This window comes from Microplitis mediator, chromosome 7 (assembly GCF_029852145.1).
Source record: "Microplitis mediator isolate UGA2020A chromosome 7, iyMicMedi2.1, whole genome shotgun sequence".
Lineage (NCBI taxonomy): Eukaryota > Metazoa > Arthropoda > Insecta > Hymenoptera > Braconidae > Microplitis > Microplitis mediator.
Genome location: NC_079975.1, coordinates 8,472,358 through 9,033,640, shown reverse-complemented (window position 1 = coordinate 9,033,640; position 561,283 = coordinate 8,472,358). Strand labels below are relative to the sequence as shown.

At 30.1% G+C, this 561,283-nt stretch overlaps 12 protein-coding genes and 4 long non-coding RNA genes across 32 annotated transcripts; 7 read left to right on the top strand and 9 right to left on the bottom strand.

Annotated features, from left to right (window-relative positions):
- Positions 1-1,653: 1,653 nt before the first annotated feature.
- On the bottom strand, positions 1,654-3,629 carry LOC130671202 (uncharacterized). The gene is made up of 3 exons (XR_008990484.1): positions 3,156-3,629; positions 2,913-3,019; positions 1,654-2,002 (listed from the first exon to the last, which is right to left on the bottom strand). It is a non-coding gene; the product is annotated as an uncharacterized LOC130671202 (long non-coding RNA).
- Positions 3,630-10,742: 7,113 nt separating this feature from the next.
- On the top strand, positions 10,743-15,656 carry LOC130671082 (neprilysin-2-like). Its single transcript, XM_057474776.1, has 9 exons — positions 10,743-10,746; positions 10,842-10,937; positions 11,009-11,254; positions 11,327-11,538; positions 11,822-11,998; positions 12,948-13,442; positions 13,658-13,952; positions 14,943-15,193; positions 15,286-15,656. Exons 1-9 carry the CDS (start codon positions 10,743-10,745, stop codon positions 15,622-15,624), a joined length of 2,115 nt encoding a protein of 704 aa, XP_057330759.1. The 3' UTR covers positions 15,625-15,656.
- A 3,247-nt stretch (positions 15,657-18,903) lies between these two features.
- Positions 18,904-22,857, bottom strand: LOC130671200 (uncharacterized). The gene is made up of 3 exons (XM_057474932.1): positions 22,436-22,857; positions 21,873-22,362; positions 18,904-21,780 (listed from the first exon to the last, which is right to left on the bottom strand). Exons 1-3 carry the CDS (start codon positions 22,544-22,546, stop codon positions 20,285-20,287), a joined length of 2,097 nt encoding a protein of 698 aa, XP_057330915.1. The 5' UTR covers positions 22,547-22,857; the 3' UTR covers positions 18,904-20,284.
- A 967-nt stretch (positions 22,858-23,824) lies between these two features.
- LOC130671201 (uncharacterized) lies at positions 23,825-26,638 on the bottom strand. The gene is made up of 3 exons (XR_008990483.1): positions 26,499-26,638; positions 24,233-24,494; positions 23,825-24,066 (listed from the first exon to the last, which is right to left on the bottom strand). It is a non-coding gene; the product is annotated as an uncharacterized LOC130671201 (long non-coding RNA).
- Positions 26,639-26,748: 110 nt separating this feature from the next.
- On the top strand, positions 26,749-35,994 carry LOC130671199 (neprilysin-2-like). The gene is made up of 10 exons (XM_057474931.1): positions 26,749-27,230; positions 27,575-27,720; positions 29,642-29,677; positions 29,749-29,991; positions 30,062-30,273; positions 31,313-31,489; positions 31,568-32,062; positions 32,993-33,287; positions 33,381-33,631; positions 35,341-35,994. The coding sequence occupies exons 1-10, from the start codon at positions 27,199-27,201 to the stop codon at positions 35,677-35,679; spliced, it is 2,226 nt and encodes a 741-aa protein (XP_057330914.1). The 5' UTR covers positions 26,749-27,198; the 3' UTR covers positions 35,680-35,994.
- LOC130671203 (uncharacterized) lies at positions 33,626-34,208 on the top strand. Its single transcript, XR_008990485.1, has 2 exons — positions 33,626-33,703; positions 33,873-34,208. It is a non-coding gene; the product is annotated as an uncharacterized LOC130671203 (long non-coding RNA).
- A 5,401-nt stretch (positions 35,995-41,395) lies between the features above and the next one.
- On the bottom strand, positions 41,396-54,669 carry LOC130671114 (uncharacterized). Of its 4 annotated transcripts, none has more exons than XM_057474821.1 (5): positions 54,520-54,669; positions 52,894-53,037; positions 49,616-49,657; positions 49,499-49,551; positions 41,396-41,642 (listed from the first exon to the last, which is right to left on the bottom strand). In XM_057474821.1, exons 1-5 carry the CDS (start codon positions 54,568-54,570, stop codon positions 41,564-41,566), a joined length of 369 nt encoding a protein of 122 aa, XP_057330804.1. In that variant the 5' UTR covers positions 54,571-54,669; the 3' UTR covers positions 41,396-41,563. The 4 variants fall into 4 exon arrangements, with proteins under 4 accessions (XP_057330804.1, XP_057330801.1, XP_057330805.1 ...); XM_057474822.1 differs by lacking the exon at positions 41,396-41,642 and adding an exon at positions 43,202-43,440; XM_057474818.1 differs by having other exon boundaries at positions 41,402-41,642; positions 49,499-49,657.
- A 7,018-nt stretch (positions 54,670-61,687) lies between these two features.
- Positions 61,688-65,751, top strand: LOC130671744 (actin-binding Rho-activating protein-like). Of its 2 annotated transcripts, none has more exons than XM_057475813.1 (4): positions 61,688-61,891; positions 63,726-63,856; positions 65,134-65,383; positions 65,471-65,751. In XM_057475813.1, the coding sequence occupies exons 1-4, from the start codon at positions 61,874-61,876 to the stop codon at positions 65,576-65,578; spliced, it is 507 nt and encodes a 168-aa protein (XP_057331796.1). In that variant the 5' UTR covers positions 61,688-61,873; the 3' UTR covers positions 65,579-65,751. The 2 variants fall into 2 exon arrangements, with proteins under 2 accessions (XP_057331796.1, XP_057331798.1); XM_057475815.1 differs by lacking the exon at positions 61,688-61,891 and adding an exon at positions 62,122-62,140.
- Positions 65,752-85,756: 20,005 nt separating this feature from the next.
- Positions 85,757-88,818, bottom strand: LOC130671384 (uncharacterized). The gene is made up of 4 exons (XM_057475248.1): positions 88,659-88,818; positions 88,075-88,575; positions 86,939-87,199; positions 85,757-86,838 (listed from the first exon to the last, which is right to left on the bottom strand). The coding sequence occupies exons 2-3, from the start codon at positions 88,555-88,557 to the stop codon at positions 87,035-87,037; spliced, it is 648 nt and encodes a 215-aa protein (XP_057331231.1). The 5' UTR covers positions 88,558-88,575; positions 88,659-88,818; the 3' UTR covers positions 85,757-86,838; positions 86,939-87,034.
- Positions 88,819-93,823: 5,005 nt separating this feature from the next.
- LOC130672312 (agrin-like) lies at positions 93,824-542,050 on the bottom strand. Of its 11 annotated transcripts, none has more exons than XM_057476817.1 (27): positions 542,002-542,050; positions 541,589-541,689; positions 469,839-469,887; positions 311,814-311,849; positions 279,747-279,779; positions 220,576-220,785; positions 145,682-145,918; positions 135,760-135,975; positions 133,676-133,917; positions 131,168-131,354; positions 128,328-128,425; positions 120,348-120,477; positions 120,025-120,261; positions 118,341-118,631; positions 117,868-118,017; positions 117,512-117,772; positions 115,896-116,042; positions 112,314-112,550; positions 106,478-106,672; positions 105,384-105,557; positions 104,965-105,304; positions 101,982-103,253; positions 99,851-100,104; positions 99,680-99,776; positions 99,492-99,608; positions 97,372-97,546; positions 93,824-97,289 (listed from the first exon to the last, which is right to left on the bottom strand). In XM_057476817.1, the coding sequence occupies exons 2-27, from the start codon at positions 541,673-541,675 to the stop codon at positions 97,032-97,034; spliced, it is 5,730 nt and encodes a 1,909-aa protein (XP_057332800.1). In that variant the 5' UTR covers positions 541,676-541,689; positions 542,002-542,050; the 3' UTR covers positions 93,824-97,031. The 11 variants fall into 11 exon arrangements, with proteins under 11 accessions (XP_057332800.1, XP_057332798.1, XP_057332801.1 ...); XM_057476815.1 differs by lacking the exon at positions 469,839-469,887 and adding an exon at positions 529,427-530,350 and having other exon boundaries at positions 542,002-542,031; XM_057476818.1 differs by lacking the exon at positions 279,747-279,779.
- On the top strand, positions 374,490-376,830 carry LOC130672318 (uncharacterized). Its single transcript, XR_008990684.1, has 4 exons — positions 374,490-374,504; positions 374,796-374,911; positions 375,098-375,203; positions 376,640-376,830. It is a non-coding gene; the product is annotated as an uncharacterized LOC130672318 (long non-coding RNA).
- Positions 403,989-413,232, bottom strand: LOC130672317 (uncharacterized). Its single transcript, XM_057476827.1, has 2 exons — positions 412,973-413,232; positions 403,989-404,720 (listed from the first exon to the last, which is right to left on the bottom strand). Exons 1-2 carry the CDS (start codon positions 413,003-413,005, stop codon positions 403,989-403,991), a joined length of 765 nt encoding a protein of 254 aa, XP_057332810.1. The 5' UTR covers positions 413,006-413,232.
- On the bottom strand, positions 409,482-413,350 carry LOC130672313 (uncharacterized). Its single transcript, XM_057476822.1, has 2 exons — positions 413,217-413,350; positions 409,482-413,070 (listed from the first exon to the last, which is right to left on the bottom strand). Exon 2 carries the CDS (start codon positions 411,348-411,350, stop codon positions 409,482-409,484), a length of 1,869 nt encoding a protein of 622 aa, XP_057332805.1. The 5' UTR covers positions 411,351-413,070; positions 413,217-413,350.
- On the top strand, positions 443,767-446,203 carry LOC130672316 (uncharacterized). Of its 2 annotated transcripts, none has more exons than XM_057476825.1 (3): positions 443,767-445,343; positions 445,444-445,636; positions 446,001-446,203. In XM_057476825.1, the coding sequence occupies exons 1-2, from the start codon at positions 443,886-443,888 to the stop codon at positions 445,507-445,509; spliced, it is 1,524 nt and encodes a 507-aa protein (XP_057332808.1). In that variant the 5' UTR covers positions 443,767-443,885; the 3' UTR covers positions 445,510-445,636; positions 446,001-446,203. The 2 variants fall into 2 exon arrangements, with proteins under 2 accessions (XP_057332808.1, XP_057332809.1); XM_057476826.1 differs by having other exon boundaries at positions 445,426-445,636.
- Positions 491,721-494,157, top strand: LOC130672314 (uncharacterized). Of its 2 annotated transcripts, none has more exons than XM_057476823.1 (3): positions 491,721-493,297; positions 493,398-493,590; positions 493,955-494,157. In XM_057476823.1, the coding sequence occupies exons 1-2, from the start codon at positions 491,840-491,842 to the stop codon at positions 493,461-493,463; spliced, it is 1,524 nt and encodes a 507-aa protein (XP_057332806.1). In that variant the 5' UTR covers positions 491,721-491,839; the 3' UTR covers positions 493,464-493,590; positions 493,955-494,157. The 2 variants fall into 2 exon arrangements, with proteins under 2 accessions (XP_057332806.1, XP_057332807.1); XM_057476824.1 differs by having other exon boundaries at positions 493,380-493,590.
- Positions 542,051-551,711: 9,661 nt separating the features above from the next.
- On the bottom strand, positions 551,712-554,773 carry LOC130671781 (odorant receptor 30a-like). The gene is made up of 5 exons (XM_057475860.1): positions 554,713-554,773; positions 554,548-554,647; positions 552,277-552,378; positions 551,919-552,077; positions 551,712-551,840 (listed from the first exon to the last, which is right to left on the bottom strand). Exons 3-5 carry the CDS (start codon positions 552,358-552,360, stop codon positions 551,775-551,777), a joined length of 309 nt encoding a protein of 102 aa, XP_057331843.1. The 5' UTR covers positions 552,361-552,378; positions 554,548-554,647; positions 554,713-554,773; the 3' UTR covers positions 551,712-551,774.
- Between the last annotated feature and the right edge of the window lie 6,510 nt (positions 554,774-561,283).

Here is a 561,283-nt window from a genome sequence, read left to right as displayed (position 1 = left end):
AATTAATCCATCGGGCACATTAAAAGTTATCCAAAAAGAACATTTTTTAAAAAATTTTATTTTTGGAATATCTCTGAACGAGCCTTACCGATCAAGCCCAATTTCTTACAGCTTCAAGATATTGACAAGCCGCGTCGAATGACACCTTAAAGTTCAAAATCGGTTTATCCGTTCAAAAGATACAGGTATTTACATACGTACGTACATACATGCATACATACACTTGGACATCACCGTGAAATTAGTCAGGAGAGCTTCCTAGATCTTCAAAACGTCAAAATCTGATAGAAATTCGATTTTCGTAAATCGGACCGAAACGAATAACATCCCGAATTTTTGAAAATTTACAATTTTCTTAGCGGGAAGTTAAAAATATATGGTAAATAACTGAACATATATGGCGGCAAAATTATTAATATTGATTAATATATGATTTATCATATATACACGGAGAAAAAAATATACTGTATAGTTACAGTAACAATACGAAAAAGTTATCTACTAGATTGTTACTGCAACGATCTACTATATCATTCTGACAACAATACGGTACATAGCTCTGAGACCTATACCGTATCGTTCTGACAGCTAAACCGTCTCGTTCTGAGCCCTATCTAACGTCACGTGCGTTGCAAATGATATGAGACGTGTAAAAATCTTTATCATTAATAAATAAATGATAGATAAATAATTTTGATTAAATAAAATAATTCATTTATTAAGCGTCTGCTGGCAACAATTATACCCGATACACAAAATAGACGCGAAAATGGATGCTTAAATAGGTTAGGTGGTGCCGTGTGAGGCGACGACTACGGAAAGTCGTACAGTATATATGTACATAGAACTGGGCAATATGTAAGAGTGAAATATGTAAGATAGTAGTGAGCAACATCCGACATGGCGCTGAGTACAATGTAGAGAGTAGCCAGTACTACGTAGATAGGACCCACTGCTATCTCAATTTTTTTTTTCTACAGATGGCACTGACTACTATCTGATATGGTAGCCAGTTCTATTTATTTTTTTCCGTGTTGGCCAAGGCTCAATTTTTCGTTTCCCAAGACTCGGCCGAGGCTTGATATTTTGTTCCCCAAGGCTTGGGACATGGACATCATCCAAGGCTTTGGCCAATGCTCACCTAATGGTTCAGCCAAGGCTTGACCGCAAGGCTCGGGACTCTGGCATGACGACTGGCCAACGCCTGGTCCGAGCCTTGGCCAATGATCCCTTTCTACCAGGGCAGTAGCCTTTTTTAACCGGTTGCTGTTTTACTATGTTTACAAACCCCTTTTGTTGTGGCATATCGCTCGTCGTAAAATTATATTTACTTTCTTTCCTTAAAAAAGGGGTTGATATGGTCATTATACTGCCGTAAAAAAGTAGCCGGTAACCCGAAAAAAATTTAACAGCTAAACAGAAAATAGCGACACGCGACCGATGCTACTGTTTTGGGCCACGCGACATTTTTATTTTTATCCAGTAAATAAAATTCTTAAATATATGATTTAATGATTAATAATAAATATTGATGAATAATATTATATTATTATTTATTAATTTATATTCATAAATTGTATCGAAAGCATAAATGATTAAAGTCATAATTTATAAACATCGAACGAGAGTTTTCATAAAATTTTTATTGAGAAATACACAAGTGACTATAGATAAAGATAATCATAATATGTGACTTTCTTACGTGTTGATTATCGATGCTTGGTTCATTACTTGCAAAAAAAAAAAAAAACAATGATACTGCACGATATGTTTTTTGAAGTGTGCGATAGGCGACAGTTTAGTACTCCCAGCAGCTGATAATTTTTTCTATTCACTTTAAATATAAATGATAGGGTAGCTGTCAAAAGATTTATCTATTTGAATTCGTTTATTATTTTCCGTTATAAAATGGATCTTGTTCCCTGATGCAAATTCCTTGCTTGAACCAGCCTTTATTGCACTCCAGTGGGTCACAGCAAGTATAACCAGCAACCGGATGACACTGTGATGCAAAAATTAAAATTTTATAATTATAACAACTTTTAATAACTAAGTACATACACTGCTAAAAGTTATTTTTCTGCCCTTCGGCCGGAAAGTGGCAACTTTCGGGCCGCTGCCCTAAACGAAGTTGCAACTTTCCGGCTTCGTCGAGCAGAAAAATAGTATACGCACCTTGGCCAGTAAAAAAGAAAGCCTCAGACCACATGTTTGTCAGCCTCGGCTTCGCCTCGGCCAACAATTACATGTGCTCTGAGACTTTTCTTATTTTACTGGCCTAGGTATGTAATATACTATTACTTCAATCTGAATTCACTCTATGATACTAAAGTTAGCCGACGTCAACCAAAGTTCCGGCGTTTTGAAAAAAAATTCACTTTTCACGCAGAAAAAAGTATTTATTGGCGGAAAAAATTTTTACTCGCCCCAATAAATTTTTTGCACCATAAATTGAAATCCAAAATTTTCTTGGGGGGGATACAAAATTTTTAGGGCTGCGAAAAAAATTATTGTGTCAAGACATACATTTTTTCTGTGCATAAAGAGTGCACTCCAGAAGCCGAAGTTAGCCGAGGTCTAATAATTTTTTGATTTTTTTATAAACGAAAATCTATTGGAAAAAAAAATTTTTTCAACAAATTGCACCTATAGCTTTTTAAATTTTCTACATGTGCATTTTTTTCTTTTTTCTTTTTAATTGATTTGTTGAAAAAAAATCAACAAATTGATAATTGTCTACTAACTTCAGAATCATTCTCATACTCCCCATTTGGGGTGAAATTCAATCCAAGGGATTAAATAAATAAAAAGCCATCCATTCCGAGTTCGCTCCGGATTCATTCATCATACGTCGAATGTCCAGTCCAAAAATTTTTTACAGTGTATTGAGTAAGTTGTAATTCGATACTTACCCATTTACGCGGTGTACTTTCACAGCCCATAGTTGCAACAATTAATGATCCAATCATTAAAATCAACAAGACACTTTTCATCATGTTTCAGCTGAACCGGTAAGAAACTGTGACAGAAAATGAAATAAGCAATGAACTGGTGGACAAAATAATTTTTATTTATTGAGGTTGCAAATTAAAATTATCGTGACGTCGTATTTGAACTAAAAAGTTCATTTAAACTGATATTAGAGCTAAACGTACCTGTTATTTAGACGAATAGCAAAATTATGAAGTACAAGGGAAATATTTCCTCCTTATATATTCAACTTTTGAAAGTGTACAAATGACGTCGGTGGTATATATGTATATTACATAGAAAACTTTGAGCTTGTATTTGTTGCACTAAATATAATCGACCACATCCTGAACAATTTAATTTAATTGTTTTTGAACAGATAAGACTGACTAAAAGAAATGACATTGAGCTGATAATTGCTTCGAACAGTTATGAAACTCTTTGATAAGAACGATAACAAAGGTATCAGAAAAAAATATATACATATATGAAGGGAAAGGAGGTGGGGCATAACGAGGTAGTTAAGGAAATACTAAGTTTTTCGAGACTCAAATACGTTAGATATATTTTTTTAATGATAAAGTGAATAGAAAAAATTTTCGGCTGCCCTTAAAGGAAAAATTTCCTTTTTTGGGGGCAGAATGGGATACCCCCTAAAAAAATTATCCAGGGTGGGCAAAACAGACAACCCCCCAAAGAAAGTCGAAAATTTCTTTTGTTGAACGATATTTTCAATGCTGGTAGTAAATAAAGATGGCGAAATAAAATATTTATTGACAATAGTCATATATTTGAATGAAACAAAATGTATCAAAGGAACTGTGATCGCCAAAATAACGATTACAGTGGGTTAAAACTAAAATAGTTTTGATGATTATTTTACCTGGGAAGGGGTTGTGAGTCTTATTATTATAATCATAACCCTACACGGAGAAAAAAATATAGTAAATTTTACTAAAAAATATAAGAACAATTACTAAATTTGGATAGTAATCTTGAAACGCTTCCCGGGTAAAAAAAAAAATCTTAAATTTGACTTGATTTAACTTAATTTCTTTTGAAGTCGTCGATATGCCGACAACTGTATACCACATTTCAACTTTTTCAACTTTTTTTGACTTAATATTGACTTTTTTTAACTTTTTTGCCTTAGATTAGACTTTTTTTGACTTAAATTGTTTAGTTTCATTCAACTTTTTTTAGCTTAAATTATTTCATTGACTTAAATTTGACTTATTTTGTCTTAAAAAAACAACTGGTTATCAATTCGAAATCTAGTTCTATATTTGACTTAATTTTAACTTAAAAATTAAGTCAAATCGAATGTCGTTTTTATACTTATTTATTAATTATACTAATCTAAAAGTAAAACTCAATTTTGATTATACCCTAGTAGAAATAATCGAGTTTTCACTCGATATAAACCAGTAACTGGCTAGTGAGATCGAGTAAAAACTCGAAATCGCGCCACCTACAACTAAGTCATAAACATTGGTCACACCGACACAGTACCTTTACTAGTGTGTGTGTCTGTTTATTTTTTTCTGTTAACCTGTACGCGTCGTTGTTTTAAAAAATATTAAAAAACAGTGTGAATTAATTAAAATTTGTGTATGTTAACGTGGAAATATTTTACAAAATATATTACAAAATGGATGCGGAAAAAAAAGTTGACACAATAAATGAATTGCGACTGTGGGCGATAAAATCAAATAATTACTTTATTGTCAGATTTATTGTTGTTATTCTATTAATCTAATGATGTTATTTATTTCATAATATAAATAAATATAAATTAAACGTTTATGTCATATCGTTTATTTAACATTATTTTTATTTTATTTGACAATTTTTTATAACCCTTGATAACCTCAATATTCAAAATTGATAGTTTCACTGAAGCCGCCATGTTCTGCTCGATCTCTAGTAAAACTGGCCAGTTACTTGACAGAAACTCGATATCATTTCTACTAGGGTAGCAACGTTTTTGGAAATTATTTCTGATTAAATTGAAATTACTATTAAAAAAATTTTTATTGCAAGGATTTTTTTTATTCTGTTCCTAAAGAATTTGTATAAGCTCTTGTTTACAATATCATTCATTTTCATATTGATTAACCAATTCTGCAATAAACGTTTTATTACCTGTATTAATATAAAAACATACCGATAGTAAATTTTCGACAGGAATCGCAAATACATTTTCAGTTACAATGAATTCATATAAGTGTGATAGTTGGAGAAGTCTGACAGGCTCTTTGAAAGGTTTTGTTTGCAGAAGAGTTTTTATTGCAAAATGATAGCCAAGGCACTTACAATTACTAATTTTTTGACAATCGCATATTTTATCAATTATTTTTATAAAAGAGTGAAGAAGACTAAAACGTTTTTCATTCAAGTATTTAAATGCTACATAAGAAGAATGATTTTTTAATGTTTATTATTATTATTATTATTATAATTAACATTATTATTATAACTGTTGCTAATAATTATTACTATCATTAATTATATGTTACTAATTAGAAGTATTTTGCATGCCTTAAGCGCGAGCGTAGGTATGCTCTACTCTCGCCTAAAAATTAAAAACTGGGTTCCGTCAGAGTTTTTTTTAAATAAATAATAATATAGTGATAAAAGTAGGTCAGCCTTCATACCACAATTAAAGAGAACATCAATGGTCATTTTTCTAAACAATAAACAGCTGATCCAACCCACAATTTAGATAAAAAATGAACTTTTTAGAAAAAAATCCTGTAAAATACATGTAACACTCTTCTTGTAATCACCAGAACTTTCGAAAAACAAAACGAATTCTTTCAAATTTTATTTCAATATATCCGTAAATTCATTGTGACAAACTGATTAAAAATCCACAACTCTATTATTATTCGTTTAATTATAAAATAATAAAATGTGCACTGTCGAAGCTTAAAAATTTATATCTCAGGCTGCCATATATAAAAAAAATATATAAACAGAGTTAGTGAAGACCTGCTTCTTCTATCGGAGCGTGCGAGATGGCGTTAGCAAAGATTTCCATTCTATCCGCGGGAATTTTTTAATATTTTCTATAATAATTTTCTATAATAATAAATTAGTTTAATAGTTCCTAAAATGTAAGCAAAAAAAAAAGAAAAAAATAGGAGTCTTTATGAAAAAATTAACAAATCGTAACGTAAACATTTAATCTAAATAATTCGTGTATGACCCGACCGCTTAAGGCATGCTCATTTGGATTTTCCAAACTTTTTATCATTATTCTCATTAGAAGCATGGAATAAATAAAACTTTAATTCTCATTAGAAAATTCATTATTCATGTACGTGGAAAGGAAATAAATTTTGTTGTTTAAATTTTGATGTTTTTTCGAACACTTTTTTTTTTCTAGTTTACCAAAATTTGATGAATTACATCTTCATTTTTATTTGGGAAACAAAATTAGTATATTATTTTAAATTTGCGTTGTAACTGTCTAATTTTGTTTTATTTTGACTTTAATGTAACTTTTTTTGTCTTAAATCTGAATAAAATATATTTCAATTGAATCAATTTTGACTTAAATGAAACTTTTTTTTAATTAAATCTAAGTAAAATGTATTTAAATCGACGAAATTCTGACTTGAATGTGACTTTTTTTGTCTTAAATCTAAAGGAAATAGAGCCAAACTGAACCAGTTTTGACCTAAACGTGACTTATTTTGTCTTAAATCGATCCTAACTAAGCCACAAAAAGTCAAATCTAAGTCAAATGTAATGGAAATTTTACACTGACTAAAAAAATTAACTTAGTTGAGTTGAAGGATTTTGACTTGAATTTTAAGTCATAATTAAGATTTTTTTTCGACCCGGGTTACCCTGATTAAAAAAGTAAATTGAAAAGTATTGAAAAAAATGAGAAATGAATCCTTTCGAATACTTTCTATACCCCAAGGTTTTCATTTTGACATAAAATGAATACTTTTCAATCCCAAAATAATAAAAGAATTTCTGAACTTCCGAGGAATTGAAAAAGATTCAAATGAATTGATATTTTTAATCTTTCTGAATCCTTCTCAATACCTAAATAATCCGACATTTCGGATCAAGTGTGGGATTGAAAAAGATTGAAATGAATTGAAATTTTTGAATCTTTCTGAATCCTTCTCAATACCTAAATAATCCGATATTTCGGGTCATGTGTGGGATTGAAAAAGATTGAAATGAATTGAAATTTTTGAATCTTTCCGAATCCTTCTCAATACCTAAATAATCCGACATTTCGGATCAAGTGTGGGATTGAAAAAGATTGAAATGAATTGAAATTTTTGAATCTTTCCGAATCCTTCTCAATACTTAAATAATCCGATGATGAAATGATGAAAGATTGAATTCTTTTCAATACTTTCGAATTCCACTTTGGAATTGTAAAGTATTCAAACGATCGAAATTTCAATTCCATTCAATACTTTCCAAAACCGCCGAGGGATTGAAAAGAATTGAAATAATTTTCAATACTTTTCAATTCACTTTTTTAATCAGGGTTCATTTTTACACCGGGCGGAGTTAAAACGTGTCCATTTTTAACACCGCTCTTTTTACAGTGTACCGAAAATTCCAAAAAATACCAGAATAAATTTGGGAACTAACAAAATATGAATTAAGAAGAAAAAATATATGATGAAATAAATTTGGCAATTAATTATATGACGATTATTAAAACTTGCGGTCTTGAAAGACGAACTTGAGTCGATGGAAATAAAGTAGTTTCAAATATTAACTTCAAGTACTGAATATTGAATGCTAATTTTTAAGTTGCGGAGCTCAATTTATATCGGAGATATAATTGGCTTCGCGATTATTTTAATTGTTTCGATAAGTATGCTTGTTACGAAAAAATTCATCGTTGGCATCTATAATTTTTTTTAATTACTTTGTCCATGAGCATGAAAATTACAATAATTACTGCGGTGAATAAGAGATTTTCCTTATCTGTAAAATATTTTTTGTATTCAATATGAGTTAAAAAAAAATATATGTTTATACACGGAGAAAAAAATATAGTAAATTTTACTAAAAAATGTGAGAATAATTACTAAATTTGGATAGTAATCTTGAAACGCTTATGATTTATATGAAAAATTCATAAACAGATTAGCATATTTTACAAGTCGTTTAGTAAATTTTACTATCCCAGTTTAGTAAATTTTACTATTAGAATGGAAAAAAATTAAATTAAATTTTTAATAGTTTTTCAACTTTTTATTATTATTATTGATTATTATTATTATTATTATTTCTGTCATCTGTATTAATGTTGGGGTGGATTTTTGTTTTTTAAAAAATCACTTGATTCAACCGAGACTCGAACCCTGATCTCCCGCGCGCGAGTCCTTTCCAATGTCTGACGGCCCGATGTGTCCTTTGAACAAAAGTTTCAGAACTTGTAATACATCTTTGTATATGCTATCCTCACCAACTTTTAATTTTATCTATACATAGTAGAATTTTCTATACAGATAGTAAAAAAATATAATCGTGTTAGCAAAAAATACATTGCGTATAGTAATTTTTAATATTTTGTATAGTAACAAATCCTGTATTGTATTAGAAAATTTACTTTCTTAAATTTGTATTTATTAATAGTACTCGATAGTAAAATTTACTATACACTGTAAAAAATCACCGGGGTAAGTCCAAACGGTGTAGGTGTTAAAATTTTCGGTGTTAAATTTATCCCCGAAAGCGGTGTAAAAATAACGCCGCCGCCGGTGTAAATATTCTTCACCGGTGTTAAATGAAATTTTCCGGTGTAAAAATATTTCACTTTGGGAATGTGTGCACATATGTGTGCGTTTGTATGTGAGCTCATGTGTGTGAGCTCACGTGTGTGCATGAGTGATCTCATGTGTGTGAGCTCACGTGCGTGTGCGTGTGCGCACTCGTATGTAAATGCGTGAGCTCACGTGTGTGAGCTGTGCGTGAGCTCACGTGTGTGAGCTGTGCGTGAGCTCGCGCGTGTACACGTGTGAGCTCATTCGTGTGAGCTCGCATGTACGAGCTCATGTGTGTAAGCTCACGTGGGTGCGTATGCATGTGTGAGCTCACGTGTGTGCGTGTGTGCGCCCATGTGTGTGTGTGTGCGCTCTTGTGTGTGTGTGTGCGCTTGCATGTTTGAGTGTGTGTGCGTGCAAGCGTGTGTGCGCTCGTGAGTTTGTGTGTGTGTGTGTGTGTGTGTGTGTGTGTGTGTGTGTGTGTGTGTGTGTGTGTGTGTGTGTGCGTGTGTCAAGATATTTTTTGCGTTTTGTAAGCTTTCCAAAGTTAATTCTCTGAGCGGACGCAGTTTACCCCGCTTTAACACCAGTATTTTTAACACCGGTGAATTACTTCTCCTACACCGGTGTAATTTTATTTTAACACCGGCCGGAGTTAAAATGAGTCCATTTTTAACACCGCTCTTTTTACAGTGTACAAATAGTAAAAAATATAATCGTCTTAGCAAAAAATACATTACGCATAGTAATTTTTAATATCTTATTATGTAATTATTACTAACTAGTAAATTTTACAAAACTTTTAGGAATAATTACAATACAGAATGTATTTTTTCATATCTGGTAGTAAATTTTACTATAGTATTGAAATTTTTACTATACTTTTTTCTCTGAAGATAATCGAAAAACAGTGTTACTGACCGTAGTCATACAATTTTTAGTACGCCGTCGCCATGTTGGTCATGCTGGAGGAGTCGAACATCTAAGGAACTGAAACTGATAATAGCTGTATCTGTTGCAGTCATTTTAGTTATTGTTTTGGCAATAAGTATTGGTGTAATAGTTAAGAACTCGCGGTCATGCAGTGGCACAGGTGCAGGTGAATATATTGTTCTTTTTTAACTATCATTTTTTTTTTTATATTGCTAAAATAATTTGGACATTATTGCAATGAAAGCATACATGATATTTAATGTGATTTGAAGGTTGATGGAATTAATTTAACAAACTCGATTGCAATTTCAGACAACTATTTAAAACGAATAGATATTAAATAACCGTCTAATGCAACTACGCTAGGGTCCTTGAGAAGACTATATAATTAATATGTCATAATACACACACACATGTATTCCTTCCTTGGCGGGAAGTTACAAACATAACTAGAAATAAATCACCAAAATGGTAAACACAAACATTAAATTTTGTTTCATAGACTTTAAACTGATCTTAATACCAGAAAATTTATTTAATTAAAATATTTAATATTCACGACATAGTATTTTCAAATATAAAATATACTTCAACGAAAACAATATAGTGCTCTATATCAATAGATGACGAAAAAAGAAAAATTGCTCCATCAACAATAATATCGCATAGTAAAATGGCTATCGAATACGAGATATTTTGTTGACTACCGAAGTTTTTTAGTCATTTTTTTGCGATATTTACGATTTTCAGTGAATACATTACTTATTTTGGTTCCTTTTTTACCGGAAATCACCAATGCATTAGAGCAGCCGACGTAAAAATTGAAATATTACCCTAAGCAGGAAAGCTTTACGCGGTAAAAAATAATTCATCAATTCGTAAAAAATGTGCGAGCTAAAATTTGAATATTTACCATTTTCATGTGAATATTCAACGCTCCGATGTCATTATCTCGTTCAACTAGTTTTAATCAACTTATTTTCTAACATACAAAAATGTTATTTTAGACAAAAATAATACTTTCACATATGTAATCGTCCAATTAACTCATAATATTTTAACATTTATTAGTGTTACGTTTAAAATATGTGTGAGTTTTTTACACTCATCGACATATGTTAAAAAAACACAAATTAGTGTAAGCTGTTTTTACAGGCGATTTGTATTAATTTTGACAACAAAAAGTTTACTGCTTTGGACTCAATTTAAGATCCCAAACCTCACCTATTGTTGTTCTAATTTCAGATAATGTTTGCGACTCACCATCTTGTATCCATACCGGTAAGCAATGGTTGATTGTCAGGTTGTAATGAAACAAAATCATCGGCAATACAAAACAAAATTTCTTTTAGCCTCAGAGATCCTAAAAAATATGGATTCATCTGTTGACCCTTGCGATGACTTTTATAAATTTGCTTGTGGTGGATTTATTAAATCAACTATTATTCCCGATCACGATATGCGGTATGATTCATTTAGTGCTGGTGAAAATCTAATTTCAAACCAATTGAGAAGAAGTTTAGAAGATCTAAATTCAACGGATATGCCTTATGCATTCAGGCTTGCAAAAACCCTTTACTCGAGTTGCATGAATAAAAGTCAGTGCTTTTATTTTTCTCTCGAATGATTACCTTGAATTGAATTGATGGTAATAAAATTGTTACTTCTAGCTTATATTGAAGAACAAGGATATGCTCCTTTGATGGATATTCTAAAGAAACTTGGAGGATGGCCAGTACTAGAAGGAGATACGTGGAACGATCATGAATCTGATTGGACGACAATCGTCTCCAACCTCCGAAAACTGGGTTATAGTTTAAATACTTTACTAGGCTTTTCTATCAATCTAGATCGTGCAAACAGTTCGAGGCGTGTTATATATGTAAGTTTTAAAAATATTCACCCTTATTTATTGAGAAACATGATTTAAGTTCCCAAGCGGCACAAAAAAAATTGTTGACTTTTTGTTAAATTGAGGGCGACAATTCATTATCATGTAACCCTAATTGTTGACTTGAATTTAAAAAAAAGTCAAAAACTTCTTTTTGTGCCGCTTGGGTTACTGGAAATTAAAAAAAATATTTTTTTCGGAAAATAAGTTAATATCTTAATATTAACTATAATTTTGGGTAACAAAAAATCTTTGAAAAAAAATTTTATTGCAGCTAGATGATCCTGTGCTTGGCTTAACACGACTATACTTAGTACGAGGTTTTAAAGGTCATATTATTGAAGAATATTACCGATACATGGTTGATATTGCGGTGATTCTTGGTGCTGATCGAAGACGCGCTGAAAAAGAACTTATGGATTCTCTTGAATTTGAAATGAAACTTGCCAAGGTATAATTTAAGGTAGTAGTCTGATAACTCGGATTGAACAATTTTTTTTGCTTAATTTGAGAATACAATATATTGAGAATATACTGTGAAAATTTCAAACTTAAATTCGAAATAGGAACAGAGTTACAAGGAGTTTTCGAGAGCGCCTCATAGTTGCGTGCCAAAAGTTACTGAAACTTTAAACGCGTTTATCTTGAAACAACGTTTTTACGGTCAGCCCAAGTCATAACTTTTTTTCTATTAAACCTATTGGTCTTAAACTTAAACTGGTTATTTTGCACACTTGTAGTTCTCGCCGGAACTAGGATTAATTTTTTCACCCCTAGCTTTCCATTTTACAACCCTTTTTATGCGAAGAAAAAATGACTTTTTTATCGAAGTCTGCCATTTTGTTATTTTTCAATAAAATTTCATAATCCTATTTCCGACGAGAATGACATGTCTATAGAAGAAGAATACTCAAGAATTTTTAATTTTGGATGTCCTCAAGAGTCAATATCACCCGGGCCATCCACATGCTTTTTTTTGAGGCGTCAATTTCAAGTGACAATAATAATAATAAATTATTTAATTTCCTTAAAAAAAAAGTATTTTTTCCCTTCGGGAGAAAAGCGTCAACTTTTGTCCCGCCGCGCGAAACAAAGTTGCCGCTTTCCGCTTCCAGCGAGAGGAGAAAAATAGTATCCACACATTGGACAGTAAATAAAAAGCTTCAGATCACATGTTATTGTCCTAGGTGTAAAATATACTATTTTGTTATCTTAAGATGTAAATAGAAACATATTAAAAATGCAAAATTTTTCATTTGTTCCTTCTAAAAAAAAAAAAGACCCCTGCATAAAAGCATGAAAAACGGCAAAAGTTATCTGATTACAACCTTAATAATAAATTAAACTTTATTAATTGATTATAAAAGGTATGATGTAAAAAACTATATCAAAAATTCTAGATTTCTTTGCCGGGTATATTTCAGCGTAACGCAACTTTACTGCACAATCCAATGACAGTTGCTGAATTATCAAATGCATACCCAAGTATCTCTTGGAAAAAATATTTTAATAGAGTTCTCGAGCCTTTCTACCAATTTGACGATAACGACACAGTGATTGTTAGTTCTCCTCTTTTCATGTCAAACTTTGAACAACTGATGAAGGTAACATCAAAAAGGATACAAACTAATTATCTAATATGGCGTGCTATTGCTTCAACTGTGGAGTACTTAAATGATGAAATTCGTAAAAGACAACTTGAATTTAATGAAGTTTTGAATGGTGAAACGGATAGAGGACCTAGATGGAAAGAGTGTGTTGCTACTGTCACCCGTATGTTACCAATTAGCATTGGAGCGATGTATGTAAGAAACTACTTTAACAAAGACGCCAGAGAAAATGCCAGAGACATGATTTTGGACATACGTGATCAGTTCATGAAAACATTAAAAACAGTAATTAATTAATTATTTGTCATTGTATTTACTTATGATAATTAAACGCAGACTATATTACTACTCTCTAAATCTGAAACAGTGACTATTCACTGTTTCACAGCTATAAGTATACTACGTGGTATACTTATAGCAGTGAAATAGTGTGTATACACTATTTTCCAGTGGTTTTCACTGTTTCAGATTTAGAGAGTAATTTGAATAATTTATGATAGGTTGACTGGATGGATGAAGAAACGAGGAAACATGCTTTAGATAAAGTTGCATCTATGACTATCTATATTGCATACCCTGATGAGCTTTTAAATGACACTAAATTAGATGGACTTTATAAAAACCTAAAACTTGATGAAAATGCTTCATATTTAGGAAATATCTTAACTTCGTTCCTATTTGACAGAGAATACACCATCAGCGAGTTGAAAAAACCCGTGAACAAGAGTGATTGGGTAGGATTTGGCCATGCAACTATGGTTGATGCTTATGCTTCATTACTGGGAAACTCTATTCGTATGTATAATTTATTGTTCATCACATAAATTATTAATAATTACAGTCGACTACCCCTCATAAGCCTGCTCTAGGGGACTTAGAAGAAATTTTTCTCAGAATTTCAGTCTTCCCAGTACCGTGCGTTTAGTTTTGTTTTCGACTACCCATTATGAACCTGTTTTATTTTATATGATTTTAAGAGGATTTGTCACCTATTCTCTTTCTCACACACATGGGAACAAATGGAACGGTCCTTGTTGCACTTACATTAGCAAATGGAAATTTCAAATGAGCCGTTCTCAGATATAAACTGAAATTTCCGAACGAGAAACATTTCATTCGATAAATAATAACTTTACGCATCGAATGAAATATTTCATTTAATGATTAGGGTTTTTATCCATGAAAACGGTTCATTTACCTGCTGCTTATAGCGCTTAAATAAATACTACTCTTTTTACACTAATAAAGGTGATTACAATGATAACGGTATTGATTACAGTATTTATAAAAAAAATAATTTTATTGATAAACATAATGCTCAACATAACTTTTCAATTGTAACAGAAGTTTTGAATATAATTCATGATTACAATTATGAACAATAAATTATATTTTACTTAAGAGAGTGTACCAGGTGATTTTCAAATGAACCATTTTCACAGGTAAAGACCCAAATTATTAAACAAAATATGTCATTCGATGCGTAAACTTATTATTTATCGAATGAAATGTTTCTCGTTCGGAAATTGCAGTTTATATCTGAGAACGGCTCATTTGAAATTTCCATTTGCTAATGTAAGTGCAACAAGAACAGTTCCGTTCGTTCACATGTGTGTGAGAAAGAGAATAGATGGCACATCCTCTTAATAATGTTTAAATTAGCTTGTAATAGCTTGCTTGTAATTTTGACAATTTTAACGGAGGCTTATAACGGGCTCTCTAGTTGACTGTAATTATAAGAATAAGTTATGAGTTGCATTGATTTTTTTTTTTTAATTTTTGTAGATTTCCCGGCTGGAATTTTTCAAGGTAATCTTTTTGATAAAGACCGTCCAAAATACTTGAATTATGGGGGCATTGGGTTTATAGTTGGTCATGAAATTACTCACGGCTTCGACGATCAAGGGAGTCAGTATGACAAAAATGGTAATCTAGTCGATTGGTGGGATCCATCTACCAAAGAAAAATACCTCAGGAAGGCTCAATGTATAATCGATCAATACGACAATTATACTATAAAAGAAATCGGAATGAACGTAAGAAAATAAGTAATTTACTTTAGTATAACAATCACTTATTTAAATGTGTCTTATAATGATTGCCATTTATTTTATGGTTCTTTACTTAGGTGGTAGGTTTTAGTACTCAAGGTGAAAATATTGCTGACAATGGAGGTATAAAACAAGCATATTTAGCGTATAGAAATTGGGCTGATCATCATAAACAAGAACCAAAACTTCCTGGACTTCATTATACGCCAAGACAAATGTTTTGGATTAGTGCAGCAAACGGGTGGTGCGCTAAACTCCGACCTGAATTCGCATCACACATTATTGCATCTGATTCACATGTTCAAGGAGAATTCCGTATTATTGGATCACTGTCTAATAGGCCGGAATTCGCTAAAGATTTCAACTGTGCGTTAGGATCAAACATGAATCCAATAGATAAGTGTTCTGTGTGGTAATATTTGTATCATACTGAGAAAAAAATTTTTTTCTGACGACAAAGTTTTAGCAAAGTTATGGCAATAAAATGATTTGATTGCCCGTTGCCAATCATATATTTGATTATTTTAAATAAATATTTAATAATCCACCAATAAAATAAATTATTAGAAACTATAATATATTTAGCAAAGATAATCATGCGTTAAGTAGCTAAATTGATTACCTATAAAGCTGATAAAGTAGTCATCAAAAAACTAATACGAATCTGCCGCTATGAAAGTCAAATAAGGCTCACAGTTCACCAGCAAATTTAATTTTTCTTTAAGAAATTGGGCTGATCATCACAAACAAGAACCAAAACTTCCTGGACTTCATTATACGCCAAGACAAATATTTTGGATTAGCGCAGCAAAAATATGGTGCTCTGTAATTCAGCCTAAAGAATTAATACTTCGTATTATCACTGATTCACATAGTCCTGAGGAATTTCATATTAGTGGATCACTGTCTCATAGGCCAGAATCCGCTGAAGATTTCCAATGCCCGCTAGGATCAAAGGCGAATGCAATACATAAGTGTTTTGTGTGGTGATATTTTTACCACACTGAGAACAAAATTTTATTCTGTCAACTAAATTTTAGTTATGGCAGCAAGATGATTTGATTACACATTGTCAATCATATTTTTGATTATTCTAAATAAATATCAAATAATCTACCAACAAAATAAATAATTAGAAACTATAATATAATTAGCAAATAATAATCACTTAGTATAACCCGTCCCATGAATGCTTCAAACTGGAAACATAACAGTTCTGAAATATACTTCTTATCAGGGACACTACGGGTGGCTAGGCGCGATTTAGTGGAGAGCACCGAACTACTTTTGCTGCTGCTGCCTAGCACCGTAACTTCTTTTCCTCCATATATGGAGAAAAATGCCGCAGAAAATTAAATAGTAATTACAACTATGACTAAAAATTTGCTATATCAAATGAAAAATTACAATTCATAAAAAAAATTACGATGATTTATAGAAAATTAATTTTTGATTTCAATTATTACTATCTAGATCGTAATTTTCATTTTTCATAATAATTACAATCCTTCGTAAAGATAATTACTTAAAAAATTGAAAAATCTCTCACGACTTTGATAATTTTTATTTTAAAACTGTAATTTTTACATAATTTGAATCTAAAAATGATTTTGTCCCGCTAAATAAAAAGTACAATTATGTAAACAAAACTATAATTTTTTTATTTATATTAATTATCATTAGATATTGAAAAATTTTATCTAAAATTAAAAATTACAATTATACATCAAAAATTATTATCATTCGTAGAAAATTCAAGTTGATTGTGAAATAGTTATTGGCGTAACTGTAGGGTAAGTGATTCATAATGTGTCAGCGCGATGCGTTTAGCACGAGTCGCAGGTGGGCAGGCACGAGCGAAGCGAGTGCATACTGCGCACCGGAGACGAGTGCTAAACACATCGCGGGTGACGGATTATGACTTACCCTACATGTTGCGCCCATAGTTTTATTCAACTCATATGCGCTATTCACGTTTTATTAATCGCCTAAAAAGCAAAGTCTCAATAGCTGTTTAGTGACATGGTGAAAAAAACATTCGGCATCACAACCTTGCCTACTCAATGGGTAACAACAGGGAATTGTAATTACCCCATGTTCAGTAAGAGCTTGAAAGATAGTTACGTTTATTTTCATTACGTCACAATGGCCGGGATAGTAGACATCTTTATTGCGTTTTGACAAATAATTTTTCACCAGTCGGTAAACGGCCATTTAGGGTTCGCATTTTAGGCATGAGATAAAACGTGAATAGCGCGCACACTGTTAGAAGTATTTATTTGAGCCAAATAAGATTTATTAATAGTTAATAAATGATTTATTAAATGAGATTTATTTGAGCCAAATAAGCCATTTCTTAATAGTTAATAAATGGCTTATTTGAATAGAAAGAAATGACACATGAAGTTCAGGTTATAACTTTGAATGGAATGAGTGTGATTGTTAGTAAAAATTTATTATAAAATTTCATTTTTTTTTTATCTTTTGTATAATAATTTTTATCTTCAATTAACATTAATTGTGTGTATTATTTTCTTTAAAAAAATAAAATTAAACAGTCTTATAAAATATTTGTCATAACCTTACTTAATTAACATCACGTGTCATTTCTTTCTATTCAAATAAGCCATTTATTAACTATTAAGAAATGGCTTATTTGGCCCAAATAAATCTCATTTAATAAATCATTTATTAATTATTAACAAACATTTATTTGGCTCAAATAAATACTTCTAACAGTGCATGAGTTGAATAAATTACATTAAAGCTTTGTTAAATTTTCACTTGGAAAAAATCAATATTTACTTATTCAAATAAAAATAGTTCAATCTTACAAGAAGTAGAAATGATTATTAGATTTATTAAAGATTAGTACATTAGTCAGAATTTTTGTTTCGTAGTTGATAAATATTAAAAAATTTTATTAAAATTATTGTGAAGTTAAAATGTTAAAACTTGCTACAGTAATACTGAATATTAAACTACACTTTAAAAAAATTATTATCAAGCCCAAACAATTTTTTTTATTCATAATAAAATTTAATAGATACACTAAATATTTTAACTGACACGATAATATATGTTAGTCTAATGCGTTTCACAATGAAAACTTAAAATCTCATAAAAATAGTTATTTCCAATGTAATTTTATGTAAGTAGTGTACATTTTAGAATGTCGGTAAGACAAATTGCTACTCCAGGCGATAAAATTACTATTTGAGATTGTAATTTTTAGTTGAGGGTATATGATGCCATTGATGTTGTATCCTACCCATAGACTTGCTATAAATTCAGAATTTCTAATCGTCATTGTGGCTGAGCTGTCAACGTACTTGGACAGGGTGTGAAAAAACAGTGAGGACAGGGTTCGATCCCAACGTCGGGCAAATAATTTTATTTTCAAGCTTTGATTATAAATTATTCCGCGTTTGTATACGTATATGTGTGTGTTGTGTGCATGTGCGTCTCGTAAAAGTGATTTTCCATTTAACTTATGTATGTGTGTGTGTGTGTCTGCCCGGGTCAAAAATAAAACTTGGCTTAGACTTGGTCGTCTTAAATCGTGACTAAGTAAGACCAGTTAAGTCGAAACCAAGTCGAACTCACGCAACTCGCCTTGGTTTCGACTTAACTGGTCTTACTTAGTCACGATTTAAGACGACCAAGTCTAAACCAAGTTTTATTTTTGACCAGGGTGTGTGTGTGTAAGTCCTGTTCGTCAGAAGGTAATACATGAATACGCGTCTCCCGACGCGCATGATTATTATTTTAGGAGTGGGGACAAAATTACTATCTGGATTGTAAAAATTACAATCTGGATTGTAAAAATTACTCGCCAGAACACATCTTTCACAACGCGCGTTAAATAATATTTAATAAATACACTAGTAAAAATGATTGGTACATTATAGTTTTCATTTCGTTGTTAGTAAATTTTATTTTGAATGCAGTAATTTTTATAATGTACAGATATTATTATTCTAAATAAGATGTTGTAATTTTTACTTTGAGTTATGTAAAAGTTTTGATTTTTTTCTACATTTTGAGATTACTTCATCAGATTGTAATTTTTTTTTCAAATTTAGTAAATATTCTTTAATTTTTTTCTTCGTGCACCCTTCAAAAAGTTATAAGGGTGTAGTGAAAGAAAAATTCTCTCCAAGTTTGAGATTTGAAAACTGAAGTTTTTACGCGTCTTCATGAAATTCATGTTTTTAAGTAAAATTGCTAGAAGATGACTTATTTGATACGTAGGAATTTTTGCTATTTCAGAATACAAATTTGCGGAAATAAAACACTTGATTGTTTAAATGTTTTTTAGATTTTGAAAATTCTTGAGCGACTTCTTTTAAACTAAAAATTTTTACTCAAAAGCGGTGATTTTTTTTTTACCGCACTCAAGCTTTTTGAGGGTAAAAGTGGAAACAAAATTTTTTTTTAGCTTCCCTATTATGTATATATCTATATATGTTTATATACTTGCTATAGAAATCCCACAACAAGGAACGATTTTCAAAAGAATTATATGTGATTTATTCCATCGAAAACATAAAAATTTTAATTTTGTGCCAACGGGCGATCAATAATTTTTAATCTATATATATTTTATTCAAATGTCAATCATTTTAACGACACACAATATCAATCAATAGATACACAAGTCAAACAACAGAACACGCAATATTTAATTACTCAGCTTAAGGGCAGAAAATGGAATATACAACTCTATAAACTAATAAAATAAAAAACTATAATCATTTGTTATTTAATTTCATGGTCAAAAATTAAATAACTTTAAACAAAAGGAAAATTTTTACGGTTTGTAATTTGGTAATGTGAAATGTTCGGCAAATCGAATACTAAAAAGACCGTTTCAACAATTTTTTCTTTTAAATTACATTTAAAACGTTAGATTAGAATTCAAAACTCCGACTCAATTATGCGAGGATCCTTGTCCTTTACAGCGCGTCTTTGATAAGTATCTTAATTATCTGTCAATTACTTCAATGACACTAAGTAACATAAATGAATTAATGTAGTCATAAAAATTACGCAACATTACAGCAATACGAATAATCACACCCGTGTTTCAGCAACGGAAGTTTGTTTATTGATCAATGCTAATTTTCGCCGTAGTTTAATTCGTTTCATTTTTAATTTTTGTGAACGTTTGTCACATAATGCCGTTATTTCGTAGAACAATACCTCAAAAATAAAAACAGTGATTATCCACATTAAGCTCAATGTACAGAAAATATAAACCATTCGAAAATCTTCAAACTGTAATTGATCGAATCCACTTTTATATGATTCGATTCTAGCAGCTAATTTCTTTTTTCTTTTTAATTCTTTATATCGTTCAAAGCGTTCGGCGTAATGAATGTGACCGGTTTCAAAAATATTCATTGCTGCTTTATCGATTTTGTTTTTCAAACTCCAACGTTTACGACTCATAAACACGTTGTACGATTTAAATAATAAGTCCTTTGATATATATAAATTGTCGCCTAATGCATTGTTACGATACCGATAAGCAAATATACAAGCCGCTAAAGTATTTTTCGTAACTGAAGCATATTCCGGAAATGAACTCTTTATCGGACTCGACATATTAATCGGACGGGAATCATTAATCAGATGAGAAACATTTACTAGAAGTGAATCATTCATCGGAACTGGATCGATGAATGGGAGTGTATCAAATATCAATAATTGGGTTTCTGCCAGATCAAAATATTCTCTCGTAATGCGCTCTTGGCATCGACTAAAATCAAGCGCGTCTTGCTCATACAAGTATTCCTTATCAGAATCACTTAACCATATTTGTGTCTCAGCTATATAATCGCGGATTCTATCGTCGAAGAAGACTTTATATTCATTTGAATGTAAATCATCTAGATTTTCAACCCTACGGTAACTCGGTTTTGCCAGCATTGCCATGAGTTGACCCTCTAATGCCGGATTAAACATCAACATAAATAAAGATGTGGCCAGAAAAGTAATACGCATGAATAAACGTTCTATGGGTGTCTTCATCCCCATATTCAACACCAACAACAAGATATCAAACAAGGTGTCGATAAAATTAAACTTATTATTGATTAAAATAAGTACAAAGATACTAGTTAGAATGAAAATCGAAAGTATCAGAGTTTGATGACTAAACATACCGTCGACAATTTCCTCAAGGATTGGAACAGAACGCGAGTTCGTTATTATCGTGTAGCCTTCTTCTGAGTATAGCGGAACAAAATCGAGATATTCGTAATAAAGTAGATCGAGTGGTTTTAAATCCATCCATACATCGAACTTATCATTATTAAATAATTTTTTAGTTCTGACAGAATGTGGAACATCACCGAAAATATAGTAATTCATCACCGGTGTGACATTCAACATTGAAAATATCTTTTCAAAAACGAAATACGGGTTTCCGAACTGCAAATCGAGTGCTTCAGGTGTAAATTCATTTGATGAATCATCGAAGAGTGAATTACGTGCATAACCTTTTACTGGATAACCGTCCATATTTCTGGTTTTGTCAAAATGATAACTTTGACACGATTCCAAATCTGTAACAAAAATTTAACATTTAAGAAATAGAGCACTACCTCGCGTTCGAAGTGTGCAAAAACATAATCACAAATTAAATGCGGCACCCTACCGTTTTTAAATGACTGCCTATACAATGTCCATCGATTATCACTCGTTTTCTTTTTAACTCTACTCCAGGGTTTCGGTGCTCTATCAGTGTAGGGGTTAAATGTATACACCAGCGTAGTTTTGTTGACTTGATCTCGACAAACGTAAAATGATCCAAGGGCTTCAATATTCCACACCATTCTCAGTACTTTCATTGCCTTTCCACAGTTTTCACCAACAACGAAAACCAATGACTCGACGTTCCAAATTATCGACGATTTTATTTCGTGAAGAAGAGCTTTTAGTTTTCTATCAGTCTCTGCTGATACAATATACGAGGGATGATTTGGATAGTGCCATTTCATCACAGTTGACTCGAAATCATTATCGATCGTTACAATGGACGCGTTGACCACTTCGTTTATTGAAATTTCGAACATGATGTCAATCAAATCAACAGTTATAACCGCTGGGTTTAATTTATCAGGGAAGCACAGCTCAAGTAGTTGTTTCTGTTTAAAAATCGGACAATAATTATATAATCATACAAACTAATTTATTGTATACGTATAATATATAAATTACCGTATCATTGTGAAAAATTTCCAAATCAGTTGGTGCTGCATCACTTTCATTAATATTGTCACACACAATGAAATTTACAAACAAACACAAAATAATAATTTCTTTCCACATTTTTATACTGATTTTAATGATGAATAATGGAATTAAAATTCTAAATTATCAAAAAATCGAAAATCCTCAGATAATCTTAACTTCTTTTTAAATTATTGTTTCAATTTGAAGTAAATTATAGAACGAATTGAATCACTGAATGCTCGAATATAGCATCCATGTCTATCCACTTCAACTTATTGCTCATAACTGACAACTCAATATTATTATTTGCTGGAATATTCACTTCATTAGTTGTTAAGGATACGTGTCCATACATGAGGATCTCTTCGATTTTTTGAGCGCGCCAATGAGTCCTCGAGAAGTATATGACGCATGTTATTAAAAGTATAACATATTAGCATCATACTCATATACTTATTATAGCAAAACAATTGTATGTATATTACATAGTATTCAATTTACAGATAAATAATTTAAAGATTCATTTTTTTCCTGCATCAGTAATCATAAAAGTTATCTTAAAAAAATATTTGCTCAGAACTGGGCGCCACAGAATTCAAAAATATTTAACACTAGTCTATTAGTCATTAGGTCATTACATATTTTTCTTTCGAATAGGAGTATATATTTTTTTGCAACGTTTCAAGTTGATTGTTACTGAAAACCACTTTCATTTAATAGTAAACTATTGATTTACAGAAATATAGAGACTGGGGCATGACGGCACCACTTAAGCGAGTAATTAGTTGTTGTGGCTTTTGTAATACCGGTTATAATTTTTTTCAGTTACTACTAAAATTTATCATTATTTTACAATAAATTCAAACGAATAAATTTCAACTCTAATCACTTACTTGGGAACTAACAGACCCCAACATCAAGTTCAGGGTAAAATTTTAACGCAATCACACTTGAATTTGGTGATTTTCAACACAATCCGTTTGTATTAATTGACTTTATTGGATTTTATGGTGAAAAGAAAAAGATTTATTATTTAATCTGAAATAATTCTGTTTTGCTCCGGACAAGTATAAATTTTTCGGATGTCAACTGACCTCGGTGTTTCCTACATCGTTCAACTTGTCAAACATAACAGGTTACTATAGAATAACGTGAAATTTAAACGTGTTAATTGAATGGAAACAATATATAAAAAACATATGACTTAACTGCGTAACTGATAACTAACTAATTTTTTAAAAATTTTTTACGGAGAGTGCGTTAACATCCTGCGGAAGTTATCCCTATATCTTATACTATTTTTGAATACATGTATACTTATATAACTCATACAAAGAATATGAAGAAAGAGGTCGAAAAAAAATATGTCACTGCTTTTTTTTTTATTTATTCAATTTTTCGCTGGTTATAAACAAATTTTAACATTCTAAATTTGTAAAATGCAAATTTAATAAAAACTATTAAAGATACAGTAAAAATGGTCATGGACAATATTGTAGAGAATTAAATTTTCTTCAAAAAAAGTCTCTTGTGTTTAAGTCGTAAAATTAATTGGTCAGCCAGAAAAACTCTGAAAATGGACTTTTCTTCAGTATACTTCAAACTTAATGTTATGACTGAAATTAAAAAAAATTATTACGGAAGCTGTGTCAACACACGTGACATTAATGTCACCCTAAAGGGAAATTTATGAAAAAAAAAATTCTATTAATAGATACTTTTTTTTTACTTTTCTCAATAGTTTGTAACTTTTCCTCTGTAGTAATAAAAAATCTTACTAACCATTAACTAACCCTCGCATCCACAGCAACAATGTCTACACCTTCAGCAACTCGGCTGTCGACTGCAGTTACGGAAGTAACTAGTGCTCAAGAGATGTGCAAAGATATACATTGCGATTTTGAAGCAACTTGTGAACTTGGACCTGACAGGTTTCCTCGGTGCAGTTACAAGTTCGATTGTGCCTCAATACGACAAGAAAATATGATACCCGTGGTAGTGATCTTAAAATTTATTCCTCTATTTGTGCGATGAAGATGGAAGCCTGTCAACGCCAACAAGAGTTACTATGACGACTACTAGACCTTTGTCAAGATTTGAAATTGCTTATACCCTAAGTTTGCTTTTATCCTATGTCATATGTCCTTTTTGCATACCTCAAGTGCGAAAGAGCTGAGGGTGCTTTATGAACGGTTTTTTTTCGACTATTTTACTCACATAAAAATCTTTCTACACTATTTTTATTACCCCAAGATAGGCCAAATTGTATACTAAGATATACAGAATTTATTAAGGGACAATTTGAACCCAATATTAAGTCGATTCATTATTTTATTCGTTTAAAATAAATTATTTTAACTCAAGAAACCAGTGCTGTCAATTGTTACGTATGAAACTTCGTAAACACGTTAACTCTCGATAGACACCATTAATCGGCCTAACTTTTTTCAATTGTCTTTGTATTTTTTATCACAAGAACCCTTATGAAAATTACTATCTAAATCTTTTTAGCTTAATTGTAATTAATGAACGACGTAAAACTGATTATGCGTGAAAGATTTAGCTGCTAGTTTTACTGTTGTTATTATTTTTAACTTCCCGCTAAGAAAATTGTAAATTTTCAAAAATTCGGGAAGTTATTGATTTCGGTCCGATTTACGAAAATCGAATTTCCATCAGATGTCGACGTTTTGAGGTCCGAGGGAGCTATTCTGACTAATTTCACGATGATGTCCGAGTGTATATATGTATGTATGTACGTACGTACGTACGTATGTAAATACCTGTATCTTTTGAACGGATGAACCGATTTTGAACTTTAAGGTGTCATTCGACGCGGATTGTCAATATCTTGAAGCCGAGAGAAAATTGAGCTTGATCGGTAGGGCTCGTTCAGAGATATTCCAAAAATAAAGTTTTTTGAAAAATGTTTTTTTTTGATAACTTTTAATGTGCTTGATAGATTGATTCCAAAATGGACTGGGCTCTAGAGCTTTATAAGCCACGTCGAATGCCACCTCAACCATCAAAATCGGTTCATTCGTTCAAGAGAAACCGTTGTCGAAAGAATTAAAAAAAAAAATTTTTATTTTTCCTGAAATATCACAAAAACGACTAGATAAATCGAATCCAAAATTTGATCAGCTTTAGAACTTGACAAAACGCGTCGATTGCCGCCTCAACCATCAAAATCGGTTAATTCGTTCGCGAGATATCGTGGGAGAAAGAAATGCTAAAAAATGGTTTTTTACAAAACAATGGCATACAAAGTATTTGCGAGCTCGAAGAGCTTGAAAATGTATTCACAATAGTGTTTTCGAGCTCAACGAGCTCGAAAACAGCGGGAAGTTTTGGGGCTGGCCCGCAGGGTCAACTTATAGACCGATTTTTTTCATTGTTTCTCTCTATCAACTACTGGTGGCAGCACTATCGTATCAATTTGTTTGAAAAAGGTGACATCTAAGACAAAAGACGAGATATTTAAAAAAAATGTTAGTAAAAAAATATTAAACTAAAAATGAGAAATAAAAAAATCAAATTCATAATTTGTAAGTTTCATAAAAGTTCATAATAAAAAAAAAATACATTAATATCATAGAATGAAAGTAATGAATAAAAATAAAATGAGCGATTGAGGTGTGCACTTTTGGATTTTCCAACATTTTTTTTTTTCATTTATTATATACCATATTTATTTAAGAGCTGTCTTTATATTTGAACTTAAACTCAGGAAAATTTATGGTAAAACTTTTCGAAAAAAAAATGGTCATAAAATAAAACTCAAGCTACAGTTTTTATTGAAAACTATAATTTTCTATTCATTTTAATTTAATATTTACTCGCAGTATAACATAAATTGATTTACTCGGTAAGAGTAAAAAAATCAAATCAAGGCCTGGAAATTAAACTATGTAATGGTGGCACACCTTTGACAGATGACAAAGGTAAAGAACATGAATGTGGAAGTGGCGTTAATCGATGAGATCTGACACACTCAAAATATACTTTTAAACTTGAACTTTCATGACTTCCATTTATTCGCTCTTACCATCTTATCATTGTTCGACTCCCTGACCGATCACTGCTTTTGAACTCTTCGACAATTCTTACTTGGCACCTCAATCGGAGACTTAGAAAAAACATTTCTTCAGAGTACGTTGCAAAGCGTTTGTACTGGCACGTTGTCTTGAAACACTTGCGATATACATCTGCAATTCAAGCATTTATACGAGTCTTATTTATATACCTCAATTTATATGTGTACCTATTCAGCCTTCAGTTATACAGCAAATATTCAAAAACCTTTTAAATCTAACCTTATTTTCTTGGCGCGATAGATAGTGAACTAATATTAATCTCTCCAAAAATATTAATTCAAATACGAATCAGCTATCCTACTTAAATAAAGTGTAGGATCGCTTGACAAAATTAAAAACTACCGTAGTAAACATGCAGTGAAGTAGTGTTTAAATAAGTTAAAAATAAATTAGTGGTGGGAAAACTTCATTTAAATACAGTAAACAAATGCGTGTGTTCATTTAGTAGATCAGTTGCATTCTAATCCAATTCATATCAGTATCAGTAGTATCTGTTTAGTTTTATTGGTTTAAATAAATAACAAGAAGACGGAAAATCTAAGGAATTTTTAGCATCTATGACATTCAGGTCACAAAGCGCGCGAATCATTACAAGTACAGAGAGTGTTGTTTGTTTGTGAAATCAATTGTATTGTGAAGATAATCAACCAAATGACAAATAATAGAGGACACATGACTATTGAGTAAGTTTATGTAATCGAAATAATTTAAATGAAGAAATAATTTTTTCATGAAACTTAATACTAATAATGTCCAGAAAAAATATTCATAAAATTAAATATTCAGTAGATATTTTCAAAAAAACATTTCTTAAAATGGATAACATTACGGAAAAATACAATTACAATTAGATGCTCTTATAGATTATGAATTTTTACTAAAATCGACAGCAATTTTTTGTATTCAATTAAATATTACGGGGGATACTGGACTCATTCTTGGATTTAGAGTGGATTAAATTACGGAAATACTTTTGATAATGGGAATCGGAAAAATGTATAAACAATAATAATCATATAATTTTTAGTGATTCATCATGGTGGAAGAGACGAACAACTTTGGAACGAGGACTGACGATAATAGCAGTTTGCGGGGTGCTTTTATGCATTGCCTTGGCAATAAGTATTGGTGTAATAGTTAAGAAGTCGAGGTCACGCAGTGGCACAGATGCAGGTGAATATCTATATCATTGAATTATGAAGTGTCTTTTTATTAAGTACATGCGTAATATTTCCCTGGTTAAAAATACTGATTGAAAAGAATTGAGAAGCGGCCATTCCATGCAAACTGTATATCTATATATACAAACAAAAGGATTGAAATTATTGAAAAGAATTCGAAATTCATCATTTTCAATTCTTTTTAATCAGTATTTTTAACCAGGGTTAGTATGATTTAAGAGTTGGTGAAATTTTACATACTCAATTATGAATTTTAGACAATTTTTTAAAACAAATAGATATTAAATAATCGTCTAATGCAACTACGTTAGAGTCCTTGAGAAGACTACATAATTAATATGTCATAACACTCACATACGTATCCCTTCCTTGGCAGAAAGTTACAAACATAACCAGAAATAAATCACAAAAATTGTAAACACAAATATTAAATTTTGTTTCTTAGACTGTAAACTTATCTTAATACCAAATAATTTATTTAAATGAAATATTTAATTTTAAATCTCGTTGTCTCATATCCTAATAATTAATTAAATAACAAATCACAGTTTTATTGAATAAAAATTATTTTCTTGTTTTTATTTAATGTTTGTTTTTAATTTTTGTACAACGTTGCGTCGGTTTCCCGACTTTATCAAGTACTCAATTACTAAACATTAATTGTCAAGAATTATGAATAAATAATTAAGACAGTAACATGATTTATGTAGTCTTTCCTCAGACACAAACATTATTGTCATTACAACTGACTAGTTATAAAAAAAAACTTCAATTTTGCAATTAAAATTCTTTGTAATAAATAATGAATTAATATTAAAATCTTTTCTTCAAGATAATGATAAACAGCTGACTTATTTATGTATATGATAAATAAGTCAGCTGTTTGTCATTATCTTGAAGGAAAGATATTAATATTAATTTATTATTTATTCATAATTCTTGACAACCCATGTTTAGTAATTGAGGTAATTCATGATTTAAAATTATTTATGTAATTTGAATTTAGTATAATTAAATCTAACAATTAATTTTCACTATTTAAGTTAATTAGATTTGTTAAAAATGTATATTAATTTATTTTATTTTGACTTTCTAGTACTTGATAAAGTCGGGAAACCGAACAAACGTTGTACAAAAATTAAAAACAAACATTACATAATAACAAGAAAATAATTTTTATGATATAAAACTGTGATTTGTTATTTAATTAAAATATTTAATATTCGCGCCATTGGATTTTCAAATATAAAATATACTTCAATGAAAACAATATAGCGCTCTATATCAATAGATGACGAAAAAAGAAAAATTGCTACATCAACAATAATATTGCATAGTAAAATGGCTATCGAATACGAGATATTTTGTTGACTACCGAAGTTTTTTAGTCATTTTTTGCGATATTTATGATTTTCAGTGAATACATTACTTATTTTGGTTCCTTTTTTACCGGAAATCACCGATGCATTAGAGCAGCCGACGTAAAAATCGAAATGTTACCCTAAGTAGGAAAGTTTTATGCGGTAAAAAATAATTCATCAATGCGTAAAAAATGTGCGAGCTAAAATTTGAATATTTACCATTTTCACCTGTAAGTTCAACGCTCCGTAGTCATTATTTCGTTCAACTAGTTTTAATCAACTTATTTTCTAACATACGAAAATTTTATTTTAGACAAAAATAATACTCTTAGACGTTATCGTCCAATTAGCTCATAATATTTTAAGATTTTTTAGTGTTACGTTTAACATATGTGTAAAAGATTCTTACATCCATCGACATATGTTAAAAAAAACACCAATTAGTGTAAGCTGTTTTTACGCGCGATTTGTGTTAATTTTGACAAAAAAACATTTACTGCTTTGGACTCAATTTTGGATCTCAAACCTCACCTACTATTGTTCTAATTTCAGATAACGTTTGCAACTCACCATCTTGTATCCATACCGGTAAGCAATAGTTAATTATTAAGTTGTCATGTAACAAAATTATCGGCAATAACAAACAAAATTTATTTTAGCCTCGGAAATCCTAAAAAATATGGATTCATCTGTTAACCCTTGCGATGACTTTTATAAATTTGCCTGTGGTGGATTTATTAAATCAACTATCATTCCTGATGACAAAAATATCGTGAATACATTTAGTATAATTGGTGATCAAGTTTTAGCACAACTAAAAATGATAGAAGATCCGCGTTTAATAGATATGCCTCATCCATTTAGACTTGTAAGATCTCTCTACAAAAAATGCATGAACAAAAGTTAGTATTTTTCTTTTTTTATAATGATAACCTTGAATTAAATCTATGATAACAAAATTGTTACTTCTAGCTGTCATTGAAGAACAAGGACTTACTCCTTTGTTGAATATTCTAAATGAACTCAGAGGATGGCCAGTACTAGAAGGAGATAGGTGGAAAGATTATGAATTTAATTGGATGACATCTATCTTCAAGCTTCGAGAATTGGGTTATTATTTTGATTGTTTTATAGACTTTAGCATTGGCGTTGATGTTAAAAACACTACGAGACGTGTTATGTATGTAAGTTACAATAAAACATATTTACATACTCCTTCTTGTTGAGAAACAAAGCTTAAGTTACTAAGAATTTATTAGATCAATGAGTTAACAATTGAAAATAAAAAATCTGATAATCGCCTGATTCTGCAGGCCAGCCTTGAAACTTCCCGCTGTTTTCGAGCTCAAGGCGCTTAAAAACATTACTGTCAATACACTTATGAGCTTTTCAAGCTCAACAATATTAATGCCGCACATTCCATTGCGAAAATTCAAGTAAAAAACAATAACAAACAAAAAATAATAAAGCAAATCGTTGTTTTTTTTTAAATTTATATCAGTAATATCTTTGGAAATAATGAACCGATTTTGACGTTTGAAATAGCATTTCACGCAGTTTTCTGACCTCTAACTCTATTTTTGTATTTTTAATCACCGATATCTTTTACAATAATGAATCGATTTTGACGTACGAGTAGACATTCGATGCAGTTTTTCTATTACTGACGTTTAATAAAACACTGCCATCAATGAGTTCAAAAATTTAGATTTTATTAGATAAAAACACTTTTTTGCAATTCTTTTGACATCGGTTTCTCTTGAACGAAAGAATGATTTTGATGGTTGAGGTGGCATTCGACGTGGCTTATAAAGCTCTAGAGCCCAGTCCATTTTGGAATCAATCCATCGAGAACATTAAAAGTTATCCGAAAAAAACACTTTTGAAAAAATTTTATTTTTGGAATATCTCTGAACGAGCCCTACCGATCAAGCTCAATTTTCTTACAGCTTCAAGATATTGACAAGCCGCGTCGAATGACACCTTAAAGTTCAAAATCGGTTCATCCGTTCAAAAGATACAGGTATTTACATACGTACATACACTCGGACATCATCGTGAAATTAGTCAGAATAGCTTCCTAGGACCTCAAAACGTCGACATCTGATGAAAGTTCGATTTTTGTAAATCGGACCGAAACCAATAACTTCCCGAATTTTCAAAAATTTACAATTTTCTTAGCGGGAAGTAAAAAAAATTTTTACTACTTATTTTTTATTGCAGTTAGATCAACCTTCACTTGAATTATCACGAGAATACTTAATAGAAGGACTAGCTAACAAGATTGTAAACGAATATTACCGGTACATGGTCGACATTGCGGTGATTCTAGGTGCTGACCGTAAACGCGCTGAAAAAGAACTTTTGGAATCACTTGAATTTGAAATGAAACTTGCCAAGGTAAAACTTAATGATAAATTTAACTTTATTAATTAATGATAAAAAGTATGATGTAAAAGATTTTATTAAAAATTTTAGATATCTTTGCCGGTTGAAGAACGACGTAATTTAACTTTATTGTACAATCCAATGACAGTTGCCGAATTATCAAAGAAATATCCAAGTATCCCTTGGAAGGAATATTTCAATAGAATTCTCAAGCCTCAGGTTCAAGTTGATGATAACGAAACAACGATTGTTAATGTTCCTAGTTTCATGTCAGAGTTTGAAAAACTAATGAAATCAACATCAAAAAGAGTACAAGCTAATTTTGTAATATGGCGTGTCGTTTCTTCAACTGTGGGATTCTTGAATGATGAAATTCGAAAACGAGAACTTGAATTTTCCACAGCTCTGAGTGGTAGAACGGAAAGAGTTCCAAGATGGAAAGAATGTGTTGCTACTGTCTCCAAAACTTTACCATCGAGCGTTGGAGCCTTGTACATAAGAAAATACTTTGACGAAGACGCAAAAAAAGATGCCATGGAAATGGTTTCGGATATTCGTAATCAGTTTAATAAAATATTGCAATCAGTAAATAATTCATTACTTACTCTAGATAGCAAAATTACGTCTTGATGAGTTCTGAATGAGTTCCCAGACAGCATCCAAGTCGGAATGACTGGTTAACTTGGTCTTTTTGAAGGCCTCCTCAAGAAGTCTTATAATGACTTCTTAAAGGTGTGATTTTTAAGAACTCTTAATTCAGAGTACTTGAAGACTCCATAAATAAGACGTCAGTTTTGTGACGACTAAATATATTCTTTTTTAAACTTCTTTATGAAGTCAAAGTTAGGAGCTCCTTCAGACGTCATGGTAAATTCATACTGAAGTCTTATTCGTGAAGTCAGGAAAAAGAACTCTTTGAGAACTCTTTTTAAAGACGTCTTACTGAGTTCTCTAGGTGGCTCATTCGACATCTTGAGAACTTCTTTAAGATAATGATAAGACATCTAAATCATAAATAGGAAGCCAGATAGCAAAACGACGTCTTGATGAGTTCTGAATGAGTTCCTATTTTGATTTGGACGTCTCATCAACATCTTACAGAAGTCTTTAAGAAGTTATCAAGATGACGAATGAGCCACCTAGCGAACTCAGTAAGACGTCTTTAAAAAGAGTTCTCAAAGAGTTCTTTTTTCTGACTTCACAAATAAGACTTCAGTATGAATTTACCATGACGTCTTAAGGAACTCCTAATTTTGACTTCTAAGAAGTTAAAATAAAAGAATACATTTAGATGTCACAAAACTGACGTCTTATTTATGGAGTCTTCAAAAACTCTTAATTGAGAGGTCTTAAAAATGACACCTTTAAGAAGTCATTATAATAAGACTTCTTGAGGACGCCTCCAAAAAGACGTCGTAAAGCAGACATTCCGACTTGAATGCTGCCTGGGACCATTGTATTTATTTATAATAATTAAACGCAGAGTATATTACTAATTGAAATAATATATAATAGGTTGACTGGATGGATGAAGAAACGAGGAAGAGTGCTCTAGAAAAAGCTGCATCGCTGGCTAGCCATATTGCGTATCCTACTGAGCTTTTGTACGACACTGAATTAGAAAAATTCTACAATAATCTAGAATTTGATGAAAATGCTTCTTACTTAAAAAATGTATTGAATGCGTCATTATATGGCGTAGAATACTCTATTAGTCAGTTCAGAAAACCGGTTAATAAAAGTGATTGGATATCACATGGCCGTCCAGCTGTTGTTAATGCATTTTATTCATCAATTGAAAACAGTATCCGTGTGTATAATTTATCGTTAATCACATAAATTATTAATAATTAATTCAGAATTAGTTATGAGTTGCATTGATTTTCTTTTTAAATTTTTGTAGAGTTCCCTGCTGGAATTCTTCAAGGTGCTTTTTATAACAAAGACCGTCCAAAATACTTGAATTATGGTGGCATTGGATTTGTGATTGGTCATGAAATTACTCACGGCTTTGACGATGAGGGCAGGCAATTTAATAAAGACGGTAATCTAGTCGATTGGTGGGCACCATCAACCGAAAAAAAGTACCTAGAGAAGACTAAATGTATAATTAATCAGTATGGAAATTATACTGTAAAAGAAGTTGGAATGAACGTGAGAAAATGAATAATTTACGTTACACTGGAAAAAATGAAGTTATCGTAACCATCTGAAGTATTGCTCATGGTGAATAGTTGTCTAACAGAATGTATTGTTAAATTGACAGTCCTAGATTGCTGCATTGACTATCGTCAATTTTAAATAAAAGTATTGTTAATTTAACCATATTGTTCGGTTAGATTTCCCATACTTGGTATTTTGCTGTTTTAACGATTCCTATAAATTTCTATTATAGCTATTCAAAGTGTGTATTTAGCTATCTGAATGGTTAATATAGCAATCTGGATTGTGAATATATCAATACGTGTTGTTTCGGCTGGGCTGCACCTAACGAAATCTCGAATTTAAAATTTCTAATTATTTATTAAATAATTATGATTAAGGTAAGTGACCCCTCCATCGGTCAGTTAAGCGTATGTTTTTTTTTCGAATTAAGAATTAAAATATAAAAAACCAATTCATGTATAAAACAGTGATAGAATCTTGAAGCTTATACATTTAGCTTCAAATTAAAAAAAATAAATGTAAAAATATTTATTAAAAATTAAATAATAAATGAAAATAACTTCAATTCCGGATGTCCCCTCTATCGGCCTAGCTGTCCTCTCTATCGGTCTGCCTAGACTCCCTTTATCGGCCACCTTATAGATAAAATTTTAGCTCATCGGATGTATATAATTTATTTACATCTATTCTTAATACTTATATTCATTTTGAAACATAACTTAATCAATTTGTTCATTTATTTTGATATTATCAAATTAAATTGACTATTTTGCATAAAAATGCTGATAACCTCAAAAAAAAATAAAACTAAGGTGGCCGATAATGCATACAGAGGTAACTTTCTTGTATCTATATTCGGCCACCCTATTTTTAATATAAACTAGGCAAAAATCATTAAATTTTTAACTCTTAAAATTACTATGCAACGAGCTAATGAGATTACAAAAAAAAATCGGACTTTTATTGTTGTTTTTAATTAGTAATAGATTATTGAAAAAACAAGAAACCTTAACCAACCTGATAAGAAATCACCAGAAATCGCATCTGATGCACTACAATTTTTTTTTTAATTATAAAATGAATTTTTACAATAATCAGAGTATGTTGAATCTAAACTAGGTTAATTTTACTTTTTTTTTTTTTTAACTATTCATGCATGAATACGTATACTTATGAGGGAAATATATCGATTTTTCGACTGCGTGGCCGATAAAGGGGGTCTGGCCGATAGAGGGGTCACTTACCTTACAGCGATTTTTTTAGCTTTTGACAAAAAGCAGAAGACCAACTTCTTCGGAAGATTTTTATTATTCAAGTCTTAAATATTCAAAACGTAATTAGAAATCCTGAATTCGAGATTTCGTTAGGTACAGATGTGGTTATTAATGCCTGTTACTCTAAACGTAACACTGCTATACTTTAGTGTACCAGGCATTAATGACCATATCTGTACAACCCAGCTTTAATACGTATTGCCGTAGCGACCATCTATAGAGAATAAGTAATATAGCAATCTAAACTTTACGTAAATAGAGTATTGCTATATTAACAATCTACGATTTTTTAACCTTCAGATAGTTACTATAACCAAACAGTATTGTTCTTATAGCAATCTTTTTTTTTTCAGTGTAGTATACAAATAACTTAATTAAAAATACTTTATAATGATCGTTTTTTATTTTATGTTATTCTTTTAGCTGAATGGTATTAATACTCAAGGAGAAAATATTGCTGATAATGGAGGTGTAAAGGAAGCATATTTAGCGTATAGAGAGTGGGCTGACCAACATGAACCAGAACCAAATCTTCCTGGTCTTCCTTATACGCCAAGACAAATGTTTTGGATTAGTGCAGCAAACACGTGGTGCTCTGTGATTCGGCCTAAAGCATTAATACTTCGTATTATTACTGATTCACATAGTCCTGAAGAATTTCGTATTCTTGGATCACTGTCTAATAGGCCAGAATTCGCTGAAGATTTTCAATGTCCGCTAGGATCAAAGATGAATCCAAAAGATAAATGTGCTGTGTGGTAATATCTTCAACGAGGAAAATTTTTGTTCTGTTGATTGAAAATTCTCGGGTCACAAAATTTCATCTAATTGTCCTGAATTTAAACTAATTCATCTGTTTTTAAACTTTTACAATGACTTTAAGCTGATTTGATCTTATTTTTTGAAAAACACTTGCGTTACAGAAGAACAAAATTGAATTGAATCATGGATTTATAATACTTTTATTTATGGATAAAATTTATCAAAAACGTTCAAAATTCCGAAATTGATTGTTATATATATATATATATACTGGATATGTCTCTAGTTTAAATAAATATTTTTTAATTATTTCTACTGTTTATAAAGTCCAGGTTGTGCCTCAGTGGGGTGTCAATAGACCCCCGGCGGGACCTGGTCGTCGATTATTTAAAAATGATTAATTTATTTAATTTTCCCGATTTAAAGTTTACTCGAAGCCTATGTATGTTTTTATCCTCCATATTTTTATTATCAAAATATGAGGATAAGGGTTTTGATGGATGGCTGAGCAGCCGGTGGCAGCGCCTAAAAATACAGGAGATTAAATTCATGTAAAATATTGGGATGCCAAATGGCACCCCAAAGTAAAGGGTTAATTAATTTTAAAATTAAATGTGGGATTTATTTTATAAATAATAGAGTATAACATCAAGCCGATGGATTTGGAGTTAATTATATATATATCAAAAAATTAATACAGTGTTGTATCTCAGGTTCGTTATGGAAATATCGAGACAGTCAAATTCTTATCGACACTTTGTTTTATCTACGAATGGACTGCGTCGAACGTTCTGAAGATGCTTATCAACGTCATTTCTGTTTAAACAGTTCAGAATTTATTTATAATAAATTATATATGGGGGAAGGGGGGGGGGGGGGCAAAACGGGATACTTAACGAAAAATTTAGTTTTTAGGGACATAAATATCGTAAATTGGCTTCATTTTGATTCTATTTGAAATAAATATAACGAATTTTTATTTTCTGCGGGCAAAATGGGATACCCCAAAAAAAAGTAAATATTTTGTTTTTTTTTTTAAGTGAATAAAATTGATGTAATAATGTCTTTCTAAATTGATGTAAGTAAAAAAATTTACTCTCAACACATTTTTAAAGAATGTGCTCAACTGGTAGAGCACTCGGCGCGATACTGAATTGGTCTGGGTTCGATTCCCAGTTCGGGCTATCTATATTTTTCTCAGTTTATCTATAAATTGTCTTATTGAGAAGGTTATTTGCATGTTTGCATGTTTAGGTTTCCACTATATTTAAATGGTGGACACAAAAATGAATATTTGTGATACTTCATGAAAATAAATTTGTAGTACAATAAAATTTGTACATTTTTTTCATTTATACTTTTCGCAAAAAATATAAAAATGTTTTTTTTTTTAGCTTTTAATAGTGTAAAATGATACTAGATGTCATTTTTGACCATTTTCGAAAGTTTTTCGAGAAAAAAAAATTTTGACGAAATTTTGAGGGTATCCCATTTTTCCGGCCTATCCCGTTTTGCCCCCCCCCTTCCCCTAAATTAATTATATTGATTCAATTAATAAATATTACGAGAGTGTAACATTGGTCATGTTTTCGGGATCAGACAAAAAATGAAATAAAACAAGTTTGAAAGATAATTATTAGCTCAATAAAATAATTAATAAAATTTATCAATATAATAACAGATTTATTTTAATTTATAACAATAAATATGACAAGTTAACACCGCACAGTACAGTCTACTGATGACGGCTTCGGACTCATGTGAAAACTCTAATTTCTTTCAACTTTCAAGCCAAAACCTTCCTGGCTTATTATTAGGGAATGGGGTTTTCCTATTATCATTGTCACACAGTATTTTTAAGTTTTCAATCAATTTATTTTTTGTTACTGGGAAACCTTGTTTACAATAGTAAACAATCCATTGAACTAGTTCATTTTCTCCTTCATCGCTAAGTATAGTTGATGGTCCAGGTGGTTTGTCACTGATTTTGTGAATTTTTCTTGCTCCTATCATTGATATCAGTGTATTATATTTTCTAGAAACTTCAACAACTTTTATGTCCCCTAAAACTTCAGCTAAAGCTAATTTTAAGTCAGCTTTATTATAAGTATATCTTGTTTTTTTGGTCACTTTAGATTTATTTTTTTACAAACCTTCTGTTTATTATTAACTTTAGGAATTGTTGATTTTTAACAAAGAAAAAACTTACGGACAACTTGATACACGCACTATTTTTATAGGTTAAAATAGAAAATTTTACAACCGCAGTAATGCATACATGCCCAGTTTATTGGTACCAATTACTGCTTCCGTAAATAAATAATATTAATTAATCAAAATTCAATTTTTATTGAACTTTTGGGGTTAAATAAAGGTTATCTTACTTCTGTAAGCAATAAATAGGGGAGGGTGGGGCAGAGCGGCCCCCATGGGACAGAGCGGCCCCCCTGAAATTTTGACCAAAAAAAATTTTTTTTTTTTCGACTAATTACTATAAATCCGATATGTTTGCGCATTTTTACCCCTACGCATGACATTTGGGGCAAAATGGACACGCCCAAAATTTTGAAAAAGTGATTTTTTCATATTTTTATCGTCAAATTAAAAAAAAAATTATTATATTTCCACATTTCTAGCCCTACGCATAACACCTGGGGCAAAATGGACCAGCCGAAACTTCCGAAAAAATTATTTTTTCATATTTTTCGGCCGTTTCTCTATGTAAGAGGCAAATTTGGTCACTAAAAATTTATAAAAATTAAATTTTTTTTTTTAGTTGATAAATTTTTGAAATAAAGTAAAATCATAGAATTGATTTTTTTTTTATTAAATAACAATTAGTAATTAAGGTAATCGAGAGTGAACGATTTTTTACGCTTTAAAAAATTTTTTTCGAGTAATATAAAACCAAAAATAGTTGTCAAGAGAAAGAAATACATTCTTAATGATGAAAACAATTAAAAAAATCGGTCTGTCAGTTGACCCTGCGGGCCAGCCCCAAAACTTCCCGCTGTTTTCGAGCTCGCTGAGCTCGAAAACATTATTGTGAATATATTTTCGAGCTCTTCGAGCTCGCAAATACTTTTGTATGCCATTGTTTTGTAAAAAACCATTTTTTAGCATTTCTTTCTTCCACGATATCTCGCGAACGAATTAACCGATTTTGATGGTTGAGGTGGCAATCGACGCGTTTTATCAAGTTCTAAAGCTGGTCGAATTTTGAAATTGATTTATTCAGCCGTTTTTGAGAAATTTCAAAAAAACCAAGGAAAAAATTTTTTTTGAATTCTTTCGTCAACGGTTTCTCTTGAACGAATAAACCGATTTTGATGGTTGAGGTGGCATTCGACGCGGCTTATAGAGTTTTAGAGCTGATTAGATTTTGGAACCAATCCATCGAGCAAATTGGAAGTTATCCAAATAAAACATTTTTAAAAAAATTTTATTTTTGAAATATCTCTGAACGCACCCTACCGATTAAGTTCAAATTTCTACGGCCTCAAGACATTAACAAGCCGCGTCGAATGACACCTCAACGATCAAAATCGGTTCATCCGTTCAAGAGTTATGAATATTTACATACATACATACGTACGTACGTACGTACGTACGTACACACATACATACACTCGGACATCATCGTGAAATTAGTCAGGATAGCTTCCTAGGACCTCGAAACGTCGACATCTGATGGAAATTCGATTTTCGTAAATCGGACCGAAACCAATAACTTCCCGAATTTTTGAAAATTTACAATTTTCTTAGCGGGAAGTTAAAAAAAAAAAAAACGAAAAAAAAAATTTTTTTTATCACTTTTCGAAGGGGGGCCGCTCTGCCCCACCCTCCCCTATATAAATTGAGTCATTTATTTGAGAAAAAAAAGGCCTTTTAGTTCCACGTCTTTTCGCGCAAGAACTCACAAAAAAGGCATAATGTTCAACCTCTACCACCTGTCAATTTTAATTCATTAATAGCAAATTCAAAATTTATAGTACATGTAAAATTACTGTACAGTTAACTTCTTTCAGGTTTCAATTATAGCAATAATTTTTTTTAAATCAACAAAACTCAGTTATCGTTTATTTTTAATTGAAACAAAAAAATCCGCAGTAATACCCACACTCGCAGTAACACCCATACTTACCCTAGTGTGAATTAAATAAATTTTTATTTGTAAATAGATATCAATTAAAAACTCAAATAATTTGAATCATTTTAAATTATATTGAATGAGAAAATAATATATATTAATATGAACAAACAAAAAACTTTTTTTGTTTTTATCTAAAATGTACTTTTTATTTTTAACTTCCCGCCAATAAAATCGATAATTTTCAAAAATTTCGGGAAATTATTGTTTTCACCCCGATTTGCGAAAATCGAAATTTCATCAGATGTCGACGTATTAAGGTCCTAGGAAGTTATTCTGACTATTTTTAGAATGATGTCCGAGTGTCTGAATGTGTGTGTGTGTGTGTGTGTGTGTGTGTGTGTGTGTGTGTGTGTGTGTGTGTGTGTGTGTGTGTATGTGTGTGACCGGTCTATAACTTTTTAACTAATGCGTAGACGTCTGATTGCTACTCTCATTTTACCGATCTTCGACTATGTACACGGAAAGAAATTTTTCGCGGATACCACTATGTTGTATGGTCGATTCTACCATACTGTATGGTAGCAGAGATTTTTTCATTCGTTTAAAAATTGTGAGTATAGATGATTTGACCATCACGGGAATGGTAACATTCACGATAGTCATGGCGGATGAGCCTATGTCAGTATGGGCGTCAAGCTTATACATTTAGCTTCAAATTGAAAAAAAAAATAAATGTAAAAATATTTATTAGAAATTAAATAATAAATGAAAATAACTTCAATTCTGGATGTCCCCTCTATCGGCCTAGCTCTCCCCTCTATCAGCCTGCCTAGACCCCCTTTATCGGCCACCTTATAGATAAAATTTTAGCTCATCGGATGTATATAATTTATTTACATCTATTCTTAATATTTATATTCATTTTGAAACATAACTTAATCAATTTGTTCATTTATTTTGATATTAACAAATTAAATTGACTATTTTACATATAAATGCTGATAACCTTAAAAAAAAATATAACTAAGGTGGCCGATAATGCATACAGAGGTAACTTTCTTGTATCTATATTCGGCCACCCTATTTTTAATATAAACTAGGCAAAAATCATTAAATTTTTAACTCTTAAAATTACTATGCAACGAGCTAATGAGATTACAAAAAAAAATCGGACTTTTATCGTTGTTTTTAATTAGTAATAGATTATTGAAAAAACAAGAAACCTTAACCAACCTGATAAGAAATCACTAGAAATCGCATCTGATGCACAACTATTTTTTTTTTAATTATAAAATGAATTTTTACAATAATCAGAGTATGTTGAATCTAAACTAGATTAATTTCATTTTTTTTTTAAACTATTTATGCATGAATACGTATACTTATGAGGGAAATATATCGATTTTTCGATTAAGTGGCCGATAAAGGAGGCCTGGCCGATAAAGGGGTCACTTACCTTAATGCTGATAATACGCGTCACAAAGGAAGGCTAACTGTCTGCCAATAAGCAATTCTGTAGAAACTTTGACCTAATGCTTCTTACGCAAGTATCTTCGCGAAATGTCACATCAAATGTATTGAGGATATTTTGTGGAATTATCTCGCCCCAGAATTCATAAGGATTAAGAAAGCTATTAGAGTAGTTATTTTTATTAGAATCCATGATTACACAACGAAAAATAAGTAATTATCATAATAGTGCCTGTCCAAAAAATAACTTTACGTTTTAACTAACTTTGGTGAATGTTTGGCATAGTAATAATATTTTCTCCTCATATGATAGAGTCATATTCAGCATGTATTGACCAGCTTGCGCTGTATCTGGTAATGTTTCTGTTGTAAATATATAACCTTCGGTTCCATAATGACCCTAGAAAGTGTTAGAATTAAGATTAAAACATTATATAACAATGAGATTCCTAGATATGAGTAACAAGAATCAATACTGAATTTTGAAAAACGATTTTAGTTGAAGATGTGTTCAGTATCCAATCAATCATTATGTCTTGTGTCAAAAATTGATTCCATTCCCAGGAAAAAATATTTTTAGAAAATTTGAGAAAATTATATCAAATTTTATAAGATTTCACAGCAAAATTTTATAGAAATTCATACAATTTTATAGAATTGTATAAAATTTTATAAAGTTTTACACGATTTTATAAAATTATATAAAATTTTATACACAATTTTATAAGACTGTACAGTGAAATTTTATATAGTAAGATCTGAGTAAGGGAAGTAATAAGTACCCGACTAGAATTTCTTCCTGATTTGCCTAAAGTACCATAAGGACCTTGTCAGGTTCATATAAGGTTTGCCTTATTAGGGCAAACCTGACGAGTTCCTGATCAGGACCTTATTCAAAGAAAAGTTATCCCACCCCTTTAAATATTTCATTTATAGGCTAAAAATTAAACAAAGTACAAAAGAATATTATATAAAAATCACTTTTTCATCAATAAAAATCATGTTTACTTTCTCTAATTAATGCTCTCAATACAATAGATAACAATCTCGATCGAATTAAAATTCTTTTAATTTTTTATTTCAATTTAATATTTGAAAAAAAAAAAATTACTAATAACGTAATCCTGATAAGGATTTGATAAGAATATCCTGGTAAGGTCCTGATAAGGCAATCCCGATGAGGACCTCATGGGCCTTAAGCGTTACATCCATATCAGGATCCTTGTCAGGATACCCTGATCGGGACCTTATTTGAAATAAGATTAACCCGATAAGGGCCTCGTCAGGTCCTTATAAAAAATTCTAGTTGGGTAAATGAAATTTTATAAAATTGAATTAAATTTTTTAACATTTCATAAAACTTTAGGGACTTTGATGTCATTATTGCATCTAGTGTGAAATAGCAATTTGTAAAACTTGATAGAATTTCACACAATTTTGTAAAATTTTATACAGTTTAAAACATTATAAAAATTGTCATATGACAACTGTATGTATAAGGTTTTATCTGCACGGAAAGAAAAAAATGGGAATTTTTCCAATTTTACATGGGGAAAATTCCTTTGTTGGCATTGTAAGTTTTACTATGTCAACATATGAATTGTAACTATGTCACATAGTAAATTTTGCTTTGTTACATTGGAATTATTCCTATATTGAAAATGTAAATTTTCCCATATCAACATTGGAAAAATAACTATGTAATATAGGAACAATTCCAATGTTAACATGGAAAAAATTCCCATGCTAACATGGGAACAATTCCCATGTCAACATGGGGAAATTTCCCATGTTAACATAGGAAAAATGCCCATGTTAACATGGGAAAAATTCCCATGTTAACAAAGTAGAAATTTCCATGTATATAAAAGTAAAATATTTGTAAATTGATGTATTTTTTACGTAAGTTATTAAGTTAATCAAAATTAATGAATTGAATTGATGATTATATAGGGGAAGAGAGGGAGGCAAAATGGGTCCCTTAAGAAAAAAATTTTCAAATCCTCAGTTTTTTTTACTTGTTTTACTTTTTATTATTCCCTTGCCAAGTATTTAATCTTAATTTGTTCTGTCCATTGAAAATAAAAACTTGAAAAATGTGGGGTAAAATAGGCCCCCCTTAAAAAATTTCTAAAATGTGAGTTTTTCAGCTTGTTTCACTTCTTTTTTCCTTTTGCTGAGTTTCTGGTGTTAATTTGCTGTGTCGATCAAAATTAAAAAATCCTGTAAAGTTGGGTAAAACAGTCCTCCAACAAAACTCAATGTATGTTTCTTGCTTGCTTTATGTTATGAAACTTTTTGCTATGTATTTAGTATAAAAAAGAGTTGATACACTGTAAAAAATCGGTCTATAAGTTGACCCTGCGGGCCAGCCCCAAAACTTCCCGCTGTTTTCGAGCTCGTTGAGCTCGAAAACACTATTGTGAATACATTTTCAAGCTCTTCGAGTTCGCAAATACTTTTGTATGCCATTGTTTTGTAAAAAACCATTTTTTAGCATTTCTTTCTCCCACGATATCTCGCGAACGAATTAACCGATTTTGATGGTTGAGGCGGCAATCGACGCGTTTTGTCAAGTTCTAAAGCTGATCAAATTTTGGATTCGATTTATCGAGTCGTTCTTGAGATATTTTAGGAAAAATAAAAAAAAATATTTTTTTTAATTCTTTCGACAACGGTTTCTCTTGAACGAATGAACCGATTTTGATGGTTGAGGTGGCATTCGACGCGGCTTATAAAGCTCTAGAGCCCAGTCCATTTTGAAATCAATCTATCGAGCACATTAAAAGTTATCAAAAAAAAAACATTTTTCAAAAAACTTTATTTTCAGAATATCTCTGAACGAGCCCTACCGATCAAGCTCAATTTTCTTTCGGCTTCAAGATATTGACAATCCGCGTCGAATGACACCTTAAAGTTCGAAATCGGTTCATCCGTTCAAAAGATACAAGTATTTACATACGTACGTACGTACATACATACATACATACACTCGGACATCATCGTGAAATTAGTCAGAATAGCTCCCTCGGACCTCAAAACGTCGACATCTGATGGAAATTCGATTTTCGTAAATCGGACCGAAACCAATAACTTCCCGAATTTTTGAAAAATTACAATTTTCTTAGCGGGAAGTTAAAAATCCGGAGTGAATTCGGATTTAATTTCAATCCGAATACATTCACTCCGCCACTCGGAGTTCCGGAGTTTTAAAAAAAATTACTCCGCATGCGGAGTGAATTGGGAGTTTCTTTTATTTCACTACCAATTCACTCCGGTCCGGAGTTTTAATACTTAAATAAACTTATATTAATTTATATTAAAATGTTAAACAATGTGTTTGCGTGCATGTGTGTGTTCGGGTGTGTGCGGGTGTTTGTGTGTGTGTGCGAATGTGTGCTTGTGTGTGTTCGGATGTGTGCGAATGTGTGTGCAGGTGTGTGTGCGTGTGTGCAAATGTGTGCGTGCGTATCAGCTGATCAATAATGTAATACGCGAGTTTTTACTTCAATTTTATTGAGTGGAGTAATTTATTATTAATAATATTTTTAAAACTCCTCCCCGGAGTGAATTTCACTCCGGAGGAATTAAATTAATAAAAAATTATCTATTCTGCGAAAACTCCCCTGCGGAGTGAATTTCACTCCGAGGGGAGTGAAAAATTAAAAATTAATTCACTCCGCATTCACTCCGGATTTAATCCGCATTCACTCCACGAATTTTTTACAGTGTAGTGAAGATTTAGACCTTAAAATAACTTAATTCAAAGTTTTCTGTTGAATTACTATTCAATCATTTCTGTTACAAAAATTTTAGGAACCCGTTTGGCTAAAAAATATTTTTCGGTATTCAAAGTCTAAGCCCATTTATTCATGTTAAAAATTTGGGTGGGGGGGGGAGGCATTTTGGCCCCAAATATTTTGAGGCATCCAAAATTTTAGGGGGCCCATTTTGCCCCCTCTTCCCCTACTCGTTTATATTAATCGAATTTATAAAGACGTTTGTTGTTTGGTAGGTGCTACAAACAAATTTTAATTAAATTACACAAAATTTTTTCAGAAACTTTGAAATTCTATTTTCGTAAATCTTAAAACCTTCACAGATCCCTATTTTATCGCTTTAAGGCCTAAATGATAAAAACGACCAAAAAATTTGGTATTTTAGTGATTTCAGCTTCTTGTGGACTTTTCCCATGCAACATTGCAATTTTTCCTACGTTGACATGGGAATTTTTCCCATGCCATCATGGATATTTTTACTATGTAAACATAGGAATATTTACTATGTTAACAGAGGAATTTTTTCCTTGTCAACATGGGAAAAATTCCCATGTCAACATAGAAGAAATTACTTCAGTAACATGGGAAAAATTCCTATACTGACATGGTAAAAATACCCATGTCAATAAAGGAATTTCAGCAATGTTAACAGAGTAATTTTTCCATTTCTACATGGAAATTTTGCCAATGGCAACATGGAAGATATTCCTATTATATATGGGTGAAATTCCCATAAAATATGGTTATATTCCCATTTTTCCCTAGTAAAATTTCCCATGTTGATAAAGTAAAATTAGCCATGTCAACAAGGGAATTTCTCCTAAGTAAAATTGTAAAAATTCCCATGTTTTTCTTTCCGTGTGATTTTACTGTAAAATTTATTAAAATGTTATAGAAACATTGTCCCCGACACCTTATTACTAGTCAAAAACAGAACTTGATCTAAACTAAGTCACGATTTAAGGTGATCAAGTCTGAATCAAGTTTTATTTTTGACCCGGGTATGCAGGTGTTTGTGAATCACGAATTCGCTAGTAGTTGTTTGCAGCATCGGCTTCGCCTTGGTCAACAATTACATGTGATCTGAGACATTTCTTATACTTTACTGCCAAAGGTATGTATACTATTTAATGCTTCTGAATCGCCCTTGTGGGCATTTAACATTGCAAATCGTTTATCTTAAGGGGCAACGGTAACGGATTTTTAATTCAATTTAATTCACGGACAAACACTGGAAACCTAAAATAGAAAGTCTTTAGCGTTTTTGAAAACCTTAGCAGTGCTAAAAATTTCGTATTTTCAAAAATTCTGATTCGTCTCCGAGAAAAATTGTTTTAAAATTCTCAATTACTCTACGAATGCAACAGACGTAGTCCCATTTATTTTTCGGAGTGTGAGGAAAAAGTCCGGTAGCGTTCCTCTTTAATCAGGAAGTAGCATTTTTGTAGTTACATTCTCTGATGAAAAAATATTAATGAAAAACGAGTGGACTAGAATTTTTGCACACTAATGCTTTAGTACCATTAGTGCGTTTAGAGGTCTTGGTATTTTCAGTGTTATGAGCGTAATGCACTTATTCCTTCGTATCGATGTGTAACGAAGTTGAAATAATTTGAGTTGAGCCCATTTTTTTTTCTGTTTTATTTTAAATATTGAATTTATTAATTTTTTTTAACTTCCCACTAAGAAAATCGATGATTTTCAAAAATTTCGGGAAATTATTATTTTCACCCCGATTTGCGAAAATCGGAATTTCATCAGATGTCGACGTTTTGAGGTCCTATAAGAAGCTATTCTGACTATGTTAGGAATAATGTCCGAGTGTCTGTGTGTGTGTATGTGTGTGTGTGATCGGTCTATAACTTTTTAACTAATGAACCGATTTGGATGGTTAAGGCGATAATCGTAAGAGCTCGTTGGCCATCAACTTTTCTGAATATTTCAGATCATTTGATCAAGTAGACTCGAAAAAATTGACGAATTACGAAAAAAAAATTTTTTTTTTAGTTTTTTATTGATTTCTCAGAAACGAGTTGAACGATCGACTTCAAAATCTGATCAGCTCTAGAACTCAATAAAACACGTCGATTGCTGCCTCAACCATTAAAATCGGTTACATCGTTCGCGAGATATCGTGGGAGAAAGATATGCTAAAACACGGTTTTTTTCGATAACAATGGCATACAAAAGTATTTTCGAGCTCGAAGAGCTCGAAAATGTATTCACGACAAAGTTTTCGGGCTCAAGTAGCTCGAAAACAGCGGGAAGTTTTAGGGCTGGCCCGCAGGGTCAACCGATAGACAGATTTTTTATTTTTGTGATCAATTTAGCTATAAATCTACTTTTTTGCTTAATATCATTCAAAAAATGAAAAAAAATGAATTCGTTAACGTTTGAACTTTCCTTCAATTTCTTGTGCGAAATCGCCGTCATGAAACTGTATATTTCTTTGTGCGTTTCACATACACTGCAAAAAATCCGGAGTTTTCAAAAAAATTACTCCACATGCGGAGTGAATTGGGAGTTTTTTTTAGCGGAGTGATGCGGATTTTATTTCACTCCCACTTCACTCCGGTCCGGAGTTTTAACATTTAAATTAATTTATAGTAAACTGTTAAACAGCGTGTGTGTGCGAGTGCAAGTGCGTGCGTGCGGGTGTCTGTGTGTGCGTGCGTGAGTGCGCGTGCGAGTGTGCAAATGTGTGCGTGTGTGTGTTCGGGTGTGTGCGTTTATGCGAATGTTTTCGTGTGTGTGTGCGTGTGTCTGATCGGGTGTGTGCGTTTGTGCGTGTGTGCGTGCGTGTGTTTGGGTGTGTGCGTATGTTTGTGCATGTGTCTGATCGGGTGTGCGCATGTGTGCGTGTGTGCGAATATATGCGTGTGTGTGTGCGTATCGGTTGATCAGTACTGTAATACGCGAATTTTTATTTCGATTTTACTTAGTGGAGTTATATTTTATCAATAATACACGGAAAAAAGCGCAGCTCAAAATTAGCTAATAATTATAGTCGTCAAATAAAAATTACTTTCCTAAGAGAAATTTACAATCCCAAACCAAAAATTACTATTATCAATGGAAAATTACATTTTTTTGTTGATTCTTACAATCAGTATTGTAAATTTTACGATTTGTAAAAGTTATAATACAGATTAGCAAAAATTGAATAAAGAATGGTAATAATCCATAATTATTTTACAACGATCGTTCTGGAAATAACAATATTCAAAAATCTCTTTGATAATATTACAATTCTTCGTTAAAAACATTTGTAAGTGTATAAATTGAATATTACAATTCATTAAAAATAAATTACTATAAAACTTATATTTCTTTTTATCTATTCCATAAAATTCAGTAGATAAAATAAAAAATATTAGTATAGAGTAGATAGTGATTTTCATTTGGAAACAACAGAAAAGTCACTCATGACTCAAGTTATGTTTACATGAATTTCGCGAAAATTATTCATTTATATCCCGATTATTACAATTTGTAAGATTATTAATTTTATTTTATAACATTTTAAAACTATTACTGAAAACATTGTAAAAAGAACTCAGGTATTCTAAAAATTATAATATCAAATAAATTTTGTTAAAGTATTGCAGTTTTTAAAACATCGATAACGTGAATTGCTACTTAGCGGGTAAAAATTACTATTTGCCATTGTGACTTTTAATGCGTAAGATATAATATAGAGGTCATTGTATTTTATTTATATTTGGCATATACTTTGAGATATTGGAAGGGTACCTGTAGCCGAGTGGTTAGCATGCTTGCACTTAAACTGGAATATTCGGAAGGCGTAGGTTCGAATCCCACAGTGGTAAAAAAAAAAAAAGATGGTGGATTTTAAATTGGTATTGAGATATATACATTTATATATATACAGATAAATTCCGACAGTATGTATATATATATATATGTTGGAAAAAAAATTTATTATTACACACAAGGAGACAATTTTTACTATCTGGATTAGTAAAAATTCAATAGCAGTCTCAGTGAAAGTTTTATTCTAAGATACATTTTTTACTAAATCAAATGGTAAATTTTATTGAATGCTTTAGTTTTGTACTCTAAAACTGAAAGTAATTTTACTTATAATTTAGTAATTCATAGGATTAAGCGATTATAATTTTTACTCATTTAAAAGGAAAATTTCCACATTATTGGACCGTTTCAAGTTTGCCTCGGCGAAATAGTAATTTTTATTTGAAAATTAACGAATATTACCAGATTTTTTTCTCCGTGTACTTTTAAAACTTCCCTCCGGAGTGAATTTCACTCCGAGGGGAGTGAATAATTAAAAATTCATTCCCTCCGCATTCACTCCGAATTTAATCCGCATTCACTCCGCGAATTTTTTACAGTGTATGTAAAATATTTTATAATTTTAATCCTAATAAATATTATTATCTGAAGAATGAATATCACTCGCTTTGGCTTTTGTGTTTTCAAAGGTGTTATAACTTACAATTTCCGGTGGACAGTGGTCTTCAGAAAATCCAATTGCACTAAGAAAAGGACCTGCCAAAATAGGGTCCTCTATTAAATCACACAAGTCCACCGTTTGGTCAATTCCAGTACTCACAACATATTCTCCCATTGATGCTCCTAGTATTGTGAAACGTGCCTAAAATTGATGAACAGATTATTTTTTTGATTCATGAGCTACAAAGCTTATATACACGAAAGAAATATCGTCAGAGTGAGTATACGTATCGCTATTCTGGCTATACGCTGTATAGGGTAGAGGTACCATTTGTGGCCACTGCTCCATTTTTGGACATTTATTACTTTATTTTAATTAATGAAAAAGTGTAAAATAAAATTTCTATTTTAATAGTGGGATAAAAGTATCTCTGAAGAAACTAAAAAAAATCATTATGGTTTTGCGTATTTTACAAAATATTTTATTAAAATTTTTCAAGTGTCCAAAACTGGCCCTAAAGTGACCAAAAACGGTACCTCTACCCTACTCAACTTACTTACTGATACGCTGTATAGCCAATTCAGCTATACAGAGTTTCCTCACAGTGGATCATCAAAATGACGATCCATATCCTTATTTTAGGCATTTTATGAATCTCTGATATGACTATTGCGCAAACTCTGTATTTAGGGAACCGAAAACCGATAACGATGCAACGTATAGCCAATTTAGCTATACGGATCCTCACGCAGGCAGAACAGATACTTATATCAATGAAACTACATATGTTTACAAAGGCTATTTGTCGTATTTTTAAATTAAATAAATGAATGTTCATTGTAACCTAAATGCATATCTTTAATTTAACGATACTATACCCGATAAAAAATGTTTAGATCCAAGCATATATGATTGGATCCAAACAGTCAGATATGCTTGGATCCAAATTTTGGCGCGATCCAAGCGGATCCAAACAGATCTGACAATATCCAAAGAGATCTCACTATATCTGAATATATCCAAACAGATCTTAAAATATCAAAAGAGATCCAAACAGATCTCACTATATTTACGAATACATAAGTGTATCCAAGCAGATCTGCGTAAATGTCGATCTTTAAAGAAATCTACTAGATTCAAGCACATATATCTAAACAAGTTTCACTACATTCTAATGAATGCATGTATAAATATATTATACTTTAGACCATTCTAAAAACAATATCTACTCACATCTTGGATCTTATTGATATTACCTCTTAATGCTTTTGATGAACCTATGTATAACATATATTAAAAGTCAATTGATATTTAAGTAAAAAAAATAGATGAATACTTTTGAAACATTGATGAAACTGATTTATTTTATCTATTCCTTACAATATCAAATTTGTGATTTAAATAACGTATATATCAAAATCAGTAGGAAAAAACAAATTTTTAATTTTCGTATATTACTCAGATATTCGTGTATAATTAGACAAAAAAAACTCTATATTTAATGTCTTCTTCGCAGTAAAACCCCGACAGTTCGACGATTCAGGAGCCTTACCTGTATTTAAATATTATTGGATCTGACCAAATATGACTACATATAGACACACATTTTTGAATATAGTCATAAATTCTTGGATATACGTATATCTGCTTGGATATGAATTATTTTTACATCTATGTACCCACATACATACAGTTGGGTCTGAGCAGATATGTACTTATGTAACTATATGTACTCATATATGCTTGGATATAAGTACATCTGCTTGAATATAAATTTTTATATCTGCTTATATATATTTGGATCTGAGCAGATATACTTATATATGCTTGGATATGCGTATATCTACTTGGATATCAATCTTAATACGTCTCTATACCTGCTTATATATGATTAGATTTGAGCAGATATAATTATATATGCTTATATCTAGCAAGATCAAATATTTGGATGTATTTGGATATAAACAGATATAACGAGATCCAGACATATCTGGTTGGATCCAAACGTTTTTTATCGAGGGATATTGAATATAAATATAATAATAAATTTCTATATTTATAAAAATATCTAACAGATGATGATAAGGAACTGAATGAGTTGAAGGTAGAAGAAGACAGAGGAAAATAGTTGATTTTTCTCAGAATGCATGTTCAAAGAAAGTTTCAATTACTGAGGATGCACCCCCGGGTCAAAAATAAAACTTGATTTAGACTTGGTTTACTAAGTCGAAATTTGGAGCCGTTTTTCACAAGACAAACTCGACTTTTTTTACGGAGGTATGAAATATATTATGTTTTCGCCTTGGTTTAGACTTAACTGGCTTACTTAGTCACGATTTAAGACGAAAAAGTTGAAATCAAGTCGAAACTGACTTGATGTAGACTTATTCGACTTAAATTATAAGTCGAAAAAGTCAGAACTAAGGTGAAATAATTTTTATATATTAAGGCGAAAGTAAAGCGAATAAATGACTTTTTTCGACTTGGTTTAGCAAGAAAGAAGTAATGTGAATGACTATCGTACTAAAGTAAAGACGAATAAGTTAAATCTAAGATGAAAAAAGTTCAAAAAGTTGAAAAAAATTAAACTTAAGTCGAAAAAGTCGAGATCTTATCAACAAATTGTCGGCAAATCGATAACTTCAAAAGAAAATAAGGTGAAGCGAGCCTGAATCAAGTTTTATTTTTGACCCGGGCGCCATCACAAGAAAAGAAGGAGGATGATGATAAACTTTTCTTAAATAATGTCTATATGTTAATTGAGGCTAATTTATTTAATAAAATAAATATTAATTGATACTAATATGTAAAATAATATTAAACTTTCATTAATTTTTTGTTTTTAGTATTTATCATTATAATTATAAACAAAAATTTTAATCTGTTTTTAATCTTATATCGATCAAAATCAAACTAAAATAATAGATAGAACAAGTCTGATTTTGATCTAGATTAGAACAAAAACAGACTACAAATTATTGTAAATAAATCTGAAAATAGTCTAAATAAGAAATAGTAAGGACAAACTAGATTAAAATTCACATATTAAATAAATAGAAAAATAAAAAATTGAATAAAAATAACTTAAAATTTTTAGTTGATTTAAAACAGATCAAATTTTTCGACCCAGGTGGAATTCCCCACATACAGCTATAAGAATCTATCGGATTTTTTAAGCAGAGAAATCTGTGGTGAAACGCAACAAATTGTATCATATTATAATTAATATCTGTTAAATATTTACTGGCGTAAGGAAAATCTTGAGTATTATTGCTCTCTAAAAATGAATTAGTGAAATTCTCGCGAATCAGTGGATAGTTACTATTTCTACAGCTATAAGTATACCACTAATTTCACTGATTCATTTTTAGGGAGTGAATAAAAAAAAAAAAATAATATGAGTAATAACGATAATAATAATGCGAAACAATAATTACTTCAGTTTCTATCGGAAGTCGTTTAATTATCGTGATGTTTGAAAACAATGCATTCTGATCATTTACAAAAGCTTCAGGTTCTAAGAAATATTCCTTATCGTAGAAGGGACAATCGGTGTCCTCGAAAACGACATCTATGGCTCCCTAAAAAAATTATATTAAGAACAATATATTTACTGCAAAAAAAAAGAACAAATGTGAGTACACAGAAAAAAATTTCAGTTAATTGATGATGCTAACATCGTAATTTTTCCTATTGATCATTGTAGTGATGGACTATACCTTTAAAATCATAATTTTTACGATTTAAGATTCTAAACTTTATTTGAAATAATACTACCCACTAATAACACAGAGTATTAAGCTCTTTACTATAAATTGCGAGGTGAACATCGTGAAATTTGAGAATATAGTGTAATAGAAATTTTAAATAAAAGTATAAAATAATAATCGCTCGGATGGGTGCAGGATTCGAACACGAAACTTTTCGAGTGCAATCTGACTGACGCCTTGTATTGGACCGCTCGGCAACAGAAGTACTCTCAATTTCAGAGAGTGTTAAAATCCACATAAACCATATAAAAAAACAGTAAAAATACAGTCTCTATTTAAAAATTACTATGCTCTCTAAACATGAATTAGTGGAAATTTCATTAATTACGTTAGTGAACCAGTATTCACTTCATAATCAGTGTATTTAAATAACAAATTAGTGAATTCTCACTAATAAATTTAGTACTATAATTTTCACTAGCAAATTAGTGATTTTCACTACTGAACTAGCGATATTTTCATAATTTCTACAAGTGAAACTGTTATTTACTTCTTAATTTATGAATTTCACAATTTCACTAGTAACTTTAACTAGCAAATAATTAAATATTTTACTAGATATAAATATAATTAATAATTATGGTGCTATTTTTAAAAATTTTAATAAAAAACTTTCAAAATAAAAAAAAAATAGAAGTACAGAACTATAATATATTTATATGAAAAGTACGTCAATCATAACATTACGGATTTTTTATTTCTTTATCAGTTATTGTTTGGTATCATAACCAATATACTATTTACACTCACGCGATCACATGCGTGGGTCAACGCAGTGGATAGCATCAAAATCTTTGAATCAGAAGGATGCAGGTTCGAACCCAGTAGTCACCGGGATTTTTTCATCAATCAACATCATGTACACCTCCTCTAAGTAATGATTCTAATACATTAATTACATTTCGGATCTAATTACAAGAGTCTTATATTTTTTTTCGCAATATAATATTTTTTTTCACCTATGAAATCAGTGGATTCGCATATTCACTTTTCAATTTCGTGAATTCTTATATTCACTTATTAAATCAGTGAATTCTAATATTCACATATTCATTTAGTGAATATTCACTAATTCTGCGTAGTACGATTGTAGCATTGGCAATTAGTGAATATTCACTTGAAATTAGTGAAAAATCACTAGTTCATATTTAGAGAGTAGTAAATTTTGAAGTAAGACATTTGAAAGTTGATGTTTGTTAGAGTATAGTACAAGATTAAGTTTATATCATAAATTTTAATGGAATTTTCTTTCCATGTAGAATAAAAAGTTGGTATTATAATTAAATAAATTACCTGTATGCCAAACGATTGAGTGATGACAACTAGAGTGATTAGTAACATCATATTTTCTTTCGTGTAAACTGTTATACCTTCGAAGATTACGATACTTATGAGCCACAAAATCGTAATCAGCCTGTTATATTATAACGAGAGAGAGACTTTAATTAGAGCAAAAATTCCAGGCCACCGGTGACGTAAGTATACACTAAGCTATCGTCACAAAATCAATCAACAACAATGTAAAAATGTGATGTAAAAACAATACAAAGTTAGTAATCAGTGAATCAATCTTTTTCTGAAGTCCGCGTGCAGCCATAATTATATATTAAGGACAAATATTGTCCGGAAATTCAAAACTTATCTCATATCTTATTTGATTGAAAGACGAATAATAATAATAATAATAATAATAATAACAATCTATTGGATTTCCTGAGAACATTTCTGCTTAGTATATAATTATTGCTGCACACGGATTTCAAGACAAAACTGATTCACTGATTATTTACTTTGTATTGGTTTTATATCTCCATTTTGCATTGTTGTTAATTGATTTTGTGACGATAGCTTAGCATATGCTTACGTCACCATTTTTCTGGAAGCTTTGATTTAATTGAAGTCTCTCACTCATTTTAATATACACTCATGCCATAAATTAAAGGAACAGAAAAATTTTCGAAATTTTTTAGTGATTTTTGGAAGGCTGTAACTTTGTGAAAAATAATCGTATCGAGATTTTAAAAAAGCATTTTATAGATTGAAATCTCTAGTTCCAGTGTATTTTTATCAAAATTTTTTAAGAGCTTCGGATAATTTCCTTTAACCACAAATTTAATCGATTTTTCGCCAATTAAAACTTTATATTGAACAAAGATTTTATGTTTAGAAAAGGAAATGTCCTATAATAAATAAAATCCATAGAGAATTTAATCACTTATTCTGAATACAGATTTTATTGTTGGTACATAAAAAAAAAAAATTGAAATGTTTTTTGATACACTCAAATCACTATGATAGATATTTTTGATTAAATTATGAAGAGATAATATAATCCTACCAAAAACAGATTCTCTGTATAAAATCGCGCCAAGTACGTTTGAAATTTTTTACAATTAAGAAAAGATTCTTTTAACAAAAAAAATAAATCAAATCGAAAAAACACCAAGTACCTAATATAATTCGAAATCATGGAAAACATTTCCATAGAATTGAAAAAAAAAATTTCAATGTACTTGGTGTGCGTTACTAAATTTATTCGAGCAAAATTAATTTCTAGAATTGATTTTGTAACAGGGTAAAATAGATCCCAATAACTATTTAATTATTTATAAAATTGAATTTGTCCACGGTCGATAACGGGCCCTAATTATAGTTCGGTTTATTAAATTGAGTGATTCGACATGTCACCGGGTGTCGCTAATCAGTGAGACCCGAACATCCGCCCCTCTCTTTTGCTAATTAATTTAGTAGGGATGAGTTTTCCGGGGGTGAATCGAAGAGTTATAAGGGAGTGCCGTGCCAAAAATCGAGAGAGTTCGTTGGACACCCAGAGAGAGTCAATCGGACGACCGAAGGCGATGGACGCCTAAGTGAAAGTTAGTGAACGACTAGAGTGATTGGACGCATCATCTACACCATTTTATACGAGGCAAGACGAGGACCTTAACAATCGGGAGCGAGAACAAACCGGACAATCGAGAACCAGAAGAGCCGATTTACCTGTAAGGAAATTTGGACGACAGTTGGAGAAATAGCCGGACATCAGCTACAAGTCTCATCTGGTTGCTGCGGTAAAATTCATCAAGGTAAAATTATAATTAATTAAGGCCGGAATTTATATTCCAATGGCAGAATTGATTATAGTTAATTTAATTAATATCTTTCCGTTGGTCCTCGCGTATATAAATTGGAAGTTGTAGGCCGTTGGCATTACAACCACGCGTCTCGTCTTTTCAAATTGTTGCGCCGCTCTTATTCGCTATATTGTGTCTATAACTCTGAATTTATTTTATCCGAGGCCTTTGGCTGGAATAAAATAATTTTCCCGCGTAAATAACTAATTAAATAAATTATCCGATAACGTCAGTAAATTAATTGAGGCCGGAATTTATTCCAGTGGCTGAATTAATTCATAAATAAACTTTAATTTACTCGAATCCGTCAGTAAGATTCAAGACCGAGTAACGCCAACTCAATGGCTGAATTTCTAGTCAATTCATAACGTAATTCTAGTCGTGATTTAATTATAAACTAATTTTAAGTTAATTAATTAAAATATCTAAATAAAATGAAGTCGTAAAAAGGACGCTAGAGTTGTGATAAATTGTTATTGAGTAAAATAGAAAGAAACGGATTATTTTATTGTGAAGTAAATCAATGTATAAAAATACTGGTAAAATTATTAGTGGAAAATTATAAGGAAAAATTAATTAATTAATACTTAATTTAAACAATAAATTAATTAATTAATAGGTGTAAAATCAGTGAGTTAATTGTAGATTAAGGAAGTGATAAATTGTAATCAGAATGAGTTAATGTGGGAAAATTTATATTGGAATTTTAGTTGAATTAGAGTCATGATAATTTTGGGTGAAAAGATTGTGATGATATTGAAAATACAAAAGGAAAACAGAGTTTTAAGTAGAATCAAGTAATGTTAATTGAAGGAAAATGTGTCTGTGATTCAGGTCCTGTGGACAAAATATAAGTTAGGTTTAAGAGATGTCCGGTGGACACTAGAAATAAGAAAAGCGGGTTAACGTCCTGTGGACGGTTTTTTAAAATTAGTAGAATTTAAGGAAAATAAGGTTTAACGTCCGGTGGACGGTTTTTTATAAAAGTGTATTAAGGTTCAAGGTTTAACGTCCGGTGGACGGTTTTTTAAAGAGAGTGTGTGTGTGTGTGTTACGTCCAGGGGACGATATTTAGTTTTGTCATAAGGAAAACGTCCGGGGGACGAGATTTAGTTTGTCATAAGCATTTAGTTTGTCATAAGGTTATTAATTGTTATTAAGGGAAAATAAATAATAAGCAAGGTGCTTAATTAATAAGAAATTGGAATTAAAGCATTTAATAAATTTATTTCAGCCTGTTCACCATTCCTCTCCTCTCTCACAAAATTATAAAATTTACGAACGACCCTGAGCATACAATAAAATTACATTAATATCCGGTTCTGGAAGGCCGAGTCCATCTTCCAGTGGCGCCCTAATATTCGACTATAATACTTAGGTGCGACCAGACTTGGCAAGCTAAACACTCTGTCATAATTTCACATATAAATTATTTTCTAATAAAATTGAATGATATTCTTTTTCTTCCAGTTTATAGGCTCACCAAGTACATTGAAATTTTTTTTTTCTATTTTTTTTTCAATTCTATGAAAATGTTTTCCATGATTTCGAATTATATTAGGTACTTGGCATTTTTTCGATTTGATTTATTCTTTTTGTTAAAAGAATCTTTTCTTTATTGTAAAAAATTTTAAACGTGTACTTGGCGCGATTTGATACAGATAATCTGTTTTTGGTAGGATTTGTCTTTTTTTTGTCGTGTTGATTGTTAATGATTTGACTATACATTATTAGAAATCGATTTATAATTTAATACAAGTGAGCCTATATTGTTTTTAGTATTATTTTGTAGAAACAATAAAATTGTTTGTTAACAATTGTGGTAATTTTTTACTGCTGAATATCATAACTTGATTAATTAATTTTTATAAGACAAAGAGCTGTTGTTGTTTAACGACAGTTCCCTTTAAAGTTATAACGTCAAATACATCTGTCAACGTCGGACTTTTCTGTTAGTAATTTAATTAAACATTAAACTATGGTTTTTTCCACATGCACTTGAAAAAAAAAATCTGGCTCCGAAATGAAGCACCCTAATATATATATATATATATATATATATATATATATATATATATATATATATATATATATATATATTCATGATTTATTTTTAAGTATTAGCTTAAAAAATGTATTATAATATATTGTGACATACGGAACATTCGAAATTTAACTTATACATGAGTTCATTATACGATATTATTAACAACATTTTCTTCAACTGTATACTTAACTACCGACTTTCGTAACTGACTTACGAGGTTAAAAGTATTAAAGCGAAAAATTTCTTCATCACAAGGTTTATCGGAGAACATAATGAGTTATACTTAATAGACCATTTATTTAACAGATACATTTGTTTGTTTGTTTGTTTGCTTGCTTGTATTTAATATAAATTGGCATGAGTGAATTACGTTAAATTCCTTAGATTGTATGAGTCAGTTTCATGATGTTGGATAATTCGGGAGTTTCTATGAAATGACGCGTAATTACTCTGAAAATTTGTGTGTTGTGCCAAAACTATCCGGTACAATGAGATACAAAGGGTTTTAAGAGCGACAGAAATTTTTAATGTTAAAAAAATTATTGCCAAAATTATTTGAAAAGATACAATAATGACTTGCATATTTCTTGAAGTACATAACAAGGACTAATTTAATGATGTTTTTCTTTGTTTTTCATCGAAATTGACAAATTAAACTTTAAAAGAAAAATATTTTTATTTTATCACAAACTTAGCAAATTATGGATTTTTAGTCAACAGATAAATTTAGCCCGAGGTTTACAGTTTATTTACTTGACTTTTATCTCAAATTTAGCAAAACTCTGATTCTTCATGTCGAAAATAAATTTAGTATGACGTTAACAGATTCTCCCCGCATGAATATACGTTTCAAGAATGTGGATTACTACTATAGTGAGTTGTGCAATGACGTCTCATTCATTTAGTCTCAGACAACGTAAAAACGATGAATCTAATTCCGAACTTCCGACTTGACTGAAAATATTGAGCTGCTGAGCTTTACCATTTTGAGTAGTCTCAAATACGTAAATAATAAAATTTTTTCGCATTTGACATTGATGATTCCGTATAGTATGACGTAGATATAATATCATTCATTTTAAATATAAGATTTGTTTATTTATTCTCAAACTGAGAGACTGATTTTTTTTTTTTTTCATCTACTCAATTCTATAAAAATATTATAAAGCACATGGTCTTTAATCAATGACATCAAAGTGATAAATTTATCATTTCTATATAAAAATAATCATTTTATATGATCTGATTTTTAACATTAAATTTTTTTCTAAATTTAGCTTTAATAGCCATATTATGACTAAAAAATATGCAACTGTAAATAGAACTTAAATATTTTATTTTTGAATTATGAAGATCAAAGTGTACCAAACCCATTGATGCAAATAGATTTGCCAATTTTCGATAATTTATTTATATTCATGAAATAAAATATTAAGATAATAAAATTTTTATGAATCAATGATTCGTTTTATTACTGAAATATGAATTGCGATGTACGTGAAAGATGATTTTTCGTTTTGATTTTAAATTATTTTTTTAAAATTAATTCTGACATTCATTCTTCATTTACGTCATTGGGAAGATAATATAATTGTAAAAAATTTTATAAAATATTACTCAAATTTTAAAATAGTAATTTTTTATAAAAAATTTCATCTGTTTTGAGTTGATGAAAAAACTAAAACTAGCTCTATGTATTTAAAATTTTATCGGTACTAGCCCATACTTAGAATTTTTTTTCGTAATTTTTAGTTTGTTTTTATTCACTTCAAATGCAAAAGTAGACTTTTTTTGCATAATATATTAATGAATATTTTTTGATTCATTAAATGCAAGACTACAATCTGTCTAATGACTTTAAATAATTTCGATGATAGTGTACAATGTGGAGATTAGAGCTTTACTTATTGATAACATACTCTCGTGTAAATAGAATATGTATATAATAATAATAAAATATTCATAAGCATCGTATGTACACGGAAAAAAAGGATTTCTTAGTGCAAAAAATTTTCACTCGCCCCAAGAAGTTTTCTGTAGTATGAATTAAAAACTAAAATTTTCTTGGAGAAAGAACAACTTTTCTTGTTGCAAGAATAACTTTTTTTGGGCAAAAATAAATTTCTTGCGGCAAGAAATTTTTTCTAGTCCTAAGAAAATTTTTGTTTTCAAATCATAGTCAAAAATTTGTCTTGCGCCCAGAAATTCTTTTTTTCTGTGTACATAAGCAGAATGGGTCATAATGAAACCTCACTTTTCAATTAAAAAAAATTTTTTTTTGTAAACGTTTACCTGCAGTTTTTAAAAAAAATTGAGGGTGAGTTGGTCATCTTGAATAGCACGATCGTTTTGAAATTTTGACCAAAAAAAAATTTTAATTGATTTATTATTCAAGTCATTTCATTACCAAGTGGCACGAAATTTAAACTAATTTTATTTAATTTCGTTGTTAATTATTTATTAGAAGATTGTAAAACTATCGGCTATGACTTGAATATTGATATTTTATTTATTAAACATAATTGTTTTTAATTGTAGCATGTTATAATTTAAAATTTAGTCTGACATTTTATTCATTAATAATTAAGTGGACAATTGGCACCAACAATCTTACATATAAACAAATCTTGTAAAATGTATTTTAAGTTCTTTTAATGATTTATGATTTCCGAAAATTATTTATCAGGTATTTTATCTTCCAAAAAAGTATTAAAATATTGATTATTAATAATAATAAACAATAACATATGTTATATATATATTAAATATACATGTAATGATAATTTCATCATAAAAATTGGTGGATACTATGTCTTAAAAATATAAAAAATATGAAGTCTATAGTCTGTTAATTTTACAGTAAAAAAAAATGAATTTAAATATTGTTTAAATCAAATAGAAATTATTCAAAACGATAATCACGTAATTGTTTATAAGCTTATTTTATTAACAAGTTTATGACCAGTAGCTTTATCTTAATACAATTATAAAGATTTGAATATAATAAATAACATTTTAATATAAATGAATAGAATATATTTGGTTAAATAATTATTTGAGGCGTCATTTCCTGTCACAAAATAACACATTACTTCCGGTACTGTCTATAGGCACTTTTAAGTTTGGCATCTAATCAAAGATACAGATTAGTTTGAAATTGGCCCAAAAAATAATCATAGTGAGGTAATGAAAATATTTTGTGTAGCGGGAGTTGCCGAGACTTTTAAAAATTTTCAGTAGATCACTTTGTCAGCTTGTTATAAAAAGACTCGTGAATACTTGAGATCAAGTATTCACTAAACGTGCGCCGAACTGACGTCTTCAATATTAGTGTAAATTTATTTTAATAACTAATCCGGTGCCGTTATATATTTTTTAAAATTCCATTTTTAATTTTACAGTATTCAATACTTAACATTTATTTTAATTAGTATTTTATTTTATCATATATCATTAAAACTTCAACATGTCTTCAGCATTGTTTGTAAGTACATTTAAAAATTTATCATCATTACAAATATATTTTTATTTTAATTATTTAAAAAATTTATTATTATAAAAAATGATTACAAAATAAGTTTTTCAAAAATTCAATTACATAAATTATTTAGTATAAGTTATAACAATTAATAAACAATAACAAATCTCGTGCAGTTATCACGTGTCAGATGAATGTAAAGTATGAATTGCGTGACAGAGAACTTGTCAAGATGCCATCGATGTGACTTTTATGGTAAGATCAAACCACAGTCTAGTTAGTTGGGTATCATCCAAAATTCCTAGGCTGTTTCATCGTTCAAACACTAAGATCCACTTGTGATAGAGTGATCTATGTAAATTAACGAATAATACAAGTCAGTATTGAGCATAAGTGTTTAATCTCTGGTTGTTTGTATACTAAATAGTCACGGATTAAGTTGTCAGTTCATGGGTTAGATATTCATTTAAATTTCAAGCTTTCGATATTTACTTTACTGGTTTTAAATTAATAACCATTTAAAAAAATTTTTTTTTTATTATGTATGTCAATAAAAATACGGAAATATATTTTATGACACAAGACTCAAGGGCAATGTCATTAGGTCATTGTCAAAGATTAGAAGCCGTAGAGTTTAAAACTTGATATTCCGTTAATGATAAAAATCAGTCGATCAAATCTTCTGAGTGACATACACAATTTTTTATATTCGTAAATACAGTCGGATCTCGTTATAAGACTGTCATTCTGTCTTTTTTATAAACCAGGTTTTGCGATAGTTTGAGAGAGAAACTAATAGTCTTATAACGAGGCCCTACATAATAAATATTTTAACAAAGATAAATAATAGTAAAATTGTTTTTTTGACAACAAAATTAAATTTTCAATTATTTTTTTAAAAACTTTACTATTGTGATAAAATTGTGAAAGTTTGATGAGAGTGGATAGGAATTCAAATAATTAATATTTGTAACTTTAAATTTCTTATTTTTTTGCTGCAGTACAATGAGACCTTTAATTATTCTATCAAATAATTTTTTTGAATATTAAGTGAAATTTTATTAGAAATGTAGTGAAATATTAAAGAAAAAAAAAAAAAAAAAAAAAAAAGTAAAACTGTTTTGAAGAAAAATTTGGCACTAAAAATTATTTTTTAATGTGAAATGATAAAAAACAGCTGATCGATTGCTTTACTTTTCATAGTGACTCAATGCTACAATAATAGTATATTTTAACCGAGCAAATGTGATGTTTACTACGTACGAATCCCGCATTAAACAGAAGATTCATTCAGGAATTTATATTTTTATTTAAGATTTTTTGATTCGTTTTTGAACGGTACTATACTATGGTCGTTAAGAGATAAGACATTTATATTACACATATATTAATAAATATCTGATCTCAAGTATGTGTTTTGTATATTTAGAATATATAGTGAACAGCAAGGACAAGGGCATTACGACGTGTTTATGTTCGAAAAAATTTATTACCAGAGCACAATTCTATTTAAAAACTAACATTTTTGTCTTTTAAATTATTTTCGTTGTTAAGAATTTTAATTAATGAAAAATTATTCTTCGTTAATTTTTTTTATAATTTTGCAATAATTAAAAAAATTTTAAAAATTTTAATTGAAGTTTTATAATATAAATATATCGAAGTCATAATAAATAATATCAGCTACAATATATATTGTTTTTAATCTTCTAAGTAATTTATAGTGAGACAATAATTAGAAAAAAATATTAATTAACAAATTATAATTTAACAAAAAAAATAAAAGTTAATTTTGTTATGAAAGAAAAATTAAATAAGTGTCATATTGTTTGTTATACAGGAATCATTGAGTGACAAAGTAGCATTATTCAATCGGCAGGCTAATAGCCACGAGGTAAACCAAAAAAACAATCCGTTCACAAGTGGGATGAACATTGACAGACCGAAATTTTCAAAAGAAGAATATGGCAGGTAAAGCTGACTTCATGCAAAAATAATCTATATGTATACCCGGGCAGATCCGAATCACGGTAACTTACAAAACTTAAGTATATTACGGTAATTTGCCGCAAATTACGGTAAATTTTGATAAGCTACCATAGTTTGCAGTAAAATAGGATATCTCGTAAATCCTTACCGTTCAAGTAGAACTCCGTATTTTGTGTAAGAATACCGTACTTTCGAATGCTGTATTTCATAATACCGGTATAAAGTACCGTATTTCACAGTTCACACTGTAGAATACGGTGTTTCACTTAAAATTCGGTATTATGGCGTATCTTTTTACCTTTATGGTTAAATACCGTATTTAACAGTAGAACACCAAACTTATTTATGGTGTTGTAACGTAAAGTACGGTATTTTACGGTATAGTACCATAAAATACCATATTCTCTGATACCGTGCTGTAATTTGTTTAAATACCGTAATATACCGTAGATACCGTTATTTTCAGTAAATTACGGTACTCTACTGCAAATTTTAGTAGTTTTTTGTAAGTTACCATAGTTTGCTATAAAAATATGGTATTTTACTGTGAATTCTTTGCGTTAGAATACCGTACTTATTTTATAATACTACGCTAAGAAAATTAAATAATAGGAATTACTATCTAGTTATGGTAAAATTTTTGACCATCAATCCGATAGTAGTGAATATTATCTAGATGATTGTAGAAATCATCTAGATTGTAATATTCACCATATTTATAATAATTGTTACAATCTAGATGATTTATCCAATCATCGAGATAATATTCACTAATATCGGATTGATGGTCAAAAATTTTACCATAACTGGATAGTAATTCCTATTATTTAATTTTCTTAGTGTATATTTTAAAATGCTATTTTTTGTGGTACCGTATCGTAAAGTACCGTTTTTCAGGGTTCACGATGTTAAGTGCGGTATTCTACTTAAAATTCGATGTCATGCCGCAACTGTTTACCTTTACGGTATAGTAGCGTATTTAATGGTAAAACATCGAACTTAATTATGGTATTGTGCTGTAAAGTATAGTATTTCGCGGAACATACCGTAAAGTGCAGTATTTTACGGTATGGTCCCATAAAATACCATATTCTACTATACCGTACTGTAATTTTTCTGAATACTGTAATATACCGTAGGTACAGTAATTTATGGTAAATTCCGGTAATTGAACCTAAAGTTGATTCTGCCATGGTATATTTAATTAAATTAAATAATTTAAGTAATGTTTGTTTTAATTAACATAAATAATTATTCAGGCCAGCTGCGGGATCATTATCGGATATCCGTGGACGTAAAGCAACGGCTCATATACTCAAAGAAATTCTTGAACTCTGTGATGTTATTCATCAGAACGGACAACCTTGTAAAGATGATCCAAATATAACAGGCATTACTTTTGGTGATTTATTCAATATTTATGTTGCTATCAGTGACAAATGTGTTGGGTTATTATTGCGAGCCAGAAAGCAAGGTTTTGTACAATTTGAGGGTGAAGTTCTATTCCAGGTAAATAAAAATAAATTATTTTATTTTTTAAAATATTAGTACTGTAAGTTTCGGAATTTGTAAGATTAAACTAAATTATTGTTTCAGAGACGAGATGACAATGTACCAATTTTTTTAGTGAAGCCTATCGCTGAAATTAGGCAAACACTGAAACAAAAGATTGAAGATTCTAAACGAGAAACGATGTTTCACTGACAAAAAATCACAGCTTTAAAAACAATTATTGTTTCATAAAAACTAAAATGGATTTGTAAATTAAGAATGAATGGTTTTGTACATACAATTGAGCTGTACATATTTTAAGAACTTTTTAAAAAATAACGTTTATGTGATGTGATATATTTTAGAAAATAAACAACTTTTTACAAAAAATTTTATACCTTATTTGTTTCCTGAGAAATAAACGATGTAAGATTTAATTTTACACGGAGAGAAATTAATTATTCTATCTACAAAACAAAATTTATAATTTTAACTATCTAAAATGGTAATAACATTTTCAGTGGTTATCATGATCAGTGTTACTATTGAAAATGATAACAGTTACAATTGATGATGGTAACGGTTACTATCGAAGATGCTAATTTTAATTATTAAAATTATAATTGTTAAAATTGAAGACGGTAACTATTTCCATTCAAAGTTGTAAAAATTCTTAACTAAGAATAAACGTGCATGAGTGTGCTCGCGCGTGTGTGTGCGTAAGCGCGCACCCATGTGCATGTGTGTGTATGTGTGCGGGTGAGTGTGTGCATGTGTGCGGGTAAGTGTGCGCGTGTGTGCGTGTGTGAGGGGAAGTGTGCACGTGTGTGTACATGTTAGCGTGAGGGTGTGTGTGAATGCGTGCGTGTGTGTGTGTGCGGGTGAGTAGGCGCATGTGTGTGTGTGTGTGTGCGTGCGCACGCACCCATGTGCATGTGTGTGTGTGTGTGTGCGGGTGATTGTGTGCGTGTGTGCATATGTGAGGGTTAAGTGTGTGCATATGTGCGTGTGTGCATGTGTGAGGGTTAAGTGTGCACGTGTGTGTACATGTGTGCGTGAGGGTGTGTGTGAATGTGTGCGCGCGTGTGTGTGCGTGTGTGCGGGTGAGTAGGCGCATGTGTGTGTGTGTGTGTGTGTGTGTGTGTGTGCATGTGTGTGAAATTAATCACTTCGCCAGTTAAACAAATTACACATAGACAAGCGTCAGACCATAACGTTGATATTTTAATTTCTTATTAACTTAGATGGTCATCATTATTTAGGCTGATAGTAACTGTTACCATCAGGTTATCAAGAATTGCGATTTTTTATAATAGTAGTAATTATTTAAGATAATTAGAGTTATAATTTCTGGTTATCATAAATAATTGTAAATTGTACCATATACAAATATTTGGAAAATAAATGAATTTGATGGTTAAAAGCCATAGTAAGAAAAACCGGCTTAAGGGGACCTTCGTGCCCCAGGCTCCCCTATATAATGAGATATATAGTTGGATCCTGCCAATATTTGGATCTAATTATATCAAACCGTTTAGATATAACTATATATGGTTGGATCTCAACATTTTTTCCCGGGATATATCACTTTGCGGTTATAAAAATTTGTTATTCAAAATTGAACTATTTTCTTTTTTTTATTGGAAATTATACTGTTGTTAGCATCAAAAATTGAGAAACAACCACTTAGTATTTTCTATCAGATGTAAATAATAACCATCTAACTTTTTTAAAATCACGTATTATTTATCAACAAAAAAATTTTCATCTTACCCTGAATAATTCATGATAATAACTAAATGGACGAATTTTTGCAATAACGTCTTAACTAACTTTATAAGTTAAGACGTTATTGCAAAAATCCGTCCAAATACACTTATTCAAAAATTTAAAGGAACAAAAAAATTTTATAAATTTTTTAGTGATTTTTGAAAGGCTGTATTTTTGTGAAAAATGATCGTTCCGAAAAAACAAAAAAAGCAAATTGAAGCTTGAAATCTCTAGTTTAAAGATTTTTCTGCAAAATATTTTTTCGAGCCACGGTTTTTGCGGAATCATAGGAAAAAGGTCGAGACAAAATTTTTCTAAATTTTTTGGTTTTGTTTTTAAGGTCTACGGGGCCGGGAAAAATTTTTTCAAAAAAACGAATTCGTGGCTCGCTTATGAAATTTATTCAGCTACAATTTGCTTTTCTTTGTTTCTCGGTACGACAATTTGCTGCTGAGATATCAGCCTTCAAATGAAAAAGGATCCTTTTGTCTTTGATTATTGATATCTCAGCAAATAATAGCCGCACAGTAATTTAAAGGGCAGTCTAAGAAACTTTAGTTATTCAGTAAATGTAAGGTCGAGAGAAAAAAATCAAAAAAATTTCCGAAAACCGAGATAAAACAAGAATTTTTTAACTTTTTTTTTACGTTTTATTCAGTTTTTTTTTTTTTTTTTTTCGGTTTTCGGATATTTTTTTTTCTCTTTACCTTACGTTTACTGATTAACTAACGCAGAAATAAAAGAAAATCCGAAAAAAATTGATTTTTTCATTATGGTAATGATTACACAAATTAAGGAACAAAACTTGTTCCTTTAATTGTTTTGTAAAACTTTGAGCAATCGGTCCGGACAAACGGTTCAATGGATGAATCTAAAAATTTCCAGGGTTTTTGAGGGTACATTAAGCTGTAAAATTACCTGGCAACATTATTTTTTTTATCAATATTTGCAGAGTAGCGATGAGTCGACTGAAAAACCAGAAAATGGCCATTTTTTAAGGGTTTTTCAAATGGATATCAAGGATGAAAAAAAATTTTTTTACGAAAAAATCGAAAATGGAGCTAGTAGGGAATTTATTCAAGTTTCTTAAACTGCCCTTTCAATTACTGTGCGGCTATTATTTGCTGAGATATCAATAATCAAAGACAAAAGGATCCTTTTTCATTTGAAGGCTGATATCTCAGCAGCAAATTGTCGTACCGAGAAACAAAGAAAAGCAAATTGTAGCTGAATAAATTTCATAAGCGAGCCACGAATTCGTTTTTTTGAAAAAATTTTTCCCGGCCCCGTAGACCTTAAAAACAAAACCGAAAAATTTAGAAAAATTTTGTCTCGACCTTTTACCTATGATTCCGCAAAAACCGTGGCTCGAAAAAATATTTTGCAGGAAAATCTTTAAACTAGAGATTTCAAGCTTCAATTTGCTTTTTTTGTTTTTTCGGAACGATCATTTTTCACAAAAATACAGCCTTCCAAAAATCACTAAAAAATTTATAAAATTTTTTTGTTCCCTTAATTTTTTGGATAAGTGTATATAGTTGGATCTCATCATATTTTCTCGGGTTATGCTGGGATTATTAGAATATAATTATTAGAATACTTAAATTATTATTTAAATATTCACATACTTACATTTTAAACAGCCGTCTTTACTCACTTGTAATAAAATGAATTAACTTATTATTTAACTCATCAACTTATCTATTTAACTTATTTTTATTAGAAATAAAACTAAATAAATAAAACGATACGTGATGCTCGCACATATAGGAGAATGAGGAGGGGTAAAAGGGGGTAGGGTAGGCAAAACGGGGTACCCCCAAAATTTTATAAAAAAAAAAAATTATGTTTTAAATAGTTTTTAAACATTCCAAAATCACTTTTGTAAACATAATTGATCGTTATTTAAAATTGTTTTTGTTAAACTTTTTCAAAAATCATTGGTCATTTGAAAAATATTAATGACTTTTGTTTCATTATGAAAACTATTAAAAATTTGTTTTTTTTGTTTTGTATAATAATAATCATGTAAAATATAATTTTTCTTCGTGTAATTTACTTACAAAAACATTTAACCAAACTCATTTAAAATCCAGAAATTTTTTTTTTTTAGTGTGTACCCCATTTTGCCCGCAAAAATGAAATTTTTTTTTTTAATGGTACCTTAAAAATAGTTATAAAAAAAACTAAGGTCATTAATTTAACAAACATATATTTTAAAAATAACACATATACATAAAAAATATCTTACATATTTTTAAAAGTTATTTAGTTAAAATATTTTAATTTTACAGAAAAACTTATAATTTTAAACATTATTTACAACATAAAAAAAAATCTTTTTTTTTTTAATATTCTTAAACATATCTAAGTTCGTTGGATTCAATCTCAATAAACAATATTACAAACTTACTAAAAAAAATTTTGTTCAAAATCATCAACTTAAATCGATTGATAAAACTAGTGATAACTAAAAAAAAAAAATATATACAAAATATTTTACATATTTCAAAAAAATTACTAACTTTAAATTTTTACATTTTTAGAAATCAAAAAAATTTCTATTTTAAAATTTTTATACAACTTATTGTAATGTAGAAAAAAAAAGTTAAAATTAATGCTTACAATTATGGTCAATAAAATTAATCAAATCATCATCACTACATTTGTCAAGTATTATACTAATGCACTCTGGCGGTAACTCTGGACACTTTTTGTACGTTGATTTGAATACAGATTCCGAAATATTCAACAACTTTCGTCTCTTCAGTGAAATTTCAAACCGATGTTGGATAGTAGAGGCATAAATCGGATAGTTCACTACAATTTCTTCTGATACAATGAATTCCTTTAAATTCTGATTGCACGTAAACTTGACCAACGTGTTAATGCTAGCGGTTGCAATACTGTAAGCTGTAACCGTCGTTTCAGCAATTAAATCACTTTTCATCCTTATCAGTTCTTCTTCACATTGCTCCTTGAAACATTTAAGTTGGCAATCACTATTGATTGCGTTAATAATGTTTTCCGATACATGTAATTTCAAATCAAGCAGAACACTAATTTTTTTGATGAACAATCTGCCAATAAAATGATAAATATCAACAACTTTTGAATAGCTTAGTTGCCGAATAGGATCATCCAGAGATTTATAATAACTCAAATAATTCACAATTATTTCCATAAAAGTTTGAGTCCCATATAGTGTATTAATGTCACGTTCAGGCTTAATTAACGCTTCAATATTTAAGTTCTCCTCGTTAACTCTCAATGTAACATCATACTTGTTAAAATTATTGTCACTGTACTCTATTAAAAGCTTGATTATTTTTTTCACTTTTTTGATATCTGCGTCATTAAGCATTGGAGAGTTGTATAGATTGTAAGCTATACCAAGGACAGCATCAAATTTGATATAATTGTCTATTGAAAAACCAGTTTTTAATACCATTTCGACGGCATCGACGTCCAAGTTCATTATGAACGTTAGCAAAATCCGTAACTTGCATCGTAGATCCGGACTCTTCAGTAACTCTGGATACTTGTCAACAACAAATTTAATTACTCCTTCGCGCTCATTTTCTGCTGCCACATGGAGAATACACACTCCAATAGCCGTCCAGTCAGGTTTAGTTGATAAAAGATTAGTGACTTCACTTAAAAGTTCTAAGTCACCTTCTTTGATAACAGGCTCCAAAATTTTGTGTAAATCAGAAATCATTTTTACGAATTTATTATAAATTGTAACTTTATAATTATTTTTAACTGTCACTATGTTCACAGAGAACCAACTTGTTGCACTGAGAATTGAAACTCAACTGAGTTACAAAATTATTTTAGTTCTTTTATATACTCGATCAACAATAGGACTAATGATCAACAGTTCCCCTTTTCTTCAAACTGATCAAGAATAATTGTAAGTATTGGAAAACGTAATGACTTAAGTTCAAAAGAATTATGTTAATGAGATTGTCTGGGGCTAATTATAAGTAATTACTATAAATTTCGGTATTTAAAATAAATGTATACTTTAGTTGTTTTGTGAAAACAATGCGGGTTTAGATGGGCAGCTACCCTAGTCTACCTGGAACTATACAGCTTCATTATAAATAGATTAGGATAACGTGACTTTGTCAGGGTAGTACATCATTATATATATATATATATATATATATATATATATATATATATATATATATATATATATGTGTCGGAGATGAAACAATAAAATGAGGTTTTTTCAATGGGACGGGAAATTCCCAATACTTAGTCGAGACTAATTTTTATAGTAGTAATTAAATAATAAAATTTAAGTTCTAGTTGATTACAACTTAAATAGATCATGTTCATTGAAAAAGGCTTAGGCTCGCTGTGACATCTGATCACCAAACGTAGCCACGGTCACAGAATGGGTATAGTAATAAGAAACAGAGGGAAGTATTGTAAGATGACATTTTGTGATAAGTCTAATGGTTTCACCGGAAAAGTAAAAAGATCTCAAAATTTACTATTAATTTGATTTCAAGCTCTAATAACTTTCGAACAGATGGATTTATCAAAAAATGATAGGAGACGTTTTTCGTAGAGCGTTCAATTTCCTACAGAAATATTTATTGTACATAAAAATCTGTTGATTAATTTGTGAGCTAGAAAATTATAAAAAAAAACAATTTTTTTTCCGTGCTATTTAAATGGGAAATCGAAATCTGCAATACGCGACCTTTAAATATTAAAATTAGAAGCTCTTGTTTTCACAGGCGTCTTTTCGGTACTCTGAAGATATTGCAATGCGAGAAATAAAAAAAAAAAGTCTATTTTTTTGAATTAGTCTAATATCGGGGAGGGTGGGGCAGAGCGGCCCCTGAAATTTTGATAAAAAAAAAATTCTTTTTTTTTTCGACTAATTACTATAAATCCAATATGTTTGCGCATTTTTAGCCCTACGCATGACATCTGGGGCAAAATGGACAACCCGAAAATTTTGAAAAAGTAATTTTTTCATATTTTTATCGTCAAATTAAAAAAAAATTATAATATTTTCACATTTATAGCCCTACACATAACACCTGGGGTGAAATGGACCAGCCAAAACTTCTTAAGAAACGATTTTTTCATATTTTTCGGCCGTTTCTCTATGTCTGAGGCAAATTTGGTCACGAAAAATATTCAAAAATAAAAATTTTTTTTTAGTTGATAAACTTTTGAAATAAAGTTAACTATTTATAATCTAAAAAATTAAAAAACACGTTTTTTAGGTTCAAAATAATGACAAATAAGAAAAATAAAATTGCTTTTTTTTTTATTAAATAACAATTAGTAATTAAGCTAATCAAGGGTGAACGATTTATTACACTTAAGAAAATTTTTTTTGAGTAATATAAAATCAAAAATAGTTGTCAAGAGAAAGAAATACATTCTTAATGATTAAAACAGTTTAAAAAAAAAAAATAGAAAAAAAAATTTTTTTATCATTTTTTGGAGGGGGGCCTCTCTGCCCCACAAAAAAAATTTTTTTTTTAGAATTTCGGCAAAATGTCCATAAACTTATTCGAAATAGGACAAAAGTAAAGTGATCTGATGGTTGAAAAACACAAAAAGTAATAATTGGCTTAGGGGGGCCGCTCTGCCCCACCCGCCCCTACATGCTTAAATCAAGAAAATATTACTCAGTGGTAGTATAAATTTACTATAATTAAACAAATATTCTCTCAGTAGGATACAAGTATACATATACTTGAAAAAAAATTTATTTTCTCAGTGTGAATTAACAAGTTTTGGGACTGATGAGGATATATTGTGCTGAATAATAGAGTCACAATCTTGAGATGTAAGTCCTGGTAGAATAGCATTGAAATTTCGAAGTAGTTCAAAGAAGAAGAAAAAAAAGAAAATGTAACAAAGGCGGCGCTACGCTCATTACGCGACCACCGAATGGTTAATGAAAGTACCCTTATTAAAAGAAACGATTTAAAACGATTAGAAAAAAAAAAATTTTAAATACTTTTTAATGCTTTTGAATACGTTGAATACTTTTGAGTCGCCCTTCTTATGGGCATTTAACATTGCAAATCGTTTGGAATCGTTTCTTTTAATCAGGGTAAGGTGTCTAATTTTGCTTTAAGGTATCAAAAATCGGACCCAACACGATAAAACCAAGTGTGTAGTCAAAATTAACACACTTCCGAAATAACGTTGAAACGCCATAAGCAATCTATAGATATTTAAAACACCGTGAAACGTGTTTTAAATGACTTCAAAAAACTTTAGTTTCGCTTATGGCCTTAAACATACAACACATTTAACATGTGTTGAAATAATACACTTGTAACACACTTGGTTTTAGAGTAAAGTTATCTGACCAGTTAAATTGAAACATTTTTTCTCGAGCTGTCTTAATAATACACAGAAAAAAGAGCAGTTGAAAAAATTGCTCATATCTGACTATTTATTACAGTTTCGTATAGTAAGTACAGTGCTCCCTCTCTATAATTCCCAACTCGGGGCTAAAATTTCAAGAATTCTTTCTTAGAGAGGGACCCCACTTTTTTTTAAGAGTTTTGAACAGAGAAATGCGCGCGCATTCTTTCTGAGCATACACAAATATATTATGTATACAATGTAGCGAGAGTAGGGGAATACATTCCCCTTGAAATGAGGGTGAGTAGAATCATAGCGAGGGGAATTATAGAGAGGGAGCACTGTAAAGCGGTGCGACTCTGAAACTGTAAAAATTACAATTGTTATCCAGGCATAACAAATATTACAGTTTCAAAAATACTCCTTAATGCAATCAATATACAGTTAAATAAGTTGGCAATAATATTAATTTTTGTCAGATAAATTCAATTACGTAAAATTTATTCCAGTTGCCGTTACAAGATGGCTGACAAACGTTTTTTTTATTTCTCTGTAGTTTTCTTAAAATTGAGTTGTAAAATTTTTTTAGTTTAAGTAATTAGGCGTTACCGTTTTTTTTTCGTTATCTCCAATGTTAAATAATGTATAATACAATATAAAATGGAAGACTTAATTTAATAAATTTGAAATAAAAATTAATACAGTATTAATTTTTAAAATTTTCATTCCAACAATTTGTCATCGTAGACTGATATTACTGGCCGTACGATATGTTCAATAATAAATTCGATATGTTTCTGATACGTAAAAATTTTGGGAAGTAAATATGTCATAGAAAATTCGAGTTATAAAATGAGATATGTAAGTTAGCTTTTGAAGGGGTTTTTTTTTTAAGGGCTTTTAGACACTACCCCCTTCTCCAACGCTTTTAAAATATTTAATGACTTTCTATTCTCATGACCGTAGTCAAATTTTCTTAATTAACTAAAAAAAAATTACAGCATTAATTAAAAAAAGGACAGCGTAGTTCCCTGTTTAGAAAATCTCATAGAATCCATTAGATTCTCATAATTTCCTATAGAAATTATATAAGAATGAATGAGTTCTATGAAAAGTACTATCGGCCTTATACACACAGATATAAAAATCTATTGGATTTTTTAAGCACGGTCGCAATTTCTCCGAGATGTAAATTAAAAAAAAACTACTTACAATTGCAATTAATTAGGAGCGAATTGCAATTTGTTACATAAGAATTTGACTTTTCGAATTATAATGTTGAAAAAGAGATTTCATTGAAATTTATTTATCGAATTTCGGTCAACTTCTAGTTAATAACAATCGTTAGTATACTCTCTATCAATGAATTAGTGAAATTCACTACGAATCAGTAATCACTGTTTCTCCAGCTGAAAGTATACTACTTATTTAACCAGTGGTATACTTATAGCTGGTTCCCAGTACATATTTACTAATTCGTAGTGAATTTCACTTATTGATTTTTAGAAAGTAATTATTTAAAAATCTATTTATCGGCAAAATTGTAACCACACTGTAAAAAAATTTTAGCGTAAAAATGGTCCCCGAGAACTTTTCACGGTATCCTCGGTGTGAATTGACAGTGTGAAATTTTTTACGCCGTGAAACTTTATCACGGTGTCAGTTTTATCTTTCACACCCTTTGGTGTTATTAGTTCGAAACCTACACATTGTCCGATCATGTGATTTGTAATTAAAAATGACCCAATGACGGCTTTTAATATATAAACTGATTACTTTAACTTAAAAAAACATGAATCAAATTTCTTTAATGATGATTAAAAAAAAAATACGATTAAGAGCTGAACCATTAAAAAAGTATAATGTCAAGTATTTTTAATTGAAAAAATTACTTATCGCAAGTAAAATTTTATTCATGAATCAGATGTAAATTGATTACAAACTGACAATAAACCTTTGCCATTGATATTTATATGACCTATGTAAGGTATTTTACGGTTCAAAGTTGATAAATTAATGATTCTATAATAACATGACCTGGGTAAAAAAAATTATATATAATGATATGCAATTCAAATCTAGTTATATATAGAAAATTGCCCAATGTAATTATATGAAATTATATATAAATATATGTATATAATGGTTCTTCATGTATAAACTATATATAATTGTATGTAATTATAGGTAATTATCTCGGGCCATTTATCACATTTAATTATATATAGTTACTAGGGTGCTTCATTTCGGAGCCAGATTTTTATTTTTCAAGTGCATGTAGAAAAAACCCATAGTCGAACACAAAAAAAAAAAATTTCGCGCATGAAAAAAAATTCTATGTCGATCACAGACCTAGCTCATTGAAAAATTCGATTTTCCCATTTAAATAACATGGGAAAAAATTTTTTTTTAACTTTAAGTATTTTTAACCTCGTTAACAAATCAATAGATCAAAGAGATAATACTATAAACAATATAGGCTCACTTGTCTTAAATTATAAATCAATTTCTAATAGTGTATATTAAAATCATTAACAATCAACATGACAAAAAAAAAGACAAATCCTACCAAAAACAGATTCTCTGTATAAAATCGCGCCAAGTACACGTTTGAAATTTTTTACAATTAAGAAAAGATTCTTTTAACAAAAAAAAATAAATCAAATCGAAAAAATACCAAGCACCTAATATAATTCAAAATCATGAAAAACGTTTTCATAGAATTGAAAAAAAAATTGAAAAAAAAAATTTCAATGTACTTGGTGTGCCTATAAACTGGAAAAAAAAGAAAATTCAATTTTATTAGAAAATAATTTATATGCGAAATCAATTCTCGAAATTAATTTTGCTTGAATAAATTTAGTAATGCACACCAAGTACATTGAAAATTTTTTTTTTCAATTTTTTTTTCAATTCTATGAAAATGTTTTTCATGATTTTAAATTATATTAGGTACTTGGTATTTTTTCGATTCGATTTATTTTTTTTGTAAAAAGAATCTTTTCTTAATTGTAAAAAATTTTAAACGTGTACTTGGCGCGATTTTATACAGAGAATCTGTTTTTGGTAGGATTACTTTATCGTCAGCAAAATACAATCACGACGGTCGGTACTTATTCGACACGTAAACACAAAGGAGACTTCAGATACCCACACACTTTCATTCTAACTATGCAAAGAACAAACTATCAATCTCGACAACTAGCTATGCATCTCAACCACTACGTGCCAAACTGTCATTGGTTCAAACTTGTTTTGAGTTTCAATAAGATCATATCTGTAGCTAATTTTTCTTACATGTCAACTGTTCCATCAACTCCTCACTTTTTTGAAGTAATTGACATAAACTTTTTGAACCATGCTATAATTCTTACAATTGGTTTCGGTTTTTTCACCATAATCGTTCTAAATAAATTTATAACTTAAACATACGGACTTCTTCACAATATGGTTTTACAGTATCTTTATATTATAATAAAAATCTGTCTATCGGTTGACCCTGCGGGCCAGCCCCAAAACTTCCCGCTGTTATCGAGCTTCTTGAGCTCGAAAACATTGTTACGGATACATTTTCGAGCTCTTCGAGCTCGAAAATACTTTTGTGTGCCATTGTTTTCGAAAAAAACCGATTTTAGCATTTCTTTCTCCCACGATATCTCAGGAACGGATTGACCGATTTTGATGGCTGAGACGGCAATCGGCGTATTTTATTGAGTTCTAGAGCTGATAAAATTTTGAAATTGTTTGGTTCAGTTGTTTTGAAGATATTCTCAAAAAACCGTTTTTAACCATTTCTTTCGTCCGCGATAACTCTCGTATGAATTCTCCGATTAAGATGGCTAAGGCGGCAATCGACGCGTTTTATCAAGTTCTAGAGCTGATTAGATTTAAAAGTTGATCGTATAAGTCGTTTCTAAGAAATCAATACAAAACTAAAAAAAAAAAATTTTTTTTTTCGTAATTCGCCAATATTTTCGAGTCTACTTGATCAAATAATCTGAGATTTTCAGAAAAGTTGATGGCCAACAAGCTCTTTCGATTGCCGCCTTAACCATCCCATCGATTGCCGCCTTAACACACACACACACACACACACATACACTCGGACATCATACTGAAAGTAGTCAGAATAGCTTCCTAGGACCTCAAAACGCCAACATCTGATGAAATTTCGATTTTCGCAAATCGGGGTGAAAACAATAACTTCCCAATTTTTCGAAAATCATCGATTTTCTCAGCGGGAAGTTTAAAAATTGACGTTTTTTTTGAAGCACCCTAATGTCTACCCAGCTGTACCTTTTTCTTTTTTCAGCAGAACCTATAATCTAGATACATATATGTGTTAAAATATCCATTTGTTACTTTTAAATCAATAATAATAGTGAGAATCAGCCACAAAATATTAGTTTACCAGCAATAAGATATTCAGTACGAACAAATTCGGTTCCATAAATTCCACACGTTCATCACGTAAGAAAATGATAGAACTAGAATTTTCCTTGCTGAACTTCTCAATGTTGATTAACAACGAATTTTTTATTGATTTTCACTGTAATCAAGTATTGGAAATAATAGATGAATATTTTTACACATACATGAATTCAAATTATAGTTCATTCGGAGAAATAAAAAACGGTATTTGTTTAGAAGAGGGGCTAACACCTGTTTCAATTGCCAAAAATTCAATTCTGGACATATCAATTTAAATCCAATTTCAACCGCCATTATTTTTCGGCGGATTGAAGATATAATTGCTTATTTAGGTGTTATTTAAGCATTAATAAATTGTACGTGTATACCAAAGGTATAAAATTTGCTTGATTTACAGATTTAGTTTGAAATTTTTCTGTTCCGTGCTACACTGCACCATTTGACATATTTTTCTTATTATTCTATGTATTGACTCTTAAGTCAACCACAAAAAAAAAAAAAAAAAAAAAAACTTAAGATATATGCCTATTTGCCATAATTTCTGTAGTTTCGTCCTAAGTACGTTAACGGACTCGTCAGTAAGGCTATGTTAACGCACTCTTGCCTTAGACTACATCTCTTACCAGTACGAACCGGCGTAAAACCGTGTTGTGGGCTTCAGCCAGACACTATACTAGTGAAGGAAGGCGGATACCGTCAAAACTACTTGCAACAAAATGTTAGGTGAGCTGTTGTACACCTTTGAAGTATTGAAATAACAGAAATATGCCGATTTTCCACTATTACAAGAGTTCAAAAATCTTTGTAGCTCTTAGTTAGACCTTTCTATCGCCACCGTCCATCTTACGGTATTAATAAAATTAATTATTAGTATTTATTAGAAATTTATTAAATTTATTTTGGAAAATTTGCATGATTTCTGCCATTTTTTATCAATTTTGCACACTTTAGTTACAAGTTTCGGATAGATATCTTGTGTTATAGACATAAATGCATACAGAAAATTTAATCCGCCGTGTAGCAGAACACGTGGAAAAAGTTTAATTATAGATCTTTAAGGTGTAAGCACTTGGAACTTTCAAAAATGTGGTTAGCCCCGATTCCAAACAAATACCTAAAAAACCTTAGCAGTTGGATTGTTTTGACTTCCCATGTTAATACAAACAATGCAATTACGATAATTATTAAGTATGTGAACTATTTTTCGGAGTTTACAAGTATGAGTCAAATAGTCTGTACTTTTTAATGAGTAGGTATGTATGTTGTACATTTCTGTGACTTATGGATAAAAGTATAGTTTCTTTTTCCGTAAGTCACGGAACTGTATAACATTCAGTAGTATTTATAAGGAACTGAAGACTATTAAATTTGGACCGCCAAAATTTAAACATAGTCATACAAACTCAATAATAGTTGTAAATTTTCTATTTACTACAATATAGAAAGTCGAAGAATACTGGTGTTCATTTTTTATTCTTTCAATATGATCTATAGTTTAAGTAAACACATAGGGAATAATAATTAACAATTACTTTTGAGTCAGTGATAGTAGTAAGAGTCACTTACAAATTAATTGTACATCATCATTCAAAAATACAGAATGAACAGTTCTGGTTCCATGATTTCCATGCGTTTATTATGTATTCTATTGCTAAAATTTTCTGTTTTCGGCATGCCCTATGATCTAAATACATACTCGTGTAAAAATATTAATATGGAACATTTCAACCAATGATAATAGTGAGGATCAGTCACCGAATATTTGTTAATAAACATTAAGATGCTTAGTAAAAATAACTTCAGTTCCACAATTTCCATACGTTGATTATGTAAAAAAATTATAGAATCGAATTTGTTCTTTCTGAACTTCTCAATGTTGATCAATAATTAATTTTTAAGTGATTCTTACTGTCGTCATTAATTCAAAAGTAATAGACTAATATGTTTACTGATGTTTGTATTTAAATTATAGACCATAATAAAAAAAGCACCTGAGTTATTTAAACTTTCTGATTAAATAGAAATAACAAAATTACAATAACTATTGAGTTGGTAAACTATCTTTAGAGTTTGGCAGTAAGAGTCAAATTGTCTTTAGGTCCTGATAAGTAATTATGTTTGTTGTACATTTCCGTGACTTACGGATAATAGTATGGCTCCTTCATCCATGAGTCACGGAAATGTACAACATTCATATGAACCTTATATATCATTACTTTGTATATACAAGTTGTATATAAGTTATATACAATTTATATATAAGTCATCGAAATGTAAAATTTTGAAAATAAGTGAAAATATCGATATTATATCAAAAAATTTTTATGGTCATAGTTTTGAGGGTTGTTTGGCACGCATTGATACAAAAAAAAATCAAGTCATGGAAATGTATAAGTGACATACATATATATATAGTTTATATATAATTGATATATAATTCTATACAATTGTATAAAATCTTTTTTCATCGGGTATAAAAAGCCGATGCCCAATGCATCACTGCACACACTCGTACGCTCTCTCATCAACCAGAAATTATAGTAGTGCGGATTAGAACACCCAAATAATCTCCCGGTTTAATTAAATTGATTTATTCTTTTGACACGAAGTTATTTGTCAAGTAGTAATTGTAAAACTCAAGTGTATTTTCAACCAAATTCTTCGACTATTCAATTTTATATGAATAAATCAAACATATTTATTCTTTAACTAACGACCAAGTTATTTCGAGCTTTCGAGAACGACCCCGTATCCGAAGATCTACAGTCACGTCCAATTCAAATAATTCGCGCCGGCATATCACAAGCCGACACGACTCCAGGACATAACAGAAATATCGATTGTTGAACTTTTCGATTGTCTGATGTCTACTACATTCACACTCATTCTCTCATAGGAATGCCGTGTATCGGCCAAGAGGGACATAATTTATATATTATTTTAACTCTGAGTGTTCAGATCTAAAAGTAATTTGTAATAGTGAAGATCCATTTATTTTAGAAGAGAAAAAAAAAATGGCCTATCAGGTGAAGTATGCACTTGTAGAAAATTTTTAAAACTAAAAGTGCAATTTTAAAAAATTTTTTTTGTTTATAATTAATTATAGCTATGTTGCAACATTAATTGCTTCTGAAATGAGTTTGATTGGCAGCAAGAATGATTTAATTTGCGTAATTACATCTTATCGATGATCCAAGAAATACGGGACCAAATTTCTTTAGTCAATGCTGATACTGTTGCACTTGGTAACGGACTAATTACACCATTAGTATTAGACCAACTAGAATATGTGAAGAAAACTTTACAATCCAAAGTGGCGGACCGCCTGAAATTTCTCAAAAGATGTCCGTTTCTAGACGCAATGATCGGTGATAATTTCTGGAACTTAGTCGAACCATACAAACATATAATCAACGAATCCTTGACCCCAGAAGAGCAATGGCTATGATGGTTATAATAAAGAATGTTTACAGTATAAAAAACAATAAAATTTGAACAAAATTTCACTTCAACTAATACAAGTGTTTTGATTTGTAAATCATATTTTTAGAATTAACTAGTTAACTTAGAATTACTATAACATAACATATAAAACTAACTTATAAGTTAGTCTATATTAAATTATTTAATTTTTTAGCATGAATTCAAAAAGTTTTTATTATGTATACTCAAGAATATTTGTATGACTAGTTACGCGGAAAATCCTTAGCAATCTATTCACGAAAAATATATGAAATTGAGTCAATTTATTTATTCATCAAAAATTACTCAAGTAAACATTAATATTAAATATTAAAGTCATGATGTATTATGGGATATACCATAGTATAGCCCAAACAGGCACGTGTTGGTCTGTCAAATGACAGAGGAGTACTCGAATAAAATCGTATTGAAATTTGGAATATAACACTTCTGAAATAAATGTCTTACCAGGGACACTACAAATCGTAGGCGCAATCTCGTGGCGAGCACCGAACTACTCCCACTGCTGCTGCTTAGCACCGGTGACTTTCCCCTTCTCCATATCGATCTTGGTAAATGTGTCAATCCGTGGCTCCACCTGTTTTTATCAAGCAAAAATCCAAAATTATTCAAATTGCCAAGAGACTTGTTTCATTCTCTGGCATTTGTCGGCGGATTAAAGATGTACTTGCTTATTTAGGTGTTATTTAAGCATTACTAAATTGTACGTGTATACCAAAGGTATAAAATTAGCTTGATTTCCAGTTTTTGTTTGAAATTTTTTTTTTTTTTTTTTGAAATTTTTCTGTTCCGTGCTACACTGCACTATTTGACATATTTCTCTCTTTATTCTATGTATTGACTCTTAAGTCAACCACCAAAACTTAAGCTATATGCCTATTTGCCATAATTTCTGTAGTTTCGTCCTGAGTACGTTAACGGACTCGTCAGTAAGGCTATGTTAACGCACTCTTGCCTTAGACTACACCTCTTACTAGTACGGGCCGGCGTAAAACCGTGTTGTGGGCTTCAACCAGACACTATACTAAGTAAGGGAGGCGGATACCGTCCAAACTACTTGCAACAAAGTGTTAGGTGAGCTGTTGTACCTAGTTAGAGTATTGAAATAACAGAAATATGTCAAATTTTCACTATTTACAAGAGTTCAATTGTTTGAAACTCTTAGTTAGACCTTTCTATCGCCACCGTCCATCTTACGGTATTAATAAAATTAATTATTTTGTATATTAGAAATTGATTATAAATTTATTTTGGAAAATTTGCATGATTTTCTGCTATTTTGATCAATTTTGCTCACTTTAGTTACAAGGCTCAGATAGATATCTAGTGTTAGAAACATAAATACATACAGAAAATTTAATCCGCCGTGTAGCTGAACACGTGGAAAAAGTTCATTTATAGATCTTTAAGGTGTAAGCACTTGGAACTTTGAAAAATGTGTGGAGCCGCGCATCTAAACAATAACCTCGATCTTTTCTCCCGAGAAATTTTTCTTCTTGGCTTAAGCAACTTTTGTTATTTTGGTCGGAGAATACAAAAATACTTGCGTGAAAAGAATAGTACTCGTTCCGAGAAATTTTATTCTGTTTAACCAAAAAAATGCAATATTGCTACAGAAAATAATGTATCTTGCACCAAAAAAAAAAAATGGGGCAAGATACATTTCTGGGTTTGTAAAAAATCACATAAAAACTTATATTTTCACTCATCTCCGAACAGTTAAAATATTCAAAGTGCAAGAAAAAGTGATAGTATGAGTATTTTTGGTGTAAATTCTTATAAAAAAAAAAAACGAAGTTAAGCAATTATTTTTGAATGAATCTGATAAAATTAATATTTTATGTGAATGGAAATTATTTATAAAATCTCATAAGTACTCCATAATATTTTATAAGTCATAGCCTTCTAACTCAAACTTACAAAAACTCATAAATCACATTGCTTTTAAATTAAAATTAAATCTTTTAAGTTTTCACAAGTTAATTCGATTATAGATTTTCTTACTAATTCTCATAAAATTTTTATGAGAAAAAGGTCTGCATTTGTCCATGTGAATCCTGATTCAGTCTCATAAAATTTCGAAGAAATACATGTTAAATATTTTTTTATAAAATATGACAAATATTTTATGATATTCAATAAGATATTATCTCCTAGGATAACTCTTACTAAAACTTATAAATTCTTAAAATTTCGTATAAAAAAAGAATCTTATTGAGATTTTATAAGTATTATAACATCGGGATTCGCCTGATCAATTCTTATTGTAAATACATTAGAATAAACTGTAACAATCTTATAGAAGTGAAAGTACTTATTCAATTTCATAATCGTTGGCAGAATTCGAGTCACAAAATCTCATAAATTAAAAAATCTTACTCATTCTTTTAAAAATCTAGTACGGCAATCATGATAGGAAAACATCAAAAGCTTTGACTCATAGATTCTCATAAAAATTCATAGGAGAATTTATTTAAATCTCATAGATATTTTCGAAGCTCATAGATTCTCATAAAAAATATTCAATATCTTATCAGAATTTATGAGAGCTTTTCCACAAGGATTCATTCCAGTTGCCGTTACAAGATGGCTGACAAATGTTTTTTTTTATTTCTCTGTAGTTTTCTTAAAATTGAGTTTTTAAATTTTTTTAGTTCAAGTAATTAGGCTTTACCATATTTTTTTTCGTTATCTCCAATGTTAAATATAATATAATACAATATAAGATAAAAGATTTAATTTAATAAATTTGAAATAAAAATTACTACAGAGTCAATTTTTAAAATTTTCATTCCAACAATTTGTCATCGTAGACTGATATTACTGGCCGTACGATATGTTCAATAATAAATTCGATATGTTTCTGATACGTAAAAATTTTGGGAAGTAAATATGTCATAGAAAATTCGAGTTATAAAATGAGATATGTAAGTTAGCTTTTGAAGGGGTTTTTTTTTTAAGGGCTTTTAGACACTACCCCCTTCTCCAACGCTTTTAAAATATTTAATGACTTTCTATTCTCATGACCGTAGTCAAATTTTCTTAATTAACTAAAAAAAAATTACAGCATTAATTAAAAAAAGGACAGCGTAGTTCCCTGTTTAGAAAATCTCATAGAATCCATTAGATTCTCATAATTTCCTATAGAAATTATATAAGAATGAATGAGTTCTATGAAAAGTACTATCGGCCTTATACACACAGATATAAAAATCTATTGGATTTTTTAAGCACGGTCGCAATTTCTCCGAGATGTAAATTAAAAAAAAACTACTTACAATTGCAATTAATTAGGAGCGAATTGCAATTTGTTACATAAGAATTTGACTTTTCGAATTATAATGTTGAAAAAGAGATTTCATTGAAATTTATTTATCGAATTTCGGTCAACTTCTAGTTAATAACAATCGTAAGTACTCTCTAAAAATGAATTAGTGAAATTCACTGCGAATCAGTAGATAATCACTGTTTCTCCAGCTGTAAGTATACTACTTATTTAACCAGTGGTATACTTATAGCTGGTTCCCAGTACATATTTACTAATTCGTAGTGAATTTCACTAATTAATTTCTAGAAAGTAATTTTTTAAAAATCTATTTATCGGCAACGATGTAACCACACTGTAAAAAAATTTTAGCGTGAAAATGGTCCCCGAGAACTTTTCACGATATCCTTGGTGTAATTAAATGTTTAAGCGTCATTAAATAAAATTTAATTACGCTTACGACCGTTCAAGATCATCGAATATTTTTAAAAAGAAGGGGAGGGGGGGTTGTTCTCGAATGCCTTTAATTTACGAAATAAAATATTATTACTACATTTAAAACTAACTTTTAAAATAAATTTAATAATTATTTTTCGTTGAACTACATTTAACATATTGTATTTTGTTAATTAACTTACTTATTAATTATTTCTTGAACAGTTTGTTCATTTTTGTCTGATAAAAGCCGATGGCAAGGCATGTGCGTTATATTTTTTTTCAACTATTCTGTAGGGTGTGCTTAGTATTTCTAAAGTTTATAAGCGAATTACGGTATTTGTAAGAATTTCGGTAAAATATGGAATTTTTTGGTAACGCAGTATATCTTACGTTGAACTCGAGGTAACTTACCGTAAATTTGCCTCAACCCTGCGGTATTTTTCTGTAAAGTTAATTACACCCTGGCAGATCCGAACTACGGTAATAACCGAAATTTAAGATAATTTGCCGTAATTTACGGTATGTGGAATAATTACGGCAGTCTACGGTAAACTTCTGGCATTTTATGGCAGATTTTGCGTTATTTTTACCGCGAATTCGGGCTGGAAGAATTATAAATTGTCGTAACATTGCGGCAAGGTCTGCGGCATTTCACCATATAGCAAAGTAAATATACATACTATAAAGTAAAGTATTGCACTATAAAAACAAAAAATCATACAGCTCTTACGAAAAAATACCGCAAATTTCGGTAAATTGCCGTATTTTTACCGCAATTAGCCGTAAAACACTGCAAATTGCTGTATATTTCTGTAAACTACCGTTAAGTATGGCCGTGAAAATACCATACTTTATGGACAATTACACCAAAACTGCGGTAACACCGTAATTTGGATTCGCCAGGGACTGCACCGTATTAAGGCGGAATTCCGCAAATTACAGAAAATTGCCGTAATCCAAGTCAATTACCGTAAAAACGCGGCATTATATGGTAATTTACGGTAATCAGGATCCAATAGGGATATGGAAATGTTGCCAACATACAAGGATATAAAGGATATAATACTCAATGTCACTCGATCTATACAGTAGTTTATTTAATAAATGCACGAAGAAAAAAGCCGTAAGATGTCTCAAGTTAGGATCATGGAGTCTCAGTTAGAAAAATACTTTACTTAATTGTTAATAAAAAATGTTAATACTTTATGGAATTCGAACATATTTTTAATAAGATTCCCTCAACAATACTTAACTTTTATGGCGCATGAATTAATATATGCAAGGTTATAAGCTGGCGCTGCATTGATCTACAGACGCGAGCGTTGATTAATTAAATGTGCATGTGCAGTATAGAGGGTTATATGACACGATTAACCAAACAGAGAAGATTGTATTATAATATAATATTTTATGAGGCCGACTTTATCCAATCAGCATATTCTTCGGGTACGTAGCGAATACGTGGTAAAACACATTTAAATCCTCGTTCAAAATGGTCTTTTGTTAGTGTTTTAGCACATATATTTTCGCGTAACGCACTAAAAATAGCGTGACGACATACTGTATGGATTTCTGCACCTGAATAACCCTTAGTTTTTTCTGCGAGATCGTTAATCACGACACTTTCATCTATAGGCAATTTTTTCAAATTTATTTTAAATATTTCTTCACGAGTTTGATGATCTGGCAATGATACTTCAATCCTTGAATCAAATCTTTCTGAGAGTGCCTATAAAATAAATTTAAAAATAATTAATTAGGTATTAATTGAAACAAAAGAAAATAAAGACTAGTAGATATGTATGGTTGTAATTAACATTAATTATTACGTTATCTAAACAATCAGGTTTGTTAGTAGCAGCGAGAATTTTAACATTTTCTAAATGAGCAACACCATCAAGTTCCGTTAATAATAATGTTAAGATTCATTCTCGTTCATTGTTGTCGGCGTTTTCGATGGGTCTTTTACCACCGATTGCATCGATTTCGTCAATAAACACAATTGATGGCGCATTTTCTCTTGCTTTACGAAATACTTCCTGTATTGCGCTCTTGGATCCGCGGACCCACTTTGAAAATAATTCTAGACCCTAAAAAAATTTATCATTTTATTAACTCCCTCCACTTGGCGGGAAATTTCAAACTACAAATTTCGTTTTCTTATTCTTCAAATTTTATATTATAAATATCTCAATATAATGCATTATTTTAAAAAAATATTAAATACTTCTAAGTATTACACGGAAAACAGAGCAGTTTAAAAATTACAGTTTCTACAGTAAAAAAGGTTTTCGGGGCAAAAATCTTTAAACATTAAAGCTTAAACTGTAATTTTAGAAATTTGTTATAGTAATAAAATTAATACAATTTCAAGCAGCAAATTTTACAGTTTAAATCGACAATATCGAGTTTGAAACTGTAATATTTGTTATTTCTGTAAAATTTACTGATAAAAAATGTAATTTTTACAGTTTCAGACTCGGAGCGCTTTACTACTATACGAAACTGTAATTTGTTAACTGCTCTTTTTTCCGTGTACAAAAAAAAATTTTCTGGCATTTTTCAAACAAATTCATACTTGCAAAAAATATCACACTTTTTATTTTTAATAACTTAAATTTTCAATGGCAAAAAATTTTTTCTTTTAATTGTAATAAAATATTTGCGATAAAAAAAATACTAAAAATTCAGTAGTGTTTGTGAAAATTTTGTAACTTTAACTGAAAATTTTTGGAGCGTGTTTTCAAATATTATGATGAAAAAAGAATTTTGTGGCGTAAAAAACATTTTGCATTTTGAGATAAAAAAAAAAATTTCTTTAAAGAAGTTTTTTTCGGATAACTAGCATGCATATTCGCATAGCTAGCATAAAAAAAATCAAGCCTTTTATTTATAATTGCCTTGTTGCTCGTACTACCTTAATGAATAATTAAAAAAACATTATTGTACAATTAAAAAAAATAACCTTGACGTTGATAAAATGGAGTTTGCTCTCAGTCTCCAAAGCTTTAGCGAGCATCGTCTTCGAGCAACCCGGTAGACCATACATCAAAAGACTTTTCGAAGGCTTGATTCCTGTTTGTAAAAATGCTTCCGAATGCTTCAGAGGCAGCTCAAATGTTTCTCGTAACTTCTGCTTCACTGATTCTTGACCAGCGATATCAGACCATTTGACATTCACCACTTCCTCAAAATTTTTTCTTATCAACGATGCTGTGCCTTGATGCTCGTCCAAATGACAGTTAATAGCGCCAATAGATCTATATAGGCCACTTATATTGAATTGAATAATTCTTAGCGGAGCTGGGAAACTGAACGTAGAATATAATTCATCATCAGCATCCAAACCATTAGTTTTAAGTCTCATGTTATCGAACTCATCATTTACCGCTAGATTATTATCACTGTCATTGACAACTATGGATAAACTTTTTTTTTGTTCCGACATTTTTAGACCTTATAAGACCTTCAATTTTAAAATAAATACTTAAAGTTTTATTTATATAAATGTAAAAAAAAATATTTAAATATTTAATTTGTTAATATTACCTTAAAATTCAAATTATAGACTAAACTATAATTATGTATCAAAAGTTTTTTGATTTGATATTTAGTTTTTTTATTTAGTTATTAACTGTTACGAACGTTCCAACACGAGCACGAGGTACAATGAATATCGGCTTGCATGCTTGCATCCAAGGCACCCCCAATTACGTTAACCTAAAACGACTTATAGCAAAAATGGCTATGAGCGATAGTGACACCTAGCCAAAATGTCAAAAAGCAAACGGAACATGAGCCAAAAGCCCCGCAGGGGCACTTTTGTACACTCGTTGTCATTAATGCCTGGTCCCCCAGACTACAAAATCTTAGCCATGCAGGGGACCAGGCATTAATGACAATGAGTGTACACTTCACAAGACGCCTTAAAATTTTTCAAATATCATCAGTTTGTAGTAAAATTTAATCAAAAACAAATAGAATGATATAAAAACTATATATCTACTACCATTCATTATTCCGTAAAGAAGAGCAGAAAATATTTTTCTTTATACCTCGGCCGAAAGTACGTACGTTCGGCCTCGAGTTCACGGCAGAAAATCTAACATTCGTGCCGTGCTGGGATTACTCGCGCGCCATCTATAACAGCAGGTCGAAAGAAAGCAGTAGCGGGACGAAAGAGTTTTTAATAAATTTAATAATTTAAAAGAAATTAGAAATTATAAAAATCAAAAATTATTTAAAAGTTGCGCCTACAGTTTTTTTAATTTTCTTCAAGTGCATATTTTTAGTTTTTATTTTTTTGTAATCAATAAATAAAATCATAATGATAGTTGTTGTTCAAGTGTTTAAAATACATTCCAAATTATTCATAAAAGTATCCTAATTTTATAAAAATAAATATTTTTGTACCATCAAGAATAATTACAAATATAAACAATAATAAAATATCATGTCAAACTGAGAATTAATACAAAATTTTAAAATTGACTATGAATGACTTTAATGATTATATCATAGACTTCTATAAATTATTAAATTACAATTATTATAAATATATATATACATGCTAGCGTCAACTTTTGATTAATATTTTCTATTTGAAAAAAAAATATATAGATAGCCATAGATGTACGATGTGTGTGAACCGCGGGGGCAGGAGGGGAAGTACTTTACTCTACATGTTTGTACGGATTCCAAGCCAGCCAAACTTATGGATTTCTCTGATTGTTTTTTTTATTTTTTTTTTTTTTTTTTTTATTGAAAAAATACCCAAGAGGTGTACTATACACCTTAGGAATTCCCAATCTAGCCAAATTTTTCTGATTTTTTTTTTTTTTTTTTTTTTCAATTAAAACGAGCCTTGTCACTTTTAACGTTACGAGAACGCTCGGGAACACAATTCCATTGGGCCTAAGAAAACCTAGTCCACAGATTGCATCACACCAAACCAAATTCATTTTTTTTTTTATACCGATCTTATTCATATTTCGGCATCGGGACGAATCTCAGGTCTTTCGGCTTCCACTGGGATTCGAACCCACGCCTGGCCAACGATCATGTTCGAGAGGTCTAAGCCTTAAACCACTCGGCCATAATCACCAGCAAAAAATCTCCTGAGTGTTTTCTTTGTACTAATAACAGAAATAAAGTTACGAAGCTTGAAACAATAGTGAATTGAAAAACTTGACGTAAATATAATTGCCGGATTTTATTACGTCTACATGTCTATATAGATTACGTATAATCAGTAGAACGGTTTAAAGTGATTTCCAAGATCTTACTTATTTTCCGGCGCTGCGCTCATTACGCGTGCAACGAAGGGTCAACGAAAATAAGGTGTCTCAATTTGCCCTAGTCTTCCTTATTTGGGTTGTGTCAAAAATTGGACCCAAGTTTATTTGACCAGTTAAATTGAAATATTTCTTCTTAATTTGATTTCAATATAAATATCATAATATAATTAAATTAAAACAAATTAAAAGAAGGTTAGTTAAATAAATTAACAATATTATTTAATTATCGCATAATTTATATATTTATATACAATTACTTTACATTGCGCGTTGTATTACATAATAGAGTTTGAACATAACAATAGTGGTATAATGATAATAATAGTATCAATGTAAAAAAATTAAATAGATTGCAAACCCTCGCGCGATTGATTAATGGAAGGCCTAGTTAAACTTTGTTTTTTTTTTTTTTAACATATATTATAGGTACTTTTATAAATTCAAAAATACTCCTTAATGCAATCAATATACAGTTAAATAAGTTGGCAGTAATATTAATTTTTGTCAGATAAATTAAATTACGTGAAATTTATTCCAGTTGCCGTTACAAGATGGCTGACAAACGTTTTTTTTTATTTCTCTGTAGTTTTCTCAAAATTGAGTTATAAAATTTTTTTAGTTTAAGTAATTAGGCTTTACCATTTTTTTTTCGTTATCTCCAATATTAAATATAATATAATACAATATAAAATGGAAGATTTAATTTAATAAATTTGAAATAAAAATTACTACAGAGTCAATTTTTAAAATTTTCATTCCAACAATTTGTCATCGTAGACTGATATTACTGGCCGTACGATATGTTCAATAATAAATTCGATATGTTTCTGATACGTAAAAATTTTGGGAAGTAAATATGTCATAAAAAATTCGAGTTATAAAATGAGATATGTAAGTTAGCTTTTGAAGGGATTTTTTTTAAGGGCTTTTAGACACTACCCCCTTCTCTAACTCTTTTAAAATATTTAATGACTTTCCACTCTCATAACCGTAATCAAATTTTATTAATTAACTAAAAACAAATTACAGCATTAATTAAAAGAAGGACAGCGTAGTTCCCTGTTTAGAAAATCTCATAGAATCCATTAGATTCTCATAAATTCCTATAGAAATTATATAAGAATGAATGAGTTCTATGAGAAGTACTATCGGCCTTATACACACAGATATAAGAATCTATCGGATTTTTTAAGCACGGTTGCAATTTCTCCGAGATGTAAATTAAAAACAAACTACTTACAGTTGCAATTAATTAGGAGTGAATTGCAATTTGTTACAAAAGAATTTGACTTTTCGAATTATAATGTTGAAATGGAGATTTCATTGAAATTTATTTATCAAATTTTGGTCAACTTCTAGTTGATAACAATCATAAGTACTCTCTAAAAATGAATTAGTGAAATTCACTGCTAATCAGTAGATAATCACTGTTTCTCCAGCTGTAAGTATACTACTTATTTAACCAGTGGTATACTTATGGCTGGTTCCCAGTACATATTTACTAATTCGTAGTGAATTTCACTAATTGATTTTTAGAAAGTAAACAAAAATCTATTTATTGGCAAAATTGTAACCACACTGTAAAAAAATTTTAGCGTGAAAATGGTCCCCGAGAACTTTTCACGATATCCTCGGTGTAAATTGACGGTATGAAATTTTTTCGGTGTAAAACTTTATCACGGTGTCAGTTTTATCTTTCACACCTTTTGGTGTTATCAATTCAAAACTCATACACTGTCCAATCATATCATTTGTAGTTAAAAGTGATCCAATAACTGCTTTTAATATATAAACTGATTACTTTAACTTTAAAAAATGTCAATTAACTTTCTTCAATAATGATTTAAAAAAATACAATCAATAGCTAAACCATTAAAAAATTATAATGTCAAGTATTTTCAATTGAAAAAATTACTTAATTTGACCTATTGTTCTGTATGACCTATGTAAGGTATTTTACGGTTCGAAATATAGAGAATTGCCCAATGTAATTATATGAAACTATATATAAATATATATAATGGCTCTTTATATGTAAATTATATATAATTGTATGTAATTATAGGTAATTATCTTGGGCCATTTTTCACATTTAACTATATATAATTACTAGGATCAGGACTTTTTCTTTCATATAAAAATAACAATTAATAGTTAATGGTCTCAAATTTCGGGATTACATTAGAAATATTGGCCGTATAAAAAAATTTTTAAAATAAAAGTTGTAAAAAATTTTATTTTCTAGAGAAAATGTCTCTTATGATTTTTTTATACAACCAATATTTTCACCGTAATTTCAAAATTAAGATTTTCATAATTAATAAAAATTTGAATCATTCATTATGAATCTTAATTTTGGCATTACAATGAAAATATTGGTCGTATAAAAAAATCATAAGAGACATTTTTTTTATAAAAATAAATTTTCTACAACTTTTGTTTGAAAAGTTTTTTTATAAGACCAATATTTCCGCCGTTATATTAATTTTGAACCATTCATTTCGAAGTTAAGGCAAAAATCTTATCCCTGATAATTACATATATTTTTTTTTTACTCTGAAAGTACTTCTGTAAGATATGAAGAACTTATTTTTATCATATTGTTTTTCAATGTGTGTTTACTAAAGTAATATTCACACCGTTGGTGTGATCGTTTTCATTCACACAGCCAAAAATTTAAGACCGTGCGGTGTAGCTTTCACGCCGGTTCATAATTTTTTCACTGTACGCTGTTTTTGTTTTAATTAATGCTTCAACTTTTTTATTTAATTAATAAAATTTAATTACGCTTACGACCGTTTAAGATCATCGAATATTTTTAAAAAGTAGGGGAGGGGGTATTGTTCTCAAATGCCTTTAATTTACAAAATAAAATATTATTACTACATTTAAAACTAACTTTTAAAATAAATTTAATAATTATTTTTCGTTGAACTACATTTAACATATTGTGTTTTGTTAATTAACTTACTTATTAATTATTTCTTGAACAGTTTGTTCATTTTTGTCTGATAAAAGCCGATGGCAAGGCATGTGCGTTATATTTTTTTTTAACTATTCTGTAGGCTGTGCTTAGTATTTTAAAGTTTATAAGCTTTTTTTTTTGAATCATTATTATCATTATTATTATTAGTATTATTATTATTATATATTATTATTATTATCTATATTATAATGTATGTAGGTGTTTAAACTCGAAGCGTATGCTTGCTGTGAGTATTTAATAAAATAAAAGTAACAAAATAATGGATTTTGTGCCCTTCAGAAACTTACTTTTGCATTTATAATTAATATTAAATCACACTTAACAAGCATTGATGTTGTAGAAAGTCATTAAAAAGTTTTTTTTTGCGTAATAGGAAGAACAGTTGGAGTTAAAATTAAGCCATGGATAATATTGAAAGGCCCATTTGTGAGTTAGGTCGTTAACAAATATTTTTAAATGAGTAATATTTCTTTTTTTTTTTACTTTTTGCTAGTGACAATTAAAATATTGCAGTTATATCTACATACTCCATGACATATATTAACTGTGACACTCTTATACTAACATGAATCACACATTCGTTCGTTTTATAAATATGTAATAATTATTATTTGTGTCACAATTTTTTAATTTAATTACTATCCTGTGTAATTTACATATCCATTCGCATATCAGTATATTTTTTATAATAATAATAACAACTAATAAATGGAATGAAATATTGTTGTTATTATATTTATAGCTTACTGTTATTATTATTATTATAGTCTTTATATCTCTATTCTTTGCGCATTTATATAAAAAGCTTCTGCTACCTCAAATTTATGTGATTTATCAACATAAATCAACAGTTTTTTTTTTTTTTTTAATACATATACACAGTCAGAAATTTTGGGTTAAATTCAATACAATGTATTTGTGTTGATGTTTAACACAAATTTTATGTTAAATAATTGAACACAAAATCTGTTGTTTTGTCAGAAAATTTGCGTAAATTTAACAGACTTTTTGTGTTAAAATTAACTTATAAATATAAGCACATAACCTAACCAACTCAAGTATACTAATCTAACCTGGATACAACTTATGTCCATTTAGCACACAATTGGTTTGATTTTCTGTGATTTTTTTAAAAGACGAAGCTATGAATTATCATCTCGTAAAAAGAGAATCAAAAAAGCATTGAACCTGATCATAAAAATATGAAAGTTATCTATGATTATATTTAATTATAAATCAATTATAATCCAAGTTTTTATCTCTATCCAAAAATTCCCATAGAATCCACCCAAATGCGACAAAACAGTCTATAGGATTCTATGTAGTTTTTGTCGCTTTTGAGTGGATTCTATGGTACTTCGGATAGGGTTGCAGACAATGCTGCTACAATGCTTTCCCTAGCGAATCAAAATTATAGTAAATTACCGTATTTCACCGCACAATACGATATTTTTCTGTAAATTTTCTACGTTTTACGACAATTTGCGATGATTTACCAAAATGTGAGGCATCTTTACCGTAAAACAGTGAAATACTTCACTTTACGGTAAAATGTCGTAATTTTACAGTAAATACCGCAATGTTACCGCAAATTCGCGGTAAAATATCACACTTTTGCTGATAAAGGCCTCACTTATACCTTCAAATACCGTGGGATTGCCACAAATTTACGGTGAATTACCGTTCCTTGACCGCAAAATACCGTAATTTACTTCAAAATACCGTATTTTACCATAGAATACCGTAATTTGCTGTAAAATGCCGCAGTCCGCGGTAAATTACCGTCATTATCTCGAATGCCGTAAATTGCGGCAATTATCGTAATTAATGGTAATTTTCCATATTCGGATCCGCCAGGCTTGCTGGGTTATATAGTAATGAAAATACGTGCGGGAGTGTTTAGCTAAACAACACAAATTTTGTGTTAATTTTCGAATAACAATAAATGTGTTACATTCTAGATTTTCTAATCATTCAACATAAAAAATCAGTTAAAGTAAAATAACCCAAACTGTTTGTTGAATTTACAACTTTTTGTGTTGAAAATCAACACAAAAAATTAAACCAAATAATTTTTGTAACACAAATACACAAAATTTCGAACTGTGTATATTTAAAATTCCACAATATTCTACGATAACATTCAAACATAACACCGATTTTTCAATCAATTTTTTATTTATTTATTTATTTTTTTTATTAATCAGTCTTGGTATAATTAATAACGTTTTAATGTGCGAGTTTAACAATTTGTGCTGAAAAAAGACGACATATAATTTTTTTTTATTTTCTTTTCTTTTCTTTTTTTTTAGGGAATATAGATTTTTTTACGTTGCTCTGATGATATTGTGAAGATAATTCACAATGCACATAATTTTAGACGACTAAAATTTATTGTTCATATCCATAAATAATTATTTATATTATTTTAGCTTAAAAATATATTATTGTCCTTTAATGAAAATGTAGCACTTATATTTCATTCCTTTCTCCACACACTTATTAAGTAACATCGCTAGAGTATTCATTATTATTATTAATATTTAATAATAAGAAATGTCAAGCTGCTTATCCTCAAGTTTCGACGTATTTTAGGACCGTTGAGGTCTCATTATCTCTCTGCATTTACTCACCAACAAAAAAGTTAGCGGTTGTTGCAGATAGTAAATGGATATTTTAATGAATGAATAAAACTTTCAGTAACAATTTCTTGTTGATCAACTAAGAAAACTATCGCATCTTCTCAGTATATCGATTATGTCTTACATTAGCACACGATAATTTTAACTGAACAATAGATATGTAGTCTGGTAGTAGCTGTCGTAGCTTACAGATCTTATTCCTTGGTCCGCTTGTCTTCATTTATTGTTTAAATAATTTATTCAGATGCCGAATTCTGATGGCAATAAATTATTCTGTCAGTATCAGGTTTTGTAACGACTATTGACCCGATTTTAAAAGAATCTAAATTCTAGTAAATCTCACAATATCAACTCTTAATAACGGACTCATCTACTGGCAAATAAGGCAGCACTTTTTTAATATCATTTATATATTATATCATAAATTGATATAATATAGTACTACTCTTAAAGTAGAGCCGCATTGTTGCGTCATACATATCCCGTATTTGCGTATCGCAAATAAGCCTATAAAAGATGTTTTACATCTTTTGGCATTTTTATTATATAAATTTTTTTTTTTTACATCTGAAATATTGGGATTTTTGTGTAAATTCTTTAATTTTATACATCAGACTGATTAATTTTTAGACAAAAAAATTTTAATCACCTGAACAAGTTCACCATTTTTATATTATAATTATTATTATTATCATTATTGCTCTTACTATTATTATTGTTATTAATATTGATATTATTATTGTTATTATTATCACTGCTATAAGTAATATTAATATTATTGTTATTATTTTTTTAATCATATGTTATTATTATTATTATTATTATTATTATTATTATTATTGATATTTTATAATTAGGGTTAATAATATTAATTTAAATTTAAGAGATTGACATTTCTCATAGAAACATACTCTATATAGGAATTGTTAATCCATATGTTATTTTATAATATCAGTATTGTGATATTGTAAATATCTATAGAATCGGTATTTCACTATCATACGTCATTATCGTGGCAAAATTCAATCTTCCGTCTTGCCAAAGGCAGTCTTCTTTTATCGACGATAAAGTCAGTCACGCAACCCTTGATTCCTTTATGACCAGGCTTCCCGCCAACAAATAATTTCCCATTGGTTGTTAGAAGAGATATTTCCGTGGCAACTTTTATGGGAATTTCGTCATCAACCTGGATTACCGTTGCCTTTCTTCGACGAGCAGCTTTGATGTGATGAAAAATACCATCGTTAACTTTTTTCTAAAAAAGTTTAAAAAAATATAAGTAATAACATCCGAGTAAATATAAAATAAATGAGTTTTGTTAATATTGAAGAACATACTCGACTTTTTATAGATATTTCATCTTTTTTTCCTTTGTACGTGAAGACAACGTATCCATCCTGCAGAGATAATACAAGGTTTTCTATTTTTCCTCGTCCAATCCATGCTATCATTCCATCCGGATTAACGGTTCGTAGGCTCAATTCAAATTTATTTGATTGCTGTCCTTTGTATCTAATTAATCATTATTAATTGGTAATTATAATAGTATATATTAATATTAATTTATGTTAATACATAAGCAGAATAAGCAAACTCCTTAAATAGAAAACAATTAAAATAGTTAAATAAAGAGAAAATTATTGCAAACGTTTCTAGTACGTTTATGAAATATCAATCCATAACGTTACGGTAATAATTACTAGTAATTATCGATGTACGTCCATAATTTCTGGAAAAAGGTGCTAAAACTATCCCTGATTGAAAACTCCGATTGAAACCGCTTAATTCCGATTGAATCCGATTGACTCCGATTGAATTCCGATTGACTCCGATTGAATCCGATTGATTCCGATTGAATCCGATTGATTCCGATTGACTTTCAATCAGAATTCATTGGTTTTAATCGGAGTTTTTAATCAGGGATAAGAACGATCCCTATAGTAATAGTAATAGTTCTTATATCGTATAGCAATTCAAATATTGTAATAATTACCATACTTGTGGAAATAGTTTCCGTAGTAATATAGTAATAAATCCTATATTCACATTGGAACGGTTCTTAGGTAAGTATGGGAATAAAACCCTATTACATCATAGTAACTGTTCACATAATATATGTAAATATTTCCATAATATTATGGTAATCGTTCCTATACTAGTATGGTATTCATTCTCATACTATTATGGTAAACGTTACCATATATTATGGGAATAATTACTATAATGTGTGAGAATTATTTCCATAATATTATGATATTGGTTACTATAATAGTATGAGAATGAATACTATAATGGTAACTATCACTATAATATGTGGTAACCATAACCATAATATTATTTTAATGGTTACTATGATAATATGGTTACGATAACTGTGATAGTATCGTAACCATTACCATAATACATGCTAATGTTTACTGTAATAGTATGGGATGATTACCATAATGCATGACAATCATTGCTATACATTATGGTAACCATTACCATAATATATGGCAACCATCGTCATAATATATGGTAATTTTTACTGTAATAGTATGGGAATGATTACCATAATATATGGTAACCATTACCATAATATGTGGTAACCACGGCCATAATAGTATGGAAATGATTGCCATGAAATATAGTAACTATTGCCATGAAATATGGTAATCATTGTCATGAAATATGGTAACCGTTGCCATGCATTATGGTAACTATTACCATAATATATGGCAACCATTGCCATAATATATGGTCATTTTGACTCTAATAGTATGAAAATGATTGCCATGATGTATGGTAATTTTTACTGTAATAGTATGGGAATGATTGCCATGAAATATGGTAACCATTACCATGAAATATGGTAACCATTACCATGAAATATGGTAACCATTACCATACATTATGGTAACCATTACCATAATATATAGTAAACATTGCCATAATGTATGGCAACTATTGCCATAACATGTGGTAATGGTTACCATATATTATGGTAATGGTTACCATACATAATGGCAATGATTTCCATACTATTACAGTAAAAATTAATGGTGACTGTTACCATATACCATAGTAACCATTGCTATCGTATTTTGTCATGGTTACTATAACAGTATGGTTATAGTTACTACGATAGTGTGGTAACCATTACTTTTATATATGGTAATGTTTACCGCAGTATATGGTAAAGGTTACCATAAAAGTATGGGAACGATTACTATAATGACATAGGAATTATCACTATAATTTATAAGAACTACTCCAATATCGTATAGGAATGAAACCTATACAGATAGAAATAGTTATCATAATTAGTATGGATGCCATTCCTATAATCGATATTTAAAAAAAACCTGTCACTATACTATATAGGAACTATTCCCATAATATACTGTAATTGTCACCATAAATTTCTCTCCGTGTACTAATTAAGTAAAAAGTTATTGTTTGTTATAACAAAACTTACTCAGTGTAGTCATAATTTTCATATTCAAAATCATTATCCTCTTCGAACTCATAGTCGGAATAAGAATCATCATAATATTCCAGAAGAGATGTGTTAGTAGTTAAAGTATTGTTAGAGCTAAAGTAAGTTAGTAAGAAGAGTAGGTTAGTAAATTTAAGTGAATAATTAAATATAATATTTGCACAAACCTTCTGCCATAACGATGTTTAAACTGCAGGTAATTGTCACCGTCAAATCTTACTGGTCGTTCAGCTATTTCTCCACCAGACACATCGTATCCCATGACTATATTTAAAATTAATAGATTTGTTATGAATTTCAATATGATATTATAAAATATTTTTAATTTATATACTTACAAAATTCACAATGGAGACCACTGTAACTGCTTGCACATTTACAAAGGTAACTATTTAATAGTGGCAAACAGACTCCACCATTGTGACAAGGATTGCCATCAGCGGGACACGGCAACCCATCATATACTTCAGTATTGTGTTGAGTGAAATTAACTGCTAGATTCTGGTATGTCTTACCATTGACCATTAATCTTTGTATTGCGCCTGTGAGTCCAGTCCATGCACTCTCAAGACGATGAATTTCTCGCCAATGTCTAATTAATAAATGTTTTATTTTATTAAAAACATATTTTGGGTATTAAACGTCAAATCAGGGGATTTGGAGAATTTTTCTGTTTTTATGGAAAAACGGCTTGCAGGTAAATTTTATATTTTTTTGAGGTTCATAAATATATTTTTTTTTTTGGATTTATTGCTCATAAATTTTTAAAAAATGGATCGAGACCATTTTTTTTTTTACTTTTTGGAATACAATTGTTCAAATTATTAAGTGTTTTTAGCATCAATTTTTCAGTTTTAAAATTTAAACCATTTTTTTTAAATGATCCTGAAGTTAGCAGGCAATTGACAATTATAGAATTTTGTTTTCAACCATTTAATTAAAAAAAAAAAAAAGAAAACTAAAAATATACCTGTGTAGAAAATTTAATAAACTGTAAGTGCAATTTTTAAAAATATTTTTATTTTGTAATTCATCGTTTTTAAAAAAATCCAAAAATTTTTAGACGTCGGCTAACTTCAGTATCATTTTCATTTCAAACTTTTATCGATATAAAAATTTTTACGACCGATTTGATCGTGAGCCCTTCAAGTTTTTTTTTTTTTTTATTTAATTTTCGAATTTTTTAAAATTAATTTTTTTTCCGATAAAGTATAATTAAAATTAACGGTTTTGTAATAGAATAAATAATTGTAATTTATAATTAAAATATGATATTTAATAATATATATTAGTTTTAGTTAAAATTTATACACCAAATTCAAATTTCCAAAAGTTAATAGAAAAATAATAATTTTTAAGAGCTCAAAATAAAATCAGCCTTAAAAATTGTTAATAGATAGAAGTTTGAGATAAAAAAATTTTCGAAAATTTTCACAAATGCACTCAATTTTTAAAAAATGATTAAAATTTTTAAATTCAAAAATCGCTGACATCTCTGACATTGAAAAAAAAATTTTCTATAATAAGTTTCTAAAGAAACAAAACCTTGGCAATAAAAAAATAATTTATTTGATTTTTTTATCAGTTATGGACAAAAAATCCAAAAATAATATTTTTTGAACGTGTAAAAAAAATTGGAAAATTTTCCCGAAATTGTTTTTAATAAGTAGAAAAAAAATATTAAAAAATCAGACAAATTAAAAAGTAAACTTTCCAAATCCTTCAATTTGGCGTGAAATGTTTAAAAGTTAAAATATATGTATACATTAGAGGTGTGTGAATAGTTTCGAATTATTCATAAATTTTTGAATAATTTGAAACTCTCCGAACTATTCGTAAATTCTCGAATTATTGGAAAATTTATGATTAATTCCAAATGTTTTTTTTCTAACGATTTAAAATTGTAACAGTTTTTCAAATAATTCAAATTTTTGTCAGAGGTAAGTAGAGCTCAGACCCGAATCTACGAAAAAATTATTTCTGGTTACTTTAAAAACTAAGCTCTGCATTAAATAAAAATTGAATACTTAAAAGCTGACCAAAATTTTATCGATTCGAACCGCGTAATTTGAAAAGTCTCAAATAATTCATGATCCTAAAGTTAACAGACAATTAGCAATTTTTAGATTTTTTTTTTTTTAACCAATAAATAACAAAAAAAAAAAATTAAAAAAATATGCACGTGTAGAAAATTTTAAAAACTACAGGTGCAATTTTTTCGAATATTTTTTTTTTCTTAATTTATTGTTTAAAAAAGAATCCAAAAAATATTAGACGTCGGCTAACTTCAGTATCATAAAAATTCGAAAACTTTCGGATAATTTTAAAATTGACAAATAATTCGAAAAGTTACGAGTAATTTGAAACTTTTCGAATAATTCGGAAATTCTAATTATTCGATTCAATTCGAACCCAATTCGCACACCCCTAGTATACATATATTATGATTGATATATAAATAAATCTTACTTAACGCCACCGATATAAAGAGGCATCTCTAAATTCAATTCAGTGAGAGGACTACCGGAAAAGCCTCGTGCAATAGTGCCTTCATCTAACTGCAGAAGTCCTTCTCTACCAAGTCTACTGATTCTAACACAATGCCAAGTATTAAGACTCACGGAATCAGGAGATGTAATATTAGCTATACCACTGCCTAAATTAAATTTAAACTCCAATTTGCCATTAGCTAAGTTAAGACTAATAAAATCTCCACGGCCATTGTTAAGTTGCCCATTGTAAAGTAGTAGACCATCTGTAGCTCGTGTAAGAAACCATAGTTCAATTGAAAATGCTTTTGAGACTCCCTCAAGACATGAAAGTTCAAGGAACCCATCACCATTAAACTGAGGAATTAAAAATTCAGTCAATTCGGCATCTAATATTTCACAATGATCTCCCGTTCTTCCTGGCGGACATTTACAAACATATCCGCCTTGTGGAAGAATATCACAAGTAGCCCCATTTTGACAGGGTTCGCCTAGACAAGGATCTAATGATTCTTCACAATTAGGCCCAGTAAATTGTGGAGGGCAAATACATTTATACGTTGGTGGTTCATAAGTTGTCACTGCATAATTATCATGTTCATAAGAAGCGTCATAATCTAAATCGTAATCATAATTACAATCCACAGAAGCGCAGCGTTTTTTCGAATATTTTTTCGATCTTTTCGATTTTTGTTTCGATTTTAAATCGTTGCAATGAGAGCCTTTGCATTTAACAAATTTAATTCCTTCATTATAATTTCTCTTTTTCTTTGTTTTATTACTTCGTTTTGTATTTGATTTGCATTCTCTATTATTGCAAAGATCTTCTTCGAATATTGGCTGACAAGTAGCACCATTTTTACAAGGCAAATTAGCGCATGCATTATCACGACACTGCTTAACACGATATGTCTCTAAAACATCTTTGTCTTTCCCGATATGAAGATCAACTGTAAATCTATTGATCTTCAGCTTACGAATGCAACCCAAAAACCCGTGACTGGTCCCAATGTTGTCGTATACTCTAGTGTAATTTGTTGGTATGTTGCCAATAAATGTATCTTGATTGAGATCTAATGATTTAAGCATTCCTTGGCTTTGACCGGCAATATCTTCACCGTCGTTATAAATTAAAACACCGTCTTTGTGATATCTTTTAGCTGATATACGATGAAAGTTTTTCATAGTAACTCTCTCTGGTGATGTTAGTATTACTGGCCCATTTCCAAGGTTGTAACGAAATTGTACGTATCTAAAAATACATAATTATGTTTATTGTATATTATTAAATCGACTTAAAATATACTGTAAAAAATTTTGGTGTAAAAGTGGCCCTCGAGAACTTTCCAATTCAAAAATTCCCATAGAATCCACTCAAGTACGACAAAAACCGCATAGAATCCTATAGACTGTATTGGTTTCTCTGCGGTTTTTGTCGCATTTTAATGGATTCTATGGGAATTTTTGAATAGGGTTTACACGGCCGCGTAGTGTGAAAAATACTCGGTGTAAATTATCCATTCGTGTAGGTGACACGACCGATGATCCAAAGACAATTGATCCTTGCGACGATTGATCCGCCGATAATTGATAGGTCGATAACTGATCTACGCGACAATTAATGGTTATCACAATTTATCCATACACAATTTGTGTGTGAGTATATTTTTTAAATTACACCCACACAAAATTAGTGAAAAAAAGGCGTAATGTTTCACATTTATTTGTGTGTGAGTATATTTTTAAAGTTACACGTACTATATGTATGTCATATAAAAAAATTTGTCTTGTGAGCTAGATGTCGGCATATAAATTGTCGGTATATATATTGTCGCGTGGATCAATCATCTGAGAAATAATCGTCGCAAGGATCAATTGTCGGGGATTAATTGTCGGGGATCAATTGTCTTTAGATCAATGGTCAGGTAACCATTCGTGTAATTTTAACACGGTGTAATCTACTTTTTTTACACCATTCAGTGTTACTTGTTATAATTTTGATTAATGAGCAACAAATGATAATTGAATATTTTCAACTAATTAATCAACAATTGCATTAATTTTATTTAGATATTAAATACACCGTAAAAAAAAACGGGGTAAGTCTAGGCGGTGTAGGTGTTAAAATTTTTTGGTGTTAAATTTCAACACCGAAGGCGGTGTTAAAATAACACAACCACTGGTGTAAATATTCTTTACCGGTGTTAAAAAAATGTACTAGTGTTAAATTATTTTTCGGAGTTGAAATATTTTACTTAGTGAATATTTTTACTTAATCGATCACTACAGTTAACACAGTGTTTTTATTAATAAATTAAATTATTGGTGATTGAGATGGTGGGCACAAAATTGTATAATTTTAAATAAATTACGTAAAACATAAGTAAGTACATAGCAAAGTTGAAATTTTCTCCTGATAATATTCATTAAACTTTTATATTTTTTTATATGTAATACATTTTTTTAAAATTTCTATACGTGAAATTTTTTTTTACACCGATTCAACATCGGTATTTTAACACCGCCAAATTACACCCTCTACACCAATGTTATTTCATTTTAACACCACCCAGTGTTAAATTGAGTCCACTTTTGACACCGCTCTTTTTACAGTGTAGTATTTAACGCAAAATTATCATAAATTACACATTTACACGCCTGACGGTGTCAAAATTTCGATTCACACCGCCTAAATTTAATACGATATTTAGTGTAATTTTCACATCACAATTTTTACACCGTTATTTACACTATACCGAGTCCAAAAATTTTTTACAGTATAAGTACGCAATAAAAAGTAAACTAGTGATGTAGGACAGAGAAATTGTCTAATAATTGTTAAACAACTGACGTCAATTGACCAGTAAAAAATTGACAAATGGTAATTTTTTGAATTTAATGCCAGTTCCCGCTCCAACTTAATTTCACCCAGAAAGTTAAAAATGAATTTAATGTAATCTTACCCGTCAACAATAGCAAGTGAAACAAAATCTCCACTACCATCATTCTTCTGTTGGTTGTATAGAATTATTCCGTTGTCAGCATAAGTTTTAAACTCAACTTCAATACTAAATTTATGATATGCTTTTAGTCTATTCATTCTCACATAACTTTTACCATCGAAAGAAGGTATATCATATTCTCGTTTATTTATTTCTTCATCACATAGTAAACCCGTGTAATTTAAATTACAAATGCAAACAAATGTTGAACTTGGCAAATCAATGCAAGTTGCTGATGAGTGACATGGATTGGAAACACAAGCGCCAAGTTCTTCAGAAGGCGTTACCGACATGTAATTTGCTAAACAAATAATGATAATATATTTTATTTTGTTTCTTATAAAATACTAAATAAATTCGTAGTATAAAGTTAAATTTACCAAAACATTCTTGTCGATCGCTTGTCTCAGAAAATCCATTCGAGCAAATACATCGTCCATTATAACATTCACTATTCGGAATTGTACAGTCCCTATCATTTGTACAGAGATCTCCCAGAAGTGTCGTTACAACTCGAATAGTTGCTGGGGTAGGTCTTGATGCAGCGGCTACTCCTATAAATTATTCAATTAAATTCATCGTACACGGAAAGAAAATTATGGAAACGATTCCCATAATTCTATAAAATTCTTTCCTATACCACCATAGGAATCATTCCCATAAATTATAGGAATGGTTTCTATAATGATATCGGAACTATTCCCATAATATTATAGGAATGGTTCCCATAATGCTATTGAAATAGTTCCTATACCATTATGGGAATGATTCTCATGTTAGTGTAGGATCTATTTCCATACTATTACGAAAATGGTTCCCATAATGGTATGAGAACTATTCCCATACTATTATGGGAACTATTCTTACATATTATGGAAACCATCCCTATAATAGTATGGATACAATTCCTATACCATCATGAAAATAGTTCCTATAATGATATGGGAATAAATCCCATAATATTAGGGGAATAGTTCTCATAATATTATGGGAATAGTTCCCATAATAGTATGGGAATAGTTCTCATACTATTATGGGAACCATCCCTATAATAGTATGGGTATAATTTCTATACCATTATGGGAATAGTTCCCATAATGTTATGGCAATGGTTTCCATATTGGAATAGGATCTATTCCCATACTATTATAGGATCTATTCCCATATATTATGAGAACCATCCCTATAGTAGTATGGGTATAATTCCTATACTATTATGGGAATAGTTCCCATAATATTATGGCAATGGTTTCCATATTGGAATAGGATCTATTCCCATACTATTATAGCATCTATTCCCATATATTATGGGAACCATCCCTATAATAGTATGGGTACAATTCCTATACCATTATGGAAACTATTCCCATAATGCATAGCTAAAGTTCCCATGATTTTCTTGCCATGTATGTAAAAATAATTTTAGTAAGTTATTATTGTAATAATAATGTAAAGAAAAGAATATTGTTCCTACCATGTTTAAAATTATCACGGTCAATGGTAATGGTTTCTTGTTGAGCACGATGAGTGTAATAATAACGTTGGTCTGGCTCTGGACCAAGAAGATGCCTGGTTGACTTTGACAATGGTGAAATAGCTGCTGCTGGTTGAGTGTATTGGACAGCTGTAAATCTTTTAACTGGGAAATCCGTGTTCACCGTCGGATAATCTGGAATTTTTTTTTTTTTTAATTTCAATTGTTTTCTGTCTTAACAACTTAAAATAAAGTTTACTATAATTTAAATTAAAGTGATGCTTGTTTATAGAGAAAAATATTTCTATTTTAACTTTAATAACAACAGGGAAACAATTTTAAAACATTTTAAATTAGTGTTTCACGAGCAATCTATTAATTGTTTAACTTATTTCATCAACAAAAGTTACTTGAGAAATCAATTTAAACACAGACATTCGTGACAAGAAAATGTTCTTGATAATATATATATATATATATATTTTGATACGACAACATTGGCGTTTTTTTAAAATTCTTTTACAACAGTTTAATGATACTTTTTGTACTTTAGATTTCGATATTTTTTTTTACACAGAAAAAAAGTATTTCTTGGCGTAAAAAATTTTTACTCGTCCTATGAAAATTTTTACTTGTTCTAAGAAATTTTTTGTAGTCTTAAGAAAATCTTTGTCTTTAATTCATAATGCAAAATTTTTTTTGCGCCAATAAATCCTATTTTTCTGTGTACTTTTTACAGAAAAAAAAATTTTCGACTGAAGGTAAATGTTCTTGATTCAAGAAATTTTTTTTTTAAAACCTCAATTTTTTAGGATAAAGTAGGAATTTCCTCAAAACAAGACAAATTTTCCTTAACCAAGAAAAATTCTCTTGGCTTAAGAAAATCTTGACTTGGTTCCCGAAAACGTTTGTCTTCCAAAATATTTTCTTTACTCAAGATAACTTTTTTTTTTGTGTTTTGTAAGATGGACGTAATCTCACACACAGATAAATGTTTAGTAAAAATTACCCAAAAAGTTTGATACTAAGGATATGTGGTAAATATCTAAATTTTTCCCATGCACATTATAAAATATGCTACTCGATAGTAAGTAAATAAAGTGCAATTTCTACTAACAACATAGTAAAACTTTAGTTACTGGTTAGATATTCTTACAGTACCAAACTTAATGGATAATTTTTACTCAAAAATTCTCTGCGTGCAGAGAAACGATTTTTTCGACCAACTCTGGGATTCGAACCCACGTCAGCCAGTTATCAAGTTCGATCGGTAACCCTACTTACCTCTCGGCCATGGTGACTAGTTTAAAAAGTTTTATATTTTATATTTTTATGAAATTTTTATAAATAGGGTAGATGTACCGTTTTTGGTCACTTGCAAAATTAAAATAAAATAATTTGTAAAAGACCAAATAACATAATCAATTTTTGAAATATGTTTAAAGATACTTCTATCCCACTGTTAAAATGAAAATTTTATTTTACACTTTTTCATTAATTAAAATAAAGGATTAAATGTCCAAAAATGGAGCAGTGGCCACAAATGGTACCTCTACCCTCTATAATATAAGACTTTTTAGTAAATTGTATTACTATTGGAAACTTATACATTTATTTTCATTTTCAGCTTAATAATATTATACTTTCTTCTTTATTGAAATCATTCATGCAGAGAAGAATTAAATGAAAAAAAATAAACTATACTCAGTATTTCCGTTTATGAAGCTTTTAAATGCATTGTACGAGTAACTGCTCAACAGATAATTTAATTTGTATTTAAGTTGAAGAACCGTCTCAGATTAAATCACAAGAAACTTTTTCGCAAGATTGATTCGCTAGGAAAGTATATATTAGTTTGCAACGATAGAATGTGTATACAACTGAAAATAACTCACGTCTTGGAAATTCATTGAGTCTAACAGATTCAATTTTAAGGGGAGTGTGTGGATTTAAAAAAATAAAACTAGATACCGGATAAAAAGTTTACTTGCATCTTTTAACGAGTGTTAGTTTTTTTCCAATACCCGTCGTTTAAATTTCATAACTATCAGATAGTCAACAATTTAATTACTCAATGGTAATTATTGTTACTATAAATTTTAAATTTATTTTTTAACAAAGAATAGCAAATATTTAAATGAGAAATTTAATTATACTTACTAAGAAATTTAATAAAGGAAAAGATAATTAAAATATTATTTTAATTAGCTATTCTGCAAATATTTACTGAGTATTTATGACAAATAGTTTAGCTTTTAATTTTATACTTTTCAAATATTTCATTTTCAAGACTTGAGTTTTAAAAAAGTTATCGTTATTAACTTTAAAGTAACAAAATATTATTTTTAATATAAAACAAAGAATTACGTTTAATTTTTTGATGATATATAAAAGTCATTAATATAAATAGCAGTGGTTAAATAAAAATGGCGACTTTAATTAGGGACATATTATTATTGAAATATGAAACTATAGTTGCGTTTATTTTTTTAATATTTTTATTTTCTTTGACTCATATGGAAATTTTTTAACTTTACATATTTTAAAAACCCTCTTCAAAAACCAGCGGGATAAAAAACTTGTAAGAGCTCGCGCATGAATTTCGAAAATTTCAAAAATGATTGAAATTCGGAATTTTTTTTTGTGAATTTTTTCATTCTCGTAGCAGCAATAGTTTATATTTATAAAATAATGAGTATACTAAAAATTTTAGTTCAAAATATAAATACTGAAACGTCCCTCAAAAATTTTGAGTGCTTCCGAGTACTTTCTTTTAGAAGGTTTCAAGTGACATGCGAATATTAATATTAAAGCATCAATATTTTTTCACCATCAATTTATATCTTAATGAATAAAAATAGAACCCAAGACAGGAAAAATTATTTACTCGCGTACTGCTTTTTTTTAAATTCTACATTTAGGTTTTTTTTGGTCATTCGAATCGTACCCAATTTTATTGTTTACAACTGTCCAGTATATTTTCGGTTAGAAAAAATAAAATTTTAGTAGATTGATAATAATTGAGTTATAAAAAAATACAAAATGAATTCAAAGTATTAATTACTTATTATGAGTTATTATTCAATTTATTGCGCGTCGTTTAAAAATGTATATTTTGAGAAAATTTTAGCATGGTATTGATTTTACAGAAAATACTTCTGCTACGAGAAAAAAGTAAAAAAAAAAAAATAAAAATCCGTATTTTTATCGTTTTCGGAATTTTCGAAATTTTTGAATGACCCTTTAAAAATTTTTTGTCCAGCTGATTTTTCAAAGTTTTCTCCAAAGAGAGGGTTCCTAAAATTTTTTAGTCAGCAAATTTTATATGAGACTCGAAAAAAAAATAGTCGGTTTTTTTGAGCCACCCTAATATTGTTAGGTCTCATAAGTCAATAAATAAATATGACTTCTTGGAATATAATTTTCGTGTTAAATTTTTATAAAGTAAATAAACAAAAAAACTATGAGAACGTAAAGTTTGACCGAAGTTCTTTAAAAACTTTATAACTTATACTGTATTTATAAAATCAATATGCATACATTTTTCATGAAGGGTATTTATGGATTTAAGTATGATAATAAGAGATGAATTGATAAAATAAAAAAAAGATATTCTATTAACGATTAAGGGATTACATACCTTTGAAATTTTCACAAAGTTGATTTTTTTGTAGATTTTTATTCTTTATACTTTTAAGGTTTGTTAGAAAAAAAATAGTAAGATAATTTCATTCCATTGCAAAGTTATAGCGAGTTTTAACCACCCGTAAAATTAGAACGCCTACCTAACTAATGCAACTCCCGCGCTTAACCTAAACTTTAACCGCAATTTTTTAAAACTCTTTACCATGATGATTACTTATTAAGTTTTCAAGATTTTTTACTTTTTTTTTAATTTTTTGAATAGACAATTATTTTTAAATAATAAAATATAAATTTTTTGTTCAAAAATTGCACAGTAAAATTTAAAATACCATAAATTTTGTATTTAGACAAAAAAACCCTCTGTCAAACAATAACTGATAGATTTTTTGACAACAATATTTTTCATTTTTCATTTGATCCCATAGATAACGATCTTAATTTGAAAAAAGTAATTTTTATTATGATTTAAACTTCACGTATAAAATACAATCAATATTCTTTCATATTTTCAATCTAATTACCGTTCAAATCATTTTTTTAAAGCCACACACTACTCAAAGCCGTCAAAGATATGTAACCCCTTAAGTTACTCGTATAAAAAAACCTTTTATTCATAATGAATTCAGATTTTAATTTCATGACGAAACTCAGATCGCGACACAAATATGACTTTGATCATGAATTTACTCCAACTTTTCGTCTCGTAAATCCGTATCAATTATAAAATTAATTTATTACGTCTTTGTATTGGACTTGGGATGACTTGGATAGAAACTTGACTGAATTTTTACTGAATTAAACCTTTTGTTAAATTTATCGATTCAGGAATTACCAATAAATTTCTTATATCAAGTACTTGATTTACGTAAGTAAGTTTCGATTGTAAAATTGATTTAATGAATTAACTTCGGATCACTTGGATGAAAATTTGACTGAATCATAATTTTGTCGTGATTAAAGTTATGTTGTTACAAATTAATGATAAAGTTATATCGCGTGCCAAATGCCATAAGGGCGTATAAAAAATTTTTTTTTGCCATTCTTTTTAGAATCGCTCGAAACGTAAAGATCAGAAAAAAAATTTTTGACTTACTAACGCCAAAAAGGCGTATCTTAAGATGTACGTCCTTTTGGCTTTAGGACATTGTCGGTCTCAAGCCAAAAGGGCGTGTAAAAAAAAATCAGGATTTTTAAAAATTCCTAAAAACAGTCTTCAAAATTGTCCGGGGAAGTTTGTATGAAAAAAAATTTTGAAAAAGTCAACATTTTCGATGGTAGTAACTTTAATTTTTCATCATCTTGGACAGTCGAATGAAATTAAAATAATCATCAACTTTAATTTCTAATCAACTAGGAAATTCCCAAATAATTAATAATTATAAGCTAGAGATAATAAAGTTCAATATTCGTTCTTATATTCAACGCCATGCGGAGCGTATGGTGGAGAGCTAGTATTTGAGACATACGCCCTTTTGGCTTTGGAAATTTTTTTTTTATTTTTAGGCTTAAAACATGTCTACAAAACGATTGGCACAAAAAAAAATTATACGCCCTTTTGGCATTTGGCACGCGATATTTGTATCACGATCTGAGTTTCGTCATGAAATTTAGATCTAAATTCATTATGAATAAAAATTTTTTCACACGGGTATTCGTTACTAAAATTTATTGTCATTTAAAAAAAAAAAAAAATGAATGAAAAGAAAAAGTAAAAAAAATTTTCAAAGATGTAGATAATTTATGCGACGCTCTATACGCCAGTTGAAGGGTAAATTTGATTAAGTAACATAAGGAATAATGTTACGTCATCTTTCTTAGATGGTTGGGAAGAATTCTACTAAAATATTTATACAAACTTCATAAATTTTATTATCATTGTATTAAATTACAACCGTATCGTTGAGATAATTAAATTATCATTAAACTGTTGCCCACTCACTCACTGAATGTCTGTTTAAATTATACAAATTTATGTATTAACAATTACATTTACTTTAAGAGTTGATTAAATATTATTAATTCACTTAATAATTGTGTGTTTTCAGCCGTTTTATCTTTATCTACATTTATAGTACTTGTTATAATAATAAAGTATATCATTAAATCTTGAGTATGTGCATTTAGCCAAGTTGTCTTTCTCAGTAACGAAGGATGTAAAGCGGCATATAAGGTGAACGCTCAGTGAACCCACCTCTGCAGTGCCCGAAGGCTTGAGTCACAACGTCTGCTTGATGACGACAGGCATATAGACGCAATTCACATTCATTGTCATATGTTTGTCCATCACTTCCGCAAACTGGTACGGCTGGTAAATCTTCTGGGCATACTGACGGACATTCGCAATGAAGGCTACCAATTTCAGAACAATGTCCGCCAGAATAACATTCAAGTTCGTTACAATTTGTTGCTATTATTGGGCTTGCGTCCACTGAAATTTTACATTTTAATTTATAATTATGCACTTAATACTTTAATTTATATTTTAAAAAAGTAAATTTGTATACTGTAAAAAATTAGCGGAGTAAATCCGAAGTGAATGAAGAGCAGATGATTGTCTATTTATTTAATTCACTCCGAAGGGAAATTTAATTTAATATTGAAATTCCGGTTCAGAGTGAAATTTACGGGAAGACATCAGTTGCCTACATTATTTTTTCATACATTACAAATGCTCATTGCTCAATTTCTTACTACTCAGTTGCCGACTAAAATTTTTTTTCTACGGTTCTATTTCTTACATGGATATAAAACATGATGATACTGAAGTTAGCAGACGTCTGACAGTTTCTGAATTTTTTTAAAAACGATTAACTATAAAAAAAAAAATATTTTGAAAAATTGCACCTATAGTTTATTAAATTTTCTACATGTGTATATTTTTAGTTTTTTTTTTTTGTAATTTATTTGTTGAAAAAAAAATCCGAAAATTCGTAACTGTCTGCTAACTTCAGGATCGTTAAAACATGTAATTTAATTGCATAAAAAAATTATTGCACTGTTCTATTGCTTACTTGAAAATAATTCATGATATTCAATTGATTACTATACAACTGTGCATCCAAATCAAAGAAATACCTGATTACTGTGGATAAGCTCCTGATTTTGCTGAGAAAATCAACTACTTGAGGAGAAATTCTTAATATTTAAAACCGATAACTTGAGAGAAAAAAAACACAGCTGATCTGGAAAATATCAGAACCACGGTAGTCTTCACGATAGTAACTGGAAAACTTGACAGAGTTTTCTATCAGAAATTAATGACCTGTTCAAATCATTCCCTGCATCGATAATGAAATTCAACCCAGTGTCTTATTATGGACCAGGCGAGTTATACTATTGTGAAGACTACCGCGGTTCTAATATTTTACAGATCAACCGTATTTTTTTTTCTCAAGTGATCGGTTTTAAATATTAAGAATTTCTCGAGTACTTGATTTTCTCAGTAAAATCAGGAGCTTATCTACATTAATTATACTCAGAAAATTAAGTAATTGTGGTTATTAAGCTAAATTTTTAATTCCGATCATCTAGAATAATTGGAACGTTTTTCAATGCAAAAATAGTTAGTGTTAGAATTTTTTTTAATAGAATTAATAATTATTGGATAATAACTTCTGCAATAAATTTCGTAGCAGTTACTATTAAGATGGTAACAGTTACCATCAGGATGATAACAGTTACCATCAGGATGATAACAATTACTATCAGGATGGTAATAATTACCATCAGGATGATAATATTTACTTCTGTAATAAATTTCGTAGCAGTTACTATCAGAATGGTAACTATTATAATTTCTGATGGTAACTGTTACCATCTGGATTATAAATATAACTATTTAGAATAATAATAATAATTAACTCTAGTTAACATACAGGATTGTAACAATTATTATAAACATGATGAATATTACAATCTAGATTATTTATACAATCATCTAGATAATATTCACTACTATTGGATTATTGGTAGAAATCTTACCATAAGTAGATAGTACTTTCGATTATTCAATTTTCTGAGTGTAGGTATTTCGTTGATTTGGGTTCACAGTTGAATAATAATCAATTGAATATCACATGGAAAAAAATAGTAGTTGCTGCAACAGCAGCTGTAGTTGAGGTTACTACAAGTTGGAGTGAAGAAATGCAAACTCCAACTTGGAATAACCTCAACCTCACTTGTAATAAAGTCAGTACTATCTATGTAGTATCCTCTACTACATATTGGAGTACTCGCAACTACAAATGTTTTACTACAATATTGTGGTTAGAGGAACTACAATTTTTTTCTATGCATGAATTATTTTCAAATAGGCAATAGAACAGTGCAATAATTTTTTTATGCAATCAAATTATGTATTTGTATTTATGTAGGCAATATAACCGTAAAAAAAAAATTTTAGTAGGCAACTGAGCAGTAAGAAATTAAGCAGTAAGCATTTGTAATGTACGAAAAAATATAGTAGGCATTTAATACATTCAGAAAAAACAATGGCGGCAATTGATACCTTCCCGAAATTAACTCCTAAAAGGAGTTCATTTTAATATTAAAACTTCGAATCGGAGTGGATGTGGTTTTAAATAAGATTCACATCACTCCGAAATCACTCCGTTGAAAAAACAAACTCTCTATTTACTCCGTATACAGAATGATTTTTTTTTAAACTCTGGAACTCCAAATGACGAAGTGAATTCGGATTTAAATAAAATCCGTAATCACTCCGAATTCACTTTCAATTTTTTATTGTAATTAAATTTATTCGAATTATAAGAAATAAAAATTTAATTGTGTAAAAATGAGTTTTTGTTAATTATTAATATATTCTGCTTAAAATTTTTATTAATAAAAAATGAGAGAAAATAATTAGTGGATTTTTTCTTTCCTTAAATTTTTAAATATCTGATATAACAATAAAGTATTCAGTGTGAATTAATAATGTTCTGTTAATTTTAATTTACCCGTAATTGAATACGGTTTTAAATTCTGAAAAATTGATGTATATTTAGTTTTAATAAAATTAAAAATTTATATACAGAAAAGTTGTTCTAAATTGTTTGACCTAATTGATTAATTAATTTAAATGCTTTTAAGAATTTAAAATTCAAGTAAATGTGCGCTATAAAAAAATGACCTCATGTATTAACAGTATTTTTAATATTTTATTTTAACTTGATAATAATTTACATGATAAAAAAAAACGCTGCTATGTATAAATTTATATTAAGGTTTTATAATTTAATTATTTATTATCAGATTTTTTTATAAAAATAAATCTTATTTTTACATGTGAGATTTTATTTAAATCATAAATATTTGGTTTTTTATATATTTTAAATATTTAAATATAAGAAGATTAATAAAAAATATTTTAACACATGAGATTCATGCATCGTAACGCGGATATCGGGAGAATATTTAAACTAAAAAAAATTCTGTTAAATTATTTACAAGGTTTAAAAATATGGTACCTTTATTTCATATACTTTTTTAATAAAACAATATAGAATTAAGGTCAATAAGAGATTATGGATTCAAATATATTCTACTGATAAAAACTTAAAAAAAAAATAAGTATTTTTTTACTACCGAAAAATAAAAAAAATAATTCCGACTGTAGATTTGCATTAAAGTAGAAAGAGGAAATTTCAATTTTTAAGTTTTTTTTTTTTTGTAGAAGAAAAAAAAATAAAAATCTGCATTTAAAATAAAATAAAATATTACATCGATAATTTTATACGATAATACCTCGAGTTGTAATTTTTTTTTACATTACCTGCATAACAGCCCGAAGGTGTGAGTATTTTATTATGATCTGTACAAATAGTACATTTTTGTCCCTGAATTTCGGGCTTGCAAACGCAACGTCCGGTCATTTGCTCGCAATCTTCCCTGACTGAGCCAAAAAGTGAACAGCCACAAGCTAACAAAAGTAAAAAGTATAAATAAAAAATAAAGATAATTAAAAAAATGTTGACTTTTAATTAAGTATGGTAAAATCATAGGGAGGTGGACAATAATACAAAGTTAGAATTTAATTTTGACCATACATTGGAAGTTTCGTCCCTTTATTGGGACTTCTTCAGCAACTAAAACAAGTCATTATAAATGATTTACAAAACTTATACACTGTAAAAAGAGCGGTGTTAAAAATGGACTCATTTTAACTCCGCCCGGTGTTAAAATGAAATTACACCGTTGTAGGAGGAGTAATTCGGCGGTGTTAAAATACCGGTGTAAAACCGGTATAAAATCGGGGTAACCGGTATAAAAGCGGAGTAATACCGGTGTAAAAGCGGGGTAAACTGCGTCCGCTTGGAGTATTAACTTTAAAGATTGTAAAACACAAAAAATGTCAGTTCTTTATGAAAATTAATAAAAAATATCATTTATTAACAAATATAGTGATCGAGTATGTAAAAATATTCACAAAGTAAAATATTTTAACACCGGTAAAGAATATCTACACCGGCGGCGGCATTATTTTAACACCGAGGAATTTTTTTCAACACCGGTACAGAATATTTACACCGGCGGCGGCGTTATTTTCACAACGCTTTCGGTGTTGAAATTTAACACCGCCGATTTTAACACCTACACCGCTTGGACTTACCCCGGTGATTTTTTACAGTGTATAAATAAACAAAACAATTAATTATACAATCACATGGTACAACATAACCAATTACAAATATGATCACATCCAACCTTGATCATATAAATTCTATCGTCTACTAGATGTTTTTGAGAGATACGTCATTTTGTTTAATGGTATAAAAATAATTAGCATTTTTGGCATATTAGCATGATCAAGGTAGGATGTGATCATATTTGTGATTGGTTATGTTGTACCATGTAATTGTGTAAGTAATTGTTTTGTTTATTTATATAATTTTTGTAAATCATTTATAATGACTTGTTTTAGTTGCTGAAGAAGTCCCAATAATGGGACGAAACGTCCAAAGTATGGTCAAAATTAACCCTTGGAGTATACACTGGGGGTCACTTTGACCCCAGAATTTTTTTTTATCCTAAAATATTTCTCAAGTTAGGTTTGATTTTAATTAATTTGTTCACCGTTAAAAATTAGTTAATTCGAAATAATGATAGTTGTATTCGAAAGAGAATTGTTTTACCTACAAAAAACGTCATGACCTGCATTCCGATAAAATGCATAGTTTTTGAGATATAACTCTTCAAAAGTGGTGGGGTCAATTTGACCCCGTGTGTACTCCGAAGGTCTGTTCGAAGATGTGTACTCTGAGGGTTAAATTCTAATTTTGTATTTTTGTCCACCACCCTGTGATTTCACCATTTTATTAAGTTGATCAGGATACGATTTCAAATTAATATATTTAATTAAGTATCTAAATTGTCAAAGCAAATCCTTACGAATACATCCTTGATGTCCTTCGCTAATTTTCGGTAAACCCCAATATCCTGGCATACAACGGTCACACTTAAGACCGCCTACACCGGGCTTGCAATCACACTGACCAGTTTCAGGGTTGCAAGTGTCCGAGCTACTGCCCAATTTGTTGCAATTACACAAACTAGGGCAGCCAGCATTGTCAGGACCAAGAGCGGCGGTTTTACCGTCGGGACAGCATCCGTGCCATGAATCCATACATTCGACAACTTGAATACCTTCATCTTTATGAAAATATATAGAAAAGAAAGAAGTTATTGTCGAAAAAGAAATAAATATCAAGACAGATTTTAAATTATTGACATAAATATTTTCATACTTTTTTTACAGCAGCGCGCAAATCGTGGGGTTTGATGACAGTAACTATTGCTTGGACAATCTCGTCGATTAACGCCACTTCCACAGTCGTATTCTTTACCTTCGTCATCTGTCAAGGGTGTGTCACCATTGCACGGCTTAACTTCCATGCCTATGAAACATTTCGATTCATCATATATTAATAAATCGATATTCATACATTTTATTTTTTTACTCTTAACAAATAAATCAATTCATATTATACGCGAGTAAATATTAAATTAAAATAAATGGAAAATTATAATTTTCAGTAAAAGCTGTAGCCTGAGTTTTTTTTTACTACCATTTTTTTTTTCGAAAAGTTTTACCATAAATTTTCCTGAGCTTAAGTTGAAATATAAAGACAGCTCTTAAATAAATATAGGATATAATAGATAAAAAAAAGGACATATGACATAGGATAGAAGCAAATTTAGGGTATAAGCAATTTCAAACCTTGACAAAGGTCTAGCGGTCGTAATCGTAACTCTTGTTGGCGTTGACAGGCTTCCATCTTCATCGCACAAATAGAGGAATAAATTTTAAGATCACTACCACAAACGGGTATCATATTTTCTTGTCGTATTGAGGCACAATCGAACTTGCAACTGCACCGAGGAAACCTGTCAGGTCCAAGTTCACAAGTTGCTTCAAAATCGCAATGTATATCTTTGCACATCTCTTGAGCGCTAGTTACTTCCGTAACTGCAGTTGACAGCCGAGTTACTGAAGGTGTAGACATTGTTGCTGTGGATGCGAGGGTTAGTTAATGGTTAGTAAGCATCACAGTTAGTTCAAAGTAATCTAATAATATATTCCAACACTCTTTAACTTTTCTGTTAAAAGTATACGAATTTCCAACTGTTAAAAATTTTTCTTTAAATTTAAGCCAAATTAGTTGAAGTTATTGATAAGTTCAAATCAGTAAGAAACATTGAATATAAATATCATTATAAATTAACTTATTTATGGATTTTATTTTTACATAGCTTTGAATTTCCAACTCATAAATGATATAAAATTCTAATCACAATGTATTTTATTTTATTTCATTTCTATAATTGTTTTTTTATTGTCCATAAGTCTATTTATTTTAAAGCTAATGCTACATGGAAAAAAAAGCAGTTGAAAAATTACATTTTCTACAGTGAACACAGGCCTGGGGGCAAAAATCTTTAAACATTAAAGCTTAAACTATAATTTTAGAAATTTGTTATAATAATAAAATTAATACAATTTTGAGCAGCAATTTTTACAGTTCAAAATGTAATTTTAGTTAAACAAATCTTTAAAGTATTATTTACTTTTTATTTTGAATTCTTGCTTTATTTAAAAATTAATAGTTGATAGGTGAAACTGTAAAAATTAAGATTTATTGGTGATGTATTTTTTGCTTTCTAAAATAATACCTCTTATTTATTCATAACATAAAAATTACACTGTGAGTTATCAATTGTCGAGAATGATAAATGATCTGAGAAAAATCACAGCTCACACTGTAATTTTTAAATTCTGTATCTTAAGAAGAACACTACTATGCAGAATAGTAATATTAACGACCGGAAATGTAATTTTAACTAATTTTAAAATAAAATTCAAAATTATAAAATCTGTTTACTATAAAGAGCTGGACAATATCGAGTTTGAAACTGAAATATTTGTTATGCCTGATATAAGAATGTAATTTTTACAGTTTCAGAGCCGCAGCGCTTTACTACTATACGAAACTTTAATAAATACAGATATGAGTTCAATTTTTCAACTGCTCTTTTTTCCGTGTATTTTAAAAATCTTAATTTTCATTTAAAATTATTAGTCTTGCTATGAAATTTTTTGTACTTAAAAACTAATCATACATAAAAAAAAAAAATTCAATTAAAATTATGATTTTTTATGCGTTTTTTTTTTCATGTATGATTAGTTTTTAATTACAAAAAATTTCATAGCAAGACTTTAATAAACTCGCAATTATTGAAAACTAGTTAAGGATTTTTTTTTTAATTAAAATCTAACTGTGCTTTAATTTTTTGCATTATGTTGAAAATCGATAAAATTTTTAACAGTATATATTTTAATATATAGTAATAGTGGTTATACGCTATCGATCGCAATTAATTGATACGATATAAGTTGATCTTACTTAGAGCAGCGACAGCAAACTTCTCGCCACATTCACCATGAAAAGCGACGTGTAAAGCAGCAAGTTTCGCTTTATCTCGGTCACATGCAGCACGTTGTAGTTCACACTCAGAGGGATAAGTCTTTGCGTCTGTACCACATACAGGCTCGTCTTTTGGTTCTGGACAACTTTCCGGGCAAATACATTCGCCAGCTGAACAACGAGCTCCATTTGCACACTCGACATTTGTACATAACTCTGTATAAATATTTTTTCTATTAACTTACAGTTAATTTAAGTGGAAAAAAAGGGAAAAGTCAAGAAAAAAATAAGTTTCCACTTACTGCAGTCCCCCTCAAATGCTACACTCAGGTTAGTTTGAGTTAAGCATGAAGTTTTTTTCAAAGTACATTCGTTGGCATAAGTTATTCCATCACTTCCACATACTTTACGAGCAGAACTGCTGTTTTTCTCCTGAAATTACATTATTGTTAAAGTTAGGATCTTTTTTCTTAAATTGTACCGTAACTCATGAAGTATATAGTTTAAGAGTGATGGCTTAATGGGAAATAAAATATATATAGGAGAGAGGGGGGCAAAACGGGGTACCCCCAAAATATTTTTTAAACATTCCAGAATCATAATTGTCAATACAATTGAGCATTGTTTTGGATTTCTTTCACCATTTTCAAAAAATTTTTGTTAGTAAGAAAATAGTATGAAATCAAATTGATTTTTTTTCTTAACAATTTACGACAGAATAACTCTGTGTCAAATTACTTGATATGTATTTCAATATTCAATTTAAAAATATTTACAATTTTAAAAATTAAATTAACTTTTAATAATTATTTAGTCTATTACTTTAAGCAATACATAATAGCTTTTTTAACGATATCTTCTTTGGAATTAAAACTAACTTAAATCTTTTACTTTAAAGTTAATAATAAATAGTGATTAAGAAATGAACAATTAAAAATTTTAAATAGGTAGTTAGACTTTTTCAAAAATCAAAAGTGTCAGTCAAAAAATGTTAATGACTTTTGTTTTATGATAGAAACGATTAAAAAATTTTTTTCTTCCTTTACATCCAGTAATTAAATTCAATCAAATTGATTTAATATTCAGAAATTTTTTTTTTCACCCCTGGCCGGTCAGAATTACGGAAAATCACCACATTTTGTCGTAATTTACCGTAAAAAACGGTATTTCTGCGGCAAATTTACCGAAGTTTACGGTAATTTGAGGCAATTTATAGTAATATACGGTAATTTGCGGTGAATTACAGGAACAAGCGGCAATTTGCAGCGTTTTTACCGTAAGCACCACATGCCTTGGTATTTGTACAGTTTTTACAGTGCAATACTTTACAGTAAAATACCGACAGCTCGCTACAATTTTACGGCAAATTACCGTACGTTTGCGGTAAAATGCCGTAAGTTTACCTAAGGTACCGTATTTTACCGTAAAATGCCGTACTTCGCCTTAATTTACCTAAAATACCGCAATTTGCAGTAAAATACCGTAAATTATGGCAAATTTCTGAAAATTAAAGTGATTACCATAATATACCGTAATTCGAATTCTCCAAGTACCGTTTTTGGGGGGCACCACAGTTTGCCCGCAAAAACAGAAAAATTTTTTTTTAACGGCAGCTGAAAATTTTTTTCTATTTACTTTAAATACTATTAAAAAAAAAGATATAACGTTTTTGAATTCCCACAAAATTAGTATTTTCTCGAGTACTCAGTTTTGCCTCCCCCCCCCATCCTTCTATACTTAAAAGAATACATAATAAAAAATAATTATCACTATTATTGTTGAAAGAAAGTAATGAAAATTGAAATTTTAAATATTAATTTTTTTTTTTTGATTTGGTAAACATGTAAAATTAAATTTAAAAAAAAATAACATAATTACAAAACAATGATGAGAGAAAACAAGCGTAAGGTGAAAACAACATTTAAATACAATATAAAGTAAGCAATTAAAATTTTTGGACTTGTTAGCAGTTTATGTAAGCTGCAGAGAGAATATTATAGGCGAATATTGAAACAATATGGAGCTCTTAGTTTACAACAAGAGCTTAGTTGTCTTCCATTCAGGACGCATACATGGAAGCTTCATTAGTTCTAATTGGAATTCGAGACCACTGTGATGTTTGTGGTGGTTGTGCCAGAGAATAATAGTTATTATATATACCGCAGTTGAGATAGTCGTTGATAACTGGCAACTATAATGTAAACATGCTAAAAGTTACATGGTAAATTGTTTATTTAATTTTACAATCAACTGTGGTCAAGTTTTACCTGCAATTGTTTGATATTTGATTTAAACTTTACAAATTCATTTAATTATTACATATTTTGTGGCAGCTACGAACCACAAGTTTGACATTATACAATTGCATGGTTATTTTAATTTTTTTTTTAAAGTTTAATTTATTCATATATTAAACTTTCAATCTAAAAGAAAAAAAAACGAGATAATCAATTTACTCTGTAAGTTAGCACTAGAGTTTTCTGCCTACGATTTTTTAAGCTAAAAAATGATAGAGAAGTAGAGCAAAATGAGACACTTTACACAGTAAAAAATATTGTGTATCTATAGATTAATATCTTTTGTCCGTCGCACTATGAGGGAATTCCCGCTTTTTTTTATTTAATGATAATCTCAGAAAAATTAATCATTACTTTCCTAAACTAATCGAAGTAAAAAGTTTCTATAATTTTAGTTGCTTTACTTTTATTTTCTAATTTTGCACGCCTCGGAAGCGAAGCGGAGAGGTTGTGCTTTATAACCGACCTGTCAAGGTCACACGATTTCCACTCATTAAAGTGCATATATTTTTTTTCTATTACTCTTACACATTATGAAAAGCACATCAATATAAAGCTGAAACACTAATAAATAATCCTGATACTTTTTTTAATTTGTCTAATATGTATTAATATAAAAAAAAGTTCATTAAAAAAAATTTATCGTGGACGTCCATTAGTCTGTGGTTCAAAAAAACGGCGTGGTACGGATATCTCGAGAACGACTTGACGAAACTACTTAATTTTTTTTTCAAAATTTTCAGAAATAAGCAAAGAAGGTTCCTTTCGAAAATCACTACTGTAGGCCTTCTCGTTTTTTTTAAAATAAATCATTACGGTTAAAACCGGCAATCTTACATGTAAACAAACACACACTGCCGCCATTTTTCATTAGGAATGTTCTCCTTATTTATTTTTTTTTTACTTTTATTACCGTATATTTACCATGGAAATTTTTATGGGAAAAGAGCGGGATTTTCAATTTTATTCGAAATTTAACTTTAAAAAAAAACATAACATGAGCTTTCGAGGCGTGCACTTTTGGATTTTCCAAATTTTATGTTAATGTGAATAAATCGTGAAATCGCGGCAATTCCCTCACTGTGCGACTGATCTCGTAAGTAAAATTTGATGTGCAACGTTGCCATATTTATAAAAAACATTCTTAGCTGATTCAATCAGTTAAAAAATATGGAGCCTGGTCGTATAAATAATAAATTAATTTCATAGAAAATATTTATATAAAAAAAAAATTAGTATTCTGATGTAAATCAGTGAAATTTCGAAATCGACGTGGCAACATTGCACTGAAATTAACATTGCGGTGATTCCCTACCGTGCGACTAACGATGCTTGGCAAAGAATACGCGACGGACAAAAGGTTAAAAACGGTCTGTGTTGATTACTTTGTGTTAAATTAACACTTTAAAAGTGTCACCTACTACAAAAATTCGAAATTATCAACTTTTATCAAGTGTTACTTTAAAATTAACACAAAATTTATGTTGAAAACTCAATCGATAGTCACGGAAAATTTATTAGAAAAACGAAAGTAAAGTCGAAATTTTATGAATGTCGATTATTAAACTTAAAAATTTTGTTATTGACCCTCCGTTGGTCGCGTCGCGGGGAATCCCCGTAATGTTAATTTTCTTACAGCGTTGCCAAATCTATAGACAATTTATGACAGCCATACTAGCTGTCTATATTTCGGTTTCGTATATGTGGCAACGTTGAGAATAAAATTTAACTGTCTAGTTTGGTCGCGCTCACGGGGAATCGCCGTGATTCGACGTTCATTCGACATTTATTATTTAATATATAATTAATATAAATAATTATAACTTTAAAAACTCTTTTAATGTATGTTAAATGGATCAAAGAAGAAATAACTGAATTGTTGAAAGCTAAAAACAATTATTTTTTTTTATACTACAAAAGAAAGAAAAAAAGCAGGGAATCGCTCATAGCGCGACCAACGAAGGGTTAATACATGAATTTACCATTTATTTGAAAGCCGGTTTATCATACTAATCAAAAAGATTTCATTATAAATTCGAAAATTTCATTAATGTAAAATTTTTTTTTTTCCGCTAGAAAAAAATATGTTTTTGGTTTTTTTAAAAGAAATAAATTGATTTACTATTTACAGCTTCTATGAAATACTACGTGATTTTTTTTTAATCTTGGCTCTGATAAAATATTGTTTGCTACAAAAAAAAGTTTAATGTTGAATATGAATTGTTATCACTCTCGATAGCCTCAAATTAATATACAATTTATATTTAATGAATATCCATGGTACAAAAATAAAATGTAAAAGTTAACATTTTTTTGTGTCGCCACTGACATATTAAAAAAGTTAAATTTTCAGCTCGTTCTGATAATTAAATTAATGAATCAACAAGTAGTTTACAAAATTAAATGATTTCATCTATTATTAATTTATAAGTAGGTATATATAATAACGGATGTTTTTGAAATTATAATTATAATTATTCGATTGTTATTAAATAATAATATCAAATTATTTGAATAACTAACTAATCAATATTCTATGGAACAGATTTATAAAAATGATTATTTAAAATTATGAAAAACTAAATTTAAAAAAACACAATAATTGTGTTGTCGTTTATTATTCCTTTCAATAATCGGTGATTATTTTTACTATTTTTAAAAATTTTATGAATTTATCGTTACTGAAAATTTAAAATTGGCTTCACTACCCAGGCTGATCAATTTACCCCGTTCTTATCTATAAATGGCAATTAAGCTTTTTTGAACAGACAATTTTTTTTGTGTCTCATTTTCCAATACTTTTAAAAAATAAATTCAATTTTTTACGGAGCTTTTCGACTACTGCCAAATTTATTTAAATCGTTTAATTCGTTCCAGAGATATCGATTATAAATGTTGGTATTTATTTAGTTAAAACTTGAATTTAGAAGATAGGTTTGAATTTAATAACTTTTTGTTTTATAAATTTTCAATTTACAAAACTATAAGATAAAAAAGTATGTCATAGAATAAGCAGAGAAGGACAAAAAAATATATTATAAAAATTTGAATGAATAGCCAACGTTGGGTAAGATAAATATTTTTAGGTCATGAGTATACTAGAGGAAAATTGAAAATAACTTATTTTCCCAAAACGAAGATTACTATGATAGTATTTTTTTTTGTCCCAGCATTGACGTTTTTCTGCGGAAAGAATGGACAATAAATTTGTTCGATCAAGTTTGCGCTCGACTATTACTGATAAGGGTAGTCGGGTGGTAGCTGTAAAATGTGGTATGAGACCAATTTTTGAGCTCGTCGGTGTTCCATCAACGATGCCTGGTTCCACCCAATAAGCATCGCTTAGCTGGCTCAGCTTAGCTATTTTTCCATCGGTTCGTGCTCAACCACTGCTCATCGGCATTATTATATTACATCCCTGCAACCTACATCACCACTACCACAGTAAATGCTTTTCTACTCACAGAGAATATTCAATTATCTTTTCTCAACAGTTATTTTATATTTCAACTGTCTTGATAATTTAGTTTTTTTTTTTCCTAATTTATAAATATTATAATTTTGAAATAATTTTTTATTTAATGCTATGAAATTATTATCAAAGAATACTATTTTTGATAATGAACTCGAAGAATTTTGCGGTATTTTTTACAGAAAAAAATTATAGAAAAATTGCTGTAGTTATAGTAGCATGCGGACAGTATGGAATTATGGTTAAAATTATTAATGATGTAGAAATTTTTAAAATATATCGAACAGAATTTATGTACATTGTAATTTTCACAAGGCAACAGTACAAATTTTGTTATAGAAATTATTACCAGCTGCATCGTAATTGATAATTATGTTAAATTACAATATTTGGTCAAAATAAATTTAAAAAAAAATATAATTTAAAGAAAGCGGAAAAAATGATCTAGGTGTATACAATAGCTCAACATAAATGCGATTATTTAGTAACGACCCGTGAAAATATCTTTTTAAAAAATTTTATAAATTTCCTCAATTAAATTTTATACCGAAAATAGCCTGGTAAAATTTTATCGTATTTTCTAAAATTGCATAAAATTTTAAAATGATAAAATTATTTTCTCCAATACTGGATTCAAACTTATGAGTTTCTATTAAAATTCATAGAATTTAAAAAAATTTCATTAAATTTTATGAAAATCGAGAAAATTTCATAGAATTTTATATATTTCGTGTATCAAAATTTCAAGCAATTCGATATAATTTTATGAAACTGTGAAATTTTAGAAAACGATGGAATTTTAGAAAATCATTACCTTAGACTGGATTTATATTTCATGAAATTTCATACGATTTCATCAAACTTTAGCAAATTTTATGAAATAAAATAAAATTTTACGGAACTCTATAAAATTTTATAGAATTCTATTAATTTTATGTCATAAAATTTTATAAAATATTATAGAATTTTATACATTTTCCCTAAATTTCATGAATCTTTACAAAATTTCAAAAAATTTTACAAAAACATTTTTTTCCCGGGAACAAAATATAAAATGCTCACTTGCGCCTCACTTGCGCCAATTTGGCAGGGAGCGCGACGAAAACGACATCTGATGGTTACAAAAAGTCATGCTCGAGAATTATAAAAGATATATGAAATCAGTGTAAAAGATAAAAATTCGTTATAAAATCAAAATAAAAAAATTTATAATGGTATAAATAAAAAAGTGCATATGTATTTTTGATAGAGAAAATTAAATTAAACATATTTCGATAAAGAAATTAAGTATAAAAAATTTTAATAAATAATAAATACTATTATTTTAGAATAGAATAAGGTTAACCGATAAAATCAAAACAAATGATACATGACAACTACAATGATAAAAGTTTAAAAAATAGTAGAATAGTAAATTGAGTTTTTTAACAAAATTAAAGTAAATAATTTTATTTTAATTCATGATAATTTTCACGTGAATCGTAACTAAGAATGTACTAACTTATAATGTTTTTTTTCAACAATAATTTTTAGGCAATGATGAAAATCATATCCAAACCGGATTTGAATCGATAAATTATAAAATATTGTTTTAACCTCAAACGATGAGCAAAGGCAAACATTAACGACACAATAACTATTATGAACTATTTTTACACTTAATTTTCAGGTGTTTATTTTCAACGAGAGCATGATTCAACGAAATTTTGCCCACAGCAAGCGCTGCGATCGATTCAGTTGTCTCCACCATATACTAGACTCCCTGCCGGTCACGTTATTTATTCTAACCTATGAGTACTAGAATGAACGAAAAGAGCCGAATATTTCCGAACGAGCTTGAATTTAAAAGATTTTTGATAAAATTGCTATGCTGTCAACTACAAAACACCAAAAAAGTTTGAATTTTCAAATTTTCTATCGCATCTAGTTTATTTAATTATTTTTTATAGTAAATATTGAAATAAACTAATAGATTTTTTGATAAGTCGGAAACATTACTAGAATATCGAGGTGTCCCACCGTTACCTACAATTATTTGAGTAGTTTTTACTACAAAATTCTCTGAGTGTACTCGTGAAATTAACTTTTAATAATATATTACTATATAGGAAACTGAAAGTCATATAAAAATCATATGACTGAAAATGCAAAAGTTGTCTCTCCTTTTGGTGGGAAAAGATGAAATAAAAATATTGTTTTAAAGACTTGTTCGTACGCGAATATATGTTACGATGAAGGGTCGCATAAAAGGCTTCATAACGTTCGCGTGTAATTTACATTGTTTAAAAAGAAAGTTTGCCTCGACGATAGTTGCTTTGAAGTTGCAACTCTCAGCAAAAGCAATTTTTCTTTGGCAAACGCAGGAGTCGTTTTGCGACACGGTGCAAACAATACACGCAGGGATCGTAAGCGTGAACAAAAGGGGATTATTCAGTGAGAAGTCCGAGTTGGGCGTATGCGGATCCAAAGCAATTTATGGTAACGAGGCATTGTTATTCTGAAATGAGACTCACCAAATCCCCACAGTTGGTCGGACAGACACATCTGGCTTCACCGGAGCTGTCGCTTTCGCATTTTCCATAATGCTCACACTTCTTATTCTCACAGCCATCTAAAACAATAATTAAACAACTCAACTATATATTATTTTTATAACACTTTAAGGCTTGCCAAAACTTTTTTTAAAGCTTAAACTTTTTTTTTCCACTGTAAATATATTTTTTTAATCTAAAATTTTAATGAAAAATTAATGATTTTATAAAATCACGTAAAATTTTGTTTTATTTATTAAATATAAACTTTTTCTCTGTTGAATTCGACATGGTGTAGTATATATATATATATATATAATATGTTTGTTAGACTAAAGTAGATTAAGTGTTGGTAGTACATACACGTGCTAGTGATGTGGAGAGGATGTTGACCGGCTTGTTGGTAAGGGGTTGCATGCACATGTAGCATGCATGCTTTGGGATAACAACTCATAGTCGGTAAAGTAAAATCGCGCCATCGTGATATGCATGAAACCGTTCTTTAATTAATCTACATAACGATTCACAAGACGAGCGGTTGCAATCGTGAAAATTATTCACTGACAGATGAAAAGTTTACTTATTACAGAATCTCATTAAAATAATTGTAAGTATACGACACAGTATGTCAAAAAAAAAATCACAAATATATATATATATATATATATATATATATATATATTTGAATCAGTACATCAATCCTTCAGTACTGTAACTTGATTTAGTAATGAGACATACAATTGTGCACACGATCGAATCCTAAGGGAGTAAACTCTAGAGTTGCTTGTCAATGTGCATGTTTAAAGTAATTAAGTTGATTAAAAAACCAAATTATACACAGTTAAATATCCAAAGTATGTTCAGAATTAATGTAACTGTGTGGAGTTAATTTATTTTTTTGTAAGCTCTACGCTTTGAAGTTTTATTAAAATAATTCGTTGTATTTTGTTTCACAAAGTATAATTTAATACATTATTATTATTATTAAAAGTTAATATGAACTCAAGTTCAGCAATAATATTCCAACTCAACTCTATTTTATGTTGATTCGTAAGTGTGCAACATATTGTTTTTTATACAAACTAAAAAAGTCATTTTTTGTTATTGCACACCTCGAGCGCGAAGCGGAGAGGTTGGGCTTTACTGTCGAATCATGCGGTTCACTCCCATTAAGTCGTGATTATTTTTGTATACCGCACTAATACGTGGACAGGACATTAATAGAAAGAGGAAACGCTAATGAACATAAGTCTGATACACTTTTTAAATCTGACAATACGTATTATCATTAAAAAAGTCCGATAAAAAAATTATGTTTTGAACTTTTCGAAAACTTCTTAACGAAACATAGTTGGTTTCTTTCGAAAATCACTTATGAAGCCTTTGTTCTTTGTTCTTTTATATTAGGCAGGCATTTACTAGGTACACGGGAAAAAAATTATGGAAACGGTTCTCATAATTCTATAAAATTTTTTCCTATACCAACATAGAAATTATGATCATAAATTATGGGATCAGTTCCTATAATTATAGAAATAGTTCCTATAATTATGGGAATGCCCATAACATTATAGGAATGATTCCTATAATTATAGGAATAGTTCCTATAGTTTATAGTCATCGTTCCTATTATATTATAGGAACCATTCCCATAACGTTATAGGAATGGTTTCTATAATAGTATGGGAGCTATTCCCATAATATTATAGGAATAGTTCCCATAATGCTATTGGAATAGTTCCTATACCTCTATGGAAATAGTTCCCATAATATTATGGGAATAGTTCCTATACTATCATGAAAAAATTAATTTAAAGAAAAATGTGGTAATCACTTTTACAATACACAGAAATATTATTAAATATAAAAACAAAAATTTGAACGTTGAAAAAAAATTCGTATTTGGCAAAAACATTAAAATTAAAAAAAAAAATTTTTTTTAGTAACAAATTTAGCGTCGAAGAAGCTTCATTTTTGAATCTCTTCATATCATGAGGAAAATTTCTACACTATTTTGCAAAAAAAAATTTTTTTGATATTATGGGAATAGTTCCCATAAAAGTATGGGAACTCTTTTCATTTACTATGGGAATCATCCCTATAATAGTATGGTTACAATTCATCTACCATCATGGGAACTATTGCACGACTCATGATGCGAAGCATCAAAGAGTGCTTTATGATCAAAAAATTTTTTTCATAATGCATAGCAAAAGTTCCCATAATTTTCTTTCCGTGTAAGCAATCATTATTTTTAAAACCGGCGGTTTTATATATAAATAAACACATACTGTAGCTATTTTTTTTTTACTCGGGACTTTATCATTTTTAATGAAACACCTAATGGTGCAAACTGAAAACAGCTATTTTTGTCGTGAACAAAATTTTTTAACTGAAGCAAAACTATAGACGACACCTAGCAGAGTATTCAAATTAAATTAAAAATAATTATTTATGTTTAATTATAATTAGGTTAGTTTCCTTTTTTTATTTTTACTATTAGTTATTTAATTATTTTCCTCGGTATTTAAATACGAGCTGTCAGTACCGTACTGTCAAAAAATATTTCGTGTTAATTAATCAGATAAAACTTTTTTTAGCTTAAAAAGAAATACGTGGTTCAGTAATTAATAAAAGTAAATTGACTACTCAAAGTATTACATGAGCGTTTGAAGTGCATACTTTTGGATATTCCAAATACTTTTTTTCTTCTTATTCTGTTATTGGTTTGTTATTTTTTGTAACGTGAATATGATAATAATAATCCAATTAGAGCTTTATTAATAAACTTTTATACTTTTTAATTAATTATATATACTTACTGCAGAGACCCTGATAAAGTACTTTGATCTCTCTATGATGTTGACAAGCCTCCAATCTGAGTTTACATTCGTTCCCATAGCTGATTCCATCGTCGCCACACACGGGATTGAATTCTACTGTACAAGTAGGACACTCACAGATAGCAGTATCCCCATTTTCCGCACATATTGCTCCCCACTGACAAATCTGTTTATAGAAAATTCAGTTTTAAATGTATCAATAGCCATGCAAGTTCAAAGATCTACATAAATATATACGTATGCATATCAGGAACAGGAAAAAAGTGTAAAAGTATGAGGAAAATAAAAAATATCTAAACAGAGAAGAATCAAGTATATGATGTCGAATAGAGCTTCCAAGTCACGTTGCATTTCTGGTACTTGTGAAAAAAAATTTGATTCAAGTCTCTGATTTTATTCACGTGTTATAAGAGGTGGGTAATAAAGCAGACCTTTCAATTGCTTGTTATGAATACATGGTATGACTTTGATAAAACTACATTTGCGGGATATTATTCAAAATCATAATTATTTATTGTTTATATCTATATATACTGTGTTAATCCCGACTTTTTACTAATTAGACCTGGCATAATAATCTCAAAATTCATTCATGACTTTTAAAGCAGTTTATTTAATTAATTCCTGAATTGTAGAGTTCGTTATACAAACGAACGATAGCCAGTAAATAAAGTTCAATCTAAAATGTATCTATGTATATATTCTATTGTTAGCAAAGTAATATTATTTTTGAAAAAACTTTATAGCTTTTAAATAAACGGATCTGCGCGAATCTGTAATATTGATTTTACTGTACTTTATTTTATTTAGAAATATCGTCACGAAATACTTTATTCTCAACTTTTGTTATTTTTTTACAGTTACATTTTTTTTTATTGTCAAGCCAATTTTTTTTATTTTAAAATTTTTCTCAGTTAAATTGAATAAACTTTAACTAAAAATTTGCTGAATTTCACAAACTTTAGACTGGAATTTCAGTAAATTTTATCCAGAAATTTGTTGAATTTCAATGGAAATTAGGTAACTGTATTGAAAATATTCTAGAGCGAATAATTATACAAAATTCATTATTACTTTTTTTTTGTTTTACGCACTGTAAAAAATTTTCGGAGTGAACGCGGGTTAAATCCAGAGTGATTGCGGAGCGGATGACTATTTATTTATTTATTCCCCTCGAAGTGAAATTTACTCCAAAGGGGAGTTTATTTTAATATCAAAACTCAGAATCGGAGTGAATGTGGATTGAAATAAGATCTAGACCACTCCGCTAAAAAGACGAACTTTCCATTTACTCCGTATGCGGAGTGAGTTTTTTTTTACTCCGGAACCGAGTGACGGAATGGATTTGGATTGAAATAAAATTTGTAATCACTGCGAATTCACTCCTAATTATTAAAGTGCACTTTTGGAAAAAAAATTTATGTCTGTATTATTAAAACTCATAAGTTTCTTCATTAAAATTTAAATAGTAAAAATAAAGATCAAATAATTAGATAGATGAATTAAAATTATGATATTAGATTGCATGTAATTTAAGGATTTAACGCAAGGTAAAAGACCCTAAAGCCGATTAGTGCCATTAGTCGCTCACTTTATCTGATTAATGCGTTTCTATAATTTTTATAAAAAAATTATGATTGATGATTAATTATTTGTGAATCTAAATATATTATAATATGACATCAAAGTATTTTATAATTTAATATGAATTTAAATTAAGTGACTGACAATAAAATTATTTTAATTTAAAAATCAATATTCAAAATGCAGTAAGTAAATGATCATATTTAATCTATGATATCAATGCAAGTATAAGAATTATTTATAGAACTTAGTTTTTATCCAGTCGATTTTTAACGAATTAAGTATTTATTTTTTTTTTTTATGAAAATTTATAAATTTTCGTGGTTATGATGAAAGTAACTTGTATTTAATCATTTAAAAAATTTTTTGAAGTGAACTATTGTCCTATCATTACTCATTATGACATTATATATCATTAAAAATTAATAATAGCAGAAAAGTTTTTTTTAGTTTGACAAAAAATAATGATCCAGAAGTTAGCAGACAATTAAAAATTTTCGGATTTTTTTTCCAACAAATCAACTACAAAAATAAAAAATGCACGTGTAGAAAATTAAAAAATCTATAGGTGCAATTTTTCTAAATATTTTTTTTGATTAAATTATCGTTTTGACAACGATCCAAAAATTATTAGTCGTCAGCTAACTCCAGTATCGTAAAAAATAAATAGTTGTGAGATTATATTTAATATTCAACATTTGACATGTTAGTAATTTTGAGATTAGTGCTGTATATTGAGTACACGACACTGCAGTTATCTACCCCTAAAGACTATTCTATTCTATATGAAACACTCAATGTTACAGAATTTTTCTTGTCATGAATTAAAAAAAAAAAAGAAAAAAAAAAAAGTGATGAGAAAATAAGCTAGTGAATGTGAATGTGCTATAATATCTGTCTTGCCTTTTCAGAACATGCTCCTTGAGATCCGCAGGTACCCGTATATGCGACCTCAATGTTACTCTTAGTTAGGCAAGCATGCCTTTTGAGCTCACAGAGAGATTTGTATGTAATACCGCCTCTGGCGCAGACTGGCTTCATTACTGGCTCACATTCTGGCCCGCATTCACATTTCGTGATGCCATAACGGTCGATTGCACATTGCTCGACTTCACTACATTTGGCACCATCGCATGGATTGATACCTGAAATCAATAACAAAAATAAAAAACATTTAAAATTATATTATATTCATAATCCACACATCCATGAAGCTTCATTTACTCAAGCGCAGATGCGTTCACATATAGTCAAATTTTATTGCACATGAAAGAATAAAAAAATATTGTGGTGGTAGCTATTCAATGGATTGCTAAAGTAGTATTGTGACTGTTACTAAACTGTTATATCTTTTTCACGATACTAATATTGATATTAATGAAACTCGAAATACTTCGCGTTACTAATTCCAAAATGACTTATATTTTTATACACCCTTTTGGCTGTAAGGAGCTTCCTAGAGCCAAAAGGGCGGATAATTTTTTTTTATTACAAACCGGTTTAGAGAATTATTTAAGGTTCAAAATTGAGAAAAACAAATTTTTGAAAGCCAAAAAGGTGTATAATTTAAGTCATACGTCCTTTAGGCTTCCATTTTTTTTTTTTTTTTCAAATTTTAGGTCTAAAATAAGTCTGCCAAACGATTGGCAATGAAAAAAAAATCATATGCTACTTTGGCTATAGGAAGCTCCCCCATAAAAAAAAAGAATCGGCCCATTACTGGGTCGTGAATGGCTGCCAATTTTCAAGCATCGGCCGAAGATCGGCTAAATATCGGATGATAACGGTATGCCAAGCATGGCAGTCGCAAGTATTGGCCAATCGTGGCAATCAATCATCGGCCAAAGCTTGGTATCAAAAGCACTCGATCAAACCGTTGGTCAACGAACGGCGGTTAACTGTGTGCCGTTTTTATAAGCAAAAAGATGACTGCCAATGATTTACCATGCACGGGCCAGTTAGCCATTTATTAGCCAATTATTGAAAACCAGGCATCGGTCGATCTATGGGAAAATTTCGAAGCTCGGCGACTTTGTATGGGTTCCCCTGATTGAAAACAACGATTCAAAAGAATTCAGTTTTAATACTACATAGGTATAAATTCATAATTGAGTAAATCGTTTTGTTTTATCAGAGCCTATAGCCAAAAGGACTTATAAAAATGTGAGTTCTTTTGAAATTAATAACTTGAATTATCATAACGATTTTACGGTAATGCAAATATACTAAAATGTACAGCGGTCGTCAGTTAACGTTTCCTTACCGTAGCGAACAGGATCGTGATAATCGCGATTCACGTCTCAAGCGTCACCACTCATATCCAAGTCCCTAAACCCACTTGCTTTTTTTTTTGACGTACAAATGCGAAGTGATTATGCAGTGATTGTTTATTAAATAATTAATTATTGGCAGCGTAATAGACGATTGGGTGAAAAATAAATTAATAGAATAGAATCTGGAAAAGCTGATGAAAATTTTGAAGCCAGTGTCAATTATTACCTTCAATTTAAAATACAATTGGGTTGAATGTTTAAGATAGAAATTAATCTATTTCACCCTTAAAATTTTTATGAGTACCATCTATCTATATAAATTAGATAAATTGTAAAGTCTCATTTATCTATAGATAGTTATTATAATTAAACGGAATCGCTATCATAGTAATACTATCTTACGATTCAGGATCCGTTCGTCTGAATCCTGATAATCGCGATACGGCAGACTAAAGCTTTCAATATATATGAAGTATAGCTAACAGAGTATCGTGATTGTCGCAATACTGTTTAGTGACAGATAGCAAATTTTCTACCCTGTGCATCGACAAATTAATTTTCTCCCCAAGTTTTAATGAAGTATATCATCAAATAATTGCGGTTAGTTTACTCGAGACATGTGTATGTGGTTATTAAAACATATATTTAAAGCATAATTAATGCACATATGAAACATATAAAGTATAGTATGAAATATAACAGTATAATTATTACCAGAACTGCATACACCAGTGTAGATCTTTCTCAGGGGTAATCTAGATCTGCAAGATTCCTGTCTTAGGCTGCATTCATTAGAGTAAGTCTTGCCATTGCTACCACAGACCGGTGAGAATTCAAGACCACATTGTTCGCCGCAGTGACAGGCCGGCTGTCGTGAAGCGTCCAGTTGACAGACCTCTGGTTCCGAGCACTCGACAGCACTACAAGGATCTACAAGTAAATATTAATAATGTTTATTAACTATAGTGAGACTACTAATATCACGAGGCACGACATGTTTATTGAGCTATCAACAATCTAACAATATCACTTGAGATTGTAACTACTGATAAAAGTTTATTGTTATTTTGAGAGAGGTATCAGCAACAGAAATTCTTTTCAAACTGAAAGAGGTTAATAGGCGCCCGAATGTCGGCGTCGTTCCTGTTGAATTAAAACTCAAATCTGTGACTACAGGGTTTTCAGAGTAGACGGCGAAGAAAAAAAATAAAGTAAGGATCTAAAAGAAACCAAGAGCTAGCAAGAGACGGAAGCATAACGGGTTTCAGTGGTGAGATTGGGTCGAGTTGTTCCGGTATCGCGTCGAGATTAATCTTCGCTACGAAAGGAAGGAAGTTGAATTCCGTTTCCCGTTTGTAGATGGGGTCGGGCTGACGAAGCAAGTTTCATGAAGAGAGAGGAGATAAAATGAGAGCAAGTGAAAGGAGTAACAGTGGTGTTTCTTGGGGATAGTTTAAGTTACTCTCCAGTAGAGCGACTAAACTCGATCATGATTCTTGCTAGCTCTAGTAGTACAACCTTTGATGATCAGTCATCTAATGAAATTTTTAATTTCAGTTTGTAATAATTGTTTATAATTAATTATAAATCGAAAATTAGGATACACGTAAAGAAATACTGGAGTGAAATTTACCACACTAAACTAGTAATAATTGAACTACTTTGTGGTCATCGTATCGACAAATGGAGTAGCATAAATGACACTGTATAAGATTAATCTCTACTTTAGTAGTTCTATTTATTATTCGACTGGGGTAAAAGTTTGTAGGCTCAGTAACTACTCAAGGTAGTATGGAAAACTCATCCTGTGGTTTCTTTAACCACACAATTTTATAAGAATTTTTTGGTATTACTATGTTTTTAGTACACAATATCACATAATTTGTAAAATCTACTCCAATGTGGAGTAAAAAGACTGACAAACGAAAACAACAGCGCCACCTTCAACTTTTTTACCCCACTGTGTGGTTGTACTAGCTCCACAATTGTAGTTATAATTACTACATCTTTGAATGTGTGAATTCTAACATTTAAAATTAGGTGCTTGTATTGCACACCTCAAGCGCGAAAGCGGGTGCTTTATGGTCGCTCTAAATTTTTTGACTCATTCACTCACATTAAATTTTCGCTATACTCTTTTAATTACAATAAAATGGGTCAAATTGTATACTAACACGAAGACAATTTATTAAAGAATAATTTCGACCCAATCTTAAGTCGATTAATTATTCCATTCATTAAATATAAATTATTTTAATCCCAGTGACACGAGTTATCAATTTTCGTGTATGAAACTTAGTAAACCAAATAAGTCTCGATAGACACAGATAATCGGCCTAACTTTTTTTTTTATTATCTTTGTATTTTTTATCACAAGAACCCTATTGAAAATTACTGTCTAAATCCTTTTAGTTTAATTGTAATTAATCAAAAACGTAAGACTGATTATTCACGAAAAATTTAGCGGCCATTTTTATTTTTACTATTGTTATTATTACAAAAGTAAATTTTTTTTTCTTTTTTTCTCCCCATCAACTACTGACAGCAGCACTAGCGTAAAACAGTAGGATTGAAAAAAAAAGCGACATCTACAACAAAACGCGGGATATTTAAATAAAATTTTAATAGAAAAAAAAAAAAAAATTAAACTGGAATTAAGAAATAAAAAAATCAAATTAATAATTTAAAAGTTGAATAAAAATTCATAATAAAACCAAATAAATAAAAGTAATGATTAAAAATAAAATGAGCGATTGAGGTGTGCAATTTTGGATTTTCCAACATTTTTTTATATCAACAAAAACTTAATATTCAATGAAACTATGTTGGTAATACAAGAATTAATTTGTCATAAAGACAATTTTAAATGAAAAAAAATATCATGACGTATGGAAAAAAAAATCTACTTCAAAAATTTTGTGCGTGTGACATTTCAAATTAATTATTTACAAATCAAATTTAATATTTTTAAAAACTCTTTGTGCGAACAATATGATATAAATTAAATTTTTTAAACTTTTTAAATACCATGAAAAATAATAAATATCAATTAATATATATTTAATAAATAAATTAAGGATAAAAAATAAAAATTTATGATGTGGAGTAGTAAAAACCGCAGCTGTCTTTTACCAAGGAGTTGTTTTAACCAACGACAGTAGTAGATGTTACTACACTTTGTGTAGCACAATAGGCCAGTAGTCAACACTAAATGTATAGTCATCCTATATATTACTAGTCAGTGTTGTATATGAATCCCCGATAATAATAATAATAATAATAATAATTTGATATAAATGTAAATAATATTATTTATCTCTAATGCAGCTGCATTAACTAGTTTCGGATGATAATAATGCAAGTGCGATAAGAGAAAAGAAACAGATCTTTGAGTTTTGTTATAGAGATAATTTGTCAAGAATGAAACGTGAGATGGAGATAATAGTGTCATATCCAAGGATAACGTAGCTCGTTTAAAATTCTGTCACCATCACTCTCTTGAGGCAATTGTTTTTGATTCACTCGCCCTCTCTACTCCCTCGAGTATAAAATGTGACGCGGTCGTCATACCACTAATCTCTCTACTTGCTTTCAAAGAACTTTCCATATATTTTTTATTTTTTATTTTCACCGTACTCTGTTACCGCGCATAAGCTCTCTAGACTATTTTGCATCGCAGTTTGAATGTTTCTTGTAGAAAGAAAAAAATATAAAATAATGATAACAATAATCATCAGGGGTCTCTGTAAAGATATGCTAATAACAGGAATGTATATGGGGCACTTATAAAATTCGATAGAATAAGCGGATTAAAAGAGTCCTTGCATATATGTTTATAAAATTTCTGTTATGTCCATATATATATTGTCTTTTTTGTTTTTTAGGATTGTATTATAAAAATATTTTATTCAAATAAAATGTGGCTAAAGTAGACATATATATCATGCTAGTGTTTATCCTAAAAATAAAAAAAAAATTGTTTTAAATTGTACACAGGAAAAAATGGAGTTCTTGGTGCAAAAAATTTTTACTCACCCGAAAAAATTTTTTGCATTACAAATTGAAAACGAAAATTTTTCTGGGGCGAGAAATTTTTTCTAGCCCTAAGGAAATTTTGTTTTTCATTTCATAATGCGAAATTTCTCTTGCGTCAAGTAATCCTTTTTTTCTACATATCGATACTGCCATTCTAATATGTCGTATCCCACATTTGGGAAATTTTTCAGGAGTTGATAAAAACGTTTCACGGTCGGCAAAGAAAATTATTTGTATTATGTTTACATTGGTATAACCTACAAATTTATTTTCATGTTTTTCATAAAATACAGGCATTTGTAGTGAATAAATAATTTTGAATTATATGCTATAAGAAAAGTAAAAAATTATGCGTAATTACTTTTTTACTTATATCGTTAATAGCTTCGTTAAAATTAACTTAAAATTAAAAATATGAAGCGTGACTGAACCTATGCGAATGTGGGATGCGACATATTAAAATGCGCGAAAGTCTGCGTGTAAGATACGAAATATTATAATATTTATTTAAAAATACCAAATAAACAATTTGACCTCTAAAATTTTTACATAACCTGCACATTGTTACAATGGTTCCATTTAAAAAAAAAAAGTGCAAATGTCAAATTTTGTGGGATACGACGTATTAGAATGGCAGTATCGATATGCTTATGAATTTCTCAATTTTACACTCATGATAAATAATTATTTGTGAATTTAAATATATTAGAATATGACATATCAAAGTATTTTATAACCACTATGTCTACGGTATAGATACACGGTAGGCTCGCGCCATGACACTTCACACATATACAGTTTGAACGTGTACTTGGCGCGAGACACTACCGTGTCTCCTGATTTAATATAAATTCAAATTAACTAGCTGTTTTCAAAATCAAGCTGAGCCGGCTATTCCCCTGGTTAGAAAATCTAATAAAATCCATTAGATTCTCAAAAATTCCTATAGAAATTTTATAAGAATGAATGAGTTCTATGAAAAGTGCTATAGTTAAGTATAGGGCCTTATACATACAGCTCTAAGAATCTATCCGATTTTTAAGCAAGGTCTTTACTTTCCCATACGAAAAAAATATATATCCGGATATATCTGGGCAAATCTGCATATATGAGGCATATATTTATATATATGTTGCATCTATGGACATATTCCAGATTTGCCCGGATATATATTCTTTTCGTATGTTAATTAAGTTTATTCGTGTGATTAAATTTAGGTTCAGTTAAATTCTTCAATAATTGTTATAATTATAAGGTATTCAATATATATTTTAAATTTGTGGAAATTAAATAAAGTAATATATTTTATAAATTATTCTCTAAGTCAATAAATTTGTCATGGTTCAATTGATATTGTGTTTGAGCGAATATGAGGCCATTTGTTGATCGAGTAATGGGACATTACAACTTTTAGTGTACTACTATAGATACACCCAACGATCTCATTTAAAAAATTAATAATAATTAACTATCAACATTAGTCTTCAAATTAAAATTTCATTATCTAATATTTTAAACCCCAAAAAAAAATATTTTTTATTTCATTTATCAATTTATGCGGTTTGATCTCACCCCCTGAAAAGTGAACGGGTAATAAGTCTTTTACTTTATGTTTCATTATTTAATTCTTTATAAAAACAAATTTATTTTTAGATGCGTTTGATTAAAAACGTTAACTTTGTATTTAAATTTATCGTTAGTGAAGTTTTATTCATTCGTATAATTTTCATATTTATTTCTCATCAAAAGTTTAGAATACATGAAAACAATTTTTTTTTTAAATTTATGATAAAATCTTAGTGTGAATATGTTTTAAAATATATTTATAGCTAAATATGATAACGTTCAAAAACTTTTAGTACGTCCTGGAATGTAATAAAACACATTTAGACTGTTCCTTAACCATTCACTTTTTATTATACATAAATAGTAATAATGTCGAGTATAGAATATCTTAATCTTTAACTATTTCAGTATTCCCGTCCTCGTTTGAAAGTTAAATTCGTACTTTTGTGATTTTATCTTATTATATTTTTGTACTCGTCAACGCGACAACAAATGAATATAAAAGAAATTACGTCATTATATTTATGCTTAGATAAATAACTATTTTTTTTTTGTTTTATAAAACTATTAATGTAACAAATGCTTTTTTTTTTTTTTTTTTCAATTTAATCGTTAATTTGTTTCATCATTCGTAAATTAGTTAATAAAATACTTTTAAAGATTGTTTCATTAATGAGTTTTAATTTTAATCGACAATAAGATATAAAGCAAAAAAATCTTTATACTACATAATGTTTATAAATACTGCTTTTATATTTGATTATACAAAACAACAGATTGTATATATATTGTAATAATGGAGTAAGCTTTTTAATTATCATAAACAAAATATGGAAATTGTACAAATTAATATTTTACCATGAACTCGATAAAAGTATGCATGTAATTAACTAAATGTATTTATTCAGAAGAATTTAAAAAAATAATGTAAATATTTCTGAATAAATAAATGCTTTAATTACTTTAAAATTACTCAATGTGATTATTTTGTTGTTTGAAACCAACAATAATATAATTTTCAAAGAATTATATTTTTCTGATGGTATGGCTACTGAATCTTGCAAAAAAAAAGTCTATATATTTATAAATATATTCTTTCTCAATATCTTTGCGAAAAAATAACCTCAAAAAAATTTGGTAAAAAATTGTTCGTTCAAATTATGGATGAAAGTAAATTGTTAAAAAAATTTTTTAAGTTTGAAACAAATTTGTTTTGAAAAATGTTGATATTACAATAGTTAATATATCAAAATATATTGCACACTTCGAATGCGAAGCGGAGAGGCTAGACTTTACTATCGATCTGTCAAGGTCACGCGACTTACGTTAGATCGTGTTTCTTATTTTTATACCGCACTAAAATATTATGAAAAGCATATTAATATTAAGAGAAAAAATTAATAAATAAATATATTGCTTGTATTAAGATCCGTAATACGTATTATAGTAAAGAAAAAGTCCATTCATTCAAAAATGATGTTGTGGTCTTTTAGTATGTGGTTCAAAAATAACATCATAACATGTGGCACAGATATCCCGGGAACGAGTTGACGAAACGACCTAATTTTTTTTTTACTATTTTCAGAATTATGCATAATCAATTTCTAACGAAAATCACTTCTGTAATCCTTTTCGCATTTTTTTTTTAACAAACCATTATTTCTAAAACCGGTAGTTTGACATGTAAGCGAACTCTGTAGCCATTTTTTTTTTTCGTTGACTGTTGTTACTGCGTATTCTACCAAGTAGCGCCACCACGGTAATTTCTATGAAGAAAACGCGGCTAATTCAATTTTTTTTTTAACTCATATGAATTGTTATTTTTTTTTTTTAAATATTTTATTAATTGTTTTGAGCAATCAAAGCAAAAATAATATTGGGCAGAACAGAATAAGTGAGTATATAATACGAAAATAATAATTGAAAAAAAAAGAATTAATCGAATTATCATATGAGCGTTTGGGGTGTGCACTTTTGAATTTTTTTATACATTTTTACATATTTTCTTTACATATTATTATACTTTTCATAAACTATTTTGATACAAGAGTTTACCTCCTGAACCGTAATTTCACCGCTAAATATTAAAAAAAAAAAAAAAAAAACGGAAAGAAAAAATGTTATTTAATAATCTAAAAAAAAAATTTGTGTCTCAAGACTATTTCATCTTACATAAAATTTGGTAACTTCGAAGTGACTCAAGACATCAAATATTTTACTATATTAAATATTTACAGACTGGAATTTTTCCGCGCGACTATTTCAAAATGAAAATTTTTTCTACAGGAATATTTTCATTTAATTCATTTTTAGGATTATTATTGTTAAGATATATTTGCATACTGTATATATTTTATTATTATTATGACAATAACGAAATAAAAAAGTTTAAAGCCGACAATCGGGTAAAAAAAACAATATTTTGGTTTTCTACAATTAATTTCATATTCTAAATAATAAAATTTAAAATAAATTCGTTTTGTTAAGTTAACACGATCATTAAGAAATAAAAAAAAATTAATTGATAATCTTTAATTAACTTTTATCATATTGTTCGATTAAACGTTTATATTAACTACTGATTCTATTGAATACAAGTAAAATGAGATTTACATACACGATGCATATTATAGATATATTAGGTTAGGTAAACGAAAATTTGTTTGAATTTACTAAATTATTCCTATATGAATTTCAATGCTATTAATATTATTAATGTTATTAAATCATTTTATATTCAGCAGTTTCATTGCAATCTACTTGTTGATTCATTGTAAAATAACAACAATTTAATAAAATTAGTTACTAATAAACTTATTTTTATCCTTCAATGCCTGATAGAAGTAAGAAAATGATAAGTTCATAAATTATTTAAAAAAATTTAAGGATTTTAATTAATCAAGAATTAAATAATAACTTTAGGACATCTATTTTGATTAACTAAACATAAAATACGAAGTATTCTCATCCTTGGGACAGATTTCTTCCTAATCGTATTATCCCAGTTCAATCGCTGAAAACACTACACAGTAAAAAACGAATCGTCAAAGTGTAAAAAAAGCGTACGTTAAAATTCTGTGTTGAATTTTTAACACTTTTGTGTGTCAATTAAACACACAGTATTTATCTTGTTTAAACTGTCGCAAGTTACTGTCAAATCAACACACAAAATATGTTAAAAATAATGTCGGCCATCACAAAAGAATTTTTGGAAAATTTTTACTTTTAACAAATGAGTATGTAACTTTTTTTGACACTCACAACATGTTAAAATAACACATAAATAAGTGTAAGACGTTCGTTTTACACACGAGATGTGTTGATTTTGACGGATCTTTTTTTACTGTGTAGCACCGATAAGTTCACCTTTTCGTGTATTCACTTTGGATTTATTATTATTAACTCATAACAATAAATTAAAGCGGAAAAATGTCATCTAACAATCATAGACTGTAGGTTTTTTTAACATCTACATTATATTTTATTTTTTATGAATTAATATGTTACTAAATATTATAATTTAGCATAATCAATTACGATGCAGTTAGTAGAAATTCCCAAAATAAAATTTTATCATGTCTCTGAAGATCGAAAAGTTTTTCGCGGAACGAAAATAAAAAAACGAAATGAAAAGTAAAGAATCTACTGGATCTAGATTTTTGAAATGTTTTGCATACATAGGTGCTAGTATGGCAGCCGATACTTGCAGGCAACCCCCAATTACCCCTTAAGTCACCCCTAAGTAGACAAATTACATAAATTTTTTTCATTTTCGTTGCGCGAAGAACGTTCCGATCTCTAGGTAAATATTTATTTTGTTGTTTTGTGAAAATGACAATGCATATTGTAAATTCTGTTCGATGTATTTTTAAAAACGTTGATGTTATCGGTCGTTTTTACCGTGATTCCATACTGCCCTCGTGCGACTATTACTACCCGTGAAAAATGTTATTAGATCTATGTAAATCTAATTTGTTACATTATGGAGATTTACTCAGGTCTACGTAGATACACTTTTTTATGCATTATTAGATCTACATATACCCATATAGATCGACATAAATCCAATGATACATAAAAAAAAGTGTGTCTACGTTGACCTGGGTAGATCTACTTAGAACTACATATATATTCGCAGGTCTCAAAAATGAAACAAATTAGATCTATGTAGATCTAATCCATTTTTCACGGGTATAGTAATTTTTCTAGAAATTTTTTACGTAAAAAATACCCTAAAATTCTCTGAGTGTAGCGAAGAAGACACGATTTGAATTTTTTGTGGTCAACAGAATATTGAGTACACTAAGGAATTCCTAAAAAAATTTTGGGACCCTCAAAATTTTGTAAGAAATTGATGACAAGAGTCTCTACCCCGATATAAATTTATAAACTAATGCTATTTTTAGAACCTATTCGTCTAATTGAGACATATTACGACAAAATTTTACTATGTGGACAAATAATACAATAGTTCGATTTCCATGAAATTTACCTGAAAAAATTGAATATTGTACATCTAACACATTATTGTTGTTTATTTTGGCTCATATATTTACTAAAAGGTTTTAAATTTTAATACGCGTTAACGTTTATTAACCCATAAATGTTTTTTAGTAACAAACTTTTTTGTTAGTAAATAGATAATTATGAACCAATATATTATAACTGATAACAATATTCTTTTAAGTTTAAAGCCAAGTATAAAAGGGTAAAAAGTTAGGGTAATACTTAAGACCTAGTGTTTGTGTACTTGGAAAAGCGTAAGGAGAGAAAATTGTTGAAATTAAATTTTGCAAGGAACTGGGAGGTCGACCGTAAAAAAAAAAACGATATAAAGTGTGATGAAATTGCGGTGGTCTTGACGACGATACAACCGTGTTTCAAACGAGAAACCAGGGGTTATAATATCACGTAGAATAAAATTTTCATTAATTTGAAAATTAAACTGTTGTATAAGTACAGGGTAAGATTTAAAAATAAAAAGACAATAAAAGATAAATAATTATTTTATAATTACTAAAAATAAAATTCTCACCGCATTTTCCACGAAAAGCTACGGTGACATTAACATTGTTGGTACAGGCTAAACGGTTGAGCTCACAAACATTTGGGTAATCAACTCCATCAGTGCCACAAACTGGTCCAGATCCCTCGTGATCGCCGAGATTTGGACAACTCTTGAGGCACTCACATTTCGCTTCAGTACCATCTCTGCTTCTTACACATTGAGAGCCAAGCGAACAATTGAGGTTACGGCAAGGATCCTTGATTTCTGTAACAGAAAAGTCAAGTGTTAAATTGAATTTTGTTCAAGAGAGTATTTCGTACTACTTTATTTATTTATTTTAGTTTTTTTTTATTATTTAACCTTTTGGAAAGATGTAACAGCAGTAAGATGTGCTGAGATTCATCAGAAGCATCAGGAACGAAAGAGATTTCATAGCTCTGATCATGTGAAAGATAATATTTTTTAAATCTTTTATATACAATTGTATGAATTAATAAATATTTTTCGGCATAATCAAGAGACACGGTAGTATTTTCCCTAAGTATGCACGGAAAAAACGAATTCCGTCCTGATAACAAAAGATAGGATAACGAAAGATTTTTTTATAATGACAAACATGATTAGCTTACGGTAACAAATTAATTTGTTATAGTAAGAAATGAATTTGAGTCGTAATTTGCTAGCATTACATTGTAATTCCAACGAATGCTTCGTTATCCGTATATTAAGGCAGAATTTGGTTGCCGTAAGTTATCTTATCTTGTGGTCAAAAAAAATTTTTTTTCCGTGTGGGTTTTTTTCGATATAGAGTACGAAAATGCTACTGTGTCTCTTTAGAGGGAAAGAACAGATTCTATTTGCTAAATAGGTGATTATAACATACTCGTGTAAAAAAAAATTTTTGTTCATAATGAATTTCATGACGAAACTCAGATCGCGACACAAATATATGACTTTGATCATGAATTTACTCCAACTTTTCGTCTAGTAAATCAGTATTAATTATAAAATTAATTTATTACGTCTTTGAATTGGACTTGGGATGACTTGGATAGAAACTTGACTGAATTTTTACTGAATTAAACCTTTTGTCAAATTTATCGATTCAGAAATTACCAATAAACTTCTTCTATTAAGTACTTGATTTACGTAAGTCAGTTTCGATTGTAAAATTAATTTAGTGAATGAACTTCGGATAACTTGGATTGAAATTTTACTGAGTCATAAATTTTGACGTGATTAAAGTTGTTAATACAAATTCATGATGAGTCATATTTGTGTCACCATCTGAGTTTCGAGATGAAATTTATATCTAAATTCGTTATGAACAATCATTTTTTTACACGAGTACACCTTAAAAAATTTTGGTGTAAAAATGGACCCTGAGAACTTTACACGACCGTGTAGTGTGAAATCACAGTGTGAAAAATCCTCGGTGTTAATTATCTATCCGTGTAATTTTAACACGGTGTAATATTCTTTTTTTACACCATTCTGTGTTTCTCGTTATAATTTTGATTAATGAGCATTCAATATTTTTATGATTATTTTTCTTGACGCAAAATGATCATGAATTACACATTTATATGATGCTAGTCGGTGTAAAACTTTATAATTCACACTGCTAAATTTGACATGATATTTGGTGAAAGTTTTACACCAAAATTTTTTACACCGAGCTATCTACACTACACTGAGTCCAAAAACTTTTTACAGTGTAGCCAGAGCAGTTTCAGCTTAAATATATAATTTAAGTAATTTATTATTTTTTAGATAAGGCCGCGATAAAATCCTTGCGTGTATAATTTAACTTTAAATTTGTCAGTAGCAACGACAGGGGTTACTATTTAATCGTTTTTAAATTGATATTAAAAAAAAAAAAACTTAATTAATATGTTCTGGAAATATATCGGCCTTGGAATTAAATTGGTTGTATTTTGAAAGGGCTAAGTAAGATAAGGCCCTTGAAAATATTAATTAGAAAAAAAATGTATTTTATCAGTAGAACATAAAATTCGGCTACATTTTAAACTCATCATATACATTCAAAAAATTTTATGGTATTTTTTTTTTTTAAATATTGAAAAATTACCCATAAAATAAAAATTTTGCAAATACATTGAACGGAATTTATAATGTGCATTGTAATTTTCACAAAACTACAGATTAACTTTTATTTTAGAAATTTTTACCCGCTGTATCTTAACTGACTATGCGAAATTAGAATATTTGGTAAAATATTCGTAAAAAATAAAACGAAGGTAACAAATTAAAAAAAAAACCTATGAGTACTAGAATGAACGAAAAGAGTCAGATACTTCCGAGCGAGCTCAAACTTAAAGATTTTTGATAAAATTACCATGCTGTCAAGTACAAAATATCAAACAAGTTGGAATTTTCAAACTTGAAATTATAAATTTCCTGATGGACCTAGTTTTTTAAGTTATTATTTTCATTGTATATATTTAAATAAAATAGAAGATTTTTCAATAAATCAGAAATATTACTACGTGATATAGTGAAAATAGTCATCTTTTAGAGTATATATTAATAAAATTTTATTATAGTCCGACCGTTACTTAAAATTTTTATTTATTTTTTACTATGAAATTCTCTGCGTCCAAAAAACTATGAATACACAATGTGTCAAAAAAAATCTTTTCGTTTCAATAAAAGATATTTTGATAAATGATAATATTAGTAGAAGTGTAAAAGATATCATAGTGTAAAAATACCAAAATATTTACTCTCACTAAGTTTTGAAATTGGGCAGCCAAATTTGTCAATAACATTTTTGGCGGTACTATAATTCAAAATTTTCTTTTTTTAAACCTTGTTATACTTTGTAACAGTGAAAATATTTTTTAGAATTTCTTTGGTTTGCTGGAAAAAAAATTCAATTCTCCACGAAACACTGTTGAAAGTGGAATCTTTAACCTGATCGTTAATTATATCTTTTGCTTATTTTAGTATGACAATAAAATATTATTATACTATTTTTTTTTTTTTTTCATAGCTATAATTACTTCTATTAAAGGAGAGCTAAATATGGCTGACAGATTTGGATTAGACGAAAACTGCAAATCCAGGAGTTTTAATTATTAAAATTTTTCAATTTAATGTTCTAGATTACTTGACATTGCATTAAATAGAAACTGGAAGCTGTGTTTTTGTATGTCGACTAATTATGTCATTATGCTTTTCTATGAAAAAAAAATAAAAATACAAAACACTGAGACGATTCAAGGAAATGCAATTTATAAAATTATTTGTTTAAATTATGTATAATTATTGTGTAAGTCTACAGGGCATAAAGTAAAAATAACGCCTGTGTACAGAAAGTACAAAGAAATATAATTTTATGTAGTGTAATAATAATTATAATTCCCGTTGGAAAAATAGGAGAATGTAAACAAAAAGATTTAATCTCCGAAAATATTGCGGCGAGTATTGTGGCTCACAACCTTATTAAATTCATTTTCTTCTCTTTAAAAAATAATTTTTTAATCTATAATCCAGTTCAAGTGTGCGGTGGAATTAAAAGTGAAAAAATATTTGAATCAAGTGACTCGTAATAAAAGTTTAATTGGCGATATTATTTTTATCGTTCAGATTTTATGTGATGATAATAGTATTTATTAAGAGTCAATTAATTTGTATTTTTTAAATTAATGAAAATCATTTTAATTAAGTGGAAAAATGGATACTCGCTGCTATTCTGTAATTAAATACTCAGTTGAAAGTTTTGTGTTCAATTCAATTCAAATCATATGTCCCAAATGGCCACTCGAATTTTAGTGTTAAATTTTACAGGTTATGCTTGTGTCGGAAAATAATACGAACTCAATGTTGAATAATTTAAGGGTGTGGTCTAGTTGGTGTAGACAAGTGCTGTCTGTTAGCAGCAAACAAAAGTTTTGAGCAAGAAGAAGGCACTTCGTAAAGTGCGGGCATCGCAGATTAAATTTTGTTAACATTTTTTTATGATTTTTTATTTAAAGAAACTTCAAACGCGTTTTTCTCAAATTAACGTTTTTTCGGACGCCTCACGCGATTTCTCCGGAACTCTTGGGCTTATCCTTCGGAAATTTTATCCACATATTCTACATATAAGTACTTATGACATAGACTATTCTCATGTTAAAATTTTGATTTTTTACTACATTTTTTTTTTTAAATAATCGCGAAAGAAGAAACATTTTTTATCAATTTTTTCAATTTTTGTTAATTGAAATTAACAAAATTAGTTAAAAATTAATGTCAATAGTCGATGTTATAGCAATTGTCATACTGAATCTAAAACACTTTGGTTTTTTTGTTTCAGATAAGCCGTTGTCGGGATATCATGTGGGAGCCGACCTGCCTCGAAATTATGGCGTTCGGTTTATGTACGAATTTCGTGTGAAAAACTAAAAAAAATTAATGAAATTTTTTTTTTTGTAATTTAAGACTTTATTTATCATCCCTAACAATTTTTATATACATAGCTTTCATATTAGGATGTAAAAAAACGAGTGACATCTAAGATAAAAAGGCGGGATATTTAAAAAAAATGAGTGTGAATGTAGCAGACATCAGACAAATTTAAAATTACAAATAATTAGAGTAAATAATTAAAAAAAAAAACATTTATAAAAAACGCACTTATTAATTTTTGAATTTTTTAAATGTGTATTTTTTTTAAATTTCATTTTATTAATTATTTACTAATAATTTAAAACTTGTCTAATGTCTGCTACATTCACACTCATAAAAAAAATTTTAAACTGAAAATAAGAAATAAAAAAATTAATGATTTCAAAATAGAATCAAAATTCATAATAAAAAAAAAAAAAAATTAATTAATATTTTGAAATAATAATAAAAAAAATTAATGATTAAAAATAAAATGAGTGATTGACGTGTGCATTTTTTTATTTTACGAATTATTCGATTCGAATACTATTCGCACACCCCTATCATAAATATGTTATTATACCGATTTTAGCAATGCTGATTTGACTATAAAATCTGAAGGGCTTAGTGAATAATGGATTTATGAAAAATGAATTATTAAAAAATAATATAAAGTATATAGTTTTAGTGGTCAGTAGAGTACGTTTATGGCCTTCTCAGGCCACTCAACTCTGTGGTGTTGGTGGGTGAGTCAGGAGAAAGAATAATTAGTAGTTGTCGAGTACTGCCAGAGAGGCAGAGAGAATGTCAGAGGGTTGAGGCTAACCACCTACATGGGGACTCAGAGCTAGTGGTGAGGTAGATTAGTGGTCGGACGTAACGATTAAGTAGCCCGTCTCGGAGACCATGTTGTATATCAAGAACAAAAACAACGATCTTAGAGAATATAAGTACAGTGTGGTGAATAAAATACCGATGATGTAAGAGATTAGGAATAATTTTATAATTTCTGTCACAGCCCGACTGTTATTTTATAATTTCAAGAGAAAGGGATAAATTTATAAAATTATATAAATGGGAAATAATATATTTTCGTATATAGAACATAGAATATATGGTAAAAACTATTATAAATAATAAAAAAAAAAAAAATTTTTTTTATATTGTAAAGTGCTAAATTTGGCGAATCACTCTTCTCTCATCCTGCCCCAGTAGACGATTCGTCAGACTGTAATTAATAATCCATTTTGCTGGTTTTTTGTCGGTGAACTCGACGGTTGGAGCACTACTCTTGCTTTTAGATAATTTATTATCGTCCACCAACTGCACCGCATTATATCGTTGCTAGTGGCTTCTCCCCTCATATATTTTATTTTGAAATTCAACTTGCTAGTCTAAAACAATTCAGCTGTGGGTATTTGTGTTACAGACTATTATGTTTATACTCATAGTAGATTTATAGACACATCATGTGTTATTCAAAAGTATTTACATCAACAATTATTTATTAAAAAATAAATGCTGTTGTTGTTAAATATTGATTGTACATTATAAACACGTAACGGTATAAATATGCACGGAGAAAAAAAATATTGGAAAATCCAAAAGTGCACACCTCAGTCACTCGTTTTATTTTTAGTCATTAATTTTTATTTTTTAATATGAATTTTAATATAATTTTTAAATTATTAATTTATTTTTATTTTCAGTTTAAAATTTTTTTTAAATATCCCGCCATTTTGTCTTAGATGTCGCTTTTTTTTCAATCCTATACTACTGCTACGCTAGTGCTGCCAGTCGTTGATGGAGAAAAAAAAAGAACAAAATAATAACAGTAAAAATAAAAATGGCAGCTAAATTTTTCGTGAATAATCAGTTTTACGTTTTTAATTAATGACAATTAAACAAAGACGACTGCGATAGTGATTTTGAAAAGGGTTCTTGTGATCAAAAAAACGAAAAAAATTAAGTCAGTAAGTCGCGTTTTCCGAAAGTTATCATATTCTTATGAGTCCGAATAATGGACGCATTAGGGGCTTCAAACTAAATCAATTTTTTTTTAATTAGTCTCATTATGAATCAGCTAAATGTTATTTTGAAATATATTCCTTAAGACCCTGATTAAACAACTGAATTCGAGCGAATTAAAAATTTAAATTCTGTGATATTCTGTCGAATTCTGCAAAACAGAATTCAACTGAATTGAAAATTTGAATTTGAATTAAACAGAATACAACCGATTTTAAAATTTCAAATTCGTTAATTCAGTTCAATTCGGATTCAGAACCAGAAATTGAAGAATTATTTTCGAATTAATCAGAATTAAACCGAATAGAATTATTTAAATTCGCCCCGTTTAAAAATATTGATTGAAAAGAATTAAAAGTGATGAAATTCGAATTCTTTTCAATTATTTCAATTGATTTCAATTTTTTTGTTTGTATATATAGATATACAGTTTGCATGGAGTGACCGCTTCTCAATTCTTTTCAATCAATATTTTTAATCAGGGCGTTTTAATTTGGACAAATTCTGATTTTCCTGCCGAATTAGACAGAACTAATTTTTAAGTTAGGTTCCGAATTAACAGAATTTATCTGAATTAAATAGAATTAAAAATTCAATTCTGTTTAATTCGATCGAATTCAGTTGTTTAATCAGGGTAAATATCCTTTAAAATGGTTTAGAATTTTGAAAACTTTGGTTTACTATAAAGAAGGTAGAGAGGATTTAAAGTCAGTGAAAAGGCTGAGAGCGAAAGAGTGACAGTAAAGCACACTCAACACTTCGTGATTGAGGTGCAATATTGTGTTGGTAGCTATCCAACGGATTGCTAAAGTACTATTGTGATTGTTACTGATCTGTTATATGAATTTCATGATACTAATATTGATATTGACAAAACTCTAAATACTTATTATAACGATTCTACAGTAATGCGAATATACTAAAATGTACAGCGGTCGTCTGTTAACGTTTCCTTACCGTAGTGAAACGGATCGTGATAATCGCGATTCACTTCTCAAGCGTCACCACTCATATCCAAGTCCTTAAACCCACTTGCTTTTTTTTTGACGTACGAATGCGAAGTGATTATGCAGTGATTGTTTATTAAATAATTAATTATTGGCAGCGTAATCGACGATTGGGTGAAAAATAAGTTAATAGAATAGAATCTGGAAAAGCTGATGAAAATTTTGAAGCCAGTGTCAATTATTACCTTCAATTTAAAATAAAATTGGGTTGAATGTTTAAGATAGAAATTAATCTATTTCACCCTTAAAATTTTTATGAGTATTATCTATCTATATAAATTAGATAAATTGTTAAGTCTCATTTATCTATAGATAGTTATTATAATTAAACGGAATTGCTATTATAGTAATACTATCTTACGATTCAGGATCCGTCCGTCTGAATCCTGATAATCGCGATACGGCAGACTAAAGCTTTCAATATATATGAAGTATAGCTAACCGAGTATCGTGATCATCGTGATACTGTTTAGTGATAGAGAGAAAATTTTCTTCTCCGTGAGAGAGCATGATTTAGTTTTATCCCTGCTTATAGTACACTTTCGTAAATTAATATTTGTGATGAATAAATTTTCAAACGCAACTAATTTTCAGAATAAATTTGTTATTAAAAATATCTAATTTTAATTTTACTCAATCTTATCTAAAAGCAAAATTAGAATTTGCATTCACTATTAATACATATTCTAATTGAAAATCGTTACATAGATTAGAAGTACCATCAGTGGCCACTGTTCCATTTTTGGATATTTAATACTTTATTTTAATTAATGAAAAAATATAAAATAAAATTTTCACAGTACCAGTGTAAAAAAAGTATCTTTTTACACATTTTCAAATTTAATCATGTCATCGCATTATTTACAAATTATTTTGTTTCAAATTTTGAAATGTCCAAAACTGGCACGAGTGACCAAAAACGGCACCTCTACCCTATGTATATACGGTAAGAAATATTTTGCGGATATCACTATGCCAGTATGGGCGTCAACGCCAAACTGTACGGTATCGAAGATTTTTATAGGTTATAAAATTGTATGCATAGATGATTCAACCATTGCGGGAATGGTAACATTGGCAATAGTTGTCGCGGACGCCGCAATGTCAGTATGGCCGTCAGGCCCATACTGCGTTGCCGTATCCACATTGCTTCTGGCCGATAAACCTAGTCTAACAACATCTATATAGTTTTGGCGGAAATACGATAGTATACATTGATTGACACGTCAGAAATTATGGCGGGAAAAACTAGTAGCATCGTGCCCTCGGCATTGTAGTATGGGTCTCAGGACCATGCTGTTTCGCCGTGTCTGCTATGCATACGTGTGAGCAATACAATAGCTCCAGTACTATACAGTATAGTAAATAACGCCATACTTCTGGGACTCGTTACAATACTGTCTTGGAATATTTCACATACTATTTTAGTATCTGTCTTGAGACCATACCAGCATGGTGTTGAACGCCATGCATTTCTTACCGTGTATTTTGAACATTTAATAGATATTAAAAAGATTATTCAAAAATTTCATACAATCAGGATTCATTATTTACGCGCTATTTTGATTTAATCCTGCATCAAAAAAGACTTTTTTTCCCATAATGAAAAATGATTTTGGTTACCAATAAAATTTTATTTTCCATTACTACTACATGAATGTAAACGAAATGAGTTGGGAAATTTTGTTTATTTTCGGTTTCCACTAAACTTTACTTAAGCCTCTGTCCATGAAGTATATCATCAAAGCAATTTCTTCATAACTAACGAATTTGTAACAATGGTAGCGAGGATGTAATAGTCGGTCCGTCACAGCGGTTGAACAAACGATGTGGTTTGATCATGTCACAGAGAGCTGTCGATCGAAGCACGAGTTGTCTGACCGATAGATAGTCTGCTCAGCTATAAAACTACTAATTCGCACTGACTGTGATAAAATATTGAGTGAAGTGATGATATTAAATAAAACCAATTAAATGTGACTAAATTAGGATCTTCACAATCATGTTGAGAAATAGATGAAAATTACAAACAAAAATGAAACATAGCTTTACTTATTTATTATTTTTTTTTTTTTCAGTAACACGGATTATTATTTAGGGTCATTATTTTATAAGACGAGTAGACATTTCGTGCATACAATATTTGTGCTTTAAAAAGCGCAGGTTGTGACAGTCTGATGGATAGCGCTAGTAATAAAGTTCTTATGAAATTCTAAAATTTGTAGATGGCTGTACTCTAACACGCTTTCATCAACTTAACATGCATATATATATACATATATGTATATATATATATATATAATATGACAGCATATAATACTAAGCCTTATTGCAAAGTGTGGTACAGCGGTTTTCAAGCATTACCAACAATATGTCATACACAGACATAAACCTCTCGTTAAACTACTACTCTGTTCCTTTATATATAATGACATGCTTTGTTTATATAAAAGCACATTCTTTACTTAAATATCACTTTATATCGCAGCAAATTAAATCTAGCTCAAGTATTATAATAATTTAGTGATAATAATTTCGTAGCGTAATTATTATCTTGGATAATAATTTGTATAAAGAGAAAAAAAGTGATAAAATATCTTAAATTCTAGAAAAATACGGTGTTTAAGACAAACTGTTAAGCTTCCGTTATTTTATGGTATAAACGAGGTCGAATATAACATAGATATATGTGGGTGCATAGATATAGTGAGAGCGGAAAAGACATGAAATTAGTCTCATTAGGCATAAACTTCAGCTTGTCTGTTACGACGGACATTATCGAAGTTTAGTGATAGAGATAGACAATTTAAGCTACGAAATCTTAACGAGGGTTCTTTATTTCTTCGTATGCTTTATACCTTAGACTTATTAAGCTATAATTCATCTTTATTATAACGGTTAATATTTTATCTCATATCCGGTTTTATCGAGAAAATAAAATCGATAAATATTTTATTTTAATTACACTTTAAAAAACATTCCGTGTGAAAATGGTCCCCGAGGATTTTACACGGTTTCCTCGGTATGAAATTTTTTCGCTATGAAATATCAAGCGGTTAATTTTTCACACCATTCGGTATTACATGATCTATAGATAAAAATGACCCGATATAACTGTGTTTAATATTAAAATTTATAAATTTTACTTTAACTTAAAACTTATCAACTTAATTTCTTTCATAATGATTGATAGAAAAATACACTAATATAACTGAATCAATAGAAAAATACGATGTCAAGTATTTTCAATTGAAAAAATTGTTCATCGCAAGTAAAACTGTATTCATTAATCAAATGCAAAGTAATGCAAACTCACAATGTACATGGTAAGAAATGCATGGCGTTCAACACCATGCGGGTATGGTCTCAAGACAGATACTAAAATAGTATGTGAAATATTCCAAGACAGTATTATAACGAGTCCCAGAAGTATGGCGTTATTTACTATACTGTATAGTACTGGAGCTATTGTATTGCTCACACGTATGCATAGCAGACACGGCGAAACAGCATGGCCCTGAGACCCATACTACAATGCCGAGGGCACAATGCTACTAGTTTTTCCCGCCATAATTATCTGCCAGAAGCAATGTGGATACGACAACGCAGTTGGGCCTGACGGCCATACTGACATTGCGGCGTCCGTGACAACTATTGCCAATGTTACTATTCCCACAATGGTTGAATCATCTATGCATACAATTTTATAACCTATAAAAATCTTCGATGCCAAGGAGTATGGCGTTCACGCCCATACTGGCATAGTGATATCCACAAAATATTTCTTACCGTGTATGTATATCGCGTTGCTAATTCCAAAAGGACTTATATTTTTATACGCCCTTTTGGCTTTGAAGAGCTTCCTAAATTACTAATTATTTTAGGGACTCACTTTAAACCTAAAATTTTTGGAAAGTTAAAAGGGCGTACCTATACGAAAAAAATATATATCCGGATATATTCAGGCAAATCTGCATATGAGACATATATTTATATTTATGTTGCACATATGCGACATATTCTAGATTTGCCCGGATACATCCGGATATATATTTTTTTCGTATGGGTATACACTGTAAAAAACTTTGGTGTAAAAATGGCCCCCGAGAACTTTACACGGCCGTGTAGTGTGGAATAACGGTGTGAAAAATCCTCGGTGTAAATTATCTATCCGTGTAATTTTAACACGATGCAATCTAATTTTTTACACCATTCCGCGTAACTCGTAATACTTTTGATTAATGAGCAACAATTTTGATTAATTAATAACTATATTCCATTTATTTATAAATTAAATAGTGTCTTAAACATTTAAATATTTCTATGACTACCCTACACCGGGTCCTAAAATTTTTTACAGAGTAATCTTATCAATTTCATTGTCTGATTAATACATTGTCTGATTTGATCTATAAAACACTAGTTCTGTTTTGTACGTTTATTATCAGAATACAAATATATCTATCTACATGTACAAAATGATTGTTTGTAGAAGTTGATGTTTTCGTGCTTGCTGAGCGTGTATATGAGAAAGGCAGGAAAAAAAAAAAACAAATAAAAATAAAAAACAGTGAGGATAAAGACAAAATGGAGGAATACAGAATAACGTAAACAACGAGGATCTGGCACTCTTGGGAAATATATGTCAGTTGAAAATAATGTTGCACTCGTTTATTCTGTCTATGATTCATCTCAGTTAAATCAGATGGAAAGATGATAAATTTTTGCGATGATAGTAATAATCGTCCATTCTTCTCGCAATTTATAGTTTATAGCTATTTTAATTTTAATGTTATTAATAATTCACAGATATGTATTTTTTATTAATTGATAAATTATTTAGTGACATAATGAATTTTTATATATTATTCAAAGGTATAAAGTGTAGGGCAGAATAAAATTTCAGTTAGGATATAGTGCTTACACTGTAAAAAATCAGGAGTGACCCGAATTTTATTCAAATTCAAATTCACTCCGTCACTCGGAGTTCCGGGGTTTAAAAAAAAATCACTCCACATGCGGAGTGAATAGGGATTTTTTCTGGGCGGAGTGACGCGGATTTTATTTCAATGTGCATTCACTCCGGTCTGAGTTTTAATATTTAATTAAATTGATATTTAATAGAAACAGGCGTTAATTAGGAACATAATTATTTCAATAGATAATTGATTCAGATATTAATAATTAAATTTAAAATCTTATGTTTTTAATTTATAAAATGTTTTAGTAACTCACTAAATTATAATTTCATACATATAATACATAGTGAAAATATTAAATTATTGAACAGCAATAGTGAGATGATTTTTATGGGAATATTTGATATTTTGGTACAATATGAAATGTTATCTCGTGGTATGATTGATGTGTGGCTCAACTGGGAGAGCACTCGGCGCGATACCGACAAAGTCTGGGTTCGATTCCCCGTTCGGGCTACGTATATTTTTCTCAATTTATCTACAAATTGTCTTATTGAGAAGGTTTGAATGTTTAGGTTTCTATTATATTTAAATGGTGTATTGTAAATCATACGACAGTTTGTGACTCAGTGGAATTATATTTGTTCGTTTTATTGTCAACCGCTTATAATTTTTAAAAATCATTTCGCGTGAATATATGGACAGAGTTCGTAATTATTTCCGTACTCAATATAAATGTCAAAATAACAAAGATCTAAGCTCACTATGTATTAGTAATTTGTTTTATAATTAAGATTGTAACGAATGTGAAACTGATCTTTTAAAATATTTGAATAGCTAGAAAACAAATGCCTTCTTCTCTTGTTTTATAGATGCGCGACTAGAGTCAGTCAGTCTTAATTTGACATCTTAACAGCATACATCTTGTGTTTCAATAAACTATATCTTTGATTGCTTTTCTTTTACTACTGTTAATTGTGCTGTTATTATTTCTATTTTAAGTGTGTTATTATTGTAGTGTATAAGTGATATTAATTATAAGTTACAACTACTACAATATTTTTCGAAACTCCTCTTCGGAGTGAAATTGACTCTGGGGAAATTAAATAAATAAAAAATTATCCACTCCAGATTCACTCAGCAAATTTTTTACAGTGTACTAATTTTTTGTTTTTGTTTAATTTGAGGATTTTTTATGACTCGTTCACTTGGACATGACAAAAATTATTAAACTTTTAAAAATATTATACTGACAGTATTTTTTACGATATAAACTTTTTAAAACTGTTAAATTATTTCGATTATGCGTCAACTTCACTGAAGTTTGAAGTGTAACATTTTTTCACATTTATGTGAATGCTGCTGTAAATTTTTATTATATATTTTTACTCTATAAAAATATATAATAACAAAACTAACTTATGATATATCACACATTGGGCGGGTCGATTTTTTTATGAAAAAAATTAATTAAATGTATTTTGTCAATAAAAAAATAATTTGTTTCGAAATTGTCCGACTGACTTTCATAAATTGAATATTAATTTCATCTGTCAATATGATATTCAGTATGGTTTTTTAGTTTAAATCAATATATTTTTCATTTCAAATCATTCTCAATTATAAATACATCATTTTTTATCACAACGGCACTTGTTGTCATGATATTCCGTTGCATGAATTATTGCACTGACAATCTGCTGAATGAATAAAATGAATAAAAAATAGAATTGCAAATGATTATTATTCAAAACACTTGATTTATACAAATTAATCACAAGTTTTTTTAGTGAGTATCTATCAACTATTAATAATGAAGTAATTTCGGAAAATATCTTTTCGTAAAATAAAAAAATTAATCGTGGAAAAATCATTACGATAAAGAATAATTTAAAAAAAATGTGAAAGCTCAATAATTGCATAGATTATTAAAACGTTCCCTTTTCATAAAAAAAAAAAAAATGAAAACGTTAAATCTATATTATACAATTTCTATTGTCTATTTGAAAAGTAATTTTATGAGCATTATAGAGATTATTGTTCATTAGCGTGAATTAATTAATGTATGAGTTTTATTAAAAATAAATTAAAAAAAAAATATTCATTCAAATATTTTGTACGCATATGATTTTGTTATTTATAAAGTAGAAAAAAAATTTCGTATGCTATTCAGAAAATATTATTAATTAATTTTGATTAAAATAACTCGAGTACTTTTGGATTAAATATATTAAATTATTTTAATTAAAATAAACAAAATTAATTAATTTTTTCATTGGATCGTATTACCTTTACATAGCTGCGCAATAAATATGCTTAATGACATTAAATATGGGCAGCTAATTATTTAAATTATAATATATAGATAAATTTTTTTTGTATATTGCGTTACTAATTCCAAAAAGGCTGTCATTTCTATACGCCCTTTTGACTTTGGTAATCTTCTCTGAACCAAAAAGGCGTGTAATCATTTTTTTTTTACAAATCATTTTGGAGATTCATTTTAAAGCTCAAAATTTAAATTAAAAGAAAGCTGGAAAAAAGTGGGTGGGGTATATACATGCAATCACTCAGTAACAACAAAATGAAAACATGTTGCACTGAGAGAAAAATAATCTTTTCGAATCATTGTATATTGTGACCACAAGAAATTATGCTATAAAAATTTCCGATCTAATATATTTTTGGTTTAAAAATTTGAAGATTCCATTCAAAGTAATTTTCTTGGTGAAAGAAATCCAAGTTCATTTCAAGATACGTTGATCTTCTTTTTATTTGCAGTAGTGTAAAAAAATTTTGATTTTCTTCTGTCAAGAAAATGATTCTTCGCGCTAGATATGAGGTTAATAATGCAATCACATATCAATCTATTACTCGAAAAAATATTGTTTTCACAAAAGTTGTTTTTTCTCTCAGTGTAATTTTCTAAAATATATATAACAAAATAATTGTCTGAATATATCACCGTTACCAATAATAAAAAAAGTCCATCTACTAAATTTATCAAAAATTCCGTAAGCATTCAAATACATTTCTGACTGTTACCTAAAATTTTTGGGTAATTTTTACTATAAAATTCTCTGCGATTTTCTGTTATATATACTTCTCTGCGATATTCTAATCTCTCTGATATTTTTTAGGGTTATATTCTACAAAATTAATTACTTATTGAAGAAAGAATTCAATTGGTTTGTTGCGTTTCTTATCAGTGATCGTGTCAACGTACAGACGTACATACAGAAAACGTATTATGAATGTACGACAAAATAAATTTTCGCACTGACCATTATAATAAATCGACTTAAAATAACATCAAACTTGTTTTTTAGTCTTGTCTTTGAATTAATTGGCTTATTATAACTTTGAAATGTATGACATTAAAAACAGATACGATTTCATGTCAACGAAACGGTCAGAAATCACTGATTGTTTTAAGAGGCTATTGAACACCCTAAGCGCGTCGGCACCCAAGGCACGCAAAATAAAGAACTGAGTTAAAACAGCAATTACATTATTTCGACATTATTTTCTCGAATAAACTTGTAAATAAATGTCAATGAAATTGACAGATATAATATTTATAAAATTTATTGTTTGAGCAAAAATAATTGATACACAAAAAAAGTAAAATAATAATATATTTTCTTAAATAAAAAAAAGAAGAATAAGATTCTAAATTTGCGAAATTGTCTTTGAATAATGCCATAATTTTAGAAACTTGGGTAATCGAATTAAAAAAAAACTCAGTGCTATATTTGTGAAAAGTACCGGTTTACCCCCTATCCTCCCCTATGTACAAGTTTAGATTATATACGGAAATTGAAAAAAAATTTAGCAATAATGTTAAGCATAGTCACTGCGTTATAACCCGGGTCGAAAAATTTGATCTGATTTTAGTCTGACTGGACGGTATTTGGCCAACTTGGTCTGTTATTGAACTTCAATTAAATTTTTAATCTGTTTTTGATCTACCCGAACCGAAAAATTTAATCTGATTTTAGTCTAATTGGACTATTTGATCTGTTTTTGATCTTTTATAAAAATTTCAAGCTGTTTTTGATCTGTTGTTTTAAAAAACAATTGCGTTACGGGCAGACACAACTAGATTAATTCTTGAACTTTAAAAAATTTTAGTTCTGAAAATTTGCAAAGACAAAACTAGATTAAATCATGGACTTGTAATATTTTTATTAATGAGCAATATTTATAAAAAATCTATTAAGTTACAGAATTGATTATGATTTCTTTAATATTTATTTAGTGTCTTTTGTTTAAAAATGTCGCCAGTTAATGAAAGTTTGACAGCTTCATGTTCTAGTTGTCTTGACTAAATATTTATAGTATTGAATTAAAGTAATAAAATAACTTAAAATATCAAGAAATTTTCCTTATTTACTGGATAAAGTCGAAAATATTTTGGAATTAGAAACCATCAGAATTCTTGTGACATCTTATTACCAAAGCGCATTAGCATGTTTCAAATATCAAGAGCATAGTCCGTGAGCACTGCTATTTAAAAACTAAATTACCGATTTATTTCAAATTTGGTACACACTTTCTACGTATAAAATACCTCCCCCCAACTTTGAGTTTTAGAACTTTTTTTTACATCAAAGGTGTTTTCCACCTCCAAAACGGCGCAAATTTTCGTAAAAAATAGCAATTTTTACTTTAAATGACCATTAAAAAATGATAAAATTAAAAAAAAATAATCAGGGAGCGTTCCAGCTTTGACTAAATTTCAATAGTTTTTTATTTCAGATAATTTCCAGCTGAGATACACTGCTCACCGCAAATCATCTTTTTTTAAGACGTTCTGGGAAAAGCTCCGTCACCGGCTTGTTTGCGGATACTTTTACAAAAAAAAATTACCTAATGTTGTTGAATATATACTTAATAATGTTCAAAAGGTTTTAATAAATTAGCTCAATCCATACGCCTAAAAAAAATTCATAAAAAAAAGATTTTTTCACGATTTAGCCACTACCCCCCACCCCCTTAAAAGAGACTAAATATCATACGAAAATAACTCTGATACTGGCCGGATAAGGAATAGTACGGGCAAAAACAGATTAAATTCTTATATAAAATAAATATAATTTATAAACTTAAATTCAAGAAAAAACATTGAAATTTATCATTTATTTTAAAACAGATCTAATTTTTTGACCCGAGAAATATAATAAGTCCTTAAAAATTTATACAGCTCCAAGAAAAGGTGATGTCTATAATTTAGGAGGATATTTGTTAGGAGGCATGTGATATCCTCGTAACATTGTGTCAGATCTAAATAATGTGCAATAAAATAACGTGATAAATGGAATCTAATTCGAATAGAAGGCGTAGTAAAAGAAGGTAATGTGTTTTTATGTATACACAAAAAAAATTAGTTTTAGTATGTGCAGGTCATGTTATAGAAGAGTATACAAAACAGGGCATCTATTTACGAGCTGTTTTGCGTATGCGAGGTCGTCAACCCTCAAAGGATTTTTTGTTTACTGTAATATTGACACGACAAGGGATATTTTTAATATGTCAATTATTGGATTACTTAAATTCTCGATTATTTATTTATTTTATGCTAGAATGCTTTATATGAAAGTTCAGGAATGTCATTTGCCGATCGTCGTATTTGTTTTTGTGCGCTTGCGCTACGACATAGGAATCGATTTACTATATGCCACTGTTGTCGGTAGAAATTGATTATTTTAAATATTATGTACATAAATGTATGGCTAATAGACATATGTTTTGTCACTTATTTGATATTCTCATAATTACAGCAATTATTGATAAATTATAAATCATTTTTATTTAAATTACGAGATTATCAATCGGTTAATTTGAAAATTTAATTTATTTGCATATTTATGGCATTTAATATTACTCGGTTCGAAATTAGGGTCTATAACGCAATTAGAATTATAGATATTACTGCAGCCTGGATCATTAATTACAGCTCGAGTTGTATAGAAATATATCTTTCAATTAGTTTGAACGTTTTCGACAATCAACTGCCGCTCGAAATTTCAATTGCTTGACTGTTTTATATTTTTTATATCAATATTATAGTTTATTTTATTTTTTTTCTTAATTAAATTTTTCTACTCCATAGGTTCGATAACTCAAACGGTATTTGTTGAATCGATTAAAGCTGATGTTGATTTTTAATTTAATTAAAAAAAATTTTTTTAGTAAAAATTTTGTTTGTCTATAGAATTATTTTTGATAAAATATTCCGCATAAGCTTCTTCACTTAATTAAAGCCTTATAGTGCATTTTTAAAATTATATACTGTATGATCAATTAAATATTAAGTACAAGACTAAGTAAGCGCAATGATAAGTATACTTTTTTTTTATTACTCTAGAATCATTAAAGTTAAAAAAAAAAATTATTGAGTAGAATACTTTAGTAGAGTAGGCTTATGATTCAGGATTCTGCTTATATTCTACAGTTAATCGAAATTTAAAGCTAGTTTTTAGTAAACTACCTACATGAAAAAAATTTGTAAACAAAATAAATGTTAAAATATAAAAAAAATATATTTTTCATATCAAAAAAATACATAAAAAATATATAAATATGTATAAAAAATATATTTTAAATAGCTATCTTTTGGCCGATTTTCGTATATATTTTAAATCTATTAAAAATATATATCTTAGAGTACATAAAAAACATAATTATGGAAATATAAAAAACATATATAAAAAATATATTTTTTATCTAAATTTTATATATGTTTTTCCTAGGTTGGTTAGTTAAAATAAAAATCTATTTTTTATATATTTGAAATATATTGTTAATATATTTTTCTTTGTTTTTATACATGTATTGTTTATATGTTCTAAGATATATTTTTAATATACTTAAAATACATTCGAAATATATAAAATATATACGAAAATCGGCCAAAAGTTAGCTATTTAAAATATATTTTTTATACATATTTTATATATATTTATATATTTTTTATGTATTTTTTTTATATGAAAAATATATTTTAATATATATTTTTCTTATAAATTTTTTTCATGGGGGTATTTTTGATAATTTAAAACATTAATTAAGAAATTATAATTTTAAATAATTTAATGGCATATTTTTAAAAAAATACTGTTGACATGCCAATGAAATTTGTCATTTGCACTCCTGGGCTTTGGAATAATTTCCAGTACGAAAGTGCAAGTGTTAATTTAATTATGTATAGTTATTTTTTAAAATAATTTTAAAAAATTAATGTGGAGGATTTTTTTGTTTATAAATTTTAATTTAATTTTTGAATTAAAGTTTATAAACATATATAAATATATATTTACAGAGCTTTTATTAACCCAATCCCGGTAAAAATAAATTTAAAAAAAAGTATTAAATTTGTTTGATTTAAAAATATTTAGTAAATAAATAAGTAAAATCTCGATAGAAATATGATGACTTGTTCTGCTGAATAAATTTTTTATCATAAAATAGTAAAGTCATAACAGGTGGATATCTATTGTATAAGTTTACTACATAGGATTGAAGGACATATAAATAATAGAGAGGGCGCTAAAATTTTCCAAGATGGCGCGGCTTAAGTGAACGTTTTCAAGCGATAACATTGACAGTATAACGTCAAAAGATATAATAGAAAGTATTTTTAAAAATATTATTTAAGTAGAATACTCAATTAATTTTCGCAACTATTTTAAAATAATAAAGTCACCCCGTTAATCACAATATCCTCACTCACAGACGTTAATTTGTCTTGACTGGTCTTTTGAAGTTTAATTTGGCAGAGATAGCTCTGGCCTCTACCGTTACACCGTAACGTGGGAGTTGGCGCGTCACAGATTTTCGTGGCAACTGAGATTCGTCTCGAGCGAACGGCGCTCGAGAGGCGCTGCAACCTCAAATATTGATTTTTCAATGAGAAATAAAATACAAGTGCTGATGATATGCTACCGTGTAGTTTATTCTACGTGTGTATTATTCAAAAGGAAAAAAAAATTTGTATACAAGCAGGTACTTTTATTATGTAGTATCTGAACCAACTGAATGGAGTATTGTTGAATTAGCAATACCTACCACTATAGGCACTTTACTAAGAGTCCTTCAGACCCTTGATTTATCTTCAAGATTGGAAAAAGTGCCTTACAATTTTTCTTATATTTAAAAATATATCTGTTCAGTACAAGAGACAAACACGATTACAAATACATACTTTTAGACTCATATAATTATAAAACTCGAAAATTCAAATATAACTTTTCTGAAATTTTAATTTTTTTTAAACCTGCCCATCAAATGTGCAGTTTTCTAGTCTAGATGCTCTCAAATTTTATTATTTTACAACTCTCTTAATTTCACGCTCACCAAAGGTATATATAATTCTTTTCGTAAAATTATTTATATTTGAGTCTGTACTTAAATCTTTAAACCTTTAAATTTTCATACTTTTCCTGCTCAACGTATTTGTCGGCTTATCTCGGTAGCTAAGTTCTACGCTCGCTGACCCGTTGGATCTCTCTATATCTTTTTTTAAAAATGTCACCTCTCTATGTCATCTTTTAAGACCACCCTTTACGCCTACTTAAAGTTTAAACCAGTTGCGATTTTTCTGAAAATCCCTTTTTTACTAAAATACTGACTTATACTTCAATACCAAAGGATACAGAAACTTACAGACAAACAGCCAGTTAATCTATCAGTCAGTTACAAATTAACCTTCACACGTGAACCCGACTAGAATTTTTCATGAAAATCTGACAAGGTCCTTATCAGGTTAAACTTATTTCAAAAAAGGTCCAGATCGAGACATCTTGACGACCCGGGTCACTATATCTAGCCTCAATCTAGCCTCATCGAACCCAAGTAAGCCTCAATCTAGCCTCACTGAGTAAAAAAAGCATTTTGAGCCTCAAATGGTGATCCAGGAGCCTCAAATAAAACTAATTGAATTTAAATTACATAGTCGAGTAGTAGGTTCATTTGAGGCTCATCGAAGCTTCTTGAGGATCTTTGAGAATCATTTGAGGCTTTAAATGCTTTCTTTACTCAGTGAGGCTGGATTGAGGCTTACTTGAGTTTGATGAGGCTAGATTGAGGCTCGATATTTTGACCCGGGGAGGAATTAATATGGATGCAACGCTAATGACACATGAGGCCATCAGGTCCTTACCAGGATATCCTCATCGAATCCTTATCAGGGTTGCCTTATTAGTAATTTAAAAAAAAAAAAAATATTTAACTGCGAAAAAAAAAAATAAGAAAATTTTAGTTCGATCCGGAATGTGATCTAATGTATTAAGAGCATTACTTAGAGAAAGTAATCATGTTTTTTATTGATGAAAAAATCCCGATGACTCTTTCCTTATAATTTGAAAATTATCAACTTTAATAAATGAAAATAGAGTGTAAGATTTTTATGAAATCTGAGATATTTGATAAAAGTTAATTCAATTTTAATGTAATGAAATGAGAGAACGTACGTGGCAGTTCTAAGATTGCGTGACTAAAAGTTATGGAAACCTAAGATCCTACATCGCTATACGTTTTTTATGATATAAATAACATATAGATGTGTTATACAATTTCCAACTAATTTGACAGATGAAACTTTGCTTTGTTATGTATGTTATCATCAGTATTCATTCGTTTGATTGAATTTTTTTGCTTTACCACTATACATATTGAAAGAACGTATAACCGAAAATGAACGATTTAGTAGATTAATTGCATTTGCATGAGTATTTTACTAATATATTTTTTTAATCAACTGTCAAAAACAAAAAAAAAAAAAAAAAAAAATTGGCTCCAAAAATGTTTAAAAAAGATTTATAATCTTTGAGTTGATCATTTTTGGAACTTAAAAAAATTTCGGATTGAATTCAAAACGGTTCACTTGAAAATCACCTATTTTACTCTCTCAATAAACATTTTTCCTTGAAAATTTTAAAATAAAAATTGTATTTCAGGCAAAGATTAAATATTTATTTGTCTGATCCTTTATACTCGGATGATTTCTATATAAAAATATAATAGACCTGAACAGCATAAATATTATTAAAAATTCCACTATATTATGTACTGCGTCACAGATGCCATAAGAATGGATAAAAAATTATTTTTTGCAGCTCGATGCATGTTTTGTCAAAAAGTATAAAAAATGCTTATCAATATTTTTTTTTTACTACTAGACTAAAAATAGATCGATCAGTAAAATCAAATTTGTTGCACGCCCTATTTCGAGTCACTTGTTAATAACCAATTACATTATACACCCTTATGCCTTTTTAATTGGGGCTTTAAAGCCAATTTTTGGGCGATATTTTGCAATCGATTTAAATAATCTAACATCTTCGATGAATCAAATAACTTTTTTTTTCTATTATTATATAAAAGAAAAATGATATCAGCAATTCAGAATTTTATAACTCGTTTATAACTTTTATGAAAGTAAAATTTCAACTGAATCCTCTATTCTATTCTATAATATAAATTTTGCCTAATATATGAATCTTTATAACCTAACTTAAAGTTTATGTGAATCTATATAGTCTAACTTGAATTTTCGGCGACCTCTATAACTTCAATATTGACAATATATTACACTTAATCCGCTCCGGAAATCTACCCTTAGTCCAATCTCTATAACCTCATTAAAAATTGACTAGATTCTGTATTGATTGAATCAATCTTAGTGACCTTCATGATCGTTTTTTAAAAAATAATATTTTAATTAAAATATTCGAATAATGCAGCCTTTCAAAGTATTTTATTTTATGGATAAAATACACAAACTAATGAATATCATTATTTTTTAATATGTCGTTGAAAATAATTATTCAAAGCTATATTTAAATTAAAAAAATATAAAGAAGTAAATGATGAATTTTTTCTTTTTTTAAAGAGACAAATGGAATTTTTACTGATTGTACAAACTGATAAAATTATCGTGAATACTTTTTGTGAAGTCATTCGCACATTCTCAGTGAATATATGCTTTTATTTTTAGTCGTAGGTATGAAAAAAATCAGATAAACTATTTCAACTAATGAAATAAAAAGAAAAAAATTCAATGGACAAAATGTATATAGTTAAAGTACGGATATAAATAAAGGATTTAAGTTTATATAAATTTATTTTATTTATATACTACTTTGTATCAAAATTTTTACAACCTTGAATGGAAACAGTTACCATCTTCGGTTGTAACAATTATAATCTTGAATAGTCACAATTAGTATCTTCGATACTGTAATAATTATCAATTGCAAAACTTATTATTTTACCTCTGAAAAATTTGACTACTATTTAAAATAGTAAAAATTAAAAATTTAGTACACGGAAAGAAAATTATGGAAACGGTTTCCATAATTCTGTAAAATTTTTTCTTATACCAACATAGGAATTATAACCATAAATTATGGAAGCAGTTCCTATAATTATAGGAATGGTTCCCATAATTATAGGAACAGTTCCTACAATTATGGGACTGCTACCCACACTATTATAGGAATGGTTCCTATAATTAGAGGAATGGTTCCTATAATTAAAGGAACGGTTCCTATACAATCATAGGAATCATTCCCATAAAACATAGAAATGAACCCTCTATTTTATAGAAATCATTCTCATAACTTATAGGAACTATTCCCATAAAATTATAGGAATGGTTCCTATAATAGCATGGAAACTATTCCCATAATATTATAGAAATAGTTCCCATAATGCTATTGGAATAGTTCCTATACCATTATGGGAATCATCTCCATAATATTGTGGGAATGGTTCCCATACTATCATGAACAAATTAATTTAAAGAAAAGTGTGGTAATTACTTCTACAATACACAGAAATATTGTTAAATATAAGACTAAAAATTCGAACATTGAAAAAAAATTCGTATTAGGCAAAATCATTGCAATTTTTAACAAAAACTTTTTTTTTAAACAAATTTAGCGTCGAAGAAGCTTCATTTTAATCTCTCCATATCATGAAGGAAATTTCTACACTATTTTGCAAAAAAACATTTTTATGATATTATAGGAATAGTTCCGATAATATTATGGGAATGATTCCCATAATGGTATGGGAACTAGTCCCATATATTATGGGAACCATCCCTATAATAGTATGGGTACAATTTCCATACCATTATGGGAACTATTCCCATAATGCATAGCAAAAGTTCCCATAATTTTTTTGCCGTGTATCGCAAATAGTATAATAAAATTTTCTCCATGTTATACACTCCCTGATTAAAAGAAACGATTCAAAACGCTTTGCAATGTTAAATGCCCATACGAAGGGCGATTCAAAAGTATTTAAAAGCATTGAAAAGTATTTAAAATTTTTTTTTTCTAATCGTTTTAACTCGTTTCTTTTGATAAGGGTTCGGACATCATCTTGGAATTAATCAAAATAGCTTTCTAAGACCGCAAAACTTTGAAATATGCTCAAAATTCGGTTTTCAAAAATCAGGCCGAAACCAAAAAGTTCCTTTTTTTCGAAAATTTTCAATTTTCTTAGCGAGAAGTTAAAAAATTAAGTAATCAATAAACGCGTGACAAAAACAATATGAAAATAGTTTTTAATTTATTTCTTCAGTATATATTTCAATTTTCCTGGACCTACTTCTTAATTAAACGAGCTAGTTACAAGAGAAACTGTCAAGAGTAATACAGTGGAAGAGTTTATGGTATTGCTACGGTTAAAGCTACACGAGCACACAGACAAAAGCTCTCGTGGCGATTTTAAGTAACACTTTGAGTTCCTGCCTGAAGGCTGAATAGAAGTTTCATGTAGAAAGTTACGTTTGTGGGAGTCGATTCACCTCATTCGAAAGCAGTTATAACTTTTAAGACCGCCGGGTGCAGGAAAAGACAACTGTGACAGAATTAATTTTTATTGCAAAGATGAGTCCAGAAACGTCATATCTTTGTTAAACTGTAGAGTGGATATTAAGTTTTTAAAACATAGATCTTAATAATTTTTCCATTATTAAATTTTATTCTTTTAAGATTGTTTTATAAATATAACTTTATTTTTTCGAAAAATAAAAATTCACTTTTCTTTATGGAACAAAATTTAACTTTCAAATCACTACAAATATTTTATTTTCAAAATTCAAATAAAAACTTGTTAAATTTTTTATACTTCTTGATATTCAAATTTTTCAATTGAAAAATCCCTGGTGAAAAACCCAAGTATATTCAATGATAACTATATTAAATAAAATGAAATTATTCTAATTTTAAATATATGTTATTCCAAAGTTTCTTGCAATTCAGTGACAAATATCAAAATAAACAAACCATTAAACTGACTATTATTTTATAAACTTCTTGTAAATTTAAATATATATATAAATATATGTTCAATATAAAGTATTATTCACAATTTATATGTTAGCATAAAAATTTTAAACTCACTGATTCTAGATCAATGACCTGCTTGAAGTTTTCTATGCAAGCGTTTTTACTATCATCATTATGAATCAATTCAACAGCTGGATACTTTAGGAAGCAAACAACGTTTGTCATTAATTTAACATAAAATACAGTTCTTAATCAACATTGAACTTCAAAACTTTAAGCAATATCCTTCAATGACTCATCTAATACAATATTGACAGCAGAAATTCCGTAATATTATTAATGTAAACAGTATGAACGTCTTCAACGGGAGCTAGAGAAAATTACTTCTGAGTGATGAGAGAAATTATTGTAGATGTAAATAACTAGGAGACATTTGAGTGTGACCATAGTAAAATTTACGATGGCTACAGTAATTTGAGATATTACTGTTGTCTATTTTACTACGACCATAGTATTTCTTGCCTGTTCATTTCAGTTTCTGCGTGTGGTCAACACGGTCCGGCTGTACTATGATACCATAGCTTTTCAAAAGAGAATAATTTCTCTGTGTAGTAAACCGTGAATGGTCACTATTTTCACTATTTCAAATTAAAGAGAGTATGTTTATGAAATATCAACCCATAACACTACACTGTAAAAAATCACCGGGGTAAGTCCAAGCGGTGTAGGTGTTAAAATTGGCGGTGTTAAATTTCAACACCGAAAGCGGTGTGAAAATAACGCCGCCACCAGTGTAAATATTCTAGACCGGTGTTAAAAAAAAATTCCCCGGTGTTAAAATATTTTACTTTATGAATATTTTTACTGATTCAATCACTACAGTCAAATAGCGGTTTTATTAATTAATTAAATTATTGGTGATTGAAATGGTGGAAGTAAAATTGTGTACTTTTTACATAAATTGTGTATAACAAAAATAAATATATAACAAAGTTGAAATTCCCTCCTGACAATATTCATGAAATTTTTTTATTTTTTTATATTTAATAGAATTTTTTTTCTAATTTCTATACGTCGACTTTTTACGAATAATATCATATACAATTGGTATTTAACAATAATATAGTAATATATATTACTGTATCTAATAGTTCAGTCAATTTAATACTTTGTTTTCTTGTTTTATACTTGTTAATAAATGATTTTTTTTTATTAATTTTCATAAAAACTGACATTTGTTGTGTTTTATAAGCTTTTCAAAATTAATACTTCAAGCGAACGCAGTTTACCCCGCTTTTACACCGGTATTTTAACACCGCCGAATTACGCCTCCTATACTGGTGTAATTTCATTTTAACACCGGGCGGAGTTAAAATGAGTCCATTTTTAACACCACTCTTATTACAGTGTATGGTAATAATCACTGAGAACGCCCAAAATTTCTGGAAAACGTTTCCGTAACTATGGAAAAAATTCCTATAATTATAGGAATTGTTCCCATATTGTATGGTGACTGAATCATGATAAAAATTAGCATACTCATAAATAGTTCCATAGTTCTTTTAGTCCCATAGGAATAGATCCTATACCCTCTTTGTAATGGTGACTAGGTGTGTATGGAAATAAACCCTTTACGCCATAGTAACCGTTCCCATAATATTATGGTAATGCTCATTTCATAATGGTACGGTAATGAGTACCATAATAATATAGGCACGATTACTAATGGCATCATAGAAACTGTTACCTTAATTTGATAAAGATATCGATAACGAAAAATATAATGAGTTATAAAGTTATAAATTACTTAATTTTTTTAATTATTTCTGATTTTTTGTAGATCAAGGAAAAAAAATCTATTTTCGAGCTCTTAAAACTAATGCGTAAAAGAGTATTTTCGGGCTCGAACATGTAGCCGCGATACTGTTTTTTTACTCAAGCAGCTCGAAAACAGCAGGAAGTTATGGGGCTGGGCCGCAGGGTCAACGCAAATCAAAATAGAATCTACATTCACTCTTAAACCACTCCGCAGATAAAAACTCTCTATTTATTTAATATACGGAGTCTTTTTAAACTTGAAAATCCAGAGAGACGGAGTGAATTCGAATTAAAAGTTAATTTTAAATTCACTCATAACTTTTTACAGTGCAATGAAATTTACTGAACAAAAACTGGAATTTTCCGAAACGCGTAAACAGATCAAATTTTTAGACCCAGATAATACGATAACGAATCATTAGTATAAAATTATTATCGTATATCAATTGCAATTGAATTTTTTTTTACGTGCTATTATTTTTAGTATAGTATGAAATCGATTGCGTAAGCACTAAAATGTAACTCAATATTCATGAAAATTTATACATTGTATCTGTTTTATAGAATGTATCCAATGAAGCTAAAAGCGGAGTGGATAGTACTACATTATGCTGATAAGATCACACTCCCTGATCATCTATGCTGAATACAAACTGAAAACCATATGAACTGTGTCGCATGTAATACAAATTGTATCACTATCAGTGCTGTAATACTCTGTACAAATAAATCTTTTAATTCAATAAATGAAAATTTAAAATTTATCTAATTTATTCAACTGATAACTCAAATTTACAAAAAAAAAATCCTTAGCGATTAATTTTTGCTAGAGTATAAAAAATTTGCGGAGTGAATGCGGATTGAAATAAAATCCGCATCACTCCGAAATTACTCCACCCATAAAAAAAATCCCTATTCACTCCTGATGCAGAGTGATTTTTTTTTAAACTCCGAAACTCCGAGTGAGAAAGTGAATTCGAATTTAAATAAAATCCGTGTTCACTCCGGATGCACTCCCGATTTGTTACAGTGTAAATAGGGCGGAAGTGCCATTTGTGGCCACTGTTCCATGTTTGGATATCTAATACTTTATTTTAATTAATGAAAAAGTATTTAAAAAAAAAATTCCATTGTAATGGTGTGACAAAAGTATTAACGAATACATTAAATAAATTAATTATGTCATTGCATTTTTTTAAAATTATTTTATCTAAAATTTCTAAGTGGTCAAAACTGGACCTAAAGTGGCCAAAAATGGTACTTCGATCCTATGTCAATTTTGGAATATTATTTATTGATTATGATTGTATGATATTACAGTCAACAAAGTGATATATATTGAGATTGAACGGGAAATTTGGTGGTTTGTTCCACAAATCTAAACATATCTCTCCATTTTCCTACCTTCCGCAGAACACGCTCTTCGACACTTCCATTTTACTTCCGCTATTCAAGATTGACTCATCGCTAAACTACGGTGAACACACCAAACTCTGATGTTTATCACTTGTCCAAAGCTCGGTTGAGTCAATTGATTTTGTATGGTGGTTAACTCTAATCATTAATAATGATAATTCATTTAAATGATAACGCCAATTTGTGAGTTGGAATAACTGTCAAATTAATAGTGTTTACACTGTAAAAAAAAATTGCGAGGTAAACGCGGATTAAATGTGGAGTGGATATTATATTGACTTAATCCCTTTGGAGCAAACTTTATTCCGAGGGAGATTTTAATGATGTTATTTATAGAAAGAAAAAAAAAATATACTGCGGAGTGAAATACGAGTAATGAAAATTCGGGGATTAAATGACTAAATTACAAGGTCTAATTATAGTAAGATTGGGTCTGAATGTTGCGATGATATTTTTATTATGAAAACAACTCTGAGAGCTCTCAACTTGGTGGTTATCTGAAATAATTTTTTTAAAATTACACACAAAATTTCAACTTAATGAAATCAGTACGAATTAAAAAGTTAAATGATACAAAAGGTTTTCATTTGCTTTGTTGATTGATAATTGAAGTTGTTACTAATTATTTATAAATTTAATCTATAGAATTGTGTCTTATCTCCTGAAACAAATTTTTCATAAAATATCATACAAACTTATAAAATTTTTTATAATTAGTATGAAGATCCCAAGGAGTTATTGATGTGAAATTTCATAAAGTTTAATGAAATTTCATAAAATTTCAAAAATTCAGAACAAAATCATAGAATTTTATTAAAAACCATGAGATAATTTTAGGCGATTTACCGTAATTGACGGTAACGCGGCATTCCGCCCGAACTTTTACGGTAGATTTAGCGTATTCTGCAGTAAATTTACGGTAAGAACACCGTAGTTAACGGTAAACCCACCGTAATTTACCCTTTACCGTAAATCTACCGTAAATTACGGTAAGTCTGCCCGAATTCTACGATAGATTTGCGGTGATTTACGGGAAAACGCCGTAAATTTACGGTAAATCAGGTCTGCTAGGGTAATTTCATGAAATTTCTTAAAAACCCAAAACTGAAGTTTTGTAAAATTTCATAAAAATGTATAAAATTTTACATTTTTGTTATTAAGATCTCAAAGAATCATTGGTAAGAAATTTTATAAAATTTCATGAAATTCATAAAATTGTATTAGAAACCATGAGATAATTTTACAAAATTTTATGAACTGTTGTAAAATTTTATTAGGCCATTTTCAGCATAAAATTTTTCTCGGGAAAATAATTTCTATCTCGACATTTTAAGTACTTTTATTGAAAAAAACGTTCAATATAATTTGCGAACGTTATGTAGACGATAAAAATAGTGACAGCAAACGACGAAGTCTATTCTGCCAACATCCAAAAAGCGTAATAGATTAAATTATCACTCCTATTAAATGTATTCCTTTCGAAGGTTAATTTCATTTATTTCGATTCTTATATATTATTCAAATTATGTAATTGAGTGATGCTACAAAATTTAGTGAATCAATATACTTTTATTTACATTCCAATTTACACCTTTTGTCTAGACTATAATATCGTAATTGTTTTATCTGTGGTCGTGATTTGTAATAACTTATTCAATGTCATAGATTTAAAAGCTTCGAGTGATAACAACAATAAGTAAATAGAAGACAAAAATAATCTTTTATTAAAAAATAAAACTGGAAAATTCAATTGTAATCAAGAATTTAAATGGAATATCTTATGAATTGATAAATGATATGTTTAATTATTAATACTTAACCAAATTATTTCGCATAAAAAATGAATTCTATTAAATATGAATTTATTTTAATATTAAAATTTCGAATCGCAGTGGATGTGGATTGAATTAAAATTCAGTATGCCAAGTTCACTCAGTTGGAAAAAAACTATTTATTCCGTGTGCAGGCTAATTTTGTTTAAAACTCCGCGACCCCAAGTGACGGAGCAAATTTGATTAAAAATTTATTCCAATCTTACTTCTGATTTTGTCTAAAGTATAAATTTTAAATCGAATATTTTATTTCATTAATTTTATAGTGCTTCATAAGTTACAAATAAAAAATTTTGATACACTATCAGATAAAAGATCCGGTTTTAAAATTGCAGACTCTGAAATAATGTAGTTGTTTAAAATTAAAAATCTATTTACATATGTTATGAACAAAATTTTGGCTAAACTGTACTAATTTAACCATATACATGGAAAAAAATAATCAATAGCAGCTACCGATTAATTGTCGGTAACAGCTACCGTTTACCAATCGGTAACTGGTGCTGATTACCAGTCGGCAACTGGTACCGATTTCAATCGGTAACGGCTACCAAAATAATCGGTAACTGCAACAGATTATTTCGGTTCTACTGACGAATTTCAGTGGACATAAAAAACTATTTCTGAGGGATGTTACACGGGATATATGTACGAGTGTGCGTGTGCATGGGCGCGTGTGTGTCTGTGCGTGTGTGAGCTCGGGTGCACGTGTGTGCTTCCCTGTGTACGCGTATGTGCGTCTTCGTACGCATGTGTGTGCGAGTGCGTGTGTGTGTGAGTGTGTGTACGTAACTGATACCAAAAAATTGGTAACTGTTACCGGAATAATCGGTAGCGGCTACCGATTGCCAATTGGTAGCTGCTACTGATTATTTTTTTCCGTGTAGATTACTAGCAAATGATATTGATTAATAATCTTCCTTTATGTCCTTGATACATTTTAAATAGAATAATATCTATTAAAAATTTTTAAACCAATTTTAACAAATCAAAGTCAGCATAAATAATTTGATAAATTATAATAACTGATTATTTTTAATTTGATGCTTCCATAGTCAATATCATATTAAATATATTTGGCTTTCAACTAATTTCCGTTAGGTTCAAGTCCATACTTTATCAAGGCGCTTCTCTAATAGTGAAGCTGTATTTGATTATTTCAAGTCTCTGATGCATTCCAGCCTTCGATGAGATAGTGAATATTTGTCTATAATCCAATAAGATGATATCCGTATAATAGAAGATAGTATCCGTCAAATCGGACAAGTATTTGCATCGTAAATCAATAAACAGTTGCTGGTATGAGGACCAAAAAGCAGAGAGATATGTTGAATATAATCAGTAATTCGAGGATAGAATTAGAATGATATGCTCATATGACAGAAATATTATAAAATCTATCTGCAGTGACAAAATCTAACACGTAATCGTTTGCTGTTATTAAATGATCACTTCGTTATTTGAAGGATAGGTTTAAATATGTCAATTTACCATTTCAGACACGTCTAATACGATTTAATACGAGAGTATTACATGTATAGTTGGAATTAGTATTTGCTAATTAATATCATGCAGGTAGCATTCTAGAATTTAATTTTAATCGGTTGGTCTTGATACTCTTGATTTATCATAGAGGCTGAGTATACATGAATACAGGAACGTATATAGCTTTGGTATAATATTATCATTATCTTGCTTAAATAAATTCGGAGGTTTATAATGAAAACTAAAAAAAAATGTTGGGAAATCCAAAAGTCCGCATCTCAATCGCTCATTTTATTTCTAATCCTTACTTTTATTTTATTATCATTTTTGAATATTAATTTACTTTTTTTTTATCATGAATTTTTATTCAATATTTAAATTATTACTTGGATTTTTTCATTCCTTATTTTCAGTTTAATTTTTTTTTATTACAATTTTGTTTTAAATATCTCGCTTTTTAGTCTTAGATGTCGTTTCCTTTTTAATCCTACTTACGATAGTGCTGCTGCCAGTAGTTAATGATGGGAAAAATGGAAAAAAATAATAACAGCAATAATAAAAATGGCACCTTAATTTTTCGTGAATTATCGGTTTCAAGTTTTTTAATGATTACAAATAAACAAATAGGATTTGAGTAGTGAGTTTCATGAGATTCTTGAGATGAAAAATACAAAGCTGATAAAAAAAGTGTTATGTTGATTAATTATGAGTGTGGAGAATTATCGTGTTTACGAACTTTTATACGAGATAATTGACAGATTTGATTTCTTGGCCTTAAATACTTCATTTAAATTCAATAGAATAATGCTAATTAATGAGTCGACATAATACTAATAGATCACGATTGTTCCGGTTGGATAACACCACTACACCGATGTGAGTGTATTTTAACATCCAACCGCCCTTGCGAATCCGAATTACGGTAATTTACCGAATTTTACCGTTATTTACCGTAAAATACGGCAATTTACAGTAACACGTGGTAATTTATGGTATTTACAGTGAACTTCGGTAAATTAAGGCAATTTACCATAATTTGCAGTATTCTTACCGTGAGTACCGTATGTTTTTGTATTTTTACAGTTTTCACAGTTCAATACTACTCTTTACGGTAAAATACGGCAGGCTTGCCGCAAAATTAGGGTAAACTACCGTTCTTTTACCGCAAATTTTCAGTAAAAATACCCACGGTTACCGTAGAATATCGTATTTTACCGCAAATTACGGAATTTTACCGTTACAAACAACACGTATTTTACTGTAAAATACCGTAATTCTTCCAAATACCGTAAATTACAGAAAATTACGGTAATTAACTTGATCCGGATCCATCAGGGCGGGGTTAAAATAAGTCAATTTCAATGCCGCCGGTTTTAAAGTGGAGATTTAATAACTTAGACTCTTTTTCTATTAACTTTTCATCCGTTTCGTTATGAGGGAACCCCAGGCCTTTTGTTTTTAATTCCAATTTTAAAAAAATTAATCATTACTTTTCTAAACCGATTTAGCAATTCGTGTATTAATGTTTTACTAATCGATATGAAAAGTTTCTATAATTTTAGTTGCGTTATTTTTTTTTTAAATTTACACTGAAAAAAAAATCGAGAGCAGCTACCGATTGGTGATCGGTAGCCGCTACCGATTATTTTTCGGTAGACGCTACCGATTACTTCGGTAATAGCTACCGAAATAATCGGTATCAGCTACCGAAAAAATCGGTAGCTGTTACCAAAAATTGATTGGCGATCGGTAGCTGCTCCCGATTATTTTTTTCAGTGTATGTTAATACGAATAAATCGTGAAATTGCGGCGATTTCTACACTGCCACTGATCTCGTAAGTAAAATTTGATGCGCGACGTTGCCATATTTATGAAAAACGTTCTTAGCTGATTCAATAAGTTAAACAATCTGGAGCCTGGCCGTATAAATAATAAATAAATTTCATAGCGAATGTTTATTAAAAAAAAAAAGGTAAGTAAAAAACTAATAATCTGATGTAAATTAATGAAATTTTGAAATTGACGTGGCAACATTGCACTGAAATTAACATTGCGGCAAATCACTACTGGGTGACTAACGATATTCGGCAAAGGATACGGCCACGGACGAAAGGTTAATCGAAAATAGAGCCTCGGCATCCTATCGTACTGTAAAAATAATTTGTCGATATTTTGATAAATAATAAAAGACCTCGATTTAAGCGGGATATTTTGATTCTTTTTTATATGCTTGTTAGTATGCAGATTGTTATATTCTTTTTTTATTTAACAATGACTTATACGTTTTATATTCATGAAAGTAATTTCTATCAGTTATTGTCTAGACTGAAAGAGTAAAAGATATGGGTTTAGCCAGATAACGAGAAGGAAAAGAACTAAAACTCAATGCAGCTTATAGATTCAGAATAAAGAAAGAAGTAATCGTTATCTGTACGACTCAGTTAATGAAGTTTTCGTTAACGTCATTCTACCCTAGTCCGACTCCTCTTGCTATCGATTCGTCGATACTACCGGTTCTCAATCACGTTACGAGTTCCGGTGTTTCACTAACGGCTGATTGAGTTACTCGAAACCTCATCCTGGATATTCGCCGATGAATCAGCTTATCGGTCATTCCTATGAATCCCAACAAAATAAAATGACCTTGGAAGTTATTATTTTTTAAAAAAAATTTTATCTCTGCAGTTGAAATATTTTTGATTTCGTATATTGATACTCGAAAGAAGAAGCATTCGTAATTTAAAGAAAAAATTAACATTAGTAATAAGATGATTAGACGAAGATGCAATTTTTGAACGACATCAAAGATTTAGTCCAGTCCCGAAATTACTTAATGCCTTACAGAATAATAATTTGATAATGAATTTTAAAATCTGCGAAAATTGAGTAAAAATTAATTTTCTGAAATTAAAAAAACTTTTGTTGATTTTAACTTGAAATAGTGGTCTGTGAGACTATAGCTAAGGTTTGAAAGTTGAGAGTTATTTTTTAACAGATCTCTAGCGATAAATAATTAAAATTTAATTTGATCTTTTTTACTTCTCAAAATAACGTGAAATTGGCATTTATTGCTACGTGTCGGTTTAATTTTAAATAATTAATGAGCAAAAGCTTTAATAATCAAGGTACATTTTTTATGGACGGGCATGACCGCGCTGCTGTTAAAAGAAATTTTTAATGGATTCTTATTAACCTGGAATTTTATTCCTACATAAAAAGTAAAAACTTCTGCTAAAATAGGATTTAATTATTACTACTGTACGTTAATAATTGAATACATATATGTGGCGGTTCGGTTCTACTCCGCGAGATGGCATTGTACAACTCGCGCCTCTCGTAGTGACTCATCCCTATGCCTGGTTCAATATATAATAGTTTCAACATGTACTTCCAATACGGCGTGTTAGGTGGGGTATGTGATAGACACAACTAACTGAGGAGTCACAGCTATCGTATACTTAGACAAAACACCTTTCACCACCACAAATTAATTTTTTTATCTCTCCTGTTCTCATTATCGCTCACAACGTTTCATTCTTTAGTATTTGGCGACTTAGGCCGTTATTGTTCCAATCTAGTCCTATATGTTCGTCGCTAAATATTAGATACATGTATACAAAAGATGTGCAAATAGTTCGAACTTATGAATCGAACTATTCGTTTCGAACTTTCAAATAATTCCGAAATTTTCTTTCGAACGACTGGAAATTGTCATATTTTTTCTAATAATTCAAATTTTTGTCAGAGGTAAATAGAGCTGAGAAACGATTCTACGAGAAAATTATTTTTGGTTACTTTAAGAACTAAGTTTTCCATTACATACTAATCGAATATTTGAAAACTGATTAGAATTTTTTCGATTCGAATCGAGTAGTTTGAGAAATTCGGAGTTTCGAATTATGCGAAAAGTTATGAATAATTCGATTCGAATTTCGAATCGTATAGTTGTATTCCATTTGATTCGATTCGAACACGATTCGCATACCCCTAATATCTATATATGAAGATTGTTTACTATTTTATGTAACTGAAAAAGAAATACTTGAAAAATAAAGTAAACACAAAGTTTAAATGAACTGAAACTAAAATAATTACGCATGAGTAATATATTTATTTTAGCTCTTTTTTATATCGTTTATGACGAATCCCGTACTTTTTTTTAGTCCAGAGGAATAAAATATTTAAAAAAACTTTCAATTTATTGTTTTTTTCATATGATTTTAATGTTAAAATTCTGAACCTTAAAAAAAAATAAAACCTCCCATTTTTTGGTCATTTATTATCAATATTTCTATGAATTTTTCGCAATGAATTTCTATCATTTGTATAGTAGAGTAGTGTTAGTTGTGTTTGAAAGAGATGAAAACAATAATTCTTGTTTAGACAGACCGTCGTTCCCCGGTTTTCCCTACTTATTGTTCATCTTTCTCTTTTAGTGTCACTGATGACTGTAAATATTATGAATGTCATTAAGACGGATATGAACTACTTAATTAAAAAATTTATTATTGGAACAGAAAAAAAACCGATTGTGATTCAAAGTTTTCGTACATATTTCCACTCACTTAATTAGAGTGAATTTTTTTGACAGTTAATTTATCAAAATCAGTTCATACATTATATCTTTAGAAAATAAAAAACGTACATAGTCTGATATATACATGCATATATGTTTGGATTCGTCGGTGACACGTAGGTACATACAGGCTGCACATTATCACGCACACAAAAGAAATAGATTTCTCTTCTTTTTACTTTACCGCAGCTGAGTAATAATTTCTGGATGATACGAGGGTACTTTTTATAGAATAATACTGATGGAAATTGCTGTAAGAGCGATACCATTAGGTTAGGGTAACCTTCTAAAGTTTAAAAAATCGTATATTATTAGTGGAGTAATACTTTATTTGCGTAGAGATTAGATTGCTATTTTACCTATACAATGTTTTGTTAAATCAACTATTTATAGAGATGGTCGCTACGGCAATACGATCGCTATATCAACAATACATATTGCTATATTTACATTCTGGATTGCTATAATAGCAATCTATATGAATCGTTAAATCAGCAATACCAAGTATCAAGAACATAACCAAATATTATGGTTAATCAACAATACTTTTATTTGAAATTGAAGACGGTTAATGCAGCAATCGAGTATTGCCAATTGGACGACACATATCTACCACTAGCAATACTTTAGATGGTTACGATACCCACACTTCTTTCAGTGTAGAAACGGTTACCATAATTTTCTCTCCGTGTATTCGGATCGTAGATAATAAAACTCATTTAGAAACACACAGCTGTCAGTTTCATTTTTGTACGTCAAAAAACAGTTACGTTACTTTTTAACAATATGCACCCGAGTCGAAATATTTAACTTACATTTAACTTACGTTAACTTATAAAACTTACATAAGCTTAATGAACTTACATCTAACTTAAATAACTTATTGGGCTTGATTATAACTTGAATTGATTTAAATAAAAATACTGACTTAATTATAACTTACCTGGAATAAAATTAACCCAAAATGAACTTGAATGTACTCCCAAGTCGAAATTTGAATCGTAAGTTGAAAGTATTGGACCTTAAAATCGTCATTTAGATATTCAATGTTAAAAAAGATGGACAAAATCAATTCCTTTCGGCCTTTCCGTGGGGGATTTTAGTGGGTTGAACGATAAAAATACTCCCGTTTTTGCATTATCCGGCTTACAGACTTGAACTTTGGCACAAATATTCCCAACAATCTTACGAATCACCCACCATCGGTATTTTTTCCGAAAACTAACTCCGAGAGGGGTTTCACCGGAGTGAAAAATTAAAACACTCCCGTTTCTGCATTATTTGACTTACAGGCGTGAACTTTGGCACAAATATTTCTAACAATCTCGCAAATCCTCCACCATCGAAGTTTTTGAAAAAAATACCGATCACTTTGAGTTAATTTTATTCCAGGTAAGTTATAATTAAGTCAGTATTTTTATTTAAGTCGATTCGAGTTATAATCAAGCCCAATAAGTTATTTAAGTTAGATGTAAGTTCATTAAGCTTATGTAAGTTCAATGTAAGTTCTATAAGTTAACGTAAGTTAAATATAAGTTCAATATTTCGACTCGGGCATGTAAAGATTGAACTTGAATACATTATTTTCGCATATTTCTAGCTTCTTTAAGCTCAAAAACATTATTTGTGATACTTAATATGCAATTGAAAAATGAGAAAAATTTAATTTTTTTAATGATGAGAGTGACCGAAGCACAACATAGCTTACGTACTCGCCAAAATTGGTCTTATAGACTAAATTTCACAAAATGCACTGCAAAAAGTCAGAGTAGCGCTAATGGTTCGGCCTTTACAAGTCTAGCCCTGTAAATTTCAGTCACCAATTCTCATCCTATACTTTTGACTCTCTTTATAGTCTTTTGCTTTGTACCCCTTTGAGTATTATTTTGCGACCCAGCCTTTTCAATGTCATAAGCCGTTTGACTGATTTTGCTTGAAGTTATAATAACCAATCAGTACGGATTAAATGTCAATTGAAATAACTTTAGTAATTGATTAGTGAATTAGTTTTGTAATACTTAAGACAAACTACCAAAGTCTGAAAATAATTTCGAAGTTAAACGTGTGGGTTCGTCTGTATGATTAATTTCTGAACTTGCCACACGAAAATTCGATGTATCAATTATTACGCATTATATCACGTTTATCAAAAATGAACATTCCAGGTATCGATAAAAAAGTTTTACTTTTTGTTCGCACACATTTTTTTCCTCAAGTGTTATTATTTATTCCTTAATTAGTTTTCCAAGTACTAGTTTGTTCGTTATTAAAATTTAATCAATTCTTAGTTTTAATAAAACTTTTTTGCTACTGCAACATTAATCCAATTCAGCCAATTCGCTCGGAAGATACCTTCACATAGAATTAAAACGAAAAAAAAAAAAAAAAAAAAAAAAAAAAAAAAAAACCATTTAGGTTTCACTATTTCTTCTGAACGAATTTACCAATTTAGATTAATCTACCGGTAATCAAAAGAGTTAATCAAGACTTACAACTGATATAATTTTGCGATCGATCGAGCAGGTAGTTTACGAGTCTTAAAAAAAAACCACTGATATAAATCTTGAGCCTTTTCAACTATCGCAATAACAATTTAAACTTGTCTATGTGTTCGGGAAATATTGCCAGACATAATATTGCTTACATAGGGTGACTGAGCTGGTAAATGAACGTTCATATTTTTAAATCGTTTCATGTTGAAAAATTCATCAAAATTATAATTAAAGTTCTAAAAGTAATCAATCAAATGAGTTGTTTATTTGAGAAACCCCGTAAGTCATGTTTTTTACGAAATTGGGTTTTTTGCATTTTTGGGTTCTTTGGATGTCCCCCCATAGAAATCAATCAAAATATGCATCAAATCGACGCTAACATTATTGTATTCGATTATTTATTTATTATTTTAATGTCAAGTTTTTCCAAAAAAATGTTTTTTGTGTTTCCTGAAAAATTTTGTTTTCTTGGCTCATGGGGTTTCTCAAATAAACGATTCAAATAGTGTTCTGTAAAAATTCTGGAGTGAATACTGATTTTATTTCAATCCGAATCCTTTCCATCACTCGGAGCTCCAGAGTTTTAAAAAATCACTTCGTATATGGATCAAATAGGGATTTTTCTTTAAGCAAAGAGATTTTGAAATGACATGTTCTCTTCTTTAATTGGGATTGAAATTCAATTGACGCAGTTGGAAATTGAATACTGATAATTTACGGATTCTGTTCATTGACTGGGTCAGTCACCCTACATACATTCACGTACTTTGATCTCCTAACTAAAGTGGTTAGAATCGATTTTTTATACATCAAAACGTAAATAGCCGTTGAGAAAACAATTTCGAAAAATCGAATTGAAATCATAATTTTCTTTTCTTTTTATAACTTTTCCGACGAGAATCTTAAAGTTATTCAATATTCATAATGGTTACTTATTTATTATTAAACATAACTCAGCGGTAGTTCCTCACGTCTACCATAAAATAAATGTTTATGAATATTTGATATCTTTAGTGACGTGATATATTTTCACCAGCTCGTTGCTTAAAAATAAAAAGAATGAAACCTTCTGAAAGATTTAAAGACTAAATATTTGAAAAATTTTATTAAATAAACCTCGAAACTTTTTCCATAAAATTGCGGAGGATTTTTTTCTATTGAAATTTCAGCGTTTTTGTAAATATTATCAATTAATGAAGTCGTTGTAATTTTTCTTGATAATGAGTTATATCAATTTTGATCAGTTCAAAAAACTTAACTTTTTCAGAATGAATAGACCGGAAGTCTTATACAGTTCAAATTCGTTGTGAACAATTCTATTGTAAGCATTTTCCCTTTTTACGCTTTCCGTTACGATTTTGAAGCTTTCCCATTTCATTCAAGCTCTCGAATTTCAAGTAAACGCTCGCTATAAGCATCAGAAATTTAAATCGTTACTTACAAGAACAATGAAATGCACACACGCAGAATTTGCACTAAAAACTATGATGGAAGAAGAGCTTAAATTTTGAATTTTTCCAAAAATTGTTTCTTTTACAGTCTCTGACGGTTTTTATAACGGACTTCAACTGTATCATACCAATGAAATTTTGATTATTTTGATTCAGTTTTTTTTTTTTTTTTTTTTCGTTAATGGAATCTTCAAAAGTAGTTGCTATTAATTTGATTAAAAGAGATTGTTATCGAAATTTTGAAGTGTTTTAAACTCAATAGAATTAAGAAGTTTTATGAAATTGATGATAAAACTGTGGTAATAAATTCATCAAAACCAGAGCATCATAACACTTTTTTATATACTAGATCCATATTTTCATTGTCTTCTTTGAATTATGGTGCATTATCACAGGGATTAATTAGTCTGATAGCTAACAATCACAAAGTCAGAAAGTTTCGTTGGCGTCACTGTAAGTTAATCCCCTCAAAGCAAAGTCAATCCTACTGCATATAGTTGAAATTTAGTATTTCATGTTATTCCCTATTTTCGGCATCACGTGTACAATTACTTTAGTTTATCATGCCTGTAGAGTAAACCCTAACTGGCTGTTTGATCTGTGTATTGCAATCAATGATAAGGCAATACAGATTTCTAGGTTTTCTGCCAGCGTTACATCATCAGCTCATAATGACGTTCTTTTGAATATCGTGTCTTTGAATTGGACTGAAGCCAATGCGCTTAACGAATAATGGCTAACTTGGTCCACTTGTTACGCAATCTATTATAAGTTCAGAAATATTTTTCTAAAATCTCGCTCTATTTTGAAGATTGGTTGAACACTGTCACTGACCAGATCCATTCATATTTCTGCTACCAAGAGTCACTTGACATTCAGAAAAATGCTAACGAGTCAAGGAAAAGTGTTCTAAACAATATAACAATATGTTTGCTAGTTTATCAAACTACCCGGTAAGAAATATTTTGTGGATATCACTATGCCAGTATAGGCGTGAACGCCATACTGTATGGTATCGAAGATTTTTATAGGTTATAAAATTGTATGCATAGATGACTTGAACATTGCGGGAATAGTAACATTGGCAATAGTTGTTGCGGACGCCGCAATGTCAGTATGGCCGTCAGGCCCATACTGACATTGCCGTATCCACAATGCTTCTGACAGATAAACCTAGTCTAACGACATCTATAGTATAGTATAGTATAGTACATATATATAGAGGTATAGGTATATTATAGAGGTGATATCCGTCGTGATTATTTAATATTACCAAACTGTCACAGTATGAAGTATGATAAATCATTTTTAATGAGCGCAATTAGAATATGGAATGAGTTACCTAGTACTTGTACGCCAAAGCCCACATTCAATAAATTTAGGAAAGCGTGTTATGATTATTTCTTGAATAAGATGATTACTTAATTAATGATGAATGAAATGATTATATTAAAATAAAAAAATTATTGTTGTACATTTATAACACACATATATTGTTATACATGTATAACATACATATACTATTGAACTATTGTATTAATATCGTTTGTTTAACCACTATATATACTATTATGTAAAATTATGTATTTTGGATGGCCGCAAGGAGTTACGACTCCATGGCCAATGAAATAAATAAATAATAATGATAATAATAATAATAATCTATATAGTTTTGGCGGTAATACGATAGTATACATTGATTAACATCCCCAGAAATTATGGCGGGAAAAACTAGTAGCATCGTGCCCTCGGCATTGTAGTATGGGTCTCAGGACCATGCTGTTCCGCCGTGTCTGCTATGCATACGTGTGAGCAATACAATAGCTCCAGTACTATACAGTATAGTAAATAACGCCATACTTCTGGGACTCGTTACAGTACTGTCTTGGAATATTTCACATACTTTTTTAGTATCTGTCTTGAGACCATACCAGCATGGTGTTGAATGTCTTGCATTTCTTACCATGTATGGATCACGACATGTTTGCTTCTTATGCGACACGTTTCGATAGTTTACCTAAATCTAATAACTGATTGTTATTGATTTGATAACGATTAGGTCTTTTCTTACAAATCAAAATATTCATTTTCAATTTTTATAAAAGTGAGCTAGATTTGATAAACAATAAATCAAGTAATTTTTTATCCTCGATATAGAATTTCGCTTTGTAAAAAAAATATACCTCTTAGTTTTTCAAATCGATAAAGTTTCTTGTTAGCATCATTGTACAAATATTCTATTTCAAAAATAGTTTTCAATAACGAAAAAAGCCATAAATGAGTATATGTTTTTTGATATTATTAAACAAAATTTTGTATTTATACAATACTATCAAATATACAACAAAACATGAAACTAGAATATTCGATTTCATCAATAGATAAAATAATAAACTATGCTATCAATTGAAAGTAGAATTTTATCAGTGGGTGTGCATTTTTTCACGAGCCATCGGCAAATGTGGCCAATATATGAGCACTCAAATCCCATCTTTATTCATTAGCATATAATAGTTTATGTAATCTATGCACAAAACATACGTCGTTTCCTTACTAAAGAGACCCCATAAAATTTTATGATATACTTCGTTTTTAATTAGCTGCAGCCTGCATAAAGTAATTTTATGTCGTGACATCAAAATGAATCCGCAATAAAATCCACTAGTTATGTGAATTTCATCCACTACTCAATGAGACAAATTGTTAGCAATTCTAAGACCGTTCACGGAGTGGCAATCGTGAGATAGTGCTATTATATTAATCTAACTAAAATTCTTAAACTACATACGCTCATTTATTCCAAAATTATTCGCATGCGCACGGCAATCCACTTTGCGGAGTAGTTTTTGTTCAAGTAGGCTCTTATAAATTTCCGTTAGGTAATTGTTTAATTTCAAACTCTTCACAATTTCGAAGTTTTAAACTGTTAATAACTAATACCCGGGTCATAATATCTAGCCTTAATCTAATCTCATCAAATCCAAGTGAGCCTCAATCCAGTCTCACTGAGTAAATAAAGCATTTTGAGCATCAGATAATGCTCACAGAGCCTCAATGAGCCTCAAATGATGCCTAAAGATCCTCAATAAGTCTTGATAAACCTCAAATGAACCTAGTCGCGACTATGTGATTTAAATTCGATTAGTATTATTTGAGGCTCTTTGATCACCATTTGAGGCTCATTGAGGCTCTGTGAGCATTATTTGAGGCTCAAAATGCTTTTTTTACTCAGTGAGGCTGGATTGAGGCTTACTTGGGTTCGATGAGGCTACATATTATGACCCGGGTATCCACAAATAAATTTACTCAATCTGGTTGATGACAGATTGATGAAACTCAGGTCAATTTTGCCAAAATTACAATTAGGGATTGTAAAATCCGCATACTCAGGAAAATAGATCTGATGTAGGTTCGGTTAGTAAGCATACTAACTAAAATTATTAACACAGAAGTTTTAAGAAAAATAAATTAAACTTTCATTCAAACTTATTTGCATTTATTTAACTTAAAACTGTACCAAATGTGTCTAATTTGTTAAATCTAATAAGCAAATGCGTCTTGTAAAGTATTTATGGAACGTAAGTAAGTACGTGATAGCGAATTCAACATTCAAAATTAATCCGAGATTTAAAGTAATTTTATATCCCGAATTATAGCGTATCCTTAATTAATAAATATTCGCTTCAATAGCTCAAGATATTTACTGGGACTAAATTATATTAATAAGCAAAGTTACAAGTTGAAGCGAACTACACGAGAGCTGAACAGACAAGGCATGTAATGGCGTCTTCTACATCAGTAGCTGCGTAAAACGTGACGTATACAAAATGGCTGTCGAAGCGAATTTTGCTATTGGCTTAGACTAGCGCCAATTTCCGGTAGATAGCCGCCAAATTAGCTGATGAGATGGCTGGGTAATGGGACTCTTGCTTACTGGCCCGGGACTGAAGGCCCACAAATGTTTGCCAAGGCCCATTACAGGTTTGAAAATAGTCTCGGATAATTGTTTTTTTCTCAAATTGACTAAATTCATTATTTCTGGCAATAACATAATTTATTCATTGCTGTGAAACAGCCGGTGAAATATGAAAAAAGTCTATCGGAAGATACAAAGTAAATTTGAAGCTTTAAAGAAGTTTGAATTGACATACTTCAGTTATTTTGATCACTGTACAACTTCAAACCATGCGAGTAGATGCATACGTGTTCGCTACTATCCGCCTCCGGTTGTTACCAGGCTAATGCAGTAAAGTTCATTATATTGTTTCGGGTTTGCTCGTGCTAGCATATACATGGTCTAAGACAGGGCACGTCAACATCAGCAATACTAATGAGTCCGTTGGCGTACTTGAGATGAAACTATCAACTTTATGTTGTTTATGACATTTTCTTTATTTTTACAATTGACCTCAAATCAATTGACTCTGATTTCATGTTTCGTAACGCATTATACATATTGACAAACATTAATTTTGGGGTGAAATATTTGAAAAAATTAGTTGCAAACAAAAAGTGAGTGATGCTTATAACGATCAGCAAAATATGAAATCTGAACGTCCGAAAAAGTGGGCAAACCTCAAAGTCGTCATGAACAATACGATAGGGAAAAGTTGCTTGTAACGGAATTGCGTCGACTGTAGCAAAAAGTATGGATATATATGTCAGGGTCAAGCTGTCAATAGATGTCAGCACTGGTCACGTTTCTTGAGGTTGCTCGTTACCACGTCCGTTCGGATGTGGGACACATTACTCACCAGCTGATGAACGTCTCAATAGTTATGGTCAACTAAGCAATGGGGATCACGTCTATCTCAGTCGTTACATATATCGGTATCAATGAGACTTACGATCAGTATTTTTGGCATGTAATTATTTATTTATTTTTATCCAAGAGTATTTATTTAAAGCTTCTATAACCGAAGCAATCTTACATAAAAATTTCAGTAAAATTAATATCAACGGATATATAATATCGATTATAGTTGACCATTATAGTAAACAACATAGTTGACGATTATAGTAAACAATATTAATCATTTTCCAATTATTTATAAAACTCTTGATAAAAAATAAAACAAAAAAATCTGGAAAACGGTTGACCCTGCGAGCCAGCCCTATTATTTCCCGCTGTTCTCGGCCTCTTTGAGCTCAAACAGTATTGTGACTTCATTTTCGAGCTCTTCTAGCTCATACGTAAATACGTACGTACACACATACGAATACCCAGACATCATCGGTTTGAATTTCGGTTTTCGAAAATCGGACCGAAACCAATAACTTCCCATTTTTTGTAAATTGTTTTAGCGGAAAGTTAAAAAAAATCTGAGTCAAATAATTTTTGGGAACATATTAATTACAAGAGTTTATTTTTTGTATTATAAAGTTTTGAGAACTGTAGCTCATATATCAGAGATAATTTAAGATACGATTGCCAACTCGGTCCAGTGTTATCTAAATATATATACTAAAGTTAATATTTCATAGTGCTGTTATGACATTTGCAGTTGAGTAATGAACATTATTTTTTTGTTTACTTAGTTTTAGTTTTGTTGGAAATAGATGACTCATTACCCAATATATATTCCTGCGTTCCCCGGGAATGGTATGTCCAGTAGACCTCTTTAATGGCCTTCTGATATGCTCATGTGAATAGATACATAGCTGTGCAGTCACACAAATGGCAAGTCCTCTCGCCCTAGGGGTGTATCGATGTGTCGGGTAAACAACCATGTATTGCGTAGGTGGTATAGAGACGAATGGTCTTTCGGGACATTGAACGTATCCTGTTTGGTTAAACATTCTCTGATGCACTTCTGCTGCCGGTTAATTCTCCTGCTTAATCGAAATTCTAGTTTGCATATGGTTCTCCGGAATTGACCTCTTTATGAAATGAGTTAACTATTTAATTTGTTTAAATAATTTATCTTATAAGATCAGAGATGCACACAGGCTACTGATCCATTAGAATTATTAAGATAGTTGACGCCTGACAGTCGGGGCAAAAAATTTAATGCTGGAAAATATGTAGTACAGTCAAAAGTGTTCATTATTTACCCAAAATTTTTGCCGTTCATGTATTACGTCGGTCATCTCGCGATCGAAGGCTCCGGTGTTCAAATCTAACACCCATCCAAGCGATTATTAATTTTGTACTTCTATTTAAAATTTCTATTTCATCGAATTCTTGGATTTTACGGTGTGAACATTGTAATTTATACTAAAGAGCTTAGGACTTGATGTTATTTGTGTTATTTTAAATGAAATTTACAATGCTATATCGTAAAAATAATAGTTTCAAAGGTTGCGTCGACCGTTACAATGATCAATAAGAGAAATTACAATGTCAGCATCGTAAATTTAACTGGACTTTTTTTCCGTGTACAAACAGCCGTCCATTCAAAGCAATGTTTTTACATCTGCCAGTGCTGTCTGAGTTTGTATAGATCTTATAATATGTTAGGCTGTAGGGACTGTGCACTGTAAAAAATTGTTGGTGTGAAAATGGTCTCCGAGGACGTTACACGGTCGGCTTGGTGTGAAATGTCAAGCGGTCTACTTCTAACACGGCATAAGTGTTCTTTTCACACCGTTCGGTGTTATTACCTCAAATATTGTCCGATGTATAATCTGTAGTTGAAAATTATCAAATAATATATACGTTGCAGCACAAATATATCATTATTATTCTTGATGTGGACTATTTTAAAATAAAAATCGAGTTTTAAATAAAGAACATACATTTACACCATTGGTAAAGTAAACATTTTACTTCACACGGTTCGAAACTTAACACCGTGCGTTGTGTAACTTTCACACCGGAAGTGTTGAAAATTTTAACACCAAATTATGAACATCACACCGCGGACTCAAAATTTTTTACAGTGTAGTAAACACAAAATAATCTTAGTCTACTCTATGAGTTAAATTTTTACAAAATTCTAGCGCATGCGGGCATCATACATTTTCCGAGCGCTATTGGCTACGTGCGGTTACGTATACTACTATAGAAATGAATATGTATTGTGTATACGTATGGTCCGAGAAAAGTTCCGGTCCGCTTTTTTTGTGGCGCTGTCATTATGCATGTATACTTCTCACACTGATGGTTTAATAGTATTAGTATTTTCGTGCATGCAGCCAATATTAATGCGCTTTTGTCCACATTTTTAGTGTATCCTTTCCACTGTTTCAAAGAGATAAACTTTTCCAAAAATTCATTAGATATTGATTGAAATTAGTTTAGTTTTTGATAGCAATCATAAGAAGGGTTTATTAATTATAACCACATACGTAAATGTAATTTTTGATACTGCATATAAGTGCAATATATGAGTCTTGAAAACTGAATTTCGAAATCTAATATCTCTGAATCTAAACTGTCAATATTTTTGGTTTTAACATCGTTCGATTCAAAATTTTGTTAATAATAAGCTGTCAAAATTTTCGAAAAATCGTAAGAAAGTGCACTTGAGGCACCACTTACCTGAAAATAATTTTCCATAAATCAGCAAATTAAATAACTATGATCTACAAAAAATCGATATTTAAAACGCATAAAATATTTTAATAATTTAAAGGATTTTCATCCGTTTTTAATGTTGTATTATTAAGTTAAATTCACAAAATTGATCAAAGAGCTTACTAAATTAAATTCCTATTGAATACATTATTAATGAATCTCTATCATTAAGTTTGATATTGCAGTTCTCAAGTAATTAATTATGTCTGGAAATTAAACGGAAACATCTCAATGGAGCATCTTCTTTGTCGTCATTGTTTTGTGATAATGAAATAGTTTTATATAATCTTATTATAGAAACAATATAACTCAATTAATTTTCAATTGGAAAATTTATTTAACTTTTAATAGATGTCTCTATTTATTAAGATTGTCGAAATTATTTTTTGAAACTAAAAAATTCTTTATCAGGATCCAGTGGAACAAATTAGTCAATTTTTTAAGTTATTATGTATAAAAGCGGCTCCACATATTTTTCAAAATTCATGAAATCTTATAAATTTTGAAATTTATAATAATCATAATAATTTTTTATGTAAAGCCGTAAGATGGACGATGGAATTTTGAAGGTTGATCTGAGGGTACAATAATTTAGAGCTCGAGTATTTGAAAATGACATATTTCTGTCATTTCATTAATTTTACGGTGTACAACAGCTCACCTAGTACAAATATGCCAGTAGTTTGGACGGTATCCGCTTCCCTGTACTAATATCATACATAGCGAATCCCGCTACATTGTTTTAGCTCGGTTCGTACTAGTAGAAGGTGTAGTCCAAGGGAAGAGTACGTTACCACAGCCTTGCTGACGAGTCCGTTAACGTACTCGGGACAAAACTACTGCCTATTATGGCACATATACATATTACTCAAGTTTTGGTGGTTGACTTAAAAGTCAATACTTATAAAAATGAGAAAAATATGTCAAGTAGTGTATATTGGAACAGAACTTGAAAATTTCAATGATAATATTGAAATTAATTAATTAATGTAACGGGACCGAAGTACACCTCCTTTTTACGGGAGGCCGTTTCCTCATCTATTTTAGGCACATACGCGCATAATATTGAAATTAAGCAATTTATTATATTTTATGTATGAACTTATTAAGTATTGATGCTTAAAAAAGATCTAATTACTGGGTTGGTTATCTATCGCTAGTCGTAGATTATATTATTCGGCAACTTATTTTTACAAATTACTATCTATTGACAAACCGAGTTACCTTCGTGAGTTATTCGTTGATGATGATGATGTGAGACGTTCAGACCGATTAGCTGCTAAAAAGAATCATATAAACTTTAAAATATCAGCTTTCACGACTACAAATTATGAGTATTCTTTTGTTGTAACTGCCATGCGCTTATGGCATGAACTACCGTCTGACATTGTCAATTCATCTAGTCTTGAAGTATTTAAGAATAAAATTTTTGATCATTTATTAAGCTTAGATGCTTAAAATAAAACTGATCATATGCTTCGAATACTCTCAATGTAAATGTATATATTATATGAACTTATCAGAAAAATCTAAATCTAAATACTAAAATCTAAATATTAAAATTTTATCATTAAAATTATTAATGATCTCATATGTCAAAATTAATATTTTATATTGTTAATTTTTAAATTGTATAAATTTTTTCAAATTACCTATTATAAAGATTATAAAGATTGTGAGAAATTTGTATTGTACACTATGTATTTTATAATCATGTTATGTGATTGTATTTTGCCATCTGGCCATTAGGCTTCGGCATAAAATAAATGATTTAAATCTAAATCTAAATCTGATTGAGCAAAAATGTCTTCAAATACAGAATATGTATGAAATTGGACGTTTGCTCACCAAAAATAGGTGGAGCCTATACTTGTGAATATTTACCAATTTTTAGGCTAGAAAACTTTTAGAACAAAAGTTTCGAAATAAAACTACAGAAAAGTACGTATTAAATGGCCCGTAATTTATCGTATTTTTATTATTTAGAACGACTGCTTAGCATTACGGCTGCCCAATTTCGAAACACAGTAACTGACAAAAACAAAATTTTTGAAATATGCATTGAATCATGTTCACAAGACTCCACTGGAACTAAAAATACTAAAAAATCAATTTTAAAAAATCTGTCACTTACTGTGCTTTGAAATTGAGCAGCCGATTATTCTTATTTATTATTATAATTTGATTTTACTTTACTGAAGTGAGCCTTTTTGACTTCAAGAGCACTTTTGACAAAAAATTTGGTTACATATTTATAAAACCAGTAGAATAAAATACATTTGTCACGTTCCTAGAGGAATCAATATTCCATTTTCATAACAAACATCGTAAACTCACGATTTCTATGGTTTTAGATTTTTTTGTTTCACGTTCCTTACATCCCCTGTTTCCAGATCAGGAAGTTGAAAAGACGTTGCGACTCAATTGAATAGAAGATAAGTTTAAAGTAACAGATGAGTATATAACGAGTAAATAAATGATAATTATTCATGTAGAACGAAATCAATGTAGCGTAAAAGTTGACAGTGGGAGAGATTATAAATTCTTGAATATATAACATTCTGTAGCCGATAAGCGATCACGCGATTTTGGTGCCTCTGTCTATTCATACATAGTCATGCATATTCATATCGCACTTGAATTCTCTCCAATTCAGAGACTGAATTGTGTCAGGTAAAAATTTTTAGTAAAAAATTATATTTTTTTATAATTATTTGTCATGTTGCTTCTATCAAAAAGTTGGAATTTTTAATAACCAAAAAAAAACCTGAACCAGAAGAAATGAATATTTAAAAAACGTGAGTTTTTTTTATTTATTCAATCAATCGATAGACAAATATTAAAAAATAAAAGAAGTAGAGATCAACATTAGAAATTATGGATAATTTGAGATGTTTTCAACGAGGGGTAAAATCTTAATGGCAGTTCAACTTATCATTTTTTTACGCAATTATATGTCAATGGGTCGTAGATAAAAAAATTCATTTTTCCATTCAATTTCTCTACTGCATTTACGAAGTACAGAAAAATTCTTCTACGAGTTTTAATCAATGAACTTGAAAAATAAAAAAAGTAGTACAGCAATAGCCTGCGGTAAATATTTCTAATAACCCGGACTTAATTAAGCTATGGGCTGTCATAATAATTATATTCGTTAATTAATAATAATATGAGACACAAGCAATTTATTTTTTTCACTGCATATTTTCGAAGGTGTACAACAGCTCATAAAAGCTCTTAGACAGCACAACAATAACGAGACAGGTAAGAGGGGTTGAAATAATTACATGTCACAAGAAAGTGCCACTTTTTGCCCTTTTAAAATAGTCTTTGTTATCCGTCTACGAGGTTTCCGGAAAGTTCTCGCCTTTCCAATCTTTTGTTTTTTTATGTTTTTTCTCATTTTCCTGCCTCTTGTTGGCTACGTCACATTTTTCCTTTAGTTTCCTTACGGTAACTTGACCTTATCTCATTCTGACGGCACAACCTGACAAGTTAATAGAAATTTCTTTTTTATCAGTCTCTATGATTATAATACTTTTGAGTTTTATAATTTATTTGTTCTATAAAAGTTGGCCGCGATAAGATTTAATATTTATCTAAGTTATTTTAAACTCGATCCGACTTATGTACTATAAAGTTTTAAAATTCTTAGACCAAGTTAACAAAGTTTAAAATTATTTCTTAAAAGTATCAATAATTTTTTCATAAAAATATTAAATAAATTTAAACGCCTAAGAAAGAAGGGGATAAATTGACTCGATAAAGTAAAATAGGTATTCAGAAAAATTCAGTAGAAGTTTTTCTTCATAGAATAAGCCGATTGTTTTTATGGATTCTAAATAAAACTGAACAGTTGGAAATTTTGTGTTGAATTTAACAGCTTATGGTTGAGTCAAACAATAACACAACTTCTATTTTGAATAATTTAACACATACCCAAATCAAAATATTGGACGTAAATTGAACGTTTTTAACTCATTCACTACGTAGATTGGATGATCACGAATCCAAAACGTGATTAAAACCTATTTATTCAACACATGCCTAATTATCGCGACTTATTATATCTGCTAAGCAAACCCTAAATAACCGTTTACCGGTCGGTAGTTAATAATTCGTCAAAAAGTAAATGGCGTCCCATGTTTCTTAATAGCGTGTGTTTATGAGGTCATAAACAACCGCATTTGAATCCATAAACACATTCCTCAAAACCCGGGAAAAAATGATCAGACCTGACCATGCCTATTCATGTATGATCAGGCCTGACATTAGACATGATCAGGCCTGATCATACCTAGCCATGCCTATTCATGTCCGTCATGTCTGAAGCGTTAAATACGATCAGGCCTGATCATGTTTTTTATCTATAATTTTTTTACCCGCGTGGGCATGAACGGACATGAATATACCTGATCAGACCTGAACATGCCTGGCCAAGTCTGGTCATACCCGGTCATTTTTCATATCTGATCAGACCTGAAGACTCATGCCTGTTCATATCTGATCATTTTTTCCCGGGAAGTCATTATCAACCGTTCTCAAAAACAAACTCTACTATTATCACTAAAGCAAATAATCTCGACACTAAATATATTCAGAATGAGTAGTACAATGAATCTAACAACTTTGATGTCAGTGTCTACGTATGAATATGTTGGTTATTTTTTATTAATTTAATTAAATAAGAAATGAGTGGAGAGAGAAGTCAAGAACTAGTATCATATAGATCCCCACCTGATTTAGGGTTTACTTTGCTGACATGATAATTCGCAAAAATTAGACAATTGTTAAATAAAGTATAGTGCATAGCACGTGGGTTAAGTCTCGCTGGCGCTCGTGTGTGTGCACCTACGACTCCTGTTAAAAACGTTGTGTTTCTCGGATGAAAACTCACTTAACCCACTCGCTGTGCAATATACTATTAGATTCACAATAAGAAAATATAAGCATACCAAAAAAATTTTTATCGATTTTGTACTCCTGGATTTTAATCACGTCAATTCCCTAAAATTTTTAGTACGCCCTTCTGGCTCTTAAAGCAGATACCGAGAGCCATAAAGGCGCTTAATTTGCAATAACGTTTTCGTGTTGAACTAACACAGATCACATCTAATAAATATGTAATTCTTTGGATAAATTCAACTGTTATTTTGAGTTAAATTTTCAATGATATTGAAAATGTTTTGTTTTCATAAATTTTTCATCTTTTAACACAAAACATTTATTGAGAGCGGATAACACAATAAACTTTCGTTAAATACACTCCACTGTGTTAAGTAATTGAACCAACCACTTTCGTTTTACTTCTTTGAAGTAATTCATTTTTAAGTCAGCAAGTTAATTAAGCATATGCACATATTTGGTGCAAATATTCATACTGAGAAAATAGTGAGCGCCGCCATCGTTGGCTGGACGCCGGTGGGCATTTGGTTACATGTAATTGCTGCAGCAATCTCAACAAAACAGTTCTCTGAAACAATCACCATCGTAGGAATTACAGCTTCTAATTAATGATCCGGGATTTTGTGAGAACTAAACTGTATTTGATTCTAATCTATTTCGTTATTTATCAACAAATTTTCAATAGCTGATCCAACATTATGAAGAGTTAAGTCAATTTCTCAATATTTTAATCAATGGAGTAATTTAATGATTTCTACGCCTTATAAATTTCGTTGAAAATAAAAAAGTCATTGAGTTAAAAAATTGAATCATTTGAAAAAATTATGAATACAAACTCAAACAATTAAAATTTGTTTGGGCTGAAGATATAAAAAAGGATCAGTAGTTGTTTTGGTCTGAGTCGTTCTCTCAAACATAAACTCTGGACGCAAAATGAAGAACGAGGCTCGATTCATTATTCTTTAATCTAGCAATCTACCTTTTTATTTTTCAAAAATGTTCATTTGTTTAATTAAGAGAAAAACGTAGACAGAGTTTCCATTTACTGAACAAGTTCAACAAGGATAGTATCGTTCACCCACTCGAGAGTGATAGAGAAAAAACCCGACCCCACTTAATAACACAGCGGGTAAAATAAAGATACCTAATTTTTTTAAACAGGTTATTTATATATTTAATATAGATGAGAACATTAAACGTTGATAATAATTTCAACTCTCAGTACATTAAATCCATTTCTGCTGAATAATCATTTAAATCTAATTAAAAAAAATATATCTCTTCATTTTACTGTAGCTATATATCGATAATAATAATAAGTACTTGGATGATTAATATACAAGTATAAAAAAAAACTTTTGGATAATCCAAAAGTGCAAACCTTAATTGCTCATATAATAGTGACAATTTTCCATAATTGAATTTAATCTGTCAGACAATCGTAAATCCTGGATTTATTAACCAAAAAGGATTATATAAAACTGATAATATTCTATGAGCTCATTATCAAATATGGAAAAATGTTAATAATTAATTTAGTTACTGAAGTCTGAAAATTTATTATTCATTGATTGATTATTAATTCAAACGTTAATGATTTAATAATTTTATACATGGTATGTATTGTTACATTTAACAGTTCAAATTATATTGCTATTTTTTCACTGAAAAAAATTTACGGAGTAAACGCGGATTAAATCCGGAGTGAATGCCTGTTCGTTTATTTAATCCCCTCGGAGTGAAATTCACTCCGAAGGGGAGTTTAATTAAATATTGGAAATCCGGTTTGGAGTGAAATTAACTCCCAAAAGAAGTTTATTTGAATATTAAATCTCTGAATCAGAGTGGATGCGGGTTTAAATAAAATCCGTTATCACTCCGAATTTACTCCCTATTTTTTACAGTATATAAAACTTAATCATAAAGTCAGAACTGTCATTTATGTAAATGAAATGAATTATATCAATTAATTAATGTAACGGGATCGAATTCCACCTTCGTTTTACGGAAGGCCGTTTCCTCTCCTTTTTCGGGCATACACGCGCTGCGAATAATCCCGTCTTTTCTACCATAAATGACAAGTATCAGAGTTGAAATTACGAAAACCTTCAGTCAGCGGGCAGAAACATTATTTGTTTTTTCCCAAGGGTCGAAACAAGTTTGTTTCCGGCCGCTAACTGAAGGCATTCACAATTTATGCATTTGCTAATATTCATTAGCGGCATTGTACTGAAATTAGCTTCTTTTGACTGGCGGTAGAGACACTGAAACTTTAAGTTTCAACGCTGCTATCATGAAAAATTTTTTAATGCCTGTTTTTATAAAATTTGGTAAGTGCACGGTAAGGAATGCAAGGCGTTCAACACCATCCGGGTATGGTCTCAAGACAGATACTAAATTAGTATGTGAAACATTCCAAGACAGTATTGTAACGAGTCCCAGAAGTATGGCGTTATTTACTATACTGTATAGTACTGGTGCTATTGTATTGCTCACCCGTATGCATAGCAGGCACGGCGAAACAGCATGGCCCTGAGACCCATACTACAATGCCGAGGATACTATGTTACTAGTTTTTCCCGCCATAATTTCTGGCGTGTTAATCAATGTATACTATCATATTGCCGCCAAAACTATATAAATGTCGTTAGACTAGGTTTATCTGCCAGAAGCATTATGGATACGGCAACGCAGTATGGGCCTGACGGCCATACTGACATTGCGGCGTCCGCGACAACTATTGCCAATGTTACTATTCCCGTAATGGTTGAATCATCTATGCATACAATTTTATAACCTATAAAAATCTTCGATACCATACAGTATGGCATTCACGTCCATACTGGCATAGTGATATCCGCAAAATATTTCTTACCGTGTGAACAGTTCACTTTTTCAAAATCATCAGCAAAATTTTTTTTCTTTATTTTATTATTATCAGCGAAAATTTAAATGATCTATAAAATTTATAATTATTTTAGGAACTGATCAATAAGTAACTTTAGAATTCAATAAAACTTTACTACTAAAAGAAAAAAAATAAAATAATTATAAAGATGACAAAATAAAGTAAATGAAAGATTTTGTTAAGAAAGGGTGTAACTTATGAGGTGCAAAAACTCGTTTACGCTTCAACTGTAATTAGCTTTCGAGTTAAAGTGGTCTGGTTGCAAGTAAAAGCACGAAAGCGGATGTCCAACAACTTAAGAGGATGGGAGACTGAAATAAACTAAAGAAAAAATCAAACAAAGAAAAGTAAAGTTCTTGCATCAGCTGATGCCGAGAAAAGTTTCAAGAGGATTTTTTTTTATCACTCAACATGCGCATTAGAATTGAAACTTTTTTAAGATACTCGATTTTTTATCAACTTGAGTAAAATACCTATGATATATCAGAGAATTTTAGTAACACTAAATATTTGGTTATATTAAATTTATCTGAATTTTTTTTATGCCTATTCGTATAATCAGCAGATACTTTTTATCAAAGTATGCAATATCTTCATCAATTAGATGTAGAGGTTCGTCGCATAAGCGGTGAATACTCTAGACTGGATGGCATATGAAACCTAAGTATAAGTTTTGAATGAGTCTACAATTCCAACTTTAATTTTGAATCGTAAAAGTCGACTTCGTACCAAAAGTTGGTGAGGTTCAATTTTTAACTTTTTCCGGTAAAATTAAACATTGAAAAAAAAATAGAAAAGTTACTGTTTTCAGTGTAATTTTTGAGAACTGCGATCTCAACAGATATTGACGTCCTCAGGGCTTAGAACTTATGCTGCCTATTTTACAAGTGCGGCTTGGGTAGATTTGTTGGTGGAAATTTCTACATCTCTCAAAGAAGTAAACCGATTTAAATACTCCTTGAGGTAATCAGTAAGTTTCGTTAATACTCGGATTTGGTGAATACTTCAGATCAATTGATGCAATAAATTTCTAGTCGTTTATAGAATTAAGTTGAAAACTCCTTTTTTTTTGCAGACATACAAAATTCTTAAGTGATCGATCTTAAGAGGTAATGAGAATTAAAAATAATCGAAATACTTTTGGATATCAAAAAAATCATATAAAAAACCCAAGCGGTACAAAAAAAAATTGTTGCCTTTTTGCTAAATTGAAGCCAACAATTGGTTACAAGATAACAAATTCTCATACAAAAAAAAGGAATCGGCCCATTATTGGGTCTTGAATGGCTGCAAATTTCCAAGCATCGGCTAAATATCGGATGATAACGGTATGCCAAGCATGGCAGTCGCAAGCATGAGCCAATCGTGGCAATCAATTATCGACCTAAGCTTGGTATCAAGAGCACTCGATCAAACCGTTGGCCAACAAACGGCGGTTAATTGTGCACCGTTTTTATAAGCAAAAGGCTGCCAATGATTCACCATGCACGGGCCAGTATAGTTAGCCATTTATTGGCCAATCATTGCAAGCCAGGCATCGGCCGATCTATGGAAAAATTTCGGAGCTCGGCGACTTTGTGTGGGTTGTTGCCCTAAATTTAACAAAAAGTCAATAATTTTTTTTTTCGAGCCGCCTGGGAAAGTAATTTTTTCGAAAGTTATCGAAGAAAAAAATGGGCGAGAATGTATGGATTAAAATGTTTAAGTAGAGCTTTGTTTTGTAAAAATTATTCCAATGAATATATAACGTAATTTTCAAGATCTTATTATAAATGATTGATAATTTAAGTCATAATTGATGATAAATTGAATGTATTTTTAATAAATAATTGAATTATTTTAATATTTTGCACACCTCAAGCGCGAAAGCCTTGATGTCAATTAATTTACGGCTTTCTTGTGATCACGATGACTCCTGAATAAAACGGCTCAGGGACGAAATTTTTTTTTATTAGCGTTAGTTTGGTGAAATAAATATTACGTCTAAAAAATCCGCGTCCCCATGCTATATCGTCATGATTCTCGTGTTACATTAGAGACCATACTATTCGCTTCTCTCCGTGTAACAAAAACTTCTGTAAATAAATATAATTCAAATCTTGGGTATAACTGATATCGGGCAGTTACCTGATATAAAACACTTCGACAAACTTTTATATTAAGTCAAGGGAAAATATATGATAAGAGTTTGTGACAGTGCGACTTTAATCACTCCCTCGTTCTTATTATCAACTGATTTATTATTTCAATTAGTTCTCTCAATTTATTATGACTACGAACAGATTTTGCTTCAAAACTCGTTTTTTTTTCATGTTTTCGAGTAGCTAAAAGTTCGCTTCTAACCTCACAGTAAACTCGTGATCGTGGGGACAAGGGCCATTGACGTCTATAAGGAAACAAAGTGAACTGTCTTCTTCTCTTTTAGCAATCGGCAAGCACAAGGGTGGACCCTTGCCTACATCCCTTCGAACACTTAATCAACGCAACAATCTACCGTGTCATTACTCACTAAATACCGGCTGTATTTTTGCTTGGATACCCGACCGAAGGTTTTCTTCTTTTTTGCCAAAAGAGAGGGTACTATAATAAATTATATAGTACTTAGAATGTACATCTTTAATTATATCTCGAACGATTTTATATTACTAGGATCGATAAATTTAAATTCTTGATCCGAGTATAATTGTGTTCCATCGAACGAAAAAGATTTTTGGTCGAATAACCTTAAATTATTGTTCCAACTGTATTACCAAAAAGGAAAAATTGTAAGAACTTAGTCAATGAAAATCAGTTTCTTAGTTTTTAAATACCCCCCATTTGACTGTTCAAACGATGAAGAATAAAAAGATCTATATGTCAGCCTAGTGGATAGCAGACAAGACTTCTAATCCCAAAGTCACGAGTTCGATCCTGCCCAAAGCCAGTGTTTTTTAAAAATTAAATTGGAACTTCAGAATATTGAGTAACCTTGGCATCATATTTTTAATTTAAAAAAGAAAGTACATGTGGCAGTACGAAAAAGTGCCGCCTTGAGTCAAGTCGCGAATGTCACAAACCAAGAGGATGAAATATTTGGGACAAAAATATCGCGTTATTGGTCAAAGAGTAAAATAAAAACGTTTTAAATTTTGATTAGAGGATACATTTTTTTCACTGAGATTAGAAGATTTTAATGAAAAATTTTCTCGTTTATGAGGCAAGCTAACGTTATTTTGAATTGCAAAAACAGAATGACTTGAAACAAGAATTCAATTTTGAATAAAAAAACACTCGATTCAAGTTTAATTTTTTTCTGTGTACATTTAAAATGATACGATACGTGATAAAAAAATCTGGCTTTATTTTAGATTGTAATTAGTATAAAAATGTGTCATCTGATATTTAAAAAAATATACAAAATTAAATGAAAAATTCCCAGTTACTCGGCAAAATTGTTCATGAATAAATAACATTTTGAATTTTCACAATACAATTACTTTTAAGTAAATTAACAAATTAACATAAGTTTCTTCGCATTTCCGTTTCGCTCTGGCCTTCATTATATTCCAACCTAAATTCATTAATCATTTTATGGGTATCTGACTGTCGCTGAAGTTTTCTTTTTATTTTAGTGTTCTTTTTTTTTTTTTTTTTTTTTTTTTTGTAGTTATTTTAAATTTTTTATTACTGTAATATTATATTTCTTTTGTTCGTTGCTGAAAACGAGTAATTATTGTGGAAAATTTACATCATTTTGACAAGAATTGTTAACTTATTACAAAATAATGTTATTTGCACACGTTAAATATTCTATAGCAGATTATAACATGTGGATTATTGAGCAACGATTTGAAAATAGTATGTGATAGTTAAATTTCTCTTAATATAATTTTTCATAATTGTCATTTTAATTTGTATAATTTATTCGATAGCGGCATACAGAGACAGTACAAATAAAGCACGTACCTATAGCATGAAATTACAGGATATCATGAATTTAACCGTAGAGACACTTCATGGAATAAATTACTATGCATATCAATATGATCTGGAGCTTTACCAACGATGTAATTATTAAAAGTAAGAAATATTTGAATAAATTAAAGAAAAATAAAAACGTGGTGTAAAAATAAAATAAAATAATGAACACTTTATTTTTATAATGTCGTATTTATGACAATAATGACATCGTATTTATTTTTTACTATTGATTGTATTAATTATTGTAAATGTTTAGAGAGCTTCAATCGATTATAAAAAAAAAAAAAAAAAAAAAAGTCAAACCTAACTAACTTTTAAATAACGAAACGAGTATCGTTACAGTCAGGAAATCTTATCTTTCGTGTGACACAAATTTTTTCCCGTATAGTCATAGGTGTTAAAATTGTTAAAAAAGACTTGATGATTTACATTCAAATATTAGAGGGAGAAATTTTTTTGTATGGGAAAATTAATTTATCTTCACGGAAATCTTTTGAAAACTTAGATCACAATGAGACACTTAGAAATTATTACACCACCAATCGAGATACACTGTAAAAAATTTCTGAGTTCACGGTATAGTGTGAATGATTCCATGTGAAAATTTTCAATACAGTTGGTATGGAAGTTACACGACGCACAATGTTCAATTTTCGGCGTGTGAGTTAGAACGATCACACCACTAACGATGTAAATGTTAAATACTTATGTTAATAGAATCATTAATTTATCAACTTTGAATGATAAAATACCTTATAATGGTCGTATAAATATCAATGGCAAGGGTTTATACATAAATATCTACATGCTCATTTTAATAGAAAAAACCGTTGATGGGTAATCTTTAACTACAAATCTTATGATCGGACAATGTATGAGTTTTGAGCTAATATCATCGAACGGTGTGAAAGATACACTCAAACTGTGTTAAAAGTCCACCTCTTGATGATTCACACCGAAAAAATTTCACCCGGAGAACACCGTGTAAGGTCCTCGAGAACTATTTTCACACCAAACATTTTTTACAGTCTATATCTCAGGATTAATTACGTCTGGGAAATGATTATGTTCACCTAGAAATAATGAATGGTATGATCTCTTCTAAAGATGAGGCAGTCATTGGTGTCAGATTCAAATTTACTGGGGATTCGATGAATAAACTGGTTTTTTTTTATCAGAGCACTTGGCGTGATACGAATTGGTCTGGGTTCGATTCCCAGTTCGGGCTATCTATATTTTTCTCAACTTATCTATAAATTGTCTTATTGAGAAGGTTTGCATGTTTAGGTTCCCACTATATTTAAATATAGTTTTGTTAGAGGACTAATTCAACTTCAAATTTAAGTTACTCCTTGTGATTTTATTGAAGTTAAACTTGTTAATTTTAATAAAACACCTTGGCTAACTTCTGAAAATCAATTTATCAAGTTTACATCTATTTTTTTTTCTTTTTTTGTTGTACTCTGACTAAATTGTTATTAATTAAATATTATTATTCCTTTGACTATGCCTTCATATTACTTTTAGACATGAATTAATATTAAAGAATCTCGAGGATCTAAGAAATTCACCAGATACAGATTTTATGCTGACAACAGGAAAACTTATTAAATTTCAAGCATCTGACTTGAGAAAAGATGCCGGTCAAACAACAATTCCTCTCTTTGATAGACGCGAAGTACTATTTGATTAAGGTTTTCCTCTCAGAGGCAAAAATACAAGTCTTTTTCATCATGGTCATAAAGAATCTGCCGGATATTTGGCTTTTAAAATTTTCGATTTCAATATGTTTTTATATTTGTATTTTTTATAACTTGAATATGCAAAAATATATGTACATATAATGAGAGACATTTTTATTTCATAGTAATAAAATTTATTTGTTATTAGTAAAACACGTATATTATAGTCATGCGCAAGTAAAAGGTTTACTAAATAGGAATAAAAAGTTTATTCAAATCCTATTTCAAATTTTATTAGTATTTAATAAGTGTTTATTTCTATACTAAATAAAATAATAGTGTGAATAATTAATAAATAGTAATGTGAAATCTAAAAATTCGTTAAATTTCATAGATGAAACTAGAAAATTTTGTTACAGATAAATTTCTTTATTATAGTCGTCCCGACGAAAGCTTGGGATTTTTTTCCCACCAGTTCTTTCCCCTACCACCACGATATTAGAACGAGCGCATGCGCCATTTGAATGGGCGCATGTGCAAAGCCACCAAAACCAACATTTCAAGGGTGGGGGAAGATGCCGTGGTGGGGAAAAAATCTCAAGCTTTTGTCGGGATGACTATAGCAGTAAATACTATCAGAATATTAAAGATTATCCTTACATTTAAAGAAAAAAGTATTAACTAGGTTAGAATCTTAAATTTTAGACTTTGGGCGATTTTTAGAGACGTTGAAAATTTTTTTTTTATATATATTAATGTGTGATATCACACAAATAATCAAATATTTGAAATTTTTTAATAAAATTTTTATTTTTTATAAGTTTACAGATTAATTCTAGTATAGTTAATTAAACAAAACATTTTTAATTTCTGAAGATAGGTTATGTTCATGAAAAAATAATAAAAATACAAATCATATCGAAGAAAACATTATTTTTATTGAAAATTTTCTATTATTAAACGTCTCACGAATATATTTCACAAATGTTTTTCTTTTATTTCATTAACGACAGTCACGCTTGACACTTTTACACGAATTAAAGATGGCTGTCATAAAGCGACGCTTGCGGTGATTTTAGTAAACACATATTTGTATCTAATAGAATTTTATTTTTGATAAAACTCATTTATCTCTCGGCAATCGAATCTATTATTATAAAGTAAAATTCATACTTGTCTATAGTTAATATTTATTAATATGTAGTGATGTTCTGGAAAAAATTCATATACACGTTTTTACTCCTGGCGAATAAATTTGTCTCTCATTGTGTAAATTGTACTTTCAATCAAATCATATTAATAGTTAATAACGTTTGCTCACGATGTTTTATTAATATATTAAATGAAAGCATTGTAATCTAATGATTGCTCGTTTGGCACTTTTTTATAATTTATATATAAACGTGACATAAATAAAATTTCAGCCAAAAAAAGAAACTCGAATATATGGAAATAACCCAAATAAAATTTTATCATGTACATTATTATAGAAAATAATGATGTGGAAAATTATTGCGCTTGAGGTGTGCAGTAAGGGCTTAACTACTAAATTGTGTTACACAACTATTTTTATCAAATTAAAGAACATAACTGGATAATTTAATCAAGGTAGTACTTAGTTGATAAGTCTAAGACTATATATGTACATAAATAATATAAATCCGTAAAGTCATCTTGTACTAAACCAGTTTAAAAAGTAAAAAATCAAATCAAGGTATTTTCTTTAATTCATCGTATTTTAAAGTTTCATACAGTGTCTAAAGCCTTATTACTTTAAAATCATATGAAAAATGTCCAAGTATTTTTCAAGATTAGCAGTCTGTGGAATCAGAGCAAGACGTAAAGTAAGTTTTAGCTGAAAGAGTCACCCGTGTAACTCGACAAAGTAAAAAAAATGTGAAGAAAGTTCCAAAGAGAGAAGTTGAAATAAAGAAGAAAAAAAAATGTCAAGAAGAAACATAATTCACGAGTCTTTATTGAAACTTCCTTACGAGTATGGATTATAACTTTGGATTTATAGAAAGTAAAGGTGTACATATATATTTAACTGTCGACTCGAAATTTGGTAATAGATCGAGATGTTATTTATAGCGAAAATTTCATTCAATGCTTATTACAAATTCTGAATAAGTGACTAAGCTGGTTGTTTATCATTACATGGAAAAAAAAATACTGTGTAGTAAAGGGTAGTAAATAATATTGGTAACTAAATTTGTCGTAAACATTGACGACTGTAGTTAAAGTTATTATAGTACGCGTATACACGTGTTGTTGAGGTTATTCCAAGTCAATGTTGGCATTTCGTCACTCCAACTTGTAGTAACCTCAACCACAGCTGCCGTTGTAGCAACTGCAATTTTTTTCTAATTTTGATTATTTTTATATCACCTGCATTGAAGCTCGAAGTATCAATGCCTATTTTGCCGGTCAAGACATGCCAAATTCAAATAAATTCGATTTAGTGAGATTCGAACCCGGGACCCTACGCCCGAAAGACCTGAGGCTTCAATGACTACGCCGACTGACGCAACCGATTGTGGTTTCTAAGTTTAGTAATGTTTCATAAAATACTATTAGATATTAGTCAGAAATTCCAAAGATACGCCTAGCTTAGACTATGCCCCAAATTTTCCTAATAACGAAATTTGGCAAACCTAACCTTGACAAGCCTTTGGTCATCACTGCAGGGTATCAGTCAGGAATTCCGAAGATACGCCTAACTTAAGTCATGTCAGAAATTTTCCTAATAACAACCAAGTTTGGATTGTTTTGGTACGTCGTGTTTCGGTTTTCCTCATGAGGACAAAACAAGGTTCATTAGGCTTGCCGTATTTTGTTTCTAGTCGAGCATAGTGCGTTCTTTTGATCATTTGACACTCAAATTTTGGTTATAAAAGGGACTATATAAATAATTTTTTATAAATCAGTTTTTACTAAATATATTGAAAATAACGTTTGTTATAAGATAATTGTTCCTTTGATTTCATCAGCAAGAAATATATATTAAAAGTAATGGAATAAAATATTTAGAGAGCTATTATAAAAGAACAAGTGTCATGAATGTGTTATTTTTGGTAGTTGTTCGACAATTTCAAATCATTTGCATGAGTAAAGTTGAATATTATATTCGTTTATTTAAAAACATTTTAAATTGAGGATTGAAATTATATGCTCCATTATCTACATATTTATATATCACGTTACAGATGCCAGAAGGGCGGGTCTAGTGAAAGATATTGTTGAAAAGGTATAAGGGCATATAATATTTTTTTGATTGCGGTTCATCGATGTATTTTTTGTTTAGAAACATGAAAGTTAAAAAATACAAATTTCGAGATATAATTATCTATACATCCTTATGACACTTAACGCGTTATAAATTCAAAGTATTTTAAGGTAGTTCTCTCGCGACCTATAGTGTGTGCTATTGTTTACTCTGTCACTTGCTATTGCTTCTTTTTCACTTAATATCTCTTATTCATTTCTTCTCGTTTCGAAATTGTGAGATATATCTTTGAATATTCATAACTTTTTTACATCGGTAGTATGATAATTTTTATATGTTTTTAAATTTAAACTTTATTTTTCTATAATCTATTGGTTTTGGGAAAGGATCTTTAGAAAAATAATTTGAAACATACGTGAAAATATAATTTTTTTTTAGGTTAGTCCGTGCTACCACATGTTAACTGTGTGCACTGATTATCAATGTCTCGCTTTACAAACGGTTAAAAATTGTGATTTTTTAAAATTACATACACTGAAAGAAAAAAAAACTTTTCCCAAATATAAATACTTCATTTAAAGAAATATTTACTTGGTACTATACAAACAAATAACATTCGTAATCATAGTAAATATGTACTTCAACCGAGTAATATTTTCTTGATTTAAGAATTTCTATACTTATTTTGAGAAAATATACTTGATCGGAGTATATTTTTACTAAGATTAAACAAATATTTACTCGGTAGGATACAAACATTTATATACTTGAAAAAAGTTTTTTTTTCTCTCAGTGTATAGGATATCACTTGATATTATATTTCAATTGCATGAAATTCCTATGAAAATTGGTTTGCGAGAGAACTACCTTAAAAAATAGTAGATAATTTGATTTTAAAGTTCAAAATTTGTGCGCTTCAATTTCTCTAAGACTGTCATTTCACTTGGTAGTTAATAGTAAAAATGGAATAAATGTCACAACTTACTATAGTATTTCAGTTTATGAATGGAGAAAAATTGGAGAGAATATAAAGAAAAGGACTGCTCTTGACGTGTACAAAAAAATGACTATACTTTATCATTTAGGGATTAACTTCTGTACCTCTATCACACAGTGCTTGAAAATCCAACTTTCTAAGCAGGAATTGCAAAAAAATTTTACTGTTTATTTAAACTATAGTAATTCAGAGACAAATTTAGTTTTTGACACGTTTCATTTTCTATTCTTTATGTAGTCCCCTAAATCGAAAAATAAGTTGAGGAGCTAATGTTTATTATCAGAAAATTAATGAAATGAATCTCAACAAAATTAAAAAAATGAAGATTTACTCATAATAAGCATCGGAACAAAAAAAAATTCTAAAACTCGATACTAAAAAATGATTTCTATTTTTTCTTTCAATACATTTTTTTTTTAACCGAGTTACTAATCCACGTGCCTGATGACAAACATCAATATTTTTTTTGTACTTTTGATCTGTACTTAAAATTTTAAATTTTAAAAAGTCTGTCTTTTAATTTCATTGGTTTTCTTTTTTTAGAACACTCAATATAATTTGGAAATTTATATTTTACAATTCATTGGTTGTTAAAGTAATAAGTAAAGAAAGTAAAAAAGCTAATTTCTATTTAATTTTTTATTACGAAAATGCTTAGGTAATATTGCACGAAAATGCTTTTGAACTTTAATGTGGAGAAATGTTCATTAACGTATAATTTGAGAAATGTAGTCGGCGTATATTTTAATGCATTATTAAACTTGTCATACACTTTTCTTTATATTTCAACTAATATAAATTTTACGATATTTAAGTATACCTTCAATCCATAGGTTGAAAATTTTTGAACAGATTTCCAACCTTCTGTCTATTATTATCATAAATACATAAAAAAAATTGAAATATGCATTGAATATATAATGTATTTCAACAAGAATTTTTTTGTGGAATCACTTACATTTACAGTGAAAATTCACATAAGAAAATGGTGCAGCCGTCTCTTCAGTTTCTTGTGACGACGGTCGGTTGGCCAATTTCGTAGTATGTCGTAAGTTAGACAACGTTTCGATTTTGCGCGACTGAATTATAGAGGGAGAAATTTTTTATTCTTTCACATTTTATCCTCGAGCATAGCGAGACAGAAAATGTTTGATGTCAACTTTTCCAACGTCGGGAATTCTCACTTACTCGTATTATATAATGTATAGACCAAAGAAGCAGTATAAAAAAAACCATCAACTATTCAAAGAAAATTATGATTGAAAACAATATCGATCGACAAGTGAATAGGAAAAATATTATCATGCAAAAATAATGCCATGTTTCATACCTATCACATGTTTTTATTTTATTAATATTATTATTATTGTTATTATTATTTTAATAGAGACTATGTTATAATTTTAAAATGAAAAGTGAATTATTTCAACATAATCATGTTAGAGAATACTAAGCTGGCAGTTAATCTCATCTGCGATCCAAAGAGGGATGAAAGGATCGAGAACTATATGAACGCATTCGCAAAACGGCAAGATAGGAATATTACAAAGTTTGCTTTTACTTCTGTACTTACTACGTATTACTATTTTTGATCAAAATTATTTCTTGTGTATATTAATAATGCCCTTATGGAAAAAAGAAAAAAAAAAAATTACGAATATTTAAAGTTTATAAAATCATAATTTCAAGTTCGTCAACATAATTAATTTTTCTTTTTTTTATCGTTTGTGTGAAGTTCAATAGCTTGATATTCTCTAAAATTTTAGAGCCAGTTTGATGAAAATTGTCTGTAAGCTGAAACGTAATTGTATAGCGCTTGTACTCGTATTTGAAAGTTTAAACTCGGTTATCGCAAAACTATGTTTTCAAATCGGTGACTGCTATTTTTCAAAAGCTGCTCAATCGATCAGGTAGAAACTTTGACTGCTTCTATAAGACATAAAGATATACCTTCTTGAGTTGCTTCTAACTATTTTACGGGAAAATTTATTCTCAAGAGTTACAGACAAAATGAAAGGTCATTCAGAATCCAAATAGAAGTAGATTTCTCATTATTTCTTTGGATTAAACTTTCAAGATAAAATGGAATTAAAAATTAATTTTTTCTACATTTTTAATGGATTCCGAGGTCGAAAACCTCTAAAGATGGAATAATGTACGGAGAGAAAAAAAACAGTAACCATTGCTACGCCGAACGCTAATGCGGTCAGTATAGTATACAAAATAATAAAATTTCTTTCAAAACCATAAAAATTACTGTAACGGCAGTAATGGTTACTGTTTCCGTCTGCAGTCAGTAGTATTGAGCATATCACGGGGATAGCATTAATAATTTCTCTACAAACATCAATTGTTTACCTCTCGAAAACTAACTTTCACTCTTTATACCTGTCTCTTTGCGATACAACAGAGTATATTTTTTTATCCTTCTTGGCTATCGTCCCTACACGGTAAGAAATATTTGGCGGATATCATTATGCCAGTATGGGTGTGAACGCCATACTGTATGGTATCGAAGATTTTTATAGGTTATAAAATTGTATGCATAGATGATTCGACCATTCCGGGAATAGTACCATTGGCAATAGTTGTCGCGGACGCCGCAATGTCACTATGGCCGTCAGGCCTATACTGCGTTGCCATATTCACAATGCTTCTGGCCGATAAACCTAGCCTAACGACATCTATATAGTTTTCGTGGTAATACGATAGTATACATTGATTGACACCCAGAAATTATGGCGGGAAAAACTAGTAGTATTGTGCCCTTGGCATTGTAGTGTGGGTCTCAGGGCCATGCTGTTTCGCCGAGCCTGCTATGCATACGTGTGAGCAATACAATAGCTCCAGTACTGTACAGTATAGTAAATAACGCCATACTTCTGGGACTCGTTACAATACTGTCTTGGAATATTTCACATACTATTTTAGTATCTGTCTTGAGACTATAGCAGCATGGTGTTGAATGCCATGCATTTCTTACCGTGTATTGAGCCACTTGCCACTTATACAACAGAGTTATGAGCCACTTGCCACTTATACAACAGAGTTATGAGTAGTTGATACTTCACTTTTGTGACTAATGTCGGGCGCAGTAACGAGTCATGTCACAAACCACAATCACAATCGCATTGCGCATGCTTCACAATCGTACGACGCATGCTTCACTAGAAAATAATATGAAATTAAATTAAAAAGTTATAGACAGTGTGAGGTTATATTGCACTAGTTTCTTGACACTTCTATTTATTTTAATTGTTCAATTATAAAAATAAGAAACGCATCACATATTTAATTATGGTTGTGAGAATTTGCAATTATCATATTATTAAATAAATTATTTGACTAGTTAATGTTTGAAAGCAATCAAATGAAAAGTTTAAGAATTGTTTTTCTGATATCAATTATAATCGATAATTGTCAATAACTTTTTACTTTAATTTCATACTACTTCCACGTTAAGTAACGAAAGTTAATTAACGAAAAATTTCAGCTAGCCCGTTTTGCCTCTCTTTCTCCATATGATTGTACTTTTTATAAAAAAGTTTTTAATTTAATGAATAACTAAATTAAATTGAATTGCCATGTTTTTATAACAGCACAAGAGTTAATATTTTGATCAGCTCAGTTTTCGCATGCACATATGTATGCAATAAATCTTTTGACAATATCGACAATCGAGTTACGTTCTATAAATGTTGGAATATTTAGTAGGAGTAGATAGAAACGAGCATTGTATTGGTCCTCTGAACACGGTAGTGTTATTTGTTTTGCTGATTGTGAATGGATTCTAACGGCCCTCGCAACTATTTTCACTAAGTGTGCAAGCATTTTATGTCGATGTAAACAGGTGTATATATCATTTCAAATCGAATTTTAGTCAACAAAAGATAGCTTTAGTACTATTCCAAAAGATTAATGACACGTTAACTAATATATTAAGTTATTTGTTTGTAATTTCTTTCTATTTTTATTTGATTAATTTATAATATCACTTCTCAATAAAATAAATTTATCAAAATACAAATAAGAATGGGTAAAAAATTCTTCACTATTTTCTTATACTTTTCGGTACTTGCATAATAGAGGAGCGGTCACGTGTACTTTTGGTAAACAAATTCCAATTTTATACGTCTTGCTTTCAAACAAATTTCATTACTTAGTATGTGTCAGCAGATTGAAGATACGTTTGATTTATTGGGCCATTTTCTAGTATCAATAATTTATAATTTTATACACAAAGTATAAAATATGCTTGATTTCAGTTATAATGGGCGAGTTTATCCAACTTTGATTTGTTTTATAAGATCAAAGTCTTCAAAAGCTCGAAGAGAAGAAAATTAATCGGAGACTGAACAAGTAGATGATGCTTGTTCGCAACTGAATGGTTACAAATGGAAGGGACCCTTTTTAGGGTGTAGAGGCGAGGTTGAGTCTCCCCATTTTGACCTGTTGTAACCTATGCACCAGTACAGGGAACTGGTGCCACGGGGAGCCTCTCTAAGCCCACTTTGACCAGGGTCTCTTTATTTCCTGAGATGGCAGGAGTTTCTGACCCACAGAAGTATGGTCTCGTGGTGGTTGTGGTTAGGTACCACGCGCAATTAAAATTTTTAATTATACCTGCGGGTAACGTCCTCCTTTAGTAACTTGATTATATTTTTCGACTAAGAGTGTCATCTGGGAAAGAGGTAGGGGCTACGCAGCGCGTATATACCCAATAGAGTGAGGAAACGGCCTCTGTAAAAAGGGGTAAGCATTGAAAGTAACTCGTTACCAGTTAGCTTCATTACATTAATTGATTAATTTCAATTATGTTATCCTTAAGATTTAAAAGTTTCGTGCAAACACGTACTATTTGCCATAACTTACTTATTATAATAACGTCTGCAGACGGTGTTGAAAAATCTCACCCCAAATCATTCACACCACACCGCAGACTCAGAATTTTTTACAGTGAATAGAATGTGTCTCAATTGACTTCTTTATTGACAAACCAGATGGCATTGTTAAAAAAATGTATTTTTTCTCAGTGTATATATTTTTAACAAAATAGTTTAAAGTAACGTATTAAATCTATACATACATTCTTAAGTTAGTGTATTTACAGGCTCTTGTGATCTTTTCTATAATCCTAAAAGCCGAATAAAGTTCACTAGCTTTCATATAATACTTTACTTCAGATGGTGTTTTTTGTTGAGTTTTAGAGAAATCCTACAGCTCTCATCGCTTCTGAAAGTCTGCCTGTCCTCACCTTTCAACTTTAAAACTAAATTTGTTGTATGCATAGAATTCGTACCAGTTATATAAATTCATAGCTGGTATTATATTATCAAAAAGAATTTCGCTCTGTGACAGTAATATGTGCAAAAGTTAGAGATATCATTTTTTATTTTCATAGTGGGTTGACGTATTCAAAATAAACAGAATATAATTTATGATTTATCAATGATATAGCATTTCAATATAGAAACTGAAAAAGTTTTTATGTGAAAGAAGAAGAAGACGCAGAGAATTTTATAATCAAAATTATCCAAAAATTTTAGGTTACGGTGGGGCAACTCGATTTTCTTGAAAATTATACTATTTGTTTCAGTAATTTTTAATGAAATTGTATTGAAATTTTGCAGTTTCAATGCAAGTGATATGAAATATTTTTATAAAGAAATGAATACTTAACAAAAAATGAACATATTTTATTCGATCTATATTAATTTAACAAAAACTCCACTGAAATGATTGATGGTTTCTAGTTAAAATTTGGTAGAAATTTGGTCTGAACGAATTAAAATTTTCGTACAAAATTATGTCTTAGAAAATTTATAAGTTTAATTTAAATTTCGTTCAACAATGATATAAATAAATAGTATATTACACACCTAGAGCAGTAAAGTAAGAAATGTCTCAGATTACATGTAATTGTTCAACAAACATGTGATCTGAGGCTTTCTTATTTACTGCCCAAGGAGTGTATACCATTTTTCTCCTCGGCGGAGGCGGAAAACGGCAACTTCACTCTAAAGCCAAGTGTGTTACAAGTGTATTATTTTAACACATATTAAATGTGTTCTATGTTTAAAGCCATAAGCAGAACTATAGTTTTTTTTTAGTCATTTAAAACACGTTTCACGGTGCATTAAATATCTATAGATTGCTTATGGCGTTTCAATGTTATTTGGCAAGTGTGTTTATTTTAACTACTCACTTGGTTTTAGAGTGTTTGTTTTGCACAGCGGGCCGAAATTTGACGCTTTTCGCCCGGACGCGAGAAAAATTATAAATATGATAGATTATGACGATGTAAAAAATTAGAATTCTACCGAAATAATACAGTATAAAATTTGAGACCCTTTTCAAAAATCCCCAATTTGGCCAAATTTACCGACATTTTTTTTAGTCTAACCGAATTAGCAAAGACATGTAAATTTTTTTTTTTAAATTATTTAATGAAATAATTTCGTAACATTTATATTTTTCAATTTTATCAATTTAAATAAAATATGTTTGATTTATATGTCATAAACAATTTAGAAGATATTTAGTTTTTAACCTATAATAGTGAAGATTTTATGAGTATTAAACAGATGTAACACCCTGGTGTAACCGAGTTTTTCATAAGTTTTATGGATTCCTACAGAACCTTTTATGTGAAAACAGAGTTATGCTTGACCGGTTTTTATTATTTTTCTTGAATAAAACTCATTGCAAATTATGAAGCGTGAAATTTGAATAATCGTTATATCATTCTGTGTTCAGCATTTTGCACGTAAGTAATATTTATTTTCTTTAGACTACGATAGTTTTTACTTCTTTTTTTCTAATAAATAAGAATGTTAAAAGAAACATCTAAATATTTACTTTTAAAAATATATTTTGTATTTCTAAATATTATAAACACTTGTTTTATTTTTTACACAGCAATAAATTTATCGTTCATTAAGTTTTTGTTTTTTATCCACCCAGAGAATTTTACGGTATATTTACCATAGAAAATTTATAGAAAAGTTACTGGAGTAATAGTGACATGAGGACAATATAGAATTACAGTAAAAATTACCGATAACATAGAAATTTTTTAAAATACATCTAAATGAATGTACAATATTCATTGTAATTTTCACAGGGCAACAAATTAAATTTTATTTTAGACATATTTAATAGCTGCATCGTAAATGATTGTGCTAAAAAATAATGTTTGTAAAAATATTCATAAAAATAAAATGAAAATAATAAAGTAAAATAAAGAAATTATAATTAAAAGAAAGCTGAAAAAAAGGTTAGGTACATTCATTAGCTCAACATACATGCAATCACGTCTATATTGCAATATATTGATTTGAATGTATCACTGTTACCAATAATAAAAAAAGTTCACCTACTAAATTTATCAAAAATTTCATAAACATTAAAATACTTACATATGTACTTATTCAGTGTACAAAAAGAAATTCACAAGATGTTTTCCGTAGAGATACTCGCTTACATCTTAATACATCACGTAATTTAGTCTAAACTATTAGTACTAGAATGAACGAATAGAGCCGAATATTTCCGAATAAACTTAAATTTAAAAGATTTTTGATAAAATTACCAGGATGTATTGTACAAAGTTTCAAAAAAAGTTGGGATTTTTAAATTGAAATTGACAAATTTTCTATTGCACTCAATGTTTTGCACACTTCGAATGCGAAGCGGAGAGGTAGTGCTCTACTGTCGCCAAATTAAAAATCCGAGTTTCGGTCAACTCAAATCATCTCCATTAATTTTATATAACACTTAGATAAGAAAAATAATGCACTGATGTTCAAAGGATAGTCTATTGAATAATTCTACTATACTTTAAAGTTTTCATACTAAGTTTATTGTTAATTGGTCTGTTTATTTGGATGTTCGAATGTAAACACGATATCTCGTGAGCCACGGTTTGACTTTCTTTTTTTTATCTTGCTCGGAATTTTTTCAATATAAATCTTTTCGATATTCATTACTGTAGTTTCTATTGTTGTTATTTTATTTTATATTTTATTAAAATTATGATCACTGATAACACGTTTGTATGCACAATCCCGTATATAATTTATTATTTTTTTTCTACCGGGACTCCCTTTGAAGGAAACTTTGCGAGCTTGACTTCGTCCATAACTAATCAAACGCTTCGAATGCGAAGCAGGAAGGGTGCGTACATTCAAACCATCCCATATTTACAATTTTTAGTACATCACGATTTCACGCTTCGAAAGTGATTTTTTTTTACTTTTGGGATTTGCTGACTTTCAGTGTGACCTCTGGTGGTGTAAACTAAGAGCGCCTATTTTTTTCGCGGGAAAAAAATTTTTAAACCGAGACAAAAAATATGGACGACACCTGGCAGTGAATTTAAGTTAAATGGAATTAGGTTAGGTTTCTTTTCTTTCATTTTTGTTATTCATTTCTTAACTATTTGTTTCGATAACTAAATATGATTTGCCAGTATCGTATTGTCAAAAAATATTTAGTGTCAATGACCCGGGTCAAAAAATTAGATCTGTTTTAAAATTTTAAAACCGATCAAATTTTTCGACCCGGGTAGAGAGATAAAACTTTTTTAGCTTACATAGAAGGACATGATTTAGTAATGAATAAAAGTAAATTGACTACTCTAAATATTACATGAGTGTTTGAGGTGTGCACTTCTGGATTTTCCAAATACTTTTTTTAATTATTCTTTATTGTAATTATTCAAATAAAGTGATAGATTTTTCAATAAGTCAAAAATATTGCTATAGAGTGTAGTACAAATAATCATATTCAGATAAAATTTTATTAAAAATTACCGAAACAAATAGTAGAATGTTTAAGAATATCAAGTTGTTCCACCGTTACCTAAAATTTTTATTACCAAATTATCTGCGTGTACGTAAGGAATAAAAAATAGTAACATTTTTTCGGGTATAAAATTGTGATTCAATATCATTTAATATTATATACTATAAGTCTTGGCATAAAAAATTTTTGGACTTACCACAAACTCCTTGATGTTTAACCCGCGTGTTTCTTCGATCACGACAGCTAGTTTGACGCAGCTGGCATTGATTTACATACGTGATGTCATCAGTACCGCATACAGGTTCATGAGTTTTCGGACAGTTGGTAGGACACTGGCAGATAGCGCGACCCGTATCAGATACGATGCAAACTGCACCCCAGGCACAGTATGTTTTTTCACATGGTTCTGAAAAGATATTACTTTTTTCAAACAGCCGTTGAAACAAACAATTGAAATTGTGCAAAAAAATACATGATCGATAGATTTCATTTTGATAATTATTACAAATTTAATTAATTAAGTTAAGATAATGGTATTTTAATAATTTGATGAAAATAATTATTTTCCTTTACAAGAAAAATTTTTTCAATTGGGACAGTAAATGATTTTTAAATTTTTTTCACTCATTATAAGTTTTCAGCCGACTGTATAACGTTTTCGGGAATTATCTGCACACCAATAATTTTTTACAGTATTTTGAAATCCTAAGAGTTCGAAATAAGTTCAATTTAAAGTTCAACTTAATGTCTGTCTCAAATTTTGAGACGTTCTACATTTCAAACTTATTCGGAATCTTTTTGAAACTACTTTTTTTACGTAAATGTGTACACGCATAAAATATTGTCTACTACTAGATCTACGTCGGTCTACTTAGTTCTATTCAAATCAATTAATTAGATCTCCGTAGATCTAACAAGTTGATATACATATATCTAATCAGATCTATTTTGATCTAAAAAAAAAATTAACTAACTAAACGTAGACATAAACTATTTTTTTCCTAGATCAGCGCTCGTTTAAAAATAGTTGAAAAAAAATACCCTCGGATATAATCTTAACAAGGGTTCTTACTTTTTTCTCTCTCGCACCCGTAAGCGAACGGTATTATCTTTGTTGCACTACTACAGTAATCGCGAACTTTGGCCGTTTTTCTCTTAAACAAACGAATATTAGCAACAAATTTTCGCGCAATTCACTAGATTTGACAGTAAGGCATCAATGTGCAGTCTGTAGTTTGCATTTAGAGATTTTGTTTCTGAGAAAAACTCATTAAAAATTTTATTGGGTTTTTCAAAAACTCTTCTGCATTACAAAATGATATTGACTTAAGAAAACGTAGATTTTGTCATTTAGAAAAAAAAAGTATTTTTTTAATCTGCAGATCTCGACCTCAATAAAAAATGTAATCTTAGCAAAAGCAAAAGCATAAACTGGATTAATTAGATTGAATGTAAAAAATTGATGTATATCTCATATTTTCAAGAAATTTTTAGCAATAACACTTTTAGCGATGAGAAATTTCGTCTGCACCTCGGGGACATTTTTTCCATCGCGTTCCTTGTAAACGAGGTCAACTCTTCACAATGTTGCTGATACGATCAGTTGGTGCGAGGAAGTCGTATTTCACATAGTTTATAACAAGCAGCGGTAAACAGGGAATGACTCCCGCTTGGTCGATGGTAAACAAGGTACGTTAAGTAGTAAAGCGCCACTCGTGGTCAGTCGTCTCACGGATAGGGTGAATGCTCGAGTTATTTGATTCCCTCACTCTATGTGTGCATTGTTATTGATTTTTTACTCTTTAATTTTTCAAATTCAACTAATTAAAATTCATTTATTATTTGTAATGCACACTCCTTTCTATTCAAATACTATTACAAGTAAAAGCAATCAGAAAATTTGTCAAAATAGTCCTCTATAGGGTTCGAAAATAATGACATGCATCAACGAACATTTATTATCATTAAAGTCAAAATGAAAAATTTAATTGAAAGTGACAGTGAATTAATTATAAGTAATTAATGAGCTCAAAAATCTAAATTGAATAATTCAATTTTATTATGAGTAATTATTTGAAAAAAATAGTTTCTTGATATTAATTAAAATATCCAGTTCTATGACATTTATTATTTCTTAATCGAAAGAATCATCCGTCACAATTTGTCTTATTGTTTAGTTAAGTAACGTAATTACTTATCTATGTTGAAGTGAAAAAATTAACAAAATGTCATATCGTTGGGAACTCTAAAATTAAATCGCAGTCGGAAATTCGTTGAAATTTATTTAGTACCATAGTATAACTTGATAATTTTGACACTTTATGAATAAATAAGTAGATCGACTTTTACATCAAGAGTAAATGTTTATTAATTTGAGTTTAAGACAGCGTTGTCGTTTAATGTTCCTGATTAATATGTTTGCAAGTTAAGTATTTATTATTCAAAATAAGAGAGCTTGAATTTATTGAGTTGATTTGTTCAAACATGTAGAATAATATTGTGGAAACTTTACTAAAAGTCAAAATTATTACATTAATATTGTAAAGTTACAACGTAATTGAAATTGTATAACTTCTAATATCATGACAAATGAATCACTTATATTCAGTAATTTTGATTATGTGATTATACAAAAAAATTTCAGCTGCATTAGCAAACTCAAGCATTTATTTGATGAACTCTATTCTATAGACGAAGAGAAATTTATGGTAACAATTACTATCTATTATGGGAATGGTTTCCATAACGTATGATAACGTCTTTTTGAAATATCGATTATGAGAACGGCACACATACAAATTATGGTAACCATTCCCATATAAACAGTTGAAAAATTTGTATTAAATTTAATACAAACCACATGTCCCAAACGGTCCACTCAATTTTTGGTATTAATTTAGCACATTATACTTGTGTCAAACGATAATACAGATTTAAAACTTGTTGACATCAGATCACATATTCAACTTTAGGTAAATTTACACTTGATGGTGTCAAATAATTGACACGAAACGTTTAACCATTCAATTTTCATACACAAGAACACAAAATTTTCAACTGTAAATGCAGCTTTGATTTCTATATATGGGAACAGTTCCTACAAAATCATGGTAACCGTGATCATATATTATGGTTACCATTCCTGGATAAAAAATAAAACTTGATTTAGACTTGGTCGTCTTAAGTCGTGACTAAGAAAGCCAGTTAAGTCTGAACCAAGCCGAATTCGGGAGTGGTAGGGGAAGGTGGCCTAAAGCGGGTATGTTAACGTTAAGAGCCGAAAAAATTTAGTATTGGTATGATAATAATAATGATTTATTTTTTTTTGATAGAGGATTTATCGAACTTTAAAATCAATAAGCAATATTGTATAGATTTGTATTAATTTATGATTTATTATTAAGATTAAAAAACACTCCCAAAAACCGCTTTGCCCTAGGGGGGGGGCTAAAGCGGGTAATCCGTTCGGGCAAAGCGGGTTGGAACTACAATTAAGGGAAATATGCTTATTTTAGATATTTAAATAATAATTTTAGTTTCATTTAATCAGTCTTTAACAACTTAAACGACTAACTTATTAAATATAGCAATACTTCAATATAAATGACTATTTAATCGGTAACTTATAATTAAATTTTTTTGTTAATTATATAAATAATAATATTCGACTAATTATTCAGTCTTTCACAGATTTTGGTGTATTACTCTACGGTACGCACTAGGTACCGGTAAAAAATAATTTTAGACTATTTTAATTAGTCTTTAGCAGTTTTTGCCCTACCCGTTTTGCCCGAGAACACGTTTTTTATCCAAGTGATGCTAAACTCAAATAAAATAATTCTAAACAAAACGCTAATATTTTTCTCTCAATTTTAACTTTAATAAGCTCAAAGTAATTGAAAATTATCAACGATATAATAAGTGTATTCGTTTTTGAATAATCAGAAAATATATACCTTTAATTTTTTTTTAATTGCGTGTAATTACGCCATATCGCTTCATTAATGCTCATTTGGGACTGAGTGAAACTCGGAAGTACTCGGGTAACCTCGACATATGCATACCTTGTCCCTTGCGTTTCTTGCGTCGGCGCACAAGCGCCTACCCGCTTTAGGTGGGAAACCCGCTTTGGGCCACCTTTCCCTAACCATAATTTATGGTAATGGTTACTATAATATTAGGGTAATCATTACCATAATATTGTAGTAACCGTTACCATAATAATATAAGAACGATATAGGAATTATTACCATAGTATTATGGGAATGGTTACCATGATTTCTAGTGAGGTATAGAGTTAATTCTCAGATGCATCTAGTAACCATTACAAGGATTCATGAATTTTGATTGTTGAATGATAACTGGATTTACGAAACAATGTAGGAACTATTACTATTATTGATAGGAGTTGTTTCCGTAGTTAACGAAATTTTTTCCAGAAATTATGGGCGTAAAACCTATAAATCCTAGTAATTATTGTCATAACGGTATGGTTTAATATTTCATAAACGTATTAGAAACGGTTACCATAATTTTCTCTTTGTGTATTGAGTATTAATAGATTATCGAGATTTGTTTTCACGGTATATGTAAGTATTTTAGTATAGAATGAATAATTTTACACATGTGAGATAATAATACTAAAAGTAATTAAATCAATTATAATCTTGTGATTTCATTAAAATAGGATTTACGATATTCAAATATAGGATTATATTGAATAAGAAATATTTAATCATGATTTAAATAATTATTATACGGATAAATTACAAATATTTAATATCAACATGTACTACGAGAATGTTATAGTATAATATAATATCATTTTTTTCTCATTATAAATTAGGATACAGTTACTGCAAGATAGACCGGGTCGCTTAATATGAATAAATAATTAGTACGGTAAGTGATATAGGGCCGGATAGCGTAACTAATGGTGCATCCGGTGCGTAATTTGTTGATCCGGATCTGACTCGCGGTCCTTAACCGTAGTCTCTACTATCGGGTGTACTAATCTAATTTTTTTTTTTTTTTTAAGACAATTTATAAACTAAATATCATTATTGTATGCTCATTATTTTTTATCCTTTTTATGTTATCATTTTAGACGCTTAATAAGAATATTAACTTATTATTAATGAAACATAGAGAAGATTTAAGCATGACAGCTCACTTTCAAAACTTGATCAAAAAAAAAAAAATTGAAAAACGGTTGACCCTGTGGGCCAACCCCAAAACTTCCCGTTGTTTTGCAACTCAGAGGGCTCAAAAACGTTATTATTAGAAAACATTTGAGTAAAATAAAATCTGACAAACGGTGGGACCAAAAAATATGCATTCTGCAGAAAAAAAAAATAATTTTTGTACGACGATATTTAAGAATTAGATTTAATCAAACTTAGAAACAAATCGATCGAGCAATTTATGAGTTAGACAACAAAAACCTGAATTTTTTTTTTTTAATTTTTACTTTCCAAATAACTAGTAAACTAGGCACTCGACCGATCAACGTCAAAATGCAATCAGTTCTAAGTCTTGATGAGCCCTTTTGATCGTCGCCAAATACGTTGAAATCGGTTGATTCGTTCCAAAGATATCGCCGGACAAAAAAAGTTTACATACACACATCCGCACAAACAAACACACACACACACACACACACACGCGCGCGCGCGGGCGTCCATCAGAAAATGGCCAGAATAGTTTTCTAGGACCTCAAAGCGTCGAGATCTGATGTAAACTCGATTATCGAAAATCGGACCAAAACCAGTAACTTCCCTCTGTTCAAAAATTTTTAATTTTCATAGCGGGAAGTTGAAAAAAAAATGTGTCTGAAGCCTATTCGTAACTTAGGGTCTCTCTTGGATCAAGGATCAAAACAAAAAATGCAGGATAAAATGGGACACCTAGAAATTCTGTAGAAATAAAGATTTTTAAGAAACAGACATTTCTATTTTATTTGCACGGAGTAAATGAAAACAATTTGTATACGACGCTTGAAATCCACAAAATATAATTGCTGGTTTACGTGGGCTGTCGCACCCTGGGTTGCCCCAACTATTGTTATATGATATCGTAAATATTAGTAGAATGGTAACATTGTTTACATTATATCCATAATGTAGGCCCTCATCATAAAATTGTAACTATTAAAATTTACGTGGTAAATATTATTGTTTACAATAAGAATGATTGTCACATAGCCAAACAAAGCTCCCCTTTTTCTACGACTGATATTTATACTCTACTTTATTATTTATAATTCGTACTTTATTCATGTAAGAATTAGCACTCAACAAAAAGAAAAAAAATACTCCTGTAATAAATGATTTTCATGTTTGTAGAGAAGCAAAATAAATTTTCAATTATACTTTAATCATCACAGATCTGGTGTATAATTTTCAAATACACGATAGTAACTATGACACTTTCGATATAATGAAAATTATCAGCTACAATTATAATTATTGATCCATTATGTGAGTGATTATTTCAATCGTTGATAGTCATTATTATTCAGCGATGACAGCAGTTATTATCACACGAAATCTGAATGCATGTTTTATCCTGAGTCAAACATTTCAATTTTCATAATACCTAAATGTAGTTTAAAATTTCTGTGCTGACACCTGTTTCACGGCTTGTGTCATTTATCGTTACATCATAAATATACTGAAGTAACAACCCGTGTAAAAAAAAAAAAATCGGGATGTCGAACTTTAAAATTTAAGACGATTTCGATCTTTTGTAAAACCTCAATACTAGAAGAAATTGAAACAAAAAAATTATAGAATGGAATTAAAATTTTTCAAGGATGTTTCTAGAAAATTTATTCATTTCTTGCTGACTGGTATAAAAGTTTGATATTTCCGACTGTTGGAGATTTTTTTCAAATAACAAAAAAGTCGTAAATTTTCGATTTTTTATAACTTTTTCTGCCCTCCGGCCGGAAAGTGGCAATTTTCGGGCCGCTGCCCTAAACAAAGCTGCAACTTTCCGGCTTCGTCGAGCTGAAAAATAGTATATTACATACCTAGGCCAGTAAAAAAGAAAGCCTCAGACCACATGTTTGTCAGCCTCGGCCAACAATTACATGTGCTCTGAGACTTTTCTTATTTTACTGGTCTAGGTATGTAATATACTATTTGAGAGTTCTTGTCAGTATGAGTTCGAAATAAAAGCCGTAAAATATCGATCTTTTTCAAATTTTCCTATTGACAAAAACTTTTGCAAAATTTCAAATTTTTATCACTTGCGACTCGTATTGGATTTGTTTCGGTTCTTACAAGTTCGAAAAAATCGGAAATTCCGAACTTTAAAACTACTAAGACTCATGGGAAAATCTCTTGAAAATTTAAAATTTTGATCATTTTCGAGTGTTTTTTTTTTTTGTATTTAAGAAATTTAGTGAAAAATAAATAAATTTTTCGGAGAACGTCCTTGCAAAATTTTTATTTCGTCTTTCAATGCCATCCTATAATTTTTTCATGCCTGTATTTGAATAAATGTTGAAGTATTATAGCTGTTCGAAAAAAGTTCCGCAGCAAACAAATACTATATAAATAAGGGTGAAATAAGTATTGGACTTGTTTCTTCCCACTAAAAACAATTACGATGCAGGTTTTCGCGAATAATTATCAATACTATTAGTTAGAAATTGGCATGTTTTGGCTGAACAGCCAACAAACTTTGTTTCAATGTCTCTTAGTGAGATTATAAACTAGTGTACTGCACACTTAGGGAGGAAAGTTTGAAGTTCTAAGTGCTTAATGTGCCTAAACCCAAAGCGATGGTAGCAAACATGTAGGTTGGGTTGATGTCTTATACTTTTTGCATCACATCTGTCATGAGAAGTTAAAATTCTTGTCATTGTCTGAGAGAAGATTGAGGCATGTGCATTTTTATTCCTGTTTTTCATAGCAGACGAGAGCTACTTCCTTTTCTCTAAACAATTCATAAATTGAAGCTCTCCATGCAGGTTGCGGTGAACAATATATTTAAATAAAATTACTATCTTTTGCTTCGGAATGAAAAATGTTCTTATTGAGTGCTTCTATTCATTTATAAACAATGAAAAGATATCATTTTTTTCTATTAATTAATTGTAACACTCGACCATAGAAACACAAATAGATGAATTTTTTACGATGAAATTAATGACATTTTCGAAGTATAGAGAATCTATTGGAAAAAATTTCAGAAAAATTCTTCGGTAATCGTGTACTGAAATTCTCTACAATCCGTGGTTTTATATAAAACCTATAAAAATGTTAAAAACAAAAAAAAAATTTTTAACTGTTTAATAAAATGAAACGAAGAGTTTTCTTTTTTGTTTCACTGATTTATAGTCTCACGTTTTATCTATTACAAATGCACAGTTAATTTACGTTTTTTAAGCTCACACTTTTTTGAATCAGTTTTATTTTAGTTCGTCTAATGACATTATGTCTTTTTATAAATTTTTTGTTTTCAAAGTAAAAGCAAATATTTCACGACGACACGAAGAATAGCTTAAAGTAATTAGTTTTAAAGTAGTGTTTCAATTTGTACGTCTGGGGTTTTTTTTTATACGTCAATGAATGGTGTGCTGTTAACTGACACCAACAATTTTATACCACGACAAGTGATCCCTACAAATTGATTCTATCGGCAATTACCAACATCAATGCAAAATATCTGGGAAAACAGATAACAACTGTTATTATTATTAGCATAAGGTCTATAAATATATGTAAATACATATATTATGCAATCGGTGGGATCAATTTTCTGTGGGATCACTTGTCGAGGATCAGTTGTCTGGGATCAGTTGTCATGGAATTTCAATGGATGTAAATTCTAATGATCAAAATATCATATAATGACAACTGTTTACAAATTCTACACTAATTATGATTACTTTTGTAAAAAAATCGTGTAAGCTTAGATTAAAAATTGTTAAAAAATTTTCAGGTAGGGGGAGGAGGGGCAAAGTGGGCTGTCATTAGCGCGTTTACTGTTCTTATTTAGTGTTCTCTAAAAAAACATTTAGATCCAATCATACGTACTTTGATGACTATTTGTACTGACTAATGGATGTTTATTAATTTTTTCATCGATTTATTCGTCACCACTGGGGCTTGATCTTAACAATGCAAATGATATTAATCGTGATGATTAATCAATTTATAAAAATTTACTGTACTTACATAGACATGAAACATACAATTTTAAGGTTAGAGTTTTCTTGTATTTAAAACGTGATCGATACTGAAACTACTGTCAATAGTGATATAGACTCACTAATCGGACTATTTATCAACAAGATTAAAAGCCTGATCAACACTAGTCACTTTTAATAGTGCTGTTGACTCACTAATCGAACAAATAACGATCACTAATAAAACACTATTTAAGACTAATCACTTCCAATAGTATTGCAAACTTCGCTAGTCGATGTACTTATGATGACGAATAAGCACTTATTAACACTAATTAATTTTTACTAGTGTTCATTAGTGTTTCCGTAAGGGCAGAAAAATGATAATGACCAAAAATCTTACTTGAATTTATTTTGATCATTTAGTTATTATGATTTATTGTTAATTCAATACCATAATTTGAATTTCTTCTAACAGTGATCAAATTCTTTTTCCTTTTCAGAAGTTATAATTTTGATTAATATGAAATTTTCAACCATCAATAATGGATTCCCTAAAATGTATTATTAATTGATGAATTAGATAATTGAATTAAATCTAAAACTTTGTGTGGTTTCATTATAGTTTTATTGAATTTTACTGCTCAATATTAATGATCTGGTTATTATTTTATTAAAAAGATGAAAAGTTACCTCGTTTTATGAAGTGACTCTATTGAACTACTTTTTAATTGTAAAATAAATTACGAGAGATCTCTGATTATATTTTATCTGAAATCAAAGGGCTAGAAATTTTAATTACTACTTTCAAAATAAAAAAAATTTATCCAATCACTGTATGTAGTTATAAAGCTATAACATATTGAACTTTTGATTGGTTTGATTTTTCTCATTTATCTGTAATTAAAGTGAATATAATTCTGATGTCAAAGTCACACTGTAAAAAATTCGCGAAGTAAACGTGGAGTGGAAGATTTTTTATTTATTCACTCCCCTCGGAGTGAAATTCACTCCAGAGGGCATTTTTTCGGAGTGAGTGTGTTTTTATTTATTAAACTCACTGCGAAGGCGGTCGTGAAAAATATTTATTGTAAAAAAAGTCTGTAGTGTGAAATCGTAATAAAAATTCGCTGATTAGATGACTATTCCATCATAAGGTTAGGTCTTTTATGTTTTCGACATTTATTGAGTGCGTAAGGAATTACGAGAACTCCCTCTGTACACTGTAAAAAATCCGGAGTGAATGCGGAGTGAATTCGGATTGAAATGAAATCCGAAGTCACTCCGCATTCACTCCGCTACTCGGCGTTCCGGAGTTTTAAAAAAATCACTCCGCATGCGGAGTGAATTGGGAGTTTTTTTTTTTAGCGGAGTGATTGCGGAGTGACGCGGATTTTATTTCACTCCCAATTCACTCCGGTCCGAAGTTTTAATACTTAAATAAATTTATATTAATTTATATTAAACTGCTAAACAATGTGTGTGTGTGTGTGTGTGCGAGTGTGTGTTTGCGTGCATGTGTGTGTTTGGGTATGTGCAGGTGTTTGTGTGCGTGTGTTTTTTAAAAAATTATAAACTGCTGATAGTGAAAACTTTCACGCTTATGAAGTTAAAAAAAGAGTTTCCATTTTTAATAACTAGCTAAGTATCACTGAGTCATGAATTGTCGTATAACTTACATGAACTATACTACAGAATAAGATATTGATTACCTGACTTTTGGTTGAAAGACAATTAATCCATGCGAAGATTGATCCTTTGACAATTGATCACCGAATTTTATATCATTCGATCAGTTGTTACTCAGATCAATTATTGTTGGATAAATTGCCAACGAATCGATTATCGTTTGGATGAGTTGTCACTAGGATCAATTATCAGCGGATCAATTGTTTTCGGTTCATCACTCGTGCCACGTGCCACCAAGATTTTATATTATACCGAAATATCAAAGATCCCTATAAAACTATGTCGCTATGACTATTGAATAATTTAATATTTTTACTATGTATGATATGAAATTATACTTTGGTGAGTTACTAAAGCGCTTTATAAATTAAAAATATACTTGAATCAATTATTCATGATTCTCATAAAAAATTTATATCTATGAAATATAAATTTATTTAAGTATTCAATTCCGGACCGGAGTCGATTGAAATAAAATCCGCATCACTTCAAAATCACTCGGCCCAAAAAAAAAAACCATATTCAATTCGCATGAGAAGTGATTTTTTTTAAAACTCTGGAACTTCGTGTAGCGAAGTGAATTCGGATTTAAATGAAAATCGGTATTCAATTTAGATTAAAGTCTCAAATTTTTACAGTGCAGTGATCATAACTATATTATCTACATGAAAAATTTCTCATACCAGCAATGCAACTATTAGTTTATACTACAATGAAATTTCTCTAACTTCTATACTCTCTAACTTTGAATCTTCTTCCTCATATCTTGAAAACGAGTAGGAGTATCACTTTGTTGCCTTTTATTCTTATCTATTTATATATATACACTACAAATCCTAGAGCGATATCAAGTGATTTCGAAGCGATCCCTAATTAAAAACAATGATTCAAAATAATTAGAAATGATTCAAAACAATTCAATTTGAATACTATATAGATATACATTCATCATTGAGTAAATCATTTTCTTTGATCAGGGATATGAAGCACTCAGAAGACATCTAATTGATTACAAAACATGAAAAAGAAATTTTTATAAAAAATATTGATAATCGTTACGAGCTCATTTGATGTAAGTTAATCAAAAATATTTGCAGCAATTCAAATTTTTAATAATTTCTTTTGAAATTTTATGTCGTGCTCTAGAAGAAGTTTTTTTTATCAAAATTATTAAAAATGATTATATCATCAAATAGATCTATTAGAAATAGATTAAAACTAATTGTATTCTGTTTTCAGAAGCCATAAGCGTTAGTTACACGCTTAAGTATTTTGAATGTAATTCTAAACATTGCATATCATTTATATTGATCTAGCTACAATAACTTTATTACATAATTTACGTAGCATACATAGTGTTATCAAATTTGATCAATCATTAAATATCAATTTACAAAATCTCATCAACAATAATTAGCTTATTATCTTAAGCTTCTATCAGTTTATCTTGCCGTGAAACCAATTCACGCACCTCCACTTCCGACATTTGGTGGTTAGTAGAACTCATGCCTTTTTCACATTACCCTGGGTTTATTTTAATAGGAGAGATAGATAACTTGCATGCACGGTTATTGTTTTCTGATAAAATCAAAAAAAATTTTTGTTTCTTACATTTTTATTACTATAATATTCTGTGTTATTTTTTGGGTTCTACGAATACTTCTACTAAAATAAATATACTTTACTCAACTATTAATACATTTATGACTCGTATATTTTTAGATAAATATTGGGGGTGCGCAAACCATTCAAGTTTACGAATTATTCGTGTCCAATAGAATAGTAATATTCAATTTTACATTCGGATCGAATAATTTGAAATATTTGAATTTTTGTAAATTTTCGGAATTATTAATTTCTCAAAGTATTCGTTTATATCCGAATTATTCGAAAGTTCTGAGAATATTCGTTAATTTTTGGATTATTCGTAAGCTTTCATGTCAATTTCAATTTCTTCGAAATTCCGTAGAAACAACTTTTAAAAAATTCAAAGCATTTCTGAGTTTTCAAATTATTCTTAAATTTTCAAATTGTAAAATTTCCGACTTAATCGAAAAATTTCGATTATTCATAAATTGTTGCAATACATTTTTTATAATTTACCACAAATTAGATAAAAATGTTCAAAGTTCAAACGGAATATTCGAATTTCATTCGAGTAATTCGAAAATTTATGAATTATTTGAACACTTACGATTAACTATAATTTTTCGAATTATTCGATTCGCTTTGCATTCCTTTAGTAAAATATCTCTTCTTTTCTACAAATTGTATCCATGGTAATTTTTTTTTAAATATTTATGAATAAGGGTTATGCAAATTTATTCATGCTATTAAAAGCAACCGAATAAACTCGTAATCAGATAACGTTATAAAAACATGGTCCACTTTCTATTTTTTTTCTTTGAAAGGACATACATTGCAATAAACTGTACACAATATTTATGATCAAATATGAATGTTTCACTATATATATACGCTCATAGATATTTATACTACAGTGTTATAGATATGAACAAAATTAATTATATATATTTAGATAATATTTAACAAGTTTTGTTGTAAAATTTATCTATTTAAAATGGATATTCAGGCTCACGTCCGTTTGTCTTCAGATAAAAATAAATCAGATGATACATTTTGATACATACTAGGATGATATATATAAATGTCGGAACGATTGTTGTGGGATAAAGGGGAAAAAAGTTGTAACATGATATAAAAAAAAACAACTAATATAGGAGGTTGCGCTCCGTGCGAAAGATTAATGAAAAGATCTGGAAAAAGTATAAAACAGTTGTCATTTAATTCCAATTCATTATCTTTCATTCCTTTTTTATGATTTTAATTTAATTAATATCTTATTTGTCAACACATAAATACTGGGAGCATAGTGCACGTTACTAATACTTCAGGCTATAAATATCCATTGGAGCTAAGATTTAAATCCTACTGGTGATATAGTTATTTATTATTATTTTTTTTTCTTTCCTTTTACTTTCAAAGTAATTTATAAAGGGTGCGGTGAATGAACTTTTTTTTGTTATTTTAAAAACAAAATAAGAAAAGGATTTTACTAAAAAAATTTAATAACGTTGTTATATAATTAATATCATCTTTTTTTTCCTGACGGACCCATGTTATGGTAAGGTTACTTTACATACGCCGTTACAGCGTAAAATTACCGTAAAATAGGAAATTTACCGCAAATCTCCAATAAAACGCAGTGAAGTAACCATAATCATCGTAGCGCCGTAAAATTACGGTAGAGTTACGGTACTTCACTCACGAAGTTGAAATACCGTAACACCGTTAATTAACCGCGAAAACACGGTAAATTCACAATTCTCTGGTCTCTTAACCTTCCGTTTCTCGCGCCATGAGCGTTGCGCTGCCGTGACACTACCCAACTTATGGTGATTATTTTTGTGGTAAAAATACCAAAATTTATTTCACAGAGCAATACGTATACTGACTGTAGGGAAACTTGGTATTACTGAAAGCATAATGTCACAGCTGTAATAAAACGAACTTAACCTTACTTTATTGACATGCATGGATTTATGTAAATAAGAGCATTTTTTATTATAATAGATGTATTATCGACAATTGAGACAAAAAATACATAAATGTTAATCAATAATTTATAAAATAGAATATTCCCGCCTTATTTTAATATTTGTTGAGACGTGCACTCTTATATCTATCTCTTAATTACATGAGGTAAAAACACAGGAAATAAAAAATGCTATAGGATAAGTATGTAATCACTGGAGACACAACCGCATTTTCTATAGTAACGTAGCATCAAGTTCAGTCCCACAATAAAAATCGGAATTTCTGTGGGATTTCCACTGCAAGTCGAAGTGTTTTGATTTAAAACGTCTAAGTGTATTATTACCTAAGTATTATCAACGTCTGAGTGTGTATTGCCATTTAAATACATCGCGTGCCAAATACCAAAAGGGCGTATTACAGCAGTTAGATAGGGTTCCATGCCAAAAGGGCGTATAAAAAAAATTTTTTTGTCATTCTTTTTAGAATCGCTCGAAACGTAAAGATCTGCAGAAAAAAATTTTTTGACGTACTATCGCCAAAAGGGCGTATATCTTTAGATCTTTGTATCTTTGTATCTAAAGATATACGCCCTATTGGCTTTGAAAATTTTTTTTTTATTTTGAGGCTTAGAACATGTTTACAAAACGATTGGCACCAAAAACAAAAAAATTATACGCCCTTTTGGTTCTTTAAAGCCAAAAAGGCGTATAACTTTTATACGCCCTTTTGGCATTTGGCACGCGACATTGTAGTGACTTTCTAAACGTTTGCGAGTGTTTAAAAAGTGACTACAATGTATTTAAATGGAAATAAAACACTTAGGTATTTTAAATTGATACACTTCGATTTAAGTGTAAACCAGGTTTCTTACAGTAAGAATACGTTTACTTACTATCGGGAAACTGAATCGAAAATACTTTGAATTCCGGAAGAAAAATTACTTGTTTTTTCAGTGTAGAGTAATCGCGAGTAATGAAGGATTAACCTTTAAACAGTAACACCGGTCTGACAGACCGCTGATCAAATTTAAAATCAATGAAACTTTTTCTAAAATGTTTATGTTAAAATATTAATTAATGTGAAGTTTCAAAATAAATAAAGTTTATAGTATCATTAAATGATGTTTTTTTCATAAAAAATAGTTTTATTTATGTAAATAGATAAAAGCCCCTTTTCAAAAGTAAAAAAAAACGAGTGTACTTCTAATAGCGGTCTGTCAGACCGGCATAACCTGTAGCGTGAAAATTTTTAGGGTTACTGTTTAAAAGTTGACGTAGTAAATGTTCCTATGTTGACATAGTGAAAATTTATATACTGACAAGTAATTTTTCAATGTTATAGAGTAAAAATTCTCATGTAACAGGAATTTTTTATATATTATTACATAGGGATTTTTACTATGTAAAATGAATAATGCTATGCAACATAGGAAAATGATATGTAAGTGAAGATCGGAACGTTTTTCGCGGAACGAAAATAAAAAAACAAAATGAAAAGTAAAAGATCTACTAGGTCGAGATTTCCGGAATGTTTCGCACGTCAGCCGAAATTTTCAGGCCACCCCCAACTACCCCTGAAGCAGTCAAATTACATAAATTTTTAATTTTCGTTGCGCGAAAAACGTTGCGATCTTTAGGTACATAAAATAATCTGTTTCTTATCTCTGTGTAAGTATGGAAAGGGGAGGACTGTTCCTTCAATATATAAAATATCTACAATAATGTATGAGAGCTATATATAATCCCATAATATTATAGAAATCGTTCTAAATAAATTGTAGAAACGGTTTTGATATAAGTTGAGAATACTCCCCATCTTTTATTAAAATCTTTCCAAAAAACAAGAAATAAGTTTTTTAGTCAAATTACTCTTGAGTTTCCGAATTGACATTTAAAATTTAAGTCGAATATAAATCTTTTAATATCTTATTCAATGATATCGCCTGATCAAATTAACTGATTTGAACGAACCAGGCAGCAGAGAAGTTGAAATAGCGAGCAAGGTCAACAGATTTTTACTTTTTCCATTAAGTCATATCGTACTCTTGATACTTATCGATATTATTTCCTAACTTTTATTCTTTAATCACACAGACATAAATGCAAAACAATACACAAGAATTGGTACAATTCTTTTGAACTCGTTAAAAGCTTTGTATGATTATCGATTATGTTTTTATAAATGCAAATTTAAAATACTAATTTTCTTTCCTTGGTCGCATATTTTAGTACTTTGATAGTTGCCTTGTGACAGATAGTGTAGCAATAATATAGTAAAAGAGAAGCTTGAGTTAATTACTAATATGCTGAGAGAAGATGTGAGAGATACTGTCGGTTTTCATTAAAATAGGTCATAAGTTCAAAGCTACATTAAATTTAATGAAAGAGGATAATAAAATTATTGAACAATATCGGTGAAATATTCATAATTATTAATATAACGAAATTCCTGACGTTCCAATAATATGACGATTTTGTGAAAGACAAATCGTTTATTTAATTATTTGACATAGAACAAAACAAGTGAACAATAATGCTGTATAAAAATAATGTTGGAAAATTCAAAAGTGCATACCTCAGTCGCATTTTTTCTTTTTCATCATTGTTTTTCTTTATTTTTATTATATAATATAATACTAATAATTTTTTTTTTAATTATGAATTTTTATTCAACTCTTAAAATTATTAATTTGATTTTTTTATTTCATACTTTCAGTTTTTTGCACACCTCAATCGCGAAAGCGTTAGGTGTGCTTTACTGTCACTCTCTCACTCTCGGCCCTTTCACTGACTTTAAATCCTCTCTATTTTCTTTATAGTACACCAAAGTTGTTAATGATATATACCATTTTAAAGGAAATTTATTAAGGAACATTTTTCAATGCAATCCTTATTTGATTAATGATGTGATTAATTAAAAAAAAATGATTTAGTCCGAAGCCCTCAGTGCGTCAATTGTGGTGTTCGGAGTCGTCTAAACACGATAACTTTCGAAAAACAAGACTTATCGACTTAGTTTTTTTTTTATTATCTGTGTATTTCTGATCACAAGAACCCTTTCAAAAATTACTATCTGAACCCTTTTTGTTTTGGTGTAATTAATAAAAAACGTGAAAACTGATTCTTCGTGAAAAATTTAGCTGCTATTTTTACTGTTGTTATTATTTTTTTCATTGTTTCTCTCTATCAACTACTGGTGGCAGCACTAGCGTATCAATATGTTTGATAAAAAAAGCGACATTTAAGACAAAACAAGGCGGGATATTTAGAAAAAAATGTTAGTAAAAAAATATTAAACTAAAAATAAGAAATAAAAATAAAAAAATCAAATTGATAATTTGTAAGTTGAATAAAAGTTCATAATAAAAAAAAATATATTAATATTATATAATAATAAAAGTAATGATTAAAAATAAATTGAGCGATTGAGGTGTGCACTTTTGGATTTTCCAACATTTTTTTTTTTATTAAAATTTTTTTTTAAATATCCCGCCTTTTTGTCTTAGATGTCGCTCTTTTTGTAATCCTACTGTTACGCTAGTGCTGCTGCCAGTAGTTGTAGAAAAAAGTAAATATAACAGTAGTAAAAATAAAAATGGCAGCTAAATTTTTCGTGAATTACAACTTTTCAAGTTTTTATTAATTGCAATTAAACCAAAAGGAGTTGGATAGTGATTAACGAAAGCGTTCTTGTAGTCACCAAACTAACGCTATGAAAAAAAAAATTGGGTCCGTGAGCCGTTTTATTTGGGGGTTATCGTGATCACAAGGAATCAGTTAATTAATTGACATCAGGGCTTCTCCTAACTAAATTATTTATTTGAAAAATAACATACTAAGAAATCAACTTTATGTTGTATTGAAACTATTCCTTAATAAATTTTCTATATGATGATATAAGTTTCAACCTATTTTAATATACTTTAAAAAGTGTAGAAATGATTGAAAGTGGACTGATCATTTTTTCCCGGGTCATGAATTATACAACATAGATTTGATCATGTTAGGCGATGATTAATAATATGAGAATTCTTAAATTTATGAATACTCAGGTCAAAGTTAGTAAAACAGCAAAGCATCTTCATACTAAATGCATACAGACACAAAGATAACAATTCATTCATGATAAATTTGTTAGATCTAACTATAGAGTTCTGATCAGAATATTATGATATTGTTGCATGCATTTTTTTTAAACATACAACTCGAGAAAATACAATCAAATCATGATATAATTGTAAAAAACTACTTATCACATAAATACAAATAAATTCGTCTCCAAATCTTAGTTCCATAATAATCGCACCGTGAACTCACACTGAAAAAAATAATCGCTAGCTGCTAGCGATTTTTTTCTTTAGCAGCTAGCGATTTTGAATCGTTACCTGCAAGCGATTATTTCGCTAGCTGTTAGCGATTTTTTCTTTAGCAGCTAGCGATTAAAAATCGCTTGCTGGAAGCGATTTTTTCGCTAGCCGGAAGTGATTTTTTCGTTAGCAGGTAGCGATAAAAAATCGCTTGCTGGAAGCGATTATTTCGCTAGCTGGAAGCGATTTTTTCTTTGGCAGGGAGCGATTAAAAATACTGTTTTTATCATTGAAATAAATTTATAAATATACATATTCATATATATTTATATATTCATATATATATATACATATATATATAAATATATATAAATATAAATATATATAAATATATATAAATATAAATATATATAAATATATATATATATATAAATATATATATATATATATATATATATATATATTTATATATATGTATAAATATATATGAATGTGTATATTTATATATTTATTTCAATGATAAAAACAGTATTTTTAATCGCTCCCTGCCAAAGAAAAAATCGCTTCCAGCTAGCGAAATAATCGCTTCCAGCAAGCGACTTTTAATCGCTAGCTGCTAAAGAAAAAATCGCTTCCAGCTAGCGAAATAATCGCTTCCAGCAAGCGATTTTTAATCGCTAGCTGCTAAAGAAAAAATCGCTAGCCGCTAGCGAAATAATCGCTTGCAGCTAACGATTAAAAATCGCTAGCTGCTAAAGAAAAAAATCGCTAGCAGCTAGCGATTATTTTTTTCAGTGCATGATTGTATCAAAATATGAGATCATCATGATAATCACCACGATATCATTATGATCACCATGACCTAAGATTATTTTTACACGGGCATGAGTGCAAAAAATCTGGAAAACAATTGATCCTGCGGGCCAGTCCCAAAACTTCCCGCTCTTTCCATCAACTCGAAAACGTTATCGTGAATCTATTTTTGACCCCGAAAATACTCTTGAGTACATTCGTTGTTCTGAGTTCTTTGAGAAAAATACAAAAGTTAGATTTCTATGAAATGTGAAATCTACTAAAAATTATAAAAATAAGGCTGACATTACTAGTCAGCCCTAGAAATGTTTTGTATTTATTACAAATTAGAACTTAGTAAAAACTTTGAAATTGGTGACAGTTCATATTATTGGGTGGGAATGGGTCTCTATTTCAATATGAATTTTTTTAAGCCCTATTCGAATCAGACAATTTGAAATATTTTATATGTGGTGACATCAACGTTCATTAAAATGGCACCGCCAAGTCAACCAAGCTCAATAAAGTGTGATATAGCTAAAGATTTAGGGCTCTTTCGTTGTTTTAACGACGAATTTGTTGCTATTATAGATTGGCGAAAATTGATGACAATGCCAACTTTTTTTCGAATGACTGCAATCAATCAGTCGCGTTTGTACTTTGAAATAAAAATTTATGACGACTATTTTAGGGAATAAAACATCATATTCTTTGTGCAGATATGATCCAAAAATATTTCTTGCAATACAATATCTTGCAAATGTATTATTTGAATTGAATTTTTCTCTGTTAAAACTCAAAAAATCAATCATGTTTTAGATTTGATTGAATTCCAGATTGAAAAACATTTTTACGTAATGTATTTTTTATGAAATTTTCTCTAGAATGATGAGAAACGATTCCCTAAACGATGAAATTTTGACAATTCAAATACCGAAAACGGACTGAAATGAAAAATACTTCCCGTTTTAAAAAGACTTTAATTCGTACAGGAGGAAGTTAAACAAAATGTTGAAAAGATTAAATTAAACTTCTCTTAATATTAAATATTTAAGGTTTCGCTCAGTATGGTAGACCCCCATGGGCACACTAATAGTGTATACGTTCTTCATTAAAACGCAAATATCTCAGGTTGTGCACAACGGATTTTGATAAAACTTGCATTCAAAATTTGTTAATAGTAAGCCTGCACGTATCCCATTCAGCACAATGGGTTTTAAAAACTCAGTAGAGTTTGAGCAGTAAGCTAAAATGTATTACAAAGGTGTTAAATTATTCTACACTATTCAGACTTCTACTTGAACGGAACCAATAAAGGAAAAAATTGCATATATAAAACTAATATAACTTGCAACAAAGAAATTTTCATTATGTCTAGCTTAAAAATTAAATCGAAATTTTAAATTAGGTTCGGATTAAATCTATATATTGATTCAACAAAAAGTATTCGAATTTAGTTTTTATGAAAAATCCATTTTGTGATATGCTATAATTAGTAATTTAAAGCGATACATTTAATTTTGTAAATGCAGAATAATGACAGCTGGACAGAATTCAGTACATTTGAATAAAGAGTACAGGAGTGACCTGATTGGCAAAAATAGTTTGGATAAAGTGAACTATTTTTTAATGGAAATGATAATATTTCGACATCGGACCTGTCACTGATAAATTTTATCGAAACAAGACATTGAAATTGTCATATTTATTATGAAAAGTTAATAGTTCATTGTTATTTTTACTTTTATTATTATTAATTTTTCTTTTTTTTTTTCTCTACAAACTACTAATGCATCAGAACTAATGTGACCGTCGGGTTAAAAAAAAAAATCCCTTAGCAAAAAAAGCGGAAATATCAAATAATAAAAATTAAACTGTAAAAATAAAATGATAAAATTAATAATTTAGAAGTTAACTAGAAATTAACAATACAAAAAAAATGGAAATTATAAAATAATGATTAAAAACAAAATGATAACAATTCTAATTAGCAAAGTGTTAGGAGAAGGGGAGGGGAAAAGGGAGTAGGGTAGGCAAAACGGGGTACCCTCGAAATTTTATTAAAAAAAAATTTATTTTTTAAATGTTTTTTGAACATTCCAAAATCATTTTTGTAAATATAATTGAGCATTATTTTGAATATTTTTTGTTCAACTTTTTAAAAAATCGAGTGTCAGTCGAAAAATTTTAATGGATTTCGTTTTATCATAAAAAGCAATTAAAATTTTTTTTTTCTTTCTTTGTATCCAATAATTATATAAAATGTAATTTTTCTTTATGTAAATTACTTACAAAAATCTAATTCAATCAATTTATATAATATGCAGAAATTTTTTTTTTTACCATTTTTAGGGGCTACCTCATTTTGCTCACAAATGTAAAAATTTTGTTGTTTCAACGGCAACTGAAATTTTTGTTTATTTACTTTGAATATTATTAAAAACAAAACGACTTAGCGTATTTGAGTCCTCGAAACCTTAGTATTTTCTTAAGTACCCCGCTTTGCCCCCCCCCCCTCCCCTATATATAAATTTAAAAAATTATTTTAAGTGACTATTAAGTAGAAGGATCTCAGAGTAATTATCACATTAATTAAAAATATCAAAACTTTCAGACCTAATTTTCTCTCTAAAAACAAACTAGTGAACATCACGTGACCCGCACGGAAAAAGTATATATCCGTATATATTCGGGCAAATCTGAATATATGCCGCATATATGAAACATATGTTCAGTTTTGCCCGTATATATCCCGGATGTATACTTTTTTCGTACGAGGACAATCACTATTTGGCAGTGAATAGTCACTTATTGCTAGTGAAAAGTATAACAATATTTGAATTAGTAACATACTTTTCACTAGTAAACAGTGAATAGTCACTATTTTCACTGTTTCAAATTTAAGAGAGTTGCTGTATCAATTATTCAACTTACCGATTTCTTCTACTTATATTTAACTCCGAAAATTTTTTTTTTTATCATTTACGCCGGATAGAATCAGTTTTTACTCTGGAAATGTTTCACAGTGTCTCATTGAATATTTGTATTTTTTTATCTCTTTTACATATTATTCATAGAAAAAAATTTGAAATATAAATGTAAATGATTTGAAAGCACTTGAAAAACGAGACTACCTGTACAATGATTGACACCTTTTCATTATCAGATACTACAGATCAAAATACTCGAAACAATTCGGTTCGCAATGAAATAAATTCTATATATCCCTGTATATGATGAGTGGTTATTGATACAACTTTTTTTAACGCTGCAGTTAATTAGCTTTGTAGTTGCCGCTTACGTTACCCCTCTTCATGCTCACCAAGCATGCAATTAAATCAATAGAGGAAATCAATGTGAATGGACGAAAAGGACATGAGAATCCCGGCTGTTCACGACACGTCATCTGATTCAAATTGACGTGAACGACTAATTAGCTGTGAGCGATCCTTGTTAACTCTTGAATGTCCTGCATACATACAGAGTCCTCGACGAGAGAACAAAATAATCAAGTACTCTTTACCAATCGATCGAACAGGTGACGTGCTTAACGTCCTGCGGCTCTGCGATCGAATTCATCTCTGAAGAGCCTGCACTGCAGTAGGATACTCAGTCATTCCATAACGATCTGCATTTGACGTTTACTGGGTCACTTGTCAACGATTCAATGCTTTGTCGTCGCGCTGCTTTATCGAGAAAATATAGATAGACACCTATAGAAGAGAGGGTAAATCAATCTGTCAATTCAAATTATACTGCATTATAAGATGATTGGTCATAACCCTGGCTGTATTATTAGTAATCATAACGATTAGTATAATTACTTATGATAACTCTACAAGAATTTTATCACGAAGTGGGACGAAACTTGTGCGTCTTTCTTAATATCTTGATGATGAATTTTTTTTATCCAATCGGGTTTGCCAGGGTCAAAAAATTACTTGAATTTGACTTTTTTAACTTAAATGGATACTAAGTAAGTCAACTTAGCCAAAAGCAAGTAACGAAATCATTCCGATATTATATAGAAATGAAACCCATATAGATAGAAATGATTACCATAATTCGTGTGCCATTCGAATAATCGATATTTTTGAAAAAAACTTATTGCTATGCGATATGGGAACCACCCCCATAATATATTGTATTTGTTACCACAAAGTATTCTCTGAATTTGACTTATTTATTAATAAGATTTAAAATTGTCTCTAAAAATTTACGTATTAGATACTTGGGAAGAAGAGCAGGGGGATTTGTTAGCTTTTGATGTCAGCTCCATTAAGCTGGCAGTGAACAGCCAGCAGAAACGACCGAAATTTTCAGGTGAATTTGTTGCTAATTAGTTGCTGCAAAACCGATTTTGTTGCTCGAATCGATTCCACAAAAATTAAGTTACTTCTATTTTGACCATAAGCTAGCAGTAAACTCGCGGAATCGGTGTTGAATAAGACGACTAATAGTGAAAAGTTGTTGCTAAAAAACAGCGCGAAAAAGTATTTGAAAATTTAAAATCAGCTGATCCTAACTACCGGTAAATAATGATCAATGTCTCTGCTACCTTAACACGCGGTTTTTATTAACAAGGGACAGTTATGAATTTCGCTGCTGGTCATAGATCACATCAGAGATGCTCAGGGAGCCAGCAACAAAATAGGAACAAAAGATCGGCAGGTGTTATTTCTACATTAAGTATATTATTATTTTAATACAAGCGATAGTAAATGAGTACGAGGAGTTCTGCCTCTGATTCAGAACCTGTCTTCTTTAATTACTAGCAATTTATTAATAATAGGTTACCAATTATTACGATACTATTAGATGAGTAAGAAACGTGAAATTATATATAGAAAATCATTTATATCCTATAAATAATCTAATCATTAAATTGATGCATTAATTATTCAAGGTGAAGACGTTAATGGCTTCTGATTGCCATCCACTTGTTATATCTTTGTTAACTATTTAAAATAACAATCGATACTTAAATTACGACTTTTCCAAATCGAGAATACATTAAACCATTGTACAATAATGGTAAAAATAGAGTTTTAAAATTACTAAACGCGTTTAGTCGGATTAATTCTATTATTATTTAAGGTCATTAGATTTAAATTTGTATTAAAATAATACCTTCGGTATATTCGTTCTTCTGTTTTAGTATTTTCACAAATATTATTCATCATAATTATATATGAAACTTCCGTTTGTTTTCTATTCAATGCACTGAAGATTCTAATTTCCGTTTGCATAACAACTATACAGTTAATTGAAATACTCTCTTATACGAATGAAACTACTTCCAATGAAGTCGTGTTATATATGTATGTATTTATTGATAGCCTAGAAAGCAAACAAACACTAGTGATCTATTTATACTTCATATCGATTTATCACAGTTAAATTGGGCTTAATATGCTAATATAATCGCTTTTAAATAGAACAAAACTGACAGAAATATCATAATATTGAAGAAAGTTGTATAATGACTTTTGATATAGAAGTGTGAATGAAGAGAATGGCTCTCATATCACGTGGTAAAAAATTTTTTTGAAAAATCGATTATAGGAATGGCACCCATTCTAATTACGGTAATTACCATCGGTTACCCATTCCTAACTTTATGAATTTTGCTCCTACACGGTATCAGAATAGTTCCTATAAATTACGGCAATAATTCCTATGCCCAACAGTAATCGTTCCCATGCAACTGTGGTAACCATTATCATATACTATTGTAGTAAAAAAACGGCAATCAAAGATATAGTTTATTGAGATACAGATATGTGGTGTTTATTTGTAAATATATGACTGACTGACTTTAGTCACGCATCTATATAACAAGAGAAGAAGACATTTATTTTCTAGCTATTCAAATATTTTAAAATATCAGTTTCACGTTTGTTACACTACCCCCTTCTCAATAAAATTATCGTGAGATTATCGTCCCGATAAAAATTGTGTCGGAAGAATCAAACTTAATTGAAATTAAAACCATTTTCAATCTTGGTTCGATTCCGCTATGGTCGCAACACACCCTATCTATCACCCTACAGGGGAAAAACACCATAGCCAAAAAACAACCCTGTAGGCTAACGCGAAAATAATAAAAAAATAAAAAAATAGTCTAATATTTAAAAAGATCAGTTTCACATTTGTTACACTATATATTATAGTAAAAATTACCATTATATTAAGTAATAGTTACCATGATAGATGGGGACGGTTACTATAATATTTAGAAATTCATCATATTAAGGAAATCATTATTATAATATTCCGATAATGGTTACCGTACTACCATAGTAGTCGTTACACGCTGAAAAAAAGGTAATACTTGCCATCTTAACGAAGTAACTATTCCCATCCTTACATTTTAATGATTCTCATTTTTTTATGTTAACTTTTCCTATCGAAGATAGTAACCATTCTTATTCGTGATGATAATCATTATTATCTTAGAAAGCAAAATCAAAAATTTTTCAGTCATAAGAAATATTACTATCTAGATGGTCACAGAGAAAAAAATATTGTGATTGGCGGGATCTACTGGATAGTGATTTGCGTATCATGAAGGGTGCGATCTATAGAGCTACCTTCGCGATTCATTCCAGCCCCGTTCACGATCCGTATTGCTGTCAGCACGATACGTAACAATACGCGCACTAACTTCCAAATAGCAAAACGAGTATCGTTACAGTGAGTATAGTCACAATAAATTTTGGTCCGTGTAACTATTACTATTGGCAATAGTAGTTATTACTATACGAGAAACGAATAGTTAACATAAAAGCATGATAATGATTATCACATGCCGATGGTAATCATTCCCTATTGCAAGATGGTAATAGTTAGCATTGTTTTTTCAGCGTGTACCATACTATTATAGTAACCAATATCCCAATATTGAGGTAATAGTTCCGATACATTATAGGAATCATTACCATAATACATGGTAACGATTACCATAATAGTATGGGAATGCTTTTCATAGTAGTATAGGACCGATTACCATAATATTAAGAGAATATTCTACATATATTATAGGAGCGGTTACTATGAGGTATAAGGTTTATTCCTGTATGCACTTAGACATCGCTTCAATGTGGATATAGGATTTATTCCTATGTGACTAGGAAATATTGCCATGAGTATGGTAATCATTACCATAATTCAATTACTATACGCTGTAAAAATTGTCACCATAACATTATGGGTTGACATTCATAAACGTACTAGGAACAGTTACCATAATTTTCTCTCCATGTATAGAGAAATTAAGCAATTAAAGGATGTATTTTTGATAAAGTTCAGAAAATCCTAAAATGCGTACCTCAAAGGTTTATGCAGTAATAAAAATACAAGTTGTTACTTACAAATATTACAAAGAGAATTTTTTATCATTGTTCCATCCAGTTAGGATTTCCCTCTCGAACTTTTTTTAGTTTTATAATTTATCCCATTTGCACAAAAGGGCGTATACAAAAGAACATTTCTACCATTGATGATTATATACTATTTTTATTGCAATTAATACAAAATAAGCTCTATTATGTCGATATAATATTAAAAAAAAAAATATATATGTATTTTCGTAATTAATAGATATACGGTTTTACTCGTATTTGGTAATGAAAGAGGAGTGAATAAATACATGAAATCAATTCATTGAGTCTTTTAAAAAGATATCGTGTATATATTCATACATGTAGGTGAACTGATATTTGATGTATAAAATTTCTTTTTGACTGACGGTATAGTATATGGGATGAAACAAAACGATTTCAGACATTGCGGATTGAAGTAAAATCCATATCACGCAAAAATCACTCCGATGAAAAAAATTCCCTATTTACTGCGTATGCGAAGTAATTGTTTTTAAAATCTAAAACTCCGAGTAACGAAGTGAATTCGAATTGAAATAAAGTTTACATTCACTTCCAATCAACTCTCGATCTTTACTAATGCAAGCATCATTTCTTATAATGAAACTATTTTCTAACAGAGCAGATCAAAAAACACCACATAATCTTCAAAGACGTTTAAAAATAGATCAAGTAGTCTGAAAAAAGTCAATCAAACTGATTGATGAATGATGAAAACTGATTAATTTTTCGACCTAGAAATCAGTATATTGAGATTTAAAAATAGTGATTTTGCCGACAGTAATTTTGTTTTTCTACAATTTCATGTATATCAACTATATAATTATATTTTTTATCAAACTTGATCAGGACTCGAAAAAAATGGTTCAAGTCTATGTAGATCTCATCGACTCTACATTGGTTTAAAAAATGGAAACCATTAGTCTAATACGTATTCTGGGAGCATGAGAACGTGATCGATTACTGAGTCTGGTACCTTAAATTTTAAATCTCTATCCATACACTGCCGTGCTAAGCACATAGGTGTTAACTTGTATAGGAATACTATAGTAAGCTACCGCTTCTGTGCTTAGCACAGCAGTACAAGGGTTTGAAAAAAGATTATTATCAGCACAACTAGCAACCAGGATACTAGGTTTTTAACGATATAATTGTGGGAGTACTTTTCCACTCTCAAAAAAATTCCGTCAACCACCGTACTCTTCGGGTCGTAAAATCTCTTCCCCGGCATCCAAGAGGCTCATGACGTCACGGGATCCTAAGAACAACTCTAAGTGTTAGCAAAGGCTAACACCCTCGAAAGTCAAAGGGCATGAGGCAGATTTTTCTCAGCCTTCGAGAGACACGCACCACCAGCTTGGGACACTGGTCCCGTTTTCTCTTTTGTCTATCGTATTATTGTAATCGCGGAGTACTGTTTTGACCTTTATACTTATATACAAATTTAATAGATTGTATCACCTTATTGATAACTAATACTCTACGGGATTTATTAATTATTGTGGAAATTAATTAACATTATTCGAATATTGTGAAAAGTGTAGTTATAAACTTAAATAAATCACTAAACTAAAGAATTAGACTACTACATAATCGATAATATTCAAATTTAGGACGAAAATATTAATAAAATAAACAAAAATTTATCTTTTTCCAATTCAACTAAATTTTCATTTTATAATTCATAAAAAGTAAAAAGAAGTAATAAAAGTCAATAAAAAGAACAGAATGAATTTACATTTTAACCCTTTTTCGTTCATCCTAACAGCACGGAATGAGTCTGAGAGTTTATTTGTGGTCTCAAGAGACGCACCATTCCTTTTCTCAAGTACAGGTGTCTATTGCAGATTCTTTGGTTCTATTTTTTTTGTTCATGTCAGACTACCTTTAAGGTCTCAAGAGACTTTCGAGAATGGGCGTTACATTATCTTGACTCAAAACATCAACTACGTGACTATGTGCTTGTAAAGATTAAGTGTCTAATATTAGTTGGTAGCTCAACAACTTGAAATTACTATCGGATAATAACTTTTTTAAATTGTTTGAACCTAAAGAGATTTGAAAAAATTTTATAAATAAAAATCTTGAAATGAAGTATGCACTAAGATAAGTGGGTTTGGGGCGTATTAAACTTGGATAAATAATATTCATTATTTAAGTTAATATTTGCGACATTTCATCTATTAAATTCAATTTACAACATTTACCAAAGTTTTTATTAAAGTATAGTGTAAATAATCTCATGTGCATACATTTATTTCTCTTTTGAATATTAAATAACATTCGTAAATGTAATGTAATATCATATTTCAAAGCGACTTTTCTCTGAAATTAAGCTTTCATTTGTGACTAATAGGTATTTTATTACTTTTTTCGTTTATGTAAATATATGTATGTATATTTATTAAAATTACGTTTATGTTCATTTAATTATTTGGTCGTAGAACTATGTCCCCTCATGATCATAAAGATGGTTTATATTCATTTTTGCCGAAGCTGTTCTCTCAAACAAAACCTCTCAATGCAAAATTGAGAACAAGACTCGATGCGTCACTCTATGGTCGAGCGTTTTACCAAGTAATGTTGACCAAACAAGCTATTTTTATCCTGAACTAACATACTATAATATATGCAGCCCAGAAAATATAGCTTACGATTAACTGGCGACAACCAACCTAAGTCAAGACGCGGCCCGTTAATATGATTATGAGCTTCAAGTGGTCACCGCAATACAAATCTCGCACAGTTAGTTAGCAAAACTGTCAATTTTCATTCTTACGCCCGACTAAGATTTGTAAAGGCAGCTGCACAATAATAACAAATTAGTAGTATCAATCTGTGAGCTAGTTACCGTTTTAAAAACTTAAATCATAAACTGTTGTCGCAGACGATAGAGTGATCTTGACGAGGTATTATATGTTCTAGTAACTTGATTCTTCTATACTACACTCTAAAACCAAGTGTGTTACAAGTGTATTATTTTAACACATATTAAATGTATTCTATGTTTAAGGCCATAAGCGAAACTATAGTTTTTTGTAGTCATTTAAAACACGCTTCACGGTGTATTAAATATCTGTGTATTGCTTATGGCGATTCAATGATAATTGGGAAGTGTGTTAATTTTGACTACACACTTGATTTTAGAGTGTAACTTGGAGTCTAATTAAAGTAAATGAAAAAATGAAAACTAGAATCTTAATAATAGCTGATTGTTCTTAGCAGAAGTACCTCAATTTATTTTTTTATTTTTTTTAGGATATCACTATCTAAAACAGCTGGCGGAATTTCTCATCATTTAAGTCTGAACTTTGATATTAAAATTTTTCAATAACTTTATTCATTAAATCCTTTTTTCAGTCATGATTAATTACATTATAGCATAATCAATGCTCTAATCAAATAGCATTATGAGTATGACTTATCCTGATGTTACATAATTATGAAACGTAATAAATGAGCGAAATATACGCGGACTAGATTTGGAGTGAATGCAGAGTGAATAAATTTTTATTCATTTACACTGGAAAAATCGGGAGTGAATTCGAAGTGATAACGGGTTTCATATAAATCCGAATTCACTCCGTCACTTAGAATTTCGGAGATCGTAAAACAAATCACTCCGCATACCGAGTAAAAAGGGAGTTATTCTTCTCATCGAAGTGATCTGGATTTTATTTTGTATTCACTCCGATCTGAAGTTTTAATATTAAAATAAACTCTCCTTTGGAGTAAATTTCATTCCAAGCCCGAGTCAAAAATAAAATTTGATTCAGGCTCGCTTCACCTTATTGCACGCCTCGAACGCGAAGCGGCGAGGTTGTGCTTTATAACGGACCTGTCAATTTTCTTTTGAAGTTATCGATTTGCCGACGATTTTTCGATAAGATCTCGACTTTGTCAACTTAAATTCAATTTTTGTCAACTTTTAGAACTTTTTTCATCTTAGTTTGAACTTATTCGTCTTTACTTCAAGCACGACATCAAAACTCTGGATTGGAGTAGAAGTTAATTGAAATAAAACCCACACGATTCCGAAATCACTGCTCTGAAAAAAAAATCCCTATTTACTCCGTACGCGGAGTGAATTTTTTTTTAATTCCGAAGCTTCTGGTAATGGAGTGAATTTGTATTGAAATAAAATCCATATTCACTTTGAACTCGCTCCTGATTTTGTACAGTGCGATAAAATTCAAATACGTCTATTGATAGTATTAATCATTTGTAATCATTATGTGAAATTAAATTGATTGATACGGGGTTATACCCAGTTTTTCACGTCTGTCCGCATGACTGTATGCTTGCGCATGTAAATTTAGTTATATAAGTCGTTAATTAATTTAAAATAATTAATATAATGTACATATTTGAATATTTCGTTTATTCAGTTTATCTTTTTTTTTTGAAAAACGGAATGGCTAAAAATGACAAGTTCTGAGAGTAGTAAATTTGCGAGTATAAACTCTGTATCTTACTATGTGCGAAGTGTGTGCACTAAATCAATATACTTAATTACCTTTGTACTAGCTGTGCACTCTGTTGACTAAATTCTTGAGCACTCAAAACAAAACTATTAAGCATAGCACTTTCTCAATTTGACTATAATAAATCCTTTTATTAATTAACTTTTATTATGAGCGAGCAAAAGACAGAGAAATGAAAAATTAGCTTCAAGACTCATAATACTGATCAAACGCTATTTTAATGAAGAGAAATTGCTCGATATTAATGAGTCTTCACAGTCTTCACAAAGAGAAGAAACGCTTGATTACTTCACATAAATTAAACTATGGGAATTAATTATCTTTGATCATAAACAAAACAAATAATTTAATTTTGTTTATGGAAACTTTAAATATGTATAATCTGGAAAACTAGGTAAATCAAACTGTTAGTTTTATCAGAGGTATTAAATAACCGGAATTAATTACACATACGATACGTAAATATCATAGTGTTTGCTATGCAGATAATTGAATTGAAATCGATGCTGGTAAATTTACTTAAATTCAGTTTGTAAATAAGGTTTAAATAATATTAGTAAGTACTGAAGTTATTAAAAGTTTATTGTAAACAATTTCTTTTTAGAAAAAAAAAAGAAAAAAAAATCAGTATTAGAAAAAGAGTAATTTTAAATTGATCACGATGATTTCATATGTATAAATTTTTCGAATTCAAAAATTAACGTACGATCTACACTAATAAAAATTTTCCGGGAAATGTAAAGCAAATAATTTGAAGTTATTGACAAATTTAAATCAGCCAGATATATAAAACACGAATGTTATTATAAATTAACTTCTATACATACTTTATTTTTACATTATTTTAAATTCTCAATTCATGAATGTCAGGGTTACATGCACAGAAAAAAAGCTATCTCGAGTCAAAAAAAATTTGAAAGACAAACGTTTTCGGGAGTCAAGTTGAGATTTTATTGAGCCCAAAGAATATGTCGTGTTCAGAAAAGATTTCTACTTTATCCGAGAAAATTGGGGTTTTCAAAAAAAATTTCTTAAACCGAAAATATTTACTTTCATTTAAAAATTTTTTTTTTTCTGCGTTTGAGCTTACGTTCGAATAATCTTTTTGGGTAACTGATCTTATCGTGTCTAGAACTGAATTCGCTCAGCGATCCCCGAAATTAATAAGGATGTGGGTCGCTCAGTAAAAACAATGACTATAAGTGAATTGTATAGAATAATTGCAGTGAGCGTCTCCAGAACATGGAGTACTCAGTAAAGTAGACTTTGAAAGTATGTTTCCTACAAATTTAGAATAGCAGACTCAAAAAAAAAAAAAAAAAAAACGGTGGGAAACCATGATACCCCAACACAGTAATAATAACAATAACTTTTATAGTGATCTATAATGGATGTGGTAAATCACCGATACAATTATAGGCGCGACGAGTCTTTTTTACTGATGTGGAAATTTGATATTCATGTAAAATTTATACACGCTGAAAAAAAAATGCTATCACCGGTGACACGACCGATGATCCGAGGACAATTGATCCGCGACAAATAATCCGCGACAATTGATCCTTGCGACGATTGATCCGTCGATAAAATGCGTGTAACATGAAAAATTACGTCTTTTTTTCACTAATTTGTGTGTGAGTATATTTTTTATGTTATACGCACACAAAATTAGTGAAAAAAGGGCGTAATTTTTCATGTTACACGCATTTTATCGACGGATCAATCGTCGCAAGGATCAATTGTCGCGCATTATTTGTCGCGGATCAATTGTCGTCGAATCATTTGTTACGTACTCCTATCACCATCTTGTAATAGGGAATAATTATCATCTGTATGTGATAATCATTATCATGCTTTTATGTTAACTATTACTATCGGAGATGGTAAGCATTCTTATCTAGATAGTAACCATTCCTATCCGTGATGATAATCATTACTCATTACTATCTTAGAAGGCAAAATTAAAAAATTTCTCAGGCATAAGAAATATTACTATCTAGATGGTAACTGTTACTATCGGCAATAGTAAATATTACTATATGAGAAACAAATAGTTAACATAGAAGCATGATAATGATTATCACATACAGATGGTAATCATTCCCTATTACAAGATGGCAATAGTTAGTATTCTTTTTTCAGCGTGTAAATTTTATCAAATTTCCGTGACAACTATCCTAGAAAATAAAAAAAATTTTAAACAGTAATAAACTAGTACTATTTTTTGTAAATATAATAATTACAAAACACCAATTACGAAATAGTTATTCAGATAAAAATCGACTGTTTATAGAAGGTGATTAGTTAAGACGTATTTATTTACACCGTTTAACGGAAAAGACAGAGCACAATACTCTCTCAGTTATTATATATATATATATATATATATATAGTTACTCATTGGTTGCGGTTACACAAGTAAGCAGACCCATAAGTCCAAGTTTATGAAGATGAAAGCCTTCATTCATAGTAACTTTGGGTTTTCAGTAAACTAAGTTTCAGTTGTGCAAGAGGGACCGGTTTCGCGGTGATTTTACATTCATTTTACACTGCAATAAAATTTCAGAGAATGATATAATTGTAGTACAGAAATATTAAATTTATTTATAATGAATACATGAAAACTTGTTCGGTAGAAATTAAAAAATAATACAAATATAATATATTTAATCTTAATTGCAGAGTAATGAAAATTTTAGTTAAAAAACTCACATTAATTTCAACATTATTTTACTCGACATGTAGTAGTTCACACAGAATGTAAGTAGACTTTTGAACTAAAAGCCCCAACCAACTTTGTGATTCTATTTCCACTTCTGTGGCTTGTCAGCTAAGTGACACTGACACGTTATCATTCTACAACTATAACGAATATTGTAATCTTCAACCCTATGACACACCAAACATGGGAAAATGCTAGGTTATCATTTAGAATAAAATAATAATTATATTCACAGAACCGACTTTTTTTTTCAATTGAATTTTTATAAATGGGTAATGAGACAGTTGAGTGAATAAACATATTAATTTACGCAATGTCAATGATACTTTTAACATTTTATAAAAACACTGCAAATGCCTAATGCAAATATTATAAATGATTGATGTCAACATATATGAAGACGGATCGTTAAACTCAAAAAAATGTATTACGTCTACTGGTAGTAAGGTAAGAAACTCAGTATCCGATCACTCATGTATTTTTATATTTATATTTACTAAATTTTACTAAATATATCTATACAAATACATAGACTGATCGGGTACTAGTTTTCTGATCGGGTACTAGGTCTTTTCCTTACACTATAAAAAAGACCGAGGTAAGTTCAGGTGGTGTAGATAGTAAAATTTTCGGTGTAAAATTTGAACACCTAAAGCGGTTACTCGATCACTATAGTTGACACAGTTTTTTTATTAATTAATTAAATTATTGGTGATTGATATGTTGGGCGTAAAATTGTCTAATTTTTAAATAAATTACGTAGGGGAGGGAGGGGCAAAAGGGGGTACTTAAGGAAATACTGAGTTTTCGAGGACTCGGATATGGTAAATCTTTTTTTTTTTCAATGATATTCAAAGTAAATAGAAGAAATTTTCAGTTACCGTTGAAAAAAAAAATTTTTTATTTCTGCGGGCAAAGTGGGGTACCCCCTAAAAAAGGTAAAAAAAAAAAAATTTCTGGATTTTAAACGAATTTGATTGAGTTGAATTTTTTTGTAAGTAATTTACATGAAGAAAAATTATATTTTACATGTTTATTGGATACAAAAGAAGAAAACAAATTTTTAATAGTTTTTATCATAAAACAAATGTCATTAATATTTTTCAACTGACAATTGATTTTTGAAAACGTTTACCGAAAAAAATTCAAAGTAACGCTTAATTATATTTACAGAAGTGATTTTGGAATGTTTAAAAACCATTTAAAATATAAAATTTTTTTTTATCAAATTTTGGAGGTACCCCGTTTTGCCTACCCTACCCCCTTTTGCCTCCCTTCCCCTATAACATACAATTATTTAAATAAGTACATAGCAAAATTGAAATTTTCTCCAGATAATATTCATTAAATTTTTATATTTTGTTCTATGCAATACGTTTTTTTATATACGTGGAATTTCTATTTTTAAGAAAAATTATTAGATTTCTATAAATTTTAAATCATACATTTTTGAAATTAGAACGGTAGCGATAAATGTAGAAAAGTTACTGGTAGTCATTAATGATTGACCAATATATAATACTGAATCTAATAGTTTAATTGATTTAATACTATTTTCTTATTCTATACTTGCTAATAATTAATATTTTTTGTTAATTATCATAAAAAAACATACATTTTTTGTCTTTTATAAGCTTTCCAAAATTAATACTCTGAACCGACGCAGTTTACCCCGCTGGACCGCCTACACTGGTGCTATTTCATTTGAATACCGCGCGGTGTTAAATTGAGTCCATCTTTAACACCGTTTTTGTGACAGTGTAGTAGTATATCCATATAGAGGTTTTTTTATTGTGAACTATTTTATAAATATTGTATTAATCGTAAAAGTTCCATTAAGCATTATTATTATTCTTTTTAAATCAAAGTAGCTTTTATGCATCTTTTGATGCTTTTAAACCTACATAAACATACATACACACCTCGTCATAAAAAGAACATTAGCATTTTTTTACAGAAAATATTTCTCACATGAAGTCTACTTCTTTGGTCTGACGAACTTTTGCACACCTCAAGCGCAGAGCGCTGGATCTATTTTACGTCCATTAAAATACAATCATCTTGAGTGATTTCCAATCTTATACTCCGCAAAGTCTGATTTAAAAAGTACACTATATCGTAAAAAAAATCGGAAGAGAATTCGATGTGAGTTTTTAATCCGAACTCACTCGGATCTAGAATTTTGAAAAAAGTCACTTCACATTAAGAGTAAATAGAGAGTTTTCGTCGGTAGAGTGAATGTAAATTTTATTTTAATCCGTATCTACTTTGATCCCAGATTTTCATGTTGGAATAAATTTAAATTCGATAAAAACAATTTTTTATGCGAAATAATACTGAAATGATTTATTTAAGTGTTAATAATTTTTACTCCTTTTGTTTCACTTCATGAAAGTTTTCTATGAGTAATATAATTAATAGACGTAGAAAGATTTTTTAAAAATATTTATTGCATTTACCGAAGTAAATATTCAACTGATGTTTATTTAAAGCAAAATATATTGATTCTCCAATCAAGTCTCCAAGTTTAATCAAAGTGAGTCGAGTCTTCAGCCAAAATAGATCAACTAAATTTCAAAGTTTGCTTATAAACATGATTAACGTGAGGAAATATATATATCGGGTTTCATATAACTTGAAATTATAGCAACACATAGATCTCAATACCTCAAATATAATTACGGATATTTATTTTCTGGGCGTATACTTTATCGTTCGGCGGGCATTTAAAATTTAGAGAAATCAAAAATTATGCAAAATTTTGATCAATAACTTTGTAATCAAAAATAACTGTTCTAATTTGATTATCACACAAATTATTGAATCAATAAGATAGAGAAAATTTTTTTTATTTTCTTTTTAATGACTTTGCTCGTTTGGAAGTGACAGAATAATAAGCGTCAATTAAAATTATCGGTGTGACGAAAAAATTTGTTTTTTAATTAAAAATGCATAACTTTGATTTTAGAAAAGTACGAAATAAATTTATCAGTCCCGCCAGCGAGGCCAATTAACAATTTTCAGTAAAAAAAAAAAAATGTGGCTTGAATTTTAGTGCTCAGCCTGTAACAATTGATTGAACTTCTCCAATTTCTTTCTACAAACCCTAACTAAGCTTTTATAAATAAGAAGTAATTTTTTTTCTTTTTCGCAAATGGTGTCTCATTTTGTCTCGGGGTCCCCAATATATGTGTATTTGTTACAGAACTTGTCGAAGCAGCTTACTAATTTTTATTCTACCCTCAACTTATTTCACAACAGAGCGAAAAATTGAGCTTACAAAAATCCTACTCTCACGTTCTTTTCAATCATTCAGCTAGTTTCTCCGGCAGTTCACTTAACTGGATTTCCCCTCAAGGTTACAGCAGAATAGATCCTTCAACGGTAACTTTATTTGGCAAAAAAGCATTGGGAAAAATAGCTGTCGGTTGACCTTTACATAGAAAATGAGAAATCGAATAAATAAAATAAAAAATAAAAATTGAAATAACAATAGATCTAAAAATAATATTTAATATCGAACAGAAATAAAATGCTATGGACTCGAAATCCTGAGATCGCTTGAATAATATGAGAGTTCTGCACGGAATAATTCTTGTTTCAAGTGCAATAGTGTCATACACTGTACAAAAGTTTTAGGCTAGGTGTAGTGTAAATGACTCGGTGTAAAAATTACACCAAATATGATTTTGAATTTAGGCGGTACACGGAGAAAATATTCTCGTTTGAAATGTTATTGTGTCATAATAATAATTGAAATGTTCAAAATACTATTTAATATTTAAATAAAATGAATGCAGTTATTGATTAAGTAGTTAAAAGTTTTCAATGATCGTTTGTTGCTCATTATTCAAAATTATAACGAGTAACAAGGAGTGGTGTTCAAATTACACGGATGGATAATTTACACCGAGAATATTTTATACCGTAATTTCATACTACACGGTCGTGTAAAGTTCTCGGGGGCCATTTTTACACCAAAATATTTTATAGTGTAGTAAAGTCGGTCCATGTTGCCCACCTGACGGAAATGGAAATAAACACATTGTAAAAATTGCTATGGCCATGATAAAATTGACAACAATTAGGGTAGAAGTACCGATTTTATTGATTAAAATAATGTATTAAATGCCCAAAAATAGAGCAGTGGTTACTAATAGTACTTCTACCCTATATCAAAAGTCACTGTAACCATTGTGAATTTCATTCATTGGTGAATCATATCTTAATTTTGAATATTATAGTTCATTTATATTCATTTCTTAAATTAAGTTATATTAATTTACTTAATCAATTTATAATAATCTTTTGCATATATTTGTGTTAAATTATCATTACCACCTCATTAGTTTGATTTTATGATTACAGTTATAGTTTTTCGTATTCTAACGTATAACCTAAAACGTTTAATTATCAATAGCATTTTAACAGTCACGATCTTTGATGAAGATCTGATTAGTTCTCTAGCGAAACAGGCAAAACGCTAACTAGCGCTTCGACTTCGTTTTTACGAGGGATGCTTCATGCTTCCTTCACAATAGTTGAGAATTTTGCAATAATGCAATTGAATATTCATCGTCAATTTATATTTTATATCTATAAATTAATAAATCGATACGTTTGATTTATTAATAATCAATAACTACTAATCAGATAATCAATCTTATGGAAGTTATTGATGTACTTTAGTACACGTATGCATTCTCTTTAGTCTAGAATATGAAACTATGTCGGATAATGCAGTGAGTGCACTTATGATGTCCATTAGATTATATGCTACTCTTTTTCTATTAATATATTAACTAAGAGTCGATAGTTGATGTTACATTTATCGGTTCATCAAGTTCATAACTTTGAGTTACGATACATTCTAGTAAAATCAGCTAAAATATCACTCATCAAAATAATCATGCATGATAAAAAATTCACCAAATTCAATGTGATTCATACAAGCCACTGATAGTTTTTCATTCAAATATTTTGGTAATGGAGATTTTAAGTGTAGTAATTTTGGATTTTGAGACTTTGAGCTATAGACCTATGAAATCGTCATTTCTTAAAAATTCTTTTTTTTTGTATGCACTATAAAAAATGTTCGAAGTGAATGCAGAATAGATGATTTTTTAGGTAGATTTCTTTAGAAATCGGACGATTGCAATGAATCTCATGATCGAACTATCAAAGAATTTTGCCACCATGTATCTTATTTTACCTAGTAGAGTCAAAAAATACCATCTACTCAAAAGTTTATATATGTATGTATGTAAATATATATACGATAGAACGCGCCTTGTCATCACAATAGCGCCCGCAATTTTTGACGGAACTTAATGAAATTTTATACACTTATTTATTGGATGATTACCGTGATCAAGTTTGAAGATGAGCCCAATCGGTCGATTAGTTTGGAAGTTGTGGGTGTTTGAATTTTTTTTTATTTTCATAAAAATGAATTTTTTGGCTTTATCTAAATAACTTTTGAACCAAGAATGATAACTCAATTCTGTAAAAAGTATCTCAAATTTGGACGATTAGCTTTAATTTTCACTGTAATATTTGATTTTTTTTTAAACATCTTTTCTAACAATTTAATGATATCGAAAATTTTACAAAAATAAAAAAGCTTATTTTTGCAGCTTAATCTTCTAAGAACTTCTAAATGATAAGGTATAACTCATTTCCTTGAAATTCATATTGAAACTTACAAAATAAGTATTAATTACACTATTGTAGCTTTATTGTATTTACATAAGAAATCAATCTTTCCATTCCGGGTAAGGCCGGATGGCTCTTTTTTTTATTCACTTTCCTTCGCAGTAAAATTTCCTCTGAAAGGAAGTTTTTGCGGAGTGAATGATTTTTTATTTATTCAATTCCTTTATTTATTAAAAATTCATATTCACTCCGGATTGACCCGAATTTTTACAGTGTGCTGATAATCAATATCGTTTATTTAATGATCAATTTAGAAGTCATTAAAATATCAATAAAAGTTTATAAATCAGAATTATATAAAATAAATATCATTTCAAAATACAGAATAATCACGTTTACTTCATTATTCAGTAATTAGCGTTAAACTCCAGACAATGCATTTAATATTTTGATAAATTTGGCACAAGTTGTATGCCTCACTTATTCAATAGTTAGCTTTTACAGAAAATCAGCTCATATAAAATGGAATTGAAAAGCGAACTAGGTTAAAATGGCATCAAAATTTAAAAACAAAATGACGATAGTGTTCAAATTTTTCCCGGTAGTTTCACAGTGTGCAGTGAACTTGATTTATGACCAAAGTTATTTTCCAATACGAATAATATGCATTGAAATTCTTACAAATAACTACTCAATTTAATGGACTTGATAGGTATGTTATACAAAATAATTATATGAAATAAATTCAAGTTGACGACAACCCTGCTTTGACAATTGACGACAGTAGAGCACTACCTCCCCGCTTCGCGTTCGAGGTGTGCAATATATAAAATGCTGCAAATAAAAAAACAAGTATACTAAAAAAAAAAACAAGAAATAAAGCAGTAGATGACTGATAATTTTCGCATAGCCGGCTTTTAAAAACGACACACGCAATTGCAACTGAATAATAAATTTCATAATAATGTTTTTTTCTTCTTTCCTTTATTATCAGCACCTCAATATTACAAAGTTAGCTCGAGTTCATTATTGAACTAACGCTTTACTCAAATTATTTTTACAGCCTGTAATTTTTCTTCACGATTTTACCGCCCTTACTACAAGTGTTTTTTCTGCGTGTTATATTTTTTTAACTGAAATTATCCAGTGAATATTTCATGATAGTAATCGATTTAATTATGTATTTGTATTTCTCTAAAAGCAACCACATAAATATTTACGTATTTTTTTCTTTGACCCATATCTATTTTAATTTTACATTTTATCGATTACTCGTCATAAATTTTTTACCAAAAAAATAATATTTAAAATTCACGCAGATCATGCCAATTTATACAAAATTAATTTGCCAGAAAATTTTATACACATAAATTAAGGCAAATTTAATTATTTATAGGAAAATTAAATTAGCATATGTATGAATCATTTTTAAAGTTTTGATCCCAGCAGATCTTTAGATACCTAAATTAAATTTTTTTTTTAATTTAACTTATTATAATGTTTACTTACATAAAATGTTACGTACACGATTGCTCTTAAATCATGCCGAGAGAATATTAAGTAGTTTTGTGAATTTACATCAGTAGTTCACTTATATTTGTATATATATACCTATGTATTATGTGTATATACAATTTACATATATTGGTATATTTCGTGTACAAGAGATGACACATCGACCAACAAAGCCCACTGGACGTCGATGACCCAGTTGTTGTCTGTATTTGCGCATCGAAACTTACGAATCGAATTTGCATAAAACAAGCGCCCATTCGCGAATTGGCGCTTCGATTCATTTCGACAATTTGCTGCAACCACGGCAATTAACGAAATGAAACTGGCCCTACTAACTGTGATTATTCTCTCTATTTAAAAGTATTGTTTTATTGTTTTTATAAATATTTTCTTTTCATTTATTCCTGTATACAGAAATAATTGTATAATTGTACACTAGACCTGAAAATGCTGATTCAAATAGTATTCAGTACAACATTCATCTGTTGTGTTTGAATATTCACTGAAATTATTGTTAAGCTGAAACGTCATCCATACTCTTTCTCACACTCAAAGTAACAAGTAGAACTAGATTTTTTGCACACATACAGTTGATGTGAATTTCAAAACAATTGTTCTTGGAGACGAATCACTATTTTTGGGAATACAAAATTTTTTGCCTTTCGCTATATCGTTCCAGGGAACCCTAAAACCTTTTCTTCTGTGGTTATCGATCTTTGTCACTGAATAAAAATGAGAAATTTTTGCTCTTAGTTCTTAAATTATTATACATTGTAAAGAATTTTGGTGTAAAAATGGCCCCCGTGAGCTTTACACGGCCGTAAAATGTGAAATAACGGTGTAAACGTCATCGGTGTAAATTATCCATTCGTGTAATTTTAACTCGGTGTAATCTACTTTTTTTACACTATTAAATGTTACTCGATATAACTTTGATTAATGAGCAACAAATGATCATTGAACATTTTTAAGTACTTAATCAATAACTATATTCATTTTATTTCGATATGGAATAGTACTTTGAACATTTCAATATTTTTATAATTATTTAGCTCAGCGCAAAATTATTATAAGTTACACATTTACACCCTTGATGGTGTAAATGTTTTAATTTAACACGATATTTGGTGTAACTTACCCGCCAAAATTTTCACACCACTCTCTAAACATGAATAAGTGAAATAAGTGAATATTCACTAATTCTAAGTGCCAAACGAACCACTTTTTGAAATTAGTGGTTCGGTTAGCACTTGGAATTAGTGAATATTCACGTATTTTAACTTATTCATGTTTAGAGAGCAAGTCATTTTCACAAAACCAAGTTCAAAAATGTTTTACAGTGCACTGTAAAAAATTTTGTATGTAAAAATGGTCTCCGAGCACTTTACATGGTCTGCTCGGTGTAAATTGGCGGTGTGAAATTTTTTGGTGTGAAATCTCAAGCCGTGTACTTTTAACACGGTATGGGTGTTTTCTTTGATAATGTTCGGTGTTATTAGCTCATATATTGTCCGATAACATAATCTGTAGTTAGAAATTTTCACATAATATATAGGTTGCAGCACTGGTAAATCATTATTATTATTGATGTAGATTATTATAAAATAAATAACTCATATATTTACACCATTGGTGGTGTAGACGTTCTAATTCACGCGGGCAAAATTTAATGTCATGCGTCGTCTAACTTCTACACCGGCATCGCTTAAAATTTTAACACCAACCCTAGTAAAAATAAAATGAAGCACTGGCTAGCGCCTCGTTAGCATCGCTAGAATCAATGCTAACGGTAGATGACAAACGGGGCGACCCTCGTTTATTTTTACTAGGGAAGTCATTCACACCACACCGTGGACTCAAAATTTTTTACGGTGTGTAGTAATGACTATATTACATTGCAATGTAACTATTACTTCGCAGCTATGAACGTATTTATTTTGATGTACAGCTGCGTAGTAATAGTTACATTGTAACGTAATACTTTTCATGCAAAAAATACCGTGAAATTCTCTGAGTGCCTTTATTTGGTAAACATCGCATTCTTAATCAATCAGAAATCACTCATCCCGTAAAACTAACAAGTTAGGGGTTGTGATTGAAATAAATCACCTAAAAAATATATGGGACGCATTTTGATTCGAAACAAAGAGTTCGATTGACCAATTTAACTTTTTATTAATGCGAAAGTTCTCAATTACTGTGAGTTAGCTAATACACAACGTAATCCTATATAGTATCTTCTATTTTCCTTTTTCTTTATTTTACTATATAGAAGCCTTGTACACTCGGCAATTTATCAGTTGAATATCAATTAATCGTTGGCAGGACCACAATCGACTTGGAAATTGCAAAGCAATTAAATTCTCCACTTCTGCCAGAGCCATTCTCTTTTATATTTTTTTTATTTATTTTATTTTATTTATTTATTCTCTTACATTGGTTTGCTCCCAACTGTATGATTTCCATAGACAATAGTAGGATGAAAGAAAATTTATTTCATTCATTGGTGGATTATCAGAAATGTATTACGCATTGATATTTAATGTCCAATAGCTGTTAATTAATTCAAAAAATACAAATCAACTGTTCAATTTTATCATTGTCACAATATTTTAAACGTAATTATTACTGAGTAAAATTCATTAGTAGATTAAAATTTTCAATTAATGTAATTAATGAATGTAAGTCATTCATTTGAAAAGCTTTTAAAATGGATTTCGTTTTATAATAAGGCTTCTGGCGTTATGATAATGTCATTATTTCTCAATAATCATAAATTAATGTGAAAATAATAACCATTATTAACATCGAGTGAAGTCGCTCATATAAATTACTGTTAAGAGAGTGAAACAGGTGATTTTCAAATGAACCGTTTTCATAAATAAAGGCACAAATAATTAAATAAAATATTTCATTTGATACGTAAAGTTATTATTTATCGAATGAAATCCTTCCGGTTCGGAAATTTCAGTTTATATCTGAGAATGGCTCATTTGAAATTTCCGTTAGCTAATGTAAGTGCAACAAGGACCGTTTCGTTTGTTCACATGTGTGTGAGAAAGAGAATGAATGGCAAATCCTCTTAAACCGTAAGCAATAAGTAGTAGAGAGAGTAAATCCACACTATTCCGGTGTTAAATTTAACCCAAAAAACGGTGTAAAAAGAATACCGGTTGCGGTATTCAATTTGGCCTGGTGTTAAGTGATACCAAAAAAAAAAAAAAAATAGTATATCGTGTGACAAGGGATGTAACAATACTCTCTAAAAATGAATCAGTGAAATTCACTTCAAATTAGTGAATATTCACTGGGAACCAGCTATGAGTATACCACTGGTTGAATGAGTGGTATACTTATAGCTGTAGAAATAGTGACTATCCACTGATTCGCGAGAATTTCACTAATTCATTTTTAGAGAGTACGATTTCAGACCAGGGTGAAGTTGGCTGACTCACCCGCAGTCTGAAATCGTGTTTTATCTTGAGATACATACTAGATTTTTCATTGTTTATCTGCATTGGAACTTAAAGTTTCAATCTCAGCAGCCAGTCAGAAACAAATTAATTTCAGTCCAATGCCGCGAATTAATATTGGCAAACTTAATATTAAGACCAATGGTGGGATCAATTACTAGCGTAAGCGTAAATTGTCATTTGCAGTTTACAATTAAGCAGAAAATATAAATACTATTTATTATTGACTCTAATTTTTTATAAAACTTAATCACAAAGTTAAAACTGTCATTTGCGAAAATAAATATAAAAAGTCTATACAGAAATCCAACTGGATTTGGTGAAAACTTTATGGGAATCCATTGATTCTTTCGAAATTCTGTGGAAATCTATGGAGAAAAGTATACACGCTAAGAAATATTTTGCGCATATCACTATGCAAGTATGGGCGTGAACACCATGATGTATGGTACACGGAAAGAAAATTATGGCAGCGGTTCCCATAATTTTGTGAAATTTTTTCCTATACCATCATAGGAATTACGACCATAAATTATGGGAGCGGTTCCTATAATTATAGGAATGTTTCCCATAATTAGAGGAATAGTTCCTATAATTATGGGAATGATACCCATAACACTATAGGAATGATTCCTATAATTATAGGAATGGTTCCTATAATTTATAGGAATACTTTCTATAATATTATGGGAATCATTCCTATAATTTATGGGAACGGTTCCTATAATTTATAGGAACCATTCCCATAAATTATAGGAATCATTCCCATAATATTATGGGAATGGTTCCTATAATAGTATGGGAACTATTCCCATAATATTATGGGAATGATTCCCATAATGCAATTGGAATTGTTCCTATACCATTATGGGAATCATTCCCATAATATTATGGGAATAGTTCCCATACTATTATAGGAACCATTCCTATAATATTATGGGAATGGTTCCCATATTATCATGAAAAAATTATTTTAAAGAAGTGTGGTAATCACTTCTACAATACACAGAAATATTATTAAACATAAAAACAAAAATTCAAACATTGAAAAAAAAAATCGTATTTGGCAAAAAAACATTAAAATTTTTAACAAGAATTTTTTGTCAGCACAAAACATTCAAGAAAATTCAAATTTTGGGAAATTTCTACACTATTGTGCGAACAGAAATTTTTATGATATTATAGGGATGGTTCCCATAACATTATGGGAATAGTTCCCATAATATTATAGGAATAGTTCCTATACCAATATGGGAACCATTCCCATAATAGTATGGGAATGATTCCCATACCATTATGGGAATGGTTCCCATAATGGTATGGGAATGGTTCCCATAATATTATGGGAATGGTTCCCATAATATTATGGGAATGGTTCCCATAATATTATGGGAATGGTTCCCATAATAGTATGGGAATAATTCCCATATCATTATGGGAACCATTCCCATAATGGTATGGGAACTATTCCCATACTATTATGGGGATGGTTCCCATAATATATGGGAACCATTCCTATAGTAGTATAGGTACCATTCCCATACCATTATGGGAACCATTCCCATAATGCATAGCAATACTTCCCATAATTTTCTTTCCGTGTATCGAAGTTTTTTATAGGTTATAAAATTGTACGCATAGATGATTCAACCATTGCGGGAATAGTACCATTGGCAATAGTTGTCACGGACGCCGCAATGTCAGTATGGCCGTCAGGCCCATAATGCATTGCTGTATCTACATTGCTTCTGGCCGATAAACCTAGTCTAACGACATCTATATAGTTTTGGTGGTAATACGATAGTATACATTGATTGACACACCAAAAATTATGGCGGGGAAAACTAGTAGCATTGTGCCTTCGGCATTGTAGTATGGGTCTCAGGGCCATGCTGTTTCGCCGTGCCTGCTATGCATGCGTGTGAGCAATACATTAGCTCTAGTACTATACAGTATAGTAAATAACGCCATACTTCTGGGACTCATTACAATATTGTCTTGGAATATTTCATATAGTATTTTAGTATCTGTCTTGAGACTATACCAGCATGGTGTTAAACGCCATGCATTTCTTACCGTGTAGGATCCTATAAGAATTTGCAAATACATCATAGAAATCCGTGGGCATCCATAAGAATCGACATGAATGTCCAGGTGGATTCCTACGAATAAAGCTTTATACTGTGATGACACATATTCATAACATCATAACAATGTTCCATAGTTTCTTTGCTTCCGAATTAATTAAAACAGTTACATAAATTTGAATAGTTACAGCAACTAAACAGTTGGCATGCAATGTTGAACGCCTATCTAAGCACCTCAACTAGGCGTTTAGTTCAGGTGTTATCGTTATTGCAACCCAAAATTCTTTTGAGTAGAGAAATTTAAAATATCTTTCATTGTTCATAAGAAAAACTTTACTTTTTCGTATTTCCTTCTAATAAAATTGATCTACTCAATTCGAATTACCATCAAAATTATACGAAATTCTATTTCAGAATACAAGATAATAACGGATTACATATATATTATATTTAACATGCATTGCTACCTAACAGGTAAAATCTTATTAAATATACGTTTATTGCTCATTTAATTTGCTTTCAGTGAGGGATTTTTATTCTCTTCTGTTAATAATTTAAATTCTTAATTTACGTTATTCAGCAGTAATTTATAGTTTCACAAAACAATTTATTACAAACAAAAAAAAAAATACGTTAAACCATATTTCGATAAATTTTCTGAATAACAACGATTTTTAATTGAATGGTTTTTAAAAGGAAAGTTTGGAATACTGCACTTTTTAATTGCGCTGATAACACAGTAGTATATTGTGCAAACAATTTCGCGGTTGCAATAGTTACACGGAAAAAAATGAACTATATAAATTGAGAATGACAAGTAATATATTGATAAATTGATCAGTAAATGCTATCATTCTGAATAGTAATTTTTTCATTTATGATTAAAACGTGAATAATTACAGGCTAAGTTTGAAAATTAATTGTCTATGTAAGAAAAATTGCTAATGAATTTTGAAAATTGTAACTGATGATACTTAGAAAATTGACGACACGTATTATAAAGTTTATTATTTAGAATGTTAAAATTCCCCATGTTGACATCTGGGCTCCGGATTATAATTTCAAACACTAATTTTTAAAGGTTATTTTTTTTCGTGTAGATTCCAAAAAAGTCAACCGAAATTTGACGGAAGAATGATTTTCGATATATTATTTTTAACTTGTTTTATAATATGACTACTTTTTTTATGTAAATATATTGTTTTTGCATATATTGACTTTTACGTATTAAAGTAACGCATGGTGATGCATAATAACTTTGAACTTCGTAAATCAAAAGGCAGTAAAGCTAGAAGGCTATTCTCTCGTTTCCATTATCTTACCTTATGTATAATAATTAACACAGAATCATTAGAAACTAATGCATAGGAACTCTTGTCATTATAATGCAACTGTAGCAAAACTACTTGCTTCGCAAGCAGAAGCACTTACTGCTTTTGTGATTCTACTTTAGTGAAAATAAGTGTTTAGTTTCATCAGTTTCGAAAATGTCAAACTTTTTAGAAAAAAGTTACGAATGTTTGTATATTAGTTATTTTTTTTTTAATTTATTCTATATACACAGAAAGAAAATTCCCTTCTCTACTCAGTACTATCCCAGAGAGTTGCCACTACCATATTGTTTTTTCCGTGTTGTGGAATAATCATTCATTTTTTGAGTCGTAACGCGTTTGACACTTTATTCTCACAGACAAAATTTCTCTAGAAAATCCGAGGTTAAAACTTAGACAAAAATTATCGTCAGCCAGACTTTATACACGGTAAGAAATGCATGGCGTTTAACACCATGCTGGTATAGTCTCAAGACAGATACTAAAATAGTATGTGAAATATTCCAAGACAGTATTGTAACGAGTCCCAGAAGTATGGCGTTATTTACTATACTGTATAATACTGGAACTATTGTATTGCTCACACGTATGCATAGGGCACGGCGAAACGGCATGGTCCTGAGACCCATACTACAATGCCGAGGATACAATGTTACTAGTTTTTCCCGCCATAATTTCTGGCGTGTCAATCAATATATACTATCGTATTACCACCAAAACTATATAGATGTCGTTAGACTAGGTTTATTTGCCCGAAGAATTGTGGATACGGCAACGCAGTATGGGCCTGACGGCCATACTGACATTGCGGCGTCCGCGACAACTATTGCCAATGTTACTATTCCCGTAATGGTTGAATCATCTATGCATACAATTTTGTAACCTATAAAAATCTTCGATACCATACAGTATGGCGTTCACGCCCATATTGGCATAGTGATATCCGCAAAATATTTCTTACCGTGTACAGTGCTTTCTGTAAAATAGATGTTTCTAGAATGCTTTAAGCCCTCACATTTCATAAAGAGCACTGTAAAACGACTCACTGGCGCTGGTCGATTCAGTTTTACTGACCTAGGAGAGTAAATTTCAAAGGGATCGAATGTGAATAAGAAAAGAACCTTGTCAATAAATAGTTTTATTTATAAATTGTATTAGTAAATACTCTAAAGTTATTGATCTTGTAGCAGTATGCACAAAGAACAACATTAATTTATTGCAAAATATACTGGTTTGTAATTCTGTTCGTGTACTTAAAAATTCTCAACACGGCACTTGCGTAATCGAAAAGCGAGTAGAATAAGATGGAGTGCACATATAAATTGAGCAACTTAAGTCAGTACAATGGACTATCGATTTTCCGAGCTAGTGTCATAGTGTTGTACTCTCTATATATTCTTAACGTTCACGTGTGCACAACAGTTGACTTTTATTTACTGGAAAATTAACCATGAGTCAATGCTTACATCAAAGAACGAAACTAAATAAAACCACTTTTATGGCAGGTATCTTTCACACAATATTTGAATTCCTTTTAAAATTCATTTTCATAAGTAATGTGATGCTCATAAATACGAAAAATGTTACTTTCTTGAATATTTATTTTCTTTTTTCTTCACTTTTATATATTGCGTTACAGATGCCAAAGGGCGTATCCTAGCAAAAGGTAGCGTTGAAGTGGCATAAAAGCGTACGAAAAAAGTTCTTTTGCTGGTCGAAATAAAGTCGATAGATAAAATATGTCTCGATTAAAAAAATTAATTTTTTTTAATTGTCAGGAATATATGATACATTATGATATACTAATATATTCTTGTCTCAAAAATTAATCGACAAAATACAAAAAAAATTATGTTTACTTCAAGATAAATTGTTCGTTGAGTTTTATAAAAACGTGAAACTAAACTTTGATTCTTTCTGACAGATAAATTTTTTTTTTTAAAATAAATAGTTAATTTTAAAAACTGACCAAAACTAATGCAACAGCCAGAGAAATTCGTTAAGAGCAATTAACATTAATTTTTAGAATTACTAACTCAAAAATATGTCGGAAAATTTATAAAAACTGCTTCAAATATTACAGTATTTTCTTTTTATAAATGCATCGGCAAACTGGGTTTTTTAAGACGCATGGATAACCAACTCAACGGTGTTTCAAACTACATGAAGGTAATCTACAGCAATTCTGTAATAAGAAAAAAGTGTTTGCTCTAAAATTTTTTTACAAATAGCTATGAAGTTGTGTAAACCTGCACTTCAAAGCTAATAATATAAAAAAATATGAAAAACGGCTGACCCTACAGGTCAACCTTAAGCCTTTCCACAGTTATCGTGGTCGAAAAAAGTGAGGAATTACCGTTTGACAAATATGGAAGGATCACACATATGCACACACTAAGACTTCATCTTAAAAGTAGTCAGAATAACTTCCAAGAACCTCAGAAAATCTATTTCTCTAGCACTCGACTTTCAATTCACGGACTGAAAGTAATTTAATTTGTCGATAAAGGTTCAAATCTATTACCAATAATAGCGCAAAGCTCAGAGCTACTGATTAATAATACACATGTTTTACATCCACATGCACTACCACTCAAAAGTATTTGGTCTCTCAGAAAAAAGTATTTTGTAAAAGCTTGCACTGTGAAAAATTCCCAACAAATTTTACTATGGGTGCACAGTAACACCGGACTATAAGAAAATTGGTACAAAATTTACAAGTGTCCCATATTAAACGTATGCGCACAGGCCACAATCGTGTAGTCTGCGCCTACGTTTACTATGGGACACTTGTAAATTTTGAATCAGTTTTCTTATAGTCCGGTGTTACTATGCACCCATAGTAAAATTTATTGAGAATTTTTCACAGTGTGGATAAATGAAACGACTTCATAGTAATTTTAATTATTTATTAGAATTATTTGACGTAATAACAATACGTATTTTGCGGTGAGATACAAACAATGAAACCTAATAAAATTGCTTTAATCAATGTATTGTTTGTAATATAATAAAAATTGCAGGTGGCCAAATATTTTTGAGCCGGAGTATATTTTTTTTAATGCAGACGGAAGATTTCATAGTAAAAATTACCCAAAAATTTTAGGTAACAGTGTACGGAGAAAATTTATTATAAAATTAACAGTGATAGTTCAGTAAAGCTGAAATCAATCAACGCCAATGGAACATTTTATAGTGCTCTTTATAAAATATAAAGTCTCAAAATATACTACACGGTAAGAAATGCATGGCGTTCAACACCATGCTGGTATGGTCTCAAGACAGATACTAAATTAGTATGTGAAATATTCCAAGACAGTATTGTAACGAGTCCCAGAAGTATGGCGTTATTTACTATACTGTATAGTACTGGAGCTATTGTATTGCTCACACGTATGCATAGCAGACACGGCGAAACGGCATGGCCCTGAGACCCATACTACAATGCCGAGGGCACAATGCTACTAGTTTTCCCCGCCATAACTTTTGGTGTGTCAATAAATGTATACTATCGTATTACCACCAAAACTATATAGATGTCGTTAGACTAGGTTTATCTGCCAGAAGCAATGTAGATACAGCAATTCATTATGGGCCTGACGGCCATACTGACATTGCGGCGTCCGCGACAACTATTGCCAATGTTACTATTCCCGTAATGGTTGAATCATCTATGCATACAATTTTGTAACCTATAAAAATCTTCGATACCATACAGTATGGCGTTCACGCCCATACTGGCATAGTGATATCCGCAAAATATATCTTACCGTATACATACAAAAACTATTTATGATGTAAGTCAGATAAATAACAGACTAGGGCATGGGTCGGTTCCAGAATGAGCTGACAGACTGCGCTGTGTCACAAGAAAACGAGTGAGGACTTTGGCACCCGAGCGATGCGAGAATTGTCACTTATCAGACTATTAACATGCTTCAGAAGTTCAATTTATGGAGAAAATTATCGAAAAATTAAATATTCACAAATAAAAAACAAATGTCAGAAAATCCAAAAATGCACACCGCAATCCCTCATTACATTTATTTTTATTTAATTTATTAATCATGACTTTTATTATATTATACAAATATTTCGTGTAAAAAATACCGTGAGATTCTCCGAATATCGATATTTAAAAGTTCTGCTGTCAATCCAACAGCCAATCAGCGATAAAATAAAAGTTTTATGAAAAAAAACTCGATATCCGTTACAGTCGATCTATACATACATAATTGACAATAATATTTTTCCATAATTGCTTCATTTGACTCTAGTTATTCTCAATTACTTGAATTAAAAAAAAATTTTTCTCACGTTTAAGAAAAATATTTTAATGACAATAATCAGGTGGGATTACAATATCGACGCACATAGACTTAAAGTAATGAAAACATTGTAATTATTGTTTTTATTTGCAAATGTGCAAATAAACTTTTAATTGTCTGGTATGTGTATATTGCGAGGTATGTAAAAAATATAGAGTTCTAAAGATACAGCAAAAATGTGACTTGTATTAAATCCGAGATTAACATTGCAATCACTGCACATGTCGCCACAACAATTCTGCCATGCTAAGCGTAAAGAGAGTATCTGACTATAGTATTTTCATATAAGATACTTCCTTTGCGCTTAGCACGGCAGAATTGTAAACGCACAGAATGTACTTACAATTGAAGGGGTTGGTACAGAAAAGAATGTAATTTTTTTTTATTTTTAATAACACCAAGAGATAATATTTTTCAGAAATAGTGAATGCTTTTGATTACTAGCATACCATATTCTCAGTTAAATTTAATTAATCTCAAAATTTTTAAACAAATAATAGAAAATAATAATAATTACGGTGCAAAATATCAGTAAAACGAAAACTCAATGTGCAAATAAATGAATGAAATTTCGTAAAAGCTACAGCGTTCATTACATTAAAAACTGGATAAGCTGCATGAATTGAATTTGTCTGTGAAATCGAGGCTGGTATATGACACACTCGAGTTTGAATAATTTCGGACGATTCCCCGAGATTATTCATGCGTATGTTACGTAACTTCAAATTTTGAACTATAGTGAGGTGAACTGCTAGTTGTAGCTTGATTGTCAATGATTAATTAAATTTGACAAGGCACTTTTCAAAGTTCACTTGCGATATATGTAATTTTGTGTATCAAGTATAATATTACTTAGAAATTCGCTACAACAAAAATTTTCATCGTTCTTTTTTCAACTTCCCGCTATGGAAATTGAAAATTTTCAAAAAAGGGAAGTTATTGATTTTGGTCCGATTTTCGAAATTCGAGTTTTCATCAGATATTGACGTTTTGACCTGAGTTCGAATCGATTGATTCGATTCAAAGATATCGTCGGACAAAAGTTACTTTATTTCAGCGACATGTATTTTTTTTGGTCCGTTTTTTTGAGCTACAAAACTTACGGGCGCTTCTTGAGCTCGAATTACATATTGGTTTTTCTAGGGGAATGGTATAACTTAACGACCAGATTCATTATGAATTTTTTCCAATTCGGTTTTTCAAAAAAAAAAACGATTCGAAAATATTGATTTTTCGATTTTTTATGGCCGAAAATGTGGTTGACCCCACTTCGAAACAATTACCCGGTTTTTCAATTAATTTGAAATTTAATTTCATGTGTAAATGAGAACTCGACCTTTCCAATTCTCGTGAACCCGGATAGCACTTTTATAATTGAAACAAACGTTAGTAAACTGTATCTTTTGGTCTATGAGTTTTAAAACTAAAATAATAGATTGTGTTACGTAAGATAAGAAGGAGTCTTATCAAAGTGTACTGCATACTGCTTTTATGAGACGGTGATGTAGTTTGAATAGGATGGTCTATTATTCTGTAAATAAATATTTTATGTGGTAAACACTGAGAAATACATGCAAAATCAACACAGCTCGAGAGACTTCGATTGCATAGTGAAGGTAAGGGAATTGAATACTAAACCAGCGTGGCTGAGAAATAATTATTAAGTCACGGTACAAATATCATTCAATATTGTCTTACCACATTGTGAAAAAATCGAGAGTGAATTTGAAGTGAATATACCCGTGTAAAGAAAATTGTTAAAAAAAAGGTTGAAAAAGTGTTGACTATTCTAAACTTCAAAACATGACACGACGACGAACTTTTTTGGAACGTTTTTTGAACTTTTGAAAATCCTAGAGAAGTCAATAAATATCCTGATATTATAAAGATATACTAAAACAATAAACGTTCAGAAATAGTTCAAAATCTGTTTTTTCTGAATGTATTTTGCACCCGGGAAAGTTGAGATCTGCATTTTGTCTATATCTGCCCAGATCAAATTAGATCTGTTCAAATCTAGACAGGCTGATTTTGAAGTACAGTGCCCCCCCCCCCCCGCCCCTAAGATATCCCTCTGTAAGATATCATTTCCCCTTATTTTACTATCATTTCCCCTCAATTCAGTTTCCCACTACACTCAGAGAAATTTACTTGCGCATGCGCTTGAGCCGCTATAGTATACTATAAGCCAGCTGTTTACATACACATAGACATACTTGTGGATGGTAAGACTGCGCATGCTTCTATTTTTAATAGCTCTATCTTTTAAGAGTGGAAGGGTTACCTCTCTAAGATATTTTTCCTGGAACCAGAGCCCTGAGTCTGATATCTTAGGGGAGGGGGGGAGGGGGCACTGTAAAAGTTATATCAGCCTAGATCTACTTTGATCTGAACAGATCAAATCAAATCTGTTCATACCTGTTCTTGAATAAAATTTGATCAGACCTGATCAAATTTGATGTAATTTGATCGAGGCAGATCTAAACTTTTTTTCCCGGACACTGAAAAAAATTATGAAACTTTTAATGGAACGTCAAAAAAAGGTTACAAATGAGTCAAAAACGTTAATTCGTATTATTAATTTCAATTGTTTTTTTCGTTGTATTTTCCGAAGTTTTAAAAAAGTTTGTCATTGTGTCACATTTTGAAGTTTAGAATAGTAAATGCTTTTTCAACGATTTTTTTTTACACGGGTGAATTTTATTTCACTTCGAATTCACTCTATAACAAAAATCGCCCCGTTTAAATAAATTAAATATTAAATATTAAATAAATAAAAAATCATCCGCTCCGAATTCACGGCGGATTTAATCCGCGTTGACTCCGCTTATTTTTTACAATTATGTATAAAAAAAAGGCATGACAACGATACGAACCTTCTTTGTTAAATACATAATGAGCTGTTTGAAGCATTAAAATATATGAATTTTACGTAATAATAATAATTTAGCGTCAGCTCATTGTTTTCTAAAAAGTTTGTTTAAGCTTGTCAGTGCCCAAGTTTGATATAGAAAAATGAAAAAATATAAAAACAGAAGGCAAGTCTAGCTACAGGCGATGGACAAGTTTTGTGATATTCTAACCAGCTTGACACACATCGTGTAAAAAGTAGTGAGTTGCTATTGAGAACATTTTAAAAAGGTAGCTGGTTGCGTACTATTCTTCATAAAAATTCTTAAAACTTTTTGTTACGGATATTAACATTTTTTGTTGACAATTTTTCATGTACTACCGTTTCCTTTATAAAAGAAAATTTTAATAACAAAACATTGTACTCAAAATCAAAATCGGTAATTTTAAAATCTATGGATTTGTTCTTTTTTTTTTTTTTTTCTAACTTCGTATAAAAACTTGTAGAGACCAAACAATGTGCATCTAAAATAACGTTAGGGGAAGTACAGGTACAATAAATTTATCGAATTTTTGTTTAAATTTTGAAAAAGTTATTTATCGACTATAATTTTTTTTTTCGGCATCTTTATTTACTAACGACTTTGCAAATCACTTTTTTTATTTAGATTAGATAGTAACAATTTTACTACATTCGTTTTGATGAAATAAAAAAAGAAAAAATTTTTTTTTCACTTCTTGTAGAGGTGGTCCGTTTTACCGACCTTCCTCTACCTATGTTGTATAACCAGAGAAATTATTCTTATTTATAATGCCACGGTGTCATAGTAACGCCAGACTATGTTGGGCACATGATGCAAATTAAAACATGTTTATTTCAATTTTCGTTATGAAGCCAGGATAGTCTGGCGTTACTGCAGCACCATAGCATTTCAAACAAGAATAATTTCTCTATGTAGTAATTAAAAATAAACTCATACTCGCTTTTACAACTAAAAACTTCAAAAGCTCTTTACAAGTTAAATTATAGTGGAGCGAAATCATAAAATTGCTCAAAATAAAAATTATAAAATAAATTTATTTTTTATCTGTCAATTACATCAATTCAGTGAAGGAATAGAAATCCGGTATTAAAATGTTTTATAGTTCCCGAAAAACAAATTGACACCCTGAAAAATTCACTTAAATTCCTATCAATTCTCATAATATTTTTCGCTAGGTTTGTATAAAAACTTGTGATTTCCTTAGCAGCAGTAATGAGATTTTCACTCGATTTCAACCGGAAACTGACTAGTAAAACATGAAATCTCGCCATCTACAAAGGAGTTCTAAACATTGCTCACACTAATAAATTGTACAAACAAATATGTGTGTGTATTTTATTCAGTAAATAACCTACAATAACAGAAATTAATAGAGAAATGTACAATAATGTTACTCACTGTACTTATTTAATTGATTAATAACAAGTGATCTATTTTAATTAATTTTTTATTTGATATCTATAAATAAAAATTAATTTTCATTTGTCGATTTGTACAGGACGACGCTTTTTAGGTTAGTTTTTTCCGTATCTTTTTGTTACAGAGGGTATTCTGATTTAAATTTTAAAAAATTGCTTTAATTTAAATCGATTTAAAATTCTGACCAAGTATCCTATCCAAATATTTCCATAGAATCAACTCAAATGTGATAAAAACCGCATAGAATCCTATAGACTGTATTGGTTTCTATGCGGTTTTTGTCGCATTTGAGTGGATATTATGGGAATTTTTGGATAGGGTATATTTTTGGCAAGTCGTTCTTTTCTTCCAAGTAAGATCACATGAATATTTTTATAACCTTAAAACCTAAGATTTCGAAGTTACAGTTTTCAAAGCCACAGGTTTCGTTGTATCTCTAGTAGAAACTGGCCAGTTTATAGATAGTAACTTCATGTTATACTGACTATCCTGATTAAAAACTCCGATTGAAACTAATGAATTCCGGTTGAAAGTCAATCGGATTCAATTGAAATTCAGCGGTTTCAATCGGAGTTTTTAATTAGGGCATTTTTGAGGTTAAAACAAGTTCAATTGGTCAGTTACTAGACAAAAACTCGATTTCTTTTCTTCTAGCGTTCCTATTAATTCCTATCAGGAGCTATTGATAAACATCTAAAAAAACGACTTCACTTATGCTAATAGTAAAAAAAGAAATCAGAAGTTGCAGTGTATAACCTTTTTGGCCTAGTACAATTTTGCCTTTTATCTCGCAAACTGCTTACTTCTCCCTTCTGCCTTCAGTGTGCGGTTGAGGCGAAGCTCTATATAGTGATCGATAAAATTCTCATTTCACCGATCACTAGATCTTCATCCTGCGCCTGACACTCAGAGACCTCCGTTCAAGCCCAACGCGTGGCTAAGCGGTCACCCAGCCAAGGAGCAATCATGCTCGATGCTGCTTAACTTTGGTGATCGACCGAGCCACACGCGTGCTGGACGGCTGCCTCTGCCTCTTTATGCTAATAGTAATTTTCTCATATTTTTGTAAGGAATCAATAACTTAATAGTTCCGAGCTTCAGGCTTAAAAATATCAATCCTATAATTTGTAATCCAATTCATGAAGAACTCAAAAACAGTAAACTGTCTTTGAGTTCTTCATGAGTGCATCATCATTCTATAGATTAGTTTGAGACTGCTCTGCAGATTTAGCTGACTGCTACATATTTTTTTTCGTATATTACACCCTTATAATAATAGAAATTTTCATCTGATAATATACCTTAGTAATTAATTTCTACTTCAATTTTAAATTGAAAAAGAGTGAATCAATTCATTTAGTGACATATAGGGCAAGTGTGCGCTGTTGGTAAGTGTGCGCGAATCCATACATTTCGGACTGAAATGGAGAATAGTTTAGGAACCAATAAAAATTTATAGGAATACACGAGAAAAATGTATTATGTTCATAATACCAGATAGGAATTTGTGTAGAATCCTATAAGATCTTATAGGAATCCAAGGGAATCCGACCGAATACATTATTGGAGTCCATTTAGATTTCTAAGTTTAATTATTAGACAATGAAAATGAAAAAAAATTTTAACTTCTAAAGCTACACAGAGACAAATTGACTTAAAAAATCTACTAATTTTTAGTATGCTGTTGGCCAAACTTGAAACAGGAAATTAAGACGTCGAAAATTATGCTGCACTACAAAAATATCAGACACTTAAAACTTATTGATAAATTGTAATGAAAATTATTCGTCTAAAATGTGAATTATAGTGGAGTATAAAAAATTTTTAGAGGCTCACAATAATAACAACAGTTCAACATGATAATTTTTTGGTGACTGAACTTTCTGTTTTAAGGTTGGTCGACAGCATAATAAAAATTCGTACTTTTTTATCTCTATTTTTTTCCGTGTGTACCAAAATTTTTCGGAACAAGAAAGATAAAGCCCAACCTAGATATATAAATTGAGTCGAATTATTACATCATTAGTCCTAAACAACATGTACATATCGAACGACATTCTAGCTTTACCCAAAAGTCGTAACCATTAAGCTCAAAATCCTTCGTCCGACAGGACTTTGATTCTTTGGGATATTTGTTCTCTTTTCATCACGCGATGGTCGTTCATCCTTCACGCTTTTGGTTCATGAACAGTATCGGTCGAAACGCCGTTGGGATTACACCCGCAAAGCTTAATCAGTTAGATTGCTCGCAATTTACCGTTCTTATCCGTCTGTACCTCACAGTTTGTTCACTTAACTCTTTGATTCTATACTATAAGATTCTTTGTTCAAACACATTTGTCCCAATTGAATTAACTTTCATCAAGATTTTACATTCCCAGAAAATAGATTCTTTTTCCAATAAAAGTGTGAAAAGATATAAAAATATTGCTTTCTACGATTTATTTTTATGTAATTAATTTAAAATAAATAATTTTTACTTCGCCTCGAAAAATAAATTGTTAATTTTTTTTTAGTTTTCCTAACTCACACGATCCGTGAATACATAAGCTTAATTCATAACTACAGTAGAATCCTTTCGAATTAAACTTACCCGCGTTATTACTGATGAAACTTTGATCCTTACCTGAAACAAGCAAGGATATTAAAAGTTAGTAGCTAATTTTTTACAGATTTCATGCATAAATGCTCATGGAAAAATTAAGGAAATAATTATTATGTGAAAATATGAATGTTGTTAAATATAATTCAAATGTAAGAGAGGGCCCGTTAAAATGAAACATAGGTAAGTATTGATAAAATATCAAGGTTCTAAAAACTTAGATCCTTTGTATTGATTAATATCCCAGTAATAAAAAAAAAATCATGTAGAAAAATTTACTATTATTATTATTTGTAACATACACAGGCTTTGTAAAAATAAATATCCGTTTCAACTGCGTTGAAGCTAAGAATTTCAATGCCTGTTTTGTCAGTCGAAATGAACCAATTTTAAACCTATGCGATTTAGTCAGTTAAAAATTGTAGCTTTCTTCCCAGAGCAGGAAACGTCTAGTTTCTGTCCGCTGAATAAGTTTCTGATTTCATTTCATCCCTATCAGAATGGCATTCGTTTATTATAAACCTCTAAATATTCATGTCATTCTAGAAATAACGTTCTAAAACCAAGTGTGTGATCGAAATTAACACACCGGCAAAATAACAAAACTCTACAAGCATCTATACACTGTTAAAAGAGCGGTGTTAAAAATGGACTCATTTCTACCTCCGCCCGGTGTTGAAATGAAATTACACCGGTGTAGAAGGCATAATTCGGCGGTGCTAAACGGTGTAAAAGCGGGGTAAACTACGTCGGTATTTTAACACCGGGGAATTTTTTTTAACACCGGTACAGAATATTTACACCAACGGCGGCACTATTTACACACCGCTTTCGGTGTTGAAATTTAACACCGCCGATTTTAACACTTATACCGCTTGGACTTACCGTGGTGATTTTTTACAGGGTAGATATGTAACACAGCGTAAAATTCGTTTAAAGAGACTACAGAAGCTATAGTTCTGCTTATGGCCTTAAACATGGTTTGAAAGTGCAACCAAACTGACAGTTGTATTTGGAAAACTAAACAAATAATATGTCAGAAATTAGCCTGTTTTGACTGTCTGCAGACATTACAATTATCAGTATCAATGCGGGTACTGTGATCAATATAGTGTGTGGCACGGGACAAAACACGATTTAGACGTCGGGTTATGTCAACTTCACTCTCGTCTGAAATTGTCTTATTTCATCCCTTACCACGCAACACACTAAGTTTCACTTTAGTTATAATACTATCCGCAAATAATCATGAAAAGTATATTTTTTCGTATCACCTGCATTAAAATCGCGAATTTAAAAGCATATTTAGCCAATTGAAAGAAGCCAATTTCAGACCAATGCAATTCCGTAAATTGTAAACCTCAGGTTTTTTCTCTAGACCAAAAAATATTTAGTTTCTGTACGTTAAATTGCTTTCTCGTTCCATTTTAGCTCTGGCAAAATAACTTTTTATAGTAAAACTCAAAATAATCATATGTCATTCTAAACAGCCAAGTTGACAGTTGAATGTGTACACGCCCTATTATTTTAAATTGTCTCGTGTTGATTGACTCTAAACATTGTTAATTTGAATGCAAGTTATTTTAAAATATATAGTGTGAGGCACGGAATAAAACACGATTTCAGGCGTCGCGTGATATCTATCTTCAGCCGCGGCTCGAACAGTCAGCCTCATCCTCAACCGAAATTGTTCTGTGTTATTCCTTCAAACGATATACTATTACAAGTCTTTTATATATATATACATGGCATTTGCGACAGACATTCAAGCACCGATCGATTATCAATTCGGCAATTTTCGTAGCCGGATCGATTATTATCGGTTTTTCCTTTGATCTTTCTTTCATGTCCGTGTCCGTACACTGCATAAATTTTTATTATGAGTTTAGCAATCGTAGTGAGCTAACGCACTTCCAATAACTATATTTACTCATTGCCTAAATACTATTTCATTTTATTAGATAGTTCATTTATTTTATATTTAATAATACCTTTACTGCTAAATTAGAGACTTCGACGTGAACTCTTTTTCAGAAAAGCATCGAACACGCACGGAAAAAAATGATGCTCAAAATTTTAATAGCTTGTAGTTTATTTTTGACTTAAAATTAGTATATTTGTATACTAATATCAAACCAGGATCATTATATGTTACAAAATGGCTATTATTTGTATTAAAATTTGATACACATGGAAGAGCATAATTTGTAATTTCGTATATTAAAATTAATATGAAAAAGAATCGATAAATTGGTATCTACAGTTATTTATTACTATTCAAATAAACATAGAAAAATTTGAAAAATTTACCACTTATTCGATTTATGTACATAATAAATTAATTTATAATAACGAATAAATAACATTTTATATTAATTATTAGTCAATGGGATAGAATTCATAAAATAAGAGTTAAAAATTTTCGGTATTTTTATGAGCAAAAAAATCAGTATCTAGTATACTAGATTTCTGATCAAAATGTTACATGTTTTTCATAGATAAAGATGATCAATGATTGTAATTACTTTACATTCTAAATTTTTTTCTATGAACTACAGTCATTTGTACTCAGCAAATTATAATTTTGATCGACTTGCTTTGAGACAACGTAACTTATTATTGTCATTGTTATTATTATTATTACAACTTATTTGTTATTGGCGATATTATTATTATTATTCTTATGAAATTTATTTTTTGCGCCTCTCTATATATATTTATCATTTTGTATTCATTGTAAGGCCCTTAGGGAGCTAAGACTTCAGGGCCTAAAAATTTTGGTAAATAAATAAATAAATAAATAAATAATTTTTCATTTTATTATTTACCACTTATTCGATTTATGTATATTGTAAATTAATTTATAATGATGAATAAATGATATTTTAAGCTAATAATTGATCAGTGGTATCGAATTTATAAAATAAAAGTTAGGAACTTTTGCAATTTTTCGGCTGGAAAAATCAGTATCTAAGATACCAATTCTTGATTTGACCAATCTTTACTTTTTAATAGATTATGCCCTAAATTAATTAAATTTCACTAATAAGTTACGGATTTATATACCTAAAAGTAATAATATTTACTTACTTTTTGAAATAATTGATAGTAGTTTTTAGGAATCTACAAAAATTAGTAAACTACTTTGCATTAAGTACATTATAGTACTAATTATTGATAACAGATTCCACTTTTTACTATTATTTATTAATTTTTAATATTCTGTTTTTTCCGTGCGCTCGTTTACACAGTAATGATATTATAAAATAGTATTTAAGCAATGAGTATAATGATCAGAAGTGCGTTAGCTCACTATGTTTGCTAAACTCATAATAATAATTTATGCCGTGTACGGACACGGACACAAAAAAAAATCAAAATGAAAGCCGACAATAATCGATCCGGCTACGAAAATTGCCGAATTGATAATCGATCGGTGTTCAAGTGTCTGTCGCAAACGCCATATATATATTGAAATTTACTTGATTGAGCTATTCGAGTGTTTCGATTCGATTATACTGACGAGAAACTCAAGAGAGTTTCTCTTTAAGGGTCCTTGTAGTACCATCCACATGAAAGGATCTTGATGTCAGTCTTCCATCAGATTTGGTTTTATGAATTTGCTGTACAAATGTGTTCGGTTTGAAAATGAATTAAGCAAGTATTAGAAGTTTAACCACTGCATACTTCAATCGAAAATCATTGAAAGTGCTCAATTCTCGCCTGAAGCGTTTTCACCGATTTCATCAAGTTTAATTGTCTTTATGATTTTTTAAATATTGATTGGTTGAAGTAAGATTTGAGTGTAAGTATGTGTGGATATATCTTGTAAGGATGCAGTGAATTGATTTGTGGTTAGTTTAGTTTTCTTACTTTATTTATTAATTAAATCTTCTTTTTTGATAAAGTTGAAAAGAATCATCGATTTTGTACTGTGAAGAAATTTTTCGTGTTAATTATGAAAAAATTTTTTAGGTTCTTACGAACAGTTCATTCGCGCTTCGATAATTTATAAAACTAAATTAATTATTCATTTTATAACATGAAGATCTGAGGTGTGCACTTTTAGACTTTTTGAACTGTTTTTTTTAAGCTATGTAATAAAAAATAAATGTGGAATACGCAATGAGTCAACAATTTCTTTGCATAAGCTGCATATCACTCTAAGGATAAAGTCCATAGAAAAATCGCTGTATGAATCGCTACCGTCTCGATATTATAATTTGATTAATGACAAATTTATCAGTTTTGTGAGATCATTTTACTATATTTCTTCGCATTTAGCATCAAAGATAAGTGACGTAACACATTATTTAAAACAATTGATCTTTTTTCATAATAGTTATGCACACGATTTGGAAGTTCAAAAACTAAAAATTCTTGCCGATTTATTAGTTTAGAAATGTCTTATCCTTAGTTAAGAATAATTTCTTTACCCGAGATAAATTTTGAAGAATGGATAAATTGCGTTAGACCGTTTCCAATTGCCGTTACTTGAATAATATACACGGAAAAAAATAATCAGTAACAGCTACCGAAAAATGATTGGTGGGAGCTACCGATTATTTTATTCTGTGCATACTATGTATTTATTTTTTCGTTTATTTTACACGACTTGACGATTTATCAATTCTGAAAAAAATTAAATTATCGAATACAACTATTACAGCTACGAAAGATCTTTTTGAAAAATATCAGATGGATTATTTCTACCATCATGTTTGCTGGCCTGGAGTTGACATTTATTACTTATTTTACGATACAAATATTTATACTTGTTTTATGATAGAAGCATTTATATTTGTTTTCAATGGAGGGAGTTTATGGCTTTTATTTCAAATAATGGTTTAGTATTAAAAATTTAATACTTCAATTTCAATGAAAAAAAAATTTGTGGAACAGGTGACACTGCAAGCCAAACCCAGAGCTTCTTGCTGCAGTCGAACTCGAAAATATCATTGTAAACGTAAATATATCTGTGGTGGTTCGGTTCCGCTCCGCGAGATGGCACCGTACAACTCGCGCCTCTCGCAGTGACTCGTCTCTACGTCTGTTTCAATATATACTTTTTAATACGGCGTTTTAGATGGGGAATATGATAGACACACTTAGTTAGATAAAAATAACTAGTTGGATTGAAAAAACTGTTTCTACAACGACGTTGTTGGTAGTGTGAAACGTAAGCAGCGCCCCTATAAGTTAGTTAATCAAATATACAAATTTCAAAATAGCTCAGAATTTACTTTCATTATACAAAATTATATTCGTAGTACAGCGCTAAGGGTAAATGTTGACAATCGCGACTCCACGCATTTTCCAAAGTTCCAAGTGCTTACACATCAAAGATCTATAATTAAACTTTTTCCACGTGTTCTGCTACACGGCGGAAAGAATTTTCTGTATGTATCCATGTCTCTAACACAAGATATCTATCCGAACCTTGTAACTAAAGTGTGCAAAATTGATAAAAAATGACATAAATTATGCTAATTTTCCAAAATAAATTTATGAAATTTCTAATAAATACAAATAATTAATTTTATTAATACCGTAAGATGGACGGTGGCGATAGAAAGGTCTAACTAAGAGTTACAAATATTTTTCGAGCTCTTGTATAGTGAAAATTGGCATATTTCTGTTATTTCAATACACTAACGGTGTACAACAGCTCACCTCGCACTTTGTTGCAAGTAGTTTGGACGGTATCCGCCTTCCTTTGCTAGTATAGTGTCTGGCTGAAGCCCGCAACACAGTTTTACGCCGGCTCGTACTAGTAAGAGATGTAGTCTAAGGCAAGAGTGCGTTAACATAGCCTTACTGACGAGTCCGTTAACGTACTTAGGACGAAACTACAGAAATTATGGCAAATAGGCATATATCTTAAGTTTTGGTGGTTGACTTAAGAGTCAATGCATAGAATTAAAAGAAAAATATGTCAAATGGTGCAGTGTAGCACGGAACAGAAAAATTTCAAACTAAATCTGTAAATCAAGCTAATTTTATACCTTTGGTATTACACGTACTATTTATTAACGCTTAATTAACACCTAAATAAGCAAGTATATCTTTAATCCGCCGACAAATGCCAGAGAATGAAACAAGTCTCTTGGCAATTTGAATAATTTTGGATTTTTGCTTGATATAAACAGGTGGAGCCGCGATTCTAAACAGTTACCGCGCTAAGTATTACACTGCTACTAAACCGAAATTCTATTAGTATTCGAATTCTAAATTCGTTACGTTTTTTTTCATCCTCATTGCAACATTTTTTTAATTTGACCATAAGTATATACATTTCATTTTGAAGCTGTACATATACATTTTGGGACCGCTCGAAGTTTGTCTAACTTACGAGACACGAAAAAACTCATTTTTTAGATAAATAATACCATAACTAATTAAAAAATGCTTTATAATTTAATCCTAAAACATTTTAAATCTTAATTTTGACGAGCTTTTTAAAATCCTACGAGTCCGATCAATGCAATCATAAAATAAGTCATAAAAAAAAACGATTAAAAGACCTTTTTCACACTATATCCTTATTTTTCTGTTTTATACTACTATTCGTTGTAAGTAAAAGTAGGTGTTGGTCGTTAGTTTTTAGTATTATAGATACAAAATCGTCGTGCGTCTTAATGCTGTTAGTCTTGACCTTTTGTAGGATATGAACCAAGTAAATGAATTAACTTTTACTACGTTTTTATTTAAGAAAAATGTTCCTTTTTTGTTTGTTTTTTCTTCTTTTGCAATTATTAATTTTCTACAGAAAACTATCTCATACTACACAAAGAATCATTTTGTAAAATTAAAGTCTTGACATAACCATTTTTTCACAAGATAAAAAATAAATAAAAAAATAATTCAAGTAAATAAAATATTTACCAAGTGTAATTATTACTGACTTCTTGTATTCCTACCAGTAACTATAAAAACATTTGCAGTAAGAAATTTGTAATCTTCCTAATGGACGTATTTTATTAAATACAATAATATAAATGTTCACAACACCCAACCCATTCCTATCTTCATATTATGAAATCTCTAAATGCTCTTCCTCCTATTTAATGTACGACGCCTTCTGTTTCATTACCGTCGTTGTGCAATACTTAATTTTATATACATATATATATATATCTATAAATTTTTTTATTATAACTGAGGTCACTACTAGACTCCCTGGGTATTCATTAAATGCCAAATAATCGTTTAGCCAGCAGTTGATCTTATATTTCGATGTAAGCGATGCAATTCTGTCGAATTTAAAATTTTCTACAATGTTTTTGCACAGAGTGGTTATTTATCCACATTTAACTTATTCAACCTGTCTAAATTATCTTTACTCTCCACTATGAAAATTCGAAGTTCTTAAATCAAGAAAGTTATTGATTTTCTACAGAAAGGATTCAAAAGGAATAATCAAATTTAGGTTTTGTTGAAAATGGTAAGAAATTCCGTTTTTCATGGAAATTAGCTTAATGAACCCTTTTTGTTGCTACACTGAAAAAAAGATTTATTTGAGCCAAAGATATCGTATATTTGGATATGGCCAAATAAATATTTAATTGTGAGAAGGATATAATATATTTGAGTAGTTTAATTGCGTGAAATAAGTGATTTATTTGTGGTAAAGAAATGATCCAATTGCTACAAATAAATAAGGGCTTCAAATATATGTATAGTATCGCCAAATTTTAGGTTATTTGTCACAAATTTAATATCTTTACCACAAATATATCAATTACTTACCACAAATAAATTATATTTATATTTCCGTCAAATTATAAAATTATTTGAATCAACTGTCATATTTTGTTGTACCAAATATATGTATTTGTCATCAAGAAATATTTTTAAAAAAGCCATAAATAAATTGATTTATTTGGGACAAATATTTTTTTCTTTCAGTGTAATAATACTATTTAAATCATTTTATTCGTTCAAAAATAATCTAAAACGAAAATTTCGAAAATTGCTTACTTGCTACCTAATTCTGAAATTATGAAATTTCAACAATTAATTTTTTAGCTCATAGACACTGGGAATTCATGGGTTTAATCGTTATCTAGATCGTATTTTTACATACCCCCAGCACGAAAACAATGAGTGTGCTTTGCGAACACTTCATTTACAAGTTCCCGCTACGAAATTCGCGGTTTTCGAAAAATTTGGAAAGTTATTGTTTTCACCCCGATTTTCAAAAGTTTTCATCAGATGTCGATGTTATGAAGTCCTAGGAAGCAATTCTGACTATTTTCAAGGTAGTTTCCGAATATATGTTTATGTGTACGTACGTATGTGTGTATGAAAATATTCTATAACTTTTGAACGGATTGACTGATTTGAATCTTTGAGGTGGCCTTCGAAACAGTTTATTTATTTTTAGATTCTGTGAAAAATTAAGCTTGATCGGAAAAGTACGTTTTGAACTATTCCAGAAATGAAAATTTTGAAAAAATGTTTCTATTGGATAACTTTTATCATACTTTATAAATTAATTTCCAAATCTAAACAGCTCTGAAACTCAAAAATCCTCAGTGAATGCCACGTTATTCAATAAAATCGAATCATTTGTTCGAGAAATATCGTTGACAAAAGAATTTCTAGAGTGTCTTCTCTTTCTTTAGAGTGAGAGACTAAAAAATTGCGTCAAATATTGCGTTGAACATCAAAATCGCTTGATTAGTTCAAACGATATTGATGACGAAAAAGTCAGGAAATAACAACAGACGTAATTTGTCGAACTATTTTAGGTATTTTGAATTTTCGTAGATCAAAGCAACAAATTTTTTCAGGCTCAAAGAGCTCGATAACAACAATATATAGAAGAGTATTTTTGAGCTCAAAAGCGTGTTCACGATACTGTTTCGAGCTCAGGGAGCTCGAGAACAGCAAAAAGTTTTGGGGCTGGACCGCAGGGTCAACCGTTTTCGGGATTTTTTTTCTAGTAATAATTTATATCTATCAGAAAGTATGTTTTGTTCAAAGTTTTCTAGCTTAATCAATAAAAAGTTTATTCATACATGTTGAATAACTAAAACATAAAACAAGTATAAAACCCATGTGTATAGTTTAATGTTCTACTTACTGTCTTGAACATTACACAAGTTTTAATCTTTTTTTCTACTAAAAAAACAGACGAGTTCCTGCATATATATCATCTCTTTTATAACCATTTTATGTCAAAGATCAAAATTCAAAGTTTCTTTTTCTACTTTATAAAATAAAAAATAAATTCTTTCGTGTCATTAATTTCATCGACCATTAAAAATAACTTCTAAGTGAATTGGAATTAAACAATTGTTCTTCTGTTGTCGACAAAAATAATTAATGGTCACAAAATTTAAGACTCCTAAAAAAATAGTAATGAATTGCATTTCTTTTTGAAAAAATTATGTATACTTCTTGTTTATATTTTGAAATATTATTCACACATATGTAGATATAAAGGAAATAACATCTTATGGCGAAGTACTGATGATAAGAAAACATCATAGAAGCGAAGATCATTATAATATCGTGACTTTTCAAGAGGTTTTAAGACAGAAATTTTCGTGTGTTTAACGACGTGGAAAACGTGTAAATAATGATATTTATTTATAGAAATGCTTTGAGAAATAAAATCAATTGAAATTTTTTTCATTCCCTGCGTCGTCTTACAATCATGGAAATGGAAAAATATTCAACATTTAATTATAAAAAAAAAAATCTGAGAAACGGTTGACCCTCTGAACCAATTCAAAACTTCTCGATCTTTTTGATTTCAAGGAACTCAAAAACAATATCGTGAACACATTTTCGAGCACGAAAAATGGTAATCTTGCCTTTATTTACAAAAGTTAAAAAAATAAAAAATAAGACTAAAATAAAAAATAATAAAAATTTTCTGGTCAAAAATAAAACTTGATTTAGACTTGGTCGTCTTAAATCGTGGCTAAGTAATTCAGTTAAGTCTAAAACAATCCAAATTCGACACCGATATATTGGAATTAATCAATCGATTTTGATGTTCAATACAGTATTTGACACATGTTTTTAACCTCTAATACTCAGAAAGTTTAAGAGTTAATTAGTTCAACAATTCTGATGTTTTGCTGTAAATATTTTCTCTGTTTCTATTTTAGTAAAAACATTCGTTTTTAAGTAGTTTTAAAATGTAAGGACAAGTGGTCGTAAATTTAAGGATTAGGTTAGTAACTAGTATTACCCATGCTGTCACCAGATGTCAAAATATAGTAACTCTGTAAGATTGCTAAAAATATTGTAGCCTAAGTGCGAGTAAGAGAGCGAGTGAAAGTAAGAGTGTATGAAGTATGCTGTTTAGAGATGGGGATGAGAAGGGACCGAGAGGCCCAAGTAATTTTAAGGGGTAGTTTAAGTCAGTCGAACACCATCTAGGCTAGTAAGCAGTTGTGTACTATTTTCCTTGCAAATAAAGCTATTATGATACTTTTTAAAAATATTGTCTCGTCCTGTAATTTCTTTTAATTAATATAATCGAAAAATCTATATTCTACATCTCTTGAACGAATGATGTGATGTTGGTGGTTAAGGCGGCATATAATGCGGATCTCAGAGTTTTAGAGCTGATTAGATTTTGACATCAATCCATAAAACATGATAATGGTTATTCAAGTAAAACGTTTTTTAAAAAACTTAATATTTGAATATTTCAAAACGAATTTTACCAATCATGCTCGTTATTTGAAAAAATCTGGGAATTGATAGTCTACGTCGGATGCCACATCAAAGATCTAAATCGGTTAATTCGTTCAAAAGTTATAGAATATTTACATACACACGTACGTACGTGCGCACATACACATATGCATACACTCCGACACCATCTTGTAAATAGGCAGAATTATTTCTTAGGACCTCAAAATGTCAAGATCTGTTCAAAACTCGGTTTTCTTCAATAATCAGACCAAAAGCAATAACTTCCCTTTTTTCGAAAATTTTCAATTTTCTTAGCGAGAAGTTAAAAACTCATTGAGTATATGGAAAAATTGTAAAAAAACGAATACTTTCCAAATACAATTAAGATTATCATTTTTTTTTTTATCATCAGTGACAGCTGAATTTGAATAAAGAAGAAAAGATCGGAGTTATTGATTCATTTGAATATTGTTAAATTTTCCCTTAACGATCTTCAGTCTAATATTTTTATCTTTTCTGATTATCGCACCAAGTTCGTGAAGCCATCCGAGTAAAATATCGATAACTTTTATGTGGAAGAATAATTTCATCTCCCCTTACTAGATATATATCACTTTTTCCAGTTATTTCACTTCCATCGAACTTGCCACCTTCGTATTGAAATTTACATAACTTTTGAAAAATCTTATTAAATTATTCCTTCAAATAACAAAAATTTAACAGTATAAAACTCAATCCCATTACGTATTTTAAATTATTGTTAATAAAAGGATTACGAATAATTCAATTATTGCATTTCAATAAATTAATATAATAATGGATAATCTTGCATTAAACATAACATACTATTGGAAACTCAATTTACTTTATTATTTTTCAATAATTTATTGTTTTAACTTCTATTTTTTGCCCGAAGAAATTATTATTCCATCAGTGAACCAATTTCGTTGCAGAATAATAATTTATTATTGCTTTTATTTTTTTGGGTTCGGTTCTACTCAGTTACTTGAATAGCTATCAAATTGCCAAAAATTACAGGAAGCATTTTTGAAGTCTTAGTGATTACGGGCTTTATCATATAAATGTATGATAGCAGAGTAAATATAAATGGTTGGACATATTCCTACTGTTGTTCAAAATAGTTGATGAATTCGAAATTTTAAAATGTAATCCATGCAATTCCTCAAATATTTTTTTTTAAACCTGGAAAATCGAAATGTATACGCTTCCTAACGCTCAATTAAATTTGAAGTGGAAATAAAATGTATTGCTGAATCATAGAATAAAATTAAAAAACAATTTTTTGCTACTATCACGCCACTGTTTATGTCAACATTTGCCGTCAAAAAAATAAGAATTAAAAAAGAGGTGTGCAAAAAAGCCGTCTGGGTGCAGAAACAGTAAAAGGCCCATAACAGAATATATTTAGGGGAGGGTGGGGCAGAGCGGTCCCCCTAAAATTTTGATAAAAAAAAAAATTTTTTTTATCATTTTTTGGAGGGAGGCCGCTCTGCCCCACAAAAAAATTTTTTTTTTTTTCAGAATTTTGGCAAAATGTCGATAAATTCGTTCGAAATAGGACAAAAGTAAAGTGGTCTTATGGTTGAAAGCCACAAAAAGTAATAATTGGCTTAGGGGGGCCGCTCTGCCCCACCCTCCCCTATATTGTAACGAATGTGAAACTGATATTTTAAAATATTTGAATAGCTAGAAAATAAATGCCTTCTTCTCTTGTTTTATAGAAGCGCGACTAGAGTCAGTCAGTCATATATTGACAGTTTAACAGCATACATCTGTATTTCCCATAAACTATATCTCTCCTGCCTTTCTTTTACTGTTGTTAATTGTGGTGTTGTTATTTCTAATTTAAGTGTGATATTATTGTAGTATAAGTGATATAAATTTATAAATTACCAGTTACTATAATATATATAGTCAAATACCACGCATGTACACTGGTTAAGACAAATGATTATACATATTTAGGCTGAAAATTAAAGAAATGTGATTTAATTTTTCATTAATTCATCAAATCAAATCCTTCGAGGGTAAAGCGAGTCTTTTAATGCTCACTTGCAAAAAAAGAAAAATGTACGATCTAAGTTTTAAGAACAATTTTTTTTTGTTTTTCCTTTCTATTACCCCTGATTCAGGAATCTTATTTGGAATGATTCAATCCATGCTAAAGTGTAAATCTATACATAGTCAATTTTTCCAACTTTGAATTATTTCAAATTAGGTTTCTAAATCAGGGACACTAAAAATTTTAATTTCGCCCCGAAAAATAGTCAGATGTATTTTTTCGCGCAGGCGCGACTGGTGTGAAAAAAGTATATGTTAAAAACATGTATAGATATACAAAATTAGTTAAGTTCTTTTTATTAATTATAATTAAACGGAGCCGAATTTGATGGCCATTCATGACACACTTCTTCTTCGTCCCTAAAATAATCTTTAAAAAAAAAAGTGATCCAAACAATGGCTTTTTTCTCGAGTTTTTGTGTTTCCGGGTTACGGTCACTTTTTCTATTCCTTGACGGGAAAATTTTTTTTTACATTTTGATGCTTTTTTAGTTATTTGATACATCAAATTGGTATTTATAAGTAATAAAATTAATCCTTATTAAATTTTTTATCCGATAATGTGTAACTTATTTAAGCTCTGTGGACTAACAAGCGTAGAACAGTAAAAATAGTAGCGAAAAAGAGGCAAACTTAATTTTTCGATCGTAAAGCACACTTTAATGCTTCGCATTAAGAGTCGTGCATTATGAGTTAAATATTATTTTTCGAGATATCGAGCTTTCAAGGTACAAACTTTTTACAAGTGCTTGATGGGAAAATTTTTTAGTTTATTTCAATGATTTTCTCGTTTCTATTGCACTAAATTAGTTTTTGAAAATTGCAGAAATAATCTCTATTACATTACCTATGCAATGATGCATAACTGAATATGGTTCTGTGTACTAAAAAGACGATAATAACAGATTATGAGTCGTACAAAAAGCAATTACTTATTCTTAAAAAAATCTTTTTTAAATTTTTTTACAATCTTAATCACTTTAGAAACATTTAATGAAATAGAGTGTGCTTTCGGGGCTTACATCCGATTATTTTCTCCATTGTTTTGTTACGGCTTTATTCAATCCATTAAATATTTGAGTGATTAGTATTCTCATTATAGTTAAATAGAGACCGCACGTGTATTCCGTACTTGAAGCAGAAACAGGCTTACGATGCTCTATTGTTTCATCAAAGCGATTAGTGACGTCTGACCGTTTCGCTGACATAAAGTCATATCTATATTTTATGCCATATACTTAGATGTTATAATAAGCCGATGACTTCAAAGACAAGACTGATAATAATTCAAGTCAATTTGTTATAATGGTCAGTTCGAAAGTTATTAACTTCCCGCTAAGAAAATTGTAAATTTTCAAAAATTCGGGAAGTTATTGGTTTCGGTCCGATTTACAAAAATCGAATTTTCATCAGATGTTGACGTTTTGAGGTCCTAGGAAGCTATCCTGACTAATTTCACGATGATGTCCGAGTGTATGTATGTATGTATGTATGTACGTACGTACGTATGTAAATACCTGTATATTTTGAACGGATGAACCGATTTTGAACTTTAAGGTGTCATTCGACGCGGCTTGTCAATATCTTGAAGCTGTGAAAAATTGAACTTGATCGGTAGGGCTCGTTCAGAGATATTCCAAAAATACAATTTTTTTTTTCATACGTTCATAATATATTCACTGGTATGTACGACTGTACGTTTACACGATCACTTATAAAAGACCCAACAAACCGACTCAATTGTTTCTTTGATAAAGCCTGATTTTCATAGAACAGAACCCTTTGAATATCACTATTCACATTCTTTTCGTTCGCTCACAATAAACACATAAAGGTCAAGCTGTTGGTGTATTATGTCAAAGTCGTCATCTCATTTCTCACTATTAGTTTTTTCTGTTTCGGCTTTCTACCAAAGATGTGCAATAGTATCAGTGTCGCAACTTGAAATAAAATATGACGATTTCTAAGAAAACAAAGGCGATTAATTTAAAAAAATTTAATGAGACATGATAGAATTTCGGATTTTATTTTTTTTGTAACTCATGTCGAAAAATACGCCGCCAACTGGCTAAAGTCAGCCTCGTAAAGTTTTATATTGTAATACGTTCCTTCCTGATTGATCAAAAGAGTGATTTAATGTATATTAAAACACTCATTCGTACATCAAATCACTGAATTTGAGTGAAATGGGCTAGGTATATCCATACTCAATAATTTAAGCGAATAACTAATCTATCACATTTCTCATAAGCTGCCTTATTAACATCACCAAAATCTCTTGACTGCACAAGCGCACTTAATTAATCAGAACGCGCATGTGTAGATCAAGGCAACATCAGCTAAATTTTATAACCTTACATATCTCTATTTAGATACATTTTATCATGAAATAAGATGACTTCTCTATATTTTTTAAAGACATTGGTTCTGTTAATGATAAAAAAAAGTTGTCGGTATGCAATAATCTGCAAAATGTCAGAAATCAATGAATTTCAAAGTTATAATAATCAAATTTATAAAGAGGTCAATGAAAAGATAATTTGCGGCCATATTGAAAGAGCCAACCCTTATTGAATTTTAAATTTCAAAAAAGTAAACTTCTCTCTGTTACGTATCTAGAAACTTGAATTGCCTAATTTCTCTTTTATCATCGAGGTAACCGTCACAACCCGTTCATAAAGTTTTATATGAATAAATAAAATTAGCTTGCGATCATAATGACTTTAAATAAATCACCGATTTATAATATATTGTACATTTATGCACTATACGTTAATTCTATTAAATTTCTCTGTCTGTACTGAAATAATATGAATATTATTTTAAATACCTTCGAAGCTTATTGAATCGAATAAAAGATAATAATATATGCATGTAGCAGATATTTAAATCCGATTAATTTCATAAAATTTTATTAATCGCTTAAGATTCAAAGTTATGTTGAACACGTCAATTAGAATGTAGAATTAGTTTCTTTCTTCTACTAAACTTAAAAATTACAAAACTGATTCATTTTAATAACGTCTTGGCATTAAAGGCTGAATAACTGTGTCTAATAACACCTCAAATATCATAATCGGTTAATTAGTTCGAAGGATATCGGCGATAAAAATTAAAAAAAATAATAACTTACTACTTTTTTTTCGAATAACGCATATTCTAATTCCTCATATGTTCCAGAACTCATACCGATCCTTTGGCTTCATAGTGTTTGTTGATTGCTACATAAATGATGATCATCAGTTCGTTAATTTGAATGATATCATCATCAAAAATTTCGAAAAATCACTTTTTCTGACATATTCTTCCGGATGTTTCTTATATAAACTCGCTGATTTAATTCAAAGTTCACGTCACACTTTATCTCGATCATTTCTGTCCAAAATATTGAATTCATCAAGCATAATTATGAGCAAAACGATCTATATTAATTATTTTTAATTTCTCGAATTTTTGGAGATTAATACGAAATGTTACTTTTTTCGGACTCAAAATCACCAAGTTGAGCTCAGAGAGCCCGAAAATGTATCGACAATAATGTTTCCGCGCTCCTTGAGCTCGGAAACTACAGGCGGTTCCGGGGCTGGCCCGCAGGGTCTAAAGAAATTTTAGTTTAGATAAAAGAATTATGAAGAAAAGATCAAAAATATAATTAGATTTATTGCCGTCAGTTACTTTTTATCTTTTAATACCTAATGTTATCTACAAATAAATTGATAACTGATACGAAAACAAATGTTAGTCTAAAGTCGATCATGAAATTTTAAGGATTAAACTTTACACTATCTAAGACCACCACCTGATACTCAAACTCTTGACAAGACAATTGTAGTTGAAGGAGTTTTACTCTCCCCTCAATCAAAGTTATCTAAAGTACAAATTCAAACTTTCTGTAAATCTTATCAACGTACTCTTTAATGGCATTGAAATTTTCATGAGGTAAAGAAACAAGCAAATAAATAAATAAACTAATTACGCAGTTTAAGGTTCAAGTAATGAGTAATGACAATACCATTTAATTGATACATAAGAAATGAATGCATTATTCACATCTTCGATATCATAAATTAAAAAGTACACGGTAGCTATAGGCTATTGTTAATTACTGCAAGTTTCAATCAAACAGACACCGAAAGCAATCTTTATGGAAGGGAAGAGAAGAAACTGTAATGAGGAAGAGGGAGAGAATGAAATAACGAGAAAGCCAGAGAATGTCTTTAGACTGAGTTCTGAGCAAAACAGAGTGTTGCGACAGAATACTCAACTTAGACAAAGGAATGCTGAAACGGCCTTGTCGACAAAAGGTTAATCTTTGTTCTTATTTTTATTTTTATTTTTTTTTTGTGAAGTTTAACTCCGACGCCTACAGTTTTCTGAGGCTCATTCCTTTCGGTATCTAGCTTTTACGGTTTTTCGAAACTCATCTCTCTAACACTGTTTTTCTTTACTTTTTTTTGTTCAACATCCGGAAATACTTGTAAGCTTTACCCAACACGACCCACTGTTCGTAATGATACTTGTTATTTTTTATTTTTTACCACAAACGTAATCAAACTATATCTCATTCAGTTCTTTATATGTCAATTGAACTCATTTAATATTATATGGAATCAACTCAATGTATCGTAAGAAAATAATCTGTAACAGTTTATGAAGAAATAAATGATTTATCAGAAAAAATAACCGCTTATTCACTAGCTCAATCAACCTTCCACAATAATATATCGTGTAACGATAGATGAAACGAGATTATTTCAAATGTAAGTGAGATTGAGTATTCGAACAACAGCCGAGTATTGTGTGAATTCTGAAAGTGTTTCCCTCCATACCTCCTTTACACAGTTGGAAATTTTGTGTTAAATTCAACACAAATCGTTTGTTACAAACGGTTTACAAAAATTTTTGTGTCAATTCAACACATGACGCTTGTGTTGATCTTTAACAAATTTTATGTTGAATAATTGAACACAAAATCTGTTATTTTGACAGACTTTTTGTGTTAAAATTAACTAATAAATATAAGCACATAACCTAACCAACTCAAGTAAACTGATCTAACTTTAGCAGAACTTATGCCAATTAAGCAAACAATTAGTTCGATTTTCTGTGATTTTTCTAAGCAACGAAGCTATGAATTATCCTCCCGTCAAATGAGAATGAAAAGGGCATTGAACCTGATCATAAAAATACGAAAGTTATCTATGATTGTATTTAATTTTAAATCAATTATAATCCAAATTTCCTTGCATACAATGCTGCTGCAATGTTTTGCTTAGTTATAGTAATGAAGAAACGCGTGGGGGTGTTTAGCTAAACAACACAAGTTTTGTGCCAATTTTCGAATAACACAAAAGATGTGTTACATTCCAGATTTTCTAATCATTGAACATAAAAAATCTGATACAGTAAAATAACACAAGCGGTTCGTGTTGAATTAACAGATTTCTGTGTTGAAAATCAATACAAACAATTTAACTAAATAATTTTTTCACACTATTGCACAAAATTTCTAACTGTGTAGTGAAAAATAGAACTTCATTTAAACCTCTATATTGCAGAAACAGAAATAAATGCAGCATAAAGGCTCAAATGAGGTTCTAGAATACGTTTATTTACAGCTTAAATTTGAAGTTGAAACAAAGATTTAATTTTTCTAACCAGAAATAAATGACATATTTCAATCAAATTATAAAATTATTTGAATCAACTGTCATAATTAATTGTACCAAATATATTTATTTGTCATTAAAAAATATTTTTATAAAAGCCACAAATAAATTGATTTATTTGGGACAAATATTTCTTTCTTTCAGTGTATTAATAAATATGAATAAAATCTAAAATTATAAGATAAGTGACATATCTAAATAATTTAAGGTGGCGATGGCAAATTTTATACCGTTTTAAACACCAAAAGCGCCATTCTTGATTTTCGTATTACTTTATTACACGTTTGAAGCACTTTTGATCGCGTGATTTCAAGTCGTTAGCTCACAACGATCCAATGTATAGTATCGTAGACGATAAAATCAATAACAGTGGCCTTATTATCAAGTTGTAAATGTTAATCTGTGCATGTTTTTCTTTACTATTTTAAATTTTCAATACATATTAACATCAATAATATATTATAACCTATAAATTTAAAATGGAGCTGCTCTGGTTTAAAAAAATTTGAAAATAATTTTCAATAGATTTGATTTTATGTACACTTAATTGCACATATTATATCGACAAAAGAACACGATCTTTTAAGTATTTTGTTGATGTAGTTGCGTTGATACAGTGCAATAAGAACACACCATACAAACGTTGACATGTATGAGATAAGGTTGTGTTCTATAAATTGCTTTTGGAGCGAAAATACTTACCCAGAGGCAACTCCCAACATAATACACATATACACCAACACATTTCTTTTTAATGCATGCTTTTTCCCCTATAAAACATCTGCACTTTTATTCTTTACTTGCATTACTTTTTATTATTATTATTATTTTTTTTTTCTTTTCCTGTTTCTGCCAATTATTTACATCACTTTTATCTTGCTTATGATACTTTCTTTAATTTATAAAGAACAAAATAAAAAAAATAATTACACATTCTATAAGAATCAACATGTATATGTCAATAGTTCTTTAAAAAAAAAATTATAACTGATCAATATGTATCTATAATTAAAAAAAAAAAATTACATAGCTGTTTAAAATAAAATAAAATGAAATCATTACAATGAAAATAAAGTAGATAAAACGTGAGGTTTTATTCAATCTTATCACATAAAATAAGATTTTTATTTTGTCTTTATTTAACGATTTACAGTGAGATATTATTACATCTATTAACTGTCAACTTTCATACTCCTGACACGAATGACGGTCACAAAGGATCTTCACTGAGAGGAAAAAAATCTTTTCGAATCATTGTATAGTCAGACTACTGAGAGCTTGCTTATTATGTAATGGTGGGGGTATGAGAATTGTATGCTAACTGAAGGAAATGCTCTCAGAAGCTTTATTACATACACATTTTCCCGCAAGAAATTATGCTATTAAAAATCTTCATTCTAATGTATTTTTGGTGCGAAAATTCGAAGATTTCATTCAAAATAGTAAGTGTTATAATTTTTTTTAATAGAGATAATAATATCAGGATGGTAACGGTTATTATCAGGATGGTAAAAATTACCATCAGGATGATAACAGTTACTATCAGGGATTGTAATTAATATTATTACGATCTAGATGATTTACACAATCATTTAGATAATATTCACTACTATCAGATTGATAGTAAAAATTTTACCATCACTAGATGATAATTCCTATCATTTAATTTTCTGAATGTATGGATAGATATCAAAGTTTGAAGTTTAAAATTATTTAAGATTTTCAAGACAAAACATAATGATTAAATTCACACTGAAAATCATAATATTAAACTTATATTAATATTTCAAATAATCGATACATAAAACCCGTTTATAAAAAACTTCAATGAAATAAATAATTGGCAGTTGCAATTAAATGTGAATACGATATTGATATTTTGTGGCAATGAAACGTTTTATTTAATCAATTAACATTTTAAGAATTAAACAAATATTTTGCTCAAAGAAATTTTCATTTAATTTAATAAAATATTCATTAAGTAAATTTACTTGAAACTACAGATTTTATTTCTTAATGCAATATTGAAAATTAGGTGACGATATTTTTTTAATTTTTGTGATATTGTTCGATAATTTTGTTGAATCATTAATCACCCAATTTTTTTTTTACATTTTCATACATTTTTTCCAAAAACAATTCGTTCTTTTTTCTCCATCGTTCTTCAGTGGACAAATGATATTTTCTTTTTTGCACTTAAACGATAAATGGAAAACTTGTTTACTTTTTTCTCCTTAACAAATGGGAGATTTAAAAAAAAGTATAGTTCAGAACACTAGATTATTGTGTGAAGCATCGATCTCTGCTCTTTATTTAACGTTCAGAGCTTTTATCGAAAAAAAAAAAGTGAACGAAAATTTCTAAAAACCCTTCTTAACTTTATTGACACATGGGAGAATGAGAATAAAGAACCAATTTTTATTATGCTGCTGATCAATCTTGGAACAGGCCGATGGGTTTCCAAAAACATTGTTATGCTATGCTACAACTATTACTATGGACAAGAGTAATTTTTATTAAAATTTATCGACAAGGTATAAGAACAAAGTAATAGTTGTAGCATAACAACTTTTTGAAGACTCATCGGCCTGTTTCAAGTTTGATTGACAGCATAATAAATTTTGATCGACTTTTTATCCTCATCTCCGAGTAGTGTTTTTATAAATATAAATACTTGATTAAGACTTTCAGTGCACTGTAAAAAATTTTGAGTTCCAGGTGTGGTACGAATGATTTGATGTAAAATTTTTGACACTGCCGGTGGAAAAGTTACCTAATGCACGGAGTTAAGTTTTTTGGCCATGTGGATTAGAACGACCATGACACCAACGATGTAAATGTTAATTTAATAGGCACGCAATGAAAAACAAAATGATAAAAATTTCTTATAGAAAACTTATAGAAAACTAACTTAACTTATAGAAATTTCTAGGCTTTGATTTTTAACTGATAATTATCAGCATATGAAACGAAAACCCCGATAACCTTTTAACATAGGGATAGAGTGGATTTAAACAAGTTTTTTTTTACAGTGCACTAAGTAAATATAGATTTACGAGGAAAACTCTTTTTAAAAAGTTACAATCTTTGGGTATTGGTACACTGCAAACTAAAATTAGTTCTTTTATGATAGCTATCGTTCGCTCAACGACGTCAAATTTCCGAATGGAATACATTTCGTTTAAACGAATTAGCGGTAGTTTACAGGATTCTTTATTTTCTACACAGATATAAGGATTTCTTAGTATTTAAAAAACCATATCTTAAATTTCATTTTTTGTATTTAACAAATATTCCAAACTAAAAAATGATTTCTTAAATACTAAGAAATCTTTTTTGAATGCCAAGAAATCCTTCTATTAGTGTAGGTGTAAAAATTAAAGACTTAAAAAAATATCGTGTACGATAGGTTATAATTATAGTACTATACTGAACGATACTTTGTTAGAATTTTATGTTTAATCGATTAATAAGAAACTGTGCCTATGGTGTAAGTTTTTTTTTTTAAGCCAATTGAAGTACTGCAATTAAATATCGGTAGTAACAAAGAATTTATGAAACATTTAATTAGAATTTAATGATAAAATAAATTAAATTATGAACATTTTATTTACCTCTCTGAATCCAATAAGGTATACACTATTTCATACATCATACGTTCAATTTACTTGAATCGATTCGTTAAATTCATGATAGTCCATTTAATTAATTGGGATACGCCATGAAAATTTATTGATTTTGTACTCCTGGGTCGAAAAATCTGATCAGATTTTATTCTAATGAGACTGGATTGGGACTAATTGGCTGCATTTGAGCTAGTTGACGTGTCTTTAAATTTCTATAAAAATTTAAAACTGTTTCTGACTTAAAGATCAAATAACAGACAAAAAAAAAGTCTGATTTAATTTTGGTCTAGATAAAAACAAGACGGCTAAATATTATGAGGAAAAAGTCAGATTTTGATCTAGAGGCGACCGAAACCAGACTGAAAATTATTGAAAACAAGCCTGAAAATATTCTGATAATAAAAAATACAGGGACAACTCAATTAAAATTCACATGTTAATTAAATACAAATCAAAAATAAAATTGAATGAAAATAACAAAAATTTCATTTGATTTAAAACGGATAAAATTTTTCGACCCGGTTTATTTAAAAGATTTCGATACTGCCATTCTGATACGTCGTATCCCACAAAATTTGACATTTTCACTTTTTTTGAAAAATGGAATCATTGTAACAATGTGCAGCTTATGTCCAAATTTTCGGGGTCAAATTGTTTATTTAGTATTTTGAAATAAATATTCTAATATGTCGTATCCCACATTCGCATAGGTTTAGTCACGGTTAACATTTTCAATTTTAAGTTAATTTTAAGCAAGCAATTAACGACATCAGTAAAAAGGTAATTATGCATAATTTTTGACTTTTCTTACAGTATATAATTCATGAATCTAAAGTATCGAACATTGCTGCCCAACGAAAAAAACTTTTTTTTTTAAATAAAAAATAAAAATTATCCCCTCCTAGAATTTCATATAATTGGTCTAAAAAGCATAAATGTTTATCACCAGGGTAGCGCATTGATGAAAACACCCCCATAACCACCATAAACTCATGCTATATCGCGATTTTTGTGGAAAAAAATTCAAAGCTATCACTTTGAATTTCGTGTGCCCTCTGTAACTTTCAGGAATTCTTAGGGGAGACATAAGAAGTGTAGAAAAAAATCACCATAAGAATCCGTCTGCCGGAACGACCCCATAACCACCATAAACTTATGCTATATCGCGATTTTCGCGGAAAAAAATTCAAAGCTATCACTTCGAGTTCCGTGTGCCCTCTGTAACTTTCAGGGATTCTTAGGGACGACGTAAGAAGACAAAATTTTTCGTTGGGCAGCAACGTTCGGTACTTCAGTTTCAGTATAATTCGAAATTATTTATTCACTACAAATGCCTGTATTTTATGAAAAACATGAAAATAAATTTATAGGTTACACCAACGTAAACATGAGACAAATAATTTTCTTTGCCGACCGTGAAACGTTTTTATCATCTCCTGAAAAAAATTTTCCGAATGTGGGATACGACGTATTAGAATGGCAGTATCGATTTGTTGAATTAGTGACGAAAATATTATGCCTCGAATATTATAGAGTGACTTTTTATTATATATTTCATTCCCCCACACTTTCGATTGCTTATTAAATTTTAATATCAATGTAAACGGAACGAGGGTTAACAAAAAAAAAATATTCAAAAATATAGAAAGAAAATTATCTCTTATGACTGACATAATCAATTTGGATAAAAATCGACCATATTTTTTCTGCACGTAAAGGCGATTAAAAAAAAATTCATGGCTGATGATAAAATCAAAAAAAAAACTGTTCTGTTTAACTATGGCCTCATTTGTATTTATATATATTTTTTCCTTGAAGCATATGATCTCGCCTCGATCTTCTTTATTGTATTAACTTAAATTGTTGATCATACTTTAGACATTACTTTTCTTTTGTGAGTATAAAAAATAAAAATAAGTTGACGGTAGTCATTAAAATTTAATTCAAGCGGAAAAGTACTTTTACATTGAATTTCCAACTACAGTCGGACGTCATAAAACTTTTTGTTATAAAAGACTAATTCCTCTTTATAGTATTAAAAAGATACTAACGCTCCTTTCTCAATAAGTTGTTATTGAATTTTCAACTTAGTATTGCTGCATTTTAACGGTGAAAATATATGAGATATTAATATAAAAATACTTAAAAAAACGTCATGCGAAACTTTTCCTTCAGCGATGATTCAATTTTCTAAAATGTTTATAATAACTTACTAAGAAATTGATTATAAAAAATAATAGCGTTTATTATAAATATAATATTATTTGTTCATGAAAAATGAACAGTATATCTGTGATAAAAATAATAATCAGATGGAATAAATATAAAAAATATAAAATGGATCATTGTATTTTCCAAGGACACGTAAAATCAAATAAAAAACTACTAAATTCATAAATATTTTATAGTTCGGCAATAAATTTTCACCTTTAGTATTTCTTGTACATTATAAAATATTCAAGACTTGCTTTTTCTGAGCGGCTTTCCAGGGTTTACTAAACACAATATCTACTTTTGTCTTTATCTTTTTTTCAACTTTTATTAGTAATACTGTAATGGTATTGTTTTGCGAGTTCATTTTATTTTATACAATCGACTTTATCTGGTGCTCGCTTTTTTCAATCCTTACGTTTCTTTCAATTTACGTTCATATATTTTCCAACAGTTCATTATACCAGGCTTACACTTTGTATGAAAAATATTTTTAATAAAATTTAATTTCATTTTCTTTGAATTTTCTGCTGAGAAAATTGAAAACTTCTATAAAATTGGTAAGTTCTTGTTTAAAGTCAGATTCTTAAAAATCAAATTTTTATTAAATATCGATATTTTAAGGCCTTAGAAAGATATTATGACAATAATGTACTTAAGTAGATATTGAAATACTCAAATACAAAATTTTTTTACCATACCTGCACCAAAAGTTTAAATTCCTGCCCTGTTTAGAGGGAAGAAAGTCGTTCTTTTCTTTAGTGAGAAAACGAATGATTAAAAATAGCGCATGTGCCATTCTTCCTACGAACCAAAGCAAAATTTTAAACTATCGGGTACGGATCTGATGAAAAATTGTGTACACAATCGCCTTCAAGTCGAGTAAGCAAATACACACACGGAATGAAATGTCCTACTTTTCTCCCTTGGTGTGTAATATACTATTTTTTTTTTTATAATTTGAAAACTGTTTTACCATTAGATTGTAAAATCTAATCAATGTTCAAATGTTCCAAGAATAATTTCATATTTTTGTTTTTGATGTCATTCTCAATTGCCGCAAGAATCACTTCTATACACAGTTGAAAAATTTGTATTAAATTTAACACAAAACACATATCCCAAATGATACATTCAATTTTTTGTGTTAACTTAACACAGTATACTTGTGTCAATAGTAAAGGTTTAAAACTAGTTGAGATCAGATAGCACATTCAACTTTAGTTAAATTTACTCTTGATGGTGTCAAATAATTGACACAAAATATTTAACCATTGAATTTTTATACACAAGAACACAAAATTTCAGCTGTGTAAATAGAAAACTTTTGAAAGTTGCTGTTTCTTCTTTGAATATTTTAGAATTTTGTGGTCGGATTTCAATGAAAACTTACTTAATTTTTCATGTAAGCAACCATTTTTGATGATTGTCTAAATTCATATATTTAAAAAAAAATTAATTAGTTATGAATTCATTAAATTTCTTAGTTAAACAAGAGATGAACCATTTTTCAACCATTGTGTCAAATATTCATGCTCGAACACGTATAAATAATAAAGTTTTTGAGTTCTTTTTGAGCTGGAAAGTTGTAAGGACTGTTCTGTAGGGTCAACCGTTTTCCAGATTTTTTTCGTAACTTACTCAGTTTTACTAAGCAAAGAGTTTTCCTTTTTCACTAAGCTTAACATTGTCACGCCATTTAGTTTTTGCAGACAACTTTTCACATACTTCAAATCCTTTTTAAATCATATATATATATATCTGATTCATAGCCCCCGGTTCTCGCATTCCCATTTTCACAGAACTGAGGAAGTAACCAAAAAAAAAAAAAAAACAAATTCAATAGTTTAACGTATGCAACAATTGACTAAAATGTTTTTACGCCGATAAAAGCTATATATACTAGCTACTAGGGGAAATAACTCCGTATGCCATCACGTATCGACTATTGTAGTCAATCCTTTAGAAACATTTTTTTGTTTTGGTCAAATTGAGCAGTCAAATCGTTACTATGTTTCGGGTGGTATCCTATAAAGATTATACAACAGTACAGGTTAGCTTTTTAGCAAATGAAAACATGGGGTAAAAAGAAAAAAATTTAAAACTCTAGAGTGACCACTATAAAGCCACGTATCTCACTAGTATAAAGCTTCTTTAATTCTAGTCGACATGAAAAAAATGCCGCGTTTTAAAAAGTAAAAATAAACAATTTTCCGGATTATTTAGAGGATATTAATTTAGTAGTTGACGTCTGCACAGAAGAAAAGAATTTCTGGGCGCAAGAATTTTTTAGTATTATAAATTGAACACAAAAATTTTCTTGGGACGAGAAAAAATTTATTGACTCAAAAAGTTTTATTTTGCTCTGAGAAAATCCATTCTCGCTGTAAGAAAATTTCTGTTTTCAATTCATAATGCAAAGATTTTCTTGGGGCGAGTAAAAAATTTTTGTGCCAAGAAAACCTTTTTTTCTGTGTGCTTATTTATGTTCAGTGTTTGAACAGTTGACTTTTAAATTTACAATTTTTCTAAAGATAACTCATAAAATTTCATCTGGCAGCCAGAATAGTTGAATTTCTATTAAACTCACCTACTAAATTGATGTGAACTTTAAAAACTCAAGTAATATGCAAATTAATCATAAAACTGTAAAATTTAATGCATAATCTATTAATGTTTTTAGATTTACCTCATGTTTCAAAGTAATAATGTACACCATTAACAGTGAAACTAAAATAAAACTACTATTGACCGCCAACTCAACTCGGGTCAGAGACTTGTACTTGGCTATCAATATATAATTATAAACTTTGTACTTCGAAAAAGTTGTGTGTTGCTAAAATTCTAAAAAGTTTACTGGGTTAAATGTATTATAGATACAAAGTTGGACAAGAAAAGCTTATCCTAAAAAATAAACTTCAGAAGTGCAATTTTATAATTTATTAATGCTTAGAAAGTATAATACGATATATTACTGTAAAAAACTAGTACATAATTAATAGTACTTTTGCACGTAATGAACAAAAGCACACAACTCGATAATTTTATGTTATCACTTTTAAAAAAATGTATTGTGAAGTAGAATTAATAAGTTGTAGTGAAAAAATTCCAAATAATGGTTATACAAATACTCAAAAGTTCCCGGGTCGAAAAATTTGATCTGATTTTAGTCTAACTGTACTGTATTTAGACTACTTGGTCTATTATTGAACTTCTATAAAAATTTTAGTCTGTTTTTGATCTACCCGGACCGAAAAATTTGATCTGATTTTAATCTAATTGGACTATTTGATCTGTTTTTGATCTTTTACAGAAATTTTAAGCTGTTTTCGACCTGTTGTTTTAAAAAACAATTGCGTTACGGGCAGATAAAACTAGATTAAATCATGGACTTATAAAATTTTTATTTATGGACAATATTTATAAAAAAAATTTTAAGTTACAGAATTGATTATGTTTTGTTTACTATTTATTTAGTATCTTTTATTTAAAAATGTCGGCAATTAATAAAAGTTTGACAACTTTATTTTTAGTTGTCTTGACTGAGTATTTATAGCATTGAATAAAAGTGATAAAATATCTCTTGAAATGTCAAGAAATTTTTCTTATTTACTGGATAAAATCGAAAATATTTTGGCATTAGAAAACATCAAAATTCTTGTGCATTACGGAAGCGCATTAGCATGTTTCAAATACAAAGAATGTTAAAATAAATTTATACATCTAGATTATTATTATTATTATTGATATTTATAAAAAGTCCTGTTTTTGATCTAAAAGTGATTAAAAACAAACTAACAATTATAGCAAATAAAGTCTGTTTTTTTCCTTAAAAACAATTGAACATAGATCAATAATTATAATAAAAAAGACTGTTTTTAGTCTAAACGCGATTTGAAACAGACTAAATATCATACGAAAATAAGTCTGATATTGGCCTGGATAGTGATCAGTACGGACAGAAACAGATTAAATTCCTATATAAAATAAATACGATTTATAAACTTAAATTAAAGAAAAATTATTTGAATTTATCATTTATTTTGAAACAGATCTAATTTTTTGACCCGGGTTTACTCGTATTGAATTGACATGTGAAATTTGATCGAGTTTAGCCTGTACTATTCTATATTTAGACTTGTTTTCAATAATTTTTAGTCTGGTTTTGGTCGCTTCGAGATCCAAATCATACTTTTTTTTCATAATATATTGTCTTCTTTTGTTTCCGTCGGAACCAAAATCAGACTTTTACTGCCAATTATTTTTATTAGTCTGTTTTCGATCGTCTTTAGATGAAAAGAGGCTTTAAATTTTCATAAGAATTTGAAGACAAACCAATTAGTCCAAATACAATCTCGTTACAAACCCGGGTTACAAGTGAACTGCACGCAGTTATAATGAGATAAAAATATGAACATAAATGTTTCAAGTTTGAAGTTGAAGCAAAGAAGTTTATCTTTAAAAGTTTTATTACATTTTATTCTATTTTGTTCTTCAATTTTTAAATGTGACGCAGCTCTGATAATTCAAGTTCTCTTTCTACAAAAAAAAGTTAACTTTCTTAATACTATTAAGTATTTTTGAAGTATTATTATTAAAACATGTCATAATTGAGAAACATACTTTTTTCTTGATATGAAAATCCTCAGACATATACATACATATACAAATTACAATTTTTTCATTTAATTATTATAGAATTAATTTTTTCTCTTTGAATATTTATGTATTGTATTTTTCATTTGAATATTTTACCACGAAAAAATTATTTGAAGGATTATTTAGCAGAAATAAAAATATTTTTTGTAATATTTCATTGTTCCATGATTTTTTTCTCTAAAATTGTTCGAATGTCACTGCAGAATATTGTTTTTATGAAATTTATCTTTGTAAACTTCATTTAAATTCAGTTATGTTTCCAAATTGGTTAACGAAGTGAAATATATAAATATGTTGAAACTTGTTCATTATTGTATGTTTTTTTTTTTTTTTTTTTTTTTTTAGAGTAAAATAAATAATAGTATAAAATTGAATAATATTTCGTGTTCATTTGCTTACTTTTCTCATTTCAGTGTTTTCTAAATGAATATTCATTTCATTAATACATTGATCTATATAAATAGTATCTCAGTAAGTCATTTGTTCTATAAATGTTGATTGAACTAAGTTATTTAGACTATTTGTCAAAAACTGGATCATAAAATCACTGTCTGATTGACAATCGAAATTTTCATATGAACTATATTGGAAATCGTCTAATGATTAATGATGTATTCAATTTTTAGAACGAAACAAAAGTTAATAGGATGAGCGTTCACAGCAAATCGGATCCAACAGAATATATAAATTACAATTTATAATAACTCAGAAAGTCTTAAAGTTTGATAATTCTGTGTCCGATTAGAAAACAGTTAACGATATAAATCGCGTTTGAAAAAATTATAAGAAAGAAGTTCGGCATTTTTTACGCTTTCATTAAATAATTTACATGGCTTGTAAAATAGAGCTTTATGCTAACAGGAACCAAAAATTAAAAAAATATATCTTCAAGCAATAACATCATATCACGGTTTCTCAAGAAAATTATTCTCGTGTTTTTTTTTATATCCTCGTCAAATCAGTCTTCTTGATCGTTACCTATTTTATCACTTCAACCTAATTTATTTTATCATCACTTTCAGTTTCAGTTAAATTTTTTTACTAACGCAAACAAAAGTTATGTGTTCATTGAACCAATTGTTTTGTAAGGTCACATGAAATGGATACGTACATAAAAAGGTATATCACTTTAAAACTTAATGCTCCTTGTTATAATAGTTTAAGTATCGTGACTCACAATCTCAAATAATTTTCATGATGATTTACTTTTACTAAAGATAGTCTAGAAACAATCACAAGAACTTTATATTTGATGTAGTGAAGATAGTACTAAAGCTACATGTGAATGAAATAAAAGGACCCTTTTCCGTGACCAACACTAAAGCAGAATGGCGGATGACCGTAGGCATAAGTTAAAACAACTAACACGCGAGCCTTCCATAAAACAACGACGAAATCATGAAAATAGTATATCACTTTGGCAGAGTACTGTTGCTGATAATATCTCAACTATATAGAAAGTCTTATAGCCTTTCATTAACCAAGTATACCAAGCAAAATAGGTAAAATCGTTAAAACTATCAATTGAACTTTCATGATGTAGAGTTCAGTACACGGTAAAATAGTTTTTAGAAAAATACAACAAAATTTTTACAGCACATACTTCAACTTAATGTTTGTAGGAGTATAATTTATGAATAGGAAATTGCACAGATAAAAATCGTGACGCTGCAATATCACTATTGATGTTGAAATATTTTCACGCATTTGGTATAGGTTTATTATTACAGTGATAATAATATTGTATTAGTTTTTGCGCATGCTCAAATTAATCGTAGACTACAAGCAACTATAGTTCGGTTCTGCACTGGATTGTTATTTCTGAATTAATTAGTCGTTTTTATATTTACTTCCCTGTTTAGAAAATTTCATAGAATCCAATAGTTTCTCATATATTCCGATAGAGATTTTATAAGAATGAATGAGTTCTATGAGAAGTGCTATAGTTAAGTATAGGGCCTTACACATACAGCTATAAGAATCTATCGGATTTTTTAAGCAGGGTTGTTCGGAAAATAAAACAATAAAAATAGGAATTTTTAGAAATTTAACAAAGAAAACAAAATTCCATTAAAATTTTGAATATTACATAAGAACAAGATCAAAATGTGATTTGGAGGTTATAACTGTCTTAATGTGAATACACTACTATTAATATACACTTAACTATAGAATATCTAAGATATTGTATATCGATACTGCCATTCTAATACGTCGTATCCCACATTCGGGAAATTTTTCAGGAGATGATAAAAACGTTTTACGGTCAGCAAAGAAAATTATTTGTATTATGTTTACATTGGTATAACCTACAAATTTATTTTCGTGTTTTTCATAAAATACAGGCATTTGTAGTGAATAAATAATTTTGAATTATATGCTGTAAGAAGAGTAAAAAATTATGCATAATTACCTTCTTACTTATGTCGTTAATTGCTTCCTTAAAATTAACTTAAAATTGAAAATGTTAAGCGTGACTGAGCCTATACGAATGTGGGATACGACATATTAGAATATTTATTTAAAAATACTAAATAAACAATTTGACCTCTAAAATTTTGACATAAGCTACACATTGTTACAATGATTCCATTTTTCAAGAAAAGTGAAAATGTCAAATTTTGTGGGATACGACGTATTAGAATGGCAGTATCGATATGCCGAATTTCAAAAATCGGACCGAAGCAATATAACTTTTTGTTTTTAAATTTTCATTTGTCACTTCAAGAAGTTTAAAATATTCTAACTGACTGAAATTTCAGTAATGCGAATTTTGCATAAAAAAAATATGTTTTTAAATTAGTAAAGCATATTATCTTGTCATAAAAGCATTTCAGTTGCATAACTTTACAATAATTTTTCAGTGAGAAACAATATTTTGATGTTTATTTTTTAATTTTATTCAATGTGAATCCTCTAGAAAATTTTTTCATTGAAAAAACATATATATTATGACGTGAATTATAAATTTTATTAAATATTTTGAGATGCTGTTTTACTTCCAGGGGTTGTTTTGCTTGACATTCCACGTTTTTTTTTGTCATGAAATTCGCATTCTTTAGCATAAAATATTGTGTCATAAATTTATGGAGACTCTAAACGACATAACACTTCTAGTATAATATAAATATGTATAATAATTATAAACTTACCCTCAATTACTGGATGACGTGGCTTATAAGACATATCTGAAATTCAAAAAATAATTGGTATCAATATCGATAATTTACAGTATGGTATTTGCTAGTTTATAATCACTAATATATTTTCAATAAAAAAAAAAAGTATTTTTTTTAGTATTGGTTATTTCTACTAGAAGAAATTTTCGTATATAACCTAAGGAAAGTTGAAACTAAACAAGACATCAAAATAATATTCAAAACATTCTGTTTCATTTTAGGCTAGTAGTTTTTTGTATATAACAGGAGCGTTTTTCTTTTCACTACTAAAATTTTATCTAATAAATCATCGGCAAATATGCTCTAGTTCGATGAAATGTACACTCAGTAAGGTTTTAAGTAAAGTTTATCAATCAAAAAGTGTCATCTTAATGTAATTTCATAATCTAAATCAAAAGTTACTTTACTCTAATAATCTTAATACAATATAATCTCAACATTGATAGATTCATATCTTAAAAAAAAAGATTAGTTTCACTAAATAATGAAATTTCTATTATAAACATTACTGTCTGTCAAAAACAATAAATGATGTACATTTTACACGAAATTTATAGAAAAGAATGAATTAAACTTCTGTTTCAAATGCAGCCTGTTACAAAATATTGTATCGCAAATTTTTTTTACGTCTCTTTTCTGGCCGTCAGCGTACATAAACCGGAAAATGGAAAACGAAGATTTTTCAGTATATATGTTTTTAAAGATCATATTAATAATGGTGATGTTCAAAATCATCCATCGGTTTTCTATTTTAACAGCGTATTGTTTCATGGAGAAAAGAATAGTAGAAAAATTACAGTTCCAAATACCAGCAAATTTAAGGACAAGTTCCCTTACTTTGAAACCAAAAATTCCATTATTTCTGAGACGTAGCATTATTACAGTTTCATACAAGACTTTTTTCAGTCCTTAATAGCGGTTCATTCATAATAAAGTTTCATTCAAATAAAAATACATTAGAAAGTGTAAAATTTGGTATCTATAATTGTAATTACTTTCTTACAAGAAATAGTCACGATTATTACAGTGTAAGCTATAACACTTGAAGTTTTTTTATACGAGGGCTCTTTTTTTTGCACTAAAAACTGTAATTTTTCCTTTGCTCTTTTTATAATGTCATGACAATACAAAATTTTTCGATTTTGAACAAAACAAACTCAAATTAACCTTGTACACGGAGAGAGAAGAACAGTAACTATTACTGCGCAGAACAGTAATCCAGTCAATTGAATTAATATAAGTATAGTAAAATATACTTTTACTATACCTAATCTTTCGCCCAAACACGCTCATTGACTGGATTACTGTTCTGCGCAGCAATGGTTACTTTTTTTTTCTCCGTGTACTCACTTGACTTTATTTTCTAAACAATTCATTATTTTTTGAATACTAATCTTTTAAATTCAATTATAAATTAATAGAGCATCGAAAACTTGAGTTACCATCATTGACGGAATCTTAAACTTGTTTATTTTTTGATAAACACACTTTTCTAAAAAACATCATACAGGAAAAGATGTAAATGATACATTTACGCTACATAATTTGATAGACACCTTTAACTTTAATTCGATGATGCTAAAAAATAAAAATATAATTTGTTACTTTGCTAATTTCTATAACGAACCCCATTACGTTAAAATTGCATTAGTTGATAATGTTCATGACGTGGAAAGTTATCTTGAAGCGAATTTCCCGTCGCCTTACGATGCCTAAGTAGCGAGAAAATTGAAGCTCCTGTAGTTAATGCATCGGCGTGATGCCTGTCATACGTAAGACTATCGAAAGCTTTCATAACGAACCTTGAAAGCTAGCGGTAACAAGAAATAAGGTCATACTGATATAGTAAAGTAAGTACCATCGTAATAACAGGCTAAATAGATTCTATCTGAAGGCATTAGAAATAAAGTAATGTAAATCTACTGCAGCTGGTATCTGCAATAATAATCGTTGAGATTAGGTAAAATGATAGTATCATCTACAGCGATAGCTGAAAGATAAACATGCGCAACATCCTGAAACCGTGACGTGTTAACGAACCGAGAGTATACGAGACTGGACAAGAGCTTTCCCGCTTAGGTTACATGTATGCACGCATTTGTGTAGCCTCAAAATTGAGGTCTGGACCAAAGGGTCGAGTCGTTCAAGCCACTTGGAGCTACCAAAGTAATGATATGTATGCAAGAACGCTTTCCTGTTTAAACTCATACATACTGACGTCTCGTCGATATACTCTGTCATGTTAGGATATGCGTCAACATATGTAGTTGACACATGTCACCATAATCTACTTGTGTCAGTGTTACTATCTCTAAACTATCAGAGCCATTCATGGATAAGATCCCTTTGACTGGACGTCGACTTCACCTCAAGTTGCAACAAGTTCTTCCTAGGCATGCTCAACTCTTCATAAAGTATCGTCACAAGTTTGCTATTACTGGCTTGATTGCGTTAAGAAAGAAAAAAGTTAAATGAGATATAACTTAATGTCAACTATCATTAAATTTTGTAGGTGATGAGGTTAAATATAGTGACATTTGACAGGTAATTCATTATTTAACCGATAAAGAGTAAAACGAACAAGAAAAACAGCGATCAAAATAGGGGAACTATATCGCTTGAGGGTGATTGATTTTCTTCAATACATTTCGAGTAAAGTTTCTTTGGACTAAAAAAGTGAACGAAAAATGAGAAAACTTTTGACAGTAAATTTGTGCTCTTACCTAAAGGAAAACCGTTTTGTTGTTTCTTTTATTCCTACAATCTCTCACTTCATGTTCGCATTTTTAAAGTAACCTCTCATATTTATGAAACCACAAATGTATTGCAGACCTTACACATTCTATGTTTATATTTTTTAAATACTTGTAAACATACAAGGGTACATGTTTATTTTGCAATTTTAAATTAACGGAAAACTTTTTTTAATAACCAGCTTTTAATGCTAATGTATTGTGTTTGGAAAATTACTAAAACGTTTTTTATCATAATTTATACAATGAAAACTTTTTGTTAATATAATGTTTTTATTTTGCACTTTTTATGTGTAAATTATTTACATTCCAATAATCCATTTATGCAATGGCGTATAACAGTACGCGGAGAACACATTATAGGAACAGATTTTATGCGCTTGAGGGATTTAATCCCATACTAATTTAGAAATTGTCCCTATAGACAAATGGAAACAGCCTTTATACATTATGGAGAACAGAACCATGAACATAAGAAACGTTTTCATGATGTATGTATTCCTATGTATCTATATATATTTATTGGAATTATTTCTATGCATCAAGGGAACGAGCACTATAGTTATGGGATTATTTCCTGTAATGCATAAAAATATTTTCTACTGTTTCGTTAATTTTTTTCTTTCGTCAAGATAGGGTAGAGGTACCATTTGTGGCCACTGCTCTATTTTTGGACATTGAATCCTTCATTTTAATTAATAAAAAAGTGTAAAATAAAATTTTCATTTGAATAGTGGAATAGAAGGATCTTTACACATATTCAAAAAATTGGTTATGTTATTGGGTCTTTTACAGATTATTTTATTTGAATTTTCCAAGTGTCCAAAACTGGCCCTAAAGTGGCCAAAAATGGTACCTGTACCCTATTAGTGCATAAAAACTGCTGACATTAACAGAGATATTCTTTTTATCGTAAAAATCTGATTGGCTGTTTTAGATCATATAATGTTTCAGTGACGATAATGTATTGTAGTATTTTATCGTTAATATTTGGTTATTACAGTCGAATCCCATCAAGCCGGATTCCATTACCTCGGAGCTTCTTTTCAGTCTTGACCCCCACTACGAACTAAACTGTCTCCCACCCGATGCTATACATTTCTATGCGCCTGTGTATATTTATATATGCATCATACATGTAGATGTAAGAGCGCATGCGCCGTAGTTTACTCTTTAAGAAGGGGCATTCGATAAGTCGGAATTTCCGGGAAATTTCCGCTCCTTTGTAGACTAACTGTCCGAGTTAATGGAATTCGGCTGTAAATAAACCACTCATGATCCTAAATGCCAAATACTGAAAAAAATGTTCGGTTCCTGGTGTGACATGAACGATTTAGTGTAAAATTTTTCTATATCAATGATGTGAAAGTTACTCTACATGAAATAGTATATTACACACCTAGGGAAGTAAAGTAAGAAATGTCTCAGATCACATGTAATTGTTGGCCGAGGCGAAGCCGAGGTCAACAAACATGTGATCTGAGGCTTTCTTATTTACTTCCCGAGGAGTGTATACTATTTTTCTCCTCGACGGAGGCGGAAAGCGGCAACTTCGTTTTGCACAGCGGGACGAAAGTTGCACTTTCCGCCCGGAGGTGAGAAAAAATTAAAACATAACTAGTTATTGTCCAAAATGAGACTAAGTAGTGAACAAAACAAAATGGTGGAGCTTACGACTAAATCATGTGCTCACAGTAACAGTTTATTTTTAGAACTGTACTGTCTGATGCAACACGAAAATGGTAGCACCAGCATCAGCCGTGTTTGAAAAATACTGATTAGTGTTCTGCACACGAGCGATTATCGTATGTCACAGTAGCGGTTATTGTTTAGCACAGAAACCATTCATGTGCTGTCCATGGCTAGATAGTGTTCGACACGATAATTACTCTTGCGCTGCACACGAACTACATGTTTCAAATTAAACTTTTATTTCCAAAGATACGATTCATGTACAGCACAAAAGAAGATATCGTGTCGAACACTATAAAGTTGTAGGCAACACATGAGTGGTTACAGTGACACATCAGATTGAGTCGTGTGCAGAACATTACTCATTCGTGTGCGCACATGAATTAGAAACCTCCGCACACAACTAATGCCGGTACTGGCATTTGTGTGCTGCCCTAGACTAAACATGAACTTTTACTATGAGCACATGAAGAATACGACCCAGTCGTGTACTGGACAGTAACCAGTCAAGTTTAAATTTTTCCGCGTACATTGACAAAATTAAACTACACAATTCAAAAAACTATGAGTACTTGTTTTTGATAATTGAGTATTCTCTCCAAAAATGAATTCATGGAATTCACTAGCTAATATTAAATATTCACTTATTCATAATGCAAATCATACCGCTTATTGTAAATAGTAGTAAACTTTTCATTGCAAAATAGAGAATATTCACTACCCGGGAAAAAAAATTTAGATCTGTTCTGATCAAATAAGATCAGCTCAGATCAAATTTGATCATAATTTATACTCGACCCAGATCAGAGTAGATCTGATTTGATCTAAACAGATCTGCCAAAATGCAGATCTGTTCAGATCTGAAACATCAGATCTAATTTGATCTGAATAGATCTAAATTTTTTTCCCGGGTAATTTTCAATAATTCACTTTAAGAGAATATGGACAGGATTAAATTAATTGTTGATGGTATTTCTAATTTAAAACTTCACTCAAGGTATTCTATAGAATGTATAGATAATTTCTATTAGGTAAAACACATATTTTGTATTTTTCTAAGGGATACTAATTTATGCCCGGGTTCTTTTGTTGGAGTCATTAATAATTCAAAAGAATACTTACCGATTTCATATTGTGTTTCATTTATTGTTTTTCAACACCTGTGTTGTTAGATCTTGGTGTATAAAATATATAAAACTTGTGAATCGTGATAGAATAATTTATTTGTAATCACTATACGTTTGTTGATTAATAAAATATTTACATTTCATTTTTGACGATTCAGTGAAGATAATTTGTGAAAATCATAAAAAAAATCTGTTATGAATAAATACCCAAAAGGTATTCGCACTTAAAATCAGCTTTATAAAACGATAATTATAAAGCAACATGAAAATGACCTCTTTGTATTATATAAAAAATATTTTTTTGAGTTCTCAAGTGCTCATGTGAAAATAAAAGATAAGGAGATGTTCTTTTATACCATACTTAAAGATTTTCCAGCTCACGTACGTAAACGTCACCAGTGCTAGGTTTACTATAAAACAGATCGTGGGTTTAATCGAACGCGAAAATTTAGTATGTAAGGCACGTGTTTGAGAATCTGCCTTTATGAACGTTTTCTGTGCTATTCTCCATTTCATCCTCATTTTCAACCTGCAACGGCACTCATACTATTGCCAACTGCTTGTCTGCCAAACACCCGCTTACAATTTCTCTTTCTGGTCTTGTTGACCTCGGTACTACGGTAACTGCTATTGTAAAATTGAAGCGGCCATGGATCATATTAAAAATCTAGATAGATATATTGTACACATACTAACCAAGAAAGAAAAACACAGTTCAGAAAATCCAAAAGTACACACCTTCAACGCTCATATCATAATGAAAATTGAAAAACTTCAAATTTGAGGAAAAGTGACATAGTGAAAATTAAAAAGAGAGAGTTGAGTCAATTCGTTGCGTCTTTTCTTCAGTGATCGTGTAAACGTACAGCCGTACATACAGTAAATATATTATGAACATACAACAAAGTAACTTTTCGAACTGGCCAATATAATAAAACGACTTGAAATACTATTAGACTTGTTCCTTAGTCTTGTTTTTAGATTAATTGGCTTATTTTAACATTTCAGTGAATGACATAAAATATACACAGTTAGAAATTTTGTGTTAATTCAACACATTGCGTTTGTGTTGATCTTTAACACAAATTTTATGTTAAATAAAATTGAACACATAAAATCTGTTCTTTTGATAGAAAATTTGTGAACATTTAACAGAACATTTATGTAAATTTAACACATTTTTCGTGTTAAAATCAACTAATAAACATAAGCACATAACCTAACCAACTCAAGTATACTGATCTACCCTTAGTAGAACTTATGTCAATTTAGCGAACAATTGAACCAGGTCAAAAAAGTATGAAAGTTATCGAAATTTAATTGTAAATGTATAGATTTAATTCTAAATAAATTATAATTCAAATTTCCCTGCATTCAATGCTGCTACAATGCTTTGCTTGGTTATAGTAATGAAAAATCGCGTGGAAACGTTTAGTCAAATAACACAAATGTTGTGTTAATTTTCGAATAACTCAAGAAATGTGTTACATTCTAGATTTTCCAATCATTTAACATAAAAAATCTGTTAAAGTAAAATAACACAAACGGTTTGTGTTGAATTGACAGATTTCTGTGTTAAAAATCAACACAAAAAATTACCCAAATAATTTTTTAACACAAATACACAATATTTCTAACTGTGTAGATACGGTTTCATGTCAGCGAAATGGTCAGAAATATCACTAATCGTTGGGATGAAACAATAGAGCACACTATATTTGCAGGTACATCTGCTTATCAGAAGTCATTTATTATATCTAACCGTAACTTTTGGAACTCCCTGCCGCCAGAAATGAGGACGTCAGAAACGTTTGCCAAATTTCGTAATAAACCTTATAAATTATAAACATTTGGTTGAACATGAAAGAGATGTTTAATCAGGTAGCTGTATCTACAATAATCTGATCTATTACTATCCCTTACTTCTTCTAACCACAATATTGTAGTAAAACATTTGTAGTAGCGAGTACTCTAATATGTAATAAAAGATACTACATAAATAGTACTGATGTCATTACACGTGTGGTTGAGATTATGGTATCACGAATGTTTGCCCGTAGACATCAAATCCGCGACTGTATAATAATTTATTTACTTTATTTACTCATTTAATTTTTCTAGTATCATTGCAAGCGTAGGTTTGTTAACATACTATTGTAATTACCCACACACGAAACCCTTGAAACAAGGGCACATTACCGATTTACAACGTCGCGGATTTAACGTCTGCGGATGAAACGTTAGGGAACGTGATATTGTTCCAAGTTGGAGTAGGCATTTCTTTACTCCAACTTGTAGTAACCTTAACTACAGCTACTGTAGCAACTACAATTTTTTCGTGATAAAAATTGTGAGACCTTTGTTGTCACACAGGATTTTGTATATGAGAGATAAAATTTTTCTGGGACTAATAAGCGTTGTTAAAAAAAAGTAATTTTATTTTTGAAGTATCAAAAGCCGATTGTATTTTAAATACGAAAAGAAAATTTTTCATTGTTTCAAAACCAATGACATGGCGGATTTACCAATTTATGGAGAAATCTAAAAAGTATTCGTCCGCAATGACATGTTAACGTTGCTGTATAAAATATGGGAAACAGATTTTTATGATTCAAGTCTCGTTGCGAATTAAATCACCGGGAAAAATGAAATAAAATTATCAATAGTTAATTTATTATCTTCAAATCAGTTACCTCATGGAAAACATCAGAAATACATTGGAAATAATTAATATACTGTTCTTAAATATTTGATTTGATAAGTGATCAAAAATTGATGCAATTTGTTCAGCTTAATAAAAGTGACACCGTCTTAACACCTGTTGAATATCACGGCTAATTAGCACCGTTACACCGGTCTGAGTTCATTTCAACACCGCTTTTCTTACAGAGTAATAATTCCTACTATACTTGAATGTTGTTCCGTAATTTTTCACTTGATCTCTGGTCAAAAGGAGCTAAGCTCTAAGACTGCTAATAAATAAATAAATAAATGAATAAAAATAAAAGTACACCTGAGCTTGAGGTATGCTACAAACTTGATAAATGTATTATTTGTGTACATACTTCTTATTAGGAACATCTGCTTTGGAAATCCGAAGTATTTACCATGTTATTGATTTGAACCCATATTTCTTTTAAAATTGTTATTTCAACGAAAATTCGTCTTACAAGTATTAATTTTCAAGCTTAAGACGTACCAGAAACTGTTTTTTTTTATTTTATGCACACATTTTGTAAAATGGAAAGAAAAAACAAAAAACAGTAACGATAGTCATACAATGTTTGGACATATTTGATATATAGCACAAGTATTATGAAATTTTTCGTGAAGACAAATTATGTAAATATCTCTTCTTTAACAGAAGAAAATAACGTATAGAAAAAAAAAAAAAAAAAAATTGGCAGACAAGGAAAACGAGAAGGAAGCCAAGCATACCATATAAATGAGTCTTGTGTAAAATTGGATTCTCAGGTACTGCTGTAATTGCAAGCACCAGTTCTTCGCACCTTTTGCAGGTACGTAACTCCACTCTGATTACGCCTACATTTAAACTTTTTCTTATTTCTTTGTTGTACTTAACGAACAATAGAAATAGATGTCAAGCCGACCAAACTCTTTTAACTACCCGAGAAAAAAATTAATTAGATCTACGTATATCTATATCATTAAGATCTGCATAAATATAATTTTTATTTAAATTTAGTAGATTTCAATTAATGGTGATTAATGTGGGGGAAAGCGGGTCGAAACGAGACGTCATATTTTTGGTGAATTTTATTTTAGTGTTAAAAAATGATAGAAGTATTTATTTGAGCCAAATAAGCCATTTATTAATAGTTAATAAATGGCTTATTTGAATAGAAAGAAATAACAAATGAACCTAATTAAGTAGGGTTATGACACACAATTTACAGTACTATTTGATTTTAATTTTTTAAAGTAAATAATACACACAGTAATTAATTTTAATTGATTGTAACAATCATTATACAAAATATATGAGAAAATGAAATATTATATTAAATCTTTTCTAGCAATTACACTCATTCTATCCGAAGTTGAGTGAACTTTTAGTGGTTTAATAAATTCTTTTAAAGTGATTTGGAAAATTTTTTAAGTGTAGGGTATAATTCTTCTAAGTCCCACGACTTTAAAATATCCAGCATTTTTTTTTTATTTGTAAAACAGCATTAAATTACACGTAACGAACGACTTAGACTAGACAGTGTACTAAAAGGTAATATAAACAGAAAGTGGCGCTGTAGTCAAATATCGCGGTGATGTTCACTCAAATATGAGATTTATTAACTATTAATAAATCTATATTTGAGGCAAATAAATACTTATTCCAGCTAAATAAGATATTATTTGGCTGGACAAAATGAAATATTTGATTGGAATAACATTTATTTGACTCAAACTTATGTTTATTGATACTTAATAACGCTTCATTTCAACCAAATAAGGCTGAAAAACTGTTTCAAATAAATGCATTTATTTAAATCAAATAAATACTTCTAACAGTGCAGAAAAAAATAATTTCTTGGTGCAAGAAACTTTTACTTGCCTCAAGAAATTTTTCGTACTATGAAATGAAAACAAAAAATTTCTTGGAGTAAGAATAAATTTCCTTAGAGTAAGTAAAAATTTTTTGAGCCAAGAATTTTTTTTTCGTCCTAAGAAAAGTTTTGTTTTCAATGTATACTGCAAGAAAATTCGTGCGCTGAGAAATTTTTTTTTTCTATTCAGTTAATTAATTCAGTTAAATTAATACATCAGTCAAGTTTTAATGGTGGCCCTCTTTACCTCAGAGTCAGATTTTTTCAGTTCTCAATAAAGTAATTCACGTAACGATCAGTTAAAACAAAAAAAATTTCCGTATCTCGAAATACACGGTAAATCGGAGTGTTGAAAACACTCTAGTAGTAATTGAAAACACTTTAGTATTTTATTGCCTTTTAAATATATGTTAGTCACTTTCTAAACATTTGTAAGTGTTTAAAAAGTGACTACAATGTATTTAAATGGCAATACGTCACTTGAGCTAAACGCGATTTTGTAGTGTAGGGTATAATTTTGACAGCACATGATTTTTAGATTAAAATAATTTATTTAAAATAAATAAACTTAATGAATCGACTTAATACCGGGTCGAAATTAACCCTATTTTATTTATTGTAATTAGAAGAGTGTAGAGATGATTTAACGTGAGTGAATTAGTTGAAAAAATAATTTTGATCGTAAGTAACACACAGCGCGTTCGCGCTTGAGGTGTGCAATAAATCTAATTACAGTTGGTAAAATCTAAATTATTTTTTGTCAGGGCGTTGAAAAAGAAAAACCTCATAAAGTATCGACAACTTTATTGGTTCAGATATTGAATTCTATGAAGAATAGTCTGTATCGCACAAAAAATTGGAAAAACTAAAAACACATATCACGAACTCTTATCCAGTGGCAAAAATAGTTAAGTTAATGAAAAAAAATCTGTGAAATACTGAATGTTGAATATTAGAATATGCTTTTCATTTATTTGATCAATTGAATATGAAATCAGAAAAGTAGTATCACTCAGTAAACAAAAAAAGTATAAATATATATGTTGGTGTATTACAACGATACTCATACATTATACACTTACATTATATCAAGACACCCACACAGTTACATATATACAGTTTCCGAAAAAGTGTGTACCTAGAAAAAGGAAACTTTACAGCCCTTAGATACTTTCTGTACCTCTTTTATGAATAGAGTCAGTGTCTATCCAAGCCTCGTATTGGTCAATTCGGGTCATACTTAGTATACCGTATACACATAGACATTCATAAGGACATTAAGTTTTGTCATTATTCAAGTTTATTTTGCTATTAAAGTGTACTATTTATTATTAGTTTCTGCATCAATAAAGTGTCAATATTGTATTTTTTATCAACCTTATTTAAACAATCCAGTATATTCTCTATAAACGCCAATTCCACAACATCCTCCTCCAATTCCAACAATAAAGAAGGCAGGCTTCATCTAATTCGGGTTGTTAACATTTCTTTATGACTTCAAAAGTTCGATTTTTGATTCAATGTCCGTCTTTCGCATCTTCACACAGTGCCTAAACCTACTTTATATAGTAACACATCTACTGCTGAAAGGAACCTGTATTATCTGGTAAGCGAACGGTGACTGTGAACACAATAACCAGTCGTATTTAGACATAATTCGTAACATAGTAATGGTTACTATGCTGAATCGTACTCAGTTGTATGTAGAAACGACCCACTCCTATTATACCGAGAAATAGTAATGTGCTAAGATCAGTTCCTACATACTTTACGATCATTCTTGTGTAGCACACACGGAGAAAAATATTATGATTGACACGATCTACTGGATAGTGATTTGCGTATCGTGAAGGAAGCGATCTGTAGAGCTACCTTCGTGATCCATTCTAGTCCCATTCATGATCCGTATTGCTGTCAGCACGATACGTAACAATGCGCGCACTATCCTCCAAATAGCAAAACGAGTATCGCGACAGTCAGTATACTGTATCGCGCTGGTCACAATAAATTTTTCTCCGTGCAGTAACCACTCCTATCTATTTTTCCCGTGTACCTGATGTACTGAAAATTCAAACTCTTGTCCTATTTAACAGAAGGAAAGTCGTACTTTAATGTTATGAGAAAGCAAATAATAAAAACTAGTGCATTCTTCCCGCCGTTTTCCTGCAAACAGAGACAAAACTTCAAATTTTCAGGCCCAGGTATGTTACAAACAGTATGCACATCACAGAGGAAGGTACAACATCCCAATCCACGTGTTGGTCACCCTCACGTTCAACTCGTAGGCAATTATACATCCGTTCAATTAACTCGGAATATTTCTTAACAGTACGAAATGCATTGTTCAACTTAAAGAAAGTAATTAACATACTTATTAAGTAGAGTTTCTTCTTAGTCTTAATGTGCTTTTTATGACGTGTTAATGCGATATTGAAATATTAAACACGATTTAAAATGTGAGTTAGTCGCGTGACTTTGACAGGTTAACAGTAAAGCCCAACCCTCGCTTCGCGGTTGAGGTGTGCAATAACTGTGTTAAATTCAATATATTATAGATACATAAAGTTCTTCACTCAACTGAAGTAATTCATTAAATGTATAAAAAACATTAGTACAGAAGAATTTTTAGCGATAAAAATAAAGTAAAATGAAATGTTAGAAAATAGAAAGGTGGATTAAAATGTCGATAGTAAGATTCGAAACTGGCCACACTCATCTGTCGAAGTTTACCCAAGATTAATGTTAACTTTACTTAAGAGTTAATAAGTCTAACACCGATAAATCCCAGAAAACTCTCGCTTTTATTTTATTTTTCCCTCACCTCATCTCACTTTTTCCTATTACTTTTCTATCTTTCTCTCAGTTCATCATCTTTTTTTATTTTTTTCTCGTTCTGTGCTCTTCCTTTATACTTTTAAGTAAAATCTTAGAAACGTTTTTCGATCATAGTAGATTTTGGTTGAAAGTAAAGAACTTTCCGAGAAAAAAAATAAAAAATAGTTGCATTAACTAAAAGTATTCTTTGAAAGAAAGAAAAAAAAAGACGTGATAAAATTACCTGTAATCACCGATGAAACTCAACTGAAACTAAATGCTGGTGAAACTTTAATATATATTTCTTATTCGGTAAACGACTAAACGTACAGTTTATTTTTCTAGAATTTTTATTTCAGTTTGTTTACTAATAAACTTTTCAATAATTTTATACGTTATCTAAATTCCACTTGCGAAAAAATCGTTATGACGTGTAATAGTTTAATTCTATAGAATAATGTTTACACATAAATAAAAACGTAGAAAATTTATTTTCAGTAAATTAATTATTTCGTATGATTCAAATTTATTTGTAAAACTAAAGCTCTACTAAACTACATCAATAAATAAAAAGTTTGTTTTACGTGACACGTATACTTTTTATTGATTGAAATAATTCTGGGTTTAGTTCTTCTTCATGTACGGATCAGTTTTATCACGTTTTCTAAAATTAACATATTTTAATATAAACTTTTATTTTAGTTAATTGAGACCTTCCAATAAAATATTAATAAATTCGGACTAACTCCTGATGAAAAGAAGACTGAATATAATACTTTTAAAATACAATTACTTTAGTCTACCTTTTAAGACCTAGCTTATCAGTCTTCCCTTGAATAATTTTCAGCTTAAAAAAACTTTCTTAAAAAAAAAAAATAAGAAAAGAAATTAATTAAATGAAGTAAAAAATATTTAAACCTTCTTGACTATAGATAACATTGGAAACGAAAGATATTACGTAACAGTAGCCAGAGAAAAAGAATAAATTTTTCTCGTGATATTGAACAGAAAAATAACTTAATAACACGCATATATTTTCAAAGGCTTGATTAGTTTTAGAAAAGTTTGTTTTTTCTTTCGTTAAAGATGGAAAGTTTGAGAATAATGAAATTATTTTTTTATGACTGCTGCGTTCAAAGTTCAATATTCGAGCGTCGTGTGGCGCGAGTAAAATAGGTCGTTCTATCGATAATTGACGAAACTATAGAATGATAATGAAAAATCAGCTGTTTCACTTTTCAGTGTGATTTTTCGGTACTGTTTAGTAATTTGCTATAGGAATTATATACAAATCAGAGAGCGACCGTTGGTAACTCTGGACAGAAAGAGATAGACAATGTCATCTCTCTGTATACACATCACCTTGTTTGTTATCAAATAATGTGATACTGGATTTAAAAACAAAATATATAATAGGTTATTTCACAACTACATCTCCTATTCACTATGTAAAATTTTATAGTTATAGTAAAATAATTTTTTATTTTATAATTAATTTAAATTCTCTCAATTGAACTTTAAATGCAGTCGTTATAAAAAATTTTGGTCGAAACAAATTATCAAAACGAGCAATCTGATACATAGTTAAGTCTGCAACGAATAGTCTTTTCTTCTACTACTTGACTATGATAAAGTCCATGAATTTGTACTAACGCGCATGCGCAGTAATGGAAATTGTAGTAAAATGGTGGGAGGAAAGATTATCTTTTTACGGACTCAATTATACTTGTATTGACAACACTCGTCTTAGGTTATGTTACATTATCAACGAGAATATCAAAGGAATGTATGAAGTACATGCCGAACAACGTACGGGAATAATGGTGTAGTGTTTTACTCTTTTACAGGAAAGTTAGGATCCGAAGAAAATCAAGAAGAAATCTTCTCAATGAGTCAATAATTATTAAATTAATAAAAAAGTCGTTATTTGTTTTGATAAATTTGCATATTTAAGATGTTGCAGAAATGCAACGATACAGACTGAGTAAAGTTACCAAAAGTAGGGTTTTATGACCTTTTGTGTGTCCTCTGAACTCAGAGGCCCAGCAGAGAGACCCGGACTCATCAGTGCCCGTTCGACAATTGTGACGACCACTACTTCAATATATAGTGTTCATAATAATCATATTCTTTCATAATATTCATATTCAGTACATTAGTTATATCTTTTGTCATACTGTAAACCTCTATTTAATTACTGCATATTATTAATAAAGTGACTGATTACTTATTGGTTAATAAACTGAAACCTTAATATTCTATATTCTCTCTTCCACATACTCCTGCTTCCAACATAAGATACATTGTAATTTTTTGCCACGCTATCGGTTAGAAATTCACCTCTTTCGACTGGCTCCGGACATGAAATTGTCTTTTTTCATCCCTTTCCACAAACTATACTATTGTTAGCTCAGTGTATTCTTTGAAATTATATATTTATGTTTAAAATATATGCTATAAATTATTTCATGATCTCGAAATTTAGTATTCAGGATTGACTTCGTGCAGAGCATAGTAGCGATATTACCAATATAGAAAATCCCACAAAAATAATTATAGTTGTCGCGCTCAATACGAATTGAGTGTGTTATTTATATCGATTGTAGAGTAATATTATACATATTCTCCGAGAAAAAAAATTACGATCAACGATTTTATCAATTTTATAATTATTAAGCTTCATTTTTTGTACAAAAATAAATATCGGAGTTAATTTTTTTTTTTTGAGTTATTAATTGGTTTGTTCATTTATATGCTCATCGATAAATAAAAATCATAAGTCTTAATAAATCAATTTTTTAAAATTTATTTTCATTCGTTACGCTTTTGGCCAAAGTATGAGCTCTATTGGATTTAGTCATCCATATTATTACCGTTTAATATTTATCAATAAAAACCTATTAATGCATATAAATTTTTTATTTGCCAATTTCTCTTTAGATTCGTCTCTTTTTGTAGCTATTTAAATGCTCTCATGGAAAATTTTTAAAATATATGTATATATATTTCAATTTATGACATGTTATGCAATATACTTATGATACCAAGAAAACAAGATAAACTGAGTTATATTTAAATATATTATACATATTTACATGTATAATGTTCTTCTATTAACTTGGTGAAATTTTTTTTTATTTGCACTACCTGATCAAACAAGAACTCAAAGGAAGTTAGTTACAGTTATAGAATTCAATGGACCATAAAGTACGTGGATGAATACGTCGATCACAGAATGCGAAATGCAAGAGTTAGATGATAATCAATACACAAGTCTATCATATATAATAGCATACACGGAGAGAAAATTATGGTAATCGTTCCTAGTACGTTTATGAAATATCATCGTATACCGTTACAGTAATAATTACTGGAAACTATGAAAAAAAGTTTTCATAACTATAGAAACAATTTCTACGATTATGATAGAAGTTCTTATATCGTACGGCAATTGACTTATGGTAATGATTACCATAATTATGGGAATAGTTCCCATAGTCATGTAGGGATAAATACATGTTGAAAAAAAAACGGTAGTACTTGCTATCTTAACGAAGTAACTATTCCCATCCTTGCATTTTAATGATTCTCATTCTTTTATGTTAACTTTTCCTATCAGAGATGGTAAGCATTCTTACCTAGATAGTGACCATTCTTATCCGTGATGATTATCATTACTATCTTAGAAGGCAAAATCAAAAATGTTTCAGACGTAAGAAATATTATTATCTAAATGGTAACTATTACTATCAGCAATAGTACATATTACTATACGAGAAACGAATAGTTAACGTAAAATCATGATAATGATTATCACATACAGATGGTAATCATTCCCTATTGCAAGATGGTAATAGTTAGCATTTTTTTTTTTGGCGTGTACTATATCCGCAGTGGAACAGTTCCTATGTGCGTATGGAAATAAACCCTTTCTATCATGGAAACCGTTCCCGTCATATATGTGTAAAATATTTTTATAATATTATGATGATCGTCCTCTTACTTCTATGGTAAGTGTTACCATATATTATAGTCATTATTCCCATATCCATAGATATAGCTTCCATTGTCATATAGGAATCCTATATCCACATTAGAACAGTTCCTGGGTTAGTACAGTAGAGTCTCCTTAATGTGACTCTCCGTAATGTTACACTTTCTCTAAATTTAACAAGATTCTCTCCCTAATGTTAACAATCCTGTCTCCCATTACGTTTTTTCGCGCAACTAATAAAAAAAAACCTTAGTGGCGGGTAATTCAAATCTTCCCGTTTGCACCTATACGATTAAATCCTAACCTAAAAATGATTTTTTTTTCGTACATCACGCATTTCGACTGCGCAGACCCGCACGCATAAGACACGAGTATTGGTATGGTGGGGACGACAGGATTTGTTAACATTACGGAATGGTCCTGGACAGGAGTGTTAACATTACGGAGATTTTACTGTATGGAAATAAACCTTGTACACAATAGTAACCATTGTCACATGATACATATATGCCTATGTATGTATTATGTGAATTATCCCATAAATATTGTAATTGTTCCCGTACTACTATGACGATGATAACCATAATAGTACAGTAATTATTACTATAATAATACAGCAATTATTACCATAATAGTACAGTAACTATCACTATAATCCTGCGGTAATTATTACTATAATAGTACGGTAATTATTACCATAGTAGTATGGTAATGATTATCATAATAGTATGATTATGGTTACCATAATATGGGAAGTTTCCAATTTTATGGTGATCATTACAATAGTACATGGAGAGAAATGTCAAATAAATATGCCTATGCTGGATAGTAATAATTATATTACTCTATAGTTTGTGTCACGTCGCTCTTATGTGACTGCTTATACAAACTATAGAGTAATGTAATCATTACCATTATAGTATAGTAATTATTACTATAACACTATGGTAATTATTACTATAATAGTACGGTTATTATTATAGAGTAATGTAATTATTACTATGCTGCATAGGCATATTTACTTGACATTTTTCTCCGTGTAGTATGGAAATAATCATCAAATGACACATGAACTATTTTGATGACATATAGAAATGAAATCCATAAAGTTATGAATGATTACTATAACTCATGTAAATCTTATTTCTTTATTGATATTATAAAAAAATCTGTCATCACACAACATTGGAGTCATTCCCATAATATGTTGTAGTTGTTACTGTAAATTTTTCTCTGTGTAAAATTAAGAGTATCTACTCATTGAAATACATTTTTCCAAATAAAAAATCAATGAAATCACGGAAATAAAGCAGTGATCTCTGTAAAATTTTATTGACATGGCTTTGACAAAACAAAATAGCCAGTTTTTAAATTTCTTTTTTATTATTTTTTACTAATACTCTTTCCTTTATCTGTAGAGTATCGTTTTGGCTACTGCGTCCTCATTGCTCTCTTTACGGAACACATTGTAATTCCGACCAAACAGTTTCGCTAGTGGCAAGTCTCTACGTGCTAGGCATGTCAAATTCGACACATAAAACTGCAGGGGAGACAGTTACGCCCCACTAACGTATCACCAGCACGTGCTACCGACATTGAGGTAACTTCTTGACTCTTTCTTTCTTTATTTTTTTATCTTTTAATTTTTTGCTATTTCATGATTCTTTGTCAAATACACAACCGTGAGTTATTACTATCGGCAGTTATTACAAGAAGATTAATGATCGACAACTCATACCTTTGTAATTTAAATTTAACGGAAAATAATGCATATTAAGATCTTCGAGTTAAATAAAAAAAGTAGAAAAATAATGAATATTTTACTAAGAAATAAAAATTGTAAGATACTTACAATTAAAATAGAGCAATATCCCAGCAATAAGAACGAAAATGACTACAAGAAGAACGAGAAGAAGTAATAAAATAGTCGGTCTACACCAAGGACTCGAGGTTACTGTTGTCTGTTGAGGATCTTTTGTTTTTTTTTGATCCACTACGGTGGATTCTCCAGTGGCGTTTACGACAACTCCTTTATACGTATACGGAGTTGTTTTCTTTTCTGAAATAAAGCCGTGATCATCCTCTGGATCAGAGTATACTCCGTATGCTTCAAAGTTATTTTTCTTATATCCATTGATTTTCTCAGAGCCCGACGTTGCGGCAGACTCGGGATTCTGTTTTCTTTGATACGCATTCGATGTAGTGCCCAATTCACTTATTTTCAAAGTCTGATCATAGGATTTCGCCGATGTGTCCTGATACCGAGCAACAGGCTCGTACTTTGATCTTTCGTGAATATAGCTTTTAGAAGTGCTAAGTTCATACTTAGACGTTGAAGATTGAAAGCCCTTGGTTCCGGAATCGTAAGCTGTATCATCGTACTTTGATTCATAAGACCTTCCGGCTGTGTCGTAACTATCATAAGTTTTACCGGATGATTCGTATCTGGGTAGAGTACCGTAAACTTTTGCACTTGAATCATATTTACTCTCGTATTTCAATCTACCAACAATTTCCGAATTACCACAAGTACCAAGTTCGTAAGATGATTCTCGTGTTTTTACGCCTGACTCATAGCCACCTTTACCCATACTGTTGTACCCTTTATTAACTGGCTCATATATTTTATCAGTAAGATGACAATGATCTTTTTTTGGTTCAAGCTTAAGGGTTTCTTCTGCATATCGAGAAGTGTATTCGTAGTTCCCTAAGTCTCTAGAATACCTTCTTCCAATATCTTGAGAATCTTGATTGTAAATTCTGAGCTTTTGGGCTTCTTTTCTCTCGTACGGAGCATCCAGGTCAGATTCCTGATAAGATCTGTCTGGTGCTCTGTCATATCGTATATTTTCTTCAGTATAAATTCTATTGTTGAATCGATCTAAATTGTCTCTATCATAATCAGCATCTGATAGATTTCTATCGTAGCTGCGAGTTGAATAACTTCTGTCGCCGTACCCGAAGTCATTGGTATTCACACCTCCGCCGCCACTGTCAATGTAACCTCCAGCTGTTTGATTATCTTGGAAGCACTTAGGATCATAATCCAGGTAACGGGAGGACCTTCGCTCGTTACCATAGTCCATGGAGCCTTCAACGACGTTTGGCAGTTTACTGTTCAAATTTTCACCGGCTACACCGGTAATTGCCTGACTAGTGCTACTCTCCGCATGTTCCACCAAATTAGGTAACCGCGATGATGAGCTACCTGGTGTGTGTTCTGTCAAGTCCAGTTTCAATCCATTGCCTGTTCTTCGCATTTTTGGCAATTAACATGTTCGTCATACAATTTATATCATCCATATGTAAAAAGTATTTATTTAAGTCTTCAAGTCTTCAGCAAACAATTAAATCAATTATTGCATTATTCTCGTTATTCTGTGATCGTTACTTATAATCATATCTTTGAAGACTGATGTTTTTTTAGCCCATGACAATCATTGTTAATAAGATTATTGGCACATCTGAAAACGAAAAAATGAAAAGCTGGGTTAGTTTTGTTAGTATTGTTAGTTCATTTAGTTTTTAATAAAAATTTAATAAATTAGTTATTGTGAGATATGTAAATACGTAGATATTTATTTTATAAAAAGTACATGCAGTATTAAGTTTTAAATGGCCATTTGAACCCCATTTATATGATTATCATTGTGTTCTAATTTATAAACATACATTGTAAAAAGAGCGGTGTTAAAAATGAACTCGTTTTAACTCCGCCTGGTGTAAAAATGAAATTACACCGGTGTAGGAGGAGTAATACACCGGTGTTAAAAATACTGGTGTTAAAGTGGAGTAACCGGTGTAAAAGTGAGGTAACTGGTGTAAGAGCGGAGTGATACCGGTGTAAAAGCGGGGTAAATAGCGTCCGCTTGGAGTATTAACTTTCAAGACTATAAAACACAAAAAATGTCAATTCTTTATGAAAATTTATAAAATATCATTTATTAACAAGTATAGTGATCGAGTAAGTAAAAATATTCACAAAGTAAAATATTTTAACACCGGTGAAGAATATCTACACCGGCGGCGGCGTTATTTTAACACAGGCCTAGAATATTTACACCGGTGGCGGCGTTATTTTAACACCGGTACAGAATATTTACACCGGTGGCGACGTTATTTTCACACCGCTTTCGGGGGTAAATTTAACACCGATAATTTTAACACCTACACCGCTTGAACTTACCCCGGTGATTTTTTACAGTGTAAGTAATGAATTACGTAGATAATTTGTTAGTTGAAATAACTTTTTTATTTTACAAAGACATCGAGTAAACGTTTAAAATGCTTCTACATAGAAAGAAAATTATAGTAACCGTTTCAAGTACACTGAAAAAAAGATTTATTTGAGCCAAAGATATCGTATATTTGGATATGGCCAAATAAATATTTAATTGTGAGAAAGATATAATATATTTGAGTAGTTTAATTGCGTAAAACAAGTGATTTATTTGTGGTAAAGCAATGATCCAATTGCTACAAATAAATGAGGGCTTCAAATATATGTATAGTATCGCCAAATTTTAGGTTATTATGATAGCATGGTAATCATTACTATACTATTATAGTAATCATTCCCACAATATTATAGTAAGTATTATAGTATTCCCATACTACTATTATAACTATTACCGTGCATTATGGAAATCATTACCATCATATATGGAAAAGTTTTTCGTAGTGGTATGGGAAGGATTACCATAATATTATATTAATGATGATCATACTATTGCAGAAACAGCTACCGTAATGATATGGAAAATATTGTAATCGTTAGAGTAAAGATCACTCCGTGACCCCTGCAATATACACTGTTCGATATAACACGTTTATTTATAGGCAACTTTTACTACAAATATGATAACAGTTTATATTCTTGCTAAATGTTTTTAATGTACCGAGCTGACCAGATAAATTTAACTTAAAAAGATTAGAACACTATTTGACGGGTGGAAAGAGGGGTAGAATTAAAAAAAACTGAGAATAAAGAAAATATTGAAAAAAAGATATCTTCAATTCTTTGAAAACTGGGTTTACTTTGATTACGTCGCACAAGTTCATTGGAAGCATTTTTTATTCTGGGCAAACTGTATATTAAAAATTTCTTTCAGTTTCTTTGTACTTCAGAAGCAATTTACACTCAAAAACCTTACGCACAGATAGATAATAATAATAGAGTGTACGATATATTTTGTCTTTTCTTATCATTTTCAGCTGAGTATTATTTTATTGCATTCAGTCAAGCGTAGCACAGAAACAGACTGGAACGCTTTATTCTTGTTCAATATATAGAACCTCCGACCTATATCTACAAAAAGTGTTGTATTGTATCGGGTGTAATTTTTAAGATCACGATGATACTTTTTCTTGATCTATATGTTGGTATCTAGATCAACACTTCATAGACAAAGAGAAAAAATGATTATCGCTGAGAACTATATCTTGAGATGACAATATATATTATCGATAATTATCAAAAATATATATATTTTTGTCTATCTTATAAACAGGATACAACAAATATTTGTCTCGATAATTATTTGTCACCGATGATATTTCGGTACTAGATGAATTCTAGATTTACTGTTCATATGTTGAAGGTAAAAAAAAAGTAGACTTTTACTAATTTATACATCAAAGTTTCTTTAAAAAGGAACATATATTTAAGGTAACATTGCTCAAACTGTCTCTAAAAGGAATTGATTTATTCACCTTCACCTTCATAAATCACAGATAGAATCCTTGTGTAACATTTGGTAAAGTGGTATCAGCATTATTACGCCAGTTCATTGAATTGATTTTACGAATTGATCTATTTCATGCCAAGACAAAATTAATCATTGATGAATGCTTCCGGTATAGAATCGGAAAAATTTTAAAGTTTTAATGTACATGACATTCAATACGAGGATAAAATGACTAATAAATTACAGTAGCCGACATAGAATAAAAAAAAAGGATTCAATTGACTTGAGTTTCACAAAGAAAATTATTCTCAATTCTAACAGATAGTATGTGCCGGATCGCTCAGAATTATAGGATAACTCAAGTTATGATCAAGTGGTAATTACTATTTATTTATATAAATGAAAGTTTTATGAGTCCTTAAACGAAATTTGCAGAAGCATGTTTAACTTTTCAAATAATAAGCAAAAAACGTCATTATATTTACGGTATGTCTAGTTAATGTTTGACACTTTAATACGTTGACATTTTGAAACCATAAACTCACATATCATATGTTAGTCGTGCTAATTAACCTCGTATCGTGTCACTAACATAAAATACAAGTGTGGAAGAGATTTTCCCGTGACAGAACGTGAAATTTCACGTGACGCTTCATAAAATGTACCAATCACTAACATTTTGAATTAAATTTTTTTTTGGGTGATACATTATTTGTGTAATGAAATAAAAACTTTAAACCCTTAGCATTGGATTCAAGATCCAATTATGGAACCACAGTCAGTCGAATCAGGTTGATTTTTCGACTAATGTCACTGACAACGTTCGTCTTACGTATTAGTTACCATTAATATCGGTTTGTTGAACTTTATAGATTAAACTTACGCGCTAAAAAAAGTGGTGATATCTCCGACTTGCGGATTATTTCCATCTTTACATTTGAAAGAGTCTCATTCTTTAACCCTTTTCCGGTTTGAAGTCTCGCTGTGAGCTGTGTGGGAATAAACTAATCACAGTTCTTAGTAAGGCTGTGTGAGTATCGGTTCAATCGTATTAGTGCATGCATGCCCTCCCTTCTACTATTTTTTCTGCCCCTTCTCTACTAAATAGGCTAGTGCTCTCTCACTTGAAAACGAAGACGTACAATCCGAATTAAGAGAAGGGGTTCAAGGTCAACCGGGAAAGGATTAATGTTACCTTTTCCTATGGAAAATGTTAACTATTTTCATCCAAGATGATAATCGTTACTATCTCAGATAGCAAAGTTTATAAATTCTTCAGATACAAGATACATAACTATCTAGAAGGTAACCATTACCATCAGCAACAATGAATATTACTCCATCTTTAATCCATCCTTGCCTTCATTCACTCGTCGCCTCTTTTTGGTATTGACTACTGGTCAATACGTAATCACATAATTGCAATAAAACAATTGCGGTTCAAAACAATACGAGAAAAGAATGGTTAACGTGCATAAAATTATGATAGTGGTTATCACATACAGATGGTAATCATTCCCTATTGCAAGATGGTAATGATTATCATTTTTTTTTTCAGCGTGTACTCTAAAAATAAATTAGTGAAATTTCTACTGATTCGGACAGGCATTTTTTAATAAAAACTATTTTTATTAATGAAAATTAACTAACTGTATGCTCCCAAAATCTATGTTATTAAACATTTAAATCATTAGCATTCAATTTATTGATGATTTCCAATTCATACTTAAAATATATCCTAATAATCCATTATGCACTAAAATTTGCGATTATTAATTTATTTTCATGAGTAATTTGAAAATATTATTATGTATTATTATGTATTATAATAATACAAAAGTGGCCCTTATTCCTCAAAACTTCTATTCAATTGAACTCGGGTTTTTTGAAAATTACTTTTTCCCTCGCCGATAAACTACCACATGGAGATTATCTAGAATAACAAAAACATTTCTATAAGAATAACAAATTAACATTTGAAATGGAAAATATTCATAGCATGTTCAGGATTCGAGTGCTGCAAATGACAGCCTGTAATGACCTTTAAAAATGAAATGTATTAATTGGTATTATTATTTAATTTATTTTTAACTTAATAAAAATAAGCTAACTGTATGTTTCAAAATCTATGTTATTAAACATTTAAATCATTAGCATCAAATTTATTGATGATTTCCAATTCATAATTAAAATACATCCTAATAATGCATTATGCACTAAAATAATTTGCGATTATTAATTTATTTTCATGAGTAATTTAAAAATATTATTATGTATTATAATAGTTAATTTATCGATTAAATAATAATTCATTGTCAAAAATAATAATTACTCCCGTATATAACTAAATGACATGCTATTGTACTCATGGTTCGACAGCTCAGCAAATAGAACAGTTGCTCAGTGGCTTTAAGGTTCCGACCTCAAGACCTACCGAAAAAAAAAATATCCATCCTATTTCACTAACACTAACAGCGGATGTTGTTTGTATTACCAGTGAATTTTATTGGATTGATCAGTAATTTTATTTTACTAAGCAAGCATTGAAATTTACCGGTTACATAGCTATCATTCCAGGAAATAAAAAGTGATTCTTCTTGATTCGATTAGTGATAAGATTTTACTAATTCATCTAGTGATAAGATTTAACAAATTTAATTAGTGAGTATTAACTAATTCTTATTGGGATACTTATAGTTGATAGAAATAGTAAATATGCATTATGGGTCAGTGATAAAACACTATTTCATTTTTCGAGAGTACACTTTTACTTAAAGTATGGATTTTTATGAAAACTAATCATGTAAAAATTGAAATTGATTCAAAAGTAGATCAAACGAATATACATGTATCATAATTAAACCGAAAGTGCTCTGCGGTCTACATGTGGCTTCGGCAATCATCTAAATCAAGTATAGCACCGAGCTTGTTTATTACTTAGAATCATAACCGCTTAACCGTAGAAATCAGTATGGGAGACCTCTGAATGAAAAGTTTGTCGTCATCATTTTATAATTATTTTTATAAATGGAATACAGTCGGACCCCGTTATAAGACTAGTTCGAGGCTGTAAGGGAAAAAATTCTTAGAATTGAGATTCTCCACTATTGTGCTCAACAGTGTTTGCGCCCAAGCATCGCTATAAGACTATCGCCATTTTGTGTTTTCTTTGTGTATTCGGTTCAAGTCTGCTCTATTATATAGTGAATCTATTTTATGTATACTTATAAATTAACAGAATTTTGTCGTGCTTTTCCCTTAATTTATTATATGAAGACACGAAATTTAAGTATTCTTTGAGAAAATAAATAACTTAATCTACAATCTAAATGTTTGTCTCGATTGTAGTCGTACTGTTTTTTAGTCTTATAGCGAGGTTAAGGCGCAAAATTTCCATTAAGTTGTTGGTGGGAGAAGCGTTCCGAGCGTGTTTTAACAACTTGAGGGGGAGAGGCTTCTAACGCTTAGTGTTATAACGAGGTCCGACTATATTAACATTTTAGATATGAGATACTCGAGACACATGAGTCTTCTAATTACCACTTATGTATGATATGAGATAAGAATATTTGGAATTATAATATGAAAGAAAAAAATTAAGGATTATAGAATTTGATTGTTTTCTTTTCTATGCTGTTATATTATTAGACTATTACACAGTTAGAAATTTTGTGTATTTGTGTTAAAAAATTATTTGGTTAAACTTTTTGTGTTGATTTATAATACGAAAATCTGTTAATTCAACACAAACCGTTTGTGTTATTTTACTTTAACAGATTTTTTATGTTCAATGATTGGAAAATCTAGAATGTAACACATTTCTTGTGTTTTTCGAAAATTAACACAAAATTTGTGTTGTTTGATAAACGTTTCCGCGCGATTCTTCATTACTATATAACCCAGAAAAACATTGTAGCAGCATTGTCTGCAGGGAAATTTGGATTATAATTTATTTACAATGAAATATATACATTTTACAATCAAATTGAGATAACTTTCATACCTTCTTGACCTGGTTCTATTGTTCGCTAAATTGACATAAGTTCTACTAAGGGTAGATCAGTATACTTGAGTTGGTTAGGTTATGTACTTATGTTTATTAGTTGATTTTAACACGAAAAATGTATTAAATTTACACAAACGTTCTGTTAAATGTTCACAAATTTTCTATCAAAAGAACAGATTTTATGTGTTCAATTTTATTTAACATAAAATTTGTGTTAAGGATCAACACAAACGCAACGTGTTGAATTAACACAAAAATTTGTGTAGACCATTTTCAACAGACGATTCGTGTTGAATTTAACACAAAATTTCTAGCTGTGTATACTACTGTTTATCAATAATTATTGCTACTTAATAATTTCGTTTTGTAGAAATACTTTTTAGTTGTGATAAATATGATGGCCAATTAAAATAAGACGTACAAAAATTTATATTTTAAAAATTTTTCTTTCTTTGTTTCAACTAACATAAAAAAAAGCAATTAAAATGTCTCTGAGTTGCTGAACAATTTTTCCAAGATTGTGCTGAGGATAAGAATCAGTTTGGATTCAAAGAAAATTACTATACAGCAATTCAAATATATATAATAAGTTTTACAGAGCAATTTTATTTACTAGGATTTGAAATATGAATACATCTGTATGCAAATATGAAGAAGAGTTTCGGTTGATTGAATATTCTGAAAAAATAAACGGGAATATAAATAATCATGTGAAGCGAAAATTGTAATTGATTATACCCATAATATAGAATTGACATGAAAATTTCACACGACTGATTACAATGCAATTCGACAATTAATCCTGTGACAAATAAGTGAACCGCGTGGCACATTATAGGTTGAAGTGCTTCTAGCAATAGTTCAGGTACTGAACAATACTCAGCATTTTGTAGCACTCTATTACATGCATAGAAACAAGTTACGTACTACCATCACTGATTTGAGTGCTAACTATTACTCATCACACAAGAATAATTTTGATGAATTGTACGTGATAACATTTCGACAAATTGCGAATGTTGAATGCGTCTTACAGTAGTCGTATGCTAAAAAGTAGTTTATTCAGAATAGGAACATACAGCAACCCTGCAGTAAAAAATATTGTGTATCTGCGTTAAAAAAAGGCCCGTACACTGCAAATCCAAGTGTTTAACTTAGTGTGTTAAAATAAAACACGTTAGTGTTTTCTGCAACTTAAGCGCTTAGAAGTAAAACGGTATAAACGTTTAAACAATCGCATAAGTCATTACAAGTGTTTTAAAGGTTCGCGTAACACACTTAGGTGTTTAATCCGAAAACGTTTTATCCGTTTAAAGAAAAAAACACTTCTATGTGTTTTATTATAAAGCGCTTACTGTTACATTAAACGTTTAAAAAAACATCGAGTGTTTTAAATTAAAACAGATATACCGGAATTAAACACTTTTTCAGAAAAAACGTTTAATCTAAAAAACATGTATATTATAAAACGCTTAAATTTCTTAAACAGTTTAAAAAAATTCTATCAATTTTGTCAATCGACAAATGATACAAATAACAATTTCAAAATATAAAAGTGTAATAATTTTCAAATATATTTATGCATTACGATATAGATGTATCAAAACGTATTTTTTTGTATTAAAAATAAAATTTTACAAATGATTGAACTCGGTTCATATCATCCAATGAATTCTAAACGATCTTAATTTATTATTAAAATAAATGTTAAATTTTTAATTTTAAACGACGATAGAGATATTCTTGAACTAATACATTTTTTATATCTTCAAAGTTAACATGGGAAAAAAATTTTATTTTTTTTTATTTTTCTAGCTCGGCATTCGCACGTCATATGAATAAGTCCATAGCATATTATTGTAGAGAATTTAACGCTCTACAAAAAAGGTCTCTTATCATTTTTTGATAAATCCATCCATTCGAAAATTATCGGAGCTGGAAGTCAAATCTATAATAAATTTTCAGATCTTTTTACTTTTCCAGCAAAACTATCAGACTTATCAAAAAATGTTATAGGATCTTTTTTATAGACAATTTTATTTCCTACAAATTAGTTTAAATAAAGTTCATTCGAATTCTGCATTGTTTTCTAGTTATTTTCATTTTAATCTTAGGCCATACATTACTAAATGTACTATCATATATGTTAATGTATGATCCGCATCTTTACGATGCGCGCGCACAGGGTTTACACAAAAACTAAATGTTGAAGTTGCTACATACACAACACGTGTTTTAAAAGTGCGAATTGTATATGTGCTTAATAATTATATTCAGTATACTGAATCACTATAGTGATTTAAATTGAACATTTTGATAAATATTATTTACTACTTATTTGTAAATATTAGTGAAGAAAATTGTGCTTATATACTTTTTCAAGTGTTCCAACATAATTAAGGTTAACTATCCGTATGTATTATTTATTGATATAAATTATTATAGTATTATTTAATCTAATTTCTACTAAATATTATTAAATTATTAATTTAAAATATTTATTATTGATTATTTAATATTTGAAAAATAAATATAAAAATTATAAAAATATATTCAAATATACGTAAGATATAACCTGTAAAAAACGTAACGTTGTACAATTAAGGAAAAATAAATAAATATTTTAAAAATAAATCAATGAATTTAACACAAAATTTGTGATAAAAATTACAATCGAATATTAAATTAAAATAATAAATATTTAAAATTAATAATCTAATAATATTTTGTATAAAGTACATATATAATATATATTGACTATTCTCCAAATTTAATATTTTTTATAAATAATTAAATATTAAATAATAATGAAAATTAAATATTTAATTAAATTATTAATTTTTAATATTAATTTCTCTACAATAAAATTTGCTCATCAACCTAAGATTCTGTTATTGTAGATTTTATGACTATTAATGGTACTATTCAATCTCTATTCCAGTTCTTAAGATGGATAAAACAAATGCGGAAATTTGTAAGGACTGTCACAATTGGAAGATGCTATGGCAGTAATATGGACATAATTTAAAAATAACATTCGAACAATATTATAAAATTTATGTTACACTTAATGGAAGAAAATGAATATTTATTTATTTAATTTTTCAAATTTTAACTAATTTTTATTAAATGTGTTGACGATCTTTTTCTAGTTCTTTTATTATATTATTGTAATTAATTATTTGTATTATACTGTATATTTTCAGATTCTGAATGATTTTTATAACTCAATAAATAACCAGTTATTTTAAAGTTACTTCTATGGTTTCTAATTTTTTTCAAGTGTAAACATTTTTTAGAGCTTTTTTTTTGGACAAAAATACAAATATATTTTTAATTTATACTAAATTCCATTTCTTCTTTTATGCTGAATGTGTGATGCAATAATTATCTGAATCTTCTGATGATAAGAATATTATTCCAGGATATGACAACAATCAATAACGACTTTTATTCAAAGGCAACTATTATTTTTAATATTAGAAATATTATTATAAAAATTGAATTGATTGTACTTCAATGGAAAAATTATTATTTTTATTTTAAAAATATTTATATTATTAATTAATGACACTAAACACTTAAAGTGTGTATTAATGCCTAAACACTTTAAGTGCCTTATTATCTAAAACACTTTATGTGTGTTAAAATTAAACGTTTAAAGTGTTTACTACACTTTAAACACTAAAAAGTGTTTAGTAAGTGACTACAAGTATTTAAACGCTTAAAGTGTTTTAAAACAAAACACTTGGATTTGCAGTGTACTCAATTTTTTGTGTTGATTATTTTGGGTTAAATCAACACGTTTCACTGTGTTACTTTAAAATTTTAAATCGATCTGCCATTTAACACTTTAAAAGTGTTACCTAGAACAAAACTTGAAATTATCGACTTTTATTGTGTTACTTTAAAATTAACACAAAATTTATGATGAAAACTCAATCGATTTTTCTTCCGAAACTCGTCACGGAAGAATTATTTAAAAAGTGAAAGTGGAATCGACATTTTATGAATGTCAATTTAGCTTAAAAATTTTGTTGCGCCGTCAATATATTCACACTGAGAGAACAATTTATTTGAGCCAAATGAGATTTGTTTCAGGCAAATAAATCCCATATTTGAATGGACCCAATCAGAATCTATTTGAGACAAAGATATGGTTCATTCGAATGAAATAATGATTTGTTTATAGTTAACAAATCTGTATTTGGATGGTAGCACTGTAGCGCCACCAGCCGTAGTGGAATTTTTTTCAACCAAGATTTGTTAACTATAAACAAATATATATTTGAATGAAATAAATGATTTTGTTCAGTCAAATAAATCTATTTAGTTGGCTCAAATAAATTGTTCTCTCAGTGTACATCCCAACAATATTATACCATAAGTGATCCCTACAAATTGATCCCACTGACACATGATCCCATCGATAGTTGATTGATTATTTTCACAGTCATAATAAAAATAATTTATTTGAAGATCTATAATTAATATGATATGAAATATCTTATAATCAAACAAATATCTTATATCGATCCCAAGTTGTCTGTGGGATCAGTCGTCGCGTGTTCACTTGTCGGGGATCAGTTGTAATGGAACCATATTTGCATTTTCTGCTAAATTACAAATTGCGAATCACAATTTTCGCTAATACTAATAGTTGATCACACCATTAGTCTTAAATTAATTTGTTTCTGACTGGCTGCTGACACTGAATTTTCAAGTTCTAATGCAGATAATCATAAAAAATGTAGCGTGGAACTAGAGATAAAACACGATTTGAGACTGAGAGTGATGTCAACCCTTGCCTACGACTCGGGCAGCCAACTTCACCCTGGTCTAATCGTTTTGTGTCATCCCTTGTCACACAATATATTGTAATTATTAATATATCAAATTTACCATTTCCTAAAAGCTGGAATGTTTAACTTACTAATGAAAAAGATTTAGTTATAATTTCAAATTATTTAATGCAACGTGAAAATTATTTTTTCGCGAACAATAATTTATATTCAAAACAGTAAAACAGCAAAACATATCAAATAATTATTTTTCTTTTTTTAAATAATATATATATGACACTAATTATTTATCCGATACTTAGTAAACACTAACATATAATCTGTCGATCTAAAAAAACCACGATTTCCTTTTCTCAAAGTATTCTAATCGCTTCGAACGGAATTAGCCCATGATCGGAACTACTCCATTATTCCCTACTGTGCGCTCATGACTAATTAATTACTGTTAGCACATCAATTATTTTTGTTAGCACACCACTAGAATATATATACTGCACAACAGCATATATGCTGATGTTCAGTACATTAACCGTCACAGAGAAAACACGAAGCAGTGATGGTATGTGCTAATTTCTTATTCGTCAATTGATCCGTTGTTGTGTTCTACCAGTAATCAGTCATAGATAATTTTTTCTTAAGGGCTTTAGTATTTTTCTAGATCAGTTTAAAAATCTAAGAAAAAAAAAGTTCTAAAATTAACACATTATTTTCAAAGTGTTTTTTTCTTATCTGTATCTACTTCTTACTTGGTTACTGGCCAAATATACGATAATGGACACTTTTATAAGATCTTTTTGTTTACTATAAAAATGTTTTCAAAGAAAAAAAATTACTTTGCGCTCTTTAAACATAAAACCTCATATGCCTGGTAACAATAATCATTTCACAAGATAAAGATACTTTGAAAAGTTTTGTATAGTAAAAGTTGTTTTTAATAATTGAAATTTAAAAAAATTAAGTTCGCAATTCTACCATGAAATATACTTATAATTGCTAATTAATATATAATAGAAGTTGTATAATTTATTTCTAAAACAAAGTAAATTTAAGAATCTGAATCACAGTTGACACCGCGGGCAGTTTTAAAACTTTTAGCTCAAAGAGATTAATTCAAAGAAAATTTTAATTGGTTAATTAGTTTGGAAATAATCGTTTAACGAAATTTGACAAAAAGAAAAATAATTATAATTTTTATCGTATGATATTGCTAGAACTAATTGAACGATTTCAATGAACCCTGTAGTAATAAAAAAGTTGATCATGGCTTAAACCGTTACAAAAAACCAATCAGAACTAAGTTCTGATGATCGCCTTTACGATTGCCGCAGTGAATTCAAATTAATTGATTCATTCCAGAGATACCGTACAACACACACACACTCACACATACACATATACATACAATCTTACGACCGTTTAAAGATGCATGGCCAGAAACGATTTTTCAGACCTCAAAATATCAACATCGGTTAAAAACTCAAGTTTTGACGATCGGACTGAAACTAAAAGTTACTATTTTTGAAAATTTTGAATTTCCATACTGGAAAGTTAGAATTTTTTAAAATATACTATAAAAAAAAAAAATTTGAAAAATCCAAAAGTGCACACCTCAATTGCTCATTTTATTTTTAATCATTACTTATATTTTATAATATTAAGAATTTTTTTTTTATTATGAATTTTTAATCAAGTTTTAAATTATCAATGATTTTTTAATTTCTTATAATCAGTTCAATATTTGTTTATTAACATTTTTTTTAAATATCCCGCCTTTTTAAAGAAAAAATTTAAAAAATAATAACTGTAAAAAAAAATGGCAGCTAAATTTTCGTAAACAATCAGTTTTACGTTTTTAATTAATAACGATTAAACTAGAAGGATTTAGATAGTGATTTTAATAAGGGTTTTTCTGATAAAAATAAAAAGATAATAAAAAAGAAATTAGGCCGATTATTTGTATCTATCGAAAGTTATCGAGTTTACGAAATTTCATACGTAACAATTGACAGCACTAGTTTCTTGTGTTAAAATCATTTATTTTAAATTAATAAAATATCAAATCGACTTAACATTAGGTCCCAATTGTTCCTTAATAAATTCTCTATATGCTAGTATAAATTTGACTTAATTTGGTGTAATTAAGAGAGTGTAGAAATATTTTTGAGTGATTAAACTAGTCGAAAAAAAACCATTCATAAAGCACCCTTAGCGTTTTCACGCTTTAGGTGTGCAAACGAATTTAAACATAGCGAAGAACTGAACAGAAACTGCAGTATAAATTTTTTTTTTTAACTTAAGACACGAAATGGAATAAAGCGGATATTAGCTTTGTTGGTTATCTCTGCCGACATCCGATGCGTAATTACGAACTTTTATTCTCCAAAAACAAATATAGGCGAGTAGAAAATTAATAACGCCTTCTCCGTTATTACTCGAATTCCAGTGGCTGAGTTTTAGTCGAAACTATTTTCTCCAACAACGCACCCCGTTAAAACTTTGTCGAAATTCCGACTTCCCTCGATGGCAATTCTCGACTGAATCGAATCGTCGACGAAGTCCATGGTAACGTTATCACTGTTCTTCAAGTACCTTCATCTTAGCCACAGTCTGTATTCATACCAGAAGATATCCGAAAACGGTTTTAAGTATTCCGTTGGGTAATAGATGAATCTCAGAATACAATCATCCTTCCGATCATTTATACTAAATGTATATATACACAAATGTAATCCCGTCCAAATATGAATACCAAAGTAAATTCATTTAATATTGCATAGTATATATATTTATTGTAGATCCTTCTTTAAATAAATGTATTTTCTCCATTTATTTATAATCTTATTTCAATTTTAGATACAAGTTGAAGTAAAATTAGTATAGAGAACCGCTCTGTCGCTTCGTATTTAGAATGTCCAATAAAAAAAAGACCACTGGACAGCCGAAATGGAAGTAGATTTCTCATAGTATAGTTATTATTGGACCATTAAAAGTTTTAATAATAGTAATCAACATTAAAAATTCATCACATAAAGTTTGAATCATAATAGTTTAAATAAATTATTAAAATGTAAGTATTAACTTGAATAACTCGAGTTAAAAATTTACAGTTGGATCCAGATATAAAAAATTTCGAAAATTTCAACCACCGCTATTTCTAAACTTATTTATCGAATTGGTTCAGTATTCAGCTCGACTAAGGTAATCGCCCAAAGAATAAATGTGTCAAGTTTAATCGTTATACGTTGACAATTGTTACTAGCATCCTCGTGACATGACGCGTTATATTTCATTTACATACATAAAGTTTTGGACAAATGGTATTTTTGGAACCTACTCGACAAGTTATGATAGACTGTGCCAAAATTCTTTGAAAAAGCCACCATGAGGACAAATACGAAAGTTAGATATCTATGAAATGTGAAAGCTGCACTAAACAATTATTTTGTCAAAACGCTATGCTCAATATACTCTATTGTCACGTCAAAATAATTAGTGATATTTTTGACCGTTTCACTGACATTAAATCATATCTATACTTTATGTCTTAGATAGACAGATAGTAAGATTCATCAGTCGTGAAGTCGAAACTTCTTGCGGCCATCGAAAGCCAAAATGCAAAAAATACATGACTTTAAACGTTTCTATTACATTAATTCTTAATACTAATATTAAATAATAGTAATAGCAATAGTATTCATGAATATCCTGTGTTCCCTTCTTCAATTATAATATCTAATACTCAATTATCAAACTCATAAATTTACATTATGAATATCAGTTACGATAAATAATCATGTCGACGTTCTAATTAGCAAATTGTCTAACTTAATATTTTTTAGTAAGTGATTATGTGCAATTTTCAGATAGTAATAGTCAGAAAAAATATTTTTAGAGTAACCTGGACAAAAATATTATACATATACTAGATATAGAATTGATATTTAGATGAAAAAAAAATTTTAAATTCCTTTTTTTTCGCATAAATGGAGGATTTTCTGCAATGGAGATAGACAATTTGCTAATTAGAACGTCGATGTATTTATTTCATGATCAGGAAAAAATTCAAAACACGCATTTCTAAACTAACTAAATGTCCGAATACTTGTACAGCTCGGTGGCAAATGATTCCATACTCTAATCGTTGTAAAAATGAAGAATTTGTCATATTTCATAAGATGGCTATTTGTTAACAGAAAGTAGTCACCGCAAATATTTCCTCGGCGAAGCCGTGATTCTAGTGGTTGTGATGTTTTCATCAAATAATCGGGTTTGATTTACTTCATGAGAGTTTGAGGTGAAAACTTTTAAATTTTCAAAATTTTTTACAAGTTTGATCATGATATCGATATAATCCGAGAAATTTTCGAAAATGTTTTTAAAAAATATTTTAGAATTGTTGGAAATTTTTTTATTTTTATTAGCATTGTAACTAATTGATATTATTGCAAAAGCAAATCTCGCTTTTTATTGCTCGAGACTTGATGGTTGAAAAGGTTAAACTTTCTTTTTACGAGTTTACTCTCGAATAATCGTTTGGAAGTAAAGTTTAACAAAATTCATCAGATAACATATCTATTCATGTTTGCATATCACTCTTTCTCACTGGCAATGTCTCATTTTTAAAGTCCACCTACAACATAAAAACTGTTGAATTATTTATGTTTTCCTGCGAACCGCAGTCGCAATGCAGAATGTGAATGCATTTTCCTTTTTATTGCTACTTTGAATGTTTAATGTGAGAATACACACCTCTCTCAACCCTCAAGCGTTTAGTCGTGGCGAGAGCACTGTAAACGTTGAGGTATGCAAGCGAATGAAGAAAAATAGTAAAAAAGAAAAATAAAAAATAAAATGATTCGTAGAAATCACAACGTGAGAAATCAAGTAAACTTGGATGTTTCAACCGGTTGCGATGTTCTTTCACACCAACACAAATAAAAAATTCATAACCTCAATTACGAAAAACTTAAAAAAATCGTGTTGAGATAAATAATTTTTAGTCATAATTAAAATAAATAAATAATTTTTTAAATTAAAAATTAAAACTCATCAGAGTGAAAATGTACACTTTTTTTATAATTAAAAATTAATCTCATTTATAAAGAACCGAAATTAAATTTTAGTTAACAGTTTTAATTTATCAGTGTTTCAATTATTACAAAACCATACAGTCTAGCAGTTGCATACTATTCTTGAAATCCCTATAATATTTTTTTACATTATCGACTGAAATAACCATGAAACAAAGAAGCGACCAAATTCAATTAGTCGGGAGCAGAATAGTAATATTTTATAACGCAGGTAGCCTCGAATAATTACACAATTGAAATTAAAAATTTTTATTTTTTTTCATCTTTTAACTTTTAATTTATGTACCATTTATTGTCGGAAAAATTTATTTAACATTGACTACACGGATGAAAAATTGGAATTGTAAACTATAAAGTATATAGCTAATAAAAAAAATTAATAACTATAAATAATATTAATAATTAGGGGTGTGCGAATCGGATCCGAATCGAATCGAATCGAATAGATATATTCGATTCAACTTTCTAATCGATTTTCTAATTTTCTAATTGGAATTTTCGAGTGATTCGAAACTATTTCAATTGTTCAAATCTTCTCGTAATATTCGAATCTTTTCGAGTTATTCGTACCTTTGCAAATATCCAAAAATTTTTGAATTATTTGAAACTTTCAAAATTACTTGATTTAAATCGAGAAACTTTTAGTCAGCTTTCAAATATTAAATTTGTATCAAATAGAAAGCTTATGTACAGAGAGAAATTTAGGGTAACCGTTCCTAGTACGTTAATGAAATATCATCCAATACCGTTATGGTAATGATTACTTGGAATTATGGGATATAGGCCCATACTTTTTGGTAAAAGTTCCCATAAGTATGGGAACAATTCCCATCATTATGATAACAGTTTCCATACCGCATGTGAAAGAATTATGGTAATGATTACCATAATATTATGGCAATGATAACTATAATATATATGGATGCCGTTCCTATAATCAACATTTTAAAAAAACCGGTTACCATGCATTATGGGAATCATTTCCATAATATATTGTAATTGTTACTATAAATTTCTCTCCGTGTAGTTTTTAAAGTAATCAAAAACAACATTTTCGTATATTTGTATCTAAGTTCTGTTTACCTTAGGCAAAAATTTGAATGATTCGAAAAATGATTACAATTGTAAGTTGTTCAAAAATAAATTTTTGAATTATTCGTAACTTTTACATTAATTCAAAATTCTACGAATAATTCGAAAACATCGAATTATTTGATTCGATAGGAATAATTCGTAAGTTCGAAATATTCGCACACCCCCAATAAAAATAAAAAAATAATAATAATAATTATAGTAATAATAATAATAATAATAATAATAATAATAATAATAATAATAATAATAATAATAATAATAATAATAATAATAATAATAATAATAATAATAATAATAATAATAATAATAATAATAATAATACTAATAATAATAATAATAATAATAATAATACTAATAATAATAATAATGATAATAATATGAGCTTTCTTACTCTCTATTCATATCAGTCTATGTCCGATCCCATTGGCTTATTATATTCTCTAGAATGTGTACGCAGAACATGGTTCTTCTAACCAACTATGTAAGCTAACTTTAGTCACATTAATTTGGAAAGTACACTCCAACGTACTCTTGTGCTTCGTACGTATATCTCCCTGTTTCTACTTAGATCTATATGATCAAGTTTCATAATGTTATGATAATAGTTTCATGCTCGGAGTATTAATTTTTTTTTTAAGTATATTATTAACTATGTATATATGCAAAAAAAAACGTGTTTTAGCATAATAATATTTAACTGTCATTTATATAAATTTAACGTTAAGTACTACTAATTAAAATGTTTTAAAGTCAATTGAACACTAGTTAAAACTACTAACTATTGACAGCTTATTCTTTACGTAAATAATTAGGATTTATATTTCTATTTTTAACGACTTTATAAATTTTTATCATGTTTATTCAATGAATTAAAAAATTCAAAAAAGTGTTTTTTTTTATTCAATCAAGGAATAATTGTGCAATGTTCTTTATGTAAAAAAGAATCACAGTTTTCTTACTATCACAAAATTTTCTTCATAATAGAGAAGCTTTTCTTATTCCGTAGCATTGTCCCGTTGTAATTATACCTCATTGTGACTCAATTTTTCCTCTAATGGCATTCCGCTTGATTCGTCGATAACTATAAAAACTTTTATAATGAAACATGCAATCAGTTCGATTGACTAAAGTAATTGAATTTTATTTTTATGTTACTTTTAAAATAAAATTGTTCTGTAACATTAATGAAAATTTTAAAAGATTTATAAAACTTTTGAAGTAGTAAGTGATTATACTTTCATTCAATTGTCTGTTTATAGAAATAATAAATGTATTTTCTTGATAGGTTTTTTCAGAAACTGAGTTTTCGATTCCCGAATCTTAGAATGAGACACAAAATCGGGCATTGGATCTCTTCACACAATAAAAACGTCTATTTTTCTTCGGAAAAGTCATTAAAATGAATATTTGAAACTACTGAACACTTAAAGTCGTCAAGTATTATCGATAGCAGCGTCGAAATCATTACTCGTTTCACTTTTTTAGCTTTTGTGCTACCATCAAATATAACAAATATAGGAATCTAGATTCAATGTGAAGTAGACGAATGTCGTAATTACTTCATACGATATCACACACCATTGAAAACTGGTAGAAAATTTTTTCATATTTTAATGGTTACGATTGTTATGAAACACAATTATACAAATAAAATTTAAATATATGACACATATATTTCACATTCTCTTTAAAAATTGAAAAATGTTTTTACCACTAGCCAGTGGTAAAAAAATTGTTAAAAAAAGTGTTGACTATTCTGAACTTCAAAACGTGACACAACGACGAACTTTTTTTGAACGTTTGTTAAACTTTTGAAAATTCAAGAAAAAAGTCAATAAATGTCCTAATATTATTAAGATATGCTAAAACGAAAAATGGTCAGAAATAGTTTGAAATCCGTTTTTTCTGAACGTATTTTGCACTGAAAAATGTTAATTTGTAGTATTAATTTAATTATTTTTTTCTGTGCATTTTTAGAAGTTTGAAAATAGTTTTAAAAAAATTCGTCATTGTGTTAAGTTTTGAAGTTTAGAATAGTCAATACTTTTTTAACCTTTTTTCAACGATTGTTTTTACACGGGCTGAGCCAGAATGCATATTTACTATTTCTATCAACTTTAAGTATCCCATTAAGAATTAGTTAAAACTCACTAATTAAATTTGTTAAATCTTATCACTAGATGAATTAGTAAAATCTTATCATTAATCGAATCAGGAAGAATCACTTTTTATTTCCTGGAATGATAGCTAAGTAACCGGTGAAATTCAATGCTTGCTTAGTGAAATAAAATTACTGATCAATCCAATAAAATTCACTGACAATACAAACACATCCGCTGTTGGTGTTAGGGAAATAGGATGGATATTTTTTTTTTTCGGTAGGTTTTTAGGACGGAACCTTAAAGCCACTGAGCAACTGTTCTATTTGCTGAGCTGTCGAACCATGAGTACAATAGCATGTCATTTGGTTATATACGAGAGTAATTATTATTTTTGACAATGAATTATCATTTAATCGATAAATCAACTATTATAATACATAATAATATTTTTAAATTACTCATGAAAATAAATTAATAATCGCAAATTATTTTAGTGCATAATGGATTATAAGGATGTATTTTAATTATGAATTGGAAATCATCAATAAATTCAATGCTAATGATTTAAATGTTTAATAAGATAGATTTTGCAACGTACAGTTAGCTTATTTTTATTAAGTTAAAAATAAATTAAATAATAATACCAATTAATACATTTCATTTTTAAAGGTCATTACAGGCTGTCATTTGCAGCACTCGAATCCTGAACATGCTTTGTATATTTTCCATTTCAAATGTTAATTTGTTATTCTTATAGAAAGTTTTTCGTTATTCTGGATAATCTCCATGTGGTAGTTCAGCTGATTGGGAAAAAGTAAATTTTAAAAAACCCGAGTTCAATTGAATAGAAGTTTTGAGGAATAAGGGTCACTTTTACGTGTTTTAGTGACACATTTTATTGAGCAACGTTTCGTGACAATTTTTCCATTCTTCAGGTAGTGAAATATCGCAAACGTCAATCATACATTACGTACACTTATAAACATACATGTACTCAAATAAGCAATTTTCTAGTTTTTTTAACAGTACTGTAAAATTATTAAAATTTTTATTTGACAAAATAAGACGCGACTGAACAGATAGGCTAATGTACATAATATTGGTTATAAAGCGAGGCAATTATAATGTATGATCGACGTTTGCGATCTTTGAGAACCTGGTGAAATGAAAAATTGTCACAAAGCGTTGTTCAATAAAATATGTCGCTAAAACACGTAAAAGTGATCATCATTCCTCAAAACTTCTCTTCATTCACTTGGATGTAGGATCCGAAAGTTCAAAATAAACCTTAGCTTGTTTAGGAATACACGACTCTGTGGCAGTAGTGTTTTCGACGACAAAATAACGTCGAATTGGCTAACACTTACCAATACCGGTATGGAATGGTATTTCATAAACATACAACAATTACCATAATTTTCTATCCGGGTATTATGTCCACATACAAAGTATAAACTAACTATAATAACTTATCTACCGTTCACAAAAGATTAAATCTACTGTACACAATAAATTAACTCTGCGATATCGACAGCAAATATTAGTTTATTTGATACTAATAAATCTTATCTGAGATTAAACATAAAACTACTCGCGTTTTGAAAATCAAACTATGTGTTTTTATTAGTAGACTTCAAGGAAACCTATCTATTGCATTTGTCCTCATAGTGGAATTTTTAAAGAAGAGTAAGTTTCAAAAATACTATTGTTTCAAAAGTTTATGAATGTATGTAATATAACGTGCCTTGTTGTGACGATAGGACCTACAATTCTAAAGGGGTCTTGATGAAACGTGACTCGCATTCTATGAATGGCTATCGTGGTTAAATTCAAAGATAAGCAAAATCGGTCAATTAGTTTGAAAATGGTGGCGGTTTTAAATTTTCAAATTAACGAAAAACGCGACTTCCATCGCTTTTTTTCTTAAACTTCTTTTGAACGGAAACATGTAGCCTTATTGGGTAAAAAAGGCGACATAGCTGATAAGATAAAGTATATTTTCTTTTTTTTTTTCTTTGATTTTTCTGATAATTTCTCTATTTTAATAAAGGTTCAAAATGCCCCAGTCAAAAAACAAATTCTAGTTTAGTCCTCAAAAGCCTTAATTCCATTGATGTTTCATTTTTCGCCCAGAAAGTAACTCTACTTTAATAATCAAAATCCTTAATGAGACATGTGAGGTCTAAATGCGAATAATTTATCAATTTTAATTTATAACTGGACCTCAAAATCTTCAATGAATGAAAAGTTATATTTCGGATTTTGAAAATTTTTAGATAGACAAAGAAGGGGAGAGAATACGTCGAATGAGACTTTTGAGGTTCAAATGTGGATAAAATTATTCCCGCACTGAAAAAAAAGTTTTTTTCCTCCCAGGATACAAAATATTTTTATCTGAGTATTTTAATATCCAGTATAAGTTTCTTAATATTAAAAAACTGGTATTTTTCCCCTGAGAATACCTAAGTTTTTTCTAGAGCTAAAACTTAATGCTGCGTTACCATAGCAACCGCAGTGGTGGCGCCACAAATTCTCTGATTTCCCTCCAATTCCACAGTGCTAATGTTTGTTGACACTCGAAAAGTTTTTCAGTTAAAAAATTGAAAAATATTATATAATATTGCGTCATTGTTTATAAAAATGAAATTTTAATTCAAATTTTCTGTTTTGACTCTGTGTAAATTATTTCAGAAAAATATATTACTTGTTTTTATCAGAAATTTATAGTTTTTTATTATTAATACATTCTTATCTTATAATAAATTGTCATAATAGTAATTTCGTTAGTAAAAATATTGACATTAATAAGAATTTGTAAGTTTTTAATGGGTATTTAATATTTAAATTTACTGTAATGAAATAAATATAGAAATCAAGCCGTTTAATAATAGTAGATGTTTAATAATTTTTAGAATTTTTTTAACAAATAAATTATGGCAAAAAAAATGAGAAAAAAAAATTGAATTGTAGAAATTAAAAAAAATTAATAGTACAATTTTTGACAATAATTTTTCAGAAAAAATTTATTTGTTAAATATAATTAAAAAATTATCAAGTGGCTACTAACTTTATTCAAGGTAATTATAATTACATCCTAATCACTACATTTTATAGAAATTAAATTTTCCAGTAATTTTATTATAAATACAACTTTTAAAATTAGTAGTTAATTTAATATTATTAAAAAAAAGCTCGTAGTAAAATGAACATTACTTAAATATGTGTCAACTGAGTGAGGTTAAGTCAGCCATATTTTTTATTTTGGTATTTTGCTGAGAAGGAAACCGAGTTTTTTAGCAATCAGAATACTTATTAGTGTGGGAAAAAAACTTTGGTATTTTAAAAACTCGAATACCAGGTTCTTTACGGGAGGGAAAAATTTTCTAGGTGGAAAAAAATTTTTTTTTCAGTGCGTATGTTTTGAGTATTTTGAGGTCCTAATCCACATTATGTTATTCCAATTTAGTCCTCAAAGTGGTAAAATTGGTCGTAACTACTACTTTGAAGACTAAACTAGGATAACTTTCTATACTGTTGTCAATCTTCAAATTCTAAATTGAACCTCAAAAACCTCATTGAGAACTTTGAGACTTAAATCCGAATTTGGTTTTTGTCTCGAGTGACATGATTGATTTCTGTGTTACGGTTAAAATTCCATTATTTCAACATTGGTGGTTTTTAATCTCGGAATTCATCAAACATTTCAAATAAAAATTAATTTTTAATTCAATTGTATCTTGATACCTCAAAATAAAGAAATGATGAGAAATCTACTGACATTTCGGATGCCGAATGGCCTTTTTTATTTTAAATAAATCTTCGTCTCAGTATAATACAATCGCTTCTGACAAATACTTTAAGTATAATCTCATAATAAATTGATATTATTGAGACAGTAAAATTATAAAAGTCTTAACTCTTCATCAAAATTTATTTCTGAGTAATAAAATAGTCAAACATGAAGAAAAGAAATTGATAAAATCCAAGTTGCTAACTTTTCATCTTATCAATATTGTTATCAGCTGTCAATGTCAGCTATTAAACTTCTCCGAAATATCAGAATATTTCTTCTATAGGCTTATTATATAATATTCTCTTTAGCTTTTCTCATAAGTACTATTGTATAAATTAATAGATTTCCAGTCAAACCTCTTTGTAATACTACGCATTATAAGATTTCCCCTCAATTCGTTAAAAATTTTTGTGAATGTACTAAATGTTAAGTATTTTCTTGCGAAATAAAAAGTGTTTCATTTCTATGCTACATTTAAAATTTTATTTCCTTCATTAATTTATTCAACTGCAGTACTTGCCGCGTACACTATCGTCATTATTTTTTAAGAAGTCTTTTATCTTCTATATGAGTAAATGTCTACAATATTTAAGATACCATCATACAACAACTTTTAGATATGAATACTCCAACAGCAACATGCTATTACGTCATGATACTGGTACGTTACAATTTTAGAGATACTTTCATCCACTCTCTTTTTTATTCAGTTTAATAATACACGTTCAACGTTTACTTTGTTTTTTAGCTTTTCAACACAAGCAGCAATTCCTACTTTGACGCATATTTGATATCTATGTATTCAGAGGTAATTCTTGAATTCTAGTATTTTGCTACGGAGCAATAAAATTCAATATACCAGAAAATTTTGCAGTATATTTACATGGACAATTTGTTGAAAAATTACTATAGTAATAGTAGCCTGAGGACAGTATGAAATGGTGGTGGAAATTACCGATAACATGAAAATGATTCAAATACATCGAACAGAATTTACAATGAGCATTGTAATTTTGACAAAGCAACTGATTTTAGGGGTCATTCATAAATAAGTTTGCACTTATGGGGAGGGGGGGCTTACTGTGACAAAATGTTTCACAGGGGGTTTAAGAAAACTTGACGCTCGTAGCTCATTACGTAATTTGGTCAGTGGTTTTTTTGTTATTTGATTTTTGACGTCAGCACTAGCTGCATTGCAATTGAGTTCATTCATTTGTTGTTACTGAGTGAACGGATGTATGAATTTAGATATATTTCAGCTTTGTATGAGAACTATGAAGAAAAAAAAAATATTTACGACCTGTCTGGCATCATTAACTCGTAAGAAAAAAATATTATTAAATAAAAAAAGTTTTCGATTTTTTAAGACAGTAATAGTAATTGAATAGAACTCTGATCGTAAGTTTTAAATTTTTTACGCAACTTTTCTATTTTAAAGACATTACTAAGATCTCTTGGCTGACTTAAGCGCGACTATAACTCCTTGCATGAATAAAGTCAAGAAGAAAAACCTACTTAAAATAAATAGCTTACCGTTTTGTGGTAGTGATGTTTATATTTCCAATACTTTTTCATACTTCGATATAAATATTTTATTGATGTAATGTCATCTATAATTAGGAATTGAAAAATAAGAATTAATAATAAATTTAACAAATTGAAAAAAAATTTTATCTCTACAATTTAACTAATAGCGCACACCAAGTACATTCAAATATCGTTTTTATTTGTATGTTTTCGAAAAGACAAATTCATTAATTTTTTTTCCAACTCCACAACATCACAGTTACTTGGTGTTTCTTATGTTACGTTCTTGTAATATTTTATTATCAAATAATTAATAGATATTTAATTATTAATCCTGATTTACAATTTCTAAGTCATTTGGACGAAAATATCGATAATGAGCAGCCCACTAGGTTTTCCTGGCCTAGGTATTGCCACCGGCTGCCCATTCATCCTTTGAAAACCTCATCCTTATGTTTATTAAATAATAATATAGAAGAGAGAATCGAGGCAGATATCGGCATTGGATCGAAGTTTAACTCGCGAAAATTAATAAGTTAATAAATAATTGACGACCAAGGTCCGCGCGGGGTCTATTGACACCCCAATGAGGCCCAACCTGGACTTTTATGAACATTATAAATATTTAAATTAATATTGGAGAAATTTTCATGTAGCACCTAAGATTAAAATTTCTTTTTTTCAACTTTCTATAATGAAAACAAATAATTCTTTAACACGGTAGTTATTGGTTTCGATCCGATTATAAAAGCCTAATTTTTCGATAGTAGGCAACTTAATTTATCTAAAGTCTTAAAAATCGTTTCTGACTATTTTCACGTTAGAGCCAGAGAAAAAGAGAAAAAGATCAATTATTTATTTACGCTAAGGTACAGGCCAAATGGTAATAATATGTACATTATAAAATAACTAGTACTGCGGCATAAAGTAAAGAAACTGCAATTTGAACCTAATCCTCGTATTAGTGAGTAATATAAATCCTCAGCTTACAATTCCTTTCTCACTTAGCAGATACACAGTAGATTTTTATTTTTTTATCTTACTATTTCATACTTCGAAGCTACTTTCATCTCGATTCAATAGCAAATTATGTGAATTAAATATTAATACAGATATAAACATTGCAAGTAACGATTTTCGACCCGTTAAATAGCATTGGTTTGAAACTCCGAGTTTCAATGTAAGTTCAGCAAATCGAAACAAGCTAACTTCAAACCAATGATATTTAGCACGTTGGAAATTATTGGCTTTTTCCCTAGGGAAGAAAAGATCTACTTTATACCCACTAAATTAGTTTATGGCTTCATTTCAACCATATTGGAATCGTATTCATTCATTGTAAACCCCAGAATAGTCGTACGTTATTTTAACTAACCAAGTTGACAGTTGAATGCATACATGCGCTATTAGTCTCATTTCGAATAGATCCAGACATTAAAGACCTAAGTTTTAATAGGTCTAATTATAAAAAATGTAGTGTGAGGCACAGAATAAGACACGATTTCAAACCGGGTGATGTCAGTCCTCGCCTTTAGTTCGGGTAGTCCACTTCATAAAGTATATTCTCGTCTGAAGTCGTCTTGTTTTATTCATTGTCACACAATATATCATTGGAGTGTACAAGATTCTTACCTCTATTAAAATAAGAAAAAGTTTAACATATGTACCTTGTTGACCGATGATGATCGGTATAATATTGACTGCAAATTAACAAATAACTGATTTCGAATGGTCAAAGTTTACAAACATTAATATGTATTTTTAAACTTTAGGTTAATCTTCAGACGCCACCGTCCATCTTGTGGCTTCAAATAAATTGTATTATCGTTAATTGAAATTAATTTTTACGTGAAATTAGAGCTATCAGCAAGTTTTCGACGGATATCAACCTGTTTGTCTGGCCGAATATGTCCGAAAGTGTCTGAATTTGAGTCTAATTTCATTAGAATACTGAGAGTTTCTGTAGACTTTCCATCAAAATGACTGACACATTTTCCATCGAGATGAGACACTAGTCTCATGAATAAAAAAAATAAATTTTAATATTGGTATTTGGTAGAAAGTACACGGAGAGAAGATAATTCCTATTTTTCAAGAAGTGGAATCGGTGCTATGTAAAATGGAAATGATTGTCATTTTTCTAGTAATATTTACCATGTCACATATATAGTTACCATACCATGCTACTGGTGAATATTACTCCGTAGTATAGGAATCAAAGCCATACGGAGAATGAAACTGTCTGCATAGAAATGCTGCATAGGAGTCGAATCGGTTTAAATATTAAGCGCTGATATGTATATACGGCCAGTATAAAAACTATGACATAACTATGATTATGACAAATGACATTTAATTGTGACTTAGGAAAAAAAATTAACCTATTAAATAAAAAATGTGTCAATTAATTTGTTTATAATTATCAATAAATGATTTTAATAATAAAACTTTTCCTCATTAAAATTGGTCAATTTTTGTAATTATTAATTTTGTCAACCAGTTAAATATTCATTTACTTTCAATTAAATTACATCATTTGTTAATTATGAATCCTTACTTTAATAATTATTTTACTACATTTGATTGGAAGCAGCTTCATTATGATTGTAATTAATGGTAACGTTGCATAGGAATCATTATTGTTCTAGCATGGCTCGTGCTACCACACTGTAAAAAATTTTGGTGTAAAAATAGAGCCCGAAAACTTTACTCGGCCGGGTAGTGTGAAATAACGATCCAAAGAATCCACGGTGTAAATTTTCCATCTGTGTAATTTTAATATGGTGTAATCTACTTTTTATTACACCATTCCATGTTATTTGTTATAATTTTGATTAATGAGCAACAAAGAATCATTGAACATTTTTAACTACTCAATCCTAGTTCAACCACACTCTAAAACCAAGTGTGTAGTCGAAATTCACATTTTTGCCGAATAACATTGAAACGCCATAAGCAATCTATAGATTTTTAACACACCGTGAAACGTGTTTTAAGTGACTACAAAAAAACTATAGTTTTGTTTATGGCCTTAAACATAGAACACATTTAATATGTGTTAAAATAATACAGTTGTAACATACTTGATTTTAGTGTGCAGTTGCTAGTGATATATTGAATTCAAAAATTAAAAAAATTTTTGTTTCAGATTTTCCATTTTCGGAATTTTAACACCAGGCGCAGAACCACATACTAATTGAGGTGATGTATTCGATTGATGTATTTGTATGTTAAAAGTGTATAGAATATATAATACAATTTTTTTAATGTATTTCAATGGTGTATTTATTAAGCCTAAAAAATTCTACATGTATATCTTTATTCATAATCTCATTGAAAATTCATAGGAAATAGCCTTTTTTTCGAGTGCTCAGTATATAAGATACTGCCTTAAACAATAACTATACACTGTAAAAAATTTCGGTGTAAAACCGGACCCGGAGAACTTTACACGGCACCGTAGTGTGAAATAATGGTGTAAAATTATCTCGGAGTAAATTTTCAATCCGTGTAATTTTTCCACGGTGTAATCTACTTTTACACATTTTCAGGCTTGACGGTGTAAAAATTTAAAATTCACACCGCGTAAATTTAATACCGAATTTGGTGAAATTTTCACACCAAAATTTTCACACCCAGACATTTACACTACACCGGGTCCAAAAAATTTTTTACAGTGTACTAATTTGATTTAGATATTGAATAATATTTAAAAAATTTGAATATTTTTATGATTGCTTTTCTTAACGTAAAATTATCACTAATTACATATTTACATACTTGACGGTGTAAAAATTTTTAACTCGCACCGCCTAAACTTTAACCATCAAACACGATATTTGGTGTAATTTTCACACCGAGTCATTTACCCTGCACCGAGTCCAAAAATTTTTGACGCCTGTTAAATAAATAATGCGTTTAAAAAATCTGCGTCATCATGCTACATAGTAAAGATTTCCAGTTACATTCGAGAAAATACCATTTATTTCTCTCCGTGTAAATCAAGACATAATAACCCATTTAAAGAGATAGTTACCTCCTACACGTTGATATTTTTCTCGACCATTGTTATCTCAATAATAGAAATTTAAAAAGTAAAGTGCAGTAAAATTTACTTTTAATTAATTTTTACTACAATTCGACTTAATGAATGATAAAAAATGAAATTAATTAAATAAATACAATATTTATAACAGATTTAAAATTCGATATTATTTAATTTTGATTTTTTTTTTAATCGGAATTATTAGCATTATATACAATTGGACCTTCAATATTCGCGGTGATTATCCGCGAACCACCAACGGTTTATGATAATTTATCGATGACCACGAATTTCCATATTATGAGCACGAACACGATTACGAGGCTTCATCGAGCAGCTCGTGCATACAGGCCCCCTCAAATCACTCATCATTATGCACACTCGTGATGACATTATTAAAATTAACTGTTTATTCGTATACCCATATGAAAGAGAGCTTCATTAAGTGATATCAACCAAATTGTAAATACATAACTTGAAACATTAGATAACCTATTTATCATTTTGTTTTTTTTATTTTTTTACGCGATTTTCACATGCATCTATAAGTGATAATTATTATTTTTTATTCTAAATGTAAGCGAAAGATTAGCTCATAAGAAATACATCGAGTCAGAAATTTGATACATTTGAGATTAATCAAAAATATTGATAGTCCACATTGTAAAAAATGGTCTTAAAATGATCTTCCACGGGCGTAGCGGTGCTACTTAGCAGTGTTAGCTAACATGTAGATACTTCATAAATACACACAAAAAAAGGAATTCTTGGGTCAAGAAGAAAATCGTTTCCAAAAATAAATTCTTAAATTAAAATATCCTCTTTTCTTGTTTGAAAAAATTTTCTCTTGGTAAAAAATTTTTTTTTTTTTAATTAGAGTATATAAAGCTCTTCAATAAAGAAATTCAATTTTGATTTAAAAATATAAATTTTTGCTTTAAATGTTTTTAGTTTCTCCGAACAAGAAAACAACTTGGTTGGCTCAAGAAAATTTAGCTCTTGGTTTTAGAAGATACCAACTCATTCTAAAAACATCGTTCTCTCAAATGTAGTCGATATCGATTCATTTCGATACATCGAGTTTTTAAACGGAGGCACATTTAACTTACTCCAAGTAAAAATTAATTTATTTAAAGATTTGATAACATTTAGTTCAAAATAAATGTAGACTTCATCTTAGAACGATTAATTTTAGATTTAAAAAATAAAAAACTCATTTTAAAACTAAATTATACATCAATGTAAATAAAAAATACTTTTATTTTAAAATATAATAAATAAGTTCAATTTCAAATTAATTGTTTTTATTAAAAATTCAATTCTCAGAATATATACAATTAATTATCAAAATAAATTTTGATTCTTTATTACAATAAGAAATTTTTTTTGTTTATGAAAATAAATTAAAGGTTATGTTATTTATCCTGGCTTCATTGACACTATGAACTGCATGATACCACACTAAAAAGGAAACAATTTTATATGAACTTAGGATTAGAAATGAAAACAAACTTGATTATCTGATATATGATTAAAAACAGCATAAATAAAAATTAACTTACTTTTTTCGCGATTGAAACGACACCCTTTAACTTAACTTAAATCAGGAAATAACACCAGATATAATGACTAATAACTACAATAACTCACATTTTTACCGAACACTTCAATTCAAAACAATTTATGTATATGAATTAGTTAATTGTATAATTAATAAACTAATACTATTAGAATATTGGTGTGTAATATATAATTGCACATATACGGCGCCAGCGCTGAACAGACTCGTTTCATTTTTTTGGGATCTTCGGGCGTCTACGTGTATACACAAAGTAGTGTCCGAAGTAGAGAAGCTGCATAGACCCGAGTGCTCCTGTTATCCGAATGCTGCTATGGAAAAAAACCAAGAGCTTGATTTTCTTGACTTGAATTTTTTTTATTTTTGTTTCAAGCAATAGCCACTAGTTGGTTTAAGAAATCTGACTCCTTACGTAGAGAAGTTAAATTTCATAGAATAAAATATTCAATATACATGAATGAAGAAATTCAAAATATTAATTCAAAAAACAATTTACTTTCTTAAAATATTTTTTCTTTTTGAACTAAAATCATATATTTTTAACTTAAAACTTTAACCCATTTGAGTCGAAAAAATAACTTTTTGAATCAAAATAATCAAAATTAAGAAAAAATTTTCTTCAACCAAGATTTATTCCATTTTCCTAAATATTCTCTTGACTCAAGATAATTCTCTTTGAACCAAGATAACCTTTCGGTCAGTGTACGACTATTTTTTTTCTAACACCGTTTAAGACGGGGCAAACAACGATAACCTTAACATCGGAATATCGTGGACTTACACCGGTTTTCTTTTAGAGTGTAGAATATATATTAGCGGCGTCCGAATCATGTTCCAATCAAATAGAGCTATTAGATTCGAATTTCGAATCGAATGATTTAAACTTTTGAATAATTCACAATTTTTCGAATTATTTGTAATCTTTCGCACTCTTCGATTCGAATTCAAAAATTCGAATCAGCTTTCAAGTATTCAGTTTCTTTGACAAAAATTTTAATTATTGGAAAAAATATCACAATTTTGAATCGTTGGAGAGAAAAGTTTCAAATTCGGAAATGTACGAATTTTTGAATAAATCGATTCAAAGTTCGAGTCGAATAGTTAAATTCAATTCAATGCGAATAATTGATAAGTTCGAACTATTCAACCCTAATATACATATGTATATATATTGTTTAAAAATACGATCGCATCGATCCTTTTTACTGTTGCCCGTGCATACTTTTTGTTCTCCTTTTACAATCTTTTCATCGTGATTGTTAATGTTCTCTTGTTGGTTCTCTAGTACATCGAATTACCGGTACAATAGCTTTCAGGACACTTGAAGGCTTGAGAGAAAAATACATCGGGTATATATGTAAAGCTCACAAACTCTTGGTCAACTCGATCTCAATATAAACCAGCGGGTATTCCCTTTGAAGTCCTCAATGACGGGCAGTATACAATAATGTGAAAGATATTGTAGCCCCTCTGGTGATATCACACGGAATCCTCTTACGTATTTTCTATACAGTATCGAATTTGATACTGCCCAGCAAATCAAAGCGAGGACATGACCAAAATACTGTTGTTGTTAATTTTATACGTACAAATTATTATGAACATAAAATTACATTTTGTATTTGTGAATTTATTATAATTGTTCGTTTCATAGCTGAAAGTTTAATATTTTTTGCTAGAAATTAAAAATATTTCATGTTTCCTGACTATGAATATTAACATTATATATCAGAAAAGGAGTTATTGATTTCAATCTGACTCTCAGAATTTTATTTTCTTAAAAGATATCAACGTTTTGAGGTCATAAGTATTTCTGACTATTTTTAGAGTGATCGAAAGTGTCATTCTCGTGTATTAAAATTTCATATTTCTTTAACAAAGCAATTGATTTGAATGGTTTCTGTGCCAATCGAATAAATTAATGGTAATTTTGATTTTTTTTTAATATTTGAAATCTTCAATAAATTAAGTTATGAATTATTTACAGAATAAAAAATTATGTTAAAGTGTATTTTTATAATTTAAGAGCTACTTGTCTGATTAATTTCTATATTTGAGCAGCCCGAAAATTCGATAAATTTTTTTAATATCTACGTAAATCATTTTAAATTGTAAATCTAATTTTTTGATAAGATTTTTTTGACAAAAAAAAAAAGAGTTGAAAAATAGCCGTATATCTGATTGCTTATTAAATAACCCATGACCTGAATGGTGTCAAAGTTCAATGAGATCAAAATTTTTACGCTCTGTTGATTGCCACTTAAATCGTAAAAGTTGGTTTATTTTCAATGAAAGTCGAAAAAATCAATTACAGTCAGATTCCATCAACTCGGAACTTCCCCTTAATCTTGACCCCCACTACGAGCTACGTTGTCTCCTACCTGATGCTATAAATATGTATTTGTCTATGCATATTTATATATGCGTAATTCATGTAGATAGAAGAGCGCATGCGCTGTAGTTTACTCTTTGAAGAAGAAGGGGCATTCGATAAGTCGGGACTTCAAGGAAATTTCCGCTCCTCCGTCGACTAACTGTCCGAGTTAATGGAATTCGACTGTACATTTTCATTTGTGTCTGATTTCTGGATTTTATAACAGGGTAGAATTTCATTATGTTGAAATTTAAATTAAAAATTATTTCGATGCGCATCAAGTCTAGTCTCCTTTCTTCACTGCTATTAAAATTAAAGAAAACTAGCATTAATCCAGGGGCCACTACTGTCTAGTTCTTCCACGCTTGTAATTTTAGACAGTTGGTCAGCCTGTTGGTTTAGAGGACTAAGCCCAGATGCCTATATCACTTACTCTCTTGGTTCGGAGCAACCGCCATGGGCGAAGTGCTTCTACTGCTACTCAATATCTACTTACTATGAAGACACATATCTTCAATATATTTCGTATTGAGCTAAGAGCTTTTAGACCCACAGTTGGGTGGAAGTTCATAAAGTTCATTAATTGAGTAATTAATTAAGCTAATTGATATTATAATTATCTGGTGGATTCAAAAGAAGCAAGTGCCGGAGGAAAGATCAGAGTTCACTGTTTGGAAGGTGGAGTGCTGGAAGACTAGGGTGGATGTTAGCGTAAGTTGGAGTTTATTCGTGATATTGTTTGTCGGTTTTTAATTGTAATATTATATATTACAAGTTAACGAAGTCGTATCATCATTTAGTAGAGTGAGATACGATAATATTCTATTTATAATTTAGAGTTCATTCGGATTGTTCCTACTGTTAGTAACTTGTCAATTATTTGAGTAATGTAAACTTCATCTTAATTAGTATGTTGCCAGCGTATCTTTGCCATTTTCTAAGGAGTATTCAATTGCTTAATAAAGTTTGTAAAGTGACTTCATATTCAATAAAATCGATACTAATTAATTATTTATTTAATTAATCTCAGCGATCTCTTATAAGCACATGGAGAAATGATTCTTGTTTGAAATACTATGGTGTCATAGTAAAGCAGGACCATTGGCCACCTGGCGGAAATTGAAATAAACACATCCAAAAACTACTACGACCATACACTGTAAAAAATCACTGGGGTAAGTCCAAGCGGTGTAGGTGTTAAAATTATCAGTGTTAAATTTACCCCCGAAAGCGGTGTGAAAATAACGCCGCCACCGGTGTAAATATTCTGTACCAGTGTTAAAATAACGCAGCCACCGGTGTAAATATTCTAGACCGGTGTTAAAATAACGCCGCCGCCAGTGTAGATATTCTTTACCGGTGTTAAAATATTTTACACCGGTATCACTCCACTTTTACACCGGTATTTTTAACACCGGTGTATTACTCCTCCTACACCGGTGTAATTTCATTTTTACACCCGGCGGAGTTAAAACGAGTCCATTTTTAACACCGCTCTTTTTACAGTGTAGTAAAATTTCCAATGGTTACAGTAATTTGTAATAATACTCGTTGTCAATTTAACTATGGTCATCTTAATATTTGCATGTGTTCATTTCTATTTCCGCCAGGTGGCCAACATGGTCCTGCTTCGATATGACACCATAGCAGTTCAATCAAGAATAATTTCTCCGTACAATAATATCTCTATCTTTCTCTCTAGTTTTAAGTCATTGCGTGGTCCAGTGAGGGGAATCCCCTTGTCCTGAGTTCACTAAGTAGACCGAACAAAGGAGTGGACATACCTTTAATTTCTCTACATATGTATGGGTCTTTATTTAATTTAGGCTAGACGATCTCAAGATCGTACTTTCAAAAAATAGGAAAAAAAAATAGTAGAGCTCAAAAAGCTCAAACAATGGAAAATTCCAAAACTTAGCTGAAGAGCCAAGTGGTTTTCCGATTTTCATCCAATAATTGAAAACTTGCTCTTTCATTAATGAATACATAAGGAAGCCCAAATAGCTAGTATTCGAAAACTTTTTTATTACGACGAACAGTAATAGCCAACTTTCAATAGACTTGCTAATGGTATTATTTGAAAAAGTTGTTTTTCTGATCACTTAATATGAGATAAAAGAAAACTAGTGTACTATCGTCAGTATTATACTGTTAAATATTATACGAAATTAAAGACCAGCCATAAACAGAAAACACTCACAAACTAACTAAGAAGTGTACAATTATTTGATTTTTTTTTAATTATAACAATTCCCATTAAGATGTTTGTGAAACTTTGAGTGAACGATGATCAATTAAATAGGGTTCTGGTAATATTAAAGACCAAGTAGAATGAAGTTTCCAACAAATTTGTAGACAATTGGTGCATCGTAGTTGGATCTTGTTTCTCCGTTTTCGCTGTAAGTACATCCCGCATACGACCTTTCACAATGTTGGAAAATACCCTCACTCTATCACGATAAAGGGAGAGAGAGAGAAGGAGAGACTTTATCTGTTTCGCGTGATACTCTGCAGTCGGCACCTATCATGAAGACTAGTAGTTGTACTAGTACTCGGTAATGGAGTAAAGTTCTTCCCACTTTCACAGTGACAAGCCTCAGAACCCTCGTAGCCGCTGGGACCAACTAGTTTCGGATGAAAGTACCCGCTTGGTCGTGCAACGAGCACCGAATCTCAAGCATGAACGAAAATGTTCTCTATCCACAAATAAACTTGACATGCTTCAAGAAACAAATTTGCGCACTTTGTTATAATCCAAGTGAGCAATATAAATTTTGGCAAAGCAAAAGAAGTTATTACGTTACTGTAGCAGTTCTATGCATTAGAGATTATTGTCTTTTTTTTTTTTTTTTTTTTAAGAAATTATTCAAAAAAACACTTTTTTTTTATTAGTGATGGAAAGAGTTATATTGCATACAACAAAAAGACTCAAATCAATATCGAATGGACTTAGGTATGTAAAATATTTTCACAATATCCAGACACTCAGAAAAATTTCGAGATGTAGTAAATAAAACTCCCCAACCGAAGCATTTAGTTGAGGTGGTTAGATGAGCATTTAATGTTGCGTGTCAACTGTTCAGATGTTGACGGTGACTATTCACATTTCTCCGGGTGTAGTACTTTGTTATAAACATACAGAATTTATAAAGACATACATTTTTAATAACATTAATCATTACCGAAAAAAAATCCACTGCAGTGCTTCTTTGTCTACTGAGTAGCCATATTATGTTAAAAGCTTAATTACATTGCTTCAAAAAGTGGTAGCATCATAAATCAGGGATTAAATCTCAGGGAGCTTATTACAGTAAAGCATCAAAGAAACCACATTCAAATTCATTCAGCAGTTTCAAAGCTCTTGCACTGCTGATAATATGCCCTAATGGAGGTACTATTAGAATACTAGAATCCAGAAAATTTAAAACCTCTATCTCGATTGGCTTTTGAGTAGACTAAATAAATTAAAAAGTGAACGAAAAAGTTCATTTCCGGACTGACCGACTGAAATTGGCTCAAACAATAATATGCTTATCGGATATGTGAATTATTTATTGAAAAAATTAACAACTACAGTGTAAAAAATCGGGAGTAAATACGGATTTTATTCAATTCGAATTCACTTCGCCTCGGAGTTCCAGAGTTCGTGAAAAAATCATTCATCATACAAAGTGAATAAGAAGTTTTTTTTCACAGAATGATCTCAGTGATGGGAATTTTATTTCGATCTGCATTCACTCCCGATCTTTTACCCTGCACTAGATATTATCTTAAGAACAACCAGAATAGCTCTTATTGCTTTGAAATTTTTAAATATTCACAGTAAAACATATAGTAAAAATTAACCCAAAATTGTGTGTTGGAACGACGTTTTACACAACTTTTTTTTTTTTTAACATTATTTATTTGTGTAAAAAAAAATGTCAACATTCTTCGTTATCAGTTCAAAAATTTACACATTCTAATGTAATCTGCAACACATGTAAAGTGTTGATTTAACATTTTTATTTGTGTTATTTCACAAGAATTCCATAAGTGACTACGGTCAACTTAACACATTCTTTGTGTTTCTTTAATGAATTAACACACGCTCTATGTTAAAGTTACGTTTTAAAAGTGTTAACACTTGTTTGAACAGTAACACTGATCAAAAGTTACTTTTATTTCTATCAATATTTTTTGTGTTAAAAATGAACTGATCAAACAACACAATGACAGTGTGTTAAATTAACACACAAAAATGTTAAATAGTTAACACAAATTTTTTAACACGGACTTTTTTCTTTATAAAAATACAAAAATTTTTTACTATGCGTGAAGAACTCGATTTTAAAAATAAAACTGATGTTGATACCTTCCCTTTTTTCGAAAATTTTTCATTTACACCTTGAGGGTCAAAAACTTTCTGAAATTGGATAACTATTAGCAAGAATTCCTTGTTTCAGTTTTGCACTTAAGCAACTAGTTCATCTATTCACAGTAATACTAATTCGTCTGTTATGTGATATGTATTCTGCTAAGTTTCTCAAATGTCTAAACAGTTAGATTACATCTATTACATTCCATCAACAAATTCTTGTAGCTGTATAGTAAATTGTCTTCAGCTGGCAACGAGATTAGATGTAATAAACTTTGAAGTTCCTTAATTGTGCTTTCTCTTCATAGTTCTATCCTTCTACAAGGATATTTATATTTTATTATCTTTACGCTAGCAACTGTATCGAGACGTTGAAATAGCAAGCGGAAAAAGTTGATTATATTTGATAACAACATAATAACTTTTGACAATGAAGTACTTATGAAACAGGTAAGAAATATACTTTCCATGGTAATAGAAATCATGAACTGGATAAATTATATAAATTTTCTCGTAGAAAATTTTTTCAAAGACAATTTCCACCAGTAAGTTGAATAATTATGATTCTTGTTTCTGGTCTTTCTACTATCGTATACTTGAACTACCTAACCCGCATATATTCTCCTGAGTTTGCTAGCTTATTGCGCCCGAGTTGTTGTAATTTTAATGAAGAAACCGAGGATTATCACAGGTCCCTTTGTCATTTCCTTGTACCTCGTAACTGTACTATGTCATTTCTCTTACCCTTTACGAGTTTACCTTTTCAGCTTTCAAAGAACTAAAGAGATATAATACAACTGACAAAGGATTCACTTCACGTTAAGAATATTTTTTAGCTTTATCCTTATTTTGTCGTCTCTTAGAACCATTTCCTACATGAATTTACTTCTCTCGAATACAAAGTCATTTTCAAAATTATACTCCTACTTTTCCGATATTATTGTGCGACGAAAATATATAAAGAAATATAGACATAGAAAAGTATTACCGACTATTTCTCTTACAAAAATGAGTGTTTATATATAAATTGTTTCTACATTTCTGTAGCATAAACAGAAATATATGTATGCATTAGTTGATAGAAACAAGTGTATTTTCTGGTATAAAAAGAGACTCACGGAAAAAGTATGACGCACAAAGCTATAAAGATCCAAACATAGCAGTCTAGCACGAATCTAAGTCAGGAATCCGTGCCAAGATTCAACAATTTCCTAGTACCAACAATATGTAACAGTTTTTAGTTTATCCTTTCCACTTTGCCGATATTTACTCAGTCTGAAATAAGTCAGTATCTATTTTTAGATTGTTCGATTCATTAGGCAATAGAAAAACACTCGTTAAGAATTTTGACAAGTTACTTGTGTCACCTTTCATTGGTCACACTATGAGTCAATCCCATTTTTTTTTACTTTTAATTGATTATATTAACCAAACATTATTAGTATTTGTAAAATTTGTTTCAGTGGAAGGTTAAGATCCCGAGTCGAAATCTGAAATGTGGTTTTAGCCTAGATACCCTCAATTCTATTGTTAACAGGGTTGCGGCTTACAGTCGAACTGTAATTTCGATTTCTATCCTCTCAAAGTAGCATTGGGAAGGTAAAATCATACTTCTAAAGAGATTTTATCCTCCACAGCCTAAAATTTGATTTAAGACTATATTTTGTTGGGCTTATAAATTTTTCCACTTTTGTCAGTCAATTAAATTTCTCTAAATCCAAAAGTAGTTATATAACTACTAGTGATGCGGAATGACCGTCATTTGGAGTTTCAGTCACAATACGGTCCGCTGACGGTCTTGAAAATAATTGTTTAGTGTGAGAAAATTTTTGTTTTCATTTCATGATGCAAAATTTTTGCTTATTATCGGTGCTCATAAGCTTTTTCATTACACACTGATCATTTTTGATTGTTCGGATGCATTGTTCAATTTTTCTTAAAACAGTACTGCATCCCGTCTACCCCGAAATTTGAAAAAAATGGGCGTTATGTATCCCTACTCTCTAATTCAAGTTATCGAAATGCTCATAATAGGTTACCGGAGTGAACTCACCTTTACTCAAGACCACATCTCTAGCAAAAAAAAAAATCTGGGCGTCGGTTGACCCTGCGGGCCAGCCCCAAAACTTCCCGCTGTTTTCGAGCTCAAGGAGCTTGAAAACATTACTGTGAATTTATTTTCGAGCTCGAAAATGCTAGTACCTGCGATTATTTTTTATGAGCTTTTCAAGCTCTGCCAAGTTACGTTTTTTGCTAAAGTTTGACAAGTTAAGAATCGAAAATTATTAATGAAGAAGCGGTTTTAAAATTTTTATTCTCGATTATGTTCAATGAAATAAATGTCTCGAGGCAGAAATTAATGTCAGTGATCAAAATCTAGATTTGAGTGAGTTTTGACTTAGGTCAGAGCAATAGTCTATAAAATATCCGAGGAAAAAATTATTAAAAACTTGTTTTTCTCAATTTTTTGCTGATAACATGATTTAAACTAAAGAACAAGTTAGATGACATTATATGATGATCGAAAAAGCTTATAAAGAGGAAAAGTTTGTATGACTTCAGACACATTTTAGTACATTATATTTTGATTTATCCGGAAAAAATAACATTTTATGTTATTTTTTTAACTTTTCAGCGCCGATATCTTTTGAACTAATGAACCGATTTTGACGTTTGAGGTGGCGATCGGCGCGTTTTCTTACATTCTAGAGCTGATACGAATTTGGAATCGATCCGTTCAGTCGTTTCGAAGATATTTGGAAAACCCGTTTTTCACCATTTCTTTCTCCAACGATATCTCTCGAACAAATTAACCGATTGAGATGGTTAAGGCAGCGATCGACGTGTTTTATTAAGTTCTAGAGCTGATTAGATTTTCAAGTCGATCGTTTAAGTAGTTTCTGAGAAATCACGGAAAAACTACAAAAAAATTTTTTTTTTTTCGTAATTCGCCAATATTTTCGAGTCGACTCGATCAAATGATCTAAAATTTTCAGGAAAATTGACGGCCAACAAGTTCTTTCGATTGCCACCTTAAACATCCAAATCACTTCATTAGCTAAAAAGTTATAAAGAGTTTACACACTGACACACACACACACACACATACATACACTTGGACATCATTCTGAAAATAGTCAGAATAGCTTCCTAGGACCTCAAAACGTCGACATCTGATGAAAACTCGATTTTCGAAAATCGGGGTGAAAACAATAACTTCCCGAATTTTTGAAAATTTACAACTTTCACAGCGGGAAGTTAAAAATGTTGTTTTTTGGCACACCCTAATTTTTATATTATAAAATAATTCCAACTTTTAGCATTGATTACAAATACATTATACAATTATCTGATGCTTTTGTAAATTATAACTACATAGAAAAGACGGTTAACTCGAATCCAGAAAAATCCGGAAAATCAAAATTATCTTGCAACAAGAAAATAATTATCTTGATATTTTTATCTTAAGTCAAAATTTTTTTTTTTCTTCAAATTGACATATTTTTATGCTTAAATTGAAAAACTTCTAATTGCTTCAAGTGTTTTTATTTCTTAGTATAAAAGATATTTTTCGAGGAAAGTTTTTCGTTAAAAGTGAAAACGGATTGTATTTTTTAATCGAACAATTGAAAGCAGAACATAGCAAAATGACGAGTCATTTAAAAATTCAAGTAGTAAAACATATGTACCTATTATAGAATCTGGAGATTACTTGTTAATTATATATAACCATATATAATTATGTAAGATTATATATAACCATGTGAATTTTTAGTGGCATTATATATAATTATATGCAATTATATAAAATCATATATAATTATATATAATTCTGTATAATTATATATAATTGTATATAATTATATATGACCATATATAATTATGTGAAATTATATATAATCATTTGTGATTCCCGATGAAAAAAGATTTTATACAACTGTATAAAAATTGTATACAATTCTATACAAAATGTATACAAGTCTATATAATTTTATACAAATTGTATACAATTGGATCGGGCCATTTTTTCTATCCAATTTATATATAATCTATATACAATTATGTATAGTCTATATATAATTATATATATTCTATATATAATTGTATAAAATCTTTTTTCATCGGGTTTTTTTGTGACTTTATATATAATTATATATAATTCTGTATGGTTATATATAATTCTGTATAATTATATATAATTCGATATGAATCATATATAATTATATATAATTATATAGAATATGTATATAATTTTTTTCCCCGGGCACTTTTGGATTTTTCAAAATTTATTCAAATTACAAGTAATTTATATCCAATAATTTTTTTTCCGACGTGTTTATGTTTTCATTGTAGTGCAACACTTTTATACTTGAACTAGATGAACTCTATAATACTCAATGTCACTGATTATTTAAGATAACTATTTTCTAACAAACTCCGTTTTTCCGATCCAAGCTCGATATATTTTCCACATTCGACTTTTGATCTCAAACTCGATACTCCGTGATAACTTTCCCGGGAAAAAATGTTTTTATAAAATAATATAAAATTTTATACAATTTTATAAAATTGTATAAAATATTATAAAATTTTATAAAGTTTTACACAAATTTATAGAATTATATAAAATTTTATACAATTTCATATAATTTTATAAAGTAAGACTTAAAAGGGAACTAATAATTAGATAAAATTTTATATAATTGTATGAAATTTTATTAAGTTTTATATTTACCTGAAGATCAGAACGTTTATCGCGCAACGAAAATGAAAAAAATTTATGTAATTTAACTGCTTAAGGGGTTAGGCAGGCAAAAGTAATCTTGTCGCACTCAAATTCACTTGTCACATGCAGATTATCATATAACCTACAAAAATGTCGCGGCAACAGTTGAATCCGCAAAAAGCTACTTTGGCGAACAAAACAGCGAGCACTAAAATAGTACTCATATCGCATTAATAATAAAAAAAAAGTATGTTCGATTCGTGCAGTGTTGCCGATTGCTCACGAGAGCAAAGTTGAGCGCACAAACCACGTGAAAACGAACTTATCGCACTAGTTGTACAATATACTATAACCTGATTGTGTTTGAAAAACAAGTTATATCTGACATAATGTGCGAATTATTATATTATTATAAATTAATACTATGATATATGGCTGATAAGAATTCATGTGTAACCATAAATACAGCCACGAATTTTTCATATTTACAAGTGGCCAATACACGAGTAGAGCAGACTACAATCCATCGATATCAAAAGGTGAGCAGCATCGCGGTGGAACATTAATTGGACGGGTGACCCACCCATCCCGGAAAAAAATGATTTTATAACATTCTACAAAATTTTTATAAAATTTTACAAAACTTTATAAATTTTTATAAAACCTTATAAAATTTTATAAAATGTTAGTACTAAAATTTTGTAAAATTTTATCAAAACATTTTTTCCCGGGTTTGGTCTTGTGGAATTTAAAATCTAGTATTACGTAACTCAAATAAAGTTTCCATTGTAAATTTATTTCTCAAAGCAATACATTTGTTTGTTTATCAGATAAATTTTACGTCTTAATCGGAAAGGTCGAAGAACACAATCTGTCAATATATAACAGTCAGCAATTCGCGGATCGATCACATACAAGCTTGCAGAACTTCAGAAAACTACAATCGGTAACAAATAATAATTGCTTATATATTTTTAATTATAACTTTTGTATTGTTGAATTTATGAATACAAAAGTAAAATATTTTTTAAAGAAAATTTTTTAATTTCTGGCTTAATTACAGTACTTTTTTTTATCGTATCTTAACAGTTTCTCTGCAAAATTTAAATTGAATAATTGTTTTATTTTTCAGTTTCAAGACGTAAAATAAAAAAATGTCGAAAATAATTTTCTTGTTATCAATTTTTGTATTGGTTGTTATGTATTCTGGTGTATATGCAGAATGTCCTGGCGGTTGGGTAAGTAATTATCATATCACAGTGAAAAACTGTACGGTCAACTGGTAGAGCACTCGACGCGATACCGACATGGTCTGGGTTCGATTCCCAGTTCGGGCTATCTATATTTTTCTCAATTTATCTATAAATTGTCTTATTGAGAAGGTTATTTGCATGTTTGCATGTTTAGGTTTCCACTATATTTAAATGGTCAAAACACAGTTAAAAAACCGTATTCTTTCTGTTTTATTACCGTAAATATTCTGAATTTATTTCGTAAATTTTTGGTAATAATGCGGCAAAAAAACTGGCCAAAATAACTTGAGTAATACCATATTTATGCAGTATTTATACCGTACAATTCCAGTATTATTTCGGTATTTCCAAAATCGCAAGGGTAATAAGTTACAGTCGATATTTAATCTTGCGCAAGACTGAAATTTGAATATTTCATACTTTTTACTTTAAAGTCGTATAAATTTTTTAATTTTTAATTTAACGATTCGCATCAGCTAAAGACTTTTTTTCTTATAAATTTTAACTTCCTATAACTACCTGGCTTGAAGGTTTATAAAAAAATCGGTCTGTCAGTTGACCCTGCGGGCCAGCCCCAAAACTTCCCGCTGTTTTTAAGTTCAAGAACCTCGAAAACATTATTGTGAATACATTTTCGAGCTCTTCAAGCTCGAAAATATGTTTGTATGCTGTTGTTTTCGAAAAAAAACGTTTTTCACCATTTTTTCTCCAACGATATCTCTCAAACGAATAAACCGATTGAGACGGTTGAGGTGGCAATCGACGCGTTTTATCAAGTTCTAAAGCTGATCAAATTTTGAATTCGATTTATCGAGTCGTTTTTGAGATATTTCAGAAAAAATAAAAAATTTTTTTTTTTAATTCTTTCGACAACGGTTTCTCTTGAACGAATAAACCGATTTTGATGGTTGAGGTGGCATTCGACGCAGCTTATAAAGCTCTAGAGCCCAGTCCATTTTGGAATCAATCCATCGAGCACATTAAAAGTTATCAAAAAAAAACATTTTTGAAAAAATTTTATTTTTGGAATACCTCTGAACGAGTCCTACCGATCAAGCTCAATTTTCTTACAGCTTCAAGATATTGACAAGCCGTGTCGAATGACACCTTAAAGTTCAAAATCGGTTCATCCGTTCAAAAGATACAGGTATTTACATACGTACATACGTACGTACGTACATACATACACTCGGACATCATCATGAAATTAGTCAGAATAGCTTCCTAGGACTTCAAAACGTCGACACCTGATGAAAATTCGATTTTCGTAAATCGGACCCAAACCAATAACTTCCCGAATTTTTGAAAATTTACAATTTTCTTAGCGGGAAGTTAAAAAAGTTTATAGTTTTCACTTCTTGATCCACTACAATAATTTCTACTGAAAAATGAAAAATCAATAAAACATAATTTTTCTTTAGTGCCATCCATCACAAGGATATGGCTGTTGTAAAGGAAATGAATGCAGTAATTATTACTTTCAAGGTATATGCATTAGTGATGTTGAGGCGAGATTCATAGCAATTGCACACGGAAAATAATTATAACAATGCAATAAGGATTTATAAATGTATTGTATAAACTAATAAAAATATCTTATTTTTGAAGAAAATTTTAAAGGACTTGTTTTCATTCATTAGAGATGTTTCTGATGTATTTTAGATAACTATTTTGAATGTCAGGCCATAAAAATCTTAACTTTTAGAGATTTGTAATATATAATTTTTCTTCTCGGGTTAATGACATATGTCGAAAAATGTTGAAAATAATTTTGTTGATATCAATTTTAGTATTGGCTGTTATCTATCCTGGTGTATATGCAGCATGTCTTGGCGGTTGGGTAAGTAATTATCATAACACAGTGAAAAAAAATCTATCTATCGGTTGACCCTGCGGGCCAGCCCTAAAACTTCCCGCTGTTTTCGAGCTCCTTGATCTCTAAAACATTGTTGTGAATACATTTTCAAGCTCTTTGAGCTCGAAGATACCTTTGTTTCCTTTTTTATGAGCTTTTCAAGCTCAACAGGGTTACGTTTTATGTTAAAGTTTACAAATTTAGAATGTAAAATAATGAATGAATGAGCATTTTTTATATTTGTTCACAATTATGTTCAATAATTAGCTCAAAAAAAAGTATTTACGTGATACGTTGTATCTATATCGTGTAAATATATCCTGATACGAGCAAACATGACGATTTTTAGGCAATCACTTCCAATGACTTATATCAAGAAGAACATATTAGTTTTGAGTAATTTTGTTCAGTAATTATTATGTTATTCAATGAAAAAAACAGATACTGATTTAACATTTATTATTCCGTTGACGATTGTAACAGGGATTTTTTAATTAAATTAATTGTTTTGTTTGAATTTTTATTCGACTGCGCTCTCGGCTCACGCATTACCGTTGCCCCCCACGCCGTCAAATAAATTAATACTGGGACTGTTATTGATTGGTTAAAATCTTTCGGCCGTGTGACAAACGGGTACCATGAGGGGCCCCGAGTCCCGCCTGTTATAGGTTGACAATAAATTTTATAAAGAAGTATACGGTACTGACATCGTCCGAGAGTGGGGACTTCGCTGCTTCGTAGCTACTCAGAGTCGCAAGTTGCGACACTCACTGCCTGGTGCTGCTGGCGATCAGTCGCTTTAAGATCAGCCATACATTACACAAGTATTTATAAGAGTGAGTCTTAACATCACGTTGCTGCTTATGGTGAGTCGAAAGACCCCAATTTTATATTAACTTATTGGACATCGTCGTCTCGGTGCGTCTTTATTTGACCCCGAACAAATCATCTTTAAAATAACGTCTTTGAAGCTGTGGCTGCAGTGAAAGCCAGTTTTCCAAATAATTAATACGCTGAGTCTAAAGACCGCGTATATAAATTCAACATTCTCCTGGTTGCTGAGATATCATTATACTCAGGAAGGCAAGATCTGCGTCACAAGCTAAGGAGTACGACGACGAGTCAAACACAACAGCAGAACGTTCAGTGGACATGTAATGGCGGAGGCGAGTCACCCACGTTTTAACAGAAAATTTTGGTGGTAAATAACAGTCCGGTTTTATTGTTATAAAGGGGAAATTTAAGTGTATATTATAAATTTTATTAGAAAGTTTCTATTATCGGGAAAATTTTATAATTAAATTATTCAGGGTAAAATATAAATTATAAAAGAAATAATGAATTTTACGGCGTGGGTTCGAGAGCATTCGGTCGCCATTTTGTTTAAGTATCTGGGTTTGTCTTTGTTAGGTAGCATCTAAGTTCAGAAGATATCTTTTGAATGCCGCAAAAACCATCTAAATCGGTTCGTTCATCAAAAAGATATGAGAGGTTTACATCCACACACACATACACACACATACACACACATACACACACATACATACGTACATACAGACATCGCTCTGAAAATGTCAGAATAGCATCCTAGCACCTTCAAATGTCGACATATGATGAAAACCCGGTTTTTGGAAATCGGGGTGAAACCAATAACTTCCCGAATTTTTTTAAAATCGTCGATTTTCTCAGCGGGGAGTTAAAAATAGTTCTCTAGATTGCACATGCACCTTAAATTTAACCGTAAACAACTGCAGATTATCGACATGCGCCCCATCTGTTAATAACCTTATTTTTAAATAAAATAATTAGTTATAAATATGATTTTAATTTTAATAAAATTAATTAATCAATTACCCGAGCGGTTAAGGTGTGCACTTTTGGATTTTTTTAATTTAAAATGCTAGTATTATAAAAAAATAACATTACTGATCGCAAGTTGAACATAACATTGCATGTCAACATGAATGGGGTGTTAATTGTGTTTAAAACAATAATATCAAAAAAAAACAGTGTGTGGTTCATTTGCAACACAAATTTTTCCTTGTGCACGAATATACAAATATGCGATCAGAGCAACCGACATTTTTGGAATTAGTAAATAAATGTTCCTTTTTTTTTTTAGTATTGAAATGCGCGAATCCAAATATTGAATGAAATTTATAAATAAGAATGATATTTCTACACAGAAAAAAATAATCGGTAGCCGCTATCGATTATTTTGGTATCAGTTACCGATTAATTTTCGGTAACAGCTACCGATTACCAATCGGTAGCTGCTACCGATTTGATTCGGCAACGGCTACCAATTATTTCGGTAGCCGTTACCAATTTAAGTCGGTGTCAGCTACCGAAAAAAAATCGATAACTGCTACCAAAATAATCGGTAGCGTCTACCGAAAAATAATCGGTAGCGGCTACCAATTACCAATAGGTAGCTGCTACCGATTATTTTTCTCAGTGTAAGATATTAGTTATACTTTTGTAGTATATCATATAAATTTATAAATAAAAGTCAATGACGGCGTATCAGTAAAAAATGTGAGAGTAGAAAATATTCAATGCATTCTGTTTAAAGTATAAAATAAAAAAAAAATAAGGGTATGCAAATAATTCAAACTGAAGGATTATACGTGACGATTCGACTGGTAATATTCTATACGAAATTTTAATTTTCAGATAATGCGAAATATTCGAAATATTGGTCGGTTTTAAAATTGTTTGTAAGTTTTCGAATGATTTGAAAAATTTGAATTATTCACAGTTTTCAAGGAATTCATAAATTTTCAAATTATTTAGGGAATGGATTATTCCTAAATTTTTTCCGTGAAAATTTCAATAATTTTTTTATTTTTCTAAATTATAATTTTCGTAAAATCATTAATGTGATATAACGGATACATCGATTAATTGGTTAGCACAAAGAGTAGAAAATAACGATCAAATTAATATGACGTCGGCTGTAAATTTCTCCCTCGAGCTTTTCTATTGTGAAGGCATCTGGCATGGAAGAGAAGAGTGAATATATACCGAGAATCTAACTCGCGTCGAACCGAAGATGAGAAATGGAAATGACAAAGGACAAAGAAGAGAAATATATGTTCGAATAATGTGCAAGAGAAAGTAAGAACAGGCTTAATGAAGTGGGATATGTGTCTTGCTGAAGAAGTCACTTCACAAATAGTAAGTATGTGAATATTCATACATATGTGTATGTGAGACAATTATTTTGAATTCTTCAATATTCCTGTTAAGCATTTCGTTAATTAAATTTCACTATTTTGCACTACCATTAGAGATCTTTGATTTTATTCTGGTATAATTATAATATTTACGTAAATTTTAGTATATTTCAGAAAATATGTTTTACTAAAGTTCAGCGAAGACTGTTAGGTTTTAAAGTTAAAAGTTGATTATTTGCTAAAGCTATGCTGTATGTAACTTCGCTCAAAACAAACTTACAAGTTCACCATACACATGCACGCTGTGTAAACTATCATCTCTTTAATTACGCAAATTGCTTAATTATTTGCCTCTGAAATATCGAATGTTATATTTCTTACCACTATAAAATAAATATAACTTTAGTACATTTACATTTTTCATTATTGACTTTATAACTTTTCGCTATGCAAATTAGAAATTTAAGAAAAAGAGAGATATTCGCGTCAGTCTGATTTTCGGAACTTGGCTTTTTGATAAATGTCGAAATTTTGGAATCTAAGAAAGTTTCCGACTATTTTAAAATCCGTACCAAAGAATTTAATAGGTTATTTTACATATACTAAAGATTAAATTTTGAAATCGATGAACTGATCGCCACAAATGACCGCCGCGACACCCAACCATGAGATAACCGTACCCGGTTTCCCCTACTATAGGGGAACTTGACACCACTAGGGGAGAAATTAGACACCATTTTTTAAAACGAAAGCTTTTGTTTTTGCGCACCTCGAACGCGAGGTGTAGCTGTGTGTCTCACGATCGAAATTATTTTTTCGAAAAATTCACTCGGCGTTAACATTTTTATTGTTATTATTCTTTTTTTCTCCGCTAACTACTGGAAGCAGCACTAGTGTGACAGTAGGATTAAAAAAAGCGACATCTAGAAAAAAGGCGGGATATTTAAAAAAAAATTTAAACAATACAAATTTAACTGTAAGAAAAAACTCATAATAAAAAATAAAATTAATAATCTAAAAGATAAATAATAATTAATCATGTAAAAAAATAATAAAATAATATAATCAAAGTAATAACACACTGCGAAAAATTACCGGGGTAAGTCCAAGCGGTGTAGGTCTTGAAATTGGCGGTGTTAAATTTTAACCTCAAAAGCGGTGTGAAAATAACGCCACCGCCAGTGTAAATATTCTTTACCGGTGTTAAAATTTAATTTTCCGGTGTTAAAATATTTTACTTTGGGAATGTATGCATATGTGTGTGTGTGCATGTGTGTTCGAGTGTGTGTGTGTGTGTGTTTGAGTGCAGGTGTGTGTGTCAAGATTTTTTTTTGCGTTTTATAAGCTTACCAAAGCTAATACTCTGAGCGGACACAGATTACACCGGTTTAACACCGGTATTTTAACACCGCCGAATTACGCCTTCTACACCGGTGTAATTTCATTTTAACACCGCTCTTTTTACAGTTTGCACTTTTGGATTTTCCGACATTTTTTCATTTGAAAATGCCGGACTACAATTTGTAAAAAGCAATGAGGTAAGTTGATCAGTCTAAGCAATATGTGGCCTTTTTTTCTCAGTGATTCTCATTGATTTATATTTATAAAAACTAGAAAAACTTTAATTCGAGATAAACTGGGCCATTATTAAATCTTTACTAATCCAGTAATTTAATTATCGACCTGAGCTTTAATTGTCATGTCCCAAGTATAAAAAATTGAAGTAAACTAACTGTTTTTTTTTTTCATAGTGGCCTATTTTACTTCAGATTTACTTTTCTCCAATTTTCGATGGAATAATTTAATGACCCACTTGAAAAAAAAAAAAAAAAAAAACTGTTTTTCGTGACAATTTTAAATTGGACCCACTTTTCGAGCTGATCATATTACTCTATCTTTTTCTACGAATTATCACTAAGCATTTTAAAATTAAAAAAATTTTCCTGTTTCAACAACTGTTTTTTTTTGCCCCGGATTCCTCTATTTGGAACTCAAATTTATTTCCCCCATATATACATATATACATATACGAGCCGTTTAATTATGTCTATCTATCCCTTCGAATGCGATTATAGCTGGGTCAAAGAGTAGACTGATCCGTTGTTCGATGGCAAGTAAATCGCATTGAAAATCGTTTTAACGCTTGAAGCTATTGCGACAGAATTTATAGTGTCACAGAATTAGAACAGTTCAGGTATTGGATCGAAGTAAGGTAATATAAGATTCTATTTATTATCTAGAGATATCACTAGTTATTTATAGATCCCTTATGCTTTTAAGAAGAATTCACAAAACCAAGTGATTTAAATTTTTAAGATGGAGCAAAAAAGAATCGTGAAAATAGATTTGTTCTCTTATTTACCCTCACAGTGACTTCTAAATAATTTTGTATCCAATTATTTCAGCTACAGATTTTTAAATTTTTACGTGATTAAATTTTCGAATACGACGTCATCACTTTACTTATTTATAGAAAAATATGAATCGTACAGAAACGGGTTTCGTCCATGCATAAAATAGTGCGAAGTTCACTTCTATTAGTAAATTTCAAGAACGAATTTCAAGATACGATGTCAAGGACAAAAATAATCGGAATCATCAAAAAGAAACGGGTAGAATAATAATTTTTTTATTGCATGGTTAATTGGTCTCTTATAGTTAGCTTCTTGCTAATGAGTCAATCATATACTAACATATAGTTGTATACAAAAGTGCCATCTAGCAGCCGTAATAGAAGTAGATTTCTCATTAGAATACTTTAAACCTCATTTAAATTGGTAAAAATTATTATTAAAAGTTAAAAAAAAAAATTAAAGGTTATTTTATCGGCTTAATGTCCTGCTGTAACAACAAACTCATGCTACAAGACGTATCCCGATTGCAGCGGCGGTTTTTTTTTCCGTGTATAGAAATAGAGTATAGATATTTTCGATTTTGAAATTTTAAATTATCACCGTTTCTGAAATACTCAATCGATTTTCCTCATCTTTGAACTCTATCGAGATAATTATTCTAAGAATAAGTGTGTCAAGTCTCATTAAGATCCATCGGAAATTGTGGGCGCCATCGATGCCACAGAGCTCTTCACATGTATATATGTGACCTTTTAAACCAATAGAAGTTTTTGATCAATTTACTCGACTAATTGAATATAGTATTTGGCTCTTTTCAATGGTTTTTTTTTTATTTACAAGTACACAAGTACTCGCTTCGCTCGACCAGATAACTAACTCGGTCTTGATAAGAATGCGCCCATAGCCTCATGACATCACTGCAAGCCGTCATAATCCCTACCGTTGCGCATATGTATCGAAAATAACTATTTTGTACTCTTACATGATCATAAAATTTTTTTGAAATTCAAAAGTATATTCCTAAATGTCGCGTGAAGATAACATCAATCTTTAATGAATCACGTGATTCACTACTTTTGGCAATTAATCAGAATTTTGAAATTGGAAATAATCATAAAAAAATGAAAATCTTTCGCATTCCAATGATCAGAGTATAAAAAATGCAAGAATAATTATGTTTTGTATGGATTTTAATTTCATTCATGAGAGTCATGTTGCATTACATAGTGATATAAGAGACAAAACTAATACGACATTCAGTGTAGGTTATAAACTGCAAGTTCAATTTGAGTCTTCACGATTTCATGACATTATCTTATGTGAAATTAATATATTCTAAATCGTATATCTTATGTCTTAGAAATCTCTGTTTTCTCTCAGATGACATCGCGGAATGAACTACCATGAACCCTGCATATGATATGAGAAGTACAAAATTTACGGAGGAATTTGATGGTACTCTTGTGTAATCTTATAATTTACGTGACTGATTTTCAAACGATGCATTAAAAAAGATTATATAAGCTCAACACAGAATATCGTATCTGGTAAAATTTCAACAAATTGGCATACAGAGAGTAACAAGCTCTTGCCATAATTTAAAAAAATTTTTTTTATGTATTATTGGATAATACTCACTAGATTTAAAAGAAAAAGTTTTCAAAAATGCTGGTAAAGTCATAATCCATGAGCCATTTATTTTATTAAAAAACAATTTCATTTTTATTTTCTTTTAATTTATTGTAAATCAGATACTACTGTATAAAATCGAAAATTCGTAAAATTTACATGCTTTAAGTATACGATCAGAATATTTTAAATACGAACTGTTTTTCTACTGTATTTTAGTAATCTAAAAATTTCCGAAGCAACGTCATATTCAAAATGCTTAACAGTTATAACTATTTGTTTGTTTCCAAAATTTTATTTTTCAGACAATTATTCTTTTTCTGAGAAGTTCTATACAACTAAAATTTTGAATGATTTGATGTTTGATACTCTCTAAAAATGAATCAGTGAAATTCACTATGAGTGAGCTATAAGCATACCACTGGTTAAATTAGTGGTATACACTAAAAAAAATAATCGGTACCAGCTACCGAAGAAAAATCGGTAGCTGTTACCGAAAATTAGGTAACTGGTACCGAAATAATCGGTAGCGGCTACCGAAAAATAATCGGTAGAGGCTACCGATTATTTTTTTCAGTATACTCATAGCTGGAGAAATAGTGACTATCCACTGATTCGCAGGAAGTTTTACTCATTCATTTTTAGAGAATATGTATATGTAATTCTATACTCTACGCCTGAACTTTTGAAGCCCATATTAAATATTGTAATTTGTAGTCTTATTAATTAAAATGGTAATAATTGTCCCAATTTTTCTAATGATTTCTGACTTTTTGAATTTTTCGTAGATCAAGGCAAGACATAACTTTTTTCGAACTCAACGGGCTCTAAAATGTATGCGCGGTACTGTTTTTAAGCTCAAGAAGCTTGAAAATAACGGGAAGTTTTGGGGCTTGGTCACAGGGTCAACCGTTTCGCAGATATTTTTTCCTTGATATTAAGTCGTCTCATTATATATAATTAGATATAATTATATACAACTATATATAATCATATATAGTTTGAGGTAATTGTTGAAATAATACAGAAACTTTAGACATAAATATATATATATAGCTAGACCTGATTAGATATAATTACAAATAATTATACAGGAATCAAGATACAGTTATACATATAAATATATATGCTCGTATTCAATTATACATATAGTTAAATAAGATGATTTTTTCTCGAGTTCGATTGATGTTTTTTCTATACTTATTATCCTATTGATACCAGTAAAAAATTATCACTGAAACTTTTAAAGTTCATTGATTATTCAATTAAAGATTCTCTTAAAACTTTTTAAAACTTTCTAAGAATCAATTAATATTTAATGAAGTAAAACATCCATTATAAATTCAGATTTTAGTCTTTAAATTTGGTAAGTATTTGCATACACTATTGACTCATTTATCAAACTTCTGTCACTTTCCAATGTAGTAATAGAAATTTCATAAAGTTAAGTGTTGAATATGTCAATAATAATGAAAGTTATTTGCCATTAAGATTAATTATTAAATACGCTTATAAGAGTAATATTTAGTCTACAAACTTAAATCCATAATTCAATAATCACCACTTTTTAATTATCAGTTCAAGAATTAAAATTAAACTTAAAATTTGTTCTTTTTTACTTTTTCCAAATAGGGTTGAGGGAACCTTTTTTTGACCACTTTAGGGCCAGTTTTGGACACTTCGAAACTTAAAATTAAATGATTTGTAAATTACGCTATTAAATAGGTTATTTTTAAAAGTGTTCAAAGATACTTTTATCACACTATAACAACGCAAGTTTTCTTTTTTACTTTTTCATTAATTAAAATAGAGCATAAAATTTCCAGCTATAGAGCAGTGGCTATAAATGTCACTTCTTTCCAACTTGATGTATAGTAATAAAATTAACAATAAATTTAAACTGACTTATTTCTGCTGTTATTGCTCTTGAATTTGTTTATCAAGTTTGATCGGTAATTTAACTTTTTAGACATCATAAAAGTCATAAATTGTACATTTTCATATCTTCATTCTTGAATAAAAGCTCTGTCAACAGATATTTACATAATTCAATTTCGCTTATAGCCTTTTTAAATTTAAATAGTGATTAGCATACGTAATTTAATTTTCTCCTTATTAGCTATCATATTATTTAGTATATCATTCGGTGTAATATTTGTTAATTTCATGCTCATAATTATAACATCGAGTTATTAATGATAATCCTATATGAGCTAATTGTTTTAAATCATCCTTATTATGGTTATCAAAATGATTTATCTAGACTATACTTTTCTGATTTCCTCGAATAGCTTAAGTACTTTAATCCGTTAGTCTCAAATTCATATCAATATCTCAATGAACTACTTTGATTTTCTCATATAAGACGATCTATTCGAATCAGAAGATATTTTAACCCTCTAGGGTTATATTATCATCTCAAATTTTATCTAGGTTTGAATTTTGTCTTCGTTATTTTCATTGATTTCGTCTTATATTTATTAGTCTTGATTTTGGAGTCGTTGTCTATACGTAAAAAAAATTAATTACTGTCTCCAAAATATTCCACAAAAACACTAGTCACATGTTCTTTGGTGTGCGGATATCAAAATTTTGGTGATATACAAATTAAAAAATTTATATTTATGGAATATTGCTATGCAGTTTTGTTTTTATGTATAAAGAAAGTCATTGATTACCCGTGTGAGATATTGATTATAAAACTAACACTGTTCAGTTACTCAATAATCTATAAAATATGATTTCATTAACTATGTCATCGAAACGCCATCTTTGGAATGAAACACGTAAATTAAAATTTTGATGGATAGCTATATTAATCATGCGCTGATTCAAATGTTACAAAATAAATGATTAATTATAATTATATTTGACATGAATGCCATCCAACATCATTCGATGTGAATTTACGCGCAACGATGCCAAACTTATCATATATATTTCTTTTTTTTTTAACTTCTAAAGCTCGTTTCTAATTGGCTACTTTGAATATTTATTATCTTCTACAATATTCGAAATGAAGAAATAGTGTTCAGCAACTTTATCCTCAGAATTATCCCCTCAATCTAAACCTCACCGATGTAAAACTAATTTTGGATTACCCTGTTTAATGGAAGCAACGAACAAAACCATGTAGACGTAGGATTAAAAGATGATAGTAGGTATGTAAGTACTCCAACGTCAATCAAATTACCTACAGCAAATTTATAGAAGGATTTGTATGTAAATGTGGAAAAAGCTTTCTCCCACTATCTGCCAAATCCGTACAGAGGTAAATTCGGTAAAATTCACTCTACAACTTATAGTAAACCCAAACCAAGAACAATAGAAGTATGGAAATAATAAATACTAGTACCCTTTGTTTTATTTACCACTCGTTTTAAGTTAAAAATGACTCAAAATTGAGTATTTGTTATCCCATAACTGAACAATATCTAGAAACAGAATAGTAATTTATTCGTCTTTAATTATTAATAGTAAAATACTGATTTTAGAACTTATTGGAACATAATTTTCAGTTACGATCTTGAAAGAAGGTCCTTGCCCTTACACGCACTATTCCGAATAAATGTGTACACTTTCTCACTATTAGAGGAATATAGAAGTCAGAGAAAATTGAATTTTCTCCATAACTGAGGAGTTAAATGAGAAATGAAAAATAAAAAATGAAACAAATTCTTGTTTCTCCCATCTTATTACAATAACACATATGTACTATCAGTCCAACTGTACTTAAACTAAATTGGACGTTGTGAATATTTGTTGGACTGAGAGAACCGAATTTGAATAAATAAATAGATAAACGATAGATGTAGTTAACTTTGGATTAAATTTTGTCTCAAGGCACGGTCGGAATTTCAGTAGGATATAAGAATGGTATGCTTTAATAAACCATTCTCGACGAGGTCCATGTCAAGATTCTCGTTAGAATAAAGTAAAGTATACTTGGGGAAAGAATTCTTGATAAGAAACACCCTGGAATAGTATCAAGGTAAACATACGGAATACGAAAACCATATCCTATCAAAGTTACCGTTTATGTACAAATAAGAAATGTATAAAATCTCCGTCCATTTTAAGAAAAGGCCTGCATAATTTGTATATGAGTATAACTACTATTATCGTAATTTTCCAATAAATATTGAACTATATGCGAAATTCCATTGTGCATAAGTTGATTCACTTAATAAATCATTTATCTATTCTCAAATGTTAAAATTTAATCTAATGATTGAAATAACCATCTAATTAGAGGTGGGTAGTTAAGGGAACATTCCGGATTGAACCTGGAACGTTTCCGGAGCGAAAAGGAACTAGCTCCTGGAATCATATCCGTGGAACTATTTAATGTTTTTAATTCTCATGAAGAGTCAGTAGTTAGAACGTAGACATATAAAATATTCTAATATACACAACATTATGCTATGCGACCTATGTGTTTAAGACGCATTCACGATGAACTGTATTATTTTATACTAAATAGAAAATGAATTATGATTGGTATTCAACTCAAAGTTCCATAAGAAATCACCAATCAAAAATTATTCTGCTGCTTTACTGCTTGTTGGTAATGACGGCAGTGGCGAACAAAAAAGAACTAGTGAGTATACTAACGTGAATTTTGAGGAACGATTGGATACGTATCCGACAAAAGACATAGTTCATGGAACTATACAGGTCCGGAACTACCCACCTCTACATCTAATTAACAACGTGCATATTAATCACACAAAAAAGAACAAATTTAGTTTTTATTGAAATAATATTACACAGCAATTATCACGGAAAAAAGTATCGTGATTGGAACAATCCAATAGATCATGATGTGCGTATCGTGAAGGTAACGATTCGTGACGAACTGCTTTGCTACCGTATTATGACGATCCATTCTAGTTTCATTCATGATCCTATTGCTGTCAGCAGTTTACGTATCGTTACTCTCACTTACCGTCGAATAGCTAAACGGGATCGTGACAATTATTTTTTTTCTGTGATTGTCTCGTGAATAACACCATCAGATTTATATTCAATCTTAGACGTGATGAACATATCACTTCTTACAGGCACAAATTAAACTGGCTCACAATTAAATCCAAAAGACTTTACGCTTTAGCTTGCTTCATGTTTAAGCTTTTGAATTCGGGTGAACCCAAGTTTCACAGAAGTCTCTTTCTAGAAGAATCATTAGAGATCAGAAGATCTGACAGAATTGCAGCGAAATACAATAACACTTCATTTAAAATGCCTAACTTCTCGACTACAATCTTCGAACATTCATTTGTTATCTCCGCAATTCGACTCTGGAGAGAATTACCAATTGAAGTCACTGAATCGCTTAGCCTAGACGCCTTCAAAAGTAATGCTTTTGAATTTTTTGTGAAACTGGAACGTGATAGTTTACTATAAATATGAACCTGGCTACTTAAAATTAAAATTTGCGCTGCAGATTTGTTGAAACTTTTATTTAAATTTAAACCATTTAAACATTTGAGCATTTAAACTCAACTTCTTAAACCCTATTATTTTTATTCCTAAATGGTTCGAATGGTTTTCTTTCTATCATTTGTATATTACAGAGTTACGTTAAAGTACACGTGTACTTTATTACAAATAATTATGTGTACTTTTGCCATTCGGCTTTTTACCTTGGCATTAAAATTGAATAAATAAATAAATTAATAAACTATAGCTTAATACAAATATTTGACTCAAAATCATGAGATTTATCTGTGAATGTGATAGTTAGGATACAAGCTGACAGGTGGCACTCTAAGTCACATCTCTCACAAGTGCTCTTTAAAACGCCTGTTTCAATGCATAAAATTTTTAACGATTGTCTCACTGATGTCTTAGGCAAGATATATGATATGCCCGTCTAACGAGTTCTCAAAACATCTAATTCTAACAATGAAATTTTCGTTTCTCTATTTTTACATTCATATTAGAATGTATCATTTTATTATTATTTCTCTCGGCAACAAGTACTTCACTCATATTTAGTTATTAAATATAATATATATAAAATATTAGCTTACAAGCTCACTTTACAAGTTGACATTGACTAGAAAATATAGTGCATTATAGCCCACCAATGTGCGCATGCGTGTCTTTTTTAGGTATTGGCGTCTTATTTAAATGTATATTGTCATGTAAATTGTGTATATTTTTACGCTGTTTTTAACCAATGAACTATCGAGCTATTGTAGTTTCATAAATTCCTTATATACTGTTTACCAATCAAACTACTTTCTTAACTTGAAATAGTGACTATATTTACTATTTATTAGCGATAAGTAGATCATTCATAGCAACGGAATGCAATTTTTGGAATTTATTACCCTTCGAAATTACGTCTTCAGAAACATTAGATGAATTTAGAAACCAAGTATACGCTTACTTATTAGAGATTGAGGAACGTGAACGGCTTTGAAATCGCGCTACTTATTAATTCTGATTAATGATTATCAATACTCATAAATTTTTGTAATTTACGAGAGAGTCTGTATGAGAGAATGTTCGTATGTTTATATTTCCTGTGTAATTTTATTTTTACATGTATGGATATAGGTTAAGAAATTATATATAATTTATATCTATGTAATCACAGGGAGCGACTGCTTCATGATTAATCAATAAATAAATAAATAAATAAGTATGTGACATTCAAATAGTGATACATTTTTCACTAGCCATAGATGAATATTCACCGCAAAATAGTGTCTTTTATTAATTTCATTTAAGAAAGCACAGCAATAGATGTAACTAGTCTCATGATTTTTTCAGTGTTCGTAAACACATTTGTTTTAATCTTTACCATTTTTGCAATGAAGAAAAAAAAAACGCCAAATCCAATTCAGCTATTGCGCTAAAAATTTATTTGTACTTGAGTTTTTATAAAATCATTCTATTTATTTGAATATCATTCACATCGATTAATTTATTCAAAAGATACGAATAATTTATATACGCACTCACGCACACTCAGATTTTTTCTAAGATAAATAAGGAATAATTTCGAGGATCTTGGGGTTGCTTTTTTTTAAATTTCAGATTTTTATAGCGTTTAGTTGAAAAATGATAAAGGCTGTGGATTGGAGGAAAAAAAGATTTATATCAGTTTTTTCTTTTCCAGGAACTTTTATCTTTTAGTCTACGAAGTCAGGTACGTCACTTTTACATCACTGTCGTTTTGAAGAAACGACTCTGCATACAAGACATCTCCATTTAGAATCTTTTTCGTTCTGCTGTTTTCTTCTCACTCATGCTCCATTACTTTCTCACCCTTTTAAAAAACCCAGTTGACGCCCTTGGACCCTCTTTGCTTTCGTTTGTCTGCTGCCAATGTGTCCCTTTCACTGTCGAGCTTCGTTGCACACTATTGGAAGGTTTTTCCACGGACCATTCTCGATGTTTTTTTACTGACAAGCCTTCCAGAACATCTTCATTGAGATGTGCCACATTTTCGTAGTGCATTCTCACTATTTCTTTTTTTCTATTTTTACTTTTTCGTGTTCAATAAAAATAAAACCGTCAGACCTGAAGAGTTTTTTACCTCGATAAGGATAATTGGTGGATTTTTAAAATAAATTTATAAGGATGAATATAAAATGAAAAATATAATAAAACCTGGAGCTTAAAAAAGAAAGTTTAAATATTTTTTTTAAGGAAAAATGATATACTATAAATCAATATCTTGAAAAAACATAAAGTATTTTAAAAGTATCGTTGAAGCAAGTCACGTTATTTTCATAGGAATGAACAGTGTAGAAAATGCATGAATAGAATTTAACGGAAATACGTTCAGAAGTGCAGACCTAGCATCTTATTTGATAGAATAGAATAAATAATGAACATGAGGCATTTCTGTAACCTGTTTTACCAAATTTAATATTTAAATAATAATAACAGCGAAATATGAACAATCAAAAAGTAAATTTTAGCTACGTTGCTAACAAGTATTGAATAACATGAGAAAAGTGAAACAAAGAACTTTTTAAACTATTGGTGCAGTTATCCAATATCTCATTAATTTTAACTTTATTTTATGAAAATTCTGCAGCAAAATAATTATTAACAAAAAATCATTTCCCTACGAATAGCCAACAATATTAGAGCTTTGTATCACAACTTCTAATTTAATAATCTATTAGTTACATCCATTTGAATTTAACTTTACCACCATTTTTGTACCTTTTGTTTGTCTTCTTATTCATCTCATTCAAGAGTGCGATTTCTACAGTAGCTTAAATCGATTTATTAACTTTCAGAAAGTTTAATAAAATCATGGATACATAAAATAATCTCAGTATAACGTAAATATAAATTAAACACGAAAAATTGAATAAGAAAACATATTTGTTCTAACTTATGTCAAAAGCTGCGGTAGCGTCTCGCGCCAAGTTTGCGATTTCGGCTAGACGGGACAAAAAGCAATTGTCTCCTACATGCACGAGTCAATTATGAGTTTGCTGATGATTATGAATCTATTAAAATCGAATTTCAATATTTTAGAGTAATGTTTACCGAGATTCATACTTAACAACGAGGGTCGCACTGATTTTTATGAATTCGATTTCTTTAAGCAGATATTTGATTCATGTGTATGGTAATTAATTTTGATTTTTTAAAGAATTCTAATTAGTAATATTTGGTTCATGTTAATCGAAAAATTTTAATTAGTAACTAATAATAATTATGAAGAATTAACAGAATAAAATTACATATTGTCAGAGATGAAAACATTTTTCATTTTTTTGTAGAAAGAGTTTTTCGAACAGTAGGGAAATTAATAATTTATAAAACTGATACCCAAAAAAACATAGTCCAAAGAAGTGTAATTAATTGTAATTAAAACAATGAAGAGAATAACATTTTGTAATTGTAGAATGCACTCTAGTATATTATAGGAGATTATTTTCAGTTACTCATGGTAAGGATCATTTTCGTATAATGTGTTTTTAACTCAATAAATTAGCATACTAATATACGATAAATTAATTCTAATACGTTCCGATTGTCATTACCAGATTTAATTTGTTCAACAGTGTGTTGCGATCGAAAGTATATTATCATTTATTTGAATAGTATTCAGATACTTAGTGTTTCAAAAATAATGATTTTATTTGTGATTAATTGACAAAAAAAAGAAAATTATGAAAAAGAGATTTCATTCGTAAAAGGACACACGTTTACAGATAAGTTTCAATAATTATTCTAAAGATTCTATACAGGTTTTTATTTATAAGTACAAAATAATTGGAATCCTCAAAGAGTCAAGTAAAATAATATTTTATGTGATGGTATAGTTGATTCAATAACGCTTGGTGTCTTGTTGATGTCACGAAAATTTATTCAGATCAATAAAATGTCAAGTACAATTGAATCCATCGTATATTTAAATAAAATATTATTTTACCTGACACTTTCTGATGACTTCGATTATATATGAATTCATAAATATGAAGTAATACAGAATTTTTAAAATTATTCTTTAAATTCATTAATGAATATGAATTAAGTGCGATTGTATATAGATTGAATTTTTTTAAATATTTGAAAAAAATTATGTTGAGTTTTATAACAGTAGTTTATATATCGAGTGCAACTGTGTATAAGACGCGAGTTATGACGGTTGACTACCAAACCAGAGGTGAGGTCGTCAACACAACGAGTTTCTTATTCGAAATTGTACTAGATATATAAACTCATAATATACATTAATTTTTTTTAAAAAAGACTCGAAAACGACACCAATGAGTGCCTATAGACAGAAGGTTACCGACCGCAGATAATAGAATGCGATTCAAATATGATGAAAAATTTTGTCACAAGATGACTCAATAAGTTACTTCGATATTTTTTGCACGCAAGCTATAGTACATGCAACTGAAAATTTCATTTTTTGCACTGCTGACGTCACCATTTAAATGATTGGGTGTCGTTACTACCCGCTGTGTTATATATAATATTACATAATTTAGTTGCCAACTATAGGCGATTAATGGCATCCATTTTGAGTATGTGTTACAAAAAATATCGTATATAGTACACTGAGAAAAAAAAATACTTTTATTAAGAACATTTACTCGATACAAGAACGTATATTCTTGATAATTTTCAAGAATATGTAATTTTGTCTCAATAATTCGTAGAATTGAAAGAAATAATTTTTATTTAATTCAAGTAAAGCTATTCTTTTGTTTACTCATAATATTATATCAAATTCATATAATAACAAAAATAAATTTGATGCTCTTTTCTCAAGAAATTGATAATTAATAATAATAAAATAAATATTTTGAACGGATTTCTTGAACCAAGAAATTCTTGTTTGGAAAATAGTATTTTTTTTTCTCAGTGTATGGATGGCAGTGAATATAACTCATTATCGAAGTATAGTTTTGTCATAGATATCCTAAATGTGTAATGAAATATGGAAATGAGTACATAAACATCTAAAGTATGTTACATTCATGAAACTTAAGTAATTACTTCATATGATGAAACAAAACGTTAACAAAATAACGGATATTTAGTAACCTTGCTTCCTTATGAATAAATTTTAAGGCATAAATACAACAATAGACAATAGCTACTTTATACATCGCTCAAACTAAAATTTCTAGACAATTCGTGTGCGTCAAGCTGACCTACATAAGTATACTACAGTCAAAAAATTCGGTCGCATTGAAGCCTATGAACCCCGGCTGAGCCTCAATTAAAGTACCGCAACCTGTTCTGAACCTCAAATTAACTTCCCTAGCCTCATTTTATCCAACTGATGTTTGATTTCAATATAATTTCACTTCAACCCCATCAGCCTCATTGATAGTTTAATTGAATAGTGGAGCGTATGCTTTGAGAATTTTTCACAAAAACTATTGCATACGTTTAGTAATGGGCTATTATGTACTTCACTCGTATAGCGGTGTACGGACCGCAAATTTCTGTGCACTTTGTCTGTTATACTTATTCATACAAAATGTATAAATTACTGCTATTTTAAAATCATTGCTTTCACCGATAATGAATGAATTTTCTTTTTTATAAAATTAATTTAATTACAAAATAACTTTTTCCGTCAAAAGGCAAAAACAATCTCTTATCTGTTTTCAATTATAAAAAAGAAACTATGGATTTATACACTAAAAAATTTTCGGGGTTACCACGGGTTAAATCCGCAGTGAATCCAGGGTGGATGATTTTTATTATTTTTAATTCTCTCGGAGTATGCTTTACTCCGAGAGAGTGTTTGATATATATTTTTTATAGAAAAAAAACTCCGTAGAGTGAAATACTAGTAAAAGTTTGCGGATTAATTGACTGAAATTAAGTGAGTTTCGGTTTAATTGTTATGACCACTTTAAAAAAATTTATATTGACTCCGTACACGGAAAAAAAAAATTCTTATGACCAGCACGATACGATTTCAGGTCTGTCACGACCTCATTTAGTTACACGGAAAAAAAATTATTGTGATGGGAAGCATCTAAATTATGTCCTCCAAGATCGGAACGTTTTTTGCGCAACGAAAATGAAAAAATTTATGCAATTTGATTGCTTACGAATGACTTCAGGGCTAATTGCGGGTGGCTTCAATTTTCGGCTGACATTATAGCTCCTATGCGAAATTTTTCAAAAATCCAGATTTAATAGATTTTTTACTCTTCATTTTCTTTTTTTTTATTTTCGTTCCACAAAAAACTTTCCGATCTTCAGTTACATTTTAAATTATGGTTATGCGGGTTTCGTGAAAGGAGCGATCTGTATAGCTATAGTAGCAATCTGGATAGCTACCGTAGTGATCCAGATTGCTACTAGAGCTATACAGATCGCTGCTATCACTATCGTAACACTAACCTAACTAACCTCCAAATGGGTAAACGAGTGTCAATACTTGATATAAGCAATCATACAAGAATAAGTGTAGTCCTGTGGGGTAAGTGTGCGCAAACCCGTTCATTTCGTGCTGAAATGTTACTTTGAACAGGTTATCTATGAAGCAGAGAATGATATATAATACGTGTATATTGAATTATAAAATGATTCATGACCTTGTCCCATCGTATTTATGCAGTCAAATAGAACTAATAAGTGAAAATCATAATTACTATACACGCCATAGCTCACTTTTGAATATCAATCGAACAAAAACATATACGGCAGAATAATCTTTAATATATAAAGGTTTCAAGTGATACAATCAATTGCTGAATATAATAAACAATGAAAGAATATTATCATGCTTTAAAAGATCATTAAAAAACTACACTAATGTCATAAATTAAAGGAACAGAAAAATTTTAGAAATTTTTTAGTGATTTTTGCAAGGCTGTAACTTCGTGAAAAATAATCGTATCGAAAAGAAAAAGCATTTAGTAGCTTGAAATCTCTAGTTTCGACGCATTTTAATCAAATATTTTTTAGACCTTCAGCCATTGCGCAAACATGCGAAATACCGAGAGACAAAAATTTTCTAAATTTTTACTTTTCTTTGAGAGTCGACGGGCTGCGAAAAAATTTTTTTAGCTAAACTGATGCATAGGTCGGTTAGCAAATTTAATCAGCTTTAATTTGCATTTTTTTTTAGATTCGTACGACAACTTGTCGCTGAGATATCAGCCTTCAAACGAAAAATGATCCTTTTGGGTTTGATCATCGATATTTCAGGTACCAATGATCACACAGTAAATTTGAGGGCGGCGTTGCAAACTTGAATAAATTCCCTACAAGACCCTTTCATCAATTTTTATAAAAAAAAAAATTTTTTATCCTTAACATCCATATGAAGCGAGTATAAAAAAGTGACTTTTCTGAATTCGGAAATTTCTAAAATTTTTCTGTTCCTTTAATTTATGGCATGAATGTATATAATGATGAATATTGATATAAATTAACGATATGTGTCTACTAAAAGATGATTTTTATAGTAAATTGTTATGAAATTAATGCAGCATAATGCTAAATAATCACATTGTTATTTTTATTATGACAGTCAGAAAATCGTATCGTACTGGTCACAAGAATGTTTTTTTCGCGTGTTTGGAGGTTAGTTCGGTTAGCGATGCGCATGGTGGTGGCAATGATTATATTGTAAATGAGGCTAGAATGGATCGTTACGGTACCTAACCAGATCGTTACTAGAGTTATACATATCACTCTTTTCACGAAACGCGCATCACGATCCATTAAATGTTTCCAATCACAAAATTTTTTTTTCCGTTTACGAAATGAATTTTTTAACACGTCTGAGTAAAGTCAATTTGGAATAAAAAATCACTTAGAATTCTATTCCGATGTTTTACGGTGTAAATATTCATATAAATCAAGACATTCTTTATTGTGCTACACAAAATATAAATGTTATACTTCGAAACAAGAATAAAAAGAACTTAAACACATGTTTGTAACTATGTTTACTTCAAGGTAAAATATCTTATTTATAAAGTATGAAAAATCTGAGTATACATTTGCAAAAAAAAAAAGAAAATATACCAGATTTTTAAACAGTGTAGAATAATGCTGAATATATTTGACAATCGAGAAACTTTTAAATTATTTAGTTCAGATGTGCAGCTGCCGATATTGGAAAAACTTCACACGCCAGTAAAAAGAAATTATTTTTACCGATAAAAATTCCACGATAATCGCGCTCACAAAAATATTGAAAGTTTTTTCCGTGGGAATCTAGCGACTCTACAGGGACAGCGTAAATAATATATTTTCCTCTGTCCGTTTCCACCCAGAAATAGGTTGTAGCAGTGTCCTTCTTTCTCTTCCGTTTCTGCGACGAGAATGTGGAAAAAAAAAATAAAATAAAATAAAAAAGAACTGAATAGTTAGACCAGAAGTGCACGCGAAAGTAACTTTCCCAAAAGTTTCCGGAGACCTGTTTCCCTACGCTATGAGAGGAAGAGATTAGAAAAATGTCTTTCCTCCGCCCATCATAGAACTTTTCCGACGGATTTGAGAAACGATGAAGCTAAAGAAAATATTCTGAGCGATTCTCACCCCATTCTAAACCCACAAAACAGTCCACATTTTTTTTTTCACAATATTTCATTCTGCTATTATTTACTCATGATTTCATTTTATTCTGTTTATATTTTCTATTGTTCATCCATTATTTTATACTTATTTTTAACGATTATTTTTATACCCAAGTACTATGCTGTCTTTTATAACATCTCGTTTTGTCGATTTAGTCATTCAACGGTGACTTCAGAAAATTGTAATAAAAAAAAAACGTTTAACAACTTGTTCGGTAAAATTTTTCTACGCAACACATTTTGAATACAACATTTATTTTCTTTTTATTGAATTGCCAATAACTGGATATGAATATTATTGGTTTAATAAAATAAAAAAAGGTTGATGTGTCTTCTACTATGAATAATAATTTGCTTTTTTGGAACTTCAAATCTCAAAAAAGGTCTAAATTATATTACAATAATAATAAATATCAAAATGACAGCATCAGATGAAAAAAGTATTTTCTATGAAACTTTACATTTCAATAAACAATTATTTTTTGTTACATAGAGGTCAATCAAAGTGTAAAAAAAAAGTACGATGTGAATTACTATCGCCTACAAATATATTGAAATAAGCCAGGACAATAGAGTTGGAAACCGTAAAAATTTTACATATACGGGAGATTGCATTTGTTAATCATTTCAAGCGGAAAGTAAATATAAGAAAAAAAATTAATTCCTCTGGAATTTTTCATTACTTATAATTATTTGAAACATAAAAAAAAAAAGTTGGAAAATCCAAATGTGTGCACCTCGAACACTTACTTTAAAATAAAAATGTAGCTTAATTAATATTTTATTTTGGTGTTACTTTCATACAGTCACAAGGGGAGAAAAATATTTAAATAGCATTATTTATTTAATAGACAAACGCCAATCGGCTATTTATGTTATTATGATTATGTATTAATATAATATAATATTGCTGATGGGGACTCTAAGCCAATATACATTAATTATTATGGGTATTGCACTATAAGAGTATTGAAGGAAAGTGAGAGTGGGCCAGGTACATAATGGATGAGATTTGGAGACAATAGATACTAGTGGTGATTCGGTAATTATGTGTGTGTTAAATATTTAACCTTTGGAGTACACTGGGGGTCATTTTGACCCCAGACTTTTTTTCTATTCTAAAATATTTCTCAAGTTAGGTTTGATTTTAATTAATTTTTTTACCGTTAAGAATGAGTTGATTAGAAACAATGATGGTTGTATTCGAAAGAGCATTGTTTTACTTACAAAAAACGTTATGACCTGCATTCCGATGAAATGCATAGTTTTTGAGATATAACCCTTCAAAAGTGAAGTGGGGTCAATTTGACCGCGTGTACTCCGAAGGTCTGTTCGGAGGTGCGTACTCCGAGGGTTAATTTTATATTTTTAATTTTTGAGTTGAAAGTTTGTAGAGAGTTCTCTAAGAAGTTGATAACAGAGCAGTGTTCGTTGACTAGATTGGAGATTCTATTTCTAGGCCCATGGTGGACGTAGCTCTTAGAAGTCTTAGTTTTGATAAACAGCCTGGTGTTTCTTAGCCCTAGCCTTGGTATATTTGTCAGAATGACTATTCAATGAATCTTCAAATGACGTAACATCAGAATAACCACACGGTTTTTATCTAAGAATACTCATATGTTCATTTAATCGTCTATTATCATTAAAACAATGATATGTATTTGGTTTAGGATAAGTATTCATTTATTTAATTTAAAAATACGACAAACAACCTTTGTAAACATATGTAGTTTCACTGATGTAAGTAACTGTTTTGCCAGCGTGAGGATCCGTTTATCTAAATAGGCTATACGATGGATCGTTCTCGGTTGCCTAAATCATGGAGTTTGCACAATAGTCATGTCAGAGATTCATATAACGCCTAACATAAGGATACGATCATCATTTTGATGATCCACTGTGAGTAAACTCTGTGATAACAAACAGACGCACAGACCAGCGGACGTGAATATAAACAAACTTGTAACCGCATTTTTTTACATATGTATTGAAGTGAGTCAATGTAAAAATTATTTATCATATTCATTAGAATTTCTAGTTCTTATAAATTCCCAACTTCACTGCATTCATTTCGCTATATGAACAACAGAATCAATTTAACACGAGTGTATCTCGGCTTTTCAACAGTAGACGCTTTTGCGCTCGAGGTATGCAATTTCTTGATAAATTTTTACGGCTTTACAGTTATTTAGAAAATTTAAGTAACTAATTTAAGCCCTTCGTTTTAAAAGTTAGGTAGCTAACATTTATTGATATGACATTGAACTGTAATGTGATAATAAAATATGTAGCTCAAGAAAATATTCAAAGAATATATGTGTAATGAAAAATAAATATAATAAATGACATTAGGGATCCCATGAAAAAAAATTAGATCTGACGAGATGTGATCAGATCAAATTATGTCTAGTCAGATGTTAAATTTCGTGACCTGATCCTATCTGGATATATCTTGAAAAAAGACGTAAGCCAAATGGTTTTTACACTGAGAAAAAAAGTTGGCTTTATCAACGAAGCCGTCGTTAGTTTAACAGCGACAGGCATTTAGATACAGCCAAGAAAACGTGAAGATTTCCTAAAAGTAACCTCGCCGCCGGAATTAAGGCTTCTTTTCAACGACCCGCGTCGTTATAAAAACTCAAATGTCTTCGATTCTAACCTATTTCGATATTCACTCATTGAAATTTCAGTAGTTCATCAAAAATTTTGCCGAGTTGAGTTAATTTATAAATATTCAATTCAACGAAGTAATTTAATTATTTTACCTTCATATAAATTTCAATGAGAAAGAGAAATTTATCTAGTTTAATAAGTAAATTACTCTGAAAAAATCATAAACACAAATTAACTCAATTGAAATTTGTTCGAGCTGATATTGATGATAAATATCGCAATGATTATTTTTTTGCACAACAAAATTTATTAATCAAATCAAAATATTTTAAGCTTCTAATTAAAAAAACTTCTACGTATCAAAAAAATTGATACTTTTTATCAAAAATTGCCGTAAGCTGCCTTGCCGACACCTGGATCGATTGATTTTTTCGCAGCCAGGTGGCGTTGTCGGCAGTATTTTCCTTATATTTTCGATTCAAAAATTTAAAACGTCAACATATATAGAAATTTGAATTTTCAAAAATCGGGCTAAAATGTAAAACTTATTTTTTTCATAAATTTCAACTTTCACAAAGAAAAGTTTAAAAAGTATTTCATAAAATCAAAACATATTTATCTCTAAATTACACAAGAATAAAAGGTAATTTAAAATTTTGATGTAGTTTCGTCAATACAAAGTATTCAACACCCAGTCATGGGATAATGACTCGACAGTTTTACACGCAACCGAATAAAATTCAGAGTATTTTCTATCGATTTACATCGTTTGCTCACTGCTGACTTGAAATAGCTCCCCAAGTGTTCATTCCCATTTGTCCCAAGTATTATGCCTTTCCCATAGGACGTTTTATATTATAACCGGGTACCCCTCGACTTCCGTGGTCTTGACGACGAGGCTTACGAGGTCACAATTTGGACACCTTTTGAACTCAAAAAGTTCTAAGGGCGCCACTGAGAGTAAAATTGCACGATCTCTCAGTATCGTGTGCAAGGCAAAACAAAGCAGAGAGCAAAAGAAATCTCGAGGATGAGTCCGAAAATCTCCTTATCCAGGCTGGACCACACAGCTGCAGAGTTAGGCTCTTATTTTGAATTTAATCAATCACTTAATGAGTGGTCGTCAGACTCAACATCATTAGTCAATCGAGAATAATTATTTCAATAAATTATATAAAATATATCCAAATTTATTTATAACAAATATGGTGGCAAACAGATATGCTTTTTACTTAATATTAATTCTCTTTAACAACAATAAAACTTTAAGTTTTCCCGACAATTTTAACGTGTTTATAATTTTAATAATTTTCATATAAATTTTTCAAATCTCTATAATTATTATCACTTCCTTTATTTTTAACAATTTGCTGGCGAGGAAAATTTTAATATCAGATCACACACACACACATACAATATATTCGCAATTATAAAATTTATTACCGCCTAAGTTCTGGGTTTTTGTTGTCTTGAATTTTTCCAGTGATGCGGTCGGTGAGACTCGGCACCAAGGTCACAATGTCCAATAATTTCTACCAAACTAAATTTCAGCACCTCCTAGAGAACGGTCGGTGAGACTCAGTATCTCTAAGAAAATACCTGCTAAATTAAATGTAATTTAAATTTTAAGAATTTTAATTATTAATTAATTAATCAGTGGTCGCTAGACTCGACTGAATTAATTAATTAATCTGACGCTACCTAACAAAGACAACCCAGACACTTAAACAAAATGGCGACCGAATACTCTCGAACCCACGCCGCGAAAACGATAAATTTTATCCCTAACTTATACGTATAATATACGATTTTTTCAATTAATATTTTATAATAAAATTAGTAAGTAATAATTAATTAATTAACCAGGATGTTTTCCACAATTACCGAAGAAGTTCCAGGAGTCGATGATGACGCCATGAGATGAAAGGACGCCGCTCGTACTTCCTGATGCCAGTCGCTGATGTTTGTCGGATCTTTTCCAGCTGCAGTTTTAAATAATTGTCCTTAATTAATTACGCGGTTGCTAAACTCAGCGTAATTTTAGTTGTTATAAAAAAAAGATCTCGACAAAAGTCACAACAATCGTGGACTTCGAGACAAATGTATCCGGGGTCAAATATAGACTCACCGTTTTGATGTCCGACACGGGGTCTTTTCAACTCGCCGTTAAATTTTAATTTTTTGATGTTTTTATTTATAGATGACTCACTTTTAATTACTTTTATTAACTGCTACGGGGTCTCACGACTCACCGTAAATATATATTTTTTCTTTGTTATATTGTGCTGATCGTGGCAAGTTTTACAATATTTTATTCCTTTAATTTTTTTTGGATGCGTCTGATTAATAGTAGCACCAGGCAGTGAGTGAGTCTCGAGTGCGTCTCGGTGTGCTGCGAAGCCGGCATCCCCACTCTTGATTCCATCTCAGGCTCGTATCATCCAAATTTCAAATAAATTTTTATCTCTAGAAATGGCGGGACTCGGGGCCCCCATAGAGTACCCATTCGTCACACGGCCAAACGTGTCAACCAATCAGTTAGAGTTTTATATTATCGATCTCTAACGGCGTGGGGGCAACGGTGATGCGTGGGCCGAGAGCGCAGTCGAATAAAATTCAAATTCAAATATTTTAAAACAAAATTAATTAAATAAAATCCCTGTTATACTCCCCCCCGCCAGACTCGCGCTCGTACCACAAACATATCCGTTGTCCACACCTCGTTCTAAAATAAAATTTTTCAAATTAAAATTAATTATCACTAATAAAAAAAATCTGCAACTGTGATCAGCAACTCAAACTGCTCCAATATCTATGGCTGAAAGAATGAGTGAGTGAGGTAACGATTAAATTTATCCGAAAACAGATTTAATGAGATGGTTAAATTTTAATGAACGTTATGTTTACAAAAGTTATCAAATTATATTGTTAGAACTTAGTTCTGACAGTCTACAAAATTCGAACACTAGAATTTATGTTCCCTGACTAGGCGCATCTAAGCCGACGACCAGCATCGCGACGCATTTTAAATTATTAGGGGATTATTGAGCCAAACTGCAGGCGGTTGTTAAACTCAGCTCAACAGCTTGAGCTCAATGAATCTTAGTGTCTCCATCACAACATTTTTCATCTTTTAACTCAGTATGAGATATTACTGAAGATGGTAACCGGAAACGGTTGATCTTGGGGATCTTATAGTCGGATAACAAGTTAGAAGGTGGTTTGGCACGAAGGAGGTCAGGTTGTTCTGGTGGAATTAGGTCATGTGACAAACCAGGTGAACGAGCCACGTATGAAAGAAAAAAAGGCTCCGGTTCTTCCGGACGAAACTCCTCCATCAACTCCCAGACAGGTTCCATCCTCTTACGATCTTTACGACGTTTTTTCTTACTAACGCGATCCTTAGCTGGATCATAAAACTCGTAAGGATCGTCAGAAATATAGGGTTTAGCTATACCATCCCAAATACTAACGGCTGCCAAATCATTTACCAATGACCAATCGGTATCAGAGTTTGATGGTTCTAGGTTTATAGAAGCTTCTGTAGGAACATCTTGCTCCTTAGGATCAGCAGGAGGATTGGACTCAACTAGGGGACTTGGTTCAAGGACAGACACGGTTGAGGATGTCAAAGTAGAACTTGTGGGGACAACAACCGCCGAACGCAATTTTCTTCTCTTTACAGGAGGCGCTGGTCGCTCGCCAAGTTCAATCGCGGTCTCCAACAACCATCTTCTTAATTTTCTTTTGCGATTACGCGTGTGGTTTGGTCCTACCGCTCCCAACACCTTCAAATTCTCCGCTTCCTCTCGTTCCGACCTGTCCTATAATTTAAATCGCATTGATTTTATTACGTGGACTCGTACGAGTCTTTAAATCAGGCACGTAATGTTTACCAAGACTTTTACCCGACGCATCTTTCAACTCAACAATTATTGGACTAATTACTTTACTAACTATCGCTGGACCTAAATATTTATAATCTAATGTCCTACTATATTTATCTGATTTCTTGCTTAGCTTACGGTTGGGATAAAATACTTTATCTCCAACTTGAAGTTTAGGGACATCCCGAGCAGTTTTATTATAGTAACCGGCTTGTCGTTCGCTTTCCTTACGCATAATATCTTCAACTTTGTGTCTCAGCTGATCTAGTTTATCTAGACGATGTCTCCAGTTCAGACTACTCTCATCAATATCATCAAGTTCCAATTCAGAAATTTTACCAGAGAGCCGAGGCTCACGACCATATACGAGATAATAAGGTGACAATTTAAGGGATGCATGATACGCACTATTATAGGCCAATTGAAACTCGCCAAGATGTTGATCCCACTCCGATTGATCCTTTTCAATGTAGGCACGTATCATCGGTTTAAGAGTACGATTTATCCTCTCAACAGGATTTCCTTGAGGATGAGCTATCGCCAAAGTTGACATCTTTACACCCACCGAACTCAAGTAATCACGAACTTGGTGATTGATAAACTCACGACCATTATCTGTAACCATGAACAATGGATATCCCCAGTGAGCAAAAGCATCTTTGAACGACTCCAAAACACTCTTTCCACCTTGTTTACGCAGAGGAAAAATTTCAATGAACCGAGTATAGAGATCTTGGACAATCAGAACGTATTTATAACCACCCTTTGACCTAGGAAACGGTCCCGTAACGTCAGCTGCTACTACCGCCCATGGAGAGATCGGCTGACGCGTTTGCATTGGAGCATGTGACGAAGTCTGCTTATATTTTACTTTCTTACAAATGTCACATTCATTCACGTACTCAGTTACGTCTCTATACATTCCCGGCCAGTAATATTTTATTTTTAACCGTTCATACATTTTCTCCCGTCCCACATGAGCAGCATCCGGATTCTCATGATTAGTTTTAAGTAGATCAGACACCTCAGACTCCCTAACCACGACTTTCCAAGCATTTTCATCACCTACTATTTCTTTCAGAGGATCGGGTCTAAAATACTCAAGACGATCATCAAGAACACGCCACTCCGTATAATTTTCAGGATACTTCATGACATTATTTTTCTTAACATCATACCAATTCCGCACTTGAATATGTAAGCAATCATTTTCAGAACTCCCCAGATTCCGCTTGACCTCCAACCAATCCACAGGATCATGGTCTTCATACATCCTGGACAAAGCATCTGGACCCTCGTTCTCAGTACCTTTTCTATGCTCAATTTTTATCTGATGCGATAATAATTCCATCGCCCACCTTGCCAACCGACCATTTGGATCTTTCAAGGAATGTAACCAGCGAAGAGAAGAATGATCTGTAACGACAGTAAATGGAGCACCCTCCAGATAACAACGAAGTTTTCGTACTGCCCAGACCACCGCCAGACACTCCTTCTCTGTCGTGGTGTATCTGGTCTCAGCACCACGCAGAGGTCGACTGCAACAAATAATCAGATACTCGTTCCCATTCTCTGGATCTCGTTGGACAAGAAAAGCACCGAGTCCAGTATCGCAGGCATCTGTGTATAAATAATAAGGAAGACCGATTTTAGGAATCGACAAGGGTTTAGCATCAATTAACGCCTGCTTTAAGGAAACAAACGCTTCCTCTTCATTTTCACCCCATTTCCACTCAGCAGTCGCACCACACAGTTTATTAAGTGGACCTTGGACCTTTGCAACATTTTGAAGATGTCTGTGATACCAGTTCACTAAACCACAGAAACTACGAACCTGTTTGCGATTAGTTGGACGCGGATATTTAATTATTGGAGCGATTTTCTCGGGATCTGGTCTTAGACCATCTTGATCGACTATGAATCCCAGGAACTTTACTTCAGATCTCGCAAATTTACATTTGTCTGGATTAATTAACAGACCAGCTTCCCTGAAAATTTCAAAAACAAGAGACAAAATCCGTTTATGTTCTTCATAAGTCTCGCTTATGATCACCCAATCGTCAAGATATGCAAAGACCTTGTCAGCCCAATACCGAGGTAAATTTCGCAGCTCCAACAACTTGATGAACCGCTCTCGTAAAATGTCCATCGCCTTTTGGAACGTACTCGGAGCACCAGCCAACCCATATGGCATACGGACCCACTCAAACTGACCTTTCCCTTCAACGGAGAAAGCAGTATACGAAATCGAATTTTCCGCCATGAGGATTTGATGAAACGCTTCTCGAAGATCCATAGTGCTTATATATACCGCCTTGTGGAGTGCACTTAATATTCTAAGCATATTTGGAAGCGGATGCGCTGGAGGAATCGTGATTTTATTTACCGGACGATAATCAATACACAAGCGCCATTGATTATTTGGTTTAGGTACCATAATTGGAGAACACGACCAACAACTATTACTGTACCGAATGTAACCCTTTTCCAGTAACTCATCGATCTGTTTGTTAAGTTCAGCAGCTACCACCGGACTCCGCCTATACGGACGAATCCGTACAGGTTTCGCCTCAGGTTGTAGTACTATCTCATGCTTAACTAGATCAATCAGCCCATGATTAGGTAGAGATTTAAATTTCTCAAGCTCAGCTGAAATAAATGTCTTAAGGTCATCACTCTGAACAGATGTCAACCCCAAACACTGATTTTTGGACTCTCGACAAGATAAAATTTCAAAGGGATGACGTTCCATGCTTGCGTCAAATTTCCAAGTACGAGATTTACAATCGATCTGAATACCGAACTGGAGAGCAAAGTCCATACCCAGTACCACCGAATGACTGAGACTTTCTAGTATACTGAGATACTGTTCACCAGCAATATCGCCAACTTGAATAATAAATGGCGCACCACCTTCTGTCTTACACAACGTATGATTAGCCAAAAGGACACCACGACGTTTAGTGTCATCTACCTGAACTTCACCCGATTTATAATCGCTAATACGATTATATACGGACGAACTTATATAAGACCGCTCACTACCAGTATCTATAATTCCGTTAAGCTGAACACCGAATATCCACACGGATACAGGAATACGTGCAGTAATTATAGGAGGTTTAGGTCCAGTTCCGGGTATAAATGTTTTTCGTGACGCTAAACGATACGCGATACGTGAAGGCAGAGTAATATTGCGTAATATATTTGGTAAAAATGAAGAACGAGAAATAGGAGAAGCGAGTGAGGTATCTGAACTCAGCCCTGATCCGCCATTCGATGACCTGTGGTCGCTAGACTCAACAGCATCATCAGAACTAACGTCAGGATCAAGTTCTTCCTCCCACTCGTCTCCTTCGTCTTCATAATCAGTTTCCTCAGTATCTAAAGGTTGTAACCCACAGATATATGGTGTATTTTCAACATTTACTTGAGGTGGTTCCAGATCATCTTCTGGACCAATATCAGTAATCAGAAGTTGATCATTATTGCAAGAATTATTTTCTAAAATTGAAATTAAATATGTTAGTGCCTGATTTGTCTGATCATTTACAATTACCTCACCATTATTTATAATAGAATTAATTAATGAACTTAATTTATTTATATCTGTTCCATAAAAATTATTATTTATTATACAGTCAGTAAGTTCGGATGCTTCTGACTCCACTTCGTTACTCGCGGACCCCGTTATTAAATCTACAGTTCCCAACGAGTACACTGCGTCAGCTTTATTATTAAAATCAACAAATTCTTTATAATCAAAATTATCATTAGTAATAAAATCTTTATTTAAATAAATATCTTTTAAATCTTTATATACGGGTCCTCTAATTAATTTAAATCCTATTTTATTTTCTAAATAATTTTCCCCATATTTGTCCCCTGGACAGTTATCCTTTCCTATTTTACAATTATCCATCCTCATAATTCCATTTTTTAATTTATTTATTCTACCCTTCGCTCTTTTAAAGAGACCTTTATTCAAATGTTTAAACTTTATATTATCACCCGCTCTATTAAAGAGATCCATACCAAAATTTTTTAATTTTATATTAACCACCACTCTTTTAAAAATATCCATACCAAAATTTTTAAATTTAAATTTCTCAACCGTTTTTTTAAAATTATCCATACCAAAATTTTTAAATTTAAATTTCTCGTGTAAGTCCCTACCGACTCTCAACACGAATCTCATAATAATCAATATTTTAATTAATAATCTCGTAATTAAATTTTTTGTTTTAGTCCCCAGGACTCTTATTCTTTGACCCATTTTAATTTTATTTCCTTCCTTTAATTTATTTTCTTTATTACCATAAAAAACTATATTATTTTGTAAACCTTTTAAATTATTTACCGACTCCATTTCTGAATCCCCTGGATCCGAAATGTTTTTCCCAAAATTTCCATTATCATTTTTATTCCTATTATTATCATTTAATTCGACCTTAGATCTATTTTCAATTTTTAAATCTTCACTTTCTTTATTAAAATTTTCCTTATTACCTAATTCGAAACCCGTATATATATTTAAATTATTTTGACTCATAAAATCCGTATTTTCTATATCGATTAAATTAACTATTTTATTCACACTTGTATTGTCCATGAATTTATTTTCAGTAATTTTGTTTGTTTCATTCTCCAAATTCCTACGAGTTCGGCTCAGAATCACTGGAGATAGGTGATCCGGCCTTATTCGTTTTTTCTATCTACTCTGTCAGTTTTATTTTGCTCAGTATTAGGTGCTGGAAGAGCACGCTGATTTGGGGGTTGTTGTAAACGTCTACATGTCTGTCTCGTATGTCCCACCATGTTACAATAATTACAGACATCACGTCTAGGATTAGTACATGTATCGAAGGTATGACCAGACTCACCGCAATTATAGCAGGGTCGGTTATTTCTAGGAGCATTAGGTAGCCAGGGTATATAATTGTTGTTAGACTGGGAAGGGTTTGTCTGATTTCGTTGGGAGAACTGATTGGAGTTGTTATTTATAAAACCTTGTCTACCAGGATAATTTTGTGTCCGAGGAGGGTAGGATCTATGAGTTTGAGGATATTGAGGTTGTGTACTTTGTTGACCTTGAAATTGTGTGTTATAACGCGGACGATATTGATCACTTCTTTGACCGTATTGACCAGAAGTGACAGTTGAGACACCTGCTGAAGCGCAGATGATATGTTCACCGCCCTTACCCTCTTTAATTTCCTCAATAACTAATGGCTGACGACCGCGATCCGATTCAAGATAAAATTCCGTACCTCGCAGACTCTGAAGCGCAGAAAATCGCGATTTTTCCCGGTTTTTAAAAATTTTAGGTTCTTCTACTGTTTTGTCTTTCCCGAATACGCGACTCCCCTCCTCTAATGTCTGAGTAGCTTCATGTATTGCAGCCAACAGGTCTTCGTAATTGTCCACGTGTCTAGCAAACACCAGGTTCCTGACTTCAGAATTTAAATGATTCCTGATGCAAGAGACCTGTTCATTCTCAGAAGGAGGTATGTTCATAGTTTGGTATTTTGCCTGCATTCTGAACGCGAATTCAGACATTTTCTCCCCAGTATTTGGTCTCATTTGACCCAGCTCTACTAAGATCTGATGGTCGGTCTTAGTAGAGCCAAACGTTCTTACAAACTCAAGTTTAAATTGTCTATATGAGTTCCAGCGCGTAAAATTCACGTCAAACCATTTCGCGGCTCTATCTTGTAATAAGTACCCCATAACGCGTAATAATTCATCGTCAGACCACCCTTCCCGTGTAGCATGTGCTTCAGCTGTTGAGATAAACTCATTAGCTGATGAATCTTGAGAAGGAAAACGTAATGGCCACATTTTCAAGTGATCCAGAATGTCCTTCCATCTGCGTTCGTTTGTTCGCGCCAAAGAATTTGAATTTACCGGTGGATTTATACGTGAATCTACGTGATTTGTATTAGACGGTAATGTACTGTTTACTAACGCCGGAATATTATCTAGTGCAGCATGCACTGTCTCCCCCCCACCAAGACTGAGACCTGAAGGGTCGACAGTTCTGACAACTGATACCGTTTGACTTTGTTCTGCTTGTTCATTACTATTCTGTGAATGTTTGTTGCAAGTCGTTTCGCGTAAAAATAACTGGTTCACCGCGTCAGTTAACCGATTTATCGCGTCTACGTGTACGTTACTCATTTCACCCTGTGTACGTAATTGTGCTGTTAGATTGTCAATCCTAGCGTCAACACGAGCTAACACTGGAGCGAGGCCAGGAGTAGAAGCGTTGCTAGCTCCTGCATTAAACCAGGATTGAGTTTGTGCATTATTTTCGAGTGAAGGATCTTGGATATTTAGTGGAGGGACTTTAGGTAATGATACCTTTGACGAAGAGTCTATGGGTGTCTTGTAAATAGTGTCGTTTCCCGTCTGTTCTGTGGGAGTCCGGAATCCCGATGTATTTCCCGGGGGTGTATGAATTAATTTACTACCTCCCGTTGGATCCGGTGACTCTAAGTTCAACAATTCGTCCCCTGTATTTTGTGATCGCGTTAAAACTCCTTTACCCGATTTTAGCTTTGACATTTTAAGTACCAAATATTATTACCAATTGAACCGGAATAGAATTAAATTATGGACAACACAAGTGTAAAATATTTACTAAGGATTAATTTAATTTATTTTATTTGTCTTTACGTTAACTTTTAATCCCTTGTAAGATTTTCTTTAATACTTTGTTTATATTTTTGACTGGTTCTAACTATAAACTCAAGTCTTTTGTACTTTAGTGTTATTGAAATATTTTTGTCTTATTTTATTATTTTGTGTCTACTGTTGCTACGCAAACAATCAGTACCGTACCATCAAGCTAAAATTGTTGACTCGACTGCCTTCACGTATTTTATACGACTCAATTTTTTTTTTTGCGTTAAAATTTTTTTTTTTGCGTTAAAATGTTTGTTTTATTTCTATTTATTTTTATTTTTTTTTTTTTTTTTTTTTTTTTTTTCAACTTTCCTCACTCACTCACCAGCAAATTTTTTTTTTGTAATAAAGGGAAAAAAAAATTTTTTGATTTTAATTTTATTGAATTTAATTTTAATTAGCTAAAACTCTACTTTTGAATTTACTAAAAATTTAACTCTGCATGATAAGGAAATTATTTCGTTGGGCGCCAAATATAACCGGGTACCCCTCGACTTCCGTGGTCTTGACGACGAGGCTTACGAGGTCACAATTTGGACACCTTTTGAACTCAAAAAGTTCTAAGGGCGCCACTGAGAGTAAAATTGCACGATCTCTCAGTATCGTGTGCAAGGCAAAACAAAGCAGAGAGCAAAAGAAATCTCGAGGATGAGTCCGAAAATCTCCTTATCCAGGCTGGACCACACAGCTGCAGAGTTAGGCTCTTATTTTGAATTTAATCAATCACTTAATGAGTGGTCGTCAGACTCAACATCATTAGTCAATCGAGAATAATTATTTCAATAAATTATATAAAATATATCCAAATTTATTTATAACAAATATGGTGGCAAACAGATATGCTTTTTACTTAATATTAATTCTCTTTAACAACAATAAAACTTTAAGTTTTCCCGACAATTTTAACGTGTTTATAATTTTAATAATTTTCATATAAATTTTTCAAATCTCTATAATTATTATCACTTCCTTTATTTTTAACAATTTGCTGGCGAGGAAAATTTTAATATCAGATCACACACACACACATACAATATATTCGCAATTATAAAATTTATTACCGCCTAAGTTCTGGGTTTTTGTTGTCTTGAATTTTTCCAGTGATGCGGTCGGTGAGACTCGGCACCAAGGTCACAATGTCCAATAATTTCTACCAAACTAAATTTCAGCACCTCCTAGAGAACGGTCGGTGAGACTCAGTATCTCTAAGAAAATACCTGCTAAATTAAATGTAATTTAAATTTTAAGAATTTTAATTATTAATTAATTAATCAGTGGTCGCTAGACTCGACTGAATTAATTAATTAATCTGACGCTACCTAACAAAGACAACCCAGACACTTAAACAAAATGGCGACCGAATACTCTCGAACCCACGCCGCGAAAACGATAAATTTTATCCCTAACTTATACGTATAATATACGATTTTTTCAATTAATATTTTATAATAAAATTAGTAAGTAATAATTAATTAATTAACCAGGATGTTTTCCACAATTACCGAAGAAGTTCCAGGAGTCGATGATGACGCCATGAGATGAAAGGACGCCGCTCGTACTTCCTGATGCCAGTCGCTGATGTTTGTCGGATCTTTTCCAGCTGCAGTTTTAAATAATTGTCCTTAATTAATTACGCGGTTGCTAAACTCAGCGTAATTTTAGTTGTTATAAAAAAAAGATCTCGACAAAAGTCACAACAATCGTGGACTTCGAGACAAATGTATCCGGGGTCAAATATAGACTCACCGTTTTGATGTCCGACACGGGGTCTTTTCAACTCGCCGTTAAATTTTAATTTTTTGATGTTTTTATTTATAGATGACTCACTTTTAATTACTTTTATTAACTGCTACGGGGTCTCACGACTCACCGTAAATATATATTTTTTCTTTGTTATATTGTGCTGATCGTGGCAAGTTTTACAATATTTTATTCCTTTAATTTTTTTTGGATGCGTCTGATTAATAGTAGCACCAGGCAGTGAGTGAGTCTCGAGTGCGTCTCGGTGTGCTGCGAAGCCGGCATCCCCACTCTTGATTCCATCTCAGGCTCGTATCATCCAAATTTCAAATAAATTTTTATCTCTAGAAATGGCGGGACTCGGGGCCCCCATAGAGTACCCATTCGTCACACGGCCAAACGTGTCAACCAATCAGTTAGAGTTTTATATTATCGATCTCTAACGGCGTGGGGGCAACGGTGATGCGTGGGCCGAGAGCGCAGTCGAATAAAATTCAAATTCAAATATTTTAAAACAAAATTAATTAAATAAAATCCCTGTTATAATATTTTTTCTTTCAGTTCCCTGTAGACTTGCGCCAATGGCTGTCATCTAACTATAAAAATAAGTAACTCACTATCAGGAAATTTGAAAGTTGGGAATTTAAGATATAAATGGTATATTACACACCAATGGAGAAAAGTAGGACATTTCAACTCGTGCGTCTAATTGCCTATCTGAGTCGAAGGTGAGGAAAAAATATAATTCCAGGCAACTGCTAGTCATAATATTGACAGCTACAATAATATTTCAAGTAATTTTAATGTGTCACATAAAATTTAATCCTTTCCCGGTCGACCTTGAATCCCTACTTTTAATTTGACTCGTACGTCTTATTCTTAAAATGAGAGAGCTATAGTCTGTTTTCTAGAGAGGGGGCCGGAAAAATGGTAAAAGGGGGCGCTTGTCTACACTACCACAACTAAATTTTCACTCATACAGCCTTACAACGGACTTTAATTGGCTCTATCCCCACATGACTCATACCTAGACTCACCGATACTTCGAGCCAGGAAAGGGTTAAAATCCATCAATTGAGATACATAAATATATACATATGTATACATAAGTATACACTTATTGTTGCTACAACACCTTAACAGTGATAAAAGTAAAAATGTCAACAGATGTTAGTAGGAAAAGCAGCGGAGAACTGGACATCCAGATTTGGACGGGCCACTGCGCAAACATGTCGAATGCCAAGTAAAGTGTTCGAACTGAAATGAGTTGGCAAGTGAGTTTACATCATCCAAACGAAAAATATAGCTTTGCCATCTGTGACGTCCATTTAAAAGAAACGTGTGAGCAAAGAAGTGAAAGACTACTGATGAAGCACAGAGAAGACGAATAGACGAGTGCCAGTGGAATTTAAATTTGAACTCTTTGAACGTCAGGGTCTCGTCCATTTACTCTTCTATAAAAGAAAAGTAAAGAACTCGAGGGCTCACAGTGCTGGAGAAGCTCAAAGCTCGTTTGAACGCGGATCTAGTCTGGCAAGCCGCCATCAGACTTTTCTGAGGTATCTTTGTCTAAACTTATCACACTGATATATTAATCTTCACCAATTATTCTCCCTTCGAATCCAGTCCTCCATTTTATCTGACGCATTATTTTGAAATAAAAAAAAGTTTACTAACAATTGTTGTTATCGGTAATAATTTTTAAACATAGTTAGTATTCGAGGTTGATAGATAAAAATAAGTAAAATGATTTTTTTTGATTTAGATGCAAGATATTTCACTCAAGTTTAATTTGTGCAAATCATTATTATACACGGAAAGAAAATTCTACTGAAATTTACGATGTTAACATCGTAATCGTGGACTATACTTTCATTAATATTAATTTTCAAATGTCTTATTTTGAAAATTAACTATGTAGGTTATGTTTTTTACCATTTAACGTCGTAATTTTAACAAAGACTTCGGATTGAAAATTATTTCAAAAATTACAACATTAGCATCGTAAAAACAATAAAAAAATATTACCATTCAGAAACTGTATATAAATAAATTTCAATGAATGTTAATGAACAATAAAATTAAAACTTTGTTTTTTTAGTTCAAATAATTTTTGTCAAACCTATATGTATATCATATCTCATCATATATGATCAGACATGGCCAATTATCAGATATGACCTTATATGAATGCTCATATATGATCATATATGGTCAGACATGAACTTTTTTTTCCCGGGTATATTGATTCCGATATTACCCTATTTACTTTTGACTATCATAAATATTACAGTGCTGCCTCTGTTATAATACGATGTAAGTTATGAAAATTACGATGTTGCATCATGATTTTCAAATAGTTATTGTGTCCACCGTAAAGGGCGTTTTCGTCACTTATGACTGTTTATTTATATCATTTATCTAGATCTTAAAAACTACCTGAATTTGTGGACCTTTTTGTGGTCGAGTAGTCTAAGGCGTCGGTCACGTCGTACTCGAAAGGTCTCGTGGTCGAATCCAACACCCATCCGAGCGATTATTATTTTATACTTATATATAAAATTTCTATTACATCAAATTTTATGATGTTCACATCGTAATTTATACTAAAGAGCTTAAGATTTTGTGTTATTTCTTAAATAATATTTCAAATGTTACATCGTAAAACTTATGATTTTAAAGGTATAGTCCACCACTACAATAATCAGTAGGAAAAATTACGATGCTTGCATCGAAAATTTAACTGAAATTTCTTTTCCCCATACGACAAAAATCTATATCCGGGCAAATCTGGAATATGTCACATATATGCAACATATATATAAATAGATGTCTCATATATGCAGATTTGCCCGGATATATTCGGATATATATTTTTTTCGTATGGCTCGTCTATAATAGATATGATAAATATTAATCTACAACATACACTGGTCACAGAAATTAAGGGATATAAAAAAAATCCGAAATTTTTAGGTGATTTTCAACATGCTGTAACTCGGTGAAAAATGATCGTATAAAAAAACTAAAAAGAGCAAATTGTAGCCTCAAGTTTCTAGTTTTCAGATCTGGACCTCAAAATTTTTTATCATGTACGGTTCCGGAGTAATCATAAGAAAACCAACGAAAAAAAAATTTTAAAAATTTTTGCTGGTCTGTCAATACCTCTATGGGCGACAATAAATTTTTTTGAATAATCCGACTGTCTGACTTTTCTTGGAAATTTTATGCCCTTTAATTTGGTGGCCTGCAAAAGTCTCTACGACGATTTGGCGCCGAGTTATCATTGATCAAAGCAAAAAAGTCCATTTTGGCTTTGATAATCAATAACTCCGGATGTATTGGTCGTACAGAAAATGGAAGCAGGGTTTTGAAAACTGAAAAATATTCTCTATAAGGCAAAATTAGTGGCATTTGATAGAAAAATCTTTTTTAAAGCGATATTGTTTGGTAAAAAACAGGTCAAAATTCACAAATTTAAGGATATTCGGAAATCTTGCTATAACTTTGGATATAACGGATGAACAAAGGATATCTTCGACTTTTTTTCAACCTCAAAGTGTCCTGAAAAAACCCTGAAAATTTCAAATCGCTGCGATTTTTCTTTCTTAGTGCCCCGAAGCTTTAAATTTATCGATTTTGTCAAAAATCACCATAATTGGTAGTTTCTCGGTTTTTGTTCATTTTTTCGATTTGAAAATGGTTTTTTTACCGATAATCTTCATTTCTTTGATCAAAGAGATCGATTATCGAAAAAAAATAAAAATTTGAAAAAAATTTTTTTTTTTTCAAAATTTTTTTTTTCAAAAATTTTTTTTTTTAAATGTTTTTTTTTTTTTGTTGTATCCGCAATGATTTATCATTGTCAAAAAAAATTCCTAAAATTTTTTTTACCGCTGTAACTGCATCTGCTTTAAATGTCAACTTAACAAACATACCCTTTGGGTAACTCTAATGCCGGCAGTAAAAAAAATTTTAGGAATTTTTTTTGACAATGATAAATCATTGCGGATACAACAAAAAAAAAAACATTTAAAAAAAAAAAATTTTTGAAAAAAAAAATTTTGAAAAAAAAAAAATTTTTTTCAAAATTTTTTTTTTTTAAATTTTCTTCGATAATTGATCTTTTTGATCGAAGAAATGAAGATTATCGGTAGAAAAACCATTTTCAAATCGAAAAAATTGAACAAAAACCGAGAAACTACCAATTATGGTGATTTTTGACAAAATCGATAAATTTAAAGCTTCGGGGCACTAAGAAAGAAAAATCGCAGCGATTTGAAATTTTCAGGGTTTTTTCAGGACACTTTGAGGTTGAAAAAAAGTCGAAGATATCCTTTGTTCATCCGTTATATCCAAAGTTATAGCAAGATTTCCGAATGTCCTTAAATTTGTGAATTTTGACCTGTTTTTTACCAAACAATATCGCTTTAAAAAAAATTTTTCTATCAAATGCCACTAATTTTGCCTTATAGAGAATATTTTCCAGTTTTCAAAACCCTGCTTCCATTCTCTGTACGACCAATACATCCGGAGTTATTGATTATCAAAGTCAAAATGGACTTTTTTGCTTTGATCAATGATAACTCGGCGCCAAATCGTCGTAGAGACTTTTTAAGGCCACCAAATTAAAGGGCATAAAATTTCCGAGAAAAGTCAGACAGTCGAATTATTCAAAAAAATTTATTGTCGCCCATAGAGGTATTGAAAGACTAGCAAAAATTTTGAAAATTTTTTTTTCGTTGGTTTTCTTATGATTACTCCGGAACCGTACATGATAAAAAATTTTGAGGTCCAGATCTGAAAACTAGAAACTTGAGGCTACAATTTGCTCTTTTTAGTTTTTTTATACGATCATTTTTTACCGAGTTACAGCATGTTGAAAATCACCTAATAATTTCGGATTTTTTTTCTATCCCTTAATTTCTGTGACCAGTGTAGTAAAATTTAATCGTTTCGTCAGAAGTAGTGCATACTTTTTAATGTCACTGGTTAAATATCATTATTGTCATAATACAATTAAAATGTTAAAACTTGTTCAAATGTCAATTATAGTGTCATTTTTCATTCTTACAATAATAAAAAAAATATTCTGTTCCAATAACTTTTTTTTTGGTAAAGCAAGAAAAGAGCTTATTTCGCATGAATAATGAATATTTCTCTTCATATTTCTTTCTTTTTTCCTCTTTCTCTCTCTTTATCTTTTTCCACTGACTCTCATCTGCTCACTCTGATGTACAAATAATATCATTTCAATTTTCCAAGTGATTATTTACTAATTTATTTCAGTTATATTTATTCATTTCTGAGGTACTGTGAATAGCTCAATTATAAGTTTATAATTATTCCCTTTTCACATTTTGCATAAAAACACAAATCAATTTTGTGTATAATTTCTTTGGTAAATTTAAAGTTTGAAGATGCTTGAAAAAAAATTTTTTTTATTCATTTATTTCATCTCATGATTGTACTGCAGCAATTAAGGAAGTAAAGTAAAGTAGTATGTTAATTGAATAGCTTAATTAGCTTTTTAAATAAAAGTTGTCAAGCTTTCAAACGCTTCAGTTCTTCTTCACTATCTGTTACTCTATTTTCTCTTTTATACTTTCGAAGAAGTCTATCAACATATCTTTCGCTGCAGATCCTCGGAAATGTCAAAGTAATTCTAATTACTTGGAGCAAACTCTTTGGAATGAATAAAAGTTATAGTTTTGTTTAGAATTCTAAATAACCTTCTACATACACTGTGAAAAATTTTCGGAGTAAATCTGGAGTAAACGTAGAGTGGATGATTTGTTATTTATTTACTCTCTTTGCAATGAAATTCACTCCGTAGATGTATTAAAGTTATTATATTTCTCATAAAACAGATATTTCTCTTAAATATAAATTTATTTAGGTGTCAAAACTCCAGAACGGAGTGAATGCGGATTGAACTAAAATCTGCGTCACTACAAAATCACTCCGCTCCAAAAAAATCCCTATTCACTTCCTATGAGTGATTTTTTTTAAGCTCCGGAACTCCGAGTGGGAGTGAATTCGGATTCGAATAAAATCCGGATCCACTCCCAATTTTTACTGTGCACGTATGAATTATACGGCAATAAATTTATTAAAGACATTACAATTTCAAGAGTTGACCTAAACGGAGAGAATTTTACAGTAAAAGTTATCATCTAGTTATAGTAAAATTTAAAAACTGATTTCGATAGTAGTGAATATCATTTGAATGATTACACGGTAAGAAATATATGGCGTTCAACACCATGCTGGTATGGTCTCGAGACAGATACTAACATAGTATGTGAAATATTCCAAGACAGTATTGTAACGAGTTCCAGAAGTACGGCGTTATTTACTATACTGTATAGTACTGGAGCTGTTGTATTGCTCACACGTATGCATAGCAGGCACGGCGAAACAGCATGGCCCTAAGACCCATACTACAATGCCGACGGCACAATGCTACTAGTTTTTCCCGCCATAATTTCTGGCGTGTCAATCAATGTATACTATCGTATTACGACCAAAACTATATAGATGTCGTTAGACTAGGTTTATTGGCCAGAAGAATCGTGGATACGGCAACGCAGTATGGGCCTGACGGCCATACTGACATTGCGGCGTCCACGACAACTATCGCCAATGTTACTATTCCCGCAATGGTCGAATCATCTATGCATACAATTTTATAACCTATAAAAATTTTCGAAACCATACAGTATGGCGTTCACGCCCATATTGGCATAGTGATATCTGCAAAATATTTCTTACCGTGTAGATAAACAATTTGAATTGTAGTATCGATCAGCAATATGGCAAAATCTACAATTATTGATGATAATCAGAAATTATAACTTTTATCGTCTTAACTAATTAAAACTATTATCAAGATCGTAATCCTTAATAACCTGATGGCAATAGTTTTCATTAGCCCAAATAATAATTACTATCTAAACTAATAAAGAATTTAAATATTGGCGGTACAGTTTGAACCGTCTCTTTTTTATCAAGCAATAATTTCTCGCGACAAAATTCCTCAGTAATAATTTCTCGTGCAATATTTTATCCCGGCCATAAGTTCTCATGGTAAAAATATCTTCGGATATATTTTCTCATACGAAAATTTATCTTGTTAATAGAAATACGGGAGAGTGAGGGAAGACGAAAATTTTGGAGGGGTCCAGGGACGGTGGGGGTTAAGAGAAAAAGCCCCCCAGTTGGAAAATTGAAAATGTATATTGTACATTGTTCATCATGCATAGTAATTGCTTTAATATAAGTACATTATCCCCTCTTATTATTTTTCCTTCCCTTGGATGTGTGTAAGAGACATAAGATGATGATGATAATGATGATGATGATGATGATGATCATGATGTAGGTGTTTTTGTATAGTTGTCAAGGTGTATCACATAATTAATTTTTGTTCGAGTGAATTATGTTACGAGAAATTTCATCCTGAGAAATTTTGATGCGAGAAATTATCTCGGATGAAAAAGGCGGGAAGCCCTGAAGCTTGTCTATACGTAATTTTCTCTTTGTTTATCTGTATATGTGATTAATTTCACTCAATACTTGGATGATTGCTATTGTGATGATCATACTCAATCATTTAAAGTTATCAATAATAGCTCCAATATTTTGGCAGTTTTATTATACTCGGACTTAAACGATTGTATTGTTACATATTTTAATTATTTAAAAGACAAAACGTACGATGGTAAAACTTATTATTTTACCTCTGAAAAATTTTGCTACCATTTCAAATAGTTGAAATTAAAAATTTAGGATCGTTAATAGTATAATAAAATTTTCTCCCTGTAGGTAATAGTTCATAAATAATTTTATATATTTATATATAAGTAAACCTTTAAGCACATATTGCGTACTATTAGGTCGACTAGTATTTATTGAACCGTCAAGTTCAATTTTTAATAAAATTCTCAAGTGAATCCGTACATTTATCAACAAAATAAAAAATAGATGATTGTGAATAGAAGAACCCGCAGGATATTGGTCTACCACAGTTCACGTCATATTGTCTGATCGACATGCGCAGCATTGTGCAGTTGAAAAGATACAAGTGATGTATAGATGCAAACGTTTGATCAAATCCTCGACAGATTTCGTATTGTTTCTCGTGACCATCCGAATGGCTTTTATAAGATCAGACATTTTTTTAAATTTAGCAAGAAAAATGATAGAAAATAAAGTTTTCTATGTAAGTTTTTTTTCTTTTCTGTAGTTACTTTGTTTTTTGTTCGACATCGAACTTCTTTTCAATCATTTATTGAGTGACTGAAAAAAAAAAAAGTAAAGCAACTTTAAAAGTTTATCAATAACTTATAAATAAGTATCTATATATATTTGTCTCCTTCGTGAATATGCTATAAAATCTATAGGTCTTGTATTTATTTCTAACATTCGGAAAGTTAAATTATAAGGCTGCTTAAAAAGCAAATAAGTGAGTCTCCGAAAACTAAAAACTATTTCGTAAATTTAAAGAATTCTATAAAGTGATTAATTTCTTATATATTACAATACTTTTATCTCGTACAACAAATGAAAAATATCAGCTAGAAATTTAAAATGTTTTTTAAATTATCCATTTCGATGAAAAGTATTTATTACTAAGGAAATTATGACTGATAATTTAGCAAAATGATAAATTTTAAGTTAAAATATCTCGTTTGTAACTTTATTATACTTTAAACCTACTAATATAAATAATAGATGGTTGGTATTCATAAGTAAATACAGTCAGATATGATGGTAGAGATTGAATGTACAGAAAACGAGAATATTAAAAATTCATATTAAGTACTAAGAAGTGGAATTTATTGTCAGTAATTAGCGTTGTTATGTTTTTCATGCAAACAAGCTTATTAATTTTTTTTAAATTCTTAATTAGCAGTTCCGATTCTTTTAAAAATGATAGTTTTTAAAGAATGTGTTTAACTTAAAATTATTAGAATATTATGTTTTAAACTTCTATAATCGGATGATAAGTAGGGGAAGGGGGGGGGGGGCAAAAGGGGGTAGGGTAGGCAAAACGGGGTACCCCCAAAATTTGATAAAAACAAATCACTTTCCAAAATCAACTTTGATAATCCAAAATCACTGCTATAAATATAATTAAGCGTTACTTTGAATTTTTTTTGGTAAACTTTTTCAAAAATCAATTGTCAGTTGAAAAATATTAATGACGTTTGTTTTATGATAAAAACTATTAAAAATTTTTTTTCTTCTTTTGTATCCAATAAACATGTAAAATATAATTTTTCTTCCGGTAAATTACTTACAAAAAAATTCAACTCAATCAAATTCGTTTAAAATCCAGAAATTTGTTTTTTTTGCCTTTTTTAGGGGGTACCCCACTTTGCCCGCAGAAATGAAAAATTTTTTTTTTCAACGGTAACTGAAAATTTCTTCTATTTACTTTGAATATCATTAAAAAAAAAAAAGATTTAGCGTATTTGAGTCCTCGAAAACTTGGTATTTCCTTAAGTACCCCCTTTTGCCCCTCCCTCCCCTAATTTCATAATTGATCCTTTATTGACTTCCCACTATGAAATAGACAATTAAAAAAAAAAAAGGCATTTATTGATTTCGGTCCGATTTTCGAAAATCGAGTTTTTATCAGATGTCGATGTTTTGACGTCCTGGAAAGTTATTCTGACTTCTACTGCTATTACTCTCAGATGAACCTATGTGTGCGCGCGCGCCTGTGCGTGTGTGTGTGTGTGTAAACTGATTTTAGTCGTACGATATCTGAAACAAATGAACCGATTTGAACGTTCGTTGAGGCAATCAAAAAAGCTCATTAATTAAAGTTGAGTAGATTTTGATGTCGATCGGTCGAGTAGTTTCCAATTTATTTAAAAAAAATTGTTGTTTTAGGTTTTTGTTACATAACTCGTAAACCACTCGATCGATTCACTTCAAAATTTAACGAAAGCAAAGTCTCAAATCGTACTTCCAATGGTCACAAAACACATGAAAATCGGTCGATTTGTTCCAAAGATATCGTTGTACAAAAATTGCGTCTTTTCAGCAACATACATTTTTTTCTAGTCCAAGCGATTTCTGAGCTCGAAAAGCTAATAAATTTAAAAATCATAACGTTTACGAGCTGTTTTACAGATTTTTTTTCCGACATTATTCGTAATTAACAGTTTAATTGAGTCTTTCAGTTTCTATATGTTTTTCTATACTCCTTCTTTACTTTCAGACAATTATTGTATGAGTTAAAAAAAATTAATTGTTGAAAAAAATCAGTGTTTCCGACAGATTTTATCTCTTTATTTGTAAGTACGTATTAAAACCTCGAAAATCCGATTAACAACATTCATCCCGGTTTCAATCTATCTCTCTATTTAGTAAACTAGCCACGTAAACGCAGTAACAACAAAATAGAAAAATCTGAAATACTCCAGGTTTCACGATAAGATAATAGACAATATTCCGTTTGATTTAACGTTCGTTGAATTTAGAAAAAGACATTATTTCATTTGTCTGACTATAGAAATGAAAATTTTAATTTCATTATTTTCTATTTCTATATACATTTTTTTTATTAGATACACTTTTATTTTCGGTAGATCGTATATTTCAAGCCAAATATTTTTATACATTCAAAATTAATATTAAATAAAAAGAAATTCAATGTTCACTTTTATTTAATCATAATAAAAACTATGAACATGGAAAAGAAAGCTCCGTTGTTGTTCTATTCAACATAAATCATTCAAATTTTTAAAAAATTTCCACCAATCATGAACAAAGCAAACTTCTCTATGTTTTCTTGTACTATCTACCACTATTATACTTGAGAAAGAAAAGCGCTTAAACTTTTTGGAAGAATTACAGGAAAAAATATTTGTGAAAAGTATCAATCTAAAGGACTATTGTTTCAGAGCTAGTAAAATTTAAGAGTTTGCCTGCACGATCAAGATGATAATGGCTCGTGGGGTTTAGTTTATAAGATGGTTTATTACAGCAAGTTCTTCAAGTTTCAATAGCAGCCTTTATTTCCCCTTTCTCTCGCTCTCTATCGTCTTTCTTTTCCGTTTACTTGGTTTGACTATTGAATTAATCTATTGTTTCAATGTAGAAATCACTATAACTTACTCATCATTAAAATTCTAAACTCAAGAATAACGAACATAGTAAATATCTAATCTCATTCTCATTATCTTCATCGTTCTTATTTAAACTTGTTTTAATAGTTTATTTTAACTCGTTCTACAGATTTAATCACACAAGTGCATTTCCTATTACGAACGAAAGGCAAAAAATACTTTAAAATATAAAGTTTTTAAGATAAAAAAGTGCAAACCACAAACGCTCATGCAGCAATAAAAATTGAAAAAAATTTTGTAGTCTCAGTTGATCTACTATTTGCAGTTAATTTAAAAATTGCTTACATATGCGGTCGTAATTAGAAATTATTCATGTATACGCAGAGAGTAAAAATTGATATATTTCCATTTTCGCACACGTATTTTTTAAATTCTAACATGGGTATTTTCATTATGCTCACATAGAATCTATTTCAATACTAACATAGTGATTATTCCTACACTGATATGGAAAAATAACCATGTAAGATACACAAAATTTCTATGCTATTATAGGGATTTTTACTATGCCAATATAGAAAAATTTCTGTCTACATAAAAATCTAAAAGTAACAAATTGATTTTGTTGAATTTATTGACTTAGAAATTTTCCCGTTCAGCATCGGAAAAATTCCTATAATAACATATAAATTAATAATATGTTCACACAGGAATACTTTGTATGCTAATTTTGAAATGCTTTCAATGTTTACATATAAATTTTTTCTATTTTGACATAAGAATTTTCACTATGTCGACATAGGAAAATAATGCCATTTTTTTTCCTCCGTGTAGAACAGGCGAGTTAACATAAAACGTATAGACGTGTAGTCATTTATACAATCGTCCATGGAGAGAAAACCATAGAGATTTTTCTCTGTTTATATATAGCGAAATTTCCTGTATTAACACAGAAACTTTACCGATTCTACATAAGAATATTTGCTATGATATCAAGGTAATTTTTCTTATCTACTAACAAAGAAACTTTTTCTATGTTAACATGAAAGAGGAATTTATTTCTATTTCAACACAGTAACTTTTGCTAAAAATAAAAGAATTTCCTACATTACAACGAAAAATTGCGTGCGCAGATTATGTCGACACCGTCTTTCATCTGTTTTTCTGTCTATTATAAATACGCATTATTTTATTGCAATTCTTTAATATTTTTATCCTAATTTGTGTTCTGTGGCCAATACAGTCTGGCGTTAATATGAGGTTATAATATTCACGACACAAAAAATCACTATGTAGCATAAAGGAACTTAGTAATTTTTTCTGTGTGTACGAGTATGTAACTCCACTATATTTTATGAACGATATGATTCCATCGGTTGCATGACAACTGATACCCGACAAGTAATCCTATTGAAAATTTCAAAAAATAATTGAATCGTTTATTCGAAAAATCCCATAAGTCATGTTTTTGACGAAATTGGGTTTTTTGCATTTTTGGATTCCTTGGATGTCCCTCCATAGAAACCAATCAAAATATGCATCAAATCAGCGTTTAAAAAAAAATTAACGGGGTGACAGCAATTTAATTTAATTGAGAAACCCCATAAGTCACTGACTCAAATAGACAAATGCCGTTTTAGTTTCACAGAAATAATTGTTTTTTTTTTTATTTGAAATTCGCGCTTTTTTGGGAAATTAATTTCAAATGTTTTTTTATTGTTGACTGTTATATGACTAATTAAAATGATTAAATTAATTATAATTTTTTGTAATTTCTGAGTTTCAGAGTTCAAATACATATTTAATACTTCATTTTATCAGTGTAATAAATGATTTGAGTGGAAACATTTAAAAAAACAATGATTTTATAACTTTTTTTTCCGTTTGGTTGAGAAACCCCATAAGTCAATCAACTTTAAATAATTTTTTTAAGTAGTTTCAGTTAAAAAAATCGGTCTGTCAGTTGACCCTGCGGGCCAGCCCCAAAACTTCCCGCTGTTTTCGAGCTCGCTGAGCTCGAAAACATTATTGTGAATATATTTTCGAGCTCTTCGAGCTCGCAATTACTTTTGTATGCCATTGTTTTGTAAAAAACCATTTTTTAGCATTTCTTTCTTCCACGATATCTCGCGAACGAATTAACCGATTTTGATGGTTGAGGTGGCAATCGACGCGTTTTATCAAGTTCTAAAGCTGGTCGAATTTTGAAATTGATTTATTCAGCCGTTTTTGAGAAATTTCAAAAAAACCAAGGAAAAAATTTTTTTTGAATTCTTTCGTCAACGGTTTCTCTTGAACGAATGAACCGATTTTGATGGTTGAGGTGGCATTCGACGCGGCTTATAGAGTTTTAGAGCTGATTAGATTTTGGAATCAATCCATCGAGCAAATTGGAAGTTATCCAAATAAAACATTTTTGAAAAAATTTTATTTTTGAAATATCTCTGAACGCACCCTACCGATTAAGTTCAAAGTTCTACGGCCTCAAGACATTAACAAGCCGCATCGAATGACACCTCAACGATCAAAATCGGTTCATCCGTTCAAGAGTTATGAATATTTACATACATACATACGTACGTACGTACGTACGTACACACATACATACACTCGGACATCATCGTGAAATTAGTCAGGATAGCTTCCTAGGACCTTGAAACGTCGACATCTGATGGAAATTCGATTTTCGTAAATCGGACCGAAACCAATAACTTCCCGAATTTTTGAAAATTTACAATTTTCTTAGCGGGAAGTTAAAATAAAATTTTTCTTGTTGGAATCGTTTTCAGAGACGCTAACATTATTGTATTCAATTATTTATTTATTATTTTAATGTCAAGTTTTTCCAAAAAAATGTTTTTTGTGTTTCCCGAAAAATTTTGTTTTCTTGACTTATGGGGTTTCTCAAATAAACGATTCAATTAATTATTGATGTATTGATGTGTGATATGGCTTGTTTTTGATGTTTATAGAGTAAAAAGTAGATAAAGCGAAAGCAAAAGGAATGAGGTTAATAAATAGATAGGTAGAGAGAATTTATTTTATTCGACCATGCAGTCGAGGCTCCTTGCAATCGATTCATTGCGTCTTGAGAGATGCCGTATTTACATTTTTACGAACGTAAATACAGATCAGCCGACACGACCGGAATTGAACATCGAATTTAACTTTTTGACATGAATACCAAATTGAATAGATCTAAGATAGCGTCACTTTTGTTTATGAGAATGTTCTCTTTGTAAAAGTGAGTATTTTTGTGATATTTTAGTATATTATATGAACTACAGGTACAATTTAGCGTCAGAATTAAATAAAGGAGATTAGAGAGGTGAAAAATTTCCAAGCGAGAATAGAACACTCAACGCTTCGCACTCAAAGTGTGCAAAATGCGATTATTGTCTGACTTTGCGAGCTATCTCCAGAACTTTAAGCTGGTTTAGAGCTGAATGAGCTTCAAAATATGAAAATTAAAAGGCGTTTTCGTTTAAACATATGTTTTAACATCATAGGGCATAAATACTCAGAAGTAATGAAAAATTATAATTAATTTTGAATACATTTCATTCGTAATCTCTCTATAAAAATTGAATTAATCTAATTAAGAATTAATAGAATAAGAGAGTCCGAAAAATTCATTACAGTTTAGTATGGATCCACTTTTAAACCAATTAAAAGCTTAGTAAGGTACATCTTAAAGTTGTACATGCAATGACTAGGATACTTGTAAACTATAATGCAGTTTTCTCGGTAAACTACCGATTCCGAATAATAATTGTAACTAATAAAACGCTACGTACGAGCAATCGCTTATTTATTAGAACAGGCATCAACCTGACAATATTACTAAAAATAGGGGTATAGGGTTAAAATTATCTTTTGTGACCATTACTCAATTTTTGGATATTTAATACTTCATTTCAATTAATGAAGAAGTATAAAAAAAAACTTCCATTGCAATAGTATAGACATTGTGTCCAAAACTGGCCCTAAAGTGGCTAAAACTATACAGAATATATATAGAGCTAAGAGATCAATGCTCCATAATTTAAAATAATGAACAAAAAAATTCTAATTTAAATGAAAAACTAATAGATCCTGAGTACAATTGAAGATCGGGATAGTTAAAATATTCGAAGAAGCGCTTTGTACCCTAATTACAAGCGAGGGCCAAATTACAAGCACTTAATAAAAGACTTAATTATGATCATTTAAGAAAGAAATGTTAATTCAAGAGATATCTCAGATACTAAGACAGCACAAATTCTCTATCAAATAATCAATGATTGTGATTACTTATACACGGAGAAAAATGGGCTGAAGAAATTTAAGAATTTTTATTCTGCTGTCGACCAAACTTGAAACGGGACGTTGAGTTGCTAAAAAATTATTATGCTGCATTACAAAAACTATTATACACGGTAAGAAATGCATAGCATTTAACACCATGCAAGTATGGTCTCAAGACAGATATTAAAATAGTATGTGAAATATTCCAAGACAGTATTGTAACGAGTCCCAGAAGTATGGCGTTATTTACTATATTGTATTGTACTAGAGCTATTGTACTGCTCCCATGTATGCATAGCAGGCACGGCGAAACAGCATGGTCCTGAGACCCATACTACAATGCCGAGGACACAATGCTACTAGTTTTTCCCGCCATAGTTTCTGACGTATCAATCAATGTATACTATCGTATTACCGACAAAACTATATAGATGTCGTTAGACTAGGTTTATCGGCCAGAAGTAATGTGGATACGGCAATGCAGCATGGGCCTGACGGCCATACTGACAATACGGCGTCCGCGACAACTATTGCCAATGTTACTATTCCCGTAACGGTCGAATCATCTATGCATACAATTTTATAACCTATAAAAATCTTCGATACCATACAGTATGGCGTTCACGCCCATTCTGGAATAGTGATATCCGCAAAATATTTCTTACCGTGTACACTCAAAACTTATAGATAAATTGTAATTCAAATTATTTGTCTAAATTAGAAATTATAGTAGAGAATAAAAAATTTTTAGAGGCTCACAATAATAATTGTAGTGCAGCGTAATAATTTTTTAAGTTTGGTCTCCGTTTCAAGTTTGCTAGGCAGCATAATAAAAACTCGTACATTCTTTGTCTCCATTTTTCTCCGTGCATAGTTTGAGAAAACAAACCTCAGTAACTAATTAGATTGTTGAAATTCCAAAACACATAACATTTTTATGATATGAACTTGTAACCAATGAATATGAAAGTACTTCTGTTGATCGCATGAAAAATTAATGTGCGAAGACAATGAACTATAGTATAGATTTTCTAAGAATCTTTCTCTACTTTAGCGTTCGAAAAAATATCTCCTGTAATTTAACATTAAATTAATATGATTAGGTTCAAAGTAATATCATGAGTGAGAATATTAAATTAGTTCATATATTAGTTATGAAACAAGTTGAGAAGTCGCACCAGTATCTTTAGGCTCATTACTGAGTTTTACATTTTGATATGCATTAATGATACCAATTTATGTAATTGATTCCAACATCTCTTACATATGTCTGTATGAACGATTTGATTTTAAATGAATGTATATAAATAACTATTGTGTTTTAATATTTTTAGGATAAAGTAAATGCGATTATTGATTACTTGATTAAATGACGTACGAATAAGATACTAAGTGCAGTCATAAATACAAACTTTAAACGCAGTTTACCGATAGCAGTATTTTTTAATCTTGGAGTTGAACTTTCTCGAAACTAATAAAGAAAATTTCAAGTTTTTTTTTTTTTTATTTCATCAATTAAAGCAAAAATATAAGAAGAAGAACTTTATTTGTCTGTTATTGTGTTTCAAATTAAACTTTTTTACGATAACTTTAATTTCTGAATAAAAGTTGATAACATCGATTATTGGATTAATTCAACTTTTTATCGTAAAATTGATGAATGATTTGGAAGTTTTCAAACAACTTAAAATTTAGAACTAATTGAGTCGATTTGTTTCGCACAACCCTAATATTTATACTTAATATTTTTGATTGAATTGATCTTGTCAATGACTTTGAATAATTTCCTTTGAATTTAAATGTAACGGAAAATTTCCAGCAGTATATTAGCACAATAACGATTTATCATTCCAAAATCATAAAACACACAGTATATTTGAAAGTCATAATAGTAGCAACACACGAAAGTTTTAATAAACGATAACCAGTTGAATAGAAAAACTAGTTTAAGGTCACTATAAAACAGTATATTGTGCGAAAAGTAATGAAACAAGACTATTTCAGACCAAAGGTGATGTTGGCTGACCGAAGCGTAAACTGACATCATTCGTGGTCTGAAATCGTGTTTAATCCCGTGTCATACATTATAACGATCATCATTATCGATTCGCTGAAGTTGCAGGAAAAAAGTGTTAAACTTACGTCGGTCACGTGCTATAAATATTGTCTTCGTGGTTTTTATGCGGTACTTACTAAACTACGTACACGCCAAATTCCGATACTCGGCTGTATTTCTGTACATTGTATTGTCAAAATTACGATATTAATAGTTATAGTAGACTGCAAATTTATTTATTCTGCATTTAATTTTTATTTTATAAGCTGTTAAAACTCATAACCCAAGTTCTTAAATTTGTCTCAATAAAATATAATTTTTTTTTATCGTAAAGATAATAAATACTTTTGTTGCACACCTCAAGTGCGAAAGCGCTGAGGGTGCTTTATGAACGGTTTTTTTTATTCGACTATTTTACTCAAATAAAAATCATACTACACTATTTTAATTACACTAAAATAGGTAAAATTGTATACTAGCATATAGAGAATTTATTCAGGAAAAATTTGAACCCAATATTAAGTCGATTCATTTTTTTGTTCATTTAAAATAAATTATTTTAACTTAAAAAACTAGTGTTGTCAATTGTTACGTATGAAACTTCGTAAACACGATAACTCTCAATAGACACCATTAATCGGCCTAACTTTTTTTTTATTGTCTTTGTATTTTTTATCCCAAGAACCCTTATTAGAATTACTATCTGAATCCTTTTAGTTAATTGTAATTAATTAACGACGTAATACTGATTATTCGTGAAAAATTTAGCTGCTATTTTTACTGTTGTTTTATCATTTTTTTAATTGTTTCTCTCTGTCAATTACTGGTGGCAGCACTAGCGTATCAATATGTTTGAAAAAAAAGCGACATCTAAAACAAAAGGCGGGATATTTAAAAAAAATGTTCGTAAAAAAATATTAAACTGAAAATAAGGAATAAAAAAATCAAATTGATAATTTGTAAGTTGAATAAAAGTTCATAATAAAAAAAAAAATACATTAATATTATATAGTAAAAGTAATCATTAAAAATAAAATGAGCGATTGAGGTGTGCACTTTTGGATTTTCCAACATTTTTGAATATTATGAATGCACAGATAAAAAAAACTTAGTTTTTAAATTTGATGACAGTAGAGCAATGCCTCTCCGCTTCGCGTTGGAAGTGTGCAATAATTTACAGTTGCAAGTAAATATTATTTGACTAAAGAGAATATGTTGTTGTTATAATGCTAATGACATTTTCCTAATTGTCATGGAAGTAAATGATTTATCTGGATTCATAAATTACTTTTATAAGCGTCAATTTTTTTTTTTTTTTGTTACACAATTTTACTTTTATGAATAAATTATTATTATTATAATTTTTTTTTAATAAATATAAATACTCAAGATGTCAATTTAAGTGTCAAAATAACACGACAACAAATGTTAAAATGAACATTTCACTTGTGTTGCAGATAACATGTGTAAAAATCTATGGTTCGATTGTACAGAATTTAAACATTGATTTATGTTACTTTAGATATATATTTATGTTACTTTTTTATACAAACGACGTGTATGTTAACCCATTATCTACCGGTGTTCGATTTTTTAAACACTATACATGACAATTTTTTTTTTTTATAATTAATAATTTTTACTGTCCACTAATTTAAGATTTCAACTTTTTATTGGTCAAAATTCGAAATTATGATGTTGCAAAAATAATTTTATATAAAATAATAATTATAATAGCTATGAAAATGCAAGAACTAGTGTCTGAAAACTGGTACACTAAGTGAATAATAGGTTCAAATAACGTAACAATTTGTTTAGATCATTTTTTATTTACGATTTGTGTTAATTTTCAGGTCGAATTTTTTATTGTGTTGTCTGCGAAATCGGTCTGTAGAGACACTGAAACATTGTTTCAATGCAGGTATCATAAAAAATGTAACAATACCTTCAATATTTATTTAGATACATGTTGGTTTTAATTTTGTTTCTGTCAAGAAAAATTCTCTATTCACAGAGAAGGAAAAACAAAATTTTTATAATTTCACAGCTAAAAAAAAATATTTTCTTGAACTAACAAAATTTCGGCTTTTCTTCTAGATCGCGGAAATATTCTTAGGTCGAGAAAATAATTTTTTAGCTAACGTATTATTATTTTCTGGGGAGTAAATATTTTTTTTTTTAAAGTTTTCTAATAAATGTTTAAAACTTATCTACTATATTTCAAAAGTTATGAATATTCCTTAGACGTAAAAGAAGTTTAAATTAAATATTTTCGTGAAATATAAATATATCAATCTGACGTTAAAATAGTCAAATCAGATATATTCAACTCTAAAATATCGTGATCTCTAGATACATAGTTGAAGTACAACCATTGTAATTTATATCGCCCAATACAATGGATAAATTTAAAAAATGAATATTTATAGTTCCAAGATAAATAAATTTAATATCAAATAAACAAAAAGTTGAGATAACACATTTCATAGACACTAAACAATAAATAATTCACAGCTCTGATTCAATTGAAAAATAAATTCCGATAGTTAAAAATATAACAAAAATAAATAACGAAAAATAAATACAATAAATATGATAACAAAAATATCTGTTACATTCAAATATATACATATAAATAATATATTACACACGACACAAATATAAGCTAAAAATACCGTCGCTATGAAGTGAAACTTGCCGTAAAAATGCCATTGACTGAAATTTTGATTGGCATTGAATGCTACGTAATTTTTGTTGGTTTCCTTATGCAGAAACTAATCTTTCATTTTAATATTTTATTTTATTCTAAGTTTTCTTTTAGTCGAATATTTTGTTCGAAACATTATTTCGAATAACTTTATGATATTATATTTAAAACGTATACTATAATATGTGTTGTATATTGAGTTCACGAGATATGTTTTTCTTAAGAAAAAGTAAACAAGTATTAACCGAATTTTATGAGCTGAAGTATTTGGTTTTACGACAGATTGAGGCTCAATTTCTAAGTAACGGCGAAGTAATGAGTTTTGCTTCATATTGTCTTTGTATATATATTTTTTTTATTTATACATGTATATATTTAAGAAAATGAAGAGACCTCACTGTTAAATGATATCAAAAGAATAAGTAAGTCTTCGAAAAATCTCTCGAGAGCAATGACACGTCCTTAGGCGCACTTTTAATAAAGATAATTTTCCATTTATATAATTAATAAACCTGTTTTAATTCAAGATTACTACACCTGAATTTCCCCCACTTTTTTTAAATTAATAAGGTGACTAAAATTTTTTTGATAGAAGCACAAAAAATTTAGTTACGTATAACCAACTTTTAAGCAATCATATTAAGAGAAAAATAAAAAGATGGGAAATCAAAAAGTTCTCACCTCAATCGCTCATAACTAAGTATCGAATTATCGGAAGGATGGTCCACGATTCCTTATTGATTGAAATTAAGGGGCGCAATTTAAATTTCTAGTAATTATAAATATTTATTTTTTTTATTATTAATTTTGATTTTGATTTTTTTAATTTACTTTGACTTTTATTATTCAAAATTTTTTAAAAATATTCCGCCATTTTTTTCGTAGATGTCGCTTTTTCTTTTTTTATCTTACTGCCACACCAGTGTTACTGCCAGTAGTTAGTGAATGAAAAAAAAAGAAAAAATGATAATAATAAAAATAAAAAATGGCAGCTTAATTTTTTATGTATTACCGGTTTTAAGTTTTTCATTACTTGCAATTAAACAAAAAGAATTTAGATAGTGATTTTCAAAAAGGTTCTTGCAACAAAAAATTGCCGATACAAAAAAATTAGGCTAATTCATTATATTTTTCAAAAGTTGTCATGCTTCCGAAGATTCGTGCAAGACAATTGACAGCACTGGTTTTTTTGGATTAAAATAATTTATTTAAAATTAATGGAATAATAAATCGACTTAATACCGAATCAAAATTAATCCTTAACAAATTTTCAGTACTAGTATACAATTTAATCCAATTTATTGTAGTCAAAAGAGTGCAGAGATGATTTAACATGAGTGAATTAATCGAAAAAATAATGTCGATCGTAAAAAGACACACACAACGCGTTTGCGCTTGAGGTGTGTAAAAATGTTTGAAGTTAAGTAAACTCAAAAATTTGCAATTTATATCAGACAATATACTTAAAAAATATAAATTATTCATCAAGTTAGATTAACTAACAAATTAATGATCGAGATTATGCAAATTTACTTTATTTATACAATCTAATGAGATCGAAAAGAATAAAAAATCTTTTGCTGAGCTCCATTAGATATACACGGTTTCTTTTATTCTTATACGACTGAATAAGTTGAATTTAATCACTTCTAATAAATATCAGTTAATCTTTATTGCCTCTTCTCAATTACACTTTTAAATAATTTGATAAATAGCAACGAAATTTTGATCGTCAATTACAAAAAATAATATCGCAATCGAAAATAGTGACGTCTGAATAAAATAATTCCGCGCTTATTTTTTTTTTTTCTACCAGTTCACTAAATTGTTTATTGAAAAATTAAAAATTTTAATAATTTAGTAATTTAAAAAAAAAAAATCCAGACAAATTAACTCGTATCCTTTATCTTCATATAAAACTGTAAAGTTAATATTAACTTTGGACATAAAAAATAAAAGCTGACAGCAAACAACGTGTATAACAACATAACATGTAAATATATGCGCCCGGAAAAATAAAAAAATTTATGCCGAAAATTAAAAAATGCCAACATAATAATTCGATTATTTTCCAATATTGAATGCAGGTAATGAACATGATTCGATATTTATTGAAAAACTAAAAATTTAATTGACAACCCGGGTCGCAAAAGTTGATTTGATTTTAGTCTAACTACCTGGAAAAAAAGAGTTTCGTCGTCATACTCTCTAAACATGAATAAGTGAAATAAGTGGATATTCACTAATTCTGAGTGCCACCGAACCACTTTTTGAAATTAGTGGTTCGGTTTGCACTTGGAATTAGTGAATATTCACTTATATTCACTAATTCATGTTTAGAGAGTAAGAAAAATTTCGTTATAGTGGAAAATATGATTAGCTTACGGTAACAAATCATTTTATTATAATAACAAATGAAATTGTGTGGTAATTAAAAAGTCGATTCGTTATGAGAACACATGATATTCATTGCAACAATATCATCGTATTTCAAAGCCGGCATTTGTTGCCCTAAGTTATCTTAGCTCATGAGTACAAAAATTTTGTCAGCTGTAAATTCACTTTGTCATTTTATCAAATCACTTTTTTTACTGTAACACAAAAGTTTTGTTGCAGTTACAAACCATTGCTAGACGCAATAAACAATTTGCTAGCGTTACAAAAACATTGTAATTATAACGAATGTTTCGTTTTCCGTATATCAAGGCAGAAATTTGTTATCGTAAGTTATCTTGTATTGTGGTTACAAAAATTTTTTTCCATGTAGACTGTATTTGGACTAATTAGCCTGTCCTGCATAAGAAATTTATGATCTAAAGACGATCAAAAACGGGCTAAAAAATCTGATTTCGGTTTAGATAGAAACAAAAGAATAAAACGTATTTTACAAAACAACATTTTGATTTTGATTTAGAAGCGAAAACCAGACTAAAAACTATTGAAAACAAGCCTGAAAATAGTCTAAGTAAGGTATAATACACTATAAAAAATTTTTGGTGTGAAACTGGTCTCCAAGGACTTTATATGTTCGATGTGAATTGACGGAGTGGAATTTTCTTAGTGTAAAATAGTAAGCGGTGTTTTTTTAACGCCATATGAGTGTTTTTTTTCACACCGTTCGGTATTACCTCAAATATGGTCCGATAATATAATCTATAGTTAAAACTGATCAAATAATTATTATTATTGATGTAGATTTTAAAATAAAAATTGAATATCTAGTGTCGAAGTAATCGAGAGTTTTATTTACAGAACTTATATATTTACATTATTGGTGGTGTGGACATTCTAATTCACACGGTCCAAAATTCAACACCGTGCGTTGTGTAATTTTCACACCGGCAGGGTTGAAAATTTTAACACTAAATCATTCACACCACACCGCGAACTCAAAATTTTTACAGTCTTTAAATAAAACTCAATTAAATTTCAAATATTAATTAATTACAAATAAAAAAGTAAAATTGATTAGACAACTTAAAATTTTCATTTGATTTAAACCAGATCAACTTTTCTACCCGGGAAACAAATGATTCTAAGTATTTTGTTACTTTATAAATATACTTATCTACAGTGATTTAAGATGTCAAGTACCATTCAAACCGTTACAGCATTTCTAACAATTTATGATACCCTCTCTTTACTATTAAGCGTAATTTTATGCACCAATAAAGTAAAAGCATAAATATATACATACCCATCGGGTAATTGCTGTTTCTTTGTACTTGTTAATTGAGGAAACATCCCTTTGTACTATCATCTTGTCCAGTTTTTTATTTTCTCTATTTATTCTTAACAGTTTATAGTAAATTTATATTCAAATTTCAAATATTATCTTTCTAATTAACGAAATCATTCAACACCTGATCAACAAGATATGTCTGTTCATATTATTCACATACTACTTAAAATAAAAACCAACTTATTTTTTACACAAGTCATTTATCACTTTTTCCTTTTCTAACTATAAAAATATTTTAAATAACCGCTTTCAAAATTTTGCTATTAATTATCATTCTTATAATTTAAAATTCGAACTAAAATCACTGTTTTTTTAATCCTAAGTCTATATTCCGCGATTGTTCAATCCCTATTTGAATTAATAATTTACTACTTTTTGATGCACAGTAAGTTTTTCTATACTAGTTAACACAATTATTTTTAAAACCAAAACAACGTTAAATTATAAAAAAACTATTATTAGTCACTAAAGTTGAAGTCACTGATGTATATTCTAATTGATAATTCATTACAGTTGTTTAAGCATAATTGCCATGATAAAGCCTGAGTAATCAAACTCCTTGACTACTCAATCGAAAACATTGGGGTTGATTTATAATTACACAAATAATCGGACGTTTTAGTGATTGTATTCCGCTGAATATTTAATGGTGTATCTTAATTTAATTTATATATTTAACTGTTAGATCCTTTAAATTTTAATTTCACACCTAGAACATTACGATAAATGAACTGGAATAATTGTTACTGGGTAAATTGTACACTAAAAACTGTAAAATAATTATTTAAATTTGCTAAGAGTGAATTGTTAATGAATCACTGAATCATGTAGCACAATATGACTAATGTGGAGTAAAAAAAAATAATAAATGCTATTAAATAAAAAATAAAATAATGAATTCCATGGTAAAAATTTCACTTTACACTTGATTGGGCTTTACCGCAAGGACGGAAGCGCCTATATGGAGGACGCGTTAACTTCCGGTGACCGATTGTGAAGACCCGGCACGCAAGTTCACCGGCCGACTGAAGCTTACTTCGGCCCGAATTTTCAACCCGTCTTCGTTCAACGAGTTCGCCGCCTCCATAGTCTGGCAACGACCACGAGGGGGATAAGAATGGCGCCTGCGCTATGCTGATTGCATCTACCGCGCGCTCAGTAAGAGAATAGAGTCACTGCACTGTCTCTTGCAATGATATAGATTTACCACGCACTAGACTAGTCGATCCCTTTTTGCCGAAAAAATAAAATAAAAAAAACAAATACACCCAGCGATAGCTAGTATACAATCGAATAACGATGAAAAATACGTCTATGAAGAAATAATCGCAAGGTTTTTTTTTATTGGAAAGCTATTTTCAGGCTCATCTCATGCACTATACGGAAACGCAATTTGCCAAGCATACAATGATTGTCTGTTCACCACTCTCGTGTAGGACCTATAGAGCTCCTCACAATAACAATACAATCGTGATACACACAACGTGGCTTGCCACTATCCCTTTAGTTTCTCTACGCTATTATCCCTAGGGTTACATTGCCAATATTACCCAATATCGAATTACTACCGTAAATTGTTCAGGTTTACGTTCGCTAACTAAATTATACATTACTAATGACACATGTCCATAGATTTTATCCTACAAGCATCTTTTATAAGTCGGTAGTTTCTGTGAACGCCAATAAAGGGACCAGGTGCGACTATATTATTCAATAAGTATCTAGTAAAGTAAAATCACATTAAATAACTTAATTCGCTCTCAAATTAAATCAATTGAACCTACTATAAATCAATTAATATACACAGTTTCGTAATATTGTAACTCTGTACCATAGATAGACCCGGGTTGAAAAATTAGATCTGTTTCAAAATAAATGACAAATTCAAATATGTCTAATTTAATTTAGGTTTTTGAATCGTATTTATTTTACATGGGAATTTAATCGGTTTTTGTCTGTATTATTTTCTATCCAGGCCAATATTAGACTTGTTTTCGTATTATATTTAGTCTAATTTTAATCGCTTTTAGATTGAAAACAGAATCTCTTGTTATAATTATTAGTCTGTGTCCATTTGTCATAAAACATTAATTTATTTAATGCCGTAAAAACTGTGGCGTAGAATTCGATGTTTGTTTTGTAGCTACTTGATATTTCGGACGTCAGAAATTGATATTTCGACGAAATATATTAATATAAATTTGTTATTTATTTTAAATAAAAAATTATAATAAAATGAGGTTATTTTCTTTATAATACTATGTATTTTTAATTAAAATTATTTGTTATTATCGTTTTAATTCATTTCAAGTGAAACAATTAGGTTATGCGCTTAAATAAGTTAAAAGAATTAGTTCTTTAATCCTAATAAACGATTTATTGTGCCCCAATAAATCATTTCTTAAATACTACTAAATATTTATTTGGTGGAAATAAATGAGCTTCACTAAATGATTTGGCACCTGTAACCAAATATTTAGTATTGCAAGGTTCGTTACTAAATCATTTAGTAAATACAACTAAATTCTTCTACAGGGAAAAAAATTTACTGTTGCTGCAACATGTACCTGAAGATCGGAACGTTTTTCGCGGAACGAAAACAGAAAAACGAAATGAAAAGTAAAAAATCTACTGGATCTAAATTTCTGAAATGTTTCGCACGTCAGCCGAAAATTGCAAGCCACCTTAAACTACCCCTTAAGACGCCTTTAGACTCAAATTATAAAAATTATTTTCATTTTCGTTACGTGAAAAACGTTCCGATCTTCAGGTACACGCTGCAATAGGAGGCAGCCATGTTGCAGCAACAGGATTTTCCTGCAGCTGCAACATGGCTGCCTCCTGTTGCAGCAACTGTACATTTTTTTCCGTGTATCAGTGTTGTTTTAAAACAACAGATCCAAAAGAGCTTAAAATTTTTATAATAGATCAAATACAGTCCAATTAGACTAAAATCAGATAAAATTTTTCGACCGGAGAGTAAAATGTTATAATATTTATTAGAATAATTATATTACATAAGATCGGTATCATAATTTATGAAAACAAGACAGTTATAGCAAAGTGTATGCATAAATGATAATTTTCTATACTAAGAATCTTATATTAAAATAAATTTCTAATGACTGCAACAAGAAGGGAGATCATAAATAATTAATAACAGTATGAAACCTTAAAATGATAAGAGTAATAAATTATAACTCTGATATATGTGTCTATATCAAACGAATTACAGACTTGACTGAGCTTTTAGAGTTGCTCTATTGGTTTTCCATTTAATAGAAATAAATTCAGTGTAGTGACAATAATTTGTTGAAATGAAGAACAGAAGATAGACTATTTCAGTAACAACGATGACAGCAAGAAAAGCAATAAGAGTTGATATAAAATTTTGTTAAAGTGACGAATGTATATAGTGGGTTTTGAGAAAATAAAACGTTTTATCGAACGTTTCCAAGAATAAATGTGCATTAAAGACAGGTTAGTTTTGTCGTTGTCAGTTAGGCATCTTTTGCAATGAAGCGACGGAAATAACGTAGAATTGTTTGATTCGTTGGGCGCTATACGAATCTCAGAGGGTTAATAGTTGAACGTGCCTGCGAGCTATGCTTTGGGACGACGAGGATATCTCAAGCTCTGCTTTCTTCTATAGTCACTCCCTTCACCACCATGTGGAGTAGTCTACTGTCCCCTTTACTCTGACTTTACCTTCTGAGCTCCCTCGTCTTCTGTTTTCATTCCTCTCTATCATTGTTCCTCTTCAAGAAGTCGTTGATACAGCGCAACCCCCTTCATCTCTTCACCCCGACGCCTCTTCTAACTCTCTCGACTATTCCTTACCCTTCTGAACAACCCTCTTGTGTCGTCTGCGTTCTTACTGCGCTTCCGACAATGCCTGCTTTACTGTGATAATATGCTAATCAGTCTATTACAATGTTAATTAATAAGCAAGGTTGTCTATCGTATTAAACGGCGATATTTCGACTATCACTGTAATAAAATTTATTGTAAGTTTTTAAAAACTTACAGGTTAGAATATTTTTAGCTCAATGAAACTTTATAAACAGCGAGTAATTACTTTATTTTTCAGTCTACACTGAAAAAGAGCGGTGTTTCAAATGGACTCAATTTAACACCGTGCAGTGTTAAAATGAAGTAAAAACGGTGTAGGCGGTGTAATTTAGCGGTGTTCAATCGATGTAAGAATAAAATTCCACGTATAGAAATTAGAAAAAAAATGTATTACATATAAAAACATAAAAATTTAATGAATATTATCTGGAGGAAATTTCAATTTTTTTACGTACTTATTTGAATAATTATTCATGTGGTACGTAATTTATTTAAAAATTACACATTTTTACGCCCACTATTTCAATCACTAATTTATTAATTTAATTAATTAATAAAAACACTAATTAACTGTAGTGATCGAGAAAGTAAAAATATTCACAAAGTAAAACATTTTTAACACCGAAAAATATTTTAACACCGGGAAATTTTTTCGACACCGGTAAACAACATGTTAACATTAGTAAACTACTTTGCATTAAGTACATTGTAGTACTAATTATTGATAATAGATTCCACTTTTTAGTATTATTTATTAATTTTTAATATTCTATTTTTTCCGTGTATTTACACCGATGGCGGTGTTATTTTAACATTGTTTTCAGTGTTGAAATTTAACACCTATACCGCCGGGACTTACCCCGGTTTTTTTTTACAGTCTGATTTATACAAAAGTGCACATTGAAAAATATTGTGCTAAAATCAACATAGTTTGTGTATTAAAAATTGTCGACATAAAAATTTGTGATTTTTTTTTAATCACAGACTATTTGTACTGAATTTTAGCACTAAATTGATATTAAAATTTTAACGAAATTCGTTCAATATGAAAAGTAAATTCCATACTTTTTAATTACTTGTGACACAAAAAAAAATTACCTTTTACATTTTATTTTCATAACGCGTTGGTATTTAATAAATATAATTCATATATTATTTTGAGGTTATAAAAATTGATAAAAATTGTTATTCAATATTGACCCATTTTTTTATTGACAAAAATATTTTTATCAGAGTGGAAAATCGACAAAGAGAGTCACGTAATAATAAATATCAGTTGTAAATAATTGATAGCTTAATTGCATTTGAAAAACGAAGGCCATAGAGGGATGAGCAGGGTAAGAACGCCTTTTGTAAATATTTAAATGATATTATATGAAAACGTAGATACTATCGAAATATTAAGATCCTGAAAATTTTAGACTTTAACCTAAATCAGTTTTTAAGAAAAGCAAAAATAAGCAATAAATGGAGAATGATTTTTATTTTTGCATTGAGTGGACCGATTTGTTTGAAAATTTAATAAGTCATGCAGGCGATAGAGAGCTTTTCTAGATACCATGGACCGATTTTTAGCTTAACTTCATGATCAAAAAAATGTATTAGAACAACAAAATAATTTATACTAACAATGAAATAGTTTATAATTATAAGGGAATTTCTTTCATCCATTGAATTCTGAATAAAAAAAAAAATGAAATTTTTAAAATTTATTTTATGTTAATAAAAGCAGTGCAACAAAACTAAAAACTATTAAGACGTAACTGATGCTTGTGGCGCTTCGCGTGACTGTCGATAGAGTTTTCAACATAAATTTAGTGTTAATTTCAAAGTGACACAATAAATGTTTGTTCTATTTTCGCACTAGATAACAATCTCACAGTACAAATTTAAAAATATAAAACCGTGTTTTTAAATTTTGTTTATATGTGCACGTGACATTTAATTATTAATATTGGAATAATAAATTAATCTTATCAAAGTTCTTTTTTCATCAACTAATGAAATAAAACTAATAACTAATCGCACTTATTAAATCCTATGCCACAGAAGTTACTGATAAAAAAAACCATTTAATATGTATCTGAATTTTATATTTACAGTTAATTTTATCTCTGAACGTCCATCATATGTCAAGACTTTTCTGTTTTCTTGCACCTTTATTCTTTTTTTATCAGTATAAATTCATTTATTTTTTGTTTTTTTCATCATAGAGAATTTCTCGTGTGCAAACGAAACATGGAGCGCATAAGACCAAGGTGACAACGCAATTTCACGACTTCTTCCTTGTCTCTTCCTTCACCTCAACCTACTTGCTATCATGAGCTTACGCAACCATATAAAATTGTAGAAAAACAAGAAAATAAAAATGTATGAGAGATCGTTTCTCTGAAACGTTTAAAATTCTCATTTTTATATAAACTCAAATTGCGTATCTATATAACACTTTTGAGGTTGTCAAACTCCACAAAAAATATGCATTTTTATGATTTCACTTAAGGGGTTAGGGGTAGTCAGAATTTTCAAAAAATCGATTTTTTTTTTTTTGCATTTTCTTAAAGTATAATATTTTAAAAATATTGTGTGAAAATTTGAAGTGAATCCGACAAATTCTTTTCGAGTTATTTAACAATGACCAAAGGACGCTCGGGTGCTACGTGGCATTCGAGAGCAGGTAGCTAGAAACAGCTGCAAGCAACCGACCTTTCGGGTTTCATTGTCATGAATATCTCCCCATTTTAATGTATTTATAATTATATATATATATATATATATATATATATATATATATATATATATATATATATCCTTCTACATATATTCACAATTTGTAGGTAGTACAAGAACTGAAAAATAATTTTTGGTTGCCAGTATACCTGTAGTCGTTGCACTGATCAGTCGATAGTTTTGTGATAAATTATTTCTCAAGTGAATTAAATTATTAACCATGGGACGTGATTCTAGAAAGGTTTCAAGAGAACTTCGGAGTTCTGAAAAAATTAATAAGTCGCGTTCAGTCAAAAGAAAGAATGTTTTTAATCCGAAAACAGCCGAACGTGATGAAAGTATTCAGAGTACATCTTCTAAAAAATTAAAACAAAACACTGAAGATGATGTACCTGAAGACAGCAGTACTGAATTTCGAATAATAAATTTTATTCAGGTATTCACTGCAATTTCTGCTCTTATAAAATGTAAAAAATGTGATGGAAATGTAGTGTTTCAAACAGCAAGTACACGTGGGCTGGGATTCAAAATTGTAGTTGCATGTAATAACTGTGGAAATGAATATATTCCTTCCTGTTCTTTCGTTGGGCATTCTTATGAAATAAACAGACGTTTCATTTTTGTAATGAGAATACTAGGAATAGGATACGAAGGATTGTGCAAGTTTTGCGGCCTGATGGACATGCCGTCTTTTTTAGATAAATCTACGCATACAATTTTACTGAAACAGATTTTGAATTGTAGTAAAGCCGTCGCAGAAACCTTCATGACGAAAGCTGTGAATGAAGAAAAGCAAGCAATGCCAACAACTGAAAATGAAGATATAAATCATCTAACTGTATCGGGAGATGGAACCTGGCAAAAACGGGGATATACATCGTCATTTGGAGTTTCTTCTATAATTGGCTATTTTACTGGAAAGATTCTTGACATAAACATTAAAAGTGCATATTGTAAGCTATGTGAGTATTGGAAAAAAAAAACAAATACTGTTGAGTTCGAGGAATGGTATCAATCGCATGAAGATGTGTGTTCTGCTAATCATCAAGGGTCTTCTGGGAAAATGGAGGTGGATGCGATGGTCGAAATGTTTTCGTATTCTGAAACTAAATATGGAGTTAAGTATGCCAACTATATTGGTGATGGTGACTCCAAGACCTATTCAGGAATTATAAAATCAGATCCTTACGAAAATACAACTGTAAATAAAAAGGAATGTATAGGGCATGTCCAAAAGCGGATGGGGAGTCGATTACGTACGCTGAAGAGTAAACAAAAAGGTCTTGGTGGTCGAGGTAAGCTCACAGGAAAATTAATAGACAAACTAACTGTGTACTATGGTTTAGCAATACGCCGGCATTGTGATTCTATTGAAAATATGAAATCTGCTATAATGGCAACCTTTTATCACTACGGCTCGAGTGATGAAAAACCGAATCATGATATGTGTCCAAAAGGCGAAGAATCTTGGTGCTCTTACCAGCGCGCTGAAGCAAGAGGAGAGCTTGATACCTTTTCTCACGATTATTCTCCTTTACCTTCTGATGTTTTAAAAGCTATCAAGCCTATATACGAAGATCTTAGTAATGAAAATTTACTTTCAAGATGTGTAGGTGGATTCAATCAGAATAATAATGAAAGCTTTAACCAACTAGTATGGAAAATATGCCCAAAAACGGTAAATACTAGTTTTACCATCGTACAAATAGCTGCATACGTTGCTATGTGTATATTTAATGAGGGTATAAATTCATTATTAGTCTTGATGAATACACTAGGACTTAATTGTGGGCCTAATTCTCATCGGTATGCAGAAAGAATGGATGCTGCACGTATCAAAGTAGCAGATAAGCGCGCTAATGATAACACCCGAGAAGGTCGATTGCAACGTAGGCACCAGCAAATCGATATTTTGGAAGCTGCTATGTCGGCTGAAGAGCTATTATATGGTCCAGGAATAGATGACTCAGTGTAAGTTATTAAATAATTCTTATAATTCGACATAAATCCATAGCAAAACTTTAAATGCGTTTTTCTCAAAACTATGTTTTCTGAACTGGTGATCACTGTAACTTAAAAACTGCTCGGTAGATTTCAATAAAATTTATTGTACTTTTGAAATACATTAAAAACTCGTGCCTGATCGAAGGATTTTTTTTTTTTTTCAAAATTTCGATTTTTTTTTAACAATAAACTGTCGGTTTTTTTCTCGAAAATTTGAAAAAAATTTCCTGAGGCCGCCATTTTGTTAATTTCGAAAAAAAAAAAAAAAGCTTCGATCAGGCACAAGATTATCTATTAATAAAACTAATTTTTCTTGTCCGATTGATTTTAGATGAATCTCCAAGGACTTATGATGATCACCGCAAAGGACTTCGGGAGGAACGGGCTCTACAAAAACAGCGATAACTTTTTGAATTATTAATTTTTTTTTTTGAAATTTTCGTGAAGTCAAATCGAAACGTGTTCTAATAAAGCTATGTTTTTATTTTTGTCAAATAAAGTAATTAACTACAAAAAAAAAATTATTGAAAATCATCATTTTTTCATACCCCTGAGTACCCCTAACCCCTTAAATGTATCTTGACTAAACAGAAATTTGTTTTTTAATGATTCTATGACACTTTACACATCTGTTTTTTTTTTCTTGTTAAAGAAGCTTTATATGTTCCACAATAAACACACTTGTTAAACTGTAAAAAAAAAAAGAGCCATCCGGCCTTACCCGGAATGGAAAGTTAGATTTCTTATGTAAATACAATAAAGCTACAATAGTGTAATTAATACTTATTTTGTAAGTTTCAACATGAATTTCAAGGAAATGAGTTATGCCTAATCATTTAGAAGTTATTAGAAGATTAAGCTGCAAAAGTAAGTTTTTTTATTTTTCGGGAAATTTTCGATATCATCAAATTGTTAGAGAAGATGTTTAAAAAAATCAAGTATTACAGTGAAAATTGAAGCTAATCGTCCAAACTTGAGATACTTTTTACGAAATTAAGTTATCATATTCGGTTCAAAAGTTATTTAAGGATAAAAAGCCAGAAAATTCAATTTTTCGAAAATCAAAGAAAATTTGAAACACCCACAACTTCCAAACTAATCGACCGATTGGGCTGATCGACATATTGTGAATATTGGAATTCACTGATTTGATAAGTGAATATGAGAATCTACTCAATCGAAAAGTGAATATGGGAATCCACTGATTTCATCGGTGAAAAAAAATATCATATTGCGAAAAAAAACATAAGACACTTGTAATTAGATCCGAAATGTGATTAATCTATTAGAATCATTACTAAGAGGAAGTATACATGATTTTGATTGATGAAAAAATCCCGGTGACTGCTGGGCTCGAACCTGCATCTTTCCGATTCAAAGTCTTTGATGCTATCCACTGCGCTGACCTACGCATGTGATCGCGTGTGTGTAAATAGTATATTGGTTTTGATACCAAACAATAACTGATGAAGAAATAAAAAATCCGTGATGTTATGATTGACGTACTCTTCATATAAATATATTATTGTTCTGTACTTCTATTTTTTTTTTATTTTAAAAGTTTTTTATTAAAATTTTTAAAAATAGCACCATCATAATTATTAATTATATTTAAATCTAGTAAAATATTTAATTATTTGCTAGTTAAAGTTACTAGTGAAATTGTGAAATTCATAAATTAAGAAGTGAAGAACAGTTTTACTTGTAGAAATTATGAAAATATCGCTAGTTCAGTAGTGAAAATCACTAATTTGCTAGTGAAAATTGCAGTACTAAATTTATTAGTGAGAATTCACTAATTTGTTATTTAAATACACTGGTTATGAAGCGAATACTGCTTCACTAACGTAATTAATGATATTTCCACTAATTCATGTTTAGAGAGTAAATTCTTGAGTGAATGGTATTTTTTGACTCTACTAGATAAAATAAGATATATGGTGGCAAAATTCTTCGATAAGTCGATCGTGAGACCCATTGCAATAGTCCGATTTCTAAAGAAATCTACCTAAAAACTGAAGTAAATCCAGGTGGTGTGGGTGTTAAAGTTTTCGGTGTTAAATTTCAACACCGAAAACAGTGTTAATATAACACCGCTGCCGGTGTAAATATTCTTTACTGGTGTTAAATTTTTGTAGAAGTTTTACAGTGTATAAATATCGACTAATTTAATCCTTAGAAATTAATTTTATTTTTCAACGTTTTCGCTAAATGGAACAAAAATTCAAATTTTCAGTATTTTAGTTTTTTACTGTTTGTTTCTATGTCCCGTTTTACTCTTCATACTTTCTGTAGAATCTACAATATTTCGAGCGTAAATAGTCGAAAGTCGAGAAATAATATAAATGCATAGTTTACTGAGAGCGAACAAAAGATTTTCAATAATTTCTGGTCATTGAATTTTTTTTGTACGATTTTATGCATGAAAATAGTCGTGACTACCAACAACTATCTATTGAATAGATTCTATTCCTCATCCTTGAAACCGTACTCAATATTTCTAAATATGTTCGGTCACAATGCCAGAGGTTGGAGCAGTTATTCGATATTACGATACGTTGGAATTCGAAGATTATTTTCGTAAATGGACGATGAAACACTAGGAAAAATTCTATTCACGCAGAAGTTTTAATTCAAGAGTGATTATGTTGAAAAATAATCTTTATCGGATTATCGATCGTTGTGGGGAAGTCTACAAGAATGAGAAATTCCTACTATATATAGTCTGAGTCTCTGGTTTGTCTTCATACTAGTAACCTATCTACTCATACGGCCGCGATCAGTTCCGAAACTACGACCGGATATTCTTGGAACAATTTCAACTCTTGCCAACAAACTTGTGTTATTCAATGGCGCCCAAAGAGTTCAACAAAATGAAGAGCATTTTAAGCGAAAGAAAAAGAAAAAGAGAGAGTGATACTACTTAACGAGCTCACGTTTGCCGTGACCATGCACCATAAAACTCGTGGTCTCTCGATAAGAATCGATTCAATTACCTATTCAATTACCTTGAAGGATTCATGATGGGCTATAGCCACGAAGCCAAAGCTCGATGAGACTTTTTCGTCACTATCAACCTATTCTCAATGGAGTATTTACTGAAACACATCAATAAAGGAAATACGTTGGAATAATTTGAATATCTGACTGACAGAAACTATTTTATTATGAAACAAATATATTCGACTGAAATTTAATGACCTAATAAGCTTGTTTAGATAAATTATTCATCTACTAAAATTGTTTTTAGACTACACCACAAATTTCCGACGTTCATCATTCAATGTTAATATAATAATATGATTCTGGTAGTTTAAATTGATGCATTGTTAAATTATTTAATTAATTTGAAACATTCATTCTACTATAGATGTATTCAATTTTATTTTGTTTTGCGTTTTTAATTTTTTGCGAAAATTTTAAGATCCAAGAAAGCTATTCTGGTTATACCTTTCAAACAAGTTGATTGATTCGAATCAGTCTTGTACCATTCAAAGGGGCTTGTTGGCCGTCATATTTGATACAAATTTAAGATAAATTGGTCGATTAAATTCTGAGTTATACATGAAATACGAAAAAATTAGGTTTTTTTTTTGTTTTGTTTTTGAATATCTTGTAAATCATTTCATCATCATATCGATAGGTTCTAAAATCTAACTAACTCTAAAACCCGATAGAAGCTTTCGATTGCCAGAAAGCAATTTCAATCAGTTCACCTGTTCACGAAATATCGTGAATAAAATTTTGAAAATAACTTGTGGCAATTTTTATTGAATGGCAAAATTCTCACCAAAAAACCCTAAAAATTGAGCTATCTTTTTATGTTAATAATTCTTATTGATTGCAACAAGAATCATCATAATCGGTCACTCAGTTTTCAAAACATCGTTATTTAAAAATTTAACGCATTAATGTAATTCTCGATTTTTGTTGCTCGCATCAAACAATTTAATGTTTTAAATCGAATAAAAATTTTAAGTTATTTTTATTCAATTTTACTTTTCACTCCTTAGTCTGGTTTTGGTTGCCTTCAGATCAAAATTTGACTTTTTTCTTTTAGTATTTTGCTTTCTTTTGTTTTTATCTAGACCAAAATCAAACTTTCTCTGTCTATTATTTTTAGTCTGTTTTCGATCGTCTTCAGATCAAAAACAACTTGAACTTTGTACCAAATTTGAGACAGATCATCTAGTTCGAATACAGACCAATAGTTAAAATAAGCCCAGTTAGACTAAAATTAGATCAAATTTTTCAACCCGGGTGTACAAAACTGTAAAATTTAAAAACTCGAACTGTACGAAGATTTTTTGACCTCAAGAAATTCAAAAATACTGATACTTTTCAAATACAGAGATCCCGAAAATAGAGGAAAGCTTTAGGGCTAGCTCATAGGCTCAGCTATTTTCCATATATTGTAAAGTCAAATTTGGCAACCAAATTTTTTTTACATCGTTATAATTAATATTTATATCCACATTGCTTCTCATACATTTTAAATCAAAAGCTATTTCTATTCCAAATATTTTCAAATAATAAAAAAAATTTAACGCTTTATGAATGTAAACGAATGTGTTCCTTTATCATATTGTAACAGTGCAGAGGACATTCGATCATTTTTTCACGATGGTTACTTGCATGACAAATATGACAATCTATTAAAAAAATTATAATCAATAGTATGATTTGATTATTTTGAATGAAGTAATTAAATGCATTTCCTTCGAGGTTTGTGTAAATATCCTGAATTGGCCTCATTAGTAATTAGATCTACGAGAAGCCATCAAGGGAGAATATAGTCGACCTATATCCGCAAGCTTGCATAGTTGTGGATCTGCCTTGGGATTTGGCTTGGAACGAGGACCATCAGTGGACGGTTGGACATGAAAATAGTGGTATTGCAACATAGGCGAGCATATGGGCAACCATCAACTGCGTCGGTTGCGGATGCGAATTGTGTGTGATGTGGGCTCGACATCGAGGTTTACCCAGCTATATATTGTTGAGAATACCTCGCGCACGTACCATACCAAGGTGCGAGATGTCGACAGCGATGGCCAAATGGAGGTGCGTGGTATGGTATAGTATACAATGTTCACGAAGTGGTAACATACAAGCTTTACGTTATAACATTGAGTTGATTGTTTTTAGAGAAGCAATAGGGTCCAACAAGTTTCGTTCACTACATGTCACATAGATGCAGTGGCAAGAGTGTTTCAACGTAATATGAGAGCTTGTACATGCGGTAGTGACTCGCACGATCCGTTCCACGTTTCGCAATTAACCTTTGACGACGGCCGACGCTTGTCCTCTCCATAACCCTGTATACTGACGTTTTAACCCACACATGTATACATGCACTTTTCACCCTATTCTTAACAAACAAGCAACACTTTTTTTTATTTTTATGTTTCAATCCTTCTGGCACGTACTACAAAAAATAATTGTTTGAACTTGGTTTGTTCTGATAACGACTACACGTGAATAGTTTTTAACGCCTGAAACTTTTTTATTTTCATCCATACCAACAAAACTATTGATGACTTTAATCAAAGTTATATTGCTGTGACAAACGTGTTTTTTTTTATTACATTAATAAAACTATAGTCAGGGAAGGAATCACACGGATCCTTTATAGATTTCATTAATTTTTTTATATAAAAATTAAATTTTCCATAATTTATTTGATGGATCAAAATTTTTTAAGAAGGGGAGGTTAGGGTGAGCCAAAAAAACCAACCCATCGAATTTACGTCTTAAAAAGGACCTATATATCGAGAAGAAAATTCTCCCAATGGGCAAAATTTTTAGCTCAATTTTAAAAGGTGTCGGTAGCCATTTGAAATTTCCCATTTAAATATCATGCAAAATAATTTTTTTTTATTAAAAATATTATAACTTTTGAACCGTGTGAGATAAAAATTTGGCTCTAGAATATTCTTGTAGGGCATTAAATTTCTTAAAAGAAAGTCTTGGGAGTCGAATTTGTAAACTTGATATTTCGTATACTAACAGGCTATCAAAGTCTAGAGTAAACAGAATCATATAAATTTAAGGCTTTATTTGGATTTTCCAAATACTTTTCTTTCATTGAGATCGATAACAAAATATTATTTGTTACAACGTGGATATTGTTGGTGATTTCATTGCACTACATGCAGAACAAATTTTCTCGTAGTATTGATATTTTTATTAATGAAGCCTTAAATTTGTATGATTCTGTTTACTCTAGACTTCGATAGCCTCTTAGTATACAAAATATCAAGTTCACAAATTCGACTCTCAGGACTTTCTTTTAATAAATTTAATGTCATACAAGAATATTTTAGAGCCGAATTTTTATCTCACACGGTTCACAAGTTATAATATTTTTAATCAAAAAAAATTTTTTTGCATGTTATTTAAATTGGAAATTTCAAAGGGTTACCGACACCTTTTAAAATTGAGCTAAACATTTAGCCCAATAAGAGAATTTTATTTTCGATAAATAGGTCCTTTTCAAGACATAAATTCGATAGGTTGGTTTTTTTGGCTCACCCTCGGAGTGGTGTTCCCTTTAAAAAAATATTAACTTTTTGCAATGTAAAATTTTGTCGGTACTGAATGGTTCAGTAAAACATAGCTCGTCAAGGTAATTTGTCGAAAGTAAGAATAAAAATTTTCCAAATTCTTTATTTTCTGTGTTTGTGGGTTTCCGATTTTCATGCATAATATTTGTAAATGATAAAAAATATAAATTTTGAGGAGTTGCATTCCGTGATAACAGAAAGTTTGATTCAATGATTCATTTGCAAAGATTGTGCTTATGGCTCTTGTATAGATAAAGAAGAAGAATTATTTTGTATCTGATTAACAGAACAATGCATAGAAATTAAATTTAAAAATTATTTGTCAATTATTTCCACGGGTTCAATTTTTCCCGATAAGTGACTTTGCACCTGTTATGAACCATTTAGATCAGAGAAGAGGTCAACCATGGGATGAGGATTCGTATTGACCCCTCCCTTTCTCTATATGAATATAACCAACATCAAATGAAGTTAACAAAAGAAAATGGAATTAACAAAGTAAAGCTACGAAGTGTGAAAAAATAAAACTCCAATAGGTCAACAAAGTTTAAATAAACACAACTTTAATACCTCAGTTAGCTTAATCAGAAATTATTTCGGATACATAAAATTGTTATGAAGAGTTTGAGTTCAAGATCAAGCTAAGTATAAAACCGGGATAAAACTTCTATTGTGGGAAATGAATATTCCATTGGTCAGAGCAATTTAAAATCGACAATTTGCAGTTGTCCTTCAACTTTTTGTAACAAAAGTTTGTATTTTTATTTTTGTTCATCAGCGTAAATGTCAACACCATCGATTGAGTATTTTTCACTCTATATCTGGAGTTTGATTTTAAACGAATAAAAATAAAATGCTTTGGGGACAATTTACTGGACAATAAACAAAAGAATTAATCGAAGAAGATAAATTAATCAAGTACTATTTATTAGTACACAATAGTGATAAAGCATTTGTAATAAAGTGATTGCAATAAAGAGGATGATTTTAATCAAACGGAAGCAGCAGTAGCAGCAGTAGCAATATTAGACAATAGTTAACAGCAAATCAACCTCTCAAGGGCTGGATCTTGTTGATAACGGACTTAGAGGAGAGAGCGTATAAGCTTTACTCCAGTAACCAATGTTGGCTGCCACTCAGATTCCATAGTAGCATGATACGCTCATTACTCGAGTATATCGACGCGTTAACCGGCGTTATCGATTAATTGTGCATGGACGCTTTCTTAATTACCATTCAAGCATTCCTACCTTCTATTATTAGATTACACAATCAAATAATCTGCTTAGCTATTCCTCAACTCTAGCTATTTACAACTCTTTTAGTAATGTTGTAGACGTAAAAAAGGTTTAGTTGAATTTACCACAATCGGGGATACATATACTACACTGACTAGCAAGGTGTGCCATTTTAGGGCCTTTTTTTTAACGCACTAACAGCTTCTATACTTGCAGGAAGGTGAAATAAGACGCCTTAACTTATCTGGACAATGAGCCATTGCCGAGGCATAAAATTCCAAACTTACAATTTCTTTTTTCCCATGTAACCCGCAAGGAAAAAGTATATATCCGTATGTATTCGGGCAAATCTGAATATATGCCGCATATATGAGACATATATGTTTAGTTTTGCCCGTATATATCCCGGATATATATTTTTTTCGTACGGGATATTTAAATGGGAAATAGAAAATCGCGATGAGACACCTGTTAATATTAATATTAAGGGCTCTAATTTTAACAGGCATCTTATTTTACCTTCCTGCAAGTATAGAAGCTGTTAGTGCGTTGAATAAAAAAAGTTGCCCTAAAATGGTACACCCTACTTAGTAATATATAGGATCACTACACATTTAGTAATGACAACTAGTCTATTGTGGTACACAAACTGTAGTAACATCTACTACCGTCGTTGGTTAAAACAACTCCTTGGTAAATGACAGCTGTGGTTTTTACTACACATCATAGTTTCTAATTTTTCATCCTTAATTTATTTATTAAATATATATTAATTGACATTTATTATTTTTCATGGTATTTAGAAAGTTATAAAAATTTTTAAATTTATATCATATTGTTCGCACAAAGAGTTTTGGAATATATTAAAATGGATTTGTCAATAGATAATTCCAAATGTCACACGCATAAAAGTTTTGAAGTAGATTTTTTTTTCTATACGTCATATTTATTTTTCATTTGAAATTATCTTTATGACAAATTAATTCTTGTATTACTAACATAGTTTCATTGAGTATTTAATTTTTGTTGATATAAAATACAAGCACCTAATTTTAAAGGTTATAATCCACAAATTTAAAGATGTAGTAATTATAACTACAATTGTGGAGCTAGTACAACCACACAGTGGGGTAAAAAAGTTGAAGGTGGCGCTATTTTTTTCGTTTGTCAGTTATTTTACTCCACATTGGAGTAGATTGTACAAATTATGTGATATTGTGTACTCCAAAAATAGTAGTACTTACAAGTTCTTATAAAATTGTGTGGTTAAAGAAGCCACAGGATGAGATTTCCATACTACATTGAGTAGTTACTGAGCTTACAAATTTTTACCCCAGTCGAATAGTAAATAGAACTACTAAAGTAGAGATTAATCTTATACAGTGTCAATTATGCTACTCCATTTGTCGATACGATGACCACAAAGTAGTTCAATTCTTACTAATTTAGTGTGGTAAATTCAACCCCAGCCTTTTTTTACGTGTATTATCACCTTCTATGCAATTTTACCTTTCATTGTATTTCTCGTCTATCATTTGTTGTTCGTCTACCAATATTTTACCACCCGTATTTTGAGAATGGTTTATTCTTTGAAAGTCTTTCGCTTCAACGAGCGGCATTTTGTCCTGACGAATCACCAGCAGTAACTTAGAATGGCAAGCCAAGCTACCACTACCCAAAAAAGAAGAATTTTTCACCCATAAAAGTATTGTCTTGGTCGTTCTTCATTTTTTTCCTCCGGATCAGCTAAACTTTTTTTATTCCTTTTTTAGGTTATTTCGCTACCCTTCTATTCCGTAAATCTCTTTCAGTCTTTAACTTGCAAGTACCCTTAGGAGCTTTTCCTCACATTTAGAGAAATTTTTAAAATGTAAAGCGTTGAAATGGTGAAAATAAAAGTATCAGAAACTTTGAAAAATCGTTTTTATTTTAATGATAAAGTTACAAAAACCTATAATATAATGTAATGTTTGAATCTTTTTTTTTTTAAAAACCAAGAACTAAATGTAACAATAATTTTTATACTATAATAGTAATTTTGAATTGATACAAGTAATTGCTTTTGTTATTTATTTATATATATATATATATTTTTTAATAGTTTCTGTCATAATTTATTGCTTTTATTCGATTTACTTTCATGGAGAGAATTATATAATAAATTTCACTCTAGAATCGTGAGAAAACTGGTGCCAAAGCGAATAATTATTTTTCTGATCCCAAACATTGTTCGATCAATTAATTAATTGATTAATTTGGAATCAACTACCTTCAGATCTTGTTGCACTAAGTACATGTCAAGTATTAAGATCTGCCTGTTACTCATTGTTCTTCGAAATTGACCATGTATAAATGTAGATATATTGTTATCATTTACAAATGTCTTTTACATTTTAATTTGTATAGAAATGAGATAAAATACTAGTTTATACATCGAATGCGATTGTGTATAAGACGCGACTTGTGACAACTGAGCACACGGAAAAAATAGATAGGAGTGGTTACTGTGTTACACAAGAATGATCGTAAAGTATGTAGAAACTGATCTTAGCATATTACTAGTTCTCGATAATAGGGGTGTATAATAAGGGTGGGTAGTTTTTACATACGACTGAGTACGATTCAACGTAGTAACCATTTCTATGTCACACACTTTTTAAAAAACATGACTGGTTATTGTGCTGACAGTCACCGTTCGCTTACCAGATAATACAGGTTCCTTTGAGCAGTAGATTTGTCACTACGTAAAATAGGTATAGCCGCTTCGTGAAGATGCGAAAAACTCCCCAGACAAATGCGTTCCATTGTCGTTCAACATAGGAACCATTCCTGTGTTGTGCAGGAACTAATGTTTTCAGTCACATGTCTAACTACTGTTGACAAAATTAGTTCTCACTAAACGGTAGTCAGACACGTGACTGATTTCATCAATTCCTGCCCAACACAGAAATGGTTACTATGTTGAACGACAATGGAACGCATTTGTCTGGGGAGTTTTTCGCATCATACCTATTTTGCATAGTAACACATCTACTGATCAAAGGACACATTATTTGACATAATGTGTAGTAATGGTTACTATGTTGAATCGTACGCCAATGAGTGCCTATAGATGGCAGATTATCTACTGCAGGTAAGAAAGGGCACTTAAAATATGGTGAAAGATGTTGTCACAAGATGACTCTATGATTTACTTTGATATTTTTTGCACGCTAGCTATAGTATATGGAGCTAAAAAATAAATTTTTTACACGGCTGACATCACAATTTGAGCTATTAGATATCTTTACTACCCGCGCTTAATGGTGCACATTTCTAATGTGTTGCAAAAAATAAATTTTAAGTACTTTTTGAACAAAAAAGAGCAAAAAGTGAAACAAAAGGTGTTAGTTTTTATTCTTGTTGTATTTCTTAGAAGTTGAATTTAAATTGTAGGTTACATTGTTTCAAAAAATTCTCTCTTTATTCTTGTCCACAAAACATGTAGATCAAGGTTTTCATGACGTGATAAAATATACCTGAAGTTTTAACAAATTTCTCGGTGCTCGGAGTTTCATTTACGAATAAAATTATTTTAATTCAAAAAATAAAAAATGTGAGAACCAGTTGAGCCTGCAAACTCTGAAACTTCATAAACTTTTTTACCTCAATGAACTCAGACATTATTTATGTATTTTTAAGTTTAGAAAATATTTATTTTGCATATCGAAATTTTTAATATTGAGCTCACAGAGCCGGAAAATACTATGATAATATATATCAGAGGTGTTGTTTCACTCCTTTTTTTTACTCATAATCATCAATGAAATAAACTAATTAATACCATTAATTAGTACTAATTCAACGGCTATTAAAATTAAAATAAATCTAAATGTAAACAATTATTTTCCAATTCTTCAAAATTGATTCAAACTGAATAATTTTTCAGATGTTGTCAGAGACGAATTAAGAATAAAGTGATTTTCGGTTTTCCTCAACTCTCAAATAAATTGACCGATTTAAATAACTTCGTGGTAATAAAAAGATCTCTTCAAGGTTATATAATCTCATCAAATTCTAAAACCAATCGAACAGTTGATGAATTATTCAATAAAAGAAATTTTTCAAAAGTTTTTTCAGTTTATTTTTTAAATAACTTGAGAACTATTCGACTGATTGATTTCAAAATCTGTTGAGCTTCAGGTATTAATAGATCAGCATAATATTACGGTCTTCATTGAAAATTTACTAATTTTTATAAGGATATAAAGTTATTCTTCAATTTGTTTGATGGAAGTACATACGTTACAAATTTAAATCTTTTTTTTTTTTTTTTTATATAAGTTAAAGTATAAAAATAAAAAAAAACAGTGTACAAGTAAGTTGAGTTACTCGAACACTATCCCAAGTTGTTTTTTACTTTTTCTCTTACAACTAGAAAGTTTTTACAGAAAAACCTGTACTGTGAAAAAATTGTTTACGTCTACGTAAATAAAACTTCAAAAGATAGTTTCAATACGAAATAATTCGCATAAATAAATCGATAATTTAAGTCAACATCCAACGTCAAATCGAAGGACAGACGAATTATTTAAAGAATTAATTTTCTTTTTTAATTTCATTCCGAATTTCGGGAGCTATAAATACTAATATTTTAATGACGATTTTTTGTCATGTAAATTAACTTTAAAATACATATTTGCTAATCTCTGTTTCAAAATTATTTATGAAGATTAATTTTCATAATTTAGTTCTTTGCTTGTTTTTTGTAGATGACCACAAATTGAATATTATCGTTGATTATTTCATCCTGCAGATAATATAAAATTCCAGTCAATGTTTTGCTATACTTGCCAAGGCTTTTAATTTTTTCGTTTGTTTTATTTCCTTCTCATTTATTGTTCTTCGACAGCACCTTTTTTGTGTCTTTCTAACTCTTATTCTTAATCTGCCAAAGGAAGTATAAAACAAAGAGAGAACAGGAATGAAGCCAAGGAAAAAAAAAATGGAAAAATGGCAGAAAGTCGAGAAAAGCGAAAAGCCCGCGAGGTCGTGCCTTCCGGCGTAACACGATTATATCGAAACTGGGCGACTATATGGCAAACGGGAATCGATAGCCGCATGCCGGTGCGCCGTCGGAAGTATACGGACGAAACGTAAGGGGATGGTAAGGCTACGAATAAATTTGTCAGAAATCGCGCCTCTCGTCGATCCCTTTCCGTCCAATTCAGTCAACCCAAAACGTCAGCGGTGACGTATTATAATTTGAAAGAAACCGGCAATTCGACTCTTCATATATTATAATCTATTGAAAATTATGCAGCAGCTTTTTCTTATTTCTAAAATATATAAAATGATGAAATGTAAATGAAGACTAAAAAACTAATACTGATAATTTTAAAAAATAAAATTTTGATTGCAAAACAAGCTGACATGAAATAGATTACATGAGATGCAAATACTATTCCTGGGAAAAAAAATTTAGATCTATTCAGATCAAATTAGATCTGGTGTTTCAGATCTGAACAGATCTGCATTTTGCCCAGATCTGTTTATATCAAATTAGATCTACTCTTATCAGAATAGATAATATTGATAGTAGATTATTATCATGTTTATTTTTTCTATAATAAATGAATGATTAGCTGAATAAACAAAAAAATGTATTTATTTTAATTACGATAGACTTTTTAGAATTATCAAAATTTAGGTGAATGTGTCAAAATTCAGCTAGTTAATCTTATAATTATAATATAATGTGAAGAAATATTTCTTTATGATCTGTACAGATCTAATCTGATCAGAACAGATCTGAACTTTTTTTCCCGAGAAAAAATTATAGCAGCTCAGATCTGGTTTGGTCCGTACAGATCGAATTAGATCTATTTATATTTACTTCATAAATTGATCGCTTAATCAATGTTGATCCATTTTGATCTGACTAGATCTAGGTTGAGATCTAACTTGATCTAGGTTGATCTGACTTGATTAGATTTGATCAGAGTAGATCTGGACTATTTTTCCCTAAAGAAAAATGTCATATCTGGTCAGATCTAGTTTGATCTGAACAGATCAAATCAGATCTACTCTGATCTGGGTTCAATATAAATTATGATCAAATTTTATCTGAGCTGACCTAATTTGATCAGAACAAATCTAAATTTTTTTTCCCGGGATTAGTCAACTAAATAACTATAAAGTTTTAATTTTTTGTGACGACTGGATTGGGTGTCGTAAGCTTAAGAACTAGGATAGGTAACTTCATAAATGTGCATTTGGTATATTGTCACCCGATGTTGGTCGATAGTTAGTTGTAAAAGTAATTTAAAGGATAGAGAATAAATTATGAAGAGTGAATGTTGCGTGGGAGCAGAAAATTGTAAGATTGCTGTGGGCAATTCTTTTAGAATAGGATGACTGCAGTTGCGTTAAGAATACGTGCAAGTATGACGAGGCACGGGTGTGAGGTCCAGGTAGAAAGGAATATACAGAGTTATAAGTGTTGAAGGGGCAGTTCAAGAGCAGCCTTGATGTAAGAAGGACTTTTGTCGAGACGACGTATTAAATAAATGCTTATAATTATCTCTGATCTGTGATATCCTTAAGTAAAGATATAAACAACATCTCATATTCTTGCCTAGTATCCACACCATTCTATCCGATACTACATAACCGGTGTAAGTTTACGCGATCCTGGTGTTAGTTATTGGTGATAAGATAACCCCCAAAAGGTGTCAAAATAATACTGGTAGCGATGTTAAAATTTTCCCAGTATTGAACAGTGTTAAAAAAAAAGGTTTCATTTTCGAAGTATCAGAATTTGAATATTATTTTAAATAATCTGATCTTGTGAGAGAATCGATTCCCATAATATTAGACGATCAGGTTTGTCAAGTGAGAATTCGTTACCGTAATCCTGAAAAAATAATCCTATGATTATACAAAGATGATTTTCTATAAACAAGTAGGAATAAACTGTTTTTATAATTATCTATTTGTAGCCATCCAAAAGTTAGTCCACGAATACTTGAATATAGAGTAACAGTGCCAAATATTGACCGAGTGCGCATTTAATGACTGGGTACCTGAATACCCTTGAAAAAGGAAAAATTGGTAAATTTAACTCATGAAAAATATGTAATTATGAATTTTCAATTGTTCCATTTTCAGGGTATTTAGGTACCCAGTCATTAAATGAAACTCGGTCAATATTTGGTACTGCTACTCTAATATTTATCAATCCATGTCACGTATATAAAAAAGAACCCTGTTGGCAATTCATTAAAACTTTTTTTATTTTCTGAAATTAAATTATTGATTTAAATTCATATACAATTATGTTATTTTACTAAACGTATCTTTCATATAGAACTTGTATAAAATTAAACTAAAATGAATCTCGAGCAATGATATGGTTAATATAATGTTACAGCGATTATAGAATTAATATATGCGTCGTTCCGTCACTAAAGTTTTAGTTTGAAAATCCTCAGCGACTATTAGTTGAACACGTAGTTTCTATGGGCTAGAGTGGACGAGTTGAAACACGGCTTGATTAGGCCGGAATAACGTTTCACAACTCTAGTTCTACATCCACCCATGAGTTCTTCGGTTTAACTTAAACAGTATTAAATTGCACTTAGGCAAGCACACGTCTCACCGTGTCGACGACATTAAAATAAGAAAACCACGTATGTTGCTCTCTGTCTGTCTCCTTGCATTAGAAATGTAGAGAAAACTGAAAACGACGACTGTGCGATCAGAGTTGTTGAGATGAGAGGGTAGAAAGCAGGAAGAACTTTAAGGAATTTAATATACGCGCAAGACAGAAGCTAAGTCTTGAAGTAGACATGGAAACTGACTATGAGCAGTTTCCCAGTCTCCAACCATGTTTCCTTACTTTTAAAGTGTCATATTCAAGAGTTCTTCGACCATTTTCTTCTCTCAATTTAGCTTGGTCATAAACGAAGTCTATCTGATTTTGTGGAACGTTTTAACATTACAAGTAAATTTTCACTTAATGTTTTAAGTAATATAAAATTTTATTGAGAAATTATTCTTTGTTTACTTTACCTAGACATTAAAAAATATGATGTTAAAATCAACACTATTTGTAAACTAAAAATGATCCTCACAAAAAATTTTTTATGGTTTTTTAACAGACTATTGATATTTAATTTGAACACTTAATTTATGTTGAAATTTAAACACAAAATTTGTTCAATATAAGAAGTAAATCAAACACCTTTTCATTAGTTGTGACACAAAAAAAGTTAAGTTTTACATTCCATTTTTGTACCATTGATATTCATAAATATAGTTCATATTTAATGTTGAGATTACAAAAAATGACAAACATTGTTATTAACATTGAAATTCTTTTTTGAGTGAGAATAATATTTTTTTTAAATAATAGTATACTGTTAAAAATCGGGAGTTAATGCAGAGTGACCACGGATTTTATTTAAATCTGAATTGACTCCGTCACTCAGAGTTCCGGAGTCAAAAGAGGCAGTTTTTTTTCAACGGAGTCCCGAGTCGAAATTTAAATAGTAGATTGAACGTACTAGACGTTGAAAACGTAAATTCAACCCTTGAAGACGTAAATAGTCGTGAAACGTAGATACAACCTTTCAAAACTGGCAATAAAACAATTAAACTATATCGGAAACATTTTTTGTTTACAAGCTTCTAGATAGTCTGTAAGACCCAAAAAATCTCGAGAAACTGGGCATCAGTAGAGTTATTTCCTGCAAGGCCCAAAATATTTTCCTACATCTGCTAAGAATTTAGATTTCTTTTCTTCTGGCTGCTAGACATGTCTTTTGGCAATAAAATGTTTCCGATATATTTTTATTGCAAGTTTTGAAAGGTTGTATCTACGATTTACGATTACGCAAGTCTTATTTACGTTTTCGTACGTCAACTACGTCTAAAATACATTTTACGACTATTTACGTCTTCAAAGGTTGAATTTACGTTTTCGACCTCTAGTACGTTTAATCTACGATTTAAATTTTGACTCGAGGTCATCTGAATTTTATTAAAATCCACATCCACTTTGAACCGGAGGTTCAATAATAAAATAAATTTTCCTTCGGTGTGAATTTTTTTCCAAAGGAATTAAATGAATACACAGTCATCCGCTCCGCATTCACTCCAGATTCAATTCGAAATTTTTTCACATTGTAGTAAACATTTATAGAGTCTTGAATAGTAAAACGTTTTGAAATTATCAAATAATACAGTGAAATATGTTGATTTAACACAAAAGATTTATTTTGGACCGTTTTTAACCTAGATACACTATTTTTTTCCTATGTACTGCAAAGACTAAAGGATTGTTCAAAACCATGTAATTATCAGATAGTCTACACTCACAAGCCAGTCCACTAAGATAAATTGAATTAAGTTCTATTTACTCAAAGCAAACGACTGAAACCGATAATCATATTTGCTATTGATATGTCCAGCATACAAAGCTAATTGGTCTACTGTAGATTTTGGAAAAGAGACAAAGAACTAATTAGTGATTTAATTTAAAATCCAATGTATTAATTTAGTTCTTTACAAAATATTAATGATTTAAGAGGTAACTCTATGAAATAACTTAAAAAAATATAAATAATAAACAGTTAGTCCAAAACATGATCCATATTATCATTGTGTATGTAAAGATAGAGATATACGGTTCGCTGGTCTAATCTAGGTTTAACCAGAGTTACGTTAAGTTAAGGGAGACCTCGTCGGTATTAGTTGTTGCGGGATAGTGCCGCGTCGCCCGAGCTAAACTTTGCCTACTACTCTCTCAGAAAATGTCTCTCTCATACTCAGTTTCAACCCCCGTAACGCTACGACCCCAGAACGACCCCGTAGTGATCCATGTCCTCAGGGGTTCTTCACTGGCCCTCGCATTCAGAGGAATAACTCGACTATGGTCTCGCGAATCCTGTTGTTCATTAACCCATCTGTTCTCTATCTAGTAAGGTACATAATTTTAACTGAATACTAACACTATGTATAGCTCTTTAGGGAAACTGAGATACATCCTTATCAAAATTACATCGATATTATCGGTTAATTTTTTAATTACTACATTAAAAAAAGTATAAAATGAGTTTTTTTCATCCTTAATGGTTACTTCGGATAATTTATAAGAGAAAAAAAATTAAACAAAGGAGCGAATAAATTAGAGCACCTCGACAAGTTGAATTATTGTACTTACTTGCGACTCATAACTTAATTGCAATTATGCGATGAAGATCAATTAGAGCGTTGGTAAATGACAAGAGATAAAATGGCAGACGGTGGCATCCAACGGATGTGCCTATATCTTCTTGACTCGAGACATAAATAGTAGGCTCTCGACCTGGATTCTCGAATTAAAACGATAAATATACGGCAAAAGCGACACGACCCACGGGGATGACTCGAGTTCCTTTCATCCTTATTCCTCTCGCTTTCACGATCTGCTCAATCTAGGTAAGGGTAACAAGACCAGTATATTTTCTCGTAGACTCCAACATCTCTATATAACGAGTTGACTTTACGAGCATCTTGTGAATTGTTATATTTGTTTGTCGTGTATACATATATATGTATACATGGAGAAAAAAATAGTTATATTTTTCCTATGTTGGCATAGTAACTATTACTATGTGAACATAGGAATTTTTCCTATTGTAACATAGGGAATTCCCTATGGAAATATAGGAAAAAGTACTATGGTACATAGCAACTTTTCCTACAGGAAAATTTGCTATGTTAACGTAGTAAAAATTACTATGTCAACATCCTCTCTAAACATGAATTAGTGAAATAAGTAAACATTCACTAATTCAGAGTACCAATCGAACCACTTTTTGGAATTAGTGGTACAATTTGCACTCTGAATTAGTGAATATTCACTTATTTCACTAATTCATGTTTAGAGAGTAGGATGAATTCCTACGTCAGCATAGGAATTGTTCCTATGTAACATAGAAATTTTCCTTATGTCAAATAGGAATTTCTATCCTATGTAATTTCTATGTTTGACATAGGAAAAATTTCTGTCATACATAGAAATTATTCCGATGTAAAAACAGGAACAGTTTTTACGGTAAAAAAAATAAAAGGATGAAATTTGTTTTTCTTTTCGATATAGTTGAAGCAATTACATTTTATAGAAAAAAAATTAATATGAGCTCAACAAAAATACGTTTATGAGATGAATCATGTAATTTTGGATTACTGAAATAATCGACAAGGTAATATGGTGATCAAATCATAATCGACGAAAATAAGTGAATTATCTCTTTTAAAATTTGATATGCAACCATTGTAAAAAATAACCGGGGTAAGTCCAAGCGGTGTAGGTGTTAAAATTTGCGGTGTTAAATTTCAACGCCGAAAGCGGTGTGAAAGTACCGCTGCTGCTAGTGCAAATATTCCTTACCGGTGTCGAATATAAGTTCCTGGTGTTGAAATATTTTACTTTGGGAATAGTTTCACCTACTTGATCACTACAGTTAAACAGTGAGCGTGCATGTGTGAAAGTGTGCGCTGGTGTGTTTGAGTTTGTGTATGTGCATGTGTGCGCTGGCGTGTTTGAGTGCATGTGTGTGAAGATATTTTTTGCGTTTTATAAGCTTTCTAAAGTTAATACTATGACCGGGCGCAGTTTAGCCCGCCTTTACACCAACTATACACCGCCGAATTACGCTTCCTACACCGGTGTTATACCATTTTAATTACCGCGCGGAGTTAAAATGAGTCATTCTCTACACGATAAGAAATGCATGGCGTTTAACACCATGCTAGTATAGTCTCAAGACAGATACTAAAATAGTATGTGAAATATTCCAAGACAGTATTGTAACGAGTTCCGGAAGTATGGCGTTATTTACTATATTGTATAGTACTGGAGCCATTGTACTGCTCACACGCATGCATAACAGGCTCGGCGAAACAGCATGGCCCTGAGACCCATACTACAATGTCGAGGACACAATGCTACTAGTTTTTCCCGCCATAATTTCTGGCGTATCAATCAATGTCTACTATCGTATTTCCACCAAAACTATATAGATGTCATTAGACTAGGCTTATCTGCCAGAAGCATTGTGGATACGGCAATGCAGTATGGGCCTGACGGCCATACTGACATTGCGGCGTCCGCAACAACTATTGCCAATGTTACTATTCCCGCAATGGTTGAATCATCTATGCGTACAATTTTACAACCTATAAAAATCTTCGATACCATACAATATGGCGTTCACGCCCATACTGGCATAGTGATATCCACAAAATATTTCTTACCATATAACACGGCTCTCTTTACAGTGTAGGGATTATTCCTATGTTCACCTAGACAATTTTCTTTGCAATATAGAAATAATTCCCACATAACATATGAATTATTGTTATGTTAACATAGTAAATTTTCCTATGTTAGCATAGTAAAAATTCTGATGCGAACAAAGACAGTACCGTGCTTAAAAAATCCGATAGATTCTTATAGCTGTATGTATAAGACCCTATACTTAACTATAGCACTTCTCATAGAACTCATTCATTTTTATAAAATCTGTATGGGAATTTATGAGAATCTATTGGATTCTATGAGATTTTTTAAACAGGGTATTACTATGTAACATAGGAAAATTACCTGTTTTTTTTCTCCGTGTATACATTAAAAATATTGTGTATCTGTGTTAAAAACGGTCCGCGTTCAAATTTTTTGTATAAATTCTTTTGTGTTCGCAAGTTCGACACAAATACTTTGTGGATTGTTTTTAACACAAAGATTATGTTGATATTAACACAATATTGTTTACTGTGCATGTAATACGACTAAACTATGACAAAAATTTATATTGTCAAATAATAATAATGTTTGCACTCGATTTACTGCTAGTGATTGTATATAACTTTTTTATTTTTACCATGATTATTCTATAGCAACAATAAGAGAGTAAATCGAGATTGAAGTTCAATATCCGGAGATTCTCTATCCCTTCGAGATTACGAAAAGTAAAGTACGATCTGGCTCCTTGTAGCACAAGATTAGGAATAATTCAAGTGCGTTGAAGCGAATGTAAGTTGCGAAAAAGCTTTTTTTGTACAGTTCAGAAGTCGATAACGAGTTCAAATCTCCGTTATTAATTTGTAATAGCAAAATCAATAACGCCACGTCCAAGGCCAAGTTTTCAAAAGCTTTTTTTCCTCTTACTAACATTTGTTTAACTACCTCTCAATGTAAAATTTATACATATATACTTAATCCTCTTAGAACTCATTCCATTTTCAAGTAATTTTTTAATGACCACAAAAAATATTCTACCGTCTACTGACTTTTATCACTTATCAGACGTTTATTATTATCGCTAAGTGTTCAAAAGTGATTTTTCTAGACTTTACTCACACAATGTTTTTTCTTCTATTTCTATTTGCACACAATTAAAAAAAAATGATGGAAAATCCAGAAGTGCACACCCCAATCGCTCATTTTATTTTTAATCACTACTTTTATTTTATAGTATTGTTTTATTTTTTAAAATTCCCAAGTTTCATTCAACTTTTAAATTATCGACTCGATTTTTTTATTTCTTATTTTCAGTTTAACTTTTTTTTAAATATCCCGCCTTTTTGTCTTAGATGTCGCTCTTTTTTTCATTCCTAATGCCACGCTAGTGCTGCTGCCAGTAGTTGATGGAGAGAAAAAATGAAAAAAAAGATAACAGTAAAAATAAAAATGGCAGCTAAATATTTCGTAAGTAACAAGTTTTTACGTTTTTCATTGATTGCAATTAAACAAAAAAGATTCAGGTAGTGATTTTTGATAGGGTTCTTGCGATCAAAAGTACAAAGATAATAAAAAGAAAAAGCCATTCCGTATCCGAAATGGAAGTAGATTTCTATATATATGTAATTTAACAATCACCCATCAAAAATTTTCAAAGATATAAACAATGGCATTAGCACCATAACACATGAATCAATTATGTGACTTTAAATCCTTATTAAAAGTAGAACAATTATCGTAAAACAAAAAAAAATGTTGGAAAATCCAAAAGTGCACACCTCAATCACTCATTTTATTTTTAATCATTACTTTTATTAAATAATATTAATGTATTTTCTTTTCATTATGAACTTTTATTCAACTTACAAATTATCCATTTGATTTTTTATTTCTTATTTTCAGTTTAATATTTTTTTACTAACATTTTTTTTAAATATCCCGCCTTTTGTCTTCGATGTCACTTTTTTTTCAAACATATTAATACGCTAGTGCTGCCACCAGTAGATGATAGAGAGAAACAATGAAAAAAATAATAACAACAGTAAAAAAAATAGCAGCTAAATTTTTCACGAATAATCACTTTTACGTCGTTAATTAATTACAATTAAACTAAAAGGATTCATATAGTAATTTTCATAAGGGTTCTTGTGATAAAAAATACAAAGACAATAAAAAAAAAGTTAAGCCGATTAATGGTGTCTATCGAGAGTTATCGTGCTTACGAAGATTCATACGTAACAATTGACAGCACTAGTTTCTTGGATTAAAATCATTAATTTAAAATCAATGAATTAACAAATCGACTCAACGTTGGGTTTAAATTATTCCTTAATAAATTATCTGCATGCGAGTACACAATTTAATAATTTTTTGTGCTATGAAAAGGGTGTAGAAATATTTTTGTATGAGAAAAATTGTCAACGAGGAAGAACCGTCAGTAAAGCACCCCTAGCGCTTTCGCGCTTGAGGTGTGCAATAAAAAAAGGAAAATGTAGCTTTTTCTATCGACTATCAAGTTCTTTTTACATAATAAGGATATATATACCCGTTAAAAAGTTATTTATGAAAAAAGTCAAAAAATTAGGATTTTTCGTTATTTTTGGAATTTAAAATGTCCACCATTTCTAAATTAGTTGACCGATTTTGCTCATCTTTGAACTTAACCGTGATAATCGTTCATAGAATAAGTGTGCTAAGTTTCATTAAAATCCGTTAAAAATTGTGACCGCTATCGTCGCAACAAGGCGCGTTATATTACATATATATATAAACTTTTGAACCAATGGTATTTTTGGAACGTACTCGATGAATTATGATAGATTATGGCAAAATTCTTTAAAAATTCCACCATGAGGACAAATGCAAAAGATAGATTTCTATGAAATCTACTAAAAATGAAGTCGATAAGTCGTGTTTTTTTAAAGTTATCGTGTTTTTACGAGTCCAAAGACCACAATTGAAGCATTAGAGACTTCGGACTATATCAATTTGTTAAATTAATCTCATTATGAATCAACTAAATGTTGTATTGAAAAATGTTCCTTAATAAATTTTCTTTAAAATGGTATATACTTTTAACAACTTTGGTGTACTTCCATGCAGGAGTTCCCAAAGTTGGACAGAGGGGCCATGTCTGGCCTAACATTAGGAAACTCAGCTTGGGCTTACCTATATTGGCCTATGCTCGGGCCATAACTGGGTACTCAACCTTGGTCATTCCTATGATTAGCCAACTTTGGGCCAGAACTGGCTGACCCAAGTTCAGCCATACTTATGGTTACCCATCCTTGGGCCAACACTGGCAGAACCAGCTTTGGCTTATCAACGGCATGCCAAAATTGGCCCAAAGATGGGTAACCTATAGATACCCATCCTTGGGCCAGACGATTGAGGTGTGCAAAAAATTTTAATATAGAACAATAAAAAATACAAAATAATTAAGAATCAATAATCACCGTTACATTTTTTACTTACCAACTTAATACATTTAGTCCATCTAAAAATATTGCTGTGCAATTTTCCAGCTATCGTTTTTAATTACTCAAAATCAATATTCATATTTAGTAATAATACTTGTCAATACTTAGCAATTAAATAATAATTTTTCACTAAGTTAACTTGAATGGTTAATTTTAATCGATAATAATAAAATATAATTTAATCGATATCTAAATTTATCTCTGAATATTAAAGGATATGAATAAGAAATTTGTTTGCTGTCCAAAGACAACAAATCGATTAATATTAGAATAAGATATCAAAGACGTAATTCCATGACAGTCAGTTGAACGTGGCATAATCCTACATAACTACATGGAAGTCCGGTAAAATATGCATAGAGCAAATAGGCAAAGAGAAACGAAAACGCTGCAGTCAGACGGTCAATCGATACGATATTGCCAATATTTTATGCATGAATATAGGTGTCTCTGGCTACTTGTAAATGTATATCGGCTGATTCTATCTTCTTTCCATCCTCAATAGTATAGCGGAAACATCGAAAATGAATGTCTTTTCCACGAGAATATGTCGTATTTATTTTTTATTCTTTCGTACGAGTAATATTTACTTTACGTATTAATAGATATATCTCTTACCTACAACACAGATGGATACGTACAGGAGAAAATAGAAAATAGACCTTACCTGGAACATAAAGAAATATTCATTGTTAGTAGTAATATTTAATGGATATGATGACGTTGATCCAATAGTACGGAGTTATTTCCAAATGAATATATAAATATTAAACAAGAAAAAAAAAAGGGTAAACGTAATAAAAAGATTTTTCGTGATATTTTTCATTGCTGCCAATAAAAAAAAAAAATACTGGAAAAAAAGTATCGATCGTCGTTTTAAAATATAAAGTAAAAAGAAAACACTTTTTTACGTCAAGTTTTCCGCGGTATATTTATATGATAAAAACAACAAGTTCATTTAATTTCATGACTCTTAACCAGTTTATGAAGATGTAAATTTAAATGAAATAAAACATTTAAATGTAGCATAAAATATTTATATGAAACCAAAATATTAAATTGAGGAACTGTCATTTTAAATAAATGGGACATCCTGAGTTCTCATTATTGGATTACAAGATTTAAATGCAACCCCTTAAAAAGTTAAACATAAAATTTGATAAAGATTCAGATCATTATATTTTATTAGTGTCAGAATTATATTTTGAGACTCGTTTATGGAACGTTAAATATTTAAATAAATTTTTAAATTTATAAAAACTTATAGAAAATTTGTTTTGGATCTCATCCAGAAGTTTTTAATCATAGAACTGATGAAAAGTAACAAAAAATAAAATGAAGGATGTAAAATAGGAAATAAAGTGACAAAAATATGCGATTCGAAGCAAAACATAAATCAATCTCCATTGCGAAATGACAATAAATCGCAGTACCTATAAAATGCTATCAGTCAGTTATTCGGCAACGGAGATTTTTTTTTCTCCTGTTCTCATTTTTGCTGACAGCCTGACAACGTTTCTGAGCTCATTTGTCTAAACCACCAGTTTTTTTTTTTTTTTTTTTTATAAACATGGCAAATATATAACATAAGAAAAAATTAAAAGCAAAAAAAGGTTATGTATAATAAAATACAAATCATAAAAATAATTTATCAACGAATACTTTCCGATTGTTGATATATTCTAGTTGTGCTTAACTCGATATTTTTTCATAAAAAATTTTCTTCGGGGGAAGCCAGGACAAAGTAAGAGACTTTATATATCGTAGCTGTAAGAGGAACAAAGAGATACTATTCGTAAAATAAGAAAATAGTACATTGTGCACCAAAGGAGGAAAATAGAGCGTCTTAATCCGCGTGCTTGCACACACTGAAAAAAAAACAATTTCGTTGTCACAACAACAAAAGGAATATCGAAACTTTATATTTTTGCAACAAAACTGATTTACTTACAGTAACGAATGAGTTTGTTGGAATAAGAACTTTTAATTGAGTATACAGATAAAATTCTAATTTTTAATAACTTCGAAACTACACGGGGGAAAAAAGGGTATTTTCCCTATGTTCACATGGGAGAAATACCTTATTATATGAACATAGTAAGAATCCCTAGGTGAGCATAGGAATAATCCATATGTAAAAGTGGGTAAGACGTGTGCCTATAATTTATGAGTATTTTTCCTTATTATATACACGGAAAAAACTTTACTGTTGCTGCAACAGGAGGCATTCATGTTGCAGCAACAGGAAAAAATCCTGTTGTAGCAACAGGACTTTCTTGCAGCTGCAACAGGAAGCAGCCATGTTGCAGCAACAGGATTAATACTGTTGTTGCGACTTAATAGTAAAATATAGTTACACAGTAAAAAATTTTGTGTCATTGCGTCAAAAAACTTGGTGTTAAATATTTAACACTTTTATGTGTACATTTAACATTTATTCTGTTGAATTAACACGAAAAAGTGTTATATATTTATCACAAAAATTTTTAACACTAAGTTTTTTGACGCAATGACTCAAAATTTTTTACTGTGTAACTATATTTTACTATTAAGTCGCAACAACAGTATTAATCCTGTTGCTGCAATATGGCTGCCTCCTGTCGTAGCAATGATAAATTTTTTTCCGTGTAGGGATTTTTCCAATGTTGACATTGGGATTTTTGCTATGCCCACTTCGGAATGATTCCTATTTTGAAATATGAAAAATCTCCATAATAACATAGGAATGATTATTATGCTCACACGGGAATAATTCCCATGTTATTATAGGGATTTTTTCTACGTTGACATTTGGGATTTTTAATATGTCAGCACGGAAATAATTCCTATGCTAAAATAGGACAAATTCCTATAAAACATATGAATTTTTCCCTTGCTGAATAGTTATTTTCACTATAATAGTATAGGAAAAATCACTGTGTTAACATTGGCACGATTCCAATGTGAACATAGGTACATTTTCTATGTAACATAGGAAAACTTCTTTTGCTGACATAGTGAAAATGCCTGTCACCATTGGAAAATTACCTATGCGAAAATGTGAAAAATACCTATTTTTTTCCGTGTACTTTAACAATCGATTACAAAATTTAATCATGATTAAATTAGGGCTGCAGCCCTAATAATCGAAAAACATTTTCGACTACAAGTTTATGAATTAGATGGATATTGCTGTCGAAACATTTGAATAATGCAGAATTTTTCATTTTCTCTGCATAATTCATAATCTGCTAATCCGATTAATATTCAAAACACATTCAGTGTTTATAACAACAAATCTCTTCGATAGTCATAAAAATTAAATGTAAATCGATCAATTTGTGTGAACAGTATCGTGAAAAAAATGTAAATAATAACTGTATTATTCATTCTCTGTTGTATAATTTATCTGCCGCTTAATTTAAAATGAATTTCTTAAAATCTTATTTTTATTGAAATGAATGTGGGAAATCATTTTGTTTTGACATCTGTACTAGAAGTAGTCTATAAGAAGTCTATGAGGTGATGTTTATCTGAATCACCACGTACTGACATAGGAACCCGTCAGCACACTCGGAATGAAACCATTTCTCGGCTATGTGACTTGGTGTACATTATTCAACATCATACACGTAACTCAAATACAAAGTTTATTTATTGAACAACAGTTTACTTAAATATATTATTTTTAAAGTATTTTAGACCAACCAAAAATAAATTTGATCCATACAAAGATGTGCCAAGTATGAATCTCTGTTTGAAAATATAAATCTAATTCAAGTCACTGTGATCATCGATTTATTTTTAAAATAATACATAAAAATGTTAAAATAAAATCTGTAAATAATACAAAAATGTAGTGGAATCTACAGTATACTTTTTATTATTTGCACATTGCAATTTTTTCATTTTTATTATTAATTGTTAATATGAATTTAATCTCGAACCATATTGGATTGATTTGTACGCAAAAAATTAATGCGTATGCACGCTAGACCTGTCAATAATAGGATCAACAACCTGTCGATAGTTAGGACCGCAGGTCATCTGCTCTGACAATAAAAGCTGCATTTGAAAAATTGACTTTATATGTTTATACTTATCATTAAAATTGAAAAAAAGGAACATAAAGAATTATATGAAGAAAAAGAGAAATAGTTATATCAACTTTATATCTGATAATATGATGGGAAACCTCTCCTTCAGGAGATGAACCTGTCACTCTAGCGGCCTAAACTTTAGGGCACCACTGGAAATATCTAATTCGGCCTCCCAATACCAGAAATGACTAGTCCCGAGAGCTGGATCGCCGAACAAAAAGTTACCATGAACTACATCAGCGAGTAAGGTATTAGGAAATAATGATCATATCCTTCACACATATTCTTTTCTTTATTTAATTAATAATACAATATTTTAAAAATCACATACACTCTCCCACACTATTAATTATCAATTATGAATATCTCACACAACCCCACATGAGTCCCCTGAACTTTTATTTACCCCCTGGATAATTTAAATTACGTCCCCTGGACGATATTACTGATCCCCTGAATCATAATGAATGTACGTCCCCTGAACGATTTTACGCACGTAATTTTATAACCAATTAAACCGGAGCGCAAGTCCCATGGACTCTCAATGCATAATTATCTTAATTTAATTTTTATTCGAAAACTACTATTTTCTCAACTAACTATAGTTACATTTATTTACAATGAAGTGACAGATGTGTAAAATTAATTATTTCTCATAGTTGGATGATTACGTGAAATTTTTTGTCAAGTAAATTAGCAATATATTGTTATGAGTAATTGAAACTTAAAATTATAAAAACTGTAAACTAAAAAATTTTGAAAATTTTAACTGTTATAATTTCTTTTTCGCTGCAGCATGTAAAGTGACAAATAAAAAAAAAATAAATCATTGACTGTCTACTTTCACAGTAGCATAGACAATCAAAAATCAACAATTGAAATTATCAACAAAAGCTAAGAAAAAACAAAAAAACAAAAATACAAAAAATCGAATTCGCGTGTCCCACGCCAACCAATCTGTGTCGCGCGCACTTCTATTATTCCCTCCTATATACTCTGATAAGCTAAAGTAATTTATTTGCCGCGAGTAAGGAATGCTATCACGCGAATCGTGACGACTTGCTCGTCAGACGTAAAATGCCTACCCCGACAACAAAGACGACCAAAATATTGGATACATAGTATTTGACGATAATATAATATAATATGGCAAGACATCGGTATGTCGGAACAGAGAATAGTAGAATAGACGGAAGTGAAACATGCGCTTAGAGTAAGACTCACAAAAAGGATTTGATCGATAATTTAGAAGATGGATCGTCAGAACTACAAGACGACCATCGTTAGAAAGCTATGAGAAGTATGACAAGCATATTGCTGTCGCAATGAATAGCACCACAATAACGAGGGTAAAAGATTACTCATGATCGATTAATGTCCCTGACTTTGATAAGATTTTATTAATGCGCTAATGTGCATAATATCCTCGTCCAAAGTAATTTCAAAAATAATTTTAAATGGAAAAAATTCCTGTATTTAAGAATGATATTTTTTTTAAACACCGTGTGATGTGCGATATTAACGTTTGCAATAGCAAACCGTCGAACCCTACTTCTTTTGGAAAACCATTTTCTTGCATTTCCTGTTAGCATTTGTCACAATACGTATAATTAGTGTTCTATACAAATTTTTTAATACAAGCTGTCGTACAAAAATGTCTAACAAAGAAATCTGAAAAACGGATGATCATGGGAGTCAATTTTTTAAACTTTCCACTGTTTTTGAGCTAAGAAAGCTCGAAAATGTTATTACTAGTAAAATTTTGAGGTCTACAAGCTTAAAAAAAACGCTTGGACCAAAAAAATAATAAATACGTTTCGCTGGACAAAAGTAATTTTGGTCCGAAGATATCTTTGGACCAAATCAACCAATTTTCAAGTGCTTTCAAAAATCGAAAGTACTTTTTGAGACATAGCTTTTATTAAATTTCGAAACATATCAGTCGAGCGGTTCACGAGTTATATTAAAACCTAAAAATAAAAAGTTTTCCATTTTTGTTTTTCAAAGAACTTGGAAACTACACTACCAACTGACTTCAAAATCTAATTATCTTTAATTCTCGATTAGCCCATTCGATTGCTGCAAAGAATGTTCTGATCGGTGGATTCATTCCAAAGATATCGTATGACAAAAATTAGTTTACACACACACACATACGAGCGGACAGATAGATAGATGGGCGTCTATCTGAAAGTAGTCAGAATAGCTTCCTAGAAGCTCAGAACGCTGATATTGATGAAAATTTTCAATTTTCATAACGGGAAGTTGAAAATGTAAAAGAACCGATACATTAAAAAAATATTTTTTTACATGCATCGTAGGAAAAGGATTTTAATCTGGACCAAAAATAACTACCAGATTATGCATATTACCCTTACGGGTTCAACCAATCAAAGAATAAACTACACATGCTTGAAAATGATTCCACAAATATAATTCTTTTTTTCAATAATTACTATTTACTCTACAAAAATGATGTCAGTAACAATAAACTTGCTATAAATGTCGTGACAGCAAATATGTATTTTTCTCAACAGTAAAAATTTTTAACACCGAAGGTATAAAAGTTCCACTGAGCATAGTATTAAATTTTTAAAGATATAAATAAAAAAAGTTCACTATCTCCATTACGTTAAATTACGATCGTTTCGGAACATGCACAATTGCATGAACACACGACATACTTACACACCTTGAAGTATTGCCATGATTTAATATATAAAACTTTGAAGAACATCAGATTCTCAATTCACACCAAGCTAATCGTATGAAGATCTGAAGATAATTTTTAAACTAAAAAATTTTTTTAGTTTAATGACCTAATTTCTCAATTGAGTGATAATTGTTTTTTTTTCTTCATGACGAAAATTGAGTTTTTCCTTTTTTTCTTTTTTGTTTTCTTTTTTTTTGTTCATAAGAGTGATGAAAATAATTTGTTGTCACAACAAAATTATACAATGCTATTATAGGTGTGATCGATCTATTGTTGTCATAAAAGTGACATGTTATTATATTGAAAGTATTATATCTGAAAATAGGTAAAACTGCCGTGGCCGTGGAAAATAGCTGATATGAAAAATATCCGAACAAAAATTGTTGAAAAAATGCAACAATCGACTATACTTATAGGTCGATCCCAAAACATTCCGTTTATGTACCAGCTTATATAGATATCGTGGAAAGGATATTATTGAAGTCGTCGAGCTTAAAGATTCTACTAGTAGAAAGGATGAGGGTGAGGATGACTGTCCAAGCTGAAGACGAAGGCTGAGATCACAAAAAGTCTGGGATCGTATTCTATCCCGTGACAGGCACTATATTTTTCATAATAACCTGCATTGACACTCAAGTTTCAATCTCTGCAACCGGTTGAAACGAGACAGTTTAAGACCAATATCGCAAGTATAAATTTAACTGTCAGCTTGGTTGGGTAGAATGACAAATGATTTTTCATCATACCTTTACCGAACCTTGAAATTTCTGTCCTGTTTAGTGGGAAGAAAGTCATACTTCTCTTTTATAAGAAAACAAATGAAAAAACTAACGCATGCGCCATTTTTCGCGCAAACATAGACGAAAATTTAAACCCTTAGGTACAGATATAGTGAAAAATAGGATTCGAACCACGAAGGAAAGTAGTAGATCATTTCGTTCTGCCATGAAACTCGAAGTTTTGGGCGGATGTCTATTACACAGATCCTGATGATTCAGATTCCAAAGATCTAGATTCCTGGTGATACAAATTTAATTTCTTACTTACCGACCGTAAATCTTAAATCAAAAAGAAAATGTTGAATTGAAGATTTTCTATAGATTTTCTATGAATTTTATTAGACGGTGACAAGTCCGGATTTTCCATAGACTTTATACAGAATTTCTATGAAAATTTTATAGAAATTCTATAGAAATTTTTGAATTCAATGTTGATTTGAGATCTACGGTCAATCTGTGTTATCGGTATCTGGGTGATTGATTTTCTGTATCATATTGGAAATCTTTTTAATGGGAATCTGGATATTCGGGATCTGGATCATTAATACATCTGCGTCAACAGGATCTGATGTAATAGACATCCAACCAAAGTTTCAGTTTAATTGTAATGTTTCATCTCTATCTACGCATGATACTACTGTTCACGATATCTCGAAACTATATTCAGCAGCTTATTAATTAACTCAGATAGCCTCAGGTTGGGTATTACCTGTCAATTTAATCACGCAAAGGTAAAGCTGCTTATGAAAATAAATTAAGAAATTAATTATAAATAGAAATACTCAGCAAGTTTTAATAGCAATGCATTGCTAATGATGAATTATTAGTTTTAATCTATAATATGTCATTAGAAGTCGACTTTACATTAATTTATAAATTGAAACTATTACTCAGCTCTACCTTCTTACTTCTATCTGAGTTCTGTTTATTAATATCTAATCAATGTCCTAATTTTGGGCCATCAGAATTGGTATCGTTATGTTACTATATTCCCAATGTTCCTGAATACTAAACAATTATAAAATTGCTCTTGAAAATTTCTCGTCAAAATTATTTGCTTCTTTGAAATAGTTCTATCGGTACAGTGTAGCACAAAATCATATACTTTGTCAATATTAAATGGCTCGACTTATTCTGATACGATCTTTAAATTTTTTAATAATTCTGTCTCTCGGACATAGATAGAATATCTGCACTTGCGCGCGCGTCGTAAAGTAAATATCTACTGTATTTAGCTATCTTTTGTACTATAACTATTTGAAAAATTTTTAATTTATCAATGAGAAATAAAGTTACATTTTCTATATCTCACTTTGACAATCGAAAATTGTCTGCAAAAAAGGATTTTATTGATTTTAGTTGTCAACAGATGCCGACAGTTCTAGGTCTTAGACAGCCATGCTGACTATTTTTAAAATGATGTCCGAGGGTGTGTGTGTAAATCTCACATAAGTCTTGAGCGGCCCGAGCAATTCAGATAGGCTTTGTGACAATCGAACGAGCTTATTGACTGTAAAATTTGATGTACATTTGAGATGAATCGGTTTATTAAAGTATAAGTCATTCAAAGAGTGAAATTTTTCACAACTTATTTCTTTTTAACTCCAAAGCCGTACCATCAATTGATTTCAAAATCTAATCAACTTTAGGATTTCTCGAACCCTGTCAATTGCTGTAAAAAATTTATGAATCTCCAAATATTTTCAATAAATATCGGTGACGAAAGATTGAAAAAGTAACGAACATCCAAAAATGAACACCTCTAACACTTATGTTGATATAAATCGAAGTTATGTATTCATATATTAAACTTACTAACATGCATGCGTATAAAATTTCTGTGTTAAAAATTTTGTGCAAACGTAATGGTTTCCAAAAAAATTAGCGCTCTATCAACCACTAATGAAAAAAAATTGAAAAATAAAAAAAAAAACATATATTATTATTATTATTATTATTATTATTATTATTCTGCCACGCAACGACTGATGCTCGCCCTCAGTAGAATGCCGAGTTAAAAAAACCAATAGTGAGAAAATATGTGACAGCTTTTGGTATATAGTACACCTACAGCTTGGCTTTTATGTATTTATTGTGAGTGAACGAAAGGATTATAATAGTGATATTTAAAAAGGTTCTATTCTACACAATTCGGGCTTTATTAAAAAATTGGTGAAGCCGGTTCATTGCGTCTTTCTTCAGTGATCGTGTAAACGTACAGCCATACATAAAATGCGACTTCAACATATTACAAAAAAATATTTTTCTGCACTGAGAGAAAAAACAGGTTTTCTGAACTATGAAAAACATAGTTCAATGAAGCCTCCACTATTACCCTCAGTCCAGATAACTAACATATAGTTGTAAAATGTACGATGATATCATAGTTGTTTGAACTGTGTTATAGTTCAATGAACAATGACAATAGCGAACGTAACTAAGTAAGAAATGGTATTCTTAGTACAAAAAAATAATGAAGAAAAATCCTTAACTATATTCGCCGACGACATAAATGATGCTAAATCAATGAAATTATAATCGTACAATTGCTGAAATATTTGTGATTCTGCTGAAATATATTCTGGAAAGTAATTAAATAGTTACCACAACAAAACAAATGCTTAGTTAAAACTACTACTTTCAAATAGTTTGGGGCACTATGATATAGTTCAAGAAACTAGAAATATTAGTTAAGATGACTATTTTTTCATTGCCATCCCTTTCTAGTTACCACAACCATGCACTTTTCTCTCAGTGTGATGTGATTATTATAGTAAATTGACTGTAAATACAGTTAGATTTGTTTATATATATTTAGCTGATATATTTTTTCGAGTTACAGCTGATATTCACAACCCTTCAAATACAAATTCGTATTTTACGAAATATTCGACCAAAGTAAGAAATAACGGTTTCTTTGTATTTTTAGATGACGATATCTCCACAACTTTTCAGGTGAATTTGTTACAAATTAAAAGCATTTATCGAATTCTAGAGCTGATTAGATTTTAGAATTTATCAATTGAATTGTTTTACAAAATATTCAAAATTAATGAAAACAATTTTTTTTTTCCTCTTTATTTCTGAAAAGTCTCAAAATCTATCGGACCAAACGATACCACACTCGTACGAAATCTTCAATTTTTACAGTTGTTCTATCCTTCTTTTCATCAATGCGTCGTGGAATAGAACGATTTGAAAAACAAAAAAAAAAAAGAGCGCATTAAAAAATTTTTGTTTTTCGAGTTTATGGCCAAAAACAGAGTCAGCCTAATTTCCAAATAATACAGAAATAATTACAGAAATATTTTAATCGAAGATTCAAATAAATCCATTTTTTTCGACTCTAACATTTTTTATTTTTTTAGTGAATTCTTCCGAATCAGTTCATTCGTTTTAGAAATATGTAATAGTTGTATGAGTACAAACAAAATTTTTTATATTTCACAAAAAAAAATACCATTTCAAATAATAAACAACGGACACTACACAACATACGCTAACTTTTTTTTAGAATTAAGATTAAAATTAAATGGAATCCGGTGATTTTTCAAGTCCAATAAACTTTTCATTTCACGCTACTCATGCAAATTCGACTGTAGTTTCAATTTCAAAATGCAAAAACAAAACAAATTTTTACAAACTTGTTTTTTTGAAGTCTAAATTATAGGTTGAAATTGAGGGTCAATTTTTCCGGTCCAGGTTTTTATAGAGATATTAATATTATTAAAACTAGTGAGTGCATTTAGTGCAGCTCAACCAAAATATGTTTTATTGGTTTTCTGGAAAATTAATATTTGTCAGTTGCTAGGTTTTGAAATTGGACAGCTGAACTAATCTTAATGTCACTAACATAAAATGTACAGGGGATTTCACCGTGACAGGATTAGGGACACTCCCTAAAATAACAAAGAAATCGTACTATTTAGGACCAGGAATTAGTACATAATGCCATAAAAATATAATTTTTGGAGTGAATCTTAACTGAAGTGAATGATTAGAATCAATAACACATTATTAGGCTCGTTAATGTCAACAAATCTTATTAAGCTCTTTGAGCTGGAAACGAGTAGAAAGTACTGGAATTGTGTATCAAAGTCAGTAAGCTGTTCAATAATTTTTTCACGAAATAGTAAAAACCACTCGGGTCGAAAAATTTGATCTGATTTTACTCTAATTCGACTTATTTCGACGAATTGGTCTATATTTAAACTACACGGAGAAAAATGGAGACAAAAAATGTACGAATTTTCATTATGCTATCGACCAAACTTGAAACAGGAAGTTGAGCCGTCTAAAAATTATAAGCATTTGATCATATTTTGGCAACTCAACTTCTTGTTACAAGTTGTCTACAGCATTATAAAAATTCGTAGATAGCTTAAGCTCATTTTTCTCCGTGTAGTTGATCTGTCTTTAAATTTTTATAAAAATTTAAAGCTGTTTCCGATTTAAAGACGATCAAAAACATTCTAAAAATTATTGAAAACATGTCTAAATAAGGAAGATTACTCTCTAAACATAAATTAGTGAAGATAAGTAAATATTTACTGATTCAAAGTGCATATCGAACCACTAATTCCAAAAAGTGGTTCGATTGGCACTCAGAATTAGTGAATATTTACTTATTTCACTAATTCATGTTTAGAGAGTACAGGCGAAACTCAAGTAACAGGAGTTATCAGATATTGTTGGCTGAGTTTTTTTTCGGAAGCAAAATCTCTAAATAGAAAATATAGACCGCACATTGCTGCACTACTGTCTAATCTAGCGAATTGCGCTTTAATTGTTTTATAATATTCGTTTGTTTAAGAGGAAAACTCGGCCAAAGTTTCCATTTACTGCACAAGTGCAACAAAGATAGTACCGTTTGAGGACTTAAGTGTAATAGAGAGAGAAGTGCAAACCCCTCTTAAGTATCACATGTTAATTAAATACAAATAAACAATAAAATTGGATAGAAATGACTTAAATTGTTCATTTGATTTAAAACATTAAATTTTTCGACTTGGACAAATTTCCACTACTTCATTATGTCTTGCATTATTTTTCATTATAATTGATTCAAAACACGTTTTGATAGATTGTCCATCATCATCATCAGCATAATCGAACCCTATTATCTAATGTTTAAAGACTTTTCAATAAAATCGGCAAATATTGTTTATAGTCTTATATTTACACTACACTTATCAAGTGATTTAAAATAACCAGATTTTTTAATCATGAATATTCAAATAAAAAAAATGCAATAAAGATGTGATTTATAGTTTGGCAAAAAATGATTTGTTTCAAAATCTTTCGTTTACGATACCTCGTAAACGGACGGACAAATGGATTTGTTCCATAATAAGAATTATAAGTGATCACTGTTGAATCATATAATAATAGTATAGACAACTGCATTATCTCATGGTGCAAAGTAAGAGCGGTTGAAATAACATAACAACATACAGTTATACCGTGCGGAGATAAACTAGATACGCTTAAATGCTTATATTTCCTTTTGTGTTGATACATATGTATATATACGGGATTGCAACTGTCCGTTCATAACGGCAGTTTATAAACCTGTTTTATTAATTTTTTACATATCTTTCATCAAACGAATATGATGGAAAAAACATTTGTCATTTTTAATTCATACTGAAAAGTTAACCGAATGTTTTATTGGCTTTACAATGTGATAAAAATTATATTATAAAAAAAAATCTGGACTGACTAGACCCTGCGAGCCAACCCCGAAACTTTTCATTATATTTGAGCTCAACGGATTTGAAAATGAAACATATCTGAAAGTTCGAGCTGAAAATTGTTTTTTTCCCTTGCAAAATTTTAGGATTAAAATTGAACAATCGGTCAAGTAGTTTTCAAATTAGTGAACACACTGAGAACATACGTGTCTTTATCGTGTCTAATTTCTATATTACGTTTAATGGACTTTTATCTACTTTAATTACTAGAGAACTCAAAACACCAGAATGAACATTACATTGTTTTATAGTCTTCTGTAAGCCGAAGTAATGAAAAAATGAAATCAAATACTGTGAAAAATTTTGGTGTGAAAATGGCCCAGAAGAACTTCACACACCCGTGTAGTATGAAATAACGGTGTAAAAAATCATCGGTGGAATTTTTACACCCTTATTAAAAGAAACGATTTATAAAGATTAGAAAAAAAAATTTTAAATACTTCTTAATGCTTTTGAATACTGTGAATACTTTTGAATCGCTCTTCTTATGGGCATTTAACATTGCACATCGTTTCGAACCGTTTCTCTTAATCAGGGCACGGTGTCATCTACTTTTTTTACACCATTGCACGTTACTCGTTATGATTTTGATTAATGAGCAACAAACGATCATTGAACATTTTTAACTACGAAATTAATAACTAGATTAATTTTATTTTGATATTAAATAGTATTTTGAACATTTTAATGTTTTTACGATTATTTTTCTTAATGTAAAATTATCATAAATTACACATTTAGACGCTTTATGGAGTATAAATTTTTTCATGATACCAGCATCGAAACTTGAAGTTTCAGTGTCTTTACAGCCCGTCGAAAGAAGCTTATTTCAAGCCGATGCTGCAAAGAACTGCTAGCGAATTCGTAATTCAAAAATACCTCCATACAGCGGGCAGAAACATGCGTGCTTCTTCCCTTGGGAAGAAACACAATTGTTTCTGCCCGGTGTCAGTTGTATTTAATACATGTTCATTTGCAGCCTTATTACTCTCATTTGTTTACTTGTCACTTCACTTTACTCATTTCATTTTTTAATTGACAGTTTTAATTAACCAAATAAAATTAATAAAAAATGAGTGAAAATAATATTTTTGTCTTATTTACTATTTAATAAGTGACTGTAAATCACATATTTCTCATTCTCTAACAGTTCTCCTTATCATCGGCTTGAAATTAACTTGTTTCTTACTGGCTGCTGACACTGAATCTTGAAGTTCCGATGCAGGTAATCATGAAAAATATAGTGTGTGACTCAGGGTAAAACACGATTTCATACTGCGGGTGATGTCAGTCAACCTCACCCTAGTCTGAAATCGTCTTGTTTCATCCCTTGTCACACAATATACTATTAATTCTCAGCGCCTAAATTTAACACAATATTTGGTTTAAGTTTCACACAGAGTCCTTAACACAGAGTTCAAAAACTTTTTACAGCGTGTAGTTTTACGTAGATCTATTTATACTTTTAAATCTTTAATTGGCGTATTTAATTGACGTAAAATCAGAGATATTAATTAAAATCTTATTTAATAACTTCAATTTAGAAATAACATTCATAAAATAGCAATCGTAATAAATTGGAATTTTCATATCAAGTCAGAGCTATAATTGGATGATTTTAATCCTATAGAAAGAAAAGCTCGTTCGAGCTTTAGATTTAAGTAGACTCGTGAGAAACACGAGAGAGCAGAGTTAAGTAGTTTAAATCTACAACGGATGAGTGGCACGATAATCCAGTCTCCCTAAATTTCCTTGCTAACGCTTACCTAATTATATTATAGACACTCTCCAGCAATGAATTATTAATTTCACTGTTACGCATCAGGAGACTTTATTTTGTACAACTTTAAAATAAAACGAGTATCGTCTACTGCTTAATATTTATAAATCTCAAGAAGTTTTTTTTATACCTCCCTCAGTTTGTTTGAAAGCTAATGATAAGTAGCTAAGATTTTCATTTTATTTATCTTTGGTCCACCTGTTACAAGTTAGGGAAGAAAGGGGCAAGATGGCTTTCCATTCAATGATGGCTCCTTCTTAAAAATTACATATAAAAAAATCCGGTTTTCGCGACGAGTCGATTATAGAGCACAACCTCTCCCGCAATCGCGTCGGCGGCGTGCAAAAAAATGTAAAAAAATTCTGTTTGTCAGAAACATAATAATTATTTTATCGCTTATAAATAAACGGAGCTACTGGACGAATTCAAAAAAATTTACAGAAATAATTGGTTGAAAATTTTTATTGAATTTCAAGAAAAATTTTGATTAAGCCTCCATCTAATGTACAAACGAAACAAGAACTACTCCGTTGGTCTAATTGAGTGCGAAAAGAATTAAAGAACGAACCCTCCTCAAAGTAGAATCTGCACCACTCTGAATTTTTTACAGTGCAAATGAATTCGATTTCTCACAACGGGGTATACCCTAGTAAAATAAACAAGGCGCTTCGTTTGCCATTTAGCACTAGCATTAATATTAGCGAAATTAACGAGGCACGACTGCGTCTCAACTCATTCTTACTATGATTACAAAATTAGTATGCTAATTTTAAAAAATATCTCAATTTATATTCGCAAAACAAAATAACCAAAGGTATTTTAGGGTAATAAATTAAAATACTCCTTTTAATTTAACAATGATTACTATTTACTTCATAGTTTACAGAAGTGATAAAGTAATTAACCAACTATTAAATCACTGACACAAACTTCATTAATATTCTGTGAAGGGCAATCGTCGTGAATAGAGAGTTATAGAAGTATGTGATCTTACGTTGTACCTACCAAATTATCCAGTAACTCAATAACTGGTATTGTGAGTCTTTTACTAAAATATACGAACTTCTCTTCCAGTCAAAACTACACTGAGAAATAATGTATCGAATATTAATAAAATTGGTCAATAATTGATAAAAGGTTCCCGGGTCGAAAAATTTGATCTGTTTTTAATTAAATAAAAATTTGAAGCTTTTGCGATTCAATTTTACTTTTTATTTGTATTTTAATTAAAATTTGGAAATTGGTCGAGTTTTGCTCGTAATATTTCTTATTTAGACTATTTTCAGACTTGTTTTCAATAATTTTTGGTATGGTTTCGGTCACCTCTAGATCAAAATCAGACTTTTACTGCCTATTATTTTTAGTAGTCTGTAGATCAAAAACATCTTAAAATTTTTATGAAAATTTAAAGACAGACCATTAGTTGAAATACAATTTAGTTGAACTAAATTCAGATAAAATTCTTCGACGCGGGTTTATTTGGATTGTTTCTTAGTAAACCTATCCAGTTAGCCATTTTGTCCATAACTTAGAGAGTGTCTATAGAAATTTTTGTCCAAGCTTTTCTCTCAAACTAAACCTCTAAACGCAAAACTAAGATGCATTACTCTATAAACTAGCAGTCTACGTTTTGATTTTTGAAAAATATTGGTTTGTTTAAGAGAAAAACGTGGACAAAATTTCCATTTACTGCGCAAGTGCAACAAGGATAGTTCCGTTTGTTGACTTGAGTGTGATAGAGAAAAAAATTCATACCCCTCTTAATATGAACGCCGCTGAAACTTGACGCCTCAATAATTATTTTTACATTATTACTCTGATGTTTTTCATAATTATGAAAACTATATATAACTAACTAACTACTAAACTATATGATAACTTATTAAGTTAATAACTGATTTAAAGAGTTAAATTTTACACAATAACATTACCATCTTACTGTGGTCAGAATATATTTGGATTTCTATTTATAAACTGATAAATCTGTCGTGTCATTGATTTTAAAACCATTTTCGGGGATGAATTTCACACTAGGATAGCGTGGACTTATACTGTTTTTTTTTTTACAGTGTAAGGGATACAACGCTACCGCATGTATGAATGTGTACAAATCACTCATATCGATAGTTGATACAAGTTTATGAAACATTAATGAACTCATATTGAATATTGGTCAACGAACTACCAAATATTAATATCAATTCAGTAATATTGACACGATGTACTATCAAAATTTAATATATGTAGACTAATATTTAATAAATATGGTCAAATATTTGATACATATATTTTACGAAATATCAATAAATCATTTTATCCCATATTACTAAATGCTTCTCTCAGTGATACATTTTAACAATTAATTTATCACATTTTATGATTAAAAAAAATAGTGATCATACGATCAACATATAACTTTACGGATATTCGTAAATTTTTTTCCCATATATATTTTGAAAGGTATTTATATACTGGATAAGCTAATGAAATTTCGGAGCAAATGTATCAAATAGATAAAATGTGAGAATAAAAAATGAATGTTACTCAGTTCACAATCCTTAAAACATGTCTTTTCTTTAAAAAACGTAGGCGTTATTTGGGAAGAAAAATAAAAAAATCTTATAATATCACATGTAGCCGGAGTTTAAAGATTCGAGTCGTAAAACTAACTTAAAGATACGTATCTTAACATGCCCTCATTTAAAAAACAAAAACACAAATGAAAGAAATAAATTCTTTATCTTTATCGCCCTGCACCTATATTGTGTCGTTATTATGCTTAATGCGATTCGGAATCATTACATATCTATTTATATAAATAGAGTACTCTAAAATTTTGATAAAAAATAATAGCAGCTTTTTGAAATCTTTTTATTTCTATAAGATTTTGAAATCTTTTGAAATATCAAAATTTTTGGTAACTGTGAGGAATCAGGGTCAACCAAATTTTTCAAAGTTCCAAGTGCTTACACATTAAATATCCATAATTAAATTTTTTCCACGTGTTCAGCTACACGGCGGATTGAATTCTCTGTATATAATTTGCCTTTAACACTAGATACCTATCCAGGTTTTACACTTTAAGTGAAAAAATTGATGAAAATGACATGAAATAGAGCTAATTTTCAAAAATAAATTTTCAAATGTATAATTAAAATTTTTATATAACACCGTAAGATTCACGAAAAAAAATAATCAGTACCAGCTACTGATTGGCAATCTGTAGCAGACCGCTACTAGCAGCTACCGACTATTTTTAAGTAGCCGCTACCGATTAGTTTAATATTAGATACCGAAATAATCGGTAGTTGCTACCAATTAATTTTCGGTGACAGCTACCGAAAATTAATAGGTTGTAGCTACGAATTATGTCGGTATCGGGTACCGAAATCGTCGGTAGCTGCTACCAATTATTTTTTTGCTGTGTGCACAGTGGAGTTCTATGAGTTCATCTAAGAGCTACAATGATTTTGAAGCTCTCGTAATACTTGAAAATTGGCATATTTCTGTTATTTCTACACTTTTACGGTGTAAAATAGCTTACCTAACATTTGAATGTAAACAGTTTAGATGGTATCCGCCTCCCTCTACTAGTATAGCGTTGAACGAAGCCCGCTACACGGTTTTAGTTCGGCGCGTACTAGTATAAGGTGTAGCCCAAGGCAAAACGCAAAAGTACGTTGACGTAGCCTTATTGATGAGTCCGTTAACGTACTCGGGACGAAACTACTACCTATGATAGCACATAGAGGTATAACTTAAGTTTTGATAGTTGACAGGAGTCAATGCATAGAAAAGTAAGAGAATCATGTCAATTAGTGCAGTGTAGCACGGAACTGAAAAGTCTCGAAGATAATCTCGAAAATAAGCATATTTTAGTCCTTTGGTATACACTTACAGATTATTGATGCTCATATACCACCTAATTAACAAATATATTTTCAATCCGCTTACAAATACTTACTGTTGAAATTGGTTTCAAAGCAATTTGCCTAATATTGGATTTTTTCTTTTTGAAATACGTGTTGACCCCACTTCCAAACAATTACCAAATTTTGAATTTTTACCATTTAATGATTAGGCTTCTTAACTTTGATGATCTATGCAGATCTACATAGGTCTATATATAGATATATATATATAGAACTAAGTAATAAAAAAATTACATCTTCTTTTGTCAGATGATTCAAAATATTTTCATTGTGTCACTGCCAAATCAGATAATAGACAAATTACTTGATGTACCGTAAGAGAAAATCATTCGCATAACTGAATTAACGCGTCAACCTGAAGTCAAGATTAAAAATCGATGCACATAAACTATGTTATATATCCAGAACACAATAATGTGATTTTCACAGTCAAAGTAGAGACTCATCTTCAGTAGCATGTAGTTGTGATATATCGCTATTATATACTTAACAGCTTGGAGCACAAGATCCTCTCTACGACCCTGAAGGCCTTATGCTTAAAGATTTATCCGCGACGATTCTTTATAGCCACAACTTATGGTGCTAAATCATATCGCTGCACGCGTCTAATTATCGCGCTTGACGTTCTTACGAGCCCATTTTATCGCGGTCTCATCCAAGCGCACACGAGCCTTCACCTTATTCGTTGTCATTTATAGCCAAAGAAAAGATTAGAGAAAAAAAAGAAAAAAAACATTTTTCCTTTCTGTCGGATTCGAAATCATATAATTGGAAACTCTTATATTTAATTTATATCTCAGGATGAAATTTTTTCAAAAATCAATGAAACCTCGCATTATGTTATGAATTATTGTGAATACGATTATCTATGCAATGGAAAGAAAAAACCGGGGCAAAATGAGACACCATTTCTGAGACAAAAAAAATTTTTGTTTTTTTATTTAAAAATTTCTAGTTACGATTTGTAGAAAAAGATAGGGCGAGTTGATCAGTTCAACCACTGCGGTCACTTTCCAATTTTTAACAAAAAAAAAAGTTTTTTTTTTTTTTCATTTTTTTTAAGTGTTCGCTACTTCAGTTATTTTATTGAGAACTGAAAAAAACTGAACTCAAGGCAAAATGAACTATAATTGTAGAAAAAAAAATCTGAAAACCGCCTGACCCTGCAGGCCAGCCCCAAAACTTCCCGCTGTTTTCGAGCTCAGGGAGCTCGGAAACATTGTTACTTGTAAATTTTTGAGCTCTTCAAGCTCAAAAATTTGTTAGGCCGGTAAAACATACTTTCACTGAAAAATTGTAATTTTTGTCCCACGATATCTTTGGAATCTTTGGCAATCGAAAGGGTTCATCAAGAGTTAGAATTGATTATATTTTGAGGTTAATCGAGCAAGTGGTTTATGAGTTATATGCAAAAAACCAAAAACAAAAAAATTTCTTAATTTTTATTCTTTGTATAACTTGTAAGCTACATGACCGATCTACCCCAAAATTTAATCAATTCTAAGTTTTGGTGAGCTCTTTCGATTGCTACTAAGTACGTTCAAATCGATTGATTCGTTCCAAAGATATCGTCGGACAGAAAAAGACCACACACACACAGACACACACACACGGACGTCTATCCGGGAATAGTCAGAATAGCTTCCTAGGACCTCAAAACGTCGACATCTGATAAAAACTCGATTTTCGAAAATCGGACCGAAACCAATAACTTCCCTTTTTTTGAAAATTTGCAATTTCCTTAGCAGGAAGTTAAAAAAGTTTCGCATTTCTTGTACTTAAAATATGACTATTAAGGTTCATGTCAAAAATTTAACTTTGAGGTAAAATGGGCCATTAATATAATTTTATATTAATGGCCCATTTTGTCTCAGTTAGCTTTTTTCTGTTTTTAATAAATTAATAAGACAGCGAACGCTTGAGAAAAAAAATTTTTTTGTTCCAAATATATAATTTGCCGAACTTTCGCAAAAAACGATATCTGAATTTACCTCGGCCTCCCTTATATTATATAAATGTCATTAATATATTACTCGTATGTACTCGTATGAAAACTAGATGCATTACTTAAAAATCCTGATTAGAATCCACAGTAATCGATCCAAAACATCATAAGATTCAATGAATTTTAACGACAATTTTTAATGAAAATAAAACTCGCTTCTCAACTTATCTTCGTGTGTAATAATGTAACACATTCGTAAAAACATAAATTGAAAAAAAATCCGTCGAAAAATCTCATGAATCTTTAGCATACAAATTGATTCGCTGAGGCAGTTTCTCTTCTGATAACGGAAACTATCATTTAAGTCACTCGCCAGGTGTGGTCCCAGTGATCGCAATTTTATGCCACTTTAATGCACGTAAGAGTAATGACACCATGAAATCCATACCACGTTGGTCTAATGTGTTCACATAATTATAACATATGGGTACTTCAAGTATAAAGATAAGAATAGCGTCGTCATGGATTAACTTCTTATCATTAATGCGAATCGTCCAACAAATTCCACATATTTACACAACTTTGATATGCGTATTGCTTTAAGTACTCATGAAAGTTATTAATTTGATTTGATAATAAGTTGTAATTTTAATTATTGCTTTTCTCACAACTTAAATTATTTGTTTTAAGATGAAAGTCAACAGAATTTAAATATAAAATAATTAAAATCATGATTGAATGGTGTCTTTTTAAATATTAAAGAGGTGCTTTTGCGTGTCAAGATTCGTATCATGAGTATAATGCGCTCCACACTCTACACGACATGCAACTTCGATAATAAGTGGGCTTCGTATATATTAACATCAATTGATGCCCATGATGGTTATGATGTTGTTTTTTTTATCTGTAGCTTTACTGGATCATAAAAGAAAACATTACTTGTCAAAATATTTTAACGATTATTTTTTTTTACTGTTTACTTATAAATGTAAACTGAAAATTTAATTATCAAAGTGATGATATGAAGAAAAAAAAATTCTTTATAGCAAAGGGTGGGGCTTTGAAGACGCGTTTTTATCAATATTAGATATGTGTTCAAGCGCATCAAAGGTAACGATCTTGTAAACTAAACATTTCTACACTAGACATTTTTTTCCCTAATGAAGAAACCAATCGACCTTGACCGTTAAGGGGTTAGGGGTAGTCAGAATTTTCAAAAAATCGATTTTTTTTTTTTTGCATTTTCTTAAAGTATAATATTTTAAAAATATTGTGTGAAAATTTGAAGTGAATCCGACAAATTCTTTTCGAGTTATTTAACAATGACCAAAGGACGCTCGGGTGCTACGTGGCATTCGAGAGCAGGTAGCTAGAAACAGCTGCAAGCAACCGACCTTTCGGGTTTCATTGTCATGAATATCTCCCCATTTTAATGTATTTATAATTATATATATATATATATATATATATATATATATATATATATATATATATATATCCTTCTACATATATTCACAATTTGTAGGTAGTACAAGAACTGAAAAATAATTTTTGGTTGCCAGTATACCTGTAGTCGTTGCACTGATCAGTCGATAGTTTTGTGATAAATTATTTCTCAAGTGAATTAAATTATTAACCATGGGACGTGATTCTAGAAAGGTTTCAAGAGAACTTCGGAGTTCTGAAAAAATTAATAAGTCGCGTTCAGTCAAAAGAAAGAATGTTTTTAATCCGAAAACAGCCGAACGTGATGAAAGTATTCAGAGTACATCTTCTAAAAAATTAAAACAAAACACTGAAGATGATGTACCTGAAGACAGCAGTACTGAATTTCGAATAATAAATTTTATTCAGGTATTCACTGCAATTTCTGCTCTTATAAAATGTAAAAAATGTGATGGAAATGTAGTGTTTCAAACAGCAAGTACACGTGGGCTGGGATTCAAAATTGTAGTTGCATGTAATAACTGTGGAAATGAATATATTCCTTCCTGTTCTTTCGTTGGGCATTCTTATGAAATAAACAGACGTTTCATTTTTGTAATGAGAATACTAGGAATAGGATACGAAGGATTGTGCAAGTTTTGCGGCCTGATGGACATGCCGTCTTTTTTAGATAAATCTACGCATACAATTTTACTGAAACAGATTTTGAATTGTAGTAAAGCCGTCGCAGAAACCTTCATGACGAAAGCTGTGAATGAAGAAAAGCAAGCAATGCCAACAACTGAAAATGAAGATATAAATCATCTAACTGTATCGGGAGATGGAACCTGGCAAAAACGGGGATATACATCGTCATTTGGAGTTTCTTCTATAATTGGCTATTTTACTGGAAAGATTCTTGACATAAACATTAAAAGTGCATATTGTAAGCTATGTGAGTATTGGAAAAAAAAAACAAATACTGTTGAGTTCGAGGAATGGTATCAATCGCATGAAGATGTGTGTTCTGCTAATCATCAAGGGTCTTCTGGGAAAATGGAGGTGGATGCGATGGTCGAAATGTTTTCGTATTCTGAAACTAAATATGGAGTTAAGTATGCCAACTATATTGGTGATGGTGACTCCAAGACCTATTCAGGAATTATAAAATCAGATCCTTACGAAAATACAACTGTAAATAAAAAGGAATGTATAGGGCATGTCCAAAAGCGGATGGGGAGTCGATTACGTACGCTGAAGAGTAAACAAAAAGGTCTTGGTGGTCGAGGTAAGCTCACAGGAAAATTAATAGACAAACTAACTGTGTACTATGGTTTAGCAATACGCCGGCATTGTGATTCTATTGAAAATATGAAATCTGCTATAATGGCAACCTTTTATCACTACGGCTCGAGTGATGAAAAACCGAATCATGATATGTGTCCAAAAGGCGAAGAATCTTGGTGCTCTTACCAGCGCGCTGAAGCAAGAGGAGAGCTTGATACCTTTTCTCACGATTATTCTCCTTTACCTTCTGATGTTTTAAAAGCTATCAAGCCTATATACGAAGATCTTAGTAATGAAAATTTACTTTCAAGATGTGTAGGTGGATTCAATCAGAATAATAATGAAAGCTTTAACCAACTAGTATGGAAAATATGCCCAAAAACGGTAAATACTAGTTTTACCATCGTACAAATAGCTGCATACGTTGCTATGTGTATATTTAATGAGGGTATAAATTCATTATTAGTCTTGATGAATACACTAGGACTTAATTGTGGGCCTAATTCTCATCGGTATGCAGAAAGAATGGATGCTGCACGTATCAAAGTAGCAGATAAGCGCGCTAATGATAACACCCGAGAAGGTCGATTGCAACGTAGGCACCAGCAAATCGATATTTTGGAAGCTGCTATGTCGGCTGAAGAGCTATTATATGGTCCAGGAATAGATGACTCAGTGTAAGTTATTAAATAATTCTTATAATTCGACATAAATCCATAGCAAAACTTTAAATGCGTTTTTCTCAAAACTATGTTTTCTGAACTGGTGATCACTGTAACTTAAAAACTGCTCGGTAGATTTCAATAAAATTTATTGTACTTTTGAAATACATTAAAAACTCGTGCCTGATCGAAGGATTTTTTTTTTTTTTCAAAATTTCGATTTTTTTTTAACAATAAACTGTCGGTTTTTTTCTCGAAAATTTGAAAAAAATTTCCTGAGGCCGCCATTTTGTTAATTTCGAAAAAAAAAAAAAAAGCTTCGATCAGGCACAAGATTATCTATTAATAAAACTAATTTTTCTTGTCCGATTGATTTTAGATGAATCTCCAAGGACTTATGATGATCACCGCAAAGGACTTCGGGAGGAACGGGCTCTACAAAAACAGCGATAACTTTTTGAATTATTAATTTTTTTTTTTGAAATTTTCGTGAAGTCAAATCGAAACGTGTTCTAATAAAGCTATGTTTTTATTTTTGTCAAATAAAGTAATTAACTACAAAAAAAAAATTATTGAAAATCATCATTTTTTCATACCCCTGAGTACCCCTAACCCCTTAAGTCGTATTGATTTGAAATTGACTCAAAGACTTGTTTTTAAATTCATTTATTTAACTTCCCTCTGAGAAAATGGTAAATTTTCAAAAATTCGGGAAGTTATTGTTTTCACCTCGATTTTCAAAAATCGAGTTTTTATCAGATGTCGACGTTATGAGGTCCTAGGAAGCTATTCTGACTATTTTCAGAATGATGTGCGGGTGTATGTACACGAAAAAAAATAATCGGTAGCAGCTACCGATTATTTCGGTTCAACTGACGAATTTCAGTGGACATAAAAAAACTATTTCTGAGGGATGTTACACGGGATGTATGCACGAGTGTACGTGTGTATCCATGCGTGTGTGTGTCGAGTGCACATGAATGTGTGTGTGTGTGTGTGTGTGTGTGTGTGTGTGTGTGTGTGTGTGTGTGTGTGTGTGTGTGTGTGTGTGTGTGTGTGTGTGTGTGCGTGCGTGTGCGAATGTGTCCGCATGTGCGCGTGTGTATTCCCCTGTGCACGTGTGTGTGTGTGAGTGTGTGTGTACGTAACTGATACCAAAAAAATCGGTAATAGCTACTGAAATAATCGGTAGCTGCTACCGAAAAAAAAATCAGCAACTGCTACTGAAATTATCGGTCGCTATTACCAATAATTAATCGGTAGCTGCTACTGTTTATTTTTTTTCGTGCATGTATGTGTGTGTGTAAACCTATCATAACTTTTGAACTAATTAACTGATTTTTTTCATAGTCATTCCGAAACATGTAATTGAAATTTTAGCTCGTCAACATTAATTGGTTTGTTAAGATGTACCTTAGCACGATCAATGTTACAATGGAAAATAAATAAACCTGATTTTTGCCCGAAAAGTTTTGATTTATTCATAAGACAACTCCTATTTTAATTTTTTGACAAATCATCACCATTAAGTAGATTAAAACCCAAGTCGATGAACTTTCCAGATATTTGTAAAATTTTTCTTCTAATTCGGTTTTTTATCTTCATGCATAATCGGATAAGTTTTTTTTTCGGACAGTCTATTCCTCATACCTTTATTTGCTGTGCTACTAACACCCCCGAACAAAATTAAATTAATAAAGAAAAAATTTTAATAAAATAATACAATTTTGGAAGTTACATATTTTAATATGGAAATTATATGGAAGTCATCTCAATTTCTTATACTAATCACAATAATAATCTTTAATTCGAACCCTCACCGAAATTGACCAGCAATCAATAAAGAGGAATTTCTATAGAGGTCATTAAAATACTTTGCCCGCGGCGGAGACGAAAGAAAAGATGTCGCTGGAATGTCAGCAAGAAAAGTGTTTATACTGATGAAATTCCTGAATAATGAAGCTGTTTCAGACATTAGAATATATATATAGCCTACTCAACTAAGAAATAAGTTCAACGTTTTATTCTTTTTTATCAATTCAAAATAACACTTTACCACTTTAGAATTCATGATAATTATTATAATATTTTTTTCGTCATTATATTACATTAAAATGTTACGGACTACTGTTTTTTTTTTTTTTATTATTATTATTATTATTATTAAGAAACTGTAATTTTTATCATTTACTAATGAATAATTTATAAAATAATTTTTGAATTTTTTTAAATTTAAATACGTAAAAGATAAATGACGTAGATAAATCCAAATATAATTACAGTTTACTGTACGGAAGGTCACTGTTGGATAAGCCTCGTGAAATTTTTACAAATGATCATTTTACACGTACTTGCCGAGTTAATTTTTCTGAAAATATCTCAGAAACTTACACTGAAAGAGCAATTTATTTAAGACAAATAAATAGTTTTATTTGAAACTATTCTATTTAAATCTGAAGCACTGACTATTCACTGTTTCACAGTCAAGTGGTATACTTATAGCTGTGAAATAGTGCATATTTTTCAGAGGTTTTCTCTGTTTCAGATTTAATGAGTTGAGAAGTATTTATTTGATTGAAATGAATATATAATTGAATCAAATGCTTTCGTTAATTTGACTGAACAAAATCATTTATTTCATTCAAATATATATTTGTTTATAGTTAACAAATTTAAGTTGAAAAAATTACACAACGGCTAGTGGCGCTACAGTCCCCACAATCCAAATACAAATTTTTACTTTACAATTACCACTAGAACTGAATGATGCAAATGATAAAATTATCATTAATTACTTCGGACGCAATTCTATAATTAAGTTTCTTAGGTGTACGTATATTGTATTTATTACGTGGTAGGTTTCAATCGAAGCTAGCTGCTTTCGATAACGGATAATTAATTAAAATTAATAATTTTCATTATAGATTCCTGTTGATAATGAATCTATAATTTTTTATGTTCATAAAAATTAAAAAAAAATTAGTAGGACCTAGATTAACCACTAACTAATCAATCTGTAAAGTTTTGAACGATTACGTTCAGTATTATAACTACAAAGTGCGTCCGGAAATTTGGCGCGAAACTGGGGGGTACATTGCCCCTTAACTATAAACAAATTCTTATTCAATTCAAATAAACCATATCTTTGTCTCAAAAAAATGAATTTATTTGTCTCAAGTAAATATTGATTGGGTCCAATCAAATATGGGATTTATTTGCCTAAAATAAATATTATTTGCCTAAAATAAATATTATTTGGCTCAAATAAATTGTCCTCTCAGTGGATTGAGCTAAAGTTTTGAAAGCTACCCGAGTGGTACCCGAAGTTTAAAAAAGAAAATCAAGGAATCAAATTTTTAATTTTTTTTTTTAAATCATACAAAAAATTTGCATACACACGTGGACTTTATAATGAGTATGTGTAAAATAGCTTTCTAGGATTTCAAAAAGGGCATCTGTTTATAACTTGACTTTGAAAAATCCGTCTGAAAATGATGAATCTCCTATTTTTTGAAAATTTTCAACTTTTTTTAGCAAAAAGTTAAAAACAAATAATTGCTATCACTAGTGTTAAATTATTTACTTGTCTAGTAACTTATGGTGCTGGAAATCTTAAAAGACTTCCCATACAAAAAAAAAGAATCAGCCCATTACTGGGACGTGAATGGCTGCCAATTTTCAAGCATCGGCCGAAGATCGGCTAAATATCGGATGATAACAGTATTCCAAGCATGGCAGTCGCAAGCATTGGTCAATCGTGGCAATCAATCATCGGCCAAAGCTTAGTATCAAGAGCACGATTAAACCATTGGCCAACGAACGGCGGTTAATTGTGCGCCATTTTTATAAGCAAAAAGACAGCTGCCAATGATTTACCATACACGGACCAGTATAGTTAGCCATTTATTGGCCAATCATTGCAAACCTTTGTATGGGTTTTAGTATCGACTATAAATGTATAATAAAAATATAACTGAAATAAAGTTTAAATAAAAATCCTTGTAAATGATACAATTTTGTATACTTCAGTTATTTCGTATAGTACACAAAGTTACCTATACTGAAATACGTTTTTTCGTAGAATAAGATTTCTAGTAAAAGTTATTGGAACTTATAAGAACATTCAATTCCAGAGGGATTTTAAAATTCTTTTTTCTTATTTTTCCTTACTAAGGTAAATAAACAAAATAAAATAGAATGAGATAAAAGTTAAAAAAATAACTTTCAAGTTGTGATTAGTTATTAGATATAGTCCGGCGTAATGAAGATTTTTATATGCACGTACGGAAACCAGTTCTATTAGTTTGCGTGAACGGCTGCTTAATATATTTATTTTTACTCACTTATATAGATATAATATATAAGTTGTACCACGTCTATGGTCTTTATTACAAGATTTATCATTTCGTCGAAATTTTTTTTTTGTATTTATTTAACGTATTAAAAAAACATAAGTACTATAAATATGTATTTATATAAATATTATACTTTCATTTATATTTATAATACTGTCATTCTAACTCAAGGTAAGATTGTTGACTACAACAAAAAGACATACCTTCACTATCTTTTGTCTTTCCTTATATCACGTTTCAACATTATAATATGTCTTGGCATTAATGCACCGACATTGTCAAAGTGTTTGACCACAGCCTTTCTTGTTTTCCTAGAAATAGGTGAGCAAGCAAGTCTTGACTCACGAATTAATAATCCACTTCAACTAACAAATTTTACCATCTAGGTTACTATTATAAAGAAAAAAAACTAACGAATCAAACAGAATTTACTCGACCCAAGAATATTAAGAATAAGAAAAAAAAACTTTTTTGGTTCAAGAATATTTTTTTCTTGAATGATAGGGTAGAAGTACTGATCCATCTGTGGTCATTGCTCCATTTTTGGACATTTAATACTTTATTTCAATTAATGAAGAAGTATTAAAAAAAATTTCATTGTAATAAAGTGATCAAAGTATTTTTGAACAAATTAAAAAAATTAATTTCATCATTGAGTATTTTATAATGAATATATTTAAATTTTTTAAATGTCCAAAACTGGCCCTAAAGTGGTCAAAAACGGTAACTCTACCCTACTCTTTATTCGAGCCAAAATTTCTTCGATTGGTGAATTTAAATTCTTGACCCGAGTATAACTCCATTCAATTAAGAACCGTTTTCAGATAATTTTGTCCAAACTTTTCTCTGAGATAAAAACCCTAAACGCTAAATAAAGACACAGACCCGATGCTTTACTCTATGAACTAGCGAAGTGCACTTCAATTTTTTGACAACTTCCATTTGTTTACGAGAAAAGCTTGGACAAAGTTTCCATTTACTGTACAAGTGCAACAAAGATAGTACCGTTTATCCACTTGAGTGCGAATAGAGAAACAAATGAAAACGCGTCTTAAAAAAAAAAGTTTTTGCTTAGATAACCTCAAATTTTTGTTCCAACTATATGACCGACTTAAAGAAAGAGTGATAAGAACTCAGTCTAAAAAAATCAGTCTCTTGGTTTTCAAATATCCCCATTTATCTGTCAGATTATGGAGAATAGGAAAACCTCTAAGCCGTTGTCATATCATTTATAGTTAAACTTTTAGGTTCTAATTCATCCTCGGATGAAGGTCAACCTAATGGACAGCAAACAAAACTTCTAATTCAAAGGACATGAGTTCGATCCTATACAAAGGTAGTGTTTTTTCAAAAATTTAATTGGAACGTCAAAATATTGAGTAAAATTGACATCATTTTTTTAATTTGAAAAAGAAAGTACATGTGTTAGTATGATAATGTGCCGCCTTGAATCGAGTCACTGGTGTCGAAACCAAGAGAATGAACTACTTGGGACAAAAAAGTCGCACTATTGGTCAACAAATAAAATAATTTCGATCAAATCATTCTAACTTTTGCCCGGGTTGAAAAATTTGATCTGATTATAGTCTAACGGGATTGTATTTGGACTAATTGGTCTGTCTTTGGATTTTAATAAAAATTTTAAGCCGCTTTTGATCTAAAGACAATCAAAAACAGACTAATAAAAATAATAGGTAGTAAAGTCTAATTTTGGCCTGGATGGAAACAAAAGAAGACAATGATATGAAAAAAAGTATCATTTCGATCTAGAGGCGACCAAAACCAGACTAAAAATTATTGAAAACATGTCTGAAAATAGTCTAAATATGGAATAGCACAGGCAAAACTCGATCAAGTTTCACATGTTAATTAAATACAAATCAACAGTAGGATTGAATAGAAATAACTTAAAATTTTTATTTGATTTAAAACAGATAAAATTTTTTAACCCGGGTAATTAGAGAATAAATTTTCTTCAACTGAAATTAAAGTGCTTAAATGAAAAGTTTCTTTTTTGATGCAAGCAAACATTTTCTCGAATAAACAAAACAGAATAACTTAAAACAAGAATTCAATTTCGAAGGAACAAAAATTCTTAATTCAAGTTAAATTTCTTTTCTGTACAAATTTTCATAATAAACAAATCCAATTTTTATTACGGCATCGTAACGTAATTCAGATTGTAAATAATGGCTGTGTATTGTAGCCAAAAAAAACTTGTGAAATATTTTCCCAACTTTTAAACTGTTTATTCATTGACTAAAGCTAATGATAAAAAAAACATACTTTCAGTACAAATGAATTTAATTTTATGTAAAAAAGTAACATTGCTATGGCTGAAACACAAATTAAATCAAGCAGTATTGCGGACGTGTTAGTTTTACAAACTAAAAGAACATTATGACTGCTCGTAATCCACATGTACATCCAACATACGACATTGCCAAAAAAAATTCAAAAGTTGAAATTTACTTTAGTTTTGAATTCACGTCGTAAAATATGCATGAATGTCCAAACACGAAAATATAATATGAATGCATTGACCACCTAACAGTACTATATAAATTATATCTCTATATTATTAAGAAAAAAAAAGTAAATATTCAGATATTTACTTATGAATTTTTATCACTAAGATCGCAATAAAAATGTAAAAATTATTTAAGGTGAAAAAAATAATAATTTATTTGAAAATAATTTTTAAAAGTGAAATATTTGAGTTGCAAATATGTATAATAATATTTAAATTTAATCATATCCAGCAAGTCCTTTGTTTGTCTGGTATAATATAGTATACGAAAAATATGATTGACGACGACGTCATGGTCACGTAATTATTGTTATTATCGTAATCGGACGAAGACATTTAATCGTAGCCAGCGTTGGCTCTCATCTTTTCTTGATTCGACAAGAAGATGCGTCAAACGGTTATACTCTATCTTTAAGAGAAACCAAGTCTGACATTCACTTCACGCCGTGTATACTTACGCTAGCAGGTTCTTCATATTTACTACAACACTGGTGAACATACACAACTTAGCAACATAGCACGGTTAATTGCCATCACTCATTTACATAGCAAGCTTGCTGCTACTGATCAGTTTAGTCCACCCAAGAACAAGTGGAACACTTTCTGATCGTCTTTCTTATATTCTCTTTTATATAGATAATATACATTAGGTTTTTTGTTGCTCGAAAAAATTTCATACCTTAAATTTAAAAGTAGTAATGGCCTTTATTAAGCGGATCGGAATAGCAAATGAGATTACTCCCAACTTCCCATCGGCTTTTTTTCAAAGGCCACTAAGTGGCTAGAAGAAAGGAGGTGGATCCAGAGAGATAATAAAAAAAAAGTGTTCACGTAATAACAACATGGGCGGACCTTATTAATTGATACCTAATAATTATACCTAAAACCGGGTTCTCGGCCGAGCTGTCTAAGGCGCATGACTCTAGATCGTTCGGACAAATTCGTTCGAACCTCACCCTAGCAGATCCGAATTACCGTAATCTACCGCAATTTACCGTAAATTAATGTATTCTACGGCAAATTTACGGTAAAATTGCGGCAATTCACCGTAAAATTCGCGGCAATAGTGCAGTATCTCACCGCAAATTTGCCGTAATTTACGGTATTAAGAAAAATTTCCGTAAAATACGACATTCCACCGTAAATTATGGTAATTTACGGCAAATTGTCGTAATTTGCGATAAATTATGGTAACCCGCCGTAACTTACGGTAACTCATTGTTACCATAGCGGATCCGAATTACGGTAAATACAGTGATTTACCGTAATTTACCGTAATTTACGGTGCCTAGCAGAATTACCGTAAATTACGGTAATCTACGGCAAATTACGGCAAATTGCCGTTATTTGCGGTGCCTAGCAGAATTACCGCAAATTACGGCAATTTACCGTAATTTGCCGTAGATTACCGTAATTTACCGTAGATTGCCGTACTTTACGGTAAATTACCGTAATTTATGGTAATTCTGCTAGACACCGTAAATTACGGTAAATCACTGTATTTACCGTAATTCGGATCCGCTAGGGTTATTATCGTAATTTACGGCAAATTTGCAGTAAATTGCGGTATTTTACAGTAAAATACGGTAATGTACCGTAATTCGGATCCACTAGAGCAGTGAATACAAATATGAATTTTTCACAAAAGCATGAGGTCTATTTGACCTGAGGTTGACCCGACGCCGAAACCACAAGTATCCCACTATCACCACGTGTTCTACACCCAACAGTTAATTAGTCGCTGATGACTCTGGGAGTTAGGGCGACTTTGAATTAAAATAAAAAAATTATGCCTAAATTTTAAACGACATCGAACACCAAAAAAATACTACATACTATATTGTATTTATAGACTATTATAATGAGTCATGTAACCATGATAACATCATCACATCAAGTAGCTTCCGATTTTTCTTCTACTACTTGGTCAGAGCGTGTTTATCTATACGCAAATAACAAGAGAAACCCGGTGTACCGGCTGTTAACACGTGAGGCTTGTGAGACAAGTATAGGGCTCATTTGCATTTCATAATTTTCTTAATTACTACTGAAACGGGATATTCGAGTAACCGTTAAAGATGGTGACAAGGAACTACCCAACACATAAAACTCTTGTATGAGAATAAATTTCAATCAACTTTCCATAATACATTTTTTTTTTTGTTCAGTATCAATAATAAATAAAATTATTCATCCAAGCATGACATTATTGTCATATTAAGACATGTTGGTATCGATACAAGATCCTCCGATGGTTGTAAAACAGTATTATGTTGCAAATAAAATTAAATTGAAGCAAGTGATTAGTGAATTTAATGATATGAGTTAGCGATGAATACAAGTATGGTAAAACAAGCATTATGAATGGTTCGCTCGTTTCAACAGCGGCTTTATATAAACTTTATTAAATGAACTTTATATTATACACGAATTATGAGGGAATCATTTATGCATAAGCTTTTACAAGTAAAGCGTGGCTTAATTTTATTCAATTAATTCACATTGCAAATGTTTATGTCACGTCTAATTAAAATTAACCTGAAAAGGAAGAGCACCCAGTCAAAATGATATAATTAGCTAATGACCTTGTTGGGTATTCTTTACACTTTTTAAATATTAATTAATTACCTAAATTGTTATAAATTGCCTGAACGCGATTAATACAAACAATAAATTTGTAGTACTCATTCAATTTTTTTTTTAAGATGTAAAAATATAATTATAAGAGTTTAATGAATTCATGTACATTAATTTTTTTCTTTTGCTGTAAATATAAATAATGTAAAGAAAACTGGGGCAATATGTATCATACACGGAAAAATTTCCAGTTAAATTTATGATGCTAACGTCGTAATTTTTTCCTATGGATTATTGTAGTGGTGGACCATCTTCAAATTCATAATTTTTACGATGTAGCATTGTAAATTTTATTTGAATTAATACCATTCCATACTATGACTATTGACAACACAAAATCTTAAGCTCTTTAGTATGAATTACGATGTTCACATCGTAAAATTTATGAATTTGATGTGATAGAAATTTTAAATAAAATTACTAAACAATAATCGCTCGGACGGGTATTGGACTCGATCACGAGACCTTTCGATTGCGAATTGTCTGACGCTTTGGACCGCTCGGCCACAGAAAGACCGGAAAGACTCACAAATATATATGAGAACGCCTCTAACGGTGGACGCAGTTACTATTTTAAAATTACGATGTAACATCATAATTTTTGTAACACATTGTATTGTAACAGAGGCAGCACTGTAATATTTTTTCCGATTTTTTACAGGATATGTAGGGGAGAGGGGGGCAAAGTGGGCTCCTTAAGGAAAATAATTATCATATCATTCTTTTTAGACCCTTGATATTTATTTTCACTTCATTATGCTGCGTCCATTAAAATTGACAAATCGAAAATTAGGGGCAAAGTGGGCCCTCCAAAAAATTTCGATTTGATATTAAAACGACGGAGAAGACAACAATCAAAAGAAAGGGAATAGAAAAAAGCAAATCAAAACAATCGGTGGATAATACGGCTTGTATTTTCTGTGGCAAATTATATTCAGAATCTTTAGAGCCATGGATTCAATGTAGCCAATGTAAAAATTGGGCCCATAATTCATGTGCCGGTGTTCACAACAAAGTTGTGTGAAGCTACACGTGTGATATTTGCAAATAACTATAAAACAATTGTATTTTAATAACATAAAAAACAATTTTGATAGTCTGCTGCGATATAACTTTGAAACGTAACTTTATTATCTTTAACTTTCTTAATAAATTATATTTAACGAACAGTTTTTGTGGTCTATTTTAGCCCTCATTATATAAGAAATTTCGATAAGCTTATTATCCATCCGAATTTATTGGCGTATACAAAATTTTGAGGGACCCACTTTGCCCCCTCCTCCCCTACAAAGTATGGCTAAACGAACAAGAAAAATTTGTAATTATCGAGATTTGATATTTTTCATTAACATCTGGTGAATTTCCATCAGTAAATGTCACAGTATCATTGTCAATATCGATGGTCAGTATATATGTATATTTTAACTATTGTATGTTAAGTAACTTAGGTAAATTATCATTGCATTGTTTTTTTATTGAATATATTAACATTTAATAAGCCGTCCCAATATCCAATATAAAATTATTTTTCGAAGCTATATGCATGCTCATATATCAATTTACATTTATACTTCGACAGTAATAACCTTGAAAAATTCATAATTTATGTATTTTAATGATTATTATTCTGTAAAACCTTGAAGTCTAAATAAGTGTTGTCGAAAAAGTGATATACATATTTTATTTGTCGTTAATTTCCACTACACATAATCATTATAGAGTAGCGGCATTGATTGTATTGAGTTCCGTAACCGGGTAATTTGAAATTTGAACTGTGTAAATTGGTCGCGCTCATTAAATTCTTACGACGCCCCAGATACTATTTATCTTGCTTCACTATACATTTTATTTCACTCGTAGGATTACTAGATTGTCAAAAAAAGTCCGTTCACCTCTTTTTTACTAAGCTATAGACTTACTGCGACCCTACACAGTAAAGTACAATTCGTCAAAGTGTAAAAAAAAGCGTATGTTGAAATTCTGAGTGTTGAAATTTTAACACTATTGTGTGTCAATTTAACATACAATATTTACCTTGTTTCAACTGTCGCAATCGATTAATTTTTTAACACACAAAAATGTTATTTTATACGAAAGTGACACTTTTTATATGTTACTGTCAAATCAACACACAAAATATCTTAAAAATAATATCGACCATCACAAAAGAATTCTCGGAAAATTTCAAGTGAAAATGACACTTCTTGTGTGTAAACTTAACATACAATTTGTGTAGATTCGTTTAAATAACGCACAGAGGGTGTTGCATTTACATCCAGTCATGTGTTAAAAATATTGCCTCTGTCGTTTTTACGCGGGAAGTACGACGTGCTACCCATTGTGTACCCACACTATTGTAATGATCGGCCGGAATTTTTTACTATTCATTTAATTTTATAATTTTAATTTTAATTACTATGCAGCAAGCATAGTTTCAATTAATTTAATAAATTGGTTTATTGATTTTAATTTTACATTAAATAATTTAAAAAATACTTTTGAGAAGTGTCCAAGTAACACAAAAGCGTATGTCAAATTTACCACTCTTCAAGTGTTGCAAATAACATATGATTGTGACGAAGTTGAAGGTTACATTTTCGAGGATTTTGACACTTATAACGCGTTATTTTTAACATACACGAGTGTAACTTTTTCCACACAAACGAGGTATGTTAAAATAACATACAAATAAGTGCCAATCGATAGTTTTACACACGGCAAGTGTCGATTTTGACGAACCTTTTTTTACTGTGTACAGTACGAATTCAATAGACGACATTTTGATAGCCGCTACACTATACAATAAACATGTAACTTTCACATCATCTAAATTATTTTATAAAAAAGGAAACTAGGTTCAACCTAGAACCCTGGACACTCGGGCTCCAATTATCCATACGAATAAAAGCATAAAGAGAACTATTTTATCGTTTTTATAGTCAATTAGCCGTGTAAATACATAGGGGGTTATAGGTAATTCAGTAATGAAAACGCTTAAACAAGACCATGAGTTTGTTCATGCAGTTTACATCAGTGAAATAATAATACTTATAGTAAGTATTACTTATATCACACAAGCAATGGTTCGACTAAAAAACGCTGTGATGTATAATTATTAATGAATTTTATTTTCTCACGCTTGTATATAATAACTGTCGAGAATACTGGCGCCACAGAGAAATTTTTTTAGGCGGATAGCGGTTAGACTTAACTGATCAATATCGAAAAAATAAAAAGAGAAATGCATGTAAATGGCACCTGCAAAAGTTGAAATACATATACCATTCAATTAATTAAAACTGTCACACTACTGAGCTAAGGATAAGATTGAAAATATTTATTTTATGTGTATAAATGAATCAGGTTGGAATATATAAGGTAAAAGACTTAGTACTTGATCAGGGACTAGTAACCGATCGCTCCATATATTTGTATATATCTACACACTGTAAAAAATTTTGGTGTAAAAATGACCCCCCAGAACTTTACATGGCCGTGTAGTGTGGAATAACGGTGTATAAAATCATCGGTGTAATTTTAAAAATTGAAATTAAAGAAACTTCAGCAAAACAAAAACAAGTAAAGTTTAAGTTCTTCTTTTATTAAATGAAAAACACATTTCAAGAGAAGCGGTAGAGGCAGCCGTGGAGCACGCGTGTGGCTCGGGCCATAACCAAAGTTAAGCAGCCTCGAGCATGATTGCTACTTGGCTGGGCGACCGTTTAGCCACGCGCAAAAGCGTACAAGGCCGAAAAGACTATACACTGCAACTTCTGATTTTTACATATTTTAAGATATGAAAATATACTTGGTTTTGACTTGCTTTTGAACAAGTTGCCGTATTTGGTACCGATTTACGTCAACTAAGTCAAATAAAAGTCACATTTTCTTGGATTTGACTTAGTTGACTTAAATTTAGGTCATTTAAGTCAAATCCAAGTCAACGTGACCCCAATGTGATCTTTTTAACTTAAATTTTTACGTCAAATAAGTTAAATCTAAGTCAAACTTGACTTGAATTTTTAAGTTAAAAAAATCATATTGAAGTTTAAAAAAATAAGTATAGCCAAAGTCAAGTTAATTGGGTCAAATGCAAGTCGAAAAAATTATACATCAAAATCAAGTTATTTTTTGACCCGAGTTTTTACACCCATCAGTGTGATTCGTTATAGTTTTTGATTAATGAGCAACAAACGATCATTTAATATTTCAACTGCTAAATCATTAACTACATTAATTATATTTAGCGAATTAATACTGACTGTGCTGATAATTTAATCACAGTATTATCAAATAAATAATTAAATAATTTATCAAAAATATAATTTAAAAATTAGTAACTTTTAGGTAAATAGCAACAAATTAATAATTATTTAAATGAACGAAATAAAATAAACAAACCAACCTTATGAATGACTGAATACATGAATAAACTCTAGTGGATTTTTCCCACGTCGAATTCCAATCGGCTGACGCGATGCTTTGTGTCATTCGTTTCGCCAACATATTCATTTTTTGGTTAAATAATTTTTATTATTTCTTTTATAATTATTTTAATTAATTACCTATTTTAATTATCAATAATTAATTAAGTATTTATTATTACTTTGCAACCGGAAAAGGTTAAACCATCAATGCAAGTAAATACCATAAATTCTTACTAGATTTTTTGCTCTAATAAATATTTTTTTTTCTTTAATATTAATAGATCTGGTCTCCTTTTATTTCTTACTAATCCTCGGGTACTTGTATCAATATTTTATATCATCAATTAAACAATTAAATATTGGAATTCTTCTACTTTCTTTATCTCAGTTTTCACATGTGGATTCGCCATTCGCCTAAAGTAAAGACAGTCGTGATGGGGACAGTGGCAAGTGGCGCCGGACGCCAGCATACGGAACACGCATGCGCAGTACGTGCCATTCACATTAATTTAAATTTAAATTTTTATATAGTAATATTTTCACTGAGTACAAAAATAGTAATTAGTTGTTGTAAAAAACTCGTATATATATCTGTTGCTACACTGAGAGAACAATTTATTTGAGCCAAATGAGATTTGTTTCAGGCAAATAAATCCCATATTTGAATGAACCCAATCAGTATTTATTTGAGATAAAGATGCGGTTCATTTGAGTGAAATAATGATTTGTTTATAGTTAACAAATCTTTATTTGGAATTTTTTTTCAACCAAGATTTGTTAACTATAAACAAATATATATTTGAATGAAATAAATGATTTTGTTCAGTCAAATAAATCTATTTAGTTGGCTCAAATAAATTGTTCTCTCAGTGTGGTAACAGCTCCCTGTGGAAAAGCTCTCATAAATTCTGATAAAATATTGAATATTTTTTATGAGAATCTATGAGCTTCGAAAATATCTATGAGATTTAAAAAAATTCTCATATGAATTTTTATGAGAATCTATGAGTCAAAGCTTTTGATGTTTTCCTATCATGATTTCCGTACTAGATTTTTAAAAGAATGAGTAAGATTTTTTAATTTATGAGATTTTGTGACTCGAATTCCGCCAACGATTATGAGATTCAATACGTACTTTCATTTCTATAAGATTGTTACAGTTTATTCTAATGTATTTTCAATAAGAATTGATCAGGCGAATTCCGATGTTATAATACTTACAAAATCTCAATAAGATTATTTTTTTATACGAAATTTTCAGAATTTATAAGTTTTAGTAAGAGTTATCCTAGGAGATAATATCTTATTGAATATCATAAAATATTTGTCATATTTTATGAGAAAATATTTAACATGTATTTCTTCGAAATTTTATGAGATTGAATCAGGAATTACATGGACAAATGCAGACCTTTTTCTCATAAAAATTTTATGAGAATTAGTAAGAAAATCTATAATCGAATTAACTTGTAAAAACTTAAAAGATTTAATTTTAATTTAAAAGCAATGTGATTTATGAGTTTTTGTAAGTTTTAGTTAGAAGGCTATTACTTATAAAATATTATGGAGTACTTATGAGATTTTATAAATAATTTCCATTCACATAAAATATTAATTTTATCAGATTCATTCAAAAATAATTGCTTAACTTCATTTTTGTTTTATAAGAATTTACACCCAAAATACTAATATTATCACTATTTCTTGTACTTTAAGTATTTTAACTGTTCGGAGATGAGTGAAAATATAAGTTTTTATGTGATTTTTTACAAACCCAGTGATGTATCTTGCCCCATTTTTTTTTTTTTTTTGGTGCAAGATACATTATTTTTTTGTAGTGATATTGCATTTTTTTGGTTAAACAGAATAAAATTTCTCGGAACAAGTACTATTCTTTTCACGCAAGTTTTTTTGTATTCTCCGACCAAAATAACAAAAGTTGTTTAAGCCAAGAGAAAAAATTTCTCGGGAGAAAAGATCGATATGGAGAAGGGGAAAGTCACCGGTGCTAGGCAGCAGCAGTGGGAGTAGTTCGGTGCTCGCCACGAGATCGCGCCTACGATTTGTAGTCTCCCTGGTAAGACATTTATTTCAGAAGTGTTATATTCCAAATTTCAATACGATTTTATTCGAGTACCCCTGTCATTTGACAGACCAACAAGCACCTGTTTGGGTTGTACTATGGTATATCCCATAATACATCATGACTTTAATATTTAATATTAATGTTTACTTGAGTAAATTTGATGAATAAATAAACGGACTCAATTTCATAGATTTTTCGTGAATAGATTGCTAAAGATTTTCCGCGTAAATACTCATACAAATATTCTTGAGTATACATAATAGAAACTTTTTGAATTCATGCTAAAAAATTCAATAATTTAGCATATAAACTATATGGAAAATAACTGTACTCACATTGATTAATCAGTATCAAATCTTGTATGATTACTTTAGAAATCGTCTCATACAATCTTATTCATTTCCAAAATCTACTCAATTGTAAACTTTACATTTTTCGAAAACTTATAAATACTTATAATTACAATATTACAGCTTCTGTTTCTTATAGATTCTGATAATTTATATGAGAATTTTAAGAAAAAAATTTTTTTGATGCACCATCTATGAGAAAATAATTGTATCAGAATTTTTGAGATTTTTCGTGGACAAATACTGATCGTTTTCTCATAGCCAATTTTTTTTTATGAGATTTTATAAGACCTTTTCCACAGGGCTTCTTTTTAAAAACTAAAATGTTTTACACGCAAAAATAAAAAAATAAATTGAAATTAAATGACTTTATACTGGCTCCATTTGCTTAGGAGAGACGCGTCCATTTTGAGAGCGACATTGATAAGAGCGCGAAATAAATTTGAATTAAAAACATGATTTTTACTGAATTATTACTGATACAAAAACCCAATATTACGTTATGATGGATATAGATATGGACAGATTGAAAACTAATTTAAATTCTAAGTTTTCTTATGTAATCATTCTATATTTTTATGGCTACATAAAATACAAATATTGATTTAGTTACAAAGTTGATTAAATAACTTAACTTCGGCAAACGAAACCATAAAATACTATATACTCATCCATAAAAACATCTGGAAAAAAGTAATGAAGATCGATTAATTTTTTAAGAAACTTCGGGATCCCGAAATGTCTGTTTAAATCATAATTAAATCTAGATCGACCGAAATTTTTTTTTTCGGGGTCTGTGTAAATATTCTAAATTAGTGAATTACATCTGGTTCAAGCTATTTTGGAAAAAAAAAATTGCTAAAATTTTGGGGGTAATCTTTCATGCCCGGTCATTTTTTATACCCATAAATATACATTATAATGCATGCTGTGCTCACAACTCGTGAATCCATATTTATTTCGTATATTATTGTATACTAAAAACTAAACGAGAATGTTTCTCACTTCCAATGATGACGTTTTAAAATATTGCTGCATCTCATTCTCATGGGTATCTATCGAATCAAGGCGCCGACGCAGGTATATGCATAAGTTTGGTTAGCATTGACAGGATGTTATTGATGAGATGGCAATACCTTCTAAAACTTTACTTCTTAAGAAGTCTTTACTTAACATCGCAATAAATAATTTTTATGTCGACCAATCGAAAAATAAAATAAAAAAGAACGTGAGATCCCTAAATAATCTCTTGTACTTTTAGAATTTTTTTAAACAATAATGCCAAAAGTTTGTTTTTTTTTTCAAAATTTGAAAGTCTATATGTTGAACTCTTATCATTATATATTAACACAGTCCATTTTTCTCTTGCCGTAAAGTGAAGATAATCAGAAAACATCTTTATCATAGTAATTTTTGCTGATTATCAAAATTATTTCTTTTACTTATTGTATACAAGAATAAGAATTATCTGAAAGTTGTAACACTTGTTTCTTCTAATGCCTTTGAGGTATTGCAATGAAACGTCAAGTTCTCAAATTAAAGTAAATGCCATGTCTTACGTATATCCTGAATGCATTCGATCGATTTATCGATAACATTCAATAGTTATCGACGCAAAGTTGTTTCTATCAGCTTAAGCATCATTGATATGATCTATGCACCAGCTTCTGATGGCTACCGATCGCACCAGATGTAATCTTCTTCATGTGTAGAATATATATGATGCCCGCAGGAAACTAATAGCTTTCTTTTTTTTAACGTCCATGCTAACTAATATCACTCATAAATTCATATAAATCGATCTCACTAAAATTTATTATAACCTAAAAATCATTTTAACACTACATCCAAGCATAATATAGCGGAACCCGAGGCAAAATGAGACACCATATATTTTGTCGGTGTCCAAGGCAAAATGAGACACCATTTAAGACAAAAAATCAAATATTTTTTTGTTCTCAAAAATACGATTTGTCGAAAATGGTGGGGCAAGTTGATCAGCTCGGACAATAAGGTCAATTTCAAATTTTCAGGGAAAATAATTTTTTTTTACAATCGCTGTCCAATTAACCTCCGATTCAACTTTTTCCGATCCTCATTTATGTAATCAATATAAGAGAGACAAAATGAAAACAAAATTTTTTTTTTTTACTGAAAACTTTTAATTGGCCACACTATCCAGACTGATCACCTTGCCCCAACTATTTTTACAAGCCGTATCTGAGCATTTTTAAACAGAAAAAAATTTTTTTCTCAAATGATGTTTCATATTGACTTGCATTAGTTTTTTATACGCTAATGATATGATTTCATAAGAATGAAAAACGTATTTTTCTTGCATTAACTGCAAAATACCGTATAATTTTTTGTGTATTTACTCAAGTACAACTAATTCTACACAGAAAAAATGAATTTCTTGAACCAAGAAAATTATAAGGAAGACCGAAGTTATTTTGGAGCAAGAAGAAATTTTCTTAGCTCAAGAAAATTTAACTTCGTTCAAAAAATTTCATCTTCATTCAAGAAATTTTCAGTCTTCCTTAAGATTTTATTGGTTCAAGAAAATTTACCCTTGACTCAAGATTTTTTTCTTTCTGTGTAATGCCATCATATCGTTTAATTTCACTCTCAATAACGCACCTATAGATATTTACAGTACACGACAGAAAATTAATATGCAAATTATTATTTCATATAAACAGACGTATCTCGCGTCATTATTTTTTTGAAATTCGATTCAATTCATCCAAATTTATTTTCTATCTAATTACTTGGTAAATTAATAATTTAAAATTAATTTAACATATGAAAAAAAAACCTATTTATTATAATTAAATAATTATCATAAAATACCACAAATAATTAGATCGATTTTATACCTAAGTTTAAAAAGTCAAATTCAATTGAACCATCATCTGGAATACCCTCGAAATTATATTCAGTTATTATAAAAATAAAATATTAACTAATAAAGATGATACGATCCGGTGAAGGCGATTTGTAGTTTATAAAAACCTTGAAAAACTGGTACTCATTTTTTTTTTTTTATTATTATCATTTACCTGTCCCCGCTTTACGCACTAACTTTCTTAAAAGACATCAAGGTACTCACGCGTATACATAAGCAACACTTACATACTTTTTGTGTGCACTCTAAAAATCGAACAACGTGTAGCTGTCTCCCTAGTCACAGTGCTGAATCATCGTTATTCGATGTAAGGGTAAAAACGCCTCTTACAAATGCATTAAATTATCATATCAGTGTAAGTAAATATAAATTCGTTTGTACAATCGACAGCTTGTAAAATAAAATAATTATAACACGACATAAGACATCAAAAAACTGTCAAGTGTCTGTTCATATTGATGATCAAGTTATTTTAATGACATTTTGATGTCTCTTTGTATGAGATAAGGTGTGCTTAAGAAAATAGCCAATGGATATATACATTTAAGTTTGGGAAAATAAATAATGGTACTCATGTATGTGATTGCCAAAACATGCTCAAATACCACCCAGGTGGTAAAAAAAATCTAGCTGTACTTTGAAGTATCTGTAGGTACATTGTATATATTTGTATCCATAGTATCATTAAAAACCTCTGGCTGTTGAGTTCGAGACTTAATATAAAATTTACGAGAAACCCATAATGTACCATGACGCCCGAAAACGACACAGAACCCGCCTACATCATGTAGCGTGTGAGAAAAATAAATAAGTATATATGTATATTAAGCGGATCTTATCTTACGTCACTATAAAAATATTGTAACATGATAGCTCGATTGATCGAAAATAATTTAAGTACACGGCGAAAAAAAATTCAAGGAACTTTACTCAAAAATATGAATTCAAATTAACAAATTCATAGTGTAAATTTATAACACTATTATTGAAACTGTGTAATTTTTACTATCATGAGAATTTAATTTTTATTTTTATTATTTAAGAATGCCAATAAATATAAACTGCATTAGTAAACTTGATTATATGTTTAGTAAAATATACTATGTAATATAGTAAATTTTACTACATTAGAATAGACAAATAAAATAAAATTTTTATTATTTTTTCAACTTATTATAAATTATTATTATTATTTATGTCCTGTGTAGTAGTTTTGGTGTCAAATTTTATATTTAAAATTCACTTTGACTTGACCGAGATTCGAACCCTGATCTCCCGCGTGCAAATCCTGTCCTTAGTCTGTCAGTCCGATGTCTCCTTTAAACGAAGGTATCTGAACTTGTAATACATATTTGTATACGCTATCTCCACCAATTATTAATTTTGTCGACCTGCTTTCGAAAAATTATTAACCGTATGGTAATTTTTAGTTACCGTATCCCAGGTCGAAAAATTTGATCTGTTTTAAACCAAATAAAAATTTTAAGTTATTTCTATTCAATTCTACTGTTTATTTGTATTGAATTAACATGTGAAATTTGATCGAGTTATGCCTGTACTATTCCATATTTAGACTATTTTCAGACTTGTTTTTAATAATTTTTAGTCTGGTTTTGGTCGCCTTTAGATCAAAATCTGACTTTTTTTTCATAATATGTTGTCTTCTTTTGTTTCCATCCAGACCAAAATCAGAATCTTACTGCCTATTATTTTTATTAGTTTGTTTTTTATCGTCCTTAGATCAAAAGCGGCTTAAAATATTTATAATAATTTGAAGACAAACCAATTAGTCCAAATACAATCTCGTTAGACTATAATCAGATCAAATTTTTCAACCCGGGTATAATCCTCAACGCTACGCTATTTATCTGATTTTCGGAATTACTGTAGATTGTATCTTTTGCATATAACAGTATTTAGTATCTATTTTTAGATAATTTATATATTTACACAGAATGAAAGTTGTTGAATCATGTAATGAAATGTATTACTCAGCGTTTAATAATGATTTGACATACTCTTTATACAAACTGCTGTTTTATTAATCAATTGATAAATACTACGAATGAATTTTAGTAAAAGTATTCCTTACTAAAATATATTAAATATTGTAATATTTTCGAGACTCATTTTCTCCGTGTCTGTGATTCAAATTCTTCAAAAATATATTTGGAAATTATAGAAAAAAAAAAGTTAATACGTATTTTTGCATTAAGTTAAATATTCTAATGCACATTAATCAACAGCATACCCAAAATTCAACGATCGTTCCATCGACCAAGTACATGCCTACAGTTTTTCGCCTCTCTCCAGACGGTTTGATGTTCATTATGTATAATATTCTGAGTATATTAATTTTTTCTTCACCATGTATCGTTGACGCTTGTTCCTAGCTCAACCTTCAATAATTGATGATCGTTGCATTAAATGAAGATGCCGTGATCCAAGACCCATAATATAAATATAAAATAAAAAAGAGAGTGTATAAAAAATAATTATGAATCCCACCATGTTTTGTTTAAAAAATAGACCTTGTAAGAAGGTACGGCAGAAAACAAACTAGATGTTTCGATACAGACAATACAAACATTGATGTTGTTTACGAAATCGATAGTAATATTCATAAAATATAATGAAGAAAATAATTAAAAAAGATGTATTTAAATTTGCAGATACATTTAAAATGGAGGATGCGTGGGTGCAATAAAGAATAAATAAATACTAGAAAATGCAATTAAAATATATAAAAAGGTATATATTTGTATACTTAATATACATTATTAAAAACACTAAAGAAATGTTTATAGATAAAGAAATCGAGAATTGGAATTCCAAGGTAAAAGATAAAGGAAACATATAAGACAATTAATAGCGTAAAAAAACTAGTAAAGTAAAGTTGAAAGGCTTTTGAAAGTCGAGAATCGATTCACCCAACAAATGGCTCAGTTATAGCCGACTTCTTCTTTTCTTCTTTCTGTTTCCAATTGTTTTTTTCTTCTTGCTGTTTTGCTGCGACTCTCGGCTCCAAGATACTTTAATAATCCCGTTTGCTTACACACAAGGAGCGGGTGAAGAACGAGAAGCGAGACAAAATAAAAGGGCTACAATAAAAAAAAAATAGTAAGAGAAAAAGAACCTTATAAATTGAAAGAAAAATTGAGGAAGAAAAAAAAGAGACGAAGGTATGGCCACCGTGACAGGCGTGATAGGGTGTGGTCAAATTTGTTAGGGGTTGTATTTTCTTGGATTTATATTTCATAAATTATCCATACGTAACAATATACCTCCAGCATGGAATACATTTAAATGAATCACAAGGATTTATTCGATGGTTTATATCAGATATTTTTGTGTAACCATATTTTCTGTTACTGATATATAGATTTTACAGTGCATTAGTTCTTCGAGATAACATATGTTGATTACATCAATAAGTATATTTATTATATATACACTGTAAGAAAAGCGGTGTTAAAAATGGAATCAATTTAACACCGTGCGGTGTTAAAATGAAAGAACACCGGTGTAGACGGTGTAATTTGGCGGTGTTAAAATACCGTTGTTAAATAGGTGTAAAAAAAGATGTAGGGGAAGGGGGGGGGGCAAAATGGGCCCCCTAAAATTTTGAATGCCTCGAAATATTTGGGGGCAAAATGGGTCCCCCAAAATTTCTAACGTAAAAAGTGTTTGGAACGGGTGGGGGGGGGGCAAAATGGGACATTGAGGCAAATGGTCACCCCCAAATTTTTTTAGTCAAACGAGTTCCTAAAATTTTTTTAACAGAAATGATTAAAGAATTATGATGAGGAGCAAATTAGGTCATGAGTTCAACAGCATTACTGATTATAATTTTTTTCAAAAACAATTTATTCTATATAAACGAAAATAATTAAAATATAAGTAATCAAGTAATTAAATTAATGACGTGGATATTTTGGCGCGAAAATTCAATTTTTTTGAATAAATCGAATAGTAATTCAACAGAAAACTTCATATTAAGTTATTTTAAGGTTCAAATCTTCACTATCAACTCTATTTTATACTAAATATATATTAAAAAGTTTCTAAACATAAAACAAGCGAGAAACATAGATTGAGTTTTGTTGAGAGCCCGTTTTACCCAACTTTTCAGGATTTTTTAATTTTGATAGACACAGCAAAATAACACCAAAAACTCAGCAGAAGGAAAAAAAAGTGAAACAAGCTGAAAAACTCACATTATAAAAATTTTTGGAGGGGGCCCATTTTGCCCCACACTTTTTAATTTTTTATTGTTAATGGACAGAACAAACTAAGGTCAAATACTTGGCAAGGGAGTAAAAACAAGTTAAAAAAACTGATGATTTGGAAATTTTTTTCTCAAGGGGCCCATTTTGCCCCCCTTCCCCTATTACTTATAAAAAAAAAATAAAAATTTAATAATATTATTTAGAAGAAATCTCAATTTTGCTATGTATTTATTTAAATAATTATTTATGTTATACGCAATTTATTTAAAAATTACACCATTTTACGCCCAGCATTTCAATCACCAATAATTTAATTATTTAATAAAAACACCGGTAAAGAATACTTACACGTGCGGCGGTGTTATTTTAACACTGCTTTCAGTGTTGAAAATTAACATCGAAAACTTTAACACCTATACCGCTTGGACATACACCGTTTTTTTTACAGTGTATAGATTTATTTAAAAAAAAAATAAAATTTATTATAGTAGTCGATAAATAACATGAAATAGGCGGTATTATATGTAACTCGTATTATTAGAGGGGTTGATTTTACTAAAATTTATTTTCCATAAATTAAACGCAGCCACTTAAATGCGCAACACGGGCTTTTAATGCAAATGAGCCACCGCCTTTGTACGAGTTTCGGGACGCCCAAAGTGTATTTGGAAGACGCCCGCACACTAAAGTTTTGTTAGGCTGCGGTCGTTTTCTGATTTTATCACCATCATCACATCTCTCCCGCTGTCTTACAATTGATTTCTTGATTCAACGAAATTCCAAGTAGATTCTTTATACAAATCTAAGATATCAGAAATCATTTAACGCTGGCTTAGTCACAAGCTGTTTAAAAAAAAAAAAAAAACACCTCTGAAGAAATTCTGTTGAACCGGAAATAGCATCAAACGCAATTCTATATAAATATTGACCCTCAATTGGAAAAATAGTCACGGTTGTTTGTAAAAATTTGAATTAAAATCCAAGGATTTTCATCATTCATACATGATTGCTACGCTTTAACCATTGATTGAAGACAATCCTTTGTTCAGTTTGACAATAACTAATTGCGGTAATTTATGTGGTCAGCGTCTTATTTCTTCAACTCAAGCCTATAAAGAGTAAATTTAAATGTCATCTGTGGTCAAAAAAATGTTCGCTGTAAATACCGGGCAAACGATAGTTTATTAGAATATTTTCATGATTTGTTAAGCTTTGTATTTAAATGTTAATTAAATTCTGACCAAACATTTTCTTACTATGATTTATGCATCGGCTTCAAAGGTCAAGGAATTTCCGATTACGACAAATGAATTCGATTTGAAAAATTATATATTTTTGAACTTTTTTTTCTACTCCTAATTTTGAAAGTAAAAGAACTGCGAATCGGTTTTTTGAAACTGAAACTGGCATAAGTCATTCAAAAACTGTTATTTTGAAGCACATACATTTTGTTTATTATCATTTCTGTCAAGTCAAATAAGTTATTTGAAAGAAACCAAACATCTGAAGCCACTACGAAGTTTTTTACAGGCCAAAATAAGTGAAGCCTTATTTAGGTGTAACTGCAAAGTTACCATTTCAAAAGGACTTCTACTGCATGTAAACATAAATCTTTGTCTCGGAGTCAAATAATTTATAAATTTTATAATGTTGTATGATTTGAACTTCACACCAAATTTAACGTGACTATATATAACTTTCAAAATCAATTCCATGTGCCTTACGATCAAAATTGTTTATTCGACTAATTCACTTACGTTAAATCATCTCTACACTTTTTTGATTACACAAAAATCGGTTAAATTGTATACGAGTACAAAGATAATTTATTAAGGAATAATTTCGATCCGTTATTGAGTCGATTCATTATTCCATTGATTTAAAATAAATTATTCTCAACCAAGAAACCAGTGCTAGCAATTGTCCTGTATGACTTTTCGGAACCACAATAAATTAGCCTAATTTTTCTTTTTATTAGCTTTGCATTTTTTGTCTCAAGAACCTTTTTGAAAACCACTATCTAAATCCTTGTTTAATTGTAATTAATAAAAAACTTAGAACCGGTAATTCATCAAAAATTTAGCCACCATTTTTTATTTTTATTATTCTTATTTTTTCTCATTTTTCCTCTACAAGCTACTGGCAGCAGCACTAGTGTGACAGTAGGTTTAAAAAAAAAAGCGACATCTAAGAAAAAAAGACGGAATATTTAAAAAAAAAATTAACAAAAATTAAACTGAAAGAAAAATCGAAAAAAACGAAACTAAAAATGAAAAATGAAATGAATAATTTAAGAGTTAATTAATAATTAATAATGAAAAAAAATTATCAAAACATAAATATAATCAAAGTAATAATAAAAAAATAAAAAACACTTCTCTAGTCTACAACCTATTGTGTCTCATTTATCTGAAGCTGAAAATCTAACTTGAACAAGATTTGTCTTGAAATTCAATACATGACATGTATAAGTGTAAGATCTTCATCACTAGACATAAAATCCTAACGAGCTTGTGTTGATATGATTTTTCTATTCAAGTGACATGATTTATCGTATCAATGAAATATGAACAGAATCTGTCATCATGTGTCAAAAAAAAAATGAAAACAATGATATTAAATAAATAAATTAAAAATAATTATTTTAAGTGGATGTATTTAAATGCTAAGTTATTCCTGATTACTTCAAATAATCAATAAAACAATCTCATATTTATTGATATAGCAATAAAAAAAAGTAAAAAATTAAAATTTTTAATTAACTCCCGTTATTGCTCCTACGTCCTAAAAGAACCAGTACATAATTAAAAATTGTTGCGCTTTATATTTTATGTTTTTACCCGTAAGGTATGACGTGAAACTTGATTCAAAAATTCTAAATTGTTTCCCGGGAGCAATAAGGACCAAAAATCTACAAGTATAACCTAATTAAAAACATCTAACTCAATCTTGATCCTCATCATTAAAATAATGACAGGTTATTAAATATTATCCTTTAGGCATGTTGTGATACAACGATTCAATTATATAACGCTTTGATATTATAAAAAAAATTAATTAATAATAACCTCTTCATAAAATTAATTAAATCTAATTTCAATGATCTATTTTTTAATTTTTTTTGTAATTCATAAATCTCAGTAACAAGTAAAATTATCACTTATGTATTTTCAGTAATTTTATGTGGTTGCAATTAAAAAAAAAAATCACTTTATTACTTTTTTGTTTGAGACCCATTTTGCCCCACATGAAAAATTTTTTGTTAATGACTGGGATGTGTTGATATCAAATTTTCGCTTGATTACAATGAAGAGAAGTAAAAATACAGTGGAAAACTACACATTAAGTTCAATCTTTTAATTAACTATGAGGAGAAATTTTATTTATGTGTAAAGCCAAAAAAGTAAGACGCAACTGATAATAAAAAGGATAGAGCCCGCATGACGTAAGATCCTAAATCTTCTAAAACTAATTGACACGATAAACCATTGGAGAAAAAGGTAAACAGATATCAAGACAGACAAAGGACCTTCGTAAATATTAGAACGGGAAGTCAGAATCGATAAGCACCTCATACGTCAACAGAACAAGTAGATTGGTATCTTCCAATCATCATAAAATCAAGCTTAGTATAATTATAAACTTATGTTATCTATCAACATTTATCTATCAACATTCTTGTAAAAGTATTTTAATATACTAAAATATTAAAAAAAAAATAATGTTGGAAAATCCAATAGTGCACACCTCAATCACTCGTGATAATTATTGATAATTTTTTTTTTTTTTTAATACTTTGGTTATATTATTACTTCATTATTTTAATTATTTTTTTACATTATTATTATTATCCAACTTTTAACTTATTAATTTTATTTTTTATTTTTAGATTCATTTTTTTCGTTTTTTCTTCTAGTTTCATTTTCATTATTTCAAATTTTTTAAAAACATTCCGCCTTTTTTTTCTTCGTTGTCACTGTTTCTTTTTTAATCCTACTGTCACACTCGTGCTGCTGCCAGTAGTTAGTGAAGGAAAGAAGAATAATAATAAGTGACAGATAAATTTTTCATGAATGAACGGTTTTAAGTTTTTTATTAATTACAATTAAACAAAAAGAATTCAGATAATGATTTTCAAAATAGTTTTCAAGACAAAAAATACAAAGCTAATAAAAAAAATTATATAACTTATTATATATTTTTCGAAAGTTATCGTGGTTCCGAAAATTGATACAGGACAATTGACAGCACTGGTTTCTTGGCTTAAAATAATTAATAATTAATCAATGAAACAATCAATCGACTTAATACCAGGTCGAAACTATTCCTTAATAAATTATCTTCATATCAGTATCCAACTTAACCCATTTAAGTGTAATCAAAAAAGTGCAGAGATAATTTAACGTCAGTGAATTAGTCGAAAGAATAATGTCGATCGTAAGGTACTCAGCGCGTTCGCGCTTGAGGTGCAAAATAATTCGACCGAAATCAATAATGTTCCTTTTATTTGAAATTTTTCAATTTCCTTAGCGGGAAGTTATTACATAAATTTATACACGGAAAAAACAGAACATTAAAAATTAATAAATAATAGTAAAAAGTGGAATCTGTTATCAATAATTAGTACTATTATGTTTTTAATGCGAAGTAGTTTACTAACTTTTGTAGATTCCTAAAAACTACTATCAATTATTTCAAAAAGTAAGTAAATATTATTCCTTTTAGGTATATAAATACGTGACTTATTAGTGAAAATTAATTAATTTATGGCATACATCTATTAAAAAGTAATGATTGGTCGAATTAAGAATTGCTATCTTGGATACTGATTTTTCCAGCCGAAAATTGCAAAAGTTACTAACTTTTATTTTATACATTCGATATCACTGATCAATTATTAGCTTAAAATATCATTTATCCATCATTATAAATTGATTTACAATATACATAAATCGAATAAGTGGTAACTTTTTTAAATTTTTCTATGTTTATTTGAATAGTAATAAATAACTATAGATACCAATTTATCGATTCGTTTTCATATTAATTTTAATACGAAATTACAAATTTTGCTCTTCTATGTGTATCAAATTTTAATATAAATAATAGCCATTTTGTAATATATAATGATCCTGGTTTGATATTAGTATACAAATATACTAATTTTAAGTAAAAAATAAACTACAAACTATTAAAATTTTGAGCATCATTTTTTTCCGTGTATTAATTATTTTTATTAAAATAACTTTACTACAATGAAATTACAGAGATTGTCAAAGCTTAAAAAAAATAATCCTAGTAATTTATATAAAGAACTAGCACAATGTATTTAAAGTTTTTTAAACTCAAGTTATATTTACATTGTCCCCATGAGATTAGATCCTATTTTTATTATGGCTCGAGTGCTACGAAAATAGTTGACAGTAGAATAATGCGATGACAGGTGGAGAAAACTACTTACGCTTATCTAATTTAAAGTTAATAGAACATTTAAAAACTTATCGACTAAACTATAAAATCTCCCGTACGACTTAATTTATTTTCGTATTTGTTTTTATTTAAGCATACGGAAAATACAGAAATCAAGTGTAAACTGTTCGACATTATGTATACAAATGGGTTGGAGATAACGACAGGCATTGAAGCAAATACCATACACATATTAAAAGTAAAAAGAATTAAAAAAATGAAAACCAGTTAAACTGAACAATTTGAAATGCAAAACAGACTGCGTCTACTCGAAGATGAAAATTTTTTAATACCATAGTTTCAAAGCGTGCTTAATATGCGTCGCATTGGACTCGGTCTCTTGCAATCAGCCACCTATCTGTAGTAACAACTCTCACAAGCGATCGCTTAAGATGAATGCAAGGACTAAAGTATAACACCCAAGTACAACAGTCCACTAGCTAATTCACTGGAATACAAACCTCATCGTTGTGCAGAGAAAAAACTTTATGGTGCGACAAATGATGAGGACACGTTGATATACGTCGTTATAAATTGCAATTATACCGATAACAATTTCAGACGATAGCATATCGAGAATTATTATATTATGAGTGTCAATGAAAGACGACTAATAGTAGCGTTGAAAATTCAACTTAATAATACCGGAAGAAATATATGTATATGTTTATATATAGAAGGGGAAATAGGGCATTTAAGAAACCATAAACATTTCAAGCTGAATGTAACACAAAATCTCTTTCTGTCTAAAATTCTTTACTCGTTCAGCTTTTTTTTTTTTTTTTTTACATCGATAATTAAAATCTGGATATGTTTATCTTATAATTGTCTTTATTTTAATTCTCAAAAATTACTGGAAATAAAATTTATTTAACGACTTCAACAAACACTTGTATTATCATCATAAAAAATAAAAGTCATTGATTAAATGATAATTTAATTTTTAACTTCCCACTAAGAAAATTGAAAATTTTCAAAAAAACGAGAAGTTATTGGTTTCAATCCGATTTTCGAAAACCGAATTTCTAACAAATCCTGACGTGTCGACATTCTAGGGAGTCATTATGACTAATTTCAAGATGATGTCCGAGTGTATGTATGTGTGTACGTATGTATGTAAATATGTATTCTATAACTTTTGAACGGATAAATCGATTGTGATCTCCAAGGTGGCATTCGACGCGGCTTGTTAGTTCCTACAAGTTGAGAGAAATTGAGCTTGATCGGTAGGGTGTGTTTGGAGATATTCCAAAAATGAAATTTTTCCAAAAATGTTTTTTTTGGATAACTTGTAATGTGCTCAATGGATTGATTTTAAAATCTAATGAGCTTTAAAACTTTATAGGCCGCGTCGAATGCCACCTCAACCGTCAAAATCAGTTCATTCGTTCGCGAGATATCGTGGGAGAAAGAAATGCTAAATGCGGTTTTTTTCGAGAACAAAGGCATACAAAAGTATTTTCGAGCTCAAGGAGCTCGAAAACAGCGGGAAGTTTTAGGGCTGGCCCGCAGGTTCAACCGATAGACAGATTTTTTTTCTTTAGATTTAAAATTTTAATGATTCTTTAAAATAGTGTCCCATTTTACCCCGATTACTAACCTATTTTGGAGTTTCTTATTTTCCTACAATCTCCCCTTACACTATAAAAAATCAGGATAGAATTCGGAGTGATTACGAATTTAATTTCAATCCGAATTCACTTCGTTACTCGGAGTTCAGGTCTGAATTCCACTCCGAAATGATGAAATAAAAAACACAGCCATTCGCTCCGCACTCCGAATTTACTCCAGATTTAATCCACAATTTTTTTACAATGTATTCATTTGTATACAAGGTAAATTCAATATTAAAAGGAATTTATATATCTAGTAAATATAATAATAATAAACATTATTAAAAAAAGGCGGCAAAAAATGATTTGAAGTTATAATAAATTAATTGAATATTTGATGTTGATGGACTACATCAAGAGACGCCTTTTTAAGGCCTCAAAAAAATAAAACCTAAAGGATTAATTTACTCGGGTCGTTACAAGAAGGATTATACGTATATACGTCGAAACAAGATCAATCCTCTCGCCCACTCATCGACAAATCGAGGCTGTGCTCTCTGCCCTCGGATTTATTTGATAACCATCAGAGCACTCTATAACACTTCTTTTACATATCTACATCTTTTAAATCACAGTTACTTGAATCGATAGCACCAAGACATCAATAATTACCGGTTATCGATGTCGACCTCATGAAACAATAAAGGCGTAAGTATAATAAATCTTTTAATTTGAACATCATACAGAAAAAAATAGTCCACCATGTTAGTGAATAAAAAATAAAAATTAACGAAAGTCTAACGCATGGATACACCTGGCCAATTATGCACACTCTTTGGGTGTGTCCGCACTAGCGCGTGTACAAGCTTTAGTGCACTGAGAAACTTTTTTACGTGGGTAGCGCCATGTATTATAGCCAACCTTTCTAACTCTGACGACTCAAGTCAGTACAATGCGCTATGATACTACGCACTAATTCTGTGGTCAACGCACGTGTAGGCATTAAAAAAATCCATCATAAAATGTCTCTTGTTAACAATTCTCAAAGATCTATGTATTGTTAAATGAAAAATGTACTCATACTACTATTACATATCACTTCTTGTAAATAACTCTATGAAAGAAAAAAATCTAAGAGTTATGTTCTAGTGTAGCACTTAATTATTATTTTATTTAATTATATGAAACATTAAAGGTACGCACAGAAGTTATGTTTCCGCAACAGATGTTTGGTATTTATATAAATAGGGGGGAGGGTGGGGGACCCGGTACTTAAGGAAATACTAAGTTTTCGAGGACTCAATTACGCTGTCTTTTTTTTTTCATATTTAAAGTAAATAGAAAAAACTTTCAGTTACCGTTAAAAAACAAATTTCATTGGCAAAATGGGGTACCCCCTAAAAAAAGTGAAAAAAAATTTCTACACCGAGAGAAGTTTTTGATAAAATTTATCCTGCAATTTAGAGTAAACCTGGGCCAAAAACAAAAAAATATGGAAAGGATACACGGAAAAAAAATAGGCGCTGCAACAGGAGTTTTCGTGGAATCAATGAAATAAGGAACAAGTTTCATGCACCAATTTTTTTTTTTTCAGTATAGTAAAATTTCAAAATTTGAAAAAGAATTAAGTTCGGAAAAAAATTTCACATTTAAAATAAAAATTTTTTTTCAAAATTTGAATTTTTTTCATAATTTGAACTTTTTTTCAAATTTTGAAATTTAACTATACTGAAAAAAAAATTGGTACATGAAACTTGTTCCTTATTTTATCGATTTTACAGGAAAAATCCTGTTGCAGCACCTATTTTTTTTCCGTGTATGAACTAATTCCTTTTGTTTTATTTTTTAATATTTTTTTATTTGAAAGCTACTCAAAATTGGGTTATTCTACCCGATAATTGAACACTATCTAGAAGCGGAAGAGTAATTATTCATCTAGGCCCAGTTTTACTCACAACTGACGAGTAAAATTTATCAGATACTTTTTGCCATGTTGTTATTAAATCAATTTGATTAACTTAAATTTTTTTGTAAGTACACGCAGAAAAATTTCTAGTAAAAATTACCCAAAAAGTTTGATACTGTGAACACATGTGGTAAATACATATCTAAATTTTTCCTATGCACATTGTAAAATACACTACTCGATAGCATGTAAATGGAGGGAAATTTCTACTAACAATAATATGGTAAAAATTTAGTTACTTGCTATATGTTCTTACAGTACCGAACTTTATAGGTCATTTTTACTCAAAAATTCTCTGCGGGTAATTTACATTAAGAAAAATTATATTTTAGATAATCTTTGGATGCAAAGGAAAAAAAAACATTTTGTTAATAGTTTTTATCATAAAATAAACGTCATTGACATTTTTTGACTGAAAAGTGATGTTAGAATGTTTAAAGAACATTTAGAAAAAGCGCCCACCCAATCGAGTCCGCTATATAAAAGATTAGAAAATAAGAGTTGATTATTATAAATTGTTTTATCAATTTTTATAATAGGATTATCGTTAAACGAAAATGTTCTCACGATTGTCGTAGATAGCAGAGTCGTAACGTTGAATTTCTTTCTTTCTTTAAGGGTTATCGATAATGTGAACCGGTACTCTAACGATCGTCCATAAACCGTACAATAGATAAACCTACATAACTAATTTATTTAAAAAATAAATAAAAATATGATCCTTGTTAAATGTTGTATGGTAATAAGAATATTTAAAAAAAAAAAATTTTGTATGCAAATATCCTGATATATTTGACATTTTAATTTTCATCTCTGAAAATAAAACGTCGTGATACCCAAGAACTTAAAAATAAAAGAAATGCAACGAAGCTGTTGATCAGACACTTTAAAATATCGAGATTAAAAGATCGAATGTGTCTGGCGGGTAAAAGTGTCACGTTGGCGAACAGCGTGACCAACACCTCCTGGATGACATCAACTCAACGCTGTCGGCGAATTAAGTCGATCTCGCTGGCGCTGATATTCTTTTCTGTAAAACCCGAGTGTAATTTATCGTCGACTGGATAAAGTTAAGCCTCTGGCTTTCTCTCTTTATCTTTTATTGAAGTATACGTAAAAAAATTTTATTTTTGGTTTATTTTTATCGAGTTTCTTTTTACTACATCAACGTCATATTGCATCGTCGTTGACATTATTGATTTTCATCGGACTTACTTCTGTATTAAATTTATACTCATATATATACTACTGATATTCATTATACAAATTTATATTTGACCAGAATATCGGTTAAAAATCTTTGGCCGAAAATACATCGAAGTGTTAAATTTGGCCGAAATCATCCTTACGAAAAAAACTAATGGACACTATTGACAATAATTCATTAATTTTTAATAAGTCGTGTTACTAATTTCGAAGGGCTTATATATTTTATACGTCCTTTTGGCTTTAGGAAACTCTTTAAAGCCAAAAGAGCGTATCATTTTTTTGCATTGCCAATCGTTTTCTAAACTTATTTTATTGCTATAAATTGAAAAAAAATTTTAAAAGCCATAAGGGCATATACCCAGGTCAAATATCTAGCCTCATCGAACCTCGCTGAGCCTTAACTGAACCTAGTCTCGACTATGTTATTTAAATTCAATTAGTATTATTTGAGGCTCTTTGATCACCATTTGAGGCTCATTGAGGCTCTGTGAGCATTATTTGAGGCTCAAAATGATTTTTTTACTCAGTGAGGCTGGTTTGAGGTTTACTTAGGTTCGATGAGGCTAGAGGCTAGAGGCTAGAGGCTAGATATTTTGACCCGGGATAGCTTCAATTATTCGTCTTTTTAGAATAAGTCAATACTATGATAAGCAATTAAAAATAAATTATACGCCCTTTTGGTTTTAAACTTAGTAACTAAAGCCAAAAGGACCTATAAAAACATAAGTCCGTTTGGAATTAGTGACGCAAAGTATTTATAAGTGACCATTAGTACTCCGACTAGTGAATTCGCAACATTATTTGAAGTGATTAGTGTTGAATAGAGTTTCATTAACGATCATTATTAGTTTGATGAGTGAGTCTACAACACTACCGAAAGTGATTAGTGTTAATCACGCTTTTAATATTGTCGATAAATAGTCTGAGAAGTGAGTCTACATCACTCTTGAAATTGATTTTAGTATCAATCATATTCCAAATAAAAAAAAACTCTAACCTAAAATTTCATATTTAATCTCTACATAAATACAGTCAATACTTATAAATTGCTTAATCATCATCATCACTATTAATATCACGTGCATTGTTATGATTATTGAGATTTTTATGATAAATACACTACCGCTCAAAAGTATTTGGCCTCCTAGAAAAAAGGTATTTTGTAAAAATTTGAATAAATGAAACGACTTCATAGTAATTTTAATTATTTATTAGCGAATTATTAAACGTTATAACAATACGCGTTGTGCGAGGAGATACAAACAATGAAACTTAACAGGGGTTCGCACTTATGTCTCTGTTACACTCAAGTCCACGAACGGTACTATCTTTGTTGCACTTATGCAGTAAATGGAAACTTTGACCGAGTTTTTCTCTTAAACAAACGAATATTATCAAATAATTAAAGCGCACTTTACTAGATTAGACAGTAGTGCATCGATGTACAGTCTGTATTTTGTATTTAGAGATTTTGTTTGCGAAAAAAACTCAGCCAAAAATATTTGATAACCCCTGTTAAGAAAATTGTTTTAATAAATGTATTGTTTGTAATATAATGAACAATGCAGGTGCCCAAATACCTTTGAGCGGTAGTGTATGTAGAGCTTAGAAAAAATTCTATTGAGTCTGCGATGTTGGCAGAGTGGTACAAGCTTCAATTGATACGCAGAAAAATCCAGGTTCGAGCCCCGGCAATGATGAATAATTTTTCATCGATAAAAAAAATTAATAAACATCGATTAATCATACAAATAGTAATCTAATTACACATGATTGGATCCAAATTTTTTTTTTTATCGGGTTACACTATCGATAGTAAGGAATAAGTGCTGATGCTTACGACCCTAAAAATATCGATAACCTAACTAAGAACACCAAACGCACTATTTACGCATTAGAGCGCAAAAATACTAAACCATAAGTTTTCAGTACAAATCATTAGTATTTTTCCGTAAGAGCGCGCTGAAACCATAGAATTTTATAGAAAGAGGTTCAAAGTTGACCGATAAATTGAGGCATTGACATCACTAATTTAGCGCACGTGTCATGTAATCTATTATCATTTAATGACAGAAGATAAGAACATATTTTTTTTAATCAAGCTAAAACAATGTATTGTTTAATACACTTACCTCGAATAGCTGCATTTAGTCGATCCAAGTTAGCCAATGTTAGCGATATAGGCCCGAAATTCATAACGATTTTTCCGGTATAAGGCAAATTTTCCGAATCACTAATACGGCGACCCATAAAGATTCCCGTAAAACTTTTCCTCAGGTAAGATTCACAAGTGTCATTAAGTATCAAGTTCATCGTACTATTAAGATTGCCTTTGATGGCACGTTTTACCCGCACGTGAAGCTCATTCGCTTTCAACTCCTTGATCTTTCCGGTAAAGATATAATCCGCTTGATGAATCTTCTCCAAGAATATACTCTCATTTTTTAATGCCGCATTTAGATTTGCACGACACTTGAGGAATTCTTTTGTTGAACTTGACAAAGCAACAACGAATCCCAAAAAAATTATTAAAGTTATTTTATTCCTTCGCGCCATTTTTCTTTATATTTTATTGAACAATTTTCCGTAAAAATAATAACAATATCTTAATATGTTTTTTTTTTTTCAAATATGTATTAATGTTCTGAAAGACACTGTCCGTTACTGAGGAATTTCCTTATTTTTTTTTTGTTTTTTGAAAACCACTTAGAAAAGGTAATCAAAGACAGCAACAAGCCATTACCTTACAAGTCATATAATACATTACAAGAAGCCGATACATTGCTGTGGTTCCTCTCAATTGCTTAGAGGTTCAGGATGTCAATCAAGATATTGCATTCAGTTCAACTTCTCTTTTAAATAAGAACGCGCAGTCCGCAACACTGTTGAGCAACAGGTTGGCGCCATTCCTCTACCCACACTAGCGTAAGTCTTGTCAATATGCAATCCACTCGTCGCCACGCAGTATTCGAGATCACTACGGCTACCCGTCGATTTGATCGATTCAAACACTCACTATCCGTTGAATTTTTTTTAAAGAAATATTAATGACGGACCTGAAAACCATCAGAAAACACTCAAGATAATTTTTTGTTTCATTAAACATAATTAATAATGAGAACAAATAGAACGTTTTCATTTCAGCTCATCATTTAAAATTTGTTGTACTTCAAGTATTTGATAAAACCAAAGCTCTCAGAGAATTCAATTTAATATTTTATAGAACTAAAATGTAAACTAACAGAATTAGTTCATTATATTTTAATTTATGTAGTTTTTGATGCCGTATAAATAAATATATTAAAAATTTATCATATGCTAATGAACTTGTCTGACAAATTTTTATTTTCATATAATTTAATATATATTGTAGAAATATAAATATGGTCTTAAAAAGTATAATTAACTTTCACCGATTGCACAGACTAGGTTTTTTTTCATTAAGTAATTGAGTAATTATTTAAATATGATGAATTTATCCAATAATTATTCACACAAACGCACATAAATAGAGAAACTTAATACCACAATCACTCATATTATTTTTTTTTTTTTTTTTAAGTCACAAAATTTAAAATTTTTATTTTTCAGATAACAATCATCGGAGAATATACAGTGGCTCTTCACCCGCTGAAGAACAACACCGTAGGGCAAAAAAAAATATCTGCTAACAGAAACCACAAGTCGAAAATTTCGTAGAACGATTGCAATCTTTCTAAAGAAATGCGCGAAATTATTATAAATTTGAATCCTTTTAATAAACAAACTTTCACTATTTTCACTTCGTAACAACAAAAATATTCAATTTCGGATTCCGGTCATCACTTATTAATCTATATATTAATAAAATTTTGAATTAATTACACTTCCATAGGCACCAAGCAAGAAATAAAAATTACTAACAGAAACTACAGATAATCAATTCAATATTTTGATTGGTGGTTCCTTGCGAAACAGGACAAGCAGGAATCCTTTTTAATCCCTTGTTTGAAATTTAATGCTTAGTTATATTCAAACCGTGGAGTTGCATGCTTTGAATTTATTATTTTGAAAGTAAATTTATGAATAATAATATAATTAGCATGTCAACATAGCCAATGGTTATCATAAGATAAATAAATAAGATCGGCAGTATGATTATCATTCGCGTTTATCCATAATCCATAAGAATCTTCCACTATATTTTAAAGGTATAAGCGCACTCTGTCACTCTTGTCGTTGTCTCACGTTCTCGAACCAGTGGTTGGTGGTGGTTGGTCGCGTGGAGGCACGCGCTTGACTGCGGAGCAAAGTCAAAGTGTGGATGCTGCAACTACAACGTGTAGGCGTTTGACTTGTATGGGATCAGATGAGAGTGAACAAGCGACCAAGAAAGAAAAAGATGGAACAAGCAAGTTGGACCATAATAAAAAAAAAGTGAGATGACGAATAATATGGAAAGAAGTTAATAGTTGGTGTGACGAAGATAAAAAAAACATCCCCCACTATTTGACGCGTTAAGTATCCGTACATGAGTCAGCTAGCGATACACGATGTGTGGGTGATGCTGGCACACTTACGGGGAATGAGAAACATCTTTGTATTAGTTATAAGCGCACTCGCTTAAGCGCAGTAGCACGCACAAGACCACGCGACACTTGCATTGTGACAAACTCGCACTTACGCATGCGCAATCGCGATAATGCACCTTACGCCACAACTTTGCAATGATAAAACGATCTAATCGATATTTACTTAACGAGCTGCAATCCACCAAACACGTTATTCAAATTATCAAGATCCTCAATAATGATTATCTGACTTTCGAAGATAAAAATTATATTTAGATAAATTTTAAGAATACCCGTGTAAAAAAAATTTCGTTCTGAAAACGTTCATCCCTGATTAAGAAAAATTATTTGAAATGATTCAAAACAATTTGAATCGACTAATATATGGATATAACCTAGCATGGATTCAATAATTTTCCTGAATCAGAGATGACAGTGAACTTCCAAAATTGAGACAGTTCTGAACTTTAAGTTGTACATTTTTGGAATTTTGAAAAAAGAAAGTGAACAATTTTCGAATGGTGTTGGCTATATCTGCGTGTTTTTTTTTATTTTTTGTGCAATAATAATTTGATTTGACAATTTTTTGGACTTGAAGAACATAAAAAAAGGGAAATTAATTAGGAATCATTATCATTTACGACTCTTACCAAAATTATTCAGTTATAATGCAAAAAAAAATGATTTGAAAATATTTATGAACATTTTTTGACTTTTATTAGAACTTTTTGGAAAGTTCAGTTTTTTTTCATACTCGTTCGAAAATCGTCCAACAAATGAGGAATTGGAACTAATTTTGTACTTTTTATGAATTTATTATGAACTCACAAAATTGTCAATTCAAATAATTTTCGCTTGAAAAATTAAAAAAAAAAAAATACCCGCAAAAAAAGTCCACACTAGTTGAAAATTTTTCACAGTTCTAATTATTGTAAGTTCCAAAAATGTTCAACTCAAAGTTCAGAATTGTCTCAATTTTGAAAGTTCACTGTCATGAACATTTTTGGAACTTGTTTTTTACAAGGGTATAAATAAAAATACGCAGAATATAAATTTGATGGTCTTTTATTGATTCTTTTATCAGAGATATTGATATGGAGATAACATTAAATAGTCTGTTGTGTAGATCACAAAGGTTGTTTTTGCATCCACATCCCAGTTACTTAAAAGAATCAACTAGCCCACGCTACAAGAGATCGAATGATACAAATCAGTTCGCCGAAGGTACAAGTTCCCTAATTGAGAGCCATGCAAATAAGGCCCGCTAATACTTTTCAGAGTTTTTTGCGTCTCTTGATGATGTAGCTAAAAGCATTAAAGTCTCAGAAGCTACTTAGCGGTGAATTATTCCTCGAAGTTAGTATTAATGATTATCAATGTGAATAGTATTTAAATAAAATAAAATAAAATAAAAATTCAACAGCACATTTCTCTTATCTCAACAAATTATAATCTCTGGATTGTTCTGAAGTGCGGGTGCGGATTTCTAAAAACCCGACTTGACGACGTCTCGATGAAAATGAGTTATAGCAAGTGTCGCCCCAGGTTCCGTACAGTACCAGAGAACTCTTCTGTATAAGAGACTAAGAGAAAGAGAAAGCACAAGAAAACAAAAAGATAAGAGAGCTGAGACTTAAACGCTCGCGTGCACGTCGCTTATGATGCCGACATCGTTAAACCTTTATATATTTGTCAAGAATGTTTGAGTAATGTCCAACCAGCAAGATCGAGAAGCTTGAATTGCTTTGCTCTTGTTATCTCCCTAGTGTTCTCATTATTTTTTTCCTCTCTGCTTTAGTCCAATACCTACTCAGACTTTTATTCATCCTCTTTACTTCTATATATTTAAACGTATGCAAGCAGTTTCTCCTTCGCTTAAAAAGGCAATCGACCAGCAGGTATGGTGGCAATCATCGGCAGCTTACCTCCCCCGCGGCTAAGAAGAACAACTTGGTAAACTCTCGCTAATTCATTCGATAACCTTCAAGTGCACAGAAGCTTCAACAATTTAGCATTCATTATTATGAGAAAAAATATATTTTAAAATAACAATATTCATGATTTGATTATTATTTATACTTCGTAATGAGACACAAATACCAATAACTAAAAAAAAGTCTCTCATTTTCAATGAAAAGTTAATATTTTTGAAAATATTTGACTAGTTGTTATGAAATTTGGAATAAAGTTAAAATTAACTTTTCCAAATTTACTGAGAACCTCAAGATTTATAAAAAAATTACAATAATAATTATTAGTCGAAATGTTACACACAAAGTTAGTTTACAGAAATTATGAAACAGTAGCGCACGCTGAACACTTTCGCGCTTGAGGCATGCATACATGATTTTAGCAACTATCTTAACTAATACAAAGTTATTTCAGTAAAATACACGGTGTAGCAGATAAAAATTATTAGATAATATATTCATTCAAATATTTATTTAGGACGCCTTATATTGAGACAAATCGCTTTTTGTCTTAGCGATTTTAACCAGCAGTTACCAGAATTCGTGGGTTGAACCCTGGCTTACCCAGAGAGGAAAGTACGATGGGCCCAGGCTTGGCGCAGGCTTGGCCCAAGTATGTAAAACCTTGGCCCAAGCTTGCAAGCCAGCCTTGGCCCAGCCTTGGTAGGACTTTGGAATGATAACATTGGGCCAGATCTGGTTGCCAGTCCTGGCCCTGACTTTTTCGCCAGACCTTGCCCATGCTTCGAGGAAACGAATAAATTTAATTAAAAAAAAATTTTATTATTATTAACCTCGTAGAATTTATGATCATTAACGTTTAAACTATCTGAAGGAGATAAATGATGTGAAATAAACTCGGTGAAAATTCTGCTGCGCTCCAGGCGCGAACTGCCGTCCTTCTGATTGCTGGGTCCAAAGGATAGCTACTGGACGAACCTACTAATGTTGAACTGATACATTTATATGATCTACTTATTAAACCATAGGTATAGCCAAACTCGGGTAATTCTGGCTTGGCCCAAGTCTGGGTTGCCATTGGACGTCCAAGGCAGAGGCACCCAGTCTTGGCCAAAGCCTGGGTTGCCATTGGATGGCCAAGGCTAGGTTACCCAGTCTCGGCCCAAGTCTAGCTTGCCATTGGATGGCCCGGGTATTCATTGTAACGGCCAGGACTGAGTACCCAATCTTGAGCCAAGCATGGGCCAATATAGATGTGCCAAAGCTAGGTTCTCCAGTGCTGGGCCAAGTAAGGCCCTGTCGTTCAACTCTGGCGGCTCCTGCATGGGTAGGCTGGCCTCTACAAATTTTATTTTACTGGGACCAGGGATCGGCGTTATCGATATTTTCGGTAATTTAATTACCACTAATTACTCTATGTTTGAAAATTTGATAATTTTCAAGTCAATATTACTCATTATTAAGATACTCAATAATTAGGCGCTAAGAAATTTGTAATTATCAAAAATTTGAAAATTTATATTCGATTACTATCCAATATTTTGATAACTTATGATACAGATGAAATAATTTCTGAATATCCTAGCAATTTATATTTTGCTCCTGCATATTATTGATTTTTCATTTAGTTAGGAAATTATTCATTTCAATTATCAATTATTTGTATAATTACATAATTAATTGATTTAATTACTGATTGTTCAAAAAATTAGTTAATTATTTTTTTCAATTATTGATTATTCGAATAATTAGTTAATTATTTTTTTCAATTATTAATTATTCGAATAATTAGAAAAATTATTTTTATAATTATCGAAGACCCTAGTATTTATTCGTAAAATTACATTGTAAAAATTCTTATTCAATGATTCTCAATCAATTTGATTATCCTGGAATGACATAGGGGAGAGAGGGGCAAAATGGGGTACCCCAAAAATTTCGTAAAAATGTATTTTTTTTTTAAAATCGTTTTAAAAATGTTTACAGACAAATTTCAATATCGTTCGACAGTCCTCGAAGCGAAAAAATATTTTTGTTTCAGATAATGCGACTGCATTCATAGCATGTTACGCATCTAGGGAGGAAAGTGGGATATTTCAACCCGCGCGGTATTGTCACCCGAGCTGAAGGCGAGACAATACCGCTCGGGTGATAATACTGCGCGGGTTGAGATGTCCTATTTTCCTCACTAGGTGCGTATACAATTTGTTATCATACTAGGACCGAAAGTTTGACAATAATTAAGATAAAATTGAAAAAAGCATGGCTATGACGAATAAACAGACTATTAAACTTCATTTGTTTTGTATTCACAATGAAATCTGCAGTAAAAAAATAAATAATTTGAAGAAAAAATTTAAATTAAAAAAAAAATGATAAATACTCAAACAAAATGCATACTTTTTTTTATTTAAAGAGTCTTGTAAATAACATGTGAAATTTAAATTAAAAAAAAAACGATTGATAAGTTTTTATTTTGACTGAAATTCTTTTTTTTTAAAGATAAATTACTATAAGTATGACAATTAAGGGAAAATACGACTGAGATGGCTGAAAAAAAGATGATTTCCGGAAGCTGATTTTTTTAACAGGGAAAATGATGGAATTTGGGGGTCGTTTTTTTTTATTTTATTGTAGGGGAGACCGAAGTGAATTGTGACAGAGATTTTTTGGAACCTATTAACTGATAGCGAGCTCGCAATAGCGCATATTTGTTAGTTCAAGTCTCGAGCTAGCAAACGCGTACTATTACAAATTCGCTAACAATTAATAGGTTCCAAAAAATCGGCGATGTCACAACTCACGTCGGTCTCCCCTATCCATGTGTGATAAAATATAAATATTGATACCTTATCTCCTATAAATTTTCTAATATATTAAAAGAATATTCATTACATTTTTTGCTTGAGATAATACTTCAGATGAGATCGAAGATCAGAGAAATCGGTCGAATAGTTTAGAAACAGTGGCCATTTTAAATTTTCAAAATCGAAAAATGAAGTAAGTTTGGTGGTTTAAGGACTGAATAACTTTTAAATGAGAGGTGATAGTAAAATTTTGGAAGATTCATGTTAGAGCTCATGAAATTTTCTTTAATTTGACTGATAAGTCATTGGAATTTTCAATATAATTACTGAAATTGTTAGCTTAGTCACTTCCTTTCAACCGATAAGTTTTCCTTTTACGAAAAATTAATACATACTTAGGATGAAGTTGAGCAAATTCATACAATATAGTTACCTAGAATAATTGAAAGAAAAAATGAAATCTACCGTCCATTTCAGCGGAGACTGATTGGTATTTTTTTTTTGTTTCAACCTGATTTAAAAAACCTTAAAAATCAAAACTTTTAAAATCCTGTTCGTACAACGATAACTACATCCATACAGATTAAAAGAAGCAATTAAAATTTGTAATTTCAGATGATCTGTTTTTAAGTAATCGATGCAATCATGGAGGAAAAAATTTTCCACGAGATAGTTTATAACTTTTTCATATATAAATATTTTTCAATAAAAATTGACGGTAATAACCTTCAATAATAATAGTACCCGGGAAAAAATAAATTAGATCTTCGTAGATCTAAATTTTGGCGCTAACTAAAGTACGCTACATATCTATATATTTATTATTAAGCACGATGTAAGTAGATCTACAAAGATCCAAAAATTTTTCTTGGTTATAGGAGTTCGTAATATACGTAGATCAACGTTCATCTAAGTAGATCTAAGGAGATCTACGTATACCTCCACGCGCCATTTTTTTCATCAACGTAGATCTACGCGTATCTATGGAGATCTAATTTATTTTTTCCCGGGTAGTAATGAACACTTAATAAAGTAAAAAAAAAAAACCCGATCCCCAAATTCCTTCATTTTCCCTTTCAAAAATATTCGAAAAGAGGTTGACCCTGCAGGCCACCCTGACAACTTCCCGCTCTGCGAGCTTAACACGTTGAAATCGAAGATTTTCGAGCTCTTCGAGCTCAATAATTTTTTTGTGAACTTTCGCAACAACAATATCTTACAAACAAATTGACCAATTCTAATTTTCGAAAAGTCATTAGACGTAATCTTTTGAGTACTAAAAATGTTGTAAAGAACCAAAATCGAAAAGTCTTAAAATTTCAAAGTTATGATAAAAAAACTTTTTTTTTAAATATTTAAAAACCCATAACTTTTGAACGCGTTGTTCGATTTCGACGTTCAAAACGGCAATCAACGCGGGTTTTTGAGCACTTAAAATGTTGTAAGAAAAACAAAGTCGATAAGTCTCAAAATTTCAAAGTTATCTTGAAAAAACGTTTTTTTTTGAAATTTTTGAAATGCCATAACTTTAAAACGCGTGGTTTGATTTCAATGTTCAAGACGGCAATCGATGCAGTTTTTTGAAGCCTAAAAATGTTCTGATGAGAGCAAAATCGATTAGACGTAAAGTCTCTAAGTTATTCTATGAAACGCTTGTTTTTTAATTTTTTCGATTTTTTGGTTTTCGATATCTCACGAACGAATCAACCGATTTTGATTTGCAAAACGGCATTCGACGTCGTTTTTTGAGCTTAAGAGCTGATTAGGTTTCCTTATTGAGAGGTTTGCATGTTTAGGTTTCCACTATATTTAAATGGTGTATTACCGTACGAAGGACGGTGTGGCTCAATAAGTTATAGATCAAATTGAACGGAATATAGTATAGGGCCGGATAGCTCAACTGGTAGAGCACTCGGCGCGATACCGAATTGGTCTGGGTTCGATTCCCAGTTCGGGCTATCTATATTTTTCTCAATTTATCTATAAATTGTCTTATTGAGAGGTTTGCATGTTTAGGTTTCCACTATATTTAAATGGTTTCCACTAAATTTAAACAACGAAGTTGAGGCCTGAATAGTTTATCTTCATTAAAAAATTTTAAATAGAACCCTTGAATTGGAGTAATTCCATTATTAATTAGTAATTAGTAATTTTAATATATATATTACTAATTAGTTTAATAATTGATAATTTAAATATATAAATTTCTAATTATTCAAATAATTGATAATTTAAACATATAAATTACTAATTATTCGAATAATTGATAATTGACACAGTTAAATTAATAATTATTCTAATAATTAGTAATTACAATAATTTAATTACTAATTATGGCAATAATTAGGATTTAGAAAAATACAATTACTAATTTTCTAACAATGAATAATTCATAGAATCCCAGTATTAAATATCCAAATAATTCTCAATATTGACGCTGAAATTACTGATTACTAAAGTATCAAAAAAAATAATGAACAATATTATTAATTTTTTAAATAACGAGTAATTAAAAATCTAAAATTTTTATTTTGCCGATCACTGACTGGGACAGAGCAATGGGCTAGGATTCTTGCAAAGCAAAGACCCGTATTTATTCAAACACACACGGGAAAAAATGCTGGAGTAGAATTTACCACACCAAACTAGTAAAAATTTTACTACACTTTGTGGTCGCCGCAATGACAACTGTAGTAACATAAGCCACAGTGTGCGTGATATTTTACTACTATAGGAGTTCTGCTTACTACTGTAATGTGGTAAAACTTTGTAGTTTCCACAACTACTCAATGTAGTATAAAATACTTATTTTGTGGTTTTGGGAACCACACAATTTTATATGAATTGGTATCTGTTACTATTTTTGGAGTATCCAATACCAGATTACTTGTACAATCTACTCCAATATGTGGTAAAATGATTGAAAGAAGAAAATAACAGCGCCACCTATAACTTTTTTACTCCATTCTGTAGGTATTCTCAACTTGTGTCATTGTATTTATTATTATAAATAATATTATAAAACATTATAAATAATAATATATATAATTAAAAATATTTATATACATAATTAAAAATCGAGGCGTGCAATTATAATTTATATAATTTAAAAAAAATATATATATAACAAATATAATACAAAAAAATTTGTTTTGTATTACCTGTCATTCTTCCTTTTGCTTACCTCACCTACAACTTCTATTAAATTTTATTTCTATGCTCTTATCAGTGAATCGTGATTTTAATGCAATTTTTCTAATCATTGCCTATTGAGTATTTGTTATTTATTAGAATTATAACTTTTAAATCGATGTTTTTTATATTTTCTATTAATAAAAATTAATACTTAATTATTCTAAGTTTATGCTTATACGAGAATTTATTAACTACAAATATATTTTTAAAATTATCATTATCGGGTATTGATAAAAAGTAGGCTTTTGAAATTTAAGTCCTTATTATTTTAAGTTATCCATTAATAAATTCATTTTTATATCATTTTAATTTGATATACTATAAGTCTGAAGAATCTAAGATTAATTTTTATATTTTTATAACGTTTTCAATATCATAAAAACTAATGATCGTTATCTAACAGATATTTAATTAATACATTACGAATAAAATATATTCTACTATGTTGTGGAGTAAAATGAACCACAGTGGTTATTTAATGCTAGTTCTTATTACTACTTACTGTAGTAAATGGTACTAAAGGTTGTGTACCACAGTGTACTAGTAACTGTTACTAAACGTGTAGTTATCCTATATATTACTAGTCAGTGTAGTAAATGGAACTCCATTTGTAGTAAATTTAACTACACATTTTTTTCCGTGCAGCAACGTATGTTAAAACTTACTAACTTACACACGGCTTATAATTTATATGTTATTTTATTATAGTTGATTGAGGTATCGTTTATGACTTAATTAATAATACTTTTATTAATCTATTTAAGAATCTTACCAGTAAATTAGGATCTGAATAGGATAAATGATGATAGATAGCGTAAAGGAATTAATGAGAAGAATGTGCAAGTTTATTGCCAATTATAATAAAATTCAGTTACTTACAATAAATGTTATCCGCAAAATACAATACAGGAGTAGTCCTACACGGAGATAAATGTTGGCTCGAAACCTACTAATTTTTATTATGCTGTCGACCAAACTTGAAACAGAAAGTGAAGCATCCAAAAATTATTATGCTCATACGAAAAATTATTATGCTGTATCACAACACTTACTACGCGCGAGACACTTATCGATAAGATTTAATAAAAATTACTTCTATACATTATAATAGTTGTGATGCGGCATAATAATTTTTCATAAGAGCATAATAATTTTTGGATGTTTCACTTTCTGTTTCAAGTTTGGTCGACAGCATAATAAAAATTGGCAGGTTTCGAGCCAACATTTTTCTCCGTGTACAATATTTCTCCACGTAGAACAACGCAGTTACAGCACTGAATTTATAATTTATTTTTATATTATTTATAACGTTGCGAGTAGATCGCCCCAAAATTACAAATTAATTGCCAGTAATGTATGAGATATGAAATTGCAAGTAAAATTGCCCGATTTACAAAGAATGCAAGTAGATTGCCTGTGAATGCCACATGATTTTCTCATGTTACCGCAACATGATTATCATGTAGCCGAAACATGACAAATCACGTGAACGCAACATGATTTCATCATGTTTATTTACCAAGACTGCATCATGTTGCATTCACGATTAATTTTTTTCCGTGTACTTTCCGGAAAAAGTTCCCATATCGCATGTGAAAGAATTATGGTAATGATAACCATAATATTATAGTAACGATTACTATAATATTATAGTAATGATTACTATAATATATATGGGTGCCGTTCTTATAATCGACATTTCAAAAAAATCGGTTACCATGCGTTGTGGGAACCATTCCCATAATATATTGTAATTGTTACCATAAATTTCTCTCCGTGTAGTATCAAGTCGTTCATCAGAATTTACTTACCCAACCACCTACACATCCTTCAACTTCACCAGTATAGATGGCAATTGTTAAAAAAATTGATAATAATAACAAAATTATTTTTGACATATTGTTGGATGAGACTGAAAAAAAAAAAAAAAACGTTATTTGAATTTTATATTCTGACTATAGTTGTGAATTAACATAAAAATTATATAACATATTTTTGTGGAGAAAGAAACTATTTTATACAATGGTTAAAATGCATCTTCATTGTATTTTTCTTACATTCTGTAATATCTGATACGATGTAGATGTACTCATATAATTTTCATGAAAATGAAATTTCTTAAAAAAAAAGTCTCGAGTAATTTTGAGATAAACTATAAATAGAGAAGTTATTTAGATATGATTTATTACTAAAATAAAATTAATTTTGAATATAATTATCTTACGTATTTAAGAATGATCCAAGTATCACCAAGTCAAATACAAGTTTGAAAATAAATCATCTGCTGATAAATCGCGATATTTGTAGTAATCATGTTATCAACTCTTCTTCCTCGTTTGCACAATCAAGATCAGATGTTAAGCTCAATATTAAAAATAAGTGATTATATCGAATGATCTTTGATAACTTTTCGTTGTATGACCTGTAAAAATCTTGAAAGACGTAACCATCAGCATAATAAATTTTCCATTCTTACTTCATTCATCAGAATTTTTGCTTAGATTTAATATAAATCAATTTAATTCATCAGAATTTTTCCTTAGATTTATATTAAATCTAAGAAAAAATTCTGATGAATGAAGTAATATTGATTTCTTGTTCATCGATTCTTGATAGCCTCAGACATATTTCCGGGTCGAAACATTTGATCTCTTTCAAATCAACTAAAAATTCTAAGTTATTTTTATTCAATTTTCTTTCTTTTTTTATACATTTAATTATTACGTGAATTTTGATTTAGTTTTGCCCTTACTATCCCTTATCAAGACTATTTTCAGACTTATTTTTAATGATTTTTGCTCTTTTTTTGTTCTAATCTAGATAAAAATCAGACTTTATCTGTCTATTATTTTTGGTCTGATTTTGATCTATATGAGATCAAAAACAGATTAAAATTTTTTTTTTATAATTATAATGATAAATAATAAGAACATAAAATTAATGAAAGTTTGATATTATTTTGCATATCAATATAAAATAATATTCATTTTAATAAATAAATCAGCCTCAATTGTCATATAGACATTATTGAAAAAAAATTTAACATCATCCTCCTTCTTTTCTTCTGATGGTACACCCTAGTAACTAAGACTTTCTTTGAACATGCATTATGAGAAAAATCAACTCTTTTCCTTTAGCTTCTACTACCTCTAACTCATTCAGTTCCTTATCATCATTTGTTAGATATTTTTATGAATATAGGAATTTATTATTGTAAGTTTATATTCAATATGAAATAGAATTTTTATTTAATGAATAATTGGTGAAAAATTTGCCACTAAACAATAAGTTATCCTAAGCAACTCAAAGATTGTGCGAAAATGAGTAATTTAAAAAAAACAATAGTTACGCGAAAAAAAAATTTTTTTTATTCTTTTCGTCATTGAAAGCGTTATAAATAAGCAGTATATTTGAATTCACAAAATAATTTTAAAAAAACAATTAATATTTCCATTTCTGGAGAAAATTAATTACTATTCCATCAATCACTACATGACTTACTGAAAATAATAAGACTGAATAAAGTTCAATTAAACTTACTGCGCATGGAAAGTGATTCGAGGGCATCTAGATATAGAGGTTTATTAAAATTTTCTTGATATTTAAAACATGCTGTTGCTATTTCCCATATTTATGGAGTTTCTCTAGTAATTGCCCAGTTCGACTAGAGATCCAACGATATCTAAAGACTGCTGAATTTACTTCTCATATTGAACAACTTTTGTGTGCAAATATTTTTCATTGTATCGAATTTTTCGATTAGGGTGTAATTTTTTTCTGTTTTTATTTTAAAGACTCCAATTCATAAATACTATGATATTGGTATACACTGTAAAAAATCACCGGGGTAAGTCCAAGCGATGTAGGTGTTAAAATCAGCGGTGTTAAATATCAACACCGAAAGCGGTGTGAAAATAACGCCGCCGCCGGTGTAAATATTCTGTATCGGTGTTAAAATAACGCCGCTGCCGGTGTAGATATTCTTTACCGGTGTTAAAATATTTTATTTTGTGAATATTTTTACTTACTCGATCACTATACTCGTTAATAAATGATATTTTTCTTTAATTTTTATAAAGAACTGACATTTTTTCGTATTTTATAATCTTTAAAGTTAATACTCCAAGGGGACGCAGTTTACCCCGCTTTTACACCGGTATCTTAACACCGCCGAATCACGCCTCCTACACCGGTGTAATTTCATTTTAACACCGGGCGGAGTTAAAATGATTCCATTTTTAATACCGCTATTTTTACAGTGTATTATTATGTTACATGTGATATTTTATTCTAATTTTGAAGTGATCTTTCAATTTTAAGCTTGAAAAATAAATTATAAAGATATATCGTGTATAAATTTGTATAGATAATAAAAAAGATATCTCATTCTTAAATTATGGAAATAAATTAAACTAAAACGTTGGTTAATAGAGACATGTTTACTTTGCAGGTGAAATAAATATCTAAACATATCTATATTATATAAGCTCATCTTTTATGAATAAGATTGATTGAAATGTATTCATTTATTCTTAAATAACCGTTACTTAAAGGCTAAAAAATTTTAAGTATAAAAAATTAACTACAAAATAATTGAGTTAAAACTTTTTTTAATGTTAAATGAGAAATAAGACAGATAAAACATCTATCATTTAATACCCGAAGTAGAAGAAAAAACTTAACATCGAAAGAATTTTAATCTCCGAAGAAAATTATTCTAAAGGCACGCAAAGTAAAATACAAAGGTTTTAATCCGAAAATCTTTTATGTTGACAGGTTTCAAGTTTCCTTAGCGGTTATTAAGTTAAATATTTTAAGAAGCAGAAAATTTGATCTACAAAGATATATACGACATTTAGATGCATGTAATTTTCTATGAAATAAATGTATTTACGTTTAATTACACTGTAAAAAGTCGGAAGTGAATCGAAGGCGATATGGATTTTATTCTAATTCAAATCCACTCGGAATTCCAGAGTCGGAAAAAAAATTCCTTCGCATTTGGAGTAAATGAGTATTTTTTAGAGGAGTGATTTTGCATTCACTCCGCAAATTTTTTACAGAATAGATTAACGCAAACATATATCTAAAATTTACGTAAGTCATATTTTTCTACAATTATTTGATTTACGTAAATTTAATTATATAAATTGTTTTTCTCAAAAAGGTTTTATAAATATTTTGTCTTAAAAAAATAAAACAACGTCAGTGAATTATTATTTTATTAACTTTTCATTTAATTTCCGTTATATATAATTATTTTGTAAGACATCCCATTAATGTTATTACCAGCAGCAGAGTTAATGCTTTTCTTAGTTTATTATTATATAAGTAAGACTAAATTCTATATCTTAATTTGATGTATATGGATAATTATTAAAAAAAAAAATACAGTGTTCATCTTTTTTTTTCACAGTAATAACATCCCACCTTTTTTTGTAGAAATAAAAAATTCTTACAAAGTAGAGAGAAGCTGGAAATAATCGAATGTTATAAGACTTAAATTACAAAAAATCGGTAGTAATATGAATGGTCGACAAAAGGAATTTTCAAGACGGTCCTCTTTATAGCACGGGCGTGTCTTCGCTGGCACTACTGTGTTGCATTCCCGTTCAAACCCATCAGGATCCATATAAAGAGTGGCAGGTACAACGAACATAGGGGCCAAAGTTCTCTGAACCTTGGACGCCCACGATCGTTTTCATATACGCTCTCAATACAAATATACATAATCCTGTAAGCTCTTATGAGAAAAATAAAATGTTGGAAAATCCAAAAGTGCACACCGCAATCGCTCATGATAATTTTTAATATTTTATTTTTTATTATTACTTCGATTATATTATTATTTTTTACATTATTAATTATTATTATTTGAGATTTTTTTTTAATATACCGCCTTTTTAACTCCCCTCTAAGAAAATTGTTAATTTTCAAAAATTCGGGAAGTTATTGGTTTCACCCCGATTTTCGAAAATCGAGTTTTCATCAGATATTGACGTTTTGAAGTCCTAGGAAGTTATTCTGACTATTTTTAGAAGGATGTTCGAGTGTTTCAATGTATGTGTGTGTGTATGTGTGTATGTGTGTGTGTGTGTGTATGGATGTAAACTCTTGATATCTTTTTAATGAATTGACCGATTGAGATGGTTGGGGAAGCAATCGAAAGAGTTTGTTGGCCGTCAATTTTTATGAAAATTTCAAATCGATCGATCTAATGGACTCTAAGATATAGAAGAAATACAAAAAAAAAAAAAAAAATTTCTTTCAGTTTTTTTCAAATTTTTCAGAAATGGCTCAATCGATCGATTCCAAAATTCAATTAGCACTAGAATTCAATAAAACGCGTCGATGGCCGCCTCAACCATCTCAATCGGCTTATTCGTTCGAGAGAAATAGATCGAGAAAGAAATGGTGAAAAACGGTTTTCTTCGATTATCTTCGAAGAGATTTATCCGATCAATTCCAAAATTTAATCAGCTCTAGAACTCAATAAAACGCGTCGATTCCCGTCTCAACCATCGAAATTCATTAATTCGTTCTCGAGATATTGTGGGAGAAAGAAATGCTAAAAAACGGTTTTTTTCGAAAACAATGGCATACAAACGTATTTTCAACAAGCTCAACGAACTCGAAAACAGCGGGAAGTTTTAGGGCTGGCCCGCAGGGTCAACCGATAGACAGATTTTTTTTCTTAGATATCGCTTTCTCTTTTTTAATCCTACTGTCAGACTAGTACTCAGGGTTACCAGATTGGGCGTATTACCGCAATTTGAGCGAATTTCAGACGTGTCACGCTAAAATTTTTATTAGGCGATTTTCCACAATTTCTGCTATTTCGAAATTCGTCTGTATGATTATTAATCATCTAAGAATGAACATAAATATTTTCTGAATTTTTTACTCTGTTCTTGGCTTATTCCCACGTCTTTCTAATTTACTATATTGCCCAATAACCAAATTTGGTCACCAGAAAGTTGGTATCTGTGAATTGCGATCAACTTGTAGACAACTTGACTAATATATAATATTCGTCATTGTTATTTATGAATTTATCAATATATTTTAAAAAATAAACTATTTAAAAATAAAAATATCTATTTATTCAAAATTATTAAAATTGGGCGGTTTTTATTGTTAGTGTGCGCTTTTTCTGTGAGCTCATGCTACTTTCTGTCCCATACGAAAAAAATATATATCCCAATATATCCGGGCAAATCTGGAATATGTCGCATATCTATAAATATATGTCTCATATATGCAGATTTGCCCGGATATATCCGGATATATATTTTTTTCGTATGGGGTTGAATACTTCTGGCCACTCTGCTATTGCTACTGCCAGTAATTGGTGGCGGAAAAAAAATAAAAAATGGCAGCTAATTATTCGTTAATTACCGGTTTTAAGTTTTTTATTAATTACGATTGAACAAAAAGGATTTAAATAGTGATTTTCAAAAGGCTTCTTGCGACAAAAGATGCAAAGCTACTTAAACAAAAATTAGGCCAATTTACTATATTTTTCGAAAGTTATCGTAGTTCCGAAAATTCAAACAAGAAAATAGACAGCACTGGTTTCTTGGTTTAAAATAGTTCTTTTTGAATCAATAGAATAACGAATCGACTTAATACCGGGTCAAAATTATTCCTTAATTAACTATCTTCGTACTAGTATACAACTTAATTCTATTTTGTATATTCAAAAAAGTGTAGAGATAATTTAACGTCAGTGAATTGGTCGAAAAAATAATTTCGATCGTAAGATACACGTTTGAAGTGTGCAAAATTTAGCTAAAAATATTAACACAGCAGATAAATTTTTAATTATTTGCTGTGATGACTTCTGGAAATACACATTTATTAATTTGTTATTATTTAAGTATAGTAACAAATCGTATAACATTATTATTTCACAGCAGTTAATAATCGAAAAGGTAATTATTTTTTTTCTTAAATAAAATCAAATGTATGCACCCACCTTACAATATACCAACCATATATCTCTTCATATATATAAACTGCACGCACCAGTGTGCATGTACTTAACATAAGTCCTGCACCCGAGGCACTCTCTCATCGTATTTTATGCCGGCTATACTTATATGCTCACAAGACCTCGACTTCAGCTCATAACCACCGCCGTGTCTTTTCCTGTATTATTTTTACTTTTATTTTTTTCTCTCTTTCTTTCTTTTACTCCATCTCAATCCCTTTTGTTTTTTATTTTTTTTTCTAAAGTATATAGTAACTATAGAATCCAACTTATTTGTATCCCTCATCTGTCCATCTACTCATCAACGTATCCCTCAGACCCTCAGACAAGATAGTATACGAGAAGCATTATTGGTCGTCCCTGCTTTCCTTGACACTTGTTGCCCCATCATTGCTAACTTATCGTTAGGAATGACGTATCGCTTAATGCTCTATGTATGACCGTGTAATATCCTAAAACAAGTCGGCAGCTGCGTATAATTCCAGGTATCTAGTATCTTTCAGCACAGAGTGTGACACCGATGGAGCTTCTGCGCCAACATCTCTTCTACTTCTCACTTCAAAAGCCACGAATAATATCGTCGTTCTCAATAGAAAGCTGCCTAACTTCATTTTTGTAAGCTACACAGGAGAGCTAATAAACATGAAAGAAGTAACTTTTTGACTTAAAAAAAAAATAGGCAAATATGCATAACAGCAGAAGTTTTTGTTCGGGATATAATTTATTTTACTAATAAGAGGGTAGCAATAATAAACGATAGCTCTACTTTGTTAATAGAGTACGAATGAATTGATACGGTAGCTATACTGCTACTACAGGTAAAAAAAAAGGTGGAGTAACAGTTACTTCAGTTAGCTCATATAAATTGAACTACATTGGGTATTTACCTAACCTCCGTTTATGGTAACCTGAATTACAATATATAGTACTTAAACAGCAGGTCTAGTTATATCTACTAATCAACTGGAGTAAGAGAAATCTGTAGTATTGACAGCCACACTTGTGGTCCAAACAACTACTCACTATGCAACGATTACTGCTCGTGTGGTCACTTGAACCATTAAGTGAGGTTAACATTACTACATTTGGTGTAAAATAATTACTAGTATCTATAGTTGAGATGTCTCCGATTGTAGTAAACTGGACTATATTTAAGTCCGTAAAAGAACTTTTTTTTTTTGTACAATTAAGTTATTACTGCGCATGCGCGTTAGTGCAAATTCATGGACTTCATCATAGCCAAGTAGTAGGAAAAAAACCCATTTTTTTGCAGACTTAACTATACACTTTTTTTACGTATAGATCCACACAAATTGTCCTCTTCATGAAACTCACATAGCGAGTTTACTTAAAATGCTTCTGGAATTGAAAATTATTAATATACGGATAACGAAGCATTCATTGTGGTTACAGAGTCGTGTGCCAAAAAAATATGACCGAGCTCTGTAAAAGGAGCAATCTGCACGAAGAAAAAAGTATCGTGACCAGCAGGATAAAGCATACTGCCTGTCGCAATACTCTTTAAGCTATTTAGAGGCTAGTGCCAATATTAGTACCTATAGTGCTGACAGCAATTCGGATCGTAAATGGAACTAGAATGGATCGTGACGGTAGCTATATGGATCACTCCTTTCATAATACACAAATCACTATCCATTAGATCACTCCAATCACGATAATTTTTAATCATTTTTTTTTAATCAGGGATAGTTCCATTCACGATCCGACTTGCTGTTAGCACTATACGCATCAATACTTGCACTAACCTCCAAATAGCTAAACGAGTATCGTAACAGTCAGTATATTATATCATAGTAATAATTTCTATGTCATTATGGTAATCGTTTCCGAACTACTGAGATAATCGTTATTATACTACTATGGTAATAATTACCATAATTTGATAGGAAGTATTCCCATATTGTATAGGAATGGAACCCATATAAATAGAAATAGTTACCATAATTTATATGAGTGCCATTCCTATAGTTGATATTTCAAAAAAACCTGTTACCATACGATATAGGAACTATTTCCATCATATATTATGATTCTTACCCTAAATTTCTCTCTGTGTAAGTAGATGTTTACTTCGAACATAATATATTGAATGAACAAACCCAAGTAGCTATCTTTGTCAAAATCTTGAAGTCACAATATATATAGATATAATATTTCGCTGTATTCTCCTTGACTTGCTCAAGATTTGCTCCAGAATTGATCCAATTGCCACTAGAGAATGATACTAACAATTAATGAATTTTCAAAATCCAAAAATATACTGACCATTTATCAGGAAACTCGTTAATATTTTATTTGTGTATAAATAATAATTACTTGGTTTTTCTGTGATATAAGATTACACGCGTTTGTTGCCCTCGATATTTCAAAGGTATAAACTATAAGCCCCTCCTGACCAAGTATATCTGCAAAGATGTATAGCGTAATAGTAATAATACTGACCCACAAGATTAAAGAAAGCCTTGTGACTGATAAACGACTCTTCAGGGCACGTCGCAATACGAATAAATTACGATCGTAAAAACACACACCAAACGTGACTCAATTTGAATCGCTCAAGGGAAACGTGTGAAAGATTAAGACGAACATAAGTCATTTTAATAATATGCTCTTAAGAATATAAATATACTATAGAGATGCAACAAAGACATTGCTAGATTTATGCGTAAATCTTCGGGATACAGACAGAATAATCTCTGTAAAAACTAGAGAATCCTAAATAAATATTGATATTTACCGTAGTGTATTTCGACTACTCCAATCATATTTTTTCTCACTGATTTTATTATGAATAATATCTATTGTAGGATGTCTCAAATAAAATAAATATTTATTTTCATTTAATTAAATATTACTATAAGTTTTTTTTTTGTCATGGAAAAATAAACGATCAGTGAAAAAATTTTTGAACTATAAGCAAACGAAGAATTAAATTTTCAGTCAAGTTAATTTTATAATTTGAATCCAAGTGATTATTCATTCATATACTGTCTCTGCTCATCAGTAAGTTTTTTTTATTCTTTTTGAATATTTAACGATATTTTATTCAACATATGCGGGGTTTTTTAATCTGTCAAATTTTTTATCCAACAACCTCTGATTTGCAGGTTGTCGATGAATGACCATTGAAACTTTGCTTCACGATAAGAAATATTTTGCGGATATCACTACGCCAGTGTGGGCGTTAACGCCATACTGTATGGTATCGAAGATTTTTATAGGTTATAAAATTGTATGCATAGATGATTCAACCATTCCGGGAATAGTAACATTGGCAATAGTTTTTGCGGACGCCGCAATGTCAGTATGGCCGTCAGGCCCACACTGCGTTGCCGTATCCACAATTATATGCTTCTGGCCGATAAACCTAGTCTAACGACATCTATATAGTCTTGGTGGTAATACGATGGCATGCATTAATTGACACGCCAGAAATTATGGCGGGAAAAACTAGTAGCATTGTGCCCTTGGCATTGTAGAGTGGGTCTCAGGGCCATGCTGTTTCGCCGTACCTGCTATGCATACGTGTGAGCAATACAATAGCTCCAGTACTATACAGTATAGTAAATAACGCCATACTTCTGGGATTCGTTACAATACTGTCTTGGAATATTTCACATACTATTTTAGTATCTGTCTTAAGACCATACTAGCATGGTGTTGAACGCCATGCATCTCTTACTGTGCTATAGGTTTGGTAAATAAAAAAAACTAAACATGCAATAGATAAGGAATTGTGCGGAGCACATTGACTAATCAACATCGTAAAACACAATAATAGACTTTTCGGTCATTATATTTTAAGGCAAAAAGATTGGAACGAATTGCTAGCAAATAAGAATTTTTTCGGGAGATTATTAAACTACTAATCTAACAATAGTAATTATGGTTCAAAATCATAAATTAATCGAATATATGTACTCAGAATCACAGACTTTATTGCATACTCAAAAATGATTACAAATATTTTGTGAGTGACAGAATTAATCGTTGTATCGATAAATTAATGCACGCAGTGTCATAAAGTATGTCATAGTAAATGACAAAAACTGAAAATAATAACATTTATTTTGATTACATGATTGAAAAATTGAAACAATAATAATGTATATAAATTTAAAACTTACTGTAGCATAAAATTTACAAGTAATTTCCGGTAATACACCTTCAACATTTATAACTAATGGTTTTTGTGCCCGACACATCATAATGACCATTGATTTTTGTATAGACAACGAGCTGCCAATCCAATTTGAGTCATAAATTGCTTTTGCTACATCCGTACTCTGAAAATTATAATCGTATATTACGTGAAAAGGTATGAAACAAGACGATTTCAGACAAGGGTGAAGTCGGCTGACATTACCCGAAATCTGAAATTATGTTTTATAGTATGTCACACTTTATTTTTTATAGCATTCGCTCTGAGATCTAACTGTTAATGCTTCTTTAGCTAATAATAACTGACTATTTCATTTATTTTACCATTGTATGGAGATCATCAGCTGGTAATGTGAATGCAAAAGCTGAAAACAAACAGCACCCCACTACAAAAATTCCTTTTATCATTTCGAAAATATTTTGATACTTTTTAATATTTCAACAAATTCAACAGTAGGCCCATGTAACATAAAAGAAAAGAAAATTAATTAAATCATTCATAAACTCATGTTTACATGCAAAGAATTTTTTAGCAAAAATTTTCCAAAAAATTCGATATTGTGAGGACATCTAGACAGTAACTATATTTCAACTATGTTGTTAGTATAAATAACACTTAACATACAAGCGAACAAATAGTTTATTCTACAGTGTGCATGGCTAAAATTTCGACGTTTACTAGATGTCCTGACAGTACCGAACGCTTTGGCCAAGTTTTACTTAAAAATTTTCTGTGTATTTGTGGGTAAATCTGACTATTCACTGTAAAAAAATTCGGCTTAAAAATGGACCCGGAGAACTTTACACGGCCGTGTAGTGAAATAACAGTGTAAAATTTTCTTTGTGTAAATTTTCCATCCGTGTAATATTAACACGGTGGAATTTACTTTTTTTACACCACTTCGTGGTACTCGTTGTAATTTTGATTAATGGGCAACAAACGATCATTGAATATTTTTAACTACTTAATAAATTACAAAATTAATTTTATTTAGATATTGAATAATGTTTTAAACATTTCAATATTTTTATAATTAATTTTCTTAACGCAAAATTATCATGAATTATACGTTTATACGTTTTGCGATGGACAAATTTTAAAATTACACCGCCTAAATTTAACAACGAATTTGGTGTCATTTTCACATCAAAATTTTTACACCGAGACATTTACACTACACCGGGTCCAAAAAATTTTTTACAGTGTAAAGTCATCGGTCAAATTCATCCTGATGTGCCAAATGTTACAACGAGTACTATACACTGTAAAAAGAGCGGTGTTAAAAATGGATTCGTTTTAACTCCGCCCGGTGTAAAAATTAAATTATGCCGGTGTAGGAGGAGTAATACACCGGTGTTAAAAATACCGGTGTTAAATCGGGGTAACCGGTGTAAAAGCGGAGTAAAACCGGTGTAAAAGCGAGGTAACCGGTGTAAAAGCGGGGTAAATAGCTTCCACTTGGAGTATTAACTTTAAAGATTATAAAACACAAAAAATGTCAGTTCTTTATGAAAGTTAATAAAAAATATCATTTATTAACAAGTATAGTGATCGAGTAAGTAAAAATATTCACAAAGTAAAATATTTTGACACCGGTAAAGAATATCTACACCGGCGGCTGCGTTATTTTAACACCGATACAGAATATTTACACCGGTGGCGCGTTATTTTAACACCGCTTTCGGGGGTAAATTTAACACCGATAATTTTAACACCTATACCGCTTGGACTTACCCCGGTGATTTTTTACAGTGTATGTACGGTAGGAACCACAAGTTAGTTATACGTTGGTAACATTTCCCTGGCGATTTCGTGGTCACGGCGAAAATAATGTAAGTTTACCGTGATCTTATGGTCAACTCACGGACAGTTAATTCCATTTTCTCCGCGAAAAAGAGTTATTTTGTGCAACTATTGAATCGGTGACAAACAGAAGATACATTGTGAATATCTCTTCTTTGCACCATAGATTTACTAAGTTTTATAGCCGACATATAAGGTTTTCAATCGATATTCACCGTAAGAACGCTCAGATTTTACATTGAATTGGTCGGGAATTCTCGAAGAACTAAAAAATTTATGAACAATAACGTTTTAGAGAGCTCGAAAACAGGAAAGTATTCAGTTTGGCCCATAGGGTTAACTGTTTATCGAACTATTTTATGGCAGTAAGTCGGTGACAATGACTGTGAAAAAACAGTTAACTCAAGGTAAAATTACTGAAAGAACCATAAATCCACAATGTAATAACGACGAATTCCCAGTGAAATCACACAATGAGTGTAAGTAAAAACAAGAGAAGAACATAGTTACACCGTGGGATTCTAGTAGTAATCTCGTGTGTTGACGACAAAAATAGTGTAAAAAAAAATATGAATCCATGACACATTTACTGTTTGAGCACGATAGAAGAATTGCATAAATGGACCGACGTTTCGAAATAAAAACACTGTATTGGTGTCATAAATGGAAGGGTTCCATAACTTGATACGTGAATTCGCCACAAAATCAACGTCTTTTCACCGGGAAACTGCCAGGGTAGCCTTAGCTTGTGCAAACGTTACAACTTTGACTGTTATTATAAATATACGTACAATTAAAATAGGCACAGCGCTGAATATAGTGATGATTGTAGCAAAAATGTATATTTTCAGAGTCAAGAACTGTACTGCGTGATTCAACGTTTGAGCATACCTACAAAAAAATGGAATATTAAGAATTTATTATTATTATATCAGTTAGTATGAAAAATTACTCACTTAATGCAGTTTAAATGTTTCTCTCTGCACAACTTGAACTCGCAATCATCATTAGTGACTTTTTTTAATTTTAATGACAACAATTTCAATTTCGTTAATATATGACTATACATTATAGTCATACAAAAAATAGTAACAAAACATACGTTTACTTGAAAAGTAGATAAAATATGTGTCAAATAAATAATAAAATAAACCATCGAATATTTTTTTATTTCAAACGGATATGCCTCAGTTAGCGGAAATAGTCGTGATGAAAATATGGGAATAGAGACGTAAATTAATGAAGTTATGAAATAAAAACTACCGTCTATCAGTATAATTAATATATACCGATTAATACATCTAGTTAATATTTCTTTATTATTCAGACTTAGCTTATTAAAATATTTAGTAACATCCGACAGTAGTTGCTGTAAAGAATAAAATATACCTAACAAATGTTTACAATCATGGATAATATTTATTTTTTGCAATACTTACATTTAACTGCCGCTCGTTTAATTTCCAAAAAATATAATCGAATAATACATAAATACGCACTGATACTTTTGTTATTGCGTCTATTAAAAAATGAATATCATTACTTTTACCATATGCTTCTGTGGCTAATATTATAATAATTATTGTTTGATTTATTGAAAACATCCACCACATTATATGATGTCTTATTTTGATATATTTATTTTGATAATTATCAGGTGGCACCAATAGTAACATTTTTCTAAAAACCAATGCCATTCTAAATATTGTTTCTGGATTTATATCCATTGTGTTCTGACTTAATAAATTGTAAGACTGAAGGAAAAATAAATGAAATAGGTACTAGTAAAGCTAGGTGATTAAGGAAGTCAAAATATTTATACGGGAATATGAATAGTTGACAACCTCATATATTGTATAGATTTTTATATTTGTATAAGTACTGTGAATAAATATTTTAATAAAATTGTAGACGATATATTATAGAAAACTTTATTGGCCTATTTATTTTATTGTGTATTATTAATATTTACCAGCAATGAAGTATTCAATAATTCATCAAACTTTTTCAGTCATTTTGGACAAATTTCAGAGATATATATTACATTTATCCTCATGGTAGAATTCTCAACGAATTTCGCCATATTTTGTCATAATTCGTCGGGTAAGTTTTAAAAAAAAATGATTCGTTCAAAAGTTTATAAATTGTAACGGGGTAAATTGGGTCATTTTATTGACCAAAATCGTGATTTGTCACTGATGGCCACCTACCTTACCTGCTACCCCAAATGAGCATTCGATTAAGTTTTTCGACTTGTCGCCGGGCGCGCTAATAGAAAACACTCTTACACTAGGCCCAATCATAATTAATTCAGGGAGAGGTTCTCCGATCATTGCCGAAAATAATCGAGAGGAATTAATAAAACTAAAAGACAGCAGTGGAAAATGAGAGTAGTGACCGGAACGACCAGACTGAACAGACGTTCAGGACAGAGTCAGTAGGATCGGGCAAACATCCAGACGCCCAAAGTTACTACCGGGAAGCACCGAGCCGGGAGGACCAAGTAACCACCAGGACAACTACACGGACTAGGACAATTACACGGACCAGGACCATTACCAGACCAGGACAGCTAATACTGGACAACCGATGGGGAAAGAATAAACGTAAATCGTGATAGGTATTTTGTTAAATATTCCCAGAAAATTTATTAATTAAATACGTAATTAAAATTCGTGTCCGCAAAGTATTGTCTGGTCTATTTTCGTGTAATATGCAATCGGAAACCGGTCTCAACATAAGTAGCTTTGTTATTTCCAGGCAGGTTGTATAAAGCATCGCCGGAAAATTCTTCTGGAATTTTCCAGGCAGGTTGTGTAAGGCATTCGCCGGAAAAGCAATTGCGATCTAGTCAAAATTATCTAGTCACTAATAATAGGATAAATTAATTATAATTAAGTAAAATAAAATTAAATAAAATCAAATAAATAAAATATAAACGTTGAATGTGTCGTAAAGTAAAACGTGTTCAAGTTTTGAGTATTGGATATAGAGTCGGTGATTTGAATGTTAAGCGGTAAAACAAAATAATCCTAAAACCGTCTTAACAAAATGATTGATTAAATTGATAAAGAAAGTGGTAGTGGTTATAAATTATTAATGTTAATGGATTTGTGATTCTAAAGTGTAGTAATTAATTATATGGTAGTTAATCTTAGTCAGAAAATAGGTAATGGAATTTTATATTGTAAAGTGTGTGAGAGTGGACAGTGTAATTAGTAAATCTATGGATAAGTAAATAAGGTGTTATCACGTAGAGGGTCAAGGTGACCGCGTGAAATTGTTGAAAAAGTTTTATATCACGTAGAGGGTCCAGGGGACCGCGCGGGAAAATAAGGTTTTAGCCACGTAGAGGGTCTTGTCGACCGCGTGGAAAATAGTTAAGAAAAGTTGTGTGTTTATTATAAGTCCAGGGGACTTAGTATGAGTGTGTGTGTGTCATAGCCAAGGGTAGTGACTTTATTAAGAGTTTATTAATTATTGTTTTAAGATAGTCAAAGGTAGTTGACATTAGGTAATAAGGTTTATAAAATAAAGGTCATAAGGTTTATAAAATAAAGGTTTAAATAAATATTGTCAAGGTTAATTGAATAGAGGTTAAAATTGTTAATTGTGAAATAAAGTAATTAATTATAAATTATCCGTCCTCTTCCTTCTCTTACAAATCAATTTTACAACGACCCTGATGATCCAAGATCCGGCTCTGGGAGGCCGTTATTACTTCCAGTGGCGCCCTTAGTAAGGACGACCAGAGTAGCAGCTTAGCTCTGTTATAAAATGGATGTACACTATACCGCTCGAAAGTATTTGGTCACCTGCATTTATCATTATATTATATACAATACATTTATTAAAACAATTTTATCAGGGTTTATCATTTGTATCTCACAGCACAATACGTATCGTTATTACGTCAGATAATTCGCTAATAAATAATTAAAATTACCATGAAGTCGTTTCATTTATTGAAACTTTTACAAAATACCCTTTTCTGAAAGGCCAAACATTTTTGAGCATTAGTGTATACATGTACACATGTATATGTAATATATCACGCCTAATTGCGACGATAGCGCCTACAATTCTAAATGGATTTTAATGAAACACATTCTATTAGAAACTATCAAGGAACGTTCCGAATATGACATTCGTTCAATTCTTATTTCCTTAACAATCCCAAAAGTTCCATTCTCAAATTATAATAAAATTGTCAATTTCCGTGGTATGTATATACTTTCAGAGAATCGAGAGACAATTAACGTATATAATTAAAAGAATTTGGGATGAAAATCATGAAAAGTCCTCAAAACATAATAACAAAACTCTCCCATGAACTTATGAAAAATATGTTCGTTGACAGCAAAATATTCCCCTCGCCATGGATGCGATGTGATTTTTCAGAATTTTTGCGGTACTTGAGCTTAATTCTGTGGATTAATCGATCCTCGAAAAGACTTGTCGATGTTCCTGACTGGCTTACAAGCGGCAGGTTAATGATGCAGAGCATCTTATGAATTCCGCAGCACAATTTTGTTTACGTGAGCAATAGATTTTATCATTAAAAATTTTTTAGTGAAGAATTTCCAAAAAAAATTTCAAATTTGTCGCCTGTTGGGCTGTAATTTTCTATCGAAATAGAACTTAACAGCTTGGCAGATAGTAAAAAAAACTTTTACAGAAAAACACATGTAGCTTTAATACAAATAGTGTTTTGTAAAAGAAATTTATGCCTTTATATGGCTAACGTGGTTGTAATTATGGTTCAATGTCATAAATAAACCGAATTTATGAACTCAGAATTACTGACATTGTTATATATTTAGAAATAAATACAAATATTTTTGAAGTAATAGAATTAATCGTTGTATCGATAAATTAATGCACGCAGTGTCATAAAGTATGTCATAGTAAATGACAAAAACTGAAAATAATAACATTTATTTTGATTACATGATTGAAAAATTGAAACAATAACAATGTATATAAATTTAAAACTTACTGTAGCATAAAATTTACAAGTAATTTCCGGTAATACACCTTCAACATTTATAACTAATGGTTTTTGTGCCCGACACATCATAATGACCATTGATTTTTGTATAGACAGCGAGCTGCCAATCCAATTTGAGTCATAAATTGCTTTTGCTACATCCATACTCTGAAAATTATAATCGTATATTACGTGACAAGGGATTAAACAAGACGATGTTAGACGAGGGTGAAGTCAGCTGTCATTAGCCGAAGTCTAAAATTGTGTTTTATAGCGTGTAACACACTAATTTTCTAATAACATATGCTCTAAAACTTTATAACTTTTCATGCTTCTTTAGCCAGTTGAACTCACGAATTCAATACATTCACGGAATGGAAAATTCTTTCATTCGAATAATTTTATTTTTCAGAATATTAACTATCAATTTAATTTATTTTACCATTGCATGTAGATCATCGGCTGGTAACGTGATTGCAAAAGCAGAAAACAAACAACCTCCCACTACAAAAATTCCTTTCATCATTTCAAAAATATTTCGATACTTTTTTATAATGTAACGAAGTTAACCGTAGATCCATGTAACATGAAAGAAAAAAAAAAATTAATTATGTGTATCATTCATAAATTCATTATTATCCTGATAGCCAAGGTGGCGATAAATTGGCGTCAAACTAATAACCGCAACCTGTCGCCAAGTTGGCTGCAAAAATCAGGCCTGCTTTGAATAAAAATGTTTATAGGGTTAGAAGGTGACAAACTGCTCTTTGAGCTCGAAAACAGTGGAAAGTGTTGGGGCTGGCTCGCTGGGTCAATTAATTTCTATATTTTTTTTAATAGTAATACCCTGACGGTTTTGAATAACCCTGGAAACACCCTGGAATCATGGTGGATCCTCGGTGATTACACGGTAGGTTTTTTCATTTTATCACCGTGATTCCACGGTGGTTACTCGGTGTACCCACCGTGATTCCACGTACACCGCGTAATCACCGTAGATACACCGTGGAATCTCGGTGAATACACCGTGGAATCATGGTGGGTACACCGTGCAACCATCGTGAAAACACCGTGTAACCACCCTGGATCCACCGTGATTCCACCGTGTTTCCACTCCCAGGGTGTTTCCAGGGTGATTCAAAACCGCCAGGGTATCGTGTATTGACGGCACAATTAGTCTATTGTGCAAGCAATGTTTCCATTGCCCACAAGAGCGGAGTTGGGCGCACGAACAAAGTGAATGTTTCACGCAAATCACCGCATAAAACACGCCAAAGTCCAAGTGACAGTTAAATACACAATCGGCTATTGGTCGACCAATAAAGTGTGCACTAAGATAGTACTTATAACACTTAAGTAATAAAGGACTATGAATATACGAAACGTTTACTGTTCTTGCCCGGTAAAAGATTTGCATAAACGTACCGTTTTATAACTTGTATACCGTGAATAGGCTACGAAATAACCGTCTTTTTTCCGTCAAACTGCCAGGCTAAGCCTAAGCTTATGTAAATGTTACAGTTTTGACTGTCATTATAAATATACGTACAATTAAAATAGGTACAGCGCTAAATATGGTGATGATTGTAGCAAAAATGTATATTTTAAGAGTTAAGAATTTTACTGCGTGATTTAACGTTTGAGCATACCTATAAAAAAATAGAATTTTAAGATTTGATTATTTTTGTATCAGTAAGTATGAAAAATTACTCACTTAATGCAGTTTAAATGTTTCTCTCTGCACAACTTGAATTCACAATCATCATTATTATTGATTTTTTTTAATTTTAATGACAACAATTTCAATTCTGTCAATACATGACTATACATTATAGTCATACAAAAAGTAGTAACAAAACATACGTTTACTTGAAAAGTAGATACAATATGTGTCAAATAAATAATAAAATAAACCATCGAATACTTTTTAATTTCAAACGGATATGCCTCAGTTAGCGGTAATAGTCGTGATGAAAATAAGGGAACAAAGACGTATGTTATTATGGCTAAGAAATACAAACTCCCGTTTATCAGCATAATTAATATATACCGATTAATACATTCAGTAAATACTTTTTTGTTATCATGACTTAATTTACCAAAATATTTAGTAACGTCTGACACTAGTTGCTGTAAATAATGAAAATGTATATTTAATAAATATTCACAATCACGGGTAATATTAATTTTTTGAAATACTTACATTTACTTGCTGCTCATTTAATTTCCAAAAAATGTAATCGAATAATATATAAACACGCCCTGATACTTTTTTTATTGCGTCTACCAACAAATTGATGTCATCACTTTTACCACATGCTTCTCTGACTAATATTATAATAATTATTGTTTGACTTATCGAAAATATCCACCACATTATATGATGTATTATTTTGATATATTTATTTTGATAATTATCAGGTGGCACTAAGAGCAACATTTTTCTAAAAACCAATGCTATTCTAAATATTTTTTCTGGATTTTTATCCATTGTGTTCTGACTTAATAAATTGTAAGACTGAAGGAAAAATAAATGA

What these genes read in the sequence shown, in the direction of transcription:
- LOC130671082 (XM_057474776.1), top strand. An exon ending in CTCGAGTTGCATGAATAAAA is followed by an intron (nt 11,255 to 11,326) that starts GTCAGTGCTTTT and finishes TGTTACTTCTAG; the next exon opens with CTTATATTGAAGAACAAGGA. An exon ending in ATTACTGGGAAACTCTATTC is followed by an intron (nt 13,953 to 14,942) that starts GTATGTATAATT and finishes TAATTTTTGTAG; the next exon opens with ATTTCCCGGCTGGAATTTTT.
- LOC130671200 (XM_057474932.1), bottom strand. Translation starts at nt 22,546, where the DNA reads ATGTGGAAAGAAATTATTATTTTGTGTTTGTTTGTAAATTTCATTGTG. An exon ending in AAATTTTTCACAATGATACG is followed by an intron (nt 22,363 to 22,435) that starts GTAATTTATATA and finishes ATTTTTAAACAG; the next exon opens with AAACAACTACTTGAGCTGTG. An exon ending in TAGGCAGTCATTTAAAAACG is followed by an intron (nt 21,781 to 21,872) that starts GTAGGGTGCCGC and finishes TTTTTGTTACAG; the next exon opens with ATTTGGAATCGTGTCAAAGT.
- LOC130671199 (XM_057474931.1), top strand. Translation starts at nt 27,199, where the DNA reads ATGACAAATAATAGAGGACACATGACTATTGA. An exon ending in CTACGAGACGTGTTATGTAT is followed by an intron (nt 30,274 to 31,312) that starts GTAAGTTACAAT and finishes TTTTTATTGCAG; the next exon opens with TTAGATCAACCTTCACTTGA. An exon ending in ATCAATTGAAAACAGTATCC is followed by an intron (nt 33,288 to 33,380) that starts GTGTGTATAATT and finishes AAATTTTTGTAG; the next exon opens with AGTTCCCTGCTGGAATTCTT.
- LOC130671114 (XM_057474818.1), bottom strand. Translation starts at nt 54,570, where the DNA reads ATGATGTTACTAATCACTCTAGTTGTCATCACTCAATCGTTTGGCATA. An exon ending in CTCAATCGTTTGGCATACAG is followed by an intron (nt 53,038 to 54,519) that starts GTAATTTATTTA and finishes TAATTTTTTTAG; the next exon opens with GGAGCCATAGATGTCGTTTT. An exon ending in GACTTCCGATAGAAACTGAA is followed by an intron (nt 49,658 to 52,893) that starts GTAATTATTGTT and finishes CATCAATTTTAG; the next exon opens with GCACGTTTCACAATACTAGG.
- LOC130671744 (XM_057475813.1), top strand. An exon ending in TCAAAAGAAGAATATGGCAG is followed by an intron (nt 63,857 to 65,133) that starts GTAAAGCTGACT and finishes ATAATTATTCAG; the next exon opens with GCCAGCTGCGGGATCATTAT. An exon ending in AGGGTGAAGTTCTATTCCAG is followed by an intron (nt 65,384 to 65,470) that starts GTAAATAAAAAT and finishes TTATTGTTTCAG; the next exon opens with AGACGAGATGACAATGTACC.
- LOC130671384 (XM_057475248.1), bottom strand. Translation starts at nt 88,557, where the DNA reads ATGTCGGAACAAAAAAAAAGTTTATCCATAGTTGTCAATGACAGTGAT. An exon ending in TCCATTTTATCAACGTCAAG is followed by an intron (nt 87,200 to 88,074) that starts GTTATTTTTTTT and finishes AAATTTTTTTAG; the next exon opens with GGTCTAGAATTATTTTCAAA.
- LOC130672312 (XM_057476810.1), bottom strand. Translation starts at nt 332,042, where the DNA reads ATGCGAAGAACAGGCAATGGATTGAAACTGGACTTGACAGAACACACA. An exon ending in CGATCGACAAGAATGTTTTG is followed by an intron (nt 105,305 to 105,383) that starts GTAAATTTAACT and finishes TTATTTGTTTAG; the next exon opens with CAAATTACATGTCGGTAACG. An exon ending in TCACTTGCTATTGTTGACGG is followed by an intron (nt 103,254 to 104,964) that starts GTAAGATTACAT and finishes ATGTATTTTTAG; the next exon opens with ATACGTACAATTTCGTTACA.
- LOC130672313 (XM_057476822.1), bottom strand. Translation starts at nt 411,350, where the DNA reads ATGTCAAAGCTAAAATCGGGTAAAGGAGTTTTAACGCGATCACAAAAT.
- LOC130672317 (XM_057476827.1), bottom strand. Translation starts at nt 413,005, where the DNA reads ATGGCGTCATCATCGACTCCTGGAACTTCTTCG. An exon ending in CGACTCCTGGAACTTCTTCG is followed by an intron (nt 404,721 to 412,972) that starts GTAATTGTGGAA and finishes TTTAAATTATAG; the next exon opens with GACAGGTCGGAACGAGAGGA.
- LOC130672316 (XM_057476825.1), top strand. Translation starts at nt 443,886, where the DNA reads ATGGGACGTGATTCTAGAAAGGTTTCAAGAGAACTTCGGAGTTCTGAA. An exon ending in GGAAAATATGCCCAAAAACG is followed by an intron (nt 445,344 to 445,443) that starts GTAAATACTAGT and finishes TGAATACACTAG; the next exon opens with GACTTAATTGTGGGCCTAAT.
- LOC130672314 (XM_057476823.1), top strand. Translation starts at nt 491,840, where the DNA reads ATGGGACGTGATTCTAGAAAGGTTTCAAGAGAACTTCGGAGTTCTGAA. An exon ending in GGAAAATATGCCCAAAAACG is followed by an intron (nt 493,298 to 493,397) that starts GTAAATACTAGT and finishes TGAATACACTAG; the next exon opens with GACTTAATTGTGGGCCTAAT.
- LOC130671781 (XM_057475860.1), bottom strand. Translation starts at nt 552,360, where the DNA reads ATGATAAAAGGAATTTTTGTAGTGGGGTGCTGTTTGTTTTCAGCTTTT. An exon ending in CTGATGATCTCCATACAATG is followed by an intron (nt 552,078 to 552,276) that starts GTAAAATAAATG and finishes TATAATTTTCAG; the next exon opens with AGTACGGATGTAGCAAAAGC. An exon ending in CTTGTAAATTTTATGCTACA is followed by an intron (nt 551,841 to 551,918) that starts GTAAGTTTTAAA and finishes TATTATTTTCAG; the next exon opens with TTTTTGTCATTTACTATGAC.